Source organism: Budorcas taxicolor, chromosome 22 (genome assembly GCF_023091745.1).
Source record: "Budorcas taxicolor isolate Tak-1 chromosome 22, Takin1.1, whole genome shotgun sequence".
In the NCBI taxonomy this organism is placed as follows: Eukaryota; Metazoa; Chordata; class Mammalia; order Artiodactyla; family Bovidae; genus Budorcas; species Budorcas taxicolor.
The window spans coordinates 30,300,923-30,877,638 of record NC_068931.1 but is presented as its reverse complement, the minus strand read 5'-3'; the positions used below and the strand labels follow the sequence as shown (position 1 = coordinate 30,877,638).

The 576,716-nt window shown below is 41.8% G+C and overlaps 2 protein-coding genes across 2 annotated transcripts; both read right to left on the bottom strand.

The window, feature by feature from the left end:
• Nucleotides 1-253,344: 253,344 nt before the first annotated feature.
• AQP4 (aquaporin 4) lies at nucleotides 253,345-263,248 on the bottom strand. Its single transcript, XM_052660528.1, has 5 exons — nucleotides 263,208-263,248; nucleotides 259,311-259,725; nucleotides 258,267-258,431; nucleotides 257,910-257,990; nucleotides 253,345-253,623 (listed from the first exon to the last, which is right to left on the bottom strand). Exons 1-5 carry the CDS (start codon nucleotides 263,237-263,239, stop codon nucleotides 253,345-253,347), a joined length of 972 nt encoding a protein of 323 aa, XP_052516488.1. The 5' UTR covers nucleotides 263,240-263,248.
• Nucleotides 263,249-308,426: 45,178 nt separating this feature from the next.
• Nucleotides 308,427-545,800, bottom strand: CHST9 (carbohydrate sulfotransferase 9). Its single transcript, XM_052660523.1, has 5 exons — nucleotides 545,680-545,800; nucleotides 460,474-460,512; nucleotides 425,845-425,886; nucleotides 334,722-334,759; nucleotides 308,427-309,515 (listed from the first exon to the last, which is right to left on the bottom strand). Exons 1-5 carry the CDS (start codon nucleotides 545,798-545,800, stop codon nucleotides 308,427-308,429), a joined length of 1,329 nt encoding a protein of 442 aa, XP_052516483.1.
• Nucleotides 545,801-576,716: the final 30,916 nt, after the last annotated feature.

The window sequence follows — 576,716 nt, the reverse complement described above, 5'->3', positions numbered from 1 at the left end:
TTTAGCATCATTCCTTCCAAAGAAATCCCAGGGTTGATCTCCTTCAGAATGGACTGGTTGGATCTCCTTGCAGTCCAAGGGACTCTCAAGAGTCTTCTCCAACACCACAGATAAATATAAATACACATGGGTGAGTGTATAGTGGGAAGGGAGGGTGTGGTGGATCAGAGATGATGAGGAGTTCTGAGTATTCTTCCCAGTGAGAGGTGGGCTATGTTTTCCTTCCTTTGAAGCTGGTCTTAGCCTCTAACCTGCTTCAGCCAAAAGTATGCTGCTGCAGAAACTGTAGGACTTCTGAAGCTAGATCAAGAAGTCTTACTGTTTCCACCTGCATTTCTTGATTTTTTTTTCTTTTTTTTTTTTTTTGCGGGGAGGATGCTCCTTCTCAGAACTCAGCTGCCATGCTGTAAGAAGCTCACGCCAGTAGCCAGCCCTAGCAGAGCTTTCTGCCATGCGAGGGAGCCATATTGGATGGTCCTCGCAACTCTGCCTCATGACTTTTCGCCTTTAGAACTGAGGCGCACACGTTTGTGTGGGTGAAGGCAGCTGTCTGTGACACTTTGCTAAGGCAGCCCTTCTCCCTGCACTCTGCTTTCAGAACTGTTTCAAGTCAGGATGCCGAAACAATCACAGGGTAAATTTCCCACCTCAGGGATCACAGTCCTTGTTGGTCTGATAGCCGGTGTCTTAAAAACTAGCATCTGTGATTTTTTTTTCCAAATAGAAGGGGAACTCTGGTCCCTGCTATTGCTTCATGGAAAGCAGAAGTCCTCAGTCATTTGATTCTTTTTTTTTTTTTGGCCATTCTAGAGGTCATGCAGGATCTTAGTTCTCTGACCAGGGATCAAACCCATGCCCGCAGAAGGATGGATTCTTAACCACTAGCCCACCAGGGAAGTCCCTTATTAGATTGATTGCATCGTGCCCTCTATCACTTTTAATATTCTTGTGATCCTATCCCTGCCAACGGGATTATGACCCTTGAGAGGAGAGGCCATTTCTAACACTTCTTTGAACTGACCACAACGCCTGGGCTAGTATTGTGCACACAGTTGAGAGTGCAACACACCTCTGAGTTGACCATTACATTTTCAGTTCCTGAACTCAGCATACTGAGGTTTGACTCATGATGGAAAACCAATGGATGTGACATTTCTTATTCAACTTGCTACTTTTAGCATGTGAAAAAATAGCCTGAAACGAAAACATCTTTGTTCCTATCTTGTCTTCAAAGAACTGACGCTTTGACTATTTCTTTTAAAAATTAACAGCCACATACATTTCAGCACAGAGCTGTGGGAGAAATGCTTGGGCCCAAACCACACAGACTGTGAAGCGAAGTGAACAGCCTGTCACTGCTCATCTGGATTTCCAGTCTGTCATTTCTGTTTGTCTCTCAGCTTTTTTCAGAGAAGGATAGAACACTATCTGGTATCCAGGCTTTTGTTGACAAAGCCATGAAAGGAAGAACAGAGAATTAGATTTTTTGGTTTCATTCTGGAGATTCAAAATTACTCAGCTTTTGTTGTAATGCTCAAAGAAGGGGTCCACTGAGAGCTAAAGATATGCAAGAAACTCCAGTCCTAGATTTTCCAAGTATAAGCTGTTTGAATCCCATAGCTTTAGATTCACGGCTTTCATATATTTACAAGGCAGGCAGGAATTTTTGTTTCACTTTCAACAGAGAAAAGAGCCACTTTTACATGATCAGACTGCTGACAGAATGTGCTAATAACATAATTTTATACATTTAGTTCTCTGCGGTAGCTCAGATGTAAAGAATCTGCCTGCAGTGTGGGCAACTTAGGTTCGAACTGGGAGAGAATATCCCCTGAAGGAGGACATGACACCCCTCTCCAGTATTCTTGCCTGGAGAATCCCATGGACAGAGGAGCCTGGGAGGCTACAGTCCGTGGGGTTGCAGAAGAGTCAGACACGACTGACTGACTTTCACTTTATACACTTATTTAAGAATCAGCAATTAGGTCCCAACCTCAGGGCCTTTGCACTTACTGTTCCCTCTGGATTGCTCTTCTCCCAGGTATCTATCTGCAAGACTCCCTCCTCCACTTACTTCATTTGAGCCTGTGTTCTCAGCAAGCCCTTCCTTGATGACTCTATCCAAAAGAGCATTTCAGGGACATTCTTGGTGGTCCAGTGGTTGAGAATCCATCTGTCAATGCAGGGGACATGGGTTTGATCCAGGAAGATCCTACGTGCTGCAAAGCAACTGAACCTGCACGCCACAACTGCTGAGCCCATGTGCCGCACCTGTGGAAGCTCTCAGACTCTAGAGCCTGTGCTCGGCAACCAGAGGAGCCACCGCAATGAGAAGCCCCTGCTCACTGTAACTGGAGAAAGCCCGAGAGGGGCAGTGAAGACTCCCCACAGCCAAAAAACAATGAATTAATCAAATAATTTTTTCAAAAAGAGCACTTCACCCCCTCACTCCTATGCCATGTGACATTCCCTCCCGCCCACCTACACGGCTTTATTTTCTTCATTCCATTTATCACTCACCATCTGACAGGCAAAAGTATATCTGAATACACATATATGTTTATTCCACCATATGCATCTGTTTATTGACTACCCCCTCCCTGGCTAAGACTATAGACTCCATAAGAATAGAAGTTTCTTCTGCTATCGTCTTAGCGTTTAGAACAGTGTCCTGTGCACAGTGTGCAATCAATAAATATTTGTTGAATAAATGAACAAATATTTGCTGCTTTCCTACTCTGCGCTCCCCATGTGGCTCAGACAGTACAGAATCCGCCTGTCAATGTAAGAGATCTGGGTTTGATCACTGGGTCAGCAAGATCCCCTGGAGAAGGGCATGACAACCCACTCCAATATTCTTGCCTGGAGAATCCCATGCACAGAGGAGCCTGGTGGGCTATGGTCCAGGAAGTCGCAAAGAGTCAGACACCACTGAGAGACTAACACACATACTTTGTGCAAAAGCACTGGAGGGACTATGGTATGAATTGCCCCAACCCCTATTTTCGCAGAAAAGGAAGACAAGCACAAAAATCCAGGACTATGCTACAAAGGAGGAGAATGGATTAAATAGCATATTTTGGAAGCACAAAGGAAGGAGGGAGAGTGGCTTTTGAGATGACCCTTCAGCACAGGAGTGTGATGGGCAGAGGGGAGGGTTGAGAAGTCCACCCTGAAAGCAAGTGGCATTTGGAGTCCTGGCTGTGGCAGGCCTGACTTGGTTGAGTTTGGGAAGATGTAGCAGGAGATGAGGTGAGAATGGAGGTTTGGAGGCTTGATCACGGAAAGCCAGCAAATCCTTTTGAATTTTATCTTAAAGGCATCATTAAGTAAGGCAGGATTTTAAAACTATCTTTAGCTGGTCTATCTCCTGTCCAGGAAACCTGGGTGTTTATCAGGGTACCACTGAACCTGAGCTCACTGATTTGGTGATTATGCTTATCTTGACCCCCTAAACTTATAGATTTTTCCTCAGCAACAATGTACCATGAAAATGTGGCCCCACTGTAAGCATAATTAAGGGCTTTCACATCACTTTGCTCATTGATTTATTTACTTTTTTTTTTAAAAATAATATACTTACCTTACATGGGCTCTTCATTTATGTTTTGGTATAAAAATGAACCCAGCATTTTCTTGAAGAAGCCACCGGATCTGGTTGCATGTGCCCAGTGAATTCAATGCAATCAGTGCAGGAAGTACAGAACACTGAAGGGGGACCTAAATCATTATATCCTCCCCACCTGAGCAGGGAAGTGTTACCGGCTGATGGAAAACTTACAGACTATCAGAACTTTGTAAACAACTTCCCAGCCCTTCCCACTCCATCCAGCTCAAACCAATCCCAAGAACCTAAGCTTCAGCCAGTTGGAATGGCAGAGCCAATGGCTCCTAGCTGCTCAGCGTCTGACTCAAACCTGAGTCAGGTCAGAACTCTTTCTAACCTCATCTCTGCGGCTGAAGCGGGTTGTGTCAGGGCTACTGGAAACCATAGCATCAATGCAAACACTTTTCTAGTCTGTCAGCTTTACTTAACAGTTTTAGGAAAGGGGTAGTTAGAGGAGGAGGAGAGAGAAGAGTTAAATAATTTCAGAAATTAGTAGTGTTGCACATTTTAATGTTCAAATGAGGACCTATTAGAGGCTTCCCTGGTGGCTCAGACAGTAAAGAGTCTGCCTGCAGTGTGGGAGACCCAGGTTCAATACCTCGGTCAGGAAGATCTCCTGGAGAGGAAATGGCTACCCATTCAAGTATCCTTGGCTGGAAAATTCCAAGGATGGAATAGCCTAACAGGCTACAGTCCATGGGATTGCAAAGAGTTGGACACGACTGAGGAGTGCAAAATCTACTTAGGTTTTAAATCTGAAACACGAAATGTCACAGAAAATCGCATTAGGTGGGTTTTTCCAGGCTGGTTACTCTGTCCCCTGGTACAGGTACTAGTTACTGAAAAAGTTTGAGATACAGTATCTTACCCCACTGTGATTGGAATTGAGTACTCATCTTCCTATTATTTATTTATTTATTTTTAAACATCAAAAACCTTTTGTATTGGGGGTATAGCTAATTAACAATGTTATGATAGTTTCAGGTGAACAATGAAGGGACTCAGCCATACATATACATGCAACCATTCTCCCCTGAACCCCACTCCCATCCAGGCTGGCACACAACACTGAGCAGAGTCCCCTGTGCTACAGAATAGGTTTTTGTTGGTTATCCATTTTAAACATACCAGTGTGTTCATGATGTTCCCAAAGTCCTAAACTGTCCCTTTCCCCCTGGCAACCATTCATCTTCCTATTTTTAAATGGAAGTGTTTTTGCTAGATGGAAACAAAAGGAAATTCCAAGGATACCCCCTGGACTCTAAAGAAAACCTTACGGGGACTTTCCTGGCAGCCCAGAGGTTAGGACTCCATGCTTTCACTGCCGGAGGCCCAGATTCGATCCCTGATGAGGGAACTAAGATCCCTCAAGCCAAAAAAGAAAAGAAAACATTACAGTGTAGCCTATAGCAGTAGAAATTGAAATCACCCACGAGATGGACACGACTGAAGTGACTTAGCACATGTTTTTAATTGTCATGGAAGACAATAATTTAACAATTTTTTCTTTCTTTCTTCCTCTTCTTCTCCTACTTGGACCTCAGGGGCTGAGCTGAAGCTGATCATGCTCTTCCGCTCCTGACTCATCCTCATGGGTCTGTGCCAGGCCCTCTCTCAATTGAGTGATCAAGCACTTTTATCTCCATCCTCCCACCACACACCACCTTCCCCAGGGGATTTAAGATGAGTTTTTGTTGTTGTTATTGTACACCTCTTGCCAGACGTCTACCTGTAACCCATTACTTCTAAAACAACCTAGAACTCCACCGAGTTTTCCTTATCCATTCTCCCAGTCATGAGCTAGAGATTGCCTGGCGAGAGAGCTCAATCCAGTCCAGTAGGGTTTTATAGAAATTCAATTCTTTGTATTTCGCCAATGTGGAAAACAACCAAAACTTGTCCCGCTATTATTAGACTGTTATGTGTACCTTGTCTGACCTTGACTTGGTGCAGGAAGGAAAGAAAAAAGATGGGAATTGCTGAGTTTGTCCTTCTCTGCTCACTTAACACCTTTGAGTGGTAGACCCATACATTTTAAACAAACTGGCCATTCCATGGTAATCTTTCAAGGTCATTTCTCCAGGCTGAGTCCATTCAAAACCACTGCTCAAGACACAGATTATGTCTGGAGTACTGTTAATTCAGGGTCAAGGAACAGGCATTGCGATAACCCACAGAGCTAGTTATATTAGCCAGGAGGAATGTACGTTGTCAGCCACTGTACAGAGATGCCTATCATAGCTGAAGCTTCTCGACATGATTCCCTTCCATGCTTTGTCCAGGGAGGAAAGTGTTGCAATAGTCAGGGTAACTGACAATTTAGTTTTTGAAATACAATATGGGAAATTCAGGATAAATAAGTAAGTGTCTTTTGGTCCACTGGATACTTACAGAGCTAAAAATATGAGAAACCAAAGGGGATAATGTTTTATAAATGATGAGAGGTATTTTAAGGAACCAACAATATAATTTTAATGCATTTAATTTTTCAAACTATGCCACAGTCTCCGTGTGGTAGAGAATGGTTTTGGCCTTTAGAATGTGGTGTCCAAGTCTCCCATGTGTTGGTTGTAATTGAATCAAAAGTTGAATGAGGTGGCCTTCCCTGGTGGTTCAGTGGTTAAGAATCCACCAGCTAATGCAGGACACATGGGTTCAATCCCTGGTCCAGGAAGATTCTATGTGCCTTGGGGCAACTAAGCCCGTGTGCCACAGCTCCAGACGCTGAGCGGCAACTACTAAGCAGCAACTACTGAGCCCGTGCTCCCTAGAGTCTGTGCTCTGCAACAAGAGAAGCCACCACAATGAGAAGCCCACAAACCACAGCTAGACAGTTGCCCCCGCTTGCAGCAACTAGAGAAAGCCTGTGTGCAGCAATGAAGACCCAGGACAGCCAAAGATTAAATAAATCAATTTAAAAAAAAGTTGGAAGAGGCAATAAGGAGTGGGTGGAAAAGACAACTTAGCTTAATGTATTTTCTTTTATCCCAAACACTGAGGCTGTGAGCTTGGAATCAAACAACGACAGACAGACTAGGAGGAAGGGATAGAAGAAAAAAGAAAAAAGAAAGAAACAATAAAAGGCAGAAAGGAAGAAAATCTATGTGAACTTTTGAAGTATAATCTTCACATGATCCAAGTACCAGGTGCTTCCTTGTGGACTGAGTCCCTAGGTCTGAGTATCAAGACTGTGTTAATGAGGGAACAAACCCTGAAACGCGGATGAACAAGAAGACCGCAGTTAAGAAAAACATACTTGGGCTTCCCTGATGGCTCAGAGGTAAAGAATCCTCCTGCCAATGCAGGAGACGTAGGTTCGATCCCTGGTTGTGGAAGATCGCACATGCCTGGGAGCAACTAAGCCTGTGTGCCACAGCTACTGAGCCTGTGCTCTAGAGCCCAGGAGCCGCAACTACCAACGCCTGTGTGGTCCAGAGCTCATGTTCTGCAACAAGAGAAGCCACCGCACCGCAACTACACTCGCTGCAACTAGAGAAAAGCTGTGCAGCACTGAGGACCCAGAGCAGCCAAAATCAAATAAATAAACACAAAGAAAAATAGGCTCTGCACGCAAAGCCAGGTGATGCTCAGCAAATTATTTTTTTTTACTAAGTCGTATTTTTTTCTCATTGGTATAATCGGTGGGACAGCTATCTTACAAGGGATTGTGCAGATCAAGAGGGTACGCTGGGAAATTTTTAAGTGTTATACAAGTGTGAGGGCTTCTCCCAGGTTCAAAAGGAGATATACCTTCAAGGAAGTTAACTGAATGGATTAGGGAGATGAAGCGCCTACTTGGTCAGTACTCCTTTATGATAAATCATGATATCTACGTGATTTCGGAGGACACTGCCTGGTGGACTGGAGTTCGTGCTCCAGACACTGCGTTCGTTCCACCTACCACCTCTCACTCCATCTTGGCTATTGTTGTTTAGTTGCTAAGTCTTGTTTGACTCTTTGCAACCTCAAGGACTGTAGTCCATCAGGCTCCTCTGTCTATGGAATTTCTCAGGCAAGAATACTGGAGTGGGTTGCCATTTCTGTCTCCAGGGATCAAACTTGCATCTCCTTCATTGGCAGGCAGGTTCTTTACCACCAAGCCATCTGGGGAAGAACTTCCTGAGTTATATCCTTTTAAAATAAATTGATGACCTGGTGAGTATAATGCTTATCTGAGTTCTGTGAGCCACTCTAACAAATTACTCCAACCCCAGGAGGAGGCTGACAATCTAGATTGTGACTGGCATCTGAACAGGGGTGGGAGTGGGGGACAATCTTGCAGGATGGAGCCTGTTACCTGTGGGATCCGATGCTGTATCCCAGTAGAGCTGAGTTGAATTACAGGACACTTAGCTGGTGTCTGAGAGTTGCTTGTTGGTGTCAGGAAACCCCCAAACTCCCTACACTGGACTTGAGTGCAGAACCTTCTAGCTGTTTACAAACAACCACATTCCTTTAGGATAAGAAATATATCCTATGCTACTTGTGTCCCTGCTCCATTCTTCCTGTTAAGACTGTTTCCTTAACAATTGTCCCAAGGTATTGCTTATTTCTTTTGGAGAAGGCAATGGCACCCCACTCCAGTATTCTTGCCTGGAAAATCCCATGGGCAGAGGAGCCTGGTAGGCTGCAGTCCATGGGGTCGCTAAGAGTCAGACACGACTGAGCGACTTCACTTTTTCTTTTCACTTTCATGCACTGGAGAAGGAAATGGCAACCCACTCCAGTGTTCTTGCCTGGAGAATCCCAGGGACGGGGGAGCCTGGTGGGCTGCCGTCTATGGGGTCACACAGAGTCGGACACGACTGAAGCGACTTAGCATTGCTTATTTCTTTACTTGATTTTAAAAATAGATTTTACTTCTGATTATAAAAAAAAAGTATATGCTTGCTTTTGGAAATTTAGAAATAGGAAAGTAAAAAAAAGAAAATGAAAAGCTGCCAGAGTAATAATCTCCCAGCAATGCCTCTGATAACATTTTGGTTCATGCTATCTGCCTGTTGGTCGGGGTGATGCAGATGTGCTGTGGTTGACACTACAGGTTGTCCAAGGACAGCCATTTCTCCCCATTTTCATTGATTGGAACCTAGTTGTGTTCAGCTTTTTAGAGCCACATGCTTGAGGGAGGCTGGCTGGAGTCACTCTCGAGTCTCCTGTTGCTGGGCCAATGATGCCTTAAGATGAGAGGAGACGGCAGGGGATGTGTGGGGGCTTGGAAATGGAAGCACGGGAGGGATGCCCCTTCGGCACTGACCCGGGCATTCTCTGCATCTTTGGATCATCAGGGAGGACAATGCCAGCCCTGCCAATGGCAGAGCAGAGGAAGGAAGGACACCTCCCTTCTTGATGGGCCACCGAATTCACGGGCTCCTGAATGACACTGCTGGACTTCCTGTTTTGTGAGATAACAAGTGGCTGCCTTGTTTAAGTCCCTTTCAGTTGTGCTTCTGTTACTGATAGCCGAAGCAATCCTATTCACCATGCATTCACTCTCTCAATAGTGTATTGTGTGCACTTTCCTTGTCGTGAAACAGTCTTCAAAAGGAGACACTGCAAAATTGGGATGACTGGTTGGCTTCTTTTTCACAGGACTTTGAGCTTTTTGAGTGCAAAGATCGGAGGTTTTGCTGTTTTTTGTTTTGTGAGATTTTTGGTTTTTGCCCTCTTGCACGCATGCTAACTCACTTCAGTTGTGTCTGACTCTTTGAGAGCCCATGGACTGTAGGCGGCCAGGCTCCTCTGTCCCTGGCATTCTCCAGGCAAGAATCCTGGAGTGGGTTGCCATTTCCTACTCCATTTGCCCTCATACTCAGACCCTAGTACAATATCTGGCACAATGCAGCCACTGAAACTGGTGAAATTGGTGGAATGAGGAAACTGACGACCAAAAAGCCACCAGACTATAGGTGACAATTATTGAGCATAAACATACAGGACTTAGTCATTCTATAAAAAGCTGGACTTACCAAAGTTGCCCTGAGCCTGTGTTTGCTGAAGGTAAATCTTAGGGAAAAACTATAACATTTTAACCTGAAAACTGACGATTGGGCTCAAAACTGAAAATGGGATATTTAGCAATGTTAAAAGAAGAGAAAAAGGTTGTGGTATAACCCCGGGTTGGATGGCACTCATCTGTATGCCCATGGCTCATCGAAAAAAGAATTCTTCACAAACCTGTGTCTAAGAATTCATTTTTTAAAAAAATATAAGGGTGCTGACTACTAGTTTGGATGAATGTGGAAGGGCCCCCTAATAACCCTTCTCCTCGCCCTTTGTCCTTTTCCTCTCTGAGCAGCAATGTGACCTTGCCAGTGACCTCTTACTCCATGCGTATTTTCCCTGTAAGACTGACTGCACGTTCTGTGAAGTCAGGGACCGCGTTTGCCCTCAAGCCCTGAACTCAGCACTTCAAAATTTTCCCACAATTTGTTGAATGATGGCTAAAAAGTGAGGCGGGAAGTCAGGATCACACAGAAACCCAAGTTGTCCATGAACTGATTCTGTAATTCAGACTATAGATGGAGAAACAGGAGTTGGAGGGATGCTGGGAGAAAAGAGGGGGACTTCTAGGCAAAGAAAGAATTCCACTTTCACCCCCACCCACTCAGCTGTTCTAATGAAATGCACTAATATGAGCTATGCACAAGAGGGCAGCTCCGAGCTGTGGTGAAGGCCAACTTGTTGAACAGTGTGATCCTTGGTAATCTTACTTTTTAATAATATCTGTTAATATACAGGTGGTTGCAAATACACCTTCTTTTATTAAAAGCCAGTGGAACAGCCAAATCTTTCTTTAATAGTGTCATCGTGCATTCCAGAAAGCACATTTAATCTATGTTAAATAGGAACAAAATACGCATTTAGGGTTCCTCATTTGCTTTCTGTGGTTCATCGTAGGAGAAATAAATTAGTTCCAGAAAGGAACCAAGAAGTTCATGGATTTTTTTCAGGCAATCGGTTACCAAGGCTTGACCTGAACTTCTGTACTAAGCGTGGGCTAATGACAGGGCAGTGAACTGTAATTAAAAAAAAAAAAAAAGGATTCTAGTCCAGGTTCTCTAACTAGCTGTGTGGCTTTGAGTAAGGCATCTAGCATTTCTGGGGCATATTTTTCTTATTTGCAAAATAAAAGGACTCAGTAGGGCCAACAATTCCCAATCCAATAAAACTCTGGGTTGCAAGCTATCTAAATTCTCTACCAAGCCCACAGAAGTAAGGAGAAAGAGGTGAGGAAGGGAAGAGGAGCCAAGTCACAATGAGCTATTGGGAAGGGCAGAGGAGGTGAGCGGACCTGGGCTGAGAAAGCTGTGCATTTGGGGAAAACCTTGGACCGAAGTCTCTTCAAGCTCTCCTTCTGAGGTTCTACTACTTCCTACTTTATACTTTCACTTAAATCTCTGCCAGAGACTCAACAGCCTCACATCAAAGCCACCATCTTCTCCCACAAACCATCTGTCATTCCCATCATCCTCGCTTGGCGATCTCTCTCTTAAGTTCCCTACTCCTCACCTAGACCCAAACCCAGGCATCCTTGCCAGCTACTAATCCTAGAACTAAAGTCTGGTGAGGGAGGGCATGGAGTTAACAAATACGTGATGGGGGTGGTGGTGGTTTAGTCGCTCAGTCGTGTCCGACCTTGCCACCCCATGGACTGTAGCCCGCCAGGCTCCTCTGTCCATGGGATTTCCCAGGCAAGAACACTGGAGTGAGTTGCCATTTCCTTCTCCAAACAAATACACAGGCCATTATAAAGAGTCGTAGATTCTTAATTGAAAACAACGCCAGCATGTGTGTGTGTCTGTGTGTGCGTGTGCACACACAAGGGTGCCTGTGAGAGAGAGGTACCAACTTTGGATGGCTAGGAGAGGTTTCTCTGAGAAGATGATATTTAATATGAGACCTGAAGCAGCTGGACAAGGGCTGCACGGGCCCTGGGGCTAGAGAGAAGATGCACAAGGAGCATTCAGAGTCAAAAGAAAGCCTGGGTGATATGGGGTAGTGAGTGAGCAAGAAAGGGGTGAGAACTAGGTGGAAGAGGCCCACAGAACCCTCCAGGCCCACCACGGACAGCTCTGTTCTAAAGGACATGGCAGGTCATCTTTCATTTAGTCCTCTTATTCATCGTCTATGTCCAATCAGTCATCAAGTCTGGTTAATCTTGGTTTTTTTACATCTTTCCTATCTCTTACATCCTTTCACATTTAATCCTAGACCTGATTTTGACTGTAAATCTCTATGAGACCTCTCCATGAAGTTTCTTTTGAAGAGTGGAAATAAATCTTCATATATATTTTTTGAACAGCTTTATCACACTCTGATTCAAAGTTTATTTTTAGCAAATACTCTTCGGTCGACCAGTAACGTTTTATTGGTTAAGTGTGAATACACCTGTTTTATACACACACACACACACACACACACACATTTATTCACAGACCTGGTTTGAATCACAATTCCCCATGTGGCATCTCCTTGCAAATTTCTTTCAAAGAGTGGAAATAAATCTTCATATGAGTAACACACGTTCTGTGAACAACTTTGTTACAGATCAACCAAATTTCTTCAAACATGCCAAAGGCACTAAGAAGGGCAACTTAAAAGTTCTAAAGGAAGCAGTTTGCATTTGAGGAAAAAAAATCATAAAAAAGTACTGGAGTGATTTCTTAAGTGGTAAAATCTCCCTTTTTGCCCTTTTTCTTGAGTTTTAAAAATAGCCTAAATGGAATCTTACTCAACTTTCTACAAGAAAACATACCTTTAGGCTGAGAGACAGCATAAGAAATTTCATCCAAAAGAATTATTTTTTTTTTTTGGAAGGGGGAGGGAAAGGGTGAAGTTATAAGAGCCTCAAGATAGAGGCTTCTAATTAAATTGCCCTCTCAACCAGAACTGCAGAGTATACGCTATAATCACCACAATTCAGTTTAAATCTGGGACGGAATGATAATTTTGTTAGTTCAGAGGTTTTTTAAGACTATGGTTCATAACTGCTGGAGAGTTTCCGATGACTTTCCACGGTTCTGCGAGGCATGTGTATTTGCCGGGGGACCAGGGGACTTGCAGCAAGCAAATAAATAAGGTAGATTTCAGTCTCAGGAAGTTTAAGTAGGTCTCAGATGAGATGAGATCAGGAAGATGATCGGGAAGTGCTGTCCTTGTCTTTCTGGCTTTGCAGATGACAACAAATCCACAACACATTATTAGTGAGGAAGTTTTGAGTCCTTTTCCTACTAATGGTGATGGATTTGCCCTTATTCACCTGCATCCTTCATCCCAGTTCATCTTCAGTGTGGGCTTGGGAAGTAAAAGCTGATTACTGGAGAGGTAAAGGGGAAAAGGATAAGGTAGGTTCAACCCACAACACTGGCCTCAGGCTTTCAGCTGAACCCACTGAGCTGAGCAGTCACCAGCAAAAAATATCATACATTCAACTATCTTGATTGATTGTAACTAGATGAAGGGGGTACTGAGGCAGAAGAGGTGCACAGGATCAAAAGGCTTACATTCTTGGCAAGCAGACATTAGTGGATAAACATACAAGTAATAGGACTTCCCTGGTGGCTCAGTGGGTAAAGAATTCATCTGTGATACAGGATCCCCTGGAGAAGGAAATGGCAACCCACTCCAGTATTCTTGCTGGAGAATTCCATGGACAGAGGAGCCTGGCAGACTACAGCTCATGGGTTGCAAAGAGTCTGACACAAATGAGCGACTAAACTTTCAGTTCCGTTCAGTAGCTCAGTCGTGTCTGACTCTTTGCAACCCCATGGACTGCAGCACGCCAGGCCTCCCTGTCCATCACCAACTCCTGGAGCTTGCTCAAATTCATGTCTATAGAGTTGGTGATGACATCCAACTGTCTCATCCCTGTCATCCCCTTCTCCTCCCGCCTTCAATCTTTCCCAGCATCAGGGTCTTTTTCAGTGAGTCAGTTCTTCCCATCAGGTGGCCAAAGTATTGGAGTTTCAGCTTCAGCATCAGTCCTTCCAATGAATATTCAGGACTGATTTCCTTGAGGATTGACTGGTTGGATCTCCTTGCAGTCCAAGGGACTCTCAAGAGTCTTCTCCAATACCACAGTTCAAAAGCATCAAATCTTCAGCACTCAGCTTTCTTTATAGTTCAACTCTCATATCCATATATGACTACTGGAAAAACCATAGTTTTGCATAGACAGACTTTGTCAGCAAAGTTTGTCTGATTTTTAATATGCTGTCCAAGTTGGTCATGGAGAAGGCAATGGCACCCCACTCCAGTACTCTTGCCTGGAAAATCCCATGGATGGAGGAGCCTGGTGGGCTGCAGTCCATGGGGTCATTAAGGGTCGCAAACAACTAAGTGGCTTCACTTTCACTTTTCACTGTCCTGCATTGGAGAAGGAAATGGCAATCCACTCCAGTGTTCTTGCCTGGAGAATCCCAGGGACGGGGGAGCCTGGTGGGCTGCCGTCTATGGGGTCACACAGAGTCGGACACGACTGAAGCAACTTAGCAGCAGCAGGTTGGTCACAGCTTTTCTTCCAAGAAGCAAGTGTCTTTTAATTGCATGGCTGCAGTCACCATCTGCAGTGATTTTGGAGCCCAGAAAATAAAGTCTCTCACTGTTTCCCCATCTATTTGCCATGAAGTGATGGGACCAGATGCCATGATCTCAGTTTTCTGAATGTTTAGTTTTAAGCCAATTTTTTCACTCTCCTCTTTCACTTTCATCAAGAGGCTCTTTAGTTCTTCTTCACTTTCTGCCATAAGGGTGGTGTCATCTGCGTTTCTGAGGTTATTGATATTTCTCCCAGCAATCTTGATTCCATCTTGTGCTTCATCCAGTCTGGCATTTCACATGATGTACTCTGCATATAAGTTAAATAAGCAGGGTGACAATATACAGCTTCAATGTACTCCTTTCCCAATTTGGAGCCAGTCTCTTGTTCCATGTCTAACTGTTGCTTCTTAACCTGCATAGATTTCTCAGGAGGCAAGTAAACTGGTCTGGTATTCCCATCTTTTGAAGAATTTTCCACAGTTTGTTATGGTCCACACAATCAAATGCTCTGGTGTAACCAATAAAGCAGAAGTAGATGTTTTCCTGGAACGCTCTCACTTTTTCAACGATCCAATGGATGTTGGCAATTTGATCTCTGTTTCCTCTGCCTCTTCTAAATCCAGCTTGAACATCTGGAAGTTCACGGTTCACGTACTGTTGAAGCCTGGCTTGGAGAATTTTGAGCATTAGTTTGCTAACGTGCGAGATGAGTGCAACTGTGTGGTAGTTTGAGCATTCTTTGGCATTGCCTTTCTTTGGGATTGGAATGAAAACTGACCTTTCCCAGTCCTGTGGCCACGGCTGAGTTTTCCAAATTTGCTGGCATATTGAGTGCAGCACTTTCACTTACCAATAATCAAGGGCACCAAACAGCACCCACAGTCACTGTTTTTCACTGCCATAGACTTGGTTTAAAAAAATGCCTGTTTGCTTAAGAATGCCCTTGATGAGGCAATAAAAATCATTAGTTGTATTAAATTTTGACCCTTGAGTACAAACCTTTCTACTATTACAAGTAATATGTTAATTAAAAGTGTAGTAAGAACTATGATAGAAATCTCAAGGTTTCTTGAGAGAACGGAACGTGGGGACTGAGTCTAGCTGAGCAGTCTAGCTGGGCCCAAGGAAACCTGTCTTTCGAAAGAGTAATTTAAACAGACATCTCAAAGATGAGGAGGAAAGTTGACCAGGTGAAGTGTCATGAGATTAGCATTCCAATTAGAGGAAACAGCATGGTGTGGGCAAAGTTCCTGGGGTGAGGAAGAGCTTGACCCTTGCAAGGAACCAAAATGAGCCCATGGTGTCTAAGAGCTGTGGTGCCCAAAGGGAGGTCCATGGGGTTCCTGAGAAGCATCGGGAAGTCAGCAAGGTCAAAATTGTGTTCATCATGACACTGAGATATTTGCTATTTGCTTTCTTTCACTGTGTTGACATTACAGGAATGATGCGAAAGAAAAGGTGGGTCAAATTGCTGGTGCCTTAGCAGTTACAGGGCTTCCCTGGTGGCTCAGATGGTAAAGAACCTGCCTGCAAGGCAGGAGACCCAGGTTCGATCCCTGAGTTGGGAAGATAATGTGGAGAAGGGAATGGCTACCCATTTCAGTAATTTTGCCTGGAGAATTCCACGGACAGAGGAGCCTGGTGGGCTACAGTCCATGAGGTTGCAAAGAGTCAGACACAACTGAGGGACTAACACTTTCCCTTTTCAATAATAAAGGACAGCAAACAGTACCCACAATCACTGGGTTTCACTGTCACACATTCGGTTTAAGAAAATGCCTGTTTGCTTAAGAATGTCCTTGGTGCGGCAATAAAAATCATTACTTGTATTAAATCTTGACCCTTGAATACAAATCTTTTCATTATTCTGTGTTGTCAACTGGAAAAGGCACAGAGAGCACTCTTGCTGAGGACCCAAGTATGAAGGTTGTCTCAAGACAAAGCACCTGTGCAATCGAGCTGTGAGATGCACTTGCGACTTTTTCAAGGAAAAGCACTTTCAGTTGAAAAAACAACTGGCAGGCCAACCATGGTATGGAAAGACGTGGGAACCAGCAGCCATTTGCTTAAAAGTGAATGAAGGATGCCTGTCACTTCACAGAAAGCAACATACGTACTTGTTGCCAGTGATAAAATTCAAGCTTTCGTGTGAAAAGTGTAGAATTTCGGAAGACTCCTATCTGCTACTGTGATCTTGATATCTTCTCAATACTTATAATTACTTTCTTTTCTTATTTTTTCTTTCTACTTTTTGGCTGTGTTGTGGCATGTGGGATCTTAGTTCCTCCACCAAGGAGGGAAACCTTGCTCCTTGAAGTGGAAGCGTGAAGTCCCAACCACTGAGAATTCCCCATAAATACTTTCTGATAAGATGGATGGTGATAATATTTCAGGTAGGTCTCAGACAATATAATCTTTAATTCTTCCTCAGATTTATCAAAACCTCCTCTGTGGAAAACGTATTATGTTTATAAACACAGATACAAAAATTCTAATTAGAATAGAAGCAAACACTATGTCAATAAGTCAGTTAGCATTTATTCCAGGAATGGAAAAAGTATTTTAATATCACAAAATTGGTTAACATATCTTTCCTTAAAAAATCAAGGGAAAATTTAATATAACTTTCTCAACATATACTTAAGAGGCATTTGACTCAACATAGAAGATATTCCTAATAAAATTCTAACTAAAATATGATTATAGGAAACTGCTTAACTATAATAAAAAAAAAAATCTCCAAAAAACTCTCCTCCAAATATCTTAATGGCAACATTAAAATTATTTCATTTAAAATCAAGATCTAGACAGGAAAGTCTGTTATGACAGTTTGTCTTGGGAGATCTAGTGAATGAAAATTTTAAAAATGAATTACAAGTAAATACTTGAAAGGAAATGAATACTAGATATTTTTGCTGACAATATGAATTTCCAACACATCCTATTTTTTAAAGCACTAAAATTAATAAGAGAATTTAAGAAAGAGAGGATATTAAATAAATACACACAAAACATTAGCTTTTATTTATTCTAACAATAAACATGTAGAAATGGAAAAGGGAAAATATTTTATTCATTAAATAGTAAGTAAAAATATCAAGAATACAGTTAATAATAAAAGTACTAATCTTGTTAAGGGTTATAAAATAAAGCTGAACAAATGGAAATATATACTGCCTTCTTAATGAGGTGAAATATCACAAAATTAATTCTCCCCCATGTATATAATGCCATTATCATTACAGTTGCGTGGTTTTTGTTTGTTTGTTTGAGTTTAGGAAGAGACAGGATAAACAGTTTGAAACTTTATATGAAAGAATAAATGTTCAAGTGTATAAAAAAGAACAGTGACAAGGGAATTGCCTTACCAGATATCAGAGTATATTATTAAGTTATTATGAAATAAACATGGTATTGGTGTGAAATGAGACATAGTTCAGTGGAAAAGAGAATCCAGAAATAATCCTGAATATGAGAATTTAATACATATTATACATCAAATGTGGTAGCTCAATTTATTGGGAAAATAAATTATTTTTAAAAGGATACGACTATAACTGCTGTCTATCAGAAATAAAATAAATTCTTACTGTACACCATATACTAAAATACATTCCCCAGAGATTAATCTTCATAGTAAACAGCAAAACAGAACAAAATATTACCTTAATATCTAGGCGGCTTTGTGTGCAGTCTAGGGAGAAGGAAACTGTAACAAGATTGGAAAACCAAGAGATCATAAAAGAAAAGATCTATCTGACCACATTAAAAATGTTCATGGTAAAAGACATAAACTCAAAACTCAAATGATTGATTTGTGAAAAAATTACTTGTAATGACAAATCAATTTATATTTTTATTACTTCATATAGTATAGAAACTAATTGTGTGGAAATTAATGACAAATTATATAGGGATTAATTTAATTTATATAATATGGAAATATTTTATAAATTGGCAACTCAATAGAAAACTGGTCAAAAAATATGAAAACGTAATTTATAGAAGCACAAATCCAGATAGGTAACAAACGTACAAAAAGCTGCTTGAATTTACCATATTTGTGTATGGTGTTCAATTGTGTTCGACTATCTGCAACCCCATGGACAGTAGCCTGCCAGACTCCTCGGTCCATGGGATTTCCCAGGCAAGAATTTGGGAGCACGTTGCCATTTTCTTCCCCAGGGGATCTTCCTGACCCAAGGGTCGAACCTGAGTCTCCTACAGTGCAAGTGGATTCTTTACCGCTGAGTCACCAGGGAAGCTAATGATATGTCTAAAGTTGTGCACTTGTGTATTTAAAATTTATATTCATAGAGGACTAATCAAAGAAAATGCTGCCCGTTTTGTACATATTGATGTTTTAAATTTGATCACTGGATTGAACTAGACCTTTGGAACTATATATTTGAACTACATCATACTGGTCCTTCTTTATTTTCACTTCAAAATAAAATAAATTGAACTTTAGTCCTCTCTATTTTACAGGGAAGAAAATAAAGCTGTAAAGTTTCACTGACTTGACCAAATGAACACAGGGAGAAAGTGGCAACAGTGTGTTTGAACCCATGCAGACTAACTCCACAAGCCACACATACAGTTCTCAGCACTTGTTAATTGTTTTCTGAGAGTTTAGCAGAAGTGAGTGAGGCACATGTCTTGGGGAACAATTTAAAGAGATGCTGAGAAATTCAGAAAGCAAGAGAAATAATATTTGAAAAATAATTCACACTGAACAAAAATATCAAAATTTTCTGTAAAGACAGGATCCCACCCTGCACTTGCCTCTCACAGCTTTGCTCACCTCACTCTACTCCCAGTTCCATTGGGATCTTGCCTTTATTGAAAATTTTGATACTTTGCTTTATTCTTACAGGGATTTGGGCCAATTACATTAGTATTGCTTTCGGTTCAGTTCAGTTGCTCAGTCGTGCCCAACTCTTTGCGACCCCACGGACTGCAGCACGCCAAGCCTCCCTGTCCATCACTAACTCCTAGAGTTTACTCAAACTCATGTCCATTGAGTCAGAGATGCCACCCAACCATCTCATCCTCTGTCATCCCCTTCTCCTGCCTTCAATCTTTCCCAGCATCAGGGTCTTTTCAAATGAGTCAATTCTTCCCATCAGGTGGCCAAAGTATTGAAGTTTCAGCTTCAGCATCAGTCCTTCCAATGAATATTCAGGACTGATTCCCTTAGGGATTGATTGGTTGAATCTCCTTGCTGTTCAAGGGACTCTCAAGAGTCTTCTCCAACACCACAGTTCAAAAGCATCAAATCTTCAGCACTCAGCTTCCTTTATAGTCCAACTCTCACATCCATACATGACTACTGGAAAAACCATAGCTTTGCCTAGATGGACTTTTGTTGGCAAAGTAATGTCTCTGCTTTTTAATAAGCTGTTAAGGTTGGTCATAACTTTTCTTCCAAGAAGCAAGCATCTTTTAATTTCATGGCTGCAGTCAATATCTGCAGTGATTTGGGAGCCCCCAAAAATAAAGTCTCTCACTGTTTCCACAGTTTCCCCATCTATTTCCCATGAAGTGATGGGACCAGAGGCCATGATCTTAGTTTCCTGAATGTTGAGCTTTAAGCCAAATTTTTCACTCTCCTCTTTCACTTTCATCAAGAGGCTCTTTAGTTCTTCTTTGCTTTCTGCCATAAGGGTGGTGTCATCTGCATATCTGAGCTTACTGATATTTCTCCAGGCAGTCTTGATTCCACCTTGTGCTTCATCCAGCTCAGCATTTCTCATGATGTACTCTGCATATAAGTTAAATATGCAGGGTGACAATATACAGCCTTGACATACTCCTTTCCCAGTTTGGAACCAGTCTCTTTTTCCATGCCCAGTTCTAACAGTCGCTTCCTGTTGTGCATACAGATTTCTCAAGAGGCAGGTCAGGTGATCTGGTATTCCCATCTCTTGAAGAGTTTTCCACAGTTTGTTGTGGCCTAGACAGTCAAAGGCGTTGGCATAGTCAATAAAACAGAAGTAGATGTTTTTCTAGAACTCTCTTGCTTTTTCAATGATCCAATGGATGTTGGGAATTTGACTCTGGTTCCTCTGCCTTTTTTAAATTCAGCTTGAACATCTGGAAGTTCACGGTTCATGTACTATTGAAGCCTGGCTTGGAGAATTTTGAGCGTTACTTTACTGGTGTGTGAGATGAGTGCAATTGTGTGGTAGTTAAAGCATTCTTTGGCATTGCCTTTCTTTGGGATTGGAATGAAAACGGACCTTTTCCAGTCCTGTGGCCACGGCTGAGTTTTCCAAATTTGCTGGCATATTGACTGCAGCACTTTTACAGCATCATCTTTTACGATTTTAGCTCAACTGGAATTCCATCACCTCCCCTAGCTTAGTTCGTAGTGATACTTTCTAAGGCCCACTTGACTTCACATTCCAGGATGTCTGGCTCTAGGTTGATGATCACACCATCATGATTATCTGGGTCGCGAAGATCTTTTTTGTACAGTTCTTCTGTGTATTCATGCCACCTCTTTTTAATATATTCTGCTTCTGTTAGGTCCATACCGTTTCTGTCCTTTATTGTGTCCATCTTTGCATGAAATGTTCCCTTGGTCTTTCTAATTTTCCTGAAGAGATCTCTAGGCTTTCCCATTCTATTGTTTTCCTCTATTTCTTTGCATTGATCCTGGAGGAAGATTAATCTTAACAATCTTATCTCTCCTTGCTGTTCTTTGGAACTCTGCATTCAAATGGGTATATCTTTTCTCCTTTGCCTTTCACTTCTCTTCTGTTCACAGCTATTTGTAAGGCCTCCTCACACAACCATTTTGCCTTTTTGCATTTCTTTTCCTTGGAGATGGTCTTGATCCCTGCCTCTTGTACAATATCACAAACCTCCATCTGTAGTTCTTCAGGCACTCTTTCAGATCTAATCCCTAAAATCTATTTGTCACTTCCACTGTATAATCGTAAGGGATTTGATTTACGTCATACCTGAATGGTCTAGTGGTTTTCCCCTACTTTCTTCAATTTAAGTCTGAATTTGGCAATAAGGAGTTCATGGTCTGTGCCACAGTCAGCTCCTGGTCTTGTTTTTGCTGACTGTATAAAACTTTTCCATCTTTGGCTACAAAGAATGTACTCAACCTGATTGACCATCTGGTGATGTCCATGTGTAGAGTCTTCTCTTGTAGTATTGCATTAGGATATTATTTATCTTGATTATTAAGGTTTTAAAAAAATATTTATTTATTTGGTTGCTCTGGGTCTTAGCTGCAGCATGCAGAATCTTGAGTTGCAGTATTTGAGATCTAGTTCCCTGACCAGGGATTGAACCTAGGCCTCCTGCATATGAGGGCAGAGTCTTAGCCACTGGACCACCAGGAAAATCTCAATTATTGAGGGTTTTCTTGGTACTTGTTTATTATTTTTTTAAAACTTTTAAAATATTTATTATTTTTTCAATTTTTAATTTTGGGTTTCCCTGGCGGCTCAGACAGTAAAGAATCTGCCTGTAATGCAGGAGACCTGGGTCAATCCCTGGGTTGGGAAGATCCCCTGGAGAAGGGAATAGCAACCCACTCCAGTATTCTTGCCTAGAGAATCCTTGCCTGTCAGGCTTCTCTGTCCATGGGGTTGCAAAGAGTTGGACACAACTGAGCGATTATATTGGAGTAGAGTTGACTTACAATGTTGTGTTAGTTTCTGGCGCCTGAAAGGATCTTGGTGACTCCTTAAATGTTACACCAGAGGTAAGTGTCTCAATCATGCTACCCCCAGTCTGCATATGTATCTTTTAAGCCGGAGCAGCACTTTCCTAACTTGTTCAAAACCATATTTGGACTCCGGTCAGTCTGGGGTGGGGCACAAGATGCTGAATTTTTAATGAGCCCCCAGGTGATGGCTGTGTTACTGGTACGTGGTTCTTACCTGCTGGGTGTAAGGAGATGTCGGTCAGGGCACATGGTGAGTGGGTCAGAAAGATGAAAATGCACCAGAATAATGAGAGTTGAACCATAAAGAAGGCTGAGCACCAAAGAATTGATGCTTTCGAACTGTGGTGCTGGAGAAGATTCATGACAGTCCCTTGGAGAGCAAGATCAAACCAGTCAGTCCTAAAGGAAATCAACTATAAATATTCATTGACTGATGCTAAAGCTGAAGCTCCAATACCTTGACCACCTGATGTGAAGAGCCGACTCATTGGAAAAGACCCTGATGCTAGGAAAGACTGAGAGCAGGAGGAGAAGGAGGTGACAGAGGATGAGATGGTTGAACGGTATCATTGATTCAATGGACATGAGTTTGAGCAAATTCTGGGAGACGATGAAGGACAGGGAAGCCTGGTATGCTGCAGTCCACAGGGTCGCAGAGTCCAACATGACTAAGGGACTGAACAACAATCAATGAAAGGGCACCACACATCGGCATCGTTGTGAACATTTTAATCCTCACGGCAGCCCTGTAAAGTAGATTCTGTTATGTTGACACCCACCAGCCAAAGACCACCACAAACACACGGCTAGTTGCAGAAAGATTTATTCAGCTTGCTGCAGGCTGGACACACCCCCAGGGACTGGACAAGGGAGTTGGAGGGGTTTAGTATGGGATTTGGTCTTAAGCTGGGGGCGTCTTGGGAGGGTTAAGGGCTGGGGGGCCAGTGGCGTGGGTGCCCTCCAGGCACAGGGCAGCTTGATGACTGGGCTCCTTATACTTTTTTTTCCAGCCCAGGAAGATGGAGGGTTAACTTGGGTAGAACTGCCATTCGAGAGGAGCCGTTGGTCAGAAGGGGTGGATGTTAATTCTGTTTGTGGCTGCAGAGTGTCCTTCTCTCTGTGTCACAAATGACCTTGTTGCTGGTTTGTTCTGACACAGCCATGGAGAGACCTGTCGTGACTATTGTGTCTCTTCTGTGTGATGTTTATGTTTCTTTAGGAACATTGCAGCTACTGCTGTCCAGGCCTATCTGAGCTGGGTCAGTGACTCGGGCTCCAAGCCACAGAGGGCAACCTCCTTGAGATTTTCTGAGGCCCTCACGGTGCCTGACCCCAGCCAGGGCTGCAGTGCCATCACGCCGGGCTGCCCTAAGCCTGGCCTGGTACTCATGTCTCTCTCCTTCAGAGGACTACCCTGTGAATGGACCTTGCTCAGGGGTCATCCTGAGGCCCTGAGATGCTTGAGGACTCGTGCCCATGTGGTCATCTGTGGCCTGTGTGTGGCCACCTGTCTCAGGAGGGCAGCCTGGCGAGCAGATGATCCCCAGGGACTAGGTAGAACATTCCTTCAGCAGAAATGTGTGGAGCTACACTGGGCTTCCCGGGTGGCACCAGTGGTAAAGAACCTGCCTGCCTATTCAGGAAAGGTAAGAGACGCAGGTTTGATCCCTGGGTCAGGAAGATTCCCTGGAGGGGGGCATGGCAACCCACTCCAGTATTCTAGCCTGGAGAATCCCATGGACAGAGGAGACTGGTGGGCTGCAGTCCACAGGGTCGCAAAGAGTCGGACACGATTCAGCACTCAAGCACGTGAAACTGAACTGTCAGATTGGTGCTGATTTGGAGAAACCTTTTTAACACTCGGTGCTTTCTTTATTTTTAATGCATATTCTAATTTAAAATTTTTCAGTTCTACTGAGCTAAAACTGACAAAAGATATTTAAAACGTACATTGCGATGGTTTGACACAAGTAGCCACTGTGACCTCCGGTGTGGGGTAGCTCCTCCCGGCCGCCGCCCGTGACCAAGGGTGCCCTCCTCTACCTAGTTACTTAACACATTTATCAGCTCATATATTTATCTCCTTGTGTGTAAGAACGTTTAAGTTCTACTCTCTCAGCAAATGTCATCACACAGTAAGTGTTATCAATGACAGTCACCATGATATATATCAGATCTTCAGACCGTATTTATCTTGTAGCTGAAATTTTATGCCCTTTTACCAAACTTTAGGTATTTTCCACACTCTATCCCCCTAGCCTGCCACCTCCAAAACCACTTTTCTACTCTATTTCTCTGAGTTTGACTTTTTTTTTTTTTTTAGATTCCACTCAAATTGCTTATATAGACAGAGTCCCACAAAATATATTTGCCTGGAGTCCCACACATCTAAGTATTGGACCCGTCACAGCCTAGGTGGCAGTTGCCTAAGGCCATTTTTCACTGTTTCAATTGTTATCATCCCCCTTACAAAGAAGAGGAAACTGAGGTTCATATCAACTCCCTGGTGAATCCCCAGCTGGTGATGGGGCAGTGGACTCTGGTGAGCCTGCTCTTAGCAGCTGCTCAAATCCACACTCTCCCTTGCCCACCCATCAACTAACTAAGGATGCCTTGGATATGTTCCGCCCCAGTGACTGTGCTGACGTCTAGAACACTCCCACACACCTGTGGTCACCTAATCTGTGACAAAGGAGGCAAGAATATACAGTGGAGAAAAGATACTCTAAAAAGTGGTGCTAGGAAAACTGGTCAGCTCCATGGAAAAGAATGAAATGAGAACACTCTCTAATACCATACACAAAACAAACTCAAAAGGGATTAAAGACCTAAATGTAAGACTGCTGCTGCTGCTGCTGCTGCTAAGTCGCTTCAGTTGTGTCCGACTCTCTGCGACCCCATAGACGGCAGCCCACCAGGCTTCCCGGGTCCTGGGATTCTCCAGGCAAGAACACTGGAGTGGGTTGCCATTTCCTTCTCCAGTGCATGAAAGTGAAAAGTGAAAATGAAGTCGCCCAGTCGTGTCTGACTCCTAGCGATCCCATGGACTGCAGCCCGCCGGGTTCCTCCACCCATGGGATTTTCCAGGCAAGAGTACTGGAGCGGGGTGCCATCGCCTTCTACTATAAAACTCAGAGGAAAACAGACAGAACACTCTCTGAAATAAATCACAGCAAGATCTTTTTGGATCCACCTGTGAGAGTGATGAAAATAAAAACAAAAATAAACAGATCCGGAGGCACTCATTACGTGGTAGCCACATGGCCATCATGAGAGAAAGAGAAAGACTGAGAAGTAAATACAATAATGTTATCAATGTTATCATTGACTTTTTATTATCTAATTAATTTTTACTTTTCTATATTTTCTGCATTTTTCCAACTCTCTATGATAACTATGAAATCCTTTTTAGACCATTAATCTGATCTTTCCTTTGGAAATTACACAAAGTAATTGTAATTTCTGCTTTTAAAATTGCTTAAATAGCTTACAAAATTTTTTTCTTCCGCATGGTACTTGGAAATCTCCTTGCATCCTCCACATTTGGTTCTTTTGCTCCTTTCTCCTCCCCAGCCCATATCTTTGGACTGTTACTGTTAAGGGGCCCCACTTGCTCCTTCTGAGCCCCAGTCCAGGTTTGTCCCAGGACGATGGAAACACTTAAGCGCATTAACTTGGGCTTCCTGTGAACAGCAGAGACTGTGAAAAACTCAGGATGTTCCCTCAAATGGCACGGGGACTATCCAGATTGCTGGGGGTGGTGCTGAGGTTGGCTGTGAGGAGGAGGTGCCCGCGAGTGGGAAGGAAAGAGAGGCGCGTTGTCTTCTATTATGGGGTTGGGCCCATCTAGGATGGTCACACTCCCCACTGCTGGTTTCAACAACCAGAAGCAGAGGGGAGGTGATGCATGACTAAGAGGCTCTGTGTTCTTCCAGCAGAAGGAGGGAGTCCTGTTGCTTCTGTGGGGTCAGGCTTGTCTTCTGCCATGGGAAGATTCCAGAACACAAGAATATTAGGAAGGCTCCCCCAGAACTCCAGCTTTGCTAGTATACCTGCTGTGTGACCCTGTGAAGTTACACAAACCTTCTGTGCCTCAGTCTTCTCATCTGAAAAGTGGGGATAAAATTCCTTCGTCAAATGATTGTTGTAAGGATTACATAAGATGATGCTGGGGGTTTCCCTTGTGGCTCAGCTGGTAAAGAATCCGCCTGCAATGAGAGAGACCTGGGTTCGATCCCTGAGTTTGGAAGATCCCCTGGAGAAGGGAAAGGTTACCCACTCCAGCATTCTGGCCTGGAGAATTCCATGGACTGTATAGTCCACGGGTCTCAAAAAGTTGGACACGACTGAGCAACTTAAAAAAAATAATAAGATGATGCTGGGACTGTCTAGTACAGGGGACACTGAAGCTATTATTATTGTTGTTGAGTTGTTTTATCTTTGTTTTTATTCTTTTTTAATTAAAAAAATTTTTTAAGATATCCACCAACACTTTATTTTAATTTTCTTTTATTTATTTAATGTGGCTACACTGGGTATTCCTTGCAGTGTGCTGGCTTTAGCTACCCTTCAGTATGTGGGATCTTAGTTCCCCAACCAGGGATTGAACTCCCACTCCCTGCATTGGAAGCTTGGAATCTTAGCCACTGAACCACTAGGGAAGTCCAGTTTTATGTGGTCTCATAGAGGACAATCTGAGATTGTGGACTGGCTCTCCATGGTGTCATTTCAAAAAGCTGGGGGAATACCTCCCATGTATATGTGTATATATGTAGTCAGTTTTGAAAAACCAGTTGCAAATCAATCATCCATTGATAGAGCCAAACCTTTTGCACTCATTTTATATTTCCAATCTTTATCACCCCTGTGATAATGAAGTTTAAAAGCTCTGCAGCCTGCTGTGTAAAACAGAGGCTTGTTTTACTTCCCAAAAGCTCTCACTCTCACAGCTCAGCGGTGAATGGGTCCAAGTTCATTGTCTTCCTGCTAAGTTGCTTCAGTCATGTCTGACTCTTCGGGATGCTATGGACTGTAGCCCACCAGGCTCCTCTGTCCATGGGATTCTCCAGGCAAGAATACTGGAGCAGGTTGCCGTGCCCTCCTCCAGGGCAGCGTCCTGACCCAGGGATGGAACTCAACGTCTCCTGCATTTGCAGGCAGGTCCTTTACCACTAGTGCCACCTGGGAAGCCCCTGTCTTCCTAAGCTTCATCATTTCCTAGACACTTAAACATCTTCTTTTCCCTCTTTAAATATTTTATTTATCTCTCATTTCACTTGTTCTGGTGACTTTAAGACTTCCTTAAAGTATACCTGCAAGAATATTTTGGGGCTGAGCACACCTTCCAATTTTCTTTCTCACTCTTGGTGTTTCTGTTCTGAAAGTGTTTTGTGGGGTACTTAGTGTCTGAGAAGCTTAGTTTGTAGCTCTCATTTGGGCATCAGCTGTATCTAGGTTTGAATCATATTTCTCCTTCTTAGCAGTCAGCCTTGTGACCAAATCCTGTTTCTAAGGTGGCTTGATGTTAGTACCTGCCCAAGGCTGGTGGGGTCCATGTGCCCATAGGAGGAAGGTCAAGGCTGAGGGGCGCCCACAGAAGGAGCCCAGGACCAGGAGCCGCATGACCAGTCCACCTGAGGGCAAAGCCTCATCTTTCTGGCTGCCCCACATGACCCTCTGTGCATACTATTGCCCACTTCTTTTCCTAAAATGGGACTTTTAGCATGGTATCCTTTGACTCAAAAAATCTTCAAAAATTCCCTCTTGATTAGTGTTGCATGGAGAGTCCTGCCTGGAGTTGCCTCACAATTGCCTCCCTCCACCTGTTTTCCAACATCTGGGGATTCTGCAAAAAATCTAGAGGTGCCAACTGAGACCCAGTCCTCAGACTTAGGGAGCACTCCATCCAGGAGACAGGGTGTGAGGCTGGCCCAGAGTCCCAGGGGAGCCCAGAGGGAGGGACGGACACCCCCAGGTGAGCTGAGGTCTGAACTGGGTCTCTGCCTGTGAACAGGGGGCTAGTTGGTCATGTCTGAGTCAGAGATGAGAGTCCCTGGGAAGAAAGGACAATAAAAAGAGGCTGATGGCAGGACAACACATTTGGAGGCACAGAAGCCTGGAGAAGCTGAAGCAGGGTGATGGGGGTGGTAGGAGGTGACGCTGGTAAATGGAACCATGACAGGCGGCACAGGCTCCACAGGCCACCCGGGGGCTTTGGGTTGTAACCTGTGGGAGGTGGGAGGACACTGAACAATCTTAAGCAAGGGTGTAACATTGTGTAATTACCAAAGAAAAGATCAGATTAACGGTCATAAAAGGATTTCATGGTTATCAGAGAGTTGGAAAAATATAGAAAAAATTAATTAATAAAAATCCAATGATAAACATTGATAACATTATCATCTTCTTGCTATTCCTTTCTCTCATTGTGGCTACTACGTAAGGAGTGCTTATGACGTGCCAGGTATTTTTACCAGGCATTATGTAACTCTCATAAAAACTCTATACTGTAGGCAAACTTATTAACTCAGTAAGTAGCAGACTTGGGTTTCAGACCAATAATGGGGCTCCAGCCTCTGAGTTCTGAACCCCTAGGCTTTTCGGTGATCATACAATCAACATGTATACACATACATAATATACATAGAGAGATGTAACGCTTTCTTTAAAACACAGCTTGGCACCCTAATTTTGTGGATTGGGGTTTTAAAAGTAATTTTGATGAGAGCCTGAAGGAGCTGTGTAGGTGGGGAGCGGTTCAGAACGTGTGGTGTGGGAGGGTGATGGTTGGATGGGGCTGCAAAGGTCATGTGAAAGATGACGAAGGGGGTGGTGATGCAGCCAGGGTGGGGGCAGGGGAGAGGATGCACCTGGAGACTTCTGTTTTTGCAGATTTTTGGCTGTGCTGGGTCTTTGTTGCTGTATGTGGGCTTTCTCTAGGTGTGGCGAGCTGGGGCTACTCTCTAGTTGCGCTGTGCTGGCCTCTCTTACTGCAGAGCACCGGCTCTAGGGTGCTAGGTCTTCAGTAGTTGCGGCACGTGGGCTCAGCAGTTGCAGTTCACAGGCTCTAGAGCATAGGTTCAGTAGTTGCGGCACTGGGCTTAGCTGCCCCACAGCATGTGGAATCTTCCCAGACCAGGGATCAAACCTGTGTCCCCTGCATTAGCAGGCAGATTCCGAACCACTGGACCACGAAGGAAGTCCACAGAGACTGTAAGAGTAGAAATAACAGAAATGGATGATTCATGGTGCGTGTGTCTAAGTGGGAGTTGAGGGAAAGGAAGACATGAAGAAAAATCATGAAGATTCTTTACTGAGCACCTGAGTGAGAGGGAAGAGTGTTTGGACCAGGAAGCTGTTGAGTTCCGTGAGACCCCCTGAGAGGGTGCTGGCCACCAGGCAGATGTGTTCACTGGCAGGGCTTCCCTAGTGGCTCAGATGGTAAAGAATCCACCTGCCCATTGCGAGAGACCGGGGTTCAACCCCTGGGTCAGGAAGATCCCCTGGAGGAGGGCATGGCAACCCACTCCAGTATTCTTGCCCGGAGAATCCCATGGACAGAGGAGCCTGGTGGGTTACAGCCCATGGGGTCGCAAAGAGTTGAACACGACTGAGCAACTAACACACACAGAGACCTACATGTGGCAAAACAGAGGGGAGTCGCCGCACTTTTGTACCAAAGTCAAGGGACGTGAGGGTCGCTGGGAAGGACAGAATGTAAAGGAGACATCTGCAGAGGAAGCTTGTGGACAGGGCCAGAGAGGACACTGGAGTCGATGCTCAGATCCTAGAGCGGCCAACACGCAGAGACCACAGAGCAGGGTGGGAGGGCAACAGGAAGAGGCTGATGGAGTCAGCGATTTCCTCCCCAAACCCCAGGTTTGGGTTAATCCCTCCTTAGCTTTCAAAATGAGTGTTGCATATCCATCTCCAGTTCACTTGACTCTGCCAGCTTGCCATGCCATGCGTCTGCATCTCTAAGGCCTAAGTACACTCTCACCTCCTCCAGCAAGCCCTCCCGGCCCGCGCCAGAGCCTCTAGCTCTCGGTTCACATGCCCTCCCACAACATCCCCCCTCACTGCCACAGATCCTGTTTACCCCCCCGATTCTAAGCAGCTGGGGCAGGAGCTCTTTCTTCCTCAGCGGCCCATGGTGCCTGACAACAAAGTGCTGATCAGCCGGCTGTTTATAATCCACAGCAGAGAGCATATTATTTTACTTGTACAGCTTTGGATTTTTGAAAATACACTTTCTCTGCACCAGAAGCTCCTCTACCCTTTTTAGATCAGTCCGAGCTCTGTGGATTCTTCCCATGGCATATTCTCCCCCACCGGTTTGCCATTTTGCTACTCAAACGTTCACAGGCAGTCTTGGAGCTGAGATAACTTTAAAAAAAAATTATTATTTTTTTAAACACCGAAACCATTTTGTATTGGGGTATAGCTGATGAACAATGTCGTGATAGTTTCAGGTGAACAGTGAAGGGACTCAGCCACACATACACATGTATCCATTCTCCTCCAAACCCCCTTCCCATCCAGGCTGGCACATAACATTGAGCAGCGTTCCCTGGGCTATACAGTAGGTTTTTGTTGCTTATCCATTTTAAACAGGGTAGTATCTACATGACCTTGAGATAACTTCTGTTCACGGTCCTTTTCCCATTCCCCCGTTGATCTGTATCACAGTCACACTTCAATCTTCCTCACCCCCAACTTCTGACATTCCCCTCATCCTAGAACTCACAGTGTATCCTTTCCCGTGAGCCATGTTTGCCTAACCCCTGGACTCTTTGTAACCTCATCAATCTCATGAGGTTAAGAAGGGGTCTGTCTGCTCTGTGCCCCTTCTTTTGGCACAGAACTGCAATACTTCACCAGTCCTCTAAAACTATAACGGGTGGCAGGTAACAGATCTCCACCAAGCCCTTCAAACTTCTTGCGTTCCTTCCAGACTTCTGGGTTCCCAGGGAACTCTGTTTAATGCTCTGTGGTGACCTGACTGGGAAGGAAGTCCAAAAAGGGAGAGGATATACGGATATGTATGGCTGATTCTTTTTGTTGTACAGTAGAAACTAACACCACATTGTAAAGCAATTAAACTCCAATAAAAATTAATTAAAAAAAAAGACTTGTAGGTTCCATGTGAAGCCAGACAGACTCCTCACTCATATACACATGTGTATATGTCTATTGGTGTGGATGTGTATATGACGAGCAGCAGTGATCCTGAGGATGACAATGGCATTGATAATAATAACTACCATTTTTCTGAGCACTTACCACATGGCGGGCACTGTGCAAAGTGCCTTATAGAAATTGTTTCACTTAATCCTCCTTCCCTGCTGCTCTTCCATGCCCTGTGGAATCTCGGGGTGGCTCTTAATCACTGCAATGTGAGATACGAATTTTTGGCTTTCCCTTTGGGGGTGTGATGGGAGAAGACCAGTGCGGAGGCTTTGGAAGAAATCCATGGCAGCTGCGAAGTAAGATAACCTGATCCTGCCTCATCTCTACCTCTTATCACCCCTCCCTCGGAGACAGTGACCAAGGCCTGGAAGCCACAGATCGACTTGGGGAAGCAGTGACATTTGACCTTCCCCCAGAGACCCAGTGCCGTGGGGCATGTGGCGGTGACAGTATTCCACTAGATAAGCAACACGTGATGGAATTCTAATTAAATTTAAAAGAGAAGACGGCGTTCAGGGAAAGTTTCCTTAAAAAGAAGAAACCATCTTCCCAATCTTGACTTTTAAACTTCCAGTCTTGATTAGGGCTATTACCATTTCAGTTGGAAAGTGGCAGAAAACCAATAGTCTCGATGTAGAAAAACACAAAGTCGAGCAATAACAACTCCCTATTTCCTTAAATTGTGACAACGTTCAGGTGAAGAAATTCTAAAAAGGGAACTTCACTGAGAAATACAATTAGATCTGGGAGACAAGCAGAGATTAAATCCGGTGTTTAAGAAGAGTTAAGTGGCGGTACTTCCCTGGTAGTCCAGTGGCTAAAACTCTGCACTCCCAAATGTAGGAGACCTGGGTTCGATCCCTGGTCAGGGAACGAGATCCCACATCCCACATGCCACAACTAAGACCCAGCACAGACAAATAAATAAATATATATCTTTCAATAAGATGTGATTCTTGAGGGAAAAAAAAAAAAACCAAGTGGCAAGAAGCACTGGATGACTACAGAGGTTCTGATCTCAAAAGAGGTTAAAAATAAAGTCTTTTAGAACAGCCTAAGCTTTGCAACGCTGTTCCATTTTGAAAAGAAACAGGCGCACACACTAAAATAAAAGGTGGTTTGAAAAGTACAACCTGCGAGGGAGGAGAGGAAGGAAGGAAGTGTGAGCAGCCAGATTGTGGTGGGCGGGGTGTGCACAGAAGAGGCTGTGTGCTGGCTGTGAGGGGAGGCGAGGGAAGGAGAGTGCAAAGCAGAGAGGTCTCTGTTTTGTGGTGAAGGGTGGTGTCTTAGTCAGCTCAGGCTGCTATAACAAAACACTGTATAGACAGGGTGGCTTAAACAGCAGAAATTTATCTCTCTTAGTTCTGGAGGCTGGAAGCCCAAGATCAAGGTGCTGACTGATGTGGCTTTTGAAGAGGGCTCTCTTACCGGCTGGTAGAAGGCCGCCTTCTAGCTGTTGGTCACGTGACTTCTTTGTGCTCTAAAGGAAAGAGTGAGCTCTCCAGTGTCTCTTCTTATAAGGAAACTAATCTTTCTTCTTTTAAATTTATTTGGCTGCGTCAGGTCTGGGTCATACAGGATCTTTCATGGCGGCGCACGGATTCTCTAGTTGCGGTGCAGGAGCTCAGCGGTTGTGTCCTGTGGGCTTGGCTGCTCTGGGGCATGTGGGATCTTAGTTCCTGGACCAGGGATCAAACCCACTTCTCCTGCATTGGTAGACGGATTCTCAACCACTGGACCACCAAGAAAGTCCCAGGAAACTAATCTTATCAATCAGGGACCTACCTTCTGATCTCCTTGACCCTTAATTACTTCCATGATGGCCCTACCTCCAAATACAGTCACACTGGGAGTTAGGCTTGAACATGTGAATTTTGAGGGGGACACAGACAGATGTTTAATGATTAAAGGCTAAAGGCCAATGGATAGAGGAAAAATCAAACACCAAGGAAAGGACAGCAAGAATGGAAGAGAGGATTCATGGAGCCATGGATGGGGTTTGTGGTGTCAGGGAATGGGCAACTTCTCAGAAAATCATGAGGCGAGTTTATCTGATAGGTAGGGATGGGTTTGTAATTTAAAAAGAGTAAAAGAGACCCAGAAGAGCCTCCATGGGAAATGAGATAAGAAGTGAACTGGAAGGGACTTCCCTGGTGGTCCAGTGGGTAAGAAGCTGCCTTCCAATGCAGGGGACACAGGTTTGATCCCTGCTTGGGGAACTAAGATCCCACTTGTCGAGGAGCAACTAAGCTGTTGGGGTGAAACTAGAGAAAGTCTGGGCATTGCAAGGAACACCCAGCATAGTCCCTCCCCGCCAAAAAAGTGAACTGGGGACTGACATGCAATATGAAAGGGCCAGCCACACTGTGATAACACAACTGTCATCAGATATCAGCTCTAATGTCACCCTTATGGAGGTCTCCCCTGACCACCCTGTTTTATTAGTAATTTTATGCATAGCACTTAATTGTATCTGATTCAGTTCTTACTCCACCCTAATAGGATGTGAACTCCTTTAAGACCCTGAAACTTTCAGTTTTGTCTGTTGTTTCATTTCTAAAACTTAGGGTAGTGCCTGGCACAGTAAAACCCAAAGAAGCCTCTGCTGGCTGAATGATTTTGGAAACACTGAGAATTATTATTTGCCATTCTATCATCATCACTCAGGCTCCCAGGGTCAAAAGTGTGGGGAAAGAAAGGTTTTCCAGGACTGAGTATTGGCAACACAGGAAGGACAGAAGAGGGCAAGACATGGGAGAAATTAAGGGTGTCATTGAGCCTCGGCTGGAGAAGGAGGGAGAGATGACAAGGAAGACAGGCAGGGATGATCAAAGAGAGATCAGACAGGCGGAGAAGAGGAAGCAGGGCAGCATCATGAAGCAGGTTGAGTGGGTGTGAGGAGGAGAATGAGATGCTCTGGTCAAAAGAAGAAAGCTGAGTGGGAGACTGCCGAGCTGAAGAGGTGCCGAGTGGTGAAACTGTCCAGTCTGTGTCCAAGGCAGGTGGTTGTCAACAGGAAGTGGAAGGTGGGAGATGCTTAAGTTTAGCCATCAAGGCACCAGGAGGAAGGGTAGCGTCTTCCACCGTGTTCCGGGATAGTAAATCTGAGCTGATTGGTACCCATAGAAGGAAAGGTTCTATGGTCAAAGCAGACATCACTTTGCCAACAAAGGTCCATACAATTAAAGCTATGGTTTTTCCAGTAGCCATGTATGGATGTGAGAGCTGGACCATAAAGAAGGCTGAGTGCAGACGAATTGATGCTTTCGAACTGTGGTGCTGAGAGTCCCTTGGAGTGCAAGGAGATCAGATCATCAAGAGTGTGGTCCCTAGAACAGCAGCATCAACATCCTTTGGGAACCTGTTAGGAATGCAACTATGCCGGCTCCACATCACCTGCCTAATCAGTAACTCAGGGTGGAGCCAGGAATCTGTGTATTAACAAGTTCTCCAGGCGCTTCTAATGCAAACTGAAGTCCAGAACCACAGACCTAGAAAATACTTTGGAAAAGACTGATTCATGTTCATAATTGGGGAAGACTCCTTGTTCGGGGTGCCTTCAGTCATCTGCATTAGTGCTGAAATTATATAATAAGAGTGCAGAAGTTGCAATGGAGAAGAAAATGTGCATACAAAGACTGCAGAATTTAATCCTAGCCTAAGTCACAACAAAATAAAATGGTAATGAAAATGACTTTGGATCACCTATTCCTTTGAATTATTTGTTCTGTTATGTCTTTCTGTTAGCAGGAATCAAGAGCAGATTCCTCTCCAACACGCTTTGTCAAATTGTCAGTCGGTGAGGGGCAGAGGGAAAGAAAGGGAAACAAATTTGAAATTCATTTCCCTTTCCCCTCTTCTCCAAAGATACCGAAAAAAGTAATTATGAGGCCAAAAGGTAGACAGCAATGGAAAAGAAAAAGAGAGGATAGATCATATGGAAACTAGGTCATCAACTATTAAATCACTCCACAAGTGAGCTCAAGTATGTGTGGCTATATAAATTCATTTTAAAACTTATTTTAGTAGAGAGTGGACTTGTGGACACAGCGGGGGAAGGAGAAGGTGGGACAAATTGAGAGTAGCATTGACGTATGTACATTACTATGTATAAAATAGATAGCTAGTGGGAAGCTGCCATAAAACAGAGCGAGCTCAGCCCGGCGCTCTGTGACAACCTAGAGGGGTAGGATGAGGCGTGGGGGGGCGAAGGAGGCTCAAGAAGGAGAGAATATATATACACTTATGGCTAATTCACGTTGTTATATGACAGAAACCAATACAACATTGTAAAGCAATTACCCTTCAATTAAAATTTTTTTTAATTTAAAAAAAAGAAAACTAATTTTAAAAGCAATTATTTGCAAAGAGCTTTAGCAAATCAATCAGCTCAGAAGAACTGTGCACTTCCATAATAAATGGTTATCGTGTTAACCCAGAAATTTATCAAAAGGTATAATTTTCAAGTGATTAAAACATGTATCAGCCCTATTCCTTAGCAGAATAATTTGGAAATGTGTTTACCATACACTTAAAGCTTGCAGAAGGGCTGTCAAAAATAACTCAGATATATGAATGCTTAACTGTACAATGAAAAAAAAAACTTTGACTATAAAAGGAATTTGGGGTATTTATTCAAAAGAAAAATTTGCAAAGTCTAAAAGTGCATCTGACTCAATTTTTTAAGCGAGAAAAAGAAACAAAGAAGACCCCCTTGAACAATTATGCAGACTTGAATGACTGAGCTTTTAAGAATGCTTTAGCTAGAAATCTTATTTCTGATGCATGTAGACATAAAGACAAATCAGGAATGAAAGGATAAATTGTGCAAAGATTTGCATGAGCACAAAGAGTTATTTGGAAGAAAAAGAGTGATGAGAAATGTCCCTGATTTCTTAAGGTGGAAGTCTGTAGAACTCCTATTCTGTCTCACTTACTCAGCCCTGGTTCATTGCCTTGGACTGCAACATCAAACCAGTCAGCCCTAAAGGAAATCAACCCTGAATGTTCATTTGAAGGACTGATGCTGAAGCTCCAATACTTTGCCCATCTGATGCAAAAAGCCAACTCATTAGAAAAGACCCTGATACTGGGGAAGACAGAAGGCAGGAGAAGAAGTGGGTGACAGAATGAGATGGTTGGATGACTCAATGGACACGAGTTTGAGCAAACTCTGGGAGATGGTGAAGGACAGGGAAACCTGGTATGCTGCAATGCATGGGGTTGCAGAGTCAGACACGTCTTAGCAAATGAACAACAAATACATCACTGGTGGGGTCCCTGTGACTTCAATGATCATGAACTCTGTGACTGTTTTTATGGATGACCGCCCCTGGAGGCAGGTCTAGTACCTGTAATTCTTCTTCTTTTTTTAAATATGTATTTATTTGGCTGTGTCTGGTCTTAGTTGCGGCATTTGGGATCTTCACTGCTTCATTCAGGGTCTTCCTTGCAGCGGCATGGGCTTAGTTGCTCCAGGGTGTGTGGAATCTTAGTTCTCTGACCAGGGATCTAACCCACCTCCCTTGCACTGCAAGGTGGATTCTTAACCCCTGGACCACCAGGGAAGTCCCCTGGCAGTTCTTATATAGCTGATTTGACTTGTGCAAACTTAGAATGGCCCACTTCTCAAACACTTTAGATTTGTGAAACACAGTTCATATCACAGGTGATTTTCTTTCACTGTTGTGAGTTCTTGGAACTCACTGGCAAAAGAGCTGTGCTAAGAGCTGGCCCTCATGTATGGGAGGAAGGCGACGGTCATTTAGCAAAGCACCTGGATCTTCCCGTATGTGCGTGCGTGTGTGCTCTGTTGCTCAGTCGTGTCCAACTCTTTGAGCCTTCCTGTGCTGCGGCCCACCAGGCTCCTCTGTCCATGGGATTTTCCAGGCAAGAACACTGGAGCAAACTGTCATTTCCTACTCCAGGGGATCTACCTACTCCCTCATAAAATAATGAGCCACGTCTTTCATGAGTGGGACCAACCGCAATCTTCGCTGGCCACCCACCATTTCTGAAAATGGTTCTGAGGCTATAACTATCCAAGGATCCCGATGGAAAATTTAAAGGATAAGGCATTTAACATTTTTCCACCTGCCTAATCTTATACAATAAGAACATAACCCCATATACTTTCATTGTTAATTTCTCTTATCTCTAAATCACTGTGGCAGTTACAATGGGACTCACCATTTAGTGCTTTAATATAGTACAGCCTCTCCATTAATTTGTCTTCCTGTGTCTTACAGAGTGGGGCACATTTTGCCTTCATTTGCTAAGATAAAGAAAGTAATAGAATAGCATCCAGCTTCTAGGGTGGCTGAGATGAGTTAATATACATGAAGTTCCTAGCACAAGGAAAGTGCTTAATAATTATTAAGAGACAGTGCCAGGGAGCTAAGAGCATATAGACCCTGAAGCCTGAATGCCTCATTCAAATTCTAGCTCTTCCACTCACCAATATGTGACCCTGGGCAAGTTAATCTCTCTGTGCCTTGATTTTCTCATCTCAAAAATGGGGATACTGAGAGTATCCCCTCTAGAATGATGGATGAGGATCCAATGGGATAATACATTGTAAAGTCCTTGGAAAGAAGCCTATCACATAGGATTGTATTGGTGCTACATATTCAATTCTTACAATCCTCTGAGGTGGTTGTCAGCATCCTTATTTGTACATGTAAAAAGCCAGGGTTTAGGGTCACAGAGCTAACAGTGGGTCCACAGTTTTAAGTGACTTGGAGACCAAAGCTCATTTCACGACCCTACATAAGAGGGTTACAGGTGGGTTTTGACTTGCATACAACACTTCCATTCCCTGGAGGCACAAGCCTACCTAAAATGGACTATCATCTTTCCTAGTATTCCAGATTACTAACAGGCATCCCAGACGCTCTCAACCCACAGCATGTGGTAGCATCATAGACACTGGAGGTTGACAGCACTTTCTTCTGTTGATTTGCTTTAAGCAAACAAAACAGACTCCCTACTTATGTCTGGGAGTGAGTGGATTTTAACAGCCCACGGTACCTGCTTGCTCCCCCTTGCCTGGCCCACAGCACAGGGGGAAATGTGTGACTCCGAGGTGAGAAATTCTTCCAGCTCCCTCTTGAGCCTCAGTTATTTCTGCAAAGGAGTCAAGGGAGGTTTTCAGAGTTGGTTCAGACCTCCTTTTCCACTGAGGGTGGGGCAATGGTGAGAAACCAGGAGAGCAACCAGAGGCTATTCCGAAAAATGGCTTGTAAATGCGTAGCAATGCCATCTGCTGGATGGAATGGGTATCAGACCAGTTCTGATGTTTCCTTGCTGCATAATAAACGAAGTCACTGATACCTTTCGTGGGTTCAGAACTTTCATTATTTCATAGCATCATTCCTAAATGTCTGCATATTGTGGAAATCTCATGACAACTGCACACAGAAGGACCTTCACATGAGTCATTAAAAGGTAAATTACGGCATCTTTAAGGCAACACCCTATTTAGCATGAATACTTCTCCAGGTCAAATTTGATCTGTTCCCAAATGGTTGATCCGATTAGTTAAGAAAAGCCCATAACTCTCAGGCGAGGACATCTGGCAGAACTTGGACGCTCTTGTCAGGGGCAAAAATTACAGGGAAGTGAAATCACAGCTGGCTTTATTCTTGTATTCTCTGAAATTCTGTGTTCATGTACCCAACAATTATTTATTGAGCACTTAACCTGTGTGCCAGGCACTGTATCAGGAATTGAGGAAGCAAAGACAAATAAACATAGTCCCTGATGTTAACAATATGATATGGATAATTTCTGAGTGCTTACTATGTGCCAGGCATGTACGTTCCATAAAATCAAATTCAACCCTCAGAACAACCTTAGAATCTATTATTATCTCACTTGTAACCATCTCATATTATTGTCTCATTGATAATGACTACTGATGTCTCAGTTACAGTTCAAGAAACTGAAACTTAGAGAGATTTAATTAGTTTACTCAAGACAACAGAGTTGAGAAGAGTTTGAGTGGAATTTGAATACTGGAGCACGGTCCATGGGGTCGCAGAGAGTCGGACACGACTGAAGCAACTAAGCACGCAAGCACGCATGTAGGTAGAGACAAATGTTCCTAACATGGACCAGTTTGGATCTTTAGTTTCACACACATTTTCTGTTCTATTCTATTAGCTACAGATTTCCAGCGAAGTGAAAGTGCTACAAAACAGTAAGTGACGATAGCAATAGATGCTTTGGGAAGATTTATCAGGAAGAATATCCCGTCCTCTAGCAAGCATTTGAAATCTATCTAGTTAACATTCTTTTCAGTTCATAACTCTTCTTCTTAAGAGCAGCCTTGGTCTTGACAGCAAGATGTGCATTGTCGTCACTTCTCATTGGATGGAAAACAAATCTGTATTTTGGTCAGCATGACAGAGGATGTCAGAGTGCTGGACTTGGTCTGCGTGAGCTAGGGAGCAATTCAGGTGTCTGACAGTACCAATCTCAAACTGCTTTTTATTTTTTTCTCTCTTGGTGTACGAGGAGGGGTGCTGTTGGGGAGGTGAATGGTGATGAATAGAAGCCGATGGCAGAAAAGAAAGCGCCTGTGACAGTACTCAGATGCCATTTACTGGACAGAAAGAACCAGGAGTCTGACAGGGGCCAGAAAAGTGCCTAATGGCAGGGTAGAGGTTTGTAGTCAGCATGCTGGACTAGAATCTCTGCTCTTTGCCACCAGCCTAGACTTTGACCAGGCTTCCCAGGGGGTGCTAGTGGTAAAGAACCCTCCTGCTAATGCAGAAGACAAGAGACATGGGTTCAGTCCCTGGGCTAGGAAGATCTCCTGGAGGAGGGCATGGCAACCCACTCCAGTATTCTTGCCTGGAGAATTGCATGGACAGAAGAGTCTGGCAGGCTACAGCCCATAGGGTCGCAAAGAGTCAGACACTACTGAGGAAACTTAGCACACACAGACTTTGACCCCAGGCAAGCCAAGTCATGTGGTCTTTCAAATCCTCAGTTCTTTCACCTGTGAGATGCAGTTGCCCCACAGTGTTGTTTTAGGGGTTCAGTGAGGTGGTCCAAACTGGCCTTTGCTACTTGCAGTAAGGGGCCAGAATCTGGGGAACCAAGGTGGGAGGGTCCTTCCGGAAAAACTGCCTATTAGGGTTGCTTGAGGCTATTTATTGCATATCAGTTTGCATATCTACCCACTTTTTTTAAAAGAATGAATGAACCTGAATGCATTGTTCTATGCAGTATCTTTTTTTTCATATTTATTTACTTATTTGGGTGCGCCAAGGGGTCTTAGTTGTGGCACGTGGGATATTTTCCATGCGGAAAGGAAACTCTTAGTTGAGGCATATGGGATTCTGTTCCCCAACAAAGGATTGAACATGGGTCCGCTGCGTTGGGAGCGTGAAGTCTTAGCCATTGCATTGGACCACCAGGGAAATCCCACCTACATACTCATTTTTCCTCTCAACAATCCTATACAGCAGGTTGGCGAGATATTAATCATTCCTGTGTACACAGAAGAAATGGATCCCCAGGTGACTTGGCTAAAATGACATTGTGTTTCCAGCCAGGGCCTACCCTCCAAGCCACCCACAGGATAGATAACCACCAAGAAAAGTATCTTATAGAACTGCAGATGTATCTCGAGCCCCAGTGAACAGAGTGATCATTCAAATTGTTTCCTGGAAATACTAAGTACCAAATCTCTTGGAAGGAGATTCTACCTGGACTTGTCTAAAAGGAGGACAGCCAGAAAGGGGAAAAGCGATTATAAAACATTCATGGCAGATTTTTTTTTTTCCTGAAATTTTTCTGATGAGTTTTGATGTTGAAAGAAAAACTGAATGCCTCATTTTAGATTTTAAAATTAACTGTTCATCAACTGATGCTCTTTTAGTGTTGAATAACCACCCAAAGACCACTCCCCTATTGTTATGCATGCTTGTGAAGCCAGATGTGAAGGAGTTTTAGAGAAATAAGAACACATGGAAAGGATGGATAGGATATTAGAAATACCAAAAACAGTGTTCACTTAAGAAAAGTATGAAAATGTTGCATTGAAACAAGATTAGCCAAGGATCAGTACAAAAAGTCAGAGACACAGGAAAGTCAAACATACTAGAATCTAACTAATTGGGAGAAAGCAGAGCAGAGCAAACTCAAATCAGACCAAACAAATTTTACCATGTTAATAAGGTCCTTAAAAGTTTTTTTCAATGAGTGATTCACAAGAATTGTGCCAGTTATTTGTATGTAAATGGGCTTTTAGAAAGCATGATTGAGCAGCTCATTTTTATAGTCATTTAATTCAAGTTCATAATATTTTTAAGCACAATTAATTTGCACTATAAGGCACAGACTTGATTTTTGTTTCAGAAGGTTAAACACAGGCCTATTCAAATGACAATTCCAACTTGGAGTTGGAGGAAAGAAACTTCAAGGTGCAGTTCATAAAGGAAAAGACATCTTGGATAAAAGACAAGAGCAGAGAAATCAGTGCCTGACACACTAGGTACTCCATGAGATTGGGGAACAAATTCCTGCCCGAATTCACTTACACAGGATGCGAATGAGGCTTGTCATTGCTCCTCCTTCTGGCTACTACAAATTGAAGTGAAAAGCACAAAATCTACAGTCTTCAGAATCCCAGTGTCCACTTAGTGTCTGAAACCTAGGAGTCCACTTGACATCCCTTTCTGTCCTTGATTACCCATCACCAGTCCTTACTATATTCTGTCAATTTCACCTTGTGACTAGATCTTCCATCCTTCTGTTCCCCTGCCACTGCCCTAACCCCAGCTGCATCTTCTCCTGCTTGGATGACTTTAATAGCCTTCCAAGGGCTCTACTTCATCTACTCTGGGCTCCTCTATTCACTGCCCACAGTGAAATCAGAATTATCCTTGCAAAACACGAACCTGATTATGTTACTGCTGCCCTCCTCCCAATCCTCCTGGCCAAGCCCCTTCACTCTGCTCTTAGAGTTAGGACTAGAGGCTTGTCCCCACAACCTGCTCCCTCATCAGTGCCTCCTCTCTCTCTCAGCTCCAGCTCGTGCATCCTTGAGCTCCTCTCCCTTAGCCATGCCTTTCCCTGCTTGGCAAATGCCATTCCCTCTTCCCTTTGCCTGGAACTTACTTCCTGTTCTCACTCTGCTTCTCCTGCCTCTTCATTACCTGCTTAGATCTGTTTGTAACACTTCCTCCAAAACCCAGTCTTGGCCACTTTGCCCTTTCGGTTAGTTTCTTTTCTTTCAAAAGCACTATTCTCTGTCCATTGTTCAACTGTTTGATTCACGTCTGTCTATCTGAAACACAAATTCCAGGGGACTGGGGACTCTGCATAATTTTTTTCACCATCATGTCTCTGGCATCTAGCACAGGGTCTCGTGTACAGAAGCCGCAAATAAATATTTGTTCAATGAATGAACTTAATGAATGAATCCTGGCTTGTTGTTCTTAAAGGATAATCTCTGTTTCAGTCTCTGCAGTGAATGATCTTAAACGAAAATCATCAAGTAAAATGCAATTAACATTTAGTATGTTTTTAAGAAAAACCACAGTACTATTATAGTGCCTAGGAAAATTGAAGTATTTCACACTTCTGTATTAATTTTTTAAAACATTTTTTCTCACTTCTTTCATGAGCTATTAAAATAAGCATATATGCTTGCATCCAAAAATTTCCTTTTTTTCCCCCAAGATGGTTTATCCTAAAGATAAAGAAAATAAAAGTTTCACTTGTTTGGGAAATTATAAATTGCACTTCCAAAGAAAGTTCAGAAATGCAGCTTCAGATTCAACTAAATAAAAGCTTTGGTGAACTGACGATTCACAAACATCCTTTGAATGACTCAAAAGCAATGTAAATGGGAAAATAGCAGAAAACATCACATTTCAGGATTAGAAAATAATCATTCTGATTTTAGAAATAGCAAGACAAGAAAGCATTTACGCAATCAACTTTAGTGTTGAACTTAGACATAAAGTTTAATTTTCAGAAAGTTCTCTGATATGATACATCTTTCACTAATTACTTTTACATTTTAAAACCAAATTGCTCTGGATAAATAATTGTCTGCCGAAAGGTCCATAATGCTATTCAACAAATTGAATAATCTGTTTTCATCATCATGTAGTAGAAGTCTTTTACAGTTTCTTTCTTAGTAGTTAGGTAGTATAATTTGTACAATAATTACTGAATATTCTCCAAAATAAATACCTCACATTAGAGTAATATAAATGGCCAGTAAATCACTATTACTAAGTAAGTCTGAATCAACCTGTCATTTCCCACTCCAGGATGCACGCCCTGGCAAAGAATTACAAACACGAAAATCTTACAGCTAGAAGAGAGACCTCTAGTGTGTGTTGGAGAACCTTATATTGGGCTTTGGGCATAATTAATACAGCAAAATCACTGCAGTCATTTTGAATACTGTGGTGGGAGATTTTTTGCCAACTCTCATTCATGCCGGATTCATTTCAAAATTTCTCCCCAGCCATTGTATGACATTTTTGTCTAATGAGTGGCTTTCTTTTCATAAGCACATTGCCTAAACTTGTGAAGTTTTCTCTGGGATGCAAAGTTTTAAAATTCAATGATCACCTTTGCAACCTAATTAGTAAACACGAAACCTACTGTTATCGAAACAATTGCTAACAATTCTTTCCAATGAGCAGCAGCAGCAGGACTCCTGAGCCAAATTGTTGTAGTCAGTGGGCAGCCTTCTGAACACCAGCCCCTCATGGTAAGCCAACTGCCACACAAATATAAACATGAGGAAGCGATCGGCATACTGCCCATTATCCGGGAGACAAATAGACCCACTTCTATTTCAAATTCACCAAGTAGATTAGCGATTAGTTTCCACGGATTCCCATCTAGGCAGGTAAATTCCTTATTGTAAAAGCGGATTTAATACAGCATTCGATGGCATCAGCCTCAGCCTTTCAAACTTTTATTCCCCCCTTTTTCACATTAAAAACACATTTGTGAGACACAGGAAATGTTTCTCTAAAACACACACATACACACAAAACAGGAGGTCTCTTAAGGAGTCTACTGCTGAGAAGGTAAAAGCATTTTGCTCATTTTTAATTTGCTAAAACAATCCAAGCATGCTTGGTACCCAGAGGGTATTCTCAAATAAACTTGTATCTCTAGCTGCCAGCTTCGTTGATTGAAAACAGAAGGCAAACGTTTCTTAAAGAATGAGTATGTTAAACTGTTACGTCTCTCCCAGCTCCACCACGGGGACACACACACACACGGGGAGACATACACACACACATATCCATCAAGGATTTGCTTGAAAGCAGCCTGTTAGTTCTACGATCAGAGAGGTAACGCAGCATTTGTACTAAATTACTTCTGCCCACTGCGGTGCAGCTCTTTAGCGAGGAAGCCGGTGGTGCGGGGACACCGGGCCGTTCCCGCGTGCCTCTCTCCACGCACAAAGCCGACATCCAACTTTGCTAACTTAGTCGGCTCCTGTCCAGCCGGCCCCCGCAGCACCGTCACGGTGAAAACATGTTGATACCAGAAACTCAATTTCCAAGGCGGTGCAAGGGTTCGAAAGCACAAAGGCAGACACACTGTCGACCCGCGCGCTAGCTAGCAAGTTGCGGTACTCCGGGGCGGCGGCGCGGGGCCCGCGTCCAGGTAAGGGATTCCTGCATCGCGGCTCCCGTCTCCTCTTCCTGGGTGTTCTGCGAGTCCGACCTCACTTTCCACGCGAATTCACCAGGATGCGCCCCCCCCACCTGCCCCACCCTGGCTCTTTTTTTTTTTCCCCCTCCAGGAAGCGCGGACTCTTATTTTCCAGCCCAGTCCCTCTGGGGGGCGGGAGAGGAAGCGCACATCGTATTTCCATAAAGAGGGGCGGCGAGGGAGGGGGCGGGGGGAGAAGTGGAAAGAGGTCAAAAAGGAGCCAAACTGCATCCCTCCCCCCGCCCCCCACCTCGGCGCCGCCAGCGCCGGTTCAGACGGCGGAGGCGGCCGGGAAACCCTGTCCCTTTAAGGGAGCCCCGGCCGCCAGCAGGGGAGGGAAGGATGCGGGGCTCCGGCCGCAGGCACCGCGGGTCGAGGCGGGCGCCGCAGAGCCCCAGCCATTACCTGCCGCGCTCCCGTCCTTCCCCCACCCGGAGCCCCCTCCCCGGTCCCCGCCTCCCGGGGAGACTTATAATCCAGAGCACGTGCCGTGCCCTTTATCAGGGGAGGCGGTGGGGAGGAAGCGGAATGAGAGCTTTTTAAAAATAAATGAAACGTTTGCATCCAAAGCGCCGGGTGGGGTGGGGGGGGGAAGCTGGAGGAGGGCGGGGGTGGTGGTGGGAGGGGGCTTTAAAGGCACCCGGGTGGGCGGAGGCGGCGGATCCGGATCAGCCCGGCCCGAGACAGACGGCGGACAGCGCTGGGCACCGGGCGCCGCTCACAAAGGGGAGCGGGGCGGTCCGGCCCGGGCACCGGGGAGGGGAAGGAAATAATCGCCCCGGGGCCCTCTCCGCTCGGCCGCCACAATGGCGTCGTTCGCGGGGCGTCCCGCCGAGGCTGCTGCGGGCAGAGGGGGCGGCGGTGCTCCCCCCACCCCCGGACGGGAGCGGAGCCCCGGGCGCCGTCGCCCCCCGCGCGCCCCGCGGCGCCGTTCTCTCGGCCGAGGGCGCTCCTGCCCGCGGCGGCGGGTAGGGGCCCCGCGGCGCTGGGAAGCTCTCGGCGGGGCCGGTTCGCGGAGCTCGGCGCCCGGGAAGAAAGAGACGCGCGCGGTTCGCCGGGGAGGGCGGGGGACGGAGGGCGGGGGCAGCGCGGCGGCCGAGTGGCCGCCGGGGAGTCTGGCGCGCGAGCGGCCGGCGGGCGGGCGGGCAGGCGAGCGGCGCTGGCACCGGCTCGGAGAGCCACGGCCGCTCCGATCCGAGAGCCGGAACCGGGCCCCCAGATCCGGAAGCCCGGCCCTGGCGCGCCGGCCCCCGGCCGCCCCGGTCCCCGAGGCCGCGTCCGCTCCGCCCCGCTCCCTCTCGGGGAGGCACGCCGAGGAGCGGTGGTAGCAGCCCCGGAGGAGGGGGCGGCCGCTGCCCCGCAGCCGGTCCGAGCGGCTCCCGAGCCGCAGCGGCGGGCTGTGTGTGTGCGAGTGTGCCGCGCTCTCGCCCCATGCCTGGCACATGCGTAAAAGCGAGTTGCGCCCAAAGTCCCAGCCATACCCTCCTTAGCAAATAATAACAAACCCAAACCGTCAGATCTTACCTGAAACATTGAAGCACAAAGTCTCTCTCCAAGTCCCCTTTTCCTTTTCCTCTCCCCCCTTTTCCGATTTCTCTCCCAGCGATCTGCTCGGCTCGCCACACCAGAGAGAAATGCAATAGCTTGGCTAAGGTAGACAGAACAAAATACAGAGAAGAGTTGCTCCAGGGCTTTGAAACCCCTCAAGGCAAGGATCAGGATACAATTAGCTCATGCCTCTACCTCCAGTCTAAATCAATCTCCAAAATAAAACTTAAATCAAATTAACATCACAGGTCAGACAATTGATCTCCTTCAAAAAATAAAGCTCTACATAGACGTATAGAAAAATATACATATAGGAAAATTTTTTTCCAGTTTTTTTTTTTTTTGGTGGAAAAACAGTCTTATTCCAGCCTCCAACTTGCTTTTTACCCTCCTCTTGCACAGAAAAGCTGATTTTAATCGTTGTGATTAGTTTTGATGTAACGTTTCCGCGGGCGATTTCTGCAAATGGATGGAGTGTTTCTTTGCCAAAAGAGGGAAAAGCAGCAGATGATGATAATTATAAGGATTGTTGGTTGTTTCTTTTTATTTGTGTTTAGGGCTTTCTCTTCACTTTCTCAAGTTGACCTGACACCGCTGTTACACTAAGGTCGCGCAACTTGTTGATGAAGATCACCGCCCTGTCTGATCAAAGGATAGGTGATAATTTGGCAATCGAGCAGCGCATTTTTGGTTCCTTTGGCGACAAAACGTCCCAAATGACGTGGATAAAAATAAGCACATGCAGTGTGCTTTGCCCCAATCAAGTCTGAATCAGCGCCTGGGGGTGATACACAAACTCATTTCAAATGTTCAACCATGCAGAATTGCAAAAAGATTGAAGGAGTTACACCGCATTTTTTTTTTAATAGCAAAATTAAAAGAAAACAAAACCTACATTAGGTGTAGCCAGGGACCTACCATTAAGGTTTATTTGATCAACCTTGTAAACATACCTCCCCTGCTCCCTTCTCTTTCCTTCCTTCCACCTGGTCTCTTTTATAGGGGGGTTTGTATAATTCCATTATTTGCTCACCAGAGCTAAAGAGACTCTTAACATAAACACATTTGCCCAGATTGCTACTCTGATTCTGACCTCCCCCACTCCCCATCACTTCTGCTTCCTCTCTGAGTCTTTGTTCAAAGAGACTGTGCTCAAGCCCTTCCTTACCTTAATTCTTTTTAGTTAACTTGGGATATTTGGTTGTAACTCAAGGATCACCTCCCATTAGTGTTAGAGCCATGCAGGATACTTTTTGAAATGGTTTTTTTTTTTTTTTTTTTTTGAGCTCTTCACAGTTCATTAATTCAAAGACTTTGCTGACATTTCTTATGAAAAAGACCAGGCTGTAAGGCCAAGGATACTAAAAAAAGAAAGGGGGGAGCACTAAATAGAACCAGACATGTCCTGAATACCTGCAATTGGCAGCATTTCACCGGAAGTATTTTTTCACCATCATTTTACCTAGAAGGTAAGCAACCCCCTCTCGAAATACCAGCAAAAAAGGGAAGGTCCAAGCTTTAAAAAAAAATACATAGTTGATTAGATCGGTTCTACTGTGACATGAGATGAATGTCATCATGAGAATCAGAGATGTTGGTAGATTTTTTTAAAACATAATTTTCTATGACATAGAAATCTGGTTTGAGAATATCAGGACCCTATAAAAAGAAAAGAGTAGCTTCCAAAACAACTCAAAATTCTGGGCTTGTTCTCTTTCAATCTCCCCCTAAACACAGACACACACACACAAGGTATGATATAGTCTCTAATCTGCTATGAAAAAAAACTTTTAATGTCTACAAAACCCCAAATACAATTGAGTAAAAACTTTGTTCTTGTCCCCATGTGTGTGTGTGCTGAGTCATTTCAATTGTATCTGACTTTGCAACCCCATGGACTGTAGCTTGCCAGGCTCTTCTGCCCATGGGGATTCTCCAGGCAAGAATACTGGAGTGGGTTGCCATTTCCTTCTCCAGGGGATCTTCCCTACTCAGAGATTGATCCCGCATCTCTTATGTCCCTTGCATTAGCAGATGGTTTCTTTACCAGTAGCACCACCTGGGAAGCCCCATTCTTGCCCCTAAATGGCACTAAATGTTAGTATAGGAGAACATGAGCAGAAAAGACACCATGGAAGAACCAGCCTCAATTCATTGAAATGACTTAATACATTAAAGGTGTGGTCTTAAAGTGACTTCATCCAAGTCTGGAGAACTGTGTATCATCATCATCATGGAATGTGAGAGCCAGGAATACCATTTGTGGGAGAGCATCTCGTTCTTCCCATTATTTTCCAGATGAGGCGAAAGCTGCTGGCCCAAGGTCATAAGCCAGCCAGTGACAGGTGTTAGGTAAAAGACCAGGACACCAAAAAAGTGTCTAACAGGCTTTTCAATGGCGAAGCGCTCCCGGGCAGGGTTCCTGGACCCGAACGAGGCAGGTCGAGGAAGTCCGCGCCGGGACCGTGTTGGGGGTGGCTTTTATACGTTCATTTCGAGGGATGGTCAGGCTAGATGCATGGGAGTTTGGATAGGTTGCCAGGCCAAGGCGTCGCGGGCTGACAGGTCCTTCTACGTGCCTGGGGTGGGGCGGCTTTAGCTGGTGAAGTGTGCTGTCCTTGGTCCCAGGGATCTGGGAGGCTCCTTTCGTTAAAGACCTCCCCTGCCGGCGGGAGGGAGAGGAGAGGCAGCCCATCATGGCCCTGGGGGTCTGGCCTTACAACAGGGCCAAGGCTAGGCCACAGAGCCAGGCCAAAAGAAAGGTGAATGGTGCCCCCTCACTCCTCAAAGGCACCCACCTGGAGAAGCCATACAGCATTCCATATTCTGGTGACATGGCTTAAACTGTATTTTTGGAATTCCCTTTCTGGAATTGACCTAAAAACCTGTTGAGCTTAGTCACTTCAGTCGTGTCTGACTCTGTGACGCTGTGGATGGTAGCCCATCAGGTGCCTCTGTCCTTGGGGTTTTCCAGACAAGAAGACTGGAGTGGGTTGCCATTTCCTCCTCCGGGGGATCCTCCTCACACAAGGATCAAACCCACGCCTCCTGTGTCTCCTGCACTGCAGGTGGATTCTTCCCTGGCTGAGCCATAGGGGGAAGCCTATTAGCACATTCTTTTTAACATCTCTGAGGTCCACAAATCTTTGTTCTTTGATGTTTAACTTTTAAAAACAATCCCCCCCTCCCTGCACCCCGCCAAAAAAAAAAGAAAAATTAGTACCAGGTCTGGGGAATAAGTGAATGATGAAAGACAGTTTATGCTATTTAGTCAAAAAAGAATGACCCCAAACAGTAAACAATGAGGCCAGTTTTCTTATTAGCACTTAAATGGATTAAAGACAATTCTCAAAATGTTTTCAGCAGTGGAATTACTGGGGCTTTTGTTTTCCAGGATAGCTACTTGGAAAGGAATAATATTCATTAGAGCAAATTAAGTTCTGAAGCATTCATTTTTAAGATGTTTTCTTACTTCAGAATGACATCACTTACAAAAAGATGCACTTCTTTGACATTAGGTCAGTGACATTTTTAAGTGATCCAACCTGTTCAGTTGATCCCTGAATTTGTGGTAATCCAGTGGCAAATAGACTGCGGATAAGGCCTTATTTTACTGTGGTGAGGACCTTAATGTTCTCATATTTTGAAGGAGACTCAAAATTCAGATGGTGGGGATAGAGATTGAAAAGTTATTTTGTCCTGTGCAATTTAAAGAGATGAACCAATGTCACAACCTTCAAATGTAGGACTATGTAAACATTTCAAATTTTAAAATAGATATTTAATGAAATGTCATGTGAAAAGCAGGGTCCATATCTTGCTAAGTACAAGATATGAACTTACTGATTTTATTTCAGTCAATCTTGTAATCATAACTAACGTACTTTTTATCTAATTAATACCTGCACAAGTGAATTTCTATATTTTGTGGTTTCTGCAGTGCTCCCCCCCCCAACCCCAATCATTAAGGAACTGGGAAAAAGTATATTAAAAATCCTTCCAACCTTCTTTTTCAATAAATAGTTGAAGTGAGACCAGCAGCCTAAAAACCACCAGCAACATGGAAAAAGATGGCAATAAAATTGTCAGCAAGAAAACAATCAAAAAGAATACACAGGCCTGTTTCCATCTTCCGGTGTCTCTCTCTCCAAATGAGTTCCACCAATTTTTAAAGGCAGAAAAAGAATGATAGAATTTTTTGAGTTGAAGCCAGGAGCTTTGTGGAAAAAAGTTTAGCACTGGGACCTTTGAGGAAGAGAAAAAGAGATCTTGTTTAAGGGGAGCGGCAGCCCCTTCTAATATGAATGTGGAGAGAGCTCATTTGGCCGTTTCTGAGTCACCGAACCCTCAAATCACAAGTTTGCACAGAAATCGTGGTTTTGTCCAGGGGAAGCCCTGCGGGACAGTCTTGGTGGCAATTTGACAAGACGTGGACATTAGTTGCTGAGATGAAATGTGAAATTGAAGAGCCCTCCACTGAAGCAGCCAGACACCCAAACCAAAGCTAAAAATTCCATTGCACTTTCCATTAAGAAGAAGGAAGGAACTTCAGTGCTTGGGTTCAGCCTGAACAGACCTGGGTATCATCACCCTTTTCTTTATGTAATGAAATGACAATTTTCTATCATTGCTCCAAAGAGATCTACCTAAAACTACACTGACAGGCCCTTTAACCCAGGAAGCAAATTAGGTTGTGTTATTTTTATCTTCCAGTCAGTTTTGGGGAGGAAACCACCTGTTTTTTATCAGCCAACCTGAAACTCCCCATAACTCTGTGGAATGTGTACATTTTCCTAGAGTTGAATAGAAGCATTAATGAGCTCAGACAGAATGGGTTTGTGATTCCTGGAGGTTTGGCTCCACCACCACCTGTTTATAATTAGCCTCTGGAAAATAGACTAGTTTTCTGTATCACTGTCCATGTTAAGAGTTTGTATATCTCACTTTCTGAAAAGGCAGACCTTATAACCGTGGCAGACCTGCTAATGGGCATCAGTTTCATCTCAACCATGATTTTGAATAGAAACAGGTATCAAATCCTTGTACTGAGGCCCTTAAATCAGTCTGATCTTTTATCAAAGCTTATTGCTTATAATTGCACATTATGAAGCAATACAGAAGATGAATGCAGAAACAAAACTTATGTGTCATGGAATACCCTTACCACCCTTTAAATAGTCTTATTTGATAGAGAAACACCTTCGCTGGCAAGGAAGTTGATGTGTAGAGAAAAGACTTGGGTAGCACCTATATTTCTTCCCGGCATTTAAAATCCTTTGCTGGACCGTCACATTCTATATTTCAAATAAATAAATACTACTAAGTGTTACCAACCTAATTAATGGAGTTACACTCACAGCTCTGTAACTTTCAGTATAACCTGATCCTTAGTTTCTTTAGGCATAAAATTCGAACGAACATTCCCAACTTGAAACCTTACGTTGAGGTTGAATGGGCTAATACATAGAAAGTATTTATAACTGTGCGTGGAGAACAGTGAGTTCTCGAGTGATAGCAATTATGATCATTATGGTTTATAGTAGTGTCTGTTGAATATGTAGTATTATTGTTGAATAAATAACATATTCCATGAGTAGCACAGGAAGAATGACATTTTTGCAATGAGAGGTATCTCATTTATTGGAATTTCAGCGGCTGATCTTTAAAGATTATTAAATTCCATTTTGCTATTTCATCTAGAAACCACACAGACACCTCCCTTTTTCATGTAAAGTAATGGGGGAAATGAGATTGTCTCCAGGGGAAATTAGCAAGGAAACATCCTATATGAATGGTGTTCCTCACGAGGGAAGGCTCTTTTTGTTCCTTTGAGGAGCCTTGATTTTGACAAGACTGTCTCATGCATAGAAAACAATTAATTAAGCATTTTGTATAATTGCTTGTATTCATATAAAAAACAGGACTCAACTAGAATTCTGCCATGAACCACTTTCTTCCTAATTATTTGCTTTTTCGCCTTTCAGGAATTATAGGATCAGCGCAAACAAGTGCTTTAAAAACAAAAGTTTAAGAAAAGAAAATAGCATTTGAAAAATCAGAAGAGATGAACTTCAGGGTTTGATTCACATCTTCAAGAAATAGTCCAGTCAGGGAATCGCATCATATTACCCAATTTTCTACACCTTCCAGTTTATGTATATTCTTCTTTCCCAAGCTTTAAACAGTATCATTTTCAGACTGTTCCACAGTCTGTACAAAGCTATGCAGTGGTTCTTTTAAGGAAACATTTTAAAGAAGATAAACATTTCATTAGCTGTTTTGTTCCATTTCATATTTTCGCATCCCATGGTAAACTGGCTGGCACTGAAAGGTACCTCTATTTGCAGCATGATACGTCTCATGCACAGCTCATCTGGTGGAGGACTACTTAGCTCTGCTTCACTATTCTTCTGTCTGAACCAAGACTGTTCATGAGAAACCCCATAATACAACTGAGGCCCCTCAGGGGCACCATATACATTTATGTAAAGTTATCTTCTCATGCATCCTCTGGGTGTCAGAACCTCTCAGCTTTGCTAACCATAAAAAATCTGCCTTAAGCACATTACTAACTTTAAAACTATAATGATTTGGATGTCATATTTCAATTTTTAAAAAAATCTTTCCGTGGGACTTCCCTGGTGGTCCAGTGGCTAAAACTCCACGCTCCCAATGCAGGGGGCCAGGGTTCGATCCCTGTGAGGTAACTAGATCTTGCATGCTGCATCCAAAACCTGGCACAGTGAAATAAATATTTTCTTTAAAAAAGCCCAAACAAATGCTCAGACTTTGTTCTATTTCAGGACAATGAGAACCTAGTTAAGAAGGTCTACTCAAATGATTGGTTCTAGAAAATAAAATAAAACACTTGCCCTATTCCACTCCTGAAAATGACCCTATAAAACTTATCCAATGGCCATCATCCTATGATGAAAATTGTAACATTTATTTAACAGAAAAAAGAATCGTGAATAGGCTTTAGTTAAAAATAAACCTAAGAACAGCAACAAAAAGTATCTGGTGAAAAAATAATAATTAAACAAGAAACAAATGTATTACTGTTCAAGATGTATAGGAGCCTCTAGAAATAAATTGCTATGGGAAGCAAGAATTTTGTACTTTCTTTAAAGTTATCAAGAGAGAAAGCAGTTCTAGAGTCTTACTGAGCATAAGCCTGAACAGTTAAACTGGGTGCTGGGAGGTGGGGGAACAAGTTGACAGGACTATTCAGCATGGGGGTTTAAATGATTTCAATATTCTTAATAACATTAATGATAGTAGTGATAAGAAATAATTATGAATGATGGAAGGGAACTTCAATTGTGTAAAGACCATCTGGCTATGAGAGTCAGACATGAAATTCTAAAATCCTCAATCTGTCCCTCTAAGGTTGCTTTGTAGATAATGGATATCTTAATTTTTTTAAAAGAAAAAAAAAAAACACTCTCATATCCATTGTACCAAATGTACAGCAGCTCCTGCTGAGAAAACAAAGCCTCTGTGTCTCTTTCTTTCCTAATCGTTGTTGTCCCCAAAAGACAAAGGCTCTGTGAAAGACCTTAGAAGATAATGATAGTAACTCATCAGTAATATCATTTTATTTGTCTGCCTCCGAAGATTTTTGATTGGTAATTGTTCTGATCATCCTGTGACTTTTCATTTCCCCAAAGTAGGGGGTGAGAATTTCCCCAGGTTTTCCTCCTACAGTAAAAAGCTTTCAGAAATAAATTTGGGGGGGCAGAGTGAGAAGGATGAAATTTTTGGTCTGCCACCAATACATGATTTAAAACAATGTTATGTGGGAATGAGAAATAACAAGAAAGAGGAGGCATCTAACTCGGAACCTGGAGCATGGTTGGGATTGTTGGTAATGGTATGGCAATATTAGTAGATATTTTTCCTTTTATTTATTACACGTAGGGTTAGTTGTTTAAAAGTTTTCTGATGCTCTGTCATGTCAAAATATCGTGGGAATAAAAGGTCAAAATATTGTCTGATTTCACCTACATTGGGTACCTAGATAGAGTATCAAATTCATAAAGACAGGACTACATCAGTAGTTACTAGGTGCTGGGGAAGAGGAGAGAGGGGTTATTGTTTATGGTTATTGTTTAATGGGTACAGAGCTTCAATTTGGGAAGATGAAAAATATCTGAAGATGGACAGTGGTGAGTTAACAACATGAATATGCTTAAAGCTACTGAAATGTACACTTAAAAAAGACTAAAATGGGAACTTACCTATGTTTTACCACCACCACCTCAACAAGAAAGAAAAAACTGCAAATGTCTCTTTACCAACTCACATGTGAGCTCAGACCACTTCTGTACTCAGCTCAAGTTTATTGCAGAGTCCTTCATTGTGTTATAAAAATTTGTATAATCTGAGTCAGATCAAATCCCTGGAAATAACTGAGCTTCCCTGGGTTTTTTCCCTTTGACAAATTCTAGTTAGAGATTTGGGGGGAGGTAGGAAGGGCTCAGTCTTTGGTCTGCAACAAATACATGATTTAAAACTTAAGTTTATGTGCTAAAGAGAAATATCAAGGAGAAGGCATCTGTCTAGATCCTTGGAATTACATAGGCAAAACAGCCTTCTGTTCAACAATATTTTAATTTATTTGGCTGTGCCAGATCTTAGTTGCAGCATATGGGATCTAGTTCCCCTACCAGGGATTGAACCAAAGTGCCCTGCATTGGGAGCATGGAGTCTTACTTAGCCTCTGGACCACCACAGAAATCCCTTGACAATATTTTAGATGTGTCCTCTATGATTGTCATTCTGTAGACATGACCTTGTACTTTGCACCTTGAAAGTGCAAAATCTAAAGCAGTTTGTAGATTAGTGAAATAATTAACTAAATGGAATCCTTTGCCTCGTGTCATGGATGTAACACTAGTTGAGGGAACTGGAACTGGATGCCTTGTTTTGTTTTGGGAAGTTATGAAACTAAAAGTCCATGTTTTTACTTTTTCATTTCTCTTGGGGTTTGGGTTGGTTTGGATCGACCACATAGACTGCAGGCTTAGTCTTCTTGCTTCATTCTTTGTGGCCATCCACAGATGCTTGGTGGATCTGTCCACTCGGCTTAAACACCCACTTCCTTTAGCCTCATGGTAATTTGTTATTAGTTTTATTGGTGCCCTTCTAGTTCCCAGAAATGGATTTTTTGTTTGTTTGTTTCTGGAAACAGCAGCAAGAGAATTCGTTAGATGTTGAAGAGTAAGAACACAGCTTTCTCCGGTTTTCTTCTTTTCCTTCTTCATATAGGTATGTCACTCACTGGTTTTTTAAATCTACTCCACCTAAAAACTGATCTTCATCTGTGGTTCATCTTTTCCTCTTTCCTATGGTTTCTTGGTAAGGAATGCTGTTGCTGATGGCAGAGAGGGCCTATCAAAATCACATTTAGAGAAGTGCCTTTTTGAGATATTGGTATTATTCAACTCTTTCTCCCAGAGCCGTGCTGTGAGTTTCCCAGAAAAATGTCTTCCAGAAGTAAAAGGGAGACTCTTAAACAGAAGAGAAGATTCTTCCTCATGTCTGATCCAAAAGGAAGGAAGCCTATGGTAGAGATGCTAGAAAAAAAAATTTAATTGATAATGAAGAAATTAAGGGGCAGACCCAACTCAAGGAGCCCATGTCTCTGCAGATTTATGGGAGCAGGACTGGGGTTAGGTGGTGGGAAATGAATAAACCTACTTCTCCTTTCCCTTCTTTCATCTCTTAGAAGTCACAAGTTCCCATTTCCATTCCCTGAAGAACTAGAAGGAGTAAATTAAGATGTTAATGTGAATCTCCAATACTTTGACCACCTCATGCAAAGAGCTAACTCATTGGAAAAGACCCTGATGCTGAGAAAGATTGAGGGCAAAGGGGAAGAGGACAGAAGAGGATGAGATAGTTAAATAGACTCACTGACTCAATGAACATGAGTTTGAACAAACTCAGGGAGAGAGTGAAGGACAGGGAATCCTGGCGTGTTGCAGTCCATGGTGTCAAAAAGAGTTGGACATAACTTAGTGACCGAACAATAACAACAAAAACAAATATGGATCTCCATTTTAAGACGTGTTGAATTTGAAAGCATCTTGATACAGATTTTAGTCTATATTTTAGTAATTTTTTTTTTTTGGAGGAAAATTGCTTTACAATGTTGTGTTGGTTTCTGCTATACAAGAAAGTGAAACAGTCATCACTTTATATATATATCCCCTCCCTCTTGAGCCTCCCTCCTTTCCCCCATCCCACCCCTTCTAGGTCATCACAGAGCACCAGGCCGGGCTTCCTGTGTTATATAGCAGCTTCCCTCTAGCTAGCTGTTTTACACATGATCGTGTATATATGTCAAGGCTACTTCTCAATTCGTCCCACCCTTTCCTTCCTGCACTGTGAAGCCCATTTTCTATATCTGCATCTCCATTCCTTCCCTGCAACTAGGTACATCAGTACCATTTTTATAGATTACATATATATGCATGGATAGATTTTGTTTTTCTCTTTCTGACTTTGAGTCTATATTTTAATATACCACAAATTTAGCCTTAACTAACTCTGCCACTATTCCACTTAAGCCTGTTGGTTTCCCTTTCCTTTCCTTTCTGTCTTTGGTTTCCCTTTCCTTTCTTTCTAACCTTCTTCATTCAAACTGAGACAATAAGAAGTTTTGTTTATACAGTTAACCAAACACTTTCACCTCCATTACTTCATTTGGTCCTGTCAACCAGGAGTGTTAACCCAGTTGTACTGAAGATGAAGAAAGAGAAAGACATGTAGTAAGAGGAAGAGCCTTCTCTGACTCCAAGACTAGACTCTCTCCATCAGATGAGAACTCGCATTTGTCTTAGTCATAACCAGGCATTTTGCTCTCAATCTCATCTATTTTGTACTCATCTTTGGCATCTTAGACCCAAAACTGGCTCTTGCAGGAAACATATATAAAGTGAAATAGTGAATGAGCCTTTCAAATAATTCATTCTATGCTACTGCTGCTGCTGCCGCTAAGTCGCTTCAGTCGTGTCCGACTCTGTGCGACCCCATAGACGGCAGCCCACCAGGCTCCCCCATCCCTGGGATACTCCAGGCAAGGACACTGGAGTGGGTTGCCATTTCCTTCTCCAATGCATGAAAGTGAAAAGTGAAAGTGAAGTCGCTCAGTCGTGTCCGACTCTTCGAGACCCCATGGACCGCAGGCTACCAGGCACCTCCGTCCATGGGATTTTCCAGGCAAGAGTACTGGAGTGGGGTGCCATGGCCTTCTCCAGTTCTATGCCACAGTATTCAGTAAATAAAACAAGTCAAAAAAAAGTCAACCAGTTTCTTTATCCATAGGCTAAGCTCCTAGTCTGTAGGATGAAATAGGAAAGTGACTTCCTCCTCTTCTCCCTCCCCCTTCTTTCTCTCTTTTCTGTGAAGACTTTGGCTCTTGTGGTTACTCTGCTGTCATCGCTCTTCTAAGGTCTCCTGAGGTTCTGCGATGATTTCTCTGTAGACAGAGCCTGCTTCCTGATGTGCTGGTGGGTGGGGAGTCAAACCCACAATTCAGAGACATTGAATGAGATGCAGCTGGCTTTGGAAACCTCAGTAAGACCTTCCTCTCCTGGGAGTGAGCAGGAAAGGGGTGGCTTTGTCTAGAGCAAAGAGTAACTATTACTAGGGTGGTTGAGTCTTTGTAATGCCAAAATGAAAGTCTTTCAGTCATATCCCATGGACCATAGCCTGCCACTCTTCTGTTCATGGAATTCTCCAGGCAGTTCTACTAGAGTGGGTGGCCATTCCCTTCTCCAGGGGATCTTCCCAACCCAGGGATCAAACCCAGGTCTCCCGCATTGCAGGTGGATTCTTTACCATCTGAGCCACACAGGGAATCCCTGAAATGCCAATGCCACCTTCAATTTTGGAAATAAGACAGGAGGCAGGCAGGCAAGTAACAGAAAATCTCTTCCTCATGTTTCTAAGCTGATAAATACCCCTGCAACTCTGTGCCGGGTCATAATTCTTATAACTTGGCTTCTTAGGTCACAGAGTTCAACTCAGGGATGCCTGGAAGCTAAATGGGCATAGATGGACTTGAAATGGTAGAACATAAGTTCTCCATTCTTGACCGTAGCTCACCAGGCTCCTCTGTTCATGGAATTCTCCAGGCAAGAATACTGGAGTGGGTTTCCATTCCCTTCTCCAGGGGATCTTTCCGACCTAGGGATGGAACCTGGGTCTCCTGCATTGCAGGCATATTCTTTACTATCTGAGCCAGCAGGGAAGCCCACTCTCCATTCTTTAGGTACCCCACTTGTATTCTACCCACTTCGTTTCAATTTGCATCATGTCTTTCTTCTTCTTCTTAGCACCTCCCCCAATCCTCTGCTGGTGACAAAAAAAGGCGGGGGGGGGGGGGGGGGGGGCGGGGGAAGGTGTTTTCCAACCAAAGCAAGTTCTAGAGGAACATCTTCACAGCCTAATTAGCTCTTAGGCTCTTAATTTTGGAGAAACATGACTGTGTACGTTTCCTAATTAGGAAACCCAAATGGGAGCACTGACACCGCCTCCCCCAGGCAAGCCGTGTACACAGAACAGCTACCATCCGAGGGAGCTATGCCTTTTTCTCTTTGTAATTACTTTACCCAGCTTCGGCTGCAGTTGAACCTTTTCTCAGATGAAGGCCTTGAACCCTCTGCTCAGCTATTATGTTGTGTATCAAATCACAAAGCAGTCTTGCAGCAGTCCAAGTTTAACACTTAAATGTTGTAAGATTCCTGCCGTTTTCTTGTCTTTACTTGGACTGTGCCTCCTTGTGCAGTTTCATATGAATTATAGGTAGAGGTCCTCACATTTCCTCTTGAAGGATGAAAAGGAAATTGTTCATGCACATAAAAACAGATAACTTTTTTTTTTTAATGAACCTAAAATTTTGCAAACTGAATAGGACCCTGATCTGGGCGGTCAGGTACCTTGTCTCCAGCAGAGGTACGAGACAGAGGGTGAGATACTGACAAAATGCAAGGAAGAAAGGGGACCCTTATACACAAAGCCAACGGAAGCATTTCCTATAGAGTGGGAATATCGCTCTCAAGCCCCATGGTGATCTAATAGCCTAAGCATCAGAATTGACTACCTTTGGCTGCCTTGATTTCAAGTGTCCTTGGTAATCAACACAAGGCCTGGCTCCTGTGGAATTCTAAACTCCACGTCTATAGCTATAGTAAGAGTTGTCTGGACAGTAACAACAGGAGTTTCAACACTGCCATGTGGACAATAGATAGCCAGTGGGAAGCTGCTGTGTCATGCAGAGAGCTCAGCTTGGTGCTCTGAGATGATCTAGAGGGGTGGGATGGGGCAGGGGTAGGGGGGATGGGAGAGAGATCCGAGAGGGAGGGCATATATGCATACATAGAGCTGATTCATTTTGTTGTACAGCAGAAACTCACACAGCATTGTAAAGCAATTATGTTGTTTTTAGTTGCCAAGACGTGTCTGACTCTTTGTGACCCCATGGACTGTAGGCCACCAGGCTCCTCTGTCCATGGAATTTTCCAGACAAGAATACTGGAGTGGGTTGCCATTTCCTTCTCCAGGGAGTCTTCCTGACCCAGGGATCGAATGCGTCTCCTACGTTGGCAGGTGGATTCTTTACCACGGAACCACCAGGGAAGCCCAAAGCAATTATACCCCAGTTAAAAAGAAAAAAAAAGTATATTTCTCCAAGCCACCAGCTCCTAATACTGATAACCAGCCAGTTAACCGCTGCCCCCACAGCCTTCATGTTAAGTAGAGGGCTGGTTCCCCCTTCACATTCCAGAAAGATGCAGCCTCAGGACAGAGACCCTCCTCTTCTTATGCTTTCTGTTTACAGACTTCTTTTGTTGATAGAAGGAACCTAACCCTCAGGAGGCTGTCAATATGCAGGCAGATCTTTTCAATGGTTTCTCCCTGCTCTCCAGATTTTATCAAGGCCCTGATTGCTTTGGCCCAGCTCCCTCTGCTTGGAGGCTTCTCTTTCCCGACTCTGGATTGCCCCGAGTACTTAGGGTCCCATTTAGCTCCTTCCACCCAGCTCTCTGCCCCAGGACCTTTGCACAACTTGTTGCTGTTCAGTCGCTAAGTTGTGTCTGACTCTGTGATCCCATGGACTGCAGCACGCCAGGGTTCCCTGTCCTTCACCATCTCCTGGAGTTTACTCTGACTCATGTCCATTGAGTTGATGATGTCATCCAACCATGTCATCCTCTGTCACCCCCTTCTCGTCCTGCCTTCAGTCTTTCTCAGAATCAGGGTCTTTTCCAGTGAATCGGCTCTTCGCATCAGGTGGCCAAAGTCTTGGAGCTTCAGCTTCAGCATAGTCTTTCCAATGGATATTCAGGATTGATTTCTTTTAGGATTGACTGGTTTGGTCTCCTTGCTGTCTAGGGGACTCTCAAGAGTCTTCTCAAGCACCACAGTTCAAGAGCGTCAATTCTTCGGCGCTCAGCCTTCTTTATGGTACAAGAGGAACCTCCTTTATGTAGGAGGCTCTTTCTCTTCTCTAGCCTAGGAACTCTGGCTCATCCATTAGCTCAAATATTTCTTCAGGGAAGCCTTCCCCTTAGAACAGCTCAGTCCTGAAGTTTGATCAGTAGTTAGGGTGTTTCCAAACTGGAAAGCACTCATAGTTCATTGGCCTTTTCCTGTAGAATACTAACCAGTTTACAATTTTGTATTTATTATTTGATTACCATCTGCTTCTACAACGTAAGAACTATATCTGCCTTTTCTCACTAGTGTCTTCAGGGCCTAATGTAAAGCTTGGCATACAATTTGTGCCCAATAATACTTGTTAATGAGTGAGCGAATGAATATAAAGGAAAGAACACATTAGAAAAACAATTGAAACGAAAAAAAAAAAAGAGACCAAGATTGTTAACAAGTAGGTAAGGGAAAATCCCATGGACAGAGTGGTCTGGCAGGCTATGGTCTGTGGGCATGTTCAGTCATGTCCAACTCTTTGGGATTCCATGAACTGTAGCCCACCAGGCTCCTGCCTGTGTCCATGACTCTTTGCAAAGAGTCAAACGGGAGTTAGTGAGTAAATACACAAGGAGAGGAATTACTGCCCCCAGGATTTGGTGATTTTATCAGTTTGGAATTAACGTTTTTTTGACACAGGTTTCTGAAGTCCTAGAGAATTTTTCCTAAAAATCGAACACCCCTACCCAAAAGAATTGAGAGCAGGGACACAAGTATATGTATTCCAAGGATCATGGCAGCATTATTCACAGTAGCCAAAAGAAAGGAGGATGCAGCCCAAATGTCTACTGATGGATGAACAGATACACGAAATGTGGTCTCTATACACAATGGAATATTATTCCATCTTAAAAAAAATGAAATTCTGACACATGCTATAACATGGATAAAGCTTGAAGATGCCAAGTGAGATAAACTGGAAACAAAAGCATACATATTGTTTGTTTTTTTCAAAAGCATACATATTGTATACTTCCACTTACATGAAGAATCTAGAGTTGTCAAATTCACAGAGAACATAGGAAGTTAAATGGTGCTTTCCAGGGGCTGATGGAGGGTGGGAGAAGAAAAAGGAAGGAAGGAGGCGTTAATGTTTAAGGGGTGTGGAGTTTCAGTTTGGAAGATGAAGGTGTTCCAGAGATGGATGGTGGTGATGGGTGCATAGCAATTTGAACATACTTCACACCACTGAGCTATACACTAAGAAATGGTTAAAACCATTCTATGGTATGCATTTCTTTTCTTTTTTGTTAGTCGCTCAGTCGTGTCCAACTCTTTGCAATCCTATGGAGGCCTCCCCCTGGCTCCCCTGTCCATGGGATTCTCCAGGCAAGAACAATGGAGTGGGTAGCCCTTCCCTTCTCCAGGAGATCTTCCCGACCCAGGGATCCAACCCAGGTCTCCTGGATTTCTAGCAGATTCTTTACCATTTGAGCCTATGTATATTTTACCATAGTTAAAACAAAAAGCAACGAAATGTTGAAAACACAAACACATACCCTTAAGATTCCCTCAAGTTCAGATCCATTTGCTTAAAGTGAAGGCCCATTCATTGTAGGTATATAATTCTGTTTAAACCGCACCTGTTTATTACGCTTTGTTTTGTAATTTCTGTTTTTAAAATGTCCAGATCTTCCTCTTTGCCCTCACGTTGAGTGGTGGGTAGGAGCAGTAGTCATGCAGTGTGGGCATCCATGCCTTTTTCTACAGAGGCACCTTCTCCTCTGATGGTAGAGTTACGCAGAAATAGAGTACCTCCACAAGACATCAGTCTTGAAGGTGGCACAGTGATAAAGAAGCCACTTGCCAGTGCAGGAGGAGACGCAAAAGACGCAGGTTTGATCCCTGGGTTTGGAAGATCCCCTGGAGTTGGAGATGGCAGCCCACTCCAGTATTCTTGCCTGGAAAATTCCATGGACACAGGCAGGAGCCTGGCGGGCTAGAGTTCATGGAATCCCAAAGAGCTGGACATGACTGAACATGCCCACATGCAAACTTTCATTTCACACTGCTTACCAATTAGAAACATCTCTAGGAGAGACCAATACAGCCTTTAACTGTATCCTCTCTCTGAATTTGTAAATTTGATTGGCTCTCAGATCCAATCCGTTATTTATCTGTAGAGATAATCTGAAATACGGAGAGTTTAAAGCCGAATTTAGACTTTCATTAGTATCACGCACAAAAGAGTACAGCTGGTATATTAATCTCTAACATTGTAGTGAATGAAGAAAGATCCTCTCCGATGCGGATAAAACCCCCCTGTAGATTTCCAGAATCCCAGTCCTGAAAAGGCTTACCCAGAAAATTTGGCAAGTGATGATGAAAATCTGTGTCCAAAACCACCATCTCTGGACATTTAAAGAATGAGTTATAATTATCAGACAATATTATATTTGTTTCAGGTGTACAACATATTCAGTATTTTTTCAGCATTTTTATGCATTATGAAATGATCACAGCAGTAAGACCAGTCACCATAAAAAGCTGTTACAATATAATTGACTATATTTCCTGTGGGAATATTATACCCTGTGACGTATTTACTTGTCATCACACACAAGCATCACTGGTCTAACTCGCCACCTTAGAGGTAGAACATTTAGAGAGCTCAGCTAAGGATGTGTTCTTTGTCTTTTTTTTTTCTTTTTTGCTTCATTGTATGGTTTGCTGGTTCTTAGTTCCGCAACCAGGAATTGAGCCCTTTTCACAGCTGTGGAGGCACTGAGTCCTAACCGCTGGACCACCAGGGAATGCCCTGTCTAAATATTGTGTCTTAAACTATTTGTAAGCAGTAAGAAAAGGACTTTGAATTTGCCTTCAACGTGAATTCAGTCTTCTGGGGGAAACAATTTTCCACAACCACTTTTGAACTCCAACCTACAACCAGGTAGTTGGCAGACATGGGAGGTTGCTGAGTCCATCGTGAATCTAGTGAAACCATGAATCTTCTCTCTTCCAATGTGAACTCACAAAATAATCCTCATTTCCTTTGAGGAGTTCTTGTCCCCTTAAAGCACATCTGTTGACTCCAGGTAAATTACCCTGTTCTCCATTCTCCTCCCCCCTACTCCCGAGAGGCCTTTCCTCATTATTAAAAAATCACATAATTTCATATTTAAAGAGGACCTTCAGGTTCATGTAATTCAACCAGTTTTTTTTTTTTAATAGTCAAAAAACTTAAGCCCAGGGAGATTAAGTGATTAATGTCTCGCTGGATTAAAACCAACCTATCTAGAATTAGTTGTAGGCTCTTTTGATGGTCCTTATTCACGTTTGTCTAGATGTAACTCATGAGATCTTGATCAGGTGGACCCCATTTTAACATGTGGAATTTACTATTTTTCTTTCAGAGTTTATTGGATAACACTTTGGAATCCATTGAAGCTGGGCATGATGTGAAGAGTTGAACATCATCGAGTCCCAGTGCATCGTTTCAAAACCATAAGCCTCAGGTCCATAAACCCAAACTGCACCTGCTTCTTGTCCTGGAATGTTTTTATGTAAATCTCCGGAGTTTGATGAGGATGTTTGGTTGTGGAGGGTGCAGGGACAGGAACACAGATGAGATTACACTGAGCTGGACTGTGTGGGACAGGTTGTGGCGGCCACAGGATAGGTGCTAAGAGAAGATAAGGGGATGAATTAGTGAAGCTCCATGACCAAGCTACGTGCCTCCTGGAACATCTGAGAGAGTAGTGTGGTGTGGTGAAAAGACTATCGGTTTAATGGTCAAAGTCGGTTCTGTCATTTACTACCTGTGTAACCTTGGGCTTCCCAGGTGGCTCAGTAATAAAGAATCCACTTACGAAGCAAGAGATATGGGTTTGATCCCTGGGTTGGAAAGATCCCCTGAAGAAGGAAATGGCAACCCACTCCAGTATTCTTGCCTGGGAAATGCCTTGGACAGAGGAGCCTGCCGGGCTACAGTCCATGGGGTCACAAAAAGTTGGACATGTTTTAGTGACTAAACAACAGTAACCTTGGGCAAATGAACTTGTGTACATCAGTTTGTTTATGTATAAAATGAGAGTAATTAATATTTACCTTGTGGTTGTGTTAGATGGATAAAAGATGACATAGATAAAGTCCCTGGTATGTACAACACGTGCAAAAAATGTTCACATGTATGTACATATGATATATATGTGTGCATGGTATATTTGTATATAGGGAGTGGGGTGAGTGTTTTTGTGTGTGTGTGTGTGTGTGTGTGTATTGGATTCCAAAGGAAAAGTTGAGGTTTTTCTATTAAAAAGTGTTGTTTCTTTTTTTTTTTTAAAGAAAACAGGTGATGCTCTCTATAACACACATTTCTACAGTTTCTAGCAGTGTGTGAGGTATGAGTGTGAGCATCGTCACCACCTATTCCTTCTTGCTTCACTCAGACATCATGGAAACAAGCCAAAAGGGAAACGGTATGACTTCAATGTATCCCCCACCTCTCAGAAAAAAACAAAGCAAACAAAAAATTCTCAAAAAATTCTGTCAACTTGTAGAGTGTTTATTAAACATTTTATTTCCCCAGCACAAAATGGCGGGAAAGTAATTCCAGCCAACATTGTTTACTGTCTAATTGGGAAAATAATATTTTATACAGCAGACAACCAGAGAACTATTCAAGGTGGTATGCAAACCATTACCAACTCGCTCTGTGTTCAGAAGAATGGGTCTCAGGGGGCTGGAGTTGACTTGTAAAGGCATCTTGGGGGGCTATCTGGGGTTGTATTTGAAAGTGAGCTTTGGAGGCATGGGTCCTTGAACCATTACCATAGTTTTGTCTGCTCACTAAATTCTAATCCTTGATCACCTCATTTTCAAAAAGAAGAAAATATTTGCTTCTCAGGTATTTTGAAGATTAAGCAGATAATATATATAGATCACTAAGCATAGACTCTGCCACATAGTGAGAAATACCAGCAAACTGGTCATAATATATTTCTCGTTAAAGGCGAATCTCAAATAATCACAAGTGTTGTCAAGGGTGTGGGGAAATTGGAACCTTCATACACTGCTCATGAGTGAGTGAGAGTCGCTCAGTCATGTATACAGTCTATGGAATTCTCCAGGCCAGAATACTGGAGTGGGTAGCCATTCCCTTCTCAACTCACAACCCAGGGATTGAACCCAGGTCTCCTGCATTGCAGGTGGATTCTTTACCAGCTGATCCACCAGGGAAGCCAAGAATACTGGAGTGGGTAGCCTATCCCCTGTCCAGCAGATGTTCCTGACTCAGGAATTGAACCATGGTCTCCTGTATTGCAGGCAGATTCTTTACCAGCTGAGCTACCAGGAAGCCCCATGGGGATGTAAAATAGTACAGCCACTTTGGAAAACAGTCTGGCAGGTTTCCAAAATATTAAGCACAGAATTACCATAGGACCAAGCTATTCCACTCCAAGAGAAATGAAAACATATATATGCACAAACACATACACAAATATTCAGAACAGCATTATTCTTAACAGCTTCAAATTAGAAACAACGAAATGTCCATCAGTGATGAATGGATGAAGATAATGTCGTGTATCCACACAATGAAAAATTATTCAGTAACGGAAAAAAATGAAGCACTAATACACACTAAAATACGGGTGAACCTTGAAATCCAGATGAAAGAAGCCAGGCACAAAAGATCCATTTATGTGATTTATGATTTTATTTGTGTGAAATGTCCAGAACAGGTGGATCATCCATAGAAGTCAAAGTAGATTTGTGGCTACCAGGGGACAGTGTGGGTGGTGATGAAAAAAGAATCATTGCTAATGGATCTGAGTTTCCTTTTGGGGGTGATGAAAATACCCTGGAATTAGTGGTGGTGGTTGCCCAACATTGTGAATGTACCAAATGACTGAATGCTTTAAACTAGCGAAGTAGATAGTATGTGAACTAAATCTCAATAAGGCAGTAAAAAAAAAAAAAAAGTGAATTTTTTTTTTCTGTTTATTTTGTACTGGGATATAGCCAACTGGGGATTCCCAGGTGGTGCTAGTGGTAAAGAACCCATCTGCCAATGCAGCAGTTGTAAGGACATGGGTTCGATCTCTGGGTCGGGAAGATCCCTGGAGGAGGGCATGGCAACCCACTCCAGTATTCTTGCTGGAGAATCCCATGGACAGAGGAGCCTGGCGGGCCGTGGTCCATAGGCTCACAAAGAGTCAGACACAACTGAGGCGACTTAGCACTAACACACATACATATAGCTGATTAACAATGTTGTGATGGTTTCAGGTGCACAGCAAAGGGACTCAGCCATACATATACATGTATCCATTCTCCCCCATACTCCTCTCCCATCCAGGCTGCCACATAACATAGAGCAGAGTTAAAAGACATGAGGTATTTGGACAAGTGGAGAGAAGCAAGCCAGCAGAGCAGAGCAGACAGGGACCTTGGGATCCAGGCAGCTGAACCGAGGATTTGAGAGAACCGTGGGAGGGGATGGGGCGTCAAGGTAGGTCGGTGAAGATCACGTTCAGTGCTAGCTTTCAATGCAATCTGAGGCCACCTTGGGGTGGTATGAAGGGCAGAAAAAATGGAATTTTTCAGATGTATCAGAATGTAGCATGGACTGGAATAGTAGGGAGGAAAAATCAGAGAACTCTAGAGTAGTTTCTGACAGAAGAGGAGACGTGTGTGTGTGTGTGTGTGTGTGTGTGTGTGTGGGTCCTGGGTGCGTGTGTTAGTCTGTGAGGGACCCGCGGGGCATCAGGGCTGGGCCTCCTTGTGGCTGCAGTGCGGGGTCCGGCCTCCCGGGGGCGCAATGACCGCGAGCGGATCCGTCTGGTAGGGGTCGCACCACCACGTGGCGAGGACCCCCATCCTTGCTCACAGCCCATCTCACTTTCTGTGAAAATTGTCCTTGAGGTAGGAAGAGCCTGATTTTCTGTACAGAACAAATACAAATACGATATTTCATATCTTCTCTGCCATTTTCGCCCTTGTCTGTAATTGGAAACTCTCGCCCCCAGTCTTACCTGTAGGAGTCTGTCTTCAAACGTGCGATCCTGTTTCTCCCCTTGCCAGACCCTCCCCGTCTGTCTTTTGTTTTTCTCCTTCAAACTGTCACGATCTCTGATTTTATTCGTCAGTTCTTTTGATTAGGGACGGTAACGGAGCAGGGCAGGAGGGGGGGAGAGGAATTCTTCTATTTCATTAGTTCCTGATGAAGCCCGCGGTTTGGCCAGGCTGCTTTCCTAAATCCACACACTTTTCCGTCTGACAGCCCTCCCCTCTCCGTCTTTCTTGCAGACTCCGGTTTTGTGCTCAGCGGCGTCTTAACTCACCTCCAGCCGATTCTGAACGCTGAGGTTCTCTTTGCCCTTCAGCTTGCCATTCACCATTTTCTTCTTATTCCTGGGTTTTGCTCTTTTCCCTCAAGTTCACCGTTCGAGACTTTCTCTTGGGAATCACCGTCAATGACAGCATCAAACTTGTCTCTGTTGGGGATGTGGCTGCCTGCAGCCGGGCCTATTAGACAGCCTCTGCCCGGGTGCAGAGGAGTCCCTGTGCCGAGTTAGCATGTTCTTATCATCCTATATTGTGATAAGTGCCCCAAAGAGAACTGAACTACCATCGTCTTCAACAATATGAATTGTCAAAGCCCCCAGCTTCCCTGGTGGCTCAGATGGTAAAGAATCTGCCTGCCAATGCAGGAGACGAGGGTTTGATTCCTTGGGTCAGGAAGATCCCATGGAGAAGGGCATGGCAACCCGCTCCGATATTCTTGGCTGGAAAATTCCATGGACAGAGGAGCCTGGCAGACTACAGTCCATGGGGTCACAAAGAGTCTGACACAAATGAGCAACTAACACACTTTCTCTGAGGGATATACCTGAATTCTGACTTTTAATTTGCTTCTGAGCCTTTGTTTTGTGAACGTTGGCCAGTCTTTCAGCTTTATCAGTGAGAATGCATTTCAGGAGTCTCACACATCCACACCTTCTAGGTGAGAAGGAAGGCAAACAGCCCTCCAGGGCTGCCTTGATCTAGTCCCAACCCCTCAAGGCTGCCTTGCTACCCAGCATACAAGAGGGTTAGCTTCCTACTGCCGCCTTCCTCCTGACAACACAAGAAAGTTTCCAGGCCTTGCAAAGTTTCATACTCTGGTCCCTATTGTTGGCATCAGTCTTCTGGATTGTGAAGGGCCTTTTGTTTGAGACCTTTCAGTAGAAACCAGAGCTTCTCTGCTCTTGTAATGAAGCAATACACCATTTCATAGAAACCAAGATGATATCAATTTTAAGACATATTTTATGTCCCCCACACAAAAAAGAATGTAGCCAATTAAACTATGACAATCATTGATTGGAAGACCATCATGTGGAAAAAAATATACAACTTAGAATCATAAACTATGTAGCACACTGGTTGCATGTTGAGGTCAACCTGACAGGGTCTGAATCTCAGCTCTGTTTAATGTCTGGCCTTGGGCAAGCCACTTAACTTCTCCTTGCCTCAGTTTCCTCACCTGTTGGGATGATCATAATAGTATCTACTTAGAAGGATAGGTAAGGATTAAATAAGTGTCTACATACACAACAACTTAGTAGCTGGGTATAGTAAAGGCTCAATAAGTGTCAACACCTTTTATCTGAATGCTGATAAACAGTATGTGTGTGTGCATTCTCAGTCGCTAAGTCATGTTTGACTCTGCCATCCTATGGACTGTAGCCCACTAGGCTTGTCTGTCTGTCACGTTTTCCAGGCAAGAATACTAAAGTGGGTTACCATTTCTTCCTTCAGGGGATCTTCCCCATCCAGGGATCGAACCCGGGTCTCTTGTACCTTCTGTATTTGCAGGCAGATTCTTTACCATTGGTGGAGGCAGGAGGAGAAGGGGACAACAGAGGATGAGATGGTTGGATGGCATCAACGACCTGATGGACATGAGTTTGAGCAAGCTCCAAAAGTTAGTGATGGACAGGGAAGCCTGGCATGCTGCAGTCCATGGGGTCACAAAGAGTTGGACACGATTGAGGAACTGAACTGACTGAATCTTTACCACTGAGCCGCCTGAGAAGCCCCTTTTAAAAGTATTATAATCGCCATGCATCTTAGACTGCATTAACTGTTGCTGATTTATCTTGACATGCTCTATTTTGATGTTTCTCTCTCTCAATAGCCACTTACCCGTTTAAAAGTGCAAGTTGCACATTTATTAAGGCTTAAATTGGCTAGTTTTTTTTTGCCTCTGTATTCTGACTCCATTAATGGTGGCCTCAACAAAGCAGAAAGCAGATATCCACAGTATCATTTTGAGGATTTGGGCAGGAAAATATGAATAAGGAAAGAAAGAAAATAGTGGGGAAGCCAGTAGGTTCTTTGTTTATTCACTGAGAAAGAAGTGGCTATTTAAAAATGGATTTTCAAGAAGGAAAAAAGAATCAAGTCAAAATAAAAGTTAATTTTAAAAAGTTTAGTTTCTGTTGAAGATTGCTGATCTTTTTTTTTTTTTGAGAGACATTTAGAATCAGAAAAATAACAGTTGCTCAGCCATTCAACTTAAAGATATTTAAGTGTTTTAGTTGGCTTATAATCTGATGGTCAAAGTTTAAAAAATTATTTTAGTGAAAAATAGTTTAAATCAATTTCCTCTACCCACCTTGGGCTTCCCAGATAGCACAGTGGTAAAGAATCTTCCTGCTAATGCAAGAGACCAGGGTTCAATCAATCCAGAGGAAAGATCCTCTGGAGAAAGAAAAGGCCACCCACTCTAGTATTCTTGCCTGGAAAATCCCATGGACAGAGGAGACTGGCGGGCTACAGACCATGGGGTCACGAAGAGTGAGGCATGGCCGAGCAACTGAGCACCTGAATACACACACAACCCACCTTGAGATTAATGTATCTTTTTCTGTTTTTTCTGGAGTGGCATTTAGAACAATTGGATTTCATGTTACAGTCATTCTATCATTAAAACACTGAATCAGGTAATCATTTCATTTCATTTGCTTTACAGATGATCACCAAAAAGCACTCTTGTCATCAAGGCTTTATTGATGTCTATGGGGTTTTGTCCACATGGTACAAAGTTGACAAGCTAAACAGAAAAAGGAAAGCATGCTGGGCTGAGCAAACGAGTTTGTTTGTGGTATTTGTATTGTGGTTGAAGCAGATAAATGGCTAGAGAGTAATATTGCCATCGACTGGGAATAGACCGTGTGTCACATAGACCTCTGTGAATTCATCTGGGGGCCAGCTACTGGGGTCAGCCTCCATCTCTCTTAGAACCTTTTTCAGAAGAGAGATGTGAAGTTCTGGGCTGTTAAGTAAACTATTGTGTTTCAGTGAAGTTCAGGTATCACAAGTTGTAAGACCCACTATGGTTTTATGTTCCACCAAGAAAACAAAAATTACTCCCACAACTGTAGCACCATGATTTTTTTTTTTAATGCCTTAGAATTTTTATTGGAAAGGATTTTTTTTTAAAGTTTTCTTTGATGTGCACCATTTTTAAAAGTCTTTAGTGAATTTCTTACAATATTACTTCTGTTTTATGTTTTTTTGTTTTTCTTTTTTTGACCCCAAGGCATGTGGGATCTTAGCTCTCCAACCAGGGGTTGAACCTGCATCTCACGCATTGGAAGGTGAAGTCTTAACCACTGGACCCCCAGGGAAGGGAAGGGGAAGTCCCTGGAAAGGTTCTTGTGCTTGTTTTGGCATTGATTTTGCCCCTATATATCTCTTGTGCATATGTAAAAGGCAAACTAAGAATGAAATACATCGGCTGAGGAACTTACAAAACTTCATTTTCAGAATGTGATGCTTATGAATTAGTTTCCTCCTTGGAGTCTGTAATCTTCACCTTTTGCTGTGCAGGCTTGTCCTCTGTGCCATCAAAAGCATTGGTGATGGAGCATTTCCTAAAACGTTCTTCCGCCACTGTCTCTAGGATTCCCTTCTGAGTCACTTCACATGTTTTATGCCGGTCTAAAGGCAGTGATAGTTGTGGCCAACTACTGGTGGCTAACGGTGATGGTAAGATGTATTTTGATTTCAGAAATATTAAAATGTGGGTAAAGATGTGTCTCTTTGAAAAGTAATTTTATTTAATTGTGGCTATGCTGGGTCTTTGTTGCTGCACGGGCCTTCTCTAGTTGCGGCGAATGGCAGCTGCTCTTCACTGTGGTGAGCGGGCTTCTCGTTGTGGTGGCTTCTCTTGTTGCCGAGCACAGGCTCTAGGGTGCCCGGGTTTCAGTAGTCCCACCTTCCAGGCTCTAGAGCATAGGTACGGTAGTTTTGGCACACGGGCTTAAGTGCTTTGAGGTCTGTGGGATCTTCCCGGACCAGGGATCAAACATATATCTGCTGCAGGTGGAGTCTCCACCACTGATCCACCAGGGAATTCCCAAATTGTCTCTTTAGGTTCACGCTGAGGTCTGACTCTCTCTTACCCTGGACACAAAGGAAGCTTTTGTCCTTTGGTTCCAGAAGTTGCCGTTTCACACCGAAGGGCAGGGGCAAGTGCTGGGTTGAATCGGTATTTAAATCGGTATTTATATTAATTTATTGGTATTTATCGGTATTTATATTAATTGATATTTTCAGCTCCTCACCTCTCACTCAACAGTTCAGATCTCCTGTGTTCCCTTTCAAACCTCTGATGAAGGCAACTGGGTGAAGCTTTGGGGGAAAAGAAAAATCAAAACCCAGTACAGAACTTTTTCTGGACCTGTTCCCTTTCAACACTCTTTGGAGATGTCAGCGAAAGTTCTCTGGAGCACATCATTCCGTAAACATGGGCATCTCCAAGGGATGAAGATTCTGTTGCTCCATTCTGTGCAAGGCAGTTGGCTAAGAAAATTGTGACGTTTTCCAGGTACAGATGACAATCGCTCTGAGGAAAGCACTGTTCTGAGTCTTTTGGGGATATGCTTTTATTGGCTTTCATAACCTACTGCTGCTACTGCTGCTAAGTCACTTCAGTCGTGTCCGACTCTGTGTTACCCCATAGACAGCAGCCCACCAGGCTCCCCCATCCCTGGGATTCTTCAGGCAAGAACACTGGAGTGGGTTGCCATTTCCTTCTCCAATCATAACCTACTTCTTATAGCTAAATGGGGCTGAGAAGGCCACATCTGTTGGGAAGGAAAAGTCTCGTGTCTGTGGGTTTTAGGGAACAATCTGCATCACCGTAATCTTAACACATAATTCAAACTGCCTGGAGAGATGAGCTCTTTGCCTAACACCCAGCAGGACAGATCGCACTCAGGAAGGTCACCCAAGATGCTCGCTGTTTGTGCATGGAAATGCGTCAGTCTGTCTTTTCCATTTTGCCATTTCCCGTTTTCTTTGAGCACCGGAGTTTGTTTATTCGATTGTTTTATATTTGGGCAGCTGGGAACTGAGATATTTCTTTTCTGTTTGTTTCTCCAACTCTTTTTACAGTTTAACAAGTCAAATACAAAACTCAGGGGACTTCATAAGCCTCATGATGGAGCTCTGAATAGCATCCCATTATTGATTGGAAATACTGCATTGGAATGCCGCGGAAGAGCCCCAAACCAAAACTTTTCAGATGCCTGAAGCTGTGAGCTTTCCAATTAGGCTGAAAGTTTCCCTTGATAACCAGTAGTGCTGAAGCTTTTAATATTGTTTTGGCCTATCAGTTCTTAGCACGATTTTCTAGTTATGAAGGCCAGCAGATCACTCGGTGTCAGCGAGATAGCTCATCCATTCCACTTGCATGCTTTCTGATCAAATATGCTATCTGAAAAAAAAGGAATCTTCGGCTTCACGTAAACCGATCGTAATTGGGAGCAGTTCGTCTTTCCCTTCTTCAATGCTATCTCCTCCTGTGCAGCCTATTTTGCATCCAGAGATACATTTGAAAGTCGAAATCCCTTCAAGCTAAATATTCTAAACTGACAGAAGAATTTCTAGTGGCACACCAGCCTGGAGCCATGTTTTTATGAGGACATCACTTTCTATTTCTAAGCTTCAGTGTGCACTCTTGCTTCCTTATTGCTGGGAGCCATGCCACATCAACTTGCCTCCTTCTCAGCTTTTAATGTTTTTTTAATGGAGTCCAGTTTTCCGCCTAAGTTATGGCTAGCCTTCTGACAAACCATCAGACACCTAAGCAACCAGAATGGAGGTGTCCAGATGTGACATGGTGGGGTAAACTTGCATGCTATTGAATAAAACCATATTTTAAGAATCCTTTATACCTGGCCTCTGAATGTGCCATGAAGGCTAAAAGGGGCTTAAGAAAAACGTTTTAAAAATTAATATGTGACCTGAAGTCTTTTCTTGTAAGCCACTAGCAAAGGCAATCATTTCTCAATCTGACTGGCGTGGTGAGTGTGTTGCCTGAACAGTGAAATAGCAGCACAGCTGATTTTTTTTTTCTTTTCCTCAAGTTTAAAATTGCTCGCGGAGCTCTGAGGTTAGTTATCTAATGAAATAAAAGCAAGCGTGCTTTGCATGTACCTGGTCGTTTAAAAGAACTTAAATAATTGTAAAGTACAAAATGATGAATCATTGCAGATGCAAATTCATCAAGGACAGTGGTATTTCTGTGATAAAGGAAGACATCTATGTTCTTGAAAGTCAGCAATCTATACAACTTGGAAGACATCTGCAGAACGTTTGGTAATTAAATATGCCCTCACCTGAGAAATAATGCCTGGAGTTGTCCTGCTGGTAAGTAAAAGGTATGCCTTTATACTTGGGTTTTACGATTTCTGCTTGGAATCATGTAGGTGTTCGGGTTGTGAGGGTACACAATCTGCAGAATTATATGAGTAAATGTTCTGAAAGAGACAGAATTCATCTTATTTTTTTAGATTCACAACAGCTGAGTCTTTCTTGGGATTCAGATTTCAGCTCAATGTTTTCCCCTCCCCCAGGAAACCTTCCCATCCTTGTGAGCCCACTCTGTGTCATCATCTTCCTTTATTTTTATTGTTGTTTGAAATGATTGACTTCATTTGTTGGCTGGTTTGTTGATGCCTCTGCCTGGTAGAAAATCAACTCATTGAGAGTGGGATGTTGTTAACCGTCTCCTTTATCACTTTACCCTAGCTTTTAGAAACAGTGACTGGTACATTGTAGGTTTTCAATAAATAATGAATGAATGCATGTATGAAAGCAGAATTCTGACTACAATATAACTCCAAAAAGAGTTATAGAACATTGGATGGCTCATGAGCTGGGTGCAAGATACGGCCGTTTATGACATCTGAAATGTAGTCTAATGAGGTCAGGAATTTTCTTTTTTCCTTTGTTTTTTTTTTTTTTATCCCATACCACATGGCTTGCAGAATCTTAGTTCTCAGACTAGGGACTGAACCTGGGTCACTACAGTGAAAGCACTGAGTCCTAACCACTGGACTACCAGGGAATTCTTAGGAATTTTCTTTATATATACTTGAAAAAAATCCCTACAGCATCAGGCATGGCATCTGATATTTTAAGCAATTGGAGGTGGATTAATGCAGAGGTGTTGGGGAGATAAGCTGGTATTACATTCATTCCAGGGCTGTTATAGGGAATGTGCAGGGAGGGGGTTCTCTCAGAGTGCCCACTGACTGGGTGTCCCAGGAATAAGACCTGCAATACCAAATTACTGTGATTGACAGGGACCATCCTTTCCAGTGTCAGAATTCCTTGAACAAAGTTTGAAATTCCTTGAACAAAGCATTTTTCCTTGGACAAAGGATAGGAAAGTATTTTAGCAATTGATCAATATTTTGGGTACTTTCTGTTAATACATCTTGCAGTCTTTTAAATTGGTAAAAACTGTTGTTGCCAAAAAAGCAGTTTGGCTGATGGAGTCTGATATTCATTAGAAAGATTAGTCACTTAAAGAAAAGTACTTCTTTGAATTTGATGTATTTTACAGGAAGGGGCCTAGTTTGATGTTGCCCAGCTTAACTTTTCATACAAATTGCCCTTGAGGAGTGTTTTTTAATCTGATGCATTTTTATCCCTATCTTCTGAAGTGGCATTAAAAAAAAAAAAAAAAAAAGGAGGCTAGAGTAACATGGAAAGCAGCTTTTTTTCACTCCAAGGACAACTAACGCACATACAACCAAGGGCAGAATTAGTCTCTAGGTGCATATATTAGCCTAAGGGTGTCATGGGTGTCTGTGTCTTACTCAGGAAACTCTTTAAAAAATAATTACCTTGTGATTAGTATCTGATGCCAGTGGTATATTTTCACTTAAAAAGTCTGAGGTCTTTATTTGCTTGAGACAATGAATGAACTTCTTTTCACCTTGTTCTTGGCTGTGTTTCTTCCTTGATCTTAATATAGACACATAAGCCTTCCTGGTGGCTTTCCTGGTGGCTCAGATGTAAAGAATCTGCCTGCATTGTAGGAGACCTGGGTTCAACCCCTGGGTCAGGCAGATCTCCTGGAGAAGGAAATGGCTGCCTATTCCAGTATTCCTGGAGCTTTCCTGGTGGCTCAGACAGTAAAGAATCTGCAATACAGGAAACACAGGTTCAATCCTTGGGTCAGGAAGATCCCTTGGAGAAGGGAATGGCTACCCACTCCAGTATTCTTGCCTGGAGAGTTCCATGGACAGAGAAGTTGATGGAGTATAGTCCATGGGGTCTCAAAAAATAACACACAACTAAGTAACTTACACTTTCACTTTCACACACCAAGGCACTCTTGCTGGCCTGCTGCCCCCTGCCAATGGTAGATTTCCCAGTAACAGTTTCTCTTCGTACTATAATTCCAGTCTGGTTAAATCACAAATACTTACTAATGCCTTTTTTTATATTTAAGATATATATATTGTCTACCAGGTGGTATATAATCAGAAAAACAGAATTATCATTTTCTTATGGATTCTATCGAATGCTTCTGTTGGGTCCAGCTACCAACAGAAGCCATCAGAAGGATGAGTTTATAAGTTTGACTAAATGTGGGAAACAGAGACACAATAGTGCTTGCTCTTCCCGGTGAAAACTCATTGATCAAGTTTTGTTCATGTTCAAAGACTCTTCAAAAATGAGTTTGGGGGCAATTTAGGGTCCAGCCTTTAGTCACCAACCACTGCCTGATTCTTTCATCACTTCAGGGCTTTCAAGAGGACAGTGGATGGTATGTGGATGATGGGCAATGACTGGATTGTGAACCACGTATGGAAAAGCCATAACCCATGGCTTTGATGTCAAGAAGCCACAGCCCACCAATCCAATGATGTCAGCATGATGGGTGAGGAATTGTCAGGCTATTGTTATTGGCTTTCCAAAAATAAGGAGCTAGTAATGAGGGTTTCCTGGTGGCTCAGTGGTAAAGAGTCTTCCAGCCACTGCAGGAGACAGGTGCAGATCCCTGGTCTGGGAGAATCTCACATGCTTTAGAGAAGCTTCATAGCTGTTGTGCCTAAGCTCTAGAGCCCCTGAGCCGCAACTACTGGAGCCTGCCTGCCCTGGAGGCTGTGCTCTGAAACAAGAGAAGCCTCTGCAATGAGAAGCCCGCCCACCACAACTAGAGAGTAGCCCCAGCTCTCTGCAGCTAGAGAAAAGCCCTCTCAGTGATGAAGACCCAGCACAGCAAAAAACAAATAAACAAAATTATTTTTTTAAAAGGAGCTAATGAACTCTTCTTCTAGGGAGGGACGTGAACGGGCTCTTTCGGAAAAAAAGAAAAACAAAAAATCTAATGTAAGTGCCCCACTGTTGGACTTATATGAAGTATTTTGCACTTGAAAGATGTGTTTTTCTGGTCACACAGTATGTGGGATCATAATTCCCTGACCAGGGATCAGACCTGCACCCCTTGCATCGAAAGCATGGAGTCTCAACCACTGGCCCACAAAGGAGGTCCCCTTATTTGAGGTATTTTGTTCATGTTTTCTAAAATAGAGATGTGCAGGAAGAAAGGGCATGTCTGTGAAGATGATGAGATCAATAGTTGGGGCTCTTGGAGGATAGGGTATATATAGCCTTCTAGAATTTATCATTAAAGTGTTTCATCATGTTTTTTCTAGAAAAAAAAGGATGAGAGAAGAAGAACCTGGAACAAGGGAGAAGGGAGGAAGAAGGATGGAGATGAGGAACATGGCCAACCTGGGTTCTCATTTGTAACTAGGAGTAAAGGCTTGCCTTCAGAAGCTTGCATGTCATATTTAACTGGTGCCTTCCTATAACATCTTGACTTAATAAAGAGACTAGCAAAAGGCAAAGAGAAGAAAAATGAAAGACAAAAACCCGCAGCAGGACAGTAAAAAGTTTCCTCTTCACACCCACCGCCGTGGGGGTTTTTCCTTTGTGCCTCATGGCTTATCCCACTGAAATGCATCAATTTTTGCTATTATGCTGGAAATGCCCGAAAAACATTTGAAGCTTCCCAGCCACCCCTTAGGGGTGAGAACGTTTCACAGTGTGTCTCCAGGGAAGGCTAGGGGGCCAGGTTTGGGTAGAGAGGAGGCTTTCTCCCCTTCACAGGGGAACAAAGGACAGAACCTCAGAGTTCTTGACCCAGTGTGTGACCTCGGGCCCAAGGCAAAACATTTTATCTCTGGGTCCTAGTGACATAAGCTCTCTGAGCTCTGTGATTGTGCTCTAGGAGGTGACCAAAAACCTTTGATGGAATTACTGCCTCCTCTCTCTCTCTGCCCGGCCACTTATTATTCTGTATATTTTCGAGAGCTGTGGGAAACTTTCATAACCAAAGCCTAAGCCAGGCGAAAACTTGTTCTGTTTGGAATTTGTAATGAAGTCAAAACATGGCCTGGATTTTCTGAAAGGCTCCTTTGGCTGCCTGCGACAGCCCCAGGGCACAATCAGACAGGGATGGAGCAGGCCTGGGAGCAGATTTCGTTACCAAGAATAGGACACAACAATATTTGCCTCCAAAACACCACGGCTGCTATTTACCTTCTCAGCTGGAAGAAGTGAGAGATAAATGCAGATTTCATATAAAGCGCAAATACCAATTCTTTCATTTCTAATTTGGGGGATTTTTCCCCCCTCTCTGAGCTCCCTCTAAACAAAAGGTTAGGGAGAGTTTTTAGCATATTTGATTTCCTGACCTAAGGGAAGAAATTCTTTATTTCAGAACTTTTGACCCCCAAAGAGCTCTTACTTTTGCTTGAAAGCCTGAATAAAAATGGTTAGACGTGTAAAGCGATTGTGGGTTTTGCGAGTGCTTTCTTTTGTGCACTGTGCTTGTTGGGCTGTTGGTCTGCAGGGAAATACTATGAGAAAAACAAGTTTTCTCCTGGTTTGGATGGAAAACTTTGCCTACTTTTCAGAAGCTCTCACAAATTATTTACTGGCTTAAACCTGATTCCTCCAGAGGAGCCTCGGTCCCTCACAAAAGTGCTAAGTGGTAAGATGTAGTTCCTAATTTTTCTTTAAGTCAAAGGTTAATAGTATGAGGGAGTTTGGTCCTTCAGTGTTTCAAGTTAATATTTATTTTTTTCACCGTCATTTAAAGACTTTCCTACGGCCCTTATTTCACTGCTGAAAGCAGAGTAAGAGAACTCAGATTTCATGCCCCCAGGCTTGAATAAAGGAATAAAAACAGCACAACATTTGCATCTATTTAACCATCTCAGTTCTAAGAGCCCCCTCACAGGGAGAGGAGGGGAAAACCGTATCTCTAGGTGAAATGAGGCTCTTCAGAGATCTTTGCCGAAAACACAATTCAGAGAAAGATAATCATTGTCAGAAATGACCTAGGAATTCAAGGCCTTATGATTGAAAACACAAAGCTAAGAAAGGTGCATTCTCCTGCCTCCCTGCCTGCCCGGATATCAGTGAACATCAGCTAAAGGTGGCTGAAGAACCAATTTCATGCATCTACTGTACGAGGAAATGAACTGAGCCAAGGGCAAAAATAAAATTATACAAATGTTATTATAGACTAGCCTGCTTCTGTCCTAGTTTAATTCAAATTTTAGTGCTGCAGGCTTGGCTTCAGGCAGTAGCCTTCCTGAATAAATCAACATTTGCTTACATCTAAATTATTAGGGGAGCATGTGACTTTGTTTATTGTATAAATTATACGCAAGGTTAAAGCATTAACTGTTCAACTCATTTTGTTCAGTCATCTCACCAATTCTCCCCCCTACCCCCCCAGTCATCTGTCCCCCAAATAGGAAAGAAAAATCTGAAATTCCTAAGTTTTTTTCAGACGAACCCAATAACAGAGCTGCAAAGCCTTGTGAACCTGAGGTTGTGGGCAGGGACCTGAAGGTAAGATGGAAGACAGTCTCTTTTGGGTTTTTTTTTTTTTTTTTTTTTAACTTTTTATTTTGTATTGGAGTATAACCAATTAGCAATGTTGTGATAGTTTCAGGTGAACAGCGCAGGGACTCAGCCATACATACACATGTATCCATTCTCCCCCAAACCCCCCTCCCATTCATATTGCCTCATAACATTGAGCAGAGTTCCATGTGCTATATGGTAGGTCCTTGTTGGTGATCCATTTTAAATATAGTGGGAGATGGTATTAATGTTTAGACGAAAAGGAAAAAGGAGCCCAAGAAATTGTTCACAAGAGTCCTTATGGGGTGTCTGCACGCTGTGAAATGGTGATCTGGTAAATAATCAGTTAAGTTGATTAAGGCAGCCAACCAAATGGGATAATTTAATATAAAACTAAAGAAAGCCTTTTGGCTAGGGTTTCAGTAGACAAGGAATTTCAAGTTATATGGCAATATTGGTCCCAAACATTTTTATTGCCTTTATTAGAAAAAAAAGTTTAAACATAGACCCTTTGGAAAATGCATTTAAGAACAATGGAAGTTTTTTTTTTGTTTTGTTTTTTGGAGAGGGGAGGATTGTGGTTTTTTATTTTTCTTTTTTTTTGTCTCTGCACATCACTGTGAATCCCTTCCTGAAAGCTCATTCATACATGTTTGGGAAATAAGGATAGAACTTAATAATTAGACAATTTGACTTTCTAAGTATTTAGACAAACCAGATTTCAGATGTGTTCTGCTTTGAGAACATTCAATCTAAATGAATATCAAGGGTTCAGAATAGACAAATTGGAGGCAATTTTTGCTGTACCAAAGGTTCTTCTTTGTGTTACGATTATCCATAGTAGGCTTCTTGTGAATTTTGACCATTTCTGCAGTGATAAATTTATTTACAAAAATTGTAAGTTGAATTTGATTAAATTGAAATGATTAAATTCAGTCTTTTCCAAGAATGTGTGTGTTTCTTTCTCAAAATTCCTTCTAGAAACACTGCAGGTCAGAAGATTTTAATATAGAAAGATCTTTTTCAATAAATGATTTGAATGAACGGTGTGTTCAAGAGGAGAATCAATTTCACATTCAGCCAACTCCCAGTTCTTTTGTTTGCATCTTAAATGGTGCTTTGAGATCTTGGACTGTGGTTTTCCAAATATGGTCAGTGGGCCGTCATCCACATCCATAGTGTCACCCAGCTGTGGAGCCCAAGAATCTGTTGCAGGAAGGCCCCTATCAGGGCCTGAAACTGGGCTCATGTCTAACATCAGAAATGAATTGTCTGAGGATACACAAATGCTGACAAAACAAGAGATTTTATTGGGAAAGGGCACCAGGTGGAGAGCAGTAGGGTAAGGGAACCCAGGAGAACTGCTCTGCTACTTGGCTCGCAGTCTCAGGTTTTATGGTGATGGGATTAGTTTCTAGGTTGTCTTTAGCCAATCATTCTGACTCAGAGTCCTTCCTGGTGGTGCACGCCTTGTTCAGCCAAGATGGATGCCAGAGAGAAGGATTCTGGGAGGTGGTCGGATATGTGGTGTCTCCTTTTGACCTTTCCTGAACTCTTCTGGTTGGTGGTGGCTTATTAGTTCCGTGTTCCTTACCAGGACCTCCTGTCGTAAAACAGCTCATGAAAATGGCTACTAAAGGGCCTGGCCAGGATGGGCGGTTTCAGTGAGTGTGCTTCTCCTGACAAATCTACTGTGTAATAAATGTCCACATGATTGGGATGCACATCAACTAACATTTGAGAACTTTTTTTCCTGGGTCTAATGTGGAAGCCAACCATATTGTTCTGTCTACACTTTTACTTCACATGCTTTCATCATCGACATTTCATGGTGCCCTGGAGCTCAGCCCAAATTAAAGCACACTCCCAGTCATAAGACCTCCTAGTCCCTGCCGTGCTTTGCTTGGTCAAGGGCATCTTTGCAGGATACTTATTCACTCCATGGTAAATTCTAATCGGTACTGAGACAGCAAGCCTATGAAAAATCACCACACCTAACTATAGTTCTATTTGAAATAATTTATTAGGTGTAAAACTAAATTGCTTTCCACTCAATTGGTATTTTTTAAAAATTGCTTTGAAAGTGAAAGTCACACAGTCTTGTCCGACTCTGTGAGTCCCACGAATTGTAGCCTGCCCCAGTCCTCTGTCCATGGAATTCTCCAGGCAAGAGTACTGGAGTGGGTTGCCATTTCCTTCTCCAGGGGATCTTCCCGACCCAGGGACTGAACTGGGGTCTCCTGCATTACAGGCAGGTTCTTTACCAACTGAACCACTAGGGAAGCCCCAAACATTTAAAAAAAAATTTAATACAATTTTTAAAGGTTGTACTCCATTATTGGCTATATCCCCCATTTGTACAATACATCCGTGTAGCCTGTCTTACACCCAACAGTCTGTACCTCTTACTCTCCCACTCCTACGTTACCCCTCCTGTCTCTCTACTTTGTTCTCTGTATTTGTGAGTCTGCTGAAGAAATAGCTTTTTGATCGCATCATGTCAGAGTGGAGAAAGCAGAGACTTTGGAATCAGGCAACTCTGGCTTCAAATCAGTTTCATGGCTCCCCCTCATAGGATGTTTGGCAAAACTTGAATGTCTCTGAACTCTTTCTTTGCTTGTGGTGTGGGAATCTTAGATTGTAAACAGTCCGGGTTGGAGAGAAAAATGAACAATATGCAAGAAGTGCTTGGGGTAGATAATAGTAATTATCATTCACCATTTACAAATAGCTGTTGATTTCACAAAAGGTAGACATGAAAAGGAGAAGCGGTGGAGAGATGGGATGAGGCTGCTGACGAAATACTAGGGAATTCCTGGGGTGCACAGGAAACTGCTGAAAACTACTCACTTCCTGCTCAAACCTGGGCCCTATAAAGTCCCAGAGTTCCTTCAGGATGAAGACAAAGAAAGAATGCATAGCCATTCCAGATGACTGCCATAGCTAGTACTGTCCCAGAGGATGTGCTAGAAGACAGCAAACTTACCTAGAAAGTCATGTAATGAAAATTTTGTAGACAAAATGAGAACTTAGGGCCAATGAAGACAGAGGGGCTGATAATTCTCCCATATTTAGTATAAAGTCTCCATAAAAGAGATGTAACAGAATAGGATACAGAAAAGACTCAGCAGATGTAATAGACTTTGGAGGATGAAGTCAGAATCGAATACAGGGAAAGCTGAAAATAACTTGGTTTAGGGTTTCACTAATTCTCTTACTGAGCACCACTGAACACCAGTAACAATAATGGTGATGACAACTTTCTAGTGGCCCAATCTGGCAGACCAGGTAATAAGCATGCTCACAAAATAGTGTCTTTATTGCTGCTTAGAGATGTTATATTATATATTTTCAAGTGTGTTATATCATTTAACTATCATATGCCTGTGCAGTTGGTTTTATTTTTAGCCTCATGGCCTTAGGAATATCTTGAAAGAAGTGTGCAACACCATGGACTGTAGCCCGACAGGCTCCTCTGCCATGGAATTCTCCAGGCAAGAATACTGGAGTGGGTAGCCATTCCCTTCCCCAGGGGATCTTCCTGACCCAGGGATTGAACCCAGGTCTCCCGCATTGCAGGCAGATTCTTTATATCTTTGACACATGGACAACATCAGTTGAATGCTTCATTGTGTGTGAAGTGAGTTTCCACAACAGAGATTTGTTGTTTGCCCAGTATCCACTTTAAAAAAAAATTATATTTATTTATTTATTTGACAGTGCCAGGTCTTAGGTGCAGCATGTGAAATCTAGCCTCCTGACTAGGGATAGAAACTAGGCCCCTACATTGGGAGTTTGGAGTCTTAGCCACTGGACTACAGGGACATCCCTCCACTTACTATTTTTATGGCAAAATGATATCCCAAATTCCCTTTGGGAAACCACCATTCTCAGGTCACATATTTTTGTTGTTCAGTCACTAAGTTGTGTCCTACTCTTTGTGACCTCATGGACTGCAGCAGCATGCCAGGCCTCCCTGTCCTTCACTATCTTCCAGAGTTTGCTCAAACTCATTTCCATTGAGCTGGTGATGCCATCCAACCATCTCATCCTCTATTGTCCCTTTCTCCTCCTGCCTTCAATCTTTTCCAGCATCAGGGTCTCTTCCAATGAGTCTGTTCTTAGCATTAGGTGGCCAAAGTATTGAAGCTTCAGCTTTAGCACCAGTCCTTCCAATGATATTCAGGATTGATTGCCTTTAGGATTAACTGGTTTCATCTCCTTTCAGTCCAAGGGACCCTCAAGAGTCTTCTCCAGCACCACAGAGCATCAACTCTTTGGCGCTCAGTCTTCTTTATGGTCCAACTCTCAAATCCTTACACACTTTTAAAAGGTGTCAAATCCACCCCTAGCAGCAGAAATGAGTGTTGATTGGTCTAAAGAGATCCACCTGCTTCTTTCTTCTTGGTTATACCGATTGGTTCAGCCATTGTCTGTGTGACCCAGTCACAGCAATGCACAGTGAGGCTGTTGTTCTTTTCTAAGGGACTTGAACCTGGAAACATCTGGCCTGGTGCTATTGCTGCTACCTTGCTATGACTTGCAGATCAAGAATTAGTCCAGTGAAATGGAAGAATGCAGAGTCCAGTTGAGAGATGGGCAAAAATGGGTCTTGATGACCTCAGTGGAGCCTAAAGCAAAACATTCTGGAAGAGGGTCCCATTCTGGACTTCTTACTTAAGTGAGCCTATAAATTCCCTTATCACTTAAGCCAGTTTTCATGGAGTGTTTTTTCATGTTCAACAGAAAAGCATCCTAATGAGGCAAGGATCTCTATCTACCCTTCTATGCCAGGGGAATTATAGACAGAACTTGTCCATTAAGAGGATTTTATGCAAAACAAGGACAAAAATAGAAACTGGCACATAATGGGCCATTTTATACTTTGAGAAAATTTAAAGACTCTCTCTCCAACGAGCACATTCTGGAGAAGTTGCTAGCTACCTACTCTGATATTTGTTCTTGCCACTTAAAATCCTGACTGTAGCTGGCACATGACCAATTTTTTTAAGAGAGACTTTGTGAGATGCCTTTGGGATTCAGTGTGGCTATGTTCCGGCCAATGGGGCTAAGTTCCGGCCAATGGGTTTTAATTTCAGCAGCTCCTCCTGGTAATTTTCTTAAAAGATAGTTGGCAAGTATCCTCTGCCTTTCTTTCTTCTATATTCATCCTACTGCCTGGAATGTGATGTGATAGCTGGAACTCTACCATCTTTGTACCATGAGGTCAGGGCTCAAGTAGCAGAGCTATGAGCTGAAAAGAGCCTGAGTCCCTAAAGCCTTCAGGAAGCAAGTTATTTTACAGAACTCATTAGCCTACACCTGAATTTTTATTTGAGAAAGAAATAAAGCTGTTTTATTTGAGTTACCATTAGTGTCAAGCCTACTCTTAACTATTAGTCCCTGATGGTAGTTCTAAGAATGTGTTTTATAAGAAAGTAAATTACCTTTTCGATTATCCATGAAACTGAAAATGAGTACAGTCAAGGTATGAAAAGTTCACAAGATGTTGGTATAGTCTTTCAATACAGATTATGTAAATAATTATAATAATATTTAGGTTAAGTTCAATGTAAGCCGAAAGGGTTCAGTTCTTCCTACCTGCCCAGTGCTATGCTAGGCTAATGGGATTTGTCAATGACAAAGTTGTGAATGTAACACACACATTTAATTTAGAGTCACAAACCAATTAAATCACGTTTGAAGATAAATTTTGGAGTATTTTAGGAAGGGAGTTAGAAGCAAAATGTTATGCACGTTGTAGTTTGGATAAATGTTGTTTATATTGGTATAAACACTGTCTCAGAACCCCTGCCTCATAATAGCTGTGATTCAGATTCTGCAGGTATTTGTCAGGGCTGAAATTAATAAATTACGTAGAAATCAATTCTATGGATCCAATTCTATTTGCCTCACAGAGGCACTTTACATTGCTGGGTGAATTTGAACAAGAGTAAGTATTTTGACTCACTGGAAAAGACTCTGATGCTGGGAGGGATTGAGGGAAGGAGGAGAAGTGGACAACAGAGGATGAGATGGCTGGATGGCATCACGGACTCGATGGACGTGAGTCTGAGTGAACTCCGGGAGTTGGTGATGGACAGGGAGGCCTGGCGTGCTGCGATTCATGGGGTCGCAAAGAGTTGGACACAACTGAGCGACTGAACTGAACTGAACTGAAATATTTTTTGGCTTTGAAATTGGGAAGCTCAATGGATGTCATGTAATCTATGAAGAATTTTTTTTTTTTAGTAATCTCTCCATAATAGGTACATAACATCTCAAGTCCCATGTTGAAGGATACTGAGGTAGAAAAGGAAATTGAAAAAGACCATGGGGGTTTGTGGTGGGAGAATTTGGGAATGTCATCTGTATCCTTTTAGCTTGGAGACCACCATATTGGTGACTACTACACCTTCAAGGAGATCAAACCAGTCAATCTTAAGGAAAATCAACCCTGAATACTCTTTGGAAGGACTGAATCTGAAGTTGAAACTCCAGTATTTTGGTCATCTGCTGAGCAAACAGCTGACTCACTGGAAAAGTCCCTGGTGCTGGGAAAGATTGAGGGCAGGAGGAGAAGAGGGTGTCAGAGGACGAGATGGCTGGATGGCATCACCGATGCAATGGACCTGAACTTAGGCAACCTTTGGAAGATGGTGAGGGACAGGGAGGCCTGGAGTGCTGCAGCCCACAGGGTCTCGAAGAGTTGCACATGACTGGGCAACTGAACAATGAACAACAACATCACCTTCATAAATGGGAGTTAGTGGTGGGTATGATTTGTTTGGTTGGTGCGTGTCATTTTTCAAGGTGTGTTGGAATTTCTGGAAGTGTTAGGTATGTATACTGTCAGGTGTGAGTAAGGCAGAGACATAAGAGGAAAACAACATGATATAGATATATCCATTTGCCATTGCTGTATAACAAACCAGCCTAAAACTCAGAGGGTTAAAACAATGACCATCCATTTAGCATATGATTCTGGGAGTTGGTAATTGAGGCTGGACTGTGTTTGTTATGAAACACTGGTGATGGAAGCAAGGTCTGATGCAGTAAAGAGCAATATTGCATAGGAACCCGGAATGTTAGGTCCATGATTCAAGGCAAATTGGAAGTGGTCATTCAGGAGATGGCAAGAGTGAACGTTGACATTTTAGGAATCAGCAAACTAAAATGGACTGGAATGGGTGAATTTAACTCAGATGACCATAATATCTACTACTGCAGGTAAGAATCCCTTAGAAGAAATGGCGTAGCTCTCATAGTCAACAAGAGTCCGAAATGCAGTATTTAGATGCAATCTCAAAAACGACAGAATGATCTGTTTGTTTCCAAGGCAAACCATTCAATATCACGATAATCGAAGTCTATGCCCCAGCCAGTAATGCTGAAGAAGCTGAAGTTGAACAGTTCTATGGACCTACAAGAACTTTTAGAACTAACACCCAAAAAAGATGTCCTTTTCTTTATAGGGGACTGGAATGAAAAAATAGGAAGTCAAGAAATACCTGGAGTAATAGGCATATTTAACCTCAGAGTACAGAATGTAACAGGGCAAAGGCTAATAGAGTTTTGCCAATAGAATGCACTGGTCATAACAAACACTCTTCCAACAACACAAGAGAAGACTCTACACATGGACATCACCAGATGGTCAACACCGAAATCAGATTGATTATACTCTTTGCGGCCAGAGATGGAGAAGCTGTATACAGTCAGCAAAATCAAGACAGGGAGCTGACTGTGGCTCAGATCATGAACCACTTATTGCCAAATTCAGACTTAAATTGAAGAAAGTAGGGAAAACCACTAGATCATTCAGTATGACCTAAATCAAATCCCTTACGATTACACAGTGGAAGTGACGAATAGATTTAAGGGATTAGATCTAACAGAGTGCCTGATGAATTATGGACAGAGGTTTGTGACATTGTACAGGAGACAGAGATCAAGACCATCCCCAAGAAAAGGAAATGCAAAAAAGCAAAATGGCTGTCTGAGGAGGCCTTACAAATAGCTGTGAAAAGAAGAGAAGTGAAAAGCAAAGGAGGAAAGGAAAGATATTCCTATTTGAATGCAGAGTTCTAAAGAATAGCAAGGAGATATAAGAAAGATTTCTCAGTGATCAGTGCAAAGAAATAGAGGAAAGCAATAGAATGGGAAAGAGTAAAGATCTTTTCAAGAAATTTAGAGATACCAAGGGACCATTTCATGCAAAGATGGGCTCAATAAAGGACAGAAATGGTATGGACCTAACAGAAACAGAAGATATTAAGAAGAGGTGGCAAGAATACACAGAAGAACTGTACAAAAAAGATCTTCACGACCCAGATAATCACAATGGTGTGATCACTTACCTAGAGCCAGACATCCTGGAATGCGAAGTCAAGTGGGCCTTAGGAACAAAGCTAGTGGAGGGTGATGGCATTCCAGTTGAGCTGTTTCAAATCCTGGAAGATGATGCTGTGAAAGTGCTGCACTCAATATGCCAGCAAATTTGGAAAGCTCAGCAGTGGCCACAGGACTGGAAAAGGTCAGTTTTCATTCCAGTCCCTAAGAAAGGCAATGCCAAAGAATGTTCAAACTACCACACAATTGCACTCATCTCACACGTTAGTAAAGTAATGCTCAAAATTCTCCAAGCCAGGCTTCAACAATATGTGAACTGTGAACTTCCAGATGTTCAAGCTGGTTTTAGAAAAGGCAGAGGAATCAGAGATCAAATTGCCAACATCTGCTGGATCATGGAAAAAGCAAGAGAGTTCTAGAAAAACATCTATTTCTGCTTTATTGACTATGCCAAAGCCTTTGACTGTGTGGATCACAATAAACTGTGGAAAATTCTGAAAGAGATGGGAATACCAGACCACCTGACCTGCCTCTTGAGAAATCTGTATGTCAAGAAGCAACAGTTAGAACTGGACATGAAAAAAAAAAAAAAAAAGAACTGGACATGGAACAACAGACTGGTTCCAAATAAGAAAAGGAGTATGTCAAGGCTGTATATTGTCCCCCTGCTTATCTAACTTATATGCAGAGTACATCATGGAAATATTGGGCTGGAGGAAGCACAAGCTGGAATCAAGATTGCTGGGAGAAATATCAATCACCTCAGATATGCAGATGACACCACCCTTATGGCAGAAAGTGAAGAGGAACTAAAAAGCCTCTTGATGAAAGTGAAAGAGGAGAGTGAAAAAGTTGGCTTAAAGCTCAACATTCGGAAAACGAAGATCATGGCATCCAGTCCCATCACTTCATGGGAAATCGATGGGGAAACAGTGGAAACAGTGTCAGACTTTTTTTTTCTGGGCTCGAAAATCACTGCTGATGGTGATTGCAGCCATGAAATTAAAAGACACTTACTCCTTGGAAAGAAAGTTAGGACCAACCTAGATAGTATATTCAAAAGCAGAGACATTACTTTGCCAACAAAGGTCCTTCTAGTCAAGGCTATGGTTTTTCCTTTGGTTATGTATGGATGTGAGAGTTGGACTATAAAGAAACCTGAGCACCAAAGAATTGAGGCTTTTGAGCTGTAGTGGTAGAGATGACTCTCTAGAGTCCCTTGGACTGCAAAGAGATCAATCCTGAGTGTTCACTGAAAGGACTGATGTTGAAGCTGAAACTCCATTATTTTGGCCACCTGATGTGAAGAGCTGACTCATTTGAAAAGACCCTGATGCTGGGAAAGATTGAAGGCAGGAAAAGAAGGGGATGACAGCGGATGAGATGTTTGGATGGCATCACTGACTCAGTGAACATGAGTTTGGTTAGACTCTGGAAGATGATGATGGACAGGGAGGCCTGGCGTGCTGCAGTCCATGGGGTGCAAAAAGTCGGACACGACTGAGCACCTGAACTGAACTGACTGAAGTGTTCGTTGTCTTGATATACTCTTCCTTGTGTGTCTATTGCAACCCCTGGGTTGACCAGGCTGGTCTTCTGGAGGTTGGATGACTCTCCTTCCTCCATGTGGTCTCTCATCCCCTCGAAGGTTATTGTGAGCTGATTCCTGCAACAATGGCAGCATTTCAGGAGCAAGTGGAAACACACTGGACCTCCTGGGGGTCCATCTTGGTCTAGTCCTCTGTTACATGCACTGATGCTGTTGGCTCTAGTTGATGACAAGGCTAGCCTGTTTGATGGCAGAGGCTGCAAAGGTCACATTTCAAAATGCAAGAATACAGGGGAGGAAGGAGCATGGCCCCTTCTCAATCAACTTACCAGAATGGAGTGTACTGAGGAGCTGAGGGAAGATAGACTTGATTTGTTGTTGAGCCAGTGAGCAGAGAAGTAGGAAGAAATTAAAAAGGATACATGTAAGAAAGAAAGAAGGGCATCAAAGAACGATGAATGGTTAAAACGTGATACAAATAACAACAGGGAATGCCAGAGGAAATTTAAGCAAGACAGAAATGAAGATGATGCAAAGATGATCTTAACTTCTGCAGAGTTATAGGGGTCTTCTGGCTGAGGGCCTAGCAAGACAAGCAGAGCGTTGGTATCTCTGAGTTTCTGAGTTAACAATGCCAGCAGTCTCTGGACCAGCCAAATTGTGGTGGATTTATTATTTACATTACAACTGAACTTAAAAATGAAAACATATGTCTACATTTTCAGTGCTTTGAAAATACCACTGAACATGCTGTAGAATTTTATATCCAGTAACAGGATGCAATTTCCCTATCAAATAAAATTGCTGTTTGTTTTCTGTACTCTCTGTTATTATGGAAATTTCACAGTTTATCGGCTACAGTGAAATGAGGAGGCCACTTACATGAGCTGCTTTCTCCCACCCTTAAAAATCCCAGTCCTCCTGCTTTCATATTTATGCTAATATTGTTTTATGCTAATGATGTACTTTTGGTTGGTGCTGTTTCAATGCTACACAACTTGATGACTCAGTGATAAGGAATCTGCCTGCAATGTTGGAGACTCAGGTTCAGTCCTGGGGTGGGGAAGATGCCCTGGAGAAGGAAATGGCAACCCACTCCAGTACTCTTGCCTGGAAAATCCCTTGGACAGAGGAGCCTGGTGGGCTGCAGTCCATAGGGTCGCAAAAGAATCAGAGGTGGCTGAGTGACTAAACAATAACCACCACCACCACCTGATTAAGAGGAGAAAGGCAGATGTTCTGAAAACTCTTTGATGAAATTGACAGTGAACTGAGATAACTCCAGCAAGAGAACATTTTGGTGGCATTCTACAATCTCATTTTCCTCCTCTTTCCTCAGTTGACAATGTATTTCTGAAATGAACAAATAAGCAGTTGCTTAGGGCCCAGTTAATTTTGCTGACTTCTGCAGAGTATGCCTGATTTTGTTCCTAGTGATTGTAAGAGTAATGGTTCTGTATGATGCAACTGGGTAATTTTGTGAGATACCCCCTCTTCCAAGAGCAATTTAGAGTTGCTTCTTTTCTCTCCTCCACGCACCCCCCTCTTTTTTTTATTGCAGTGTGACAACAGCCAGTATCCAAATCTTGTTAGCCAATAATGTGATTTCTGAACTTGGCTTCTGGACTAACAATGTTACAGGGTATGTGCCACCAGAGATGAAGTTAATAGTCACATATTTTAAAAAATATCCAGTATTCAGGTCTAGTAGTTTCTTTTTTCTTTAAAAGGAGTCTTCAATCTTGTCCTCATTTTCTTATTTGAATTTGTCATCTCGAGCTTGAGTAGGAGGAGAAGCCAAGGCAAGGAGACTTAGGGACCCGGAGGTTGGTTATTTAAACCTATAAGTATAAGACAGTGTGTAGGACTTCCCTGGTAGCTCAGCTGATAAAGAATCCATCTCCAATGCAGGAGACCCCAGTTCAATTCCTGAGTTGGGAAGATCCCCTGGAGAAGTGATAGGCTACCCACTCCAGTATTCTTGGGCTTTGCTGGTGGCTCATAGGGTAAAGAATCGGCCTGCAATGTGGGAGACCTGGGTTCCATCCCTGGGTTAGGGAAAATCCCCTGGTGGAGGGCATGGCAACCCACTCTAGTATTCTTGCCTAGAGAAACCCATGGACAGAGGCTCTAGTCCATGGGGTCACAAAGAGTCAGACTCGACTAAACAACTGAGCACACACTTGTCAATTATTCCTTGTGACTCATGACGTTACTTTTGAGATTAGTTTCTGCCTCTCTTTAGCTGGATGACTGTGGGCAGATATCTTATACCTCTATCAGGCTTAGTTTAATAGTATCTCATAACATTGTGACTCCTGGGTTTCCTTACCCTACTGCTCTCCACCCTGGTGCCCTTTCCCAATAAAATCTCTTGCTTTGTCAGCACATGTGTCTCCTCGGACAATTCATTTCCGAGTATTAGACAAGAGCCCAGTTTTGGGCCCTGGAAAGGGTCCCTCTTCCTGCAACAAATGGCGACTCTGGAGGGGACTCTTCTTCACTGAGACTGACATCCTGACCACTCAGGGTACTCAGGGGCCAGCTCGTCTGCCAATGGACCAGACCCAGCAGTTGCAACTGGGACCCTTTAGTCGCTGGTCTCCTCCTCACGCGGACAACTGGCCAGAGTGCACTGACCGGCAAGGAACAAGAGACTTTATTGACCTCTCTCCCCTTCCCTCTCTCTTTCCTCTCCTTAACCCTTCCTATCCTTCCCTGTTTTTCTAGTACCCCGGTCCTGGACGCAGGAATCTGGTCGAAGGGCCCTCAGCCTGAGCTGAGGATTGGAGACTAATCACCTCCTCTTGGCAGAGAACTCAAATTCTAGCTCTGGTCTGGTCTGATTTCTGGTAGGGCCGAGTTCCAGTCCTCCCTTCCCTGGAGGCCCAGGAAAAAGTCCCAAAACGCCTGGGTATCTGTAGGTGGCAGGAGACGTCTGTAAGGACACCCCTTTCGCCCCCTCTCTCCCGCCTCCTCCCCTTTCTTCTTTCAACCTGGCTTTCTTTCCTCCCTTGAAATCTTTGATGTTAGTACTTAGATCTAAGTTTTCCAGAAAGACATCTATTTCTGCTTTATTGACTATGCCAAAGCCTTTGACTGTGTGGATCACAATAAACTGTGGAAAATTCTGAGAGAGAAGGGAATACCAGACCACCTGACCTGCCTCTTGAGAAATCTGTATGCAGGTCAGGAAGCAGCAGTTAGAACTGGACATGGAACCACAGACTGGTTCCAAATAGGAAAAGGAGTACGACAAGGCTGTATACTGTCATCCTGCTTATTTAACTTACATGCAGAGTACATCATGAGAAACACTGGACTGGAAGAAACACAAGCTGGAATCAAGATTGCCAGGAGAAATATCAATCACCTCAGATATGCAGATGACACCACCCTTATGGCAGAAAGTGAAGAGGAACTAAAAAGCCTCTTGATGAAAGTGAAAGAAGAGAGTGAAAAAGTTGGCTTAAAGCTCAACATTCAGAAAATGAAGATCATGGCATCCAGTCCCATCACTTCATGGGAAATCGATGGGGAAACAGTGGAAACAGTGTCAGACTTTATTTTTTGGGGCTCCAAAATCACTGCAGATGGTGACTGCAGCCATGAAATTAAAAGATGCTTACTCCTTGGAAGAAAAGTTAGGACCAACCTAGATAGTATATTCAAAAGCAGAGACATTACTTTGCCGACTAAGGTCCGTCTAGTCAAGGCAATGGTTTTTCCAGTGGTCATGTATGGATGTGAGAGTTGGACTGTGAAGAAGGCTGAGCACCGAAGAACTGATGTTTTTGAACTGTGGTGTTGGAGAAGACTCTTGAGAGTCCCTTGAACTGCAAGGAGATCCAACCAGTCCATTCTGAAGGAGATCAACCCTGGGATTTCTCTGGAAGGAATGATGCGAAAGCTGAATCTCCAGTACTTTGGCCACCTCATGGGAAGAGTTGACTCATTGGAAAAGACTCTGATGCTGGGAGGGATTGGGGGCAGGAAGAGAAGGGGACGACCGAGGATGAGATGGCTGGATGGCATCACTGACTTGATGGATGTGAGTCTGAGTGAACTCTGGGAGTTGGTGATGGACCGGGAGGCCTGGGGTGCTGCAATTCATGGGGTCGCAAAGAGTTGGACACGACTGAGTGACTGAATTGAACTGAACTGAACTGAACTTAGATCTGAAGTTCTGTGTCTCTACAGGAGGTTTTCTGAGAGACTGTATTCTTGTATTTAAGGGCTTCCCTGGTGGAGCCCAGGTTAAAGCGTCTGCCTGCAATGTGGGAGACCTGGGTTTGATCCCTGGGTCGAGAAGATCCCCTGGAGAAGGAAATGGCAACCCACTCCAGTATTCTTGCCTAGAGAATCCCATGGACGGAGAGGCTTGGTGGGCTACAGTCCACGGGTCGCAAACAGTCGGACACGACTGAGTGACTTTACTTTCACTTTCACTTTGATGAGGACTGACAGAAGAGCCTGGTAGGCTGCCATCTCTGGGGTTGCACAGAGTCGGACACGACAGAAGCGACTTAGCAGCAGCAGCAGCAGCAGCAGCAGCAATTACACCGCACACAGCGCTTGGGACATAGAAAGTGCTTAGTGGCGTCATCATCATTGTCATTGGCGTCACCATTATTTTCATGAATCAGACTACTCTAGAAAGTGAAAGTGAAAGTCGCTCAGTTGAGTCCAACTCTTTGGGACCCCATGGACTATATAGTCCATGGAATTCTCCAAGTCAGAATACTGGATTGGGTAGCCTCTCCCTTCTCCAGGGGATCTTCCTGACCCCGGGATCAAACTCAGGTCTCCCGCATTGCAGGGATTCTTTACCTGCTGTGCCCCAAGGGAAGCCCAAAAATACTAGAGAGAGTAGCCTATCCCTCTCCAGGGGATCTTCCAGACCCAGGAATAGAACCTGGGTATCCTGCATTGCAGGAGATTCTTTACCAACTGAGCTATAAGGGAAGCCCCATAAGCCTTCTCATATCCGTGTCCTTATCCTTTCATTCCACTGATCTGGCTTCATCCCTTGTGTGATGTTGACCGGTCGTAGGTGCCAAGTACACAGTAGGTACTCAAGTTCTTGAGAAACAAGATAATAAATCCATCAGTAGTATCATAATTACAGTGTGAGTTTTCTTAAAATAACTTAACCCCAATACATTGATAAGTACTTCTGATGACACACAAATGTCTGGTAATCAAAGATTTCTTTGCAGGGATTTATTTATGTGTTTGTTTGAAAATCCTAAATAGAAACCAGATAACAAGTAGATCAAAGCCCGATTGCTCTCAGGCCCCCAGGCCCCAATTGCCTTATCTCTGTCTCATCTCCCAGGGCTGTCCTAGAGGGGGCCTCCCTGTGGAATCCAGAACTCAGAGGAGCCAGGGTGAAAACAATTGCCATAAAGAATCGTCAAAGTGAATGTCTTTATGCTTTTCAGTTTGATTGTTTTAATAATGCTTTTCTTTTTTTAAAGGGCTGTGTTTATAGTTCTAAATGGAATCTCAGGTAAAGTGTTTATCACATCGTCTCAGAAATCTCAGCCACGGCAACGCAGTGATAATATCCCTGGTTTTCCAGGGAAAGAATCTAAGGGAAAATTTAAAATTATGAAGTGCCGAAAGCACCGAGTTTGTGTTCAGTTGGACTGAAGTCTCTGACTTTCCACACTCTCGTCTCTAATCAGTCTATTTCCCAGGACTTCCTGGGGTGTTATCTTGTTCCTAATTGGTGCAAGCTCCTTAGCACCCCTAATTACTCCATCTCTTCTTGCTTTTGGTGATCTCTCTCCTCTCCTTGTTTAAATCCTGGATATCTTTCAAGTCCTAAAACAAATTTTATCTCCTCTAAGATATAGTTTCCTACTACTCTCTCCCTTATTTAGACCCATGTGGTGTAGCATTTAATTGTTCTGTGTTAGCTTTTTCTTCCTAAATAGGTCACGATCTCCTTGGGGGCAAAGATTATGCTTTTGCCCTTCTAGTTTCTCACTCTGGAGCCTCTCTAAGTGATAGATACATAGTAGGTGCTGATTAAATATTTGTTGATTGATTTCCTGCAGAGGGGTAGATGCAAACTAAAGTGAAAGCGTAAACCAGAGCAGTGATCGGAATCTCCCTTTGGGAAGATGCTCTTATGGGAATGGAAAACAGTCTTCCAAGAACCCTGTCAGCTAATGCTCTTCCTTGAGTGCCCTACTGATGTGGGGGGTGGGGTGGGGTGGGGTGGGGCAGGGTTGCAGAAGGGGCCATTCTCTCCTGGAGGTTATGGGGCTGGCTATTGAGGGCTTCCCAGAGGCATAGAGATTCTGGGGCTCCCGGCATTTGAGTAAGGATGTAATAGAAAAAAGACTTGTATACTTATACCTGCACCCAGGTTTGGGGAATGTATATCCCTCACCCACAAACCAGGATGAAGAAGGGTTTAATTCTGATGACTTGCAGCTAGAGCTGAAAAGGGAGGGGACGAAAGAGAGAGGGAGAGAGAGAGGGAGGAAGTAGGGTTAATAATGTTCCCTTCAGTGATTGAGCTTGGCCAGTGGTGAAAGGAGAAAAGTGACAGAATTAGCTCCAATCCCCTATGCATGGCCTCTTCACAATTTACTGAAAGTTTAGACGCTTCTTTCTGGGGCAGACACTGGGGAAGCTGTCCCTAAGCAATTCCTTGTAAGATTCAAGTTTCCTGGTTCTAAAAAAAAGAAGCAAATGCGAGACATCTGAGCAGGATTGGGATGAATGGGTGCAGGCGGGGAAAAGCTACTTCTTCCTCTTCTTTGGAGAGAGCAAGGGTATGCGGGGCTGGAAGTCTAGGTGGGCACACATACTTCAAAGTTTGATTGCGGTGAGGGGCTGCGTCATTAAAACCATCACTACAGGCTGGTGCACGTGTCCTTCTGCTAATTCTACATCGTATCAATACTGTATAGGGAACTTGAGAATTTGAGGCAAGGGCTGATGGCTTTGTTCGAGACATATGAACAAGCATCTTTTAGTCATTCAGTGAAAAGGGGAAACCAAGTATCCTCAGGTGTTTGGAAGCTTCCCTGGTGGCTCAGGTGGTAAAGAATCTGCTGGCAATGCTGGAGATTCTGGGTTCGATCCCTGGGTTGGGAAGATCCCCTGGGTAAGGGCATGGCAACCCATTCCAGTATTCTTGCCTGGAGAATCCCAAGGACAGAGGAGCCTGGCGGGATACAGTCCATGGGGTTGCAAATAGTCAGACAAGACTAAGTGATTAACATTTTTTCAGGTCTATGGAAATTAGTAATAACTTCCCACAGACATAGACACCCACTGTAGTGTTAGGAGATGCCTGCGAAGAAGCCACATGACTTGGTTGTCCATTGGCTCACTTTTGGTAACTGTTATCTGGAAAGCAAATACAGATTGCTTATTTATAAGATGAAATGGCCACTGCTGTGGAAAATATAATTCTTAAGTGAAATCTTATTCCTATTCTGGGCCCAATATGTTTCCTTTTATAGAATTAATATTTTCAAAACAACTCCTTTGAAATTACAATGGAATACATGAAAAATTTACACACACACAAAGGGCTTCTTTCCTTTATTACTTCTCCTGGATCCTTGATTTTTGCCTCTGCTTAACATCTCGTAGGATGATTTCTGTATCTCTTTCTGGACCTCTTCAGATGAGTCTCCTCCAGAGGTTCTTAGATGTTGTAAAATCACATGTTCCATGGGCACATCTAGGGAGACTGTTGGGTGATACTAAGAACTGAAAAGCAAATGAGGAAAGAAATGACATTTTTTTTTTTAGCCACACAGAGCAGCATGTGGGATCTTAGTTCCCTGACCAGGGATTGAACCCATGTCCCTTGTGGTGGAAGTGTGGAGTCTTAACCACTGGACCACCAAGGAAATCCTAGAAATGGCATTTTTTGTGGAAAGACAAAGACTGTGAGTGGATATGCAATAACATCTCATTGGTTCCCAGGAGATGTTCAAGGCAGAAAAAATTTCAGGCAAAGTCCTGGTATAGTTTTACCCATGCTCTGCTTGGCAGTCCAGCAATGGGTGGGTTAGGAGGATCTCAAAGTGGAAAACACTGTCAAATGTGACTTTACCTCATTACCTACATTTGAGAAGGAAGAAGGCAAAGGAGAAGAGGATGGAGCTCAAAGAGTATAGTGCAGAGGAGAAAGAATGAGAGAGAGAAAACCCTGCCTCAGTCCTCTCTTCATGACTTCAAAAGTCTGCTGGTTTCAGGGTTCTCAAGTGTGGTCTGGAGACTCTGAAGGTCCCAAGGGATCTATGAGGGACCTACCTTTTACATCGACCTGTGTGAGGATGGATTTTCTTCAAATACATTAGAACAACATATTGCATCAAACTGGGTGTTGCAGTGGCTTAAAAAAATCTGCCACCAATGCAGGAGATGCAAGTTCAATCCCTGGATTGGGAAGATCCCCTGGAGTAGGAAATGGCAACCCGTCCCAGTTATTCTTGCCTGGAATAGCCCATGGACAGAGGATCCTGGCAGGCTACAGTCCATAGGGTCACAAAGGGGTGGACAGGACTGGAAGACTGAATATGCACGCAACAAATTGAATGCTGAAACAGATACCAGAATCTAGTTTGCTTTTCTCCAGACAGACATGAAAGAGATTTGTAAAAATGTAAAACAGAAGTATTCTTCTTATTAGTTTTTGTTTTGGAAAATATATTCTTTAAAATAACATTTTATTTAGTTTAGTTTATATTAACATGTTGTGGGCTTATTGTATTTTTTAAATAAATGACTACATGAATATTTATAAATTTTCTGTCTTAATTTCTAATATAGTCTGAATAGCTGGATATCACTTACAGAAGCCAAAGGTCTTTGGAGTTCTTATTGTAAGAATGGAAAGGAGCTCTAAGACCAAAGAGTCTGAGAACTACTTTTCCAGGAAGTGGGATTACTGCAGGGGCAGTGATCCTTAGAGATGGCAAATACATGTCAGGGACATATTAAGTTTATTAATAGAAAGATCAGTCCTTTTCTAAACCAACACCATGATTTTACTGCCAAACACAAGTGTCCCGGGTAAACAGCAAGAGGTACTTGTTACAGGTACCTCCAATGCTTTTTTCAATACTGAAGCTCCAATACTTTGGCCACCTGATGTGAAGAGCCGACCAGAAGAAAAGACCCTGATGCTGGTAAACACTGAGGGCAGGAGGAGAAGGGGGCGACAGAGGATGAGATGGTTAGATAGCATCACCAACTCAATGGACATGAGTTTGAGCAAACTCTGGGAGATAGTGGAGGACAGGGAAGACTGAAGTGCCGCAGTCCATGTGGGTTGCAAAGAGTCGGACTCGATTTAGCGACTGAACAACAAAAACTTGTTACAAGCAGTTTACTTTCCAGGTTTTGCAGCCCTGTTTGATCCCATCACATTCTTCCTTATTGACTTGAACACAGTGGCACTACTTTCCTCTTGTCTTCCTTCCCCTCTTGCCATCTACATGAAGCGCTCTATTCCATTGTACTATATAAACAGGGAGGCTGTGTGCTTGGTTCAGAGGCTTAATCAAGAAATGAAAGCTGAGAGACTCATGTTTTGGACCTCCAACTGACTTCGGGAAGAACGTAGCTAATGTAATTAGCAGATGAAGTCATCCCTTAAAAATGAATAATAGTAGTCATTCTGCCATGACGTTATTAATATAAAGAAAAAGAGCTCCCTTTGTATGTCTTTGCATTCCTGGCCACTATAGTTTTCAGTGTGAAGCTGGTGAATTCCTCCTTCTCTTGACAGCTGAGTACGTTGGGATGCAGACGAAGCTGACTTTGGAAGGCATGGCCTTACTCTATGGGCAAATGGGCTTGCAAATCCTGAAACCCAGGGTTTTCCAAATGTACACACTCAGCACAGGCATCTCCAGAAGCAAGCAGGCCCTGCTTCCACGGGTAGACCATTTCACCAGATGCCAGAGAGTGAGGTGCTGAGTCACCATCGCCAAGCGATTTCCCCTGAGTTTCCCAGTGAGATGCTTTAGTCATTATTTCCCAGTGAAGATAGGGATTTCCCTGGTGGCTCAGATGGTAAAGAATCTGCCTGCAATGCAGGAGACCCGAGTTCGATCCCTGGGCCGGCAAGACCTCCCTGGAAAAGGGAATGGCTGCCCACTCCAGTATTCTTGCCTGGAATGAGCCCTGGCGGGCCGCCATCCAGGAGGTCACAAAGAGTCAGACACGATAGTCACTAATATTTTCACTTTTCCTGGTGAGGATGAGAGTGTACAAGCAGGAGGGTGAAGTGTGTTAGTGCCCGTGCAGCCCTCTCTGCATGGGTGGAAGCTCAGGATACAGGTCTAAGTGTTACTCCCAAACACGTTCCCTCCAGAGATGCTAAGTGCCTTCTCTGTGACGGCTCGTTACCGTGCTACTTGTGTACTAGTTGCTGCTTCTGAGAGATCAGCCATAATCAGGGAATTTCTATTGGGCAGTGGAGGAGCTGAAAGATAAAGAGCCAGTTCATGTGCAGTCTAGAGAAATCTAAGGCCTGCTACACAAGGATGACACACAGGTGTGAGAGCTAAGCCGCTTCAGCCATGTCCTACTCTGTGCGACCGTATGGACTGTAGCTCCTCTGTCTGTTGGGTTCTCCAAGCAAAAATAGTAGAGTGAGTTATCATGCCCTCCTCCAGGGGATCTTCCTGACCCAGGGATAGAACCCGTGCCTCTTTCATCTCTTGCATTGGCAGGTGGGGTCTTTAGCATTAGCGCCACCTGGGAAGCAGGAAGGGTGAAGGCTGACATCAAGATCCAGCTTACAGAGCCATAGTTCAGAGTCAGGTCAATAGATCAGCACCTCAGTGTTCTAGACAGTGGTCCAGATATTGGGCTTGCCCCCTGGCTACATACTTGTAGGAACCAAAAGGTTAAGTAGCTTGTCTCAGTTTCCATAGCTGGTAAGTAGCAGTCAAGATTTGAACCTAGGAGCCCAGATTCTGGGCATGCAAACAGGGCACCATCCTGCCTTCACCCTGCAGCCTCATCATTTCACTGAATCCACTTTTATCAAGGGCTTTCCAGGTGCTGGGAAGTAGGTTGGGTACAGTGGAGTCAAGTACGGTGTCTGCTTACGGTTCAGAGAGGATCACTCAGGCCCACCATTGAACTGCTGCTGTTGCTGCCTCAGTCGTGTCTGACTCTGTGTGACCCCATAGACGGCAGCCCACCAGGCTCCCCCGTCCCTGGGATTCTCCAGACAAGAACACTGGAGTGAGTTGCCATTTCCCTCTCCAATGCATGAAAGTGAAAAGTGAAAGGGAAGTCGCTCAGTCATGTCCGACTCTTAGCGACCCCGTGGACTGCAGCCTACCAGGCTCCTCCATCGATGGGATTTTCGAGGCAGGAGTACTGGAGTGGGGTGCCATTGCCTTCTCCAACCATTGAACTTGGCCCATAATATACAGGGTCTCCACTAGAGAGGGCCCCTGACACCATCATTAACATGCAGCATTATGTTCAGCCTGCAAGTCACCTATCTGGTTGGCAACCTCAAGCTACCTCATTCTCAGTTCTCAGACTGCCTTATTATGGGCTGTCCTTTGAAACCATAATCAGAATCCTTCAGTCAGAGGCAGTGGTCTGAAAGCAATGTGTACTATTTATGAAACTGCCAAGGGAATGTTCCTACCAGGCAAGGAGGATTAATCAGAGCTTGCTGGTGGCTTTATGTACGATTGCCAGTATATGACAGAATTTCTTGCTTGGCGGGGGTGGGGGCGGTGGGAGAGGTGGGGCTCTGCAGAAGGAAGGATGGCAACAGAGTCTCCAGGGACAGCATTTTTCTCAATATAGTTCCTCAAAAAACGTAATATATATATGATGACTATATACAGTTTGGACTACCTTGATTATGGTTTCCTCCAAGAATTCATTATGTTGAAACATAGGCATTCGAGTAAAACGAGAAGAAGGTTTAACCTTGGCATGGTATAAAGGGCTTTTTTTTTTTTTTCTTTTGGCAGGAGCACAGTTGTAAGAAACAGAGCACTTATTGTTTAGCCAGTCAGGGCCGTGTGTCGGCCAAGGAAATGCTGATGAAGTAGTTACTCTGGAGGGGTGAGGGGTGGAGGGTCTTCAGATGAAAAGAAGAGAGCGAATGGATAACCGTGCTGTGCTTAGCCTGCCCTTCAAGACATCCTTCCAACAGTTGAAGGCAATGGCATGCATGTGCCTGTGTGTGTGCTTAAAATTGGAAACACTGCAAAACCAACAAGGAACACTAGTGCCCCAACCGCTCCCGGCTTGATGGTGTTGTTCTATCTGCTTTGATTTCTATAGTGCTGTGCTATGTACAAGGCACACGGACATTCCTTGTCATCTGAGTCCCACACCGCTGCCAGACTGCTGCACCTGGAATGCTCTGAAGGAAGTTCAGATGTTAAAACAGTGTGCTTCCAAATAGGGTATTTCTCAAAAATAGTTCTCTCTACCTGAAGATCTCTCTAGCATGTTTTTTAAAAATTAATTAATGTATTATTTTTTGGCTGTGCTGGGTCTTCGTTGTGGCACCTGGTCTTTCTTTAGATGCAGTGCACAGGCTTCTCCTTGCGGTGCCTTCTTATGTTGCAGAGCACGGGCCATAGAGTGTGCGGGCTTCATTAGCTGTGGCACACAGGCTTAGTTGCCCCGAGCTATGTGGAATCTTCACAGAGCAGGGAATTGGTGAACTCACAGAGCATTGGCAGGTGGATTCCCAACCACTGGACCACCAGTGATGTCCTATCTAATATACTGAAGGTAATGGACTGGTTCCATTGGAAAAGGAGTACGACAAGGCTGTATACTGTCACCCTGCTTATTTAACTTATATGCAGAGTATATCATGCAAAATGCTGGGCTGGATGAAGCACAAGCTAGAATCAAGATTGCCAGGAGAAATATCAATCACCTCAGATACACATATGACACCACCCTTATGGCAGAAAGTGAAGAGGAACTAAAGAGCCTCTTGATGAAAGTGAAAGAGGAGACTGAAAAAGCTGGCTTAAAACTCAGCATTCAAAAAATGAAGATCATGGCATTTGATCCCATCACTTCATGGCAAATAGGTAGGAAACAATGAAAACAATGATAGACTTTATTTTCTTGGGCTCCCAAATCACTGCAGATGGTGACTGCAGCCATGAAATTAAAAGACACTTGCTCCTTGGAAGAAAAACTATGACCAACCTAGACAGCATATTCAAAAACAGAGACATTACTTTGTCAACAAAGGTCCATCTAATCAAATCTATAGTTTTTCCAGTAGTCATGTATGGATGTGAGTGTTGGACCATAAAGAAAGCTGAACGCTGAAGAATTAATGCTTTTGAACTGTGGTGTTGGAGAAGGCTCTTGAGAGTCCCTTGGACTGCAAGGAGATCCAACCAGTCTATCCTAAAGGAAATCAGTCCTGAATATTCAGTGGAAGGACTGAGGCTGAAACTGAAGCTCCAATACTTTGGCCACCTGATGTGAAGAACTGACTCTTTGGAAAAGACTCTGATGCTGGGAAAGGTTGAAGGCAGGAGGAGAAGGGGACGACTGGATGAGATGGTTGGATGGTATCACTGACTCGATGGACATGAGTTTGAGCAAGATCTGGGAGTTGATGAAGGATAGGGAAGCCTGGTGTGTTGCAGTCCATGGGGTCGCAAAGAGTTGGACACGACTGAGTGACTGAACTGAACTGAACTGAACCTGTCATCAAACTAACCTGAACATTGCTGTTAAGCAGCCAGCCACATGAGAGGTCCATATGCTGAGCACTTTGTAGGGGCTAGGGGCCGGCTGATGCCATACATGGTCCTCTTTGACCCTCATCCCAACTTGCACAGCTGGGTGATGATGAGCCATTTTATAGACAGGAAGAGAACTTTGATGACTTCTTCAAAGTCGTATTTCCAGGACACAAGATCAAGCTGGTCAGATGGCACCACCCTGCTGCTGGGGCCACCCTACTTCCTCCTGTGCAAGCTCACAGGATCCTCGGAGTTCCAGATTAGTGACTTTTACCCCTGGGTTTGGAGAATCCTAGAACACAAGATACTTTGTGTGTGAAAGAGAAGGCAAGATTTGCTAATACGGATTGGGCATTCTCAAAGGATTTGCCTCCCATGTTTTATTATGAGGTTTTCTTTATCACAGGGAACTTGAAAGAATTTTATAGCAATCACTTGTATACTTATCACCTACATCCTGCCATTAGTATTTTATTATATTTGTTTTATTATCTATCTATCTATCATCTGTCCATTCTTCTGTTGTCTCTGAGTATCTGAATCTGAGGCATTTCAAAGTAAACTGTAGACCTCAGTAAGCGTGTGTGTGTGTGTGTGTGTGTGTGTGTGCGCGCGCGCGAGCTAAGTCCCTTCAGTCGTGTCCGACTCTGTGTGACTCTATGGGCTGTAACCCACCAGGCTCCTCTATCCATGGGATTCTCCAGGCAAGAATACTGGGGTGGGTTTCCATGTCTTCCTCAGGGGATCTTCCCCACCCAGGGATTGAACCTGTGCCTCTTACATCTCCTGCATTGGCAGGCGGCTTCTTTACCACTAGCGCCACCCAGGAAGCCCAGACATCAGTATACTCCTCCCTAAATACTTCATGACACTTCATATGTAACTAAAGTTTAGTATTTGTTTACATCTCTTTCCTTTTGATGTAAGTTTTACATGCCACTGATTGCCTGGATCCTAAGTATCCATTTGCTGCATTTTGATAAATAGGGATATCTGTGTAATTCAACCTCCCCTCAAGATATGAAATATTACCACCACCTCAAAAAGTTCCTTCATACCATTTCCTGTCCTCCTCACCCCCACCCCCAGAGACAACCCCTATTTAGATTTTCCCACCAGTGTACTCTTGTGTGAGGCTTTCTCCACTTAGTATAATGTATTTGAAAGTCATTCATCCATGTTGTCTTGGGGCTTTCCCAGTGGATCAGCAGTAAAGAATCTGGCTACAATACAGGATCCACAGGAGACACGGATTCAATCCCTGGGCTGGGAAGGGAGGAGGGCATAGCAACCCATTCCAGCATTCTTGCCTGGAGAATCCCATGGACAGAGGAGTTTGGCAGGCTACAGTCCAAAATATTGCAAAGAGTCAGAAATGACTGAAAAGACTTAGCACACGTGCATGTTGTCATGCATGCCAGTAGTTTGTTCTTTTTTATAGTTGAGTGGTATTCCTTGTATGACTATTGTTTATCCATTTTTCCATGGGTGGTTTTTTCTCAGTTTCCAGATTTCATGAAGAAAGCTGCTCTGAAGATTCTTGTACAGGTCTTTTAATAAATGTTTTTGTTGCTCTCAGGTAAATGCTTGGGAGAGGTGTTCCTGGGCCACAGGGTTGATGTACATAAGATCTTTTTTCAAAGTGGTTGCCTCTTTTTACCGTTTCACCAACAATGCATGATGATTTTGGTCATCTCACCAACAATGCATGATAATTCTGGTTGCTCCATTTTCTTTCTAGTGTTTGGTGTTATCTGTCTTTTTAAATGTAGCCATTCATTCTGGTGGGTGTTGGGGAGAACAGTGACTTTGAAGCAAGGATGATGGTTATGATGGAGTGATGGATCACACGCTAGCACAAATAACAGTAGAATCTCCTTAGAGTTCACTTAGAAACTCATCGCTTCAGCTCTCTAAGTTCCCGCCAGCCTGTTTTCTGATTGACAGGTGGAAGAGCTGGGGCAGTACCGATTTTAGGGTCGTGCTCCCAGGACAATAAGCTCACTTATGGCTTCTTTGTATAATCTGGATGCTCAGCTTTAACCCGTGTGACATTTCTTAGCTTTCTTTCTTTGTCAAACTTCTCAGGCTGGATTGCGATTTCTCTTCCTTTACAGAGTTTTCACTCAGAGAAAAGTTGATGTCAAAAGAGGCAGGCTTTCAATAAAATGCAGAAAAAACAGTTTTGAAGACCTAGACCTCTCTTTTCCGTTATGGTTACGTCTCCAACCTCTTCTGAATCTCTCAGAACAATACGGAAAAAAAAAAAAACGAAGCAAAAACAACAAAAAAAGCAAAAAACAAGCCAGACGTGAGGAGAGCTGCCCTTTGCGCTCAGCTTCGGGGCTGGGCTGTGGGGGGGTCATTGCACTCATCTTGATTGGCTGCCTGGACTTCTGGGGGCCCTTGGTTTCCTGGACTTTTGGGGGAGGGGCTTGATTTCCTCCCGTGTAGAAGGACCTGGCTGAAACAAATGATATTGAAGATCTTACTTCTTTTTGAAATTTCAAAAAGACAAATTGGTTCTGAACAAATTTCTCTTTTATTTAAACATTAAGAAATGTTAAAATTTTAAGGGAAAGATGCCGCTTAAAAATTTTTTTAAGAGACTGAATACTATTTCCTACATCCCTTCCCGCACCTTAATGATACCCATATACATTCATGGAAGCAGGTCTCTTTTATATTTTGACTTAAAGATTTCCTTAATGATTCCATGGACTCTTACCAGATGTAGCAGCTGACACTGCTAGAAGGATTCTACCTAAAACTATACAAGTGCTGGGTGAGCTGGTATTTATTTAATATTGGCTCTGGGATCTTTTTCAACAGAGGGGGTGTTTGAGGTGGATTTGTTGATTTCCCCCCAACTTTTGTTATTCTATACTGTTCAGTATTATTCTTTTTTAAATTTTTAAATTTTAATTTTCTGACCGGGCTGCATGTGGGATCTTAGTTCCCGGTCCAGGGATTAAACCCACACTCTCTGCATTGGAAGCACTGCACCACCAGGGAGGTCCCTGTCTAGTTTTATTCTATTTTATCAAAGTACAATTGACATACAACATTATGTTAGTTTCAAGTGTGCAACTTAATGATTCAATATGTCTGTGCGTGCCTGCTAAGTCACTCTAATTGTGTCTGACTCTGTGTGACCCCATGGACTGTAACCTGCCTGCCAGGCTCCTCTCTGTCCATGGGATTCTCCAGGCAAGAATTCTGAAGTGGGTTTCCATGCTCTCCTCCAGGGGAATCTTCTCAACCCAGGAATTGAACTCGTGTCTCTTGCGACTCCTGCATTGCAGGCAGATTTTTTACTACTGAGCCACCAGGGAACCACTGCAAAATGATCACCATAATAAGTCTAGTTCCCACCTGTCTGTCACCAAAGTTATAAAAAAATTTTTTTTCTTGTGAGAACTTTTACGATTGACTCTCTCAGCAACTTTCTCAGTTGTATTTTGGAATTGGGTGGTGGTGGTGGTGGTGAAGAGAGTGTGAGGAGGATGTTTGGGTCATGTTCTGTCTGCAGGCAATCATTTTGGAACAGGAAGGAAGAGAGGAGAATATCTAGAGAGGATTGGCTTCAGGGGAAATTGGCAGCCTGAATTTCAGTTTAAACAAGATAAGGGTTGAAGAGATAGAATCTGCCCGATAAAGGTGTTTTTTCTTGGCTGCTGTTACTGCCTGAAAGGGCTGGGAGGTTTTCCTGGGTGTTCATTCCCTAGAGGCTCAGGAAGAGAAAGGATCCTGGTCACCGAGGGAAACTTCAACTACAGACACACCGCAGTCCCCCAATTCTCTCTAGCTGTAAGGTTTCAAAGCCCCCAATTCTTGAGCAAACACACCAGGTGTCTCTGTGCATTGGTTGAGATTTTTGGTACTGTAGCAGAGAGCACCGCAGATGATGCTGAAGGTCAACTGAAGGTAGAGAAACCACAAAACAGCAGGACACACCACCCAACTGCAAGCTAATTGGGAAGGAAATGGTTTCAAACTGACAGACTGTGGCCAGATAACTGAAATCTCATCGGGACAAAAGGTTCATGTCATTTAAAGGGGTAGCTTTGCTGACTTAAATTGTGCAAACAAAAGAAATGAAAACCCCCGATGGGATGGGGAGTTCTATTAGCCGATATTACCATCCTCGCTTTTATGCCCTCCTGTGTCACAAACCCTGAACATGTGCTGCGTGTCCTCAGGCATCCATTGGTTAATTTCTTTATTCAAAGTAAGGCAACAAGAACAAAAAAGCAACAGCAAACCCCAAACAAATTACATACTGGGGCACAGACGGCATTAAGATGCAGTGCACAATTTTGATGTGTGGGTTTTTAGAAGAAATGTGTTTGGTCTGAAATTGTACATATGTTAAACACTAGAGAAAGTAAGAAGCTGACACTGGCTCTTCTGGGAACTAAAAAAAAAAAAACAAGAAAATTCTTTAAAGGCATCACCGTGTTGAGAACCAGGGACCCTTGATAAAATGTCAGGTGATGCTCTGTAGCCAACAATAGCCATTTGGGGCTTGACTTTAATCAATGTCCCAATAAAGGTCACTGGAGGAGGCTAATTTTTCTATCCTATGGATGTGGTAAAAGTTAATTATATACTTAAGTATATCCTCTGGTTTTGAAGTCCTTATAGAGTGCCTACAAAAGTAACCTTGTATATAGTCCCTTATATTTTAAAGCTGAATTGTAATGAGTGAAATAATATGAAATAATTAATACTTTCAACACTGTGTTTAGTTTGGTTTTCAAAAAAGAAGTCATTATAATAGTACTCTGTGGTTGACCAAGACTTATCTACATTTTCCGTATTGCTAAGGGAAATAGTAAAGTCCAGAACCGTTAAGAACTTACTTATGTCACAAAAGAAGTTGAGACAGAGTCCAAACCAACTGTTTTCTCTTGTCTTAAAAATCAGTTCATGCGTTCTTCTGTCATGAACTCTGAGAGTCCTGTGTGTTTTGTGGGTCATCAATGTATTTAGTTTAGTATCAGTGATATCTTAATGTTTAATTCTGGTTTGATGACAAGGACCTGTGTTTTAAAAGAAACAAATGTGAGCTGGTAAGAAAATTACAATCATAGTTACCTTTCATTTTATCTTCTGGATAAAACAGTCTTTTCAGAGAGATGTTACTACTATTACTTCAAAAAAAAAAAAAAAAACCAGAAAGAAAAAGAAAATTAAAGTAAAAAACTTTCAGCCATTTATACATTTAATTATTAAAAAGATTTCCTTTGTGATTTATATTTATTACTTAGTCACTGCTCCACAAGATTTCCCAAACTTAAGAGAATTTAGAATCAAGAACTTTCAAAGCAACATGTTATATTTATAGTGTTCCCAAGTAATCAAGGGACTTTCCCATCTTGTCACAAGGATGACAAGTCCATGGCACAAAGCACAATTCTGGCTGTTACAAAGTTTTCATTCGTCCTATGGAATGTTCAGGAAAATACCAGGGGTTTGTGAGTGAACTCTACTTACATAGCTATACTTCAGGTGCCTGGTACATGAACACTGCTATTCCCATAAGAAATGTGACTTACCAGTCAAAGTGGATTTTATTAAACTCTAAATGCTGAAATGAGAACCCACTGTACATGTAAAAGAGTGATTTGAAGGAAAATTACTTACCTGCCCTATATTTTCTTCCCTACCAATTCATCATAGCACCAGAAATGGCCAGTCTTTGTAGCCATTTCTCTGGTTTAAGGCCCTGTGTCCAGAAGGTCCTTATTAAAATGCAAATATGCAACTCATCAATCCATTTGTACCTTAGAAAGGATTAGCTTATCAGATCAGAAGAAAGAGATTAAGGCCCCAAGGAATGGGAGATAGGAGGCCTAGTTTGATTGAAAAGGGGGCTAGAGAAAAGTATTTTCAATAGGCCCTCTGCTGTCTTGACCGTGTGACCTTGTGAAGGTATGTTCTATTGCTTTAAATGTGCCCTCACTACCATTGACATTCAACTCTATCTCACTGTCCACTTCAATGCTTATCGTTTTCCTGCAGGACTTTCTGGGCTACCTGGGAAGAGGTGAACTCTTCCTATCTGAATTCCCAACATTCATGACCTGTATCATTTATTTATCTAGTCTTGCCTCTGTTGTAATTATTTTTTCTCATCTATGCACATCTTTTTTTTTTCTAAAATAAAATATTTTAAATTTATTTATGGCTGCAACGGGTCTTTGTTGCTTTCTCTAGTTGTGGCGAGCAGGAGCTACTCTCGTGGTGGTGTGTGGGCTTCTCACTGTGGTGGTTTCTCTTGTTACCAGGGCACAGGTTCTAGGCACGCAGGCTCAGTAGATGCCCTGTGGCATGTGGGATCTTCCTGGTCCAGGGACTGAACCTGTGTCCCCTGCCTTAGCAGGCAGATTCTTAACCACTGGACCACCAGGGAAGTGTATTTATACACATCTCATTTACCAACTTTGGTGTCAGCTGTGCTCAGAAGCCAGGTTAGTGACCCAGAGGAAGAGAGAGGCTATTTTGGCTGGGGGTGGGTGAGAAGCAGCAGGTGCTACCGGTCCATGCAGCACCCCAGCTTCTGCTGTGACACTTTTACGTGGATTCTCTGGATTCTGTCCTTTGCTTCTCCCCTTTAGTATGATGACTCCCTGGCTTTGGTTTTGCTTTTATTGTCCAGATAGTCTTCAATCTCTCGATTTGAGAGATAACAAGCCATATAACTTGTTATCCATCAAGCCCTGAATCATTGCTGGGCCATTCTGGCAGGTGGGGTCATTGTGCCTTTGTTCTGATAGGCAGGTCTGTGCAATGGATAAAGGTACCACTCTGGGAGTCACTATAGCTCTGTTCCTTCGTCATAAAAAGATAGGTTCTGGTTCTGTCAGAACACAAGGCATCAGATTCTGGCCTGATTGAGACTCTGAGAGAATCAGATCAGTGGAGAATGAGCCAATTTGTGGATGGCAAGTCTAGCTACTCAACCAGTCCAAGACCTAGTCCCCGAAGAAACTGATGCAGGGTAGCCAAAAAAGTAACAGTTGTCCAGCTCACCACATAAGTATGTTCACATGATGGGTATTCTACCAATGTCTATTGACTACGATGATGAAATGTTTCCAGGAGATGGGATACATGGGCTCCAAGAAGGAGAATTCTGGGCATCCAGGGGGCAACATGGGGTCACCAGTTTGGGTATGGAATGGTCAAGGCTATTGAAAGGTGAGAAAATTTGCTCAAAAGGAGACTGGGGTAAAAAGTTTTGCTAATAGTGAAGATCCCACTTCATTTTCCCTGGGGCTGACCCTGACTAACACGAATGTATTTGTTGAGCCAAATGACTCTATAAAAATAATGTGTTTTCCAGCAATTTCCTCTTGTCAGGGGTGACACAGCACACTCTCTGGCTTTGATGAATCATCCAGATAGCAGGAGACTTTAGTTTGCTTTCATACTAGATCAGTTCCAAGGTCTCAAACTGTGTATTATAATTAGCGACGCAAACCTCCAGAGAATCATCTCTGAGTCTAAAGAAAATATTGCATGGACCTTATAGAGGATTTTCGTGAGCTTCTTCTTCTCCTTTTTTCTTTAACTAGTTTTTTGGTGTCCAAGGTGAGTGAGGAAGTCACTCTTGAGAAGCTTCAGTCTGAAGAGTTATCAACAAATATAGGCTAAATGGTAGCAGAATTCTTTTCCCTGTTTAATGGTCCTTTATTAATTAGTCTGCAGTATTACAGAGATGGGGCTTCCCTGATGGCTCAGATGGTAAAGAACTCATCTACCAGGGCAGGAGACGCAGGTTTGAGCCCTCTCATTGTATGAGAGGGAAGAGCCCCTGGAGAAGGAAAATCGCAACCTACTTCAGTATTTCTGCCTGGAGAATCCCAAGGACAGAAGAGCCTGGCAGGCTACAGTCCATGGGGCTGCAAAAGAGTTGGACATGACTTAGCTACTAAACAACAACAACAATCACAGAGACAGAAAATAAGGCAATATTTCTATGGAAGCAGAAAAATCATCTTTCGGGCCATTTGGAGGCAGTGAGACTAAGTTTGCTGGAGCACTCGGGGAAATGAATGTCTACTCTTCCATACTGGTCTTGAATGTAGTGTGAATACCCTCCAGGGGATCTTCCCAACTCAGGGATCAAACCTGTGTCTCCTGCATTGCAGCCATAGGGGAAGCCCCACTAAGCAGACTGGTCTTGAACATAGAGTGAATAAGTTCTGCAATGGGATGAGTTTCCATGAGGATGGAGCCAAGATGGAAGAAGGCAGAGTCAGGAACTAGAGAAAGGGATGAGGGATCTTTGGTGACATTTTGGAAGCCTGAAACAAACCTTGCCTAAAGGCTACCTCTGTGCACTAATAAGTTTTCTTTTTTTCATAAGCAAGTTTGAGGTGGGTTTTTTTCACATTTAGTTAAGACTTCTAATAGTCATAGCATTTTAAAAAATATTTATTCATTTATTCAGCTGCACTGGGTCTTACTTGTGGCATGTGGGATCCTCAATCTTAGTTGCAACATGCAGGATCTTTTTTGTGGCATGCAGGATCTAGTTTCCTGACCAGAGATTGAACCTGGGGCCTCCTGCATTGGGAGCACAGAGCCTTAGCACTGGACCCTTAGGGAAGTTCCACTCACAGTATTTATTTTTTTTTTTAGAACAGGCTTAACCCATGAAACAGATGCTATGATGAGAGGAATACTTTCAAGGATTAAGACTCTCGAAATTAAGATTTTAGGGGCAGCATTTACGATATGACAGTGAAAAAAAAATTTTTTTTTAATATACCCAGAGGCTATTTTCGGAGAAGGCAATGGCACCCCACTCCTGTACTCTTGCCTGGAAAATCCCATGGATGGAGGAGCCTGGTAGGCTGTAGTCCATGGGGTCGCTTAGAGTCGGACAGGACTTCACTTTCACTTTATTTTCTCTTAAGTGATGAGACTTGTTTTTTCTTGACTTTCATATAATCAGAGTCCTACTCTGTTTGAACCTGCAAACAAGCTCTAAGTGAATGAAATTTCATGTCTGGGGTACTGCGGCTGAGAGAGGGTTGGGTTTGATGCAGGTGTTAGGAAGGATGTATTTTGGCCATCTTGGGCTCAGAATTTCTACAAATAAGAGATAACTCTAGATAAGCAGTGTGTTGGGTAAGAAGAGCCCCAGGCAGGAGGCAGGAGAGAATGGGGTTGTGCCTCTATTAGCTTGTGGCTTAGGGGTGAGGACTTGAAGTGCCCAAGGCTCAGCTTTCTCATTTGTAAAATGAGGGGCCTAAACTAAATGATCTGGAAGGCCACGGCAGCTCAGAAGATCTATGACTTAATGAATTGAAGCACCCAACCGGCCCTTCTGGGAGGGTGTGAGTTTCTTCCAGGAGTACCCTGATGAAGATGCATTTCCTTGGCAGGAGATTTCTAGGTCTGTGGCTGTCCCATGTTAGAACTGGCATGCTGAGTGCCAATGAACACATCCAGTGACTGCTTGATTTTTAGTCTTAGCCAAGGTCACATTTCCAGCTGCCATTGTATGAAAGGAGAAAAACCATGGATAAAGATAATCCATCTACCTTCCCATTCATTTATTTAAAGCAAAAAATTGGAAGGATGAGCTGATTCAAATAGGCACTAAGTCTTGTCTCAAGTCAAAAGCAAGTTGGTGGCTGGGCTGAGACCAGGGCCAGAGTCTGCTGATACTCGGTTGAGGGCCGGCTCAGGAAAAGGACAGCTGAGAGCCCGAGATAAATATCTCCTGCTTTGGAGCCTTCCCAGACATTGCCCCCTCTCCCACCACAGTCTCTGCATTGGGAATAGGGAGGTTCCCCCACAAAGTGACTTCTGTCCCCCGCTGTGAGCAGCTGAAGCAGCAAGAGCTGGCAGAGGGGCCTTTTAGCCAAGTTCTTGGGCTGAGAGGGGAGGAGGAATCAGAATCCTCACCAGCATCTTGACTCCTTACTTGACTACGCACTCTCTCTCTCCTCTGTCTCTTGCTATCTTTCAGTTGAGATGTCATTTATGTATCATAGACGCCACCATTTAAAAGTGTACAATTCAGTGGCTTTCAGTGTATTCCTGAGATTGTGCAACCAAAACCATGAATTTTAGAACACTTTCATGACCTCCAAAGAAACCCTATACCCAATGGCAGTCACGCTTCTCTGCTTCCTCCTCCCAGCCCCTGGGAACCACTAATCTACTTTCTGTCTTTACCGATGATTTGCCCTACTCTGGATATTTCATGTAAATAGAATCATACATTCCCTGGCCTTTTGTATCTGGCTTCTTTCACCCAGCACAGTGTTTTCAATATTCATCTCTCTTGTGGGATGTATCAGTATTTCATTCTTTTTTTTTTTTAATATTTATTTATTTTTGGTTGCTCTGGGTCTTCATTGCTGAGAGAGCGTTTCTCTAGTTGCGCTGAGCGGGGGCTACTCTCTAGCTGCGGTGCACGGGCTTCTCATTGCAGTGGCTTCTCTTCTTGCAGAGCGTGGCCTCTAGGGTGCACAGGCTTCTGTAGATGGGGCGCATGGACTTTAGTTGCCCATGGCATGTGGAATCTTTCCGGACCAGGGATCCAATCCTGCATCAGCAGGTGGGGTCCTATCCACTGTACCACCAAGGAAGTCCCTTCATTCTTTTTTATGGATGAAAAAATATTCCATTGGATAAACATATCACATTTTATATCTGTTCAGCATTCAATGAACGTTTGGGTTGTTTTTACTTTGGGGCTGTTATGAATAGTCCTGCTATGGATATTCACGGGCACTTCTTTATATAAAGAAATACATTCTGGACATACTTCTAGGAGTGGGGTTGCTGGGTCATTTGAGAATTATGTTTACCTTTTTGATAAATTCCAAATCTTTTCCCACATAATTTATCTCCTTGTAACCACGTCATCTTTTTTTTGGCTGGGTTTGTCCTTTCCTTATATATATGTGTGTGTGTGTGTATATATCATACACACATATTTACTTATTTTTAGTTTTATTGGAGTATAGTTGATTTACAATGTTGTGTTAGTGTCAAGTGTACAACAAAGTGATTCAGTTATACGTATACAAATATTCATCTTTTTCAGATTTTTCTCCATATAGATTATTACAGAATATTGAGTAGAATTCCCTCTGCTATCTAGTAGCTCCTTGTTGGTTATCTATTTTATCCATAGTAGTATCTAGTATCTATCTATTTGTAAGGCCTCCTCAGACAGCCATTTTGCTTTTTCACATTTCTTTTTCTTGGGGATGGTCTTGATCCCTGTCTCCTGTACAATATCACGAACCTCCATCCATAGTTCATCAGGCACTCTGTCGATCAGATCTAGTCCCATAAATCTATTTCTCACTTCCACTGTATAATCGTAAGGGATTTGATTTAGGTCATACCTGAATGGTCTAGTGGTTTTCCCTACTTTCTTCAATTTAAGTCTGAATTTGGTAATAAGGAGTTCATGATCTGAGCCACAGTCAGCTCCTGGTTTTGTTTTTGCTGACTGTATAGAGCTTCTCCATCTTTGGCTGCAAAGAATATAATCAATCTGATTTTGGTGTTGACCATCTGGTGATGCTCATGTGTAGAGTCTTCTCTAGTGTTGTTGGAAGAGGGTGTTTGCTATGACCAGTGCATTTTCTTGGCAAAACTCTATTAACCTTTGGCCTTACAAATAGCTGTGAAAAGAAGACAAGTGAAAAACAAAGGAGAAAAGGAAAAATACTCCTGTTTGAATGCAGATTTCCAAAGAATAGCAAGGAGAGATAAGATAGCGTTCCTCAGCGATCAATGCAAAGAAACAGAGGAAAACAACAGAACAGGAAAGACTAGAGATCTCTTCAAGAAAATTAGAGACACCAAGGGAACATTTTATGCAAAGATGGGCTCGATAATGGACAGAAATGGTATGGACCTAACAGAAGCAGAAGATATTAAGAAGAGGTGGCAAGAATACACAGAAGAACTGTACAAAAAACATCTTCATGACCCAGATAATCATGATGGTGATCACTCACCTAGAGCCAGACATCCTGGAATGTGAAGTCAAGTGGGCCTTAGGAAGCATCACTACGAACAAAGCTAGTGGAGGTGATGGAATTCCAGTTGAGCTATTTCAAATCTTGAAAGATGACGCTGTGAAAGTGCTGCACTCAATATGCCAGCAAATTTGGAAAATTCATCAGTGTCCACAGGACTGGAAAAGGTCAGTTTTCATTCCAATCCCAAAGAAACGCAATGCCAAAGAATGCTCAAACTACTCACAATTGCACTCATCTCACATGCTAGTAATGTAATGCTCAAAATTCTCCAAGCCAGGCTTCAGCAATATGTGAACCATGAACTTCCAGATGTTCAAGCTGGTTTTAGGAAAGGCAGAGGAACCAGAGATCAAATTGCCAACATCCGCTGGATCATGGAAAAAGCAAGAGAGTTCCAGAAAAACATCTGTTTCTGCTTTATTGACTATGCCAAAGCCTTTGACTGTGTGGATCACAATAAACTGTGGAAAATTCTGAGAGAGATGGGAATACCACACCACCTGACCTGCCTCTTGAGAAATCTGTATGCAGGTCAGGAAGCAGCAGTTAGAACTGGACATGAAACAACAGACTGGTTCCAAATAGGAAAAGGAGTACATCAAGGCTGTATATTGTCCCCCTACTTATTTAACTTATATGCAGAGTACATCATGAGAAATGGTGGGCTGGAAGAAACACAAGCTGGAATCAAGATTGCTGGGAGAAATCTCAATAACCTCAGATATGCAGATGACACCACCCTTATGGCAGAAAGTGAAGAGGAACTAAAAAGCCTCTTGATGAAAGTGAAAGAGGAGATTGAAAAAGTTGGCTTAAAGCTCAACATTCAGAAAACGAAGATCATGGCATCCAGTCCCATCACTTCATGGGGAATAGATGGAGAAACAGTGGAAACAGTGTCAGACTTTATTTTGGGGGGCTCCAAAATCACTGCAGATGGTGATTGCAGCCATGAAATTAAAAGACGCTTACTCTTTGGAAGAAGAGTTATGACCAACCTAGATAGCATATTCAAAAGCAGAGACATTACTTTGCCAGCAAAGGTCTGTCTAGTCCTGGCTATGGTTTTACCAGTGGTCACGTATGGATGTGAGAGTTGGACTGTGAAGAAGGCTGAGTGCCGAAGAATTGATGCTTTTGAACTGTGGTGTTGGAGAAGACTCTTGAGAGTCCCTTGGACTGCAAGGAGATCCAACCAGTCCATCCTAAAGGAGATCAGTCCTGGGTGTTCATTGGAAGGACTGCTGCTGAGGCTGAAACTTCAATACTTTGGCCACCTCATGGGAAGAGTTGACTCATTGGAAAAGACTCTGATGCTGGGAGGGATTGGGGACAGGAGGAGAAGGGGACGACAGAGGATGAGATGGTTGGATGGCGTCAGCGACTCGATGCACATGAGTTTGGGTGAACTCCGGGAGATGGTGATGGACAGAGAGGCCTGGTGTGCTGCAATTCATGGGGTCGCAAATAGTCGGACACGACTGAGCGACTGAAATGAACTGAACTGAACTGAGTATCTGTCTGTTAATCCCAAGTTCCTGATTTATCCCCCTTTGTCTTGCCTCCTTTTTGTGTTTTTTTATATCTGTGAGTCTGTTTATAAATAAGTTCATTTGTATCATTTTTTAGAGTTGGATTTCAGATATGAATGATATCATGTGATAACCACATGCAGTCTTTGGATGGAAAAAATAGTGCTATAATGCTTTTCTTTATATATCTCTCTTAGAGTATGCTCCTTTTCCTTTTGTGCTTTAGTCATTAGTGAGCTGGAAGGAATTTCAGCTTTGAAGTTAGAAAGTCCACAGATGATGCCTTCAATTTTCTGGGTCCTTGGTTTTAGCATCTGTAAAATGGTGAACCAGGAATGAAACAATGGTCATAGAACTTTTGGCAAAAGGTTGGCACTGAGCAGACATTGGCTCTGCACTAATGCCCTTGACTTTGTCTAGGAGAGGCACAATGTCTCTGCTCTCGGTACCCAGCACCTGGCAAGGTTCCTGACAGTAATATTTGTTTGGTACTTGGATGTTAGTCTTCCCAGCTGGTGCAGGGGTAATTTGCCTGCAGTGCAGAAAATTAGGGTTTGACTCCTGGGTCAGGAAGATCCCCTGGAGTAGGAAATGGCAACCCACTCCAGTATTCTTGCCTGGGAAACCCCATGGACAGAGGAGCCTGGAGGGCTGCATTCCATGGGGTTGCAAAAGAGTAGGACATGGCTGAGCAAATGAGTACAAATACACTTGGTCATTAAATGAGTGAATGAAGGAATGAGTAAAGGCACACAGGAGCACAATGATGCTTGCATATAGGTGGTGTTCAATAGATGTCAGGTGATGGACTGAATGGATAAAAAAAGGAAAAAAAAAAAAGACCGTTACAAAGGCAGGAAAATTGCTATTCTTAAAAAAGAAGTTTTCAACAGATATATTTTCCCCGGTATTTGGGAGGCTCTGCCTAAGATCACTCACAGGCAACATATGTGCAGCTGTCTCTTCCTTTTTGAAATTAATAGGTCTGTGCTCAGGCTGCTGTCTTCTCTGCATAGGGGGAAACAGCCGTCTTATTTTTAGAGTAATGATCATGTGACCTTTGCCTGTCTGTCATCGCTGGGATTCCAGGAATGGGAAAGCCAGAGCGCGCCTGTCTGTCTTGCTTGAATGCTCCTGTTTGCTGCTTCTATGCACTGGCATTCCAGGGCATGGCAGGATGCAGTTTCAGACATGCCAGGGACAGACTGGTACACGAGGAGATAAGACAGTTTAGCTGAACATAAATTGAATGAGTCCCAATCAAAGAGATTTACTGTGTTTTTAAAAAGACACTGATGTTGACTTGACTGGTGGAAAGATGCATGGCGACTGTGCTGAGCGAGGGGCCTTCTGTGAACCATTAAATAAATGGCGTTTGGTATCTCAGTCATGATTGCCCAGGAATATGGATCAACCTTGTACTCCAAGATTAAGATAGGCTTTCTGGATAGCTGGCACTTTTAAAGAATGGTGCAAGTTTTGTTACAAGACTTTAAAATGAACAGAAGACAGAGAAGAATCCGAGGAGATGTCTGTTCATGAATAGGAATGATTTTTTCGGCTGAGTCTATGGAAGGTCAGGCAAAGTGCAATTATATAGATAACTGGGGCCTCAAAGTCCTGTTGAGAGGAAGGTGGGAAGGAATGGAGGCAGTAGATTTTTACAGACGGTCTGTCCGTATTGATCGAGTTCAAACGCTTGCCTCCTCAATTCTTCTTCCTTAGGAAGGCAAGTGGATGCGCTTCGTGGCTTAGTCATGTCTGACTCTTTTGCGACCGACCCCATGAACTGTAGCCCGCCAGGCTCCTCTGTCTGTGGGATTTTCCAGAAAGAATACTGGAGTAGGTTGCTATTTCGTCCTCCAGGGGATCTTCCCGATGCAGGAATCAAACCCAAGTCTCCTGCCTGTCCTGAATTGCCTGGTGGAGTTTTATCACTGAGCCACCAGGGAAGCCTTGGGAAGGTGAGACCTGCTTATAAATTCGCCACAGAATTTGTAGCACGGGCTGGATGTGTGCCCTCTTGGTGGCTCACAGCTGGAAGGCTGGGCAGGTGGTAAGGTTAAGGTGTCTTTCTGAGGGGCTACGCAAGCTGTGCTGGGTGGTGGGTATGCTGTATCCTCTCAATGGGGACCCCATTCTATACGTATGAGAGAACTCAGGGCTGAGGATGAACTGAATTGCTCTCTGACCAAGAAGGTCGCTGCTCTTTGTTAGCAACCCTTCTGAGTCTGTGGCTCAGTCTGTGTGGAGCACTGCCTGGCAGGAGAGGGAAATGGCATCACAGATCATGAGGTTTTTTGCTGGGACCCCATTTCCTGACTACAGTAACAGCATCTCTGATGAGTTTTCCAAATTGCACTTTGAGCAGACCTGGGTTTTCCCTTGAGTGTTCTCCTGTTGCCTCCTAGGCCCTGGACCCCGAACTCTCCTTCAAAAGCATTTTGCTTTTCCTCTTCTGTACATGGGCACTCACTCAAAGATGTTATTCGCTAATGAATCGTGCTACCCAAATACATTTGAAAAACCACTAGCCTGGTGCATCTCTTAAGTTCTCTTCTCACTTTAGTTCCTGAAAAAAACAAACTAAAAATAGAACTACCATATAGCCCAGCAGCTCCACTTCTGGGTATATATGTAGAAGAAAACCATAATTCAAAAAGATACATGCACCCCAATGTTCATTACAGCACTATTTACAATAGGCAGGATATGGAAGCAACCTAAATGTCCATCAACAGTGGAATGAATAAAGAAGACGTAGTACATATATACAATGGACTATTACTCAGCCATAAAAAGGGACGAAATAATGCCATTTTCAGAGACATGGATGGACCAAGAGACTGTCATACAATGTAAAGTAAGTCAGAAAGAGAAAAGCAAATATCATGTAGTAATGCTTATATGTAGAATCTAGAAAAATGGTACAAATGAACTTGCTTGCAAAACAGAAACAGAGACACAGATGTAGAGAACAAATGTATGAATACCAAGTGGAGAAGAGAAGGGTGGGATGAACTGGGAGATTGGGATTGACATACACACACTACTATGTGTAAAATAGATAACTGTTGAGAACCACTGTTAGCTCACGAAACTCTGTTCAATGCTCTGTGATGACCTAAATGGGAAGGAAATCCTAAAAAGGGAATATAGATATAATATAAATGGTCCACTTTGCTGTACAGCAGAAACTAACACAACATTGTAAAGCAACTATGAAAGTGAAAGTGTTAGTCACTCAGTCCTGTCTGGCTTTTTATGACCCTATGGACTGTAGCCCGCCAGGCTCCTCTGTCCATGAAAGTCTCCAGGCAAGATTACCCGAGTAGGTTGCAATTTCCTTCTCCAGGGGATCTTCCTGACCCAGGGATCGCACCTGGATCTCCTGTGTTTGCAGGTGGATTCTTTACTGCTGAGCCACCAGGTAGTCCAATTGGGGGTTGGGGGGGGGGGTGGAATTGGAGATCCAAGTCCCCCAGCTGTTCTGGAAACCCTGATTTTCCCTTTTTGTCCTGATGAGTTTTCGAAATGAATCTTAGCTCCCTGTTATAATGAAGGCCCGTTTCTACAACTTCAGAATCTGCTATGCTTCACATGGTCTAAACCCGTGGGACTGGGGCTAAGAAACCTACCTGCTCGGATGAGGGGTTTCACGCACGTGATGACCTCCTTCAGGAATGGGTGAGCCTCAGATTTCCATCTGACTCTGAAGTCACACAAACCCAGACACTTGTCATTATTCTGGGGTTTCCTGAGATGCCTCTGCCTGTCTCACGACATAAGCCTCCAGGGCGATGAGAGAGACTTTTCTTTACTTAAAATATATTGCCCGAGAACTTGTGCAGGAGGAAGGGCTGGTAGGCGCAGCGACACCCTGTGACGGGCTGCCTGGCGTATATGCGAATGAAGTGACCATCTGCATCGAATAATTAGAAGCCGTCTTCCCTGACTGCTCTCCATGTGCCGGCACAGAGGGAGGGGAGGCGCCCCTTTACGGCCTCTGCAGCCCGCAGAGGAGAGGCTGGGGTGGAATCACGCATCTTCCCCCACTTTAGGGCACACAACCTGCTGAGCGGACAGGTGCTGGCAGTGCGATGTCCCTGGGCATGGAAGCCGGCCTGTCCTCGGCGCTGACATCTATATCTCCGTCTCGCTGGATTTGAAAACTGACACAACATAAGGACTGTCACTCTCTATTAGTTGATCTTTGCGTGCGTCTCTATTGCATTGGAAGCCCTGTGAGCAAATGCCTTGGTCACAGCTGCCCTCTCGCTTCCGCTCGAGGGGCTCACCCCCCGGAAGTGGGGCAGACCCGGAAGAGGGGCAGAGGTCTGAGTTGGTGACTGGGTTTTGTCTCCTGGTTGTGGGCGCTGTCCCGCATCTGCTGGCCTGTTGAAATGATCGTGAATTGGTTTTTCGTGTTCGATAATTCTGGCCAAGTCCCACCTTCCCTTTGTTAGCTAAATACGGTTGGCACTGAGACCTGATTTTTGCATGTTTTTGTGCGAGAGGAGCTTTACTTGTTAACATTTGCAATGGTCTGTGGCCCTTGGGAACCCAGACTTCAGCGCCCTGCAAGGGTGACTCAGGCAGCCCACATGGTCACTCTTGTCTCGAGTGTCTGACGTTGGCTCCCTGCCAGTCCTCTCCCCTCTGGCACCGTTCTCTTGTCCTGAGAAAACCTCTGGCAGGGCAACTTCAGGCCTGACTGAGCAGACACCATCAGGTGAGTGTTCCTGGTGCAATTTTGTGTAGCTGGGAGCTGAGCACCCACTTCTATTTGAGAGAAGCTAAGAGAGCTTCTAAGAATTTTGAATGTGTGTTGTACAGTGGAGAAAAGATGACAGATGCATTTCCATTTGTGCTTTAAGGCAGAATTTTAGACGGTCACTTAGGGAAAGGGGAAGGACTTCCATTTCATCATTTTAAAATAATGACACATTCAAGTGTGTTTAATGCTTCTGTAAAAACAGTGGGCAATAAACAACTTTTTCTATCCATGCATCTATTTATCTACCATCTGTCTCTGTCTATCATCTATATCCATCATCTATCAATCTATTTATCAATCTGTCTTTCTAAAAATGCAGCACTAATTTAATTTGTCTTTCTGGGTCACTACCTTGTAGGATTTTCCTGGGAAAAGTGGGGGACCTCAAGCAGAACATACATAGACAAGAAAAATTTATTAGTAAAAAAGTTACATTCTTAATGGGAAATCTCATGTTTGGCTTTCAACTTGCTCTAGAGAACACATTAGCTTTTATTATAAGCCTTTTGTTGGCTTTCTGTTTACACAGTTCTTTTACATCATTATGTTATTTGGTTCTTCCAACAAAATTGAGAGGAGAACACTATATTATAATTTTTAGGTCAGGAGACTGAGCTCTGAGAGATACAAGAAGGTAAACTAAACACACCTTGTTCTTTTGCAGACCTCAAAAATACACATACACATTCAAAGACAAGAGTAGGAATCTTCTCAGTAACCATAAAATATGAGGAATCCTGGAAAGGTGGAAGATGGAAAGTGAAAGAAAGGAAACCCTGATGTGAAATGCTCACAGAGAGGCACCATGTGGAGGTAGAAGGTTCTTGAAGCAGGGGTGCTGGGAGTGTTACCACATACCCGTCTTTTGGTAGGTGATAGTTCCAGGAGCGAGATCAGACCTTTTCTCTCTGCCTGAAGTGTTCCTGTCACAAATTCTAAACAAGCTCAGGACACTTTGGGCTTGGCTCCATCTACACAGCACAAACTGAATAGAGATTTGGCAGCCTTTTGTTAATTTGAGCACTGTGCATCAGTGAAGTGTGTGATTCAGGATTAATTACAATTTTTTTTTCTGGTTGTTCCCAATTCTTTTCTTTCTTGCTTGAAAAATAAACGTTATGGCATTGTAATTTACATAATTATAAATTACATAATAAAACTGACCACACAAGTGTACAATTTGATGAGTTCTGACAAATGTATACAGTGTGTAACCACCACTGTGATCATGACATAGATATAGTTCCTCAAAAAGTTAAACAGAGAGCTATCATAAAATCCAGCAATTCTACTCACAGGGACATACCCAAGAGAAATGAAAACATGTTCACACAAAAATTGTGATATAGATGTCTCGTAGTAGCATCACCCCAAAAGTTTCCTTTTAATCACCACCCAGATTTCCCTTGTTTACCTTTGTAAGCATTCCTCTTTCCCTACCTCTTACATGACAATCACTAATTTGTTTTTTGTCTCTATAGTTTTATCTTTTTTAGAGTTTCATATAAACAGAATCATACAGTATGTAGTCTTTTGTGATCGGTTTCTTTTGTTTCTCATACACTTTTGAATTTTCCATATTGTGTTTTGTATCACTAGTTTGTTCATTTTATTGATGAGTAGTATTCCATTAAATGAATATACTGCAATTTGTTTATCCATTCAACACTTGGTGGACATTTGTATTGCTTCTGCCTTTTGGTTATTATGGACAAAACTGCTATGAACTTTGGAGTATGAGACTTTGTACAAATGTATATTTTCACTTCTTTTCAGTAAATATCTAAGGAATTGTTGAGTGATATGGTAGAAATATCAACAACCTCAGATATGTAGATGATATGGCAGAAAGTGAAGAGGAACTAAAAAACCTCTTGATGAGGGTAAAAGAGGAGAGGGAACAATCTGGCTCAAAATTCAACATTCAAAAAATGAAGATCATGGCATCCGGTCCCATCACTTCATGGCAGATAGAAGGGGAAAAAGTGGAAGTAATGACAATGACAGATTTTCTTTTCTTGGATTCCAAAATCACTGTGGACAACAACTACAGTCATGAAATTAAAAGATACTTGCTCCTTGGAAGGAAAGTTATTACAAACCTAGACAGTGTATTAAAAAGCTTTGTATAGTCAAAGTTTTTAAATAGTAGTCATGTACGGATGTGAGAGTTGGACCATAAGGAAGGCTGAATGCCTAAAATTTGATACTTTTGAATTGTGGTGCTGGAGAAGACTCTTAAGAGTCCCTTGGACTGCAAGGAGATCAAACCAGTCACTCCTAAAGGAAATCAACCCTGAATATTCATTGGAAGGACTGATGCTGGAGCTCCAATACTTTGGCTATCTGATGTGAAGTGCTGACTCACTGGAAAAAGACTGAGATGCTAGAAAGATTGAAGGCAAAAGGAGAATGGGGTGGCAGAGGATGAAGTAGTTAGATAGCAGCATCAACTCAATGGACATGAATTTGTGCAAACTCTGGGAGGTGGTGGAGGACAGAGGAGCCTGACATGCTGCAGTCCATGGGTTGGAAAGTCCGTGCAGACTTAGAGACCGAACAACAACAGCAACAAATGGTATGTGTATTCTTAACTTTATAAAAAACTGTTGATCTGTTTTCCAACGGTGCTCTACTATTTTGCATTCCCATCAACAATGAATGAGGGCTCTGGTTTTTCCACATCCTTCTTGGCATTCTAGTCAGCATAGTTTAACATTTTTAACCATTTTATGGGCATGTAATGGTATCTCACTGTGGATTTAATGAGCATTTCCTTAAAGACTAATGATATTAAGCATCTTTTCCTGTGTTTATTTGCCATTTGTATATCTTCTTTTACTGAAGTGTCTAACAATTTTTTGTCCTGTTTCTCAGCTAGTTTGTTTTTCTTATTATTGAGTTTCAAAAAACTCATTCAAAAACATTCAAAAAATGAAGGTCATGGCATCCGGTTCCATCACTTCATGGCATATAGATGGGGAAACAATGAAAACAATGAGAGACTTTATTTTCTTGGGGTCCCAAATCACTGCAGATGGTAACTGCAGCCACGAAATTAAAAGATACTTTCTCCTTGGAAGAAAAGCTATGACAAACCTAGACAACACATTAAAAAGCAGGGACATCACTTTGTCAACAAAGGTCCGTCTAGTCTAAGCTATGGTTTTTCCAGAAGTCATGTATGGATGTGAGAGTTGGACCATAAAGAAAGCTGAGCACTGAAGAACTGATGCTTTTGAACTGTGGTGTTGGAGAAGACTCTTGAGATTTCCTTGGATTTCAAGGAAATCCAACCAGTCAATCCTAAAGGAAATCAGTCCTGAATATTCTTTAAAAGGATTGATCCTGAAGCTCCAATATTTGGCCACCTGATGTGAAGAACTGACTCACTGGAAAAGACCCTGATGCTGAGAAAGATTGAAAGCAGGGGGAGAAGGGGACAACAGAGGATGAGATAGCTGGATGGCATCACTGACTCAATGGACAAGATTTTGAGCAAGCTCTGGGAGAAACCTGTATGCAGGTCAGGAAGCAACAACTGGACATGGAACAACAGACTGGTTCCAAGTAGGAAAAGGAGTACGTCAAGGCTGTATATTGTCACCCTGGTTATTTAACTTATATGCAGAGTACATCATGAGAGACGCTGGGCTGGAGGAAGCACAAGCTGGAATCAAGATTGCCGGGAGAAATATCAATCACCTCAGATATGCAGATGACACCACCCTTATGGCAGAAAGTGAAGAACTAAAGAGCCTCTTGATGAAAGTGAAAGAGGAGAGTGAAAAAGTTGGCTTAAAGCTCAACATTCAGAAAACTAAGATCATGGCATCTGATCCCATCACTTCATGGCAAAGATGGGGAAACAGTGGAAACAGTGGCTGACTTTAATTTTTTCAGCTCCAAAATCACTGCAGATGGTAATTGCAGCCATGAAATTAAAAGACGCTTACTCCTTGGAAGGAAAGTTATGACCAACCTAGACAGCGTATTAAAAAGCAGAGATATTACTTTGCCAACAAAGGTCCGTCTAGTCAAGGCTATGGTTTTTCCAGTGGTCATGTATGGATGTCAGAGTTGGACTATAAAGAAAGCTGAGTGCCAAAGGATTGATGCTTTTGAACTGTGGTGTTGGAAAAGACTCTTGACAGTCCCTTGGACTGCAGGGAGATCCAACCAGTCCATCCTAAAGGAGACCAGTCTTGGGTGTTCATTGGAAGGACTGATGTTGAGGCTGAAACTCCAATACTTTTGGCCACCTGATGTGAAGAGCTGACTCATTTGAAAAGACCCTGATGCTGGGAAAGATTGAGGGCAGGAGGAGAAGGGGATGACAGAGGATGAGATGATTGGATGGCATCATCAACTCGATGGACATGGGTTTGGGTGGACTCTGGGAGTTGGTGATGGACAGGGAGGCCTAGCGTGCTGTGGTTCATGGGGTTGCAGAGAGTCAGACATGACTGAGCAACTGAACTGAACTGAACTGGGAGATGGTGAAGGGCAGGGAAGCCTGGAGTGCTGCAGTTCATGGGGTCACAAAGAGTCAAACAGGACTGAGCGACTGAACAACAATAGAATTTTGAAGATCCAAGGCTTTTTTCCAATATAGATTTTGCAACTATGTTCTTTCAGTCTGTGTGAGAGAAAGTCCACCTTGTTCCTGATTCTAAGGTGAAAGCATTTAGTCTTTTGCCATTAAGCGTAATGTTTGCTATAGGGTTTTTGTAGCTGCTCTTTATCCAGTTGAGGAATTTTCTTTCTATTCCAAGTTTGCTGAGAGCTTTTATCATGAATGGATGTGGTATTATGTCAAATGCTCTTTCTGAATGCACTGAGATGATTTGGTGGTTTCTCTTTTTGAGTTTGTTAAGATGATAAATTACATCAATTGATCTTGAATATTAAATCAGTCCTATATTCCTGGGATAAATTCTGCTTAGTTGTAAGATATCTTTTTTATGTATTGTTGATTTGATTTTCTACAAATTAGTTAAAGATTTTAATGCTTATGTTTATAAGGGAAGTTGATCTGTAATTATATTTTTGTAATATCCTATCTGGTTTTTGTATCAAGGTAATGTGGGCCTCATAAAATGAGATAGAAAATGTTCACTTCTTTTTTGTTTTTATGAAAAACCTTAGCATAAAATTTGTGTTATTTATTAAATAATGTTTACATGTTTGAGAGAATTCATTAATGAGTTTCTTGTGTCAAATTTTTGGAGTTTTCTACATGTGGAGGGTTTAAACTATGGATTAGAATTTCTTTTTTGTAAGTAAGGCTGCTCAGTTTGTCTATTTCTCAAATGAGCTTTGGTTGTTTGTGTCTTTCGAATAATTTTTCCATTCCATTTCCGTTCTTTTTTCAATTCTGTATGCATGTAAAATTGTACACATACACAGGCTTGTTTTGTGGCCCACAGTATAGCCTGTCTTGGTGACTGTTCTGGGTACTATTGAGTAGAGTAGTCTATAAATGTCAGTTAGGTCAGGTTCATTGATAAGAGTGTTTAAATCTTCTGTATCTGTACAAATTTTCTGTCTACTTGTTCAGTCCATTACTTGAGAAGACAGTTGAGCTCTCCAACAGTAATTTTGGGTTTGTTTATTTTTCTTTTGAACTTTGTTGATTTGGCTTCATTTATTTTGAAATTCTGTTACTGGGTATAGGTATTTAGGATTGTTATGTCTTCTTGATGAGTTGATTGCTTTATCATGAAATTTCTGCTTTATTCCAGGTAATGTTCTATGTTCTAAAGTCTAATTTGTCTAATATAGTCACTACAGCTTTTTTGGGTAATATTTATGATCAAATACTTGTTTAATATTTTTAAGGTATATAATTTTTCATCCTTTTTGTTTTTAACTTATCTAAGTAACATCAGCATATATACACTATCATGTGTAAAATGGATAGCTGGTGAGAAGTTGCTGTGTAACACAAGGAGCCCAGTCTGGTGCTCAGTGATGTCCTAGAGGGGTGGGATGGGGGGAGGCTCAGGAGGGAGGGGACATGTATATAATTACAACTGACTCACATTGTTGTATGGCAGGAACCAACACAACATTGTGAAAATTAAAAAAATATAGAAGAGGAAATGGAAAAAAATTAAGATTTCTTGTAGATGGCATATAATTGGATCTTGCTTTTTTAATTTAATCCCAGAATCTGTATTTGTTTAGACCTTTTATATTTAGTATAATTATTTGACTGAGTCTAAAACTTTCATCTTGCTAGTTGTTCTCTATTTATCTCAACTGTTCTTTGTTCCTTTTATCTTATTTCCCTGCCTACTTTTAGATCAAATGTTTATGATTACTTTTATCTTTATTGTTTACTTATTAGCTATACTTTTTCATTTTATTATTATAATTTATTGGTTTCAACATACTTATCTGCTTATCCCATCGCCTCTGTTATTTCTTGGCTTGTTTCCATTTTTCTTTTGTTATAGAACCCATTTTCTTGCCTTATAATTTTTCATTGGATACTCTACATTATGAGTTTATGTTGACATTTGTATTTTGTTGTATTTTATAATATTGTTGATTTTGTTCTGGCTCACAGCTAAGCAACTTGAAATCAGTTGTCTTCTTGATTTGCTTATAAACTTTGTTATGGCAGGTCCAGAGCAGCTTTCAGTCTAGGTCTTACAGCTCAAGTGGTAAAGAATCTGCCTACAGTGTGGCAGACCTGGGTTCAATCCCTGGGTCAGGAAGACCCCCTGGAGGAGGGCATGACAACCCACTCCAGTATGCTTGTCTAGAGAATTCCATGGACAGAGGAGCCCGGTGGGCTACAGTCCATGGGGTTGCAAAGAGTCAGACATAACTGAGCGACTATCACTTTCACTTTCAAAATAATAATGCCCTTTCATGGATTCTCTCTCGTGCCCCATTTTACAGTATCTTTCCAAGTTGTCTGGAGTGGGAGACACAGACTATTTTCAGCCCTGTGTGAACTTTAAAGATTGTTCTATGTATTCATTTTTGGTGATTCTTTTTCTCAACTCTGATCATTTCTTCTCTTGTATATGAAGACCTAAGAGTCAAGGAGACTGCCTCTACAGAAACCTGGAGCTCCCTCACTCTGCAGTTCCCTTACCCCTGGTTCTCTATATCTCAAGTTATAGCTCTCTTGGCTTCTCTAAACTCTGATCTCTGTCTTTCCGACTTAGTAGGACTGCTGGTCTCCGTTGCCTCTGTGTCCTACAGCCTGAACACTGCCTTCATCAATAGTCACCATTCTCTAGGGATCACAGTCCCACACTGCCTATTGTCTAATGTCTGAAAACCAGTCATAAGTTTTGTCCTGCTTTTTGTTGTTATTGTTATTATTTAAGGTGGGAGGATAAATTCAATTTCTGTTGTTCCATATATAAGCAGAAGTCCTGTCTTATGTGTTATTTCCTCTTATTAAAAGCCTTTTAAAGTTGGTAAATAACATGTTCAGAGGCAAATCCTTTATTTTTCGTCTGTTTACTTCCAAAGAGAATCTCTAGTGTACCCATTTGCCTGCCAGAACTCCAGGACTTTTTGAACTCAATTCTATTGACCAGTAGATTCAAAATAAAAAAAGATGTGTTGGGTATGTTCACTGCACACTGAGTGCATCATGGGTGTGTGTTGTCTCCACATAACTCACTCTGATGCATCTGAGGACCTCACGGAGGCAAGTAATATTCTTTGATTTGACTTGCTTGCATTTGTTTCTCAGAAAAGTGAAGGGCAGCTTGTTCTCCCAGTGCTTCCATGAGGACCCTCTGTTGAGACAGTTGGGTGACAAGTGTCACTTGTGGTATCAGAAAAATTCAGGAAGTTAAATTCTCAGAAATGTACACCAAAGAACCCCCAAGGGCAAAGGAAAGGTAACATGCCCCCTTGAGCAGGATAAACTGAAGCTGCAAGCTATGAACATTTTGTTGAAATCTATTATTTTACATTAAAATATCCATGAATTTAATGGTATGTTTTATATTTTGAAACAATATATTATTCATAGTCAGGGTCTGGATGCACCATAGTATCGAACTTCTCTATTGGCACACAATAAATTTCAAGACCCGGCCTAGGCAGAGCTTTCTCCACCCCTGTCAGCCAGATGTGAGTTTAGGCATGGTGATTGCTCTCCTCTTTCTTGGCATCACAGTGGAACAGGAACAGACAATGTGCTACTTCATGTTCCAACAGTTGCCCACTCCTGTTCTGCTGGCTTCATGAATGAGTGTCTTCCACGTGACAAGATAATGAACAATGTGTGACGACCATGTCTGGAGGATCTCCTGCACTGCCTCCAGAGACCAGTCCAATGCTGCAAACAGAAGAGGCACTGGGCATTTAGTGACTTATGGAATGACATCAAGTTAGCTAGGGATTTTGAATTTTCTTGAAACTATTAAGAACAATCATTGCCTCTCTCCTTGAGTTAGATGGGTTGGCAGGAGGAGGAAGGGTGTTAGGGGATGGGGTGGATAGTCCATGTTTCTTGCGTGGCTAAGACCAAGGAATGAGTCAAACTCTTACTTCTGTAGCCATCTAAATGTCTTTGTGTGGTAGAGAAGAGCTGGAGTCATTACACTCAATTTACTAATGGGAAACAGAGACCCAGAGGAGTTAAGTGCTTAGTCCATGGTTATTTGGGGAGGGTTCAGAGATAGAGAAGACCACAGTCCCCCTAATCCCGCTGCTCTTACCGTTGTGCTTCCTGTGTGGTCCAGCAACTCAACTAAATGACATCTGCCCTTAAAAAAAAAAAATACAGATTTGCCTTTCTAAAGTGAATACATCTCATGAAGTGGATAAATCAATTTAAGATATTTAGTCAAATTTAAAAAATAGGGAGCCATAAAGTTAGTCCTCAGAGCAGAATATAACAGTAGTTCTCTTCCTGTTCTTGAACTTTCTCTCTGTGGGGGAAAAATCTCAAAATGCATTTATCCCAAGGTAATAACTAATTCATGCCTTTGCAAGATTTGTTACCAGAAGTGTGTATGGAAAGACTTAACCTTTATTTTCTCAACATTTTGAAGGTGTCACTTTGAAAATTATATATAATCTTCACTGCAAAATAAACTTCTGGGATTGTACAGAGTACAACCATTTCAGACTCAAAACTACTCTGCCAATGGGGCCTTAGAAACCTGAGAAGCACACTACTTGGTGTTTTATGATTTTTATAAGTCTTTTGTCATTTAATGAAAGGCAGGAAGAGCAGCTAAATCCTTAAAAAGATCCTTTGATTCAAGACTCCTCATGTGGTTAGTCTTTTCCGTATTATTTTGTTCCATACCCAATTTGCAATTAATCAAGTTGTATGCCTCTGAATTCTTCAAGGGTTGAAATGCATCATCTGGTAGCTAGTAGCAAATGCGATATTAAGTTGCTTCCTCCTAGACTGTGTATATGTCTGCTTTGTAAACCTACTAAGGGACAAACACTTCTAATTGACAGGCCAACGCCAAACTATTGAATAGAGGCCATGTTTAAATAAAGGTGATTGTAACCTATGAAAATGTAGAGTTTGATTAGGATTAAGGGACAAGCTTGAGATTAGTCCTCTTGAAGAGGCTATATGTTGTTTTGATGATTCACTCCAATTATTATACTCAAGGAAATACGGTACATATAATATATAGAATAATATACAATATAATATTATTGCTGTTGTTGTTTAGTTGCTAAGATGTGTCTGACTCCTTGTGACCCCATGGACTGTAACCCACTAGGCTCCTCTGTCTATGGAATTCTCCAGGCAAGAACACTGGAGGGGGTTACCATTTCCCTCTCCAGGAGGTTTTTCCCAACCAGGGACCAAACTCTTGTCTCCTGCACTGACAGCAGATTCTTTACTGCTGAGCCACCAGGAAAGCCACATAATATAATATAGAATAGGAATTACCCTTGGCAGCTCATCTATGCAATAGACTAGTCGCTAGTCTAGTGGCCACATGAGTCTGTGGTCATTGATTACTGTCAATGTGGCTCGTCTGGACTGAGAGACAGCACTGCTTAGGGCTTCTTTTGGAGTGGTCGTTTACTTGTCATCATCAGAAATAGGGATAGAAAGGGAGGGATCAGCTGCACCAGAGGCAAAGCACTCTTGTTTTTTATTTTTTAAATTAAAAAAAATTTTGGCCATGATACACAGCATGTAGGATCTTAGTTCCCTGACCAGGGATCGGACCCACACCCCTGGCATGGGAAGCTAGGAGTCTTAACCTCTGGACTACCAGAGAAGTCTCACAAAGCACTTTTGGGGATATGTGGGTGCCACAGATGTTTGAAGCAAATAAATATATGGGCCCTGAATTCTTTGAGTTTGTCCCTGAGGATGTTGGTGGGCTTGGTAAACAACTCACCTTTTGTGATCCTTTGAGTTATCTCTGGGTCTTTATCCTCTAGATGAACACTGTCTAATAGAAATATAAAGTGGAACACATATATAATTTAAAATTTTCCTGTGGCCACATTAAAAAGGGGGAAAAAAACACCCAGGTCTATTTTAATAATCTATTTTAATTCAACATACAAAATATTATCATTTTAAAATATAATAAATACAGAAATTATTAAAGGTATTTTACATGTTGAGGGGCATCAAATGTCTGAAATATGATTTGTATTTATACTTATAGCATCCCTCAAATTATACAAGCTATTTTTCTTTTTTAAAAAATATTGATTTACTTAGCTGCATTGGGTTTTAGTTGTGGCATGCAGGCTCTTCCGTCTTCATTGTAGCATTCAGGATCTTTAATTGCAGCATGAGAACCCTAAATTGGGGCATGTGGGATCTAGTTCCCAGACCAGGGATCAAACCCAGGCCCCCTGCACTGGGAGCACAGAGTCTTAGCCACTGGACCACCAGGGAGGTCCTCAAGCTACTTTTGAAGTGCTCAATGGCTCAAGTGCTCGTGGCTGCTGTCACAATGGTATGGACATTTTGGCCTTGGTCCTCCAGTGAGCAAGAAGAAAGTGTAAATTGGGCTCTAGAGTAAAGAGAAACACTTCATAATTATGTTCAAGTTTATTACAGATCATATTAAGATGTAAGGATGGACTTCTAAGAACTTTATAAACCTGGATTGATGTGTGTCTCTGGGGATCTAATGGGAGGTAAAAGGGAGAAAATCTAATATTATTGATCACCTAAAATGTACCAGAAACTGTGTTAGTTGCTTCACATGTCTTATTCATTAAATCTTCTCAATAACCTATGAGTGTTATAATTGGCCCAGTGAAAATTAATGAAACAGAGATGCAGTGGGATTAGGAAGCCTGTCCAAAATTAACCCAGTGATAAATCAATAGTGGAGTTGGGATTCTTCCTGAGCCAGGTTAACATAACTTCATTGATCCCAATATTTTAGATTACCCTGTACCCAAGTAGATTTAACCTCAGATGTGTCCAAAATACCTGACCACAAAGCCCTCTAATACAAATCAAGAAACCATGGACATCATACAATTTCCAATCATAGTTCTTATTGTCTAAGTTTTATGGCCTTAGTTATACATTGATGCTGAAGCTGAGCTCCATTCGGCCACCTGATGGGGTGCAAAGACCTGATGCTGGGAAAGACTGAAGGGGAAAGGAGAAGGGGATGGCAGAGGATGAGTTGGTTAGATAGCATCACTGACTCAATGGATATGAATCTGAGCAAACTCTGGGAGATGGTGAAGGACAGGAGAGCCTGGAGTGCTCCATGGGGTTGCAAAGTATTGGACATGACTGAGTGACGGAATAATAACAACAAAACAACAAATACATTCAGGAAAACGTATTTGAAGAAAAACAGAGATATTCATCTTATAAATAACTAGGTAAATAGATAGATGCTGCTGCTGATGCTAAGTCGCTTCAGTCGTGTCCGACTCTGTGCGACCCCATAGACGGCAGCCCACCAGGCTCCCCCATCTCTGGGATTCTCCAGGCAAGAACACTGGAGTGGGTTGCCATTTCCTTCTCCAATGCATGAAAGTGAAAAGTGAAAGTAAAGTCGCTCAATCATGCCCGACTCTTCGAGACCCCATGGACTGCAGCCTACCAGGCTCCTTCATCCATAGGATTTTCCAGGCAAGAGTACTGGAGTGGGTAGCCATTGCCTTCTCTGAAATAGATAGACAGATGTAGATAAATAAATCACATTTAATGAATGGGAGACACTGCTGACACAAGCCAGTTCTTGTCCTTGAATGACATCAGACAAGCCTGACATTTGTCTTCCGGTGTCTCCCTGTCCTTTATCAATTAATCTTATCAAAAGCTTTACAGTTTCTTGTATGTTTATTGGTTTCTGAATCTCCTACCAACTATTTAACAGAGTCTAGAAAACACAGTTCTGACATTTGATCCAGGTTTGTTTGCCAGGACGCTGAACCTGGCTTTCTTTTCCAAATGGCTTGGTGTCTGGCATGCTAATCAGAGTCGTTTCCCTAGTTGGAAATACCTAGGTAAGATGCATAAAGGAGAATTGGTATGGCCGTGGCTCCTGAGAAGAAAGCATGGTGACTGAGGACCTCTGGTCTTTGATGGGTTTGGGGAGAGAGCAGAGCCTACTGAGAGAAAAACTATCAATCGAGCATATTCAAAATAACATGCAAATGAGCACCAGGTCATTTTGCTATGGAAGGTCAGGTACTGTAAGTGGTGAGCAGACATGCCCTAATTAGTTCAAGATCTTCAAAGGACAGCACTGCGTACAGCCACAACCTAACCCGCAGGCTTTTTTACTAATTCAGAGAGCAGCTACCCAAAGTGCCTTCTCCAGTACTTCCCTGAAAATTCAAAGGATACAAAGATTAAAAGCCCAGGTTGCATTTGAAAATTAAATGTAAAGGAATGCAAACTATTTTTTCTGGTGACAGAAAGTGTGTCTCTGAATTATATTGGTCAGGCTGGACCCCTCACTTCTAGAGATATGAATAAACCCATTCTAGGGCTTCCCAGGTGGCGTTAGTGGTAAAGAACCCACCTGCCAATGCAGGAGATGTAAGAACCATGGGTTTGATCCCTGGATCAGGAAGATCCCCTGGAGAAGGGCATGGCAACCCACTCTAGTATTTTTGCCTGGAGAACCCCATGGACAGAGGAGCCTGGTGGGCTACAATCCATGGGGTCACAAAGAGTTGGACATGATTGAAGGGACTTTGCACGCTTGCATGCTCACAGAGACTTTCAAGACTACGTTAGTACAAAATGTGGTATGCTTTCTAAAGATAGCACGTTTAACTCTGAGACTAGTTTGAAAAGAAGATTACAAGGTGCCACATTTTTAAAATGTTTTCAAATTTGAGAGAATAATCAAAAGATGGCTGTGTGAGCTGTGTGTACAGTCGTGCCTGACTCTTTGAGACTCCATGGACTGTAGCCCCTCAGGCTCCTCTGTCCATGAGATTTCCCAGGCAAGAATACTGCAGGAGTGGGTTGTCATTTCCTCCTCCAGGGGATCCTCCCAACCCAGGGATCGAACCCTTGTCTCTTGCATCTCAGGCATTGGTAGGCAGATTCTTTACTACTGTGTCACCTGGGAAACCAGGATTGATACCTGGTCAGATAATCTGTTGATAATCTAACCAGCAGGACAAGCTTATTTGTTCTAGATATGGTTGTCTTTTTGTATGGTAAGCACTGCTGCTCTTGTAATCTTTCATTAGGAAAAATAAAAACCCAGATAGAATGACCCTTCCAGTTCAAACCAAATTGCCATGGTCTTTTGATGTATAAATGGAATCACATTCTTTAAAGCAGTGATTTTGAGTCACATGCACCAGGTTAGATTGATTGTCAAATTTGGGGAAGGAAAAGAATTTCCCTCTGGGGTCTACTGGCAATTATTTTTCAGTTGTTTTTGCCCTGCCCTGGAGCATGAAGCCAATATCATTTTTAGGATCAGGTGAGTTTACCCAACATGATCAATTTCCCGTGATTGTCTGCTGCTGTCACTGCGAAGAGGGGAAAGCAGCTCTCCTTGATCACTTTGACACTAAGAGCTGTCATTTAGAAATTGACCAGGACGTAAAACTCTGAGCCTCTAATGACGACCACAAAGAGATTCAGAGACTAATGAAATCGTGGAGAGATCAGGGTTGTACAAAGTGAGTTACTACTGAATTAAGTCACCTCTGTTTCCTCTAATGAGCCAGGGTGCTAGGTACCTGGTGTCAAGCATTGTGTATCATACATCTAGAGTGTTCTTTTAGGACCTGAAGAGTAACACGACAGGACAGACACAGTGAGGATAATGAGCCAGTTCTCCCTGGTGCAGAACATCGCTTGACAGGGATGGAGGTGCAGAAGAAGGCTGCATGTTTACCGTTTGGAGGAGCCATGCATGTGCTCTATGGGCACGTTCAGACAGGGGTCCTTGTTTGAAAATTTCTTGGGTTTGCAGGGAACTGGGCCCAATCTCATGGGTGAAATTGTCTTCTTGCTAATTCCTAAGTGCTCCTTATCTGTCCCTCAGAGTTTGTTCCTTGGTTTTATTTCTGTCCTCCAGACGTGTCTGTTTACTGGTGTCTTCCTTCCTTCTTCCTGATTTAACGTGAGACAACAAACACTTATTTGGAATTTATGAGATTTCTAATTGTCGTCCAAAATCCTATTCTCACGCCTATGCAGTGCACTTTCCACCGACACCCAGTGCGACCTGTACAAACTTAAGTTACGAGCATGTTGATTAAAATCCCCTACTGCTGCTGCTGCTAAGTCGCTTTAGTCGTGTTCGACTCTGTGCGACTCCGTAGATGGCAGCCCACCAGGCTCCCCTGTCCCTGGGATTCTCAAGGCAAGAACACTGGAGTGGGTTGCCATTTCCTTCTCTAATGCATGAAAGTTAAAAGTGAAAGTGAAGTCGCTCAGTCCTGTCCGACTCTTCGCTACCCCATGGACTGCAGCCTACCAGGCTCCTCCGTCCATGGGGTTTTCCAGGCAACAGTACTGGAGTGGGTTGCCATTGCCTTCTCCATAAAATCCCCTAAAAATCTTCCAAATTCCTTCCTCTCTAAAAGATCTTACAAGATGCAGCATCCCCTTGGCATTCCAACTTCAGGTCATCCTCTGCTGTGGTCACTCACTACACTCCACCCACACTGGTTTTCTTTTCTGCTCCTTGAATCCCTGCCTAGGTACATGAGGGTTTGGAATTGTGGAAGTTAGGAGAAGAGTGTTTCAAGAAGGAGGAGTTGGCCAGCTGTGCCAAGGTTATTGAGAGCGTGAGTACGTTGTTTAAGAGAATCACACACTAACTTCAGAAACATGGAGGTCACTGGAGCCTCAGCAGTTTCCCTGATGAGAGTAGAAGCTTCATTGTAGTGGGTGGAGGAGAGAAGGTGAGCAGAGGCAACTCTTTTGATGCATTTTGCTGTGAAGGCGAGCAGAGAGATGGGGCAACAGCTGAAGGGGGATGTGTGGGAAAGAGCAGTGATGCTATTTTACTTGCTATAGATGATGGATAACAGAGCACGTTTCTCTGCTGATGGGCTGCTTTGGCAGACAGTCTTTGAGATGCACAGGGGTGTGGTGATTAAGAACAAACTCCTCCAGAAGTGGAGGTGGGTGAAGGAGGGTCTGTTCATGCGCAAGAGCGGTCTCTGTGGGTAACAGAGAGGGCAGACATCAGTGGCAGAGATGTGAGTGGGCTGCCATATTTGTTTGGGGGAGAAAATGGATTTCCTTTCTGATGGCTTTCATTTTCCCAAAGAAGCCTGAGGCAAAGTCATTTGTTATGAGAGAAGGAATGGGAAGGGGTTACTGGACATTAGAGGAGCAAGGAAAGAGAGTCAAGTCCTCTTTTTGGAAAGTGGGAGTGTGAACTACAGATAGCAGGGTAGCAGCATGTCCCCAAAGAGCTGAGCGCTCGCTGAGGATTTGTGGTCAAGAATTTAAAGCGGAAACAGGAATGTGAGCTCTTTCTGGTGACAGTCAGCAGCTGGGTGTCACACCCAGTCAGCTGGGTGTCCCCAGAGTGTGACCTCGGGGGTTGTGGTTGCACAGGCTTAGTTGCTCCACGGCAAGTGGGATCTTCCCAGATCAGGGATCGAACCCGTGTCCCCTGCATTGGCAGGTGGATTCCTATCCACTGCCCCACCAGGGAGGTTTCCCAGAAACCATTTTAATCATTATTATTATTTTCATTCAGAGTGACTGAGGTTAGTCCTCTGAAACTTGCCTCTGGCATTTATTTTCCTTAATGAACTGTTAAGGATTCCCAGGGGAATCGGGAGGTAAGTTCTAGAAGAGCAGTGAAAAGCATGGTAATGTTCCTCAGTGTTTTGACCGCTAGAGTTTGTAGAGTTAATGTTTTGCCAGATGGACATTTTAGGGCTCTCTTGGGCTCTATGATGGTCAACGTTTTTTTTTTTTCCCTCCCCAGTGTTGAGGACCAGTAATAAGTTCCTTAGAAAGTGAAAAATAACCAGTGTTTTACTATTGCTCCAGGCCCCCAACAACATGTATATTTGACTTCCTTTCTAATTGTTGTCTAACTTAGTCCTTTTTACTCATATTCAATCTGATTCCCCATGAGCAGAAGAGGAGGATGTAAATCTGTGACAAGAAACCTATGAAAACTCACTTAAAAGTAAGAGAATTCAGTATCTTAATTTGCAAAGAGATGGGAAGAGAGTTTTCTCAAGAAAAACACTGCTGAACTATAAGGCAAGTTAGGTCAGACTCTCCAGTAATTTAAATACTTCAAACACAGGCAAAGCTAGGCTGATTAGTACCATTAACATCTTATAGATTGATTGTCCAAATCCAACACCTGCTTCCTCCAATTGTGCAGCATTTTTAAGAAAATCACAGATATCATGTCATTTTATGGAAAAATACTTTTTTATAATTTTCAAAAAGATAAAGGCTTTTTAAAAATACAACCAGAATATCATTATCATACCAAGGAATTTAGCATCAATTCCTTAATATTATCAACTATCCAGTGTTTTTATGTCTAATTGTCTCATAATTTTTTTAATGCCTTTTTGTTTATACTAAATTTATACTGTTACTTCTAATTCAACTTTAGGACAGGCAAGATTTCTAGTCCACCCGTTTGATCTAGTCCTTTCTTCTGTCATTCTTGATAATAGGAGTTTTCTTGGTAAGAGAGAAATGTTAAAATAGAATATGAGCAAGGACAGTTTACTCTGAATGCCATCTTTTGTGTGACATGAGGTTTCTGATGGTGCAGAGGCTTCATGGAATTAAAATTTTGATAACCATATGCAGGTCAGAAAGCAACAGTTAGAACTGGACATGGAACAACAGACTGGTTCCAAATAGGAAAAGGAGTACGTCAAGGATGTATATTGTCACCCTGCTTATTTAACTTATATGCAGAGTACATCATGAGAAACGCTGGGCTGGAAGAAGCACACGCTGGAATCAAGATTGCCAGGAGAAATATCAATAACCTCAGATATTAAAAAAAAAATAACCTCAGATATGCAGATGACACCACCCTTATGGCAGATAGTGAAGAGGGACTAAAAAGCCTCTTGATGAAAATGAAAGAGGAGAGAGAAAAAGTTGGCTTAAAGCTCAACATTCAGAAAATGAAGATCATGGCATCTGGTCCCATCACTTCATGGGAAATAGATGGGGAAACAGTGGAAACAGTGTCAGACTTTATTTTGGGGGGCTCCAAAATCACTGCAGATGGTGATTGCAGCCATGAAATTAAAAGACGCTTACTCCTTGAAAGGAAAGTTATGACCAACCTAGATAGCATATTGAAAAGCAGAGACATTACTTTGCCAACAAAGGTCCGTCTAGTCAAGGCTATGGTTTTTCCAGTAGTCATGTATCGATGTGAGAGTTGGACTGTGAAGAAAGCTGAGTGCCGAAGAATTGATGCTTTTGAACTGTGATGTTGGAGAAGACTCTTGAGAGTCCCTTGGACTGCAAGGAGATCCAACCAGTCCATTCTGAAGGAGATCAGCCCTGGGATTTCTTAGGAAGGAAAGATGCTAAAGCTGAAACTCCAGTACTTTGGCCACCTCATGCGAAGAGTTGACTCATTGGAAAGACTCTGATGCTGGGAGGGATTGAGGGCAGGAGGAGAAGGGGGTGACAGAGCATGAGATGGCTGGATGGCATGACTGACTCGATGGACGTGAGTCTGAGTGAACTCTGGGAGTTGGTGATGGACAGGGAGGCCTGGCCTGCTGCAATTCATGGGGTCGCAAAGAGTCAGACACGACTGAGCAACTGAACTGAAGTGAACTGAAGCAAAGACTTTATGGTTCATGGCATGATAAAACTAACTAGCTAGAAGCAGAGGTGCACTGTTGTCACAAGGAAACAGAAATATATTTTAGGAGCCCTGGAAAATTGTGTTGCAACAAATTCATAGTTTGCACCATTCTGCATTTTTGGTTATCAGGAGATCAATGTATTTATAAAAACATAAGTTACCTCTGTCCTCATGAGAATGATCCCCTTGTCATTTGGGTATTTGGTTTTGATCACTGAGGTCATTTAGTTTTAGTAATTAGTCCTTTGTATGGGCTTCCCTTGTGGGGAATAATCTGTCTGCAATACAGGAGACCTGGGTTTGATCTCCAGGAAGATCCCCTGGAGAAGGGAATGGTTACCCACTCCTGTATTCTTAACTGGAGAATTCCATTAACACAGGAGCCTAGTGGGCTACAGTCCATGGGGTCACAAAGAGTCACACAGGACTGTATGACTAACATTTTCACTTTCCATGGGGAATTCAAATGAGTCAAAAAGTGTCTAAGTAACATTTTAACCAGATTGAAATCAATAAAGGATATTGACAGGGGAAAAATGGATTTTTGGAAATAATCTGCTTCTGATCTAAATTAATTCCATTGCTAAGGTTATTCAAAAATTATCAGACTATCCTATTGGTTTTTATCAGACTTCAGGACTGTATGGTCATACATTTAGCTGTCAGTACTATGACTTGAATGAACAATTATATGGAAATTAAGACATATGAGGAGTGTTCATGGTAAGAAAGGAAAGTGTTTAGCTGATCTACTTTCTGTCCTTTGTATTCCTTCAATTTTTGTCTGCTGAACCCCCAAACTTCAGACTCAGCCTCAATCTGATCTTTAGTACTCACACAGTACTCAGTACTACATGAGCTGTTAGTCATCAGTACTCACACAACCTTAGGCTGGAAAGGATCAGGAAATTGTCCAGCACTCAGTATGATTCAGTATGAGGGAACCTGTGTTTGTATTCCACATCCACTGACTATGACCTTGCTGCTGCTGCTGCTAAGTCACTTCAGTCGTGTCCAACTCTGTGTGACCCCCTAGACAGCAGCCCACCATTCTCCCCCATCCCTGGGATTCTCCAGGCAAGAACACTGGAGTGGGTTGCCATTTCCTTCTCCAATGCATGAAAGTGAAAAGTGAAAATGAAGTCGCTCAGTCGTGTCCGACTCTTCGTGACCCCATGAACTGCAGCCTACCAGTCTCCTCCGTCCATGGGATTTTCCAGGCAAGAGTACTGGAGTGGGGTGCGATTGCCTTCTCCTTAAGCGTACTATAATGCCAGGTCTCTGGCTTGAGATTAGATAACTGGAACCCACTGAACAGTTTGGGGCATGAGTCAGGTTGTGTGGGGGACATGATGGCACAGGATAAGGGGTTTCCTTTGCCTTTCAGGATTCTATTATTTTTTAATTAAAAATATATGTCTTTATTTGAAAAACATATAAGTTGATTTTCATAATGTATTTACCATAAATATTCAAGTCAGATCAAGCTTAAAAAGGAAAAAAATATCATTTTTCATGTGACTTTTTTAAATTAAAAAAGTTTTAAATTGAAGTATAGTTAATTTACAATGTTTTAGGAGTATAGCAAAGTGATCCAGTGATTATATATGCACACACACACATATATATATATTTTCATTCTTTTCCATTATAGGTTATTACAAGATGTTGAATATAGTTCCCTGTGATATATAGTAGATCCTTGTTGTTTATATATTTATATATAGTAGTGTATATCTGTTAATCCCCAATTCCTTATCTATCCCTTCCCCTGTTCTCCCCCCATCCCCAGCCACCCCAGGAGCCGATGATTTTGTGTTCTGTTCACTGCTCCTTACTTTCAACTTTTATAATCTGCTGAAAAATCTTTTTTAGTGTTACTGTCTTGCTTTGTTTTCCCACTTCCTTCTTCAGGGATATGATCTCTACCCTTGAACTCCAACCTCATGTCCGAGTCTCTGCAACCCTCCAGTTTCCCCCTCAGCGTTTAATGAGCGCAGCAGCCAGTCCTGAGGTTTCCTTCTGCTCTGCTCTGGGAACCTTGGGCATCTCCAATGTTGATGGCCACCCACAGACCTCCTGCCTGCTGGGCTGCATGCCTGTCCTGGCTCCTACGACTGGCGCTCTGCCCCTCAGGCTATAGGTGAGCTAGGCCAGTAACGTGGGGAAGCAAAATAGTGTGGGAACCTTTCCGAGAACCTGACCTTCTTTTTAAAAATTTATTATTAATTTTTATTGATGTGAGTTCGTGCATGTGTGCTGAGTAGCTTCAGTCACGTCCGACTCTTTGCTACCCTGTGGTCTGTAGCCCCCCAAGCTCCTCTGTCCATGGAATTCTCCAGGCAAGAATACTGGAGTGGGTTGCCATTTCTTTCTCCAGGGGATCTTCCTGGCCGACCCAGAGATTGAACCCGGGTCTCCTGCACTGCAGGCAAATGCTTTACCATCTGAGCCACCAGGGACACCCTGGGCTATATGAAGCCCATGGTAAATGCTCAACAGTGTGAGATATTACTGCTGTAATCAGTCTTATTAGTTCAGTTATTGGATGGAATCATTTTCCTTTAGCTGGTTGACATTCATTCAGAGGCGCTGGATATCTGTAAAATGAAAACTTTTGGAAAAGAATATAAAAGATGAGTGATGTCACTATTGAAGTAAGAGGAGACCTGACATTTCTCAACACAGAAGTTACCTGTGACTGTCACAAGAGCAGTTTAGGTGGAATGATGGAAATGCAAGCCAGATTAGGGCAAGACCCAAGAAAGAAAGAGCCAGAACTCACTGAGTTCTACATAGAGTTAGAGGATGTTCCAGCCAATTGTCACCTAAGCTTCGAGTAGTTCTGCTTGTCCCTGGTGGTGGCTTGCACCCTGCCTCTCCATGGGGCACCGAGCTAGATGGTGTGTCTGGACAGAGGAAGCATCTGTCTTCTGGTAAGTCCTTCCCTCTTCTGGTGCCTTCTCTGCTTCTAGGTACCTTCTCTACTTCTAGGTGCCTACTCAGAAAACATCTTTTAGAATGTTTCTTTCTGTTGAATTCAAATCAGTTTGTACAGACATTGCCTGGAGATCAATTCACCAGGTACACCCAGACACATGCCACCTTTATAGGAATCAGAAATTCCTGTAATTCTCCTGGCAAGAATACTGGAGTGGGTTGCCATAACCTCCTCTAGGGGATCTTCTTAACCCGGGAATTGAACCTACATCTCTTACATCTCCTGCATTGGCAGGTAGGTTTTTTACTAATCATGTCACCTGGGAAGCCCTGATACCTTAGAGTAACAAATCGAAATCAGTCATAAAATTTGACCAAGGGCTGAGGTTGCTCTTCAGGGGACTACATGGATTGGTTGAAGTCTTTAAACCCAACTGTCCCACAATAGAAGTAAAGTACTTGGCATAATGTTCATTACACATTAATTTCCCTTTCCCCATCCATTGCCTTAGGTTCAGAATAATCTCTGCAAGCTGAGAACTGGGGGCCTATTTCCAGGACAATTTATGCCATGAATTTCATACTCCTTTTAAACTTGGGCTACCTCCGCCCATGCTTTCTTGGGTTTGTTTGCCACTAAAGGGACATTATTCCTGCATTTCTTAGTAGTTCCATTTCAGGGGGTCACTGTTAAAGGCATGAGGACATTTCAGTTAGTACAAAGCTTGGAATTTATTTGTTTGATTTATTAAAAATACACCCTAGCCTCGGGGTCTCAGGGTGTGCATACAAAATACTTCAATTAGATTCAAACCAGCAGCTAAAATTTCCTGTTGAGAAATTGAAATATCAAAAAACAAAAACAAAAACAAAAAAACCCAACGCTGATAGAGAATGTAGCGAAAGTAGAAGGATAGGTCTGGTGCCATTTTTTTAAGGTCAACAAGCTGGCAGCCTGGTGACCAGGAATGGGTAAGAGCTGCCAAACAGGACTGGCCTCATGTGAGCTGAGTGTTTGCTCAAGAACTTGTAATTTAAAGGGCACTGGTCATCCATTCCTCAAACCCACCCTCAAAAATAAGTAAAACAAACATATTTTTGTTTTATTTCTACATTGTGCTTTTTCAACTAGAGTTCTGCACAAACAGAGTTCTTTTGGGTGAAATATCACCTTTAAAATAAAATCAGACAACCTAGGCTAGTTAAAGAAGGACTGTGAGTCATTCATATTTTAATAATGAATGAATCCACTGTTTCCTCTACATTGTTGCCTCCAGTCTTCTGAGTGAATGGGCACTTTCTGGAGGAGGAGAGAGAAGGAGTTTTGGGAGCTGGGATATCACAGGAAAATGTAGGGTTGGATGGGGCGGTCTGCTGAATTTGATGTAGGTGAGGGTCCTGGGTATCAGGGCACCTGGGATTCCAGTTCCAAGTGTGGGAGAAAATTACAAAAATCTCTACACATTATTCACTTGCCGGTTTTGTCTATCACAGAATTAAAGAATCTTCCAAAGAAACTCTGTAGGGTGTTTGCAGGTTCAGTTGGGAGACAATCATGTGAAAGCTGGCGCTTATCTTTACTCTTGTGATATTTCGGAAGATGAGAACAAATACTTAATAATCCTTAATACTTGGACCAGAATATGATTAACGGGCAAGTGAGATTGGCTGGCACGTGCACTAGAGCAGTGGTTCTCAAGCCACATTCACCCCGATGGCTTGCTCTAGGTTTCTGATTTTCATAGATCTAGGGTGGAACCAGCATTTCTTTCTTTTTTCTCCCCTTCCCGCCTCCCTCCCTTCCTTCCTTTCTTTCTTAATTGGAGGATAATTGCTTTCCAATGTTGTGTTATTTTCTGCTGTACAACAATGTGAATCGCTTATAAGTATACACATATCCCCTCTCTCTTGAGCCTTCCCCACCCCACATCCCACCCATTTAGGACATCACGGAGCACTGGGCTGAGCTCCCGTGCTATACAGCTGCTTCTTACTAACAGTCTAGTTTATACATGATAATGTATATATGTCAATGGGAACCAGCATTTCTTAACAAGTTCCCTGCTGATGCTCTTTGCTGCTGGCCCAGAGATGGTACTTTGAGAACCACCGCAGTAGAGACATTTACTTGGAGGCTAGCTTTGAGCAGAGAATGTGCCGAGGATGACAAAGCTGAGGTTTATTTTCAGAAAAGAGATTATAAACTTACTCTGAAATGGAGAACATGTGTGTGTCAGTTTCCTAGGGCTGCTGTAGCAGGAACCCCAAACTGGGCAGCTCAAAACCACAGGAACTTACTGCCTCACAGTCCTGGAGGCTGAGGGTCTGAGATCAAGGTGTCAGCAGGGCTGGGCTCTGTCGGATGGCTCTAGGAGGGATGCCTGCCATCCTTAGGGTTACTTGTAAATGGGTTGCTCCAGTCCCATTATGACCTGCTCTCAGTTTCGTTTCCCATTATTTTTCCTTTTTGTGGGTTGGTGTCCACAATTCTCCCTTTTATAGGAATACCAGTCATGTTAAGCTGTTGTTGTTGCTCAGTGGCTCGGTTGTGTCCAAATCTGCGACCTCATGTATTGCAGCACACCATGCTTCCCTGTCCTTCACCATCTTCTGGAGATTGCTCAAACTCATGTCCATTGAGTCAATGATGCCATCCAACCATCTCATCCTCTGCCACCCCCTTCTCCTCTTGCCCTCAATCTTTCTCAGCATCAGGCTCTTTTCCAGTGAATTGTCTCTTCGTATCAGGTGGCCAGAGTATTGGAGCTTCAGCTTCAGCCTCAGTCCTTCCAATGAATATTCCAGGTTGATTTCCTTGAGGATTGACTGGTTTGATCTCCTTGCAGTCCAAGGGATTCTCAAGAGTCTTCTCCAACACCACAGTTCAATATTAGGTTCAGTTCAGTTCAGTTCAGTCACTCAATCGTGTCCGACTCTGCAACCCCATGAATCGCAGCACGCCAGGCCTCCCTGTCCATCACCAACTCCTGGAGTTTACCCAAACTCACGTGCATTGAGTCAGTGATGCCATCCAACCATCTCATCCTCTGTCGTCCCCTTCTCCTCCTGCCCTCAAACCCTCCCAGCATCAGGGTCTTTTCCACCTCTTCTCATGAGGTGGCCAAAGTATTGGAGTTTCAGCTTCAACATCAGTCCTTCCAATGAACACCCAGGACTGGTCTCCTTTAGGATGGACTGGTTGGATCTCCTTGCAGTCCAAGGGTCTCTCAAGAGTCTTCTCCAACACCACAGTTCAAAAGCATCAATTCGTCAGCACTCAGCTTTCTTCACAGTCCAACTCTGACATCCATACATGACCACTGGAAAACCCATAGCCTTGACTAGACGGACCTTTGTTAGCAAAGTAATATCTCTGCTTTTTAATATGCTATCTAGGTTGGTCATAGCTTTCCTTCCAAGGAGTAAGCGTCTTTTAATTTCATGGCTGCAATCACCATCTGCAGTGATTTTGGAGCCCAGAAAAATAAAGTCTGACACTGTTTCCCCATCTATTTGCCATGAAGTGATGGGACCAGATGCCATGATCTTCGTTTTCTGAATCTTGAGCTTTAAGCCAACTTTTTCACTCTCCTCTTTCACTTTCATCAAGAGGCTTTTTAGTTCCTCTTCACTTTCTGCCATAAGGGTGGTGTCATCTGCATATCTGAAGTTATTGATATTTCTCCCAGCAATCTTGATTCCAGCATGTGCTTCTTCCAGCCCAGCATTTCCTGTGATGTACTCTGCATATGTTAAATAAGCAGGGTGACAATATGCAGCCTTGATGTACTCCTTTTCCTATCTGAAACCAGTCTGTTGTTCCATGTCCAGTTCTAACTGTTGCTTCCTGACCTGCATATAGGTTTCTCAAGAGGCAGGTCAGGTGGTCTAGTATTCCCATCGCTTTCAGAATTTTCCACAGTTATATTGTGATCCACACAGTCAAAGGCTTTGGCATAGTCAATAAAGCAGAAATAGATGTATTTCTGGAACTCTCTTGCTTTTTTGATGATTCAGCAGATGTTGGCAATTTGATGGTTCCTCTGCCTGTCCTAAACCCAGCTTGAACATCTCGAAGTTCATGGTTCACATATTGCTGAAGCCTGGCTTGAAGAATTTTGAGCATTACTTTACTAGTGTGTGAAGTGATTGCAATTGTTTGGTAGTTTGAGCATTCTTTGACATTGCCTTTCTTTGGGATTGGAATGAAAACTGACCTTTTCCAGTCCTGTGGACACTGCTGAGTTTTCCAAATTTGCTGGCATATTGAGTGTAGCACTTTCACAGCATCATCTTTCAGGATTTGAAATAGCTCAACTGGAATTCCATCACCTCCACTAGCTTTGTTCATAGTGATGCTTCCTAAAGCCCACTTGACTTCACATTCCAGGATGTCTGGCTCTAGGTGAGTGATCACACCATCGTGATTATCTGGGTCATGAAGATCTTTTTTGTAGTTCTTCTGTGTATTCTTGCCACCTCTTCTTAATATCATCTGCTTCTGTTAGGTCCATACCATTTCTGTCCTTTATTGAGCCCATCTTTGCATGAAATGTTCCCTTGGTATCTCTGATTTTCTTGAAGAGATCTCTAGTCTTTCCCATTCTGTTATTTTCCTCTATTTCTTTGCATTAATCACTGAGGAAGGCTTGCTTATCTCTGCTTGCTATTCTTTAGAACTCTGCATTCAAATGGGTATAGCTTTCCTTTTCTCCTTTACTTTTTGCTTCTCTTCTTTTCACAGCTATTCCTCAGACAGCCATTTTGCTTGTTTGCATTTCTTTTCTGTGGGGATGGTCTTGATCCCTGTCTCCTGTACAATGTCATGAACCTCTGTCCATAGTTCATCAGGCACTCTATCAGATCTAGGCCCTTAAATCTATTTCTCACTTCCACTGTATAATCATAAGGGGTTTGATTTAGGTCATACCTGAATGGTCTAGTGATTTTCCCTACTTTCTTCAATTTAAGTCTGAATTTGGCAATGAGGAGTTCATGATCTGAGCCACAGTCAGCTCCAGGTCTTGTTTTTGCGGACTGTTTATAGCTTCTCCACCTTTGGCTGCAAAGAATATAATCAATCTGATTTTGGTGTTGACCATCTAGTGACGTCCATGTGTAGAGTCTTCTCTTGTGTTGTTGGAAGAGGGTGTTTGCTATGACCAGTGCATTTTCTTGGTAAAACTCTATTAGCCTTTGCCCTGCTTCAATCCGTATTCCAAGGCCAAATTTGCCTGTTACTCCAGGAGTTTCTTGACTTCCTACTTTTGCGTTCCAGTCCCCTATAATGAAAATGACATCTTTTTTGGGTGTTCGTTCTAAAAGGTCTTGTAGGTCTTCATAGAACCATTCAACTTCAGCTTCTTCAGCGTTACTGGTTGGGGCATAGACTTGGATTACCGTGATATTGAATGGTTTGCCTTGGAAACAAACAGAGATCATTCTGTCATTTTTGAGATTGCATCCAAGTACTGCATTTCAAACTCTTTTGTTGACCATGATGGCTACCCCATTTCTTCTAAGGGATTCCTGCCCACAGTATTATCAGTAATATTAGGTTAGGGTTACTCTAAAGACCTCATTTTACCTTGCTTACCTTCTGTGAAGACCCTATTTCTGGATAAAGCCAGATTCTGAGGCACCGGGGGTTAAAAATGATGCCTGTCTTTCTTTGGAGGAACGCAATTCAACCCATAATATTGTGTTTAACCAATACCATTTTGTAGCATCAAAATAATACATTAGGGTCCATATGCATTGGGTACTATTGGAAAATAAATTAACTAGACACAGAAATGTAATGCCTAAAGCAGCTTTGCTGATAGCAGGAGATGTAGTAGAGAAATAATCACAGTTTAAATATACACACAGATGGCCAGACTTTGAACTCTTTTTGGTACTGTCCAAAATGGTGAATTGCCACCTTATGTGTGATACTATAGCTTTTGGACATACCTTTATTATAAGCATGTCCTATAAAACCTACATTCTCTACTTCCCTGGCAGTCCAGTGGTTAAGAGTCCACCTGCCAGGGCAGGGGGCTTGGGTTTGATCCCTGCTCCCAGGAAGAGTCCGCAGGCCCCAGGACAGCTAAGCCCGTGCATCACAACTACTGCTGCCTGTGCTACAGCTACTGAAGCCCCCACCCTAGAGCCCATACCCCTCAACAAGAGAAGCCGCTACAGTGAGAGAGGAGTTCCTGCTCTGCAGTTAGAGAACGCCCGTGCACAGCCGTGAAGACCCAGTGCAGCCAAAACTACATAAATGAATGAATGGATATACTGAGCATTTCTTAAAAAGTTATGACCTTCTATCATAGCCACTTAGTTATGTTAGTCTCTCTGAAGTACAAGCTACTTCAAGGTAGGGCTGTGTTTAAATGTATTTATAGTCCTGCACTCTGGCACGTGGTAGGCACACAAGGCAATAAATGAAGTCTATAATAAGCTGAGAGCAGTCTGGGATTTGGGCAGATGTTTCCAGGTGCCGTTGCTCACACGGCAGGTAGAAGAAAGTGAGAATGGATGAGCAGAGAGGCTGCTCTTGCAGCCAGGAGCCACCCTCCACAGATGCTAAACTTCTTTGAAGTCTCCCTTTCATTTTAAAAATTAATGTGGCTTTTGCATGCGAATCCATAACACATCCCTGTTTGTTTTAATACAGAAATAGTGTTTCAAATTACTTAGGTGAATAGCTGAATTTCTTCCCCCTCATTCAACCCATCTTCAGTTGGAGACACATTGTATCCTGTGGGAGACGTGCCATGTTTCTCTTATGAATGTAGAGACCCCACCCCCACACTCCACTAGGCACCTGCTAAACAGCTGAAGGGGGCTTCACAGGGGGTTCAGTGGGTAAAGAATCCATCTGTGATGCAAGAAACACAGGAAGCCTGGATTCAGTCCCTGAGTCCAGAAGATCCCCTGGAGGAGGGCATGGAAACCCACTCCACTATTCTTGCATGAAGAATCCCATGGACAGAGGAGCCTGGTGGGCTAAAGTCCACGGGGTCACAAAGAGTCGGACACGACTGAGTGACTGAGCACAGCACAAAGAGCTGTGAAAAGAACAGGGAAAGCCAGTGGAGTGGGAATTCTATGGGAATGTAACAGGGGACAAGGAAGCATATGGCTGAGATGCAGGAACTCTTGGGGAGTTGACAAAAGGAAGCAAAAAGGACAGAAAGGATTTGGAAACTATTTATCTTTGGAGAGGGTTGGGCTAGCCTAAAAGTTGATGGTTCCAGATTCAATTTTCCCTCACACTGGAGATGGCTTCTCAGCAGGTATCATCCCACCCCTTTAAGGCAGTCATGCACATTAGTGTAGGTCTCTAGGCTGGGAATTCAAAAGCAGTCAATCTAGTTTCAAAAAAAACACAAAACAAAACAAAAAAAACCCACAACTTGAGGAAGAGTGAGGATGCAGGAGAAATTTGGAACCCATCACATGACATCTGCTGGCAGACTCGGCTTACTGTTAGAAGTGATTCTGACACTGTTCTGTGGCAAGAGCTGGTTAGAACTTAAAGTATTTTATGGGTCATAAGACTCTGTGGCTCTATCTGCATAGCTGCCCTAAGGAATTGCCTTTTTCAGTTCTTCCCCTATCCCTTCCAAAGCTTGCTTTTCACGAAGAGTGGGCAACCAGAGAAGTCTTCATCCAAAAATATTACATTATGCCTCCAGGAAATGCTGTGACAGTGTACAGCTCATGAAATAGAAACCCTGGCACAGTGACCTTTCTCCCAGATATCCTAGGACACACTTCACACTTGACTGGGCAAATATCTCTCCTTCCAAATGGATTCAGCTCTAAAGATTTCTGCCCTCACTGGTGGCCAGGAGACAAAATAGGTTGCAGAAGTGGCAAAGAGTTTTTTCCTTTAATAAAATGATCATCTAATATTTCTACAAGCTGGAAGTATACACACATTTCATGGTTAAATAGAAATGTGCTGAAAAAAAAATAACAACCTAGTGTTCGCCCCGAGGAGGTAATGCACTGCAAAAAGAAAGGAAAAGATAGTCACAATCCTGGTACCCACCTATCATGTTGCTCTATTTTGATTCTTATTTCACATTAGTATACTAGTTAAGAAGGGCTTCCCTGGTGGCTCAGATGGTAAAGAATCTGCCCGCAATGCAAGGGACCTGTGTTCAATCCCTGGGTCAGGAAGATCCCCTGGAGAAGGGAATGGCTACCCACCCCAGTATTCTTGCCTGGGAAGTCCCATGGACAGAGGAGCCTGGCGGACTACAGTCCATTGGGTTGCAAAGAATCAGACACGACTGAACGACTTAGCACACATACATGCATGCACATACTAGTTAAGAAAGATGAAAAGTGAAAGTCGTTCAGTCGTGTCTGACTCTTTGTGAACCCGTGAACTGTAGTCTGCCAGGCCTGTCTATCCATGGGATTTCCCAGGCGAGGATACTGGAATGGGTAACCATTCTCTTCTCCAGGGGATCTTCAGGACCAAGGAATCGAACCTAGGTCTCCGGCATTGCAGGCTGGTTCTTTACCATCTGAGCCACCAAGGAAGCCTGTTAAGAAAGACAGATAGATATCACGATTTTTGAACATTATCTTGACCATGTAAATGTCCAGGTGTTACGCTTGTTAACCTACTTTGTTTTGAGAGAGGCATATAAAATGTACGATCTGATTCATGTGAAATTTATTTAAGCATGTTAACTTTGTGTGTCTTTACTTATGAAGCCTCAGGGTTGATCAGCAACACCAGAAAGAAGGAAAAATTAAAAAAACCTTCTTGCTTCTGGGGACTGTTACTTTAAGAGTAATTATCCTGCTAGTAATGGTGACAATGAATCCAACATGAGTGCTTATTTTGAAATGACAATAGAATCTATGTGTCCCTGAAAATTTGAATTCCTGTAAGAGCTGTTCAAAATAGATAAAACTAAGAGCCTGGGTGTAGTTGTTTCTTTGTGGCTAATTAGTGAACTATCTCTTCTTCTAAACACAAAGAAGACAGGCTGTCTCCAGCAGATTAAAGGGTCAGAAAGTTCTAAGCCAATTTTTCTCACACTTGGGCAATGTACCTGCTCTTTTTTCAGCTCTATGATATTGACTTAAATTATTGTCTAATATTGCTCAAATTTATATAGACAGTTCCTGTGCAATTAAAAATGTGTACTTTTAAAAATAATTGACTGCAGGACTGCACAGATGCCCATTAGACAAAAATCACTAATTATAGTATTTAAGTCTTTTATATATTCGTATTATTTTTTGTCTGCTTAATCTGACAACTACTGATAGAGGTATATGTATTGGTTTTCTAGGGCTATGGTAACAAATACCCATACATTTGGTGGCTCAAAAAAACAGAAATTTATTCTCTTATTGTTCTGGAGGCCAGAAGTCTGAAATCAAGGTGATGGCAGGGCTCAGAGTCCTCCAAACCTGCAGGGAAGAATCTGTCCTCTTCCAGCTTCTGGTGGCGCCCAACTTGCTTAGCTTGTGGCTGCATCTCTTGGACCACTGTGTCCATCTTCACATGGCTGTCTTCTCTGTGTCTTCCCTCTTGTCTTTCACAAGAAGATGTCTAATTGAATTTATTATCAGGGCCCACCCAGATAATCCAGAATGGTTTCATCCATGATTTCGACTGCAAAGACACTTTTTCCAAATAAGGTCACATGAACAAATTTTGAAGGGGAGGCAGAAGAGGACCACTCTTTTGAAAATCTCAATTTAACCCATTACAGTGTAATAAAATTTCCCACTCTGCCCATCGCTTTTCAACTTCTTGTGCCTCTGCCAGTATTTATTTCATGTATTTTTGGGGTGCTGTTATTAGGTACTTGCTGGTTCAGAATCTCTCTCCATTAATTGTTTTTTGTTGTTGTTTATTCAAAATAAATTTTTGGTCTTACCATGTGACATGTGAGACTTTAAACTCCCTGGCCAGGGATCAAACTCATGTCTCTTGCACTGGAGACATGAAGTCTTAACCACTGGATTGCTAAGTAAGTCCCTAATTTTTCTTTTTATTATTATGAAAGGTCTTTCTTTATGCTCTTGCTCACCTTCTTCTTTCTTTCTTTTTTTTTTTTTGCTTTAAGATCCGGTTTTCTGATATGAACACAGTTTTTCTAGCTTTCTTTGGGTGAGTGTTAATAAATGTTGTATCATTTTCTATGATTTTATTTAATTTTTTTGTGTTTATTAACTTTTAGAAGTGTTTTCTGAGAACAGCTTAGAGTTAAACTAAAGCTTTATAAAAACATATTCAAAGTAGAGAATGTAGTACAATGAACCCCCATGCACCCATTAACCAGATTCATTAATAATCAAAATTATATCACATTTGGGCTTCCCTGGTGGCTCAGATAGTAAAGAATCTGCCTGCAGTGCTGGAGGCCCAGGTTCGATCGCTGGGTCGGGAAGATACCCTGATGAAGGGAGTATCACATTACTTCCCCAACCCTTTAAAAATGTATCTTTTATTTTCTTTGCAAAATTATTTTAAGGCACTTGCTATATATCATGTCATTTCATCATATTTATTTCATATGTACCTCTAAATAATATGAATATTTTCATTCTTACATAACAGAATACCATTATTCCATCCAAGGAAACTAATAATAATTCTTGGGTATCATTTATACCCAACATACAGTTTAGTTCCTCCAGTTTTCTCCTGATTTATTACAGTTGATAATTAAAACCAGGATCTAAACAAGATCAGTGTTTAAGTTGCTTGTTACATCTCTTAGCTCCCTTAATATTGAGCGTTCATTTTTCTTTCATGCTCTGGACTTATTTCAGAAACAAGTTAACTTCCTATAGAATGCCTTGTATTCTGCATTTATGAAGTCTGTGTTTTCCTTTGTGATATCATTTATCTTGTTCTACAATCCCCTGCATTTTCTTTGAGTGACAATTAACCAATATTAGAATTTCTATCTTTTAACTGGTGAGTTTGATCCATTTGTATTATTTAGTAAATGAAATTTACTATGTGGAGGAGATTACTGATATTTAAAATTTATTTTTACCATCTCCTTTTATGCTTTCTATCTGCTTTTTCTTTTTTTTACTAGCTTTTTTTTTTGTTACATATTTGATTTCTATTTGTTTAGTGGCTATCCTTAAAATTTTAAAATAACTCTTTGACCAGACCATATTTACAAGCAATCATTATATTTACCGTTTTCTGTACAATCCTTCCTTTCTGGAAACTATAAGCAAGGTGAAAAGGCAACCCTCAGAATGGGAGAAAATATTAGCAAATGGTAAAACTGACAAAGGATTAATTTCCAAAATATGCAAGCAGGTCATACAGCTCAATACCAGAAAAACAAACAACCCAATCAAAAAGTGGGGAAAAGACTTCAACAGACATTTCTCCAAAGAAGACATACAGATGGCTAAGACACATGCAAAGATGCTCAACGTTGCTCATTATTAGAGAAATGCAAATCAAAACTAAAATGAGATATCACCTCAACCAGTCAGAATGGCCATCATCAAAAAGTCTACAAACAATAAATGCTGGAGAGGGTGTGAGAAAAAGGAACGCTCTTGCACTGTTGGTGGGAATGTAAATTGATACAGCCACTGCGGAAGATGGTATGGAGATTCCTTAAAAAACTAGGAATAAAATCACCATATGACCCAGCAATCCCACTCCTGGGCATATACCCTAAGGAAACCGAAACTAAAAAAGACACATGTATCCCGCTGTTCACTGCAGCACTGTTTACAATAGCCAGAACACGGAAGCAACCTAGATATGCATCGACAGATGAATGGATAAAGAAATTGTGGTACATATACACAATGGAATAATACTCAGCCATTACTCAATAATACTCAGCTAAATACTCAAATGCATTTGAGTCAGTTCTGATGAGGTGGATGAACCTAGAACCTATTATACAGAGTGAAGTGAGTCAGAAAGGGAAAGATAAATATTGTATTCTAATGCATATACATGGAATCTAGAAGAATGGTACTGAAGCATTTATTTACAGGACAGCAATGGAGAAATAGACAGAGAATGGACTTATGGACGTGGGGAGGGGGAGGAGAGGGTGAGATGTATGGAAAGAGTAACATGGAAACTTACATTACCATGTGTAAAACAGATAGCCAACAGGAATTTCCTATATGTCTCAGGAAACTCAAACAGGGTCTCTGTATCAATCTAGAAGGATGGGATGGGGTGGGAGACGGGAGGGAGTTCAAAAGGAAGGGGATATATGTATACCTATCGCTGATTCATGTTGAGGTTTGACAGAAAACAACAAAATTCTGTAAAGCAATTATCCTTCAGTAAAAAAAAAAAAATCCTTCCTTTCCTTTCCTTCATTCCTTCCATCCTTCTTCCCTCTCTCTTTTCTCTTTCTTCTTTCAAAACTCAATTATGCAATTTGCCTGCATTACTTCTAGGTTGTAAACCATTTCTGTTTTAGTTTAATCTAATATTTTGTAACTGTTGCTTCCTGATCTGCATATAGGTTTCTCAAGAGGCAGGTCAGGTGGTCTGGTATTCCCATCTCTTTCAGAATTTCCCACAGTTTATTGTGATCCACACAGTCAAAGGCTTTGGCATAGTCAATAAAGCAGAAATAGATGTTTTTCTGGAACTCTCTTGCTTTCTCCATGATCCAGCGGATGTTGGCAATTTGATCTCTGGTTCCTCTGCCTTTCCTAAAACCAGCTTGAACATCTCAAAGTTCATGGTTCACGTATTGCTGAAGCCTGGCTTGGAGAATTTTGAGCATTGCTTTACTAGCGTGTGAGATGAGTGCAATTGTGCAGTAGTTTGAGCATTCTTTGGCATTGCCTTTCTTTGGGATTGGAATGAAAACTGACCTATTCCAGTCCTGTGGACACTGCTGAGTTTTCCAAATTTGCTGGCATATTGAGTGTAGCACTTTCACAGCATCATCTTTCAGGATTTGAAATAGCTCAACTGGAATTCCATCACCTCCACTAACTTTGTTCATAGTGATGCATCCTAAGGCCCACTTGACTTCACATTCCAGGATGTCTGGCTCTAGGTGAGTGATCAAGCAACAGGTAGAACTGGACATGGAACAACAGACTGGTTCCAAATAGGAAAAGGAGTATGTCAAGACTCTATATTGTCACCCTGCTTATTTAACTTATATGCAGAATACATCATGAGAAACGCTGGGCTGGAAGAAGCACAAGCTGGAATCAAGGTTGCCGGGAGAAATATCAATAACCTCAGATATGCAGATGACACCACCCTTATGGCAGAAAGTGAAGAGGAACTAAAAAGCCTCTTGATGAAAGTGAAAGAGGGGAATGAAAAAGTTGGCTTAAAGCTCAACATTCATAAAATGGAGATCATGGCATCTGGTCCCATCACTTCATGGGAAATAGATGGGGAAACAGTGAAAACAGTGGCAAACTTTATTTTTTGGGCTCCAAAATCACTGTAGATGGTGACTGCAGCCATGAAATTAAAAGATGCTTACTCCTTGGAAGGAAAGTTATGACCAACCTAGATAGCATATTCAAAAGCAGAGACATTGCTTTGGCAACAAAGGTCTGTTTAGTCAAGGCTATGGTTTTTCCAGTGGTCATGTGTGGATGTGAGAGTTGGACTGTGAAGAAAGCTGAGCACTGAAGAATTGATGCTTTTGAACTGTGGTGTTGGAGAATACTCTTGAGAGTCCCTTGGACTGCAAGGAGATCCAACCAATCCATTCTAAAGGAGATCAGTCCTGGGATTTCTTTGGAAGGAATGATGCTAAAGCTGAAACTCCAGTACTTTGGCCACCTCATGGGAAGAGTAGACTCATTGTAAAAGACTCTGATGCCAGAGGGATTGGAGGCAGGAGGAGAAGGGGACGACAGAGGAGGAGATGGCTGGATGGCATCACTGACGCAATGGACGTGAGTTTGAGTGAACTCCGGGAGTTGGTGACGGACAGGGAGGCCTGGCATGCTGTGGTTCATGGTGTTGCAAAGAGTCAGACACGACTGTGCGACTGAACTGAACTGAATATTTTTTAGACTTATTGAAATATCAAAGTAATTTTAAGAAACGTGAATGAATATGTGTATTTACATGCATGTACCTCTGCTTTCTTTGGATCTGACTACTGGGCATAGCAATGCAGGGTGTGCCATGTGGTGTTTAAATTCTCCTATCATGTCACTTATAGATCCAGTTTTAATGTTATTTCTTGCAAAGTTTTTATAGACATAAACGTGATTGGAGATGCTAAAACGGCATGAAAGTGCTCTATTATATTACACAGCTTTCACAGTGATACCAAGAATGCTCACATTAATATTTATAAAGATTATCAAAATAGAAACATAAAATTAGAAACAATCTTTTATAGAGATCTTTGGATTCCAGAATATTTGGCTGGTTTATGGAAACTGGTTTTAGAAATACTACTGCTTGGCTTAGTATACAATCAAATTTATAACTAGCTGGTTTTAGAATGTATTCTCCTCTGCAGATCTAACTCAGATCTTAGTTCCTCTGTGAAACTGTGTGTAATTTGGGAGGGTGTTTAAAAAAATTAAGCCTACCATATTAGTCAGGATTCTCCAAAGAAAGAGATTAATTGCAAGCAATTGACTCACGCCATTGTAGAGGGTGATAAGCTCCAAATCTGATAGATAGGACTGTAGGTTAGAGACTCAGAGAAGAACTGCACTTTGAATCAAAGACCATCTGCTGGAAGAATTGCTTTTTGTGGCTCTGGGTGGTGGGAGGTCCTCTCTGTTCTGTTAAGGCCTTCAACTGATAGGATGAGGCCCATCCATGTTATGGAAAGTAATCTGTGTTACTTAAGTGACTTAAATGTTAATTCCATCCCCAAAACACCTTCACAGAAAGATCCAGAATAATGTTTGACTCACTATGTGGGCACTGTGGCCCAGCCAAGCTGACACATAAAAGTAACTGTCACGCTTGCCTTATAGTTTTTGTCTATGGCTGGATTACCCATGTGTCTTTCTGTCTGCACTAGACCATTCAGCTTTGACCTAAATCAAATCCCTTATGATTATACAGAGGAAGTGAAAAACAGATTTAAGGGACTAGACCTGACAGATAGAGTGCCTGATGGACTATGGATGGAGGTTCATGACATTGTACAGGAGACAGGGATCAAGACCATCCCCAAGAAAAAGAAATGCAAAAAAGCAAAACGGCTCTCTGAGGAAGTCTTACAAATAGCTGTGAAAAGAAGGGAAGCGAAAAGCAAAGGAGAAAAGGAGAGATATACTCATTTGAATGCAGAGTTCCAAAGAACAGCAAGGAGAGATAAGAAAGCCTTCCTCAGCGATGAATGCAAAAAAAAATAGAGGAAAACAACAGAATGGGAAAGACTAGAGATCTCTTCAAGAAAATTAGAGACACCAAGGGAACATTTCATGCAAAGATGGGCTCAATAAAGGACAGAAATGGTATGGACCTAACAGAAGCAGAAGATATTAAGAAGAGGTGGCAAGAATACACAGAAGAACTGTACAAAAGAGATCTTCACGACCCAGATAATCACGATGGTGTGATCACTCACCTAGATAGAGCCAGACATCCTGGAATGTGAAGTCAAGTGGGCCTTAGGATGCATCACTATGAACAAAGTTAGTGGAGGTGATGGAATTCCAGTTGAGCTATTTCAAATCCTGAAAGATGATGCTGTGAAAGTGCTGCACTCAATATGCCAGCAAATTTGGAAAACTCAGCAGTGTCCACAGGACTGGAAAAGGTTAGTTTTCATTCCAATCCCAAAGAAAGGCAATGCCAAAGAATGCTCAAGCTACTGCACAATTGCACTCATCTCACACGCTAGTAAAGTAATGCTCAAAATTCTCCAAGCCAGGCTTCAGCAATACGTGAACCATGAACTTTGAGATGTTCAAGCTGGTTTTAGGAAAGGCAGAGGAACCAGAGATCAAATTGCCAACATCCGCTGGATCATGGAGAAAGCAAGAGAGTTCCAGAAAAACATCTATTTCTGCTTTATTGACTATGCCAAAGCCTTTGACTGTGTGGATCACAATAAACTGTGGGAAATTCTGAAAGAGATGGGAATACCAGACCACCTGACCTGCCTCTTGAGAAACCTATATGCAGGTCAGGAAGCAACAGTTAGAACTGGACATGGAACCACAGACTGGTTACAAATAGGAAAAGGAGTACGTTAAGGCTGTATATTGTCACCCTGGTTATTTAACTTCTATGCAGAGTACATCATGAGAAACGCTGGGCTGGAAGAAGCACAAGCTAGAATCAAGATTGTTGGGAGAAATATCAATAACCTCAGATATGCAGATGACACCACCCTCATGGCAGGAAGGGAAGAAGAACTAAAAAGCCTCTTGATGAAAGTGAAAGAGGAGAGTGAAAAAGTTGGGTTAAAGTTCAACATTCAGAAAACGAAGATCATGGCATCTGGTCCCATCACTTCATGGCAAATAGATGAGAAATAGTGGAAACAGTGTCAGACTTTATTTTTCTGGGCTCCAAAATCACTGCAGATGGTGATTGCAGCCATGAAATTAAGATGCCTACTCCTTGGAAGGAAAGTTATGATCAACCTAGATAGCATATTAAAAAGCAGAGACATTACTTTGCCAACAAAGGTCCATCTAGTCAAGGCTATGGTTTTTCCAGTGGTCATGTATGGACATGAGAGTTGGACTATAAAGAAAGCTGAGCGCCAAAGAATTGATGCTTTTGAACTGTGGTGTTGGAGAAGACTCTTGAGAGTCCTTTGGACTGCAAGGAGATCCAACCAGTCCATCCTAAAGGAGACCAGTCCTGGGTGCTCATTGGAAGGACTGATGTTGAAGCTGCAATTCCAATACTTTGGCCACCTGATGCGAAGAGCTGACTCATTGGAAAAGACCCTGATGCTGGGAAAGATTGGGGGCAGGAGGAGAAGGGGACGACAGAGGATGAGATGGCTGGATGGCCTCACCAACTCAATGGACATGGGTTTGTGTGAACTCCGGGAGTTGGTGATGGACAGGGAGGCCTGGAGTGCTGCAGTTCATGGGGTCGCAAATAGTCGGACACGACTGAGCGACTGAACTGGATTGAACTGTCTCCCGCCACCTCCAGTGTCCAGGGTAGTTTTTGGAATTTAGTAGATGCTGTATACATGTTTATATAGTAAGTTAATATTGCAAAACGGGAAGCAGGGAAGGAAACCAAAATGTGTTTCAGTCATCTGATCTTAGGGAGGCATAGATTTTCTGAGTTCTTAGAAATAATTTATTTGTAATGTTGGTGATTACAAGACTCATGTTTGTTTCAAACCATCTAATTTTGATACAGTTAACTTGTACTGAGGGGGCCTGCTGCACACTGGATATTATGGCAGATGTCATTCATGTTTCTCAACTGCCATACGAAGGTATCTGCGTTGATCAACAAATTCTTACTCCCTTTTCCTGGAGAAAGGATGGAATATTCTTCTTTCTTTCCTTCTTTTTTTTTTTTTTTTGCCATGCCACATAGCATGTGGGATCTTAGTTCACCCTCCAGGAATGGAACCTTTGCCCCCTGCAGTGGAAGCATAGAGTCCTAACCTCTGACCTCCAGAGAAGTCTTCTGGAGCATTCTTCTTTGTGCTCTTCCTTGTTTCATTCTGAAAAACCTCTATTATAATTTCAGGGATTGATTTAAGGCTTTTGGGGTAGGGTGGGGTAGAGGAAGCAGTGCTCTTGAATTTTTCCATCTCAAGTGCAGGCATATCGAATTGTTTCCAAGAAATCTCATGCAGTTTCCCAAGTTTCTGTGTATGTGATTCTTTGTCTTCCTCTCAGTAGTCCCCGGTGGAGACATTAGAGTATTTAACTATGGTTCTGAGCTGTATTGCATCCACTCCAAAGGTATGTGCTGAAGCCTTCAAACCCAGTATTTCAGAATGTGACTGCTTGAGTTAAGGTCCTCAAAGAGCTAGTTAAGTTAAAGGGAACTCAATAGGGTGGCCTTGACCCAGTACACATGGGGTCCTTATAAGAAATAAGGTTAGGACACAGACACTCAGAGAGAAGACCAAATGGAGACCCAGGGAGAGGACTGACATCAATGAAATATGGCTCAGAAGGAACCAACCCAGCAGACACCTTCATCTTGAACTTCCAGCCTCCAGAAATGAGAGAAAGTCAACTTTTGTTGTTTAAGCCACCAGTCTGTGTTACAGCAACCGTCACCAATAAGATGACCATGGATTTTTTCAGAGACATTGTTTCTTATCACAATCAGATTCTTCTTTTTTATTTTTTCATTCCTTTTGCAGTCAAAACTTGCTCTCCTGCCTGGCTTCTGCAGTCAAAGGCCTTGCAAAACTTGCTATTTGGAGCAGAACATACAATGCTGAAACAACCCTGAAAGTGAGATGAATCTTGGCTTTGAATCTTTTCTTACCACTGTAAATGGCTACAGGGTTTAGGCTAAAGTATTTAAGAAGGTCCTGGCACTGCATTGCATTTGATCAGCAAAAACCACACGCAATGATTGGTGGTAGGGTGGCGGGGGTGGGGGTGGGGGTGGGGCAGTGCCCTGCTCTGTTTTGCTGGATGACTCTGGTGTAATTAAGGATGCTGGTGAAAACCAATCTGATGTTTTAGATCTGGGCAGGGGCCAGTTAGCCGCAGTCTCTGTCTGTAGATTGTAGCCAACTTTGCAGTCATTCTTAGGGGAAAAAAAAAAAAAGCACAGGCAGGTCAATGTAGTTTCATTGTTGCACCTGGAAATCTAAAAGAAAATAGCCTACTGGGGCAGTATCTTTGACCCTCTACTAAGCTTAATAACTTTTTATTATTGTTAGCGATTTCATGTGAACCACAAGAGACTCCCTTTCTTCTTTCTCCATGGATTTTTTTACTTCAGAAAACATGCAAAAAGCATACATGTGTGTTAGTCACTTAGTCATATCTGACTCTTTTGAACCCCATGGGCTGTATGTAGTCCACCAGGCTCCTCTGTCCATGGAATTCTCCAGGCAAGGATACTGGAATGGGTTGCCATTTCATTCCCCAGGGGGATCACATGTTTAAGATATATAATTTTAGTGGTTTTCAATACTGACATATAGGGAAAAAAAAATCTCAAGATGTCTTCCTTCTTTCTCCAAACATTGATGCTATCTTTAGTTCAGATGATTAGATAATGAACATGTTGCATGAAGAGGGTTATGTGGTCACTGCTGAAATTCTTATATGTAGTCATAAGATTACTTTTGGATATCTTTTTCAACTTCCTGGATCCTCTTAAAGTTCAATGAAAATGTATCTCTTTCTATCCTTGATCAAACAGCTTAATCTTCCCCTGTCTACGATTTTCAATTATACTGGCTTTGAAAGGTCTGAGGACATTGTATTAAAGACATTGCAAACAGTCTGGCATTATTGTAAGCTGTGCAGACTCAAATCCCTCATGAAACCTAGATCTCAATTTATCATCACCCCCAGGCATGTCTGCATTTTCTATAAACAAATTGGAATTATTTCCCCTTTTGATCTGGATATACTAAAAAAGAAATTTCTCATTTTGGGATAGAAGCTTGACCTTTTTTTTTTTAAGTTAGTGAAGCTTGTTCCTGAGAGAAGAGTGGAATTGGGAGTCCACCAGCCCTGCAAGTTTCCCACCTCTTTCTTTTAAAGGAAGTTTTTTTTACTAGAGCATATTTGCTTTACAATGTTGTATTAGTTTCTATTGTACAACAAACTGAATCAGCTATATGTATACACATATCCCCTCTTGTTTGTATCCTTCCCATTTAGGTCACCACAGGGCACTGAGTAGAGTTCCTGGTGCTACATAGTAGGTTCTCATTAGTTATCTCTTTTATATTTGGTATCAATAGTGTATATATGTCAATCCTAATCTCCCAATTCAATCCCCTCCCTTTTTCCCTTGGTATCCATACGTTTGTTCTCTACACATGTGTCTCCTACTTCTGCTTTGTAAAGAAGATCGTCTATACCATTTTTTTCAGATTCCACATATATGTGTTAATATACTGTATCTGTTTTTCTCCCTACCTCTTTCTTTAGCTAAAGGAAGGACTTGAGAAAGGAAATTAACCTCAAGCCTCTTTCAGCTTAAATCCCATGGACATCTCCCATGCTGGCAAAGGCAGGTGATAGGGAATCAGAGAGGAGACAATATTAAGTGTTACCCAGGGGACTCCTCATTTTAAGTAGAGAACCCATCACCTTTAGCCTATCTTTCCTCAATCTTTGAAACTGACATTGTCAGTTTCAGACCAGAGCACATGCAGAGTGGCAGCTTTGTGAGCCTATCTATTCCTTTTCCTTGTTCAGGTTTCATTATCTTTTTCATTCAAGGTGAGCATGAGCTTTTAGGCAGAGCTCAGAAAACAACTGTTTGGCTTGAATACAAGAATTTTCTTACATTCTTGCAGGACTGATTTTCTCCATGCAAAGCACAAAAATTTGTTGTTCAATAAATTTTCATCTCTTTCCCAAGTACAATAAATTTGATTATTTATCCAAAGTTTTGTTACATTGAAAGAGAGCACTACATTGAGGTGATGCTTCAAAGGGAGCAGCTTTGACACAAAGAAGTAACATGTTTTTGTTTCCTGGGTTTATTAAAAGATACCTCCTTGAGATCAGAGTCTGAATGCCTGTATGTGGTAAATAACAAACCTGAAATTTTAAAAAGTGAACTTTGTTTTTTAATCCAGTAGAATTCTCTGTGTAGGTCAAGGAAATGCCAGACTTAACAGATGTCTTACACTGTGCCCTGAAGGTCAATAAATTAGAGTTTTGTTGAACCAGGAAGAGGAAGGAATTCCAGAACTTCAGGTCCCCAAATGGAAATGCCCCTCAGGACAAATCTAAACTAGGGAAATAGCACTGGAGCTCTTCCAAGGCAGTTGGCCCGGCGCAGTGTAACTCATTTCTGGGCCCCCTGAAGCTGTTTGTTCACCTCTGCAGTCTACGATGTTACAGTGTCAAAGGGAGTTAATCATTAGTAAGCGTGAATAATGTCAGTGTAACAAGGCATGATTGCAGTTCTCTCTGCCTTGACAATGTTTTGCACATTTGTCAGAATAAAAAAATGAACAAACAAAAACAGAACCACCATACACACACCATGTGACCACATGTGAATGTGAAGTGTTGCATGGAATCTGGGGAGCTGTTAATTTACTTTCTAGCATTTTAAGTCACCACTCTCATTTTCCTGGAGGAGAGGATGGTGTGGTATTCTCCAGATGAAATAAGGGTTCCTGACTGGCCTGGGGTGGTCCGATCTAGCTCAGGTAACTGGTGTCCAGAGAACCGGTCTTTGGAGAAGGAGCTAAGGATATAGGTGTATGACCCTCAGCCTCGCCATTCTCCCTCTCCTATGCCAAAGCCACCAAATTATGCTTGAGAAGTAATGTGGACCCAGCTGTGATCCAGAGCCTCATATGCCTCTTGGGCTGGGGCGTCATAGTGAATCCAAGACCTCTCTCTGGATGAGAATCATAAGAGCCCTGGGTTCTGGAATTCTGACGTTAGGGACAGGATGAAAAGCAACATTCCAGCAGCACCGAAGGACTGATTTTTATTTTTTGGCTCATCTGAATTCTGATTGAGAAAAGGATAGTCATCCTAAAACACAGTCAAGAATTCCAGTAGCCACTCAACATGGCTCTACAGTTTGGTTTCAGAGTCAAGGGGATGAACAAGCACTCAACCAGGCTCACCAAGGCAACAGCTGTGTCCCTCACTCTGGGGAGTTGCTGAACATCAGTTACATGTTATATCTTGGATAATCATAAAGTTCTTCCAAGAAGATGCACAGGCTTCATCTTTTCCTGGGACCAGTGCCCCTCAGAGATGCCCTTCTTCTCTTAATACAGCTCCATGGATTCCTTTTGTTGCTCAGTCCAGAAAGTCAGGGCACAATGAGTCAGCTGCACATCCCAAGATCTCAAGGTACCTTTCTCCTCTCTCTTCCTGCTGCCATGGGCTTAGTCCAACCCTTGTAATTTCTCTCTTGCTAACTTTCATGATCCTCAAACTCCAACAGGATGCTACTAGAGTCAGCTTTTTAAAATCAAGACTTGATCCCAGCACTCCCCTGCACATTCTGTGGATAAAGTCCAGCCCTTGGGTTGCTTAGTGTCTCAGTCGTATCCAACTGTTTATGACCTCGTGGACTGCAGCACGCCAGGCTTCCCTGTCCTTCACTATCTCCTGGAGTTTGCTCAAACTCATGGCCCTTGGGTACAGTCTGCCATTTACTTTCTAACTAGGGCTTTGCTGCCCACTCTGGTCCCATAATTGTTCTCTGTAGCTTTAAACCACATTCTGAAAGTTTATGTATCATGAACTTCCACACCTCCTGTCTACTTCAAGCTGTTCCCTCTACCTAGGACACCCTCTATGCATGGCCAGCTTGAAAACAAGAAGTCTCAAAGAAGCTAAATCTATTCATAGGTGTATATATATATATATAATATATATATAAACCAAAACACATGTATTTGAAAAGATACACACATCCCAATGTTCACTGCAGCATTGTTTATGATTACCAAGATATGGAAGCAACCTAAGTGTCTATCAAACAGATGAACGGATAAAGAAGGTGAGGTATATATACACAATGGAATACTACTCAGCCATAAAAAAGAATGAATTTTTGCCATTAGCAGTGACATGGATGGACTCGGAAGGGGTTATGCTAAGTGAGAGAAGTCAAACAGAGAAATAACAATACTGTATGATATCACTTATATGTAGAATCTAAAAAATACAATAAATTGCTTTGGGTAGTATACTCATTTTCACTATACTGATTCTTCCAATCCACAAACATGGTATATTTCTCCATCTATTAGTGTCCTTTTTGATTTCTTTCATCAGTGTTTTATAGTTTTCTATATATAGGTTTCTTTAGGTAGATATATTCCTAAGTATTTTATTCTTTTCATTGCAATGGTGAATGGAATTGTTTCCTTAATTTCTTTTTCTACTTTCTCATTATTAGTGTATAGGAATGCAAGGGATTTCCGTGTGTTGATTTTATATCCTGCAACTTTACTATATTCATTGATTAGCTCTAGTAATTTTCTGGTGGAGTCTTTAGGGTTTTCCATGTAGAGGATCATGTCATCTGCAAACAATGAGAGTTTTACTTCTTCTCTTCCAATTTGGATTCCTTTTATTTCTTTTTCTGCTCTGATTGCTGTGGCCAAAACTTCCAGAACTATGTTGAATAGTAGCGGTGAAAGTGGGCACCCTTGTCTTGTTCCTGACTTTAGGGGAAATGCTTTCAATTTTTCACCATTGAGGATAATGTTTGCTGTGGGTTTGTCATATATAGCTTTTATTATGTTGAGGTATGTTCCTTCTATTCCTGCTTTCTGGAGAGTTTTTATCATAAATGGATGTTGAATTTTGTCAAAGGCCTTCTCTGCATCTATTGAGATATTCAATGCAATCCCTATCAAGCTACCAGCGATATTTTTCACAGAACTAGAACAAATAATTTCAAGATTTGTATGGAAATACAAAAAACCTCGAATAGCCAAAGCAGTCTTGAGAAAGAAGAATGGAACTGGAGGAATCAACTTGCCTGACTTCAGGCTCTACTACAAAGCCACAGTCATCAAGACAGTATGGTACTGGCACAAAGACAGAAATATAGATCAATGGAACAAAACAGAAAGCCCAGAGATAAATCCACACACATATGGACACCTTATCTTTGACAAAGGAGGCAAGAATATACAATGGAGTAAAGATAATCTCTTTAACAAGTGGTGCTGGGAAAACTGGTCAACCACTTGTAAAAGAATGAAACTAGATCACTTTCTAACACTGCACACGAAAATAAACTCAAAATGGATTAAAGATCTAAATGTAAGACCAGAAACTATAAAACTCCTAGAGGAGAACATAGGCAAAACACTCTCCGACATAAATCACAGCAGGATCCTCTATGATCCACCTCCCAGAATTCTGGAAATAAAAGCAAAAATAAACAAATGGGATTTAATTAAAATTAAAAGCTTCTGCACAACAAAGGAAAATATAAGCAAGGTGAAAAGACAGCCTTCTGAATGGGAGAAAATAATAGCAACTGAAACAACTGACAAACAACTAATCTCAAAAATATACAAGCAACTTATGCAACTCAATTCCAGAAAAATAAACGACCCAATCAAAAAATGGGCCAAAGAACTAAATAGACATTTCTCCAAAGAAGACATACGGATGGCTAACAAACACATGAAAAGATGCTCAACATCACTCATTATTAGAGAAATGCAAATCAAAACCACAATGAGGTACCACTTCACACCAGTCAGAATGTCTGCGATCCAAAAATCTACAAGCAATAAATGCTGGAGAGGGTGTGGAGAAAAGGGAACCCTCCTACACTGTTGGTGAGAATGCAAACTAGTACAGCCACTATGGAAAACAGTGTGGAGATTCCTTAAAAAACTGGAAATAGAACTGCCATATGACCCAGCAATCCCACTGCTCAGCATTCACACCGAGGAAACCAGAATTGAAAGAGACACATGTACCCCAATGTTCATCGCAGCACTGTTTATAATAGCCAGGACATGGAAACAACCTAGATGTCCATCAGCAGATGAATGGATAAGAAAGCTGTGGTACATATACACAATGGAGTATTACTCAGCCGTTAAAAAGAATACATTTGAATCAGTTCTGTTGAGATGGATGAAACTGGAGCCGATTATACAGAGTGAAGTAAGCCAGAAAGAAAAACACCAATACAGTATTCTAACACATATATATGGAATTTAGAAAGATGGCAATGATGACCCTGTATGCAAGACAGCCAAAAAGACACAGATGTGTATAGCGGACTTTTGGACTCAGAGGGAGAGGGAGAGGGTGGGATGATTTGGGAGAATGGCATTGAAACATGTATACTATCATGTAAGAATCCAATCACCAGTCTATGTCCGATGCAGGATACAGCATGCTTGGTGCTGGTGCACGGGGATGACCCAGAGGGATGTTGTGGGGAGGGAGGTGGGAGGGGGGTTCATGTTTGAGATCGCATGTACACCCGTGGTGGATTCATGTTGGTGTATGGCAAAACCAATACAGTATTGTAAAGTAAAATTAAAAAATAAATAAATAAAAAAAATAAAATAAAATAAAAAATAAAAAATGCAATAAAGTAGAGAATGAGACAGAAAAATGCAGACTGACAGATATAGAGAATAAACTAGTGGTTACCAGTTCAGGGGAAACACTGGGGGAGGGGTGGTAGTTACAAACTATTGGGTGTAGGTCAGGCTCAGGTATATATTGTCCAACATGGGGAATATAGCTAGTATTTTGTGTATTGAGTGTAGGTCAGGCTCAGGTATGTATTGTCCAGCATGGGGCATATAGCCAGTATTTTGTGTATGTGCTCAGTCACATACATGGCTGTGTGCTCAGCTGTGTCCGACTCTTTGCGACCCCAGGGACTATAGCCCACCAGGCTCCTCCGTCCATGGAGATTCTCCAGGCAGGAATACTGGAGTGGGTTGCCACACCCTCCTACAATATTTTGTAATAACTGTAAATGGAAAGTAACCTTTCAAAACTGTATTAAAAAATTTAAAAGTTGTTCTTTTACTGCCATTCTCTTTGTCCTCTCTCTTACTACCACTTCCTTACACTGAGCACCCCTCTCTATATTCCCTAAGTCCCTGTCAGAGCATTTACCACAATGTATTTATGTCTGTCTCCTTTTAGACTGTAAGGGTCTGGCTGCTGCTGCTGCTGCTAAGTCGCTTCAGTCGTGTCCGACTCTGTGCGACCCCATAGACGGCAGCCCACCAGGCTCCCCCGTCCCTGGGATTCTCCAGGCAAGAACACTGGAGTGGGTTGCCATTTCCTTCTCCAATGCATGAAAGTGAAAAGTGAAAGTGAAGTCGCTCAGTCATGTCTTAGCGACCCCATGGACTGTCGCCCACCAGGCTCCTCCGTCCATGGGATTTTCCAGGCAAGAGTACTGGAGTAGGGTGCCAGTGCCTTCTCCGAAGGGTCTGGCAGGTAGAGGTTATAATCACTTTTTCATCCCCATCTCCTGACACACTGGTTCTGAGTCCTGCAGAAGTTTGTTGAAGGCTAGCTGAAGAGAGCCGAAGGCTAGCCAGTTGTTAGTGTTTATGTTAGTAGGTAGACTTGATTCAAAATGTCATAGTCAGGCTTCCCTGGTGGCTCAGTGTTAAAAGAATCCTCCTGCCAGGGCAGGAGACACAGGTTCAAACCCTGATCCAGGAAGATCTGACATGCTGTAGAACAACGAAGCCCACATGCCACAACTCTTGAGTCCGTGCATTTCGGCCCAGGGCCCGAAACTCCTGAGCCCATGTGCCACAACTTCTGAGGTCTGCTTGGCCTAGAATCCGTGCTCTGCAAGAAGAGACACCACTGAAGTAAGAATCCCATGCATTGCACCTAGAGTAGCCCCTGCTCTCCACAACTAGAGAAAAGCCCATGCAGCTAAGCCATAAATAAATAAAAATTTAAAAATGCTGTGCTTGGTTAGATTGCAAAGTGAAATGGTCCTCACTTAGTAATTCTCAGCCTTGCTGCACTTTGCAATCACCTGGAGATCATTATGGAGAAGGCAATGGCACCCCACTCCAGTACTCTTGCCTGGAAAACCCCACGGATGGAGGAGCCTGGTAGGCTACAGTCTATGGGATCGCGAAGAGTTGGACACGACTAAAGCGACTTAGCAGCAGCAGGAGATCATTAAAAAGTACCAAGGGCAAGTTGGTCTCAGAGGAAGAGGAATAGGTTTGTTTGGGAGCCGTAAATCTGGGTCCTCTTTCCTAAGGTTCCCACCTAGTGGGCCTGGGGTGGGACAGGACATCAGTACTGAAAACACTTCCCAAAGTGATACTAACGTGTGCCAAGTTTGACATTCATACTTCTCACTGAACCCACTGTATTAAGGGTCCATCAATATTGTTGGTGTTATTCTAACATTCGTAGCTTTTCCCTCTTTCTACTCCAAATACAGAGAACAAACACAGAGAGTCAGACCAAGTATGGGAGTTGCTCTCAACCCTGGCCTCACAAGAGAATCATTACTCAAGAAACTTAAAAAATACCGATTTCCCCAAAAGAAAGAAGAAAATAAAAAAACCAATACTGATTCCTGGACCTATACCTTTGCTCTTAAAGGACACATCGACTTCTCTGTAATGTTCTGGATGGCAGCCTCCAAGTAGACCCATTATTGCTCTCTGGGGAGAATGATACTTTGTTTTAAAGATTGTCAGGAGTCAAGGAAGGAGAGAGACCGGGAGAACAGAAAGGGGAGAAAAGCAAGGAGAAAAATAATTACATATGACCCTTCATGGGAATGTTACCAATAATAGATTTAGGTTTCATTTAGAGACACTAAAAATAAGCCATGGAAAACTGTTTTCTCTGCATGTTTCTTCACCATTGACCCTTGTATTGAATGGTAAATTGCCACAATGTGAACGGATGGTCAAGACTTTACAAGCATTATTTAACATGCTCTGAAATACATTAATTCTTCAAGAGATGGGAATACGAGACCACTTTACCTGCCTCCCGAGAAATCTGTATGCAGGTCAAGAAGCAACAGTTAGAACCGGACATGGCATAACAGACTGGTTCCAAATAGGAAAAGGAGTATATCAAGGCTGTATATTGTCACCCTGCTTATTTAACTTATATGTGAACTGGATGAAGTGCAAGTTGGAATCAAGATTGCCGGGAGAAATATCAATAACCTCAGATATGCAGATGACACCACCCTTATGGCAGAAAGTGAAGAGGAACTAAAGAGCCTCTTGACGAAAGTGAAAGAGGAGAGTGAAAAACCTGGCTTAAAACTCAACATTCAAAAAATGAAGATCATGGTATCTGGTCCCATCACTTCCTGGCAAATAGATGGGGAAACAATGGAAACAGACAGACTATTTTCTTGGGCTCCCAAATCACTGCAGATGGTGACCACAGCTATGAAATTAAAAGACCTTGCTCCTTGGAAGAAAAGCTATGAGAAACCTAGACAGCATATTAAAAAGCAGAGACATTACTTTACCAACAAAGGTCCGTCTAGTCAAAGCTTTGCTTTTTCCAGTAGTCATTTATGGATGTGAGAGTTGGACTATTAAGAAAGCTGAGCATCGAAGAATTGATGCTTTCGAGCTGTGGTGTTGGAGAAGACTCCTGAGAGTCCCTTGGAAGGACTGATCCTGAAGCTGAAACTCCAATAGTTTGGCCACCTGATGTGAAGAACTGACTCATTGGAAAAGACCCTGATACTGGGAAAGATTGAAAGTGGGAAAAGAAGGGAACGACAGAGGATGAGATGGTTGGATGGTATCACCGACTCAAGGGACATGAGTTTGAGGAAGATCCGGGAGATGGTGATGGACAGGGAAGCCTGGCATGCTACAGTCTGTGGGGTTAGTCCCTGGGTCGCAAAGAGTTGGACACAACTGAGCGACTGAACTGAAATACAATTCTTCTATTGCTATAGATGTTTGATTTTATTTTACCTCTAAGAGAATATTTTACAATTCTGGAAAAGAAGAATGATTTCTTATATGCCTTGGGATCACCCTCGAAATATTTAGTAATGAATTTTGCATATTGTGTGTGTGTGCTTAGTTGCTCAGTTGAGTCAGACTCTTTGTGAGCTCACGGACTCTAGCCTGCCAAGCTCCTCTGTCTATGGGATTTTCCAGGCAAGAATATGGGAATGGGTTGCCATTTTTTCCTCTAGAATATCTTCTGGGATCCCCTGGGATCAAACCAGGGTCTCCTGCAGCTCCTCCATTTCAGGTGGATTCCTTACCACTGAGTCATCGGGGAAGTCCCTTTGCATATGGCAAATGCCCATTAAATACTTATTGAATGAATGAACAAAGGTATGTTTGTTCTTGATATTTTCAAAAAGTGGTTTGGATTCATGGTTTCTGATATTTGGCATCTATAATTCTATGTTTGTGTAGTTGAAAGATTCATGCTTATTTCTTCTTAGTTAATAAAGAGAAAGTGATTTTTTCCCCCATAAAACATTGCAATTTTTTTTTCTAGGAGAAAAATTTGGAGTATGGTTCTACATTTTTCATGTTTAATTAAGAGCCAAATTTGATGTGCTATAGAAAGTGGGGTAAAATATATTTCAGCTACAAATTCTGGGTCCTGATCATTTTCTGACTGTCTTTGCTCACATTTTTCACACTACTCACCCTAAATGGTCATCAGAGCTGGCCACCTAAGAAGAAGATGTATCTGCAGTATGTTAAGTGTTTAATTCCTCAAACAGTAGAAAAGTGTTCTAGTTTTTTTCTTTGGTAGCTAATATCTTTGTTAGGGAAGACATATATCAATGATTAACCAGTATTATCTAGTCAATGTGGGAAAATCAATAAAAATGTCAATATAAAACCAATAAATCATAATATAATTACTAGTTGCTGCCCCCCACCCCCACCCCAGCCCGTTTCTCAGGTTTTAGGTGCATCTCTTTTAGAGACTGAGGACCAGGAAGGTCAGATTAAAAGTAGCCTTCCCACCCTCTTCTCTAGAGGAAGTAATCTTTCCCTTTCTCTTTCTTTCCTTATAGTGCAAGATGTTTTCAAAAGATACTAATAGTGCAAGATATTACTATTGACTTACCTGAATGGTTTCCCTATTTTTACTCCATTATAGTAGCATTTTGAGGTTCAGACTTTGAAGTTTATAACTGCCTGTGTTCTTTCTCTGGCAGAAAGGCATTCTGTCCCTTGGGCACCTTGCTGCTTCACTCACTGTTTTGAACTACAGCCATATGGGTGTGTGATCAATCTGTCCTGCTCAAGAAATCCAACCAGAGCAAGCAGGGGAATCCATCTGGATGCTCTGTGGCTCTCTGAGGGGTGGGCAAGCACTGGTCAGCATCAAGCAGACCATGATCGCTTCCAGGTGTCTCCAGAGAACCTCTTAGTGAGGACAGCTCATGTGTGCGTGCCTGTCTGCGTTGGTGCTCAATTGTATCTGACTCTTAGCGACCCCGCAGGAATACCGGAGTGGATTGATTGCTCTTTCCTTCTCCAGGGGATCTTCCCAACCCAGGGATAGAATTTGCCTCTCTTGAATCTCCTGCATTAGCGGGTGGTTTCTTTATCACTAGCCTGAGCTCAGGACACCCTATTCTGAATCTTGATCTCTTTCCACATTCTTTCCTAGTGGGTAGAAGGGAGTAAAGTTAACGGCGGCCCCAGTTCTCATGGGAGTGAAATTTTCCAGCTCTAATTGTGCTGCCTGCATGTGGGGTACGAGGACTACATGGGCAAACAGACTACTCCATCTCAGTAAGACACTCGGCAAATTCTTTTGAGAATCTGAGGGGTCATGTGGATTGGATGATCCAGTGTTCAGGCAGTACTGATGGAACCACCAGTTCCTGGATTGCTGATTAGTCATCTTCATCCTGTTCAGCATCAGTTATCAGTGACCGGATGAGATCATTCCTGGCACACTGATTTAGTTGGTTATGGGAAGCAGGATGAATTTAGCAAATACATTCAATGACAGAGTAAAAATTTAAAAATACTGGATCAGTGGGTGGAGTCTCAGTTCAGTTCAGTCGCTCAGTCGTGTCCGACTCTTTGTGACCCCGTGAATCGCAGCACGCCAGGCCTCCCTGTCCATCACCAACTCCCGGAGTTCACTCAGACTCACGTCCATCGAGTCCGTGACGCCACCCAGCCATCTCATCCTCGGTCGTCCCCTTCTCCTCCTGCCCCCAATCCCTCCCAACATCAGAGTCTTTTCCAATGAGTCAACTCTTCGCATGAGGTGGCCAAGGTACTGGAGCTTCAGCTTTAGCATCATTCCTTCCAAAGAAATCCCAGGGTTGATCTCCTTCAGAATGGACTGGTTGGATCTCCTTGCAGGAGTCTAGAAAGATAGATTTCAATAGGGATAAATGTAAAGTCTCACGCTTGGGTTCAACACACATACACACACACACACTTGTACTATCGGTGGTTCTTGTCTTCTAAAAGGTGAGGGAGATGTGTTCTAAAGCCTGGACTTGGGGTGGCATTCAGGCGTGGGGGATGGGAGTGTAGAGGGCAGGGTGGCCTTGTCCCAGGGAGATGCTGAATGAAAAACTGGCCAAGGGCCTTCCCTGGTGGTCCATTCCCAATGCAGAGGGGCCCGTGTTTATCCTTGATCAGGGAACTAGATCCCACATGCTGCAACTAAGAGGTTGCATACTGTAACTAAAAGATCCCACATGCTGCAACTAAAGCCTGGTGTAGCCAAATTAATTAAATATATATATATATTTTTAAAAAGGCTGGCCAAGCCACTCAACAGTAATATCCAAAGAGGTTGACGGTGGGGTGGGGAGGGAGCATCAGACTACAAAGGCAGCCAGATAGAGATCTGTGACAGAGAATCCTTGAAGAGGGAGCAGGAGGCAGGTTGCAGGCCGAGCCCGGGGCAGTTCCTGTGCTGATCGTTGGTTTTATCTGTTGCAATGACCTTAGGCAAGGGTGGGGAGGGAACAGTTAAAGGCACCTGCCAGGTGTGGACAAGCATAATTACAGAAAAGGGAAACTGTATCTAGGAGTAGTATATAGAAAAAAGGCTCAGGCATTTGAGTTGAAAGCATGACGTGAGTGAAGCTTAGAATGTGGTTGCTGAAATGGCTCATTTGCTGTTAGGTGGCACTGACAGATGGGGAAAGTATTTGCAAGAAATCCTGCTCTGATATCAGCTAGTGAACTGACCCAGTCCTGGGTAACACACTCTGCAAAGACCATTGACACCCCAGAAAGTACCCAGAAGAGAGGCTTCATTCATTCATTTATTCAGTTAACAGCGACTTTAATGTGCAGCTCTCCAGGGCTAGGGACCGGGCTTGGTGCTGTGTATTGAGAGATGAATGAAACGGGTGACTCTTTAGAGGGAGAGACAGATGATAAACACGATACAGACAAACATCCATGTAATTTCAAATTTTATTAAATGCTAAGGATACAGTGAAATGTGTTTTTGTTGTCTATTGTTGAATTACAGTTCACACTAAAATTTAGTGGCTTCAAACAACCACAGTCATTTATTTTGCTCACAAATCTGCCATTTGTAGGCAGGACTACAGTGGGAATAGCTTATCTCTGCTGAACGTGGCACTAGTGGTAAAGAACCCTCCTGCCAATCAATGCAGAAGACATAAGAGCCATGGGTTTTATTCCTGGGTCAGGAAGAGTAGGAAATGGCAACTCACTGTAGTATTCTTGCTGGGATAATCCCATGGACAGAGGAGCCTCACAGGCTATAGTGCGTGGGGTTGCAAAGAGTCAGGCACGACTAAAGTGACTTAGTGCCTACATACTCCGAGCACAGCATCTGCTGAGGTGGCTTGATGGGGTTGAAGCATCAGTTCCGAGACAACTGACACAACACTGGCTGTTCTTTGGGAGCTCAGCTGGGGTTGTGGCTGAGGACCTCATCTCTATTCTACCTGAGGCTCTTCATGGGACTGCTTGGGCTTCCTCACAGCATGGTGACTAGGTTTCAAGAAACTGCTGGGCTTTTAAGGTCTGGGTGAGAAATCGGAAGAGTCACTTCTACCATATTCTATTGATCAAGCAGTCAAGTCCACTTAGATTCAAGGGCAGTTAGTCCAAGAGTGGTCAAAAGCCCAACTCTTGATGGGAAGAATCTTAATTTTTTTTTGAAGTAGCTATCTTTGATGTATCACACGCCATCATTTTATAATTTTCTATCTTTAACTCCAGTGTCCTAGAGAAGGTTGATTATTGCCTGCAGATTTTTCCTATTATTAGTATGTGTTGACATTGGAGGTCATGGGAAGTGCTGACTTAGTTGTGAATTTATGGCTTGACTAACTCACGGGGGTTATTAACAGATTATACGTTTCTCCCTTGCTTATATATTTTCTTTAAGAAACAATGTCTATATTAAATAATTAAGAATAAAACTTTGGGTATCAAATAAATATTTGATAAATCCAAAATTATATATGGATCCTGTATATTTAAAACTTAAAAAAAATCAATAGCCCTGTAATTAACCTTGTTCTTTCATCAGGTACTGAATCATAGGAGGATTTTTTTATGCCCTTGTGGTAGTGATTTAATCACTATGTCATGTCTGACTCTATCAACCCCATGGACTATAGCCCTTCAGGCTCCTCTTTCTGTGGGATTTTCCAGGCAAGAATGCTGGAGTGGGCTGCCATTTCCTCCCTCAGGGGATCTTCCAGACCCAGGGATTGAATCCAGGTCTCCTGCTTTACAGGCAGATTCTTTATTGACTGAACCACCAGGGAAGCCATTTCATGTTCTAGGAGATTGTAATAGCATCCGACTTCATATCTAGAGCCCTTGGAAGTGCTTTCTTTGACTATCATGATTGTCAAAGTCATATTAAAAAAAATCATGCTTACTCAGTTGTTAGCCAAGGACCGGATGTCTTTTTTGCTTTCTCCTTCTTGCTGTTTAGTTAACTTCCGCTACTGGGTGAAGGAGGAAGCACCTGGTTTAAATTCCTTCTAAACCAACTTACTTTCCAGGGATCGCTGGGTAAGTTAACCTTGCTGGGATTCTTTTTTCACAGCCAGAAATGGAGATAACAATACTAACTGGAAAGATGTTTTGGAGGATGTAATACGCTATCTTAAGTGAATCACCTGTGCACACAGAAAGTACCCAATGAAGTCTGGTCTCCTTTCTCTTCTCCAGGCTCTGACTGGTTGGAGTCTTTCATGGCAAAGTTGTAAGATAGCCATGTGGGAATGGTAGCATATTTTCAATAGTCCTCACTTCACCATCACCCCCAGTGACTGGCGACCTTTGAAACCTTTGGGGCTGAAACACGATTTTGCTGGTTAAAAAAAATCTCATGCATGGTGACATTCATACACACACTGCGTATTTCTCTCTCTGTTCTCTTAGTGGTGAGATGCAAAGTCTAGCTCACTTAAAATCTTGTTGCAGAATTCTACTACAATAGAAAACTGGGCCTTCCCTGATGGACCAGTGGTTAAGAATCCTCCTTACAATGCAAGGGGCACCAGTTCAACCCCAGGTCCGGGAAGATCCTACAGGCTGTGAAGCAACGAAGGCCCTGCATCACAACTACTGAACCAGTGCTCTAGAGTCTGAAGGTTGCAACTGCTGAGCCCATGTACTGCAGCTACTGAAGCCCGCTCAGCTTAGAGCTTGTGCTCGGCTATAAGAGAAACCACCTCATGAGAAGCCCGTAGACCACAATAAAGAATAGCTCCCACTTGCAGCAACTAGAGAAAAGCCCAAGCAACGAAGACCCAGCACAGCCAAAAATAAAAATACATAAATCTTTAAGACAAAACAAAAACTAACCAGAACCAAGTACTTAAACCAAATTTGAACAGAAAGAAGACTGTAAAGCACATAGAAGCTTTTTCTCCACAGTAGCAAATGTTTCCTTTATTTTCTTCTTTTTGCTGGTGACCTTGTGTTTCCTGCTCTCAACCGTGCACAGGGGAAGGCAGCCCCCTCTCAAGGTCAAGCTCTGACCTTAGCAGACATGGATCTCAGAGAGCAGCCTGGTTTAGCCATTCCCAAAGGTTTGTTTATTCCTTGGATAGATTCTGTTTGCAACCGGCAGCTCAGGAGAGAGGAGAGGAAGGAATTACCTCGGATGGCTGGAGCGGAGAACTAATGAGGGGAAGGCTCCAGGGCTTTGCCAATGGGGCATCTGGCCGGAAAATCTGTGGATGAATCAGCACAAGTGGATGCTTGCTGTTACAAAAATGACCAGAATCACATATTCTAGTCATCACTGCTGATGGTATCGCATTAGGAGTGAAAAGCTGCTGTGAAAGAATGCTCACTTTTCTTGGTGGTGAGAGGTAGGAATTCAGAAACCTTGGACCAAATCTTTTGAAAGCAAAAGGCCAGTCTCCAGACATCTTTTAAAGCCAGCATTCTGACTTCCAAATGGTAGGCTAGCTCTGTAACCGTTATAAATGGATGTCATTATAAAGATGTTAATACCTATCTTTTCTCCTAGAATCATGAAAAGCACTACCCTTAATATAGAATTGGATATTAAAAGTGGTTTCTTATCCATGTGTCCTAAAGCAATCAGTGACATCCATGATTAATTAGCAGGGGTGATTCCTGGAATGCTAATTGTCATTCTCTGATACAGAATCACCACCTGGGGATTCTCTTTTCTTTTTTCTTTTTACGTGACTCTGGGTTTCCAAATCGAAACATTGTTTGCTCAAGACGATTCACATAATTTACACACCCACTAATTACAGCTGCCAAATATTTTGTATTTTGTATAGCCAAATGGCAACTCGAAGTCACATTTAAAGGGTGTGAAAAAGGAAATCACATTTAGAGCATGATCTTACAAGTTCAGTAGGGAATAGGAATTAAGGGCACAGGCTGTACAGCGGGACAGACTTTGGAGGAGAATCCAGCTTTCTCATTTCTGCTGTATGCCTCATTTAACTTCACCAAACCTCTTTTTCCTCATCTGTAGCGTTGGATAGTGATAAACTACTTAGACAGGTTCTAATGTGGAATAAATGAGATAATCTATAGAGACAGTTCAGCACAGTCCCTGGCATAGGACAGATTTAATAAATAATAGATATTATTTGTGAAAAAATATATACAGTGCACATAATCTTGCTATATGACGTTGCAGAAGCTATTTAGCTCCCCCCATTTTACTTTTATTAAAAAAAAATTTTTTTTTTAATGGGGACCATTTTTAAAGTCTTGACTGAATTTCTTATAATATTGCTTCTGTTTTAAGTGCTGGGTGTTTGGCTGCCAGGCATGTGGAATCTTAGCTCTCCAACCAGGGATCAAACCTGCACCCCCCTGCAACGGAAGGTGAAGCCTTAACCCACTGGACTGCCAGGGAAGTCCTGGCCCCCTATTTCATAAATGTTTATTTTCTTATCTCTCAAAGTTGCTTAGTTGATTTGTGCTTACTATATGCCATTCTTTACTGGTATTTATCATTTCATATACCTCTTATTCTTTCAAGTCCTCTGTTATGTCTTAGAAGGAGGGACTGTATTTCACGTTGGTTTGTAATTTCCACTGTCATTAAACTGGTGGCTTGTATACTGTAGGTGCTCATTCAATGCTGCTTGATGGAAATGGTGGTTGAATAGCAGTATGTGGTGCAAAGAAGCCAAAGGTCAGAGATATAGGCTTTATGTGCATGAGAATGCTTGAAGTTTGCTGGAGGAAAGAATTCCGTTGTCTTCTAAATTTTGGGGGCACACGGAACAGCATAGCATGTGGGATCTTAGTTCTCTGAGGAGGCATCAAACTTGTGCCCCCTGCATTGGAACATGAAGACTTAACCACTGGACCACCGGGGAAGTCCTTTTTCCCTTTTTGGTCAGAGACTTCACTGTCCATCCTGTTTGGTCCTTTCACCCCTTCTTATCCTCATTGTATGAAAACATGCAGATGAGCAGATATAAATAAATCATTGCTACTGGCAACACATCATTGTTACTGATGACTGTCTTTGTTTACAGAAATCTTCATGGTCAAAGGAACTTATTACTTTAACTGTGGATAAAGATGTTCAATGGCTATCAAGCTTTATTTTTATTGTGGTAAAAGGTAAAATTTACCATTTTAATTATGTTAAGTGTTCAATTCTGTGGCATTAAAAAAAAAACCCAACCCATTTTTATTTATTTTTGGCACCAAGGATTGAACGGGCCCCCTACAATGGTAGTGCAGAGATCTAACCACTGGGCCTCCAGGGAATTCCCTCTCTAACATTAAGTGCCTTAATGCTTCCCAAGGGGTAATAGTGGTAAAGAACCTCCCTGGCAACAGAAGAGACAGGTTTGATTCCTGGGTTAGGAAGAACCCCTGGAGGAGGGCATGGCAACCCACTCTAGTGTTCTTGCCTGGAGAATCCCATGGACAGAGGAGCTTGACAGGCTACAGTCCTTAGGGTCTCAGAGTCAGACATGACTGAAGTGACTTAGCACACAGGTAGCACACACATGTTGTTGTGCAAACTTCACTATCATCTCCAGAACTTTTTTATCTTTACCAACTGAAACTCTGTTCCCATTAAAAAATAACTCTGCATTCTCCCCTCCCTTGGCAAACAACATTCTACCTTCTATCTCCATGAATTTAAATACTCTAAGCATCTACGTAATCTTCTCTGGTGTCTCAGATGGTAAAGAATCTGCCTACAATGCAGAAGATGTGGGTTTAATCCCTTGGTTGGAAAGATCCCCTGGAAAGGGAAATGGCACCCCACTCCAGCATTCTTGCCTGGAGAATCCCGTGGACAGAGGAGCCTGGTGGGCTACAGTCCATGGCGTCACAGAGAGTTGGACCAACTGGTGCCTGACACTTTCATTTTCAAGCATTTTATGTAAGTGGAATTATACAGCATTTGTCCTTTTGTGACTGGCTTATTTTACTTAACGTAATGTCCTCAAGTTTCAACCATATTTTAGCATATGTTAGAACTTCTTGCCTTTTCAGAACTGAATAATATTCCATTGTATGTCTATACCACACTTTGTTTATCCATCCATCTATCTGTTGATGGACACTTGGGTTGCCTCCGCCTTTGGCTGTTGTGAACAATGCTGTTTGAACATGGATGTATACATTTTGTTTTTGAGTAGTATAGACTGTTATTATGTGCTTGCATAACTGTCAGCTCAGTTCTTTTCATGTAAGGATTTATTCTGGTCACCATCCTGTAGTTATCCCTTTTTGTTTCTCCCTGAATCACTCCATGAAGTCTTTCCTGCTTATAAGGACTGGTGTCCACAAGACAGGCTTCCCAGGTGGCTCATTGGTAAAGAACCCCCCTGCCAATGCAGAAGACGCAGGAGACTCGGGTTTAATCCCTGCGTTGGGAAGATCTCCTGGAGGAGAAAAAGGCAATCCATTCCAGTATTCTTGCCTGGAAAATCCCATGGACAGAGAAGCCTGGAAGGCTACAGCCCACGCGGTCACAACGAGTCAGCCATGACCTATTGACCAAGCATGAAGCATGTCCATAACACCTGTGAGTTTGGCCATTCTACCTCTATTCCAATTCCCTTATTCAGAGAAACACTTAAGAAGAGTCTTTGTTGCTTAACAATTAAAGCTTGGCAATTGTCTGCTTGGGTTGGGTTTGTCCAAAGAAAGAAAAATGTGAAAAATCAGACAAACTTCAAACAAGCCACAGCCCTACTCACTTCAGACACATCCTGGAAACGTAATATCCCCCACCCTGGGCCAGCAATGTGCTGCCTTCTGAACTGGTATCCAACTTCCGCGTTGTTTACAAGGAGAGGGTTCTGGCCGCTCTGATGCTCTGACTCAGAGAGCATATGGCAGCCCCAGCTCTGTTGTAAAGTATTCAGAGATCCAAGAACTGATTTTTTTTTTTTCTTAAATCTGAAGACCAGGGTTCCTTTGAGCTATGAAGTCACAGGCACTAGCATTTGCAGACATCTGGTGCCAGCATCCTCTTGTGCCGCTGAGCCTCCGGAGGAGGAGAACAAACCTGCTCATCTCCTGCTGGTGAGACCAGGGAAACAGTTCTAACATTTTTGAAAAGAAGTCAAATCGTTCCTCTTTTGACCCTGCTGCAGCTTGTGGGGTCATCTTTTCGTTTACCATATATTTGCTTTTGATTTAGGTAAGTCCTAGGGTTAGTCGTTCAGTTGTGTCCGACTCTTTGCGACCCCATGGACTGTAGCCAGGCTCCTCTGTCCATGGGATTCTCTAGGCAAGAATACTGGAGTAGGTCACCATTTTCTTCTCCAAGGAAATGTAGTAGGTCCTGGAGACATAGCCAAAACAAAGACGAGGAAGTCAAACAAACAAATGGATGCAAAACAAAACAAAAGAAGGACTTTAATCATTTCCAGGTATGATCACCCTGATGGTAAGATGACTCTCAGCTTTTTGGGTGACGTTCTGAGAAACTAACTGTGTTCTACCTAACAAAAGTCATCTGTCGCCTTATCACACACCCAGCAAGTGCCAGGCGCCTTCTGTGCTTTTCTCCCAAGTTCCCTTTCCTCCTCCATTTCCATCTTGCTGGCCTAAGGGACTGGCAGTGAGCACAGGCTTAGTGGGGGCCCAGGCATCCTCAGGCAGCCAGTCTGTGGGGACTGAGGAATGTTGGATACCTGGGGGCCTGGAGGATGAATGCCTGGCATGTTGAAAACTGTCAATCTATGGTTTTTGGAAGGATAAATGAATGGAAGGGAAACGTCTCTGTGACCAGAGATACAAATTGCCAATCTACATCTAACATGAATTTCATTCTGCAGATGGAGAGACTGAGTTATGGAGAGATTAATTGATTTACACAGGCTCAGCCAGCCAGCTACTTAACATCAGAAACAAGACCAGACTTTATGTTTCCAGGCTCAGAGCTGAAAGTGTTTGTACTAGATTTATGCTCTTGCTGACCCGTCCTGCTGATGGCCACTTTGATAAATCATCTCAATTAGAAGCAGATGTTATCATGGTATATCCAGAGACAGGTCTTCCTGGGGTTCCAAACAGGGGGGTCGTGTCTTTTAATGGTTTCCTGTCCCCGTGTGCGGATGTGTTTGTGCAACTCTCACAAACATACAAATAAGCAGACAATAGTAACAGCAATAAAAGCAACAAAACTAGCTCCAGCGGCACTGCAGTTTGCAGAAGAACCCAAGGATGAAGTCCTATTCTTTTCCCTAGACTAGACTGTGGTCAGATCTGCTCGGAAAATGAGCAGTAGGACGAAGAGCCTTGTTTGTTGTACAGGGGAATCAGAAATCACTTACCCAGGAATGGAAGTGTCTGGGAATCTTGGCCTGGAAAACAATAATTACAACAACCTTTCTTGCCTTTATGGCATCTGGTGCTAACCATCCCATTCTGAGAATCTTGACTTTCATGCAACCATGTTCTTAAATTATTTCTTTCTCGTTTTAGTATTCACATGGCTTTTATTTTCTTGTAATAGCTTCCTTTTTGATTATAAATTTAATACATGCAAATTTTGCAGGAATTTGGGGAAGATGTTTAAAGGTGTAAAGATAAAATAAAAATCAATAATCATTCATTACCCAGAAATAATCGTTATTGACATTCTGGGGTATACTCACCCATTCTTTTATATATAGATTTAAAATTGGGATGTGTTATACATTTTGTTGTGCAATCTTTTCTTTTTTTTCTGCTTAAAGATACATTGTGAGAATTTTTCCACGCAATTGAATACACTTCTAAAATACAGTTGCTTTTTTTAAAGGGATGCAGTGGTCTCCTGTACATATTTACTCAACCATTTTTTTTTGTGGAATTAAAACAGAATTCTGACTTATATAGTTCATATGCATATGGATAATATAGCATCTATTTTTATACCTGTAGACTTTCTTTTAGAAATGCATTTATTTTGAGCAATCAGGCATTTGATCTTACTTTTGACTCACTCTTTCCCCTTGGGAAACTGGAATTGGAGCAAAAGTGAGAAAAGAAACAAGATAATGACTAAAGTTGAAGCAGTTAATGTTAATTAAACTGTAAAACTTTTCCTTCCTCCCTTCTCTCCTCTCTCCCTTTTCTTCCTTCCCTCCCCTCTTTAATCAACACCAACTGCGTGTCAGGCAGTGTGCAAGCCCACAGAATAACAGTAAGCAAGTGCTAGTCCCCACTTTAATAAACACATCACAGAAGGAGAGGACCGCAGCTTGCCTAGTTTCAGTGAGAGAGTGGAGGTGGTGGCTACCTGGGATTATTAGCCTCGCAGGAAAGGCAAATTAGGTCACCATTGACCTGAGATGGCTGTGGAGTGTAGCTGAAAGGGGAGAATGTGCACGTGTGTGAGTGTATGTGTGTATGTGTGCACACATTTTCATGGTCCGCATGTGGTAGAGAGGAAGAGGTTTGGATGAGCTGAGTGCTTTTGACTCGGATACGAGAGACTCAGGGCTTCCATTTTCAGTTCCTCCCTGAAAATAATAACATAACATTCCTACTTAAGAGTTCAGAGTTTCTTTACTAGATCAGTCATGTCCGACTCTTTGCGATCCCATGGACTGTAGCCTGCCAGGCTCCTCTGTCCATGGGATTCTCCAGGCAAGAAAACTGGAGTGGGTTGCCATGTCCTTCTCCAGGGATCTTTCTGACCCAGGGCTTGAATCCAGGTCTCCTACATTGTAAGCAGATTTTTTACCATCTGAGCCACCAGGGAAGCCATGGTGGGTATGAACCAAACTGCAAACTCTTGGTACCAGACAAGAAAATAAAAGAAAAGAAGAGGGCTTGCTGACAGCTATCCCCCAGTCTCCTTCTTTTCAGACTCTTCTCTCTTGAGCATGCTCCCTCTTGGGGTAGATGTGGCTGAGGCTCACAGCTGGGCATTAAAGAGTCTCTGCTAACAAAGCAATGGGGTGGATGGGGTCTCGGGGTGCTGGCTGATGTGGCAGTCTGGCCCTGGTATGGTCGGGATGCGGGCTCCTACAGTGCCCATGCCCCCTCACCTCCTTGCCTGCCCCCAGGCTTCTATCAGAACCAGGCAAGCTTCCCACTGGCCTGCCAAAATTCTAATTCCATTGAGACCTCTCTCTTGTTGACTTTGGCTCTTAGAAGGCTCATCAAGGACCTATTCTATTATGGAGCAGCTGATTTTCTCATTTAGTTATATTCGGGGACAGAAATATTTTTGCGGCCATGACTTATCGACCAGTACAGTGTTGTCTTTGATTCAGTTGCTCCAAATAAATACTCCTCCTAAAAAAGAACTGGATAACTAAACATATTTTTAAAGCAAATTCCCCATAAACCAGTAAAGCAAATATTTTGAGATAGAGATATACACACATTAATAGAAAAATGTTATAATTATCTTTATAAATCTGAAAGTGGCTTAAAATAATGTTTTCTAAAATTATGACTTTATGAGTAGTTAGAATTTGCAATATGCAGTGAGATAAATTTTAAATTCCTTTTGAATATATTGGAAAAATCTAGGGTTTAAAAAGGTTAAATAACTTGCCCAAGGTTACATCGCCAGTGAGTTCCAAAGATGGAAATTGAAATCTAAAGCCTTCACTTTTAACCAATTTGCATGTTTTAAAGATAATATTTTGTGAACAATATGCCATGGAACCACAAAATTTCATTTAATACTCATTGTGACCCTCTGAGTTGTTCTTCTTTTACTCACAGGGAAACTAAGGCCTAAAGAGATCAAGGGAACTGCTCCAGGTGCGTGGTCATTGTTTGACTGATCAAGAATCTAACCCTTATTTATCTGGAGGAAAATAAAAACAGAAAAAAAAAAACACTGACTTTTTGAAAAGATGCATGCACCCTAATGTTCATATCAGCATTATTTACAATTGCCAAGTTATGGAAGCAAACATCTGTTGATGTTTATGTCCATCAACAGATGAGGATAAAAACGATGTGGTGTATATGTGTATGTTTATATATATATAGGAATACCACTCAGACATAAAAAAGAATGAAATTTTTCTATTTGCAGCAAAATGAATGGACTTGGACAGTATTATGCTAGATGAAATAAGTCAGACAAGGAAAGACAAATGCTGTGTGATGTCACTCACATGCAGAATCTAAAAAAACAAGACACACTAGCAAATATAACAATAAGGAAACAGTCACAGATATACAGAACAAATTAGTGGTTACCAGTGTGGAAAGGGAAGGGGGAGGAGAAGGATAGGGGGGAGGGAATTAGAGGCACAAACTATTATGTGTAAAATAAATCAGCTTCAAGGGTATGTTGTACAACACAGAGAATATCGTCAATATTTTACAAAACTTTGAGTGGAGTATAACCTTTAAAAATTATGAGTCACTACGTTGTTCACCTGTAACTGATATAACATTGTACATCAACTATATTTCATTTTTCTAAAAGAGTAAATACCGTGCCTGTACAGGGCCAGGAGATAGTGAGGGACAGGGAAACCCGGCATGCTGCAGTCCATGGGCTCGAAAAGGCTCAGACATGACTTAGCGACTGAAAACAACAGTGCCTATAACAGCAACTAAAGTGTGTGGGGCAATCTGCTTTAGTGGGTCATGATGCCACAGCTGTATTTCCTGGCAAACTGAAAGAAATGAAGACAGTTAAAGGAAAAAAATTTCAAAAAGGAACCTCATCCTCAGTCTGACTCTAATGCTCAGTTGCTTAGTCGTGTCTGACTCTTTGTGACCCCATAGACTGTAGCCTGCCAGGCTCCTCTGTCCATGGAATTTTCCAGGCAAAAATACTGGAGTGGGCTGCCATTCCCTATTCCAGGGGATCTTCTTGACCCAGGGATTGAACTCATGTCTCTTGGCATCTCCTGCATTGGCAGGCGGATTCTTTGAGCCCACAAAATTCCAGTGCACCACAGTTTCTTCTGGAGCCTGTACAATTTGGAATATTTTTGGTTTCTCAAAACCTACTTTCACCTTTGTTAGTTCTCAGACTTATGGACCCACTGGCAGCAGAAATAAGCTGCATTTGGACTGAGAGAAAAGAAACCAACCATGAAAAAAAATCTGGGCAGAGTCAGAGAAAGGATTTTTTTTTCCCCTAAACCGAATTTTCAAATGATTTTTGAATCTTTGTTTTTTCCTCTTTCAATCAAATTCAGAACATGCTCCATTTATTTTCAAACCTGGCTGGTATAATTTTGTCACGGTAATTCAGATTTTCATGATCTTCACTTAAAATCACCAAATGCGTGTGCCTGGTGTTTGCATCAGCAGCCTGGAGTCCTTTCTCTGGGAAGGGCTGAGGTGATGGCAGGGGCACTTTTCTCCTAAAGGACAGAAAGATGAAGCTACTGGGAGCTCTGACTCAGGACAAGATCCAGGAAAGTAGGACAGCCTGGAGGGTATTTGGCATATAACAAGGTTGAGTTAGATCCCAAACGAAGCGAAATCAAAGCAGGCTGGCCTCCCACTGGAGATGGGAGTCTGCCTGGAGCTGACAAAGCCCAAGCTATAGAGGGGCTTCAGGACAGGAAAGGAAATGAAGACATTCCTCAGCTCCCCACCCAACCTTTCTTCCCCCAGACCCAAAGATGCTCGATCGCATTTCACGCTAGGTGAAAACAACACACAGGCTGCCTGCAGATGCCTCCGTCCACAGGTCACTTGGGCTTGGCCCAAAGCCAGTGCTTTAAATGCACCCTCAAAGGAAATCCTAAAGGAAGTCTCTCCCCTGCCAAGATACATATGTGTGCAGAGCACATAGATGTGCATTCTGGAGATGAGGAAGCCGGCGAGGAGAGGTTTTGCTTGGAGCGCCCCAAAAAAGCTCCTGGCCATGGGACCGGAGAGGGAGAATCTGCCTGTGTGAACAAAGTCTTTGCCAACTGGTTGCTGTGGGGGAACAGAAAATGCTTCCTGGCCCAAAGTAGAATCTTGCAGCCAATGTGGGAAGGGTTGGCCAAGGTTTGCTATGGGAGTTTGCATCCTTCAGGCTGGCAACGTCCTTGGCACCTAGGCAATGAAAGCATCCACAGTGTGAAGCTGCATTTTTACTTATTTGAGGGATGGGTGCTTCTCTGTCTCCAGGTTGCCCCTGGACACAGAGTTTTTATCAACTAAGGCAACTTTGTGAACACAAGCAAATAGACGAAAGAAAAGTAATATTAGGGAATGTGTGCTGTGCTTAGTTGCTTAGTCCTGTCCGACTCTTTGTGACCCCATGGACTGCAGCTGGCCAGGCTCCTCTGTCCATGGGATTCTCCAGGCAAGAATACCGGAGTGGGTTGCCATGCCCTCTTCCAAGGGGTCTTTCCAACCCAGGGATTGAATCCAGGTCTCCCACATTTCAGGAAGATTCTTTATTGTCTGAGCAACCAGGGAAGCCCAAGAATACTGGAATGGGTTGCCATGCCCTCCTCCAGGGGATCTTCCCGACCTGGGAATCAAACCTGGGCCTTCTGCATTGTAGGTGGATTCTTTACCAGCTGAGCCACCAGGAAAGCCCATTAGGGAACACGTTATGGTATAAAACGTATATACACATGTACACATGCACACACCTACCTACCTTGGCGGTGGTTTAGTCGCTAAGTCATGTCAGATTCTTGCAACCCCATGGACTGCAGCCCACCAGGCTCCTCAGTCTATAAAATTTCTCAGACAAGAACACCAGAGTAGGTTGCCATTTCCTCCTCCAGGGGATCTTCCCGACCTGTAGACTGAACCTGCGTGTCTTGTATTGCAGGTGGTTCTTTACCACTGAGCCTCCAGGGAAGGCCACTACCTACCTTGGGATCACAGCTAAAATCCCAATGACTAGTATCTTAATACCTTCTTAAGATGGTCCTTGCATTCAGAAAGATTTTTATCTTTGACTAATCACATTTTAAAATTCACATAAGCCAGTGACTGTTAGGCCGAGATTTGGGTTTGATGATTCTGGAGAAGGTCTGGGGTTTGGGTTGTTACTTACCTGTTCCTCTAGTGGTTCTAACATTCAGGTGGGGCTGAGACATCTATGGAGAAGCACTTACAGGTCATCCTCAGTTACTTCCTGCCTCATTCCTACTGAGCTTAGGGGTGAGTATGGGGGTGGAACTCTGAGTTCAAGCCAGGTTATCAAACACTCTTATGACAGTATTGAGGATTTGTTGTGTATTTTAACATCACGCTTTTCAGATACAGGAAATCAGTTTGACCTACTGATTTTGTGGAGCAGGTCTCCAGATATGTTAAAGAGGCTCCACAGTCCTTCGTGGCTATGTGGAAACCTTTGGGTTCACAGGTGATGTCAGTTCTTGCTGTAACATTGATGCCAACTCTCCTGTCAGGAGACATACATCAGAGAAAACATACTGGCATCTTTTTTTTCACCTGTGAAATGAAGAGAAAACCAAATATAATCAATATTTGACTGGGCTTTACTTTCTGAGAAAATTCCATGGGTCAGTGATTATCCTTTTCAAATGACCGCAATTATATTGTGCTTCCAGTATCTATATTTGTTTGTTTCTATTTCTTTTTTTTTAGTGGAGAATGTGGAAGTACGTGGGTAACTTGGTCAGAGTTACCTGGTTATGACTGGATGAGCCAAGTCAGTTTCAGATCACAGTGAGTCCTTCTCCCTGGTTCCACGTGGCTCTCTGCTCAAGCCTCAAGAGAAAGGCTTATTGACACACAGATTGAGAAAACCCCAAATGTCTTCAAATCTTAGGGCATTATTTCTGGCTCATTTGTACAATTCCAGGAGTCTGAATTTATTAATCTATGTTGCATAATACAGTAGAATCCCACATTTTAAAAGTTATATGTGTAATATATAATACATATCATATAAAATAGAATAAAAATATTTATAATTGCCTTTCCTAGGATTAGTGAGTAGATGATAACATTGCATACATGGTCTGGATCCTATAAATTTAAGAAAAACCAATACAGATTTCCCCTATGACATCCTAAAAATTAATCATAGTACAGTTTGGACATTTTAGGTAAGTAGTATTTGATTTCAAAATATTATTTACTTATTTACAAATATGCACAAGGTTCAACATTTGAAAATGTAAATGATTAACAGTAAAAACCTTTTCTTCCATTCCTCTCCCAGCTGTTCATTTCTTCTTCCTGGATTTGCACAGTGCTACTAGTCTCTTGTAAAGAGAGCTTTTATTTATAGTATATTTAAGTAGAAATGGAGGATAAAAAGGTCTTATTCTCATTGAAAGCCAAAAAAACAAAAGTATTTAGTGACAAATGGAGGGAGAAAATGGCATAATCTTTTCTTTTTTTCCTTCTTGTTTCGTTGAGACAAAATTAACATACAGCACTGTATAATTTTAAGGTATATAGAATAGCCTTCCCAAGTGGTAAAGTACCTGCCTGCTAATGTAGGAGATGCAGGGTCAGGCAGATCCCCCTGGAGGAGGGCATGGCAACCCACTCCTATATTCTTGCCTGGAGAATCCCATGGACAGAGGAGCCTGATGAACTATGGTCCACAGGGTCGCAAAGAGTCGGACAAGACTGAAGTGACTTAGCACACACACATACAGAATAGTGATTTGATTTACATATATCATGATGTGATTATCATACATTTAGTGAACATCTATCATCTCATATAGACACACAATTAAAGAAATAGAAAAAAATGATTTTCCTTGTGATGAGAACTCAGGGTTATTCTCTTAACAGCTTTTATGTGGAACATACAACAGTGTCATTATATTCCTCATGTTGTACAGTCCATCGTTGGTACTTATTTATCTTATAACTGAAAGTTCTTATAAGCTTTTGACAGTCTTTCTCTGATTCCCCCTCCCTGCACCCCTCAGGGACATCATCTCTGAATATGAGTACTGCAATACTTATCACCAAATGACTTTTTTTGTTTTTGACTATGTTGTGTGTCATGTGGGGATCTTAGTTCCCCCACCAGGAATTGAACTCATGCCCCTTACATTGGTAGTGCAGAGTCTTTAATCATTGGACCACCAGGGAAGTCCTGCCAAGTTACTTAAAAAAAAAACAAAAACTTTAAATTTTATATTGGAGTTAACCAATTGACAATGTTGTGATAGTTTCAGGTGGACAGCAAAGGGATTCAGTCATATCATATATATTATCCATTCTTCCCCAAACTCCCCTCCTAGCCAGGCTGCCACATAACATTGAGCAGAATTCCCTGTGCTATACAGTAGGTCCTTGTTGGTTATCCATTTTAAATATAGCAGTGTATACTTCCAAATGACTCTTTTCAATTTCTATCAGTGGCTACTCCACTATCGTGCCTTGTCAGGAGATGCTGGAGAAATAGTTGCTCATTTAATTGGCTATTGGTAGGATGCTGTCTTTCTTGTATATCACATCTTCTGTGTACTTTCTCCTGTTTCTACATCCTCTGTAGAGGGTCTAGTATTAGGCATGTTGGGCCTCCTGAACTTTGATTTCCCTGCTCCCTGAACACACACCCTACCTTGACTTGGAGAGTCTGGAGTTGCTTGCCTGCATCTCACCACGTGTGCAATCCGGATGCTGCCTCTGCTCGGGGTTGTACTCATGGTGGCACTTTCTCCTGAGATGTGGGGCAGGTGAGGGCTGAGGCGCTTCTCCTGCTGGGTTAAGAGTTGCCTCCTACTTTCCCAGCAGGAAAGAAAGCCCGGCTGCGGTGAGGAAGCAGTTTTTTAGCCACTGCTGCATGTCAAATAGGGCTTCCTATTGCTTTGTTTACCTTCTCGTCTAATTCTGTGATTTGAGTTCCAGGAGGGTTTTGCCAGGTGGCAAAACCAGGAAAGAGGGGAGAAGGGAGAAAGGGCACGAGGGCTCTGTCCGCACTGGCAGAACCCTGACTTTCATTCCCTCTCATCTTTTCCTTCTTTGATTTCCTTATTTTCAAAAACCCTGAAGAATATGTGAAACGGGCTGGGCTGGACAGGTTGAAGCAAAAAAAGCTGTTTCCTTAGCAACTGTAGCCGTATGAAAGGCTGGCAAGCATTCCTTGTCTCATTTTTCATTTCATTTTCTGCAGTTCCTGAAAGGAGGTCAGATGCTCTGTGTTAAGTTCACATTGCAGTTTTGCTTTGCGGTACCTTCTGTCTTATAGCTGGGGAAGGCAGAGCTTGTGCAAGTCACTGACTGCTTTTGTTTACTTCAGTGAGAAATGATACATCTACACACACAGTCACATTTTGCAGCCAGTTCTCAAAGAATCATAACATATTCATTTCATTTGTGAAGAGTTCAGAAAGTGTCAGAAGCAAAGGATGCGTCAGCTGCACACATATTTGCAGGTCATCAGTCTCGAGTGAGAGCTATTCTGATTTCAAAGTCATATCAGAATATTTTTGGTAATGGCAAAGGCACCTTTAAAAAAAATTCGGATTAGTTCCTCACTAATCGATTCCTATTCTAAAATTATATGTGAGATATAAAATTGAAGTGTATGGTTAATTTCCAGTTTCCAAATTCAATTCAACAATATTTATTGCCTCTCAGATTCACTAAGAACTGCAGGGGATAAGCAGATGTGGTAAGATGGTCTGTGCCCTCAAGGAGTTTCAAATTTAGTAGTGGGAATAAGACAAATACGGCGTAATTACAACTACAAGGGAGAAAGTGATAAATGGTGCAATGCGGTGGTTATCGACCTCGACTGCAGATTGGAATCACCCGGGGAGCTATAAAAACACCGGAGGTTCCTCCCCGGAGGTTCTGATTTAATTGGTCTGAGGGGGGTGTGCAGCCAGGAGACGGGGATTTCAGAATAGCTTGCCAGGTGATTCAAAGACGCAGCCAAGGTTAAGAAGTACTGGCAAAGAGCGTCCAAGAGATGTCTCTGAGGACACATTTTGGCTTGGTTGGGAGCGGAGAAGGCTCAAATGTAGCACTTGAGAAGAACCCTTGAAACGTGGGTGTGATTTCAGTATGTAGAGGAATTGGGGTGTGAAAGATAATGTCTGAGGAGAAGAGGAGAAACAGAGAACAATCACGGAAGTGTGAAACCCGGAACCGGAAGTAGGTCTCTATGATCAGAGCGCATCGCCTGCGCATGTGCGAGCATCCCAAATACGGGAGAACTCAAGCTAAGAGGCTGACGGAGTAATAGAGACGTGGGGGTAAGTAAGGCGAGAAGGACCCTGAGCTCAAGGTGGACCTGGTTCAAGTTTGGTCTTTCTGCTTTTAATGGTTCCTCGAGCTCTTTGGGACTTTGAGTCTGCTTGTGATGGAAGAGGAGTCTAGCGGAAGACGAGAGAAAGAGCTAATTGTGGGAGAAAGTGTGAATTCCGTATCAAACAATATCGCCATCTTTTAGATTCAGGAGGAACGTTGAAGATAATTCAGTTATGTTTGTTTTCCAGTAGAGGAGGCCCTAAAGGAACTGACCTGTGACAACTACCTGATTACTTAGTGAGCTGTCGTGATTCTGAGGTCAGCGGGGTGTCCAGGTGCAGATGTCCAACGGGCAGTTTACAGGCAGGTCTGAGGCTGAGGAGAGAGGTCAGGGAGAGAAGTCCAGTTCTGAGAATAATTTGCAGTGAGGACTTGAGGGCGAGGGAGGCATGTGGAAGGGAAAGGGAGAGTGATATTTAGATGAAAAGAAAATTGGAAACCAACAAAAGAGGCATAGAATTAGCATCTGAGAAATAAAGGAGATTGAGAAGAACTCAGTGGTACAAAAACCAAGAAAGAGTGTTCTGGGGAGGAGGGGTGCAAAGTGCTGTGCAAAGTGCTGTGGGTGGAGAGGCTGGAGCTTCCAGGCTGAGTGGACTCTCCTGTGCTTGGCTTGTCTGTGTAGTGGCTGGTGGGTCATGAATGAATGGCACTGTTGAAGTTACTGCAAGCTCTTTTCCTGGGCTGGAGAACCCTTCTCCAGGTCTCACTTGAGTCATTCCTCATCTATCAAAACACAAAACAGTTGCAGTGAAAACCGGGTAGACTCCTGTGTTTTGAGGAGAAAAACAGTCTCTGATTCTCAAATTTCAAGTCAGATTCGTGAAAAATTGACATTCCATAATACAACCTTGAAAAAGAAAATGAATAACTTATAAATGAGGCTGTAATTAGCTGTCTTTGCACTGTTTAAGTCATTTACAAGTATAAGCTAACCAATGGGGGTTGTGAGTCTGTGGATAGATTATGGGTATCATAGTTGCTATAGAGGTCAAGAGAAAGAGGATGAGTGAGGTGCTGGGGGTGGAAAAAAAGGCAAGAACTCTGGATTTTCCTTTTGGGGAGTGGAGGCAGCCTGCTCTAAGCTGTTAAGTAGTTTGCTCAACAGTGAGAATACCGAAGTCATCAAGGCCCCCACAACCCCCACGGCTGCCCAGAAAGAGAAAGTTTATGAACAGGGACAGACGCTATCAACAAAAGGAGAAATGCTTTATTTATTATTCACAGCCTCTTGATGAGGGTGAAAGAAGAGAGTGAAAAACCTGGCTTAAAACTTAACATTCAAAAAACTAAGATCATGGCATCTGGTTCCATCACTTCCTGGCAAATAAACGTGGAAAAAGTGGAAACAGTGGCAGATTTTCTTTTCTTGGGCTCTAAAGTCACTGTGGATGGACTGCAGTCAAAAAATTAAAAGATGCTTGCTCCTTGGAAGAAAAGCTGTGACAAACCTAGACAGCATATTAAAAAGTAGAGACATCACTTTGCTAACAAAGGTCTATCTAGTCAAAGCTATGGTTTTTCCAGTAGTCATATACGGATGTGAGAGTTGGACCATAAAGTAGGCTGAGCATGGAAGAATGAATGTTTTTGAATTGTGGTGCTGGAGAAGAGTCTTGAGAGTCTCTTGAACAGCAAGGAGATCAAACCAGTCAATCCTAAAGGAAATCAACCCTGAGTATTCATCGGAAGGGCTGATGTTGAAGCTGAAGCTCCAATACTTTGGCCACCTGATGTGAAGAGCCAACTCACTGGAAAAGACCCTGATGCTAGGAAAGATTGAGGGCCAGAGAAGAAGGGGACGACAAAGGATGAGATGGTTGGATGGCATCACTGACTCAGTGGACATGAGTTTGAGCAAACTCTGGGAGATAGTGAAGGACAGGAAAGCCTGGTGTGCTGCAGTCCATGGAGTCTCAAAGAGTTAGACACGACTTAGTAACTGAACAAAAGCATCATTCACTAATCTCCGAGGGCCTTGTGCTATTCAGAATTAACATATTCTCTGTAATAAAGGTTTAACACCTGGTTTGATGTAGCTGTGCTCATCCACAGATGTGCAGCATCTTTCTGAGGGCCAGGAAGGAGAAATATACCAGAGTCACATCCCCTCCAGTTCTTAGAATCATCTGGTACACCTCCCACCCCAATGTACGAATTACCTCATGGATCCCTGACAAGGGCTGCCTAATCTTGCATGTTTCTAATGATGAAGAGTTCATCATCTGATAAAGCACCTCATTTTGTTTTTAAGTGAATTTTATAGTCTCCAGGAAATTCTGCCACATGTTGAAATCTACCTTCCTATAGCATCAGTCTTGCACCTTGTCCTAGGTCTTATCTCTTTTGGAGTCTGTCATTCCCCTGAAGCTCTTTCTCTATTAACTATTGAATGTGTATTCTACAACTGGAGTCATTTTCATTTGCTTTATAATTTTAAAAATAGAAACACAAAATTGTAGCTTATGTACTCAAACTAAAATTCTTTGATAGGATGTCTATGTGCATTGGGGGCCCTCCATCCTTTTAAAAGGGACCTTGAAGTCAACACAACTTTGGTTACTTGCTTTCCTAGATAAGCTTAAACAGCCTAGGCTACTCGTAGTAGTTTTCCTGAATTAAAAAAGTCTAGTGTCTTTGACAAATGTCTGTCTGTGCAAGGACTTCCATTCCTGTGCTGGACCTATTGAGTGGAGCCAGTCTACAGCAGGAAGTAATGGCACCACTTTTTTCAGTGGTGAACTTAGGAGATGTCTGAATGCTCAGAAAACTTAAGTTGTTACTTATGGAGGTCCATTTTCACTCAAATCTCTGAATTCTTTTTCAACATCATCTTAGAGAGAAGGGACCATGCTAAATACTGTTTTCCAGATAGTAAGATATCTGGTAGTCACAAGTGAGTACTTGGCAAATTCCTGCTGAGTTGACGTGAATGGAATCTGCTTCAATAGGTTTCCCCTTTTCCCTGAAGTCATATTTTCCTATGGGAGTACTGGTGGGGTTCCTTTCCATAAAACAAGAAAGACGTCTTTTGATAATCTCTAATTCTGTGGGATGTGTTTGGATTCTCCAGCAGTTCTTTGCAAGACTAGGTCAAGAATGCTGAGAGATGTTATTAGAAAACATTATTTTTTGAAATTGATAATACAAAAGGGAGAAAAGATGGGATAAGCTGCTAACGTGCAGACACAGTAGATCAGTAATCTATGTTAACATGTTCCTCAGGGTAGCAGAACTCAGTATCTCAATTTCCAAAATGCTTACCTTCTTTTTTTTTTTCCCCAATCTGGGTTCTTTTGCATCTTTAGTATACCTGGATGACTGTTTTCACCCACATTCATTTATCAGATAAGTTTATCAGATAATTAACACTTTTTTTTCCTTTTGGCGACAAGGACAATGAGATATGAAAATAAGTTGCAAATGACTTTTTTCATGTGTGGTTTTTCAGGGCATTTTTCCTGATTCTCTGACATAAGTTTAAATGTAGTATGACTTGATATGGGAGACCAATATAAATTAGACACTACTATTTGTTTTTAAAGCTTTATTTATTTATTTATTTTTGGCTGTGCTTCATCTTCATTTCTTTGCATGGGCTTTCTCTAATTGTAGTGAGCAGGGGCCACTGTTTGCTGTGTTGCACAAGCTTCTCATTGCAGCGATTTCTTTTGTTTTGGAGCACAGGCTCTAGGCGTGTGGGCTTCAGCAGTTGTGGCTCCTGGGCTCTAGAGCACAGGCTCAGTAGTTGGGCGCATGAGCTCAGTTGTGCTGTGGCAGGTGGTATGTCACAGACCAGGGATTGAACTGGTATCCCCTGCACTGGCAGATGGATTCTTATCTTCTGCACCAGGGAAGTCTGACACTGCTCTTTTTATTTTAACAAATATCTTGATCATGTTCAGCCCTATTACATTTATCCCAATAGGCAGTTCTTGCTAGTATCCCTTGGCTGGTATGGATTCATGAAAAGTACCACCACCACCCGAGTTCCTGGGTACCGGATGCATCTGTAAGTCCCTCTCTGTCCATTCTCGGCAGCCACTCTGTCAATCTACTTAATGATTGTTCCTCTTGGCTTTTTTAGTAGGCATTGATGTAGATTAACGGTAGAAGTTTTATGTACAAATAAAATTTGACATGATTTTCAAATGTTGGGTTGGCATTTAGTGGATACTTCAGTGCTTCCTCTGTAAATTGTAGGGCTGTTAATTTACTGAAAGGCCAGTCCTTGGAAGGAAAGCCAGTGACAAAGTAGCTCTCCTGGTCCCCTTAACTTTTTTCTGAGGCGTGACTTTTCCTACCATTGCAAAGAAAGGACAGCTTAGTCAATGGCTGTCATCTGGATGTCAGGATTTTGGAGAGGTGAACAAAAGGAAAGAGTGTGAAAAAGAATGCAGGGATTGTTTAAACAGAAGACTGTAGAGTCTATGACTGTGTGAGAAGAGAGGCAAGTTTGGAAAGCAGACATATGAATTGTGTCTGACTCTTTGTGACCCTATGGATCGTAGCCTGTCTGGTTCCTCTGTCCAAGGGATTCTCCTGTCAACAATGTTGGAGTGGGTTGCTGTGCCCTCCTCCAGGGGATCTTCTCGACCCAGGGGTCAAACCCATGTCTCTTGCAGCTCCTGCATTGGGGGGTGGGTTCTTTACCACTAGCACCACCTGGGAAGCCCAGACATCTGAGGCTTTTAGACAGATTAACAAAACATCCTCTCTCTGGCAAATGCTGTGGTGAAGACTTCTTGCCTACAGTGGAGTGTGGCTTGAATCCAGATATTCTTGAATTTTCATGAGTAGAATTTGCATGTGTTTGGGGGAGAGCCAAGGCCCTTTTTTCAAGGTCTATTTCCAATGTCTTTTTTTTTTTTCCCCACAAATCCTTCTCCAATTCTCCTGAAGATGGCCCCTCTGTCTTTGAATGTCCTAGAGCATTCAGTATCTCATTTTGTTTAGACATTTTCCCTCATTACTCTTCATCTCCTTTGCTGGAATGGATGCCCCCTGAGGGCAGGGCTGACCTCTCATCAGCTGTGTGTCTTCTGCTGGTCTTAGTGCCGGAGGCACCCTCCAGATGCTGGAGTCGAGTTGTATAGACTGGGATCGAAAGAGTGGGAAAGAAAGCAGGTCAACTCTGAAAGCCTCTTGCATTTTCAAGAGCTGGAGATCACTCCGGAGGCCACCCCCGGGAAGGAGCCGGCTGTGTCATGATGCAAAGGAGCTGCTTTCTTGGATGGCTGTGAAACCCTGCCAGGGCATCTTTAAGTGGATGACTCCTCAGAATCCTCAGTGCTCTTGGGCATGGCTAGACTCTGAGGAAGAAGGTGACTCTGTAGAGTAGTTAGCAAACATTTAACCTCCTAGTGCTGAGGGTAGGAGAGGAGAAAGCCTGGGGGATGAGGCCAGCTCAGGGTACCAGGAAAATAGGTCAGAATTCTGAGTGGCATCCTGGATGTTTAAAGACAGTGACATCCTTCTCTAGGTAAAGTCTAGCAGATTGAGTGGGTGTCCCGTCTCTCCTTTATTTCCCAAACCCTCTCAACTATGCTGATCTGTGGAGTCCTCCAATAGAAGGGTTTTATCTGATTCATCCCTGGGTGCCTGACACTGTGGGAGTGGAGTGGGCAGATCCATCCACTCCAGTTTCTACAATAATGTCCATGGTCCTGCTTCTGCTTTGATATTGTCATTCTGTCAATAAATGCTTGACTCTTTAAGGACTGCTCTTGGTTTTGAATTTCTAAACTGCCTAGCACAATGCCTTATGCCAGTTAGGTTTGTTTTAAAAAAAACTGTAACAATACATTTTCAATAAAACTATTATTTCACAAATGCTTTTAATTTTATATACTAATTAAAAATCAGAAGCATTTCATTTTTAGCATTCTTCTACTTAATTTTATTCTATTATTTGATATTTATAAAACATTACTGTGTAAAACAATGATAGTTTAAAAATCATGAACCACCACTTAATCTAAGAGGTATAATGTTATTAAAAACTTCCATTTTGCTGTATATTTTTCTCCTCCTCCAAACCCTGCTTCTGTTCCATAGATAACAATCCCCTTAACACTCCTGTTTATCAGTCCACTGCATTTCATCTTAAGTACACTTTTATCTCAATGTGTATATGCTTACACAGTGTACTATTTAGTTGCATTTGTTTTTAAGTTTTATTTAAAAAAAAAAGCTATCATCTTACATTTAGGTTTCTGAAGTTTTCTTTTCTCTACTTGAAGTTATGTTTCCAAAATGTATTCATGCTTTTGGATGTAGTTATAATTCATTAATTTTCATTGCTACATTATATTCTATGGTATGAAAACACTACAGGTATTTCATCTTCTTGTTGATGGGCCTTTGGCTTGTTTGTTGTTTTTGCTATAATACTTTATGGATGTGAACCAAGAGCAGTAATTTGGGGGCATATCCACTTAGGAATGAGAGCTCCTGGTGGCTCAGATGGTAAAGAATCTGCCTGCAATGCAGGAGGCCTGGATTTGATCCCTGGGTTGGGAAGATCCCCTGGAGAAGGGAATGGCAATCCACTCCAGTATTCTTGCCTGGAGAAGCCCTTGGACAGAGGAGCCTGGTGGCCTAAGTCTATGGGGTCGCAAAGTCAGACATGATTGAGTGACTAACACTAACTAACTAACTAACCACTTAGGAATAGGGTCTGTTAAGTGTTCGTCCTGGCCAGACACTGCCAATCTGTTTCCCAAAGTGGATTAGCACTTATTCTTCCACCAGCCAGCTATGAGATTCCCCGTGTCTGCTTTATCCACAGCCCTTACTATTGGCAGCCTCAGCTTTTCTTCCTTTTTCCGTTTCTGTGCTTTATCATGTGGATGAGATTCAGGGTAGATTTTGCAACTTTGCTTGTTGAAATACATTGATCAGAAGTTCCACAGATGTCAGAGCAACAGAATTTTAGAGCTTGCTGGGATTTTGTAGAATAGATTGAGAGAGCCAAGGACCAGAATGGAGGAGGCTTGCATTCTCTCTCTGTGTGCGTATATACATACCATCTCTCGGTATCTATAGTATCTGTATCTTTATCATCTATAAGGGCTTCCCTGACAGCTCTGTTGGTAAAGAATTTGCCTGTAATGCAGGAGACCCTGGTTCGATTCCTCGGTCAGGAAGATATGCTGGAGAAGGGATAGGCTACCCACTTCAGTATTCTTGGGCTTCCCTTGTGACTTAGCTGGTAAAGAACCCACCTGCAATGTGGGAGACCTGGGTTCGATTCCTGGGTTGGGAAGATCCGCTGGAGAAGGGAAAGGCTACCCATTCCAGTATTCTGGCCTGGAGAATGCCATGGACTGTATAGTCTATGGGCTCGCAAAGAGTCAGACACGACTGCGTGAGTTTCACTTACTTATCATCTGTATCTATATATTTAATCTATGCCTATATATTTAATATACATCCATATATATATTATTTATATGGATATATATGGATGGATATAATATATATATAAAAGGAGAAAGGATATGGCAGCCCACTCCAGTATTCTTGCCTGGAGAATCCCATGGACAGAGGAGCCTGGTGGGCTACAGTCCATGGAATCTTAAGAGTTGGACACAACATCATGACTAAGCCATCCATATATATATTTAATCTGTCTATTATATGTATATAATTTATTTCTATCTGTATCTTACAATTGTTTGTGTGTGTTATGTATTATAAAAAACAAACATAATGATGTGTTAATATTATTGCAGTTACCATTCAGGAAAGGAGGGGAGCAGGAAAGGAAAAGAAGGATGAAAGTGGTGCAGGCTGGCAAATTTACTAGTCTCTGCCCCACTAAAGGGATTGTGGGTTGTGGGGTCATTACCAATTGGTGAACATCATGCAAGGGGACCCGTGTGTGTGCATGTATTTGTGTGTGTGTACATGTGTGTGTTTGAGGAAGATGTGTCTGTGAAAGAAGAGTACAGATGAGAGAAATTTCTGGAGTTTATCAGTAATCACAGATTTGGGAAGCTAGAGAACTAAAGAGGAGAGACGATTCTAGTGATATTGTGATTACCCATGCATTCTTTTATAGGTCACTGAGAAATATAATAAAGGATTTGAGTCATCTCTGAAGTCCTGTTGGAGACCTTGATGTATTTTCTTGAACTTGACAAAACTTGGTGATGGAACCAAATGGAGTGCAGAACATTTCATTATTGTATTTACACATATCCTTACAACTGGGCTTCCCAGGTGGCGCTTGTAAAGGATCTGGCTGCCAATGCAGGAGACACAAGTGGAGTGGGTTTCAGTCCCTGGGTCGGGAAGATCCCCTGCAGAAGGAAATGGCACCCACTCCAGTATTCTTGCCTGGGAAATTCCCTGGACAGAGGAGCCTGGTGGGCTGCAGTCCATGGGGCTATAGAGAGTAGGACATGACTGAGCGGCTGAGCACAGCACATATCCTAAAAACTCTAAGCACAATAGGTTGAAAAAAGCCAACTTGTCAGGATGATCATTGCCATGTTCTCACTTAAAGAATAAGATATAAATGCTGCATGCACAAAATATAGGGGAGAGTTGCCTTATCAAGTACCACTATCTCCTTATAACCAACAGTTCCCTTTTAAAACATTTTTTAAATATAAAAATATAGTGCCCACTGAACCCTGGATGTATGTCAACTAAGAAAAGACAAATAAATGGAAATACTCTTCTACTGAATCTCAATATTAGCTTTTGGTTTCAGGTGTAATAGTGTCATTGTGATCGGCAACATCATTTGAATTTATTTTCACTTCTGGGCATTTTGGAATTCTCCTGTGCCTTGTGAATTAGAACTCAGTTGTATTTAGCTGAGTTGACACGTTCCTTGTCAAATCCACTAACTCAAGCCAAGTTGTAACAACATTTCTTGATATTCCTCTTAGGGACTATATATCTATTTGTTTACTTATTTAATGTGACACTTCTTTAGTGGCTACTCTTTCTATTTCTGGTTGTAACAGGAAATCCTTCTTTTGTACAGTGATCAATAAAAAAAAAATCTACTCCTTGGATATTTAAATCACTGCATTCACTTAATACATGTCTCTTTTAACCTGTAATAGAGGTATAAAAATATGGGCCCCTGGAGTTTGGGGGAGAATGGATACATGTATATGTATGGCTGAGTCCTTTTGCTGTTCACCTGAAACTACCACAACATTGTTAGTTGGCTATACTTCAATACAACATAAAAACTTTAAAAAGTGCCACCAAGTTTTTTTGGGCTTCCCATCTGGCACCCCTTGAGAAGCATCATCTTAGATAATGCTCTCAGGGCAACTGGTCCTGTTCCAAGATCTCCCTTTTCATTTCTAAAATGTCAGGTGCTATAGCAGAGAGAATCCCTTACCAAACTCAATTTCTAACCTCCACTTACCCTAGAATTCCCTGCCTTGAGAAACTCCATTTTGCAGTGGCAATCCCCTTGTTTCTCTTCACAGACAGTTTCTCTGTTGCCTCTCCTTCCACCAATCTGTCAGAAAGTCACCGATTTTTCTTCCCTGGCGATGCACTGTTACCAATAATTGCAGAAGCCATTAATAACATGGGTGGGAGGGGGCGAGAGGGAGAGGGAGGCGAGCCACAAAGGGAGTCAGCATTGTACACAGCCCACAGGCTTTTCCCTCCCACACATATGATTCACTGTTGTTCCCGCCTCACGTGGGAAAATGTTGTCCTGCTGAAAATACACCTGGAAGGCAGCTCTGCCTCAAAGATATCACATATGCATATTAATAACACACACTTTGTCATGCCTAGAGTTGTTTTTAACCAAGTGAGCTGAAATACACCAGCCACTTTCTCATCTTCTGTGTGCTGCTGGATCCCTGAGTATGGGCTCGGGTGGCTCCTGCCTCCCAAAGAGGAGGCACAGGGAGGAATTAATTCCTTAGGACCGAAATGGAGAGGGAAGGAAGCTTTGCTGGATGAAATTAGTCCATCTTCCAGGAAGATTGAAGGAAGAGTTTCAGCACAGGAAATGTCCCCACATGTCAGCAAGAGGGAGCACAGGCACAGGAATGGAGGACCTGGAAAGGAAAGTCAGAGGCAGACAAGAGAATATATGAGAAAAGGTCTTTAAAGATGCACAGTGTTAGTTGCTCCGTTGTGTCTGACTTTTTGTGACCCCATAGACTGCAGCCCGCCAGGTTCCTCCATCCTTGGGATTTCCCAGGCAAGAGTACTGGAGTGAGTTGCCATTTCCTTCTCCAGGGGATCTTCCTGACCCAGGGATGGAACTCCGGTCTCCTTCATTGTAGGCAGAGTCTTTACTGTCTGAGCCACCAGGGAAGCCCAAAGGTGCACAGGGAGGTCTTAAATCCTGAGATGACTTTCCGCCATCCTGTCTGCCGTCTCCCAGTTTGCTAAAGGACTTCACAGTTTGCTTATATGAGAACAGCTTACCTATTTTAACTGGGATGAGTGGAAGGTTGAATTTCTCAGAACAATTTAGTGTTGTCTACCAATCCAGTTCCCACCCCCTGGGGTCTGTTGCTGCAGAAGCACAGGTGATGCTTTGGGCTCGGCAGTGAGCCACACTGAGACTAATGGATATTTGGCTTCCCTTGGTTAGAGCAGCCCAAGATGCTGGTGTGGTCTTCCTCAATGGCTTGTTAGTTGGTTGGAACATGCTGCCAATGAGACTGAAGCTAATGTCTCTGAAACCTGGTGGTTTAACTTTATGTAGAAAAAAATCTCTTCCATGTTCACAGGATTTACTCACAAGGAGAAGAACATGATGGATTGCCCAAGAGAGGGCCACCAGCCCCAGTGGAAAACCATGGACAGAGCCTAAGCGGGTCCTGTGTTTCTTAACACCTATTCCTTTTTTCCATTTTGGAAAGAAAGACCCTGTGACCTGTCACTTCTTCCTTCAGCAGTCCTCTAATATTCTCAGTGTTTTTTAGGCTCTTCCCACCCTAATCAGTGTACACAAGATGGCCAATTGGATTTCTACTCAGGTTTCTTTAATCAGTGGCCCCGAGATTAAAACCCAGTGCTTTTGTACTTAACATCTAATGGGTTTGAGCCTGGGTTTTGCTTCTGATTTTGACCCTTAATCCTTATCACTGAATGTTTCAATCAAATTGGACTATCCATTAGGCTTCAGACTATTTTCCATTTTTCTTACCTCTGCATCCCTTATGCTGATATTACCCCTGGTGGGAACACCTTTCCCCATTTCTGTCTCTGAACAATCTTCCATTTCAGGGCACTGTTCAAATGTCACCTTTTCCAAGAAAAAGTTTCTGTTCTCACAAATGAAGGCAAACTCTATCCTCTAAGTGTCTCTTGTGCTTGGTTTGTATCTCTTTTAGGACATGTATGATTTTTAAAATATAATCATTTATTCCTTCAGTAAATATTAATTGAATATCTAGAAGTGCTAAACACTATGGTACATGGAAAGTCAAACATGAACATATGTAACCTCCTCACGTTAGTTAAAGATATGCTGGTTGCTCTGGGAAACAGACCCCCAAAGCTTAGTGATTTAACATGACAGTCCAACCTGGTGCTACTGGTTGACTGGAGGCTCTTCTCTCTATGGTGATTCAAGGACTTTGTTAGTTTTATCTGTTGACTTTAGTTTTATCTATCTTCTCTATTATCTGTAATATATACAACAAGTTAGTTGCATTAGAAATTAGCCCCAAAACTGTTGGCTTAAGAAAACATTTACTATTTCACAAATGCTGTGGGTCAGGGATTTAGGAGAAGTTTAGCTGGGTAGTTCAGACTTTGGGGTTTCTCATGAGCTTATAGTCAAGCTGTTGTCTGGGGCTGCAGTCATCTGAAGGCTTGACTGGGGCTGGTGGATCCATTTCCAAATGACTCATTCACCGTCCTCACCAACTGCCCATTGAGTGTACTTATGGCTACACACTCCAGTAGTCCTGCCTGGGTAATCCCATGGACAGAGGAGCCTGGCAGGCTACAGTCCATGGGGTTGCAAAGAATCAGGCATAGCTTAGTGACTTAACAACAACAACAATGGCCTGATAGCTGGCTTCTCTCAGAGAGAAAAATCCCAGAGAGCACAAGAAAGAGTCTGATTTGATTCCAGAAGTGAGTCCCTAAGTTCAGCTCACCCTCAAGGGGGTGAGAACCAAGCTCTGACTTTCAAGGCAAGGGTATAAAGAATCTATGGACCTATTATTCTCTTTTTTACTGAGGGCTTGTGGGATCTTAGTTCCCCGGTCAGGGATAGAACCCAGGCTCTCGACAATGAAAGCATGGAGTCATAACCACTGGGGTGTGTGTGCGTGCTCAGTTGCTTTAGTCGTGTCCGATTTTTGTGACCCTATGGGCCATAGCCTTCCAGGCTTCTCTCTTCGTTGGATTCTCCAGGCAAGAATACTGGAGTGGGTTTCCATTTCCTCCTCCAGGGGATCTTCCTGACCCAGGGACCAAACCTGCATTTCCTGTGTCTCCTGCATTGGCAAGCAGATTCTTCACCACTGAGCCACCAGGGAAGCCCCCATAACCACTGGACCACCAGGGAATTCCCTGTGGACCAGAGCAAGGGATCTATGCTCCTTCAATTCTGTGGGGCTCTGTCATCTCCTAGAGCCCAGATCCTTCAGCTTCCAGCAGATGGAAGTTGAAAGCATGGAGAAGGCACTCCAGCTTCTTAAAGACACTCATCTGATAGTGCCACATATGACGACTATCCTCCTTTCAGTGGGGAGTAGTACATGGCCACCTCTGGATTCAAGGGTGACTGAAAAAAGCCACCTGGGCTGGGCAGTCATTTCCCAGTGACAGCCCTCTGTACCTGCCACCTTTCCCAAATGTTAGCTTCTTCCAGGCACTGTCTTGTCCTTTGTGTCCCTCATTATACAAATAGCACAGACCTTGCGTGAAAGAGGTGCTTTTTAAATATTTCATGAACAAATGAATTCATGAAGGATGGGATGGTAGCATTATTTTTCCGTATATTTCAAAAGGTAAACCTAGGCTTGCTTCTGTCTAGAATCCACATCAACTCTGCTACTTAAATCCTCTTTACAGCTGAGCTGTGACATATGTGTCTATGTTCAGAACTATCTAGGCATCATGGTTCTCTTGTTATTTCTTATGAATTATTTATCTTCCCTCCTCTGAACTTTCTTCAAATGGCACATTGCAAAGGACTAGTTCTTTACTAAAGAATATTATATAAAGGCAAGAATGTTCAAAGCTTCCCTGCATCACTACACAAGCAATTCAAGCAAGATGCTGCCAGATACTGAAGAGATGGGATCACAGGGTAGCAGAGATAAGAAATAAATTGTCATAGCAACCAGAAGACCTCAGTTGGGAGGACTGTACTTCAATTTAAAAGGTAGTTCTAAGAGCTTAAATATACACAAAGAAATGGCTAATTGCATAAAGATGTCATTCAAATACAGGAGAATCTATTTAAACTTTTCTGAGTGAATATAATTTGGAAACATAATGTGGGAAAGTATGAAATAAGAGCATGAATGAGCCTTCACCATAACGTTTAATAAGAACAATAATTTATGATAATTGTTGAATACTATTTGTTTACCAAAAAATAAGATATTGTTCATTTGGGAATTACAATGATGTTGCATGGTTGGTGTAGAAAAATTGAGGTGGGAGGCAGGCTCAAGAGGAAAGGCATATATGTATACATATAGTTGATTTACTTTGCTGTACAGCAGAAACTAACACAACATTGTAAAGCAATTAGAGAAAAAAGAAAAATTTTAAAGTGCAGAGAACAAGAAAGGGGACAAAAAAATCACCCTACCACTCCGAGTAATTTAAAAATATGTTTAGTGTATATATAAATATGTGCAAGCATGCTATGTTGCTTCAGTTGTGTCCAGTTCTTTGCAACCCCATGGACTGTAGCCCACCAGGTTCTTCTGTCCACCGGATTCTCCAGGCAAGAACACTGGAGTGGGTTGTCATGCCCTCCTCCATAGGACCTTCCTGACCCAGGGATGGAACTCATGTCTCTTATGTCTCCTGCATTGGCAGGCAGTTCTTTACCACTACAGCCACCTGGGAAGCCCATGTATATATATATCTATATATCTGTTTCAATCATATGTATATTAAAAATTGAGATTATGTATTTTTCATTTAGTACTTTGATTTTACTTACATTATCTCATAACATTTCCCCATTTCTTTCATATTCTTTAAAACATTTAGAATTACTGCATAATATTTCATAATTTAGATATATCATTATTTTATCTAACTATTGCTATAATGTTTGGCATCTCAATTGTTTCCATACTTTTGGTATCATAAATAATTCTATAACTAACATTGTGATGTAAGCAATATTTGTCACAGAGTGGATGCTGGATAAGGGTTTGATGAATAAACTACAAGATACAAATCTTTTGGCACATCTCTGATGACTGATATTATGTTCCTAAAAAAATGAATTATTATCAATTATCTAGAAGATTTATTAAGGTTCATTTTGAGTATTTGGAATAAACTTAGCTTCTAATACCTGTGTTGTAGACTCTCCTATGTGTACAAGTAATAGTTTGCAAAACATAGGTGAGGGAGCTGGAACCATCCCGGGTACAGAGTCTGATCGGTCAGAGGCATCTGCTGGTGTCTGGTGTCTTTTCTTACTGCCCATAGGAAAGCCTTCCATGTGTGGGGGGCTTCAGATTTGATCAGGTTGTGACCCGCACAACCATCCTGCAAGGCCAGTAGGCCAATCTCCCACCCCCCACACCCCCAGCCCATTTTGCAGCAAAGGAAAGGAGACTTAATTTGTGAGTTAAAATTCAGCCCAAGGATCTGAAGCTCATCTGGTCTCTTGTTTCTAGAACACATGCCAAAGACCCAAGACCCTTATGTATTGTCTCCTGTTTCTCAAGACGGTCCTTCAAAAATAAATTGGACCAGCATGGAAGGCTAATCTTTTAATTTTATTTTTAAAGATTTTTTTTTTTTTAATGTGGACCGCTTTTTAAAGTCTGTATTGAATTTGTTACAATGTTGTTTCTGTTTTATGTTTTTTGGCCACAAGGCACCAGGCATGTGGGATCTTATCTCCCAGACCAGGGATCGAACCTGCGCCCCCTGCACTGGAAGACGAAGTCTTAACTACTAGACCACCAGGGAAGTCCCAGATCTTTTAAATTGTGTGGCCTATTTCTCATTATTAGGAGTCTTGAGGGACTTGCTATTATGATTATTAACATGTAAGGCTTTTCTTATGACAGTAGAAGTTGTAGCTTTTTCAGTTTTCATCCTCAAACTCTTGAAAATGACTGTGATGCCTGGTTTCCTTTTGCTATAAGGATGAGAGGGAGAAATAGGCATATAGCAAACAATTCAAAAAAATCCTTTTTAAAAAAGCTTTGTCTTCATAGAAAATAGAGCAAAATTTCAGAAAACTATTATGGAGGCAGTTTAGCATAATGAGGTCTCAGTGCCTTAAGGAATGCAGCCTTCCTCTGCCAGCCACGTGGCAACCTGGGCGGGGGTGGGGGGGTGGGGGAGACTAGTGACCACTCCCAGGTTCACTTTAGGGGAAAACAGGCTGCTTTTGGACTTCCCCGTTAGTAACACCTGATTGAACCCTCAGGTTAGGCTTGAAAGATGTCAAGAGAATGTGTGAATTAGGTGTTTAAAATTAGGTGTCACCACTCTGACTGCACAGTAGAAATGTCTGGGGAGATTAGAAAAATGTATGGGTGTCTGGCCCCACCCTTGATAATTAAAATAAGCATCTCTTGGAATAGGAGCAGTCGTCAGTAGTTTGTGAAAGCTCTCATGTGATTTTGATGTGCAGCGGGAGTTGAGATTTAGTCATTTAAACTTTGTGAGCATCTTCCCACAGGGTAGAGGTGGATGGATAAGAAGATTCAACAGGTGGGCAGATGGGAGGTGAGTGGATGAGAACAGTTCCCTAAAGTTTTCTCTGAGTTATTGGGGACTATGGATTTTAAATATTTTAAAAATTAAGTGTTAACCCGTCCCTCCCCCTCATTACCTGCAATCACAGGGCCATCTTTTATATCAAGAGGATGCTGTGAGTCTCCATTGAAGATATTTAGGGGACCCTGGGGAAGCAACACAGGCCCCCTCCAAATTACTAACCTCCTCATCTAGACTTTAGACATCCCGTTAGACTGTTTCCCTTGAGGTGCCATTCATCCCCTGCATTACAGAAAGCTTTTCTAGTGACTAAATTATAATAATTGGTTTACCAAGTACCAAAAAGTTTTGAAATCTAAAAGCCAGACAATTAAGGGTTGAAAAGGCAAATATTTCCAAGCTAGACTTGGGCTTTGAAGCACCTGACAACTGAAATTCTCAAAAATGTCCATAAAATAATGTCACAAGTAAATAGATTGCAAGTCTCATCACCTTTAATCCCAATGCCATCCACATACAAAGCCTTCCTGAGCTCATGGAAGACACATCTTAGGCTCCAGTGGTCTACTTTTCACAACTGGAAGGGCAGGAAAATAAGCTGTGACTTGAAAAAGTACATAGTGACTCCCTCCCCAGCCTCTGGATCTCAGCACTATGGGCTCAGCAGCCTAGCCTTCTTTGTTCCTGGAAAATGGGGAACAAATTTGACCCGGGCTGCACGTAGCTGCAAACAGATGTGGGCAGACAGCTCCCACCCCTCCTCTCGCTTCCCCACCCTCTCCCCTCCTAGGCTTGTTCTCCATTGTTTTCAATCAGGGCATTATTTTTCTTAAATATCGTTTCTCCTGTCTCTAGGGATATTGCATAGAAACTTACTAATGAGAGTCTTATGTGATGTCACCATGGCTCTTGCACGTGTTGGGTGATTTGCTTAGTTTATCAGACATCCAGAAGCTAACAAGTAACAGGCATGTATGGGAGTATTTAGCGTTTGCCAGCATGGCAAGAAATCTTCCAAAGTGCAAGGAGGAAAAGCCAGCTTGTGCTTCAGTTGCTTGATTTTAGCACCTCTTGACCTCATCATCTCACTATTTTGAGGCACCTAATTTAGTGTCATTGCAATTGCTTTGAAAACAACTCTCCAGGAAGTCACACCACGAAAAGGAACACACCAGGTGGCTCCTTTCACAGTGTTGCTGCAGTGATCCCTTTACTAAAAAAAAAAAAAAACACAAAAAAACAACAAACCAAAAAAACAGCTTCACTACCCTGTTATTCATCCTCCATCCCCAGAAACTTAGAATTTTATACACACATACACACACCACACAGAACATCTGATATTAAAAAAAAAATCAGAGTTGTTGATGCAGAAATGACTTACTTTCAACACTTGCCAAGGGGTGGAGCTGCAGAACCGCAGACCACGGTGGTCCTGTTTTCTATCCCGTCAGGACTGCTTTCATCCAGGATCTAGGCTGCTGCTGCTGCTGCTAAGTCATGTCAGTCGTGTCCGACTCTGTGCAACCCCATAGACGGCAGCCCAACAGGCTCCTCCGTCCCTGGGATTCTCCAGACAAGAACACTGGAGTGGGTTGGCATTTCCTTCAATGCATGAAAGTGAAAAGTGAAAGTGAAGTTGCTCAGTCATGTCTGACTTTTAGCGACCCCATGGACTGTAGCCTACCAGGCTTCTCTGTCCATGGGATTCTCCAGGCAAGAGTACTGGAGTGGGGTGCCATTGCCTTCTCTGAGGATCTAGGCAGATCCACCTTTTTTCTTTTCAAACTGGAGTATAGTTGATTTACAATGTTTTGTTGGTTTCATGTGTATAGCACAGTGGTTCAGTTAAACATATATCTATACACACACACACACACACACACACACATAGTTTTTCAGATTCTTTGCTCTTATCAGTTCAGTTTAGTCGCTCAGTCATGTCCGACTCTTTGTGACCCCATGGACTGCAGCACACCAGGCTTCCCTGTCCATCACCAACTCTCGGAGCTTACTCAGACTCATGTCTATTGAGTTGGTGATGCCATCCAACCATAACATCTTCTGTCGTCCCCTTCTCCCGACTTCAAAAATTTGCCCTTATAAGTAATTACAAAATATTGAGTATAATTCTTGGTGCTATATAGTAGGTCCTTATTGGTTATCTATTTTACATATAAAGAACTTTATTATAGATATATCTTTTTCCATCCCATCAGTACTGCGTTTATCCATGATCCCTTGTAGTTCAGATGATAAAGAATCTGTCTGCCAGCCAGGAGATCTGGGTTTGATCCCTGGGTTGGGAAGACCCCGTGGAGAAAGGAATGGCCACCCACTTCAGTGTTCTTGCCTGGGAAATCCCATGGACAGAGGAGCCTGGCGGGTTACAGTCCATGGGGTCACAATGAGTTGGACACGACTAACACTTTCACTTTTAAACAGATCTACCTTTTATCACTTTTCCTTATTTAGTTTTAGGTTCTTAGCCTTTTTCTTTCCGGGTGCATGTACCCTGATTATAAATGGGTGTGAATTCCTTCACAGTTCATCCCTGTGATAAGATCTGAGGGGGAACAGGCGCTTAAGGACTCAGCCCTCAGAGAATCCATCACAGGTGCATGAAACGTAGAGAACTAAATGGTCAGGGAAAACAATTTCTGTGATGCAAAAATTGTGCATCAGTTTGTTCACTTTAGCAAGTTTGGTTTTAAAACTTTGTGCAGGGTTGCTGCTTAGTTTAAAATACAAGGCTGATGGGGAAAATAAAGGTGTCTGGAAATTTAGCCTAAAATTCCTGGATTTGAAGGGACACAGGCAAGCCCAGACTTTTCTTGTTTTTGTTTACTAAGCATATAACAATGTTACGTGCTTTTTAGCCGTCATCACATCTAGTTGGTCCTTGATCTGGATTTTAAAATTTAGAAGCATACTCAAGATCTTCACTACAGGGACCCCTCTGGTGGTCCAGTGTTTAGGACTCCGAGCTTCCACTGCTGGGGACGAGGGTTTGATCCTTGGTCATTGAACTGAGATCCTGTCGGCCAAAAAAACCCCAAACAAATAAAACCAAAAAATGATCTTTACTAGAGCCATAAAAAATGAAAGCAAGGGTAATCTTTGTAACTGTGATGAAGGCATTTATGCTCCTATTGCATTTAAATTAAAGAAGCAATGTGAGATTTTTCTTGTGTCTAAAATCAGAAGCAATTGGTGTCACCATTAGGTGGCGCACTCCAGCCACCGATTGCTTAGGCTGAATGGAAGCAAGCGGTGCCATCTAGGCGGAAATTCCCGGACCCTTCCACCTTTCCTTTAACCATTTAAGACTGCAAGAGACAATCTGTGTGGAAACCGGCAGCAGGCATATTTTATGCTCCCCTGACACTTTCTGTCTTAACATTTGGCTTCTAGCTGCACCGACTGCTTCTCTTTGCCCCCACGCGGCTTCCAAGCCGGCTGCCTCCACTGCCTTCGTTTTCCTTTCTGCCGCAGCAGCATTTGCACCGGCAACTACACAGTGCATGTAAAACCTGCGTTCAATTTGGATTGAAGTCTCTATTTTTATTTTTATTTTTTTGTATTTGCAACGTTTGCAGTGGGTCGAGAGAATGAGTCTAATGGGAGTTGAGTCGGGTGAACAGAATGAGTCTGGTGAACAGCGCTCTTCTAGCATCCCATCCCTGCCTGTCAACGTTAGGCAAAAATAGAAAAGAATAGTTAAAAGGAGAAATCATGGCAATTACTAGGAGTCTCAGCATCTGCTAATGGAACACTTTTCCTCTAATCATGTTCTATAATGTGCAACCTTTAGTTTCCCGGGTCACACTGGCTAGAAGGACCAATCCACAGCGCAGTTAATAATAATCAGGGTGGAGATCACTGTCTGAGTTGCCTGCCTTCCTCCTGGAGGTTTCTGGCCACACTGGCTCCTTTCCTTGGAGGCCTTTTCTCTTCACCTGGCATTCTTTACTCCAGTGTCTCACTCAAAGTAGAGACTTAAAAAAAAATTGGAATATAATTGCTTTACAATGTTCTGTTAGTTTCTGCTGTACAACGAAGTGAATCAGCTGTGTGTATGCATATATCCCCTCTCTCTTGGTCCTCACTCCCATATCCCTGCCATCTCACCTCTCTATAGGTCATCACAGAGCACCGGAAGAGACTTCTCTGCTGCCAATAATCAGCCTGCTGCTCCTGTTTTTTTAAAAAAAATTAATATATTTTTATTGAAGGATAATTGCTCTATAATATTTCATTGGTTTCTGCCATACATCAGCATGTATCAGGCGTAGGTACGTGTATGTTCCCTCCCTCCCACCTCCCGCCCCTTCCCACTCCTCTAGAGTGTTACAGAGCTCTGATCTGAGTTCCCTGAGTCATACCACGGATTCCCACTGGCTATCTATTTTACATATGGTAGTGTATATGTGGAGAAGGCAATGGCACCCCACTCCAGTACTCTTGCCTGGAAAATCCGATGGGTGGAGGAGCCTGGTGGGCTGCAGTCCATGGGGTCGCTAAGAATCTGACACGACTGAGCGACTTCACTTTCACTTTTCACTTTCATGCACTGGAGAAGGAAATGCCAACCCACTCCAGTGTTCTTGCCTGCAGAATCCCAGGGATGGGGGAGCCTGGTGGGCTCCTGTCTATGGGGTCGCACAGAGTTGGACACGACTGAAGCGACTTAGCAGCAGCAGCAGCAGCAGTGTATATGCTGGTCTCTTCATTCATCCCACGCTCTCCTTCCACCCACCCACCTGTGTCCATAAGTCTCTTTTCCGTCTGCATCTCCATTGAAAGTGAAAGTGTTAGTTGCTCAGTTGTGTCCGACTCTTTGTGGTCCCATGGACTGTAGCCCATTAGGCTCCTCTGTCCATGAGATTCTCCTCTGTCCAGGTAAGAATACTGGAGTGGGTTGCCATTTCCTCCTCCGGGGGATCTTCCAGGGGTTGAACCTGGGTCTCCTGCACTGCAGGCAGATTCTTTACCACTGAGCCACTGGGGAAGCCTTGCAGCTCTAAATTTCCTTTGTTAAAGCAATCTGAGTTGAGCTTTTGGTCACTTGCATCATAAAAGTCTGTCTCTATTGTTATGATGCAACCTAATGAAAACATTCCTATGACAGAGAGAAACACGTCATGGTTTCTTAACATCACGTTGGAAAATTATTACCATTTCATTGGTATTTAGATGCCCTGAAATATATAAACATTGCAAAGCTTTATATATTTACATATGACCTCTCGATATGCAAATCTAGAGAGGAGCCATTTGTTAAATTGTATTTCCAGAAAGATGTTCATCTATCAATTAGAAAATGGCCTTGAAGGTTTCTAAAGTAATTCACCGCACATAGATAAAGCTCACGAAATGTTTAAGAAATTAGGTTTTCCGGATAAATGAATTTCTGATTAATTGAAATTAATTAAAGCTCTCCCCCTTCAACACACGTAACCTACTAGTTCCTCTCTGTAGAAAATCTTTGTGAAATGTATAAATGCACTTTCTTTCATTAGTAATTACAGTATAGTGAGCATAATTGCATTTTTGATAATTAAGAATTTTACAGTGCCTCAGGGTTATGAGAGTATAAATTCTCATTGTACAGTATTTTACATAGAGAACTTCAGGAAATTGGGCTAGATATGGATTGATTCTGGGATATTTACTAGACGTTTATTTTTCCAAACCTCCAATATCTACTAGATTTCATTGTCTTTCATTTTTTTCTATAAAAAATAACGTGCAAAAAGTTTAATTGAGATTTTGGTTAGCTGGGCTCTTGTTAAGGAAAATTTTGTTTTATTTTTTTAATAAGCCATTTAAGTACAGAAAATTTTGTTGTATTTTTTCAATAAGCCATTTAAACACAGTAATTGCACGCTAACTTATTAATGTGGAACAAGATTGAAAATGGAAAATGTGGGACAAAAGGGACCTGACATTGACAATAGGAGCTTCAGTGATGAAGCTACATTGGGGGTTGAGTTTAACTGTAGAGAGTCTCAGAAATGACCCAAGATGCTCAGTGACTGTGAATTCAAGAGGCCAGGGCATCCCACATGTAGGGACCATGGTTCACTCTTGTCTTGTGTCTTTTGTAGAGCGGAGGCCCAGTTGTTCCAGATCTTTACACATTCTGTGGCTCAGCCACAGTCAGGATATATCATGGTTGGTTAGATAGGGAATTTGACACGGAGGGAACACATCCAGCAAACACACACTGTTCGTGGCAGTCTTTTCTCCAGGTTCATTCTTTCTAGTTCCTTTTCATCACTAGACTGATAAGCTGTAGAAGATTCAGAGATTTGGAACCAAGGCCAGTAGTTCCTTTATTCCCATCGGAGATATGATTAATAGTCAGTCAGAGATCAGACGTTGCCATAACATCACATGGTGTCTTAGGGGCTGAATTGCATCTCCCCACCCCTTTCTGTTTTCATATGTTTAGGTTCTCATCGCCAACACCTTACAATGTGACCATATGTGGAGACAGGGTCATTAAAGACATATTAAATCAAAATCAGGCCATTGGGGTGAAACTTAATCCTATATGAAGGGCAGTTTTTTTTTTTTTTAATAAGAAAAGGAGATTAGGACATCCAAGTACAGAAGGAAGATTATGCAAAAATCAAGAAAGAAGACAGCTGTCTATAGTCAAGGAAAGAGACTCCAAGAGAAACAACCTTGCAGATACTTTGGTTTCAGACTTTTAGCTTTCAGATATTCTTAAGGCATCCTCGTATATCCTTGTGTATCTTTAAATAAAGACCTTTTCTCAGACATTCTCTTGTCTGCCTCTGACTTTCTTTTCTAGATCCTTCTCTCACCTGTGTGTGTAGTCACTTCAGTCATGTCCAATTCTGTGTGATCTCAGGACTGCAGCCTGCCAGGCTCCTCTGTTCACGGGATTCTCCTGGTGGGAATATTGGAGTGGGTTACCACGCCCTCCTCCAGGGGATCTGTGTGCCTTTACTTCCTCTGTTATTGACACATGGACCATTTCCTGTGTGGAGACTCTTCCTATAGTTTTGGTCTTCCTGGAAGATGGACTAATTTCATCCAGCGAAGCTTCCTTCCCTCTCTGTTTCATTCCTAAGGAATTCCTCCCCATGACTCTTCCGTGTCTCTACTGGGGGCAGGAGCCACCAAAGTCCATGCTCGGGAATCCTGCTACATACAGAAGGAGCTGAGGAAGTTGCTGGTCCATTTCAGCTTGTTTGGTTAAAAACAACTCTAGGCATTACAAATCATTTCTGTGGTTTAAATCATTCAGTCTGTGGCACTTTCTTATGGCAGCTTAAGCAAACTAATATGTGGAGTTATTCAAGAAAAGAGCAGGCCAACCATCAGTGTGCATAGTCAAGGATGGGATGGAGAAATTGTACATCAAGGCAGAAGGATATGAAGACCTGTCATATCATCCAAGAAGCAAATGTCAGGTTGCACAACATGGAAAGTCACTGGCTAGGGATCAGCAGTGGTTGTGGGTCCTCCCCTTTGTCTCCATCCCCTTGAGGTTGCAATTCTCCTCTTTCTACTCCCATTCAAATATCCGGTTATCAAGAAGCCATATTCTGCCACAGTTCAGAAACGCATTGGATAAGTTGTCAGTTTGTTTTCATATATTTTTTTTCCCCAGCCTAGTCTGTCCTTTGCTAGGGTCATCTTTCATGTGAGTTGATGTTATTGACCTGCCATCTGCAGGGCATGTACGTTGAGTTTTATTTACCGTAGTGATGATGAATTAAGCTTGAATTAGTAAAATTCTCTAACCAGCCTCCCCTGGGAAGATGGCTTTGCATTTGTGGAGAAATTACAGAGGTTTCCTGAAAGAGGATGTATTTGCTGGAGGACTGATAAGATTGAGACAAAACCTGTAATTGGGGGGACTAACTTATCTTCATGCAAAGCTGCTTTTTTTCTCCTTAAAAAAAAAATCAGATTTAACCTCAGTCATGCCTCAACAGCACCATGCTATGCTCATTTCAGTTCTAGACAAAACTTTTTACTTCCTGAGTCAATCAGCCACCACTGAACTGAGCATTACAGGGATTATAAAGATGAGTTCGACAGGGTTGGCAATCTCAACATCCCACAGGGGAGACATGAGTGATTCTAACATGAGAAAGACTGTGAAATGAGCTATAATTAAAGTATGAATGGATTTCGTTAAGAGGAACAAAGGAGGGAGAGGATGTTTCCAACTTGGAAGGCATCTGGAGGAAGAAGAGATATCAGTTGGGCCTTGGAGGAGTTGGAGATGTGTAACAGACACAGACTAGGGAGGCGAGAACAGCCTGCACACACACGGGCTGGAGAGAGCAGGGCCTGCTCCAAAGCAGAGAATAATCCAACGAGACCATGTGTGGGTATGTAGTGGTCAGGTAGGATGGGAGGGGCTGTCTTAAGGGAGATTGGAGCTGGAGGCTGGGCTTGGCTGTGGATGCTCTGACTGCCAGATCAGAAGAAGGTGGGAAACCAATCAACATCTTTGGAAAAAGGAGCTGGTACAGTTATACTGATTTTAGGAAGATAATTTTGGAGATAGAGTGGGTGGTATGGGTGGGAGTTGGGGAGCATGACAGAATGAAACTGGAGGACCCTGTCTGGAAGCTACAGCAATCCTTCAGATGAGAGCTGCTAAGATCATGACCTAGGAAAATGGTGGGAAGGACAAAGAGGCTATGGACTCAGGAGTTGTGGGGACCCAGGGAGAAGGTGGTTCTAATGACACTCAGGGTTAAATGCAATGAGGAACCTAGAGGAAGGAAGGATGATGAAGAACCTGTTTTTGAGTATGTTGGATTTTGTATGTGTACATGTTCAGCAGGAAAATGATGCTAGTTCCTTGAAGACAAGGTTATGTCTCATTCACCTCAGCCTCAGCCAGAGGCCAAGTTTTCATTTATTTGCTCATTCATTCATTCATCCATTCAACCAATACTGAGTAAATGCTCATTTTGTACTAGGCTTAGAAGTCAACAGTTGTTTTTTTAGCTGAACTAAACTGACTTTTATGGATTCTCATGCAGTTGAGTTTTCATTATATCAAGAACTTCTAATCGGTTGGTTTAGTAAGACTGTTGGTTCCATGGGAAAGGGATAGGGGTGGAAATAGAAGGGAGAGTGGAGTTCATAGCCTCCATCTATAAAAGTCACACACGAAAGTGCCATGGGTGTCCACCCACCCTCTGCTGGATCTCTCAGCCCAGAAGTGGATGATGAACACAAAGTCTTAGAGATGTTATATACAGACCTTTTTCAAAAGCAGGGGGAGGGGTGGAATCAGAGTTGAGTCAGTCACTTAGGTATTTATGCCTATGTCAGAAACCCGTAATTTTAAAGATTAGCTGTATTTATACCCCTTGTGTTTCCTTTGTACTTGCAAGCTACCTTTTTTCTTAGGTGTTGGCATTTCTCAAATTCCAGTCTTTGTTTGGTGAGAGACAGAAAAGAAGAACCCCTTTAGATTGTTTTCTTTCTTGGGTTGGAAGTTTATGTGGAGAGCATAGTATTGCAGGGGCTCAGCGGGGTGGTAGCCGGGATCAGGAAGGAAACAAGCACAGTGGGAAGGCAGAGCCTGGGGGAGCAGTCAGCGTCTGTTGCACAGAATCCTTTTTTACCTGGGGTTCCTCTTCCAAAGGCATTGGGGGTTTGTGTAGCACAGTGGATAAGAATGAGGGTGTGGGAATCAGAGCCCTAGGTTGGAATAATCCCAATACAGATCATGTGTACTTGTGCCAATTCTTTACTCTCTTTAGGCTTCTACTTTCTCATTTAAGATAAAGATAATAATCGTATCTTCCTTGTCTTCTAACAAGAAATACCTTGCTTAATGTCTGTGTTCATTTCTGTTTCCCCCTTGAATGTGAACTTCATGGGGACAGAGATTTCTATTTGCATTGTTCTCTGATGTCTTTCACGTATTGAACACATGGTTACTTGGAGGAATCTCCAAGGTAAAAGAAGCAGAAATGGTGGGCAGGAATGATTAGAAATGTAGGAGAATAAGTTGGGAGATGGTTCTGGAAGCCAGTGTGGGAAAGAGTTCCAGCAAGGGGATGATGAGCAAGGCTTAATCTGAGGAATCTGAGGAAAGATAGAGGTAGGCCCCAAGGAAAAATCACTGGATTTGACAACTAGAAAGATATTGGTGGCTTAGAGAGTCTGAATGTCATTGGAAAGTGGCAGAAACACCTGATAGTCAGTGATGAGAAGTTAAAGAGAACTTAGGACATGGTGACAATGAATTACACCTCTTGTTTGCAGAAGTTTGGTAAAGAAGAGAGGCCGGATGGGCTTGATCTTCAGGGCAAAAAGTGTTTAAGGGAGAAGTTGTATTTTTAAACCAAGGAAGGAAGATGCCCAAGGCGAAGGAGAGACAGAAGATGTGAACAGAGGCAATGACCCATAGATTAAATCTTGGGAGGGAAGGAGGGGGATAAAACCCTGTGGGGGAGGGATAGAAATTAGGCTTATTCTGGTTAAATGAGGATAAAAAAGGAAAACTATGAAAAGGAAGCAAATTTGAGGCTTAAGGGAGGATAGTTGAAGGAGTTCAAACAGGAGGCACCTCTCATCTCAGTGGCTTAGTAGCAAGCAAAGAAGGCTGATTGCTGAAGAACTAATGCTTTTGAATTATAGTTCAACTAGAAAAGACACTTAAGAGTTCCTTGAACAGCAAGGAGATCAAACCAGTCAGTCCTAAAGGAGATCAACACTAAATATTCATTGGAAGGATTGATGCTGAGCTGAAACTCCAATAGTTTGGTCACCTGATGTGAAGGACTGACTCATTGGAAAAGACCCTGATGCTGGGAAAGATTGAGGGCAGGAGGAGAAGAGGGTGACAGAGGATGAGATGGTTGGGTGGTATCATCGACTCAATGGACACAGGTTTGAGCAAACTCTGAGAGATAATGAAGGACAGGGAATACTGGTTTGCTGCAGTCCATGGAGTTGCAAAGAGTCAGACATGACTTAGCAACTGAACAACAATAGCAACCTGGCGGTCGATTGGTGGGAGCCTGAGAAAGGTGGGAAAGAGCTGGAAACTCACTAGGGGTCAGTAGAGACATCGATAAGATTGCTCAGTGGACTCGGGCCAGGTGGAATTCGAAGGCAGGGATGTGTCTCGATCCAATCTACTCAATAATGTGACTCCCTCTCCCCAACCCCCACCAAGGCCCCAGATGGGGATTAAAAGCAAAACAGTAACTGGAATCATGTGAGATGACAAATTGGAAGGAGAATGGAGAGATGGGTAAAGGATGAATGACTTCCTGAAAACCAGCCTCTTGAAAGTATGTCTGAAACAATGGAGCAAGAGTAATAAGGGATTGAGTCACACTGGAACGATGCAGGAATTGAAAACCTTGAAAATAAAGACCAGATTCAGCAGGGGTTAGAGAACATGGAAGAGATGGAAAGTTTGGTGGGCTTATCAGGTCCAGTCTTTCTTCTTATTTTCTCCCCAGAAAAAAAAAATGTGGAAGTCATGAAGCTGGATGTTTTCATGGATTAACCTAATAAATAACACCCTTTGTACTTTTTGGTGCACAAGTACACATGATTGTTGCCTGGTGATAATAACTCATGGTTAAAGTAGAAAGAGCTGAAGACCTATCTGTAACAAGGAGATGGGAGGGGGCATTATCCCTCATCTCAATCATGATGTTCTTTGAAGTTAACCTGGTAAATAGAATCTCAGTTTGAATTTTCCTTGAAGTGCTTTTTCATACACATGCTAAGTTATAGCAGGTTTTTTACCCCCTTAAATTTTAATTTCTTCTTTCCTTGCTTGTACAGAAATCAAAAGTGGTGTCTTTCAACAGAACACAAGAGGTAGTCTTATGAGTTGAGGTGCCCTGAGTTCATGGGCTTCGGGTTGGCTGAGTGATACCACTGATTCTTAGTAGGTCAGAGTCTAGCTATCTTTCTATCTGCATTTAAGGATCTGGTCCAGGTAGTAAGTCTCTTTTGACCTTGGCCCAAATAATAAGGTTGCTGTCCACGCTGCTCATATCTAAAACCCATCAAGGAGAAAGTGACACAGAAGCCCACCTTCTCAAGACAGAGGACACAGGCCCTGTCCAGACGCCACTAGGTGATGCTGCTGGACCAAGACTGCCCACTTTTTTGGGATGCCGATATGAGTCCTTTGCTCTTAATGTGGGTACAATATTATATAATAATCTTTTTAAAGGTGGAAGTGGCTGAGGTTTCTCTATCACCTTTGTGAAACTTATCAGGTTCTCTCTGTCTCTCTCTGTTTCTCTAGAGTGGCCAGTAACTGCTCTGAGAAAGTAGTAGACTGGGAGCACATAGGAACCTGGAATGTCAGGTCCATGAATCAAGGCAAATGGGAAGTGGTCAAACAAGAGATAGCAAGAGTGAAAGTTGAGATTCTAGTAATCAGCGAACTAAAATGGACTGGAATGGGTGAATTTAACTCAAATGACCATTATATCTACTACTGTGGGCAGGAATCCCTCAGAAGAAATGGAGTAGCCATCATGGTCAACAAAAGAATCTGAAATGCAGTACTTGGATGCAATCTCAAAAACGACAGAATGATCTCTGTTCGTCTCCAAGGCAAACCATTCAATATCACAGTTATCCAAGTCTACGCCCAAACCAGTAACGCTGAAGAAGCTGAAGTTGAACGGTTCTATGAAGACCTACAAGACCTTTTAGAACGAACACCCAAAAAAGATGTCCTTTTCATTATAGGGGACTGGAATGCAAAAGTAGGAAGTCAAGAAACTCCTGGAGTAACAGGCAAATTTGGCCTTGGAATGTGGAATGAAGCAGGGCAAAGATTAATAGAGTTTTGCCAAGAAAATGCACTGGTCATAGCAAACACCCTCTTGCAACAACTGAGAGAAGACTCTACACATGGATATCACCAGATGGTCAACACCGAAATCAGATTGATTATATTCTTTGCAGCCAAAGATGGAGAAGCTCTATACAGTCAACAAAAACAAGACCAGGAGCTGACTGTGGCTCAGATCATGAACTCCTTATTACCAAATTCAGACTCAAATTGAAGAAAGTAGGGAAAACCACTAGACCATTCAGGTATGACCTAAATCAAATCCCTTATGATTATACAGTGGAAGTGAGAAATAGATTTAAGGGCCTAGATCTGATAGATAGAGTGCCTGATGAAATATGGAATGAGGTTCGTGACATTGTACAGGAGACAGGGATCAAGACCATCCCCATAGAAAGAAATGCAAAAAAGCAAAATGGCTGTCTGGGGAGGCCTTAAAATACCTGTGAAAAGAAGAGAGGTGAAAAGCAAAGGAGAAAAGGAAAGATATAAGCATCTGAATGCAGAGTTCCAGAGAATAGCAAGAAGAGAAAAAAAGCCTTCTTCAGTGATCAATGCAAAGAAATAGAGGAAAAGAACAGAATGGGAAAGACTAGAGATCTCTTCAAGAAAATTAGAGATACCAAGGGAACATTTCCTGCCAAGATGGGCTCGATAAAGGACAGAAATGGTATGGACCTAACAGAAGCAGAAGATATTAAGAAGAGGTGGCAAGATACACAGAAGAACCGTACAAAAAAGATCTTCACGACCCGGATAATCACGATGGTGTGATCACTTACCTAGAGCCAGACATCCTGGAATGTGAAGTCAAGTGGGCCTTAGGAAGCATCACTACCAATGAAGCTAGTGGAGGTGATGGAATTCCAGTTGAGCTATTTCAAATCCTGAAAGATGATGCTGTGAAAGTGCTGCACTCAATATGCCAGCAAATTTGGAAAACTCAGCAGTGGCCACAGGACTGGAAAAGGTCAGTTTTCATTCCAATCCCAAAGAAACGCAATGCAAAAGAATGCTCAAACTACTGCACAATTGCACTCATCTCACATGCTAGTAAAGTAATGCTCAAAATTGTCCAAGCCAGGCTTCAGCAATACGTGAACTGTGAACTTCCTGATGTTCAAGCTGGTTTTAGAAAAGACAGAGGAACCAGAGATCAAATTGCCAACATCTGCTGAATCATTGAAAAAGCGAGAGAGTTCTAGAAAAAACATCTATTTCTGCTTTATTGACTATGCCAAAGCCTTTGACTGTGTGGATCACAATAAACCTGTGGAAAATTCTGAGAGAGATGGGAATACCAGACCACCTGACCTGCCTCTTGAGAAATCTGTATGCAAGTCAGGAAGCAACAGTTAGAACTGGACATGGAACAAGAGACTGGTTTCAAATAGGAAAAGGAGTACGTCAAGGCTGTATATGGTCACCCTGCTTATTTAACTTCTATGCAGAGTACATCATGAGAAATGCTGGACTGGAAGAAACACAAGCTGGAATCAAGATTGCCGGGAGAAATATCAATAACCTCAGATATGCAGATGACACCACCTTTATGGCAGAAAGTGAAGAGGAGCTAAAAAGCCTCTTGATGAAAGTGAAAGAGGAGAGTGAAAAAGTTGGCTTAAAGCTCAACATTCAGAATGGGAAAGACTAGAGATCTGGCATCTGGTCCCATCACTTCATGGGAAATAGATGGGGAAACAGTGGACACAGTGTCAGACTTTTTTTTTCGGGGCTCCAAAATCACTGCAGATGGTGACTGCAGCCATGACATTAAAAGACGCTTACTCCTTGGAGGAAAAGTTATGACTAACCTAGATAGTATATTCAAAAGCAGAGACATTAGGTCTGACATTTGCCAACTAAGGTCCGTCTAGTCAAGGCTATGGTTTTCCCTGTGGTCATGTATGGATGTGAGAGTTGGACTGTGAAGAAGGCTGAGAACCGAAGAATTGATGCTTTTGAACTGTGGTGTTGGAGAAGACTCTTGAGGGTCCCTTGGACTGCAAGGAGATCCAACCAGTCCATTTTGAAGGCGATCAGCCCTGGGATTTCTTTGGAAGGAATGATGCTAAAGCTGAAACTCCAGTACTTTGGCCACCTCATGCGAAGAGTTGACTCATTGGAAAGACTCTGATGCTGGGAGGGATTGAGGGCAGGAGGAGAAGGGGATGACCGAGGATGAGATGGCTGGATGGCATCACTGACTCGATGGACGTGAGTCTGAGTGAACTCCGGGAGTTGGTGATGGACAGGGAGGCCTGACGTGCTGCGATTCATGGGGTCGCAAAGAGTCAGACATGATTGAGCCACTGAAGTGAACTGAACTTAACTGAGGAGTGACTAAAGCGAAGTGAAGTCGCTCAATCGTGTCCGACTCTCTGTGACCCTGTGGACTGTAGCCCACCAGGCTCCTCCCACCATGGGATTCTCCAGGCAAGAATACTGAAGTGGGTTGCCATTTCCTTCTCTAGGGGATCTTTCCAACCCAGGGATCGAACCTGGGTCTCCCACGTTACAGGCAGACGCTTTAACCTCTGAGCCACCAGGGAAACTCCTCGGGCTGAAAGACACCATTGATATTTGAGTAACAGTTTCCATGTTACAAAGAATTTTCACATGTCAGGTAACAACAAACTCCTACTGTAGAGCACTGGGAACTATATTCAATATCCTGTGAGAAAAAAATAATGGAAAATAATATATATAGAGAGTGTTTATGTATGTATAACTGAGTCACTTTGCTGTACAGAAGAAATTAACACATCATTATAGATCAACTATACTTCAAAAAAAGATAAAAACAAGCAACCAAACAAGAATAAAAACCAAAGACTATTCACATATCAGTGAGCTCACATAGCCGTGAGTTGTAGTGTAAGTCAAGATATCACATTGCCGACAAAAGTCCATATAGTCAAAGTTATGGTTTTTCCAGTAGTCATGTGTGGATGTGAGAGTTGGACCATAAAGAAGGCTGAGCGCTGAGGAACTGATGCTTTCGAATTGTGGTACTGGAGAAGATTCTTGAGAGTCCCTTGGACAGCAAGGAGATCAAACCAATCAATCATAAAGGGAATCAGCCCTGAATATTCACTGGAAGGGCTAATGCTGAAGCTAAAGCTCTAATACTTTGGCCACCTGATGTGAAGAGCCAATTCACTGGAAAAGCCCCTGATGCTGGGAAAGATTGAGAGCGGGAGGAGAAGGGGGCAACAGAGGATGAGATGGCTGGATGGCATCACTGACTCAATTGACATGAGTTTGAGCAAACTCGGGGAGACAGTGAAAGATGGGGAAGCCTGGTGCCCTGCAGTCCATGCGGTTGCAAAGAGTTGGACATGACTCACTGATTGAACAGCAACAATAGTTCCTTGTACCGCTGTGCTAAGACAGTGATGATTGTGTCTGATGGGAGGAAGCTGTGGGGACCCCGGAAATGAGCCTCTTAGTGGTGTGGTTGTAAGGTGGCTCATCCTTTCTTAGAATCTAAAGGGAGAGTAGTTTGAGCAAGACCGTAAAGTTAAAAATGGATGCAGGAATCATTGCTGGTTAAATAGAACCAGAGGGATAGCAGGATGAGAAGAGAGGATGAAGCCTGAGATGGAGGCAAGGAAAAGTAAGGTTATATTACAGAATTCACACTTAGCAGATGTTTGCAGGGGGTGTGGTTTAACCTGGCTATTCCTAAGCATATCGTAACAGAAATTTATTCTATTTATTGGGAAAAAGTTATAAAATGATTAGTTACCTAACATATTTTTTTCTGATGTGTCATAGAATATATGTGTGACATAGGCAGCTGATGTTTGAACAAAGATATCACCTTTCTATTTGATGAGTAACTGATCAGATCATATATAGCTGACACGCTCCAGTCACCTTCACTACAACAGAACAAGGTTTCTTTCAGTTGTGTCGTCATTGAACGTGACCCATTAGGACTGGCCACTTGGAAATCAACTTGCAGTGGGAGCATTTTTCACTGTGACAGCCAGACAACCTCAGAACCGTAAGGGGCCAGTCTCTGATCTTCTACACAGAAATAGTCACGGTTTCTCCGAATGAAGATGGAGAGGGAAGCATGTTGCCATGTTTTGTTTCTCAGCTTCTAAGATGTAATAGCTTCAACCAAAGCAAGAGTCAGTGTTTCTGATCCTGTCTGTGGTTTGCCTTTATTGTTCAGCAAAAGGAAGCTTCACACATGGAAAACCATATGTTCTATCACTTTTCAACTTGTGATGTCTCATCTGGGGGTGGTTTGAGCCCCCATCCCTCAACACTTTTTTATGACTCCAAGATTAAAAGACCATACTCCATCTTATTTTATCGTATCTTTTGTGAGAGGCATGGAAATGTAACTCTTAGCGGAGGAGGGAATTGTATGCCATCTGAGCTGGAAACAGATGCTAATGTTAACCTCTTGGCAAGATCACTGGCAAGAATGTACACAGTATTTTTGTATCTTTCAAAGTGAGGATGCCCCTGACAGTAAAAGCAAGTATAGATTACCTCAATATAACCCCCCCAAAATACCATTTTCATATATAATATAATAACATTCTTCTTCTTTTTCAAACCTTTAGTCGCTCAATCAAAAAAAAAATGCCAATTAAAGTAGGGGATCATAAAAAAATAGCTTACACAAATCTTATAGGCATTATTTAAACTTGAAACTCATAATTGTACACTAATTCACCAACCTTGTGAAGTAGGTCATGACCTTGTCCTTGAGTCGGGACCTGCTGATGACTGTTCTTCCTTGGAGCTTATGGACTAGTGATACCCACACAGCATCATTTACAATTTTCAGCTTCAGTTTTTTTCTCTTTTTTTAAGTAATTTTTTTTCTGCTTGCAAACCTACAACACCCTTTCTTTTTTTTTCTTATCTGTGTCTATTTACTTGTTTATTATTTTTATTTCTGGCTGCACTGGGTTTTTATTGCCATGCACGGCTTTACCTAATTGCACTGAGCAGGGCTCCTCTCTCAATATGCCAGCAAATTTGGAAAACTCAGCAGTGGCCACAGGACTGGAAAAGGTCAGTTTTCATTCCAATTCCAAAGAAAGGCAATGCAAAAGAATGCTCAAACTGCCGCGCAATTGCACTCATCTCACATGCTAGTAAAGTAATGCTCAAAATTGTCCAAGCCAGGCTTCAGCAATATGTGAACTGTGAACTCCCTGATGTTCAAGCTGGTTTTAGAAAAGATGGAACCAGAGATCAAATTGCCAACATCCGCTGGATCATGGAAAAAACAAGAGAGTTCCAGAAAAACATCTATTTCTGCTTTATTGACTATGCCAAAGCCTTTGACTGTGTGGATCACAATAAACTGTGGAAAATTCTGAGAGAGATGGGAATACCAGACCACCTGACCTGCCTCTTGAGAAACCTATATGCAGGTCAGGAATCAACAGTTAGAACTGGACATGGAACAAGAGACTGGTTTCAAATAGGAAAAGGAGTACGTCAAGGCTGTATATGGTCACCCTGCTTATTTAACTTCTATGCAGAGTACATCATGAGAAACGCTGGACTGGAAGAAACACAAGCTGGAATCAAGATTGCCGGGAAAAATATCAGTAACCTCAGATATGCAGATGACACCACCCTTATGGCAGAAAGTGAAAAGGAGCTAAAAAGCCTCTTGATGAAAGTGAAAGAGGAGAACAAAAAAGTTGGCTTAAAGCTCAACATTCAGAAAATGAAGATCATGGCATCCAGTCCCATCACTTCATGGGAAATAGATGGGGAAACAGTGGAAACAGTGTTAGACTTTATTTTTTTGGGCTCCAAAATCACTGCAGATGGTGACTGCAGCCATGACATTAAAAGACGCTTACTCCTTGGAAGAAAAGTTATGACTAACCTAGATAGTATATTCAAAAGCAGAGACATTATTTTGCCGACTAAGGTCCATCTAGTCAAGGCTATGGTTTTCCCAGTGGTCATGTATGGATGTGAGAGTTGGACTGTGAAGAAGGCTGAGAACCGAAGAATTGATGCTTTTGAAATGTGGTGTTGGAGAAGACTCTTGAGAGTCCCTTGAACTGCAAGGAGATCCAACCAGTCCCATTCTGAAGGAGATCAACCCTGGGATTTCTTTGGAAGGAATGATGCTAAAGCTGAAGCTCCAGTACTTTGGCCACCTCATGCGAAGAGGTGACTCATTGGAAAAGACTCTGATGCTGGGAGGGATTGGGGGCAGGAGGAGAAGGGGACGACCGAGGATGAGATGGCTGGATGGCATCACTGACTCGATGGACGTGAGTCTGAGTGAACTCTGGGAGTTGGTGATGGACAGGGAAGCCTGGCGTGCTGCGATTCACGGGGTCGCAAAGAATCGGACATGACTGAGCGACTGAACTGAACTGAACTGAGCAGGGCTCCTCTCTAGTTCCAGCGAGCAGTCTCCTCTCTAGTTGCAGCAAGCGGGGCTTCTCCTTGCACTGGCTTCTCTTGTTGCAGAGCATGGTCTCCAGAGCACATGGGCTCAGTATTTGTGGCTCACGGGCTTAGTTGCCCTGAGGCATGTGTGAACTTAGTTCCCAGACCAGGGATTGAAACCATGTCCGCTGTATTGGCAGGCAGATTCTTAACTACTGGACCATCAAGGAAGACCCCAGCTTCAGTTTTTTAAGTGAAGGGAGAAATTACAGAAACTCAAAAGACAATCTGATATCAGGATTCTTCGAGATATTTATGATAACACACCTCAGTCTTTTACAGTTGTCTTGTTCACATTTAATGCAAATGCCCTGTTTTTACTGTTTCTTTGCAACACACTTGATGTGATTTTGTTGAAAGAGATCTCTCACTCTTTGTATTCATATTAATTCCTTTAAAGAATCTTCAATTAAATTACATAATTACAGTAACAAGTACAAGTGGGAACCCCGGATTTAGGAACAGCCTCTTGCCAAGCATACAATGCAGGGGTCCAGACAGACTTGTATGGGTACACTGATGAGTCTACTAGTTGTGAGAATTTGATATTCAATGGGCAACAAGCAGTACGTTTTACCAAGGGCAATGAGTGCCTTAGTTAGTCTTTCCTGATGGGATGGAGGCTGGTGAAGAGAGGGTTTTTTAAAAAAATCCTTTCCATTAAGTATGTGGGCTTCCCTTGTGGCTCAGCTGGTAAAGAATCCACCTGCAATGCGGGAGACCTGGGTTTGATCCCTGGGCTGGGAAGATCCCATGAAGAAGGGAAAGGCTACCCACTCCAGTATTCTGGCCTGGAGAATTTCATGGAGTGTATAGTCTATGGGGTCGCAAAGAGTCGGACACGACTGAGCAACTTTCCCTTTCATTATGTAGGTCCCTATAAGTCCATGATCAACACTTTCATATTCTTTCATTGCATCAACATGCAGAATGACTGCTCTTAGCTCACACCTTTTACCTTTAAACAATTGCAATATACTATCCTTTAAAATCTGGTCTTGCCTTCAGGAGTTAGTGTGTCTTTATTCAGGCAATACAACTGTGTAAGTTAATGAAGTCTGTGACACTTCTGAGTGCAGGGTATCTCACATTCCTTTTAGTTTTTTCCTATCTTTTTTCGTAAAAGACATCTGCATTATAAACAATGGGAAATCTCTGTATGCAACCATAAAAGTAAAAAAGAAAGCAAGAGTGTAATTTAATGTTGGAAATCAATACTGTAAGCCTCTGATTGAATTGAGAGGTGGAGATGACATATATGTCCCTGAGTGGACTAGAAAATGTTGGTGCCTGCAAGCCTGCAGTCAGTCACAGAATATCCAGTCACACATGTTTTCATTGCCTCTAGTATTTCCCAGCTCTAGACTACACCTGTTCTGACTAATGAAAGGGCCACCTTGACTGGGAGCCCTCTGAACCTTCCCATGGGTCCCCTTGTGCTTATTCATCCCTTGACATCAGCCTTCAGAGTACATGATACAGAAATCTTAAGGACAAAAAGAGAACTGAAAGGATGCTGTGTGCTCATCTGGCTAAATTCTTAACGTCTGATGATTATATCTGATTTTTAAGTCATTCTGAACTCTATCTGCAACCCTGCTCCCTTTTATCTTTCCTCGGCATCACAACCTTTACTACAAAGCTTATTTCAAGGGAAAACCTCTTAGAATTCAAATCACTGCTGCTTCTTGCCAGCCTGTTTGTTTGGGATACCAGCTTACAAGGTGTCCTTTGAATGATTGCTTTTAGTGAAATCAAAGTGACTCAAGGAGTAAGACTTTGATAACAGAATATGTGTTTTTCACTACTTCATGGGTTCCTTTTGCAACTTGATGGAGTCACAAATTTGAAAACTGAAATGAGTCATTACAGGTAAGAGACTGAGGCTTGTGACTGACAGTGTGAACAGATTTCTAAAGGAGCACCAGCAAGGCCAGAGGAAGTGATCATTTTGTGAAACTTCAGAAGCAACCTGGAGTCAGATCTGTGATTCTAGAATGTTCTCAAATTGGGGTGATGGGTGTTCTTTGTTGTCAGATGCCCTGGGCTGCAGCAGTAAGAGTGCTTCTTGTCCTTAGAGGACTTTACCTTGCTTTTGGAGGGATTCTTAAAGTGGTGGTGACTTTGGGGAGTTAACTAGGGGTTAAGTGGGACGGATAGAAGACCATTCCCCTCCATGCTGGGTTGGTACCATGGATGCAGGACCCATTACCTTCATCTGCAAGCCTTCTGGAGCTGGTCCACCTGTGATGGATGTACTTCCTCTTGGTTAGAAAAGGCATCTTCAGCTCAAAAACTACATAATGAAGTAGGCTTACCATTCTTTGCATCAGAGTGAACACATTGTCTTACCATGACTTAAAAGCAGAAAAAGTCACTAGATGTCCATTTATCACCTCTAATAAAACATATTGAGGACTTATTATGGACAAGGCAAGGCACATGTACATTTCCATGGAACTTTCATGTATCTTTAGTGATTTAATCATCCCCTTTCTACAAAGGAGGAAGATGAGGTTTAGAAAGATAATGGTCCCACAGCTGGTAAATGGTGAAGCTGGGACTTGCCGTTCTATCTAGTTTTAAAAATAGTGATCTTAACTAGGAGGCATTCTGGTGCTTTCCCGAGTATCATAAGATTTACTCAGTATTATTCAAGTTAGAAAAATGAAAGCACATAATGTTCCATCTAACTTCTTCATTTCTTGGGAAGGAGAGCAAAATGAAAAGGCAGATACTTTTCCTGATTATATATGAAGATTGTCTTCCATGCTGCCAAACGGGTGACATATCATCACCATGTATTATTCAGCTTAAGAACAAGGAAGATAAATTAGTAGCTCTTGTCTCACAGATAGGAAAGAGAATGGAGAATGGAGAACATTCCAGAATAATATGAAGTGTAAACTCAACTGAAAGAAGACTGTTCTTGCTTGCACAATAACTGGCACCCACCCTGGTCATTGCAAATGTCAGTTGCTGGGTGCTAATGGTGAACTGTGCTCGTCCAGACCTCCTTGCCCGGTGAGCTTTCCTTTGGTCCCGTTATAAATAGGCTCCATGTTTGGCAGGGGCTGGCACAGCTTCTCTGGTCCAGTTTCTCCATGGACTTGTTTCCTGAAGCTCTCTCACAGCCCACAAGTAGACAGGCTGGCCATCCCAAGAAATGAGAGCAATTTCCTTTGCATATTTGCCAGGGTGTGGCTTAACACAAACAATTTTGTAAATAATTGGACAACATTGTGATGAATGTTTTTAAACCAAACGAAATGAAAAAATACCTGGAAGACAGAATCGCCGAGCTCAAAAGAAATCCAGATGGATTTTCTGACCTCTTTCTGCACCAACATTTCCTTTATGTTCTTGGAAATAGCTGGAGAGAGTTTTATATCTGTTCACATTTCAATCCTGGGACTTGGAAAGTTTCTCTCTTGTGCCTCAAAGAGCAGCGCTTGTCGCTATTAAAACCTGAACTGTCTGGACAGCTGTGAAGATGGAAAAGAAATACCATGCCTGGAACATTTTCATTTTGTTGTGTGCATTGCTTATTGTGCAGCTGGTCTGAATTCTCTCTGAAAAGATGTTGTGCAGCTGTTTCTCTGAGGCACAACCTGAGGGCAAGTATCAGCTCATCACATCACACGTTTCTGATCTCAGCAAGCCAGTCTGGCCTTAACTCTGCTGTGTATAATCACAAAAGATCATGATTTATTGGAATCTTCTTTAGGATGCAATATACAAACTTACTCTCAGAAGTTGCTGGAACACAGCATTCCATTCTAAGAGATTTTCTACGTGCCCCCCCTTCCCCCATGCCATTTTCACAGTTGCCATGGTGACATTTTGCTCTGATGACACCTCCAGGATTATTGCACCATCACAGTTATTTCTTCTGATAACTATTGTTGCTTCTTGTCATCAACATCATTTTGCCTGTCGGTTCATCACACTCTGATCCTTAACACCTGACCTCTTCCCAAAACAGTCAAAAAGTGAAAAAAATTCAGAATATGAATTCCAAGAGATTCCCAGAAGAGCAATTACCCTACATCAGGTTATTTATTTTTTCTTTTCTTTTCCAGTTTCCCACCATGTCAATTTAGTCCTTCCAGAATATATGTGTATCAGATTTGTCATATTACCAATATAGATGTGGCTTGTTGCCAGCACTTCTTGCTCTTAGGGAAGGAATGTATGCATGCATTCCTGCATGTGTGCATGGGGGGTGTTATACATCTAAGGCTTTCTAATATTACTAAAGGAAATTTTCATTAGACACTGGAAACGAGTTATTTAGGGAACACGTTTTAACAGACAATTATCTACCAATAATTATCTGCCTCCAGCACTGTGACTGTCCTCGAGGCTTTCTTAGGGTGACATGTCAGTGAGACTCCAGTTCTGCTGGGACACCGTGTACCTTTGAGATCTTTCTAAAGTTGGATTGAAAGCCTACCCCCTCAGGTCTTGAGAGTCTAGAACCCTCACTTTAAGTCCCCACAAGTCCCACAGCTGTCTTTTTTGTGCTTTCCACCTCTGGGCCCCCATGTTGATACCAGCTGCTCCTGCTGGATCTTGGAAAACACTGGAGGCAGATTCAATGTCTTTGTCAATTTCTAGAGGAAACTCCCAAGGAGCAAGCTTGCCCTCTTGCCCTCTCTCTCTCCTTCTACCCCTCCCTCTCTTCTTTCTCCTTTACTCTTCTTTCTGGCTTTCCCCTTCCTTCACTCCCTCTTTCCTGTCTCTTTTGATAGGAGGAGGCAAGGCTTTGAGGATTTGGGGAGTTGCTAGAAGTCACTTCCTAGGGGAGCAGGTTTCCATCATCTGATTCCCAGCTCCACCCTCTCACCTCCTTTCTTCCTCACTTCTTGTTACCTTGCCACAAGGCACACTTCAGAATTTCTTCCTCTTGTCTCCTATAATGCAGCAGTCCCCGAAAGGAATTCAGTTTTTTCCACTTGGTTTCATTTTGCCTGTAGGTATATTTGTAGCAGGCTTTCCAGGTGGTGTAGTGGTAAAGAATCTGCCTGCCAGTGCAGGAGATGTGGGTTCAATCCCTGGCTGTAAAATTCATCACAAAGTGTCCATTCTTATCACAAAATACAGCGTTTCCACCCTCGGGTCCCAGGCAGGTCTTTGTCATTTGTAATTCTTGCCTTTCACACACTGCAAGGATGGGGAGGGGACAGGGTCTTGCTTGGCCCCAATGTGCGGCACACACTGGTGGGTATGTCCTCTCAGCTTTGATCAGAGTCTGGAGTTTGGACCATGAGCCTTCTGACCAGAGCCTTTTAGAAGGACTGGGATCATTCCTGGCTGGGACAAGGAAGCTCATTTTCTATGTGCCGAGTTCTGTCAAAGCTTCTCTCTCTGGGCCAGATGAAGACAGTGAATCTCCTGGATAAAACAGTTTATCAATGTAAATACACTTTTATTCATCAGTTCCCCAACATTTCATCAATTCCCCAAAATTTATTGAAGACTTACCTATCTTCTGGGCATCAGGGAGACACACATCTGTCACCAAAGCACTGTTAGCATCCTCAAAGAATCCTCAAGGTGTGGTGGTGGTGGTTTAGTCGTAAAGTCGTGTCCGACGCTTGTGGACCCCATGGACTGTAACCCACCAGCTTCCTCTGTCCATGGGATTTCCCAGTTAAGAATACTGGAGTGGGTAGCCATTTTCTTCTCCAGCAGATCTTCCTGACCCAGGGATCGAATCCAGGTCCCCTGCATAGGCAGGTGGGTTCTATATCGACTGAGCCACCAGAGAAACTCAAGGCATCATGGGGAACAAATGTGAGACCCAGAAACTTTGTGCACCTGATGAGGGCGCAGAGAAGAGGGCTTCAGAGCAGAAGATCAGGGAGTCTGCTGGGCTGCAGGGTGGGAGTGGGCAGTCCACACAGAGGACATCGACTCTGCAGTTTGGCCTGGAGGTGGGAAGAGCATGTGCGTTCAGGAAATGAGGCTTATGATTAGGGAAGAGATGGCAGTGTGAGTGGAAAGTCCAGAGCCCTGGTTCTCATGCGAGAACTCACGGAGGAAAGCTGCCTGGATGAGCTGATTCAAACGGACTTATCCTAGGGACAAACTTTCCTTGGATGTAGATTCCTAGTGGGGAATGCTGGCTGCAAGTGTGTTTACTGCTAAATATATATTTGTCCTATGTTTTCATTTTAGTAGTGGGGCTTCCCTGGTGGCTCAGATGGTAAAGAATCTGAGTGTAATGCAGGAGACCTGGATTTGATCCCTGGGTTGGGGAGATCCTCTGGGGAAGGAAATGGCTAATCATTCCAGTATTCTTGCCTGGAAAATCCCATGGACAGAGGAGGCTAATGGACTCAGTCCACGGGGTCACGAAGAGTCGGACACAACTGAATGACAAACCCTTCACTTTATTTTAGTGCCAAGGCTTATAGTTGACTTTGTGAAAATTAAAGGGAAAAATGATGCAGCTCTAATGGAAAGATCTTTTTCAAATACCTGCGGAACACCTACAGTTTGTACTTTTGGTGTTCCCTAAGATCTCAGTTTTGGGCTGACTGCTATTTTAGTTCTCAAAGTTTTTAGTTTAGTTGCTCAGTTGTGTCTGACACAAAGAATACCTAAGAAATATACCTTCAGAGTTGAAAGCTTTGTAATGTAGGGTTAATAGTGTGAACTCAGATGTAACAAACACTAGATATGAATTCAGCCCCTCTCTCTCTTAATTCTTAATGTTGGGCAAATTAAGTCTCACTCTTTCTTTCTCTTTCTTTTGATCTCTCTGGATTTTCTCATGTTTCCTCATGCCACAGAGCCCTTTCTCCTCCTCTTTTACCTAATTAATTCTGATATAACCTTCTGATCTCATTTCAAATGCCACTTCTACTGGAGAGCCCTCCTAGATTAGGTCAAATCTTGTAAATGATGTCACAATATGCTGTATCCATTCTTTACTGAATTTCGTTTACAGTTTACAGTTACAAAGCTATAGTTTATTTCTGAGTATTTAATTCACGTAAACCTCCAGTTTTATACTATTGCTCACCGTGGTGGCCCACTGTTTATCATAGTATCTGTCACATAAGAGATATAGGAGCAACATTTTTTAGCAAATAGGTAAATAAATACCTCTGTAAGATCGAGGACTATATTTTATAATGCATCTAAGCAATTTGGCATAGTACCTGGTATATCCCTGCTGGCTCAGTGGTAAAGAACCTGCCTGCTGATACATGTCTGACTCTTTTGTGACCCCCGGGACTGTAACCAACCAGGCTCCTCTGTCCATAGGGTTTTCCAGGGAAGAATACTGGAGTGGGCTGCCATTTCCTCCTCCAGGGCATCTTCCAACCCAGAGATCAAACCTGCATCTCCTGCGTTGGCAGGTGGATTCTTTACCACTGAGCCACCAGGGAAGCCCAAGAGCATTTGTTAGTTAATAACAAAATAAACCCTTCAGTGAAAAAAATAATAAGTATGGGTTATCAGAATTATTCTTAATCCTGTCGTTTTCCAATTCTTTACTCCTAGAGTAAACTGAGTAATGAATGATTTGCATGTCTTCAGCTAAGCTGGGACTTCCCTGGTGGCTCAGCGATGAAGAATTCACTTGTAATGCAGGAGATGCAGGTTTGATCCCTGGGTTGGGGAGATCCCCTGGAGAAGGAACTGGCAATGCACTCCAGTATTCTTGACTGGAGAATGTCATGGACAGGGGAGCCTGGCAGGCTATAGCCCATGGGGTTGCAAAGAGCTGGACACAGCTGAGCAACTGAACATGAGCAGCTAAGTTCTAATAGTTCTATTTGCTAAGTTTTGGTAGTACAAATGCTTTGTTGAAGTTCAATATTATGCCCCAGGCTTCGATTGAGTGTTGGTTTAAGAAATGGAGACTTTGAGGTCATTTGTGAAAGCACAGACAAAGATTTTCTGCAGTATGCCCATCAGGAGCAGGAGTTTTGGGGGTCTCGATTGTGGTCTTTTCTTTCTAGCTGTAGCCATGGGCAGCTTATCCCTCTGTGCCTTTATTTTCCAACCTGAAAAGCAAGGATGGTTGTCTTTCTCACAGTCCCACTATGACGATTAAATTATTGATACATAAAAAGTTTAGGAGAATGCCTGGCACATAAAAAACATTTGATACATGTTAGCTATTATTTTATAAGGACTCATAGGATAAAGTATTCCTGGAATTTAGTACAAAACTAAAAACTAAAGTAGTAACCCCTAAAGAGTTAGTATTTTTCCTTTTACAACATGGCAGGCTTGATACAGTTCATAGCATTTCCTCTTTTGACTTGATATCAGAAATTTTAGAGGTATTAATAAATTTAGTACTTGTGTATAGCAAATATCGCATCTCTAAATCAATATACTAAGTACCATTATGTCTATAGTTTCCCTGATGATTCAGTGGGTAAAAAATCTGGTTGCAATGCAGGAGACATGGGTTCAATCCCTGGGCTGGGAATATCCCCTGGAGAAGGGCATGGCAACCCACTTGCCCTGAAAAATCCCTTGGGCAAAGTAGCCTGGTAGGCTATAGTCCATGGGGTGATAAAGAGTTGGACATGACTGAGTCTATATATGAGTGTATATATTAATACATTACTGTCTTAGTTATCTATCCTGTGTCCCTGGATATCTTTTTTTTAAAGTTAAAATCCACCTCAAATTCTTTGTGGGGAATTACAAATGATAAATTCTTGAGTTTTATAATAAGAGATTAGAAAGAAAACATGTCAGATGATATTTATGTCAGATACATTTTGTGTGATCCAAAATTTCTCTATAACCGAGTATAAACTTCTCCACTCCTCTGTGAATAACTAAAAGCAAATTAAGTATTATTGTGGGGATGATTCAGTACATAAATTCTAATTTAATATGTTGCAAATGCTTATGACCAGAAATTACAAAATGATTACTGGCAGTATTTGAAAAGTCCAAATTATTTTCCACTGTTTATATCATAGAATCATAGAACTTTAGAACAGGATATTATTTACTTTTCATATTTTGCTTGACCAAACTGGCCAATTTAATTTTCTGTTAATCTAGTTTCAATTTCTTCTTAGAAATAAGACAAAGCTACTGTCTTTTCATAGAATTATGGTGCTGAAATGTCTCTCCAGTTGGCTATTTCATTTGACTCCCTATCAAGGTCAACCTCCCAACCACTTGAAATAGAAAGATAGCATGTTAAAATCTTTTGAAAAAGAAATTTATTTTAAAGATCTTCACCGATAACATCTGTCAGTATTTAGCATTTCTGTTCTTCATGCAAATTGAATCTAAAAGTCATACCTCTACTGGGTAGAGAGCAGAGAAAGAATTGGTGACTATTTGTTGTGTAACAGCTCATTGCATAAAACAAGTAATAGTCAAATTATTCATTCAATCATCAGCCAGCAAATATTTACAGATTGTTGTTTCAGTGCCACATGGATGCCAGATTTTCTTGGGAAATCTAGAAGCTGACAGAAAGAGTGGTGAGCTGCTTTGATGCCACATAAAGAGCATTTCTCTATGTGGCATTTTATTGGCATATTATATATACAGAGAATTTATTGACTATGTCAAAGCCTTTGACAGTGTGGATCACAACAAACTGTGGAAAATTCTGAAAGAGAAGAAAATACCAGACTACTTTACCTCCCTTCTGAGAAATCTGTATGCAGGTCAAGAAGCAACAGTTAGAACTGGACATGGAACAACAGACTGGTTCCAAATAGGAAAAGGAATATGTCAAGGCTGTATATGGTCACCCTGATTATTTAACTTATATGCAGAGTGCATCATGGGAAATTCCAGGCTGGAAGAAGCACAAGCTAGAATCAAGACTGCCAGGAGAAATATCAATAAGCTCAGATACGCCGATGACACCACCTTTATGACAAAAAGTGAAGAAGAACTAAAGAACCTCTTGATGAAAGTGAAAGAGGAAAAAAAAAAAAAGAAAGAAAGTGAAAGAGGAGAGTGAAAAACCTGGCTTAAAACTCAACAGTCAAAAAACTAAGATCATGGCATCTGGTCCCATTACTTCATGGCAAATAGATGGGGAAACAATGGAAACAATGAGAGACTTTATTTTTGGGGGCTCCAAAATCACTGCAGATGGTGACTGCAGCCATGAAATTAAAAGACACTTGCTCCTTGGAAGAAAAGCTATGACCAACCTAGACAACATATTAAAAAGCAGAGATGTTACTTTGCTAACAAAGGTCCGTGTAGTCAAAGCTATGGTTTTTCCAGTAATCATGTACGGATGTGAGAGTTGGACTATAAAGAAAGCTGAGCAATGAAGAATTGATGCTTTTGAACTGTGTTGTTGGAGAAGACTCTTGAGATTCCCTTGGGCAGCAAGGAGATCAAACCAGTCAATCCTAAAGGAAATCAGTCCGGAATATTTATTGGAAAGACTGATGCTGAAGCTGAAACTCCAATAGTTTGGCCATCTGATGTGAAGAACTGAGTCACTGGAAAAGACTGATGCTGGGAAAGATTGAAGGCAGGAGGAAAAGGGGGTGATAGAGGATGAGATGGTTGGATGGCAACCGATTTGATGTTACGTGAGTTTGCATAAGCTCCGGGAGCATGGTGATGAACAGGAAAGGCTGGTGTGCTGCAGTCCGTGGGGTTGCAAAGAATCAGACATGACTGTGTGATTGAACTGAACTAAACTGAGAGAGCATTTGCCCTGGGAGAAAGGGCCAGGCTGCACCATCTTAATTCCTACTGACCCAGGGAGGTTGCTCAGTGGTAATGAATCCTCCTGCCAATGCAGGAGACACAGGAGACGTGGGTTTGATCTCTGGGTGGGGAAGATCCTCTGGAGAAGAAAGTGGCAACCCACTTCAGTATTCTTGCCTGGGAAATCCCATGGATAGAGGAACCTGCAAGGTACACAGTCGATGGGTTTGCAAATGAGTTGGACACAACTTAGTGACTGAGTAAGCACACGCAGGCAGGGACAGAAGACTGAGCAAAACACTGAAAGACAGAATACATCCCCTTCAGTTCAATTACAGAAGAGGAGTTCCTAGAGATGGGGATTCCAAAGAATTAGAAAACAAAAGAAAACCAGAATACAGCCCAGGAGGGGAAAAAATCAGAAGTAATCATTTACCAGAATCAGAGAAACCAAAGCTACCTAACCAGTATTTTATTTGTTAAATTTGGCAGCTCTGTTGGCCCTGTGCCTACAGCTTAATTAGCCACTGTCCAAAGGGAAAGAGTGGTGAACTGAGAAGGACAGAGCCGAAGCGAGTGCACCTCCTTTTTGTAAGTCAGGGAGCTGCCAACCACAGACCTTATCGGGGTGGAGAGGGAGTCCTCTTAACTTGGAAGAAAAATTGAGGAATTGCTTAATATGTTGAGCAGGATACTTTCTATATTTGTGGATCTGGTTTTGTGAATTAAAGTGATCATATGATTGTCTTCATGTAAGTCAGCAGAAAGTCAAGGGAATCTGCCAAATTTCCTTCCAGGAACAGGGGATGCATATCTTCACTAAATAAAATTTAAAGGGACAGAAAAAAGATAGTAATAAAATTGTGCTTTGGTCCCATCAACACCCATGTGTCTAATGGGAGAAGCACAGTTTGTTAACATGGGAGTTACAGCAGAGACATTTAATGTAGGCTCCAGAGGGTTCTCTGAGGAAGTAACATTAAACAGAGAGCAGAAATCTGTCCCAAGATGGCAGATTAAATTTTTTTTTTTCAGATTAAAGATTTTAAAGGGGATTTTAATGGGGAATCTCCCCAAATCCCCATAAAACAATTCTAAAGTGATTTTTTAAAAAAGTATTAACCCCCAGGGCTTCCCAGGTAGTAGTGGTAAAGAACCTGCCTGCCAGTGGAGGAGATCCAAGAGACCCAGGTTCAATCCCCTGGAGGAGGGCATGGCAACCCACTCCAGTATGCTTGCCTGGGAGATGCAATGGACAGAGGAGCCTGGTGGGCTACAGTCCATGGGGTTGCAAAGAGTCGGACACAACTGGACACACACATTTGTCATGTTTTTGTGTTAAACCCCAAAGCACCCCAATGTGTAAGAACAATAGAGGAAGCACTATCTACAAAATTTTGGAACTTGGGAAACAGATGGATGAGTGAGAAAGGACCAGAGAGAACTGAAAGTTAAGTTCTAGGACATAAAGACAAAACCCAGCTTCATTACTCAGACTCCACAGCTTAGAAAGGGGTACCACCTGGAACTTCCCAAAGTGGGGTGGTTAGGATGACTAAAATGAGAAGGATTGATTGAAAGCTAGTTTTTGAAGTAGTAAGACTTCCAGATCACCATTCCAGCTCACTGACCAACAACCCTGGCAAGAGGAGGAGGATTAACTTTTTCCAGAGAAAGAAGCTGGGTTCAGTTAAGGGTGGAGATACATCCTGAGAACAGGGGAATAAAGTGAATGTGTACAATTCTGGAAGGACTGATGCAGAAGCAGAAACTCCAATACTTTGGCCACCTGATTCGAAGAGCTGACTCATTAGAAAAGACCTTGATGCTGGGAAAGATTGAAGGCAGAAGGAGAAAGGGGAGGCAGAGGATGAGATGGTTAGATAGCATCGCTGACTCAGTGGACATGAGTCTGAGCAAGCTCCGGGAGATGGTGAAGGACAGGGAGGCTTGGTGTACTGCAGTCCATGGGGTCGCAAAAAGTCAGACATGACTGAGGGACTGAACAACAGCAATACAATTGAGACCAGCCCCCTGCCTTCCTCCCATGTTCAGTTTCCAGACACTGTTGTCCTAAAGCAATCACTATGAACTTACGGCTGGGAGTTGGAGCTTTGGGTTGGACTTAGCTGAGCAGCTCTGAGCTCTCTCCAGGACTCCACATTCACTTGTAGTGAGTCAGTTTCTGGCTTAACTGGGGCTGGATGGTCTAAGATAAACTCACTTACATGTCTGGGGCCTTAGCCAGGATGGCTGGAACAGCTGACCTTCTGATGCCAGTGATTCTTCATCTCCCAGTTTACTAGACTGGGGTTTACATGGTGGTCTCAAGGCAGTGTCCCAAGGAATTGGGGGCTGAAGCTCAAGGCACCTTGAGGCCTAGTCTTAAAAGTCCCACAATAGTTGCATTCTGCTGGTAAATCAAGTTATAGGAACAGCCCAAATTCAAGGGATGAGAAATAGATTTCACCCCATGATGGGAAGGTTCACATAAATAGAAATGGTATGAGTTCTTATGGCCATCTTTGCAAATAAATCTATCACAGCTTCTTTTTAAGAATAGAGAATATTTTCTCAGATGAGATTAAACAAATTGTTCTCAGACCCTTTCCTAAACCAGTCACTGAAGAAGGTGATTAAATTACCCTGAGTGGGTAAGCCCAAAAAAGGTTGACTTCTCCTAGGCCTGAAGACCCATTATTTTCTGATTCTTACTGCAAAATATGTGTAGGGAGTTTGGATAGAAAAATAATCAATATCTCTTATATTTTACTAAAGAAATATAATTTCATTTTTAGAAGATAACCTTTGAAGATAATGATTTAATTTAGAAGATAACCTTTATAAGATGAAAGATATGATTTCATTTAAAAAAGATAACCTTGAAATATGATTTCATTTTTAAAATAAGTTTATTATTCTCACTTGCAGGGAAGCAAGACTGAATGTAAGTAGACTACTTGTAGGGTTTCTCAGTCTCAGTTCTATTGAAATATTGAGCCAGATAATTATTTGTTAGAGGGTGGAGGAATGTTCTTTGCATTGTGGGATGTTTAAAATAACCCTGGCATCTACTCATTAGGTGTCAGAAGTTCACTTCCAGTGTAACAGTGAAAAATATCTCCAGACATTGACAATTATTATCTGGGGATCAAAGTCACCCCTGGTTGGAATCCATTGGGTTCAGAGGCTAATACAATTATGTAGGTGATGATTTCATTGGCCTGAACCAAAGTAGAGGCAGTAGGGCTGGAGGCAAGAAGGACTTAAGAAATCTTGGATTTGGCAGATCATTGAATGGGAAGGTGGGACCACATGTGATGACTGCCATGTTTTGGGTTAGATGACTCTGCAGTTTGGCTACACAAGAGGACAAACAGGCTGGAAGAAATCAAGGCAATGAGTTCAGCTTGGAACAGGCTCAGTTTAAGGTGTCTGAAGAACATAAATGAAGATGTTCAAGAGGCTGTGGAGTAAAGATCTTGAGCCTGGTCCAGCCTCAGATGTATTTTTCTTTGCTTCTGTGATTTTAGAAAAATACATGTGAACGAACATTTAAGAAAATTTGGAGACTTCATATGCAAGTTTGAATTTCCATTTTGTCTAAAATATTAGAAGCTCTGGCTACACTGGGTCCAAGGTCTTAGATGACAGAAATCTACAAGCCAAGTTTACTGCAGCAGGTCCCAGACACCCCAGTACCTTCTTGGCTCCTTTCCATCACTTGCTCACTTACCATTTTGAAAATTTGAGTGTAGGATCCTTTTGCCTTGGGGGACATTTCTGCTCTTGGACATCAACACAGACACGGAATCATTACCTTCCAAAAGGCTCTGCGTTCTATCATCCCTCTGATCCATCTATTTAAATCAGACCTCTTAGGTCTGTTTATATATTTCACTCATTTTCTCCCCTCTTCTGATTCTGATACTAATATATGTCCTTTCTAGGAAAACCTAGAAAATACAACACACACATTATTCCAAACCCTACAGTTCCCTTGGATTTTCTTTACAGCTTTCCATATATCCTTGGAGGTGATGGTTAGGGCTCCCTTGCCATCCCCAGAAAGAAGTTCTGTCTCAATTAGGATAAACTTGCTCCCACTTCTTGGCCTAGATCCCAGGAGTGTGTCACAACTGAAGCAGAGTTATTTTTTTTTAATGGCAATGGAAGAAAATAAAATGAGTTTGTTGTAGTCACCTCTCTGCTTTTGTGCTTTTTAAAATATATGATTATATTTATTTTAAATGGATTAATTGCTTTACAATGTTGGTTTGATTTCTGTCATACAGCAACATGAATTAACTATAGGTGTACATATGTCCCCTCCTTCGTGAATCTCCTTCCCACCTCTTACCCTTTCCCACCCCTCTAGATTATTACAGAGCCCCTGTTTGAGTCCCTTGAGTCATACAGCAAATTTCCACTGTCTGTCTATTTACATGTATTAGTGTATATGCTTCCACGCTGCTCTCTCCATCCATCTCACCCTCTCCTGCTTCTCTCCTGCCCTTGTCCACAAGCCTGTTCTCTATGCCTGCATCTCCATTGCTGCCTGGTGCTTTAAAAAAAAAATATTTTTTGGCCAAACCACGTGGCATATGGGATCTTAGTTCCCCGATCAAGGATCAAACCTCTTCCTTCTGCATTGGAAGTGTAGAATCCCAACCACTGAACCAAAAGGGAGCTCCCTCTGCTTTTGTACATTTTAAGCCAAAATTTGTGCATTCTGAGGGTTACTAAGAAAAAGAAAATGAAACAATCAAGAATTCAGGCAATTAAGTGTTTTCCCAACCTTAGGAATTCAGTAGTCATAATTTATCACCCCTCATTCTCTCAGTGTTTCAAGGAAACATTTTCCATTTATGTTCATTTGTTTTTCCAAATGCTTCTTAAAATAAGCCTTAAATGCACTATTTGTAGGTCAGTGACAATGTTCCTTTAAAACTGCTTGAATAACAGAACAAAATGACATACCTCTTACAGAACAAAATGGGCCATAATAATGTGAGAGAGACCATGTACGAAGGGATGTAATAGTTAGAATTAAAATGACGTCTGACAATTACTTTCCACTTGAACGGAGGTGAAGAAAATCAGAATTACAATACTCTTGTGATTAAACTTGGATGAGATGAAAATGTCATCATTGTTTGATGAGAATTTTTTATTAGAGTTCAAAGAATATGAATGATTTAACTACAATGTACCAACACCACAGGGCTGAATACTCTTCATCAGTTTTCCTGACTTTTCCTTACAGCAGATCACTGGAGAAGTGCCAGCCTCTCTCCTTCTTCTGTTCTTCTGCCACCGTTTCCAGAAGATTGGTTTTTGAAACAGCAAGATCCTTTGTGATAAGTTTGGACACTGAAATCCTGTGCCTGCGTGCTCAGTTGCTTCAGTCATGTCTGACTCTTTGGGGCACTGTGGACTGTAGCCTGCCAGGCTCCTCTGTCCATGGGATTCTCCAGGCAAGAATACTGGAGTGAGTTGCTGTTTCCTCCTCCAGGGTATTTTCCTGACTCAAGGATCGAACCTGTATCCCCTAAATTGGCGGGTGAATTCTTTACCACTGAGCCATCAGGGAAGTCCCACCGAAATCCTGGAGTAGCTTAATATGGTAAGTCATCTCCAAGAGCCTTGTGCTGAGATGAGGCTCATCATTTTTCCTTTCGAAAGAAATACATTATAAAGGCAAGTTTTCTTACGTGAGATGTGGGGAGATCCTGCTCTCATCCTGCATTTGTTGCTAAAAATCAAAATTTGGTGAGTCCTTTTACTCCATGGGAGGAGTCTAGGTATTTCCCTTTAGCTTGAAATGGCAGCACTGGGATCACAGTTTTGATAGTCATTCAGTCGTGTCCGACTCGTTTCGACCCCATGGACTGTCTCCTGCCAGGCTCCGCTATCCATGGGATTCTTCAAGCAAGAATACTGGAGGGGGTTGACATTTTCTCCTCTGGGTTGTCATCCCAACACAGGAACTGAATCTTCGTCTCCTGCACTGGCTGGCAGGTTCTTTACCATCTGAGCTGCCAGGGAAGCATGAGGTTTTGACTATTAAAATTGCTGAAGGCGATGCTTGTTCAGTTCTCTTTCTGGTACTGATTCCACTATAGGATGATAACTCAGCAAAGGGACTCTTCTCTACACAGGGGCAGAGGCTGTCCTGACAATTCCCGCACTGTGGGAGCAAGAAAATAGGAGCCCCTGTCCTCTGACTTTGCTCTTAGTGAGGGACTCCTGTCTCCCATCCCTCCCCCATGATCATCCTTTTTTCCTATCTTTCCCCTTTGGGAATCCCTAAATCAATTAATTAATGTTTTTTTATTGGAATATAGTTGCTTTACAATGTTGTGTTAGTTTCTACTGTACAAAGTGAGTCAGTTATATATATCATATTTGTCCTTCCTTTTGGATTTCCTTTCCATTCAGGTCACCATTTGGAGCCCCAGATTTAAACAAATAGTTCTCTAGTCACTGGTAGTACATCTCTATCCTGTATTTTAAAAGATTTTTGTCTTCTGAAAGTCTGAGTCAAATTAGGTGGGAACTGAAGCTACAGTTCTGAGCCTTGAGCACAAAGAGATAAGTACTTACTGATGACAGTCATTCTACCCATTCATTTCCCAAAACTGTTGCCATTATAACAGTGTGAGTACTTAGCTCACTCATTGTTATATTTATCTATTTATTTTTGGCTGTATAGCACAGTGTGTAGGATCTTAGTTCCCTGACCAAGGACTGAACCTGAGCCCTGGCAGTGAAAGCTCTAAGTCCTAAGCGCTGGACTCCCAGGGAATCCCCACCTTTATTATTATTATTATTTTTTGCAAATAAAATTGGTCCATTTTATAGTCCAATATAGGATAAGTTATCACATACAATTAGCTCAATTTATTGTCAAACACCATTTTATTGCTTCCCTTTTTAAAATTGTATGTTAAATAAAATTAAATAAATTATAATTTATTAAAGCTTTCTATAGGATCCTGAACAAAATAGGTGCATTAGCATACATATTGATTGGGTGGTTAATAGGTAAAGATGAACTAAGATATATATTAATTATCTTAATGAAGGGCAGAGAGAAATTGTCAGATTAGGTAAATTAAAGACCAGTTAGGAAATCTGGGCTATTGATAAAAAGTGAGCAGTATCTGTCATACCCCTGTTCAATAAAAGAAAGTGTTTTTTTGGCTATGCAGTCCCTTTCCAAAACACTTTAAAGTTCAGCTGATTTTTTTTGTAGCATTTGCATTGGAGGGTTTCAGTCTTCCTTCAGAGGTGGTCAAAATGATAACCAGCAGTCAAGTTTTGAACAGCTGAGAGATTCAAACATGCTGAAGTCTAGCATGTAACAAAGAATCAAAGGCTTGGAGAAAGCAGATATGAATGTTGACATGACTGGAGGCCTAAAACCCCCCAACCTTAGGTAAGAGATAGTACAGGACAGCTACTAAGATTTGAGTCTGTTGGACAGACTGCCTGGGTTCAAATCTCACTTCCCCCACTTGGTAGCTGACTTTGAACTATTTACTTACCCATCTTAGACCTCAGTTTCCTCACCTATAAAATGGGAATAATAGCAGTATCTACTCTGTAAGGTTTCTTTACATAGTGTCAAATATATGTCTAGTGCACAGCACATGTTATTACCATTATTGAATTGTGGAAGAGCTAATCAGCACCTTTGCAATCAATCCTCAACTCTTGAAAATCATCTTTAATAGTGGTTTTTATAATATTTTTGTAAATAAAAATCAATCAAAATTTCTTAAATTACCCAATCTAAAGGAAACACATTGTAGCAGTCAACTCTATTCTCTTATTTGGGATCTTGTCTAAGATTTGTAATAGGTACTCCAGATCTGTAGTACTTAATTTATTATCCCTCACTGATGCTGTATGTAAAGATTTTCCTTAGTATGGAGAAGATGTTTCTTGCCACTTGATGGTTTATGGGAAATTAGGCTGATGGATGGAAGAGAGAACTTTGTGTGACTTAGGGAAACAACATGAGGGATTGGGATTAATAGGGATGTGAGTTCCTGGTTTTGCTTTACCACTAGGTACAGTTTGAGTAGTTTGCTTAATCTCTTTGACACTCATCTTGGGAAATGAGAAAGATAGTAATTCTGGCCCCACAATGAGTTCTGAAGAGTAATAGATTGAGACCAATATTTAGAAAATCTGACACCCCATGTGTGCTCATAATTGATAGTTATTCTAATCTGTGCATTTCTCCTCTACCATTCTGGTCCTTGGCCAATATTTTTTTAAAGGAAGAAGGCACACAGGCTCTGATACCCATCTATTCTAAGATTAACTTACTTCTTCCAGACTGGAGAGTTTCTTTCTTTCACCCATCCATCCATCCATCCATCCATCCATCTATCCATCCACCCCTCCATCTTTCCATCCAGTCATCCATCTTGAATTTACTGAGCACGGTGCTGGAGGCTATGCTTAGCCGCTCAGCCATGTCTGACTCTTTTGTGACCCCATGGACTATAGCCTGCCAAGTTCCTCTCTCCATGGGGATTCTCCAGGCAAGAATACTAGAGTGGGTTGCCATGCCCTCCTCTAGAAGATCTTCCCAACCCAGGGACTGAACCCAGGTCTCCTGCATTGCAGGCGGATTCTTTACTGTGTGAACCACCAGGGAAGCCCTTATTGAGCACTAGCTATGTGCTATCACTATTCTATGCACAGAGGTTGCAAACATTATGCTCATGGTTTCTCAAAGACCTCTGAACATGTGGAGGCAGCAGAGCTCAACTATCTTTTGGGGGTCTTTAATGTCTTCTTGAAACCCAAGGAGTGAAGATGTAGAAAAAACTAAAAAATATTAAGAATTAATTCAGGTGACATACTGTTTTGGACATTTTCCAAGCAGCATAATTATCTAAAATTGAGCTGACATTTATTTTCTAGCTTCCCGTGCTTGTTAAAATACTTTTCTTGCTGAAATACTCACAGAGCTAAATTTCATCTAACATCTGGCCATCATATAAATATAGCAATTAAAACACGTCTTGTTGCTTACACATTAGGTATAAATTTTAGAAATCCAATTAGTGTTTTATTCTTTCTAAAGTGCATTTTTCCCTTTTATTTTCTTTAGCGTTTGAGCTAATTTTGGACTCCTAACTGGAACTACATGCATTCAAATATTTTGCACACACCTATACAGTAAAAACCAACTAGATCAAGATATAGTGCTTTGTGGTATTTCCTAATGATTGAGATATTCTTTAAGTTATTTATTCATTTATGCAACAAGATTTATTGAGAGAAATGTCAAGCCTAGTTCTCAGTGCTGAGAATAAGACACAGTCTCAGCCTTTAAGGAGTTTAAAACCTAGTAGGGGAGAGAGAAACCTACACCAATGATTTCACTACAATGTGACAAATGCAGTGAGGTTCACATCCACCTGGCTCTTAAAGGCAGCATTCACCACTCTTCCGATGAGTTGCATGTTACATACATGATTGTCCTCAATCCTTCCTTGCAGGTCTGTAGCCTCTCAAAATTGAGAGGTTCCAACCAAGAACCCAAGAGAGTTAACTGATACTCACTGAGGCTACGTTATCCATCTGGGTAGGCAGAATTTGCCAAATGCCCTAAGGATGGATCGTCTATTTTGCAATACCAGCCTCATTTGAGTCACAGTTGTTTAAGTCTTCACTCTTTGATTCTCTGTAATGATAGCTGATATTCAATGGTCTGTTTTGGACAGATGTGAACATTTAGAATTAAGCCCACAAAAACATTTTTACTGTCTATATGAGGACCTATCATACTGTGTACTCTCTAGGCTCTCAAAAATATATTTTATTATTTGGATTCAACCACCATTTCATTTGGTGTTGATTGTACTCAAATATCTAAACCTCCTGGTCCTTCTAAATGATGCTTCAAGATGAGATGAGCAAAAGCTGTGGATGAATTTTCAAAATCATCAAATACAATGCTTACCTTTTAAAATATTAAACACTTTATTTGCACAAGCTTAGTAATATGAGATCAACATAATTCATGGAAATTAACCACAGTGCTAACACTTTAATAGATTATTCCAAATATTAGACATTACAGTTTCAATCTCCTTAACATTAGCTCTAACACTGGAATAACATTTCAGTTAATGAATAATTGTGAGTATAACCATATGTTCAGTTTATTCTTACTAGTTTATCATGAATTACAATTTTATTGTGATTTGAGTCATAAAAGTGATAAACAATTGTTTATATAGTTTTATAAATTGCATGTTTACTTAATTAATCCTGAGGAGAATCTAGAAATACATTCTGATGGGTTATATAAATTCAGTGTATTTTAGCTCTTGAATTTTAACATGCATAGGTAATGTTATAACTGCTTTTAAGTTTAATGTTTATCGTACATGTTGCATAACATTTATTTGATCTGTATTTTCATAGGTTATTGTCATTTGCCAAAGTGAGTAGCCACAGTTTTAAAGCCCTGGATTAAATATCTTGCATGTATTTTAGGGAAGAGGGATTCAAAAGTTACAGCTGTCTTGAAGTGATCTGTAAAGTACTATGAAAGCAATGCAAATATACACAATTTGGGGTAAAGAGAGTGAGTTTTGTTACATTACATTTTCCAGAGAGTAAACACACTTTTCTAATAATTTTGATGCCATCAACATATTGGGAAAGACAGAATGACTTTCAGGTATCAAATAGCCTGAGTTTGCATATTCTATAGTGCTTATGATGAGAATTTATGTCAGCTTTCTCTTGTCTGATAAGTTGGTCTGTTGGGCTCACGTTGTCATTCTCAGCTGTCACAAAGGCAATTTATCTGTCAAATGTTCACAGCATGTGGAAACAGTGTCAACAGGCTGCAACAGAGAGCTTCACTGGGATCAATTCTAGTATTTGAATGTGCTAGTCTATTTGGGAATTTTTTGGTTCATTATGGAGTTTAAATCAGTAAGTGAGTTGCCTGGTTTCATGGTCTAAGAAGAGACCTCTAATAATTAGACTAATTCTGTCATGTGCTGTGCTGTGCTTAGTCGCTCAGTCATGTGTGACTCTTTGCAACCCCAGGGACTGTAGCCCACCAGGCTCCTCTGTCCATGGGATTTTCCAGGCCAGAATACTGGAGTGGATTGCCATGCCCTCCTCCAGGGGATCTTCCCAGCCCAGGGATCGAACCCAGGCCTTCCGCAATGCAGGCGGATTCTTTACCATCTGAGCCACCAGGGAAACATGTTAGCAAAATATTTCTAATCTTATAAAATCTTCAAGACTGAGCCAGAACCTACCAACTGCATCAGGAAAAGGATCAAAAGAGGGAAAGTAGAAGAATATATGAAAAACATCAAATGGCAGAAATGAAGTGTAAGAATCTTACATTTAAGCAACTATTTAGATACCAGAAAATATTCCTTCCAGTATAAAAGTTGAGAACTCTTTGAAGAAAATGGCATCTTCTACAATGAAAACATACTTTCAAACTCTGGACCCCCAATTTTAAAGAAAGCCCTGGAAACTTAAAAAATAACTTTTACCCTTTGTACTCCTTTGACAAACTATATACATTTGCAATGTAGGGACCGCCTTACAATTGGTGGGGGGGGGCGGCGCTTGTTGTACTTTTCCTTAGGGAAGAGGCGGCTGGCATCGTTTCCTGGCTGGGTATAATTCATTTATGTCCTTCCAGTTTTTTCTCTCTGATCTCTTTTCTGTATATCTGTCAGCAGCACTCTCCTGGGAGCAGCATGATGCACTTCATTAATAAGAAGGGATTAAAGGAAAAAGCCCCAGTCTCTTAATACACTTGGATAATTTGGTGTCATCCACAAGGCAAAAGACCCCTGCTGCATAGATGTCATTAGAAAGGTACAATTTCATTACTTTTTACTGGTAGAGCCTTGAGTGAAATACAAAATATGTTGTCTCATATGCGGGGAAAGGAAAGTGCAAAAGCTTTCATTCACTGCATGCCCCTAAAATAGTAGAAGGCAAAAATATATTTGATGGTTTTTACATTTATATGGCCTTCCCTTAGTAGCCCTTGAACTCATGCTTCTATTAAATATTGAACAAAATAAAGATGAAAATTATTTATATCCTTAAATTACAAATGAAATGTATATATATTTTCTCAACTAACACACTTGTTTTGAATACCTACTATGTGCCAGGTACTCTGCTTGTTGCTGGAAAACAATGACCAAAATATAATTCATGAGGGTTTTTTTTTTTCCAGTGATAACTTATCAAATGCTGTAACTGGCAGTAAGTGTAAAATTGAAGTATAAGAAGTATAAGAAGTAAACTGTATAAGAAGTAAACCATATGGCTGAATAAAAATGATCCTACGCCAGTAAACTTTAAGTGTATTCAAAAAATGTTTCCTTTTTCCCCTTGATGTGTGTGTTAGTTGCTCAGTTGTGTCCAACTCTTTGTGATCCCATGGACTGTAGCCGGCCAGGCTCCTCTGTCCATGGAATTCTCCAGGCCAGAATACTGGAGTGGGCTGCCATTCTCTTCTCCAAGGGATCTTCCTGACCCAGGGATCAAACCTGTGTCTCCTCCATTGCAAGCAGATTCTTTATCATCCGAACCACCAGGGAAGACCCTTTCCCTTGCTAACCTCACTTATTTTTGAACTGGCATGTTTGCCTATGGTTGATAGCATTATCTTTTGAGCTAAACCACTCCCAGTTTTAAGCCTTTAATGATATACTGAGCAAACATTTGAAAAGATGGGCATAAACCATCCTTAGAAATATACCCTAGTCCCTGTAGATGCTGTCCCAAGCAGGAAGCAGTGTGCCTCAGTGATGGAGGGTGTGGACGGCCACCAAAGGGACCTGGGATTTAGGCACCTGCCGAAAAGATGACAATGGGACTTCTGGGGACTCCCCTGGTGTGATGTCTCTTTTGGAACCTTATGCATTCCTTTCCTAGCACCGAAGAGAATCAGATTTAATAGTGGTCCATTATCTCACTGCAACAGACACACAACTGCTATTAACACTGAAAAGTGACACGCAGTTGGAACTGTGTGTGGGAGAAGAAAGCCCTTGATTATCAGCTGTTTACAAGCCACTCTTTGCAGTGATAGGTTTTTGCTTTACTATTAGCTTTTGTTCAGTGAAATCGACTTTTGCAGCTCTTTGTCTAAAACAAAGGCTAGAACAGACTGGGGTTTAGATGACAGCAACTGGCATTTCTAGAGACAATTTTACCGACATAAGGCGAAGCGGTACAGAAGAAAAAAAAAAGTTATTTTGACAAACAAATGAGTCAATAATGAAAATACTTAAAAACCACATTGGGTTACATACAATATCTCTACAAATGAAAGACTGTCATCTAGTCATTTTGGAATACAGAGGATTTGATCGTCACCCTTTTGTTTCGCAGTCTTGCTGTTCCTTGACCCTTGTGCATTTTAGTTCATTAAAATTTCATTACATGTACAATGAAGATGATCAACAAATGCACAGTGAAGATTATCAATAAATGTCATGAGAAGTGGGAGGGTAGCAGTGATTGGGGCTGGCAGGACCAGTGTGTACACCTTCTAGAACGAGCAGAGCTTAATAATTAACAAAAACTCAGAACTCAACTAGTTATGTTCTTGTTATCAAAAATATGTCTCAGCTAATGTTTAAGTACAGTTAACCAAAATTACAAACAAAAAACCCCCAGTTTTGCCAATAAATTGAAAAAAAATAAGCAAATGGTTAAGTGGTTAACAGTTTAGATTGTTAACCTCATGTTGTATTTGAGGATATGCACTGAAAACAGATCAACTATCTGAAACCATCATACAGATTGCCTTTTTCCATATGGTTTCTGCATGATGGTAAGTTTCCACCCACCCACATACAGTCTTTCAGGTCTGTTTGTCCTGAGTCTCACTAGGTGCCTTATAATATAGATGTTTTATTAGGTGAATAAACATAAAGAATTTATGAACATTATTCAAATATCTGGGCTTTAGATCCATATTTACCCTAGAGACAGTGAGGAGGAGGAAGAAATATTATGAACTGAAGTTTGGGTTGAAAGTTGGGTATTTGAAATATAAATGAAAACAACTCATTAGCAATGACTCATTAATATTCATTTGCCGAGGTAGTTTAAACATAAGGGATTGCGTGTAAAAGAGTTTGTTATATTTTCTCTCTTGAATGTTGCAGGACTCTGTGACATACTCTGTATTTTGCCATTGACAAACTTGATTTAAAAGAATAAATACTCAGAGGAGGATTGACAATACCAGTTACAAGGAAGAGGAAATAAGCTGATAGGTTATGTCTATGTGATAGATATGTCAGGCAAGCCTTAACAAAATCTTGATTGCATTTTAAATTGATTCTCAATTAATGTCAAATAGATAAGTTAGAAACACATTTGCTTTGAGGATACTTCAAAAAGTTTTTTTTTTTTAGATTTGAAATTCATGATAGGTTTCTTCCAGTCCTCCTTGGTAAATAATGAAATATTTACTGCCTAGACTGAGTAATATGACATGAAACAACAAACCTGCACATGTCTAATTTATAACAAATCTGTTTCCTTAATGGGTGGGAGGAAATCTGAGGACAGTTCTAAGGGCTCTTGCCTGCTTTCAGTGCTGTCTCCTAGTCATACTGAAGACAACACCTCTCCAGATGGGTCTTTCCCTTTCTTCTCCTCACCCCGGTCAATGTCGATCACGTGCACCACTCCGGGTTTTAGAATCAAGTCGTCGGTCTCCACCTGACTCCTGTTATCCTCCACCTCCATGTAGCTCCCTTTTGTTTGCTGGGCAGCTTTGCTGAAGGCTTCTTTAAATCGACGTTTGAGTTCAACATCTGGACAGAAGACATACTCATAAAGGCCACCAGCAAGGACAGCTCCTATGATTGGTCCAACCCAATATATCTGGGAGAAAGATGGAAGAGTTATAGAGTGTAAGTAGAGTAAAACTATTTCTCTGAATAATGCACGAATATAGAACTTTGCTGATTTAAATTGAGAGCAAATATGGCATGCATAAAAAGAGACCTTTGGAAACAAAATAAGAAAACACATTAAATCTACATCTGAGAGCCATATATTACTAAATAACATTTTGAACACAAAATAAGAAGACTGTTTCCTCTTCTCTTTTCCTGCTTTCATTATGTTCTTTCCATTTTCAGATAATCCTGAAAGATAGGTCCTCTTTGGTGGTACTATAAATTAAAAAGACACTAAAACTTACTTAACTAAAATAGAGAAACAAAATTTCTGGAGAGTATCAATACTTGTTTTCTTAATATTGCCATCTTATATTGGTTTTCTGCATAATCACAATCAGTACAGATTGTACCACTTGGGGCTTTAATTATTCAGTACAGCATGATAAATGGAATCTGAGGTCTACCACTTAGCAATTTTGTGACTGCTTGCATCCATTACATAACTTTATGAACACTTAATCCCATCAGATGCAAAACAGGAATAATAATACACAGCTCACCATTGTCAGGATTAAATTGAAATAATACTTGTAAAGTACTGAAGAGTTCCAGTTTCATAGTAACTTGCTCCTTTCCATGTTTCCTAGACAATTTAAAGATGTATGGGACTAGGCTGGCTATAAGTCACTTTCCTTATGTTACATGTTTTTTTCTCTGAAATTTGGTGCTTTGTTTTAAGAGAAAACCTCAAGGTTTGTCCATTAATCTTCTTACAGAGTGCGTTTATCCTCATGGTTCTTATACTGATGACTTGGTAGAAAAATCTGTGCTGAGTTTATGGATGATGGTGAGTAGAGGATTTGCCATCCCATAGGATTTTAATTCAATAACTAGAAGTTTCTATCATATTAGTTATGTGTCTAGAATAAACTAAGTTTTGAGATTGGATAAACTCTAACATTTGCTTTAGAGTACATGTAGACTATAGGCTCTCAGACAGTAAAAATCTGCCTGCAATGCGAGAGACCTGGGTTCATCTCTGGCTCGGGAAGACTCCTTGGAGAAGGGAATGGCTACCCACTTCAGTATTCTTGCCTGGAGAATTCCAGGCAAGAGGAGGAGCTTGGTAGGTAGGTTACAGTCCATGGGGTTGCAAAGAATCAGACAAGACTGAGCAACCAAGACTTTCACTTTCAGGTTGTAGAGTATTAGACATTCATTCAACAGATGGACTTGAGCAACAGTTGTTGTTGTTCAGTCACTAAGTTGTGTCTGACTCCTTGTGACCCCATGGACTGCAGCACGCCAAACACTGTTTATTGAATACTTTCTCTGGGCTGGCTGTATTCAGTGCTTAACTTGTATTAACTCATTTTATTCTAACTGATCTTTGAGATAGATATTATTATTATCCCATTTTATGGGTATGAAAATGGATATGCAGAGAGGGTGAGAAGCTTGCTTAAAAATTTATGCTTAGCAAGTGGTTGAGCTGGGATTTCAGGTCTGTCTGATTTCAAAGCTCTTTTGAATCATTATGCTGTTTATTATACTTGCTAATGGTAAAGAACCTGTCTGCCAATGCAGGAGACATAAGAGACAGGAGTTCGATCTCTGGGTCAGGAAGACCCCCTGGAGAAGGGGATGGAAGCCCACTCAAGTATTCTTGCCTGGAGAACCCCATGGACAAAGAAGCCTGGTGGGCTACAGTCAATGCAGTCATGAAGAGTTGGACACAACTGAAGAGCTTAGCACAGATACACACACACATGCTACACTTCTCTCATTTGAAAAAAAAAAAATCAGATGAATGCTTCTGGGTTAAAACACTCTCTGGAAATTAAATTCATTTAGCACCCTCATTGCACAGTCTAAAGAAAACTCAAACTTAAGCTGAAGCGGAACACATATACTTTACAGGGAAATTGTTGACAAAGTGGCTGCAAGAACCAAGTTCCTTATCTTGAACATGAAAGAAACCATGTCAGAGTTTACCTTCTTGATGCCCTTTCAAAGGGGAAATGAGAGCCCTCCTCTAAATGTCTTTGTGCTACATTCCTTTGGTAAGATCTCATTTGGTATGCTCTGTTCCATGAGCTACAAATTCCGCAAGAGAGACAAAGGACTGCTAAATAACTACAATTCCCTCAAAACACTTATTCAGAAGACATCTGGCTGCATGCTCTCAAAAAAAATCTCAGTTTCAAGTTGCTATTCCCAAAGTTATAATGCCCTTTAACTTTTAAAATTCATGAAGGTAAAGAATTTTTACTGCTAAAAATCCAGAAAATCAGAAAAATCCAGAAAATCCAGAAAAGAAGACTAAAAAATATTATACCACACACAAAATTCATCATGACTATCTTGCTACTTTCATCTATCAGTCTACCTATTTACAGATATACTTTAAATTAATTGTTGATTTTACACAACCATTGTTACAAAATGGACATTAGTTTTCAGTAGGATTAAGTGTTATAGCAACAAGGGGAACCTTAGATTCAGTCAGCAAGCTAAGGATTTTTTTTTGCCACTCAAATTTTAACTAGTGTAATAAATAAAAACACATGTTTTCATCTACATTTTAAAGCCCTCATGGATTAAAATTTTTCATTTTTCTAAATTTTAAATAAAAAATTGTTTGAATGTATAAGTTGAACTAAAAGCTGTACTTTTATCATAAGATCTATATACTGTGTTCCATTGCTCAGTTGTGTCCAACTCTCTGTGACCCCCTGACACCAGGCTTCTCTGTCCATGGGATTCTCTAGGCAAGAATACTGGAGTGGGTTGCCATTTCCTCCTCCAAGGGATCGTCTTAACCCAGGGATTGAACCGGTGTCTCTTGCATCTCCCGAATTGGCAGGTGGGTCACCACTAGTGCCACCTAGGAAGCCCTTCGATCTATATACTGCATTTCCATTCCTGTTAATGTGGCAAGTCTTTAGAGACATACATGGGAATTTCAGTGGCAAAATGACCAATTGCATGGATAGTATTGCTGACTAAGCTTTTTCATGGCCAGGTCCAAATCCTTGCTTCTGATCACTGGTGTTCATGCTTTTATTTAATGGGATAGATTACTCATAAAGACTTGGTACACTTTTCTTAGAAGTGAATGCACATAGCAGTGGAGCAGTTTCTTCTCATTTGCAACACAGATCACAGATGAATGCATGTGACTGTGTCAATAACCCCTGTATGCATGACATTAAAACATAAGCGACATGTATAACAGAAACGAATCTGAAAAGAATATATATATACATTCATATATTTGTATGTATAACTAAATCACTTTGCTGTGCACCTGAAACTAACACAGAATTGTATATCAACTATACAGCAATAAAACAAAAAACATAACAGACATTGTCTTACATTCATGAATTGAAAACAAAAGGTGTAAAAGCGCATTCACAACATATACATGAAAATAAAAGTTAGCCCCGTTTGAAGCTGGCCAATATAAACCTATTTTTATTGGTTGTTGTAAGTCAGTATGTAAAAGGTCTTCAGAACTGCCACATTATTCATTTAAGGGATTTAAATTTCTTTTTGGTAAGGAACAATTGAAAAGAAATCAACTGTGGTATTAATGGATACTTCTGCTCTCTAGAAGCACTGCCCCCACACTAATAAGTAGGGTAGGCATGAGATGTGAGAAGTGTGTCATTTCTGAAAGTCATTTATTTTCCAGCTATGGTTATGGTGATAATAGCATAAGCACTGGCACTATCTATTCCTCACCATCTGCAGTTCAAATGCTTCCAACTTCTATACTATTAACTGGGTTCATGCTTTTGTAAACAAAAAGGGTAAATATTTTTGCTAGGTTCTTTTAAGCATGTCTCTTTTTCTTCTTTTTATTGTTTTGCAAGCATATTATGTGTCATTGCTGGGAAGGGTTTACTTTCAATTATTTAAACACCACCTTCACTTCACCACCCTGATTTTAATTTGTTACAGCCAGGCAACCTCCATATACAATATATTCTGCCAGAGTCTGTCAGAATACAGTGTGCAGAGCAGTGCTTAAAAAAAAAAAGACTATCACTAAAGGCTCAAAACAGATATGAAATGTTTTACAGCAGATAAAATCTGTCCTGGTCTGTCCCTAGTCTTTATGAAAGATGTAATAAAGTGGTGGTGGGGGGGTTACAATTGGGTGAAAGAGAAACTAGTGAGCAAAACAATGGGAAAAAAAGCTCTATGGCTAATTGTCCTCAACTTCAGGAAAATAAGAACAAAGAACATGATGGTTACCCAGTGGTTCTCCCAATTTCCCATGATAACTGCAGGTCCAAAGGATCGGGCGGGGTTCATGCTGGCACCAGTGTAATTGATCTACAGGGAAAAAGAACGCAACTTCAGACATTGCTGAAACAGGGTTACTAACAGGTAGCCTTCATGGCATTACGTCACTGTTGGCCAAGTCAGTTACAGGAAGGTTAGCAGTCTTAGCAACATTCTCATCACAAAGTTAGCAAAACAATAACCTAAAATGGACAGAAGAGGCTGGATACTAAAGAACCTCAGCTGTGAAACACAACATCTTCAGGCCAGCTGAAGGGTGAGGCTAAACAATGTGGATCCGTTATTTAAAGGAACTTGGAAACTTACGGCAAATAAATGTCCAATTGCAACAGAGATCCCAATGGCTAAAGCTATGGAACCGGTGACATCAGTCCGTTTGGAATCACAGCTGGCAAAAATAGTAAACACCAACTGAAATGTGATTATCAACTCCACCAGGAGACCGTGTCCAGCGCTAAGATTTCTGTGAACCTGAGACAGAAAAATACTCCATCTGAATTGACAAGAGAACCTTTTCTGTGATAACATATCATTGTGAAAGGCACATTTTATTCCTATAAAAACCGATGGTCAGTTTGAGTCTTCTATTCCACCCCTGATTGAGACATGCATCTCCCCCCCCCCCCAAAATAAATACTTATTTTGGGCCAGCACAGAAAATTAATTACTCTTACAATGACCAAGTGGGAGTTTGTGCTGAATGTTCTTTTCTACAAAGAAAGCAAAATATGCTACTGCTGCACTTAAGTTATAAAAGAGTTTCTTGAGAGTCTTGCAATTTTATAAGGCAAAGATTAAATTCATTAATTAGGTTTAAATTAATTAATATATACTTCAATTAAAATTCAAACTGTGTGTGGTTTTTTAATCAACCCCTGTGCTGAGCTAACAAATGATATACTTAATCAGCTAAGAACAAAACCAGGATCAAATGCCAATTCAGTTTTTAAAGTGTGACCCTTGATGTTTTAAACCTCATGTTCATGGCAACAAACAAAACTGTTCCTTCTGCTAGTGAACCAACAAATCATTGTAATAAAAATGTCTTATGTTATATATATATAGTCAATGCAGTCACTGGGATGGAGAGAAAGAGGAAAAAAGAACCCAACATAATTTTTGTGCTGCCCAGACTTAGTGCTATTCAAGTCACTCAACAGCAAATAATCACTTTATATGATATATTCAGTGTGGCTGGAATCAGTTTGCACCCCTATCAAGAGTTATCAGACAACCCCTGGGAATAAATTAGCAATTTTAGGAAAGACTCTTAGGTCACCAGGGTGGCATTTAGCACTCCATATAAGCTGCCGGGAGTCCAAGACTGAAAACAACAGCTAAAGACGGTACCGTGGTGACTCCGAGGCCCCCCACCACACTGGGAGGCGTGACCAGGTAGAGAATTCCGGCTCCAATGATGGCGCCCAGGCACTGAGCTGCAATGTAGAAGACAGCCTTGGCGATGCTAATCCTCCTGGTGCACACCATGGCCACCGTCACAGCGGGGTTGATGTGGCCACCACTGATGTGGCCAAAGCACTGCACCATCGTCGCGATGCTGAGTCCAAAGCAGAGGGAGATGAGAACCATGTCGACAGGTAATGGCTTTTCTGCTCCACCCCAGTTGATGGTGGATCCCAGGCTGAGCAGGACAAAAATAAGCATGGCCAGAAATTCCGCGGTGACTGCCTTCCAGAAAGTTTGTGTCCAGACCCCTTTGAAGGCCACCATGATACTTTCTCTTGTACACAAAGGTCCACACTTACTGAAAAGAAAAAGCAAAATTGGCATCAGAAGCTACCGAATCAGAGTCTCCTGAGATGAAGATGGCCAGGCCCTCGGGCTCCCAGGTGGCTCAGGGGTAAAGAATCTGCCTGTCAATGCAGGAGACGGGTTCGATCCCTGGGTCACAACGATCCTGTGGAGAGGGAAATGGCAACCCACTCCAGTGCTCTTGCCTGGGAAATTCCATGGACAGGGGAGCCTGGCGGGCTACAGTCCATGGGGTCTCAAAGAGTCTGACACAACTGAGCCACCAAAACAAACAGAAGTAGCAGGCCCTCAGTCTTGCCCCATTGTGGGGCACCTCCCACCAAAGTGTATTTGCATATAAAGCCTCCCTGAAGGTCATCTGCATACAAAGAAGGGATGCTTCTGGAAAATCTCCTTAACTACTTAATTATCTCCTTAATTAATAATCAAGAGATTGTCATTCTGATCCCCTTTGATTTAATATCCAAAGATCATCCAGTTTCAGTGAAAAATTATCTGAATTGTCCCTAGAAAGGAAAATGTCTGGATCAAGTTCCTTAAAGAATTAAGAATAAAGTATATTTACCTTCTAGTTAATTCCCTCTGAGCAACTTTTTACGTTTTCAATGTACTTTTTACATGTCATTTCTATTTGGAACCTACGGCCATAATAAAGAGAGGTCTTTTCCAGTTTTGCACTTTCTGGTTCAAATGGCATTCTGGAAATGGATTTTGAGAGCTGACTGTCCCTTCTCTCCTCCAGTGGAGACTCTGATGAAGGGGTGTTCTGTGAGGAAGCAAGGAAGGCTGTCTTTTGAGAATTTCCTTTGACTGATACGGGCAGTGGGGACTCGCACAGCAGAGCTGGGACCCCAGACTGGGACGAGGGACGCTGCCATGCTCTCCTGGCCAGCGTGGGGAGAAGTCCGAGAGCCCGCTTGGTCCGGAGGAGGAGGCAGGCCGGGGACACGTCCAGCGCAGGCCGCCCGGACCCGGAGCGCCTCTCCGAGCGCAGGGAGCGGCCCCCGGGGCGGGGCGGCTCCGGGCAGCCCGCCCACACCCGGGTCCCAGGCATTGCTCGAGGTGGGGAATAGGTTAGAAGGGCATCCTGGCCTCTGCGGTACTTCTGCAGGGTTGAGGGACCGTCCTTTCTTGGGCTAACTCCCCATGCCTTGATGTTCACCTCTGATAAAAACCTCCCAGAGGGATCCTGGAGGCCAGTGCCTGCGGGCAGCGCCCCCGGGCACCCTAGCCGCCAATTGAGGGGGACAGCGACTTGGGGAGAGGGGCGGAAGGCCGCTGGGCGAGGGGAGAGTGGTCAGGGAGACGGTGGGCCTCAAAGCAGGAGGCTCTGGAAAGCGGTTTTTCTCTAGTGTCTTCTTGATGGCCTTCTCCAAATCTGCCCCTACTTCTTCTGCTGGAGCTTGTGTGCCTTGAGGGGGTGGGGAGGGTTGGTGGGGAGGGAGGTGAAGGTTGAGGGGAGCAGCAAGGCAGCCTTTGGGAAGAAAGACCCTCTCTTCCTCTACTGTTTTCCTGCTAATACCTTGGGATCTTCACAGCTGAGAAGGGATGAGCTTTGAGGATATTAATGGCAAGAAATGACTAGGATTCCTCTTGGGGGACAATCATCCCAGTGACATTTGCCCTTATCCTTGGTCTGTGATCGTGTAGGAGAGAATGATGGAATGTGGGAAGCATTTAACAGACTCATCCCAGGGAACTGTGAAAAGGGTGATGCGAGAAAGTGGGCTTCCCAGGTGGCGCTAGTGGTAAAGAACCCACCTGCTAATGCAGGAGACTTGGGTTCCTTCCTTGGATTGGGAAGATCCCCTGGAGAAGGGCACAGCAACCCACTCCAGTATTCTTGCCTCGAGAATCCCGTGGACAGAGGAGCCTTATGGGCTATAGTCCATGGTGTTGCAGAGTTGGAAACGACCGAAGGGACTTAACACGCCTGAAGGCAGGCAAGAAAGCCAGGTATTTTAACAGGTTAGTTATCGCACTTCTACTGAGCATAGGCCCTTCCCTACCCCATCGAGTCCCCAGGATCCTGGTCTGGTTGAGCCAGTGGGTGAGAACTGTGCCCATAAGGGCCAGGGGAATGCTGCCTTGACCTTTAGGATCTTGACTTAGGCCCTGGTTTGACATGGGACTTTGCTACAAGGCTGGAAAGCGAAACCCATTTTCTGCCCAAGCCTAGGTGGCTCCAGAAGGGGACCAGCCAACCCTGTCTGTCTGGAGCATCCCCTGTCCCAGTGAACAACTCTAAACGAATCATGCAATTAGAAGAAACCCCAGCTGGGAGGACACTGACATCACACTCCCTAGAGGAAGAGAAAATAGAGACAAAAACAGTGCTTGGAGCCATGCAGCCAGCTAGGGTGCCCTGGGGGAGAAATGACAAGTATCCCAAAAGGGGAGAAATTCACAAATTGAAAAAAGAAGTTTCAAAAGTGGCTTTAGAATTTACCAGCAGCCCACGGCTGTAGCCAGGATGGCAGAGGGCAAGGTGCTATGTCAGGGGCTGGTCCTCTGTGGCCAGACTTAGTGGGAAGAAAGGGAGAGGCAGGAAGCTAAGGCAGCCAGGTGGGCAGGACTCGGCAGGTCCCATTCAGCAGCCACACGGGGAGCCAGGGAGAGGCATGCCCTGGGCACAGGCCGCCTCCTCCCTGCACCCTCTCCCTCACCTTCCCTGCTCATTCTCTGCACTTTCTCCAGAGACCCAATCTCAGAAGCTCAGTTGCTCTTTCAGAAAGCTTCAAACCTTTATCAGCCAGAGAAATAAAAACAACCCCCCTCCAACCCCCGAAGTAAACAAACAGACACCTTGAGCATGCCTTTAGCTTTCTTTGAAAATCCACAGAATCTGATCTCTTTCCAGGGCAGAATGACCAACCTCAGAGGGCTGTGAACCCCAGGGTCCCCTGGCGGCACATACATACCTCTGTCTTGACAAGCGCTCAGCCCAGCTCTTTCACAGCCCCTCTGAGTTATCTATCGTCAAAGTTCCCTTCCCTGTTCACACTCCCTGGAAACGCATCAACACTATTTGTTGTGCTTTTTTTCGTTTTGCTCCAGAACAAAGGCGATTTGTTGATGTGACCGGGTTGTAGAGAGCCCGACAACATTACTTTCTAGTTGAACCCCCAAGCCTGATCCACTTCTGGACAGCTGAGCCCCTAGATGAGTGATTTTTCTGATGAAAAATACTAGATGATAGATTTACCTCCATAGACTCCATAGAGGCATTTTCTTGGGCTTTCATAGGTCTCCAATATATGGAGGATTTTTGCTGTAAATCATCCCTCTTTTTCTTCTGCCCTCTCTCTGCCTCTCTTATGAGTATGCTCATACCCAGCCCTGGAAGAACCACCTGCCCTAGAGTTTCCTTCTAGATTCTGCCTGAGCAGCACACGTATCTGCAATAAAAGACTCCCAAGTTTCATCTTTCATCCGAGCCTCAGCATTGTTCCCTTAAGGCAAAGAAAGACTTACCCCCACCGCCTCGCTGCGGGTCTGTCACTCATGCCTCCCCCAGCCAGAGTGCAGCGCTCACATTGCCAGCCCCACGGCTCCCAGTGCGCCGGGAGTCAGATTACGGCCACTTGTCTGATTGGGTTTTTGAAGTCTTAGGGGTGGAAAGATTTGGCACTATGTGGCAATCGCCAAGTTATATTTGAACTTGAAATGACTTTCTCTACCTGATCGCTAAAGACCCAGGGCATTTCAGGAACACAAAATGCTGGCTCACTTTAGGTTTCTTTAGCTGATAATCCTTGAAAATGAGGATTTCCCCAAATCTTTATTTGAAATCCTCCCACCACAGGGAACTGCTGAGAACTTTTGTTGTTGTTGTTCTGTGTACAGATGAATTTGGGCGACTATTAAGAGCACGGATTTGCATTATCCAGCAGTTGAGATGAACTGAGTGAGATTCAGTCTTTGGTGCATTTGTTTTTGAGTGGCGACAGAGCCAGTGGGTTCTATGCAAAGTTTTTGCTCCCAGAAGCAGTTTTTAAAGTATTGCAGACCACTTCAGGTCCCTCGGAGCCTGTGCAGCACTGATTTGAGTAACAGGATATAAGACTGCTTTAGAGTCTCACCTGACTGTTATGTGAACAATTGTTGGGTAAGAAGTAGCAAATTTTAAACAGATAAACGTTGGGTGGCACAAAATTATTGGGAACTAGCTTGTTGTTGTTGTTCAGTCACTAAATCGTGTCTGACTCTTTGCAACCCATGGACTGCAGGATGCCAGGCTGCTCCGTCTTCCATTATCTCCCTGAGTTTGCTCAAATTCTTGTCTGTTGATTCGGTGATGCTGTCTAACCATCTCATGCACTGCTGCCCGCTTCTCCTTTTGCCTTCGATCTTTCCCAGGATTGAAGTCTTTTCCAGTGAGGTGGGAACTATAAGTAAATTTAATATCTAGAAACCCAAGGACAGGACTGACTTGACTGTACCATTTGAGGGGTTCAGTGAAAAGTGAATGCAGGACTCCTTGTTGAAAAATTATGAGGAATTTCCAGTTTGCAACAGTAGGATATGAAAGAAAGCGTGGGACCCTTCTAAGTGCACAGATTGTGTGCCGGTAAGGCAGGCCCGACTAAAGAGTTTGGTGAACTCTGGAAGGTCTGACAGTTAGTGCCTGTATTACCATCTCATTTTTTTCTTTCTTTAAATGGACCACAGGTACCTAGAACTGGAATAATCATCATCCTTGATATAAGGCACTCTGTTATCACTGGTACACTTATTTTATAATTACATATTTTAATTAGTTACTTTTTAATAGTATAATGAACATCATACTGGCAACTAGACCTGTGATAATAACTCACTATTGGACCTTCTTTATCCACCCCCTGCTTCTCTACCTACTGTCTCATTTCACATAGGAGCTTTTTTTTTTTTCCCCAGAATGGACTGTGGCAAGAAAGAAATAGAGGAGAGAGAAGAAGAAAATAGTAATGTTTTCACATCTTGGTTACAATTTCTTGTTTTCTTGTCTCTTTTGGATACTTGAGAACTGGGAATGGCTGAAAAGCTCTCATGAGAAAGAGGGATTACAGTTTTGAGTGTGAATTTCAGAGGAGCTCTTTACTTCTGTTTCCAGCATTCTCAGATAACAAAGATTGAATTTATATCCTTTAAGAATGTGACTGCATACTGATGGCTGTTCATCAGCGGTTTCAGCCTTTGAAAAAACATGCAAGTCAGAACAAACTCTGGTAAGAGGGCAACAGAGAATTTATGGCAATCTGCAAAGAACACTTAAAATATTTCTTGTTCATCTACCTTATTAGGACTGATTAGAATGCATTCCTTTTTTTAATATAGCTGAGTAATATTCCATTGTATATATGTGCCACAATTTCTGTATCCATTCATCTGTTGATGGACATCTAGTTTGCTTCCATGTCCTATTGTGAAGTTGGTTGTGAAGTTGCTCAGTCGTGTCCGACTCTTTGCAACTGCATGGACTGTAGCCTGCCAGGCTCCTCCGTCCATGGGATTTTCCAGGCAAGAATATTGGAGTGGGTTGCCATTTCCTTCTCCATGTCCTATAACTATTGTAAAAAGTGCTTCCATGAACATTGGGGTACAGGTGCCTCTTTCAGTTATGGTTTTACTGGGTATATGCCCAGTAGTGGGATTGCTGGGTCATATAACACAATATTGTAAAGCAATTATGCTCTAATTAAAAAAAGAACAACAACAAAAATTATTTCCTGTTGATTGTTACAGCTGTTTACTATTCAGATTTTTGAATGAGATTTTTAAAAGTACAAAATGTTCTTTTTTCTTTAATTTGAAAACTTTGATTTGGACATTGGGTCAGAAGTGCTTGTGAGGTCTTTGAGTCCAAGGAACAGTGCTGCAAGGTTTATGTTCTTCCTTGAGAATGAGGCCTGTGGTGCTAGCCACAGAAGCCTACCAAATGTGGCATTCTCTAGGGCTGCTAGTCACTAGGGGGGACATTTTTCAGATCCACTCTCTGTAAGTTGCACTCGGCTCATTAGCATTCACTCCATGGTGGTGGCAGTTCCCGGCACCATTTTACGAAGCGCCAACAGCACTTGGTTACCACAGTTTCTCAGACCCTTTGCCTTTCTTCTGGCTGGCTGATCACTGCCCTGGTAGAATGTGTTGACAGTCCAGGTCCTAAGCGATGGCTGTTCCCATCAAGGGAAGGGCCACCCTAATTGGCATCAACTCACACTTATTAGTACTCTCAGCAGAGAGGTTCAGAATTGACCAGGGATTAACCCTTCACTTCCTGGAGGTAGTTTTTCTTTTCAGATATTCTTTATTATCCTTTCTATATTTGAGATGGTAACACTGACCTTCCTGTGCTACATTCGGTCTACCTACTTCCCTGGCTTTTCTTTAAACTAGGGATAGAAACTTCCAATAGGATTGTTTATAGCAATGCATGCAGGATACAGTAATGAAACAAATCAGCTGTACTGGACTTATGATCGTGCAAAAAGTATGAGGTGGGAGCCCTGGTGAATATAAGCAATAGCCTCTAAGTTGACCTGTTTTGAACTGGCTGAAGACAGAACCAAAGATTTGAAATCTAAATTTCCCCCCACCCCCCGCCACCACTGGTAACCTTAAAAAGGCCTAAATTCATTTAAAGATGGAATAACAATTTATTGATGAAGTTTTCTTGTCTTTCTTACCTTTACGAAAAGGATGGTAACCTGGGACATTGATTTAAAGTCAGTCTTGTATGTCAAGCAAACTTGTGAGTTTTTAGTTAAATAGCTTTGTGAAGTTGTGGGTCAGTAACATATGAAAAAAATGAAGGCAGGGTAAATGTAAATTACAAGTACTTGACAAAAACTAGTGGATGGATGCCCTTTGCTCCTAATTTTTAATCTATTACATTATGTTGTTATCCTTGGGTGCTGATGTATATCTGTGGGGTTTGTAGACCCCTTTCCCCACCATGGCCCTCAGAACTTTTAGTATTCCTTCATGTGTTCAAAGATTGAAGACACACAAGCATACTAAAAATGCCAGCAAGGCCTCAGGATCGGATAGGAAGAGTCTCCAGGCTGGCAGGGACAAGACTCAGTAGCAACTCACAAATCTCATCTTCCTTTTCATCAATCTCAGCAATAGGAATCTCCGCAGAGCACTTATGTATCAGCAAGTTCATTAAAAACAAACAAACAAAACAACAGCAGCAGCAGTGGCAACCACAGGCACAGGCACCACAACACAGGACTTCAGTGGAGCTTTGTTCACTTTTCAAAGAGGTGTTTACCTTATTATTGTTACAGTAACGCAGAGTGGTTGCTGGATACGGCGCACCACCCAAAGAGAGAAAGATAGCAATCAAAAAACATAAAGGAATCAAAGAAAGTTTAACTTGCCTCCCTTTCTCGGTGAGGTGAAACTGACAAAACCGGGGTCTTTGCACCGGTGTGGACCCTTCCGCTCTATCGCTGCCCCTCCCCCGTCACCCCTTCCGTCCAAGTTTTCCCTTCATGATAGCCGGTGCTGTTTCCTTGATTCAGGTCCAGGCCGACCCTGCTTTGGCTGGTGAGTTGTACTCTGCTGACATTTAAGGCAGGAATTCCCTGGGAAAATAGTCAAGAGATTCTTTTGGTGCCACTGGCAGGGTTCCAAAAGGTTTAGGGTTCCCCTCTCTAGGCAAATGGGCAGAGAGAACAGGAGGGATGGAGAGAGAAACAGAAGGACTTTATTGAGTGACTGTGTTTCATCCGAAGCTTGTACAAAAAAGCAGAAAGGTGGTTGGATGACAATGCTTTTCTTAGCCCTTATCCTTTATCCAGCTTCTATGAGAGTTCAGAGTTTGGTTTGGGCGTTTTAAAGGCTGCTCAGACATCCACAGTGCGAAGTCAGTTTTCTCAGAAGTAAAGGACTTTGGGATCTAATGGGTTGGATCACAATGTTTGGAATGGTTAATAATCTGTAAAGTGTAGTCTGTAGTAGTAATTGTTCCAAAATGTAAATTAAATTTGAAGGTTTTAAGAACCAAAACAGCATTTTGGCAATTATCACGTATACAGAGAGATTCAGAATCCTCATGTTTTTAATAGACTAAGAAAGATAATCCCAGTTTCAAGGAAAGATCAAAATGCTTCAAATTCAAGGGGCTCTCACAGGAGGAATAGACCAAAAAACAAGAAAATTAAAAGAAATGATTTTAGAATAATACTAGAAACAGAACATTTTCTAAGAAAGGAGAAGAAAAGGTCATAATCTGTGACCATAAAAAATACAGTAGGCTCTCAACAGTTCAGTTATTTAAGAATTTTCTCGGATGAACCTTATGATTCAGACAAAGTTTTCTCTTTCTTTCCTGAGTGATCATTCATACTACTCTTTAACCTCTGTACTTCCTTTTCTCATACAGTCAGAAGAAATCTATGTGTGAAGAAATTCACAGGGCCTCTTAGAGGTGTCAAGGCTCACTGATGGTTTCACCACTGGGTAGGAATATCCAGTGCTACCCCTCAGCCCATATGCCTGTTGTGGGGGACTGTGCCGTGGCCACACCTCGTCAGCTCCTCTAGGGAGCCACCTGAGGTGACCCATCTTCAATCCTTTTCCTTCTCTCTGCCACATGATTCTCTGTTTCTTCTTTTAAAATTCCTCAGTATTTATTCCCTCCAGGAAACCTGCCCTTTGCAGACGCACTGGCTCTCATCACTTGAAATATAGCAACCTGTGAAGCTATGTGAAACCCTACAGTTTTTAATAGGCAATGTCTCTGTATTATTCAGTGGTGTTTTGACGCAAGTTTCCCTCTCTTCTTGGATATGAGCTGAAGTTGTGGGCTATGTGCTGTGCTTAGTTGTTCAGTCGTGTCCGATTCTTTGTGACCCCACGGACTGTAGCCCTCCAGGCTCCTTTGTCCATGGGGATTCTCTAGGCAAGAATATTGGAGTGGGTTGCCATGCCCCCCTCCAGGGCATCTCCCCAACCCAGGGTCTCCTGCATCGCAGGAGGATTCTTTACCATCTGAGCCACCAGGGAAGCCCAAGAATATTGGAGTGAGTAGCCTATCCCTTCCAGGGGACCTTCCTGACCCAGGAATAGAACTGGAGTCTCCAGCATTGCAGGGTGGATTCTTTACCAGCTGAGCTACCTGGGAAGCCTTGTGGGCTATATATATCATATTAATTTCTTACAGTGATGATGATTATGATGGATGGAGTAATGATTTTGGTGATGATACCATTGTACAGTGGAAGGATAAGGGGTAAGAGCTGCCAGTCTTAACTCTGTCTCTTAATTCTTATTGGCTGTAGGCCACTTGATGTTCCTGAACCCTGGTTCTTCATCTGTGAAATGGAATAAAGCATTTTCTGTCCTCTCTTTTTGTAAAGTTGTTTTAAGTCCAGATGCCCTCCTGACCCATTCTAGTTTTGCACCACCTCATGTGTGCTTGCTTGGGAATTCCATTTAGGAATTTCCCAAATTCCATCCCAGAATTGTCCCCACCATCCCAGAATCATCTGTTTACTTGTCTGTAATTGAAATGAGGGCAGAGAACACTCTCAATAATCATAGAAATTAATTAGACTTGGTAATTAATTGCTGTATCCTCGGCCTTTAGTATTTCTCCAAGACACCCTTTAAAGACTGAAAATCATTGTGGAATAAGTAAATAAGTGAATGAAGCTCAAAAAGGGTGATACTAGCAGGAGAGTTTTGCCAACAGAATTGATAAGTATAAATAATGATCGTATGGATGTTTATGATAAAAAGGCATTGAGTTATAAGTTGAGAAATTTATCTGTGCCAAACCTTGAAGAAGTCATTTTTCTTGACCTAATTTCCCCATTTATAGAACGAAGTGGTAACTCTTTTCTAACTCAAGTAAGGGCTTCCCTGGTGGCTCTCCAGTAAAGAATCTACCTGCCAATGCAGGAGATGTGGTTGGATCCCTGGGTTGGGAAGATCCCCTGGAGAAGGAAATGATGACCCACTCCAGTATTTTTGCCTGGGAAATCCCATGGAGGGGAGCCTCTCGGGCTATGGTCCATAGGGTCATAAAAGAGTTGGACATGACTTAGTTGAACAGGCCAACAACAACAACTCAGGTAAAAACTTAGAAACAGTAAGTTTTTAATGTATGTACAGTGCTTTGAAATAAAGAGCTAGATAATTGAAAGTATTAACATCAATGATAACATTTTATGAACTTTATATGGGCATAAATAATTCCAAGACCACATTTTGGAGTTTAAATCAGAAGTAATATTTTATTTTATTTTTAGAAGTAATATTTTAAAAAACCTCTATCTTATGGATAAATCCAAAATATCTCAGTGAATTTTATTTAAAAAAGAAGAAACTGCCTTTATGTCATCTGCTTATTAGCTTAGTAACTCTTCAGGGATGATAATGACATTTATGACTCTCACTTTTCCACCAAGGCTGAGTATTGCTGGAAAAATAATACCTCTGGGATTGATCATTTTACAAATTTATCATTTCCAGAGTAAACTTGGGCTTCCCTGGTGTATCAGTGGTAAAGAATCTGCGTGCCAATGCAGGAGACGTGAGTTTGATTCTTTGTTGGGAAGATCCCCTGGAGAAGGAAATGGCAACCCACTCCAGTATTCTTGCCTGGAGGACCCCATGGACAGGGGTCCATGGGGTCCCTGGCAGGGGAGCCTGGCAGGCTGTAGTCCATGGAGTCACAAAAGAGTTCAACACAACTTAGTGTCTAAAAACACCACCAACACAGTAAACTTGCTCCTCAATGTCACTCAGCAATCCTATTGGTTCAGAGGTATCTGTCTCGCATTCTCCTGTCAGGAAAGAGATGAAAATTTTTTGCAACCAGGGGCTTTAGCACAAACAGGAAATGACTCTAGCTTTCCTAAGCAAAGTGGACTTCATTGAAGGGATGGGTGCATGCATGCTAAGTTGCTTCAGTTGTGTCTATCTCCTTTTGACCCCCATGGACCATAGCCTGCTAGGCTCCTCAGTCCATGGTTTCTCCAGGTAAGAATACTGGAGTGTTCTACCACTTCCTTCTCCAGGGGATCTTCCCAACCCAGGAATTGAACCCGAGTCTCTTACATCTCCTGCACCAGGAAGCAGATTCTTTACTACTAGTGCCACCTGGGAAGCCCAAGGCAGGGTCAAAAGCTGGGGCAACACCTGCACCTCAGCTGCTGGGATGTCTGCTGTCCGGTGTTCTTTTCTTCGTGCATAACTGCCTCAAGGTATAAAGTCCCAGGACCCAGCCCTGGATATGAGTCGGGGAGAGAGACGGCTTCTGTGGAGGGAAGTCAGCAGGAATGATCTTGCTACCAAGGCCACACAGAGAGTGAGAAGAAATCATGGTGGCAGCTAACACTTCTCTAGATACTCGTTTGGGCCTCACTTTTTTTTTTTCTGTGCAAGGTAGGATCTTAGTTCTCCCACCAGGGATCAAACCTGTGTCTCCTGTATTGGAAGCATGGAGTTTTAACCACTGGACCACCGGGGAAGTCCCCGAGCCTCACTTTCTACCATCCCTGACATCCTCTCTTCTTTCTGGTCATATGAGACTGTATTAGTCTGTTAGAGTTGCCATAACAAAGAACCACAGACTGGGTTGTTTAAATGACAGACATTTATTTTCTCACAGGCCAGAAGTCCCTGCCTAGATAATTCAGACTTTGTTCTTTAAAATTCAAGTTTTACTTTCTCTATTAAACCCTCCCTGTTCCTATAGTTTTGTCTAGATGCCATTTCTCTTATTTTTCACAGCACCTTCTAAAATAGCTTTGTACTTCTCCTACTTCCAGGCATGTGAATACCAAATTCCCTTTACATCCCTCCCTAAGAGACGTGGGAGTAAGAACGTATGAAAACCAAAGTAAGAACGTATGTTCTCCCCAGTAAGAACGTATGAAAACCAAAGACTTTATAACCAGTACTTGACAAAAGATGGTAGGAATTGTGCTTGGGTTTCCAAATAGGGTTGCATTAGTTATGATTACCGGGCTCAGTGGTAAAGAATCCGCCTGCACTGCAGGAGAAGCAGAAGACTTGGTTTGATCCCTGGGTCGGGAAGGTCCCCTGGAGAAGGAAACGGCAACCCACTCCAGTATTCTTGCCTGGGAAATCCCATGGACAGAGGAGCCTGATGGGCTACAGTCCATGAGGTTGCAGAAGAGTCAGACACGACTTAGTGACTAAACAACCACAAGTTATAATTACACTGCTGGATAGTTAGTGGCTTACAGCTCTGTCTCTAACTCAAGAAATAAATTCCTTGGGGCAGAGATTATGTGTTAGTTGTTTGTGCAACCCTGGAAAATAGAAGATGGTCAATACATTTTGGTTGGTTGGATGAATAAATAAATGAATGAGGAGTTTACAAAAATGGTTTCACACATTTTTCAGTATGTTTATGAGATAAGCAGAGTGTTACTTCTCTAGTTTCGGTCTAAGTTGATGGAGAATTTAAGTGACCCAGAAGGTCAGAAGTTAATCAAACCAGATTTGTCCTATTATATATATTATACAACTATTTTTTTAGCTACTATGGGGCTGTTGGCTGCTCTTTAAGCATATTCATTCTGTCAAGGTACAAGTGTACCTTTTGATTTGTTTAAGAGATTTAAATGAAAATTTATGTTTTGATTTTCTTTTGAAAATAGTTTGTTGGAAAATTGGTGAATTTTGGGATCATTTGACAAAGTGTTTTAACAAACATAGAATTATATCCTTGTTAACTGGTTAGATGATTATTATTATTTTACTATACAGTTTTTTAGATTATTGTTTTTTAAAATAACATGTTTATTTCTAATTGGAGTGACTTTTAACAGTTTAGGGAACCAGGAACACACTGACATAATGAACTGTGTTACCCATTGATATCTGAGAGGGATTAGTACAACAGAGTGTTGTAACAAGGACTAAACAGTTTTATAGACATACTCAATGTATAGTTTATAGTTTTGTTGTGATATTTTTCCACATACAAGTCTTTATCATCACCCAAGGGGGCATATGAAAATCAGTTTATAAACTTTCAAGAGCAATACAATTCCTCTTTATTATTATTATTGCTAATAATCCCATTTTAAAACTGAGAGCTTGTTGAGTAAATGGAAGAGCTCTACGATGCCCTGGTAATACCAACATTATTCCACCCTCATTAGTGGGTCACGTAGCACACCTCACAGAATAAGTATGCAGACTTCATATACCCTTCTCACTCTGCACAACATTTTGAGTAGGAAAAGACAAATGGCCCATGGGTTGTCAGAATATCTCTTTCTATTTGGAAAAAGCTCACCAAAATCAACCCTCCCTCAACCGCAATTACCTACCAGAGACCATTAACTCTGCTTTCCCCTGTGTAGCCAAATACCCTTAGAAAGATCATTTCCATTTGTTGTCTCTTTTCTCATGCTTTATCCCTTGCAATCTAATTTTCTGTCCCTATCGCTCCCTGTGAACTGCTCTCCTCATGTTCTGGGGCCTCCTCTGTTGTGTGACTCTAGAGGAAATGCTCCCATCCTTACCTCCCGACTTTCTGCAGACCTGACCTTGCCCACCACTCATCCATCATCATAATGTGCCAGGTCTGTGCTAAGTGCTTGACACGAGACAGTTTATTTAATCTGGGTGGCATTCTGATGATGGAGCTCTGATTATTATTCCATGTCACAGATTAAAACAAAAACAAAAACCAAAAAAACAAGTGCCTGAAGTCATACAGCTCACAAGTACAAGTGCAGAGTCTCAAATCCAGGTCTCCGTGACCCCAAAGCTACAGGTCTTAGCACCACAATCTACCCCCTTCTAGAAACACCTGCATCTCTTTCCCATGACATCATTCTTCAGGCTGTTGTTATCAATTTCTCAAACCTTTATCATTTCTGTTGTACCTTCACTATTTTTTTCCACATTGAAGTCAACTTTTCACTGTATATATATATACACACACACATATATACACACAGTTGACCCTTGAACAATGTGGGTTTGAACTGATAGCTCCACAAACATGGATTTTTTTTCAATAGTAAATATGACAGTTCTACATGATCTGAGGCTGGTTGAATCCATGGATATGGAACTGTGGATCCGGAGGGTGAACTGTAAGTTATATGTCCACTGATTTTCGACTGCTTTGAGAGTGGATGGCCTTAACTCCTGAGTTTTTCAAGGGTCAGCTCAGATTTTTGCTCAGAACCAATCTGTGCAACAATACCATCCATCTGAAACACTGGCTAGATTTTTAAAATGTGTATTAATTTCAGTATATAACTTTCAGGAAAGTCCATTCCGTGTATCACCTCAAGCCACCTTGCTCACCATCAGCATATGTATGCCACCTCCATTGTAAGGAGTGACACTATTTTTGAGAAAAGAGGTAAGGAAGAGAGGATTCAGGAGGGAGTACCTTCTGTCAAGATGGAATGAAAAGGGGAGGAAAATGAAGATTTGTGTGCATCTCAATTGATGGTGGTAAAAAATAGTTGGCCCTTCAGGCCACAGAGGTTGAGGAATGTTTGATAGAGCAGCACAGAAATCATTACAGAATTAATTACTTCGGGATAAAGGATGGCATTTTTCAAGTGAAAGGCTCGGGCCCTACTGTCCTTGGGTATCTGTTATGCAGATCAGAGAGCAACTGAGGCGGCAGCGGTATTGTCCGCAGATCCTGCCAGTGGGGCCCTACCCAGGACCCCTGATTTAGAAGGCTCTGCCCCAACTCTGTGGAGAAGGCAATGGCAACCCGCTCCACTGCTCTTGCCTGGAGAATCCCATGGACGGAGGAGCCTGATGGGCTGCCGTCTATGGGGTCGCACAGAGTCGGACACGACTGGAGCGACTTAGCAGCAGCAGCAGCATCAGAGGAGCCTGATAAGCTGTAGTCCATGGGGTCGCTGAGGGTCGGACACGACTGAGTGACTTTACTTTCACTTTTCACTTTCATGCATTGGAGAAGGCAATGGCAACCCACTCCAGTGTTCTTGCCTGGAGAATCCCAGGGACGGGGGAGCCTGGTGGGCTGCCGTCTATGCGGTTGCACAGAGTCAGACACGACTGAAGTGACTTAGCAGTAGCAGCCCCAACTCTGAGTGCATTGTCCTCCTCTGTAGACCACAGGGTCCTCTAGACCACAGGGTCCATGACTGGGACTCTGGAATTCTCTGCTCTCAGGGTTTGGGCTGGCCTCTGGCATCCCTCCCTTGACCTGGATCCCACTGCTGATGTGCATAACCTTGGTCCCAATCGTGCCCAATGAATGGCTGATTGTAGGTATGTGTGTATGGAGCTTGAACAGTGGGGTCCAAACTCATGCACATGATGCTTCTCATGGTATAGCGTGGCACTATGGCTGGGAAGATTAAGGGGGACCCTGTCATGCAACTATTGGGGGTAGACTTGATTACTCCAGAGTCAGAGAACTGAGCCAAGGAGAGAGAAGTGATCCCCAGAGAACAGGAGCATCAGTTCAAAGGGAGTATGTACTGCAAATTCCAGCATGAGCACCTTTAGTTATCAGTCTCTGGAAGGAAGAGAATTAGCTGGCATTGTGCCAAGCATCATAATACAGACTCTACTTAAAGTGGGAACTTGTCTACTTAAAAAAGACCAAGAGATGGAGTGTTACATATGATTAGTACCAAGACAAGATTCATGGAAGTCGCCGTCATGACGATTGTAATACAGAACCGACTGAAACATGGTAAGTAGGACATGGAGCAACAGCAAAAGTAGTGGAAACAGGGTGACAAAAAGGGGCCTGACTGGGGTGAGCCCAGAAAACCTTCCCTTACCTGCGTCTGGCTAAGATTTTCCCCAATTCTTTAGAAGAAAGAAAATAGAAGTTCATGTAGAGACTGTACTAAATATTGTTGCTCTTTGTTTCAATCAGATACATATATATTGAACAGACTCTTATCTTTCAGGTATTTTGCAAGGTGCTGATGTACATAAAATCGTATGAAAATCAGTTCCTGAGGGAACTGAGCGGGAGAAGAGACTTCAGGTGGAAAAGATTTAAGATAGCAAAGATCTGGATTAATTTGTCTAGGAAATTTGCTAGGGAAGGGAAATGAGATAAATAGTAAGCTTTGGGTCAGTTGGGAGTGCATTATAAGTTAGCATGAATTTGTAGGGAGTCCAGCAATGGCAACCCACTCCAGTACTCTTGCCGGGAAGGTCCCATGGATGGAGGAGCCTGGTAGGCTGCAGTCCATGGGATCGCTAGGAGTCGGACACTACTTCACTTTCACTTTTCACTTTCATGCATTGGAGAAGGAAATGGCAACCCACTCCAGTATTCTTGCCTGGAGAATCCCAGGGACGGGAGAGCCGAGTGGGCTGCTGTCTGTGGGGTTGCACAGAGTCGGACACGACTGAAGCGACTTAGCAGCAGCAGCAGCAGCAGCAAGATTCTGTGAATTTCTTTAGTAATGATCTGCTGTCAGGGAAGGAACAGGAAAACTGAGTGGAGGCGGTTATGTCAAGTTTGGCACAGTGATAGCTTAAAAAAAATCCAGTGTTCAGTGAGAACAGCACTGAAGAGGCTACCATGCCACGTGGGCTAACTGTCATCATCGAAATCACTAACTTTTTTAAAAAACTATATAATACTTCCTGTTCTTAAGTGTTTATTTTGTTCTATTTTTTATTTTTTAAATTAAAAAAAAAAAAACTTTTTTGGCAGTGTGGCATGTGGAACCTTAGTTCCCTAGTCAGGGATGGAACCCATCCCCCCTGCCTTGGAAGAGCAGGGTATTAACCACTGTTAAGTCTTTAAATGCATCATTTCTGGACTTGGTAGAAGTCATGTGACCACAAGAAGGTTAATAAGCTGGGAAGAGTGGGATGGCAAAGTGATTCCAGGGCTTGATGAAGATTCCAGAAATTTGTGTCCAGTTGCTTCAACTTACACTGGAGATGAATGGAAATTTCATTGTGAGAAATTTAAAGATTTGACGATTCCAGAATGAACGCCTGAAATAGAGTATAGTGATCTTCTCTGAGAGACTTCCCTGGTGGCTCAGTGGGTAAAGAATCCTCCTGGAAAGCAGCAGGAAACTCAGATGTGGGTTTGATCCCTGGGTTGGGAAGATCCCCTGGAGGAGGAAATGGCAACCCACTCCAGTATTCTTGCCTGGAAAATCCCATGGACAGAGGAGCCTGGTGGGCTACAGTCCATAGAGTCTCAAAAGAGCTGGACACGACTGAAGGGATTGAGCATGCATACAATATCTTCTCTGAAGGTCATTTAAAAACTGAATGCATCATTTTGGCTGTTTTGGAGTATTTTAGATGTGGCCTTGTTTGGAAGTATAGTTATAAACAAGATGATCATCCCAGATTCCTTCCCATCTTTAGGGATGTGAAATTAAGCTGGTACCTTTTTGTTTTGCTTGGATTTAGGCTTCTACTGATAGAGAAAAAAAATGATTTACTTAGAATTGAGAAGATAGATTTTCAAACAAAATAGTTTGGCTACCTGTGCTGTGGTTGAGAGCTGTAGCTGTCTGTGAAAGTATTTCCTTCATCATGTGAAAAAAACAAACCCAGTCCAGATCAGGTCCATCTTTTGTTTGGTTAACGTGGCCATATTTGAGGGGAATTTGCTATCCTGTGCAGAAGGTCTTAATTGGCATTGATCATAACTAACTTTCTGACTTTTGTTAGAAAGCACGTGGGAAAAAAAGACACAGAGTTGAGCCTACCTGGCTGGTTTGGTTGTTTGTGGCTATGGAACAACCCTAATTCAGATATCATGAAAGTCAGTGGACCATGCAGGCAGAATCATCTGTGAAGTCAATTGTTCATGCACAGCAAAACTTGCTTTCAATTACTGAAATCAATTATTCCCCATGCCTCAAAGCAGGGACCATTCTGAGGCCTTTGAAAGCAATTTTTCCTATTATTTCTTTGCAGACTGACACATCACAATGCTTTGTAACAGAAGTGCTGACTTAAAGAGGTTGGTTTGCTGCTGTGGCTAGCTACCGCTGCCCAGGATCCCGTGACCCTCTAGACAGGCAGTCCCCAACTTTTTGGCACTCGGAACTGATTTCATGGAAGATAATTTTTTAATGGAAGGCTGGGGTGGGGATAGTTCAGGCAGTAATGCAAGCGAGGGGGATCAGCTATAAATACAGATGAAGCTTCACCCACTTGTCCACCGCTCACCTGCTGTGCAGCACAAATTCTAACAAGCCGGTACCCATCTATGGCCTGGGGACAGGGGACCCTTGCTTTAGACTGTTCTGTGCCATATAGAGGAACCTACCCCAAGACGGCTCTCTAAATAGATGTGAGTGATTAAAACTTGAGTGAATTTATGATTTGAACCGAGGAGATTCTTTCCCCAATATTGGTGCCCATGTAATTGCGCTGATTCCTTAGTCAGTGTGACTGCTTGGAAGATTGTAAGAACTGAGCAAATGACTTTTAAAGCATTTTCATGGTTTACATGTGTAGGTCACCTACTTGAAATCTTATTTCCTGGTTTAAATTGTTTTCTAACTAATGTATTATGTGTCCATGGATAATCTTGAAACTGTAAGAAAATTATTTTTTTCTCCTAGTGATAAATACTGAGTTCACTGCATTTCTCAGAATACAACATTGATCATTGGTAGCCAATGCTCATCCTCTTGTCTAAAAAGATTAGCTTAATATGGAAAGGAGTGTGTGTGTGTTTGTGAAATAAAAGGGAAATCTACTGTGCTGTATGGCTAGTTTCTAGATAAGTTTTGTCTTGCAAGTGATAGTTTGATAGTACTTGGAATTCTTCGATTTACTACAATTTAAATTTGTATTCAGGCACATTGCTGTTCATACTGAAACTTTAGTTACAGTCTCAAGTTTGAACTCCAGTAAATCCATATCTCAGAGCTTATAAAATGAAAGCTGTATGAAAGATGCTCTGAAAGATATTTCTTGGCCAACCATGGTGTGAATTGGAGAGCTGGAGGTGGGGGAGTTGGGGATGGTTGGGAGGAGGAGTCCCAGAAGAAAGTGTTTCCTGAACACAGGAAGGTCAGCAGTGATGCCACTTTCTCCTTTTTCACATAATATCCAGAAGCTGTGCTGATTAGTCAGAACTACTGCCTTGGTTTTCAGAGTGCTCAGGGGTATATGTACACTGCCATAGATAAAACTTTCTTGAACGTATAGTATGTGCCTGGTACTGTTATCCCTTCTTAGTTTTTTCTTGCTTTCCTTCCACGTGTATTAGCCATTTTTAGCTCCACCCCACATGAGATCTTATTTTCTATCTGAGCCCTGTTTGAACTGGTCCTGTTTGTTTCCCCAACATGCTAGGAGCTGTTGGGTAAGCTCTTTCTTAAGCAACAGTCATTAAATAAGTATCATTAAATAATCTGTGAGCCATGATTCCTGCTCATGAGTTGAGATAAATACGTGTCAAACAATGAATAACATCATCTTTCAAATTATTATTATATGATGGCATAACAGAAGCAAGGTTGTATATTATAGACGATAAGTAAGAAGGATGTATCTGAGTTGATTTGTTATCAGATCAGAAGCTGATGATGTGTTAATTGAACACTTTCTTGGTTTATCCATTTGGACTACTTCTACTGAGGAAATAAAAACCAGAAAATATGGGTGGGCTTCATTTTACACTGATACTTTGGAATAGAGAGCCTGGGCTGTGTGGCATGCTAAAAATTACCGATGAACCATTTTTAGATCAATTTGGATGGCTGCATTAGAGAATCCAAGATTGAACCAATATCTGTCACTATCTTTACAACATATGAGTGGCTTTTGTTGAGGTGTGTCATTGCAAACACTACCTACAAGGCAATTCATGGACAGGGTTAAAGAGAAGCTAAGTTGCCCTTGGAGAGAAGTGGTGAAGTGATGTTGTGAGGCTCACTGGTCACAGTCCCCAATTTAGGATAAAAAAATCCCCTTTTGTTCAGCATTCAAGTTGGGTATTTGCCCTGCAAGAGACAGTCAACTGCTGACTTTACTTGAATGTACTTGGAAAGAGAAGGACGTAAACTAGCCATGAACAGAGAAGAATGCCAGGTTTTCTGGAAACATCGCCAAACCCCGACAATTTCTTAGAATTTTCAGAGGCGCCAGAGAACTGTTTGCATTTCAATGGAAAAAGTTCTGAAGCTCTGAAAACTATTGTCAGTTTAGTTTTGCATTGAAAGGAAAAACCATTGCTGTGAATAAGACACAGAAGCACTTGCTAGAGCTTTGTTGAGAATTATAAAGGGGACCTCTGGGAAATTTTAATTGTTCAACCCTTTGCCACAAATCAAGTCAAAGAGGATTAAGTCATAATGACAAATAGAAAATAAAAGTACTGTTAACTTTATACAGAAGTACCCAAAGTTTGGAGTCGCCTTCCATTAGCCTGGGTTAGAAAGAAAGGCAGAAATTTCTAGGTTTAATGAAATGTCATAGCAACAACATTGCAATAATATAATAATACTTCTCATAAGTATATACTCATCGTAAGTATTTCATCTTCTCACACCTACAGGTACCTGGTTAGGTAGCTTGGAGATGATAGCATTTATGAGAGATCATTTTTGAGAAAATGTAATACTATTTCCAGTTGAAATATGGGAAGGTTTTTAAGTAGACTTTTCACTTTCATGCATTGGAGAAGGAAATGGCAACCCACTCCAGTGTTCTTGCCTGGAGAATCCCAAGGACGGGGGAGCCTGGTGGGCTGCTGTCTCTGGGGTCGCACAGAGTTGGACACGACTGAAGCGACTTAGCAGCAGCAGCAGCATAGTAACAATCAAAAGTAAACAAAACTATTTTATGTCTAATTCTACCTCAACAAGCTTGAAGGTGGCACTGTCTAGTAGAAATATAATGTCAGCCAATAAAATTAAACATTTCTACTAGCTACAAAAAAAGTAAAAACAAACAGGTAAACTATAACACTGTACTTAATCTAATACGTGTAAAATAGTATCATTGCAATATGAAATCAATATAAAAATTAGTAATGAAACACTACATTTTTTCATTCTGTTTAAATTTTGTATGCTTTGAACGCTTACAGTCGCTTTCCATTTGGAAGCTAAATTTTCATTGGAAATACAGTTGGCTCTGGAACAATTCAAGTCTGAACGGCCCAAGTCCATTTATAGACAAGTTTTTTAAAAAATAAAAACCTATGGTACTGCACGAGCCCAGGTTGGTTGAATTCCGCAATGTGAAACCGTGGATACGGAGGGCCAGATATGAGTATCCATGGACTTTGGTGTCCATGGCGGGTCCTGAAACCAATCTCCAGCAGATGCTTAGGGATGGCTGTCCTTAACTGGTGTTCAGATGTTTAGTACTCATATTTGAAAGAGTAGATGCACAACTATACTTGAAAAATTTCCTGAATTGAGTAACAGTTTTTATTTTAAACTGATTAAAATGAAATAAAATTGAGAAATCCTTTTCTCAGAGTTACCAGCTCCATTTCAGGTACTCAGGAGCCCACATGTGGCTAAGTGACTACTTATTAAATGATGCAGCTCTAAGAAGTTGCTCAGTTTTTAAAAAGTTATTAGGCTGCAATTTTATTGTTTCAAACATTAGCTAGTCAAGTGAGCACCTGAAATTGACTTGATACCCTTTTATGTAAAAATATTTGGGAGGTAATACAAACGTATGAGCTTTGACCTATTCTTTGTTTAAGGAATTTGTTTCTCCATTTAATATTAAGTGTGCATATATTGCAAGAAATTTCCAAAACCCTGAGCCAAAACTTGGCCTGTGGGGCCCAGGGAGTCACGTGGCCATGAGGTGCAGTAGCTGTGAGAGGAAGATAAGGAGATAAGCCAGGTTAGAAAGAGGGACGTTCTCCCACCAGTCTCAGGAATGTGAACATTTCCTTTCAGGTAATGTGACATCACCACATATTTTACGAGTATTAAATAATGCTTCTTTATTATAAAAAATTAACAACATTCAGATAAGCCTGAGAAGATTATAGAAGCCAATCCATAATTCCACCACCATGAGGTAACCTCTGGTAGCAATGTACATACTTCTTGGTAGCTTTATGAATCTGTTTAGACAATGACTGTTTTCTAGAGGGTATTTTACAATCCAGGGGTCCCCAGCCTCCAGGATCTAGTGCCTGGTGATCTGAGGTGGCACTGATGTAGTAACAGAAATAAAGTGTGCAATAAATGTAATGCACTTGAATCATCCCCATACCATCCCCTCCACCCTGGTCCATGGAAGAATTGTCTTCCATGAAACTAGACCCTGGTACCAAAAAGGTTGGGGACCAATGAGGTCCTGTCCTGATGGCTCATAGGGAAACTTTGCTCAATCATGAGTTATATCTCTGTCTTAAAAGTACTTTCTGTTTTAGTATTCAATCTTTTCAGAGTTTAAGACTCTATCAAGGCTAGTTTAAATAGTTTCTTTGAATAAGATGACTCTAGTTAAATACTCAGTCTTCCAGATTTCTGCTCCTTTCCTTCCCCTTTCCAAAGTGACAACTGACTCTATGAAGCAAGTCACTTACCTTTCTGGCAGTGAGCCTGACCTCTGCAGCAGAGGGGCTGTTTGAATCTGTTACTTACTAGTGACTTCAAGATGCCCCCGGTTCATCTGGTTTCTTTTTTATTTTTTCTAATTTTACCTACATTTACTCCTTTATAAAAAAATTTTTTTTAATGGAAGTATATATTTACAATGTTGTGTTAATTTCTGCTGTATGGCACAGTGATTCAGTTATACATGTATATACATTTTTTCACATCCTTGTCCATTACAGGTTATCACAGGATGTTGAATACAGTTCCCTTGTTACGCAGTAGCCGTCTTGTCTCCTGAATCATGTATTGGTACCCATGCTGGAGTGCCTAGTCCTTCCTATTTGTTTCCAGTAATAAGTCTGTATTTCCTAGTGGTTTCTTCATCTCAAGTCTTATAGTCCATTTATCCTCTTAGCATCCTTGTAGCCCCCTCTGGATTCCCTCTAGGTGTCACATAGGGTACAGTGAGCCAGAAATGCTTCCTCAGACACACCTACTGTCCACCTTCCACTGCTGCTTGGCTGCACTGTCACCCATGTCCTGCTGGAGATTGCTAAAAGAAGGGCATTTCCAGGAGACCTACTGCCTCCTCCCAAAGTTCCCAGGCCTAGGTGACTAACTTCTGGCTCATTCTACCTCTCTCTGCTATTTGCTCCCTTAAGCCTTTAGGCAAGAAAGGGTGGGCTTAGTTCCTCTATGTCAGCAGTTGTCAAAGTGTGATTCACAGATCCCTGTGAGTCCTTGAAACCTTTTCCAGGGGCGCAGAGGATCAACACTATTTCCATAAAAACATTGAGAAATGGCTTCCGCTTTTCACTGTGTGGCGTTTCCACTCATGATGCAAAGCAATGTAGGTAAAACTGCTGGTTCCTTATCACAAATTGAACTTAGCACAGATTGAGGCAATGGCATTGAACTCTGTTGGTATCATTGTACTCTGAACATCACACAGTAAATACACACACACACAACCTCAAGAGACAAAGAAAAAAAAATAACCTGCTAATTTATTTCACTTAGGAATGTCCTTGATAAATATATATATATATATATATATATATATATAATCTCAACTTTCAATTACACATTTTTGGAATTTTCTGTGTGGCTAACTAGCAAGTACAAATAAAATATTTCTGATTTATGTTGAAACATGGTGGGTGTTCTGAGAAAACACATTTATGTAATTATTTGAGTTGTGAACTGAATTATCGGGTTTTTTTCCCCCATGGAACACCATTTTTACTTGAAAGAACAACTGATAGACAAACTCTGAGTAGTCAGAGTTGCGTTTTTGATGGACATTTTCTCAAAAATGAATGAAGTGAGCCTGTCATTTCAAGGAAAGTAATTGGAAGTATTTGCTGCTACTTTGAACTTTTAGCCAAAAAGCAGTTTAGAAAATGTGTATCACCACCAATGAACCTGACTGCTTCCCAGCACTTCAACATTTTTCTGATGAGATGTGTGATGATGGTGATTTTTAATATTGTACCATGAAATATGTCAATGGTAGAAAAAAACTCCGTAACTCGGCAAACTAATATTCTCCAAGTGATCAATGCACGATGTTTAAAATCATGCATAGATTAAAGATTCATTCAGAGTTCAAGATGAATGAATGAACTCTGACGTAGCAGTGTGAATATTCATTGATATGGGATCAAATTCCAAATTGTAGCTCGCATTTAAGAAAATATTAGCTGTTGAGTTTTGACATAGTATTAGAGAAGAATATCCATGCAAAGGTCATTAAAATAGTCATTATTCTAGATATATATCTATGTGAAGCTGGATTTATTTTCTTGTACCTTAACCAAAACAATATGCCACAACAGATCAGAAACAGGAGAATCCAGCTGCCTTCCTTTAAGCCAAACATGAAATAGATTTGCCAAAATATAAATAACTTCCTACTCATTCTTTTGAAATTGGAAAGGTTTTCTTTTTTCCATGAAATATGTAGTCTATTTAGTGTGGTAGATTTATTATATCTTGGGTGAATTAATATTTTACAGTGCTCTCAGTTTTAATCACTAGTATGGCATCTAAGCTTGGGCTACTGTAACAGAACATCAGAGACTGAGTGGCTTAAACAACAGACATGTATTTCTCCCAGTTCTAGAGGCTAGAAGTCCAAGAGCAAGGTGGCAGTGTTTGGTAGGAAGTCTCTTCCTGGTTTGCAGATGGCCATCTTCCTGCTGTATACTTACAGGACAGAAAGTTCTCACGTTACTCTTATCATGAGAGCCTTGCCACCACGACCTAATCTAACCCTAGTCACCTCCCAGTGACGTTACTCCAAACACCATCGCATTGGAAATTAGGGCTTAGCATAGGAATTTTGGGAGAACACATTCAGTCTATAGCATATGGTTACTATCAATAGATTTAACTCACATGGTCTTCTCAAGTGGAGCTAGTGGTAAAGAACCCTCCTGCCAATGCAGGAGATATAAGAGGTGTGAGTTCAATCCCTGGGTTGGGAAGATCCGCTGGAGAAGAAAATGGCAGCCCACTGCATTATTCTTCCCTGGAGAATCCCATGAACAGAGGAGCCTGGCAAGCTACAGTCCATAGGGTCACAAAGAGTCAGACATGACTGAAGCAACTTAGCACGCACACAATCCACACAAACAAATAACTGTCAGTAGTTAAACAGCAGAAATGATTAGAGTCCTCAATAATTTTAAAGAATTGTCAAAGTGTTCTGAGACCAAAAGTTCGAGAACCACGGCTCTCTCTTTGACCTTGTTTTTATTCATTCTGATGCAATTCTGTGGTCTAGTCACCAGTCTGGTTTCTTATACTTAGAGCCTGGTTGGGAGCCATAGGGAACTTCCCTAGTGGCTCAGGTGGTAAGGAATTTGCCTGCAATGTAGGAGACCCAGGTTTGATTCCTGGATCAAGAAGATCCCCTGGAGAAGGTAATGGCTACCCACTCCAGCATTCCTGCCTGGAGAATTCCATGGACAGAGGAGTCTGGCAGGCTACAGTCCATGGGGGTAGCAAAGAGTCAGATACAACTGAGTGCAACACTCGGGAACTAAAAGAACTTTTAAAAGTCAATCCTTGTCTTGGCAAACAGTAGGTTTCAAGACTATTTCAAAAAATTCTGCTTTAGTAACCAAAAGCTGAATATTGCCGTTGTATTTCTCTTCCTGTTTGCTTTTCTTCTTTCTGCCAGAACAGATCTCATCCTAGGTACCCAGCTCCAGTCCTGACTGTGGACAGGTTCCAGACACAAAAATGTAATGAAAAAGGATCTGACTGTGTTTCAGAAACATTACCTCAGTAATACACGTTCAAAAACATACATACAGTATTGAAAAACTGAAACCCTATTGTGCAGACTCATTGATGATTCTCCCCTCTCCTTTGTCATGAGCACATTTTCATATCATAAATATTCCTCAGAAGTGTGATTTGTGGGCTTCCCTCATAGCTCAGTTGGTAAAGAATCTTCCTGCAAGGCAGGAGGCCCCGGTTTGATTCCTGGGTCACGAAGGTCCCCTGGAGAAGGGATAGGCTACCCACTTCAGTATTCTTGGTCTTCCCTTGTGGCTCAGCTGGGAAAGAATCTGCCTGCAATGCGGGAGACCTGGGTTCGATCCCTGGGTTGGGAAGATCCCCTGGAGAAGGGAAAGGCTACCCACTCCAGTATTCATGAATATTCCTCAAAAGTGTGATTTGTGGAGCTTGTACAGTATTCTACTGTAAGATCAGTTCATTCTTCGTGTCTCCTGCCACCAGGAAGGTTTAGACAGAGGGATGATGTTTATGTTCTAAGAAGGTAACTCTAATGACAATACTGAGACACCCAGGGAAACCTGTCAGAAATCTATAATCTTCACTTGCTCCCCAAGGGAGAAGCTATAAATTTAATCACACACAACATGGTCTACAAAACCAAGATTTCTAAAAGAATAAAAACAAGAAGGCTCTCCTCTGACACACCTTTTCTTTTTTTTAACAAGATCATAAGAGATATTAGCTGTTTGCTGATACAACTGTTTCTGTTCTCACCAGGCCTGAAAGCGTTAAGTGATGTTCCAAGAGTCCACTGGATTCTAGACTTCCTCCCCCCGCCTCTCGTGGGCAGTAGCATCTCTAGTTTTTTATGATGTGTGTGCTCAGTTGCTTGGTCATGTCTCTTTGTGAACCCATGGACTGTAGCCCACCAGGCTCCTCTTTCATGGAATAATCCCAGCAAGAATACTGGAGTGGGTAACCATTTCCTCCTCCAGGGATCTTCCCAACCCAGAGATCAAACCCATGTCTCCTGCTTCGGCAGGCATATTCTTTGCCACTGAGCCACCTGGCAAGCCCTGTTTCTTGTGGAATCAGAGTCAAACCCCCTTGCCAGCGGAATGACTCCTTTCTTTGCCTTTTCCTCCACAGTGACAGGAGGATTTAAAAATGTTCTGAAACTTCATGGGACTTATAATTTCTCCTTGCTGAAAATTTCCTCTCTGGGAACCAGTAAATCCAGCCCAGCGGTCTAAATTTCCAGGAAATGGGAAACACAAATTCTGCAAGTCATTCACTGTGACTAATAAAGAGAGAAACAATCCTTTTTCCACCCAGAGCCTCGTATTTCAGATACTGGGACACAGCTCTATCATTCAGTATATATGCTGTAGGACCCACCTACAAGGGCAAGGGCAAGAACCCACCTAGACAGGTGCACTTCTCAAGCCAGTGCCTCAGCTGAGTCTCTAGAAGGCCATTTCATCTTCTCTTGATACTTCTGGGGAAAGCAATACATGGTCAGTCTAGAGGATTTCATGGTTGTGCACACACACCGTCATACATCACTTGCCATAAATGAATCTCTTGATTGGAGGCAGTGTTAGGTGGGACACATATTAGTAGATCAGTCTATTTGAGTGCCCTGGATGATGGTGCAGTGATGGCCTAAAATACAAACCTACATTTGGAATAGACAGTGGGTGCAGGAGCCACTGGAGCCCCAGGATCCATCCCTGGGCCTGGAAGATCCCCTGGAGTAGGAAATGACAACCCACTACAATATTCTTGCCTAGAGAATTCCATGAACAGAGGAGCCTGATGAGCTGCAGTTCATGGGGCCACAAAGAGGTGGATGTGGCTAAGCAGATGAACATACACGCATGGATTCCAGGAGCTCAAATTGTTGCCCCCTCCAGAGTGGAACAGGTCCGGTGCAATCAGTGGATAACAAGTAGCTGCCCAGTCTTTGCTGCAAGCAGAGAGGGCCATCAGTAGTGGAAGGAACTAGGTCTATTTTGGTAATAGAGTCAGGCTGTGGGACCCATGCATTGCCTCCATCCTTGCTATCATGATCACTCTGCTCATGGGCCTGTTGCACAAGCATTGAGGAGGCAAAGCTGAAAGGCAAACTGACAGCCCTTCTGACCACGTTATTGCTGAGAGCTTCCCTTGGGGTGAATGCTCCTGAGACAAAGATCTTCACGCATTAATTAGCGTTGTTTGCGCTGTTCCCATATATCCACCCATCTTCTCCGCACATCTCACTTTCCTTATTCTTTCAACCCTATTGCCTTTTTTTCAGGCCGCCTTTGAACAGAGTTGAGCTACTAGTGGTCTCTTCTTAGAACCGATGGAGCAATATCCATGCAATAGAGACAGGTGGGATGGGAACATAAACCACTGGTTTACCACCCATTCGCATGATGTGATTTACTCACACCTAGATCTGCCAGGCCTGATTAAAACTAGAACATTTCTGTTGTATATTGGATCACTGCTGCACGTATCTGATCTTATAACTCTGTGCATCTGATAACACCCCATTTTTTGATAGGAAGCGCCAGTTACTGGAGTTCCACAGGAGTCCCATGGCCAGGTAGAGCTTCTATTAGGTGCTGTAACTAGTTTCCAAATGGAAACTAGTCTTAAACTGGCGAAGGCACGGATTTGCTCCAGAAACCCAAGAGGTATGTAGTACAGCTCTTCTGTTGGGACTTTCCAGAAATTCTCTACGTTATCTTTATCCATTGTGGACACATAGGTATACCATCAGAAACACTGGGTCACTTGGCCAAGTGGAAGAGCAGCTTTTGCCCAAGCCCGGGGTTGCTTCCAAGTTTTCTCTTGGTCTGAGCCTCAACTGAACTGTCAGTCTCCTGGGTGTCTCCCAACATGGACCATACCAGTGTCCCAAATTACAGGATTGGCTGCCTCTAGAATCCAAAAAGTCTGGCCATGAACTCAACCTCTTTCTTAATGGTGGGAGATGCAAGGTGCAACCACTTGTCATTTCCATAGATGGGATGCCCCACATCTCTCAGACTGTTATACCCCCAAACTTTTATTGAAGTGGGATACTCTTAAATTTTCATGGGGCTTATCTCTCTGTTGCACACACGTATCTTCTTTGCAACCCCATGGACTGTAGCCTACCAGGCTCCTGTTCATGAGATTTCCCAGGCAAGAAAATTGGAGTGGGTAATACCTTTTCCTCCTCCAGGGGATCTTCCTGACCCAGGGATCGAACTTGTGTCTCCTGTATTGACAGGTGGATTCTTTATCACTGAGCCACCAGGGAAGCCCAGGACATCCAGAGAACTTGCCATTTCCTGTTCTACTGAGCAAGTTAAGCTGATGTTATCAGTATAAGTGAGCCAATATGATGATTTGCAGAATGCCAAGTTAATCAAAGTCTCTGCGGAGCATACTACAGCGAAAGACAACAGAATTAACACAGCCCTGGAGCAAGACAGTGAATATTCTCTCTCTTCTGTGTGAAGGTGATCTGTGTTTGATCTTTTCTATTGAAGGAGAATGCTTTCCCTAGATCAAAATCCACAAAGCGTATGTCAGAGGCAGTGCTGCTTTGTTGCAGCAAAGACACCATGTCTGGCCAGCTATCATTTGGTTCAGATTACAGTAGCCTTTGAATAGGCAGGTGATGGAGAGCATCACCCTTGCACCCTTTAGGTCTTTGAGGGCTAATCTAACTCTCCTGAGATGTGGTGGTGTTTTTGGTTTAGCATCTTGGTCAGGGATGGAAGCAGTTTTAGGGGATTCCACTCATTTTTTCCTATCATAATGGACAGGACCACACAGCTAAGGGAACCAGTGTGAGACATTATGCCACTTCTAAGGATATCTATTCCAATTACAAACTTGAAGACAGAAAACACAAACAGAGGGTAGGTCTGTGAACCTGTTGGACTCACTGGAAAATAGATGCAGGTTGAATTTCCATTCATCACTAGATCTCCATAAGCCTCTACTCTTACTGGAGGATCATAATGGGATTTGGGGTCCTTAAGTATCCGTGTCACTTCAGACCCTGTATCTTACAGATGTGGAAAAGTCTGGATATTTTCCTAATGGGTACTTGTCTTAACAAATGGTGGCAAGTCACTTTTTGAAAAGATTAGAGGAATATTTACCATGTATTCTTATCATAGCTTTGCAAGGCCCTTTCTCAAGGGGATAAGAGTTTTGTTTGGACCAAAAAGCTCTGTCTGTAAACCAACATAGGTCTGGAAACTGCATGAACATCTATGATTTTTCACTGAGGCAAAGGATATCACCATCTGCTCTCTTGGTGTCAAGTTTTTTGACTACATAAATAGAGCAACATTGTGATCAGTTGGCCATCTACCTTACCTCTACATTCAAATGACCTGTCTATTAACCGTTGCTGCAGATCACTGCAAATCAAGCCCCCTGATTACCACCCCAGTCTTCTTGTCCATTATGGAACCACATCTACTTGTCTCAGAAAGCCCAGTGTACACCTAGCTTCCACAACCCCCCAAACCATCATCCCCAGCCGTATTATAGAGTCTGATTCTCTTACAGCATCTTCAACTGTCAATCCTACCTTATGGAAGATTTGCTTGAGGTTCTAAGAAATGCTGGCGTCTACTCACTAAGATGTTCCATATCACCTTAGAGAAAGGAGTGTTTTTTGATTGGTCCTGGTTAACACAGTCCAGTGGTGAGTTCCATGGTTTTACACATTAAGTCCATTTTAACAATTTCCCATCTGGAGGTGTCTGACCCCTTCCTTGGTGCTGTGCCAACAGTTCTGGCATCTCCATTGTATTTTCTGTAGGCCATCAGCATATTCAACATTCAAGGAACCATACCAACCAACTATTAGGATTAGCTCAAGGAGTCTTTGCCAGACAGCCTGGGGAGTTCCATCATGTCCATAAGTTGTGCCCTATCCAACTTTGTATTTTGCCTTGTCCCCACCTATCCAACACCTTCAAATTTCACTCTCACATGTGTTCCCCTGATTCCTGCTGATAGACATTGGTGATACTTTCAGCATGCAAACTATTTTGTATGTCCCCTCTTGGGCTATGTTGACTTTAGTATCAGGTGGAGGTAACAAGGGAGTAATGAAAGTTCTTGAGAGAAACAGGTTTCATCTTATCCCTGCCTTTAGTGTATTTCTGTGTGATCTTCATGGAAGGTGAGGCTGTTGTCTGGCTGGGTGTTCAAGGCTCTCCAACTCTTCCACGTTAAGAACTCCCATCCCAGATCTTAGTGTCCCAAACAGGGCCTTCACCTTGATATCGAGGAACAATTGAGGATGTGTGTTCAGCTCAGCCACCATCACGACTTGATCTTGGGCTGATTTCTCAGCAGAATCTGCCTTGATGCTTCAGGAATTGAAAGTCGTCTTCAAAACTGCCATAGGCTCTCTGGCTTTGAAAGAACACCCTGAATTGGTAGTAGGCCACCCTATCTATCATCTTTTCTCTTCAAGGTTTCAAATGCTGAAATGTTGAAAGAAGCCAGCCTACTCCACAAACCCTTATACTTATCATTTATTTCAGTGACTCTTCTTCCACTTGAAATTTATCTAACCACTAACTATCCACAGGTAAAAGAGTTAGCAATGGTCTTTAGGCCACCTGAAGAGACAGGCACCCAGGGAAGAACCATTTGATGATGGAGGCAGAGACTGGAGGGATGAAGCTGCAAGATGAGAAACGTCGAAGTTTGGTGGCGATCCCCAGAAGCTAGGAAAAAGTCGTGGGACAATTCTCCTTCAGAGTCTCCACAAGGAACCAACCCCGTAGAAAGCTTGATTTCAGACTTCTGTTCTCCTGCACCTTGAGAGGCTAAATCCCTGTTGTTTTAAGCCACTCAGGTACTTTGTTACAGCAGCTGTGGGAAACTAAAATACATCCAGGCTCCTAACAAAGCAGCTTCTGAGGCAGAGGTTTTATATGCTCATCCTGGGCGTCCCCAGTGGCTCGATGGTAAAGAACCCATCTGCCAATGCAGGAGACACAGGAGACGTGGGTTTGATCTCTGGGTCAGGAAGATCCCCTGGAGAAGGAAATGGCAACCCACTCCTGTATTCTTGCCTGGGAAATCCCATGGACAGAGGAGCCTGGTGGGCTACAGTCCATGGGGTTGCAAAAGAGTCAGACACGATTGAGATACACTAAACAACAACTACCCTGTATCAATACAGTCAGTACAATCCCAGGGAGCTGAAGTGAGGGCTAGCACAGGGAATCAGGGATGGGAAGATGGCCAGTGTCAGGATATGATGTCTAGCTGGTTGCCAGGAGAACCACTGAAAAAAAAAAGTATAAATACTGTCTCAGTACTGCCTATTGAGGAAATAAAGGGAGAATCATATGTCCACTTGGACACACTTCCCACTGATCAAAAGCTCTTCCCATCTGGTATTTCTTTTTAAGATTTTTTCTTGATGTGGACCATTTTTAAAGTCTTTGTTGAATTTGTTACAGTACTGTTTCTGTTTTATGGTTTGGTCTTTTGGCCACGAAGCATATGGGATCTTAGCATCCCCAGCAGGGATTGAACCCACACCCCCTGCATTGGAAGGCAAAGTCTTAACCACCGCACGGCCAGGGAAGTCCCCCCATTTGGTATTAATTCTACTTCCCAGGTGGTGCTAGAGGTAAAGAACCCGCCTGCCAATGCAGGAGACATAAGAGACACAGGTTCGATTCCTGGGTCCGCAAGATCCTCTGGAGGAGGGTGTGGCGACCCACTGAAGTATTCTTGGTGGGAGGATCCCCCGGACAGAGGAGTCTGGTGGGCTACAGTCCATGGGGTCGCAAAGAGTCGGATGGGACTGAAATAACTGAGCACGCACGCACGCACGCACATACTCCTCCACGTAAAGGCTGCATACACATTGGTGCCCGCGGTTCAGAAAGCCTTGCAGAGAGAGCAGCGTGCTCATCTGAGAAGACCGAGGCTCAGCCCGCTCAGGGTGGGAGTTAACGGAAAGAAAGGGGCTGAAGATGATGGATGGAATAGGTTTTCCTTATTTGCTTCAACACTGTGGTTAGGAAGCCCACTATTTTAAAGGATTATTCTTATTGAAAAGAATCAACCCTTGAAAGTCTTCTGAAGTTCAATTATGCGTACATTGATTGAGCAAGACATGGTTTCTGCCCTCAGGTAACTTAGAATCTAACAGAAAATTGAAGGCCCATTTTCATATTGTTGTAATACAAGTCATGATATGCTGTAAGGGAAAGGACACTGCGATGCTAACAGAGGGTAGCGTGCGAGATTTGTTCCTGCAATCATTTCTGCAACAAATATTTAATGAGTGCCTTCTCTGGGGTTACAGAGATGAACAGGATAAGGAATTCAGTGTACTGGGGGGAACCACACACACAGAAATGATTAAAATTCTGCGAGTGCAAAGAAAGAGATACAAGAATTGAATTGCTAGTCTCTGTCTGATGCAGGATACAGCATGCTTGGGGCTGGTGCATGGGGATGACCCACAGAGATGTTATGGGGAGGGAGGTGGGAGGGGGGTTCATGTTTGGGAACACATGTAAGAATTAAAGATTTTAAAATTAAAAAAATAAAAAAACTATTAAAAAAAAAAGAAAGAGATACACATAGGATCTAATGGGACAATAACAGTAGTTAAAGTTTATTGAGCACTTATCAAACACTTTACACAAATTTCCCACTTATTTCTCACACTGACTTTATAAGGAAGGTATTACAGCCCTCATTTTTCATATGAGAAAACTAGCATTCAGATAAGTTAAATAAATTGAAGAGATCCAAAAGTTGGAAAGTTGAAGACATGAGATTCAAAACCAGTTTATAAGGATGACAAGCCCCAGGCTCTTAACCATCATAGCATCATAACCATGTTTCCCCGTAACACAGGCGCAGAGCATCTCATCCAAGCCAAGGCAGAGGGGGGAATGCCTCCCCAAGCTGAGGTCAGGGATCAGGAGGTGAGTGATCCTCCAGAGAGGGGCAGGATGAGTAAAGACCCAGGAGGCAGGACACCACTCACTTTCATGGGGCCACAGCCATTCTAGGTTGCTGAAGAGGAATTGGGAGGCGGGAGTTGGCAGAAAACGTGGCTGGAGAAGGACTGGGACCGTGGAAGACACTGTGCACGTGTTAGGAGACAAAACTAGATGATTGAAGCCACTAAGGAGCTTTAAGTGGAGAAATGCCAGGCTTGGGTTTACTTCTCTGAATGAATACAGCAGAAAAGAGGATGGTGTTGAGAAGAACAAGAGTGGGAGGCCATTTAGAATGTATTGCAGTGTTGCAGGCAAGAGAGGGTGAGGGTTTGAGCTAGGAGAGTGGCAGAATGGCTGGGAGGAGAGGAGAAGCTGGGGAAGCATTTAGGTGGTGAAGTTAGTGCGCTTTCTCCTGGCTATGGGGCGTCAGCGCAGGGAGAAGTCTGGTTCGACTCCTGGGGTCCCGTCATGAGAGACAGAGGAGATGGATGATGATGACATCAAATAAGGAAAAAGCAGATTCGGGGGCTAGATGATGAGTCTAACTTTAGTCCTGTTGAGTTGAGAGTGCTAACGGGCCATCTAGGTGAGGAGGTCTAGTGGGAAGTTAGAAATCTGAGTCAAGGATCACTCCAGACGTGTGGACTGAAGATGGGGATATGGGAGCCATCAGTCTAGAGGCGGAGTTACAGCAAGGGGAAGAGAGATTCCCCAGGCAGAGTGGGTAAAGCAGCTAACTGAGGGATGGTGATGAGGGAAGGAATGGGGGGCTCAGAATGGGGGGATGGGACGCAGCATCGTGTTGGAGGGGGCATGTGAGGAGGCCACTGACGATAGAGAGGAATGTAGTGATGTCAATGGACCTAGAGTCTGTCACACAAAGTGAATGAAGTCAGAAAGAGAAAAACAAATATTGTATATTGACGCATATATGGGGCTTCTCTCATAGCTCAGTTGGTAAATCACCTGCCTGCAATGCGGGAGACCCAGGCTTGATTCCTGGGTCGGGAAGATCCCCTGGAGAAGGAAATGGCAACCCACTCCAGTATTGTTGCTTGGAAAATCCCATGGACAGAGGAGCCTGGCAGGCTACAGTGCACAGGACCTCAAGCGTCAGACATGACTTTCCGACTAAACCACCACCACCACCACCACGTATATATGGGATCCAGAAAAATGGTACCGTTGAACCTATTCGCAGGGCAGGTACAGAGATGCAGGTATCGACCTGCAGACGTAGAAAGTGGACATGTGCACACAGATAGGAAGGGGAGGGTGGGATGAATTGGGAGATTAGGACTGACATACATATACTACCGATCAATGCAAAGAAATAGAGGAAAAGAACAGAATGGGAAAGACTAGAGATCTCTTCAAGAAAATGAGAGATACCAAGGGAACATTTCATGCAAAGATACGCTCAATAAAGGACAGAAATGGTATGGACCTAACAGAAGCAGAAGATATTAAGAAGAGGTGGCAAGAATACACAGAAGAACTGTACAAAAAAGATCTTCACAACCCAGATAATCACGATGGTGTGATCACTCACCTAGAGCCAGACATCCTGGAATGTGAAGTCAAGTGGGCCTTAGGAAGCATCACTACAAACAAAGCTAGTGAAGGGGAAGAAATTCCAGGTGAGCTATTTGAAATCCTGAAAGATGATGCTGTGAAAGTGCTGCACTCAATATGCCAGCAGATTTGGAAAACTCAGCAGTGGCCACAGGACTGGAACAGATCAATTTTCATTCCAATCCCAAAGAAAGGCAGTGCCAAAGAATGCCCAAACTACTGCACAATTGCACTCATCTCACACGATAGTAAAGTGATACTTAAAATTCTCCATGCCAGGTTTTAGCAATACGTGAACCATGGACTTCCTCCAGATGTTCAAGTTGGTTTTAGGAAAGGCAGAGGAACCAGAGATCAAATTGCCAACATCTTCTGGATCATGGAAAAAGCAAGAGAGTTCCAGAAAAACATCTATTTCTGCTTTATTGACTATGCCAAAGCCTTTGACTGTGTGGATCACAATAAACTGTGGAAAATTCTTCAAGAGATGGGAATACCAGACCACCTGACCTGCCTCTTGAGAAATCTGTATGCAGGTCAGGAAGTTACAGTTAGAACTGGACATGGAACAGACTGGTTCCAAATAGGAAAAGGAGTACGTCAGGGCTGTATATTGTCACCCTGCTTATTTAACTTCTATGCAGAGTACATCATGAGAAACGCTGGGCTGGAGGAAGCAAAAGCTGGAATCAAGATTGCTGGGGGAAATATCAACAACCTCAGATATGTGGATGACACCACCCTTATGGCAGAAAGTGAAGAAGAACTAAAGAGCCTCTGGATGAAAGTGAAAGAGGAGAGTGAAAAAGTTAGCTTAAAGCTCAACATTCAGAAAACTAGGATTATGCTCCCATCACTTCATGGCAAATAGATGGGGAAACAGTGGAAACAGTAGCTGACTTTATTTTTCTGGGCTCCAAAATCACTGCAGATTGTGATTGCAGCCATGAAATTAAAAGATGCTTACTCCTTGGAAGGAAAGTTATGACCAACTTAGACAGCATATTAAAAAGCAGAGACATTACTTTGCCAACAAAGGTCCATCTAGTCAAGGCTGTGGTTTATCCAGTGGTCATGTATGGATGTGAGAGTTGGACTATAAAGAAAGCTGAGTGCCGAAGAATTGATGCTTTTGAATTGTGGTGTTGGAGAAGACTCTTGCGGGTCCCTTGGACTGCAAGGAGATCCAACCAGTCCATTCTAAAGGAGATCAGTCCTGGGTGTTCATTGGAAGGACTGATGTTGAAGCTGCAACTCCAATACTTTGGCCACCTGATGTGAAGAGCTGACTCATTTGAAAAGACCCTGATGCTGGGAAAGATTGAGGGCAGGAGGAGAAGGGGATGACAGAGGTTAAGATGGTTGGATGGCCTCACTGACTCAATGGACATGGATTTGGTTGGACTCTGGGAGTTGGTGATGGACAGGGAGGCCTGGCGTGCTGTGGTTCATGGAGTCGCAAAGAGTTGGACACGACTGAGTGACTGAACTGAACTGAACATATATACTACCATGTGTAAAATAGTTAGTGGGAAGCTCTTATAAAGCATAGGAAATTCAGCCTGGTGCTTTGTGATGACCTTGATGGGTGGGGTTGGGAGGGAGGGAGATACCAGAGAGAGGGGATATATGGATACATAAAGCTGATTCACTTGTACAGCAGAAGACTAACACAACATTGTAAAGCAGTTATACTCCAATAAAAAAGCAGAGAGGACAGAGAAGAATGGATTCTTCAGACACTGCAAATAGTATGAACAAAATTAGGAGAGGAGCAAGGAATGTAGCTTGGCTGGATAATAATGGGTCTGATGCCTTTATCAGGTCATACTGGATAAAAATTGTATTGTTGAGGGTCTTAAAGCCACGCAATGAGAAGCTGGGAGCAGAATGATGTGGGAAGTTTATTTTCAAAGTGTGCAGAGTAGATTAAAAAGAGAAGCTCTATGTACAAAGGGCATTATTCAGTTTTAAAAGGAAGGCAATTCTGACATGTCTATAGCATGGGTAAGCCTTGGGGACATTTTACTAAGTGAAAGAAACCAGTCACAAAAAGACAAATACTCTATGATTCCAATTATATGAGGGACTTAGAGTAGTCAAGAAAAGGTAGGGATTCCCTGGTGGGCTCAGATGGTAAAGAGCCCATCCTGCAATGCAGGAGACCCAGGTTTGATCCCCGGGTTAGGAAAATCACCTGGAGAAGGGAACGGCTATCTACTCCAGTATTCTTTTTTTTTAAATTTTTTAAATTTTTATAATAATTTTTCATAATATATTTAATGGTGTTTATGATTACTGTAATTTTTAAAAATTAATTTATTTTAATTGGAGGCTAATTAATTTACAATATTGTGATGTTTTTTGCCATATATTGACATGAATCAGCCACGGGTGCGCACCTGTCGCCCATCCTGAACCCCCCTCCCACCTCCCTCCCTCCCCATCCCATCTCTCAGGATTGTTCCAGTGCACTGACTTTGAGTGCCCTGTTTCATGCATTGAACTTGGACTGGTGACCTGTTTCACATATGGTAATATACATGTTTCAATGCTTTTCTCTCAAATCATCCCACCCTCTCCTTCTCCCATAGAGTCCAAAATCTGTTCTTTATATCTGTGTCTATTTTGCTGTCTCACATATAGGGTCATCATTACCATCTTTCTAAATTCCATATATATGCATTAATATACTGTATTGATGTTTTTCTTTCTGACTTACTTCACTCTGTATAATAGGCTCCAGTTTCATCCACCTCATTAGAACTGATTCAAATGTGTTCTTTTTAATAGCTGAGTAATATTCCATCATGTATATGTACCACAGCTTTCTTATCCATTCATCTGCCGATGGACATCTAGGTTGCTTCCATGTCCTATCTATTGTAAACAGTCCTGTGATGAACATTGGGGTACACGTGTCTCTTTCAATTCTGGTTTCCTCGGTGTGTATCCCCAGCAGTGGGATTGCTGGGTCATAAGGCAGTTCTATTTGCATTTTTTAAGGAGTCTCCACACTGTTCTCCATAGTGGCTGTACTAGTTTGCACTCCCACCAACAGTGTCAGAGGGTTCCCTTTTCTCCACATCCTCTCCAGCATTTATTGATAGTAGACTTTTGGATTGCAGCCATTCAGACTGGTGTGAAATGGTACCTCATACCTCACTGTGGTTTTGATTTGCATTTCTCTGATAATGAATGATGTTGAGCAGCATCTTTTCATGTGTTTGTTAGCCATCTGTATGTCTTCTTTGGAGAAATGTCTGTTTGGTTCTTTAGCCACTTTTTGATTGGGTCATTTATTTTTCTGGCATTGAGCTGCATGAGCTGCTTGTATATTTTTGAGATTAATTCTTTGTCAGTTGCTTCGTTTGCTATTATTTTCTCCCATTCTGAAGGCTGTCTTTTCACTTTGCTTATAGTTCCCTTCGTTGTGCAAAAGCTTCTAAGTTTAATTAGGTCCCATTTGTTTATTTTTGCTTTTATTTCCATTACTCTGGGAGGTGGGTCATAGAGGATCCTGCTGCGATTTATGTCAGAGAGTGTTTTGTCTATGTTTTCCTCTAGGAGTTTTATAGTTTCTGGTCTGACATTTAGATCTTTAATCCATTGAGTTTATTTTTGTGTATGGTGTTAGAAAGTGTTCTAGTTTCATTCTTTTACAGGTGGTTGACCAGTTTTCCCAGCACCACTCCAGTATTCTTGCCTGGAGAATCTCATGGACAGAGGAACCTGGCAGGCTACAGTCCATGGAGTCGGACATGACTGAGCAACTAACACTTTCACAGAGCAGTCAGATTCAGAGAGACAGAAAGTAGAATGCGGTTACCAGGGGCTGGGGAAGGGGAGAGGGAGTTATTTAAATACTAATGGGTAGGAAGTTTCAGCTTTGCAAGAGGAAAAGAATTCTGGAGACAGATGGTCGTGATGGTTGCATAACAATTGGATATACTTAATGCCACTTAAAAATGATTAAGATGGTAAATTTTAGACTATGTGTATTTCACCACAATTAAGAATTTAAAGAAAAATAGAGAAAAAAAGAGAAGAGTGGTGAGGGGTGGGGATTTTTCGAGGGGCGGTTTCTACTGCTAGTGTGACTAGAATTGCGTAGGGAGCAGAACTCATGGTGGAAAAATTAAAAGGCTAGGATTGTGCGTCAGGAATGGTCAGATGTTGACAGTCGTGTGGTTCAACCTCACAGAAAGGAAAGGAGAGACATGCTTTAATGAAGTCATGAAATGTACATTCTTAACCATTTCCATATAAGTTAAATTGCAAAAAATTTCCTGAGGCACTTGCTTTCAAACTAATAACATAAATAGCAAATATTTTCCATTTTCTATTATCTTAGGTTGATTTGAAAGAGGCTTTTTAGTTTTTATTGGAGAAACTCAGAGTGCCTTTGCGTAGGTCAGTGTGAAGTTGAGTTGCCAAAACTGCCCTCAGTACACATTTGTCTTTTTTGTCTCAAAAGGAGAAATTTTCCACCTCCCGATTTGATCCTGAAAGCTTTCAAAAGTCTGGGCAGTGCCCAGGCTGTCCCCATAACTCACTCATTTCAGCTCTAGTTCTTGCAGTTGGCAGCCTTGGATGCCAAGTTTCTGCTTCAGCGCTGGTCACAATCCCATGCTGGACTTTGGTACCAACACCTGCTAACCCATCTCTCAGTAGAGAGTTTTAAATTTTTCAACAGAGCAGCACAATGAAAGGAGCAGGCTTTATTATCACCTGTAATCAGGATTTGAAAAAAAGAATCACACACATATAAGTGGTGCTCAAACTTTGCTGTATATAAGACTGATCCCAGGAGATTGTTAAAAAAATTTCCAAGTGAATTTCAGGAGATTCTGATTTAGTGCATTCTGGGTGTGCAGTGCGGGAGAACTGGGTTTGATCCCTGGGTTGGGAAGATCCCCTGGAGGAGGGCATGTCAACCCACTCCAGTATTCATGCCTGGAGAATCCCCATGGACAGAAGAGCTTGGCGGGCTACAGTCCACGGGGTCACAGAGTCGGACACGACTTACTGAGCCACCAAGAGTGCATGTATGCACACACTATACAGGTTGCCAGATTTTTTTTGCTCTTTGGGGACAGAAGTCCTGGCTATTGCTTTCCATGGCTGTGTTTCTCTTTTCTCCAACCATCTAAGTGTAGAAGTAGGAGAAAGAGAGGCTAGGGACTGAGAAACAGAGGCAGTGGAATGTTGAGAACATCATTGGGAATGCTAATGTCACTCACGATAATTGCAGGCATGGGGTGGAGAGGAGTGTGAGCCAGAGACAGAAATCCTCAGAGAAATCTGGGAAACAGGCAGTTTTCAGAGTTGAGGAAGAGTGGGTTCACTTTCAAAATAGGAGGAAGTTTTGCAGGAAGGTCATGGACTGACAGTCTGGGCTCATCAGTGTGAGCCACTTTTTGTCACTAGATGCCCAGCTTCTGGGGACATGGGAGAATGACTCATCTCTGAAGGGGGTGGGAAGGACTGCTGTGGGCAGAGGACCCAGTGGTTAATACAGAAGGATGCCAAAGAAAGGCACTGGATTTCTCCCAACATCTTGTTGTCAATCCAAGTTTCTTTGAACAATGAAATATTGTTTGGTCATCCTACCATGTGGAAGACTAAAGGACAGATAGCATTTTGAGTGAGGATAAGGAAATCCAGAATATGATGGTCTCCCAGAGTGCAAAGCACAAATATAGACAAAGAAAATGCTCAGAAATTCCTTTGGAAGCTTGATGGATGAAAGAACAAACATTTTCAAGCAGGGGTTGAAAAGTGGGACACTTAGGGGTCGGCCAGGTGAGGCAAATGAGTGACGATGGCTGGGTGGTAAACATGAGCAGGAGAGACCTCCAGGTTTGTCAAAAGGACTGACCTGGATTCTGCATGTTTTCAGGCAGGAAGGTAGGCTGCAGGGTAACAGAGATTCCCTACCATTGATGAAAGAGTCCCTATTTTAAAATGTTGCAGCTAATTCAAATATTAAATCAAATGCACTGTAGGTCAAACCAAACATATCTGTGGCCGGATATGGACTGGAGGTGGCCAGTATGTGGTCTTAGCAAGTGAGCCAGACCTTGGTAGGAAGCTGGCTCTGGGGCTAGTCATTAACCCCCCCATGACTCTCAGTTTCCTCATTTACAACAGGATGAGTGGGATAATACCTATTTTTCATATTTTGGGGGGATGGATGAACATACTCTTCATGTAGTTAAAGTGAAGGTGTTAGTTGCTCGGTTGTGTCTGACTCTTTGACCCCATAGACTGTAGCCTGCCAGGCTCCTATGTCCATGGGATTCTCCAGGCAAGGATACTGGAGTGGGTTGCCATGCCCTCCTTCAGGGGATCTTCCCCACCCATGGATCGAACCTGGGTGTCCTGCATTGCAGGCGGATTCTTTACCATCTGAACCACCAGAGAAGCCCACAGTTAAGTTAATGTACATATTTTTCCAGGGTCTGCTATCCAGTAAACGGCTGTAAATGGCTCTTATATTGACCAACATCATACATTTTTTTTTCAAAATTTCCTCTGAAAACTTCATAAATATATAATCTTAGAAATGTACAAGACTGCTGTATCCACAGCTATACTTTATGTAAGGGTGTGACTATTAGCATAGAAAAGGCATGTGGCTTGGGTCACTTCCCCCAGTTGCCCAGCTCTGGACCCTTCTCTTTAATCCATTGGTCCTATAGATACCTGAAAGTTGTAAGGCAGAAATACACACATTAAACACTAAGAGAAGCGGTAGGTGAACCTTTACACGACATCACAAAAACATTTATTACAGGAACTCTTTCCATGCAGCGCTTTGCGAGAAACTGTGTGAAGTGAATTAAACAGACACACTCTTGGAAGACTAAGACACATACCAATGACAACAGAGACTCTGTATGCATATAAAGAGGGATATAGCAAGTGAACAAATTAATAAGGCAAAAAACAAAAAGGGAAGGAATACCTGCATTCATTGGTAAAATAAGAATCTGATGCATATCAGGAGAAAATCGTTCTTTTTCCATTGATAAGAGTGCTCATGAAGGGATAAGATTTGAAAATTGAATAATCTAAAAATATTCCTTGGTGAGTGAATATGAAATCAATGCCCAGAGAGAGAGAGAGAGAGAGAGTATTTCAAATAGAGGGGAAGACCTGAGCAGAGGCTTAGAGATGTGAAAAGAATGGGATTCTCTGGTGGCTCAGGCAGTAAAGAATCTGCCTGCAATGTGGGAGATCGGGTTCAATCCCTCGATAGGGAAGATTCGCTGGAGAAGCGAATGGCTACCTGCTCCAGTATTCTTGACTGGAGAGTCCCATGGACAGAGGAGCCTGGCGGGCTACAGTCCACGGGGTCGCAAAAAGTCAGACACGACTGAACGACTAACATGTTGACTTTAAGTGGGTTTGAAGAAATTTACCTGGAAGAATGAGATCCTGGTGAAGAACCAAGATGGGAGCAACGAGGCAATTCTGAGAGTTTAATGATGCAGGACAGTAGCCTTCTGCTGAACTGAGAGCTGGACTTCCTCAGGTAGAGTGCCCCACTGACCCAGGGAAAGTCCACCTTCTTCTAGCTGAGCACTTATTTCACTTGACTTTTTCATGGTGGTTTTCAGTTGGTTTAAGTCAAACTGCTCCTCTGTTCTTTTCTACAGTCTTCTGAGTTAGTTTAGGGTTATCTGAACTAAACTATTTTGGGGGATAGGCAATCAGAATGGCCCATTAGGTGAAGAATCCACCTGCAGTGCAGGAAATACAAGAATCATGGGTTCCATCCCTGGACTGGGAAGATCCCCTGGAGGAGGAAAATTGCAATCCACTCCAGTATGCTTGCCTGAAAAATCCCATGGACAGAGGAGCCTGGCAGGTTACAGTCCATAGGGCTGTAAAGAGTCACACATGACTGAGGACCAAAGGATACACACACACACAACTACCAAACTAGTATTTGGGGACAGCATTCAGGACAGAGACCAGCATCATTGCTCAGTTGCTAACAGTAGTTATGGAACTTTCACTTGACTGACCTGCTGAGCAAGGCCATCTTCGAAGGCCATCAAATGCCAACCTATGTAAAACTGGCTGAATTCCCTCCTTCTTGGACTATATTCCCCTTGACCTTACCTACTTCTGGAGCTGTCTGGACTTTCGTGTCAAAATTACATTTTGTTTGTGTTAGGCTAAATTTGTTCCAAGAACTTTTCCCCCCTTTCTTTATAAAACATTGTGACTCATGATCAGCTAGGAATGAAAAAAGGGAGGGATAGGAAGCGTACATTTTTATAAAATCTTTGAATCTGTTAGCTTAACTTAGCAGGAATAAAGAAATAAGCCGATTTGAAATGTCAAAAAAGTTTCTGGGTGCCAATATATATTTCTTGCCTTTGGCTGTTCTGAATATAGGTAAGAGAACACAATCGGCTACGTAGTACTGTACTAGAATAGGTTTATAATACTTTTCACATAAATAATACATGAAACATAAACTCAAAAATAAAACATTTTTAATCTTACAGTACAGTACTTTGAAAAGTACGGTAGTACAGAACAACAGCTGGCATACAGGGGCTGGCATCGAGTGAACAGGCAAGAAGAGTTCCTGACTGGGGGAGAGGAAGGAGGTAGATGGTAGAGCTGAAGGATCGTCAGCAACAGGAGATGGAGGGCAATTTCACTCATGCCTGATGTTGATAGAATGCATGTTTGGATTTTTGAAAATTCACACTTGAAGGCTTGTATGTAGGGGACTTACTGTCTACTGTTTTAAGAAGAGTGTTTGGTAGTGGTATTTTCTGGTTGGAATCATTCTCTCACCCTACCTAATTACCAGTCATGCCTATTTAAAGCATACCCTATTTTAGTTTCCTTTATTATATATGGGGAGGGGGTGCATATAACAACAGCTCTATTAGATAGGCAGCTCAGCTGGTACCCTGGTAGCTCAGCTGGTAAAGAATCTGCCTGCAATGCAGGAGACCCTGGTTTGATTCCTGGGTCAGGAAGTTCCCCTGGAGAAGGGATAGGCTACCCACTCCAATATTCTTGGGCTTCCCTGGTGGCAAAGATGGTAAAGAATCTGCCTGCAAGGCAGGAGACCTGGGTTTGATCCCTGAGTTGGGAAAATCCCCTGGAGGAGGGTATGGCAACGCACTCTAGCATTCTTGCCTGGAGAATCCTCATGAACAGAGGAGCCTGGCAGGCTAGTCCATGGATTTGCAGAGTCAGACATGACTGAGTGACTAAGCACAGCGCAAATTAGATTGACTATGGAGATTAAGTTAATGCATGAAAAGCACTTAAGTATTGAATAACTATTAGGTATGATTATGAATATTATTATTAATGATTAAGATTGATACCCTAAAGGTATGATCCTAACAGTAGGACTAAATTATGTTAGCCCTGGTCTGAGGTGGTTGCATGCATGCTAAGTCACTTCAGTCATGTCTGATTTTGTGACCCTATGAACCATAGTCTGCCAGGCTCCTCTGTCCACGTGATTCTCAAGAATACTGGAGTGGGTAGCCAGGTCCTCCTCCAGGAAATCTTCCCGACCAAGGGACTGAACTCCCAGTCTCCTGCATTGGTAGGTGGGTTCTTTACCACTAGCGCTACCTACCTACCATTAAATGCCTTGGTCAACCATTCTTCGAATATCAGAACACTTTGGGGATGTTAGCCAGGGGCAAAAATTTCAGCTTCACCATATTCTATAAGATCTAGTTTTAAAGATACCCCAAGGGGCTAGATGAGCATTCAGAGTAGGGAGATGTTTACCATCATCCAGCCTACTAATTCCAACTACTAATTCAGCAAGCGATCTTTTCAAAGAGAAGTATTCAAAAATTCTCTGTGTCTGCTTATAAATTCCCTGCAGCTAAACACTAATACACAGTGTTTGGGAGACAACACCTTTTCAAAGAATAATTATTCATGAAAAAGTGTAAATCCTTTTTTGCACTCTGTAATTATAAATGATGTACAAGTAGTTCTTGAATTGCTGGATAGTTCCAGACTGTGAAGTTCAATAACAAGTTGGGCGTCAGAATGTTGGGTGTCCTGTGTGTACATCTCCATTGAAGTTGGTGGCAGTTTCTGGGCACAGTCACATCAACAATAATGCCCATCCATAGGTAGTTTACTGGGTTAAATAACTGTGATTCTGGGTGTAATTGCCCACTTGTTACCCTAAGAGTAATTCCAGACAGGAGAATAACAGAGTGAAGGAGCCTGTGTTACTGCTGCCCATAAAAATAAATAAGATCCTTAGGGTTTAATTAGAGGACTAACAATTACACCTAAAGCATGCTAATGTTCACATGGGAACATTGGACATCTGGAAGATGAGTCCAGATTTGGTCACTTGCCTGTAGGAAACTACATCCAAGAAATGGTGAGTGTCCAATGGAGCAGCGAGGCCCACATTTGGCGTTTGTACACAGGCAGAAATGCCAAAGGTGAACGTAAGCTGGTCTGAGAAATAGAGCAATTCAGGGGAGATGAACGGGAAATGGGGCTTCCCTGATGGCTCAGATGGTAAAGAATCCACACACAATGCAGAAGACCCGGGTTCAACCCCTGGGTTGGAAAGATCCCCTGGAGAAGGGAATGGCTACCCACTCCAGTATTCTTGCCTGGAGAATCCCAGGGACAGAGGAGTCTCATGGGCTGCAGACTATGGGATGGCAAAGAGTCAGACACAACTGAGCAACTAACACGCACGCAAACACAAATGGGAAGTGTATCTAAAATCCCAGGATTATGGCAGCTTCTTTGACCCTAACACAGAAAGACGTCATTTAGAAGGAAGAACTGGTACATAAAAATGTTCTTCCTTCATAATAATACACATGGCCCCTGGAACTCAACCACACAAGATGCCAGCTGGCATCAGAGAGTCCACTGAAGAAAAGAATGTCTACAGGGCCTCTAATGGTTACAGAGGCTCTACAGAAAGGGTCAGCAAAGGAACTTCTACAGCACAACAGCTTTTTTTTTTTGGCCATACCTCTTGGCGTGGGGGATCCAGCTCCCCAGCCAGGGATTGAACCCATGTCCCCTGCAGTGGAAGCATGGCGTCCTAACCACTGGACTACCAGAGGATTCTCAGAAGAGCTTCGATACCGAGCACTGTCTATCATTTTCTTCCTCTCACCCCTCTGCTCTACCACCAATGCCAAACAATCATATATATATATATACATATACACATAAATGAATGTGCATATATATATGATTGTATATATATATTATATGATTGTGTGTATATACACAGAGTATATTCCATAGTTTCAAGTGCATTAGAGATGCTAATAAGAGATAGGATCCTCATTTCCACCTTCTTTCCAAGTTATGAACAGAAAGGTTTTTTGTCCTTTATATGGTTTCAGGAGTAACTTTGAGAAAACTGCCTCTCTCCTTTATATCAAGATCCCATGTAAAACAAGTTTTGTGTAGTTTAGGCATAAAATGTTAGGCTTCTTGGCATATTTTCTATTCTTTCGCTCTTTTCCTCCATAAAAAGCTAAGCTCAATGTCGCTAAGTGACTGGGAATCCTCTCTACACGGTATAGCAAAATCTAAATGATACCATTTAGATGACTCGAGTAAAACTCCTCAAAGACAGAGAGCACAGCTTAAGTGCATGGTTTAGAGGCAAGAGTAAATGGAGTGGAAAAGTAGTAAAAGTTGGGTTTTAGAAGGTTTAGTGCTTATGATCTGGCAGCCCATTGCAGTTCCCCTCTCCTCAGGAGACAGATGGAATGGGGCACGCGAGTGTTAAGAGGGAATCAATTCATGAAAACTCAGCCATGAAATGGAAAGTCAAAATGAAATAAGCATGAGTGTAGCTATGTTGGTCTATTAATATTCAAATATTAATACCTCCTTTTCTTTGAGAGACATTGCTCAATATTTACTGACAAGAAAAAAAGATAGTTGGAGGAGAGGAATGTATTCAAGAAAAGTGTTTAAACAGGGTTTGAATGTGTGGTTTGCTTAACTCTGTGTAATTTTTGTCGGTCAATTAGATTTCCCATCCAAGTGCATCTACCAGTTTAGGGTCTCTTGGAAAAAATTTCCAAAATGCATTACAACTTTTCATAGGGGTGACACACAGTCCTATTTTCCTAAGACTCTTTGAATACAATAGTATTTGATTCTGTTAGTAGAGAATAAACTTGAAAAGAAAAATATCTTATTTTGTTTATGCATAAGCCTATTAAAAAACATTTCTAGGGACTCTCCTGTTTATTCTCTAGAATGTAATCTGTCTTTGAAGTGGTATATTAGTTTTTAAAAAATCATTTCCAAGCTGAATAATTAGACAAAAGCTATTCTTAGAGTACATTCCCATCTAAAGCTACGCACATGATGCTTTGATTCAAGTAATATTCTTATAAAACTTTGTTATTGTTTGAGGTCTACATTCAGAGTGGCAACTTTTGTTTTTGATGCTATTCTTATAAAACTTTGTTATCATTTGAGATCTACATTCAGAGTGGCAATTTTTGTTTTTGATGATTATTCCATCCTGAAACAATTTACCCTCTGCCCAATTAAACCAGAATGAGGAGCACATTTGTATCTGATGAAGGTTAAACTTCTCCATCTTGGGCTTCAGAAGGGAAGACCTTTAGTGATGACATTCATTTTGTCTCTCAAAAAGGGCTCAAAAGAAAACAGAATCAATTCCCTTAAGTTTTTCTGGAAGAGGAAGGTTGCTTTTGTTGCTTTGATCTTAGCATCTTGTGCATTTTTTATTGGCTGTCGCATATAAAAAGCCATTGCCTCATCTGGTTTTTCTGCTGTATTCTCATATTGTAAATCACATAATGCCTTCCAATCTAAAGTAAAACATTCTGGTCCAAAATGCCATTTCAGAATTGATTTATCATTACAGTTGATGGAAACATTTCCAGGGGTGTAAGAAAACTATCCAATGTTTGATTCATATGCCACAGACTGCTAAAAATATCTCCATGCGCTTTAGACAACAGATTCCAGGATGGAGACATACACTCATGCTATTTTTGATCGTTTTTCCTACCCTTGAAAGAGGCAATTGTAGCTTATGTAGCAGCTGGCTGGGTTATTGCTTCTATAATATAATCCATAATGCAAAAGCAGCTCTTTTCCAAACATTCTAGAGTAACTGAAGTTGTTTACATGTCTCTGTTAGGTAATTTTCCTATAACTTTGTGCCAATTGGTTTCATACTATTTGGTAAAAATCTTCATTCAATCAAGACAACTGCACTTAGTTAAATTTTTTTCATACAGAGAATTATAGGAAAGTTACAGCTAGCTGATTTGAGGCCATCAGCATAAAGTCAATACAGAGTTTTAGAAAAAGAAAGCAAACTACAAAAATGGAGTTGTATAATTAAACATCAAATAGTCCAAGTAATAAAAGTCATAGATTAACTGTCTCTCAGTTCTAGTCAGATCCTTTAAATACTGTCCCACCACCTGAGCGTTGGTTCTTTTATCAGACGAGTGCCTGTCTTTAAAGTTGGGAAATTTCAGTTCTTTTGGAGCTCCAATCAGCTGTAAAAAGTAATTGGCGTCTTCTTCCAAAGTTTCAAATTTTCCTACAAAATCGTAGTGGATCAAACAGGGATAGCAGAGTTTGCTGACCTTTTCCCAGTGAATGTCCATTCCTACTGGACGGTGAGAGTCCAGCAAATAATGGATGAATTCTTTGAATTTGACTCCAGATCCATTATTTAATGCTTCTTCACAGGCATTCGGCCGATATTTCTTTATAATCGCCTTTCCAAATACTGGATGGTAATAACTATTGGGGTGTTCAAATTTGTCCCTAAATGCTGACACTAATCTTTCCATGGGATCACGAACAAACACAGCTTTGGTGTAGGTGTTTAAACGACTATAAATCCCTTTTAAGTCAAAGCTGTCTAGCTTTTTCAAGTGCTTCCCGTAGTGAACAGCATCATGGGAGATGTTGTATGCAGAGGGGGCCAAGCCATTGAGCACCATCAGAATTCTCTTCCAGTTGGAGCAGCCAGCCTTGGGTACTTCACAATATAAGATCTTGTGTTTATCTTCTACATAGATCCTGGAGACCATGTGAAAAACGTGGGATTGAGGACGACTCACCCCACCATATTTCTTGCAAAATTCCTGAAGGAAAGACCTACGTTTTTCTTGAGTTGCATCAATTCTCTTCCATTTGCTGTCTGTGACTAAGCTTTTATTTAAAGGGCGAATGTCTACCGACCAATTTGTTTCACTGAACTTCCTGAAAAGGATCTTTGTCCCTTGCTGTTTTTCAATCAACTGAATTGTTGGGGACCCTGGGTTCCTGCCCAAAGCTGGAGCCTCTCCTTGGGAGTGGTTGGTCTCCGTGAAGACCCTAGTAGGCCTCTTGGAGTTGAGTAGATTTTCCAGTTTATCCTTGGGATCCTTGAGCATGTGGGACTTGGGGTTCTGTTAAAATAGAGAATGAGAAATGTTGAAAGAACATTCACAATTATGGGTATATTGATAAGGAGCTTAACATAATTGTTTTAAAATGTTATCCAGGGGTCACATTTCATATAAGCTGGCAGAACAGTTTAGCAAAGCATGCAGAATATATGGCTCATAAGCTTCTTCATAGAAAATGTAACAAGGAAAAATGGTATCCAGGCATCGCTCTGAACCAAAGCTACACATTGTACAGTATATGTATTTTGGTTATTATTATGTTATTCATGTAATGTTCATGTGGTGTATTACTTTGATAGATTTTCTCATGCAAAATTGTCTGTATATTATTGGGATAAAACTACTAGTTGTGTTTTAGAATTTATTTACTTGGCTGTGTCAGGTTTTAGTTGCAGCATGTAGGACCTTTGTTCCATCATGCAGGCTCAGTAGTTGCAGCATGGACTTAGTTTCCCCGTGGCATGTGAGATCTTAGTTCCCTGACTGGGGATTGAACTTGCATCCTCAGGTTCAATCACCTGCATTGCACAGTAGGAAGTCCTCAAACTACTGGTTATTGATTTGAATCTATGGTCACAGTAAGTTTGTTATTATTTTTGTACCATCTTCGCATCTGAGGCTGTCAGTTATATAATCTTGTGCATGCGTGCGTCTTAAGTCACTTCTGTTGTGTCCAACTCTTTGTGAACCTAAGGACTTAGCCCGCCAGGCTCCTCTGTCCATGGGATTCTTCAGGCTAGAATACTGGAGTGGGTTGCCATTTACTCCTCCAGGGGATCTTCCTGACTAAGGGATCAAACCTGCATCTCTTTGTGTCTCCTGCATTGCAGACAGATTCTTTACTGCTGAGCCACCAGAGAAACCCTCATGCAATCTGACAAAATGCAAAAAAAGTATATACAAGATAGAAAGGAAAAAGTCCTGAATTTTCTATCTTAACTTTGCCTATAATGCAATAACATAAACTCCATAATTCTGTAGGTCAATGATTATTGAGCTATTGAAGAGTGTGTGAGCTTCAAGCATTGACTTAGTGCATCTGAATGTAGATACAAAATGTAGCTGTATTTGGATTGAGATTTTTGTTACTTTTTTGGGGGGGAATTCTATAATGTGCAGAATATAGCAAGGCCAATTATAAAAGTCTAAATGGCCACTTCAGTTTTCCAGGCACTTGCAAAAACTGATATATAATTTTTTCCTCTTGGAAAAAGTTTTATTTTTCTAAAATTCATTTATCATAATAATTTCACAGTATCATACAGTTCCATTCATGTATGAGAACTTCCCTCTTTCCTAAGTGAAGAAAGACTAGGGAATCCAGAAATGTGTACTTGATGTCCTGCAATATAAAACTGTATCAAATGTAGGATGAGAATTTAGTTCTCTTGGTGGGATGGTTCAGCCCACTTACCGTCTGTTCTTCATCTGAATATATCCTTCCTACAACTCTCAGAAGTGACTTGATAAAGGAAGTCATGGGAGACGGGGTTTACAAGGTGGCTTCCTCTGATAGTGACACAAATTTTAAGAACCTTGACTTTTACCCTGGGTAAACTGCAGAGGCTTTGGAGAGTTCTGAGCAAAGAAGTAACATGATCTCACCTGGACTAGAAAAGGATGGCTGAGGAGACTGAACTGAAGCTATACAAGTGGGGTTGTCAGCAGGGTATTAGAAAGATGAATGAAAAAAATGATGTGTTGGGGGACTAAAGCATGGGACTACCAGCCTAGGGGGAGGAGGGAGTGGCAGGGAAAGTTTCCTAGCAGATTTGTGTATATATACCTAGAGGGAGATAGCTACTGATATAGATGGATTCACCACTTCGTTCTCAGGGTCAAGAACAGTCTATAGTCTCTAGTAATTATTTGTTACATGGAAGAAAGAATGTATGACTTGGCAGATTAGGTCTTCAAGGATGATTAGGAATTTTCTAGCAAATTGAGCAAAAGAGCAGAGGAATGAAGCACTGTGTATGGGAGTCACCTCCAGGCATCACAGTCTTTCCATTGGCTGAGCTTCAAGGAGAGATGCTAATTTCTGGTGGAAAAGGTTGATTGAGTAAGCCCTGACCACCATACACCAACCTGTGGAACCCCATAAAACAGTTGTCAAGATCCACCACACCACTGAGCCAACTATTTGGGGGTTAAACTCAAAGCATTTGTCTGCTATCTTCTCAGAGACTTCCAAGGTGACCTGAAAGCTTTGAGTCCCTCTTTACCCTGATCAACAACTTGTAGTCCACAAAGTTTTCACTACAATATAAACGTTGACTTGAGGTTTTGAAATGGAGCATGACCCCATGGTCCTTGCCTCCCATGTCCTCTGCTGGCCTTTTGTCTGTGGAAAAAATTTTTGCCAACAAGTAAGTTTAATCAGGGAAGTAAGAACATGAAGAAGGAAAGGAAAACAGTCAAGGGTGACCAAGTAATAATAGTTTAGTCAGTAAGCAAAGCCAAGGACTTTTAGATCCTCTTCAAGGGCCACCCAGGTGGCCTGGGTTCGACTCCTGGTATGGGAACTAGAAGTATCGTTTGGGCTTCCCTGATAGCTCAGTTGGTAAAGAATCTTTCTGCAATGCTGGAGACCTTGGTTCGATTCCTGGGTCAGGAAGATCTGCTGGAGAATGGATAGGCTACCCACTCCAGTATTCTTGGGCTTCCCTTGTGGCTCAGCTGGTAAAGAATCCACCTGCAATGAGGGAGACCTTGGTTTGATCCCTGGGTTGGGAAGATGCCCTGGAGAAGGGAAAGGCTACCCACTCCAGTATTTTGGCCTGGAGAATTCCATGGACTGTACAGTCCATGGGGTTGCAAAGAGTTGGACATGACTGAGTGATTTTCACTTTCAAGGGCTACAGATAATATTCTGAGCCATAGCCTGTGAGCTGTCTTGTAGATACTGGAACCCCCAGCAGCTGGGAGAAGTCAGCCACATGAGGACCAGACCACAGCCATGACGTAAGCTGCCACAATTCTGAGAATGGGCCTCAAGGAACTGGAAACAAACAGATCCTGGAACTGAAGATTAACTGTATCTAAAACAATCAAGATGATGCTAGTCAGACCACTGATGACCAATTTCAAGATGACTGTCAAAGCTGACTACGCTGTTTCTGCATATATTCCCCCATCTATAAAAGTTCTTGCCACCTGATTGTCTTGGAGCGGGGCGGTCGACCTTTGGACAGACACCTGCCCATCCCTCAGTCCCTGTTCCCAGCATCCAAAATAAAGCAAACTTTCCTTTCCATCAGCCTGGCCTCTTTAATGGCATTTGAGTATCGAGCAGTCAGTCCCCACTTTTGGTAACAGTCTGAAAGATCACAGTCATTCACGGTGGCACGGGAAGTACTGAGCATAGCCCTGAGATCAAACTGCTGCTACACTTCTGCTGCTACTGCTTCAACTCCAATGATAAGCAGTAATTGCTCTTATTATTGTTTTAACAGTCATCATTGTTGTAATAGTATTTCATCCCAGTGACCTAGTGAATTTCAAGGTTCCCCAGTTGTCCATTATTATCCAGGCTGTAATTTGTGTGTCTACAGATGGCCCAATTAATTCTCTCCCTGCCCCATTAACAAAAACAAAAATGAAATCAGCCCTCTGATCGCCCTCTGGACCTTTTGCTTGTGGTCATCAGATTTCCCTTTATTCTCCAGGGACCTCTGGAATGTTTGCTTCCCATGACTTTCTCTGATGACTCTTGCACTTTTTCAAGTAGATGAAACTTCACTTCTTTACGCCACTTGTCCCTCAGGCCAGAAGATGGGGAGCTGTTTGCTTATCTTTCCCTGCAGCTTCCAGGACACTCGCCCTCCTGCTTCTGGGAAGCACCTGGGTCCCGCTCCACCCGCTTTTCCTCTCCTCATCTGGTCATCTGCTTTTCCCACTGACCTTTCCACTTCGTGCACTGAAGACTTCAGCTCCAGGCTCAGACTCTGCTTCTTCATCCCCACTCTGTCATCACGTGTGGTGACTCCGACACCCAATAAACTCTCTGCTCCTTGACCACCTCGCCTTTCACAGAAGCATCTCCATTTTACATGGACCTTGCTATTGCCAGAGTCTGTACCACCTCCATCACATCTCTGACCCCTGGCATCTAACCATCCAGTTAGTTCATCAGGGCTTCCAGTTCTGCAAATCTATGACCACTTATCACTATCTTATGCAAGCTCTTAGCAGCCAGCACGCCTGGTGACTCTCAGAAGTCACCTCTGTAGGGAGGTGTTCCTTGTACACCTTGTTTAATTTATGTTCCCCTCTGAGATTTTCTCCCACTGAACCCTGCTTATTTTTCTCATACTACTTATCACGATATGAAATGATTTTACTTACTCCTATGCTATTTCCACCCTATCCACCTCTCTTGCCCTAGAATATGACTGCAGAGGTCTCATCTTTCTTGTTCTTTATTGGATCACTGGTATCTAGCATGTTACCTGATGCATAGAAGATGACCAATAAATAATTGTTGAATGAGTAAATGTGACTGTAATTTAACAATGGGCTTCTAAGGAGTCATTTTATGACCTTGTTGAAGAAAACCAGAGCTAATCAGAAGATCAAGGTTAACTTAGATAAATAATTGACTGATTCTTGTTAAGGGGCCGAAAATCTGTATTCAAACAAATCTTTGGCAGAAGAGAAAACAAATAAAATAGGCACAAGGAGAGCTGCTTGTGCTAAAGTAGGTATGGAGGTGGGACCCTTACCGGCCTGCCAGATCAGATTGGTTCAAAGTCACTCAGTACTGCCTGGGAACTCCTGGCGGCTGGCCAGCCATCTGGACTCCCAGGCCTCACTGTGATGCCCTGAAACAGAATCTGGGCAGAGGGGGGGTGGCTCTTGACTCTGATTTACTCTACGTACAGGTGTGCTTTCCTGCTAAGTCGCTTCAGTCATTTCCAACTCTGTGTGACTGTATGGATTGTAGCCTGCCAGTCTCCTATCTCCATGGGATTCTCCAGGCAAGCATACTAGAGTGGGTTGCCATGCCCTCCTCCAGGGGATCTTTCCAACCTAGGGATCGAACCCTTGTCTCTTACAGTCTTCTGCCAATGCAGAAGGCTACTGGTTCTTTACCAGTAGTGCCACCTGAGAAGCCCAACACAAGCAATAATGGCAATTGGGGTCCACTGAATTGGAGCATAGCAGTGGAAGGTGAGAAAAAGAAAATAAAGAGTTTATCTCATACCATTCAGGAGAGAGAGCCTCCCAAATATGCTAGATGTGAATATTTCAGTAAGCAGAGGTAAATGCTCTACTGTAGGCAGGGTGTCATGTCGGCCCTAACATGGACCAGTTGAAATACCCTTCACAGATATCCACTTCCCTTTGCTGGAGGTCCGTATTTCTCCAGACACTTTCCAATCACCAGTATGGCTGGGGAGATCACTGCACAAGGGAAAATTTCACTGCTTATATTGACTTCAGTCTCCTACTGGTTTCAGTTCAGTTCAGTTGCTCAGTCATGTCCGACTCTTTGCGACCCCATGAACTGCAGCACACCAGGCCTCCCTGTCCATCACCAACTCCCGGAGTTCACTCATACTCACATCCATCGAGTCGGTGATGCCATCCAGCCATCTCAGCCTCGGTCGTCCCCTTCTCCTCCTGCTTGCCCCCAATCCCTCCCAGCATCAGAGTCTTTTCCAATGAGTCAACTCTTCGCATGAGGTGGCCAAAGTACTGGAGTTTCAGCTTTAGCATCATTCTTTCCCAAGAACACCCAGGGCTGATCTCCTTCAGAATGGACTGGTTGGATCTCATTGCAGTCCAAGGGACTCTCAAGTTTACCGAGTATCAATCTATTTCCTTAGCTCTGATCAAATCAAGGTGGGAACAAAGGCTTCACTCCAGGCACCCCATGAGGCTTCTGGGTGAATGGACATGAGACCCTCTCCCAGCAACGCCTCATTTCACCATCACTCACCTTTATAAAAACAATTACTAGGATCTTGTGACATCCCTCCTCTCCCCACCCACCCCTGCCTTGCCTCACTCTACTTCCCTTTAAATCACAGCAAAGACTGAGGGGTTTGGACTACTAATAGAAAGGTTAATAGTGTGTGTGTATATATATATAGATAGATAGATAGATATACTTTTTTTTTTTTTTTTGCTATTCTGGGTCTTCATTGTAGTTTGCAGGCTTAGTTTCCCTGCAGCAATTTGAATTCTAATTGCCCAACCAGAGACTGAACCCTAGTACCCTGCATTGGAAGGTGAATTCTTAATCATTGGACCACGAGAAGTCCAAGGTTAATGGAATTTTAAATCGGAGGCTGAAACCAATGAATTTCCATCATGATGGTGATAGTGACGACAGTAACAGTAATAATAAGAGTAAACTTACATTCCCATTTTCCTTCAGGGCACTTGGTTCAGACTGTCCCTAAAGCAAATGCATATAAAGTCAAACTTATCCTGTTCCTCCCAAAATTAGCTCCTCCTGCACTATCTTCTATTTCTGAAATGGTTCTAGTACATTCTGGTCCCCACTGACAGAATCTGAGAGATGCTTTGACAATCAGAAAGTAAACTGGTTAATTTACATCTCATAAAGTCTTTAAAAAAAAACCTTTTCTTTTGTACTTATTATTTCTTAATTGGAGATATTCTTCAGTAGCCTCCTAATTGGTCTTTCTGAAAATTACTGCCAAATTAGTCTTCTTAAAATATTTTATTTTTCATCCCTTAAAATCTGGAACTGGTTCAACTACAGATATGGGGTAGGAAATGGGAACCCATTCTAGTATTCTTGTTTGGGAAATCTCATGGACAGAGGAGCCTGGTGGGCTACCGTCCATGGGGTTGCAAAAAAATCATACATGACTGAGGGACTGGGCACACGACAACATATAAACGAAAGTCTTATTTCCTTAGTTGGCGTTGGCAGCCTGTCACCACTGGACCTCTGCTCACTTTGTGGTCTGCTCCTTTCCTCATGTGTTCTGTCCTTTACTTGCTTCTATCAGTCTCTCAGCATCCCCTAGCCACGCTCTCCCCTTTTATTGGGACTTTCTGAATCTCCTAAGCTGAAAGTCCCACTTCCCTCATTAAAACCACCTGGGTCTCTAGAGAGGGATTCCACTCTCTTTGAAACAACTTCAGCACTTAGTCTGTACCACCTGTAAGGAAAATAACTTTATTCTAGCATACACTGAGATTTGATTTTCTCACTGGAGAAACTCTTTTCAGACACAGCTAAATTATAAACTCTGGCAAAAAGCTAGGGTTTTCCAAGTGTGCCTTTAAAGAGTGGATATTACTGCAAAAGCAGCTGAAAGACATGTAACCACAGATGAAAAAGAGAGTATTAAAAGAAGTGGAACAGAAATTGTGGAATATACACGAACTCTGCAGTAAATGTGAAAGCCTCACTCTTCTTAATTTTTAAGGCCTACTGTACCTCTGTGAAGTCTACTCTGATCTCCAACATTTAAATTAATTGCTCTTCCTCTTTCCCCCTCAAAGTCATGGAACCCCTACTATACATCAGGCACTGTGCTAGATGACAGTGATGTGGTGGTGGAGAAGACAAATGTGGTCCTTGACCCCGTGGAGCTGATATTCTTATATGAAAAACAAATCAAATAATTACACACTTAATTACTACATTGCCACAGTGGCAAAGGCTCCAGCAGGAAGCTGTTGGAGGCTGGGAGAGCAGAAATGTGAGTACAGGGTATTAGACAGGTCTGCTCAGTTTGCGTGTCGGGTCCTCTGCTTAGCACTTTTTGTTTTACTCTAATTGGTTGTTACAGTTGTTTATTTAGGTGACTAGCTTTCCAATTTATTTTAAGTTTATTAAAGGTCAGAGTACAGTCTAATTTTTTTTTCCTCTCCTTTCTGTTTGCACCCACTCCCACTAGCCTTTTTAATTTAGATTTTTCATATCACGTTTTCTAAGTCACTTTCCTGAATATATGGACATTCTATTATGTGATTGAACTGCTTTTTAAAAAATTTATTTTTAATTGTGTTGGTTTCTGCCATATAACAACGTGAATCAGTCATAGGAACTGCTTTTGCCTTACTTTGTCTTTTTAAAACTTATTTTATATTGGACTATAGTTGATTAACAATGCTGTGATAGTTTCCGGTGCTCAGCAGAGCAGCTCAGCCATACATATACATGTATCCATTCTCCCCTAAACTCCCCTCTCATCCAGGCTTCCACATAAAATTATACAGAGTACATTCTTATAAATCTGTATTATTGCCATAAGTATCTGGAATAGTATTTTGCATAAACATATGTTTTGATTCAATGGAAGCAAAAGCAGTATCATTCCTGCACTTCCCGTTTTTCAGGCAACTAACTTACACTGGCTTTATGCTGTCATGAGTTTCAGTTCTGCAATACTTTATCTGCTATTGTGCGGCTGATGGAAACTATGTGCTCAAGGATTTCGATCATTCATTTGATACACAGTGAACTTCTGCTATATGTTGTTCTTGGCATTGTAGAAATGGATGAAGGAGATAAAATTTATAGTCCTGTGAGGAAGCCAAAGTTTAACTAGGTTGATTAAAAAGAGCAGCTTGTGAACAAATTCTGACAGTTGCCATAATGAAAGGATGCATAGGGTATTTGGGGAACAAAGACAATAGTACTTCATTTTTCTCAAGAGTTGTTTTGTGGGGCAAATCTCACAGAGGAGGTGGATGCCTGAGAGTCTAGGAGGATGACTGGGAAGCTGACAGGTGGACCAGCCAGGATGGGAAGGTACCATCAGGGGGACTCTTGGGGGACCAGATTCAGATAAGAGGACAGGCAAGCGGGTTGGATTCATTCCAGGAAGGCCTTGGGCTCATATAGATTCTAGACTTTGCCACATAGGTGACAGGGATTTTCAAAGGCAGGGACTTAGAATGAACATTCTATAAACCGCAGCGGCAAGAAGGCACGCCTGGAGAAAGGGGCTCATCCAGAAGACAACTGAGGCCGTCCACCAGGAACTCTTAGGAGAAGAACTAAAACAAGGGGGTCAAAATGAAGAAGAGGGAATTATTTGGGGCCGATTTAGGAAACTGATCAGACTGGGAGAGTGGCGGTGAAGGAAGTAGACAGAACGGATTCCCATCTCCCAGAGAGAGGACACAGAAGCAGACGGTTATGGGAGGCTGGGGGGTGGGTGTGGTGCGTACTTTATCTTCAAGTTCAGACCTCTGCAGTTGGAGGTGCCTTGGGAAATCTGTCAGTATTGGGACTCTAAAGCTGGGTGTACAGATTCGGGAAGTGTTGGCTGGTGGAGGTGCTAGCTGAATGTATGGGCTTTGAAAGTATTTCCTAGATAGAGAGGCACATGATCACAATGTCTGCTGTTTACTAAGTGCCTGCTATGTGCAGATCCATTGCACACACCACCCCCTACTGCCAGGAGAAATCTTCCACTTCCGATTTTCAATTGAAGAAACGGAGCCCCTTCACTGAACCCGTTTAAGGCACGCAGGGCTTTAGCACAGTAAGAGCCCAGTCCCAGAAAGCAGTGTATAGTCAAGGCCCTGTTTCCTCGCCATCCACTGCCTACTAGTCCGAAGCTACGTGAGCCCTGGGAACAGCCACGCCGACTGTGACAGCAGCAGTGACTCTGGCAGGACACATTCCATTTGTCCTATTTGGCTAAGCATCTGCCAGACCCAGATCAGATTTGTCAGTGTCAGCATCTCTGAGTGACACACACGCCCCTCTGGCTGAGTCGCCCGCAATATTTGACAACTCAGCTTTACTCAGGGACGCCTCTTCAAAGCCCGCTCCAACCCTCTCAGTCCAGAGCAGGCGACTCACCCTTTGGTGGTACCGTGGGCTACCAGGGCCCTGTGCTAGAAACAGAGGGTGGCCTGGGGCACTGGATCTTGCCTGGGGGAATCCGGGGGTGTGCCAAGAGGGATTTCTTTTCAGGATTTCAGGCTGAGAAAGAATGGAAAGGAAGACTGTAAGCCATAAACTCGCAGCAAAGCAGGACAGAGAAACAAGAGAATAGAGTGGGTCACCTAAGGAGAGGGTCAGAGTGAACTAATCACGGACAAAACAAAGTGATGATCTATCTGTTCCAGTGGACGGTGGTATGGATGGTCTCTCTCCACGCGACGTGCTTATGCGCATGCTCAGGCGAGTCCGATTCTTCACAACCTCGAGTGTATCCCTCCGGCTCCTCTGTCCATGGAATTCTCCAGGCAAGAATACTGGAGTGGGTTGCCATTTCCTACTCCAGGAGATCTTCCTGACTCAGGGATGGAACCTGAGTTGCCTGCATTGGCAGCCGTATTCTTTACCACTGTGCCATCGGGGAAGCCCTGATCTCTTCAGGTATTAAGATAAACTTTATCACCTTTTAAAAATGAATATTATTTCATCAGTGATAAAATTTGAAGCTTTTTTGGGGATTTCCAAAAGATGTAGTTTCTCCTGAATATGACAATTTGATTCAAGATGTCATTGAAATGGCTGCTACGACGTATCAATGGCCATAGCCAACTCCTTTGGTCTCTTTCTTCTCAAGGCCAGGTGTGAGCGGCACTGGTCCCGACCATTTAGTCTGAGGCTGGGAGCTTTCAGTCCGGAATACCTCATCCTCCAGAGCTGGTACGGAATGAGCTCCTGATGGACTGCGAGGATCACGGAGGGGCGCCTGCCCCCTACAGACCAGCCTTGGTAACTGCAACTGTTCGAAAGGAGCCGTGGGGAGAGAAGGGTTGGGGAAGGAGGAACTGGGACAGTCCACCCTTCCTGTTTCTTTCTTTAGGCAGAGCCCCAAACCCTCGAAGCAGCATTTACCTGGGGAACTGTTTCTTCTCCACCCATTACAGAGCTACTTGAGCCCCTGGGACAGCAATGCCCACTGGCAAAGTAGCAGTAACACTAGCAGGGCTGGTGATGACGTCCAACCACACTCTTATATGGAGACACTGATGGACAGGATTCTGCCTAATCTACTTACAGAGACACCGCTCTCATCAAGGAAACAGGCGAGCACAATTCTCTAAAGGTCCTTTAGACACTGCATCATTGCCCCCAATCCCCTTGCTATGATCCTATAATCTGTTTCTTGGAAGGAATAAACACATGCTGACATACCTTGTTCAGAAACAATATCACAGTCTATCAACTCCATTATTCCCCATGCCAGAGAATACTGCTCAAGGCAGGAGGAAGGAGGTCTCAGGCTTCACACTGGGGATTCTCTTGGGCCCTCCCATAACCATAGCCACTAACAACTAGACTATAGCCAATACTTTAACAGGATGAAAGTGGATGGATGAGCATCACTCACTTGTGAAACCCACAGAAAAGGCGGGTGCTTCTGGACCAGTTATCAGACCCATGGGGAAGACTCCCTTGCCTTACCTGAGACTCATATATTGAGATTCCTAGGTCCAGACCATGCTTACTCCTGAACGAGGAAGGATGTATTTATACCAAGTGGCAGGGAGACTATGAGAGCTCCAGTCTCCTAGTTAAACTGTGCCTGCTGGACCAAGGGAAAGGATGGCCGGGGAGGGTGGTTTGGGGATGAATATTGTCAAAGGGCTTCACCTGTTCAAGTTCTGCTCAAACAAGTGCATCCTCACCCCAACTGTCAGGTGGTTATGCACACATTCCCATGACACCCACTCAGTATCTTACAGCTGGCAACTCCTAGAGCTAAGGCTAAAATCCAGGCTTATCTGACTCTGGTGTTTGTCCTCATACAGCACATGTTTACCCCACAAGGCTCTCAGTGCCACCACATCTTTATTTAGAAGATGATGGAATTTCCTTGCTCTGAGATCCAAGTGAATATTATCTTTTGTACTGAGCTACCCTGAGGTGACCAGATGTATCTATGTCAGCTTCAAATAGACTGGACAGTGGACATCGCCAAGCCTTTGATTGCTTCTCTTCAATTTGAATTAGATAAGTTGGGTACCAAGAACTGATGCTCTACTGGACCGTCCCAAATAATTAGCTTGGTTGAGCGGGTCCTGGGCTCTTGCTTCTAGAAAATCATGATGTAACCATGATGCTGCCTGGACTCTGGGTTTCCTGTTATGCTGCATAAAGCACACAGACATAGTGATCATCTGCTTAGCTTTTATGTCTCAGAACGAAGCTCCTTATCTTCACAGCATCTTTATTTCCTTTCCTGCTTCTACACTCCTGTTAGACACACCTATCCAGGCTTGGTGATTTTGGAGGGGTTATGTCTTCACTCCATCCCTGGTGGCCTTGTTTTATCTTATTACAGCATTTCAGCGACTATAAGTCTGAGAAAACACGTAATACATGGGCACTGCTGAGCTGTGTGCCTGGATCGGGGATGAAAGGAGGAAAACAGAAGGTTTCCTGATCGACTCCCAGTGACAAGTGAACCTGGTCCCCATGGCTTTTTATTGAGACACTGGCTCTATGATGCTGTCTCCATTAGGATTTATACGTTGGGGATAAATGTGCACTTCTTGCCATGAGTAAAGGGATGCCTGAGTGTTGAGCCATAGCATCTTCTACCTCCCCAGACCCATCAGCAGGATCGTCTCTCCTCTGGACCCCAGCATAGAACTCATTTTCAGCAAAGTCTAGTTTCCATGTTCTAAGTTGGTAATTTATCAGATGGTTGGCCCCAGAGACAGAAATCAGAAGAGTTTTGTGTATTGCATTTTGGTTATTTCCTGGGGGTCTTATTGCCCTCCAGGCGGTGGTCTGCAAGGTAACAGCTATCATTCTGCTCTACTAATCTCCTCTCTTACTTACATCCAATTACTTTTCTGTTGGATGCTTGTTTAAGGTATTTCCAGCTCCCAGCCCTGCGTGGTAACAGAATGAGGAAGATAACCATGGAGGCCCACAGGGGCCCAGAGCACTTTGCACAAAACCCCTGAGTGCCAAGGTAGGTTGTGAGACACACATTTCACACTCCTTCAGCCAGACAACTTGTGAAATGGGAGGGAGACCACACTTAGTGAATTTTTACCCTATTCATGCTTTACTGGTAACTTTCAGCTGACCTTACACCAGTACTTTCTACCAAATCAATCTCTCTCACTGGAATAGGACAGCTAACCAATAAACCTGGGGTAGTTGACTCAACGTCCCCAGAGTAAAAGAGATAATGATGCTGATTTTACGGAGTCATGAAAAATAAATGGAACAAATACACAATGCTTGCCATGTACATGATATTAGACAAAAGGCTGAGAAGTGATCTGGCATGTGGTATATACTCATTAAATGTGACTTTTAACCACAACTTTTGTTTCTGCCAAGAGAATCATCTTCCTGCAGTAACCCTGGGGACCTTGCATTAATCCCTGTCTCAGACGGTCAATTTGCTTCCCACTCCCAGACACCAAACTATTCATTTTTTCTCTAAAGTGTTCATCCCCACTATCAGGGTATCACTTGTGCGTGTGTGCTCAGTTGTGTATGACTCTTGCAATCTCATGGACTGTGGGCCACCAGGTTCCTCCGTCCGTGGGATTTCCCAGCAAGAACATTGGAGTGGGTTGCCATTTCCTCCTCCAAGGGGTCCTTCCGACCCAGGAATCAAACCTGTGTCTCCTTGTGTCTTTTGCACTGGCAGGCAGATGCTTTTCCTTGGCCACATTTTTTTTTTTTTTTCACACCCAGACTATTGGCATAGCCTGCTGGCAGAATTAAGTGATGCATTCATTTGATGAATACTTATTATAATCATTTAATATGTGCCCTGTGTAATGGCACTGGGGACAGAGGACCAGACAACTCTGACAAGGGTCCTGTTCTCAGGATACTTATATTCTTGTGAGTGAAGGCAGATAATGAACAGATAAGTGAACAAAAGTTTTGATGATGATATGCGTGATGTAAAATAAACACTGAAACAGAGATGCAGTAGAGCATGAGGGGAAGTAGAGTGGAGAGACTCCATGAACTAGGGCTCTAGGGTCTAGATCTATTTGTGGAGAAGCTGCTCGAGCTGGGATCTGAATGACAAGAGGAAACCCCAGATCTGGGAGTCGAGCACTGCAGGCAGGGTTAGTGAGGGCAAAGGTCCTCCAAATAAGAACGAGCCTGGTCAGGACAGAGGGCAGGCCAGTGTGGTTGTCGTGTTTAAATGAGAAGGGCCCAGGTTTCCCTGCTGGCTCAGTGGGAAAGAATCCGCTCCACCAACGCAGGAGACCCGGGTTCGATCCCTGGTCCAGGAAGATCCCACATGCTGAGAAGCAACTGAGCGCATGCGCCACAGCTATTGAGCTTGTACTCTAGAGCCCAGGAGCCGCAACTACTGAAGCCTGCGCCCCCTAGAGCCTGTGCTCCTGCAACAAGAGAAGCCACCATGATGAGAAGCCCTCACACTGTAATTAGAGCGTAGCCCCCCCTTGCCACAGCTGGAGATAAGTCTGCACAGCAAAGAAGACCCAGCTCAGACATAAATAAATAAATATATTTTTAAATTAAGGGCTCAAGAACACAAGATAAAATCAAAGAGGAGGGCAGGATCACATGCCATAGGAGCACCAGGTCAAGGAGAATTTAGGATTTAGGTCATAGAAAAGAAGTAGGATTTTATCAGAGATGTACTCTGAGCCACTGGAAGTTTTAGATAGGAGGAAAACATGATGTGATGGACAGTGTATGAAGCTCAGTCTGCTGGCCAAGTGGAGAATGGACCGGGGGCTGCAGAGTGGAAGCAGAGTAGCTTGGAGAAAGGTTGGTAGCTGCTATCAGAGGCTATGGAGTCAAAAGGAAAATACAGGTTATAGTTTCAAGATCCTGCATTGATTTTCCTAATTTTCTCGACTCCAAAATTTTCAGTGTCACCACATTATACTTCCTGCTGAATCAAACCTGAGAAACTTTGGTTTTCAAGATTCTCCCCGATTCCTCCCTGGCCACTTTTCATGGCTTGTTGGCTTCACCAAACTCTCACACTGCCTACATTGTGTAGCTAATAAGCAAGGGAGTAATAACACTCTCTGTGCAGCATTGATGGTGTGTTCGTCTTCTCTTTCAAGACATAAGTTCCCTTTAGAACAGGCTCTCTGCTGATCCTTCCCTCTACATCCTCCATCATATTTAGTACTGCTCTAAATGCAGGGTATGTGTGGAAACTGCTTACTGACTGATGAAAAACACACACCACAAGCATTCGTTTCTTCAGGATTTCTCTTGTATGAACGGGGTGATTATATGTCAATATTCATTGCACCATTGAGCCAATATGCAACACATGAATCATCTCGGAGATCAGCAGATGAAGCTTTCTTGTAATCTTTCCATTTTGCTGAGATAATTTCACTTGCTTCAGAGTTTATGAGGCCATAAGTGGCTCCCATCTGTTGATGAACATATTTCTAAGAGTCATTTAGTCTCAAGTATGAAATACTTGAGGGGAAGTTAAATAGTAACTTTTATATAAAGTGTCATCTCAGTAACAGAACCAAGATTGGAAGCATGTGTTCAATTTTGGTCTTTCATTTTCAAAGCTTTCGGTCAGGCAAAGAATTAATTTCATTTGTTTATAAAGCAGATTATGCCTAATAAAATCTATTTTGTTTATGGTCACATTTTAGTCAATCCATTGCCTTAGCAAATGAGAGACATCTGATTGGCTAATTAGTCAACATAGTAAATTTCATTATTCCACATCCACGGAACATTGGCCTGATTGAATTATCCAGTAATAGTACGAAGGATATATTTCCTTTTAATACATTTTGAGCAAGGCTCATACCAGTGATGAAATAGTGAAGAATCTTGTTTATTCCATCCTTGTTTTGATGATCAACCACAGAATATAACATAAGACTTCTGTGGATAGTAACTTTTTCCACATTAAGGGAAATAAAGCAAGGTAGCAGCTTTCACTGGGATCCTTACTGGTCCTCTGAATTTTCACCAACTGTCTGTGCATCTTTTCTTTCCTGGAAACTTGTTCTTTGGTAAGCGCTACTTTACAAAAGAAAGTTTCAATAGAATTAGTTTTAATTTATACATAATCAAAGAGATAGTTTGATCACGTTCTCTAGTTATAGGTAGAAAAACTATCTCAGATACTTTCTTTCACTCCTGAGGTTCTGATGGGGACTATCTCCTCGGCAAAATACAGAGACACATAAAAGTCTATAAACAATATCAGAGTTGCCCATGGGATCTGCCGTGAGGGGCCAAAACAATTTATATAACATGGATTCTACAGAATTTGCATTTTATTAATGACACTACTAGTTATTTTCTTCCTTCTGGGCTTATAGAAATATTAATTGTGGTCAAATGTTGTAAATAGTGAAATTCAAACTGATAAAGACAAAAAAGGATCGTAATTTGTAAATACAAAGGAAATAGCCATTTTAGCATCATTATAGGGAACAGAGCTCAACTTAAGCTATCTATAAACATTATCTTTAATCTATATACATTATAGAAAATTTCTGATTCCTTGATCACTATTTATTTCTTAAAATACATCTTTATGTACGCAAACAAATTTTATTCAAAATGATGACTACTTAAGTGCCTCTTTCACACAATTTCAGAATATATCAAGTTTCCACTTGAGTCCTTCATTCAGTGGTTTATCATGAGAAGAAAGAATAATATGGATAAAATAGCTTAAAGGTAGAGTTAAAAAATGTTGTATCTGAGAATGTATACTCAAACATGATGACAAATAGACTCTTTGGCCCATCTGATCCTTAGTTTTAACCCAAGAAGTAAGAGACTTTCTACAGGGAGGAGGTGTTTGAGTTTCTGAATGCTGATGGGTCTCCACTAACTGCTCCTGACTCGTAGAACGTGGTTACTTAGGTTAGTTGCTCTGTGTTGAGGAAAATCCCAAATGATGGTGCAGACCATTTGGCTCATAACATCTGCTGAGCTGAAAAACTGCAGTTACCCAGGTAAACTCATCTTCAGGTATGTGTGTGCATGCTCAGGCACTTCAGTTGTGTCCAGCTGTTTGTGATCCCATGGACTGTAGCCTGCCACCTCGTCCATGGGGTGTCCCAGGCAAGAATACTGGAGTGGGTTGGCATGACCTCCTCCAGGGGATCTTCCCTACCCAGGGATTGAACTCGAGTCTCCTGTGTCTCTTACACTACAGGCAGATTCTTTACCCACTGAGTCATCTGGGAAGCTCCCATCTTTAGGTACAGATGCTAGCAAATAGGAGGGGCTATGAATAGAAAACTCAAAACAGAGGAGGAAAAACAGAAGAAACAGATTGACTAGAAATCCCTTGTGGAATCAGTTTCCCTGGACTGCTGAGTGATAGCAACTTAGGTGTTAAGATTCACTTATACTAGATGGTAAATTCACTGTTTTCATCCTTTTTAATAGGAGCTACATTTTAAGCAGTTTCAGAATCCATCTTTTCTCACTTGAGTACATAGACAGTGACACATTATGACTAGTATGAAAAACTTATGAAAGAGTTTTCAGAAGTAAAGTACTTTTCTGGAAAACTGAAGAGTAAGAGAAGATTTCATCGTTGTTGAGAATACACGTTTCTATTTCAATTCTTGTTTTATGTCCATGATAGTTTGGTCTGGGCTCCACTGAGGAAAATTGCCAATGGGCAACAGATTATCCCAATGTACACTTTTTTTTTTTTTTTTTAGCTTTAATCTCTTTTCAGGTGACAAATAGCTTTTCTCTTAGACCAGATCATTTGATTTTTCACTTAATTAATTAAAAAAGTAATTTAATGCTCATCAGGAGCCCCAGAGTGAGAACGTGTTCATCTTGATAGTTAAAGCATTTAAAAAGAAGTTTTTTAAAAAAGATCTACCACACCATAAATATCTGTGTTCTAGAATCTCACAACCAATTGCTTCAGTACTGGTGTTAAAATTGGAGTACTGCTTAGGGTGGTCATACGTGGAATCATCTAATTAACAGAAGAACTTTCAGAACAGGTAATAGGACAGCACAATAGCAAAGAGAAAGGATTTCAGAATGAGATCCATCCACACAGATTCAGATTCCAGCTCTGCCACTCATCATCTGTATGCCTTTAACTAAAGACACTTAAAGCAGCAGAGAACAGTGGCTGGTGCTTACATGGTAGGGCTGGATTGCCTGCTCCCATCCTTATCTCAGGCAAGCCACTCAACTTCACTAATTTTGACTCCTTGAATTTGTACCTGGCTTCCAAGGTCACTGCTGTGAGGTTTAAATGAGAGAATTTTATGTACAATACCTATGCATAAGAAGTTCATGAAACACTTAATAATCATGTTACTAATACTGTCTTCAATTGTGTCCAACTCTCTGTGATCCCATGGGCTGTAGCCAACCAGGCGCCTCTGCCAATGGGATTCTCCAAGCAAGATTACTGGAGTGGGTTGCCATTTCTTCCTCCAGGGGATCTTCCTGACCCAGGGATTGAACCCACATCTCTTGCATCTCCTGCATTGGCAGGCACATTTTTTTTTTTTTTTTAACCACTAGCACTACATAGGAAGCCTAATAATTAAATTATGTTAACCATTGTTATTATTCATTTAGCGCTAAGCATGGCAGGACCTGAAAAATTACTAAATCTTTCAAGGGTATTTCCACCCGACGAGAAAGGAGATTAAAATACTCATCATCCTAGGCTTGCTATAACAAATAAACGAGTGACCAGAGCAATTCTTGGTCACAATTATTCAGAAACAATCTAAGTGTGAATGATCTCGAGTGAGAACAGGTGAGTGAGAATTCTCTCATATCTGAATTGCTAATAGTTCTCGTGGTGTCGCTAATAAACTGTTTTCCTTATTCCAGTCAGTATTTTTTCTATTGGTTTTCATGCTTTTAAAACACCTGAGGGCTGCCTTCTCCTCCCTCTGTTTGTCTTGACAATATAGTTCCAAAGACTATATTGTCTTTTTCCAGTAGACATCCTCACGTAGTGTTTTAACTTTCTCGGCTTCCAATAAAAGAGGTGAGTGCAAGCCCTTTGACATTTACACCTGGGTATCTTCCTGATGTGAAGCCTTACAACCTTTCATAAAGCCCATCTTTCATAAATGCTTCTTTGTTAACCACCGTTAGTGCTTCCACTTTTCAGTCTTGCTTTCAGGTATTTTAAAAAAGACTCATAAATTGGATGGCTTTTTAAAAGCACAACTTCCAATTCTAGAAGGCAATCTTGGAAGAGAATGAAGGGAATAGGATCTTTGCCTGTCCCATTAGCACTGAACCTGCCAAGAGAGACACTCTTTGGGTCAAAGTCGTCTCCTTGAGTGCATGGCCATCTTGATAAGAATAGTGCAAGGTAATGTAATCCCACTTTAAATTCAGAAGTTGTAAAGTTCACACTACACTGAAAAGAAGCAGCAGTGAATGACAGTGCCATGCTTACATTCGAGAAAAAAAATCTCAAGGGCCAAGTCTTGATTCAAGCAAATGTTCAGTGTTCTCCAGGCAGTTATGGGATGTGGAAATAAAGGTGGGGTCCCCTTGCTCTTTGATTCTTTATTCCCCGACTGTGTGACCATCATTTGTAGAGACCGTGGGCAGCCGTAGCTGTGCCTTCTGCTTTTGGTTTAGAGTCCTCACATGGGAGGCAAAGGACAGCACCTGGTTTCTGCCTTATAAGAGTCAATGCAGTCTGCTTGCATCCAGCAGTCCCTCTGGTTTCTAGGATAATAAATTACTGAGTGAAAGAACTTACATTCAACCAGCAATTGGTCAGATGCTTAGGATGTTCGAGTTTTAATTGTGAACACAGAAATGAGCCAAACATGATTTCTTTCCTTTGGTGCAATACTGTTTCATTACAAAATCACATAGGACTACCCATAATTAGAATATAGAGTAGAAAATGCAAGGACCTATACCAAAGGGGCAGAAAAATAACAGGAACATGGAAGAAGGAAAGATTACTCTTAGCTCTGAGATGAGGAAAGCTTCATGGAAGAGGTGATACTGGTATGAGGTGCTGGAATATGAGTAAATGCTGTACCTGCAAAGAAAAGGGTGGGTATATTGGTGGAAAAATTTTAAATAGGACACGTTAGCCTGGTGGGTTATAGTCCATGGGCTCGCAAAAAGTAAGACATGACTGAAGCAACCTAAGACACACATATGCACATTAGCTCTATACACAGGAGAAGATTGGGAAGTAAGGCTAGGGAGGCAAGGGGCATGCTCTCCAAAGCAGATCACAGGGCCATGGATAGGATTTTATCCTATAGATGACAGGTGAGTGGGTTCCATCTTGGCTTTTTATTGGAATCACATGTTGAGTTTTAAGTTGTAGATGTCTGATTGATATCATATCAATAACATTTATGGGGCCTAGAGGAGGAGGATGAATGGTGGCCCATGTACTGTATCTAAATATTCAGAATTTTTAAAGTAAGTGATACTCAAGACCCTGCCTTCATTTTCATCTGGGGTCTGCAGTCTGTCCCAAAAGATCACTTGGGCTTGGAAGCTAAAGAAGCCCCCTCTCCCTGAGCGCTACCCTTCCACAGGGGTCTGAGTGGTCCTTGGTCCAATGGACCTTCAGGAGGAGAGCGGGGCAGAAACTGGACTCCTAGGCAGCGTCTGGATCTGTTGCCACCAAGGACAGGATGATGCAGAAAAGCTCATTAGGTTCTGGGAAGGGCAAGTTCCCTCACCTCACGTCTCACTTTTCTGACCTGGGAGTGTCAGGCAGCTCTAAGTACCAGCCAGAACTATACTGCCCACTGCACCCACCTTCCAAGCAGAGGCGAGGGCGGAAGTACCATTATGGGAGGATCGCTGTCTGCCTACACATCCTCCCACTTCTGGGGGGTTGGGGGTGGGGCGGCTACCTGGAAACCAAACCAGCCTTTCTGTTTCTCTGGTTTCAAAGGGCACAGGCTAGATATTGTCATACTGAGGGAAGCAAGTCAAACAGAGAAAGACAAACACTGTATGATATTACTTATATGTGGAATCTAAAAAAACGGTACAAAAGAACTTATTTACAAAACCAGAAACAGAGTCTCAGATGTAGACAACAAACTTATGGTTGTCAGGCGGGTAAGGGGAGGGAAGGGATAAGTTAGGAGATTGGGATTGCCACATACACTCTACTATGTACAAAACAGATAACTAATAGGACCTATCGTAGCACAGGGAACTCGACTCAATACTCTGTAATGACCTATATGGGAAAAAAAGAATCTAAAAAAGAGGAGATATATGTATACCTATAGCTGATTCACTTTGTTGTACAGCAGAAACTAACACAACATTGTAAATCAACTATACTTCAATAGAAGTGAGGATCTGCCTGCAACACAGGAGACCCAGCTTCGATTCCTGGGTTGGGTGTGATCCTGGGAGAAGGGAATGGCAACCCACGCCAGTATTCTTGCTGGGAGAATTCCATGGATAGAGGCGCCTGGGAGGCTACAGTCCATGGGGTCGAAAAGACTCGGACACGACTGAGAAACAAAGCAAAATATAAAAACAAAGTATTAATTCGCCAACGGTTCTAATGATCTACTATCCAAAAGGCACAAATGGAAAGTATTCTATTTACTATAGGTTTCAACTGGCTACTAAATAAGAAGGCGATTTTTAAATCTCAAGTCAAAAGGTTTTATGTATTCCCATTCTGGTACTGACCATTTGCTACTTTGATTTGGAAGGTATTCTGGGTAGTATTTAAGGTATTATCTTTAATCTACCATAGTCAAAATTATGGGGAAATCTAGATTTCATCTCTACAAGGCGCATTTTTCAGAGAGGAAATCATGGCAGTATTGAACTGCCAAAGGGACAGCTGAAAAAAAAAAATGGGTCATGCATTCATCTCATTCTGCCAAGCGGTTCACTGCTCATTTTTGTCCTCTTCCCGTAAACAAGCAGCGTTAACAAGTTACTTGAAAAAAGCATACTAATTTCCCCAGTGAATTACACAGGAAAGAATCCAGCGTTCCCTCCAGAGAACTCAAATAGTTGTTTGTTCTCTGAGCTCAGGTGTGGTAAAATAGCCATGGGCTAAAAATGCATGCTGGATATTAGCCAGCAGGCTAGAACTTTCCCTCTGCTCCAGTCCTGATTTCTCACGTTGGTGTGCAGCCTGGAGATTGCTTAATGGGGGGAAAAAAAAGCAAAACCAACAACAGGACTTGATTTTCAATTTCAATTTAATTACACAATCTATAGTGCCTAGTGGGGAAGGATTTGGGGGCAAGATTAATGCACACCAGTGTTCCATTTTACATTCCTTTCTGATAAAGAACTCTGTATTGATTAGCCAAAGTGAGTATATAGACACGTTTTACAAGAGTTAAATTCTTCGGCTAGAAGAAGGGGAGTGTGGATGAAGAAGGACAAACTTCCAGTTATAAAGCAAATAAGTCTTGGGGCTGTAATGGACAGCACAGTGATTATAGTCAATCCTATCATATTGTGTGTTTGAAAGTTGCTGAGTGTAAACTCTGGGAGTTGGTGATGGACAGGGAGGCCTGGCGTGCTGCAGTCCGTGGGGTTGCAAAGAGTCGGACACAACTGAGCGACTGAACTGAAGAGCGTAAATCTTAAAAGTCATCACAAGAAAAATGTTTTGTAACTGTGGATGGTGACAGATGGGAACTAGACTTACTATGTAGATCACTGCAGAGAATAAACAAATACGGAATCATTATGTTTTGTATATACTATACAGACTAATGTATGTAATCGGTATATTGTTAATATACTAATTATAACTAATATATGTAACTAATATAATGTTATATGTCAATTATGCCTCAATTTAAAAATACTTAAAAAGGAAGTGACTTCATTTTAGCCCAAGAATACTGGACTGAGTACACTATCCATTCTCCAGCGGATCTTCCTGACCCAGGAATGGAGCCAGGTGGGGTCTCCTGCGTTGCAGGCAGATTCTTGAACAGCTGAGCTACCAGGGAAGCCCAACTAATATACCTAACTAATATAATGTTATAGGTCAATTATACCTCAATTTAAAAATAATTTAAAAAGAAGTGATTTCATTTTGTGGCTCTTTGCCAGACTTTACATAAATTAAAGGTATAAGATGGTTTTTATAAGAGGTATAAGATAAATTAGAGCTATAAGAGGTATAAGGCCTTCCTTGATAGCTCAGTTGGTAAAGAATCTGCCCGCAATGCAGGAGACCCCTTGCTGGGTTGGGAAGATCCCCTGGAGAAGGTAAAGGCTACCCACTCCAGTATTCTGGCCTGGAGAATTCCATGGACTATATAGCCCATGGGGTCGCAAAGAGTCAGACACGACTGAGCGACTTTCACTTTTTGAGATGCCTTTTAGAATTATATTCCCAGTGCATTCTTTTTTGTTATCTTGTTCTTTTTTTTAAAATTACTTTTAATTGGAGGATAATTGCTTTACAATGTTATGTTGGTTTCTGCCATACAACAATGTGAATCAGCCATAAGTACACATACAACCCTCTCTCATGAGCCGCCTTCCCACCTCTGACTCCACCCCTCTATATCGTCACAGAGCACTCCTGGTGTATTCTTGAGAGTGGGGAGCACCTCCCTATGTGCAAGAAGAAAGAACAGAAATTCCATTGTAGCATCAGAAATACCAGCTGGCAGACACTGATTGAACTATACAACTATCTGTCCTGAAAATGACTACATAACTAATACACTCAAGACCCTTACCTCTGAAGACTAAAGAATTTCACTCTTTTACTGGAACCGGGAGACATGATGCTTTTATCTGGCACCAAATCCATGTTTAAGATTATGAGTAAATATTTGGTGTTCTATTCTAGTGTCTACACACTCTATTAGTTTAGCCAAGGGTACAAAAGAAAGAAAATACAGGAAATGAAAATCTACCCCTGAGAAGTAGTCTTAATATATTTCTTGACCAACTGTTTTACCTTGTTAATAAAGAAAACAGTTCTCTTTGAAAACAGTTCTCTTTATAAGGAAAAATGTTCCCTCTGTGACTTAAATAAACAAAATGATAACAATGAACTTTATTGATTAACTGTTGTTCAACCACCTCACCAAGCCACCTGAGTATAGACAAACAATTGAAATACGATGCTAAAGAGACTAAGCTCAATAGGTGAATAAATATTTGAAATGACTAACTGACTTTAACATTACATTGGGATGGCATTTTCAAGTTTTTATGATGGCTGCAACTGAGTCAGTATTTAGAGTTCTATTCAAAAGCAAAATGGTACCTGATAAGCATTAAATTTTGCCTACTGAATTTGCAATATAGGAGGTCAGTCACATGAAAGGACAATTTTTAAAGCCTGGCGAATCACAGGGCCTCTGGCACAGATTAGGTAGAGCTAGAACTTAATTTGGTTGGAATGACAATGGGAACCACAACTGGAATTTATTTTGAAGTCCGTTAGGAGGAGACGTTGAAAAATGTACCGTTGACTGGTATAAATGTAGATGAACCATTCTTCCCCTTGACAAGGATGAGGTGTAATTTATGCCAGAGGAGAACAACAACAGCAAGACTTGGAGATGTGTGTCTATGAATGAAAGCTGTGCCTGTTTTGCCACAGGCCCACAGACTGTCTCGGAGATGTGCGTCTGCGTCCCCTGGGTCTAGCGGCAGCACTGGGAAACACTCAGCCAGACTGGCCCATGGGAAGAGGGTGAGGGGGGGCAAGCCTGGCCAAACTTGGTTTGGATCTATGGCTGCATATCTTAAACCCCTTAAGCTGTTGTACAGAATGACTCTATTTCCCGGTAAATATAAAAAAATTAATCAAAAAAAAGACTGGATAAGAAAACAGTGAGGCAGGCAGGAAGACACTGGCTACGTGTGGGTAGAAATCAGGGACCAGATAGAAAACCAACTTGTACGTTTCCATGGCTAAGGCTTTAGTTCTTAACTGTTGGGGAGGGAATGACTGGATGAATTAGAACTTGGGAAAATCACAGAGGACAGTCAGCTTAGTTAAGGGAGAAGCTGATAAAAGTATCTCTTTGCAGCCACGATAGAATCAATGCAGAGGTCATGACCTGCTCTGAGGGCTGCTTACATCAGAGCTGGCAGAGCCCATCCTTGGGAAAGATGGTGTGGACGGGAGGAATGAGGTAGGGGAGACAGCAAAGTGCATCATCACCCATACATGATCGATTTATTTGTTCTCAGAACCAGTAAGATGTGTATCGCTCATACCCAATAACTAGCAATGCCTCCTTTTAAAAATATTTACAAATGCTTAATTAATTAGTAACATTTGAAGCAAAATTCTACATCCTGGTGTATGAGAAGTGAGGAAATACCTGGTTGGTGATATGTTCCTGGATTTTTTCTCTAGTCACTGAAAAAGAAAGCAAAAAGAAAGTCAGCATTAGTACTGGTCTTGCTCTGTTCTCACTCAAAATTCCAAACAGCAGTTGTGGGCTCTCTGAGCAAGGATTTACAGAGGATGAGATGGCTGGATGGCATCACCGACTTGATGGATATGAGTTTGAGTGAACTCCAGGAGTTGGTGATGGATAGGGAGGCCTTGCGTGCTGCAATTCACGGGGTCGCAAAGAGTTGGACACGACTGAGCGACTGAACTGAACTGAACTGAGAAACAGTTATGATCACTCCAATATTGGAATGAAAAAAAAAGTCAAAACCAAAATTAACCACATTAGGCAAAGATAACAGAAAACAGAGTGGAAATACATACCAGAGGATGTATTGAACTCTGGAAGAGAAATGGTAAAGAGATGAAAGAACTAAAGAAAAAATTGAACCACAGCCATTTGAAGGTCTCCAAACAATGACAACCTGCTCAAGCATAATATTAACAGTGAACTCAGGGAATCTTGAGGACCAGAAGAGATTTAAAGTGACAGATGGCAGAAGTGCTACTTTTTCCTGACTTATGAAAATGATAAAGACCTTCTTAGGTTTTGGTACTGCCAGAGACCAAATATAAACCAACAATTCTATAAGGGGTATCTTAGGACAGAAACATATCAGAGTAATGTAACACATGAAAAAAAGCAGCAGAGGGGTATAAATAATGAAGATTCTATAATAATAAACCTCAAATACTGCAAAAATACCCTAAGAATGATCAATATCATGTGTCTTAAATATAAGAAAAAAAATCCTTAGGAATAATCAATAACCAACAAACCACCAGGAAAGAGAGTAAAGACATTTGTGGCCCAGCAGTTATTACGTGCTTGTGAATATCTTGGTGAGATACCTACACTTTATTAAATGTGTCCTTTTAAAATTTTAATTATGATGATTGTGTAGTGACATGCATTTGTAAAAAAGAATACAGACAGTTCCCCTGTACCCTTTACCCAGGTTTCCCCACGGGTTACATTTGGATGATCTACATAGTATGGTAATATCTGAACCAGGATGCTGACACTGACATAGTTGAGATACAGAACCTTTCCATTACCTCATGTTGCTCTTTCATAATCACATCCATTGCCCTCCCACCCCTGCCCTCTTCTTAACTCCTGGCAATCACTAATCTGTTCTCCATTGCTGTCAAGAACGCTGTATAAATGGAAACATGCATTTTAAAACCTTTTGGGATAGGATTTTCTCACTCAGCATTGTTCTCTGTAGAGTCATCCAGGTTGCTATGTGCATTCCTGTGCATTCTTTTTTTCCCCAGTATTTCATTTTTTAGTTGGAGTATAATCGCTTTACAATGTTATGTTAGTTTCTGCTTTACAACGACGGGAATCAGCTGTAAGTATACATACGTCCCCTTTCTCTTGGACCTCCCTCCATTACCTTTTATTGCTGAGTAAGGATGCACCAAAGTCTGTTTAGTCATTCACCAGATGAAGGGCATCCGGCTCGTTTCTAGCAATTGTGAATAAAGCTGCTATCAACTCTTGTGGACAGGTTATGTGAACATCAGTCTTAATTTCTCTGGGATGAATGTCCCGGAGTGCAATTTCTGGGTTGCGTGGTAGTTGCCTGTTTAGTTGTTGAGGAAACTGTCAAACTGTTTTCAAAAAGAGACGTAATGAATATACATGGTATTTACTGGTCAACTTTGCTGTTGTTCAGTCATGTCTGACTCTTTGCAACCCCATGGACTGCAGCACGCCAGGCTTCATGGCATTTACCGGTCAATTGAGCAACCAGTAATAAGCATATCAGGAAATTTTACTAAGCGCTCACTCAGTGTCAGGTCAGGTGATATACAGGATGCACTAGATGAAGGAGGAGCCCAGAAAATGGAATGGCCCTGTTGAAAGCGGGCTCTCCCTTATGAAAGCTTAACCGCCTTCTCATTTTGCGGGTTGTTTACTTTGCTGCATAGACGTGTTCTCAGTTTGGTGCTTTCGTTGCCTGTGCTTTTGGTGTCATGTTCAAGAAGTCATCGCCCAAACTGATAGAAAGAGTTTTTGCCTATCTTTCCCTCTACTTTTAGCTTTTATAATTAAGTCTTTAATCCTTCTTGAATTATTAATAATTTTTTTTGCATGGGGTAAGAAGAGGATCAAATTCCATGGTTTGGCATGTGAATGTCCCGTTTTCTCCATTGTTGAAGAGACTATTAATAGCATCGTTTCCTCACTGTGTATTCTTGGCAGCTTTGCCAAACAGCCGTTGACCATATACGTATGGATTTATTTCTGGACTCTATTCCATTCCATCAGTCGATATATCTGTTTTTATGCCAGTGCCACATTGTTTTGATTACTGTAGTACTATAATATATTTTGAAATCTGGAAGTATGAGGCTTCCACCTTTGTTCTTCTTGCTCAGAATGGTTTTGGCTACTCAGTCTTTTGTGGTTCTACAGAAATTCCAGAATTTTTTCTTCTGTAAAAAATGTCATTGAGAATTTGATAGGGATCACGTGAATATGTAGATAACTTTGGGTAGTATAAACATCTAAACAAAATTAATTCTTTCAAATCATAAATATGAAATGTCTTTCCATTTATTTGTGTGTACTTTAATTTCTTTCACCTGTGTTTCATAATTTTCAATGTATGAGTCACCTCCTTAAGTTTTTTTCTCAAGTAATTTGATTTTCATCCTATTGTAAATGGGATTGTTTTCTTAATTTCATTTTCAGGTAGTTTGTTGGTGATGTATAGGAAGGCAACTGGAAGGCTTCTGCACAGCAAAGGGAGCAATCAAGAAAATGAAAAAACAATTTAAAAAAAAAGTAGGCTATTCAATCCCGCCACTGTCACAAAATATCAGGGCCAATTTTGGAATTTCTAGATAATAGTTACCAATTTTCTTCATTTTTAATGGTACTGCCCAATTGGACACTCTTGATAGGTTTTGGCATTTAGATGTCTTTTGCCAGATAATATGTAGAGTGTATAAGAAGGATGCATAAAGAAGAGTGCTTTTTGTTGGGGGTGGCGGGGGGGACTTGCCTTTTGAATTAGATCACCAAGGTGGACAAGAAGAGAAGGAAGAACAGTCAGGAACGAGAGAGCATTTTGGGTCCAAAGCAGGGAAAGGAAGCCAGCATGGCCAAAGTGAAATAAGGGGAAGGTTGCGTGGTGTGAGATGAGGCTGGACAGACAGGCAAGAAACATGTAGCAAGAAAGCTCATGTGGACCATTTTGGGGAGATTGATGAACCTTCCCCAAAGTAGTGGGAAGTCAGTTATGAAGGGAGTGTAGCCCAGGGTGTGAGTAGGCCCACTGGAATGCCTTGGTCAGCTGTGCATTTTCAGAGGACCTCTCAGGGGTGGTTGCTGCCTGGAGAATAGGCCAGAGGTGGCGTCAGGGGTGGCAGCGGCACCAGGAAATCTTAGTTTCATTTCCTTAGGAACAAACTGAAATCTGAAGGAATTCCAGTGAAAAGTAAGAGGCCAAACAATCAAATAATCATAAATTAATCAGTGTCCCCTGGACTCTAGAAAATGGAGTAGATGGTAACCTGACATCTAATTTACAGCTCTGTCATTTATTAGATTTAGGGCCCTTTAGGCCTGTAAAATTCCATGGACGGAGGAGCCTGGTAGGCTGTAGTCCATGGGGTTGCTAAGAGTCAGACACGACTGAGCGACTTCACTTTCACTTTTCACTTTCATCCATTGGAGAAGGAAATGGCAACCCACTCCAGTGTTCTTGCCTGCAGAATCCCAGGGACAGGGGAGCCTGGTGGGCTGCCGTCTATGGGGTCGCACAGAGTCGGACATGACTGAAGCAACTTAAAAGCAGCAGCAGCAGCAGCATTCAATGTTCGGGTCCTGTCTGGTCATGTATAACGAAGAGTTACTAGTGTTTACCCCTCACCAGATTTGTGAGGATTAAATAAGTATGATTTTTGCACACAAAGGATAAGAGAAAGACATTCCAGGGAGTGGGACTGAAAGAATAAAGTCTCAGAGGCAAGGAGAGGGTGTATCTGGGTGAATCATGAGACATTTAGAAAATCTGAAAGTCAGCCCAGCCAAATTGGAGAGACAACAGTAAGTGCAAAAACCAGGGGTCAAAAGTACCAGAAATTCACAGAAGACCAAAGTGACTGGAGGGTAGAAAGGGAGAGGAAATGATTCAAGCACATTACATCTATTGCGTGCTTTATTTCTAATCTAATGGCACTGCTGATCTGACAGGCTCTTTCAAACGTTCAGGTTTTAGTTTAATATTAACACCTCATACTAGTCAAATGGGCTTCCCTGGTGGCTCAGAGGTTAAAGCGTCTGCCTGCAATGCTGGAGACCTGGGTTCGATCCCTGGGTCGGGAAGATCCCTTGCAGATGGAAATGTCAACCCACTCCAGTATTCTTGCCTGGAGAACCCCATGGACAGAGCAGTCTGGTGGGCTACAGTCCACAGGGTCGCAAAGAGTCGGACTGAGCGACCTCACTTTCTAGTCAAATGGCCATCACTGAAAAAAAATCTACAAACAATAAATGCTGGAGAGGGTGTGGAAAAAAGGAACTCTCTTGCACTGTTGCTGGGAATGTAAATTGATTCAGCCAAAATGGGGAACAGTATGGAGGTTCCTTAAAAAACTAAAAATAGAGCTACCATGTGACCCAGTGACCCCACTCCTGGGCATAAACCCTGAGGAAAGCACAACTCAAAAAGACACATGCACTCCAATGTTCACTGTAGCATGATTTACAGTAGACACGACATGGAAGCAGCCTAGGTGACCATCAACAGATGAATGGATAAAGAAGTCGTGGTACAGGTATACAATGGGTATTACTCAGCCACACAAAGAAACAAAATTAAGTCATTTGTAGAGATGTGGATGGACCTAGCGACTGTCACACAGAGTGAAGTAAGTTAGAAAGAGAAAAAACAAGTATCATATATTAACACACGTATGTGGGATCTAGAAAAAATAGTACAGATGAACCTAGTTCCAGGGCAAGAATGGAGACACAGATGTAGGGAATAGATATGCGGGGGCAAGGGCGAGGGTGGGATGAATTGTGAGGTTAGGTTTGACATATATACACTACCCTGAATAAAACAGATAGCTAGTGGGAAGCTGCTGTATAGCCCAAGGGAGCTCAGCTCAGTGCTCTGTGATGACCTAGATGGGTGGGATTGAGGGGTGGTGGAAGGGAGGCTCAAGAGCGAGGGGATATATGGGCTGTATGTATTATATAGGGCTGATTAATTTCATTCATAGCAGAAACTAACACAAGATTGTAAAGCAATTATACTCCAATTAAAAAAAAGATCTTAGGGGCTCTTCTCTGGTTGGCCCATCTCCTCTGATGATTCTTGATATCAGCCCATTTCTTTCCCAGCATTTATCATAACTTGCAATTATTTTGTCATTTGTATGTGCGTTGCTTCTTTGCACATCTCCTTCTACACTATAAGCAGCCTATGGTCAGGGGCCCTGCCTATCTTGGTTTATTTCTTTTTTGTCTTGCTATTTTCTGATTTGAGACTATACTACGCAAATTCTGGTAATAACATTGTATTAACAAGACAAGATCTCTTATCAAGAAACCATGTTTAAAAATAGAGCAAGAAAAAGTAATAATGATTTTTATGAGGGGGCTGGTGTTATTACAAGTTTAAGAGCACTAAAAAAAGGTTTAATTTTCTACATTTTAAAGCAGTGGTTACTAACATTGAAAGAATGTGGGTCCCTTTAAAATGCCATGACAATTGCTTATAATTTTGTTATTTATTAAAATTCTTTTATGTACATGCATGCTAAGTTGCTTCAGTAGTGTCCGACTCTTTGCGACCCCCGTGGACTATAGGCCACCAGGCTCGTCTGTCCATGGGATTCTCCAGGCAAGAATACCACAGTGGGTCGCCATGCCCTCCTCCAGGGGGGTCTTCTCAATCCAGGAATGGAACCCAAGTCTCTTATGCCTCCTGCACTGGCAGGGGAGTTCTTAGCCACTAGTGCCACCTGAGAAGCCCCAGTGTTTTATGAAGTGTCTATAAATTCAACACTGCCTAAAAATGAGTCTGTATCTTTTAAAAAGATCTATTTTCTTCCTGTATTTTATTTATTTTTTAGATTAATATTTTGGGGCATCTAGTTGATACATCGTATTTACTGCTGTATCAAGGGCCCAGTGCTGGCACACTTGAGGTATTCAATGCAAATTTACAGAATGATTGACAGTATTTTCAGTCAGGGCTGATTTGTATCAGTTCTCACATTTTAAGGGCAGCTGTTCCTGGCTCTTTCTCTCTAGTGAAAGGAAAGATTCAGGGGTAAAACTCATTAGATGAACCATATGAATGCCTGAAGTTGACTACTAATAAATTCTAGCCCATACCAAACACTTGGTTTTGTGATAGCCACCATTTCTGTCTTAGTTCCCAGTTGATTTTCCAAGGATTTTAAAGTATCCTAGTAATAGTGATTATGTCTAATCTTCCTTTCCCCTCCTTTTTAATATAACATTTATAGTAGCCTTGGGGCTTCCCAGGTGGCTCTAGTGGTAAAGAATCTGCCTGCCAGTGCAGAAGCCCCAAGAAATGAGGGTTGCATCCCTGCGTCAGGAAGATCCCCTGGAGGAGGGCATGGCTCCCTACTCCAGTATTCTTGTCTGAAGAATCCCACGGACAGAGGAGCCTGGTGGGCCACAGTCCATGGGACCACAAAGAGCTGGATACACCTGAGTGACTGAGTACATAGAAGCTTAGTTTTGAATCCCTAACATAAAAAAGGTCAGTTTTCATTCCAATCCCAAAGAAAGGCAACGCCAAAGAATGCTCAAACTACTGCACAATTGCACTCATCTCACATGCTAGTAAAGTAATGCTCAAAATTCTCCAAGCCGGGCCTCAGCAATACATGAACCGTGAACCTCCTAATGTTCAAGCTGGTTTTAGAAAAGGCAGAGGAACCAGAGATCAAATTGCCAACATCCACTGGATCATTGAAAAAGCAAGAGTTCCAGAAAAAGATCTATTTCTGCTTTATTGACTATGCCAAAGCCTTTGACTGTGTGGATCACAATAAACTGTGGAAAATTCTGAGAGAGATGGAAATACCAGACCACCTGACCTGCCTCTTGAGAAATCTGTATGCAGGTCAGGAAGCAACAGTTAGAACTGGACGTGGACCAACAGACTGGTTCCAAATAGGAAAAGGAGTATGTCAAGGCTGTATATTGTCACCCTGCTTATTTAACTTCTATGCAGAGTACATCATGAGAAACGCTGGACTGGAAGAAGCACAAGCTGGAATCAAGATTTCCGGGAGCAATCTCAATAACCTCAGATACGCAGATGACACCACCCTTATGGCAGAAAGTGAAGAGGAACTAAAAAGCTTCTTGATGAAAGTGAAAGAGGAGAGTGAAAAAGTTGGCTTAAAGCTCAATATTCAGAAAACGAAGATCATGGCATCCGGTCCCATCACTTCATGGGAAATAGATGGGGAAACAGTGGAAACAGTATCAGACTTTATTTTTGGGGGCTCCAAAATCACTGCAGATGGTGACTGCAGCCATAAAATTAAAAGACGCTTACTCCTTGGAAGAAAAGTTATGACCAACCTACATAGCATATTCAAAAGCAGAGACATTGCCGACTAAGGTCCGTCTAGTCAAGGCTATGGTTTTTCCAGTAGTCATGTATGGATGTGAGAGTTGGACTGTGAAGAAGGCTGAGCACAGAAGAATTAATGCTTTTGAACTGTGGTGTTGGAGAGGACTCCATTCTGAAGGAGATCAGCCCTGGGATTTCTTTGGAAGGAATGATGTTAAAGCTGAAACTCCAGTACTTTGGTCACCTCATGCAAAGAGTTGACTCATTGGAAAAGACTCTGATGCTGGGAGGGATTGAGGGCAGGAGGAGAAGGGGACGATTGAGGATGAGATGGCTGGATGGCATCACTGACTCGATGGATGTGAATCTGAGTGAACTCCAGAAGTTGGTGACGGACAGGGAGGCCTGGCGTGCTGCGATTCATGGGGTCGCAAAGAGTCGGACACGACTGAGCGACTGAACTGAACTGAACTGAACGTAAAAGTGAAAGTTGCTCAGTCGTGTCCGACTCTTTGGGACCCCATGGACTGTAATCCATGGAATTCTCCAGGCTAGAATAGTGGAGTGAGTAGCCGTTCCCTTCTCCACAGGATGTTCCCAACCCAGGGATTGAACCCAGGTCTCCTGCATTGCAGGAGGATTCTTTCTCAGCTCAGCTACCAGGGAAGCCATACGTGTTCAAGATTGTGGGAAATGAAGTGAGGGACAAAGAGTTAATTCTAGATAACTTATAACACCAGGTTTTATACTTTTCCTGAAGGCCAACAATATGTTAATTGTCCCTTTAGTTTGAATTTACCCAAATTTCCACCATTCTCTTTCACTAAGCTGCTATTTACCAAAATAAGGTTTCTCAACATAGCTACCCAGAAGACTCAGGCTTCTCTTTAATTGCATTGTGGAATCAGGGGCTTTGAGGAGGGTGACAACCCCAGGGCAGATTTGACCCAAGGGCCACAAGTATAGGCAGGAACCTAAGTCACAAACCTGGGCTGTGTCTTGGGATGTCAAGACAGACAGGCTGGATATGTTTCCCAAGCAAAAGGTCACAGTGAGTCCAGGATTCAGGGCTTCTATGCAAATATGGAAGAGGCAGGTGATGGTAGGTGACGTAAATGGCAGGGAACATATCCATGTTTCGGAGGGACTTAGTTCCACGTCATGAACAACTCAGGCAACAAGACAGGAGCCACACTGGGGACTGAGGGATAAAGCAAGGGCTGATTCAGAAGGCAACAAAGTAAGGTTCCAGTTACTAAGGTCAGAAAGTCAACTGAGGATCATGGGGACTAGAGCCAGATAGACCATTTCTGTGAGATACAGCTATTTAAATATGAGAAAAATGATCTCTTCCCTTGAGCTGTTAAAACTCTAATAAATTAAAATATATAATTACATCATTATTTTGTGACTGTGGTGGTTATGATTGCAACTCATGATAATTTTTTCTCTTGCTCACAGGTAGTCTTAGCCTGGTGGAGATGTAAATGTTCCCTGACCGAGACAAGAAAAGAGGGAATCCCACGTAAGGAAAACCGAAGTCACTCTCCAGTTTATTCAAATCGTATTTGAGAGAGAGGAATGGAATTCAGGGGATAAATTGTAACTGCATAAGCCTTTGCTAATAAAAGATTAAGAAGTATGTGGTTTAGCATCTTTTAATTATTTTTTCTAGCATCTTGAATATACAATGTTTGAAATCTCTGGTTGGATCAACATTATTTTGCTCAGAGGTTTGTGGACTTTGCATACTGATTCTTTCCTGTTTCCAAGTACATTTGCTTTTAGGCTATTTTTATTCACTTTAAAGGAATTTTAATAACTTTCTGTTGACAGCATGGACAGCTGGTCTTGAGAATTAAAGAAAATTCACTTGCTGACTGAGGAAGGAAGTGACATCAATGAGCTTCTAAAGTCAGCCCAGAGGGGGAAATTGGCTTGTGAGAGAGTAGCCTTGCATGGCACTGTATTTATCGAGCAATGCCTTGAGATGCAAATTGGTGTATCAATCAAACCTATGGTGCCTACCTCCAACCAACTGAGTGCAAAGCGAAGGAACACTGCCCCGCAACACTGAGGAGAAAAAGGATGAGGGATATGGGAACCCAGGGGCGAAGTGAGTTATGGGAACTCACAATCCCCTCTCTGGGCGGATGCTTCACTCACTGTCAAGCCTCAGTTTCTTTGTCTAGAAAATGAGTTTGATGTAAGCTGTTGGTTGAAGTCAGTCCATTTCTGTGACAGATGGCTAATGAGAGATGTTATCTCACCACTTTGTCCCAAAGAGTGCTATCAATTGCTTTTTATCTCTCGCTAAGAGCAACCTAGAAAGAGAAATCTTTAAGTGTCATTTGTAGCTACTGGGCTTCCCTTATGGCTCAGCTGGTAAGAATCTATGTGCAATGTGGGAGACCTGGGTTTGATCCCTGGGTGGGGAAGATCCCCTGGAGAAGGGAACGGCTACCCACTCTAGTATTCTGGCCTGGAGAATTCCATGGACTGTATGGTCCATAGGGTGGCAAAGAGCCGGACACGACTGAGCAACTTTCACTTTGTAGCTACTACCTTCGCTCCTTGATATTTTTAAAATTGGCATTCACTGTGTATTCTACTGCAGAAAAGACACCAAACCTGGAAGACACCAAATCTGGACTTTAAAGACTAATGACACCGGTAATAGCAATTATCCTTGTCATCATAATGAATGACTTAATTCTTCCCCCTTGTTAGAGACCTGCCCTCTGGAGCTGCACTATCCATTTTTCAAGGTCACTGCAGTGCAAGTGGAATGTGTGTATGTGAGGGTTGCATCATGTGAGTGTACATGTACGTGTATTTACATACACACACCTGTGCAAAAGACAGGCAGAAAAGTCCCTTAACACATTTTATGGTTATAAGCTGAAAAATAAAATCTGCTGACTATTTCTTAGCTCAATTTATAAAGTGCTTGAGTGTTGGTTCAATAAGAGTTAAACAGTTTGAGTTTGAATTTGCAATCTAGAGTCAATGGGAATTTTATTCATCCCAAGAGATAGATGCATTCAGGCTGCCTTCTTTTCCTTGTCTATAAACATATTTGGGGTATTCAACTAAATTTTCAAATTTTATGAGCATAAATAGGTAACTTGAACCATTCAAAAAATATTGGTTAAGTAGAGAAAAGAAAGGATGGGCTCTCAACAGCCACAGTCTTCAGGCTAAAGGATTTTCAGAATATCCTCAAGCAAAACTCAGTCATCTAATGTTACAGCAATATTTTAATGAGCATCTATTATGGAAATGATGCTTGGTGTTCCAGAAGTATAGAAGAAAAGTGGAGAAAGCAAGATGATCACCCCACAAAATGACAGCATGTAATCATGGAGCTGTAAAGGATTTATTAGTAAACTGTACAGGTAGTCAGATCAAAAGGTTTTTAACTCTTGATATAGTAGTAATGGCAATGGATTCACTTTCAGACTTTTCTAGTCTTGGTTTTGCCACTATCAAGCCGTATCGTGAAAATGAAAGTCACTCAGTCGTGTCTGACTCTTTGTGACGCCATGGACTGTATAGTCCATGGAATTCTCCAGGCCAGAATATTGAAGTGGGTAGACTTTCCGTTCTCCAGGGGATATTCCCAACCCAAGGACTGAACCTGTGTCTCCTGCATTGTGGGCGGATTCTTTACCAGCTGAGCCACAAGGGAAGCCCCTCAAGCTGTATGGCATTTAGTAAATAACTCCACTCCTGAAGTGTTTGCTTTTTCTTCAGAATGATAGTCACAGTGTTGCAAGTATTGATGGTCTCTAAATTTGTCTATAGTTACTCAAATTCTTTGACCTTAAAAAGAATGAGGGAGATTGAAAATTTCCATCGAATTGGCACAAAAAGAAGACAGCTCAAGAGGGAGGGGATATATGTGTACTTATGGCTGATTCACACGGTTGAATAACAGAACCTAACACAACACTGTAAAGCAATTATTTTCCAATTAAAAAAAATTAAAGGCTCAGTTATTAAAGTCAAAAAGAAAAAAGAAAAAAAAAAAGAAAAAAGAAAAGAGGTCATGTTTCGTGGAGGAACCTGAGGAGGTTTCATAGAGGAGACAGCATTTGATCTGGGTAGTTCTATTAATAAAACTAGATTGGAGGAAAGGTTTTTCACCGGAAAGGAAAATCACAAGCAAAAGCACAGAATCAGGAAATGTATGGGGTGTGTACAGGGGTAGTGAATAGGGCTTTTTGACTTTAGTGAAGTCTCTGTATTAGCAAGAAGTCAGAAGCAAGGCAAAATGTGTGTGACAAGGAGGGCCCTAAAAACTTCAGGAGAAATTTTGACCTTTATTTGGTAAGAGAGCCCTAAAAGATTTTTGAGCCAGAGAGTGATCAAAACTGTTTGAAGAAGATGAATCTAACAATGCTATCACTTGAGGATGGGAGACACTGGTAAGGAGATGGCATGCTAAGTCATTTCAGTTGTGTCTAACTAACTCTTTGTGACCCTTTGGACTGTAGTCCGCCAGGCCCCTTTGTCCATGGGATTTTTCAGGCAAGACTACTGGAGTGGGTTGCCATGCCCTCCTCCAGAGGATCTTCCCAACCCAGGGATCGAACCCGTGTCTCCTGCACTGCAGGCAGATTCCTTACTGCTGAGCCACCGGGCCATAATGTGGGTGAAAGTGATGTACTCTGTGTGACTAGAATGGACTTCCTTCTGCTGGGGGCTGGGCAGTAGGGCAGTGGGAAGAAAAGAATTAAAGATGATCAAGATCTTGAACTTGGGTGCTTGGGAGAAAATGCTCTTAACGCGAAGGTGGAAACAAGGAAATAGGGACAGTTTAAAGAAGCAAATTTGGTGAGTAATGGTGGAGGTGGGATGATTAGCTCAGTTTGACCTTTGTTAGGTTTAAAAACACCAGGAAGACACCCTGGAGGAGGCAGTAAGTGAGATCAGGAAGAGGCAATCTTCCACAGAGAGATGCCAGGGGAAGCTACCAGATGCAAGACTCTTTTTAAAATTTACACAGAGAAATAATGACCAAATTAGAACTTTGGGAAACAGTTGTGTTTTATTTATATTTGATGATGCCTCCTTAAGTAATGGAATGCAAATTTGACATCATCTGTGCTGTGCATAAGAGATGCTGTCTCTGAGCTAACCCAAAACTTAGTGTCAGGAACTAGCAAGTTCCAGGTTTGGGTTTAGAGCTTAAGTCCTCACTGGTCCTGGATTTGAGTCAAAGGCTTTGATTCTGACACCAAATCTGATGTGTTTCTCCCTTAACACAATAAACAATGAACTGAATTCTCTACACATACTGACTGGTAGGGCTTCCCAGGTGGTGCTACGGGTAGAGAACCCACCTGCCAATGCAGGAGATGGAAGAGAGGTCGGTTCGATCCCTGGGTTGGGAAGATCCCTTGGAGGAGGGCATGGCAACCCACTCCTGTATTCTTGCCTGGAGAATACCATGGGCTGAGGGCCTGATGGGCTATAGTTCATGGAGTTGCAAAGAGTTGGACACAACTGAAGCAACTTGGCATACACGTACACACTGACTGGCTAGTTCAGAAATTTAACTCTATTTTGACATTACCTCCCTGGAGATAGAGTCAGATTCTTCAGGTTAAAGGCTCAGTCCCAGATGCCTGTATCCACACACGAGTCCCATGACACACACGTGTGAGTGCACACACACACACACACACAAACACGCACCTCACTTCAGATGCCAGCTGCAAGTCTAGCTTGTCCGTTGGGCTTCTGACCTGCCAGCTATAGATCAGAGATCCTCACAACCCCTCCCTGAAGTTTGATCAATTTTGTTAGAGTGGGGCTCATAACTCAAAGAAACAACTTACTTACTAGATCACTGGTTTGTTACAGAAGGATAGAACTTGTGCATGCCTGTGTGTTCCGTTGCTCAGTCCTGTCCAGCTCTTTTTGGCCCCATGAACTGTAGCCTGCCAGGCCCCTCTGTCCATAGGATTTCCCAGGCAAGAGTAGTGGAATGGGTTGTCATTTCCTACTCCAGGGGATCTTCCTGATGCAGGGATCAAACCTGCATCTCCTGCCCTGACAGGCAGATTCTTTACCACTGTGCCACCTGGGAAACCTTGATATAACTCAGGAACAGCCAATGGAAGAGATGTACACAGCGAGGTATGTGGAAGGGGCGCGGACCCTCTCTGGGGGCACCATTCTCCCTCTACTTCCACTCCTTCTCTAACCAGGAAGCTCTCTGAACCACATCCCTTTGGGCTTTTCTGGGGGTTTCAGCACACAGGGACGACTGATTAAATCACTGGCCATTAGTGATTATACTCAATCTCTAGGCCTTCTCCCTTCCCTGGAGTTCAGATGTGGGACTGACAGTTCCAACCCTCTCATCACATGGTTGGTTCTCCTGGCAACCAGCCTCCACCCTTAGTTCAGTTCAGTCGATCAGTCGTGTCGGATTCTTTGTGACCCCATGGACTGCAGCACACCAGGCCTCCCTGTCCATCATCAACTCCCGGAGTTTACTCAAACTCATGTCCATTGAGTCGATAATGCCATACAACCATCTCATCCTCTGTTGTCCCATTCTTCTCTCGCCCTTCAATCTTTCCCAGCAACAGGGTCTTTTCAAATGAGTCAGCTCTTCGCATCAGGTGGCCAAAGTATTGGAGTTTCAGCTTCAACATCTGTACTTCCAATGAATATTCAGAACTGATTTCCTTTATGATGGACTGGTTGGATCTCCTTGCAGTCCAAGGGACTCTTAAGAGTCTTCTCCAACACCACAGTTCAAAAGCATCAATTTTTCAGTGCTCAGCTTTCTTTATAGTCCAACTCTCACATCCATACATGACAGCTGGAAAAACCATAGCCTTGACTAGGTGGACCTTGTTGGGGGGGTGGTCCAAAAATCACCTCATTAAGATAATAAAAGACACCTTTATCACTCTCATCATTTAGGAAATTCCAAGGGTTTGGGGAGCTCTGTGCCAAAAAGTAGGGACAAAGACCAAATACATCTATTTCTATTATACATCACAGCATTGGCAAATTTTAAGTTCTAGGAAAAGAAACTCAGGACTATTCCCTTTTTATAAACCGAGACTTATGAAACTTTGGGATTTTTCTAAGGACATCAAACTTAGTGATGGTCAAGAGTGAGGCCTAGCAGTCAGAATTTCTGGGCTTGATTCTCAATTTCTCTACTTTCTATCTAGTTGCCTTTGGGCAAAAAACAACCTCTTTGAGTTTTCTCACCTATAAAATAAGGATAACACCTATAGGATATAATCATTTTTGGTAATTCAACAGGTTAATATAAAGGGCTTAGCACAGTACCTGGTATCTGTCATGAATCACATCACAGGGCACTCCAGCTAAGGATAATAAAACCAGATTGTTTAAAGCCCAGATGGAAGATGTTTTTGAATGTGGTTAAGAAGAGTAACAAGAATTTTCAAGAGAGCCAAGTATCCTATTCTGGAATAACCAAGGATATGGGAGGAAACTAGGGTTAATAAGTATTTTCAGTGTCAAAAAAAGAGATGAAAGAAAAATTTAGTCAAATTTAAATGATTAACAAGTAGTCAAATATCTAAGAGTTTCAGGTTGGCCAATGAAAATGCATGCAATCCTATTTTCATCTTAAGGCAAAATTGCATAGGCAGATATCCAAATCCTGCCCTTGGCCTCCAGTCCCCAGCCTGCCATACGGAGGCACAGGACAAAGAAGCCTGCAGCCTTCCCCCTGGTGTGGGGGGAGGGGCCAGCCGACACAAGGACTTCCCTGGAGAACTGAGGGGTGGGGGCGTTGGTGCTCCTAGTGAACCAATTCTGGTTCTCCAGTGATACATGCTTTGAGAAGAATATGCACAATTTCCTAGGTACCTTTTGCCACTTCTTCGAGTGAACTATGATATGGCTTCTGACAAAGACTCTCTCCTTGATTAGACTTGAAACAGGTTCCTCTGACCTTGACCTGTGTCGTCTTCTGCCAGCCTTGCCCAGTCTTAGCGATAATCCTACTAAGAGTCCCCCGAAACCTTGATCTGTGATCAAGTTCCTCACCTGTACCTTTGAGGTGTAAGACCTTGGCTGGCCTCTAGCTAGAATCCTGTTCGGTCGGTTTAGCAAGAATCGTCCTACCCTTAAGGTCTCCTCTTAGTAATTTTCCATCCGTTGACCCCACACTCTGCTCACTGGCTATAAGTCCCTACTTGTCTTTTGAGCCCATCCCTCTCCTTTCTTACATACCCTTATTGCAACAGCCCTGAATAGAGTCTTCCTTGCCATCTTAACAAATGTCAGAAATATTTTTTTTTCCTCAACACACTAACATTTTATCATTAAATTCATTTTTTTCCTTCATATCCATCTTGCTTGTCCAAAAATGACTTTTTAGTAATTCCTTGTTAAGTTTGCAGATCCCATGTGCTCTCTAATTCTAATTATTCCTGGTGGTATCTTAAAGCCTTAGTATACAATCAGGGAAACTATAAATCATTCAGTCCACCAATGCCAGACCCTGGACTTCACAATGTCATTTACAGTAGGATTCATAATCTTATTAAAAGTAGGGTCCCCTCCTGGTACCTTTGAAAGTGGTAAGAAATATGAGCTTAGGTTTCAAAACTCAAACATAGATGTTTGAAATGGGGTTCCTTTTTTCTTTCAAATTCAAGCATGATTTTTTGTTTAAACACTGAATTGGGACAGCTGAATTTTTAAAGGCAAGTTTTAGAGTATTAGAGACTACAGACACTATGTGAATTATATGACTATGGACAGTGTATATGAATGTTTTTCGATCACCTTTTCTATACATCAACACTTACCCAGTCTAGGCTGGAACTAGTTGAAGGGCTGGTTAATAGGCTGTAATAGTTAGTCTATCTCCCAGCTCCTGGTACACAATGTAAACATACGTGAGGAGGGGCTGCTTGGATAGAGCAGATTACAGTTCTGCGGAGAGAAGAAGTGAAGCTGTGCCTCTGTCAGCGGCCCCTCTGTGTGATCAGTGGGTGGTGCCGTGGCAGGGGGACGGCCTGTGGTTCAGGCAGCAGAGACCACACGTCAACAGGCAGCTCTTGGTGGCTCCACGTGACATCATTTTCCCCAGGATCAGTCTACTAGACATGATCCTGTATCATATCCACAGGAGGGGGTAGACTTGTGATGTTTACGTTTTTATTTCCTCTCCTTTACTTTTTTTTTGTTTTGAATTTTAGGGAATTTTGTCGTGTTTATTTATACATTTCAGAGGTTCTAAGTATATTCTATTCACACTTCCACACCCAGGATAGGGAACAAGAGAGTAAGGGGGAGTAGGGAGGGTAGTAGGCTAGCATAGGGAAGTGTCATAAATTCAATTCTGTGGTGAGAATTTTTTAATGCCCAGGAAAAAGTAGAAATAACAAAGGTGAACACAATCTATGGTTATATCATATATCATAGCCATTTCTTCTTTAATCAGATATTTCACACCATTAAAATCAACGAGGGGGAAATCATTGAATAGTCATTTAAATTATAATTGATTCCCAGCTTCTTGCCTTTTGTAAAATAGGATCTGGGGGGCTTTAAAGCTCACCGTTTTTTCACTTAACAGGAAAATATGTTGCTTATTCTGTTCTACAATGGTGACAGAATAATTTTCTTTCGTTTTGTAATTTTCCGTTCTATTTGGAAAATATATATGTCTGATTGAATTTGGTTGGTCCCATAAAAGTAGTAATTTAAGGAAGTAACTTAAACTCATGAATCTCTAAATCATTTTATACACTAATTGTCATATAATTTTTTATTTTAAAATCTCCCATTCTTTTTTTTTTTTCTGGAAAGAACAGACAGCATAAACTTCAGAGTTTTATGCTAAAAGCAAATTATACTTATTCTTGTTGAATGAGAGTGCTATACTGAATGCTTGCATCACTGTAATTCTTACATTTAAACATGCCCAAGTGGCTTAAGTAAGAATTTAAGATGCCAATTTCTCTCTCTCATTGTTTTTCCCATTCCATCCTTCTCTGTTAACCAAGTTAGGGTCATTACTATTTTGGTAGTTTGAATCACCAATCACACTCTTATACAATTAGAAAATTCTTTCTCCTTGACTTGGATTAAATTCACTACTTGTGAAATTTTTTTCTTATGTTAGACAATATTTACATAAAAACATGATGATGATTCTTGGCTCCAAGAGCTGAATTAGGTTATATTTCTTTTGTAATAGCCCTTACATTAGAAAGGGTCCATTTCATTATTTATCTTTATGGTTTATATTCCAAGAACAAAAAGCATCACAAAGAAATTATAAGCTTGACACTCAGCAGATTTATTGTCAGTAGCAACAGCGGCATTATAATCTTGAAACTACTGAAAGTATATTGTAGGAAAAAGAAGTAAGTATATTCTTAGTGTAATTTTCAGAGAAAGGGACAAAGGAAGAGGGATTCGAAATTTCCGTTGAAAATACATGAAGCCATCATTTAGGAAAAACAAGCATCCTTAGCAGCTTGTTTAACACCAGGTCTTACTTTCTATGTGCTAGTCCTCATTGAAAGGAACCAGGGCTCCTTGGAGAAGCTGATTTCACGGTTGGGGCAGGGAAAAGATAGCTTTTTGCTAGCAATTAGAAGAAGTACTCAAAACAAATTAAAGTGAAAGTGGTTCAGTTGTGTCCGACTCTTTGCGACTGTATAGTCCATGGAACTCTCCAGGCCAGAATACTGCAATGGGCAGTCTTTCCCTTCTCCAGGGGATCTTCCCAACCCAGGGATCAAACCCATGTCTCCCACATTGCAGGCAGATTCTTTACCAGCTAAGCCACAGGGGAGGCTCAAAACAAATGCTGCTGCTGCTAAGTCGCTCAGTCGTGTCCAACTCTGTGTGACCCATAGACGGCAGCCCACTAGGCTCCTCTGTCCCTGGGATTCTCCAGGCAAGAACACTGGAGTGGGTTGCCATTTCCTTCTCCAATGCATGAAAGTGAAAAGTGAAAGTGAAGTCGCTCTGACTCTTAGTGAGCCCATGGACTGCAGCCTACCAGGCTCCTCCATCCATGGGATTTTCCAGGCAAGAGTATTGGAGTGGGTTGCCGTTGCCTTCTCCGCAAAACAAATGAGGTCATACCAAAAAGACTCAGGAACTAGCTGAAACAGTGTTTCGCTGTCCACATTAGGAAAAATGTACACCAAAAAGAAGAATGAATAGAACTGAGTATGATAGACTGGATGGGTAAAAAAAAAAAAAAATCATTGAATTCATAGTTGTCCTCTAGCCTAAGGAAAAGGGAGAGAAAGCGAAAAAAGGGAAAGTTTCTTTATTAAATAATGTCACCTAATAAATGTGGAAGAAGTGACAGAATTAAGAAAAGATGTTTAAAATTCTCAGTGTCATAACTGATTCAGGCAGGAATTGTCAATAGATTCGCAAGAAGAATATTCAGTTCAGTTCAGTTCAGTCGCTCAGTCGTGTCCGACTCTTTGCGACCCCATGAATCGCAGCACGCCAGGCCTCCGTGTCCATCACCAACTCCCAGAGTTCACTCAGACTCGAGTCCATTGAGTCAGTGATGCCATCCAGCCATCTCATCCTCAGTCGTCCCCTTCTCCTCCTGCCCTCAATCCCTCCCAGCATCAGAGTCTTTTCCAATGAGTCAACTCTTCTCATGAGGTGGCCAAAGTACTGGAGTTTCAGCTTTAGCATCATTCCTTCCAAAGAAATCCCAGGGTTGATCTCCTTCAGAATGGACTGGTTGGATCTCCTTGCAGTCCAAGGGACTCTCAAGAGTCTTCTCCAACACCACAGTTCAAAAGCATCAATTCTTCAGCGCTCAGCCAACTCTCACATCCATACATGACTACTGGAAAAACCATATTACTGCCATGAAAATATTATTCCATGGATCTTTCAGTAACTGAGAAGGAAAAATGTGCTTTTAAAATAGAGAAATCTACTGTCTGTACTTTCAACAAAGTGATCAAACTTCGCATCACTAATAGTGAGAAGTGACAGCACAGTATGAAATAGGAAACTTCCCAATGAGGCATCAATGCCCCAAACCTTCAGTCTAGTTCGGACTAACTGTCAGTTTACTGAGGAAAGGAAATATTTAAACTATGCTATGAGAAATGCTCAGAATGCAGGCCATCCTAGAGACAACTGACCTGGAATCGTAAACAACTCAAATGCAGTTGGGGTTGAAAAAGAAGAAGGCAACTGAATTTAGTGCTAAGCATGGCACAGAAAAGATCTGAAAAATTAATTTTATTGATTGGTGGTGAGTAAGAGTAGTTAATTTCTTTTTGTTTTGGCTGCACTGGGTCTTAGCTGTGGCACGTGGGCTTAGTTGCTCCACGGCAGGTGGGATTTTAGTTCCCAGACCAGGGATTGAACCTGTGACTGCTGCACTAGAATGGGAATTCTCAGCCACTGGACCATCTGGGAAATCCCAAGGATAGTTTCTGAAGAATGGTGGGAGCTGAGGCCAAATTTCAGTGACTTTGGAAGTGAGAAAATGAAAACAGGAAGAATGGGCTCCACAGACAAGAAATTTGAATGGAGTCATAAGATTGAGTCAATGCAGAAATATTAATGGAACCAAAGGACTTAAAAACAGCTTTGACTGAGACCCAGGCACTGGCCGTAAAGAAGAGGTTGGACATATTGGAGGCAGTACAGGAAAATTTGAGCAACAGGTCCTGGGTGGGCAATATACCCATCCAAGGCATAGACTTGGCCTTGACCTGGAGGATGAATGCACATCCCCTGATACTGAAGGAAGGGAGTATGGAGGGTGTACACTGAGTCTGCAGGGAAAGTGAGAAGTTGAGAGAGTGCATGCCTGTGGCTTCCATTTCCTCTGAAAATCTGAAGTGAGCCAGTCTGCAAAAAATGAGAAGAGTGAGGATTTAAAGGTGGCGGGGAAGGGTTAGAATCATCATGAGTGGGAATCGGGACACTGGGACACTGGGTGATGTACAGACCTTCCTCATGTTGATGCTATGCTAAGTTGCTTCAGTCGTGTCTGACTCTGTGCGACCCCATAGACGGCAGCCCGCCAGGCTCCCCCGTCCCTGGGATTCTCCAGGCAAGAACACTGGAGTGGGTTGCCATTTCCTTCTCCAATGCGTGAAAGTGAAAAGTGAAAGTGAAGTCGCTCAGTTGTGTCCGACTCTTAGCGACCCCATGGACTGTAGCCTACCAGGCTCCTCCGTCCATGGGACTTTCCAGGCAAGAGTACTGGAGTGGGGTGCCATTGCCTTCTCCGCTTCCTCATGTTGGAGAACATGATTTCCAAGGGACACTCAGCATCCCTGTGGGATGTTCTCCATCTTTCGAGCAGGTGACATGAAAACAGTGTTCAGGGACTACACGTTTCTGAAGAAGGGGAGATCTGAAGATGAATGTGAAGGCTCAGGCTAGGTTATGAATGAAGGGGGCTGAAGAAAGAAAAAAAGCTGCAGAGAATGGCAGCAAAATGGCAGAGATATCTATGAGGTCCAAGAACAGTTAGGTGGGCAAGGAGTGCCCTGAGATAATAATCACAAGATGAAATCAGAGATCCTTGTTTCTGATTTTGGAAGCAGAGCAGTTACAGGTCAAGATCAAAGTTGTAGCCATGGGAGCTGATGACTGAAGCTGAGCAGAGATTTAGCTCATAGTTGCAACGAAGCGTCCCCAGAACCACAGAATGTAAGAGTTACATGAGCAGGGCCTTTATTCCAATTTCCACCAGAAGAACTTTGAAAGCACTTTTGTCAGTGAAGGATCCAATTTTGGTTTACTGCCACTGTAAAAAGTTTGCTTTACTCACCCGTGGCTGATACATGCAAAAACCACCAAAATATTGTAAAAGTAATTATCCTCCAATTGAAATAAGTAAATCAATTTTAAAAAGTTTGCTTTACTCAAATTTTAATTGTTTTCCTTAATTTGTTTTTATCCAAGTAAGAGAACTGGGAAAGAGTCAACAGTGAAGCATGAATTCCCCTTACAGGGTTTATTCTAAAGAAATCCTCAGGGCAATATATGAAACTGGGTCAGCTTGTGGGCTCCAGGCTGGGCAGGAATGAACTTGAGAACAACTTAGGAGAACCTCAGACAGAACTGGCAAAAGAAGTTCTGGTAAAACCTTTCAGTGGGACTCTTAGATAGCCAGTCAAAAATGATGAAATGGATATAGTTAGTGAACTAGGACTATATCTAAGAGAAAAGTGGGTTACAAACAGTATTTATATCATGAACCTGTTTCTGTGAAAATGTACATATTTAATGAAAGACATTATGAATCCCTGAATGATGGACTCAAGGATTCTATTTTCTTTCTTTCCTCTGCACATTCTAATTTTCTATAGTGAGTTGTGTTTCTTGTATAATAAAGAAGTTTGAGTTTCACACACACAGCAAATGAAACATAAGAAGCCTATACCATGACTACGTTAAAAACTTTATCGTCTTATTATCACCAAATCAATGGTTACTGTGAAAAATGCAGATGATCCAAATAAAAGAAGTGAACACTTACTTGTGATCCTACCACCTGCAGAGAAGACCTGTTAACTCTGCGGTGCACCATTCCAGACATTTTAAGTTTTTCAAACGTGGTCTCATCTAACACATAAGTTTAGAAAACTTTTTTGTTCACTTATATAATGTAAATAATCTTTGCCTGATCTTAAATATTCTCAGTCTACACACTGTTGAATGACTCTGCATATTTTATTAATATGCCAAAGTTTCTTGAATCCCCCTCTTTGAGATGTTGAAGTTATTTTACTGTTTTTGTGGGGCGGGGAGGGAACCCTACAAAATGTAACTCTGTGGCGGGTGCTCATAGGAATATACCTTTGAGCACATCTATGACTTTTCCCAAGCACATATTCGTGGAAGTGGAATTGATAGAATATAGAGTTATATCTGATATTAAGACTCTTCCTATGAGCCAATTTCCTAGCACTTCTGTCAACTCTAAATTTAAAAAAAATGATAACAATTTTTTAGGAAAGATGCTATTTATGCAATCCAATTGTTTTGATTTCATTTCATTTTTTACTAGAGAGGATGAACATTTTTATATGCTTAAAGGGCACTAATATTTCTTTTTCTACTCATTTCCCCGGCTCTCTTTTCTAATAGAGCATTTTGCTTATTAATATTAAATTTAGCCTATCACAGATTTTGTGACTGTTCTTCCTAATTTGTCATTTTCCTCTACTTGTTGAGGCAATAAAAGGGTGAGGTAGTGATTGCACTAGAAGGTATTCGGGGAGCCCTGCCAACATCCTGGTAGCACCACAGGCACGTCACATGCATTGTCCACACTCAGACTGAGATGACACTGTGCAGACGATGCAGACCGGGGCTTACAAAGTCAATGTGACTAAGATCACAGAGCTGGGAAGTGGTGAGAACAGCCTCCTGAGCTCTGAAGCCACCATCATTCCTTCCCTGGTATCTGCCTTCAGTGTTATGCCTGGAAAGACACACCTCTGTGTAGCTCTTAAAAGTAATAAAGTCAAATCTGTACGTAATGATATAGAACATCTTCATCGTGCTCTCAGAACAGTGCAGATAACTAATGAATCTACTTTTAAAAGTACATGTATTTATATACGAATAAAGAAGTCAGGAGCTTCCCAGGAGGCACTAGTGGAAAAGAATCCGCCTACCAATGCAGGAGACGCAGGAGATGCAACCCCCAGGGGGGTCCGGAAGATCCCCTGGAGGAGGAAATGGCAACCCACTCCAGTATTCTTGCCTGGGAAATCGCACGGAAAGAGGAGCCTTGCGGGCTGTGTCCATGGGGCTGCAAAGAGTCTGACATGACCAAGCACACACACACACAGAGAAATCAGAGGAGACACACTTGAATACTTTGTTATATGTGGGACTTACTGGGAGAGGGGCAATGTTCATTTTACTTTAGACACATCTATTTTTTTTAAAAAGCTTTTTATTAGAAATGCACTTCATTGATCTAAAGAGAAGGCTTTTTCTGTTTGGGTAAGAAGGCATAGCCAAGGCTTTAATACACCCTTTGTTCTTTTTTGCACATTAGGAGAGCATTCATTCATTCATCTGTTCATCTGTCTCCTTAACCACCCAGGACACAATGATTTATGGTTACCAGGGGGTGGTGAGGGTGGGAGGGATAAATTGGGGTACTAGACTGACCTATACCCACTACTATATATAAAATAGAGACCTAATAAGGACCTCCTGTGTAACACAGGGAACTCTACTCAATACTCTGTAATGGCCTGTATGGGAAAAGAAGCTAAAAAAGAGTAGATACATGTTTCTCTATAAACTGATTCGCTTTGCTATACATCTAAAGCTAACACAACACTGTAAATCAACTAGACTCCAATAATTCTTTTTTTTAAGACACACTGTTTGAAATTCTACCTTGTGCTGAGCTTGGGCTGGATACAGTGAAATAAGAAACATGAGAGGACGGATCCATCTCTCCCCATAGTCTGGCAGGGAGACAAATGGGACAATTTCAGTGTGACGGTTGTTACAGGAATAAGGCAGAGTAGAGTGTGAACAGTGGAGAAGCTGGATCAATTTTGGCTTGAGGGTGGCAGGAAAATCTTCTGGAAGAAGGAGATGCTTAAACTGAGGGGCACTCCTACAGGACTATCCCTCTCCCGCCTGTCCCCCAGTGCCTACCCCAGGGAGAAGTTAATGACTGTCCCAGCGCTAACCTGGGGGTTACTCCTGGACCTCTCATAGTCTGCTCTCTCTCCTGCCTCATGTTGGGGAAGTGGTGCCTTTCTAAACTTGTTGTTGTTGTTTAATCACTGAGTTGCATCTGACTCTGTGACCCCATGGACTGTAGCCCACCAGGCTCCTCTGTCCATGGGATTTCCCAGGCAAGAATACTGGAGTGGGTTTCCTTTTCCTTCTCCAGGGGATCTTCCCAACCCAGGGATCGAACTCATGTCTCCTGCATTGCAGGAGGATTCTTTACTGCTGAGCCACCAGGGAAGCCCTCCTTTCTAAGCAGTTTCTCTTGACCGTCTCTCAACCTGAGTGTGGCCTCTGCTTCCTTTGGGACCCTGACTGATACATGGTGGCTTTGGCCTGAGGGCTGCAGTCCAGCTGGGCACTCACAGCGCTGAGGACAGGAGCATAGCTCGGGGTGGCCGGCAGATCCTCGGGGCACTGGGATCAGGGCCATGATGGCAAACACCTGCATAGGTGTCTGATGGAGTGAGGAGAAAACTGGCAGGTGGCAAGTGATAGATGGTAGTGTGTTTGTGGCAGATAGGACAAACTCTGAAGACTTCTAGAAATCATTATTGAGATGGCGTAGAGTCAAAGAAACATAATTGGTTTTATGATGATAAAGCTTTTTGTCTGTTTGTTTTAAACTCTCATGCTGATGTTTTTAGGGAAAGACCCATCATCACTTAGATGAGAAAAATCAAGGCTTCAATAGGTTGATTTGCTCATTTATTCATTCAGCAAATACCGAGTGCATATAAAGTACCAGGCAGTAGGCTGAGGACAAAGAGTGAGCAAAATGAACTGAAGCCCCTTCCCTGAAAGAGCTAGGTGCATTTGAACCCAGGCTTGCTGTTGTTCAGTTGCTAAGTCATGCTCCTACTCTTTGTGACCCGGCAGACTGCAGCATACCAGGCTTCTCTGTCCTTCATCATCTCCCAGAGTTGGCTCAAACTCATGTCCGCTGAGTCTGTGAAGCCGTCCAACCATTGCATCCTCTCGTCCCCTTCTCCTCTTGCCTTCAGTCTTTCTCAGCATCAGGGTCTTTTCCAATGAGTCGGCTCTTCCCATCAGGTGGCCAAAGTATTGGAGCTTCAGCTTCAGCATCAGTGCTTCCAATGAATATTCAGGGTTGATTTCTTTTAGGATTGACTGGTTTGATCTCCTTGTGGTCCAAGGGACTCAGGCTGGCTGACCTCTAAAGACAGTATGCTGCTGCTGACTCAGGCTGCCTCCTTTTTAAGTATTTGACAAAGTCTTGCTTTGTTGAAATATTACTTCAAAGACCCCCTCCTCCACCACTTCTTGGGACACCACAGACCACGGAGCCACTTCTGCCTCTCGTCTTCCTCCAGACTCACACTTTTAGTTAAGCCTGGCAGTATCTCCAAGCCCCTAGAACTGTGCAGCTTGATTAAGTCATTACTGGGACTAGGTATAAAAGCTGACACTTGTGCTTACGACTGAGTCATTGGGTCTATTTGTAAGAACACAGAGAATGAAAAGATTTGCTGCCTACAAGCTCCCCCAGCTGTTCAAATGGAAAAACTTCACAGAGCCCCAGGGTTGAGCGGCACAGATTCAAGCTCATATTTTTAAAGAGGATTAAAACAAAAAAAAATAAGTGAAACAACTCTGTGTCTCCTCATCCAGAAGCACCCATTACAACTTAAGGGATATCCTGTAGCCCTAGAATACGATGACAACAGGCACAGACCCGCGTGTCAGACAGATCTGGGCTCCAGTACCAGCGCTTCTATTTACCAGCTGTGTGACCTCAGATGCTTACCTAGCATCTCTAAACCTTTAATTTTTCCTCCAAAACAGGATTATCAGAGTAATATCTCCCTCAGGAGGTTTTCCTGAGGACTGACTGATACAACCTGGCACCTAGCAATTCCTCAATAAATGTAGCCACTTTTATGAAGTGGGCTTACCCAGTGGCTCAGTGGTGAAGAATCTGCCTGCAGTGCAGGAGCTGAAGGAGATCTGGGTTCAATCCCTGGGTTGGGAAGATCCCCTGGAGAAGGGGATGGCAACTCACTCCAGTAGTCTTGCCTGGAGAATTCCATGGACAGAGGAGCCTGGTGGGGGTACAGTCCATGTGGTTGCAAAGAGTCAGACACGACTGAAGCGACTTAGCAGCATTATTAAGTGTCTTATCTCTTTGACTTGCTACCACATTAGGGAGGGAATGGGGAAATGGTAACACAATCCAAGTATTTTTTTAAAAAATTATTTATTTTCAATTGAAGGGTAATTGCTTTACAGTACCGTGTTGGTTTCTGCCAAACGTGAATCGGCCATGGGTATACATATGTTCCCTCCCTCTTGAACCTCCCTCCCCACTCCCTCCCCATCCCACCCCTCTAGGTTGTTACAGAGCCCAGGTTTGAGTTCCCTGAGTCATGGAGCAAATTCCCATTGGCTGTCTATTTTACATATGGTGACGTATGTTTCCGTGTTCCCTTCTCCACACATCCCACCCTCTCCTTCCTCCCTCTGCAGGGTGTCCATAAGTCTGTTCTCTAGTTCTGTGTCTCCACTGCGTGCATGGTAAGTTGCTTCAGTTGTGTCTGACTCTTTGTGACCCTATGGGCTGTAGCCCATCAGGCCCCTCTGTCCATGGGACTTCCCAGACAAGAATACTGGAGTAGGTTGCTATTCCCATCTCTAGGGGATCTTCCCCACCCAGGGATCAAACTTGCATATCATGTACTTATATTCCATTGCTCACACTTAATATAGCCATTAAATGTAATAACTTACGGATATACTTAGAGGCAGCTCTTTTCGTATACCTTTCAGTTGACCCCCTAAACATGACATTGTTACAAACACTGTACATTCCTTCTCAAGCTTCCATCTGGTTACTGGACTGGAGTTTGAGGAAGGACAAGCTCCTTGTGCTTTGGTGTATTTTGGTCTGTTTGTGCCAGTCTCGGGCAGGGGGAGGGGAGAAAGAACATTTTCTTCCTCCAGAAACAAATATGGTCCTTTTAGACTTCAAATTTCTTTTTCTCATTTAGTGCACATTACTTATAGGTGTTTTATTTTTCTTGATGCATTTGCAGTAAGTGAGAAAATCACAGCCAGGAGCAGAGCCATGGAAAATCTGGTGTTCCTTATGGCAGGGCTTTCTGGGTGGTACCGGTGCACGGGGATGAGGAAACAGGTGTGCCAGGATGCTGGCACCGCCCCCTCCCTCCATGCGTCCCAGGTTTCTGCACACCAGTACCACCATTATCAGACTTCCCTGATGGCTTAGCAAATTCAATGGTAAATAGTTTGTCTGCAATGAGGTGGTACCAGAGATGCAAGTTTGATCCCTGGGTGGGGAAAAACGCTCCTGCCAATGCAGGAGACGCAGGTTCGATCCCTGGGTTAGAAAGATCCCCGGGAGAAAGAAATAGCTACCTTCTCAAATATTCTTGCCTGGGAAATCCCATGGACAGAGGAGCTTAGCGGACTACAGTCCATGGCTTTGCAAAGACTCAGACACGACTTAGCGACTAAACAATAACAACGGACATCATATCACGTGTGTGGTGTTGGGCACAGGATGGAAAGCCCTGTCTCGGAAAAGGGGAAGCTTTGAGCAGTGCCCTTTCGGAACAAGGTCAAAGGAATTGTGCAGGTTGATCCTGTAGTTCACAGTACGGTACAAACAACCGCCAAGGGAAAGAGACGATGCAACGAACAAACGTGCAAGAAGAGTCGTAATAATGAGAGGCTGTTTCCTTACTGGTTGACAGGCAAGGCCAGGTCAGGATGGTGGAGCTTTAGTATAGAAAATAAGAGCATACTATGCTAAGTCACCTCAGTCATGTCCGAGTTTGCAACCCCATGGACTGTAGTCCACCAGGCTCATCTGTCCATGAGATTCTACAGGCAAGAATACTGGAGTGGGTTGCCATTTCCTCCTCCAGAGGAATCTTCCTGACCCAGGGATCAAACCTGTGTCTCCTGCATCTTCGGCACTGTAGGTGGATTCTTTACCGCTGAGTCTCCGGAGAAGCCCAGAGAATAGCAGACACATCTCCTTTTCTGTCTGTTGTCTCCCTTCATTACCCCCAGTTGACCAAAGTCAACACCTTCTTGGGAAACTTATCAAACAGTGTAAAATGTAATACAAGGGCTCACTCTTGGTTAACAGCACTGGCCAGGCATTTGTCTGGGTTTAGAACTTTTCCCATCTGCAGCAACATGGATGAACACAGAGAGTGTCATGAGTAAAGTAAGTCAAGACAGAGAAGGAGAAGTATCGTATGACATCTCTTGTATGTGGAATGTGGAAAGAAGTGATACAGATGAACTTACTTGCAAAACAGAAAGAGACTCACAAACTTAGAAAACATGGTTGCCAGGGAAAGGGATAGTTAGGGAGTTCAGGATGGATATGTACACACTGCTATATTCAAAATGGATCACCAACAAGGACCTACAGTATAGCACAGAGAACTCTGCTCAATGTTAGCTGCCAGCCTGGATGGGAGGGGGGTTTGGGAGAGAATGGATACAGGGGTATGTATGGCTGAGTCCCTCTGCTATTCACCTGAAACTATCACAGCATTGTTAATTAGTTATACCCTAATATATTTTAATTTTATTTTAATTTTTTAAACAAAAAGTTTAAAGTTTGAAAGAAAAAAGAATTTTCGGTGTGGCTGGACTATGACCCTCGAGTAATGTTGCCTGGGTGGCAGGTCGCAGCCTGTAGAGGCGCTGTGCCACTTGCCACGAGCTCACAAAAATCCTCATCTGAGGCAGCATGTCCTGGTGCCCAGGGGTGTTATTTCCACTTGCAAGAGCGGTCTGTTTTGATGGGAGGGCACCCAACTTATAATTGCGTGAAGATTTGTGAGTGGGGACATGAGAGAACTGGCAGCACACTACCCGTCTGCTCCAGTGGTATTCCGTGCTTTTTATAGCCTGGCATCCCCAGGCAGTGGGCCACCGGGCTTGCCCTTTCATTTGACCTCGGCCTGCAGCATGCGCTTTGGCATCCACAGACCCGAGTTCAAGTTTGAGCACTGCCATTCATTAGCTGTGCCACCTTGGGCATGTTATTTAACATCTCTAAGCCATGGACTGCAGGTCAGAGGGATGTGGATAATAATAGAACTGATTTCATGAGATTGCTGTGAAGAGTAAATGAATAGTATGTACCAAGTGCTTGGAAGAGCTTAAAATAGACTCACTCTTCCTTTAGTCCTATAACAGCAGCAGTGCTGTCAGCTATGGCTCTTCTATCAGTATCAGCAGATACAGATGTTGAATAAGGATCCCTGAATTCCAATGCTGAATTCAGATCCCTGAATCAAGTCAGGGATCAGAAGGTCTTGTGACCTAGTGGCAGGTCTGCCGAGGGACCCCAAAAGAAACATCTCTTAGTAGGAAAAAATGACATTGAAGGAATAGGCAAAGGACAAAACTCCTATGGAATCCTGATCTATCAGCCAGTGACAAGAGATTGGCAATGAAAACAGTACAGATCAGTAGATGGTCTATTTTTGTCCATATGTCGAACATTAATTATATTGATTGGCAAAAATATATTCTATTTTATTCAAAATGCCACTTTTACCCTTCTCAACTAATTTTCTGGTTTCTTTCTAAAGTTTCTGGCATTCCCAACTGATCTTTTAGGGTGGGAAGTGTAAGTTAAAAAAACTGAATATTGTTAATCATTTTGAATAAGGATTTTGTTGCTGAGATGCTTTATAAAATATTGCTGTGACAGCTATTGCAAACAAAAAAAAATCAAAGAAAAACTGTAATTGATAGGATACTTTCATTTTTGTTTTTCTAAAGAAATTTCTTTTAAGTCCTTGGAAAAGACCAGGCACAGCAAAATTGAGTCAAACCTTAAAAGTCTATTCTTCTTGTAGGGCACTCTAAATCAGAAATATACATTCATTTTAAGTTACAAGAATAGTAATCTAGGACTTTGGGGATTTAAGACAACTCATTTCCCTGCTTTAAATTCTTTTGAAACAACAAGGCAAGAATATATTATAAATATTGCATACAGTACTTCTTGATTTGAATCAAATCCTTGATAAAATGGTGACACTGGTTTAGAATCTCACTCTTTCACCAAATGTGTTCACTCATACACACATGGACGTGCATGCACACATACAGCCACATATAGCTGTTTATTACTATTTCCACTGAATTAATCACAAATCTTTCTGTATGTCATCGTTTCCTCAGCTGTCTCATGAGTTTCCTAGTTTCCTTGGCAATGTTGGAAATGATCCTGCCTCAGTATCAACTGGACAAGTGAAGGCCAGCTGGCTATCCTGAGGCATATGAATTATTTTTGTATTTTAGATTCTCCCTGGCTGACTTTAGATAATAAAAGAAGACTTTAATTTTTCCTCTCTGAAAAAGATTCCTAGAAGTTATTGCAGAAGTTTAAAGGATTCTGGAAATGTAAACAAATCTTCTGATGTTCCAGTTGGCAAATGCCTTGCACTAGTCTAGGATTCACATAATTTTAATCTAGGAATAATCAAGCACATCAAAAGTGAGTCACATCTTGAAAAGCACATTCTTCTTGTAGTGCACTCTAAACCAGAAATATACATTTAAGTTGCAAGAACAATAATCTAGTACTTTGGAGACTTAAAACAATTCATTTCTCTGCTTTAAATTCTAGTGAAACAACAAGAATTTGAGGGATAGGTCATAAGGACAGAGTGACCTAAGTATTGAGGGCTTTATCCTTTCTTTTATGAAATTCTACAGGCAGTCGTATTCATTGTGAAAAAATTTCCAATATTGAGAAAAAATGAAGTGAAAATTAAGAGTGTAACCTCATCCTCAGTATTATTCTCTCCCCACTGGCAGCCACGGTTACCAGCTTCCTGTATAGTATTCTGAAAGTTACTGTTGTATATTCAAGGATTTTTATGCTTGTCTTTTTGCTTTTAAGAAATGGGTCATGCAACATGTGTGGTTAAGCGAATTATATCTTTCTTTTATTTAGCAGTATATTGTAAACATACACTGTTAGTCCACATAGACATACTCCATTTTTAATAACTGCAATTTTAATAATTGCAGTGGCATCTACTAAATAGATGTCCTGTCACTTGTTAGCAGGAAGCTATTGTACATGTCGAGAAATTTCTTAAGTACAAGCAATTTGCCAATGAACTTTCATCTTTATGTACCCATATAAGTATATTCTGTAGGTTAAGTTCTTAGAATGAGAACTGCTGGCCAAAGGGTATAGATTAAAATTTTTGGCTGCTATTGTCAAGTGACCATAAAAAGGTTAACAAATTTACATTCCCAAGAACAATGTTATGGTAATGTGTCTTTTCCATATCCTCAGTCTATAAGGTCATCAAACTTTGAAATTATTGTCACTGTTACTTTGTGGCTTTAATTGGCATTTAAAAATTTAGGAGTCAGATTGATTTTTTTAATGTAGACTAATCATTTCTGATTACTTTCTTGTGAATTTTCCAGGTATCTACTTTTCAGTACAGTAGTTCACTGTGGGACTTTCCTGGTGGTCCCATGTTTACGACTCTATGCTCCTATTTCTAGGGGAATGGACTTGCTCCTTGGTTGGAGAACTAAGATTCTGCATGCCACATGGTGTGGCCAAAAAGAAAAAGAAAATCAAACCCTATAATAGTTCACTGAACATTAAAGAAATCAGATATTTGTGTGACAAACTCTGAAGGACTTGTAACTTTTTCTGTCTTTTAACTTGGATCATGGAAAATATTTTTTGTGTAGATATTTTTACTATTTATAAAGTTAACTTATTAAATGTTCCACTATACTGCATGCATTTCATGCCATTCTTAGAAAAGTTTTTCCTAATTCACAGCTGTTCTTAAAAAATCAGCTATTTTTCCCCAGTTTTTTCATGATTTTTTTTATTTTTAACGATTCTTTACATTTAAAATTTTGATAGATTTGAAACTAATTTTGGTGCAATGCTTTACGGAAAGACCTCAATATATTTTTCCTTTCAGATGGCTAGCTAGTTTTGCCCAAACGATTGAAGAATGCATCTTTCCTCCACTGATTTGAAATGCCACCTTTATTTATACAAAATTGTTTCTGTTTAGTCACTAAGTCATGTCTGACTCTTTGCGACCCCACGGACTGCAGCACTCCAGGGTTCTCTGTCCTTCACAAACTCCCAGTGTTTGCTCAAATTCATGTCCATTGAATAGGTGATGCTATTGAACCATCTCATCCTCTGCTGTCCCTTTCTGCTTCTGCCTTCAATCTTTCCCAGCAAAATATCCACATGAATTCAAATCTGCTCTGTTGATTCCTTTGTCTAATGTTTGAATCCACACAGCTTTATTTTGTAATGCTACCCTCTCTGGTTTTGGCTGCTCTGGGTCTTTGTTGCTGCATGAAGCCTTTCTCTTGTTTCGGTCTCCGGGCTCTAGAGTGTGGGCTTCAGCAGTTGCGGTGCTCAGGCGTAGTTGCCCCACCGCATGTGGGATCTTCCCAGGTCAGGGATCGAACCCATGTCCCCTGCCATGGCAGGTGGATTCTTATCCATTGGACCATCAGGGAAGCTCTACTCATCCTTTCTTATTCCTTCTTTTTCCCCCTGTTAATTCCAAAATAATATCAGGGTAGGAGCCTCTACAGACTGAAGGTGACCTCTGGTTGTTAGTGTATATTTGGCAGTTGGGCTCACACATAAAAATGTTTTTATTTTCCAAAATAGTTTCTAAAAGATGACAGGGCCAGGCACTGTCCTAGGCTCTGAAGACAGCAGTGGAGAAGAATGAAAAGGTCCCTGTTCTTACCGAGCTGACGTTAGAGAAAGTGGAAGGAAATAAACAGTAAGCAAATCAACAAATATGTAATGTAATATTGTGCCATGAAGTGGAATGAAGAAAATAAATTAGGTGATGAGACAGTGAGGGGAGGAGGGAGATATATGAGATCAGCTATTTGGGGAAGGTTTTCAGAGTGATATTTGAGCAGAGCCCCAGGTTAGTTAAGTTTCAGTTTATCGTATCTAATTTCATTCTAACTAGCTTGACCCTGATACTTCAGTGTCTAAAATAGAACCTGCCATCTTTACCTTAAAATTGACTCCCCTTTGGTCTTTACCATTTGGACTAGTGTTATCATTTAAGTCACCAAACCCTGAAACCTTCGAGGCCTTTTTGCTTTTCTTCTTTTTCCAACGCTGTCTGTTGGTAGAACAAGGGCAGCTTCTCCAGAGCGTCTTCAGTGTTTGTCTCTTCTTTGTCGTGGCCATGACTGCAGCACATGTTGCCAGTTTCCCACGATGAGATGAGGCATCTGCCTTCCCTGGTGGCTCAGATGGTAAAGAATCTACCTGCAATGCAGGAGACTGGGGTTCGATCCCTGGGTCGGGATCCCCTGGAGAAGGAAATGGCAACCCACTCCAGTATTCTTGCCTGCAGGAGCCCATGAACAGAGGAGCCTGGTGGGCTACATTCCGGGGGCTCATGACTGTAAGAGTAAGACATACTATCTGCCTCCAAACCAGTCTTCCTGCCTCCATTTTTCAGCTACTATCACCTGGCTGAAATATTAACATCTATGGCTCTCTGATACAAACCGTTGATCTGCTGGTGGAAAGTACTCTGCCTACAGAATGACACAACAGCCATCTTCACCTCAGTCTCAAGATCCTGCAAAATTCTTGAGGGCTGCACAATTCTCAACTCTTCTTTCCAAATCAACATTCACTGTCTGACAGGGACTATTCTAAACACTGCATGTTTGACTCATTTAATCCTCACAACTTGTTGAGTTAGGGACTATTATGATTGTCATTTTACAGACAAGGAAATAGAGGGGCAGAGAAGTTAAATGACTTGTCAGAGTCAATTAAGATACCTCATGGAAAGCCAGGACTTCAATCGAGGAAGTCTAACCCTATAGTCTGGCTTCTGACCATAGTGGTATATGCTACCTTCTAATATTTCAAAACAGGATCCTGCTTGTGGGTGATTGATACTGTTCCTCTAGGCAGGAATACTCTCTCCTGGTGCTATTTCTGCTTGTCCAAGTCCTCATGTAATTAAAAGTCACTTGTTTCTTGGAAAAAAGCTATGACAATCCTAGACATCGTATTAAAAATCAGAGACATCACTTTTCCAACAAAGGTTTGTATCGTCAAAACTATGGTTTTTCCAGTAGTCATGTACACATGTGAGAGCTGGACCATAAAGAAGGCTGAGTGCAGAAGAACTAATGCTTTCAAACTGTGGTGCTGGAGAAGACTCTTGAGAGTCCTTTGGACAGCAAGGAGATCAAACCAGTCAATCCTAAAGGAAATCGAACCTGAATATTCATTGGAAGGACTGATGCTGAAGATGAAGCTCCAATACATTGGCCACCTGGTGCAAAGAGCCGACTCATTAGAAAAGACCCTGATGCTGGGAAAGGCTGAAGGCAGGAGGAGAAGGGAGTGACAGAGGATGAGATGGTTGGATGGCATCATTGACTCAATGGACATGAGTTTGAGCAAATTCTGGGAGATACAGAAGGATGGGGAAGCCTGGTGTGCTGCAGTCCACGGGGTCACAAATAGTCACACATGACTGAGAGACTTAACAAAAAGTCCTCAAGGCCCAGCTCAGGTAGCCTCCCACCCCCATCTGTAACCAGCTTCCTTTCAGTGAGTGTCTCCACCTCTGAATTCCCAGAATTATAATTTTAACTAATTAAATAAAAATGAAACTTCAATTTTAATGAACAGCTGTGGTGGAGGTGGCAGTGGGGCTGCAGTGTACACTGGAGTGTCAGGGAGGCAACTGCACTGAACAAGGACTTGAAGGGAGTAAAGGAGTTAGCTGGGGCTATGTGAGAAGGGGGGTTCTATCCAGAAAGACCAGCAGGAGCCCTAAAGTGACAGCATTTCTGCTTGTTTGAAGAATATCAAGGAGGCTAGTGTGGCTGGGGCAGGTGAGGACAACAGGGACTTGGAATTGAGGCCACATGGTGCCTTGGAGAGCCACTATTCTTGCTTTTACTCTGAATGACCCAGGGAGCCATGGCAGGGTTCTGAGCAGAAAAAATGACATGATTTCCCTTAAGTTTAAGAAGGATCTGTGTTAAGAATGAACTGTTGAAGGGTGAGAGGGCTTCCACGATCACCCAGGTGAGAGCTGCTGGTGGCTCGCTCAGGCTGATGTCACTTTTTCGTGCCATGAACTCTGATTTCAGACTTCCTTTGCGATGTGTGTGTGTGTGCACACGCATGCACTCAGTCATGTTCGACTCTTGCAACCCCATGGACTATAGCTGACAAGGCTCCTCTGTTCATGGGATTATCCAGGCAAGAATATTGGAGTGGCATTTCCTTTTCTCCACCTTTCCAGTTTTCATCTCAAAGGTTGCATAGGGACTGAGAATGAAATCTGGCTTCTTCCCATGACAGCCTCTGCCTTCCTCCAGCTCCACCCTTCGCTGCCTGCTTTTTGCTCATGAACTCTAGACTCCACTGGCCTCCTTCTGCTCACTTGATGACCCCAAGTTATTTCCAGCCTTGCTAGATATCTCCTTCACCTGACACACACACTCTCTCTCCTTTTTCATGTCTCAGTGCAAATGTCTCATGTGAAAGAAGCCTTCCCTGAGCCGGCAGCGTAAGGCATCCTCTTCTAGTTTTTCTTGGTCCCCTGTCCGATTTCTTCCTTCATGGCTCTCATTACAGTCTGCCCTTCTATTGCTTATTGAATTCCTTGTTCATCATCTGCTGCTGACCGCTGGAATGTAAGCTCTGTGACCAAACAGCTGGGAGTGGTCTGTCCTCTTCCAAGTGTAATTTCCAGTGTCCACAAGAGTATCTGGCAGAATTAGCTACTTGACAAATGTGCTCATCAACAAATGAATGAATGAAGAGTCCCAAGGGTAAGTTGGAGTCAGTGAGGCAAGGATGCAGGTCAATGGATACACGGTCCCAGGGGAATTCAAAGAGATTTTTGAAGTAACTCATAAAAACTTGAGGAGGTGAGGCTTTAGATGGTGAATTGCTTTTTGAACCCCAAACTGGCTCTGAGCATGCTGGGCACTTAACATATTCTATTTTAATGATCTGTTTTTGTATCTGTTTCTTCTACCAGGGGCTAAATACTAGTCTTTCTTTTATCCCTGATGCCTAAGTGCTCCACAAATACTTTTTGTACCAAACTGTACTGACTTCTCATGTCTTCTAACTCTCTCATGCTGAGCTCTCTAATTAGATCCTTATTAAAAATAAAATCTTATCATGAATCTCGTTGGGTCTTTGCGGAAAAAATGGTTTACACGCATGCCACGATCTCTGGGATACACTGAGATGTTTCTAATCAAGCCACCATCTGGACCACACATTATATTAACTCGGTTTTGTTGTGTTCCATCAATTCATGACAACATCACTAAATCTGAAGTATAGGATTTGAACTATGATCTGTGACCTAGATTTCCCTGAGATGTCTGTTTCCTTTTTGAAGTTTTAAAGCCAGTATGTTTTGAAATGAAAGCAATAAGGAACTAGTGCCATGAAAATCAGGGTTTAGGAACAGGTAGTGGACACTGGTAGGCACTAGGAGGCATGGCAAACTTCTCTGACCAGGAGGATGATTAGTACCTGAGTTACTTTCTCTTTTCTCCAGTGACTCCGTGCAGCCTGATGGGCTACTGAAAAGAAAAGCAAACATTTTGAGAGAGGCAGGAAAGTGAGGAGGAGATGGAGGTGTGAAGCGTTTTCTGATTGCTCAAACTGAGGTTGAGTTGGTTTCCTCTGAACATGTGTTAAAGACTTTAGTACTGGCTTGAGCTTTTGTTTTAGCTTAAAAATTAATGTCCTATGTTTGAATGGTATATGAAGGCTCTCAAACACTCCTGAAATCCTCTGTCTCATCTGATCCTTCCAACAACCCATCAGCAGGTGGAACTGGAATTCAGTTCAGTTCAGTTCAGTCGTTCAGTCGTGTCTGACTCTTTGAGACCCCATGAACCACACATGTCAGGCCTCCCTGTCCATCACCAACTTCCAGAGTCCACCCAAACCCATGTCCATTGAGTCCGTGATGCCATCCAACCATCTCATCCTCTGTTGTCCCCTTCTCCTCCTGCCCTCAATCTTTCCCAGCATCAGGGTCTTTTCAAATGAGTCAGCTCTTCACATCAGGTGGCCAAAGTATTGGAGTTTCAGCTTCAACATCAGTCCTTCCAATGAACACCCAGGACTGATCTACTTTAGAATGGACTGGGTGGATCTCCTTGCAGTCCAAGGGACTCTCAATAGTCTTTTCCAACACCACAGTTCAAAAGCATCAATTCTTCTGCACTCAGCTTTCTTTATAGTCCAACTCTCACATCCATACATGACCACTAGAAAACCCATAGTCTTGACTAGATGGACCTTTGTTGGCAAAGTAATGTCTCTGCTTTTTAATATGCTATCTAGGTTGGTCATAACTTTCCTTCCAAGGAGTAAGCGTCTTTTAAAATTTCATGGCTGCAATCACCATCTGCAGTGATTTAGGAGCCCAGAAAAATAGTCAGCCACTGTTTCCCCATCTATTTGCCATGAGGTGATGGGACCAGATGCCATGATCTTCATTTTCTGAATGTTGAACTTTAAGCTGACTTTTTCACTCTCCTCTTTTACTTTCGTCAAGAGGCTCTTTAGTTCTTCTTCACTTTCTGCCGTAAGGGTGGTGTCATTTGCATATCTGAGGTTATTGATGTTTCTCTCGGCAATCTTGATTCCAGCTTGTGCTTCATCGAGCCCAGCATTTCTCATGATGTACTCTGCATAGAAGTTAAATAAGCAGGGTGACAATATACAGCCTTGACGTACTCCTTTTCCTATTTGGAACCAGTCTGTTGTTCCATGTCCAGTTCTAACTGTTGCTTCCTGACCTGCATACAAATTTCTCAAGAGGCAGGTCAGATGCTCTGGTATTCTCGTCTCTTTCAGAATTTTCCACAGTTTATTGTGATCCACACAGTCAAAGGCTTTGGCATAGTCAATAAGGCAGAAGTAGACGTTTTTTTGGAACTCTCTTGCTTTTTTGATGATCCAGCAGATGTTGGCAATTTGATCTCTGAGAACTGGAATTATTCTTTCCCTTTTATTAATACAGAGGAGGATAGGGAAGCTCTGCACTGCAGACACCTTGCTTTAGGACACAGAGCTGTAAGGTGGCAGAGGTGCCAACATAGGTCTTTGAATAGCACATCTCCTGGGTCCCGTCAACCTGATTTTTCTGTTTACATCCATTGTTTTATTAGATCAGGTTCTTTGGAGCCAAGGTTTTAGGTTCAAATGATGTAGTGAAGGTGGGCTGCTAAGAGAAGCCAATAAGGGGTGGGGGAGGAGGATGGGGGAAGGTGATTCCAGAAGGGCCAGACTCAGGTTGATTCTTGGGGGAGGGGCCTCATAGAGCATAAGTAACATCTCAGGATTTATTGCACTTTGATCTTTTTATTGGACTATAGTTCTTCTACAGTGTTGTGTTAGTTTCTGCTGTACAGCTAAGTGAATAAGCTATACATACACACATATCCGGGCTTCTCTGGTGGCTCAGCAGTAAAGAATCTGCCTGCAATGCAGGAGACGCAGGATTGATCTCTGAGTCAGGAAGATCCCCTGCAGGAGAGCATGGCAACCCACTCCGGTATTCTTTCCTAGAAAATTCCATGGTCTGGGGAGCCTGGTGGGCTATAGTCCATAGGGTCCAGAGGCAGATAGGACTGAAGCGACTGAGCACACATGCATATATATATCCCCTCTGTTTTGGATTTCCTTTGGCAAAGGAGCTGGCCTTCACTATTCCCAATGACTTCCATGATGGATATCAGTGGGTGCCCCCCACCTCCTTAGAAGAGCACCCAGTGACCGGGAGCACCCTTCTAAAGGGGGTTTGTTAGCAGTCAAGCATACTAAAGGGGGTCCAATAGTGTACCCTAAACTATGCTAACCAGGATGATTAAATGAGCTGCTGTAAATGAGATCAATGAAAGCAAGTCAGAATTTTTCAAATGCTACACAGATATAAGAAATCACTTAATTTCGATGCATTCCTAGGGCACACTGATCATATGGATTCTTTCTTTGAATCAGAATCAGAGCCACAGGAGGAGCATGGTAGGCTGCAGTCCATGGGCTTGCTAAGAGTCGGGCATGACTGAGTGACTTCACTTTCACTTTTCACTTTCATGCATTGGAGAAGGAAATGGCTGCCCACTCCAGTGTTCTTGCCTGGAGAATCCCAGAGACAGAGGAGCCTGGTGGGCTGCCGCCTATGGGGTCACACAGAGTCGGACACGACTGAAGCGACTTAGCAGCAGCAGCCGCAGTCATCCAACTCTCCCCCAGAGGAATCTGATACAAAGACGCTCATTTAGAAAAAGCGGGTGTGGACAAGGTGGATGTCGTCTCACTGAATGTACAGAAATTAATTTGATTCACTCATCCCGCTCTGACAAAAGATCAAGCATAGAGACCAAGTGGTGGTGGTGTGGTGACTTAGTTGCTAAATTGTGTCAGACTCTTGTGATCGCAAGGACTGTAGCCCACCAGGCTCCTCTGTCCATGGGATTTCCCAGGCAAGAATAGTAGAATGCGTAGCCATTCCCTTCTCTGGGGGATCTTCTTGACCCAGGGATTGAACCTGAGTCTCTGGCACTGCAGGCAGATTCTTTACTGCTGAGCCACCTGGGAAGTCCCAGAAACCAGGTGATTAAGCCCCAAGTCACAAAACTGGTAAGTGGCAGACCCTGAATGGGAAGCCAGGTGTCCTGACTCTTAGTCCAGGGTCCCTTCCAGGTCCCCACATGCCAAGCAATCAGAAGCAACCTTGCTTTCCAGCTGGCCAGGGTTGAGGTGAGGACCCGGGAGGCCGGAGGTGTTCCCTCCCTGGACTCTGGTTGTCAGCAGCCCTAGAGCCTGTCCAGACACGGAGAGAAGACTCTCGCACATAATTAAGTCCTCCACCAGAGACAGGCTCTCGTAGGATGAGAAGAGAAGCGCTGCTGTGACTCAAAGGCAGAGGCTGCCTGGCATGGCAGTCACAGGTACACAATCCACATCTCACTGAAATGGGAAACCATCCAAGCTGTAGGCAGGAGGAGTGGGCATTGATCATGAGTTTAGAAGAGGAAAAAAGAAATCCATCTCCTCTATTCTCCACCATGCAGCCCTATGAAGTGTTACTGCTAGTAGCCTGGGTTAGAGGCTTTATTCCACGTACCCTTCCCCTCCTTATAACGGATGGTCTTATTTGAAGGGGAGAACGAGAGGGAGATGAGAGATCTGCGGAGCCCTGTGCCTCGGGGTGTGTTCTCCAGGCCCTTTCAGTCAGTGTGTACACGGTGGGCCTGAACCACGAACATTGCCCCTGGAAAGTCACAGAATCATCTTAGGAGAAGTCCAACATGCATATCCGATTCTGTTTTCGTAAATTTCTATGGGAAATGTGCAACTGTACAGAAAATACGTTACTTGCTAATATATAAAGCCAGTGAATTTGTACTGAAGTTAAAGAAAAGAAGGTTAAACTGAACCCAGATGGACACTGTCTAAATGCTTAGGTTAGAGAGACTGGGTCAAATACGGTAGCAGGTCCTAAAGCAATAGCTTGCTGCAGGGAGTACAAATCTATCTGCATTTAGTCTAAATGTAGAGTGACCTTTCACTACCAAGCCTTGAGCTTCAAGTTGGCTGCAGTTATTGGAAATCACTTCCAAAGGTCATTTGCAAAAAACCCCCATAAAAAACAGTAATATAGATTTAAAGATGCCTCCCATATATGCAGAAAACCAAGTCTGCAACGCTGGTCAAAAGTAATACAGGGGAATCATTGTTGCAGTGATGAGTTTGGAAAATAATCTAAAAGGTCTAGGGCGGCACAGATTGGGCAATTTCATTTTCTCTCTTTATCCATCAGTAGAATTGTTCCTGTGTGTATCACTATGCTATTTACCAACACTTTATGGATAGCAGAAAAATAATATGCAGCATTATTTAGGAGGGAGTTATGGAAAACCGTTTTGCTTTCATCAGATGAGGGATAATCTTACCCTGTAGCCAAGCAGAGAACATTACAGTGAGTAAAATTCCTCTTTTCATTCCAAAGGGTGATATTTATATGCAGGATGTCCAACATGTCATTAGAAAATTTTCAAAGGGCATAAAGAGCTGAAGTCACTTGGGCATGATTACATGTGCCACCTTAACAAGTTTTTTAAAAACTTCATTGGGGCTGGAGGAGCTCAAATATACTCTCCCGTTCATCCGTTCATCAGTGATGCTAAATGAGGCCCCTTTACAGACATAGAAAAAGGAGAGCCAGGTATGTGCATGTGTTAGAAATAACACACCCTTTGATGATTCTCAAAAACGTTCTCTTTTCTCATGCTTTTTTTTCAGTGAAAAATGATGCTTAATGTGTAATATTGATTTATTTTTCTTGAAGTCAAAGCAGAACTGAATAATAAATTACTCCGCTTTTATTAAATTAGGAATCTCTTTGTCTCAAAGATTTCCGTTCCCCCTTCCTAACCAATCCCTCTTTCTTTCCCATTTCTGTGATGTTTCTGTGTTAATATATATTTTTTTTGCAAGAAAGTGCTCCAGAATAATTCCTTAAGGACAATGACAGCATCCATTCAGATGGTTTATTCAGGACTCATATGTTTATTAAGTATTAAATCAGAGTATTAATAATCCTTTTGTTCTTCACCCCAACAAAAATGTATGGGGCATTTACTGTATGCTAGAACCCTCCTAGACACTAGCGCCCACATAGGAAATGGCAACCCACTCCACTATTCTCTGGGAAATTGCATGGGAAATCCCATCGACAGAGGAGCCTGACGGGCTACAGAGTTCACGGGGTCGCAAAGAGTTGGACACGACTGAACCCGCGCGCACACACAGATTAAAAATAAACCTCCTTATCTGCCCTCACGAATGTTGGTCTGCTTTTGTTAGTTGAGGAGAGCTGCCTTCCATTTGGTATTTGTGACCCGGAGTAACACACACTATATTCAGAAAGAAATCTGGGTTCCAAAGTTGCTTCCAACAGTTACCAGCCTTGTAACCGGAGGCAATAAACTTCATCTAAGTCTTACTTTCTTCAACTGTAAAATGAGAAAAATAATAGCGGTCCTATCTACCTCACAGGGCTGTGGAGAAAATAAAAAGAAAAAACTTTATGAAAATGCCTCATAAATTTTAAAGTGTTATGCAAATTTAAGGCACTAATGCATTTAGTAAATGGCAGGTTCAATGGCTGCTCAGTGCTAAGTAAGGTGGATTCTCTACGAAGAGATGACTCTAAGAGAGGGCAAGAAGTTTCTAGGTGGCTTATGTAACACACCCTATGTGTGTGTGTGTGTTTGATTTTTTTTAAGTATGGGCCATTATGTCAGGGAGATCTTTCATTCTTGAGAATGTTACCCTGTGCAGGTGTGTCCTGGACATATGGCCATTCTGTTTTGTTGTGAGAAGTGGACCATGAATCATTCTCCTATATCATGTGAACCCTTGGTGCCCTTTATCTTCCTGAATGACAACTTCTTGCATCTTTTGCTTTCATTATAAAAGCAATATGTTCATAATCGAACACTTGAGAAAGACCAAAAGGGGGAAGTGATGAAAATACCGCCTTCCCAGGTGGCAGTAGTGTAACGAATCCACCTGCCAATGCAGGAGACACAGGTTCGATCCCTGAGCCAGGAAGATTCCCCGGAGGAGGAAATGGCAACCTGCTCCAATATTCTTGCCTGGAAAACTCCATGGATAGAGGAGCCTAGTGGGCTATAGTCCATGGGACTGCAAAGAGTTGATTACGACTGAACGACTGAGCATAGCATCACTATCCTTAGAAAACCACGACTAACACTTTATTTCTTTGCTGTCTCTATCTCCTTCTTTTTTTTCCCAATGCATGTATTTTTTTGGTTGGTTGGTTTTACATAGTTGTGGTCAAATTGCATATTCAATGTTACAGACTGTTTTTATTTCTCACATAACATTATACAATAAGAGATTTTCTCTGCTTCCATTTCCTTTCTTCCCTCTTATTCAAAATTAAATTTCTGCACCATCCTTTTTTGGCAGCTTAACATGTCTGGCTAGTTTCTTGTTTGTTTTGTTTCTTAAAAGTTTATTTTATTGAAGTATGATTGATTTACAGTGCTAATATACACTGTACAGCAAAATGATTGAATTATACACACATATACATTCGTTCTTATATTCTTTTCCATTATGGTTTATCACAGGATACTGAACATATTTTCCTGTGCTATTCAGTAGGACCTTATTGTTAACATGTCCTGCTAATTTGATTTATGTGGATCTCAGTTACATTCTAATAATGTGTTTAGACCACCACTGGAGACCATTTCCTACCTATAAGATAGTTCAGTCATCTATATTCCCCAGTTTACCATGAACTACTTTAAGGGGGAACTGTGTATACCTCCTGACTTTGTGTACACAGAGCCTAGCTCAGTGCCTGGCATAGGTTGTTCTATAAATATTTGTAGACTAAACTACTGAATGTTGAAATAAAGTCTTGGCAAAAATCATGAGTGTCTGCTCCTTTAGTAGATAAACTATAGTTTCCTTTAAAATCCCTCTGTTGCTAGTTTTAAGACTGTTACTACAAATAACTATGTCACTGACATTCTTAAATATATTTTTTCATATTTCATATTTTTTAAAACTAAAGTTTCAAAGAAGGTAAATTTCAGATGTAAACATTTTTTGCCTTTCCACGTATATTTTCTGATTACTTTTGAAGAGGTGGTATCTGTTTTCACCATTTCTAGTCTATCTTAATTTCAAGTGATTGCAGCCATGAAATTAAAAGATGCTTACTCCTTGGAAGGAAAGTTATGACCAACCTAGATAGCATATTCAAAAGCAAAGATATTACTTTGCCAACAAAGGTCCATCTAGTCAAGGCTATGGTTTTTCCAGTGGTCATGTATGGATGTGAGAGTTGGACTGTGAAGAAAGCTGAGCGCCAAAGAACTGCTGCTTTTGAACTGTGGTGTTGGAGAAGACTCTTGAGAGTCCCTTGGACTGCAAGGAGATCCAACCAGTCCATCCTAAAGGAGATCAGTCCTGGGTGTTCATTGGAAGGACTGATGTTGAAGCTGAAACGCCAATACTTTGGCCACCTGATGTGAAGCGCTGACTCATCGGAAAAGACCCTGATGCTGGGAAAGATTGAGGGCAGGAGGAGAAGGGGACGGCAGAGGATGATATGGCTGGATGGCATCACGGACTCAATGGACATGGGTTTGGGTGGACTCTGGGAGTTGGTGATGGACAGGGAGGCCTGGTGTGCTGTGATTTATGGGGTCGCAAAAAGTCGGACACGACTGAGCGACTGAATTGAACTGAATTGAGTCTATCTTAGCATCTATTAAGACTTCATTAAGGGACTCCCTGGTGGTCCAGTGGTAAAGAATCTGCCTTCCAATGCAGGGGGATGAGGGTTTGACCCCTGATTGGGGAACTGAGATCCTACATGCTGTGGTGCAACTAATCCTGAGTGCCACAACAAGAAAAATCTGTGCACTGAGCCTGAAGACTCAGCACAGGAAAAAAAAAAAAGACTTCATTAAGACAGCACAGATGTTTCTTCCTCCAGGAAGCCTTCTCTATTTCCCTACCACTTTGACCTATGAAGCTTAAGTAAGCCTTCTCTGTACCTCTATATAACCCTCCACAGTATATTTATAATACTGGAATACAGTTATGTATTTACTCCTCTATCTTCCAGATAAGACTATAAGCTCTTTGAGAGCAAGAAGCAAGTTATACTAATTTTTACAGTCCTCAGCGCCTGAGAGAATAGTACATTCTCAATATATTCTTGTTGACTGCAAGTGGCTAGTGTTCAATCCAATTATATAATAACAGTGATCTATAAATAAAGATAATAATGACAATGATTATTATGTACCAAACATAAGGTGGAGGCCAGAGAGACAGAGAATTAGTGGAATTCTTCACTTGGAAAATCTTGACAGAATTCATGTTCAATACAGACTCTAATGTCTGGTTATTCAACAATTAACACACTGGAGTCAGGAAGTTTCACAATAATGACTTTTCCCTTCTCCATCAACCTGCCTTTACTCTGTTTCATACATCAGACTTCCTTCCTCTAAACATTCCGAGGGTTTACTGCTTCAGCATGCAGATTCAATTACTGGTAGAACTGCCTAAGGCAAGCAGCCCCATCGGGTCCAAATCTGTTAAAAAAGAAAGTCCACGCTTCTCCTGAGAAGAAAAAAGGATCTTATAATTTATAACAGTTAATAATGAATATTTTACCAAGGGCAGAAAATGAGCAAAGTGGTATGAAAGACGTTATAGAATTATCTCGTAGCGACCCATTGGCCAAAACAGGAGCCTGGATATTTTATGTCTTAAATTCGAGTGCAGAAAAGATACACAAAATGAAGGGATCTTTAAAGAATATATGAAGTGCCCTTCACTTTTTTTGGTCATTCTTAAAAATGCTGATCAATCCTCATCTATATAAAAATGATCCTTCCATATTTAAGGAAATTCTGTGCTATCGATAGACACAGACTAAGGCCAAGAGGCCCTTTTTTCCTTCATTTCTATACACATGTTCATAGCTAAGTTGGAATACTGGATTTTTTTCTAGTTTCCCAAATTAAGAAGTGGATTGGGAAATTAGAATTGACTGCAGATTGAATTTTATATGTTAAAGAAAAGCTTTTGGTTTAGGGGGAGAGAAGGATTGGGAGTTTGGGATTAGCAGGCACAAACTATTATATATAGAATGGATAAGAGACAAGTTCCTAATGTACAGCACAGAGAACTATATTCAATATCCTGTGATAAGCCATAATAAGAGAATATGAAAAAGAATATATTTATGTATAATAGGACTGCTTGCTATACAGGAGAAATACACAGCATTGTAAATCCAACCAAACTGCAATAAAATTTACAAAAAGAATAGTTTGCCTCAAGACCAAACTGCTAAAATAAATAAAAGATTTTGGTTGTGAAATAAATTTTTTTTAAGTATTGGTAAGACAAAACTAAACGCTCCTTTTTTACAGAGCTAAAAACATAAATACACCTAACCAGGCCAAGTCATTCATGCCTAAATGCTGGCTTATCAACCCAATCTTGCTTGTGACTCATGCAGCTATGACATATATTCTTCACGATGAGGTACCCATCTCCATTCCATTCACAAAAAATAGTCACTCAAGTCTGGCATCAATCGACATGCGAACTGCTGACGGTACTGAGCTGTAGCCAAGTATTTGCTAAGTGGCATGTTTAGAGTGGAGCACCATCAATCATTCAAGTGTTACTAATTTCCATTGTAATGAGCACTTGAGAACGAACAGTAAGTTCATTGTTCAGGAATACATGTGCGATCCTGCTGGTGAGCACCGGTAAACATGTATTCTTGCTCAGACTCTCAGCACTTGCCTCTGGCACATGGACTTGGAGGTATGATTTCTGTGGGTAATTATCCCACATTGTTTTTGTTCGGCGCTTTGTCGTTAACAAAGCTTCCATGACATAACCTTGCAGATCCAGTAGAAGAGGAGGCCCGACAATTTAATTATCATTATTTCAAACACTTAAAGTTCATATTTTAATCTTTTAAAATTGGGGTATGGTTGCTTCGCAATACTTTGTTAGTTTTTGCTGTACAAAGAAGTGGATCAGCTATATGAATACATTTACCTGCTCCCTGTTGGGAAGCCTCCTACCCCCCTCCCCACCCCACTCTACCCATTCATGTCATCACAAAGCACCAAGCTGGGCTCCCTGTATTCCCTAAACATGTCCCTATATAGCAGCTAGGTTCCCACCAGCTCTCTATTTTGCACATGGGAGTGTAATAATTTCTGACAGTCCCCCTATCTTTGTCAGCAAATTCAGTGGACTGAGCCAATGTTCTAAATATCTGTTGAAGCCAGTCCCTTCCCTACCCGGCCCCTCCCCAGTCCTGTCACAGCCCTAACGCAAGTTCTCATCAACTCTCTCTTTATCGGTTTCAACATTTCTTGTAACTAGTCTTCTGTACCGCAGTCTCCATCCTCCATTTCCCACTTCCCAATCAATCCTCCACACAGCAGTCAGAGTGACCTTTAGAAAAACAAATCTATTATGTTATTTTCCCTCCTTAACATCATTCAGTGGCTTACAGCTGCCTTCAAGATAAAGTACAAACTCCTACACAGAATAAACAAGACCCACAAGGCTTTTCATGGGCTGGCCTTTGCCCAGAGGCTAGATTCCAAACCTCTAAACATTGAAAAGATTGTGGTGGCTCATTTCCTGGTTTCTTCATCCATATGTAATTAACAAAAAGAGAGGAAGAAGCCAAAAAATGCCAAACGCATATGGATGCTGTAGTTGAAATGGTTTCTTAGAGCATGTCTGATTAAAAAAAGTTGGAGACATTTATCAAAGCTAAATATCTCTCACATTGTCCCCCTGGTGCTCCTAAATTTTTACTGGTGCTCCTAAAATTTTGCATACTTAGCCAACTAGAAGATCTCGAACTATAGATGTCTCTCCAGCAAAAATCATTCAAGCACAAGGAACATCAGCAATAAGAAAACTCCACCTATGCCATTAAGTAACTTGTTCATTCAACCATTCATTCATGCATCCATCCATTCATTCACTTATGGTGAATTCATTGTGTGCCAGGCACTGTACTTGCCCCTGCTGGGGACTGGGAATGGATGAGGGATGGGATGCTGTCACTGGTTTCAAAGGGCTCACAGTTTAGAAGAGGGAGGGGAAAGGGGTTTCAGAGTCCTGGAGAGTTTCCAGTTTTCTTTTGAACACCTCTTGTGACAGGTCCCTTAGTGCTCCTTGCCTCCTTGAAGTCTTTATTCCCTGTACCTTGTTTTACAATTACTTTTCCACAAAAGAGTCCTTTAAATATTTATTGATTTACTCAAAAATTGGAAGAAAAGTTACGACCAACCTAGATAGCATATTTAAAAGCAGAGACATTACTTTGCCAACAAAGGTCCGTCTAGTCAAAGCTATGGTTTTTCCAGTGGTCATGTATGGATGTGAGAGTTGGACTGTGAAGAAAGCTGAGCATCGAAGAACTGATGCTTTTGAACTGTGGTGCTGGAGAAGACTCTTGAGAGTCCCTTGGACTGCAAGGAAATCCAACCAGTCCATTCTGAAAGAGATTAGCCCTGGGATTTCTTTGGAGGGAATGATGCTGAAGCTGAAACTCCAGTACTTTGGCCACCTCATGCAAAGAGTTGACTCATTGGAAAAGACTCTGATGCTGGGAGGGATTGGGAGGAGGAGAAGGGCACTACAGAGGATGAGATGGCTGGATGGCATCACTGACTCGATGGATGCGAGTCTGAGTGAACTCCAGGAGTTGGTGATGGACAGGGAGGCCTAGCGTGCTGCGATTCATGGGGTTGCAAAGAGTCAGACACGACTGAGGGACTGAACTGACTGACTGACTCAAAAATTATGGAATTCCTTTCCCCATGAGAACTCTGTTCCCCACTCAAAACACTGTATTGAACTTCTATGCATGCCACACGCTGGGAATGCAAAGTCCCTGGCCTTAAGGTCATCTCAGCATAGTGGCAGATACAGGGAAGCAAACAGATAGTGACCAAGCAGTGTGACAAGAAGCAAGACTGATAGATAGAATCTGGAACCCTGTGTGTGCACGTATGTGTACGGGGAGAGAGGATCTGAGCCCAAGGGAGGCATTAGCCAGGCTACAATCTTGATGGGTTCTGGGCAGAGATTAGTACCCACCTGGGGGGATGACCAGGCATGGCAGGTTACAGGAACCTTTTGTAGTGGAGCATGACTGGAGAAACTGTAAGCCCTACACTAGGGTGTGATTCAAGTTTTGTGACCCAGAGAACTCATTAACACACAGTTGTTTTCTGGGTTCCACTCTGGATTTCTGATTTAGTACGTCTTATGTGGGGCCTAAGAATCTGTATTTCTAACTAGTTTCCAGGTGCTGCTGATGTTATTGGACTGAGAAAAGCACACTTTGAAAATCACTGCCACAGACAATAAAGGAATAAATCACAAAAAGTTTTATATATAAAAATCATATGTACCCTATATATAAAACTATATGTACATATGCATATATACATACACATATAGACACACTTACCTATGTATATATACATGTACGCACACACATGCATATACATGTATGCATGTATATACACATATGTATGTGTGTGTGCGTGCCAAGTCATGTCCAGTTCTTTGTGACCCTATGGACTGAAGCCTGCCAGGCTCTTCTGTCCATGGAATTTTCCAGGCAAGAAGACTGGAGTGGGTTGCCATTTTCTACTCCAGGGGATCTTCCCAAGCCAGGGGTTGAACCTGCATCTCTTGTGACTCTCGCATTGGCAGGTGGATTCTTTACTGCTGCACCACACGTGCATATACACACACATATGCATAGAACTACAAGGCTTCATAGTTATTCCAAAGTGAATGCCTTTTGCAATGCAATGAATTGTTACTGAAGCCTGCTATGTGCAAGGCATTATTCAAAGTCCTGTTCTTTTCTAGGCTCAATCCTTCTTCTTTCCCGTGGTTCTTAATCCATTTGCTGTCTTGGTTTTCCATAACAAAATGTCATTATCCCTTCTGATGACAGTGACTTAAGCACACCTTTGAAGTCAAACGACCTGAGCTTAAAACCAAGAGATTCATACCTTACTAGCCATGAACACTGGGAATTGTATTTAATTCATCTAATTGTGCATTTATTCATTTAAAAAGCAAGGAAACATCTATCTAGTAGAGATTTTCTGAGGATAAAATGAAGTATCAGTTTGTACACTGCCTGCAGCATAATCAATGCTCAAAAAGTGCTAGTCCAGAAAGAATGGGCCTTTCAATTAACTATGTTACAGCAACTGGTTACTCCTATTTTGACCCCTACTTCACACCAACAAAAAATTAATTCCAGATGGGTTGTGGAACTGACTGAGAATGGGAAACAATAAAGCTTGTAGAAAAAAACACTGGCTAATATCTTAATGAACCTGGAACAAGCAACAGTTTCTTAAACAGGGCACAAAAGAACAAACCATAAAAGAAAAATGTGATAAACTTGGCTATGTTAAAATTAAGAACTTCTGATTATCCAAAGACATAATAAAGTAAAAAAGCAATCCACTAATAAAGAGAAGGTATTTGCAATGCATGTATCTGATGAACAAATTTATATAGAACTCCTATAAATCAGTAAGATAGAAGTCAACCCACTAAGAAAAATGGGAAAGACTTTGAAAAGGCACTTTATAAAAAATGATTATCAAATGACCAAAAACATGAAAAGCTACTCAACTTCATCAGTCATCAGGGAAATAGAAACGGAATACATGCTCACCAGTATGGCTAAACTTAAAAAGCAAAAAATGTCAAGTGTTGATGAGGATACTGGACAAAAGGAATCCTCATACACTAATAAAGGACAGTATTTGTAGAACCACCTTGGAAAACTCTAATTATTATTGACCAAAGTCGAGCATATGCCATTCCCACTAAATGCAAACATCATAGAAATTACTTTGAATAGTTTTTTTTAAAAAAACTTTAAATCGACATTCAAAATCTAATCTGGGCCTAAGCACATGCTAGTTTTTAACATAACAAGGACCCTGAAAAGAGAGTTGCTTTCCTCTGTCTTCCTCTTATTAAATGAAAACAGTCTACTGTGTATATTAGCTGCATTTTAGTTCTATAATTATTTAGCTGAGGTTGTTTCCCTTATTTCTGTTGAAAGTTCAGTTTCCTTTTAAAGAAAGAACTAAAAAAATCCAAAAGTTATAAAATACCTTGTTTTTAAGTTTTAATAAGAAGAAATTATGTTGTTAATAGGTAACGCCTACTGGAGATAGAGTCAGATTTTCAGGGCTCTGCTCACATATTTTATCCCCAAGGACTGGGTCTGAGTCCAGCCTGATCCAACCATGCTGCGTGCAGCATTGCATCCTGTGATGTTCACGAGCCCTGCCATGCCAGGCGCTGTGGGCAGGCCTGGGTGGCAGCGCAAAGAGAGAGTTCACAGTGCGCTGTCCATACACCCTCATACTTTGTGCTTTTTTTTTTTTTTTAAGCACTATGCTTGGTGTTTTAAAATATTTATTTATTTATTTGGCTGCGTGGGTTCTTAGCTGCAGCCCACAGGCTCAGTTGCCCCCAGCATGTGGGATCTTACTTCCCCGACCAGGGATTGAACCTGTGTCCCCTGCACTGGAAGGCAGATTCTCAACCACTTGACCATCAGGGAAGTCCCCCATACTTGGTGCTTATGTTGTTATCACTTATACTCTGTAAAAGCGACTCTTAGCCAGCAACGTCCTTTTATGGGAGGCCTCTGGACACAGGAAGTGAAAGAGAGGAAAGGTCTGTTCTTCCTCAACGCTTTCACAATGATGGTTAAGAGTTATGGGAGAAATAATCATACAGAGGACAGAACCAAACTCCATGGGCTAGAGTGGCTGGAAGGGGGGAGGTTGGATTACTGCCCCAAAGATGCTAGGGACTGGGCAGTCCAATAATGAGCTAGATGGACTCAAGAATATCGACTCAAGTCAAAGGACAACCTTGGATTTCTAAGTGTCTCTTGTTCCTTGACTGTGTGTGTATGTAGTATGTGAGTGCACACCTGTGTGATTATGTGTGTACAATCTGTCAGATGTTATATCTATGTGTACATAGCAGTGTGTATATACTATGCCTAGTCTCTGAATTTTGACTCTATGCTGCTTATTAGACAAAAACTAGAAGATTAGTTTTTTTCTTTCTAGAAAAACTAGAAACGTAATTGATTTGGGCCATATTTTTCTGTTGTCAACAACAATCCTTTCAAAAAGTGTCACTGAAGTGTCAGAAAAATATACAGAACTTTTATAAAATATTTTAAACATCTCAGCAACATGAGTCATTGCATAGGTCTTGAATTCTGGCCACCTGAGTTACAATTTTGCTTTTCCACTTGTAGGCCAAGTGGGCAAGTTGCTTCATTCTGTGAACTTTACTTTTATGGTTTCTAAAAGGGGATAATAGCAGACTTTACTGACAGGGTCATAGACTGCTCAGGATCTACCTCCAGAACCACTGTTCAAGAAATGTGAGCAACCATGCAGAAGTGGAAGAGATTTCCCTCAAGTAAGTAGTTCTCTACAACATATCTACAAACACAATTCTAAGTAGAGGAAGTCTAGTCTTCAGTTATAAAACCACAATGTCCCATATTATCTATTACAAAGCACAGTAGTTAAAATGCAGTCTACCTTTCTAAATATTCTGTGAGAGTTTGGTCACTTATTATGACACTGTTGTTGTTGTTTAGTTGCTAAGTCGTGGCCAACTCTTTTGTGATTAGACCGGCAGGCTCCTCTGTCCATGGGATTCTTCAGGCAAGAATACTGGAGTGGTTTCCATGCCCTCCTCCAGGGAATCTTCCTAACCCAGGGATTGAACCCAGGTCTCTTGCATTGCAGGCAGATTCTTTACTGACTGAGCCACTGGAGAAGCCCATGTGTAGTCTACTAAGAGCAACATCATCATGTCTAACAAAACAATGCACATACCTTAATATAAAAAACTGTTTATTGCTAAAAAAATAAAATGCTCATCATCATCTGAGCCTTCAGTGAGTCGTAATCTTTTTACTGGTGGAGGGTCTTGCCTGGAAGTTGCTGGATGGTGACTGGTCAGGCGGTGGATGCTGAAGGCTGGGGTGGGTGTGACAATTTCTTAAGACAATGATGAAGTCTGATGTACTGATTAGCTCTTTCTCTCATGAATAATTTCTCTAGCATGCAGTGCTATTTGACAGCATTTTACCCAGAGCAGAACTTCTTTCAAAATTGGAGTCAGTTCTTCCAAACTCGGGCTTCCCTTGTAGCTCAGTCAGTAAATAATCTGCCTGCAACTCAGGAGACCTGGGTTCGATTCCTGGGTCAGGAAGATCCCCTGGAGGAGGAAACAGCAACCCACTCCAGTATTCTTGCCTGCAGAGTTCCATGAACAGATGATCCCAGCAGGCCACAGTCCATGGAGTTGCAAGAGTCAGACATGACTTAGTAACTAAATCATCATCAGTTCAGTTCAGTTCAGTTGCTCAGTTGTGTCCGACTCTTTGCGACCCCATGAATTGCAGCACGCCAGGCCTCCCTGTCCATCACCAACTCCCAGAGTTCACTCAGACTCACGTCCATTGAGTCAGTGATGACATCCAGCCATCTCATCCTCTGTCGTCCCCTTCTCCTCCTGCCTCCAATCCCTCCCAGCATCAGTCTTTTCCAATGAGTCAACTCTTTGCATGAAGTGGCCACAGTACTGGAGTTTCAGCTTCAGCATCATTCCCTCCAAAGAAATCCCAGGGCTGATCTCCTTCAGAATGGACTGGTTGGATCTTCTTGCAGTCCAAGGGACTCTTAAGAGTCTTCTCCAACACCACAGTTCAAAACCATCAATTCTTCGGCACTCAGCTTTCTTCACAGTCCAACACTCACATCCATACATGACCACTGGAAAAACCATAGCCTTGACTAGACAGACCTTTGTTGGCAGAGTAATGTCTCTGCTTTTAAATATGCTATCTAGGTTGGTCATAACTTTCCTTCCAAGGAGTAAGCATCTTTTAATTTCATGGCTGCAGTCACCATCTGCAGTGATTTTGGAGCCCAGAAAAATGAAGTCTGACAGTGTTTCCACTGTTTCCCCATCTATTTCCCATGAAGTGATGGGAACAGATGTTCTCACACTCTTCCACTGACTTATTGACTATGTTTACATAATATTCCAAATCCTTTGTTGTCATTTAAATAGCTTCTTCACCAGGAGTAGATTCCATCTCAAGAAGCCACTTTCTTTGCTCATCCATAAGAGGCAACTCCTCATCTATTAAATCTTTATCATGAAATTGTAGCAATTCAGGGACATCATCAGGCTCTATTTCTAATTCTAGTCCTTAACTCCTCAAAGTCACCCATGAGGGTTAGAATCAACTTTTCCCCAAACTCCCATTAATGTCGCTATTTTGTCCTCTTCCCATGAATCACGGATGTTCTTAATGGCATCTAGAATGGTGAATCCTTTCCAGGAGGTTTTCAATTTACTTTGCCCAGATTCATCACAGGAATCACTATCTATGGCAGCTACAGCCTTACAAAATGTTTTTCTTAAATAACAAGACTTGAAAGTCAAAATGACTCCTTGAACCACTGGCTGCAGAATGGATGTTGTGTTAGCAGGCATGCAAACAACATTAATCTCGTTTTCGTCTATGCCTGCCAGCCCTCTTGGGTGACCATGTGCATTGTCAATGAGCAGTAAGAACTTTTTTCTGAGCATTAGGTCTCAACAGTGGGCTTAAAATATTTAGTACACCAGACTGTAAACTAGGTAACTTGCTGCAGCTTCTGCATCAGCATCAGCATTTGCAGCTTCACCTTGGACTCTGGGGCTTCCCAGGTGGCACCAGTGGTAAAGAATTCGTCTGCCAGTGCAGGAGACAAAGGAGATGTGGGTTTGATCCCTGGGTCAGGAAGATCCCCTGGAGAAGGGAAATGGCAGCCCGCTCCAGTATTCTGGAAAATTCTGTGGACAGAGGAGCCTGGCAGGCTACAGTCCATGGGGCTGTAGAGAGTCGGACTCTACTGAGCAACTAAGCACTGAACAAACTTGGACTTTGATGTTACGGAGATGGCTATTTTCTTCTTGCCTGGGAAATCTCATGGACAGAGATGCTAGTTTCAAAACAGTCAGACGTGACTTAGTGACTAAACAAGAACAATAACATTGTCTTCTTAAATCTCATAAACCAACCTCTGCCAGCTTCAAACTTTTCTTCTGCAGCTTCCTCATCTGTGTCAGCCTTCATAGAATTGAAGAGAGTGAGGACTTTCTCTGGATTAGGCTCTGGCTGAAGGAAATGCTGTGGCTGGTTTCATCTTCCATCCAGACCACTTGAACTTTCTCCATATTCACAATAAGGCTGTTTCGATTTCTTATCATTTGTGAGTCCACTGGAGCAGCACTCTGAATTTCGTTTGAGAACTTTTCCTTTGCACTCACAACTTGGCTAACTGTTTGGTGCAAGAGGCCTAGTTTTTAGCCTGTCTCAGTGTCTGAAATGCCTTCCTTGCTAAGCTTAATCATTTCTAGCTTTTGATGTAAAAGCGAGAGATTTGATTTAAAGTGTGACCTTTCTGTTCACTTGAATGCTTAGAGGCCACTGTAGCTTTATTAATGGGCCTAATCTCAATATTGGGCTTCCCTGGTGGCTCAGACAGTAAAGAATCCACCTGTAATGTGGGGACCTGGGTTCAATCCCTAGGTTGGGAAGAGTCCCTGGAGGAGGGCATGGCAACCCACTCCAATATTTTTTTTTTAATATTTACTTATTTTTATTTATTTATTTGGCTGTGCCAGGGTCTTACTTGTGGCATGTGGGATCTAGTTCCCTGACCAGGGATCGAACCTAGACCCCTGCATTGGGAGCCTGGAGTCTTAGCCACTGGACCACCAGGGAAGTCCCCACTCCAATATTCTTCCCTGGAGAATCTCCATGGACAGAAGAGCCTGGCGGGCTACAGTCTATGGGGTCACAGAGTTGGACACAACTGAGCGACTAGGCATAGAGCAATCTCAATATTGTTGTATTTCAGAGACCAGGGAGGCCCAAGGAGAGGAAGAGAGACAGCAAAACAATCAGAATACACATGACATTCACCCATTAAGTTCAGTGTCTTATGTGGGTGCAGTTCATGGCACCCTGTAACAGTTACAATAGGAACATCAAAGATCACTGATCATGGACCATCGTAACAAATATAATAATAACAAAAACTTTGATATACTGCGATAATTCCCAATATGTGACAGAGAGACATAGTGAGCTAATGCTGTTGGAAAAATGTCACTGATAGACTTGCTTGAACACACGGATGCCATAAATCTTCCATCTATAAGAAATATAATATCCATGAAGTAAAGCAAAGCATAATAAAATAAGATATGCCTGAATAAAGAAACCCAGAGAGGTGATTAGGTAGTCAGTCACATCAAATGGGAAAGAATTTCCTATAAATGCTGGAAATTCCTGGATATCATGTGGAAATATACGAGGAGGACTTTTTAGGCCATGCTCGTTCCCTAAGAGGATGGGGTATGTTGCCCAGAGCATTGATGGAGCTTTCTCCGGGTAGCTGAAGATTCTGGCCACTCCCCAGTCTCCATCCTCTCAATCTGGCTGTCATTTCATCTGAAAGAACTGAAGTTACTTTTCACTTGGGAGAACATAATAAAAATCAGTTCTTCACTACTAAATTAGGATGGACAACCCTTCTCTTGGGAAGAAAAGCAATAACTGATCACAATAATGAGATTGTGCAACAAGCTTTGAAAATGCTTAGCCCGCATTTATACAGAACAGGATATGCTTACACTTCAGATACAGCCATCAGACTTATGCTTCAGAGATACCGAGTAGGTAATAAATACAAGCATCACACTCTATTGAAACCACTTTGCTTTTTTCAAAAGATAAAAATAGTATTTGCTTGTTCACTTCATATTAAACTACAGTGTCCAAAATATTCCACTTTGGATTTTCAAAACCAATTCTGGCAGGATTAGCCCGTAATACAATGATTCATTTTCCAAAGGAAATACCACCAGTGATGCATTGCGCTCTCAAAAATTGTGTTCCAAGCATGATATTAGATTTTTATTCCATATCATCAAAACCGACTTTTCTGGGTCTCATAAAGTGCATTTCCAAAAGTAATTAAATGTTTTATAAGGTCAAGCTCAATATTTAATTTTAAATGTAAACAGAACTGAAATTTTAAGGGTTTATGTTAAGAAAACATTGGAAGTTAGAGAAAATGAAAGGATTTCATTATAGTGTATCATTTTCTATGTCTTGAGAGTTGTATTTTTCTCTTTAACTTCCTACATTTTAACCAAAGGGATAAACATTATCCTGCCTTTCAGGGTTTTTATAAATATTCCAATTTATAAAATATCACAGAGGTAGTAGTAGTATAGTTATTGTTATTTAAGTAGAAGGTAAGTCTATTGATAAAATTAAAATAAAGATCCAAAAAACATGTAATTAATTTAAGTGGATACTTAGATGTTGAGTGAGAACAATGTGTAATGATGTAAAGCTAATTATTTAGTGGCAGGTTATAAAATAGAGCAGTTAAAACAGGGGGAAAAAAGAGTCCCATAGGCAGGAGAACAGCAGAATGAAATTAAACAGAAGACAGCTTGAGGGCGGCCTCAGGTACTCGGCAATAATGTGCTTGCGACACAGAGTTCCAAGCTGTCTTTGTTGGTTTGGGGAGCAAATACAGAATGATACCTTCCATCTTCCTCCTACCATGCCTGGTGGATCATATTACTGACACTCCCATATTGATCTAGCCGTGCTCTCTAGATTCAGCCAGACCTCTAAACTGTCTAACCACATCTGCTTCACTCTTAGTTCCACACACGGAACTGTGGATTTGTTTGGCACCTTGGGGCTTCAGCAACTTCTGCAAGAAAAAAGGTAGTTGTGCAGAAATCTTTTGAGAAAAACATGATGTATTTGATGGCTGAGGTGTTTACTCATGAACGGATCTTTCAAAATTTTAATCTGGGCCTGTTTTCACATTTCAGAGAACTCAAATGTAGAAAATCCAAAGTGATTTAGCTATTTTTTCAAAATTAATTAACCAAGTGATATTTAACTCGAAGGACTTCTCAGGTGACTCAGTGATAAAGAATCCACCTGCCAATGAAAGACACAAGAGACTCGAGATCAGTCCCTAGTTTGGGAAGATCCTCTGGAGAAGGAAATGGCAACAGACTGCAGTCTTCTTGCCTGGGAAATCCCATGGACAGAGGAGCCTGGTGGGCTACGGTTCATGGGATGGCAAAGAGTTGGACCTGACTGAGCAAATAACACACACATACTGAATGTAGAGATTTATAATTTGGATGTGCATCTGATTTGATAAAATATTTTTCTTCTCTAGTTCAAGAAAATGAGTAAACAGAGTAGTAGTTAAACTTCATAATGGTCTATTCATCTAACAAACATTCATCGAATGCCTGCTTTCTGCCAGGCACTGTGTTGGGTCCTGTGAAAACATGTGAAACTCATTTGTGGTCCAGTGGAAGGAGGCAGGAGGTTAAATATAGTAGAATGACATAGAAAATATACACATATAAAAATTAATATGTGATTGCCAAATAATAATACCACAAGTCATGCTGAAATTATACTTTACATATATATATACCGTTATACACTATATAATGGTATATATCATACATAATTTAGACACACATTATTATTAAACATTTTTGCTGTGTTTTATATAAAATTGTATCTCAGCATATAATATGTCCTATACACTTTTAGGATTTCTTTGATTAATAGTGAACAACATTTTTAAATTTCCTGTTTCCATATTATTTTAATTCTCATTGATTAAAAAAGATCTACATATTAGGATTATTAACTCCTTTCAGTTGAATGTTGTGTAATCCAATTTTTAGACAAACTTTGTGTTAGTATTTCTGATGTCCAAATCAGCAATTGGCAGCACAATTTTTCAAAGGAATAATTTATGGTCAAGTTTTGAACAAACTAAAGAAGAGTTTTCCCTTGGTTTAGAAGATGCTGACTTTCCCAGAAAATTTAGCATCTCTTAAGATAGCAAGCTATGGTTTTTCCAGTAGTCATGTATGGATGTGAGAGCTGGACCATAAAGAAGGCCGAGAGCCGAAGAATCAATGCTGTTGAACTGTGGTGCTGGAGAAGACTCTTAAGAATCACTTGGAGAGCAAGGAGATCAAACCAGTCAATTCTAAAGGAAATCAACCCTGACTGTTCATTGGAAGGACTGATGCTGAAGCTGAAGCTCCAATACTTTGGCCACTGATGTGAACAGCCAATTCACTAGGAAAGATTTTGATGCTGGGAAAGATTGAAGGCAAAAAGAGAAGGAAGCGGCAGAGGATGAGACAGGTAGATAGCATCACCAACACAACGGACTTGAATTTGAGCAAACTCTAGGAGATAGTGAAGGAGGGACTCCAGAGGGACCTGGAGTGCTACAGTCCATGAGGTTGCAAAGAGTTGGACACGACTTGGTAAGTGAACAACAACAAAAGATCGCAATAATTTTTTTGTGTTTATATCTCAAAGAGAGGCGGGGTCTAGGACCACCAAATGATAAATATGTTTTTCAAGTGCAAGGATATCAGAAAGCCACACATAACTGGGGTCACCTTCTTTTTGGAGAGAATGGACCTGTGCATAGAAAGGCTATCTAGCAGTATTGGTTTCTATTGACAAAATGTCAGTGACCTGCATTTTCTGTGACAACAAAAAACTGTCCTCAGAGACTTTCAGAAAATCTTCCCTGAAGGTCATTTCTCCCCTGAGGAAATCACTACTCCGCTGAATATAGTGTTAGCTCCTTCTGGTGTATACATTAAAGCATATTATAGGGTCCTGCATTAGGATAGTCTGTTTATAGAACACTAGTACAAACACTGCCGGAGAATGCAATGGCACCCCACTCCAGTACTCTTGCCTGGAAAATCCCATGGACGGAGGAGCCCGGTAGGCTGCAGTCCATGGGGTTGCAAAGAGTCGGATACGACTGAGCAACTTCACTTTCACTTTTCACTTTCATGCATTGGAGAGGAAATGGCAACCCACTCCAGTGTTCTTGCCTGGAGAATCCCAGGGAGGGGGGAGCCTGGTGGGCTGCCTTCTATGGGGTCACACAGAGTCGGACACGACCGAAGTGACTTAGCAGCAGTACAAACACTGCTCTTTCCACTCATGGACCACTGTGGTATTTTTAGGAACCAGGAAGTAGATGTGATACAAAAATGCAATCTATTGCTATAATCAAGAAAAGCAAATGTTCTATCTTCCTAAGGAGAAGCTTTAAGGAATATTAATGACTTTGTAAATAAATATGTAAAATGTGAAGGTAAGTCAGTGGAGTAAGGCTGTGTAGGAGGAGAAGAAAAATGGCAAAAATGTAGAAAAATAAGATTCTTTTCCCAAGTCAAAAACAGAAGTTAAATTAATTTATTTATTATAATTCAATCATGGGGGTTGACTAAACTGGATGGACATCTTAGGATTTAATTTGGCTTGAAATACATGGAAACAGGAACATATCCTAAAAATAATTTTGAAATTATTTTTTATTAATTTTTAAATAATCTTGTGAAAATTGGCATCTGAAGTATTTTGTGTTGGTCTGAACAAAAAGTTTATTTAAAGGATGAGGGCAGGGCTGGGTGCCAAGGGTGGCTGACTGAAATCAAAGCTTTAGAGTAATCTGCATAACAATTACACTAATCATTTTCCTACTGGAAAAATTGATGATGTGTAGACTTCCCTATGACCACATGGTGAGTCAGGGGAGCAAGGAACCAATTCACGATTCCCAGTCCCGGACCACCATTTCATTATTCAAGAAGACCTAGATCTTTCGCTCACGGGGGGTTAGCCCAAAGCTCACAAACTAGGTCGGTGGGTGAAGTGTTTCAATTTATAGGATGAAATGATGGGCACAGACCTGGTAAATTGTACTTGCAATTATTTTCTTAATTATAACTGCAGGGTAATTTCCGCAGATAGGGTGCATAATATAGATGTTTTTTTCCCCTTCACATATAAGGAGTAGGGCAATTGAAGGTCTCCCATATTTGCTCTAAGGTGTTGCTTGAGATATCCAATATCTGCTAAATACAGACTCTGTGATTTAATATACTTTACAACTTCCTCACACGCCAAGCAAAAGAAATGATGAGTTTGGAGAAGAAAATCAATTAAACTGGTTGTTTGGTGACTTGTGGACCAAAGCAAGCTTTCCTTCGTCCACAACTTTCACTCTCGCATCTGTGGTTTCAGTCTTGCACACACACCACAAAAGGGTTTTCTGCTTGCTTCTGTCCTGTAAGAGGCTAGTATGTAAGCATGTGGTTTCTTCATTCTGATTTCTCCCCATTTATTCGATTAGTGTGAGAAACGATTCTCCTCTGGCATCAGATAACACGCTGTCTATTACTATCAAGTTTAGGTAAAGCAGATCCTGGAAACACATTTTATGGGTTTCTGAAGGAAACAGGGATGTGAGTGTTTAAAATGGAGAAAAAAGGAAAATAAGCCACAACAACAGGAACAAAACTAAAACTGGAACTCAATCTAACAGCTAATGAAAACAGAGAGGAACAATAAAGGGGGAAGAACAAAGCCAGGCGTAATGGGAGGAAAATGAAATGAAAGAGAGAGGGAGGCCTGTAAAAATGAAGACCAAGGAACTGGGGGCCCCAGAGGAAGGGGGGCAAACACCCTCAGGGCCAGAGTAAAGGAAGGGATGAGGGCGGTCGGAAAGAGAGTCAGAGGAAGCCACAGAAGGGGCTGAGGAAGACCCGGCTCTTGTCCCCGCTGTTTTTTCGTCCTTTCGCCTTGTTATTTTCCCCTTTCATATCACATTCATGCTTCTAGTGGTAAAAGACAGAGGGGGAGCGAGAAGACAGGATTCCTGACCTCAAAACTATGCTCATTTTATTTTATTATTTTATTTCAAAACTTTTTATTTTATATTGGAGTATAGTCAATTAACAATGCTGTGATAGCTTCAGGAGGACAGCAAAGGGACTCAGCCACACATATACAAGAAGCCATTCTCCTGCAAATACCCTCCCATCCAGGCTGCCACGTAACACTGAGTAGATTCCTTGTTGGTTATCATTTTAAATATAGCAGTGTGTACATGCCCCTCCCAAACTCCCTAACTATCCCCTCCTCTCACTTTAAATGCTCCTTCTCCAACCAACGTGGCACCTGAAAACAGTCCATCAGAAGGTGTCCTCAATTCTTATGTCCTGAATCAGGTGTTTTCTCCTCTCTTAAAAGGTAAAAGTCAGTAATTGTTCTATTTCAGCAAGTACTTTTGGTAATGCTGATTTTATATCCCTAAGTGCCCCCTAGTGACAAGGTCCAATTTCAAAATCTCTTTCACTGTAATTCTGTCTAAACATTTCCTTTTCCCAGCACAAATGTTGCTGTTTCAGGGACAAAGCATGTGACTTATTATCAGTTTAATTAGGCAGAGAAAAAAGTTTCCTGAGTAGCTGTAGGATATTATAATAGTGACTTATTGTTTTTATTTATAAATTAACTGACTGTCCCCTATTATAAGAGCAGTTTTCCCTCAGTTATACTATTGGCATGATAACCCACTCCCGTATTCTTGCCTGGAGAATCCCATGGAGAGAGGAACCCGGCCAGCTACTGTCAATGGGGTCGCAAAGAGTCAGACATCACTAAAGCGACTTAGCATACTATTACAAAACAAATGATTTGGGAATGGGATTGCTCACATCCCCCTCCGTTAAGTTTTATTAAGACTCAGATTTCTGCACAGTTTCTTTTCATTCATCTTGTGAAACAATAAAAAGCACAACAGACAAGAGTGGCATGTCTCTTTATAACTCTTTTCCAGTTATGACTTCTGATCATGTCTGCTAGCCCTACAAACTCTGTGGTAACTAAGAAGAAAATGTTACTAAGGCTTAAATCCTAATTTAATAACTTTTTGTGGAATATGGGACATGCTATGTAATTTCTTTAAATGTCAGTTTTGTATCTGCAAAATGGGAATAATAATAAAAGACTTATGGGGATTAGATAAGATATTACAAATTAAGCTCTTAGCAGCATATCCGCAAATAATTTGTTGTTAAGTCACTCAGTCATGTCCAACTTTTTGCGAGCCCATGGACTGCAACACACCAGGCTTCCCTGTCCTTCACTATCTCCTGGAGTTTGCTCAGACTCATGTCCATTGAGTCAGTGATGCCATTTAACCATCTTATTCTCTGCTGCCCCTTCTCCTCTTGCCCTCAATCTTTCCCAGAATCAGAACCCCATGAACAGTACAAAAAGGCATATATTTAGGGCTACTCTGGTGACTCAGATGGTAAAGAATCTGCCTGCGATTCAGGAGATCTGGGTTTGATCCCCGGCTTAGGAAGATCCCCTGGAGAAGGGGATGTAACCCACTCCAGTATTCTTGTCTGGAGAATCCCATGGAGAGAGGAGCCTGGTGGGCTACAGTCCATGGGGTCACAAAGAACCAGACATGACTGAGAGACTACACTTTCACTTTTATAAATGATAGTTTTTAAGATGTGTAGCCCAAGAATTAGTACAGACCAATCTTGTGTCTTCCTTCTCTCTTGAAAGATATCTGGTAGAAACAATCTGAATGCCCTGAAGCACAGTCACAATGACCTTTAAATAGATCATATTTACTTCTAATCAAGGCTATTTTTAGATTCTCTTAAGAATCAAAGTGCTCAAGAGCTTAACTGGAACAGTCAATCTACCCAGCTCTGCTGTATCATATTTAACAAACTGAATAAAAGAGGCAAATGGGAGATATTGAAACTTTTTCTGTAGATCTGTTCACACTTTCACAGATTCTTGTATATATCATTCTCATTTTATCGATGAGGAAACTAAGACAACATAGGTCACATTACTGGGGAAGAAATGGGTAAGGGACAGCCTGTTTTGGGGAAGATTCAAAACCTCCTGGAAGGAGTGGGTTTCCCATGTACAAACTCCCACACTCCTTTCAGGAGCAGGACCCTTAAGAACAGAAGGGTGTTCCCTTGTAGCCCATGAACCACTATTTTTGATGGAAGTGTGTTCAACTCCTTAGTCACTTCTGGGGTAGAAACAAGGGTAGGGAAAAACCACTGGGTTGATAACTGATCTTGAGTAAGAATCCACATCAATTTCAGTATAGAATTTCTACATCCACCTAAGAGGAATTGCTTCTATTTCTTGTATTCAGAATTTTTGGCTTCAAATATTTGTTTGCACTCTCTATACTTGCCCCCATTCTATTTCCATCCCCTATTTGTAGACCTCATTAGAAGGAAAACTGATTAGCATGAAGGTAAAAGAATCACTATACAACTGGAATTTTCTCTCTGATGTAATCAGAATAATAGACTTTAGCCAATGCCCTGAAGAGGTGAGCTGCTCTAGGCTTTATTAATTTCTCTTATTTATTTGCTCAAAATCAAATGCTCATTGATGAATCTGTTTTCAGAGATGTCTTAAATTCATACCCCAGGCCTGCAGAGGGTATGTTATATTCATAGAAGTCAATCAGTTTCAATGAATTGGGGCAAGTAGGTATTTTCATTGTTCTGAAAACCTCTAACAGTGCAGATTGTGAACTGAGGTGAAATGGCATTCCCTGTCATATAAATTTTTATTGTGATTCTATTTGGCCTGTCTTAATATCCACTCACTTGATTTTAGGTATGGCTGAGATATCCTCAGTTATTTAACCCCATAACACCGTAGTGTGTCACATATAGAGAGCTGTAACAATCATTGCTAAATTTCTTTTCTATCCTCAGTTGTAGATTTCTTCTTTTACACTAAAATTTGTCATCCTTGTCCCCTTTCCAGATTCAGATGACTTATGTGATTACTTTTCAACCTTTCTAGGATTGCTGCAATTTTAGAAGTTACTTCAGCTCCAACTGTCACCTAAAAAGGTGCATGGAATGGTCTGATCTCATTGGTCTGGAGTAAGTCAGACTAGCAAAGACAAACTGTCCACGTAGCTCAGTGCTGGTGAACAGGACACGGGTGAAACAGTGTTTCCTGAGTCAGTAAACTTCTGATAATATCAAGCATGACTTCAAAGTAGGCAAGAAGGTATGTTTTTAACACTCCATTCCACACTCAGTGTGTGTGTGTCCTCGTTTATTCCAAAGAGCTAGCCTCAACCTCTTCAAAATCCAAGTCCAATGTGTACACCCTTCATTCTACTAACAAAGTCTTCTCAGTGGAGAAACTCCGACTATATTCTCTTCCACCAAAATGCTAATTGTTGATGATATGTTACCTCTGAACTTAAGCATTATCTTCAAAAATGTTGGGAAATGACTGCCTTCTATTACAGAATAGTTTGGGCATCAGAGAATAGGTGGGGGAAATATATTTGTGATTGTGGGGTGCATCTAAGTTTGACCTTGTCTTAGAGAGATGATGAAACCTTGGTGGAGTCAAATTCTTCTTGGATGTTCCTCAACAGCTGAGCAATCCTTCAATTTAGTCAAACATTGATGCTGTATTTGATTTACCTTAAATAGGGTGCTAATTTAAAAAAGAAAACTACTTTTATAAATTTTTACTTTATTAACTACACAATGCTGGCTATGCATGTTTACATACCTTGTACATGGAAATTATTAAATAAGAAAGTGGTAATATAAAAGGCCAAGGCCATGCAAAAAAATCCATCATTACTGCAAAATTTAAATCAGGATAATGTATCTATATATCTATTTATTTTGGGAGTTACTAACCTCATAAAGCCAGGAGAATCAGAACCAGAAATGTCAAAGTTCAACTATGTTAGAGGTATCTAGGTTATTGAGATATACTTTCTATTGTGCTTGGAGAAGGAAATGGCAACCCACTCCAGTATTCTTGCCTGGAGAATCCCATGGATGGAGGAGCCTGGCCGACTATAGTCCATGGGGTTGCAAAGAGTCCGACACGACGGAGTGACTTCACTTTTCTATTGTGCTTAGTCGCTTCATCATGTCTGACTCTTTGCGACCCCATGGACTATAGCCCACCAGCTCCTCTGTCCATGGGGTTCTCCAGGCAAGAATACTGAAGTGGGTAGCCATTTACTTACAACTAAGTTTAAAACAGAACTTAGAAAAGTAGAAGATGAATGACGTCAAAGTTCACATTTATAATACTGCACATAAACTTCCCAATCTGCACCACATCTGTCTAAAGGGAAAGATGGAGCAGCAAAACTTATCCACTTTAGAGAGATGTAGCCTGGTGAAGCATGCATTATAACAGTTGGTACTGACTCATGTGAGCTACTGAGTCTCCAACCAAATGGAAGTAAAGCCCTGTGATATTCAGTGTGAGAATAATGCAATGGATTCATGGATTTAAATTCCTCCTGTATTGCTTATTGTTCTCTTAATCCCTCTTTGTAATTTAGAGAAAAGCAAAGAATCTGCTCAACACTCTGTAATGGTCTATATGGGAAAAAGAATCAAAAAAGAGTAGATATATGTTTCTGTATAACTGATTCACTTTGCTGTACAGCAGACATTAACACAATATTGTAAATCAACTGCACTCCAATAAATAATAAAAAATTCATCATGAACTACAATCAAATAATGTAAAAAAAAAAAAAGCGGAAAAAAAAAAAAAAAAAAGCAGAGAGCTTATAGCCTCCAAGAAAATGGGTTAAGACTAGCACCAAAATAGAATCAAAATTGTTTCTACATTTTATGCAGATTTTTCCTTTTAAGATGGAAAACCTATCACATGTAAACTTGGAGTGGCTGGGAGTAGATTTCAGAAGAGAGAAAGAAAAAGAGAAGGTGCATCATTCATTCATTGAGACTTTCCGCGTATTAGAATCCACCCTAGCTGATGAAGGTTCAGGGATGAATACTGTCTGGTAGGGAAGATATAGCACAGAATTATCCAGATAATCATGAAATTACAATTGTAGTAGCTGATAAAAGGGAATAGAGGAAGCAGGAAAGAGCAGGGACAGCAAGAGTTTCCCAGAGGATTTCATCTGAGCCCCAAGGTGAAGCATGGAGATGGGCAGGGATGGCTGCAGTGAGGAGGGGAGAGAATTTCAGGGATAAAGATAGCACATGAGAAAACAAGCCTATGGACACAAGGGAGGAAAGGGAGGTGGGTGGGATGCATTGGGATACTGGGACTGGCATAGAAACACACTATGTACATAACAGATACCATAATGTGAATCTACTGTACAGCGTATGGAACTCTGCTGAGTGCTCTGGGATGACCTAAATGGGAAGGAGATTCAAAGAAGAGGGCATATATGCATACACACAGTAGACCCATTTTGGTGTATAGCAGAAGCTAACACTGCACTGTAAAGCAACTATACTCCAATAGAAATTAAAAAAAAAAAAGGAGAACAGCACATGGTCAGGAAGGGGCTTTTGTGATGAAGCTGCTAAGGGAAGCTCAGTGCAAGAGAGGGACTGTCAGAGGTGGGTAATAGGAAGTAGGGAGACAGGTTGGTAGGAAAAGGGTAGATAGCGCAGGATCATGTAGAAGGCTGTGCTTTTTTTCTAAGGACACTGGGAAGCCTCTGAGCCATTTCAGCCTATGGAGGGACACACTCAGATCTGCATTTGGTAAAATTCATTCTGGCTGGGACGTGGACAATGGGAGAGAGGAGCCTGACTGGACATGGGGAGAGAAGTTAGGGAGCTGTTTCCACAGACAGTGAGATGGCAAGTGAAGAAGCACAGAACAAGACAGCATCATATATATTCTGCAGGGAACACTGATAGGAACTGAGTATGAGAGCTGAAGAAGAGGCCAAGCGTCAAGTCCCACGTTTCCCACAGGAGCAATTGGGTGACATTTACTGAGATGGGGGATGTTGGAGGAGGGGCAGGTTTGAGGGAGATAGAACAATGGCACCCCATAGGCAGAGGCTTAGATGTCTCTGAGGTTCTGAAGACAAGTGGAGAAGAGAGACTGGCTTATAACACAGAAGGAAATCACTAGGGAAAGGGGAGAGGCTGAAAAGCCAAGTGGACCTGCAGGCAAGCGAAGAAAAATCTAGTGTGTAAAATTCAGGTGGAAGAAAACAGATCCTCAAAGGGATGGAAGAAGAGCAGAGAAGGAGGAGGAAAAGCCTTTTTTTTTTTTTTCCAAGGAGAAAGCAGTAAGATGAAGACAGGTCAAGTGGAAGAGAGGCTTCCGGGATGGCACTGGCGATAAAGAACGCACCTGCCAATGCAAGAGACGCAAGGGACGTGGGTTCAGTCCCTGGGTTGGGAAGATCCCCTGGAGGAGGGAAGTGGGAAGAGGGTACAGGATTCAGGAAAGACTTTCTTTTCTTTTTTAAAGGAGAAACTAGAGCATTGTAAATACTGAAACTGAGCAGCCATAGAGAGGAAGAGGCTGAAGATTCAGGAGAAAAGGAGTCACTCATTCAGGGACGTTTATGGGAGGACAATACAGAGAGGACCAGAGCAAAGGCTGGGACTCACCTTAATGCAAGTGCATCCGCTTCCTCCTTCCCCCATCGGAACAGGAGAAGCAGATGGGAAAAAACCAAACTGGCTGGCAGATTTTGCATACATATCTGAGCTAGTTCTCAGCGGGTAGCTTCTGATTTCTCTGAAACACAAAGCCAGGGCCTGCAGTGCCAAGGAGTGATTTGGAAGATGGGGCTGGGGAGGGCAGTGTGTGAAATTTCAAGCCAGAGGAGGTTATTTCAGAGAATGACCTAGCTGGAGAAATAATTCAGAATGGTCAAGCAGTCCTTTAAAGTAGTTGTAACAGCAGTGAATCGGTTGGAAACTGGGGAATATCAGATGTTTTTTAGTCGCTTAAGTTGTGTACGACTCTTTTGCGACCCCGTTGACTGTAGCCTGCCAGGTTCCACTGTCCATGGGATTTCCCAGGCAAGAATACTGGAGTGGATTGCCATTTCCCTCTCCAGGGGATCTTCCCAACCCAGGGATCTGTGTCTCCTGCATTGCGAGAGGATTCTTTACCACTGAGCCACCTGGGAAGCCTCAATATAGAGAGAAATTGTAAAGCATCATGACCCACTTACACTTGTCCCTCTTAAACATGCTACATTAAGACCAATCTCTAGTTCTTTCGGTGATTGTGATTCTCCACAACTTAATAACCATCACCAGATGGTCAACACCAAAATCAGATTGATTATATTCTTTGCAACCAAAGATAGAGAAGCGCTATACAGTCAGCAAAAACAAGACAGGAGCTGACTGTGGCTCAGATCATGAACTCTTTATTGCAAAATTCAGGCTTAAATTGAAGAAAGTAAGGAAAACCACTAGACTATTTAGGCATGACCTAAATCAAATCACTTATGATTATACAGTGGAAGTGACAAATAGATTCAAGGGATTAGATCTGATAGAGTGCCTGAAAAACTACAGACGGAGGTTCATGACATTGTACAGGAGGCAGTGATCAAGGTCATCCCCAAGAAAAAGAAATGCAAAAAGGCAAATGGTGGGCTGCGGAGGCCTTACAAATAGCTGAGAAAAGAGGAGAAGCTAAAGGCAAAGGAGAAAAGGAAAGATATACCCATTTGAATGCAACGTTCCAAAGAATAGCAAGGAGAGATAAAGCCTTCCTCAATGATCAGTGCAAAGAAATAGAAGAAAATGATAGAATAAGAAAGACTAGAGATCTCTTCAAGAAAATTAGATATACCAAGGGAATATTTCATGCAAAGATGAGCACAATAAAGGATAGAAATGGTATGGACCTAACAGAAGCTGAAGAGATTAAGAAGAGGTGGCAAGAATACACAGAAGAACTATACAAAAACGATCTTCATGACCCAGATTAACCATGATGGTGTGATCACTCACCTAGAGTCAGGCATCCTGGAAGGAAGCATCACTACGAACAAAGCTAGTGGAAGGGACGGAATTCCAGTTGAGCTATTTCAAATCCGAAAAGATGATGCTGTGAAAGAGCTGCACTATTTTATGCCAGCAAATCTGGAAAACTCAGCAGTGGCCGCAGGACTGAAAAAGGTCAGTTTTCCAATCCCAAAAAAAGGCAATGCCAAAGAATGTTCAAACTACTGCACACTTGCACTCATCTCACACGCTAGCAAAGTAATGCTCAAAATTCTCCAAGCCAGGCTTCAACAGTAAGTGAACTGTGAACTTCCAGATGTTCAAGCTGGGTTTAAAAAGGGAGAGGAACCAGAGATCCAATTGCCAACATCCATTGGATCATCAGAAAAGCAAGAGTTCCAGAAAAAAAACATCTACTATTGTTTTACAGACTACGCCAAAGCCTTTTACTGTGTGGATCACAACAAACTGTGGAAAACTCTTCAAGAGATGGGAATACCAGACCACCTTACCTGCCTCCTGAGAAATCTGTATGCAGGTCAAGAAGCAACAGTTAGAACTGGTCATGGAACAACATACTGGTTCCAAATTGGGAAAGGAGTACATCAAGGCTGTATATCATTACCCTGCTTATTTAACTTATATGCTGAGTACATCATGTGAAATGCCAGGCTGAATGAAGCATAGCTGGAGTCAAGCTTGCTAGGAGAAATATCAGTAACCTCAGATACACAGATGACACCACCCTTATGGCAGGAAGCGAAGAATAACTAAAGAGCTTCTTGATGAAAGTGAAAGAGGAGAGTGAAAAAGTTGGCTTAAAATTAACATTCAAAAAACTAAGATCACGGTATCCGGTCCCATCACTTCACGGCAAATAGGTGGGGAAACAATGGAAACAGTGAGAGACTTTATTTTTTGGGCTCCAAAATCACTGCAGGTGGTGACTGCAGCCATGAAATTAAAAGACGTTTATTCCTTGGAAGAAAAGCTATGACCAACATAGACAGCATAATAAAAAGCAGAGACATTACTTTTCTGACAAAGATCTATCTAGTAAAAGCTACGGTTTTTCCAGTAGTCATGTGGAATGAGAGAGTTGGACTATAAAGAAAGCTGAGTGCTGAAGAATTGATGCTTTTGAACTGTGGTGTTGGAGAAGACTCTTGAGAGTCCCTTGGACTGCAAGAAGATCCAACCAGTCCATCCCAAAGGAAATCAGTTCTGAACATTCACTGGAAGGACTGATGTTGAAGCTGAAACTCCAATACTGAGGCCATCTGATGTGAAGAACTGGCTCATTAGAAAAGTCCCTGATGCTGGGAAAGATTGAAGGCAGGAGACAAGGGGTCAACAGAGGATGAGATGGTTGGATGGCATCACCAACTCGATGGACATGAATTTGAGCAAGCTCCAAGAGTTGTTGATGGACAGGGTGCTGGGGTGCTGTAGTCTATGGGGTCACAAAGAGTCAGACACAACTGAGCAACTAAACTGAATTGAACTGACAGCTTAATAAATATTTTGGCTTCGAAAGGTGCATTTTGATCAGAAGTTTCAAAGTTTTAGGTGGAAAACACTTAACTGCAAAAAGTGAAAATAACTGCAAAAAAAAATGTTGTGAAACAAGCTCCTCGATTGGTCAGGACTTCCCCAGACCCGTTCTCCTCTATCTGCTTCCTTCCCTACCTCCCTTCCTTGCTCTCTTACTCCTGTAGCGCCCAGCATGGTGCTGAACTTTCAGGAAGGAGTCCATAATACTGGTATTTCTAATTGTAACTTTCATGCCACCGTGAAAAGAGTCCATCTTCAATGGCCTTTCAATCTTGAGACACAGAGCTATGGCAGGTTCTGGGATTTTTTTCCTTTGTTTTTTTTTTTCACTTTGTTAAAAATACTGAAACGCTAAATTGGAGACCCAGGGAATCACTTGCAAGCGCTCTCTCCCTCTCTTTCTGTGCTCCTCTCTGTGACACAGAAATATGCTCCTACATTTGAGGTAGGTTTTTCCTCCAAACATCAGGTGAAGAAAGGACCCCCTGTTGGTTCAGCATTCTCCTGCAACTTGCTTGTGTGTGTTGAAGAGGATCTTAGAGACCATTTTATCTCCTCTCTGGCTTGGACTGCACTCTACTTTACAGATGAGAAACTTACAATGGTTTAACTTGGAGCCCCAGGAGGCCATTCCCTGAACTGATGACCCTGGTCGTCTGTGAAACCTAGGATGTTAGTTCACATAAACCCTTCTGAGATGGGTTCATATTTTTCTTTGCCCACAGACTCTAGTGTGGTACTCTGCATGCATTATTGCTTAATGAACACTAGGTAATTTGAATTTGCTGTTAAGGATCCTTCAGTAGCAAAATGAGCACATATCTTTGGATTAATGGAGGTTTCCAAGTCACCATCAGACTAAGATCTAGGTTTTAATATTATTTCCCTTCCTTCAGTTTAGAATGGAAATATTACAGAAAAACGGGTGAAATAATGCCAGTCAGTATGGTAATAAATTTCTGACACGTGGCATGCAATCTGTGAGGGGATTCTTTCACTTGGTCCTATACTTTGGGGAGTAATGGAGTGGAAAATTAAATTAAGTAAAATAAGCTGTTATTATTCCATGGCTCTGTTGAAAAGGGTACCATCAAATACTTTTAGATACGTATCTTCCAAAAGCAACTTCTGAAGTTTTTTCACATTACTGAATTGTGAAAAAGTGTTTTCTCGTCTCTTTTATTTTTCCTTTCTTTTTGCCTTTGGTAGAATCAAATCCATGGTAACTTACTTGGGTTGCCTCAGAAATACGTATTTAGATCAGAAGCCTTCAAGGTGAAACCCGAAAGCATAGGTTCTAAATTAAGTCAGAAAAGTTAACAAGGTAATACTTTTATTGTTTTCATTTATATCACCCTTTAACCTCAGATTTCTGTGCAGGCTTATATGTCTTCGATGTTGCAGATATTTCTATATTTGATTGTTTCTTGACTTAAACATAATTATATCATATTTGGTAATTAATTTTATTTATAACATGTCCGAATATACTTTTTTCTTTTCATATGAAGTAAATTTATCCATCATCACAAAATGATAGTTGACAGCTGAAAGCAGGACCTAGTATCCTTGGCTTTTAGCCCAGGGATTTAAGTGATGTCACCTTTCATGGTCTATAATGTTTTTCTCATTTTATCTGTCCTCTTCCAGGCTAGTATTGTTTTAGTGGCATATGAAGAAAGACATCCCTTTCTCCTTGTGCACTTGACTAACGTAGTTATTGACCATGTATGAATGACTTTCAGTAATTTTAAGTGTCATTTAAGAGAGACGTTTCCTTATGTTCTGCAGGCACAAACACAAGGCACGTGGAACGGGAGGAGTGTGGGGTTTGGGGTCCCACAGCCACAAGTTTTATTCTGAATCTGCACCTACTACCTGCAGGCTGAAGACAGGAAAGGTAATTCCTCTTCTACAGCACATCATTCATTGAAATAATTGACATAATCATTGAAATAGCTGAATTGACTCTTCTCAGTCGGGTGCCCAAGTAGCACTCTTAGAAACGTGTTTTACACGTGTATCTTTAAACACTTCTCTACAAGAAATTGGAATGGTCAAAACATCCATGATACAAAACAAAATACTTTGTCCCCCTGCTCCAAAATTAACCACCCACAACTCTTTACACACCATTATTTTATAGAGAAAATGAGGCTTGGAGAGGTCAAACAACCTGCCCGAGCTCCTACAATGGGCTGGAGCTTGAACCCTGTTCTATCAGATTCTAGAGTCCAAAGGCTTGTAACACCCAAGGGAGGGAACAGGAGACAGCATCAGTCTCAAAGCCAAAGGAGGAAGGTTGATGGCAGGAAAATGAAATAGAACTAAACATTGCCCATCTTTTATGTACATGTCCTTGTTAAACGTCACCAATTAATCCAGAAACAGGCGGTTTCCAAGCATCTGATACGAGAAAGGCAGGGAATTGTAGCTTGTGGCTGTTTGTCAAAGAACTGTAGACTACGAAACTTGAAATTAAATGAGACCACATGCCCATGGAAACTCCAGTGTGCAAAATGTTAGACTAGTCCTGCAGTATAGATGTTACCCCTGGAGTACTCCTCCATCAAGGCTAGGATAGGGGCGTCCTAGCTGCTAGATCAAATTCTTTTACTTATGGTATCAGTTTGGGAAAGGTCATTTAAACACTCTTTATGAAATAATGGACTGTATGATTCGACTAGTAAAGGCTTATATGACACATGTGATGTATCCAATAACAACAAGTAAAATGGTGTTCATAATTTCTCACTCCATGAATCTGTGTAGCATGTGAAGTGAAAGTCACTCAGTCGTGTCTCACTCCTTGCAACCCCATAGACTATACAGCCCATGGAATTCTCCAAGCCAGAATACTAGAGGGGGTAGCCAGTTCCTTCTCCAGGGGATCTTCCCAGCACAGGGATCGAACCCAGGTCTCCCACATTGCGGGTGGATTCTTTACCAGCTGAGCCACTAGGGAAGCCCAAGAATACTGGAGTCGGTAGCCTATCCCTCTCCAGTGGATCTTCCTGACCCAGGAATCGAACTGGGGTCTCCTGCATTGCAGGTGGATTCTTTATCAGCTGAGCTACCAGGGACACTTGCAAAGTCTGTGAAATAGCTAATTTTCAGTGCATGTTACATATGCTAAATCCACTGTTCATCTCAAAGCTCTTTAACACACAATGTTAATACATTCATAAATTATTAAGCTGTTTATCCTTCTAATATTGCATGAACAGTTTAAGTTAAATATACTTTTATAATTTGATTTCTTGTTTGGCATGAAAAAATAAGCAAAGTATTCAGACAAGAAAACCACAGCTTGAGCTTGAAGCCCTGGATATATGATATGAAATTTAAATACATCTGTAAGTATCTGAGACTATTTCACTCTTCCAACAGCCACTAAAGATTTAACTCAAGAAAGAAATCCTTAGTTTAAAAAATTAGTAATGATCCTTACTCAAGGTACTATACAACTGACGTCATTATTCTGAATTTCTCTAGTTGCTCCTCTCATTTGCATAGATTACCAGCAAGTGTTGTCTGATATTTAACTTATATACATTTTGTTAAGATCACTAAAGACTAAAACTTTCACTTTGAAGTTTCAATTATCTAAATGACATGTTTATTCCTTGAAAGTTAATCTCTTGGCACAGAGCCTTCAAATAACAGTCATGGAGCAAATGTTAGCTGATTCAAACTTATTAAAGTGGTTGTCAACTTTTGCTTTTATGTAAAAAAGCACACCCTTGGTAATATCAATCCCTTGGAAAAGTTGATGAAACAAAAATTTTAAGTTCAGTTGTGTTCATAAAAGTAAAAAGCTGTGACTGCAGTAAGCAGTATCATAAATGAAATATGTAAGTGCAGCAAATATTAAATACTAAGATTCAAGAACTGTGCTACCATGCCATCATTCACAAATATGTAAGAACATGTACACTTCATTAAAGTCAATGGAGTGTACCCATTCATCTTGGCATTATTCATAATTGAAACACTTTCAATTTTAGTTAACACACACAAAACTAATTTAAAAGTCAAATGAGGAAATTAGGTCTATGCTCCCATATTGCAATTCCACAGCAATATTAACCAGCCAAATTTAGCCCTAGGAGGTATGAAAAAATATCTAATGCAGTGAATGGAAAACCTTTTAAAGAATCACAGATCTGTTGAAACTAACCATTTTGCAACCAACTCAACGAAAATATATTTAGTGTTGTAAAACAGCCCTCAAACAATTCTGTTATGAAACAATTGAGCTTATCTATAGATTCACTTCTGGATTTCAAGAGCAGTGACTCAAGAATTAGAGTATTAATGTAAGAAATACAGCTCATTTCCTAAATAATAAGAAAAAAAACTATACTGAATAGTGATTGAAAAATATTTTCTGCACACACATTATAAAGACCAGAGGGGATCTTCTCCTGTTTTAAATCTTTATTTCTGCCATACTCTTCCTATTTGCTTTTCCAGTTTTCACCCTTCTTTTAGTTTCTCTTTTTTTCATCTTTTGGTTTATTGCTTTATCAGCCCCCACTGTGCATGTCACCAAGGACTCTTTCCTTCATCCTTTGCTTGTTTATCTCTATGTCAAGTCTTTCATCTACCACCTCTGAAGTTAACTGTTCTGGAATATTTATTTCCATCTGAGCTTCTCCCTCAGACTCAGTTTTATTTATTGTTATTTGCAGATATTGAAGTGAAGGTGAAAGTGTTAGTTGCTCAATTGTGAACCACTCTTTGTGACCCCATAGACTGCAGCCAAGCTCCTCTGTCCAAAGGGTTCTCCATGCAAGAATACTGGAGTGGGTAGCCATTCACTTCTCCAGGGGATCTTCCCAACCCAGGGATCAAATCCAGGTCTCCTGTATTGCAGGCAGATTCTTTACTATTTGAGCCACCAGGGAAGCCCTTACAGATATACAACTTGACCCCAAAGCGCAACAACAACAAAAAAGGTGTTCAAATTCCTTGATTTTCCTGCTAAAACATTTTTGTAACTGTTACATTCTGGCTTTTTTGCAAGCTCATAACCCTGGTACAGTTGTTCCTTGGTACACAAGAGGGAACTGGTTTCGGCGTCCCTATAGAATAGGGGCCCTGAAATAGATACAAAAATCTGAGGATGCTCAAATTTGTTATATAAAATAGCATAGTACAGTCGACCCTCCACAAACACCCCATGTTTCGTCATTCTGACACCTTTCTTTCTAAGGGTTCCAGTCTCCTCAATATGAGGAAACATTATCTTATATTCTTCCAAGTTTAAACAATCCCCAGAGAAGGAGTTGTGTGTATGTCAGTGTAGGCAGCGTGCACGCACCCATGGGAGATGGTAAGGGGAACGCCTAGCAGAGAAGAGAGGGAAATGCTGCCTGGCAAGTGTCAGGGCACAAAGGCAGGGAGAGGATGCTGGCCTTGACCCTGCAACCAGATCATTCATCTGCCTGCCCAGAGCCACGTTGGTAGCTTCCAGCTGCTGCCTCGCCTCTCTAGAAGACTCTATTGGGAAAGGTACATGCTGGCATATCATATTTTATCTACACTTCCCAGAGGCAGGAAATAACTTCAAATGGCAGAGAGAGTCACGTAGGAGTTCCGATACCCCACAGCAAACCTGACAATGGATAGAGGTCTCTGCACAACAATTCTTGGATTCCTGTCTTCCTTTCCTTTACTACTCTGCACAATGTACACAAATTTTTTGAAACTTCATTTAGTGGAACTTCCTGCTTCTGGTTTCTCGCCGTTCAATCCACATTACCTGCTTGAGAATGATCTATAACTGGCTGGTGCATGGGAGATGTGGTGTTCCACACATGGTCTCATCCTAACTTCTGGATATTAATTCCTGACTTTGCCTCACCCTAATGCTGGGACCCTGGCCTTCTCCCTACTTCTTCACTATGCCTGTGCAAGGCACCTCATGGCCCTGATGTGGATTCTAAGTTTAAATCCCCTTGGTCAGCATGTCCCTCTCTGCTCCATGAGTCTATGGACCTCCTGTTCAGAGAATTCTGTTCAACAGACAGCAGTGAGTGATCCCCTTATTCCAGGCCACATGCCATCAGTCATCACTTATCAATATAAGCTGAGACTCTTTAGAGACTCCAAACAACAGTAGTATAATGAATAATCCCTTATTCTAGCTATTAGAGAAGGAAATGGCAATCCACTCCAGTGCTATTGCCTGGAAAATCCCATGGACAGAGGAACCTGATAGGTTACAGTCCATGGGGTCGCAAAGAGTCGGGCACGACTGAGCGACTTCACTTATTCTAGCTATGAATACCCCATGCTCCTTTTGTGAGGAATGTTGGCTTCACTTGTAAGGTGGAATAGTCTTTGTCAACTTAACTCCTGACCATAGTCAAAAGAAGCCTTTCCACGACCTTGCTGCCGGTCTTACCCTGTCTCTCTCTCTGCTCACTGCCCTGACCCTAGCCTGGATTACATGGCTCTTACCTGCCTAAGGCTGTCACCTGAGCCGCTTGTCCCGTAAGACTGTTCTTCCCCACGTGGCTGGATCCCTGTCAACCAAGTCTCTGGTTAGATGTCACTTGCTCAGGAAGGCCTCCCTACAGGTGGTTCTCCCTGTTATTGTCATCGTTGGTGCCCTGTAATATCTGCAGAGCATCTAACAAACAATCTAAATAATACCTGTTTGCCTGACTCTTCTCATCTGGGTAAGAAGCACCTAGAGGTGGGTACCTGGTCTGCCTCTTCACGTCTAGCACATCCAACGTCTAGCATGTGTGCGTGTGTGCGGTTAGTTGCTCAGTCCCATCTCTTCATGACCCCATCGACTATAGCCCATCAGGGTCCTCCATCCATGGGGGATTTCCCAGGCAAGAATACTGGAGTGGGTTGCCATTTTCTTCTTCAGGGGAATCTTCCTAACCTAGGGATCAAACCCTCATCTCTTGCATTGGCAGGTAGATTCTTTACCACTGAGCTACCAGAACTTCCCATTTAAATTCGTATCTTTTTCATAATATATTGTATGTATTTAAAATATTATAAATTTTGTATATTTTAATAAACATATAGATAAATGGTATTATTTGGAAAGTCTGATAATTCGCTATCATCCTCTCTCCAGAGATGAAGATAAAGAATAGAAATAGCATGGTTGGGCTCCTTGGAGTTAAAGTCATTGCTCAAGGGCAGTGAATAATGCTATAAAATCACTTGTACTATAAAGATCATTATCTAAAGTCATTATCATACACAGGACATTCAAACTTCACACTGAGATTTCTTTCCTAGTCCTTCATTTCTGACAATTCTCAAAACACCAAGACTTACTTTCTGTTTCTTAGAGAAAAAGAGGATACATCAAGGAGACACTTGAAAATTAACAAGTAGTCATAAATTTATAAAAGTACAGAGATAGCCCTGTGTTTCAGTTATTATAAACATGCCTCTTTGTTTGCCTATAAAATGTCCTTATTATTATTCTCAAATTTTAAAGTTGCTGTCATCACTTTTTGAATAAGAGCAGACTATGTTCACAACCTTAAGGTAAATAAAAATTTCTTAGGACACTAAAAAGCATTAACCATGAAGGAGAAAAGTAATTTATTGTTTTTTAATCAAACTTAAACATTTCAACTCATCAAAGGTACTTTAAATAAAGTGATAGACAAACCACAAACTGGAAATTTACTTACAATATGTGTATCTGACAAAGAACTTTCCAAAAGAGATGAAGAATCTTACCATAAGCAATAGATAAATGGTCCAGTAAGACTAAGAAAAAACTTGAATAGACATCTCCCGAAGGAGGATATACAAACAGGCAACAGCGCATAAAAAGATTATAAAGATCAACAGCCATCAGATATCTGCAAATGGAAGTCATGACAGATACCACTTCCTACCCACTGTTGGTGAGGATAAGGAGCAGCTAGAACTTTGAACACTGCTGGTGAACTGAGGGACAGTTTCTTATAAACATTTACAATCCAGGAATCCCATTTCTCAGTCTTTATCCAATGGGAATGAAGCAAGTGATTCACAGACTTGTATAGGAGTTTTCAGAGCAGTCTTTTTCACAGCAGTCCCAAACTAGAAACAATCCAAATGTCAAAAACAGAATAACTTGTACAAAAATAGGATAGCTACAGTTTAGTTATACAACGGAGTATTACTCAACAATAAAAAAGAAGTGAACTCTGCTTAGACAACTAAAAAACAATCTCTAAAATACCACGGTGAGTGAATGGAGCATTTACCATTTATATGCTATATGATTCCATTCATTTGAAGTCCAGGAACAGACTGAACTAACCAATGGTGACAGTGATAAGAAAGTCATTGCTTGGGTAGTACAGAGGAGATGAAGGGGTGAGAGGGAAGTGGTAGGCTCTTGAACTGCAATTGACTGGAAAGGGCCATGAGGGAAATATTCATGGTATGGGATTCAGTGTCTTATTTAGCATGACCATTATATCAGATGTTTGAAAGTCAAAGTTGCTCAGTAATGTCTGACTCTTTCTATACAGTCGATGGAATTCTCCAGGCCAGAATACTGGAGTGGGTAGCCTTTCCCTTCTCCAGGGGATCTTCCCAACCCAGGGATTGAACCCAGGTCTCCCTCATTGCAGGCGGCTTCTTTACCAGCTGAGCCACCAGGGAAGCCTCTTGGTTCGGGGGCCCTGGGCTCCAGTTTGGGAAGCCTGTGCTCCCTGCTCCTCAGCACTGAGTGGTGCTGGCAACACCACCTGGCACAGGACTGGGTGCTGCCATGCTGTGGGAACATGATGAGAGGGAGGCATGCTGGTGCTCTGGGGGCTTCCGAGTGGAGTGATGTCTACAGACTACTGGAGAGAGAAGTTCAACAGTATTCTTTTCTAATGAGACAGGAAACACCTTGAGGTGGACATGCTGGGTGGCCAGCCCTGGGTTTAGCAATGACAGGGCCGCCCCGGGGGAGCTCTGGTCGTTGGCATGGGTCCGTCAGCGCCTGCGCGCCTGGCTGAGGGTTCTCTTTCTTGGAGCAGGGGTTCCATGAATGCCATCGCCTCCCAAAACGCTTCTGAAACTCCTCTCAGAACATCCTGCAGCCTCAGCCCGAGGCACCCACAGATAACTGGCCTCAGGTTTTCCAGAAGCCCTCATCTCATCCTCCGTCTTAGCCACATGAGTCAGAATGGGTGCTCTAGCTCTGAAAGCATCTTAGGAAGGAGTGTGAGCTGTAGGATCGCCAGTAGCAGGGCCTGGCTTGAGCAGGAGTGTCAGCTCCGCCTCGTGCCTCTACACACACTCTCACTAATCCACACGTCCCTCCAGGGGAGCCCTGGGCCGCCCCTCCATGAGATGGCCTGCCTATGGGTCAGCTCTTCGCTGGGGACACCAGACAGCTCACCTGGTCCTGGTCGCACCTCTTAGGACTCACCTGGTGTTTACCCTGAGGTGGGTCCCTTCCGTGGTCCCTTTGGTGCTCCCACAGCCGGAAGGCAGGGTACCTGTTAGGCGTCCGTGGATCCCCTGGACGCTGGCTGACTCCGGGGGACACGATGCCACCACCCACGGTCCTCAGTGCCTGGAGAGCAGGTCCGCGCCCACTTTGCTGCCCAGTGGTTCATCTTCAGAGTCGTGGTACTCTTGTCCTGAGCATCTCTTTCTGCTCCTGACGGAGTGACCTCGTGGCTGGAATACTGCTTGTGTGTTTTGAAAACGTGTCCCTCCCAGGCGCTGGCTGTGTCCCAGTGAGCGGGAGGTGTGGCCTAGCGTGGCTGAGGTCTGCTGTCCCTAAACATCGGGGAGTGCAGTGCTGGCAGGTGGCCCTGGCCGGTGGGGTCAGGGGGACTCTCTAGACAGACTGCCCCGTGGATCTGGGAGCCTCTCCTTGGGGAAGCCGAGGTGAGCAGTGGCCGGGGTGGGCGGCCTGGTAGGGTGGACGTGGCCGCCCCGCTGTGTCTGTGTGGAGCTGAGATGGTCTCGCTCACCGGCCCATGTCCTTCCTCCAGGGTCTGGGCGCCTTCTCCTCAGGTGTGGCCCCGGTCCCTGGCATCTCCTCCAGGGCACCCTGGACAGAGACCTTCCCGTCCTCATCTCACGTGCTCTCTGGCTAGTTTAGCTGGTTCTGGGTCCAGGTCTGCTGTGCTTTGGAAATGCCCTTCTTCACTGGGTCATCAGCCTTCTCACTTCTTTTCAGCTCCACTTCTGCCCCAGATACCTCTCTTGGGGTCTCAGCTCCCTTCTCGCCCACATGTGCGGTCCGTCCCAGCCTGGACCCCGGCATCTGTGCCCAGCCTTCTGCTATTCTAACTGCCTGCGACTCACTTTCACAGAGGTTGTCATCCCATATCCCGCCATCAATCTCCCAATCTGACTTCTTGTCCTTCTTCAGTAACATGACTCCCGTTTATCCAACATCAGATCTCAGAGAGGCATAAGGTCAGCGATTTGCCTTTAAATATTTAATACATTCCTAATTCTACCTCTGCTGTGGATTAAACCGGGCTTCCCTGGTGGTGCCGTGGTAAAGAATCTTCTGGCCAATGCCGGAGACATGAGAGACGCAGTTTGATCCCTGGGTCGGGAAGATCCCCTGGAAAGGAAATGGCAACCCACTCCAGTATTCTTGCCTGGAGAATCCCATGGACCGAGGAGCCTGGTGGGCTACAGTCCATGGAGTTGAGAAGAGCTGGACATGACTGAGCACACAGCAAGAATACTGGAGTGGATAGCCTATCCCTTCTCCAGCAGATCTTCCCGACCCAGGAATTGAATAGGGGTTTCCAGCATTGCAGGCTGATGCTTTACCAACTGAGCTATCAGGGAAGCCTGTTTACAACTATCAAAACTCATTGAGTCAGACAATTACCTGTGCATTTTATTGCATATAAATTGTACTAAAAAATTAAAACATTCTTTTACTTAAAACAACATTAACACTAAACATCATTCAGACTATTTGCTTATTTTCCAGGCATGAGAGAATTAAGAATTAAGAAAATTCTTATTTTATTGAATTTTACATAACTGGTTGTAATCTATGATGACTATAGTAACTCATCCGGTTTCATTAGATTAAGCCTCAATTTGTTGTGAAGTTCAAAAACATAAGGAAGTACCAAGATTAAAAAAAAAAAACTCACCTCCCAAACAAACAAAAACCCCTGCTCTGAACCAGGATTACATTTTTAAAGATGAATGTCATTGCTACAATATACCAGCAAGGGGAGCAGTTACACTTTGAGAACAATTTCATCCTCTCACCACTGAATTATTCTATAGGACACTTTAAAGAGACCAAAATTGACTTTTGGGTGTAGCCACAATGGAAATGACAGATCATTTTAATGCAAGAGAAAAAGATTAGAAACCTTGACCCTCTAGATTACTTTGCACCTCAATGAGAAGGGGAAAAACAGATCAGCTTATTAAAAGAATATATTCATGTAATTCAGGTACCAGAAAAAACATTTAAAAGAACCGCTAAATTAACTGTGGGCTGCCACTTTTCCTTGGTTAATCATTCCCATATGAGAATAATAATGTCTGTCCACCTCTTTCTCCCACAAAAGCAAAAGACCCCCAAGAATGCCACTCTTCTGATGGATGCGGGCATAGCAGCATCCATTTGTGTAGAATTTGCAAGCTGTTCGAATACTGGAGTCTGTCTGAGCAGAGGCAAGGCTGGCAAAGGGTAATTTTTTAAAATCCTGAAGCATAAAGGCTTTTCAGTTGAGATGGTTATGCCATGAATCTGAAGGTTTATGTTGCATTTTTTATATATATCACCGTGCTCATCAATTCTTATAAGATTTGTAAGGCTTAATGCTCAGCTAAGCTCAGGAAGCCTGTAGAAAAGTCTCTAACTATCCCTTCCTGTCAGGTTCGGTAATCCTGGATTTATAGAAAAGAATGTTCTGGCTGACAATGGCAAGCATGTCCTCCAAGGCACATGCAAGTGAAGGGCTCCCTGTAGGGACACTTACAATATGGGTAACCGCCCCTTTAACACTCTAACCTACATAGTAACCCTGGCCTTGATTCTAACATCATGCGTGGTGTGTCACTCACTCAGTCATCTCTGACTCTTTGCGACCCCATGGACTGTACCTGACCAGGCTCTTCTGTCCATGGAATTCTCCAGGGAAGAATACTGGAGTGGGTAGCCATTCCCTTCTCTAGGGTAATCTTCCCCACTCAGGGATCAAACATGAGTCTCCTGCATTGCAGGCAGATTCTTTACCATCTGAGCCACCAGGGAAGCCCCTCTAATATCTTGGCACCTTCTCAATTCTCCTGGTTCCCCAGAGAAGCTGAGCACAGAGGACACAGCATCATGTGCCCTGGAAAATGCCCTGAGCCATGCCACGGGGTGGGGATGGATTCCCACTTGTAGGAAAGCCGTATCTTTACATTCTGCAGTGCTCATGCACCTGAGCTGTGCCTTCCTCTCTTGGAGTCAGGTGAACCTGAGAACGCCGGGTAAACAGAAGCAAGAGTCCCTTCCAGAACTGCGTAGGAGAATGTACCGACAGAATGCAGAGCTTTAGAACGTGAGCAGATGTGTGGGCTGACTCTACACGGGCACCTGCAGGGGCGCCAGGAGCAACTCTTCCTTTAAAGTCGCACGTCACAGCAACACTTCCACAAGGGCAGCCCTCTGCCCTAGGAGAGGGGATGCTAGCAGCATGGAAAAGGGCATCACCCATGAATGTGGGTACCCTCTGCCTGGGACATAAACCCTGCCCAGAGATTCTCCCTATGAAAATCCAAGGAACACTTCTCAGTTCAACATCCTTAAGAAAGGATTTGGGATTACTTCTGCTCATGAAATAGAAGGACATCACTTTTTTTCCCCCTCCAATTTCTATAAATGGAAGTCCACGGAAGTAGAGGGTTCAGAGTAAGAAGATTAAAGTTTAGACTCTGCCTTGAACACTTTCTTCAGACCCCTAAATCAGTGATGCTACAATCTGAACCATATTCTTGCTGGCAAAAAGTCATGGGGTTGCTCCACACTGAATTAGCATTTCATTATGCAGCCAAGGAGTTTTAAAGAACAACGAAGCAAACAACGAAGGAAACAGAAATGAAGTGCTGTGGCACACACAGTCCTCATTTTGAGCTCGCCACTGAATGGACCTTAGTTTGGGGTTCTTCCAAGTTGGATATAAAACAAAAGACTGTCTCCCAAGAGTTACTAAAACCTGTGAGATGTATAAAGGGTAGAGATGAAATATGAAGGGACAAATAAACAAAGAACCCAGAAATGGGAGATATGCTGGTTAGAGGAGGAAACAAAAGCAAGGTGTAGTTATAGCTAAAGACATTAAAAAAAAAATAGATGCCTGTGTGTGTGTTTAAAATTTTACTTTAATTGTTCATCGCTGTATAGTTGACTTACAGTATTAGCTTCAGATGTACAATAGGGTAATACAAATTCTTATAAATTGAACACCATATAAGATTATTATAATGTTACTGACTGTATTCCCTGTGATTTGCTCATCTTATAACTGGTAGCCTGTTGTGTTTGTTTAAAATGAAAGGTGAGTTGCTTGCTATAGCAGATCTGCTTGCATACAGACAGGAAGGAATAATTGGCAGTTGTAAAGGGCACATTGGTCTGGCTGACATGGCACCAGGTGATTAAAGCATATTCCAGAAAGGGCTGATGTGTGTTTGTCAAGTGGGAGAAGCCCAGCCTGAAATCCAATCAGAAGTGTTGCATGGCGCTTCCTACTCTTGAGGAGGTAGAGATGGGCTACACTTCAGCATGGCTCCCACCCCATAGGGAAGGGCCATGAATGGGGAGTGAGGATGTTATGTGATCTAGAACCATCTATAAATCCGCAGGTGACTGCAACTGACTGAAAGGAACGTATAGGAAGCAGAGCACTTGGAAGTGAATTCTATGTGACTCCCTGTTGGCAGTCACAGGAGGGTGGGCTTTGGGAACCAAGTCTGAGCGAGAAGAAACAGCTCTGAGGTTACCCACCCTCTAAAGAGTCTCGACAGCTGTATTTTCACAGAAATGTAGAGTTTTGTCTGAATTTGACAGGGTTTTCCTAATGTTTCAAATATTATTTATGAGAAACGCTGGGCTGGAAGAAGCACAAGCTGGAATCAAGATTGCTGGGAGAAATATCAATAACCTCAAATATGCAGATGATACCACTCTTATGGCAGAAAGTGAAGAGGAACTAAAAAGCCTCTTAATGAAATTGAAAGAGGAGAGTGAAAAAGTTGCTTAAAGCTCAACATTCAGAAAATGAAGATCATGGCATCTGGTCCCATCACTTCATGGCACATAGATGGGGAAACAGTGGCAGACTATTTTTTTGGGCTTCAAAATCACTGCAGATGGTGATTGCAGCCATGAAATTAAAAGACGCTTACTCCTTGGAAGGAAAGTTATGACCAACCTAGATAGCACATTCAAAAGCAGAGACATTACTTTGCCAACAAACGCCCGTCTAGTCAAGGCTATGGTTTTTCCTGTCATGTATGGATGTTAGAGTTGGACTGTGAAGAAAGCTGAGAGTCGAAGAATTGATGCTTTTGAACTGTGGTGTTAGGACTCTTGAGGTGCACCTTCAGTTCAGTTCAGTCACTCAGTCGTGTCTGACTTTTTGTGACCCCATGGACTGCAGCACCTCAGGCTTCCCTGTCCATCAACAACTCCCGGAGCTTACTCAAACTCACGTCCATCGAGTCGGTGAAGCCATCCAACCATCTCATCCTCTGTTGTCCCCTTCTCCTGCCTTCAGTCTTTCCCAGCATCAGGGTCTTTTCCAGTGACTCAGTTCTTCGCATCATATGGCCAAAGTATTGGAGTTTCAGCTTCAGCATAAGTCCTTCCAATGAATATTTAGGACTGATTTCCTTTAGAACTGACTGGTTTCATCTCCTTGCAGTCCAAAGGGCTATCAAAAGTCTTTTCCAAAACCATAGTTTAAAAGCATACATTCTTCGCCGCTCAGCTTTCTTGATAGTCCAACTCTCACATCCATACATGACTACTGGACAAACCATAGCTTTGACTAGATGGACTTTTGTTGGCAGAGTAATGTCTCTGCTTTTTAATATGCACTCTAGGTTGGTCATAGCTTTTCTTCTAAAGAGCAAGCGTCTTTTAATTTCATGGCTGCAGTCACCATCTGCACCCCAAAATAAAGTCCGTCACCTTTTCCACTGTTTCCCCATCTATTTTCCATGAAGTTATGGGACAGATGCCACGATCTTAGTTTTCTGAATGCTGAGCTTTAAGCCAACTTTTTCACTCTCTTCTTTCACTTTCATCGAGAGGATCTTTAAGTCTTCTTAACTTTCTGCCATAAGAGTGGTGTCATCTATATATCTGAGGTTACTGATATTTCTCCCGGCAATCTTGATTCCAGCTTGTGCTTCATCCAGCCCAGCATTTTGCATGATGTATTCTGTACATAGGTTAAATAAGCAGAGTGACAATATACAGCCTTGACATACTCCTTTCCTGATTTGGAACCAGTCTGTTCTATATTTATATATACACACATACATATATATATGTACATATATATAGGGATACAGTTTGTTTTACAATGTTGTGTTCATTTCTGCCATACAATGAAGTGATTCAGCTATATGTATACATATAGCCTGGGATATAGTGCTTCCCAGGTGGCACTAGTGGTAAAGAACCTGTTTGAGAATTCAGGAGACATAAGAGATGCAGGTTTGATCCCTGGGTAGGAAAGATCCCCTGGAGAAGGATATTTGCAACCCACTCTGGTATTCTTGCCTGGGAAATCCCATGGACAGAGGAGCCTGGCGGGCTATAGTCCATGGGGTCACAAAGAGCCAGACATGACTGAAGTTACTTAGCATGGAAGCACACATACATACATCCTCTCTGTCTTGGGCCTCTTTCCCCCACCTCCATCCCATCCCTCTAGGTCATCACAGAGGACCAGGCAGAGCCCCTTGTGCTATACAACAGGTTCCCACTAGTTATCTTTTTTACGCATACTAGCACCTTGAATTAGTATATTCTTCTTGAATATATTCACTCACTGAATGAATCAACCAAATTCCCCAAAGAGGAGTGTATCTCCCATTAATTAAAATAGTAGTCCATAATGAGTGAGATACAGCCTATAGTTTCTTTATTACTTCCATTTGGCACATGAAGGATATTCTCCAGCCATTCAAATCTCTCTCCGAGGGAAGTTAACTATCAAGGTAGATCTTGGCAATTCTCTCTTGGGGTCCCCAATGCTAACTAAGAATTTAAGAGGACACCAGACATCATCCTCTTGGCTGGTGAGATAACCCACTTCCAGGTATAGGAGAGGAAGTGTGGTCCTGCCTGCTGTACCCAGTGAATCCTGTTCTAAGGTCTAGAAGGGGTGCTGATGACCTGAGGGACAAGAAGCATGCAGATGGGCTCTTTTTAACTTGGTTCAAATGCCACTTTTCTATTCCATGGGGAGATAGAAATGTTTCTCACTGTCTCGTGTGCTAGTGAAGAATGAAAACTCAAGTGGAAGAGAGGCTGGGGTAGGGACTGTGAGCCAAGGGGGGTAAGTGAGAGGGTAGGAGAGGGGGGCAAGGGTCTGGTGGGTCTCTGAGCAGACAACTATGTCTGGAGCTTAGCTGGTAGGAGAGTAGACAACCTTGGGCTTTTTGGCAACTCAGCTCTCTTCCTTGATAGTGACAAGAGCCATAGGATCAGAGGCAGCTGACCCTGAGAAAACACAGTCTTCTGCAAACTCAGGGTAGAGGCTGGAGAACAAGTCTTGGAATACCAGTCTCCAAGCTTCTCAGATCGGAACTCATCAATGTTCTTAATTGTTCTCTCAATGACACAGTGCTTGCTTTGACGTTCCCCGACTCAGGCCATTGAAACATCCCTATTGGCTGCTCTGGGACACATAAATATGACTGTACTTGCGAAATCATGCTTTCATAAAAGATTCTTAATGCTGCTTAAAAACCACTTTCACAGGGCTTCCCTGGTGGTCCCGTGGTTGAGAATCCACCTTGCAATGGAGGGGACACTGGTTTGATCCCTGGTCCAGGAAGATTCCACATGCTTCAGGACAACTAAGCCTGCCCATGCGCCACAACTCCAGAGTCTGTACCCTGGAGCCCGAGAACCTCAACCACTGAGTCCATGCATCACAACTACTGAAGCCCACACACCCCAGATCCTGTGCTCCAAAACATGAGAAGCCACCACAATGAGTAGCCCACGCACCACAAAGGAGTAACCCCTGCTCTCTGTATCTAGAGAAAACCCAAGTGTAGCAATGAAGACCCAGCACAGTAAAAAATTAATAAATATTAAAAGAAACACTTGCATGTGTCCCTTTCCAATCTTCATTCCTCATTCTGCTTTTTCTCTCCCCCTGGAGACAAGCTCCTATTCACAGATGACCATCATCTCGCAGCTCTCATGTATAGAGCACCTTTGAATGAATATGTTGTACACAGCTTGTCTTCAATAATCACAACAACCCATATAAGCTCATTTTATAGACGAGAGCTCAGTGAGGTGAGGCCAACACTGAAATGGACGTGGGTTACGTGATCTGCCCATGTTACATGACTCACAGACTCTGGAGCAGGGATTCAAACTTGTGCCTTTCTAATAGGCATTCCACACTCATCCAAGAGCATAAGGGAAAGGACACTGAAGCTCTCAGACATAAACTCCCTCGAATCTCTTTGTATACACCTTCAAATGTTTATTCATCTCCCCTTCTCTCCTCTAAGGAGAAGCCTATTCCTGAAAGTTCTCTCAACTGTCCACAGTTTTATCTATTCCCATTTCTCCACATTTCAGCTTTTTACAGACAACTCTCAAATCTTTCTGTGAGCTCCAGCTCGCGTTTCCAACCTCTAGGAAAGGGCGTATCTTCTTAGCAATACACCATTTAATAGACCATATATTGCTCCCCACCTCCTCAGCTCTCCACTTCAAACACGTCTGCTGTTTTCCTTAAGCAATCCACATATTCTCTGTTTCCATATGTTTGCTCACACTGATTTGAAATGTCCTTTTCTCTACTTGTAGACATTGAATTTATGTTTAAAGAATGAGCTCCAGTGTTATACCTGCTATGAATATTTCCCTAACTTTTTAGTCGGATTTAATGGTATCATCTCAGTGTTTCCTAAGCACTCTGCTTATAAGGATAACACATCACTTATCACATGGGAAAACTGCCTCTATCGCTGCTTCAGCTTATAGGCTGCCAACACAGTGTAGACAAGAAGACAGTTTTATTAATCTCTACACACTTTGAAGCAATAAGCACAGCCTTTGGCTAAGTGTTTATTGTATGAATGAATGAATGGTGATTTGGTTACTGCTCTGACTTTTCAACCTGCCACAAAGAGGGCATGATATGATTTAGGGGTTATTTTTTCTCCCCTTAAATCTTCACTATCATCCTGGGAATTTGTCCTTCTTGCTTTGTGAAATACTGTTTTAAATTTAAAAAAATTCCTGTGGTATAAAATCACAGAAAATAAAAGGGAATGATGCATCATTTTTCTTGTAAAAATAAATACATGACTGTCATCCAGGTGATCAATGTTACAGATAGGCATTCAAAAAATTAAAATGTATATTTGTCAGTTTCAAAAATAAGATAACAAGAATTGATCCTCTTCTATTAACAAACATTTATGTCCACATATAACACACAGTACATTTCAGTAGATTAGAATACTGAGTTTGGGGAGGTGGGAAGAGAAAGGGGATGTGAGCCTGAACTACAGAAGTCAGATTTATTTATATCAGAGTATACTTTCAATACTCTGATCTGCCAATAATGCCTGTCTAAGGAGAAAGCTACTAAATGACATGCATCCTTGTTTTACAGCTGAATCTTTTTGCCTAAAGACCACCGTATGTGCCAAAACCATGAAAACAATTACTCTTTTAAAATAGGTTACAGCGTTTCCTCTGTTTCTTGTATCAAACCCATTCCATGCTGACAACTCATAAGTAAATTTCATCTTAGTCTGGGTCAAACTGTCAAAACTGTGTAATCAAAATATCTGAATGAAGAAGGTTTTACTGAATTCTTAGAAGAAGACATTTCTGGAAAATAAATATAGTCCAATGTCCCAGGGAAGTGTTATAAAATAAAAATAGGTAAAATGTGAACTTTTTCAAATAAGATGGACGTTAATGATTCATTAAGCTAGATATAACTGGAATATATCTTCAAAGTCTATGACTTCCTCTGTAAATTTGTTGAGGGCAAGGATCATGGTTTGCTTGCTTTTCTCCCCTACCCTCCAAGACTTTATAAAACTCAAAATGCCACCTAGGCTGTGCTTTCTGGTGATGGATCATCAGAACAGGTATTTAAAAGTGACGCTACAGGGTTTTCAGTTATTGTGGCTTTGGGGCTTCCCTGGTGGCCCAGATGGTAAAGAAACTGTCTGTAATGTGGGAGACCTGGGTTCGATCCCTGGGTAGGGAAGATCCCCTGAAGAAGGGAATGGCAACCCACTCCAGTATTTTTGCCTAGAGAATTCCACGGACAGAAGAGCCTGGTCAGGTACAGTCCATAGGGTCTCAAAGAGTTGGACATGACTGAGTGACTAACACTTTTGCTTTGCTCGTCTAAAACAACCTGAGACCCAAACATTATGGAGAGTTTACTCACTGATTCTGGGTGTAGACTGCAAGTAATTTACAGGTTCCCATCCTAGAAAAGAGACAGGAAATGCACATATTACCATCACCTGCAAAGACATTTAAGAAACTTTCTACATTGACATACCTCAAAGTCTCTAATATTTTATTGCTAGCCAAGAAGATCATGGGAAGGGAGAGTGTCATGAAATAGAATATGACATCCCTGTGTTTCTAGGTGACTCAAGTGGTGACGGGCTTGATATCACATATTAAGAAACCTGGCATTACCTTTAAACTTTGCCACAGAAAAGACAGCTTTGTGCCTATACCTTCTGCTTCCGAGAAATCAAGCTGGGACTGCTAGGGCAGGCAGAGATGGAAAATATTCATCTTGGGATTTCCCTGGCAGTCCAGTGGTTAAGACTGCCTTCCAATGCAAGGGGTGAGGGTTTGATCCCTGGTTGGGGACCTAAGATCCCCACATGGCTCATGGCCAAAACACCAGAACATAAACAACAGAAGCAGTATTGTAACAAATTCATTTCAAGGAAGAAAATTTCCTTGGATTCTTTGCTTTCTACTCCATAATCTACCAAGGTGTTGATACCCAATTATAGTTTCTGTTTAAAATTTCTGAGTACATGGGATAGATCTCTGTGTAAAATTGATAGTTGGGATAGAAATGCCATGTACATCTTCTGGTATGGAATATCCAAGGGCCCACTCTTGGATAACTTGGGATGTGAAGCTTGAAAGAGTAAATGAACTGAAGTCTAGGATAAAAGGACAAAAGCTTTTTGAGGGATGAGATCCTATGGATAATTTTTATATCATCCAGAGCTACTGGAAGTTAATTCTATAGTGAAGAGCTCTAAGAAAGAAATCTTGAGGGTTCCCTTGAGCCAACAATTTTTCATCCTGATAATCAAGAAGGACGACCTTTTCTGCCAGATGAAGTTGCTCAATGTAATACAGAATATTTCTTCTGGTTTAGTCATCTCTGGGGAGAAATGAATCTCAACTCATTCTGAGAACAAGTTGAGGGAACCACAAGATGGTAATTATATGGCTATTCAGACTTTGTGCTTTCTAGATTACACTGGTCCAATTTCTCTTTTAAAAAAACATATTATAACCATATAATATGCAGGCTGCCCACTTCCCAGGTGGCACAGTGGTAAAGAATCTGGCTGTCAATGCAAGAGAGCAGCAAGAGAAGTGGGTTCGATTCTGTGTCAGGAAGATCCCCTGGAGGAGGAACTGGCAACCCACTCCAGTATTCTTGCCTGGGAAATCCCATGGACAGAGGAACCTGGTGGGCTTCAGTCCACGCATGTACGCTAAGTTGGTTCAGTTGTGTCTGACTCTTTGCGACCTCACGGACTGTAGCTCGCCAGCCTCCTCCGTCCATGGGGATTCTCCAGGCAAGAATACTGGAGTGGGTTGCCATGCTCTTCTCCAGGGGATCTTCCCAACCCAGGGATCGAACCTGTGTCTCCTAGTCTGCTGCTTTGGAAGGCAAGTTCTTTACTACTAGCGTCACCTGGGAAGCCCATGGGGTAGCAGAGTTGGACACAACTGAGCACGCACACACACACACGCACGTGCACGCATACACACACACACACACAGAGATCACAGTGGCCCTTTTATATAGTGTATGCTATACCATATATTTTATATATTACATAATTTTAATATATGTTAATATTACATAGTGTTAATGTATATATTATATGTTAACATATATCTTACATTATCATATGTATATGTAATGTTTTGTTCCCTGCACATTGTCTTGTTTTTTAAAAATATTCCTTTCAAAGTATGTTGATAAAAATTTGAACAAATACTTAAGAATGATGAGGCTTATACATAGAATGGTAAGCTTAACTCTCTGGTCCTGCTCTTCTGCTCCATCTAAAAAACTTGCTATCAGTGTAATTCATATATAATACTGTTTCTCTAACCTAAATTGAAAGAAAGATGATATCAGTGCTTGTTTTCTTAATTATTCTTTCATCAAATTTCATTTCTGCTAAAATACACCAGTTTATAGGTGTGTCAATTAATGCCATTCTAGTAATAACTTTATAAGGGAGGAGAATCTGAAAAGGAATATATATATTTTATATATTTAAACTGAATTACTTTGTTGTACATCTGAAACTAATACAACATTGTAAATTAACTATACTTCAATTAAATGTAAAAGAAAAAATAGAAAAGTAAACAAAAATTTAAAAAGGTTTTTAATATGCTATTCTATCTTTAGAATGATTAAAAAATACATATAAATAATATATTGAGTTGTATTATCATGAGTTTCCTGGGATAAGGTATTAGCAGCTGCACTTGATTTAGTAATTTCTGCATTTTGGATGAAGGCATTTATAAGTCATTTGTATAGCTCATCAATAAGTTATAGGTCCTCTGGTACAACTGATCCTCAAGGGTTGGAACTTGATATGTAATCCACTGTTTCAGCTCACTCTGATGCAATTGCAACTCTCTATTTACTGGTTCACCCATGTAACAATAGCATGATTAAGGTCACACTTTCGTGGCTTGGTGATAACAATATTGTTTAGGCTAGGACCCAAAATCTTCCCTCATTCAAAATTGATTTTATCTGGCACATCTCATTGTTGATGTAATGTGTCAGGTAACCAGGGAAGGAAATTAAATTGATGTGGAAAAAATGGCTATTCAAAGAGTCAAATGCAGTTGCTTCTTTATCTCTTATGATATTCTGCTAAGCAGTTTACTGATTGCATGAGAAATGGTTCTCATCAGGTATTTCCTCTAAGCCCTCAGGTTTATGATAATCAAGTCATTTCCTTTAAAAACGTGGACATAGTGCCTCTTTCCCCATCTCTGTGATGGCTCAACTAGAAAGGCTGTGCCAAGGTCATCTGCCAGTTTCTTTTTTCTTTTTTTATTAATTGTAGGAAAAAAACACATTAGATCTATCCTCAGTAAATTTTAAAATATACTGGATGGTATGTTGAAGGTAAGCTGAGCAGATCTCTAGAACTTTTTCATCCTGCACAATTGAAACTCCATAGCCACTGAATAGTAATTTTCCATGCCCCTCTTCCTAGCCCCAGGAAACTATTGTCTGCCAACTTCTCAAGGGTCTCAGGAAACCTGACCCTGGGGTATAATAATGAGATTACATTTCTGGGCAGGATATACTTTGATGTTTTAGTTTGGCTTTCACTCATCACAGACTGATGGGACAACATACTGGTTCCAAATAGGAAAAGGAGTACGTCAAAGCTGTATATTGTCACCCTGCTTATTTAACTTATATGCAGAGTACATCATGAGAGACACTGGGCTCGATGCAGCACAAGCTGGAATCAAGATTGCTGGGAGAAATATCAATAACCTCAGATATGCAGATGACACCACCCTTATGGCAGAAAGTGAAGAAGAACTAAAGAGCCTCTTGATGAAAGTGAAAGAAGAAAGTCAGAAAGTTGGCTTAAAGCTCAACATTTAGAGAACTAAGATCGTGGCATCCAGTCCCATCACTTTATGGCAAATAGATGGGGAAACAGTGGAAACAGTGGCTGACTTTATTTTTGAGGGCTCCAAAATCACTGCAGATGGTGACTGCAGCCATGAAATTAAAAGATGCTTAGTCCTTAGAAGGAAAATCATGACCAACCTAGATAGCATATTAAAAAGCAGAGACATTACTTTGCCAACAAAGGTCCATCTTTGGACCAAGGCTATGGTTTTTCCAGAAATCATGTATGGATGTAAGAGTTGGACTATAAAGAAAGCTGAGCACTGAAGAATTGATGCTTTTGAACTGTGGTGTTGGAGAAGACTCTTGAGAGTCCCTTGGACTGAAAGGAGATCCAACCAGTCCATTCTAAAGTAGATCTGTCCTGGGTGTTCATTGGAAGGACTGATGTTGAAGCTGAAACTCCAGTACTTTGGCCACCTGATGCGAAAAGCTGATTCACTGGAAAAGACCCTGATGTTGGGAAAGATTGAGGGCAGGGGCAGAAGGGGACGACAGAGGATGAGATGGCTGGATGACATCATCAACTCAATGGACATGAGTTTGGGTAAACTCCGGGAGTTGGTGATGGACAGGGAGGCCTGGCGTGCTGCAGTCCATGGGGTCGCAGAGAGTTGGACACGACTGAGCGACTGAACTAAACTGAACATCACAGACTGAAGTACGTACTCAGATGGTTGTGTGTCCTACATTATAGAGTAAACTTGTTGAAAACAGTAATGATTCAGTCTTACTCCTTTTTATAATCTCCCCAAACTTAGTTCAGTGTTGTTTATAAATATGCATTGAATTGAACTGCAATGTTTCTTTTAATGTAATGATAACCTAGGATGTTGGACTCAGTATTCATATAATCAATATAGGCGGACTTTCTTGCTACACGACCATGTATTAAATAACTATGAATGTTCTCCCATGGTCATCTGTGGAAATGCCTTGAAATGTCAGCATACAGGCTAGCTTCACACAACAGAAATTGACTGGCTTTGGCCAGAGCCCCTAAAATTAATGAGTTCAATCCATACTGACTCAATGGACATGAGTTTGAGCAAACTCCAGGAGACAGGGAAAGACAGGAAAGCCTGGCCTGTTGAAGTTCATGGGGTCACAAAGAGTCAGACATGACTAAGTGACTGAATAGCAACAAAACCCTCACATCTAGTGAACCAGTTCTTATATTACATTTAACAAGATTGATTATGATATTAAATGCTTGAGTGGCATACACAATCTAATGAAACAAGGTCTTTCCCCATCATCACATTACTTTATTCTGAGTCATTCTTGTTTTCTGTGGTGGAGTATGCTTCATCTGTTGAAACTTGGTATAAGTACCATACTAAAACAGGTCTAGAGCTTTGATGGGAAATCAATTTTTTTGAAAAAGCATTTCACAATCCCTGTTCTGAGGGTTTGAGAGCTCCACACAGCGTGATTAGCACGCTGAGCCACGGAGAGCTCCCATTCAAGTGAGGAAACACAAAGATGTCTATAATGTACTTTCTTGAAAGTAATTTTCCTGGCCGCCCAATAACTTTATTCAGTTGGCTATCATTATCCTTGACTAACAGAGAATAAAAAACTGAAATGTTTGGACAGTTTCCTAAGGTCATGTGGCAATTTGTTGTTAAAACTGAAACAAGGTTACATTTCATGAATGAATGGATGTTTTTCTTCAGCTATACCTTTTAAAAATGTGATTATCGTCACCCTCTTAATTTTACATAAAGATACTTTGATGCAAAAAAAATGATCACAGTGATGTTTAGCTCTTTTGCTGTATAATATTCAATTGTTGGGTTAAAGTTTATCCCAACATTTCATTCTGTAACAATGGTTTGGTCTCACTTTACCTTCTTTTCCCTTCCCTTCTAAAAATCACCTGAATATACAATTGTTGGGTTAGACCAATAGTAAAGTGAAAAAGTTGGCTTAAAGCTCAACATTCAGAAAACGAAGATCATGGCATCTGGTCCCATCACTTCATGGGAAATAGATGGGGAGACAGTGGAAACAGTGTCAGACTTCATTTTTGTGGGCTCCAAAATCACTGCAGACAGTGATTGCAGCCATGAAATTAAAAGACGCTTACTCCTTGGAAGGAAAGTTATGACCAGCCTAGATAGCATATTAAAAAGCAGAGATATTATTTTGCCAACAAAGGTCCGTCTAGTCAAGGCTATGGTTTTTCCAGTGGTCATGTATGGATGTGAGAGTTGGACTGTGAAGAAATCTGAGCACCGAAGAATTGATGCTTTTGAACTGTGGTGTTGGAGAAGACTCTTGAGGGTCCCTTGGACTGCAAGGAGATCCAACCAGTCCATTCTGAAGGAGATCAGCCCTGGGATTTCTTTGGAAGAAATGATGCTAAAGCTGAAACTCCAGTACTTTGGCCACCTCATGGGAAGAGTTGACTCATTGGAAAAGACTCATGCTGGGAGGGATTGGGGGCAGGAGGAGAGGGGATGACAGAGGATGAGATGGCTGGATGGCATCACCAACTTGATGCACATGAGTTTGGGTGAACTGGGAGTTGGTGATGGACAGGGAGGCCTGGCGTGCTGCGATTTATGGGGTCGCAAAGAGTCAGACACGACTCAGCGACTGAACTTAACTGAACTGAACTGAACCACAATAACAGCTAATCTGTACTGAATTCTTATTAAATATTAGACATGATGCTGAGCACTTTATGTGAACCTCATCTAATCTAATACCAGAAGAATCCCTTGAAGCATGACCTGGACTTCTGCTTATGGAATAAAACAATGTATTTATTTTTTACATAAACTGCACCTATCACCATTATCATCATCTGCATTTCCTAGTTTCAGTCCCATTAAAGTGGATTGAGAACTGACAGACACAAAGCAGAATCCTTTTAGATTTGAGTTTTCTCCTAATATTTTACTATTTTATTTTCACACCTGATCCTGTAGCATTTTATTTTTAGTAACTCAACTTTGAATCTTACCAAAACAGCTTCATAGAAATAGCAACTGTTTTATGTATCTGTATGTCATTGGTTTTATATAACTTATAATTAAATAGTTATATTAACAGATATAATGGGGACAAACACAACTAATTCTCGGTCCATATTCACCCTTACTAGTGGGTCAGAAGTTACAGGTGGGCTCAGGGGACAGCAGGTGAGACCCTGGTGGCCAGCTGGCTGGAAGCATCAGTCAGTAGATTATATCTAGGAAAGGGAGAGAGTTACTTAGTCAGGGAACTCATTTAAGGAAGGCTAGTTCAAAGAACTTTTATTGCACTTGATACTTTAACTGAGTACACATTACTTTGATAAAAATCAAAAGATAATTAAAAAGAATAAAAGCAGAAGGAGAAAGAGAATAATTTTAGGGAGCTTCCCCAGGATGAATAAACTAGAGTTAGAACTGAATTTGGCTCCAGAATTCAGCCTCCAAGTCTAGCAGTTCAGTGTTCTTTCCCTCCATCCCATGAATTTCAGCACAGAGAAGACTCTGGAGGGTTGTGTGGGCTGTTACTACTCAGGAAGGGGGTTTGAGACCACTTGAGCACAGTCAGCAAGAGAACACAGTAACAAAAGAGAGAAGAAGCCAGAAAGTAATGAGAGTCTTAGAAGTCTGCAAAAGAAGAAACCTGTATAGAACAGTCTTTTGGACTCTATGGGAAAGGGCGAGGGTGCGAGGATTTGGGAGAATGGCATTGAAACGTGTATAATATTGTATGTGAAACGAATCGCCAGTCCAGGTTCAATGCATGGTACAGGATGCTCAGGGCTGGTGCACTGGGATGACCCAGAGGGATGGTATGGGGAGGGAGGTGGGAGCGGGGTTCAGGATGGGGAACACGTGTACACCCGTGGCGGATCATGTTGATGTATGGCAAAACCAATACAATACTGTAAAGTAATTAGCCTCCAATCAAAATAAATAAATTTATATTAAAAGATAAAAAAAATAAAATATATAGTTCCAAGAAAAAAATAAAAAAAGAAGAAACCTGTGATTGTGTTAACCTTAAGTTAACCCAAGTATTTCTTGATCTTGGGCCTCCCTGGTTCAAAACAAAAGGGGTTTCAGCAAATATATTTGGCCAACTGATACTGCCAACTATTTTCAGAACCGGTTTTTGCAGCTCTGAAATTGAAGAAACCCTGAAAGGGCACCCCTCTGCATCAGCAAACAATAAACAACACAGAAGAACCGCTTGCCCAATGGCCTCATGGGAAGCCAGGTGTGGAAGCAAATTTAGTGGAAACCTGTGATGACAAATATCATTTAAAATGAAGTCATTTGAATCTCAACCCCACTTTCTTCTAAGCCTTGGGCTTTATGGTTTCTATTTCCATCAAGTCTTTGAGTAAGACAGCACTAGTTTTGAAGAACTTCCTAGTCTCTGGTAAAAGAAACAAGTCCAAAATGGATTCACTCATGCTAAGCCCATGTTGGAGAAGGCAATGGCACCCGACTCCAGTACTTTCCCTGGAAAATCCCATGGACGGAGGAGCCTGGTAGGCTGCAGTCCATGGGGTCGCTAGAGTCCGACATGACTGAGCAACTTAATTTTCACTTTCATGCATTGGAGAAGGAAATGGTAACCCACTCCAATGTTCTTGCCTGCAGAATCCCAGGGACGGGGAAGCCTGGTGGGCTGCCGTCTATGGGGTCGACTGAAGTGACTTAGCAAGCCCATGTCACCAAGCAGAAACTTAAGACTTAACCTAATTGTAGCTTGAATTTGCCCCAGGAATGTAATCCTAACTGGTCAGTTTGGAATTTTCTGGTCAGCACTGATGACATAATTAGCTACAGAGACCCTTTTCATCCACCAAAGGAAGAATGCTGTAATCTGATCCTTCCTTATCCCTTCCTCCTTCTGCCTCAACAACCCTTCCATTTTGTACAGCGCCCTCAGAGCTCCTCTCAACTTGCTACATGGAATGTTGCCCAATTCCTGAATTGTTTAATAAAGCCAATTAGATCTGCAAATTTACTCGGATGGATTTTGTTTTTTAACACCTCCTGGAAGGGATGATTTTAATAGCTGCTTTAAAATGCCTCAGAATGGCTTATGCTTCTCCATTAAGTATTAATGATTTCCAGTTTATGTTAAATGCTTCCTATGTTTTTGTCCTTGGCATTTCCCAAATTGTTTCCTTCAAGAAGAACATTAGGAAGGTATTAAGATTTCTATGACTTCATAAGAAATTCATAAGAGGGTTAAGATCGCAAGTGGCTATCCTTTCCATAAAATTATGCTAAGTAGTGCAAATGGTTCAGACATGGGACATCACTTTTATGCACTTTCAAAAACAGCTACTTCAATTTTTAACTGATGTGGCTTATAATTATTGCGATCATTGGGCTATAAATGCAGTTGAGATTTAGAGTCTCCTTCATATAAAACAGTATGTCATTTCAATATCTTTTGGGAAACATTATTATAATCAGTGCATGTGGTGTGCATGTTCAGTCGCTCAGTTGTGTATGACTCTTTTGTAACCTCTGAACTGTAGCCTGCCAGGCTCCTCTGACCACGGGATTCTTTAGGCAAAAATACTGGAGTGGGTTGCCATTTCCTCCAGGGGATCTACCTGACCCAGGGATCGAACCTGTGTCTCCAGCATTGCAGGTGGGTTCTTTACCACTGAACCACCAGGGAAGACCAATGATAAATATTTGTTTAATTAACATGCATGCAAAAATAAGGAGTGTATGGGTAAACTGTTTATTTCATTTTCTAAAGACTGCAAAATTAGTTAACTAAAGGAAATACACATGAAATAGAGAAGCAGGGCAAGAGCCAATATCCATGTGTGTACAGAGCACTCCTTTTCAGAAGCCCCGCTCTAGCTGACACAGCTTCTGTGCTCTGTCCTTGGCAGAGTGCAGGCTCCTCACACAGAAGCACCCAGCACTTTGCAGTATGAAAGTGAAAGTGAAAGTCGCTCAGGTGTGTCCAGGTCTTTGCGACCCCATGGATTAAACAGTCCATGGAATTCTCCAGGCTAGAATACTGGAGTGGGGAGCTGCTCCCTTCTCCAGAGGATCTTCCCAATCCAAGGATCGAACTCAGGTCTTTGCATTGCAGGCAGATTCTTTACAATCTGAGCCACCAAGGAAGCCCAAGAACACTGGAGTGGGTAGCCTATTCCTTCTCCAGCGAATCTTCCTGACCCAGGAATCGAACCGGGGTCTCCTGCATTGCAGACGGATTTTTTACCAACTGAGTTAGCAGGGAAGCCCACTTTACAGTAACCTTTGTATAAAACACAGTACAGATCTAACCGTATGCAGTGAGGCACTGAGAGACAGGAAGAGCCCAAGCAGCAGCCTGGAAAATGAGAAGAGTGCTGAAAAGGGGCACGTCTGGCTCTGCAACTATCCCAGAGGAAACCACTGAACTCAGCTTTGCTGAGCCCCAACTCCTCACCTACAAAATGTGTCCATTTTGGCTTTGGGATTCTAGGAAACGGGGCAGTCACCAAATTTTTCCTATTTATGTCATATTTCATCAGCCTTGCCCCTGTAAGTGCTGTCATATACATTGCCTCCTCTGATGGTCACTGCTGTCACTTGTCCTGCCTCACTCCTGCCAGGCCATCTCGCAGAAATTTCACCCCCTCTCCTGTCTCTCACTCTCCCCTGTACTTGATTCAGTCCCAAGTAATAGAGAAGCTTAGCTCTGACCTCTCCTGAACTTCAACTCTGCTTCTCCAAATTCTAGCTTCCATATGGGTGTTCTATTGTTGGATCAAATGCAACCAGACTTGAAAGAAACTCGTAATCCTTTCCCCCAAACCACAGGTCCCTCTGAACTTGCATGTGTGTGTCTATTATACAGACTTCTCCGCCAGTCAGGCTTGCGAACCTGACATTCCCCCCATCTCCTCCCCACACCCGTCTCCAGACAATCACCTTCTGATCTTTTCTTTCTACGTCTCAATTCTCATCCTCTTTTATATGAGCCCCCCCATCAATCCCGCCAAGAGCCTGAGCACATCAAAGTCTAGACTATTGCAGTGGTCTCCAAACTGATATCTTAATTTCAATCTCCACCCTAAGATTTATTAACCAAATTAATCATGTAAGAAATTGTTTTGCTCATGCTAATCTCCTCCTCTAAACCTCTCTTTGCTTCTCACTGTTACTAGATCTCATCTAACGCTGCACTCATCCAGTGCTCATTAAAATAAGATCACTGCTTATGTGCAACTCCTTATACAAGGCCACATCCATTTCTAGTCCTAAGTCTGAAAGAACCAACTCTCTTCCTTGTGTTTGACAAAGTCCCATTCCTTCTTTAACCTTGACGACCTCATCTCTCCGCATTTAGGATGATCCTCTTCTGAACTTGAGTAGTTATTGCTCATTTGGGATGCAGGCAAAGCCAGGAGCAAAGAGCATGCCAGGCTAGGCACTGATGGATGAAAACTCATTTGTTCCTTGACCTGACCTGGGAAGTACTAGATGTTTATTTCTCCTTTACAGGTGAAAGCACTGCTCAGAGAACTTGTCAAGGTCACAAAGCTGCCAAGTGTTGGATCCAAACTTAGGGGGTCCAGCCATAGTGTGCAGGCTCCTAACCCTTATGCCACCATCTACAGAAACCTCTTTTGTGATAGAAATCATTGTGTCAGGTGTCGGTCCCACATGCAAGGTCATTAAGGGAAAGCACTCTGTATTCTCTGAACCCCTGACTAGAACACAGAGACACTGGGTGTGAGGATGCTAAGAGGCACAGGAAGATTTTAGCGGTAAAAACAATGGCAAACCTGCACAAGGTCTGCCCTGCTTAAAATACACGGAGACGCACACCTTCCTTCTTGAGCTTTCCTATGTTCTCTTAAAAGCACTGCTGCATATTTCACAGGTCAGAAAAGGGCTAAAAGTCATAATAAAAGTACCTAGTACTTTTCCATGTTTCAGAATGTCAACCAGACAATGAGGAAAGATCTTCAAATGCTGTAAACTATCTCTTCTTCTTTTGTCATTCTCTCAACAAATATTTGCTTCATGCACATTACATGCCAGAAAAATAAACCTCTGGGTGTTATTAACATTTCCATCCCAGATGCTAAAAGACAGAGGCAAGTAATAAAAAGTAATATTAAAAGTGATGAAATGACTCCTAAAATGTATTGTGATCACAGCATGAGCTAGACATTAGGGACTTGACAGGTATTTTCTCCCTTAGTCCTCTTAATAACTCTATGAGATAACACTATTATTATCTCCATTTTGCATATAAGGAGACTAAGCTGAGAGAGAGTAAGGTCATATGACTCCCAAGGGACAGAGGCTGGATTCCAGCCCTGGTCATTGAAGACTAGAGCTTGCACTCTTAACCTTCACTTTGGAGTAGATTCAACTGCAAGGCATGCAGAGGGCATATGCAAAAGTAGTTTCACTTCCTTTGAAAAGGGCCCCACGCAGAGTGTCAGAGGCCAACAGGGATGTTCTGAATGTCAGCAGACTGCATCCAAAAGCAGGTGTGTGACTTTTAGCAAGTTACTCTCTCGGGGCTTTACTTAATTCATTTGTAAAATGAAAAATTAGCACCAGATCATCTCTGGACTTCCTCCCAAACACGGATCTTACATTATTCTAGAGCAGCAGCTGTGGAGCAGTGAGAGTTCTCCGACTTGGGAGTCAGAAGAACTAGGCTTGTTTTAATAAGCAGCACCCTCATCAGAGCCTCCAGCACAGGGCTATGCATCCATCCCTTCTGGCTAGACTTCTGTTGACAGCTGCCTCGAAGACAATCGCCCAGCCAGACAGCATCTGGAAATACAATGATCTGCCCTCTTAACAGATCTTTAAGTGCAAGATACATTATTGTTGATTATAGGTACAGTGTTGTACTGTAGGACTGGAGAGCATCTTGCTTGGCTGAAATCTAATGCCTGGAGATTAATAACTCTTATTTCCCCTTGCCCTCAGCTTCTGGTGACCACCATTTCATGTTTTGATTCTGTGACTTCGACTATCTTAGGTACCTCATGTAAGTGGGTCACGTAATATTTTGTGTTTCTGCTATTTTACTTAGCATAAAATCCTCAAGCTTCATCTTGTAGTTGCCTGTGGCAGAATCTCCTTCTTTTTAAAGGCTGAAGAGCATTCCATTGTAAGCATATACCAGATTTTCTTTATCCATTCATCTGTGAATGGCCACTTAGGTTGTCTCCACATCTTGGTTATGGTGAGTAATGCTGCCATGAACATGGGAGTGCAGATATCTGAGATCCCGATTTCAATTCTTCTGGATATTTATCCAGAAGAGGGATTGCTGGACTATATGGTGGTTCTATTTTCACTTTCTGAGGAAGCTCCATACTGTTTTTTCATAGTGATTGCCCCAATCTGCGTTCACACTGACACTGTGTATGTAACTACCTAGGAATTCAAGATCAAAATCTCTCAATTTCAGAATTCTTTATTGCCTTATTCTATGGCTAGATGTTTTGCTCTTTGACTGTGAGGCTTGCACTGATGTCCAATATTCCCTTGTTTTAAGCTTTTTTTTTCCCTTTATTTTTTGGCCATACCATGTGGCACACAGGATCTCAGTTCCCCAACTGGGGATCGAACCTGCACCCCCAGCACTGGAATCATGGAGTCCTAACTACTAGTCTGCCAGGGCAGTCCCTCCCTTGACATAAATTCTAGCTGAAAAAGGGCTACTCTCATAAAATAATGTACCCGATTTGGAAGGGTGTTCACGCTATTCCCCCCCTTCTGTGCATTTTTGGGATTGTTTTGCTAAATAGCGTGATCCACAACAAGCCTTTTATTTTCATCCAAAATATAGACTCTTTATGCTTTTGATTTACAGACTTTCTTGGAGTAATCGCATCCACTCTGTTGGCACTGATGATAACTACATTTATACCACTGACCCCCCACATGTCTAAACTGTGTCTCTCACCTGAGCCTCAGGCTGAAATAAGAATGTGCTCAGTGTACTAGCCTGAAGGTCTCTCCAAAGCAATAAAACTGTGCCTGCTCCAGTCTGAAGTCCTCCTCTTGTAATCATGCTCCTGGCCCAGTGCTCACTCGCTGGGACTAGTGCCCGCAGTCATCCTTGGAATTCCTCTCAAATCCCCTCACCCTCACTTGCTATTAATAACCACGTGCTGTCTATTCTTTCTTCAGACTTTTCTTAAATCCACCCACTTCCCCAGCCTCACTATCCCTTCCCCAGTTCAGGCCGCTATCATTTTTTACCTGGATGATTGCAGTAGATCATCAAGAAGTGTCTAAGCTTGGGTAGGTAACAGTGATCTCAAATTTAAGTTATCCAAAATAGAGAGATCCTCTTAACCTCAGCTCCTCACTTTAACACTATCCTCACTTTCTTGTGGTCATTGGAATTGAACATGCAGAATCTCTCAGGTCTGGACATGATACACTATTCATACAAGTTCTCTAAAAAATAGAAATCAGTCACATCTTACCTTGGTGTTTACATTTCTATTAATATCAGCAAAGATGAACCAAAAGTTTAATCCTGTCTTCTATCTTAAGTGTAAATCTCTTGTTTTTCATCTACAACAAATATCTTCTGTTGACACTGTCTCATGAGTGACAATGCTAAATTTGATACTTTGTTAGTGGAAAGAATATGATGTCTAATTTATACTGCATGGGATCCTACTGTATTGCATCTGGATACAAAAGATTCTCCAAATCTTTTGGAGAGAAAAGATTAACAATGCAAGCTGATCAGAGGCATCTGCTTGCTGTACCTATTTCTGCCAACAATCATTATGTTACTTCAAAACAGGAGACAACGAAATCCATCTTTCAGATCATTTAGTCTTTGACTGACTTTTACAATCTCTCAATAACTTTACTGCCAAGTTTACATGTTTCCTGAAAAATTCACTGAAATTCACAGATTGTGATTATAATTAGAATACTAAAAATAGGACATTACTGGTTCTTCGGTGTGAAACCAGGATCTAATCCAGATGTGTCAGTAAGTTGTTATTTAAAGACTTCTGCTATGGAGTTAAAAAGTAATCATTTGATTATTTCTGTTTTCTTTTTCAAATGTGGAAGAGCAAAATGATTTTTTCTTATTTTCTTGATAAACACCAGAAAGGTAAGCTGAATTCTAGGAATGCATTTACATCTTACCTTTAAAAAATTACTGCACATTTGCATCAAGATAAAGAAAGGAAGAAGAAAGAGAAACTCTCTAATATATTCAACAATCAAAAACATCAACTTATGATTTAATCATAACCATTTATGTATTGGGTATTTTAGGCCCAAAATTATTTTAACTGAACCACTGTCATGATTTTGTAATACCTGTCATTTAAGACTAAAAAAACCAACAATAGTTACATATAAATCAAGTATGAGTTACATATTTTTAATATGGGGCAATTTTTTTTTTTTTGGTTATAGTGATGATTCTATAAACATGTTGATTAAGGATATTTTGAATGTTATCACTTGGCTTTTCACAAATTCTCTTCTAATTCCCAGGAAGTCAACACACAGCTGTCCTCTAGCAAACAATGACCACTACTGTTCGTTGCTGCTGAGAAGGCCTGGCTACAGCAGACACTGGGAAAGCATGCAAATACTTGTTAGGTTTATTTTGCAATTAAAAAAAAATTGAACATTCCATGACAGAGACTGTCACTCATATCCTATTATTTTTTAAAGTGCAGAGGCCTCTATACTAATGGCAGAAAAAAATTACTGATAAAAGTGCTTGATTGCAATTAAAAGAGATGCAACAGAGAATCGTGTTAAAGGTATGAGATAAATGTTAATGACATCCTGCATCTCTTTTCAGTCCAATCCTCCAATTATTTCTAAATGTGGATTTCCATTTGCAACCCCAGAGGTAGGTAGGAGAGGAAATGTTTATTAAAACTGTATTTTTTTCCTTGTATTTACATGCATTTATAAGGTAACAGCAGAACGCTGAAAATCAACAAGCACCATAAAGACAGAATTATCAAAGAAATATTGATTTCTGTGCTTTGTTTTTAATGTTACAGTGACCTGGAAAGGTATTATAATATTCGTTATCTCTTTAGGCAAATAGACTCATTCCAAGGCAATCAATGCAAACATTTTATGCAAAGATGGGCTCAGTAAAGGACAGAAATGGTATGGACCCAACAGAAGCAGAAGATATTAGGAAGAGGTGGCAAGAATACAAAGAAGAACTGTACAAAAAAGATCTTCACTGCCCAGTTAATTATGATGGTGTGATCACTCACCTAGAGCCAGACATCCTGGAATGTGAAGTCAAGTGGGCCTTAGGAAGCATCACTACAAACAAAGCTAGTGGAGGTGATGGACTCCCAGTTGAGCTATTTCAAATCCTAAAAGATGATGCTGTGAAAGTGCTGCACTCAATATGCCAGCAAATTTGAAAAACTCAGCAGTGGCCACAGGACTGGAAAAGGTCAGTTTTCATTCCAATCCCAAAGAAAGGAAATGCCAAAGAATGCTCAAACTGCTGCACAACTGCACTCATCTCACATGCTAGTAAAGTAATGCTCAAAATTCTCCAAGCCAGGCTTCAGCAATACGTGAACCGCGAACTTCCTGATGTTCAAGCTGGCTTTAGAAAAGGCAGAGGAACCAGAGATCAAACTGCCAACATCTGCTGGATCATGGAAAAAAGCAAGAGAGTTCCAGAAAAACATCTATTTCTGCTTTATTGACTATGCCAAAGCCTTTGATTGTGTGGATCACAATAAACTGGAAAATTCTGAAAGAGATAGGAATACCAGACCACCTAACCTGCCTCCTGAGAAATCTGTATGCAGGTCAGGAATCCACAGTTAGAGCTGGACATGGAACAGACTGGTTCCAAATAGGAAAAGGAGTACGTCAAGGCTGTATATTGTCACCCTGCTTATTTAACTCATATGCAGAGTACATCATGAGAAATTCTGGGCTGGATGAAGCACACGCTGGAATCAAGATTGCTGGGAGAAATATCAATAACCTCAGATATGCAGATGATACCACCCTTATGGCAGAAAGTGAAGAAGAACTAAAGAGCCTCTTGATGAAAGTGAAAGAGGAGAGTGAGAAAGTTGGCTTAAAGCTCAACATTCAGAAAACGAAGATCATGGCATCTGGTCCCATCACTTCATGGCAAATAAATGGGGAAACAGTGGAAACAGTGTCAGACTTTATTTTTTTGGGGCTCCAAAATCACTGCAGATGGTGATTGCAGCCATGAAATTAAAAGATGCTTACTCCTTGTAAGGAAAGTTATGACCAACCTAGACAGCATATTAAAAAGCAGAGACATTACTTTGCCAACAAAGGTTTGTCTAGTTAAGGCTATGGTTTTTCCAGTAGTCATATATGGATGTGAGAGCTGGACTATAAAGAAAGCTGAGTGCCGAAGAATTGATGGTTTTGATCTGTGGTGTTAGAGAAGACTCGAGAGTCCCCTGGACTGAAAGGAGATATGACCAGTCCATCCTAAAGGAGATCAGTCCTGAAAACCCAGGACTGATGTTGAAGGTGAAACTCCAATACTTTGGCCATCTGATGCAAAGAGCTGACTCATTTGAAAAGACCCTGATGTTGGGAAAGATTGAGGGCAGGAGGAGAAGGGGACGACAGAGGATGAGATGGTTGGATTGCATCACTGACTCAATGGACATGGGTTTGGGTAAATTCTGGGAGTTGGTGATGGACAGGCCTGGCGTGCTGCAGTTCATGGGGTGCAAAGAGTCGGACACGACTGAGCGACTGAACTGAACTGAAAGGCAAACAAGATTCATCTATCATGGACCTGAAGACAAAATTCAGAAAATACAATCCCACCCCCTCTACTTCCCCCAAACAATCAAAACAAATAATTTTTTTTTTAAAGTGTGAGATTTCTCTCCAACTGAAATACAGCTCCAGTGCTTTGCCCTTAACTTAGAGTTGTAAATAATAAATATTCTTTTAATAGTTCTTCAACAAACGAATGAATAAATGAATGACTTCACTTCCAAATGGAATTAGGATGCAGAAATGTATACGCAGAACTAATGAAATCTGTGCTTTAATTTATGGATAAGGAAGTGCTCACGGTTCCAGGTTGGCTAGAGTCAGTCCTCTGTACTTCAAATGCACTGTGTAGGGTTCTCATATCCTTCTTCTGTGTGTTTCCATTTTTCCAGTTTTATCTTGCCCTCCCCTTACAATTCCTTCCCATCATTCTCAGGGACCGCCTTCCTTTGGAAACGCACAGAGCCATTTTCAGTGTGTGATAATTTAACAAGACCACTTGTTCCTTCATTTGCTGAACCAATATTGACCTCTTTCAGGTCCTGTGGGAGGTCCCAGGGGCAAAAGAGAACCATACAAGCAAGCTCTGTCTTTGTTCTCAATACATTTTCCCATTTCATCCAACAACCTAGCTCAGAAACCAAACAAATAGAACCTAGCACCAGCAAGGATCTTAGTCTCTGCACAGGCATTTCAGAACAGGGCTTGCTGCTAATACAGGCTCACTCAGAGAGACCCCAGTGCCATGACAGTGCTTGGTAGATGGAAAGCATTCAACAATGGAGAGCTTGCGAAGTACATTTAGGAGCTCACCCAACAAATACACATTCAGCACTTACTTGCCCCAGGTGATAAGGCTACACTGATAAAAAAGATAAGCAAGTTTGTCACCCTCAAGGAGAACAGGGCCTAGAGCAGCACTGTCCAGCAGAATTTCCATGATGATGAAATGCTCTTCTCTGCACTGTCTGCTGTGATCACCGAGGCCACATGCGGCCATTGAACACCCGCTGTGTGCTCAGTACAACTTAGGAACTGAATCGTAAATTTTAATTAACCTCAATTCTAACTTAAAAGCCGAATGAAAAGATGCTCAACATCACTATTAGAGAAATGCAAATCAAAACTACAATGAGGCATCCCCTCACAACAGTCAAAATGGTCATCATCAACAAATATAGAATCAATATATGCTAGAGAGTGTGTGGAGGAAAGGAAAGCCTCCTACACTGTTGATAGGAAGGTAAACTTGTACAACCACTACGGATAACAGCATGGAGGTTCCTTAAAACACTAAGAATAAACCTACCGTATGAGCCTGCAATCCCACTCTTGGGCATATATCTGGAGAACACCGTAATTTAAAAAGATACGTGTGCCGCAGTGTCATTGAAGCACTATTTACAAGAGCCATGGCAAGGAAGCAGCCTGAATGCTCACTAATGGAGGGATGGATGAGAGAGACATGGTGCATGTATACAAGGGTATTACTCCGCCGTTAAAAGGAACACAATAATGCCGCTTGCAGCACATGGATGGGCCCAGAGAGCGTCATACTGAGTGAAGTAAGTCAGACGGAGAAAGGCAAATACCATACGATATCACTTATATGTGGAATCTAAACAATGGCACAGACACACTTATTTACAAAACAGATGCAGAAAACTTATGGTTATACGGTGGGGAAAAGGTAAGGGAATAAATTGGGAGACAGTTCAGTTTCTCAGTTGTGTCTGACTGACTCTTTGCAACCCCATGAATGGCAGCATGCCAGGCCTCCCTGTCCATCACCAACTCCCGGAGCTTTCTCAAACTGATGTCCATCAAGTCGGTGATGCCATCCAACCATCTCATCCTCTGTCGTCCCCTTCTCCTCCTGCCTTCAATCTTTCCCAGCATCAGGGTCTTTTCCAATGGGTCAGCTGTTTGTATTAGGTGGACAGAGTATTGGAGTTTCAGCTTCAGCATCAGTTCTTCCAATGAATATTCAGGACTGATTTCCTTTAGAATTGCCTGGTTTCATCTCCTTGCAGTCCAAGGGACTCTCAAGAGTCTTCTGCAACAGCACAGTTCAGAAGCATCAGTTCTTTGGCACTCAGTTTTCTTTATGGTCCAACTCTCACATCCATACATGACTACTGGAAAATCCATAGCTTTGACTAGACAGACTTTTGTTGGTAAAGTAATATCTCTGCTTTTTAATATGCTGTCTAGGTTGGTCATAGCTTGTCTTCCAAGGAGCAAGTATCTTTTAATTTCATGGCTGCAGTCACCATCTGCAGTGATTTTGAAGCCCAAGAAAATAAAGTCTGTCACTGTTTCCATTGTTTCCCAACCTATTTGCAATGAAGTGATGGGACCGGATGCCATGATCTTAGTTTTCTGGATGTTGAGTTTTAAGCCAATTTGGGAGACTGGTATTGACAAAAACACACTAGTATATATAAAATAGGTAACACTAATAATAATGACCTACTGTATAGCACAGGCAGCCCTTCTCAATACTTTGTAATGATCTATGGGAAAAGAGTCTAAAAAAGCTTGGATTTCTGTATAACCAATACACTTCGCTATACAGCAGAAATGAACACAACATTGAAAATCAACTATACTATAACAAACAATTAAATCAAAGCAGTGTACAACAGTTTTTTATTAAACACACCTTGTTTTGGTGGGACTCCATTTTTCCTTAACTTCTGTATCATATGATCTATTAATTTTCATTGTATGCCTGGCAAATGCGTAGTTTCTAACATCACATTTATCATTTTAATATTGATTATATGTTCAAATGATAATATTATTAATATACTAAGTTAAATAACATACTCTTAAATTAATCTCATCTATTTCCTTTTACTCTTTAAAATGTGGCTATTCAAAAGTTTGAATTTATATCTATGGTTTAAATTGTATTTCTACTGGATACGGCTAATCTATAAGAAAGCAAGAGAGAGGGAAGAAAACCAAATAAGCAAACAAATAACTGTGAAGCCTAGAGAATCTTACAAATCTAATAATTTTTTTCTGCCTAAGTTAAAATCTTATAGGGTATCATACGATCACAATGAACTGTAGAAAATTCTTCAAGAGATGGGAATACTAGACCATCTTACCTGCCTCCTGAGAAATCTGTATGCAGGTCAAGAAGCAACAGTTAGAACTGGACATGGAACAACAGACTAGTTCCATAGTGGTAAAAGAGTACATCAAGGCTGCACATTGTCACCCTTCTAATTTAATTTATATGCAGAGTACATCATGAGAAACACCAGGCTGGATGAAGCACAAGCTGGAGAAATATTTAATACCCTCAGATATACAGATGATACCACCTTTATGGCAGAAAGTGAAGAAGAACTAAAGAACCTTTTGATGAAAGTGAAAGAGAGTGAAAAATAGGCTTAAAACTCAACATTCAGAAAACTAAGATCATGGCATCCAGTCCCATCATATCATATTAAATAGATGGGGAAACAATGGAAACAGCAACAGACTTTATTTTGGGGGGCTCCAAAATCACTGCAGATGGTGACTGCAGCCATGAAATTAAAAGATGTTTGCTCCTTGGAAGAAAAGCTATAACCAACCTAGATAGCACATTAAAAAGCAGAGAGACATTACTCTGCCAAAAAAGGTTTGTATAGTCAAAGCTATAAAAGTTTTTCCAGTAGTCATGTATGGATGTGAGAGCTGGACCATAAAGAGAGCTGAATGCCGAAGAATTAATGCTTTCGAACCGTGGTGTTAGAGAAGACTCTTGAGAGTTCCTTGGACTGCAAGCAGATCCAACCAGTCCATCCTAAAGGAAATCAGCCCTGAATATTCATTGGAAGGACTGATTCTGAAGCTGAAACTTAAATACTCTGATCACCTGATGCGAAGAACTGACTCACTGGAGAAGACCCTGATGCAGGGAAAGATTGAGGGCAGGAGAGAAGGTGACAATAGAGGATGAGATGGTTGGACGGAATCACTGACTTGATGGACACGAGTTTGAGAAAGCTCCGGGAGTTGGTCATGGACAGGGAAGCCTGGCGTGCTGCAGTCCATGGGGCTGCAAAGAGTCGGACATGACTGAGTGACTGAATTGAACCGAACCATATGATCCAAAATTTTACTTTTAGGTATATACTCAAAAGAAACGAAAATGCAGTCTTGAAGAGATATTTGTACACTCATGTTCATAGTAGCATTATTCAGAATAGCCAAAAGGTGGAAGCAACCCAAGTGCCTATTGATGGATGAATGGATAAACAAAATTCATTATACACATTGGATAGTATTCAGCCTTAAAAAGCAAGAAAACCCTGACACATCCTGGAGCATAGATGTACCTTGAAGTTATTATACTAAGTGAAATAAACCAGCTGCAAAAAGACACTGTATAATTCCATTTATATGAGGCACCTGCTGCTGCTGCTAAGTCGCTTCAGTCGTGTCCGACTGTGTGTGACCCCACAGACGGCAGCCCACCAGGCTCCCCTGTCCCTGGGATTCTCCAGGCAATAACACTGGAGCAGGTTGCCATTTCCTTCTCCAATGCATGAGAGTGAAAAGTGAAAGTGAAGTCGCTCAGTCGTGCCCAACCCTCAGCGACCCCATGGACTGCAGCCTACCAGGCTCCTCCGCCCATGGGATTTTCCAGGCAAAAGTACTGGAGTGAGGTGCCATTGCCTTCTCCGATGAGGCACCTAGAGTGATCAAATTCATAGAGACAGAATGTAGAATCTTATAGGATGTAACATTTAGTGCCTTTCTAGGTATTGTGACTCACTGGAAAAGACACCAATGCTAGGAGAGATGAAGGCAAAAGAAGAAGGGAGTAGCAGAGGATGAGACAGTGAGAGAGCATCACCAATTCCATGGACATGAATTTGAGCAAACTCTGGAAGATAGTGGAGGACAGAGGAGCCTGGTGAGCTGCAGTCCATGGGGTTGCAGAGAGTCAGACTCAACTGAGCGACTTAACACTTTCACTTCAGTAATAACTCCATGGTGAAGATGTATAAGCAAATGCAGGTCAGCAAAGATAGATTCAAGAGACTGTGACGACTCAAACAAGATAAAGATGTTGAAACAAATACCATGGGCCATGGTCAGGACCATCATCTACAAATGGTTCAAATGGAAGCCAAAACACTGATGATCACATGGAACAAAATCTAACTCTTTTTTCTGGAATCAGTCATGTAGTAATTCATGGCCCTTCATTAGCCCCTCAGTATAAAAGAGTTATCAGATTACTGAGCTGTTTCTAAGAGTCTCCCGGGCTCTGGTTACCCCCCCACAACATCTACCTGCCTTCCTGGTTCTCTCTACTTCAAACCAGGCTTTGCCTCTCTGAGTCCCTGCAATAGCCACTCAAGTCATAACCTCACTTCTGTGGTGAGCCGTCTACGGGCGTTTCTTGTTTCCTTAGAGTCTCCTGGCTTCTCTCCTGCCCTCTAAACCCTCTTATCGGGGAATTTTCAGTGAGATAGTAGGACAGTTTATACGATTGATTACTGTATTACTCAGCTCAAATAACTATGTTCCCTGTAGATGGTTTTCAGTGACAGGGCATACAAGTATATCACTCACAGCTGATTAAAATGTTTGTGATCATTTCTATGGGGGAAAAAAACAAGTTGGGCATCTGTTCTTTTGGTTAGAAATACAGGTTCATTGTTTTCTCTGTGGGAAAATCAGGTATGACTGAAGACTCCGCTAACAAGAAACCCTCAGGATCACCTATACTCTATTTCTGTGGGCATGTTTAATCCTCTGCCAGTATGAGTGCCAGTTTTAACTAATCAAAATATGCACTGACCTAGAATGCTCGGGAATGGAGCATATTGGGTCGGATGAAAGTATAATTACTATTATACTGACTAATAGACACACCTCCGATGCCCTTTGATGCAACTTCCACAATAAATTCAAACTAGCATGAGCCTAATTTTATTGAGAATGGCTTTGGCTTATACTGCCTTAATGAGCTCTATCATATAACTCCTGAAAGTCTATTTTTACTTGAGTCTCTTTCCATTTTAATTGGTAATTCCCTGTGGGCTTTCCTACAGAATGTTTAAGATGAAAGAGCAAAGTAATTTTTGGCTAACAAAATTACAAAACTTTTCTTCATTTCCTCTTCTGGATGAAAGGAACACATTGGTTGTTCAAGAATCAACCCAAATGAAAGTTCTTCCGCCACGCTGCTTTATTTTGATGCAGCGGATATTTCTCCCCTGTCACCTAAAGAAACCATGTTTCCGGTCTCAATTGTATGCAAATAAATCCTGCTCTGTGCACCATAATAGTAATACAAAATAAATTCACAGAGGGAATTTCAGAGAGGTTTTCATACCCGCACTTTGACCATGAGGGGTGATCCAATTTCTCCCACATTAGCTATTTATCATTTCAGATTTGTTTAATTTGCATACACATTCTGTTTTAAATGTAGTGTTATAAAAAAGAAATTTAGGGATTTTCAAAATAAAGCGGCACAGCTGTTTTGTTATTCATTCTCTACCATAAATTCAACTAGCTAGAAAGTGAAGCCTGTTTTAAAATAAACTCTTCAGGTTTCCTTTTAATGAATAGCCCGTGTGTTCGTCTTCCATTTTCTGGATGGAAAAATACATCTAAGATACTTTATTTCACTTGATGATAAATATTGTTCTGAAACCATAAAACCCAGGGAAGGTTGGTTATTTTTTAAAATAGCTTGCATTAACATAGTTCAGGAAGCCAGTGCTTCAAGAAAGTTGTTTAAAATAGCAAACATGCCAGAGATGGATCACCTGGGAGGATGAAGCAGAAGACTGGTAGTTTAGAATTAGAAGACAGATAAATACAAGACATCCTTGATACCAACTTGGGCAGCAAATGTGAGAAATGAATATCTTGTTTATTTTTTTCATCAAAGCCCTGGGCCTGTATCAGGCTGGATGTGGATGGCAGTTCTGGGTTCAAGTCTCAACTCTTGCTTATTAGTTAACCAAGTGACCTTGGGCAAGTCATGTATGCTGGGCAGTAGGAAATGCTGGGACTTTGCCGACAATCAGATGGAGACCCAGGACTGTATCTGTCAGTGTTCAACAGCTGATTCTCCAGGAATAAGCAAACGAATCAACCAACCCTGGTTTGCCAGTTTCTGTGGTGCAAAGGCTTCCACCGTGGCCAACTGAAGCTATCTACATGGCCTCCCTGAGCATAGAGCGGGAAAAAGATATGTACAAACCAGTTCTTTCCAGGTATCTCCCCATAGAACTCAAGCAATCCCCTGCTTTGAGGCCATTTCTGGCTCTACCAGTTAACACATGGGGTCAAAGCAAGTTATTTAATGTCTCTACATCTTGGTTTTCTCATTTTTAAAATGTTGGCCGTAAACAAGGTTTACAGGGCCATTTTGAGGGTAAAGTAAAAGGCAGTGAGTGCAGCGCCTGAACTAGTAAACAGCATTCCCTGACGTAATGACTTAATGATTCTCTTTCTCTCCCTGCTCCTTTTTCAATGCAAATTCTTCAAAAGAACAAGTGAGTATTTGTTCTCTACTCTCTCCCTCAACCCACTGCTATCTGGATTTCACTAACAGAGCTCCCAAAAAGTAATTTCTTTGTGGTAACCAGATTTTTTTTCTCCTGAATCCAATGAACATTTTCCGGGTGCTTATTTTATTTAACTGCTCTGTGACATTTCACACACTTGGCCAATTTCTTCTTCCGTCTTTCTCCTTCTCTTGGATTCAGAGATAGAGGATCCTGTTGATTTTTGTAAGACAACACTGATAGATCTTTCTTAGGCTCTAGCCTCTGGCTTTTTCACTGTGTTCTTTGCTCACGTTAGGGATTTACCAAGAACTCACTGCGGCCTCTTCTCTTCCTACACCCTCATTTCCCTTTGGGCAGCTTGTTCATAACCAGGGCTTCAACTCTCATCCAGGTACCGATGGCTTGAAAGGAAAGCCTATGTCTCAGACCTCTCTCTGGAGTTCCAGTCTTGTAATGCCTGTTGCTTATTTAACGTTCTTGACATTTCTGCCTTCATATCTCATAGATCACAGAACAATCAACAAAGATATAACCGAGTTTATCATTTTCCCCACCAGACCTGTCCCTCCTCCAGTGTTCCCCACACAAGGTGCACTATTCACCTTAACTCTTAGTCTGGAAACCTAGGAGTCATCTTCCTCTATCTTCCATATCCAACCAAACAGGCCAATTCTATCTTGTAAATGTATCTGCATTCATTTCCTTAGCTCCCTTGCTAATAACACTGTCTTAGTCAAGCCCCCTCAGACCTTCACCCTTCCATTCTTATAATTAAAGTGATATACTTCCTGATTTCGCTGTCACCAGTCAATTCTCCTTCTAATCCAGACTTCCTCTGGAGGATTTTTATAAAATGTAAATAGACTATGGAATGCGTTGCCCTTCATCAGTTCCCCACACCTGCTGCATAAAGTCCAAACTCCATGGAAGGGCAAAATGGCCCTTGTTCTCGCTATCTCATGCTTACTTTTCTGACCACATTGCTTGCCTTAGCTTATTAATGTACTACTACATCTAGTCTTACTTAACCACAAATCTTCCTTCAACAGGCCATGCTTCTTCTTGTCTTTGTCTTCCTGGAAAGCCAGCCCTTTCCCCTTTTCCACCTAGTGAATTCCAATTACTTCTTTAAGTACCAACTCAAATCTCCCCTCTTCCATGAGCCCTTCTTTGAAATCCTCATAACACCTAGTATGTGATTTTCTAAAAGGCAAACTTTATACTGGATTCGGAGAAGGAGATGGCAACCCACTCCAGGATTCTTGCCTGGGGAATCCCGTGGACAGAGGAGCCTGGTGGGCTGCCGTCTATGGGGTCGCACAGAGTTGGACACAACTGAAGCGACTTAGCAGCAGCAGCAGCATACTGGATTATGATCATCTCTATGCACCTGTTTTCTTCACCCAGCTGAAAGTGAATGAATTGAAACATTAATGCCATATCTTATTCACCACTGCATCCCCCATATCAAGCACAAAGCCTGGACCACAAAAATGTTTAGCAAATTGAATGTATCAACTTATAATCACTTCCCCAGATTTATTCTCTGCCCCCTTTGTGTTGCCAAATGAGATGGAATCAAGATATGAGTTTTTTTTATTGAGATCTAATTGACATTATCATTACATTAGTTTTAAGTGTACAACATAAAGATTCAATATTTGTATATATAGCAAAATGATCACCACAATAAGTCTAGTTAACGTTTGTCACTGCACATAGTTACAGGTTTTTTTTTTCTTTTTCTCTTGTGATGAGAACTTTTAAGATCTACTCTGTTGTTTTGTTGTTGTGGTGGCTCTTTTGCTGTTTAGTTGCGAAGTCATGTCTGATTCTTTGCTACCCCATGGACATAGACTGCCAGGCTCCTCCATCCGTGGGATTTCCCAGGCAAGAATACTGGAGTGGGTTGTCATTTCCTCCTCCAGGGGATCTTCCCGACCCAGAGACCAAACCCACAGCTCCTGCATTGGCATGAACATTCTTTACCACTGAGCTACCAGGGAAGCCCTCTACTCTCTTAGCAACCTTCAAATATGTAATACAGTATGATTAAATTGACAAGAGCTTCTGTAAACTCTGAACAAGTTAGGATGATATGCATTTTCAACCTTGATTCTAACTGGAATACTGATTCTCCAAGTGAGAATAAAACATGTAGAATATTACAAAATATTAGAATCTAAGAAATGTAGGCTTTTCAAGAATGACAGTTCATTTAAAAACATATTTGTCGCAACATAACCTGGCTGATAACTCCATATGTTTAATGTTGGTCAGCAATAATCAAGACAATGACAAATTAGGTCTCCTCATGGTTATTTTTGAGAGTTTCTTGAAAGTGCATAAGAACTATGACAAAAAGCACTACAAAAATAGTAACAGTACAGAAAAAAATCATGCTAAATATGCATCCACTTAAAAATTTGCATTCAATAACTGAGTACCCTGTAAGAAAGTGAACATGCTATTCCCACACAGATGGAAGGATTTATTCAGCATCTAACAATTTTAAAATCTGAATGACTGCATGTACAATGTATGTTTAAAAGTTTTAAAAATGAGATGCTATTGCTGTTTTAGAACATTTCAAAGTGAAAAGCCCAGTTAAAGAGTACGCAGCAAGAACTGAGCTTGTAAAGCAGATGTTCTACCATTCACTGAATTTCCAATAATAAGTTTCACCTTTGAGTTGAGAGAAAAATAAGACTGTTCTTTACCAGTAACTTTTCACAAATTATGCAAAGGAAAAAAATTCTTAAATTTTTGCGATGCTCGAATGTCATAAATAGGACTGGTGATGGAAGTAAAGTCTGATGCTCTAAAGAGCAGTATTGCATGGGAACCTGGAATGTTAGGTCCATGAATCAAGGTAAATTAGAAGTGGTCAAACAGGAGATGGCAAGAGTGAACATTGACATTCTAGGATTCAGTGAACTAAAATGGACTGGAATGGGCAAATTTAATTCAGATGACTATGATATCTACTACTGTGGGCAAGAATCCCTTAGAAGAAATGGAGTAGGGCTCATAGTCAACAAAAGAGTCCAAAATGCAGTACTTAGGTGCAATCTCAAAAATGACACAATGATTTCTGTTTGTTTGCAAGGCAAACCAATTAATATCACAGTGATCCAATGCCCCAGTCAGTAATGCTGAAGGAGCTGAAATTGAATGGTTCTAATGAAGACCTACAAGACGTTCTAGAACTAACACCCAATAAAGATGTCCTTTTCATCATAGGGGACTGGAATGCAAAAGTAGGAAGTCAAGAGCTACCTGCAGTAACAGGCAAATTTGGCCTTGGAGTACAAAACAAAGCAGGTCAAAGGCTAACAGAGTTTTGCCAAGAGAACGCACTGGTCATCACAAACACCCTCTTCCAACCGAAATCAGATTGATTCTATTCTTTGCAGCCAAAGATGGAGAAGCTCTATACAGTCAGCAAAAGCAAGACCAGGAGCTGACTGTGGCTCAGACTATGAACTCCTTATTGCAAAATTAAGACTTAAATAGAAAAAAGTAGGGAAAATCACTAGACTATTCAGGTATGACCTACATCAAATTGTTTACGATTATACAGTAGAAGTGACAAACAGATCCAAGGGACTAGATTTTATAGACAGTCTAAAAAACTATGGATGGAGGTTCATGACATTGTACAGAAAGCAGTGATTAAGACCATCCTCAAGAAAAAGAAATGCAAAAAGGCAAAATGGTTGTCTGAGGAGGCCTTACAAATAGCTGGGAAAAGAAGAGAAGCTAAAGGCAAAGGGGAAAAGGAAAGAAATATCCATTTGAATGCAGAGTTCCAAAGAATAGCAAGGAGAGATAAGGAAGCCTTCCTCAGCGATCAATGCAAAGAAATAGAGGAAAACAATAGAATGGGGAAGACTAGATAAATCGTCAAGAAAATTAGAGATACCAAAGGAACATTTCATGCAAAGATGGGCTCAATAAAGGACAGAAATGGCATGGACCTAACAGAAGCAGAAGATATTAAGAAGAGGTGGCAAGAATACACAGAAGAACTATACAAAATATATCTTAATGACTGAGATAACAACGATGGTGTGATCACTCACCTAGAGTCAGACATCCTGGAAGGTGAAGTCAAATGGGCTTTAGGAAGCATCACTACAAACAAAGCTAGTGGAGGTGATGGAATCCTAATTGAGCTATTTCAACTCCTAAAAGATGATGAAGTGAAACTGTTGCACTCAATATGCCAGCAATTTTGGAAAACTCAGCAGTGGCCACAGGACTGGAAAAGGTCAGTTTTCATTCCAGTCCCAAAGAAAGGCAATGCCAAAGAATGTTCAAACTACTGCACAGTTGCACTCATCTCACACACCAGCAACATAACGCTCAAAATTCTCCAAGCCAGGTTTCAGCAGTATGTGAACTGTGAAATTCCAGATGTTGAAGTTAGATTTAGAAAAGGCAGAGAAACCAGAGATCTAATTGCCAACATCCACTGGATCATCGAAAAAGCAAGAGAGTCCCAGAAAAACATCTACTTTTGCTTTATTGACTGCACCAAAGCCTTTAACTGTGTGGATCACAACAAACTGTGGGAAATTCTTCAAGAGATGGGAATACTAGACTACCTTACCTGCCTCCTGAGAAATCTGTATGCAGGTCAAGAAGCAACAGTTAGAACTGGACATGGAACAACAGACTGGTTCCAAATCAGAAAAGGATTATGTCAAGGTTGTATGGTAAAGAATCCAGCTGCCAAAGTAGGAGACATGAATTTGATCCCTGGGTTGAGAAGACACCCTGGAGAAGGAAATGGCACCCTCTCAAGTATTCCTGGGCTTCCCTGGTGGCTCAGAGGTTAAAGCGTCTGCCTCCAAAGTGGGAGACCCAGGTTCGATCCCTGGGTCGGGAAGATCCCCTGGAGAAGGAAATGGTAACCCACTCCAGTATTCTTGCCTGGAGAATCCTATGGACAGAGAAGCTTGGTAGGCCGCAGTTCACGGGGTGGCAAAGAGTAGGACACGACTGAGTGACTTCACTTTGTTTCTTTCAAGTATTCTTGCCTGGGAAATTTCATAGACAGAGAAGCCTGGTGACTACAGTCCATGAGGTCACAAAGAATCAGACACTGCTCAGCAAGTTAACACCACCACCATCTTAAATGAAAAGAATGCAAAGTCATTTTGAAACATTCATTATCATCCCTACTGATAACTCCATTCTCTGGTCCATTAGAAAGTGAAGTCGCTCAGTTGTGTCCGACTCTTTGCGACCCCATGGACTGTAGCCTACCAGGCTTCTCAGTCCACGGAATTTTCCAGGCAGGAGTACTGCAGTGGGTTGCCATTTCCTTCTCCAGGGGATCTTCCCAACCCAGGGATCGAACCTGGGTCTCCTGCACTGCAGGCAGAGGCTTTACCGTCTGGGCCACCAGGGAAGCCCTCCATTAGGACTATTCTTTACTTAATACTTAGCTGAATTTGAAAGTGTTCTCCTTTTTGGAAAAACTGGGATAATATCTATTTAACAGATGGTGTCTCTTGATAGTCTAGCTTAGTAAGCCTTCTAATATCTCTTTTTCTAAATAATAATTAATGAAGCACTTTTCTCTGCAGGGATTCTTCTTTGTATTTTTGTTGTTGCCTTTTAAAAAACAAGAATTCCTAACCTCAAAAGGGATTTTTTTTCTCCTAAGAGAAAAGTAACTTCACACTCCAGAGTTTTTATGTAGAAATCTATGGAACATAGCTGGTTATTTTTTTCTATTTTTTTGGTTAGGACAAATAGATAATTGTTGATCTTGGGAAATTGCCTCCTGGCATTTTTCATTTACCATTTCACCTCCATATATTTTTAATATTCTTTACGAACCCAAAGAGCCGAATTTAGCTTTGATGTTGCTGGCCACATTTTATGAATTTGACATGGGTTTCCAAATTCAATGTCAAGATACATATGCTTTGAATTATCTTTTGAAAATGGCTAAGCTTACCATAGCTTTTGAAAAATGGTATCAGGCTATCCATACTCTCTTGTGACTCATTCCTGGCTTATCAAAAAGAGCATCATACTTGAAACTATAGCCAGGGTTCCAATCAGGATACAAACAACTTTCTCCCACAAGAAGCTAAATGGGCTATAGAATAATTTTATTTCACTGTCTTTACTAAACAACTCAGTCTAAACTAACAAGCTTTGGAACATGATTCATTCAGTTATATAATGAAATATGAGCCATTTAGGAATTTTTTTAGTGTTGATCCATATGCAGATTGTAGAGCTATTTTAATAAAGAACTGACAGTAAGTAGTATCAGACACAAAACTGAGAACCTTAGGAATGATCCAACCAACTTTTCAGGAATTTCTTATCAACATCTCTCGAATACAACAGAAATTAATACCATATCATAAAGCAATTATACTCCAGTAATAAAAATTTTTTAAAAACTATTATAAAAATAAATCCCTTGCAGGTGATGGCCCAACTTCTATAAAGTATTACTCACATAAGTTCATTCTTCCCAGTCCTGGAGAAGTTTCCTTGTGAGGAAGTTATTTCTCTTTTTGAGTAAAAACATACCTCTGTTACTTTCATCTTAGTGCAAGATTCTTTAAACAAAGACTTTGCAACCCACTCCGGTACTCTTGCCTGGAAAATCCCATGGACGGAGCTGCCTGGTGGGGTGCAGTCCATGGGGTCGCGAAGAGTCAGACACAACTAAGCAACTTCACTTTCACTTTTCACTTTCATGCACTGGAGAAGGAAATGGCAACCCACTCCAGTGTTCTTGACTGGAGAATCCCAGGGACGGGGGAGCCTGGTGGGCTGCCATCTATGGGGTCGCACAGAGTCGGACGCGACTAACGTGACTTAGCAGCAGCAGCAGCAGCAGCAGCAGCAGCAGCAGCAGCCAACCTTCCTCACTCAGTAGGGCTTCCCTGCTGGCTTAGAGGTAAAGAATCCAGCTGCAGTGCAGGAGACCAGCTGCAGTGCATGTGACACAGACTGGATCCCTGGGCCAGGAAGATTCCCTGGAGGAGGAAATGGCAGCCCACTCCAGTATTCAGAATCCCATGGACGGAGGAGTCTGGTGTGCTACAGTCCATGGGGTCACAAAGAGTCGGACACGACTGAGTGACTTCACTTTCACTTTCTTTCTTGCCTTGGAAACCCCACTGACAGAGGAACCTGGTGAGCTACAGTCCAAGGGGTTGAAGAATCAGACAACTTAGTGACTAAACCACTACCATTACCAGCCACTCAAAACTGAGGGTCCTGGAACTCCCTATTTTTCTCTGCCATATTTATTCTTCTAAATACTTTCTCTTACAGCTGGGAGATGGACCCACTCACTATAAGCAAAACGGTGCTGGGTTGTGCTTAGTTGCTCAGTCATGTCCAACTCTTTGCGATCCTGTGGACCAGGCTCCTCCATCCATGGAATTCTCCAGACAAGAATACTGGAGTGGGTTGCCAAGCCCACCTCCAGGGGGTCTTCCCAACCCAGGGATTGAACCCAAGTCTCCCACATTGCAGGCAGATTCTTTATAGTCTGAGCCACCAGGGAAAGTGAAAGTGAAGTCACTCAGTCGTGTCTGACTCTTTGCGACCCCATGAACTGTAGCCTATCAGGCTCCTCCATCTCTGGGATTTTCCAGGCAAGAGTGCTGGAGTGGAATGCCATTTTGAGCCACCAGGGAAGCCCCAAGCAAAAGGGTGTATTGTCTAATTCAGCAGGCAGGACATAGAATCTGAGCAGAATGAAAGATAATGAATACAAAGAAATCCAGGCAGGAAGCAAGAAGCAGGGATGCCTATGATGTTATTGGTATCTCATGCACATGCTTTATAAAGATGCAGACATTCAGACAAAAACCACAAACTGAACATGGTTATACTTATGGCCACACTGGCAATGGTTATGTCTCAGTTTTGAAAACTCAGACTGTCTTTATGAATGCAGATTTCCTGAGGGCAGGATTTGTGTTCTTTGAAATGATGAGGAGCCAAAAATTTCCCCCAATAATTTGAGCTCTGTGTGTCAGTTATCCTTGACTTCACTTTCTCATAGAAAGTTTCTTGGGTTTTCTCATAGAAATAGAATATACTGACAAGCTGCGGATCAGTTGAGGCAAGTTAGCTCCATTAATGAAGGGAGTTTCCTCAGAACCCTGGGGATCACTGTTGGCCTTAAAAAGACTTTTTAATTGTTGAAAAATATTTTATTAAGCAAGAAACCTAACACTTTATTGAAATGATTGCATTTTGATTTGAAAAGAAAGCTTAGGAGGTTGGGACTCTGGGAAGAACAAGGAATGAAGAAATCTGAGTTCTTTTCTTGCCTCTGTTGCTAGTCCTTTGTGTCACCTTGGGTACATAGCATATTAGAATCCACAAGCATGCAGGGGACTTAAAGAGGCATCTGGTTTAACACTTTGCCCAATTTAGCTTTCATCTCAACAATAAAGTTTCTTTAAGCCCATACCTACAGGATCATAGCAATAGCAGTTCAGAAACAGTATAAACAATTTTCCCCCAAGGAGCAATAATGGAGGTGATCACATCTGTGAGGACACCAGACACTTTCTTGACTTCACTTTTTTTTTTTTTTTTGCATTCATGATAAGGTTTTAAAAGAGCCACAGGGAGAAGGCAAACAATAACATTTAAGAGAGAAATCGTGTCTGAGATGAACACTAACAATGGGAAGGAGAAAAGAGACAGGGGCTTAGACTAACATTTTTGGTTTTGGATTAACACAAATTTTGGCTTTCTGTTGACTCCATTGTTTGCAAACATGCATAATGTTAACACATCATTACCAGATCAGAAAAAAAAAAAAAAGAAGCTGAAAGAAGACAGTATTTGGGAGTAACATGTTGGTGAATACTTAGCAAGGGAGGTGGGAATTCCCCGTTAGTCCAGTGCTTAGGACTCCATGCTTCCACTGTAGCGTGCAAGGGTTCGATTTCTGGTCAAGGAACTAAGATCCCACATGTGGCAAGATGTAGCCAAAAAACAAATAATAAATAAAAATAAAAAACACTCAATTAAAAAAAAATGAAGGTTAAAAAGTCTTAGGATGGGTGGTGGGCATGGGTGCATATGCCAAATTAGAATCCTCTGTGAATACTGACAATTTTAGGGCACTGGGAACTGGAAGGTTGCCCTTACGCAAATATTTACCTGGCAAATGAAACGTTATCTAACCATACATGACTTTAAGCCAAAAGCCTAGTGATGAAAATATGGAAATGTCAAAATGTATTTCTGTATCAGATAACAAATATTGGCCCCTACTATGTGCAATGGCACTGTGCCAAAGAACCATTCACTTCTGCATATATATTAGGGTTTAGAAGTGGAGAAATCTTAAAATTCTGCCAAAATGTAAAGACTCTTCTTGCTTAAGTAATTGACACCATCCTGAAAAACATCAACTACATGAATGACTTTAAGAAAAATAATTAAGGTTCACAGATATTTAGGGAAATGAAACAGTTGTCAACAGTTACAACCTTCACATTTTGAAGTTGGTGGTTGCAACACTTACTTTTTAAATAGGTAATCATGGAAAAATTGAATAACATGCCATCTCATTTTCATTTGAATAGAAAGGTAGGATGAAAAGGACATGACTTATGTGAAAGTGAAAAAGCAAAATGTGTTCATTTATTTTCCTTAATTCAAAGTCAATCAAGTCTAGATTTATAAACTACTACATTTTTAAGGTGAGTTTTTGAATACTGTAATGCAAATCGGTTGTGTTTTTTTTCAAGGTGGAAGTAAAAACATGACATAAAGCTGAGGCCAATTAGTCAACATCTTACCTGAAGTTGCTCTTTGTTCTCTTCTCTTCTCTACTCTCCCTGCAATAAGAAGTGGCAGATCAGTTGCAATATGCAGCCATGAGAAAATGATGTAACTAAGACAGAAGCCCAGTTTATCACAATTTCCAGACACAGTCACTAGGTCAGCCATGTTCAACATTTTTCCCGAGATGACGGGCACAGAGGAAAGGGCTGAACAATATTTTCAAATCAATTTACAAAAGTCAAAAATTAATGAATATGCATTAAATATGCTGCTGGGTTAAAAAAAAATCTCGTTAGAGCCATTTACTCAAGAGTAAAATTAAGGGTGCAAACCCCACCCATAGAATAAATCCCCATGTTCCATGTGGGGGTAAACATGTAACTAAGATAAGACTGTGCCCTCTTATGACCTACTTGGGAAGATAAAGGACAGACAATACAACATGAAACAAGATGTGACCTCAAAGGGTATGTGCGTGCGTGGATGTGTGTGCAGTTGCTCAGTCATGTCTGACTCTGCAACGCTGTGGACTGTAGCCCACCAGGCTCCTCTGTCCATGGTATAAATGTTTAAAATATTAAGGGGTGAAATGATTAGTTTTAAGAAATAAAGGGGTGCCCATGAAGTTATGGAGAAAACAGTATTTGATTTGAACCTTGAAGACATATGTAATATGGGGAATTTTAAATCAGGAAAGGATTGATTCTTGACCAAAGAAATAGTATGGGTTCTGTGCATTCATACACGCATGCTACGTCATTTCATTCATGTTTGACTCTGTGACCTTATGGACTGTAGCCATAAGGTTCCTCTGTCCCTGGGATTCTCCAGGCAAGAATACTGGAGTGGGTTGCCATGCCTTCCTCCAGGGGAACTTCCCAACCCAGGTACTGAGCATGTGTTTCTTACGTCTCCTTCATTGGCAAAGTGAAAGTGAAGTCACTCAGTCGTGTCTGACTCTTTGTGACCCTATGGACTGTAGCCCACCAGGCTCCTCCATCCGTGGGATTTTCCAGGCAAGAATACTAGAGTGGGTTGCCATTTCCTTCTTCAGGGAATCTTGCTGACCCAGGGATCAACACAGGGTCTCCCGTATTGCAGGCGGACTCTTTACTGTCTGAAATCCCATTGGCAGGCAGATCCTTTACTACAAGTGCCACCTGGGAAGACCTATGGGTTTTGTAGGACAGGGCTACTTGAGCAAGAAGGGTCACCTTTAGGACTTGCCTTAAGAACTCAAATGAACAGAGTTTTGCACAGGAGAAGGGCTATCTGAGAAGTTGGGCAAGAGGTTGAGTATGTCAGTGGGAGGAAAGAGGAGGGAAGTGATGGGTGCAGAGAGGAGATGGCAGGAAGGCAGAGCTCACAGGGCCCAGGGGTCTACAAACTGTGAAGTGCAAGGGAAAAGGAAAGGTCAAAATGAATGGCTATCTAGGTGTCTCTGGGTGTGGTGATGCAATTCAGGGAAACGGTAAACATGATAGGGACATGGGAATGATGAGTTCAGTTTTAGGCTTAATGAGTGTGAAGTGCTACAGGGACTTGGAGCTTGGGAGGGCAATTGGAATTGAAAATACAGCGTAGAAAATGGCCACCTTAAGAAAGTGGCTAGAGCTGAAAGGGGAAATGGAAATATACAGGCAGACAGAACAGGGGGCCAGACTGAAGACAGGGACCAAGAAGCAAAAACCGCGATTTGTGCTTTGTGATGGAGGATGACGAGAAGACAGAGGAAGCAGAGCTCCACAAGACCAACCGAACAGAGTCAGGTACCACAAATAAAGTTTTAGGAAGTATGGAGTGGGGCTACCAACAGCATCCAAAGCAGCTGAGTTAACGAGGTTGTTGCTAGACTGTGAGAGAGGAGTTTTAGCAGAGAGAGGGTGGGGAACACAAGAGGCCTTGAAGGTCTATAGGGTAGTGGGTGATGAGGAAGATGAGGCCGAGGAGGAAATGACTTGTCCATGATACTTGCCAAACATGAGTGAGATGGGGCGATAGTTTGAGCAGGAGTTAAGTCAGGTTTCTGGGATACCTTAGCATGTTTATGAGCTTAGGTCAGAAGGTTGGCACCAGGGCAATGGTGTTGAGGTGAGAGCCTTGATTCTGTGATGGGTAGGTAAAGGCTACCCTTCTAGCCATCACTTTCTTGTTAGTTATTAACTTTTCACAGATGGAGCTGGTTACTGAGAGGTTATGGAAGCTGCATGTAAACTTCCTACAAGGCCTTTAAACTATAAGGTGGAAAACATATAAGCCTTCCCTTGTGTAGCTGCCCAAAGGGGAGAATTTATTTAACTGGCATTCTGATTAATTTCATGTTCTATTCATTTGAGTGATTTTCAGAGGACTTGTTTGATGCAATTTGTTTCAATGATTCAAATAGATAAATGGCATGAATAGCACATTTAAAGGTTTCATTCATTATCAAGTGTGATGGGGTATTTCCTCATTCAAGAATTTTATTGGGCAAGCCACTATGTACTTTTGATTATAAATTTTTGTATCCTAAGGGCCTCAAACATTTTCCTGAATTTTTACAAAAATGTTATTCAAGTCCTGAATTATTAAAAAAATAATTTAAAAAAAGACATTAAAAACTATTTTCCTTTGAGAGTCTTTAACTTGTATGAGTCATAAATCCTGAAGGCTCACAATGAAAGTACTGAAGGTAAATAATGGGTTATGGTAGACAGTCTCGAAGGTGATCCGATGATCTTCCCTTCTCCAGGCATTTGTATCCTTGTGTTGTCTGCTCCCACACTGAATCAGATTGACTTGTATAACCAGTAGGATTTTGTAGAAATAATGTGATTTCCAAGGCTGTACCTCAAAAAACATTATGGCTTCTGTTTTGTTCTCTCTCAGATTACTTCCTTGGAGAGAAACCAGATAATACGTTAAGAAGACACTCTTCCTAAGGAGAGACCCACGCAGCAAAAAACTGAGGCCTCCTGTCAATATTACTGAGACCTCCTGTCAATAGCCAATGAGGAACGGAGAACTCCAGAACAGCCAATGTGCAATTGAGGCCTCTAGCTAATAGCCAGTGAAGAATTAAGGCCTCCGGAATGGCCAATGAGCAACTGAGGCTTCTAGCAGCCATTGAGAAACTGAGGCCTCCTGCCAGCAGTCTTCATCAACTTGCGAGGCTAATGAGCAACCCCTTCTGCAGCCCCAGTCAAACCTTCACATGGTTGCAGCTCAGCACATCTTGACTGTAACTTCATGGGAGACCCTGACTCAGAACCACCCAATCAGTCACTCCAGAGTTCCCCACGGAATCTGTGACATGAAAAATGTCTGCTGCTGTTCTCAACTGCTAAGTTTTGGGTAAATTGTCATTCAGTAATACACAACTAATACTTATGGGGTAATTTTATTATGAAAGTTTGGGTTAATTTATCATTTACTAGAATATGCATGTGTGTGTGTGTTAGTCACTCCGTTGTGTCTGACTCTTTGTGACCCCATGGACTGCAGTCCACCAGGCTCCTCTCCATGGAATTCTCCAGGCAAGAATATTGGAGTGGGTTGCCATTTCCTTCTCCAGGGGAATCTTCCTGACCCAGGAATTGAACCTGGGTCTCCTGCATTGCAGACAGACTCTTTATCGACTGAGCCACAGGGTATATGCATTCAAGGATGTTAATTTTTGCAGATCAATCAGTCTCCCTGCCTTTCTCATTTGTGAAGTAGAGATCAGAGCCTGCTTATTTGGAATGTTGTGAGGATGAAGTAATTTCATATGCAGAGCCAGCAGGAAATGGAGGATTTTTACAAAATACTGGCATTTAAGGTTTCAGAAGTGAGGCTGGAAGGCATTGCTGATAACGATTTTTCACTGAGATCTCAAACAGTTCCCTGCCCTTATGTCATACGAAAGGGGTCTGTAAACTGTGGCGTTCTATATAAATGTTATGTATTAGTTTTATTATGGTATTAGTTCTGGTACAGGAAACAGATTTCTGTTCTTAGTTACATATACACTAAACTTCACATTAGAAAAATTAACACTGGATAAATAAGACAATCTTATATTTATCAAGAGACACAGAGATTATACCACTTAACTGTAGATAACCCTCTAGGTGTCTTTTTAAGTCTCTTTATCTTGCTCTGTATGGGTAATTTTATCTCTCAGTGTTCACCATCACTGGTGTTCACCATCACTGGCAAGAGATGATGCCGAGACCTACATCTTTAGCTCCAAAATCTACCTAGGTGTTAGGTCCACTGGAAATATCTATATCTGCATTTTCTACTTCACAAAAGTCCTTAACTTAAATCATTATATTCCCCTCCAAAACTGCTTATCTTTTGTGCTATCCTGCTCAGGCAACCGGACATAAAACCTAAGACTCATCAGCAACTGCCATTCACTCACCCTCAGACCATTCTGTTCTCTCTACAGGGCCTTTCAGAGCTGACCTCTCCTTTCTCACTGCCACTGACCTGGTTCATAAACTTGATAATTCTTCCTGGGGTTATTTTCTATAGGCTCCCAACTGATTTCATCAGTTTTATGGATGGTTTTTCCATCCTTTGTGGTCCGATCCCTGTTAAAGATTAAAATACACATTGTCTCATATGCAACTGATGACCCTGGAAGGCTTGGTCATGACCTACCTTCTGCTACAACCCCTGAAACACCGTACAGAACACTGACCAATATACCAGGAATTGGACCTCCCCCTCCAGCTCCCTGTGCATGTTTCTACTTCCTGGAATATTCGATAATGTCCTTCCTGGCCATCAAAACTCTATTCATCCTTCAGAGCTTAGCTCAGATGCAGGCCCTTCTGTGCTGTCTCTGGCTTTGTGTCACTCCCCCCAGTTTCCCATCCCCTGCAGAATTAATTGCCCTTCTTTCTATGCTACTTTAGCCTTTGGCTTCCCTCATAGCTCAGTTGGTAAACAAACAGCCTGCAATGCAGGTGACCCTGGTTCGATCCCTGGGTTGGGAAGATCCCCTGGAGAAGGGAAAGGCTACCCACTCCAGTAACTGGGCCTGGGAAAACCATACAGTCCATGGGGCTGCAAAGAGTTGGACATGACTGAGCAACTTTCACTTTCACTTTAGCCTTTCATTTGTTCCTTTGCTACAGCACTAACTCCAGTGCTTGGTTTATAATCAGTTGCATGTTTATTTCCCAACTTGACTGTGTTTTCCTTTAGGATAAGAGGTATATGCTTGCCTCTCTCTGTCTGCTCATGACTCACGGTGCCTGGAGCACAGATGCTTGGGATTGAGTGGACATAGAGTTGTTTAATATCCCAACCCTCCTTAAATGCTAAAGAACACAAAATCAATTTCAGTGCTGCTAACACTGAGTGCAAGTATAACCAAGAACAGAGCTTTTACCAAGTATTTACATTACAACTGACAACCTAGAAAACTATTACGTTAGAAAAGTAGGTGATAAATTAAGAGAGGCTTTCAGAATAATGAACATGCATTTTGCCCTAGTTGTGCTTTATTGTACCAGAGATTCTACTTGAAGAACAAAACATTAAAGTACTGTGCGCACCTTACTTCTGTCTTAAACTGGATATAGCACTTCACCTGTGAGGAACCAAAATGGACGGTAATCTCATAAAAATGGAATTTGAAGGGTCTAACTTTTTTCTGAGAAAATGTATTTAGTTGAAATTAAAATGTCACATCTCATGATGATTTATTTATATAAACTGAGTCGATATTTTTAAAAGCTGTTTTAGACATGGTGTTGATATGGTTTCAAGGGGAAACATTAAGTATATACCCACTTGTAGCACATTTCAGTACTTCATTACGGAAATAGTTCCTTAATTGAAGTAATGGTTTCTGGTCTTTTCAAACAACATGCACATAAATGCCTAGCCAGTGATGACTCACCAATAATGAGCAGGGCATTTGTATCACAACTCAGAATCTTATGTCACTTCTAATGAAAAGAAAATGTTGTGCATACATACATAGGTATTTGTGTGTATGCATATACAAATAGTGGGTATACATGTATATATATGTACACAAATGCACATACATATGCAATGTATGTCAATATGTACACGTACGTATAAGGCATTACATATATGTACCTGTCTCACATCTTGTAATTTTACAACCAGACATAGTCTCATCTCCACAATATGCCCTTTCTTCTACCTGCTTCCATCGGTGTGTAGAAGTGTCATAAAATCTTATCAAGCTTCCCTACTGCACACCAATTTCTCAGTCGCCAATTCTGAGTGTGCGTTCACTCACAGGCATTTTATCTGCCCTGCTCTGAGAGGTATTATTAATCACATCCTGTTGCTAGGATACCTGAGAATGTTCATTTATGTCCGATGTTTCTTTGGCAAAATGCACTATGAAGGAGGCATAGAATCATGACAAGGAAAATTACTGTGCACATGCTACTCATTAAAAAAAAAAGAGTAGAAAGGGCAGGGAGAGTAGCACAGCTACCAGATAATATAATGTGAACTCTTACGAATTCTTTTTTAATACCGTTTTGTTTCACTTAGCTTTTAATGGAAAAATGCTGGCAATATTTCTAGATAATGAGAATCTGTAGTACTTTTTTACTTCTTAGGAAAAGTGGAAGGAGGTAGGGTTTTAATTTTGTTTACTTTAGAGAAGGGGCTTTACGATTTACTCGCTTTGGATGCCTCCATGAGAGGTGGGATTACCAGGTTACAGTTCTAGTTGATTTGCAGAGAAAACCTAAACCCCAGGTCACCACTATTGTCATCATTAGCTATCTTATTGAAAGACTTATGAGAAAAGTAATCTACAGAATATGTACTTGGGTAATGGGAGAAAAAAATACCTTTATCAATATCTCTAAAAAAATTACTGTTGTTTTGGATATTAGTATTCCAAAAATTCTGGCTTATCTTTGGAACATGAATATATAAAATTCACCTAAATGCAAGATTTTCTTCGTCAATCTCTTCCCAGAGGAAACGGCATGATATAGTGAAATAAACGCTGACTTTGGTGTTAGATGGACTGACTTCTTGTCTTAACCACTGGTACCTATGGCTATGTTAACCCTGGGAACAAATCATAGAGGATTTCCCCAAAACTTGTTCTTTTCTGTTTTCTCCTCCTTTTTCCAGTACAGTGTGTGTACAAGATGTGTATATACACACACACCGTACTGGAAAAGGAGAAGATAAACACCACTATCTGTTTATCGATATACTATCTATCTATTTCTACCTACCTACCTCTTATATTTCAACTGAAAGCAGAAACAATTTGAATTTTACTTCCACTATTTTTCTAAGTGGTATTAACAGAGTTCTATTATTGTAATCATGCTAATAACAGTAGCTAATGTTTATTAAACAGTATCTATGTGCTCACTGCTGTTATCAGCACATTATAGATGTTAATTATTTTATCTTCACAGTATTATGAGGCTTGTATTATGTATTATGAATATTTTATTATGTTTACAAATACATAATTATGTATTATGAATTTTAAACCTATTTTCAGGTAAGAAAATATGGTAGAAATTTCTTAAATAACTTTGCCAAATCACTGACGTACTAGTGGCAAATAAATAATGAGAGAACAAAAAATAGTTGGGGTGAAAAGGTAGGGAGGAGTTAGGAGTGCAATATTGATCCATAAGCTGCACTTAATCAGTCTCTAGGTTTGAAAGTTAGCTTAAATAAATTATTTTAAAAAATATTTGTATAGACTTAAAAAACTAGCTGCCTATTATTTATCAAATTGTTTGCTTGAATGAATGAACTGCTTATTTTAAGTGCTAAGTACCTGATCATAGTTTTTCAGGAGCAGAACGTCAGAAAGACCTTCAGATTCTGAAGTTTTTTTTAGTAGATTAGTATTTATTTAGTTGTTGTTGTTCCATCAGTAAGTTGTGTCTGACTCCTTGCGACCCAATGGACTGCAGCATGCCAGGCTTCCTTGTCCCTCACCATCTCCCAGAGTCTGCTCAAACTCATGCCCACTGACTGAGTCAGTGATGCCACCCAACCATCTCATCCTCTGTCATCCCCTTCTCCTCATGCCTGGAATTTCTCCCAGCATCAGGGTCTTTTCCAATTTACTTAGTACCTACTATGAATTTGGCACTCTATTTTAGGCTTGGTGTTATATGATGTCATGGGAAAATATTAAATATATAATATATATCGATTTATATATTACATTTCAGTGCTGAAGTATAGAACTACTTCCAAGATTGAGGTGATTGCTTCTCATCTTTTGTAAAACCACAGGTACATATGTGACAATCCAATGATGTCTCACCAATAATGAGCAGGGCATTTGTATCACATCTCTGTATCTCATGTCACTTCTACTGAAAAGAAAATTTTGTGCACATATATAGTTGTATGAATCTCTCGACTCAAGGATCGAATTCGGGTCTCCCACATTGCAGGCAGAGTCTTTACTGTCTGAGCCACCAGAGAAGCCCATGTATGTTTTCAGTTCAGCCGCTCAGTCGTGTCCGACTCTTTGTGACCCCATGGATTGCAGCACGCCAGGATTCCCTGTCCATCACCAACTCCTGGAGCTTACTCAAACTCATGTCCATTGAGTCGATGATGCCATCCAACCATCTCATCTTCTGTCGTCCCCTTCTCCTCCCACCTTCAATCTTTCCCAGCATAAGGGTCTTTTCCAATGAGTCAGTTCTTCCCATCAGGTGGCCAAAGTACTGGAGCTTCAGCTTCAGCATCAGGCCATCCAGTGAATATTCAGGACTGATTTCCTTTAGGATGGACTAGTTTTATCTCCTTGCAGTCCAAGGGACTCTCAGGAGTCTTCTCCAACACCACAGTTCAAAAGCATCAATTCTTCAGCGCTCAGCTTTCTTTATAGTCCAACTCACACATCCATACGTGACCACTGGAAAAATCATACCTTTGACTAGACTGACATTTCTTGGCAAAGTAATGTCTCTGCTTTTTAATATGCTGTCTAGGTTGGTCATAATTTTCCTTCCAAGGAGTAAGCGTCTTTTAATTTCATGGCTGCAGTCACCATCTGGAGTGATTTTGGAGCTCCCCCCCCAAAATGAAGTCTCTCACTGTTTCCATTGTTTCCCCATCTATTTGCCATGATGTGATGAGACCAGATGCCATGATCTCAGTTTTCTGAATGTTGAGTTTTAAGCCAACTTTTTCACTCTCCTCTTTCACTTTCATCAAAAGGCTCTTCAGTTCTTCTTTGCTTTCTGCCATAAGGGTGGTGTTATCTGTATATCTGCATTACTGATATTTCTCCCAGCAATCTTGATTCTAGCTTGTGCTTCATCCAGCCCAGCATTTCTCATGATGTACTCTGCATATAAGTTAAATAAGCAGGGTGACAATATACAGCCTTGACGTACTCCTTTCCTGATTTGGAACCAGTCTGTTGTTCCATGTCCAGTTCTAACTGTTGCTTCTTGACCTGAATACAGATTTCTCACTTATAAAAATAGTAGGTATACACATATATATGTGTGTGTGCATGCATATATATTGGGGACTTCCCTGGTGACTCACATGGTAAAGAATCTGCCTGCAATGTGGGAGACCTGGGTTCGATTCCTGAGTTGGGAAGATGCCCTGGAGAAGGGAACGGCCTCCCACTCGAGTATTCTGGCCTGGAGAATCCATGGACACAGGGGACTGGCAGGCTACCGTCCATGAGGTTGCAAAGAGTCAGACCCAACTGAGTAATGTTCACTTCATGCATATACATACATACAATGCATTACACATATGTGACATAATGGAGAACGAAATGGCAACTCATTCCAGTATTCTTGCCTGGGGAAGTCCATGGACAGAGGAGCCTGGAGGGCTACAGTCCGTGGGATTGCAAAGACATGACTCGGACATGACTGAGTGATCAACCCACACACACAAACACACGTGACATACATCCTGTAATTTTACAATCAGACATAGACTAATCTCCAAACATACTTTCTCTTCTAGCTTCTTCCATTAGTGTGTAATGAAGTCTGTCATGGAATCTCATCAAGCTTCCCTCATTGCATAACAATTTCTCACTCGGCAATTCATGGAGTAGATGAAAATCACTTCCATTTTCCAGTGGAGAAAGAGTCTCAGAATATTTTTTGAAACAGTCTCAAGATTCCAGTTAGTGACTAACAGGATTAGACTATGAACCCAGAGATTTGCACTTTTTCTGAGCAATATAAATAATTTGGGGCTGCTGCTGCTAAGTCGCTTCAGTTGTGTCCAGACTCTGTGCGACCCCAAAGACGGCAGCCCACCAGGCTCCCTCGTCCCTGGGAATCTCCAGGCAAGAATATTGAAGTGGGTTGCCATTTCCTTCTCCAATGCATGAAAGTGAAAAGTGAAAGTGAAGTCGCTCAGTTGTGTCCGACTCTTAGCGACCCCATGGACTGCAGCCTACCAGGTTCCTCTGTCCATGGGATTTTCCAGGCAAGAGTACTGGAGTGGGTTGCCATTGCCTTCTCCAATTTGGGGCAGGTCAGTAGAATGGTGAAGGGCTCTTCTGCTTAATCAATGTGATTTATTTACCCTCTTTAAATTGTATTTATCTGGAAATGGGGTTAATACTAGTTCCTACTTAGGGTAATTGTGATTAAACAAAATTTTAATAATAACATAATTTAATTTATATTTTAATTAAATATACTTTAACAACAACCCCAAATGTTTTGAGGGCATAACGCAATGACATGTATAAGGTTCTCACTTCACTTCTTGGGAAACAGCAATGTAACGTGTCGCCAGGTGCTTCTCTTTATGAATGTTCCATGTCAGGTGTTCCCTGGTAACATACAATATTTCTAAATATTCTCAAGGTCAGCGGCTTTGTTTACACAAATATTATAAAGTTCAGCCTTGGAGAGTTTCTTGATATTTTTACCATCACTTCCGTCTCTCTTGCTCTCCCTTAGAATTTCTAAGTGAGAAATAGCCTTTTACTTTGGTGAATTCCTCTTCTCTCCTCCTCATGTTGTAACTCTTTCCAAATACAAACTGGTTTGATGAAACACACACTGACATGGCAAGACTCTCCCCAGTTGCAAGCTCAGATGACATGATATTAGAGCCCAGGGTGTGTGGTCCAAATCCCTGCCCACATCTGGTATTGACCAGCAGCTATGGAACTGTCAGCGGTCTAATGTGACCTAAATAGAAAGGGAGAGCTTTTCTAGAAACCAGAGGATCTCAATGCCAGAGATAAGTAGATGATACCACTCTAATGGCAGAAAGCAAAGAGGAACTGAAGAGCCTCTTGATGAGGGTAAGAGAAGAATGAAAAAGAACTTGAAACTAAACATTCAAAAAACTAAGATCATGGCAAAAACGTGGAAACAGTAACATATTTTATCTTCTTGGGCTCCAAAATCACTGTGGATAGTGACTGCAGGCATGAAATTAAAAGATGCTTCCTCCTTGGAAGTAAAGCTATGACAAACCTAGACAGCATATTAAAAGCAGAGACATCACTTTGCTGACAATGGTCCATCTAGTCAAAGCTATAGTTTTACCAATGCTCATGTATGGTTGTGAGAGTTGGACCATACAAAAGGCTGAGCACTGAAGAGCTGATGCTTTCAAATTGTGGTGTCGGAGAAGACTCTTGAGAATCCTTTGGACTGCAACGAGATCAAACCAGTCATTCCTAAAGGAAATCAACCTTGAGTGTTCACTGGAAGGACTGATGCTGAAGCTCCAATACTTTGGCCACCTGATGGGAGGAGCTGACTCAGTGGAAAAGACCCTGATGCTGGGAAAGACTGAGGGCAAGGGAAGAAGGTGGGAACAGAGGATGAGATAGACTTAATGAACATGAGTCTGAGCAAACTCTGGAAGATGGTAAAGGACAGGGAAACCTGGTGTGCTGCAGTTCATGGTGTTGCAAAGAGTTGGACATGATATAGTAGCTGAACAACACTGCCAGAACTTACTCCTTGAAACAAACAGTAAGATCTTGAACAAGCAACTTGACTTTTGCAAGATTCAAAGGTCTCTTTAGTTAGGTAGGCAAATACTATCCTTCAATAATACCTAAAGAAATTGTACAAATAGTACTATTTTAAGTACTATACTATAGGGCAGGAACAGAGGTGCCACTGTAAAGACCAGAAAGTGAAAAAACAACAAAAACCTATTGTATTGCACAGGGAACTCTGCTCAATGTCATGTAACAACCTAAATGGGAAGAGAAGTTGAAAAAGAGTAGATACATATATGTGTATAATGCAATCATTCTGCTGTACACCTGAAATGAACACAACAGTGTTAATCAACTATGCGTACATGCATTTGAAAAGTGAAAGTATCAGTCACTCAGTCGTGTCCAACTCTTTGTTACCCCATGGACTGTAGCCCTCCAGGCTCCTCTGTCCATGGAATTCTCCAAGGCAGGAATACCGGAGTAGGTTGCCATTTACTTCTGCAGGGGATCTTCCGGACCCAGGGATCGAACCCAGGTCTCCTGCCATTGCAGGCAGATTCTTTACCATCTGAGCCACCAGGGAAGCCCTGTGCATGCATTTACTCCAATATAAAATGAAAAGTTTTAAAAACGACTGTTAAAAACTGCGTGGTTTCTGTTTGGTCAGTTGTATATAAAGGCAGAGGAGTTTATTATTGACATCTGGATTTATGCTGATGCTGAAAGGGTACTGGCCTCAGTAAACACTGTGATGAGCCTCTGTGCTGCTGTGGACCCTCTGCCATCCTCCAAGTTTAGATAAACTCCACTTGCTCTTTCATCCATTTCTATGTGCTGAGTTGATGTGTCGCTAGGATGCTTAGGTAGAGAGAGTCGTTATGAGCACACTGCCTGCTGTGAGTGCCAGACAGTGTGGACTGAGCCGCAGAAACTGGCCCTTCGGAAACATATCAGTACCAATAGATCTGGGCCTCTGAGGTTGGCTGTCTGCCTTGGCAGGGCTGACACTCCATCTGTGCTCCCCAGCCCTGAGGTCTGCCATCCATCATCGTGTGGAGAAAGCCTGAGAAGAACTGAATACTCAAAGATTTTTCCTGGGCTGACCCCTCTGCAGAGAAATAGGAAAAGCTGTAGGAGAAACAACAGTTTTATGTTCTCTTGGAAATTTTCAAGTACAGAACATCTTCCCACTTATCAACTTAACAAGCACATAATTAAAGTGACAAGCAATAGTTCCTTTCAGAGTCCCAACACTGGCCCAGGTGAATTAAATCTTAGAGTACCTTCTGATATTCAGAACCTCATTTTTGAAGCAGTTTTTTGTTGGCACAGAAGTTTTTTTGGTAGACTTTTAGATGCTGAAGTCAGATTAGGAAAATAAAAATAAAAACCAAACCCAGTGATAGCCAGGTGTTAAACACCTCTGAAAAACGGGAATGCTAGTTTTACTAATATACACTTCAGTTACTGACCAAAGCAGAGATGTGTGCACTTGTACTTTCCTTTTGTACAGTAACATGTTTCTTGTACATTAGATGTGAATAACTATTCTTAAGTGACAGAATATTCTAGATGTCCTTGGAATCGTCATTACATAAAAGAAACAGGAGTGAATTATTTTGCAAACTAAAGAATATATTCATAATATACTTATTGGGGTTTCCTGGTGGCTCAGCTGGTAAAGAATCTGCCTGCAATGCAGGAGACCTGGGTTCGATCCCTGCGTTGGGAAGATTCCCTGGAGAAGGGAACAGCTACCCACTCCAGTATTCTGGCCTGGAGAATTCCATGGACTATATAGTCTGTGCGGTCGCAAAGAGACACAACCAAGCAACTTTCCCTTCATTCACTTCATACTCCTGTGCTAGAATAACAATGACCTTGCTTTAAGAGGTGCAGTTGATTTTCTTTCTACTGAACTGTCCAGGCCTTCATAAATTGCTTAAAGAGTAGATTACCCTGGAACTGCCAGCTTTGGGGCTTGCGACTTGGAAATCAGGTAGCTCCCACTTCCCAAGTCTTTGATATTTGCTCTGAGAAAAGCCAGTCACAGCATAAGAGGTTAGAGAACCTTGAGACCACCATGCTGTGAGGAAGCTCAAGCCAGCCACACCTACAGGCCCAGTGGAAAGCGAACTGCCTGAACCAAAAGTGACCAAGAGCTACTGCGCCAGCCACGCCAGCCTAGGTGCCAAACATGTGCGGTGATGACGCCACCCTGGACGTGGATTTTCCATCTCCAGGCACCTCAGTGAACACCACACGGAGCAGGCAGATTGCCCAGGAATTTTACAAATTCCTAACCTACAAAACTGCAAGCAAAATACATGTGTTTTATACCACTAAGTTTTGGCATACTTTGTTACATGTTGAAAGATAATAAAAACAACTCCTTTTCTATTCTGATAGCAAGAATTATTGATGTACCAATCAATATGAGCTGTGCAGGTGGTTCAGTGGGTCAAGAATCCACCTGCCAAGCAGGAGATGCAGGAGACATGGGTTCGATCCCTGGGTCAGGAAGATCCCATGGAGGAGGGCATGGCGACTCCCTCCAGTATTCTTGTCTGGAGAATCCCGTGAACAGAGGATCCTAGTGAGCTACAGTCCTTAGGCTCACAGAGAGTGGGACATGACTGAAGCAACTAAGCGCACACACACCCCTATCAACAAATATTGATTTTTTTTTCCCTTAAAGCAAGGTTCACCTAGATTCCTTCTTTCCTAAGATGGCTTGTTCAACTATACCTATAGATATGTTCCGTTATTTTAGCATTTAAACTCATTGCTTTTCACAAAAAACCTTGTTATTAGTAACAGTGTGGTTAATTTATGTGGAATCTATGTAGATTAATATGTACTTTGGTTTTATAAAAAGTATTACAATATTACCCTTTGTCCAGATTATCAATCAAAAGTAAAGTGGCGACTTGCCCATTATGTAGAGTCTTTTCAGAACTTGTAAACCATCAAATGGGGCAACCATTTGAAACAACAACATTTAAATATTCATCCAGGCTTCAAAAACTTTTCTCGTTTATGGCTGGAATTATACAGAAACCCTTTGAACCAAACCACTGAAAACATTCAACAGCCATTTCTGCTAAATAATTTAAAATTATCTTTCTTACCCTGGGTAGATTTACTTTTTACTTTTAAAGGATAAACTGGTAGAATCTATATTGAATTAAGAGCTTTAATATTATTTAGGGCTCATTTTCTGTATGAAGGCAACAAAGGGAAACATTTCATTAAGAAAGGTAATGATACGAGGCCAGTCAGACCCAATGCTTGTGAAGTCAGAGTTGGTTCACTTTAAACACAATTTATTTGGCTCACGGACACAGTCCTGCCCAGCTTTTCATCTGAAGGAAATGAGCATACTTCACTGCTCTCTCATCCTCTTAATCATCTCCTCATTAGCCTGTGAAGAAAGCTTTTCAGGGCCAGAGGTGAGCTTCATTTTACTCTTTGAGATGTCAGCACCATTTTCATCCCCTCTAGCCCTGAGTTTTTCCTTTTTTAATGTTTAAAAAAAATCCTCATCATACTCATCTTTTCCTTCACACTGACTTGCATCAAAGGTTTGGGCCTCAGACATTCAGGGAAGCTCTTATTTCATGGACTGAAGGAAGACAAGGAAGAAAGTGTGCTGAGATGAGTGGCTATGGATTTACTGTTTTCAGGCTTTGCAGCGTACTTTGTGATCTGGTAACACTATCCTCTGTAGACACGGTTGACTACTCAAAAGTTTACAAGAAAAGTTGTCAATGATCTAGTCCATTTTATGTGTAGCGAAAGAGGCTCGCCAATACCTGGGTCCCTCGGAGAAACCAATGAGAGAGAAATGCTGTTGAGCCCCTATGGCATGATGAGTGGGAAGCTCAGCACGTTATGTTTGCAGCGCACTGTAAAGAGTGAGCAAAGAGGGGATGGACCTCGAGGCTGTCATACAGAGTGAAGGAAGTCAGAAAGAGAAAACTAAATATCGTATACTGATGCATGTACGTGGAATCTAGAAAAAAGGTAAGAGGATCAGAGGATCAAAGCAGAAATACAGACACAGACGTAGAGAATGACTGTACGGATACGAAGGGAAAGGGTGGGTGTGGGAGGAATTGGGAGATTCGGATTGACAGATATACACTATTGGTACCACGTACAGAATAGATAACTAATGAGAACCTGCTGCATAGCACAGGGAACTCCACTCGATGCTCGGTGGTGACGTAAATGGGAAGGAAATCCAAAGAAGAGGGGATATATGTAAACGTCAACAGCTGACTCACTTTGCTGTACAGCAGAAACTAATACAACATGGTACAGCAATTGGGTCTGTGCTGTGTGCTCAGCCGCAGTCGCGTTCTACTCTTTGTGATCTCACGGACTGCAGCCCACTAGGCTCCTCTGTCTATGGGATATTCCAGGCAAGAATCCCCTGGAGTAGGTTGCCGTTTCCTACTCCAGGGGATCTTCTTGACCCAAGGATCAAACTCGGGTCTCTTGCGTCTCCTGGCTTGGCAGGCAGATTCTTTACCACTCACTAAGCCACCTGGAAGCCCATAAAGCAACTATACTTCAATAAAAATTAATTTTAAAAAAGAAGGTAAACAAGAAATCCGTGGTCAAGGGAAGGGCTGTGGAAAGCACAGACTGTCAACTGGTACAATGGATACAGACTCCAGCAGGGGCTGGAGTGGGCCTTTACCTAATAACAGAGACAGAGCGGAAGACACTCCAGGAGGGAAGGGAAATAAATATCATCTGAACACCTAAGGCAATAAGCTATTTTCTGGCGAAATCATTCATTGGTGTTCAGTGTGAGAGGCTGATTTCAGAAAAAGCAAACCAGGCACTGAGCCCGTGCAGAGGGAAGCTCCCTTTGATGCAGTTTACCCAGATAGATGGGGCTTCCCATGTGGCACTAGTGGTAAAGAACCCGCCTGCCAATGCAGGAGAAGCAAGAGACCTGGGTTTGATCCCTGGGTCGGGAAGATTTCCTGGAGGAGGGCATAGCAACCCACTTCAATACTCTTGCCTGGAGAATTCCATGGACAGTGGAGCCTGGCAGGCTACAATCCACAGGGTCACACAGAGTAGGACACAACTGAAGTGACTTAGCACGCAGGCACCCAGAAAGTCAGGAAGAGAAGCCTCCCTGGAGGAGGGCACAGGTAAATATCGGAAAGGAGTGGGAGCATTGAGAAGAGTCTTCTCACCAGCTTCAGCCACTGCAAGCATGGATTTGCACAGGACTCAGAGTCTGGCACTTCTGGGGAGGGGAGTAACTTCTAGCTTGTTTACTACAGCAGGCACAGCTGAGTGCCTGCCCTCCAGTCATGCCCCTCTTGTTCCATGCTGGTACTCAGCACTCCAATCACATGGATGACACGGATGAAACATGACTGACATAAAGTAAACATTGTGGTCCCATTCCCCTTGCTTTCGGTGGTCATTTGACATTTCTGGCCAATGACATGTCAGATGAATTCTTTTGAAGAATTTCATGGCAAGGTTTTCCATGCCAATAAAAAATGACAGGTAGGGGAAAATACCACATTTTCTTTCAGTGGATGTTGCTGCATCTGGGAATGATGCTTGGGACAGGAGGATAACACCACCCACTGTAAGATGACCGAAGGGAACAGATCCCAGGAAGGTGTCTCAAAGGCTCTGCACTCATGTACCACAGAACCACCCCAGCCCGAGACTTCTTTTTATGGGTTATGAAAAGCAGAGACATTACTTTGCCAACAAAGGTTTGTCTAGTCAAGGCTATGGTTTTTCCAGTGGTCATGTATGAATGTGAGAGTTGGACTGTGAAGAAAGCTGAGCACTGAAGAATTGATGCTTTTGTACTGTGGTGTTGGAGAAGACTCTTGAGAGTCCCTTGGACTGCAAGGAGATCCAACCAGTCCATTCTGAAGGAAATTAGCCCTGGGATTTCTTTGGAGGGAATGATGCTGAAGCTGAAACTCCAGTACTTTGGCCACCTCATGCGAAGAGTTGACTCATTGGAAAAGACTCTGATGCTAGGAGGGATTGGGGGCAGGAGGAGAAGGGGACGACAGAGGATGAGATGGCTGGATGGCATCACGGACTCGATGGACGTGAGTCTGAGTGAACTCCGGGAGTTGGTGATGGACAGGGAGGCCTGGCGTGCTGCGATTTATGGGATCGCAAAGAGTTGGACACGACTGAGCGACTGAACTGAATCTTTTTGCATTTAAATAACATTTTTTAGGTCCTTGCAGCTGAAAGCATCCTATATTGTATGCAGGTCAAGCACAGAATAATGGTATCCAATGCTAAATAAACTAGGGAGGCAAAATAATTATTTAGCTACATAACGAATATTGTTAGCCACTCAGTTGTGTCCAACTCTTCGTGACTCCATGGACTGTAGCCCACCAGGCTCTGCTGTCCATGGAATTTTCCAGGCAAGAATACTTGAGTGGGTAGCCATTCTCTTCTCCAGAGGATCTTCCTGACCAAGGGATCAAACCCTGGTCTCTTGCATTGCAGGTGGATTTTTTTACCATCTGAGCCACCAGGCAACTCACTTAGCTACAAAGCCTATGCTAAATGAACTAAAATTAAAACCTGAAGGAAAGGTAAGAGCATTTTAAGCCAGTTCCAGGAATTTGGGGTAAGGCTGCTCCCCCACTGGGACTACACTTTAAAGGGTCTGGTCTTATACTTTTCCACACAGGTCACCTCACACAGGAAAGAAAGGACCAAAATGTTTGCCCACAGATTCCATTGCTTACTTGGATCATGCGCTGAGCACCTGGGATGCCAGAATTTCCTGGTCAAACATCTCTGAGGCCCTACAGGGTCTGTATGGGCTTTCTGCTCAGATTAGAACTCTAGAAGGTGGGGGTTGGGGGGGGGGACCAGACTGCACCATTGGTACCAGGCTTGTAGGGGGGTGTTCAAAGGATGCTTGGGGTTTGGCAAATATGTGTGTAGACCAGTCCCAATGCATGTGAGTGAAGCCCTTTACTATGCTGGAGTGGCTGTGATGGAGGCTTAAGAAAATGGGGCTTCCACTGGCTCTCCTGCCCCAGATGCAGCAATCACAGGGCAGGCCTGTCACGACACAAACACCGAGTGTAGTTCTGTAAGAATGCACAGAAATGTGCTGTGCTAAGTCATTCAGTCCTGTCTGACTCTTTGTGACCCTATGGACTGTAGCCCACCAAGTTCCTCTGTCCATGGGATTCTCCAGGCAAGAATCCTGGAGTGGGTTGCCATGCCCTCCTTCAGGGGATCTTCTGGACCCAAGGATCAAACCCATATTTCTTGTGTCTCCTGCATTGGCAGGCGGGTTCTTATACCACTAACGCCACTTGGGAAGCCCACACAGAAATGGTGAGCCTGTAAACACAGCCTCACTGAATTCTCACAACAGTCCAAGGGAAGGAAGGGGAAGGTACTTTATCCATAGCTTATAAATGAGGAAATAGCAAAGGCTCAGAATGGTGAATTTGCCTAAGTTTACCCAGTAAGGGTTAGATTCTGGATTCAAATCTAGGACTTAAGATCACACGGTTTACCACATGTGATTCCTCAGATTTTTCTGTACAAAACTGAAAGATAGAGATTAGTTTAAATTAGCCTTTTTATTTGTAAAGTCTTCAATTTTCTACCCCAAAAATTCTTAGCAAAGCTTACTCTAGGTGGGTAAAATACAAAAATGAAATTCAACCCACTTCTTTATAAATGAATCATTGCTAAATTTATCTGTGTATCAAAAACACTGAGGGACTGAGGGCAGGAGGAGAAGGGGACGACAGAGGATGAGATGGCTGGATGGCATCACCGACTCAATGGACATGAGTTTGAGTGAACTCCAGATGGTGATGGACAGGAAGGCCTGGTGTGCTGCGATTCATGGGGTCGCAAAGAGTCGGACACGACTGAGCGACTGAACTGAACTGGACTGAAAACACTCTTAATAAACACTATGCTGGTATAAAGTAAATAAAGTGGAACACGGTAGGCTTTTTCTTCTCACACGGTCTTATAAAATAGAGATGATCCACTGTCATTTGTATAAAATGTTCTCTGAAGATGTTTTGGAAATGGGTCAGTTCTATTCTTTTTCCTTTGTTGTGCAAAATATGTAAGTTTTATTTGCCATAACATTATCTGAACTGGTTGCTTACATAGCCCCAATCTGTCACTTTGATTTTAAATTCCCCAATTCACTATCTGTTACAGATTTCTGAAAAAAAGTTGCAAGGTGATTTGCATTTTAGGGGGTGAATTTTAGTTTTTTTTCCTTCTAGTTGAACCAACCATATTTAAATCTGGGTGAGGGCAGTGGAGGGGAGGCCAGCGGGGTTGTGGACCTTTCTAGTGTTGCTTTCACCTTTCCTGGGGTTGTTCTGGAAAAGGAGACGTCATTGCCATGTGTGTACAACCCCACTCATGGGCTTCCCTGGTGGCTCAGCGGTAAAGAATCCACCTGCAATGCAGGAGGCCTGGGTTTGATCCCTGGGTCAGGAAGATCTCATGAAGGAGGAAATGGCACATTCCAGTATTCTTGCCTAGGAAATTCCATGGGCAGAGGAGCCTGGGGGCTACAGCCCATTGGGTTTCAAAGAGCTGGACACTACTGAGTGACTAACACAACAACAACAATACAACCCACTTATATTCTCAGGAATGCCTAAGAGATTTCTCCCAGAATACTGAACATCTACAGAAAACACTTTGATAACTTCTTTTACACCGTGTGACATTGACAAATATTTTGGAGAAAAAAATCACATCTGAGTGTTAATAGGCAGGGTAACATGAGTTCCTGAGAAACTGGTAGGAAATCCTGAAAAACTGATAACACAGAAACAGAAAACACTCTTTCATTTCAAAAGGTGGACAAAATGTTACAAAATCTAGATCACACAGCTGTAACAGCCATGCCTTAAAATGAAGAAAAAAATCAGGTTGTGAGTTCTGCCATCCTTAAGCCAGGCTGCTGTGTCTGGATGGCTTCCAACAATATCTACCCATCCGGATGCCACCAGGATTATTAACACAGCCGCACAAATCTTATTCCTGAGATTCCAAGTGGTGACATTTTTGTGGTGAAAAGTACCATTTGGGCTTTAAACCAAACGACCAGGATAGCTTCAACTCAAGACAGTTCAAAACCTGAGTGTCCAAATGATGCCCCCATGGTTTGGTGAACTATTCATCTAAAGAAATACGGTTGGTGCATATTTTTATTTTCTTGCCATTTCAAAAATATTTGACAGAATTGCATATGACATAATAAACATTTCAAAGAAGCATGGAATGTAGAGGTTTCTGGTGTTCAGCTGATCATGCCTCTGGTGATGAGGCACATTTTCATTCTCTGGCTGGTCCCCAGAGACTTTCGCTTAATCCCGTATTCAAGAGGACACTGCTCGGGGTGAGGCTGGCACTCACGGGTACATGTTCACCCGACAATGCACACACAATTTGAAATAGACCGCCAGCGGCATAGGGCAGGAGAAGAAGAGGCCAGAGATGCTGGGCTATTTGTCATCTCAAGCATTTCAAGCGTTTGCACACCACCTCCTTAGCAGGACACATGGGGTATGTGTCCCCTGGCAAGATGTTTAGTGAACACAAATAAAAGGCTGTAACGTATCCACCCGAGGGGAGAGACAAGACCCACCACTGGAGCTTTACTTCCTGCATTGAAGGGACAGAAAACTCTTCAATAAACATCTTACTATTTCAACCTTAAGGGTGAATAATTCCATGGAATTGAATTAAAAAGACATGGCTGATTCATGTTGATATATGGCAGAAACCATCACAATATTGTAAAGTAATTATCCTCCACTTAAAAACAAAATAAAAAAAGACATGGAAATTGAAAAGGTTTGCTGGTGATGTATACTCCACAATCAGCTACATTTGGTCTGACTCTGGTTTGCTTTCAAAGGAATACAAAGGTCTTTGGGGTTATTTTTCCCCAATTCTGGAAAAACAAGAATTTTAGACCTTATTTTTATCATCTTGCATCTTTCATAACCATTGTGTGAAAACAAACATGCTCTGAAAATACTTAGATAACAAAATAGGGTTTGCTATTAAAAACAAAACAAATGGAAGCCACATTTTGTCTTCCAGGGGAGTGGCAGAATGCCATCGCTAGGGAAACTGGTTCTTTAGGAAAATTCCCTGCTGCCTTAAAAACCCATTCTGGTTATGAAAGTGAGATTTCTGGGATAGTTTAGTTGAAAGCATGCAGAAAAGGAAGGGTGGATTTTTCTGTATAATGAAATAAGAGGAACTGTGGAGCTATTCATTTATTATTTTTGAGAGGTTAAGTAACTCTGAAGAAAGTACAAGGAAAAATGGTCTAAAAAAGGAGAGGGCAGGTTCAGGTTTATATATGAATACAGTGATTGGTTGGAACCTAAGGAAAGATACAAGCAATAAGAAATTCCCTTTTAGGAAAAGGCCAACAAACGCGTAGAACCGCAATGACTACTTTCAGGGTAAGTTGTTTCCAATTTTGTGGCATGCTGAATCTCTCTGAACCACTGAAATCAATGAAAGTTAGTTAGGCATGATGGTATGGCGTGAGAATGGCAAATGGTTTTGGACTGATACACTGTGTGTGTGTGGTTCTCGGAGATAGAACATGGACTATGAGGCCAAGAACAGAATGGAATAGCTGACGAGCAGAAGAAATGATAAGCCCCCTGGGGTGGACAGAGGACGCTGGACTTGGCAGGAGCAGGGAAAGAGTCTGCTTACTTGGTTATCACAAGAATGGTCAACTTAGGGTAGCACTGACATGTATTACTATTGCTGTGTTGGTCACTCAGTCCTGTCCAACTCTTTGTGACCCCATGGACTGTAGCCCGCCAGGCTCCTCTGTCCATGGGATTCTCCAGGCACGAATACTGGAGTGGGATGCCATTCCCTTCTCCAAAGGATTTTCCCAACCCAGGGATCAAACCTGGATCTCCTATATTGCAGGCAGATTCTTTACCATCTGAGCCACCAGTGCCATATTTAAAATAGATAGCTATAGGAAGCTGCTGTATAATGCAGGAAACTTAGCTCTGTGCTCTGTGATGACCTATAGGGGTGAGTGGGAGGGAGGTCCCAGAGGGAGGGAATATATGTATACATATAGCTGATTCACATAGTTGTACTGAAGAAACTAACATAACACTGTAAAGCAATATATTCTAATTAAAAAATTTTAAAAAGAAGAGTAGAAGAATTTTGAATCTGGGCAAGGAAATAAAAAGGTTAAAAACTATAAGAAAAAAAGGCTCTCATATGCAGGATGGATAACAACAAGGTTCTGCTGTATTTAACACAGGGTGTATATTCAATAGCCTGGGATAAACCATAATGGAAAAGAAAATGAAAAAGAATAGCAGAAACTAACACGACACTGTAAATCAACTATACGTTAATAAAATTTTTAAAATGCTCCTACTGACTTGCATGTTTTGATTATTAAAGTAAGGGGAAGACTTGCATTTGGATCCTCATTCTCCCACTTAAAAGTTACAGGATCTGGGTTGATTGCTCTCCCCTATATATTTCTATCTTCTCATGTTCAAGACAGAAGCAATAATACTAAACTCTGAGGACTATTATAAAACGAAAAGAAATGCTGACTATTATATTCTCAATAAATGCTAAATCTAAAGTCACAACTTTCAAGCCACGGTAAACTAAAAATCAATATGATTCCAGTAAACCTGGCAGGATCCCACTATCCCCAAAATGCCTAAACTATTCACATACTTCCTATATTTATTATTTAATGAAGTGCCTTAAATAGTTCTGGAGAAGGAAATGGCAACCAACTCCAGTTTTCTTGCCTGGAGAACCCTGTGGACAGAGAAGCCTTGTGGGCTGCTATCCACAGGGTCGCACAGAGTTGGACACGACTGAAGCGACTTAGCAGCAGCAGCTTAAATAGTTGGTGATATTTCACACAATTTCATGTAAATCTAGTTGTCTTTCTTCATTAATGATGTCTCATTATATATTCTAAATTATTTGAATTTCATATGTATATTTATTTAGTTATTAAAAAGATAAATAGAGTAATCTCTAAAAAGATTAAGGTAGCTATAAGTTGCTATATAACACAGGGAGCCAAGCTTGGTGCTCTGTGATGATCTAGAGAGGTGGGATGAGGGGAGAAGAGGGAAGGTCAAAAGGAAGGGGATATATACATAGCTATGGCTGGTTCTCATTGCTGTCTGGCAGAAACCACATGATATTGTAAAGCAAATTTCCTACAATTAAAAAATAAATTTAGAAAAGATTAAATAAGTCTCATTATACTTTGCAAATATCATGACTTCCAGGAAATCAGCATGTTCAGTAAATATCTTCAAATCTTACTAATGATTATTTCCAATAACGCCTCACATTTTTGTAGTGGTTTCTCTTTCATGTGTATGAGCTCTTTTGGTCTTGAAGTCTCTTATTTTTTTAATCCATTTTTAATTGTAGGATAATTGCTTTAATAATTGTGTTGGTTCCTGCCATACAACACCTGGAATCAGCCATAGGTATACATATGTCCCCTCCCTCTAGAACCTCCCTCCTGCCTCCCACTCCATCCCACCCCTCTAGATTATCAGAGAACACTGGTATGAGCTTCCTGAGTCACACAGCAAATTCCCACTGGATGCTTCTGATTTTTTGTTGTTATTGTTAAGACTAAATTTTCTATGTTCAAAACATTAAATTCAAGTAGTATGATCCAACTTTCTAATTGCCTCTTGAAGGTAAGTACCATTTATCACTGTACCACCCGATCAATATTTTCCTACTTCAACCAAAGTTTCAAATTCATATACTCACCTATGGGAATGTCCCTTATTGGTTATTTGGTTGGCAAATTGTACTGACATGTTACCACTACAGACCTTTTTTTTTTTTTTTTTTGAAATCTATTCAGTTCAATTTTGTTTAGGAGATTAAGCATCTCTTTGGAGAGCAAAATACCTAGATCAAAACTGACACTGCATTAAATTTACAGGGCGATGCTTTTTGGTTTGGTAGTTATGCTTCAATAATATTTTGTGGCACTAACAACACACTACTATCTGACATTTTCCTCCTCTTTAGAAATCTAAAATAGAAGGGAGAAAGAAAACCAAAGAAATATAAAAAGTCTTCTTACAACAGGGTCAAGGAAATCAACTATTGATACTAACTCAATTTTATTAATTTCAAAGCAGGGATAGTACCCAAAATATTTCTTTTCAATTTATCGTTTTTATGAGAAAGTCAGTATTTCTAGTTGTGTACCCATCTCCATTTTTCTATAGGTCCTGAACACTGCTTTATAAAATTAGAATTTAAAAAGGAGTACTTATAGTGAGCTTGCTGCTGCTGCTGCTAAGTCGCTTCAGTCGTGTCCGACTCTGTGAGACCCCATAGACGGCAGCCTACCAGGCTCCCCTATCCCTGGGATTTCCCAGGCAAGAACACTGGAGTGGGTTGCCATTTCCTTCTCCAATGCATGAAAGTGAAAAGTGAAAGTGAAGTTGCTCAGTCCTGTTCGACTCTTCGTGACCCCATGGATGCAGCCCACCAGGCTCCTCCATCCATGGGATTTTCCAGGCAAGAGTACTGGCGTGGGGTGCCATTGCCTTCTCCAATAGTCAGCTTAAGGGTGTTGAATCTAATATATATAGATTGGCAGGCCGCTTGATTATTCTGGGAATATCTATCCAGTTTTTAGTTTATGAAGCCCCTCTGCCCCTCAATCATTTTACTGCAGAAACATTAGGGCATAATCTGAAACACAAAGCAGATTTTTTAAATAATCTGTGAGAAAACAAGCAAGCTGTAACTATTGCATATTATATTGCTTTGGGGACTCTTTAAAAATGATCCATTTTCCCTCTCTTCCATACTCAGAAGACTCTCATAAATGATTACTTCTCCAACTCTGACTGCTTGTTTTTCTCTCTCAACCTCAATCATCCCCCTACAAGGAACAATAATGAAGTGATGATAAGATCCCACAGACAACACAAATATTTTGTGGAAGTTAATCTGGAGAAAGTTAAGAGGAATAATACAGTTCCAATTATTTGTTTTCCAAAAGTAGTTTCTAGATTAGTGATCACATCATCATGATTATCTGGGTTGTGAAGATCTTTTTTGTATAGTTCTTCCGTGTATTCTTGCCACCTCTTCTTAATATCTTCTGCTTCTGTTAGGTCCAGACCATTTCTGTCCTTTATTGAGCCCATCTTTGCATGAAATGTTCCCTTGGTACCTCTAATTTTCTTGAAGAGATCTCTAGCCTTTCCCATTCTGTTGTTTTCCTCTATTTCTTTGCATTGATCGCTGAAGAAGGCTTTCTTATCTCTTCTTGCTATTCTTTGGAACTCTGCATTCAGATGTTTATATCTTTCCTTTTCTCCTTTGCTTTTTGCCTCTCTTCTTTTCACAGCTATTTTTAAGGCCTCTCCAGACAGCCATTTTGCTTTTTTGCATTTCTTTTCCATGGGGATTGTCTTGATCCCTGTCTCCTGTACAATGTCACGAACCACATTCCATAGTTCATCAGGCACTTTATCTATCAGATCTAGTCCCTTAACTCTATTTCTCACTTCCACTGTATAATCATAAGGGATTTGATTTAGGTCATACCTGAATGGTCTAGTGGTTATCCCTACTTTCTTCAATTTGAGTCTGAATTTGGTAATAAGGAGTTCATGATCTGAGCCACAGTCAGCTCCTGGTCTTGTTTTTGTTGACTGTATAGAGCTTCTCCATCGTTGGCTGCAAAGAATATAATCAATCTGCTTTCAGTGTTGACCATCTGGTGATGTCCATGTGTAGAGTCTTCTCTTGTGTTGTTGGAGGAGGGTGTTTGCTATGACCAGTGCATTGATGGAATTCCAGTTGAGCTGTTTCAAATCCTGAAAGATGATGCTGTGAAAGTGCTGCACTCAATATGCCAGCAAATTTGGAAAACTCAGCAGTGGCCACAGGACTGGAAAAGGTCAGTTTTCATTCCAATCCCAAAGAAAGGCAATGCCAAAGAATGCTCTAACTACTGGACAATTGCACTCATCTCACATGCTAGTAAAGTAATGCTCAAAATTCTCCAAGCCAGACTTCAGCAATAAGTGAACTGTGAACTCCCTGATGTTCAAGCTGGTTTTAGAAAAGGCAGAGGAAGCAGAGATCAAATTGCCAACATCTGCTGGATCATCGAAAAAGCAAGAGAGTTCCAGAAAAACATCTACTTCTGCTTTATTGACTATGCCAAAGCCTTTGACTGTGTGGATCACAAGAAACTGTGGAAAATTCTGAGAGAGATGGGAATACCAGACCACCTGACCTGCCTCTTGAGAAATCTGTATGCAGGTCAGGAAGCAACAGTTCAAACTGGACATGGAACAACAGCCTGGTTCCAAATAGGAAAACGAGTACGTCAAGGCTCTATGTTGTCACCCTGCTTATTTAACTTCTATGCAGAGTACATCATGAGAAACGCTGGGCTGGAAGAAACACAAGCTGGAATCAAGATTGCCAGGAGAAATATCAATAACCTCAGATGTGGAGATGACACCACCCTTATGGCAGAAAGTGAAGAGGAGCTAAAAAGCCTCTTGATGAAAGTGAAAGAAGAGAGTAAAAAAGTTGGCTTAAAGCTCAACACTCAGAAAACGAAGATCATGGCATCTGGTCCCATCACTTCATGGGAAATAGATGGGAAACAGTAGAAACAGTGTCAGACTTTATTTTTTTGGGCTCCAAAATCACTGCAGATGGTGACTGCAGCCATGAAATTAAAAAACGCTTACTCCTTGGAAGAAAAGTTATGACCAACGTAGATAGTATACTCAAAAGCAGAGACATTACTTTCCCGACTAAGGTCCATCTAGTCAAGGCTATGGTTTTTCCTGTGGTCATGTATGGATGTGAGAGTTGGACTGTGAAGAAGGCTGAGTGCCGAAGAATTGATGCTTTTGAACTGTGGTGTTGGAGAAAACTCTTGAGAGTCCCTTGGACTGCAAGGAGATCCAACCAGTCCGTTCTGAAGGAGATCAGCCCTGGGATTTCTTTGAAAGGAATGATGCTAAAGCTGAAGCTCCAGTACTTTGGACACCTCATGTGAAGAGTTGAGTCACTGGAAAAGACTCTGATGCTGGGAGGGATTGGGGGCAGGAGGAGAAGGAGACGACCGAGGATGAGATGGCTGGATGGCATCACTGACTCAATGGATATGAGCCTGAGTGAATTCTCGGAGATGGTGATGGACAGGGAGGCCTGGCGTGCTGCGATTCATGGGGTCGCAAAGAGTTGGACACGACTGAGTAACTGAAGTGAACTGAAAAGTAGTTTCTGACCACTGAACAAAGTTATGCCAGTCACACTTCAAATTGTTGAAAAGCTTCAAGATTTTCTGCTCCTTTTAGATTCACGAATGAATACTGTATGTAAATTAGTGCCATGTCCCCATAGTCCCTAAGCTCTCTAATATACCTTGCAGTCCCCTAAGATATCATCATAGCTCAAAGAAGCAGTTATGCCACGTGGGGCACAGTCTTGTCTCGCCTTCTCTGGCTCAATATGTTTGTGAGACAACTGCAAGCACTTCTAAGAATTTTTTATAAGCCCTTCACATGTAAAAATAAGAAAATATGCAAGTTTTAAAGAATCAGAATGAAAGATTAGGAGTTCAGGATTAATAGATATGCACTGAAGAAAGTGCAAGCGTTAGTCATTCAGTTGTGTCCAGCTCTTTCTGACCCCATGGACTGTATAGCCTGCCGGGCTCCTCTGTCATGGGATTCTCCAGGCAAGAATAATGAAGTGGGCTGCCATTCCCTTCTCTAGAGGTTCTTCCCAATCCCAGGGATCAAACCAGGGTCTTCTACATTGCAGGCAGATTCTTTATCAACAGAACCACCAGGGAAGCCCTAGGTATACACTGCTATGTATAAAAGAGATAAATAACAATGACCGACTGTGTAACACAGAGAACTCTACTCAGTATTTTGTAATAACCTATAATGGAAAATAATCTGAAAAAGAATACATACATGTATATATACATATGTGTGTATATGTACTTGTATAACTAAATCACATTGCTATATTTGAAATAGGGCTTCCCTGGTGGCTCAGGCAGTAAAGAATCCACCTGTAATGTGGGTAGACCTGGGTTCAATCCCCTGGAGAAGGGAACGGCTACGCCCTCCAGTATTCTGCCCTGGAGAATTCCAGGGACTGCACAGACGATGGGGTAGCAAACAGTTGGACATGACTGAGCAACTTTCACTTCACATTTGAAATATGTGAAACTATTCACTTTCATACTTGAAACCAACAAAACATTGTAAATTTACTATACTTCAATTTAAAAAATTTAAAAACCAGAAAGATATAAATTTTTCCCCCAAAAGCCAATCTTATTCCCACACTCACATTAAACACAAAATCAACATACTGCACTGAGCATGAACTCACGATGGATTATAGATGTCAACTCTTATACAGATAGCAGGACAATAATGAGTCTGCTGTAAGTGAGTGAATGTACTCTAGATCATCTGTTGACATCCTAGAAGTTATAGGCAGTGAGACTAATTTCTAAATTCCAGCTATACTAATTCACTGTGATTTTTTGATAAGCCTGCCTTAGATTGTTACAACAAAAAACAGAAGTAAGACAGGAAAATGAAGATTAAGCAGATACATGAAACCCTTTTGGGGGACTACCCCACTGACCAGAGAACCACCAGACATGAATTGCAACAAAATGAACACTGATCTACCTTGAATATCAGTAAACCAAATAGCATAGTTCCTATTTCAGTCCAGGAAGAAGTTCAAAACAAATTATTTCAAGAATGATGAGGTAAATAAATCAGGAGAACACAGCCTGGCACTTAAAGGCCAGTGCCTTTGACATGTTGCTGCTGCTGCTGCTGCAGCTGCCAAGTCGCTTCAGTCGTGTCCGACTCTGTGTGACCCCATAGATGGCAGCCCACCAGACTCCCCCACCCCTGGGATTCTCCAGGCAAGAATACTGAAGTGGGTTGCCATTTCCCTCATGTTAGTGATTTTAAAATCAATTATTTCATGGGAAGAAACTTCTTGTCTCAGCACTCTCTGCCTATCTTGGCACATAAAGAGTTAATAACAGAAAAGCTAATGTCTGCTAGAGAATAAATCAAATAATGATAGTTGTCTTAAATTCTATTTAGAACTCTCTTATAGCTACCATCTGCCCAAAGTTCGACAATTAACACGGGTCCCAGTAAATTTATTTCTCAGAAGCAATGGGCTCACATCTGCTTTAAGGACTTCATACTTAACCTCTGCTGTTGCTGTCTTAAATCCTTCAGTTCAGTGCAGTTGCTCAGTTGTGTCTGACTCTTTGTGACCCCATGGACTGCAGCACGCCAGGCCTCCTTGTCCATCACCAACTTCCAGAGTTTACTCAAATTCATGTCCATTATGTCAGTGATGCCATCCAGACATCTCATCCTCTGTCGTCCCCTTCTCCTCCCATCTTCAATCTTTCCCAGCATCAGGGTCTTTTCCAATGAGCCAGTTCTTCCCATCAGGCAGCCAAAGTACTGGAGTTTCAGCTTCAGCATCAGTCCTTCCAATGAACATTCAGGACTGATTTCCTTCAGGATGGACTGGTTGGATCTTCCTGCAGTCCAAGGGACTCTGAGGAGTCTTCTTCATCACCACAGTTCAAAAGCATCAATTCCTCAGCGCTCAGCTTTCTTTATAGTCCAACTCTCACATTCATACATGACCACTGGAAAAACCATAGTTTTGACTAGACAGACCTTTGTTGGAAAAGTAATGTCTCCGCTTTTTAATATGCTGTCTAGGTTGGTCATAACTTTTCTTCCAAGGAGTGAGTGTCTTTTAATTTCATGGCTGCATTCACCATTTGCAGTGATTTTGGAGCACAAAAAAATAGTCTCTCACTGTTTCCATTGTTTCCCCATCTACTTGCCATGAAGTGACGGGACCGTGATCTTAGTTTTCTGAATGTTGGGTTTTAAGCCAACTTTTTCACTTTCCGCTTTCATTTTCATCAAGTGGCTCTTTAGTTCTTCTTTGCTTTGTGCCATAAGGGTGGTGTCATCTGCATATCTGAGGTTATTGACATTTCTCCCAGCAATCTTGATTCCAGGGAACCAGTCTGTTGTTCCAGGTCCAGTTCTAGCTGTTGCTTCTCAACCTGCATACAGATTTCTCAGGAGGCAGGTCAGGTAGTCTCATATTCCCATCTCTTGAAGAATTTCCCATAGTGTGCTGTGATCCACACAGTCAAAGGCTTTAGTGTAGTCAATAAAGCAAAAGAAGATATTTTTCTGGAACTCTTGCTTTTGCGATGATCCAATGGATATTGGCAATTTGATCTCTGGTTCCTCTGCCTTTTGTAAATCCAGTTTGAACATCTGGAATTTCACAGTTCATGTACTGTTGAAGCCTGGCTTGGAGAATTTTGAGCATTACTTTGCTGGCGTGTGAGATGAGTGCAACTGTGTGATAGTTTGAACATTCTTTGGCCTTGCCTTTCTTTGGGATTCGAATGAAAACTGATCTTTTCCAGTCCTGTGGCCACTGCTGAGTTTTCCAAAATTGCTGGCATATTTGGTGCAGCAATTTCACCGCATCATTCTTTAGGATTTGAAACAGCTCAACTGGAATTCCATCACCTCCACTAGCTTTGTTCATAGTAATGCTTCCTAAGGCCCACTTGACTTCGCATTCCAGAATGTGTGGCTCTATGTGAGTGATCACAACATTGTGGTTACCTGGGTCATGGAGATCTTTTTTTGTACAGTTCTTTTGTGTATTCTTGCCACCTCTTCTTAATATCTTCTGCTTCTGTTAGGTCCATACAATTTCTGTCCTTTATTGTGCTCATCTTTGCATGAAATATTCCCTTGGTATCTCTAATTTTCTTAAGGAGATCTGTAGTCTTTCACATTCTATTGTCTTCCTGTGTTTCTTTACACTGATCACTGAGGAAGGTTTTCTTATCTCTCCTTGCTATTTTTTGGAACTCTGCATTCAAATCGGTATATCTTTCCTTTTCTCCTTTGCCTGTAGCTTCTCTTCTTTGCTCAGTCTTTAAAGCTTTATTAAAAAGTCTTAATAATGTTTGAACAAGGGGTCTTACATTTTTATTTTTCTCTGAGACCCACAAATTAAGCATTGAGTTCTGACTGGGTTAATATAATAAGCCTATTCACACATCTGTCCAATAGGGAAGATACAATTTTGATCATGTTTCCAAGCATAAAGGTCTTAAACAGCCTATTGCCTACCAGGTAAACATGAAACTCCTTAGCCTGTTATTCAATACCTTTCAAGAAGTGGTTCCAATACCTGATTCCACATTTATCTGATTTCATTCATTCTTTCATTCATGCATTTGTTTAATGAAGATTCATTCCTACTCCTCCAGTAACTGTGAAGAAAAGAAGTTTGAATATGTCCTAACTTATCTGTGTCAGAGGTAAACGACATTTCTTGTAATTTCCCAAACAGCCCTGGTTTTCTGAAGTCCTTGCATTTGCTGGCTCCTCCTGCTTGTTCTTGGAGTCATTCCCCACCCTTATCCAGCTGTGCTCCGTGTTGTTGATTAGTCGCTGAGTAGTGTCCAACTCTTTGCAGCCCCATGGACTGTAGCCTGCCAGTCTTCTCAGTCCGTGGGATTTTCCAGGTAAGAATACGGAGTGGGTTGCCATTTCCTTCTTTACGGGAATCCTCCCAACTCAGGGACTGAACCACAGAAACTTGGGTTTGATCACTGGGTTGGGACTATCCCCTGGAGAAGAGCATGGCAATCCACTCCAGTATTCTTGCCTGGAGAATCCCCATGGACAGAGGAGCCTGGAGGGCTATTCAGTCCACAGGGTCGCAAAGAGTTGGACACAACTGAAGCAACTTGGCACGCACCTGCGAAGCCCTTATTCTCTATTACCTGAAACAAAATTCACCAGGTTTTCTTGTACTCCTTGCTAGGCTGGGCCAGTGGTATTGATGAAAGTTTGTAGAAGAAAAGAGGGGGGCACCCAGAGTCTGAGCCACTGTCCATCCCCACTGCCCTGCAAGTTCCTATGCCAGCTCCACAGGGCCATTCTCTTCATCACCATTGCCCTCCACAGTCCCAGCTTCTGCTGCTTGGCCTCTGCTGACTGGTCCTGGCTTCTGGGCTCCAGCAACATTACTGTCTTCCTAGTGCTGGTGGTGGCAGTGCCCTTCTGCTCTCGAGCATCTCGGAGCGCCACTATCCGCTGCTGGGTGTCCCTGCTCTTCTAGAGCCTGCAACACCATCACAGTTTCTCTTTTCCTAATTGGATCCTGGTCTTTTCTTTCCTGAAATTACGTCTCCTTTCTACCTAACTTGTTCCTTGGAAGAAAAGATATAACAAATCTAGACAGTGCACTAAAAAGCAGAAACATCACTTTGCCGAAAAGGTCTGTATAGTCAAAGCTATGGATTTCCTAGTGGTCATGTATGGATGTGAGGGTTGGACCATTAAGAAAGTTGAGCGCCAAAGAACTGATGCTTTCGAACTGTGGTGCTCGAGAAGGACTCTTAAAGAGTATCTTGGACAGCAAGGAGGTCAAACCAGTCAATCCTAAAGGAAATCAACCTTGAATACTCCTTGGAAGGATTGACTTGGAAGCTGAAGCTCCAATACTTTGGCCACCTGATGTGAGAGTTGACTTATTAGAAAAGATACTGTTGTTGGGAAAGATTGAGGGCAGGAGAAAGCTATGACAGAGGATGAGATGGTTGGATGGCATCACTGACTAAAAGGATATGAGTTTGAGCAAACTCTGGCAGATAGTGGAGGGGGAGGAGCCAGACATGACTTCGTAAATGAATGACAAAAACAACCTAACCTTTCATTCACCCTTCAGGGCGCAAGTTCAGTCTACCTTTCCTATCAATAGCTCTTTTTTTAATACCTAATGTTTCAACTTATTTGGTAACTGAGCACCTAAGAATTGATGCTTTTGAACTGTGGTGTTGGAGAAGACTCTTGAGAGTCCCTTGGACTCCAAGGAGATCCAACCAGTCCATTCTGAAGGAGATCTGCCTTGGGATTTCTTTGGAAGGAATGATGCTAAAGCTGAAGCTCCAGTACTTTGGACACCTCATGCGAAGAACTGACTCATTGGAAAAGACTTTGATGCTGGGAGGGGTTGGGGGCAGGAGGAGAAGGGGACGACAGGGGATGAGATGGCTGGATGGCATCACGGACTCGATGGACGTGAATCTGAGTGAACTCCGGGAGCTGGTGATGGACAGGGAGGCCTGGCATGCTGCGATTCATGGGGTCACAGAGTCAGACATGACTGAGCAACTGAACTGACTGACTGACTATGCAGATGTGTCTACTGTCCTTGAGCACAGGGATATACCCTAGAGTAAATGCTGCTGCTGCTGCTGCTAAATCGCTTCAGTCATGTCCAACTCTGTGCGACCCCATAGACAGCAGCCCACCAGACTCCCCCGTCCCTGGGATTCTCCAGGCAAGAATACTGGAGTGGGTTGCCATTTCCTTCTCCAATGCATGAAAGTGAAAAGTGAAAGTGAAGTCGCCCAGTCGTGTCCGACTCCCAGCAACCCCATGGACTGCAGCCCACCAGGCTCCTCCATCCGTGGGATTTTCCAGGCAAGAGTACTATACTAGAGTGGGGTGCCATTGCCTTCTCCGAGAGTAAATGAGATTTATCCTAAGACAAAGCTGTTCCCTTACCAAGTACTCAATAATTCCTTGTTGTAATTCTCTAAATATACCAGTGAGTCTTAGTACTATATTTTTTCAACTCAAAAATTTAATTTATAGTTCTTTGTGTAGAAACCATTATTTCCAAGGAAATATCCGCATTGCTCATATGAGTAAAGTGCTAACAAATCAACTGCCAGGACAAAATGGACTGTGAATTATTCATATGAAAGTGACATCATTGCTTGAAGACACAAATAACAGCCAGCATTAATATAGTAATGGAGATCCTGGGGCAGGGGTGTCAATAGTTTCATGATGCCAAAACTCTATCAACTATAGACATCTTCACAGTTAGTGTAAACAGTCTCTGAACTTGACCTTCTTCCTGCCAGACATACATTTAATATACAGCATATTTGATTATCCACGGGGCATATTTGATATGTTAATGTATCTCCTCTATTTGAAGATGATGCTTTTCCTGTTTACCATTATGTATGAGCCTGGCTGTCAGGATGCATATCTACTCAGTAGTTATTTCCATATTGCCAGTTTGAAGATTGTTCTTTGATTGGGCTACAGCTGGGCTTTTGAGAGGCTGTTTTCAACTCTTGCTCTTAAGCTAACAGCAAGCTTGTGAAGTCTTTGTTCAGAAGAACAGCTCTTCCACCTTGATTTGAAATGTGCCACCCATCACCTTCTAGCAATCTGCAGTGAAGCTTTATTGTCTGAAGTTCGGATATAGAACATCCTTAAAGCCTTCCTTAATCTTCAGCAGTTCCCTTTCTTTGAGATGTTGTACGACTAGGGTTGTCAACAAAAATTTCATGATGGGTTCATTCCAGTGAACTTAGGATAAGCATGGAAGGCAGACCCTCTAAATGCCAGAGGGCTTAGCAACATCATGGCAATATTTACCATAAATGATGAAATGGTTTAAGTCTGTAAGGAGACATCTGAGATACAGAGGCTGAAGCTGCACACCTGGGTGTCCTCATAGGTGTCCTGTAGCTAAGATACAGCCTTGACACTGTGCCTCACAGATAAGCCAGTTCTGCTTGGCCAGATGTTCAGCCCCACTTGGGCCCAAACCCACAGTGATGAGATTCAGGGAGTCAAGCCAGTTTGTCCAGGCAGAGAGGGACAATCTTTTTCTTAACAGAACAACAGGCAGTGTTGCTCTAACCCAAGACTCGGCAGAAGACTCTGGTCCAGTTTACAGTCTTAAATTAAAGCAACTGATGGAATGAGTGGCTGGCAGCTTTCCATAAGAAGTGTACTTACTGCTCCTGCAGGGGGCTCTCTTTCTGTTTGAGAAGTTCAACCCAACTCTGCCCACATTTTGGCTTTGTATGTGGCACTAGTGGTAAAGAACCCACCTGCCAATGCAAGAGATGTTAGAGATGTGGGCTTGATCCCTGGGTTGGGAAGACTCCCTGGAGAAGGAAACAGCAACCCATTTCAGCATTCCTGCCCTGCTGGGCTACAGTCCATAGAGTCACACAGAGTCTGACATGACTGAAGCTACTTAGCACTGCCTAGATTTTAGCAACTCAAAGTGCAGAGGACAAGTTCATTGCCATAAGATGTTAAGAATCTCAGGCCACACCGCAGGATCTACTGAATCAGAAACTGCATTTTAGCAAGATTTAAGTAAGCAAAATAAAGTTTGTAAAGCACTATCTTAAATGACCAGGTGACTAGCTCTGAAAGAGCCGCTGGGTCACGTCAGATGGGAAATGGGAACTTTGTGCTTGTAGGTAAACATACAGCTGGATGAGGATGGTGGAAATCACAGTGATCTATCTCATGATGTTCTGAGTATTCCAATCAGTAGGGGATACTCGAGGCCCCAGCAGTGGAGGGAGAGGACTAGCCGGGCGGAGTGGAGACCTGGTTCCAGATTTTCCATGATCTCCTCTGAGGACGTGCACAGCCTGAGAATAAAGTCCATGCTGAGTTAACAAGTTAGGCGAGCATGTGGGGAGTGACCGGCAGAGGAGCAGGGAAGTACAGGGTCTCAGCGGGGATGCGGACACCTCAGACTGAGTAGCCCAGACTGCAAACCAGTTCATGGAACACGGAAGTGACGTCATTAGAGACAGGTAGTCAGGAAAACCAGCCCTGGGACTACAGAGAAGTCAGGAACCCAGACAGGCAAGTTCCTAGGGACCACAGAGAGGGGTACCTAGGAAGAGAGGGGACTCTAGCAAGGAGGACCCAGGCGGCCATTCCTGGATTGATGGGGATTCAGTCACCACTGTGGCTCATTCACTTCTGCCCCCTCTGTGGTCCATCTCTTCAGGAAGCTGTTTGTGGCTTCCAATAAATTTCATGTATCTTTTGACACTATTTTACTTACTTTTCATGACTAAATCAATTTCTTCCTGTATAGGGGGCAGCCCATCATATTTTCTATTTCTCTCGGTTTCCATTTATTATCTCGTCTTATTTTTTCTAATCTCAGTTGTGTTCACAACTCTATGAGGAGGTGCACGTATAATGCAACCTTGATACGTCTAAACTGAGTTATAACTGTGACACAGAACCACTCGTCTCACCGAAGGTAGCGTATTTGGTGACAAAGTTAAGAACAGCACACAGATATTCATATTTTACCCTAGCACTTTTGAATATGACACTTAGATATTTACCATTCCCTTCAAATGTGTGAAAGTTTATGAGACTAACATCCTTAAGTTATGAAGCGTGGAAGCAACTTTCTCCCAAGAGCTATGTTATTTTGAAAACTGTGATTTATTTCAGCCAGTCTAGCTTGAAGAATCTTTTCTGAAATTCATCTCATTTTCGATTTTATTATTTATCTCCCAAATCTAAATCCACAAGTATACTATCTCTTCAGTAAATGATGGAGTCTTTAATGACTGGTATTTGCTTTTAAACAAAGACAAAACTGTAAAAATGCTTTCAAGTTAATCAGATTGACTTGTAACAAATTGACATTTAAAAAAAAGCCTGAGGAAATGGGGTTTTGTGTGTTCCTTTGCAGAAATGAATAAAATGGAGTCAATTAATGTTATCTTTTTTCTATGTGACAAACTGTGACTTTCTCTGATGATGACCGAAAAAGATTCCCCCCTCCAGGTCTCCACCCCCATACTCCAAACCTTGACATTCACGTAGTGCTATCAGCTTGCCTCCGTGTAAGAGGACTGGGTGGTTTGTGTCCTGATGTTGGTATTCTACTTGTACAAAACACAGACACTATTTTCTGCTCCTAGCTTTACATAGCAACAATTATTATTTAATATTGTCTGTTTTTTAACATAATGCTGAAGTTAGAAGGGAGTATATCAATATATAAGATTTATTAAATCCCTAATATAATATTAATACATAATAACATGTAACTTATATAAAATTATATAATTAATTATATAATTATGGCTCACTGGTAAAGAATCTGCCTGCCAATGCAGAAAACTGAGGTTTAATCCCTGGGTTGAGAAGATCCCTCAGAGAAGGAAATGGCAACTTCAGTATTCTTGCCTGGAAAATCCCGTGAACAAGAGGAGCCTGGCAGGGTCCAGTCCCTGGGGTCACAAAAGTGTCAGACATGATTTGGCGACTAAAGCACAACATGTAACTATATAATATAGTATATATAGCATTAATATAATAAATTATATATAATATTACTTAATATCTAATATACATAATCATATATATTTATATAATAAAAGCACAACTGTAATATATAAAATTTGACAGCTATAATGCAATCATTGAATATAAGAAATAAAAATAATGCTTTAAAGAAAATGTCCACTCAGTATATATATTTTTTTAATTTTTAAAAGGTAGGAAGTATAGATTGAAGATTATTGGTAAGTAAAAATGAAGTGTTCCCAAACTGGTGCAGCAACTGTCTCTTTGACTAGCATATATTACAGTTCTTGTAAGAGGGGCTTTTTTTTTCACTGACATTTTATTAGTTACAAGAAGATTCACTGGATGACTCATATTTGTCATAGTCATTTTACGAACTTCTTCAACCAGACAGCAAATATACTAAATCTCCACTTCTTTACAAATGCAAAGAACACACACACACTCACAAACACACACAAAGAAATCCTTATTTCCAGAAGGATATCAAAGAAGAAAGGATAAAACATACTCCCATCTGCCAACTGGTCTTATCTAATCATTCATTCTCAGCCTCTGATTCAACATGGAGAAGATATATCCTATCCGACTTCAAATGGTTTGACAACCAATTTACTTCAATTATCCTTTTTTTAAGGTAAAATTCACGAGAACATAGATGACTAGACCATGATAACATGTAAAATTAGACTATACCAGGAGTGCTTTTTGTTTCTAACGAAGCTTACAAATCTCACTTACCAGGCATCCCTTACTCATTCAAAGTGGCTCTCCCACACACACACTGACTCCACAAGTGCTGAACTTCGTATGTATCCCGTCAGAGTTGGGAAATACTCTTCTCAATGTATGGCGTGAGGATGACTAAAATTAATCACAAAACGTCTGCATATTTAAAGATCTGCCATATTTAAGGATGTCTTAGGGTACCAAAAAGCTTCTTATGGATGCCTAAATCCAAGAAGCAAATTTTAAAATCCCATGAGATCCAACAACTTTATTAGCACTTGTGCCAAGGCCACGGCCCTCTGCCCAGGTCCTGATAGAGACCTAAGTCCACAGGGCTGAAACCGGAGTAGGCGTTGGAAGCTCGCCTGCCATGGCAACGTAATTTACTGTGTCATTACCACCGTTCCCTTGTCTTCAACTTCAAAGCATGCAGTATCCAGGTGATAAATGATTGAATCTGACACTTCTCAACATTCATGAAGTACTCTGGTAAAAGGACTCAGCTCCTTCAACTAAATGTGCAATTTCAAGACAATAGACTCTATTTGAAAAGGATTAAATTCCTGAGAGTTTAGTTAAATGACATAATTAGACATTTTAGGCTCTTTCTGATATGGGACAATTTCAGAAGCAGTAGCAGTAACTGCCCTATTTAAGGGACCAGATTGTTTTTAATGCATGTGTCTATGTGTGGGTGTAATACAGGTTCACTTTAGTAGGCTTGGCTTTTATAGGTCTCAAAAGTGTATGTGTCAGTTGCTCAGTCACATCCAACTCTTTGCCACCCCATGGACTGCGGCTCACCAGGCTCCCTTGTCCACGGAATTCTCCAGGCAAGAATATTGGAGTGGGTTGCCATTTCCTTCTCCAGGGCATCTTCCCAACCTAGGGATAGAACCTGGGTTTCCCGCACTGCAGGTAGATTCTATACTGTCTGAGCCACCATAGGCCTCGAAGGTTCCATTTAAAAATTATTTTCAAAAGAGGAAGTCTCAAGAATGCTCAGAATGTTTTGATACCTGACCAGTAAGTGGTCCCTGGGATAGGTGTGGGTCAGTGCAGCAACCAAGAGCTGAATGCCAAGGACATCACAATGGACAGACACTCTCCCCAGCCCCAGTCTGGGCCAACTCTTGTTTAAAGCCAGTGAGTGCTTTTCGTGTTTAGCAGAGCAATTCCAGGATAGATACCTGTCCACAGTTAACACAAGTGACTCTATGCTTCCCTGTGCATGACCTTGGGGTCTTGCAAATGTGATTCCATTGAGAATATAAATCCTGCCTGGAAGCTTGCGTTCTTGGCATCAGTCACTCTTTCACCCACAATCAGGCCAATAAGGTGTCTGAAAAAAAACTTAGTACAGAGGCTGTTCCATATTTTCTGCACACAATGGGAAAAGGAGACGAGAGCCACATGCCCAATGAGGGGGAAGGAGGTGAACAGAAAGGGGAACCAATCATTTAGCCACATATTTAGCCCTTAGGAGAGGTGATTTGTCAAACAGACTCTAGTGGCCTTAATACAGAGTATAACTGCAGACATTGATCAGGGAGTTCTCACTTTACTGAAAGAGGCAGTCCATCTATGTTTTATACCATGTTCTTAGAAGGTGCATAAAATTCTGAATTTATAGCTTCACATGGTTCATTTAACCTACCAAGCAAGAGTTTATTGACTCATCTGTATGGAAACTGTGGAACAAATTTTCTTATAGTTATTGGTGGTACCAGTGATGTTTCTTCATCTTTACCAATGTTCAGAATTCATCACATTAATAGAAACAAGGGGAGTTATGGTCATTTTAATTACCAAGTGGGTGAAAATCAAGGAACATTCCAAATGCCTAAAATTCTGATGGGCAGACTTGAAATGCTCTTAGAATGCTTTAAGTTCGACACTAAACACATAGACTTGAATATACTGTACATATTGGATTATATAGTTTCTTTTCTGTAGAGTTAATTTCTGCTCCGTGGTGTTTTGATAAGGTGAAACATGTTTTGATAAGGCGAAATACCTTCCTTATCTGAATCTTCCACAGCACTCAGCACAGAGCCTAATAAATCCTGTTCAATGAGTCCTTGAACACAAAAACTCTGTTTCATAATAGATAATGGTGTAGATAGTAGGTGAGGGAGCCTTTCTTTAGAGATTCTTATTGCAGCAAAGAAATCAACTTCTTTGGGGAAAGCCACTACATTTAGGATTCCCTATTCAAAAATTTTACAAAGTGATTCTACAACTGTCACACTAATCTAATCACATAGAGATGCAGTGATTACATCTTTATGAATCCTTCAAATTTTTAAGTCCATATGTCTAAAATGTAAGACTGTCTAAATATTCATAACTGGCTAAAAACAAACAGGCAAATAATGTATCTTGCTCATATAAAGATAGAAACCAATACAACATGGTAGAAGGAATTCATTACTTTGTTCAGTATTGTCTGTACAAGTGACAGTTCTAGAGTATGGTACACAGGCCAACTGGATCAGAGCCTGGTTCTCTGGACGTGCTCAGTGGCTTGCCTAGTTCAGTTCAGTTCAGTTCAGTTGCTCAGTCGTGTCCGACTCTTTGCCCACGAATGGCAGCACACCAGGCCTCCCTGTCCATCACCAACTCCCAAAGTTCACTCAGACTCACGTCCATCCAGTCAGTGATCCAGCCATCTCATCCTCTGTCGTCCCCTTCTCCTCCTGCCCCCAATCCCTCCCAGCAACAGAGTCTTTTCCAATGAGTCAACTCTTCACATGAGGTGGCCAAAGTACTGGAGTTTCAGAGCCACCCCAAAACAGCTGCCAAAGTCCTCATTCATTTGGCCCCAGAGACAGAGTTTCCTGCACTAAGGCTCTTGCCCCCTCCAGTCTCCATCCTCCAGTCACCTCTTGCTGGAGAGCTGAAACAAGAAGGCAGAGTGTGCCCTTCTTTGACCTCAACTGGGAACACACACGTTGCATGACACAAAGTTTTGCCACTCTGTGTCCATCACCATGTGGCATTAAAAGTGCCTCAAGTATTGATTTGGGGGTTATAAATAATTTTCAGCAAGTAGGCACATGTGCATATTTAGAACTCAAAAATAATGAGGATGGACAGTATTTGTAAATCTTGCATCAGTACAGGTCATTCAGGTTAGGACTAAATTCAGGGTGGCTCAGTTCCTAGACTAAGACCATATAGACCTGAGCTTCCCCAAGTTTGTTTTCCCCACCTGCTAGTGGCAAGGCCTCTGGGTATGCTTTGGGGACCATCCTGACCCCTCCGCTAATGTTTGCATTCAACACCATGTTTATCCTCACGGTCTACCAGCACCTATCAAAATGGATTATGGACTTTCTTCTTGGAAAACATTAAAAGATTTTTAATGCAAATGAAACATTAACTTCACACTCTAAATTACAGAGTTAGTTACAGATAGGGCTAACCAGGTGGCAAAGTCATAAAGAAATCCTCCTGTCAATGCGAGAGGCGCAAGTGATGTGGGTCTAATCCCTGGATCAGGAAGATCTCTTGGAGAAGGAAATGACAACCCACTACAGTATTCTCGCCTGGAGAATCCCATGGACAGAGGGGCCTGGTGGGCTACAGTCCATGGGGGTTGCAAGAGTTGGACATGACTGACTGCACGCGCACACGCGCCCCCCCCACCCCCCCCACACACAAACAGTTACAGATAAATTCAGGATGGTAATTTTCAGGATGGTAATTTGTGGGCATTTCAGATTAAAAAAAAAATTCTTGTTTTCTGATAATTGCAACTGGAGAAATTTTTCTTCAAATGATCTTCCAGAGTAAGATATATCATTAGTTGAAAAAAGTGGCTCTATCACAACATGCGGAATTTCTCATCAGTTTTCCCTCTTAATCCTTTTTGATGACTGAAATTTGTATGATGAAAATTTTGTATTTGCTTTTACTTTTTCAAGTCTCCACAGTCTAACGGTTGTTACATTTAGGATTCCCTACACAAACACTTTACAAAATGATTCTACAACTGTCACGCTAATGTAGAAGAAAATACAGAAAACTCACATCATGACCTATACAACATGGATGAATATTAAACACTGTACTAGTTTGCTATTGCTCCTGAAATGACCTATCACAGACTCAGTGGCTTAAAACAACACAGATGTATTATCATAGAGTTCTGTGTCTAAAATATGCAGGCAGAGCTGTGTGGCTTCGGAACGTTCCCAGGGCGAATCCTGGCCTCTGGAAGCTTCTGGTGAATGCCACTGCCCTTGGCTCCTGGACTCTCCTTCATCTTCAGTCAAAAGTAACACTGCTCTGACTTCTGCTTCCACCCCTGCATCTCCTCTGACTCCAATCCTCCTCCATCCCTCTTATGAGGAGCTTTGTGATTATCCAATTGACTGGATAATCCAGAATGATCCCCCATCTCAAGGTCACATCGGCAAAGTCTTGTTTTGCCATGTACGGTAGCATATTCGCTGGTTCTGGAACTGCCATATGGACATCTCTGGGGCCATTCTTTATCTGACCACAAAACTAACCTGGGTTCTCTGGTGGCTCAGTGGTAAAGAACTCATCTGCCAATTCAGGACACTTAAGAGACATGGGTTCGATCCCTGGGTGGGGAAGATCCCCTGGAGAAGGAAATGGCAACCTACTACAGTATTCCTGCCTGGAGAATCCCATGGACAGAGGAGCCTGGGGCGTCTACAATCCATGGGATTGCAAAGAGTTGGACACAACTGAAGTGACTTAGCATGCATGCACAAGTGTTATAGTTCAAAGACACTGAGGCATGGTCTCCATAGTTAAAACTTGCAATCTGGTCAGGAACTGGTAAATACTACAACAGTCAGGGAGTTCAAAGAAAGACATTAGTTACCAACTGACTTAAAGAATCTCAAGTTGTGTAGGTAATACCTGCCTTTTCTTTATTTGTCCATCCTCTGGAAATGCCATTTCCTTCTCTTGTACTTGCCTGACTCCTGCTCATCCTTTAAAATTCAATAGTCTTAGGAGATACATCCTTTGATGTCCTAAGCAGAGATGGTATTCTTATCATGTTAAATAAATAGTTTAATTAATTGCATCTCTCACCAGACACCTTGATGACTCAGTGGGTAAGGAATCCACCTGCAATGTAGGAGACACAGGAGATGTGGGCTTGATCTTGGGATCAGAAGGGTCTCCTGGAGGAGGAAATGGCAATCCACTCCAGTATTCTTGCCTGAAAAAATCCCATGGACAGAGAAGCCTGGCAGGCTACAGTCCAAGGGTCACAAAGAGTTGGACACAACTGAGCGACTAAGCATGCATGCACTTCTCTCACTAAAAAGAGCTCTTGTCTTCTAAGAAACTCTTATGTTTCTTTTTTTCATTTCTGTATCCTCAATGCCTTGTGCTGGTGTGTGTACAGTAGACACATGGCAAATATTTGATAAATGAATTAATGGGGCGAGCACTGGGCACAGAGGGCATAATGACTGACTATATTGTCTTGGGCAGTGAGGATGTCACGTACAGTGAGGAGGTGAGTCACTCACTGAAGCTGGGTGGAGGGCTTTTCCAACTAACTCATGGAGGAGAGGGAGGTTGGGAGGAAAACCTAAAAAGAAGTCAAGGATGAAGCTCCTCTTGGAAGCCTGGGTAAGCAGAGAGACACTCATGGCCACCTATTATTAAGGATGGGAGGGTGGAAGTTTGGTGTGGAGTCATCATGACTTCTTTCTTGGCTTCATGAATCTAAAGAGTTTAAGGCAACAGCTCACTGAGATGAACAGGAGATGGTGAGGTGGAATTTAGAAGAAAACTTGGGGTAGTGTTTGGAATTAATCTTTGGAGGAATAACAGTACAAGGGTTGCTTGAAGGAAAAGACAGTCAAAAAGAAAGAAAGAGAAGAAGACGACAGAATGTTGGTGACAATATTCAGAGGGACTTAGCTGAACGGGCACTTTTAAAATAAATCAACAGCAGATGAAGGATGGAGCCACTTTTCTCAGGGGGACTGCTCATCATCTCTGAGTTGCGAGACAGCAGGAAGCGTGTGTGTCCTTGGCCTCATGGTCCTGTGGGGATGGTATCTGATTTCCCAACTTTCCTAGATGATATACCCACTGAGGGCAGGGGCTTTATCTCTGCATCTCTGTGTCTCCCAGATGCTGGATTCTGCTCTTCACAGAGTATATTTATCAAGAGAGTAATAAATGAGTACGATTCAAGTGTGGTGGTATTTTTAAAAATATTTTTTTAATCCAGTTTCTCCCGTTTGCCGCAGGTCCTGGAATGGAAAAAAAAAGGTGAGGGGGGTTTGCTTACAAAGGAGCTTAAGGACACTGTGCACAGGCCAGAGGCTAAAAGCACACCTAGTGTTAATTCTCTGTCTTGTTTGCAAAGTGGACCTGGGTGCAAACACTCTGGATGCTGCTCAGCTGAAACTTCCTGCTACATGATACCTCTTGGGTTCAAATAAAGGACAGAAGCCTGCACTTAATTAAAAACATAAACAGGACCTCTCTGTTCCACTATGAGATTTAATCCTTAAAGTCACCTGCAACCTGTTTATCAGTCAGTCTGAATACCCCTCACGGGGGGGGGTAGTCAGTTCTCAAATTACTAGACATACATATGCTCCAACAAAAGGTCTACCAAGTTTCCCTTGAAAGTGGATCTCAAAATGTTAAAGACTAACATCGCTCATAGAACAGGATTCAAAAGACTGAAGACAAAGGACATTCATACATTTGAATATGCAAACCAAAAAAATCTGCTTTTTGGTATGTGTGTGCTCATGCACTTAGTCGCTCAGACATGTCTGACTCTGTGCAGCCCCATGGACTGTAGCCCAACAGGCTCCTCTCTCCATGGGGATTCTCCAGGCAAGAATATTGGAGTGGGTTGCCATGCCCTCGTCCAAGAGATCTTCCCAACCCAGAGATTGAACCCAGGTTTCCCACATTGTGGTGGATTCTTTACCATCTTAGCCACCAGGGAAGCCCCTGCTTTTTGGTATAGTCATAACAGATACTTGAAAAATTGATCAAAATGTTCATGCTTTCTAGTTAAGTATGAAAGAAATGACAATTTATTGACTTTAGTAAGTTGTCTTGCATACAATTCTCAGAGCTAGCACTCATTAAAAAAATATCTATTATTTATTTGGCTGCATCAGGTCTTAGTTGCAGCAATGGCTCCCTAGTTGTGTTGCACCGACTCCAGAGTGCAAGGGCTTCAGAGCTGCGGTGCATAGGGTTAGATACAAAGGTAATTAGATGCTAAAGCATGTGGGATCTTAGTTCCCCAACCAGAGATTGAACCCACATCCCCTGCATTGTAGGGCAGATTCCTAACCACTGGACCACCAGGAAAGTCCTGCTTCGACTCACATTAAGGAAAATATTGGATGGAAAAACATACAAGGTATAGGTTGTGTTGCTACCACACCCAAGTAAGTGCAAATTCCTTTCCAGCCACGCATCGATCTTTCCACGTGTGTTCTGTGACAATAATCATCTAACTGGCCCATGAACCTTTTTAGCTGATTCCTCTGTGCTCAAGGTGGTCCCATGAATGACAAGAAAACGGAAAAATAAAATTAATGGATGAATTACACTATTCAGGAACTGAGATTAATTATTTCAAAGAAGCCAGTTTCTAAGCAAAACTTCTGGGCAAACATTTCAAAAGCTTTTCACAGCTGGTTCCTACTGTCATTTCCTTGAAGTTTTAGCAATAAGTGGAGAAAAGACCACCTTGGGCATCTTTCTGCCTGAGGGAACAGGATGACAGTGTAAGAGGAACACATTTAGTCTTTGATATGTCCAGTTGAAAGGGCACTCAGGCTCCAGAGAATTTTCTCTAAATGCTTATTTTGTGTGCTGTGTGCAATTTGTTGTTTAAATCCCTCTAGGAACCAGGAGATTTTCAGATGCGTTTTAGGGAACGGTGATTTTTCAGGGTGAAACAATATCATGCTTCGTTGGTAGATGTGTTGGATCAAGTGTTAGAAAGGTTATTAAATCCTATGGTATTGCTTCTTTGCAACCCAAATGATAATGAAGGCTTCTTAGAGAAATACAGAACCAGTGCGAAGAGATTGCTTCAAGGAAAGGTATTAAATCGAATCTGAAGAATGATCACTCTCTATACTCATCAACTCTCACTTAGCTCAGCATTAAGCTTGTTTAAATAGAGATTGGAAAAGAAGTAATACAATATCTTTTCTATTTACCACTCATCCTCACATGTAGAATTGTGACGAGCTTGTTCTGCATGATTAAAATTTAACATCAATTATAACTTATTTGGCCATGAATTGTTCTAGGCTCATTCTGAGAGGGAAAAAAAAGCACACGCACACTCTGGGTGAGATGAAACATTTCTTTTTGTATTACACAGTTGAGATACATATAACTCATGATCCCATTGTCTCTGAAGATGTGTTTTTCTGAGAGAAATTATTTTTTGTTTCTAAGATAAATACTTTCCAAAGACGTATTTGATGGAAAGGGTTCATCCTTCTCTATTTGTGAGAAAAACAGGCCTCCCTGAGAAGCAGGCAAATCTGTTCAATGACTGATTTACACAAAGCCAATTCACCAAAAATCAATCTGTCGAATGGCCCATTTGCCAATTTTTTTCTGAGTGTTAATTTCATCATGTCTCTTTAACCTCTTTTCCCACCAGCTTATCGGTTGGCCTTAGCTAGTATTCCTTTGGCAGGTTTCAAAATTCAGATGTCTAGAATATCTGGAACTTCTGCCTCTGGTCTCATGTGTTCCCACCACATCTGTGATTTTTTTTAATCTACTCTTACACTTGCCTCAACTCCTGCCTCTGGCTATACCAACCTGTTCTGGACCTGGTTTAATATGTCTGCATGACATTTTAAAGCAGATTTTTCTTGGACTGCAAATGTGGTGAATTGGTCCTTTCCAATTAACTTGGGGACATGGTTTTCAGAAAATTGACTTGGAACCCCCTAAACTACCCAGGGGGCTTCCACGGTGGCTCAGTGGTAAAGAATCTGCCTGCAATGAAGGATCCTCCAGAGATATGGGTTTGATCCCTGGGTAGGGAAGATCCCCTGGAGAAGGGCATGGCAACCGACTCCAGTATTCTTGCCTGGAGAATCCCATGGACAGAGGAGCCTGGCCGGCTACAGTCCATAGGGTCACAGAGTCGGGCACAACTGAAACAGCTTAGCACACACACACGCAAACTACCCAGGGCTTCCCAGGTGGCTCAATGGTAAAAACATCTGCCTGCAATGCAGAAGACATGGGTTTGATCCTTGGGTTAGGACTTGGAGAAGGAAGTGGCAACTCACTCCAGTATTCTTGCCTGGAAAATCCCATGGACAGAGGAGCTGGGTGGGCTATAGTCCATGTGATCGCAAAAGAGTCAGACACTGACTTACTGACTAAACAATAACAACAAAACTATCCAAGAAAATTTCAGAATAATAATATCCCTGTTGAGTGCTTTCTTTATGTCTGGTCCTTCATAAGTATAACCTCATGGAATTCTAATAGTAAATGAAAGCCTTTTCTAACATACAAGAAAACTGAGGGTTAAAATAATTACATAATTTGCCCAAGGTCATAGACCCATTAAGCAGCAGAATCAGGATTTGAATCCAGCCTATCAGACTCTAAAGCTAGTGTGCTATATATTAAACTAAACCACATTTCAAAACAGTGTTTTTTATAAAGGTGATAATTACTTAAAAAAACATGAAATAATTTTTGACATGTTTCCTGATGGGAAGCCCTGAAGAAGCCTAAAATTGGGTAAAGGATGTATATTTCATACACGTTCAGAAATTCAAAGCCTTAATGAATACTCAAATGTGTAAGATAAGATTCTGATGAGTTTCTGCAAGTGTCTTTGCAAAGGAAGAGGAGGTGTCAGAATATGAGAGCTGGATGAGTGTTAAATCCCTTCAGTTGTGTCTCCAGGCAAGGATACTGGAGTGGGTTGCCATGTCCTTCTCCAGGGGACCTTCCAGAACTAGGGATCAAACCCATGTCTTCTACAATGGGAGACGGGTTCTTTACCACTAGTGCCACCTGGAAAGCCCATGAGAGCTGGATATTCTTTCTCAACCAGAATATGAGGTCTCTTAAAATGAGCTGGTTGGTCTCTTAAATTTTCTGTAAAAGATTTAAATGAAACAGAAAGCAGACCCTTAGGAAGTGGTTAATGGACAGCAAGTCTATTATATGAAGCAGGAACTGAGGTGTGTGTTACACTGTCTTGAAAGGATGTCTATAAAGAAGAGTGGGAGCCCTCCATGCTTTCTACTTCCGCCATAATAAGAGCCCACCACAATTAACTGGAATATCTGGAAGTCAGCTCTCTTGGACTGGCCTCTATTCTCTTCCCCAGAGGCTATTTTAGAAATTTATGTTTATTGACATCAGAAATGTCAGCACAGGGCTGGTAGGAAAAGGAGAAAAAAAGACTTCAAGGAGTCATCAGGAAGCTTGTTTCCGTCGTGTCATCCCCACTGTCAGTATCTGTCACTTTCAGTGCTCATCTAGACCCGACATTTGCAGAAACACGGGCAAAATCACCTTCCTAAATGAGCTTCTTTGCCCTTTTGCTGAGTGTCCTTGCCCTTTTGGTTGGTTTCTCCAGTAGCAGGGTGGCGCAAGTCACTCAATCATTCACTCTTAATATTTACCGAGTGCCTTCTGTTTATAAGGAAAGTGTCCTGGGCATATTTCACTTCAATATTCTTAACAGATGCTGCTTTGCAAATTTATAAGAATTTGAGATGTGCAAAACCATAACTTAGAGTGAATATGTCTTTACATGTGCCTGCCCTCCCCTGCTCCAAAGACTCCAGAGAATTTCTAGGAACATTTTCACACAATGACTTTTGGGATTAAACCATGAGTATCTAATAGCATTATTGGCTAATAAATTTAGCTAGATAACTTTACTAGTATCTATCTTCCCAAGGAATCTAATGTACATAGCAGTCCCCTAGGGAATGGCATCTGTGGAAAAAGATTCTGTGTGTGTGGGTGGGTGGGGTGGGGGCATGGCTGCCTATCAACCTCCTTGTTGGTCCCCAGACAGAGCCCAAAGTGATCTTTGTGTTAATGGGCAATCTCCTGACATGTTCAAGTATTACAGGACAATCATGTTAGAGATTCTTCAACAGTTCAATTCCTCCTACTTGGTGACTCTTCAAAGGACAAATGATCATTTTCAGAGACTTGGGAAGCTTTTGGAAACTTATTTATGTCCTTTAGGTATAACACAGGCTCCCACTTTATGACAGTGATGATTCCCCCATCATCTCAGAATATGTCATACTCAGAATTTTGCAGACTGCTGTGTCCATAGTTTTGGACTCCACCTAAATGAAAGCAAGGAGGAATTTACATACAGAAACAGGAGAACCATGTAGGCAAGTAAGGGACTGAAAAGAAAGGGGTACTTGGGCAAAGCTAAAGGACACAAACTCCTGAGAAATGTCTTCTTTCCATTCACATTACAGTTACCCATAATTTACATCTTTGTCCATTTACCCACTTATGGGTAAATAGAATGAAAAGAAGACATATTGTTAATATACTGAGTTACAGCCTTCTGTTTTCCATTTCCAGCTTTCATCACTTTTTTTGATGCCTATAGGCTAGGAAACTTCCATTAGGAAGAGAAGGGAGCTATCTCTGCAAGTTGCTCCTAAACTGAATTCCGTCTTTAAGATGCACAGGTTTCCAAACATGCTACAGAGAGGAGCTGCCAGGTAGGGTCTCCAAGACCTGGCACTATGGTTTAGAACCTTTCTGAATCCTAATGCCTAGGTCAGTGGGCTGGTGGCTGAGAAGTTCTCAGTAGGCACTGAGCACCTCTGTACACAGAAGTAAGAAGAGGTTATCCCTTAGTCACTGGCTGCAATAAAGTGTTATTATTTTACTGGATAATAAAACATATCAGTTCATAGTCTGGCTAATTTTCCAGTTTCCAACTTCATGCTATTTGCTGTATACCAATATTCCACATAATTGTTATGGCAACCCACTCCAGTACTCTGGCCTGGAAAATCCCATGGACCGAGAAGGCTACAGTCCATGGGGTTGCAAAGAGTTGAACATGACTGAGCAACTTCACATCTTCCCCTTTTACTCTCTTTTGTGCTTTTTCTTAATCAAAGAGATTGTGACATGATTAAATCATGCTTTCAAACTGAAAAGGCTAATGTCTTTATGCTAAGTCAGAATCAAACATAAAGAAGCTTATTTGGAAGCATGCAGATTTTAGGTTAAACATACACTGGAGTTATCTTCACATTGGGAGAATGAAGGGGTGCTATGGAAGCTATTTTCTTCTCATTTTGATTTGTATGTTTCTTATAAATGTATCTGGGTACTATATGTGAGAGTGGGTGCTAAGTCACTTCAGTCATGTCTGACGTTTTGTCACCCTATGGACTGTAGCCTGCCAGGCTCCTCGGTCCATGGAATTCTCCAGGCAAAAATACTGGAATTGGATTGCCATCCGCTCCTCCAGGGGATCTTCCTGACTCAAGAATCGAATGCACATCTCTTACGTCTCCTGCATTGGCAGGTGGGTTCTTTACCACTAGCACCACTATAAACACAAAGCTAAAAAACCTTATTTGCTCTAGAAGATAGAATGCAGAGTTGGGGGTGGGGCAGACATAATCATCAAAAACAGAGACCCCTTGACAGAACTGGGCCATCTCATCACATTCACTGTGGGGATTTGGAACAGGGGGCAACATTTCTTAGCACTGTTAAATAAAACAGAAAATCTTATTCAAAGAAAATCTTTACTTTCATTTATTTTTAGTCTGTTTCAATTCCCATGTTGCTAATGTACTGAGTTATAGCCATCTGTACTCCATTTTCAGCTATTATCACTTTAATATACATATATATCAAACAAGACCCTTCTTATGTTCCAAGATCCATAATAAATACTGACATGAGAAAAATTTAGAAGTCTTGTCTGCCAGGTGATAACATTAAAATGACAGCAGCAAAATGCCTCTGACTGAGTTCTCAGTTTCCATTACGAAACTGTTAAGGAGATTTAGCAATCTCCTCTCACAGGTATGTTTATCTTGGTATTGATGTGTATTTATACAGAAGGTAAGCAATGGAAATTACAGATGACATTTCATTTTAAATATGCCAGATATGGATTTCAGGAAGCTAGAGATAAAAGAATAGCAGAAGTGATCTATCATGTCCTACATTTATACCATATGGGCCAGACACAATGCTTGAACTTTGAAATTTCAGTTAACCTTCAAGGCAACCTGATGAAGTCCAAGCTACAACTCCAAATTTGTAAGTGAATAAAATGAGGCTTGGACTTCTTTGGTGGCTCAGATGGTAAAGAATCTGCCTGCAATGCAGGAGACCTGGGTTTGATACCTGGTCCAGGAAGATCCCCTGGAGGAGGAAATGCCTACCCACACCAGTATTCTTGCCTGGGAAATCCCATGGACAGAGGAGCCTGGCTGCAGTTCAAGGGCTCGCAAAGACTTGGACATGACTGAGTGATAAACACTTTGACTTCTTTTCAAAATGAGGCTCTGAGAGGTTAGGTGGCTTACCACAAGTCATATAGTCAGCAAGTGTCTAAGACAGGACTCACACTTGTTTTCGGATATAAAGCACATGACTGTCTCCATATTTTGAATAATATTATGTTGCCTGGTAAGATAATTGCAACCAAATAAGATGAAGTGATTTGTGCAATTTTTACAGCACAACTAAAACCCAGGTTTTCTATTTCCAAGATCTGCAATCTATCTACCACACTAACAAAAGGAGGCCAATTTATATTATAAAATATTTTGAGAGTAGATTCCCTTTAACATAAAGGATACTAACTCACAACTTTAAAAAGCATATACAAATCTTGGTTTTCCAGCATTGAATAAGCATTGGATAAACAGTGGGACCAAGGGTTTCTTAATGTATAACCACATATTTACAGTTAAAAAACAAGAGCTATTCTGAAGGAAAAGCAATGTCTGTTGTAATTTTTTCATGATTTTCCAGTCTGACATAAATGCCAATAGAACAGTCTTTTAACTAAAATTAAGTTAAATGGAATTCAATCATGAGTGAAATTCCTCGTGCTTTTTACTCTGTGGGCAATAAATGTGAAATTGCAACATGTTAAGGAAATCAATATGGTGGCCTCAAAAATCTTTCCTGCAAAATTCAGATTTTAAATAATTTTAGCAAAAACAAGGAGGAAAAAAACCACAGTACATCATTCAGATCCAAGTTGTGAATAGCAACTAATATACCCAATCCTTTGCCACAGTCCAGGATTCACCCTAATTAATTTTAGCATCTCCCATTGGTTGATACAAAGGAGATTGTTGCAGACAACCTTTATCAGTCAAGTCAGGTATATTTTTCTATCTGTGAAGAACACTGCTTGTTTTAATTCACCTCCTTTAAGAATAGTTTGCACACTTGTCGAGAAAACTATAGGAAAACTTGGTTCCCAGACACAGATAAAGTCTTGTTCTACATGCCCTAATCTCTGGTGATTTATTAATGCCAGAACCCAAAGCCCTGAAAAGACAAGCACAATTGATTTTCCTTGCATTCTAGTAACTAGAAAACACTAATCTCTAAATTACTGTTAAACCTCAAGTATATCAGTGTATAAGATGTAACCTATGAGATGTTAAAGGTAAAATTAACCACAAAATTTGTGACTCCTCCCAAATTAACTTTAGCTTTAGTATTTGGGAGACAGAGCTAAAACATAATTAGTTGTTTATAGAAATGGCAAAGCAGTACCGGAAATTCTGAAAACCACCTTATTTTCAATGCATAATTACTTTTGAATACCAGACAGTGAAGTTAACACTTCCACAGAGATAGAAAAATAATTTTTTTTTTGGTTTTAAACATCCTTTTCTGAAATATCAGTGCTTCTATTACAGAGATGATGTCATTATAAGTGACATTTCTGCTAGCAGAATTCCCAAGGTTTTTCATTGCCATTGCAAAGGTTTTGAATTACCTTTCTGAGAAACTCTATATTCCAATGTATTATTGCAAAATTATATTAAGTGTGGATATTCTTAGACTGAAGGTATACAGTGCCCTTAGTCTTCATGTCAAATCAAAATAGCTCCAAACTTCCAAGTCTTTAGTAATCAGGTATCATTGTATTTAGAAATCATACTATACAGTTGATGCTTCATAATTATTTATGGATTAAATTAGAATCTATTGGAAAATACAAATGGCTTCAAGAGGGACATGTAAGAAAACCCTGCTGAAAGGCACAGATGCTGTTGTAACTGGGCTTATGTATCATCCACATGAACTGAAGAATTTTTCCAACACTTCAGTTTGTATCTGTGTCTGTACATGTTACCAGAGAGTAGTACCAGTGTTTCTTAAAGTTTGATACTCAAGATTAACGTTAGGAGAGACACAGATGACCAAGTTTAATATGCGTAGATACAAACTAACTGGATCACTTCCAGAGCTGTGGATGGACCTAGAGACTGTCATACAGAGTGAAGTAGGTCAGAAGGAGAAAAAAATATATCTTATATATTAACACATATGTGGAATCTAAGAAAGTGGTACAGATGCACCTATGTGCAGGGCAGGAAGAGAGACGCAGATGTAGAGAACAAACGTGTAGACACAAGGTGGAAGGGCAGCGTGCGATGAACGGGGAAATTGGGATTGACCTACATACACTACCATGTGTAAAACAGATAGCTAGTGGGAAGCTGGTGTGTAACAGAGGGAAATCAGTTTGGTGTCCTGTGATGATCTAGAGGGGAGGGACGGAGGCGTGAGAAGGAGGCTCAAAAAGGAGGTGATACATGTATACATATAGCTGATTCAGCGTGTGGTACAGCAGCAACTAACACAGCATTGTAAAGCAAGTATGTGCTATGTCCTCAGTCATGTCTGACTATTTGCAGCCCCATGGACTGGAGTCCACCATACTCCTCTGCCCATGTAATTTTCCAGGCAAGTATACTGGAGTGGGTTGATATTTCCTACACCAGGGGATCTTCCCGACTCAGGAATCGAACCCACGTCTCTTGAGTCTCCTGCATTGGCAGGCAGATTCTTAACTACTGCAAGTATACACCAATCAAAAAAAAAGTCAAACAATCCAATTAGTAAAACTTCTGTACTAATTTATGGATATCTTTGTTTAGGATGACTCTAAGTAAGCATCGTGTAAATGAATTTGAAGAAAAGTGTTAGTAATTTACAGTACAGATAGTACACTGCTAGAAAAAAACTGTGATGCTTAGTGCTTGAGAAATAATGGCTATAAGATTTTCCCTATCTGGAGAGTCAGTCTACTTTTGTCCAGTAGCACTAATTTCGGGAAACTGACTACTCTCAATAATAAAAAAGAATAAGATTAAATCATCATTTTCACTCCATTCTGAACAGTGGGTTTTTATTTCTGTCAGTACGTAGCATTCTCTATTGATAAGATATGGAATATTGTTCAGATAATAATTAACAACTTCTTGGACAAACATCACATGAATATTTGATGTTAACACATTATTGATGGGGGACTTTTGCAGAAACTAATGCCTGTGGCTGGTGATTTGTTATGTAAGTGAATACTGAAACACTCTGGTCAATAATGTTTGGGTAACAAAAAACATATTAATTCATCTCTGGCCAATAAGTTGTTAAGCTTTAGAGAACTTTATTTACATAAAAGTACTCTTTTCCTTTGGGCAAGATTAAGTTCCCCTGGGATATACTTGCATGGGGCTTTCCAGGTAGCTCAGTGGGAAAGAATCCGCCTGCCAATGTAGGAGACCTGGGTTTGGAAGATCCCCGAGAGAAGGAAATGGCAACTCACTCCAGTATTCTTGCTCGGGAAATGCCATGGACAGAGGGGACTGGCAGGCTATAGTCCATGGGGTTGCAAAAGAGTTGGACACGACTTAGTGGCTAAACAACAACAAAACAATACTTGCACAGCACACTGGACTATTCGCTCACAGAAGTGGTCTCAACTATAATATTTATTTGTGTGATTATTGGTGTAATGTCTGGCATCTCCCCACACAGACTCAATGCTTCACTGAAGGGAGGAACATTGTCTATTTTGCTTATTTATTTAAAAATTGTTGGCTGTGCCTCATGGCATGTGGGATCTAGCTCCCTAGACCAGGGACTGAACCCATGCCAGTGCATAGGAAGTACAGAATCAACCACTGGACAGCCAGGAAGTCCTGTTTGTATCTGTTTTAGCCAAAGCTATGCCCCATTGCTTAACACAATGCCTGGGACTCTGCACTTTTTTTTTTTTTTTAATGTACTGCATTGTAAAGCACAATCTGTTTGTGATTATCTTGAAGTAATGAGGTAAAGCAGAGCAGTTATCAGTCTGTACAAAGGGTATTTTCTCGTTAAAAAGGAGAATCCTCAGTCCAGATAATGTGATAGGAGTCAAACGTGTTCTGTCATTGGCCAAGTATGCAGCTGAATATGTACACAGTGGAAAAATAATGGGAAAACTGCCATCAGTTCAGTTCAGTTCAGTTCATTTCAGTCGCTCAGTCATGTCTGACTCTTTGTGACCCCATGAATCGCAGCATGCCAGGCCTCCCTGTTCAATTGCCATATGCGTAATGAATAGAATCTTGGAATTCTTTGTCTTGAAAGTACCTTAGAGATACCTTCTCTAGTTCTTTCCCTTTATGGTAAAGACGACTAAACCAAGGTATAGAAAGAGACAAGTAATTGCCTCAAGTTCACATAACAAGATGGTGGAAACAGCCAGTGCCTAATTGTGGTCTCAGTGTCTCATGATGCTCGGTCCCTCTGCTCTGGGCTCTTTCTCGGCCACGAGTCCCCTTTCTTAGGGATCAGTCTCTGTTAACCTCTGCCTTTGGGGATAGAGGGCACCACTGGTTCAGGCTCCCTTCAAGATGCTGAGGCACAAGGTTCAGGGCTTAGTCAGATCCCTCCTTACAAACTCCTAAAGCCCAACTGAGATCATTGGAAACCCACTGTCAGAAAAACAGTCCCATCTGATAATCCATATTGCAAATAATCTGCATGCAGCTGAAATGGTTTCCACAAAGGTGCAAGACCAAACAAAGGGGCTGTTAAGTGGGGCTGACCAAATTCAAGTTCATCCTTTGATATGACCATTTACAATCAATAAGAATTGTTGGAAAGCCTTGGACTCCTTACATGGGAGAATACAGATGCCTTTGGTGAGTCAAGCCAAGTGGCCTTTTGTATTGCAGATTTTTTAAAATCATCAACTGCTAGTTATTAACAGATTTCAAGGCAATAAATTACTGTAATAATTGTGATTAGTATTTTTCTTGCTCTCACATGGCTGTTTGGAAGCATTCTTGTAACAAGTACAAAGAAGCCAGAGGCTCATTTACCCTGAGCTCTATTACATGAGTTTCAGAATTTTCTGAAGCCTCACTTGTCAATACTACCTGATACAAGGGAATGAGAATACAATTTATTTTAATAAACCTTGAGTGCATACTTTGTGAAATGCTCCTTGAACAGCAGAACATGACATTTAAATTTTTCTTTCTATTGGACTTTGAATAATTATTATCATTTTAAAAGCTCATCACCACTGTCTCACCCCTATATCCACCATTAGAAGAAATACACACAGTGCACCTATTAAGAGCCAGGCACTGTGCTGAGCAACCAACGAAAAGGCTTCATTACATGTAATGTAATTAAATTCCTACATCTCTCCAAGATGGTCTTTTAAATCACAGAAATTGCACTGTATGTATTGGGATATGGAATCACAGCATCGCATGATTCTTCATGGTGTCTGAGTAAAAGGTTGTGTGTCTAATTGGTTTACAGATGCAAGATTTCCTGCCTTCTGCTATCCTCAATGGCACAGGCTCTTTGCTTGCTTTTCATGGGTAGAAATTTATATCAGAAGTTGTTACTTTAGCATTCTGTGTGCTAACAAATCAGTTTTAATGAAGATCTTCTCCTTAGGCTATTGTTAAAGTCAAATTTCACTCAGGCAAGAGACGCCACTGGGAAGCATTCACTCAGCATCTGAAAGGTGATTCTTGGAATATGTCATTACGATAGTCTCAACCGTACTGGTTACTGACTTGGGTGGCACATCTCTAGTGAATAAGAAATAGCTTTGGCTAAGCTACTGATTCTGACTGTTTATTTAAACTTTGAAAAATGATTGATAGTGCTTTGAGACATGTATTTCCATAATCTTTCAAATCTAATTTTGTCAACTACAGTGAAGCAAGGGGCAAAGGAACCACATAAGGACAAATAATTATAGATAGCCATTATTATCTAGAATATGGTGCCTTTCTGTGCTTTTATCTTGCTTCCTTGAAGAAAAATGAAATCCTACTCAGTGCCTGACCTATAGTAGGCACCCAAGGAACTCCAGATACGTTGTTCAGTGAATAAAATAAGCAATTGCTAGTGATTTTAAGCAAATGAACTATCACCTTTCAGTAACTCATGGGAATGAAGTTTAACTAACTCAAGGTTCCTCTTTTCTTCCCTTCCATCCTTGCTTTTTCTTCTTTCCTATTTCTTTTTTCTTGCTAACAATACCTGAAACAGAGAGACCATTTGAGGTCTTAGAAATAAATGGATGTTTTAAAGAAAAAAATTAGAATCTTGAAATTAAATACAAACTTCCATTCCTCTTCAGTTAACGAAGTTTACAAAACAGACAGAAATGATTAATATTAAGTTGTTCAAGGTCCTATACCTCTTCCTCTCCTGAAACGACTCACTCTGCTTGCTTTAAAGAAAACAAAGGAAGGATTAACATCTATCTTTGATTGGCTTTCTCTGCCCTGATTTCTAAGAAGAGTTCTGTCTTTGTCAGAACAATCTGAGGACTCTTCTGTGATTCTGAATCTGGAGAATAGATGGAGAAGCACATCAAATAAAGGACCAAGAGAAAGGAAGGGTTTTGCATGTTGTTTATAGGGAGAAAGTTTTGGAGGTCCAGTGTATGAAGGAATCTCAAGCAGCCATGAGGTACAAGAGAAGAGAAGGGAGGAGAAAGGAGAGAGGATGGAAACTTTTAAGAAGTATCACAGTATCACTATGTACAATGAATTAGCACCTCTTCATGTAAGAGACTCAATTTGACATTGAAGTTTTATTTTAATTTCTTGGCCTACTCTTTTTCACTTGATGCCGTGCAAAACCTGGTCCAGGTGGTATGTGCTGTGCTTAATTGCTCAGTCATGTCCAACTCTTTGAGACCCCATGAACTGTAGCCTGCCAGGCTCCTCTCTGTCCATGGGGATTCTCCAGTCAAGAATATTGGAGTGGGTTGCCATGCGCTCCTCCAGGGGATCATCCCAAGCCAGGGATTTAACCCAGGTCTCCCGCATTACAGGTGGATTCTTTACCATCTGAGCCACCAGGGAAGGCCAAGAATACTGGAGTGGGGAGCCTATCACTTCTTCAGGGAATTTTCCCAACCCAAGAATCAAACTGGGGTCTCCTGCATTGCAGGTGGATTCTTTACCAGCTGATCTACCAGGGAAGCCCTAAGAGCAATTACAGAAGTCTGATTATTTGAATCAGAAAGGTTCTGTAGCCCTCAACCCTCATACATATAAAAATCTGCAATTCCAAATTCAATGTGATAGAGTAGACAATCAAAAGTTAGAATGAGATTTTAAGGTATAAGGATAAACATATTTCCAATGTAGGAAAATTGTAAAACATTAATGGATACAAGTTGTCAAAAATATAAAGTTTAGCATTCCAACTCACTTTGTAAATTTTAGATTTTACTTCAATAGAAGCAGGCTATTTTGCTCATAAAACTAAAAGAAAAAAAAAAAGAATGTCTAGAGGAAAACTTCATTTGACGTACCTAGAAACTCAAATAAATTCTTGAAAGATTAATCAATGCATAAATATCTGGGAAATTCAGTCACACAATTGTTCTTAGTGATTGGTTTGGATCATCACCCAAAGTATTGACTGCCCGAACTGTGTATTTTTCTAGCAGTTTTGTTTGCCTCTGAGGAAGCAGAGACAGCCCCACACTAAGGGTAAAATTTGCTGAGCTTAAACTCTGAACAAAATCATTAACTAAGGATCATTCTTCTTCATTTCCCCTCTTAATGATTAGCTCCATTTGAAAACCAGCCCTCTCATTTTGTTAATGCTATTATTGGAGTTGGATAAATTCACCGACCAGCTTAACCAATTTATTCCTATTTGTAATTGCTGTCTTACAACAGCTTTCTTATTTCTTGAGACTTTGCATATAACCTTAGGAAAACACACTGATAACTTGCATAATAAAACTTATCTCCTAAATTTTGCATATATGATCAAATATTTTTAACTATGCTGAATGAGATATTTACAGCTTGGTTTCTGGCTAATGGTAAAAAAATGTAGGATGAAAGCTTAAAATAAAGCATTGCTTATTTACACAACACATCCTTTTGCTATGCAAGTTCTATGCCAAAATTTGAAATAATATACTAAGAAATTTTCTTTAAAATCATTTTTTTTTAAATTTGGCCATGCTGCTCAGCCTGCGGTATCTTAGTTCCTCAACAAGGGATTAAATCTGTGCCACTTGCAGTGGAAGCTTAGAGCCTTAAGCACAGGAACACCAGAAAATTCCCTCTTTTTAAATTTTCATAAATTCCATGATTGACAATTTATCAAATATTTAAAGCAGTTGACAAGTTTGCCTACCTATTTAATACCGTATTTTCCATTAAATAACCTTTTTATTACCTAGATCTTCCTCAAAATTCAAAAGGAAAAAATAATCCTGGGATTATTTTTGGTTACACAAATATCACAGTAGATTATATATGTACATAAGTTGGTGGGTATATATTTGAAAACAAAGCTAAATAACTAGTGACTGGTGTGACTTTGTCGTTGTTCAGTTGCTAAGTTATGATGGATCCTTTGTGACCCCATGGACTGCAGCATGCCAGACTTTCTGTCCTTCACTATCTCCCGGAGTTTGCTCAAACTCAAATCCATTTAGTCAGTGATGCCATCAACCATCTCATCCTTTCTCGAACACTTCTCCTCCTCCCCTCAATCTTAGGATTTTTTTCAGTGAGTCAGCTCGTGGCATCAAGTGGCCAAAGTATTGGAGCTTTAGCTTCAGCATCAGGCCTTCCAATGAATACTCATGGTATGGCTTAGAGATGACATTAAAAGATAAGGAAGATTTCCGTGGGTGAGAAAAGCCTCTGGGAAGGAAGGGCAGAAGGTCCTTGGGGGAATTAAGGGTATGATGATTAGAAGAATAGTAGAGTGGTCTTGTTGGCTGCCGTCTATGGGGTTGCACAGAGTCAGACACGACTGAAGCGACTTAGCAGCAGCAGAGTGGTCTTGAAAGGTAGATAGTGGCTACATATTGAATTGTATTAAAACTTGCCTATGGAATCTTGAGTTCTAGTTCATAGGCAATGGAGAGTTATTGGAGTTTTGGGCAGTGGCATGAGAGGGACTTATTCTAGGAAGATAAAGGAAGATAACCTTTGCAACAGTATTATAATTAGTCTAAGGAAAAAACAAAAACAAAACAGATATAGGACTTCCCTAGTGGCCCAGTGGTTAAGATTTCGCCTTCCAATGCAGGGGGTACAGGTTCGATTCCTGGTCAGGGATTTAAGATCCCACATGCCTCTCGCCCAAAAAAATGAAATATAAAACAGAAGCAATGTTGTAACAAATTCAATAAAGACTTTAAAAATGGTTTACATCAAAAAAACAAAGAAAAGAAAGAACAGATCTGCTCAGAGTCCCTCTGGCTGTGGGTCGCTCAGTTTCAGTTCACTGTATAGCAATGCAGCATGGGTACCATCTTGACCCCTGGTTTTTATTTATCAACAGCACAGAAGATTCATGTTCAGAATTTTCTAAGGACTCATTGTTTATGAGTCAATTTTGTCAGTTAAATGCTACTAAAACATACAGGAAGAGAGCTATATAACAGATGTTGTAATTCTATTGCGGACAGGCAGGTTTCAGGAACAAGCTGGAGCTGGGATAAAAAGGTTGAACATTTCAGATTTACACTGTGCTTCTTAACCAAGTGTCTGCTGCTGCTCCAAAGAATAATTTTCTTTTTCAAGATAATGCTATTTTTTAAAATCAAGAATTATCTGAATAATTTGGGAAAAACTCAAGAGAGGAAGGAGTCATGAGAAGTGTAGAAAAAATTACGCCCTATTATTTATTTCTTATCCAACCAAACAGAAAAAGTCACTATTAATCATAAATGTGATGTAACATAGAGATATTATACTTATTAATGCAGTTCTTATTGGGGTATATGTCATTTTTTCACAATTCGGGTCTTTATAAGGTCCAAGGGAGCATAAACTTTATTTCTCCCAGACAATTTTAAACTAAAACATCTTGACGTTATATCCTTTCTACATGAAGCATTGATATTTCTCATTCATGCATGCATGCTGAGTTGCTCAATTGTTTCTGACTCTTTATGACCCTATGGACTGTAGCCCACCTGGCTCCTCTGTCCCTTGGATTTCCCAGGCAAGAATACTGCAGTGGGTTGCCACTTCCTCCTCCAGGGGATCTTCCTGACTCAGGGACTGAACCTGTGTCTCTTGAATTGGCAGGCGGGTTCTTTACCACTGAGCTACCCGGGAAGGCCCTTTGCATTCATAGATATGCCAAAATATATGATAATTTTCAAGATGGTTATGGTATAATTATAGAGTAAGGAGGTCAGAAGTCTTGAGTTGTATTCCTAATAAGATGCCAATAGTGTTTCTAGCAAATCCCAGTACACAGCAAGATTTATGTAGCAAATAAACAGAGCATGTGAAAGCAGATAATATCACAGTGTCAAGAATTCCTGCCCACACCAGGGACGGCCTCCGGCCACCTGGGAGCTCAGTCTCATGAAGTCAGTCCTTAATCAAGGCACAACTATCTTTTTTACAATTTTCTTTTCTCTTACAAGCCCGTGGGATAGAGCCTCCTGGTTCCTGGAATTTGATGTCCCTATTTACCCTGGCAAGTGTCATTTGTTCACAGTGTGAAGGAGCTGGATTATTCTAAATTTTGCTGAAAAGTTGCTCATTTTCACCTTGAATTTAGACAGCAAAATACTGAGTGATAGATCTCCTGCTCTGGACCAAGATAAGCATGGGCATGTGGCCACCGTGGAAGATGATGCAAAGCCTTCAACTAATCTGGCTGAGATCTGTATCTCATTTAATTGTTTTGTCCCAGGGTAGCACTGATGGCTTGCTGATTCCAACAGAGCTCGTGGCCGCATGTGCCGGCGGCTTCTCCAGCGCTGGACTCTAATTGGTGCTGACTCCAGGTGCCTCCCTTCCATCACTTTCTATCTGAATCAGTTCATCATCGCCACTTCATTTGTCTGACAGCGGCTCCTGGAGAATTCAAACATTGACTCTGACAACTTTTGTTTTCAACCTCAAGTCTGTGCCCTGGTTGCCTAGGGTGAATTTGACAATTTGATGTTTCTCTTCTTAATCAGGGAAGGCTCAGGACTGTACACTCTGAGCCCTTGGCACCTGTGAGAGAAGTTAGGGCTTCATGTCTTACCCATTAGTGGGAAGGGAAGCTCCTGACTGAGGAGAGACATGGGGTGGTTGAATTTTCTTTATTTAGGTGGAAGCCAAGTTGGGTAGTTTATTACCAGGGTCGTCTGGGAAGCAGACAGAGGAAGACAGAGCTCCTGCCTCAGGGTTTAGAGACATTAAAATAAATCCTGATTGCAAAAGTGTAAATGTTCAATGTAGAGTTTTATGGCCTAGTTTTTGGTTTGGATTGTTTCCTTTCTGCCATCTGAAAAAAGTTTTGTTGTGCTAATTTGCTCTTGTCCTTTACTGTTTAACTTTCTCCCACTTAGCCTGGGCTCTACTGTTTCTTCTTGCTTCACACCATGCGTGCGTCTGACATGTCCTCCCATTTGCACCTGATGTTTTCTTCCTACCTAAAATCCTTCTGTTCCCTTCACAGGTTTCAGGCTTTCTGACATTTCTGTATTAATTAGGCTACTTTGGGCTATAACTAACAGAAACGTCCAACTCGAACTGGCCAAAACATTAAGATATTTATTTTCTCACATAACTGGAAGCTCAGGCCCCAGGCCAGGTACCATCTGGGCCATATGTCATCATGGACTGAAATTTCTTCCAGTTCCCTGCTCTGACCGTCACAGTCTTGGCATCCTGATTGAGGCGCGTGTTCCTCGTGGTCACAGATGGTCACAGGATGGCCTCCACTGTTTCCAGGCTGCACATCCAGAAACAGAATGTCTCTGGGGAAAAAGAGATGGGGCGGGGGGAGGCCCTGTTCATTCCCTATCTCACCTCTTCCAGTAGACATCCTTTCATGTTTTGGGGGCTACATTTAAATCATATGCCCATTCCATCATCCCTGAACAACCAGCATAAGGGTGACCTTAGACTAGTGGTTCTCAAATTGTGGTCACAGGCTAGCAGCATCAACATCACCAAGGGATTTGTTAGAAATGCCAGTTCTCAAGCCCCACCCAAGGCATACAGGATAAGAATTCAGCAATCTGTGCTTTAACAGAGCTTCAGTGATTCTCATCCAAGTGCAAGTTTGATTTCTGCCACTCATCTGGGGTAGAGAGGATTTAGGAGTCCACTGCTACGACCTTTCCAGTATCTCTCGTGGAAGAGGACTGAGCTCCTGAAGTCACTGCTCTTTAAGAACTGGTTTGTTCCCAGGTGGCTCAGTGGTAAAGAATCTGCCTGACAATGTAGGAGAAGTGGGTTCAAGTCCTGGGTTGGGAAGATCCCCTGGAGAAGGAGATGGCAACCTACTCAAGTACTGTTGCCTGGGAAATCCCATGGACAGAGGAGCCTGGAGAGCTATATAGTCCATGAGGTCGCAAAAGAGTTGGACATGACCGAGTGACTAAACAGCAAAGTATAAATTTTGCATTTCTTCTGTTATATTTATCTCTAATTATATATTCTGTTCTCTTTAATGCTACTATAAGTGGAGTTCTTAATTCCACTTCAGATTGTTCACTGCCTGTATGGAAACACAAATTATTTTTGTATATTGATTGAATCCTAGAACCTTGCCAAACTCACTTAATTTTTTGGAGTGGATTTCCATACTTAAGATCGTGTCATCTGTAAATAGAGATACTTTTTTTTTTCCCTTTCAAATCTGGATACCAAATTTCACTTTCCACCAAACATTTCACATCCGATTTTGAAGACTTTTTAAAAATGACCAAAGGATAAGGGATATACTCAAATAATATGTGAAGAAATGCATGCTGTTTTCAAATTACTTGGATATTTAGAGTAGGAAAAATTTTATCTATCCTATGTCAGACCTTCTGCTAAGTGCTCCTACATTAATGTGTTTACACCAGCCTTGGAAGCAAGTATGAATAATCCATTTGATGGATGAGAAAACTGAGGTTGAGAGAGTCAACGTCAGGGAGTTTGAAATCTGCACACAGAGAGGGGATCTGAACCTGAGCTGTCTAACTTCAAAGCCAGACTTAGAAACTCTTTCCAAGTAAAAGTACTCAACAAAATACCCTAGGAAGAGATTTAATTAAAAGGAAACAAAATAATAGCAACACCTGGAGATCGCAGTTGGCTGTGGAGAAAGCAACTCACAAAGTCCCCAGAGTGCTGCTCAAATATGTACCGCAGTTCCCGCTCACCACTGCCCTGGGCCACCTCCCCTCCTGGACTCCTTTCACTTACCTCACCACTGCCCTGGGCCATCTCCCCTCCTAGACTCCTTTCACTTAGCCATGCAAGATGCACCTCAGTTCTTCCCAAGGAGCCCTCAGTCTTGTCAGAATGGCCACTATTCCTCTGACGGTTCTGTCCCCCACTATCCACCCCACCCACATCAAAATCTCCAGGTTTATATAGTTTTCATTTCATAGTTTTCAATTGTAATGAAAAGGTTAATGATTTCTGTTGGATAATTAATGATGTGGATTAAGAGTTAGGTTTTATATACATTTACATGAATGTGCCATGATTTTGGTTGAACAATTTCCTTTCATCTTTTCATTTTGGAACCAAAATCTATGCCTATCAGCACTCAGACACCGTCATGAGTTCTTGAAAAGATCATAGACTCTGGGAATGGAGTTGATGAGAGTTGCCTTTGGATAAAATCCCAAACTATTTCATCTCCTCTTGGATCCAGAATATCTAAGTGATTGACCCAACCCAACCAACTGCATCTACCTTCTTGTTTTAACTACCAATGTGCATTCATCACCTCATGGAGTTGATAGGACTAGAAGCACATGCAAAAGAGACCTGCTTTCCATTAAGTCATTCAGCCACATTACAGAGAAAGGTATGCTGTTCACTGAACGATCAGAAAATATTTCATGGTTCTAAGAATCCGGTCACCTTTGAGGGTTAGTCACTGAAGCAGGAATGGGAATCTTTGGGAAATCTGCTTGAGGCTTTTTGTTTTGTTTTGTGCTGGGTGCTAGTTAAGTGTGTGTGCACTTTGTAAAAATTCATCAAATGGTATGCTACTATCTGTACACTTTTTTATATGTTTGTTATACTTCAATAAAAGTTTACTTACAAGTTTGGTTTTTTTTTTTTTAATTTTGAACTTAGTTTAAGAGCTCCCAGTAATCTGAGCATCCGGAATATGGGGGTCCCGGTTTGATGACTGCTGGAGTAAAGTCTCTTTAGGGACTTCCCTGGTAGTCCAGAGGTTAAGACTTCACCTTCCAGGGCAGGCGGTGCAGGTTTAATACGTGGTGGAGGAGCTAAGATCTAAGATCCCACATGCCTCATGGCCAAAACCCCAGAACTTAAACAACAGAAGCAATATTGTAGCAAATCAATAAAGACTTTAAAAATGGTCCACATAAAAAATGTTTTTAAAAGTATTTTCCAGTGTAACGTTTTGTGAAAAAAGAAACAACAACAAAATACTCGGAAGAGCATTCTATCCCTCTCCCCTGTACTTAGCTCTTGTTTCTCTGGCTAATGGCCAGATTACTTGCCCCTTTCCTGTGGGTCCCCAGCTATTTTCAGTCTAAGGCTCTGTTTACTTAAGTCTATACTTAGATTGCAGGTGATAATTGCTTCCTTATCAGTGTTTTTGCTATTTGCTCTCTAAGCCTGTTCTTAGGTTCTCTCCGCCTTTCTTCACTTGTTTCTCCTTTTAGAAATTCCATCCAGGGAGATGTCTCATTAGGACTTATTCCAGGCATCACTGGTTGCTTAAAGGAGACACCCTTTATACTCATTCAACAGAATTATCACATATTTAATATGTGATCAGGCACAGTACAGCATGCTGAGAATACAGAGGTAAATAATCAGATGTGGTCACTCATTTATAATTTAGTGGGAGAGAGTAGTATCAGACTACCAAACAGTCACACGAGTAAATGAACAATTTCCAGTTATGGCAATTGCTCAAAGGAAAATGACAAAGTGCTGAAAGACAGTGTGTCAGGGAACCTCGTAAAGGTGGGTAGATCAGGGAAGGCCTCCTGGAGGTGTTGATATTAAACCTGAGAACTGAAGTGTGAGTGGTAGTGAGTGGGGAAGATGGACAGCACCACTCCAAACAGAAGAAACAAACTTGAGAATCACTGTCAGGTTTTAAGCTTTACATTTCACCATAATAGGAAGGTTTGTTAGCCAAAAATAAAACATGTCTTTCCACTATAGCTGAAACAGATATAGAGGAAACAGATGCCTATATCAAGAGTAGATTTTGAGGGAATTCCTTGGTGGTCCAGCGATTATGAATCTGCCTTGCAATGTAGAGTACTCGGGTTTGATCATTGGTTGTAGAACTAAGATCCCACATGCTGCAGAGCAACTAAGCCCTTGTACCACAACCATTGTGCTTGAGAGCCCCAACTAGAGAGCCTGCACACCTCATGCAAAGATTCCACGAGATGCAATGAAGATCCCACAGGCTGCAACTAAGACCCAACATAACTAAACAAATAAATATGTAAGCGTAGATTTGGGAAAGGGGTAGGGGCTTCCGCAATGGCTCAGCAGGTAAAGAATCTGTCTGCAATGCAGGAGACATAGGAGACACTAGTTTGATCCCTGGGTTGGGAAAATCCCCTGGAGGAGGGCATGGCAACCCACACCAGTATTCTTGCCTGGAGAATCCCATGGACAGAGGAGCCTGGTGGGTTCCAGTCCATGAAGTCAGAGTCGGACATGGCTGAGTAACTAAGTACTACAGAGAAAGCAGTGGCTGAAGGAGAGATCAGAGTCACTACCACTCAGCCTCCTCCCGAATGCTCTCTTCTTGATCTAATAGGACCATTTTCATGACCAGGTTGCCACAAAGATTTTAAATATATTATTTTTTTTCTTCATGTACATTACTACTGCTTATCTCATAACTAAAATCCTCCGACCCCTGGCCATTCTGCTTCCTGCCTGCTCTCAGGATCTTGAGATCCTGGCTCTTAAGCCTGCCACTCATCAGAATCACTTTGGCCATTATAAACTGTAAGGTTCCCCCACCAAATTCCAGAACTACTGAACTGGGATGTCCCAGGGTGAGACTCAGGTAATCCACATTTTAACAAAAGGTGCTCCAGTGATTGTAATTTGAAAAAGGCTTGAGAAGCCCCAGTATACTACTAGCTGTGTGCCCATGGTCAAGTTACTTACCCTCTCTGTGCCTCAGTTGCCTCAACTGTAAACTGAGAATAATACTGGTATCTACCTCATGCGGTTATTGTGAGTATAAAAAGTGGTAGAAAATCCTGACTTTGGGTAACATACCTGGATAAGAAAGACAATCAGTGAAGGGAACGTGAGCTTAGGGACTTACACAACTCGGGACTGTCCCATAGACAGGAGGACTTCCATTGGATCATCTCTGGACATCACTTCGTGAGCACCTTTAAGAGCTGGACAACTCTACCACTACAGAGTTGAAGGTGGTAGCATGAATATCAGCTACAGTTTAAAAATCTGCCTTCATGCCTTCTTCTGCAGTATGAGCTCCACAATCCCCACCTCCTTGATTGGCACAAAGCTGTCAATTATCAGACCATATTTTCTGTGAGCCAGGGGAAGGTTAGGTTGGCTGGTCCGAATATTTATGTCCATGGACACAAGAACTGTAGCAGAAGACATTGCAGGATGGGTCAGTCCATTTTCAGTAACTGATGTGGACACCAGGGGAGGAAGCAGTCTCTTCTTTGAAACTGCAATCACTAAAGACTGGGATCTCCCATGGGTGTCTCTGCCATCAGACTCAGGCACCTGCTGAGGAAGCCACCGTGCACTGGAAAGCAAAGCCAAGAGAGGAAGCCAGAGATGGAGGGAGTCCTCACAAAGAACTTGTTGGAACTCTGGATCTTGCTAGTTCTGACACCACATGACTTACCAAGCCTGGGCAGAGACTAAGAAAGTCTCCTGTCCAATGTATCTATCTATTCGTCCACTGGTTTAACCTACATGGAGATGGATTTCTGTCACTTGAAACCCAGCATTCTGCACAATATCTTTTGGTGTTTTTCTGACATATTTGTAGTCAATGTGGCTTCTTCCACAGTGCTGTGAAGTTCTGTTTGAGAAGGAAACCTAAGATGACCCCCAGCTAACAACCCAAAGAAGCAAGAGCAGGAGTCTAGATGGGAGATGAAGAGAGGACTGTCGTTGCTTCAGCTCTCTATTTTACAATTACTGAAGAGCAAACATCAAGGGCTTCCCAGGTGGCGCTAGTGGCAAAGAATCTGCCTGCAATGCAGGAGACCTAAGAGACACAGGTTCGATCCCAGGGTCAGGAAGATCCCCTGGAAAAGGGAAACCACCCCAGTATTCTTGCCTGGACAATTCCATGGGCAGAGGAGCCTGGTGGGCTACAGTGCGTGTGGTCGCAAAAGAGTCAGACACAACTGAGAGACTGAGCATATACACAAACATATTTAAAATGAACTCAGATAAATTTCAAAGTTTAAAACTATTTCCTATCCTGCACTGCTCAGAAACTCTGTTATTGCCAAGATATGATCCCAGATAGAGTGGATTTGTCCCTTCCCTTAAACAAAACGACCTTAATAAAAATGCTATTCCTACAGCTTCAATAAGAGTCTGTGTCTTACAGCAAAGCTTGGCAATATTGCATTCTATTGTGTGTAGAACTCTATTCAAAGCTACATCGAATACAAACTGGAATGGAGTTATAAACAGCATTAAAAGTTAATGAAAAATCACCTTTGTATTTGCAGAACAATAAAATAAGTAGGAAAGGAAATTAATTAGGTTAGGCTAGTTACAGTTAAGACAGGTAATTATTCTGAATTTGAAATTTAGATCATTCTCCCCTCTCCTTGATGCTATTATCCATTACACTTACTACTGCACATTTGCATGTCAAGCTAGCCAGAACTCCAAAATAAGGAGGTTGGGACTGCAAGACTGAAGAGGAAAGAGGCAAATTTGACACACACAGAAGCAAAAGAGTGCAGGAAACATCGGCATGTATGGCACCATCTATTACGAAGGGTGTGCCGGAGCGCCACGCTATCTTTACTTGGTCATAGGATAGAAGATATGGACCCCGCACATCTCCAGTGTGGCTCAAAGAAGAAAGTGCTGGAAGAAACGAGTTTTAAGCGAATGAAAACATCAGTGTTTTAGAGCTGAAAGGAAACTGGAACAGCAACTAGTATAACTCCCTGTGTTTTAGGTCAGGAGGCACATTTGGGTGGGCTGAGGACCCTGGTCAAGGCCACACAGCTACTCAGGTGGAGTTTCCTCAGTGCTAATCAGTGGTTATTTCCTTCTCTAAGATATACATCTATTAGGAAAAAAACACCCAGATCAGAGAGTGTTCTTCCATTAGACATATTTCTCAGACTCTCTAACACAGTTCTGCCAGACACTGAGTATGTCCATTCCACTTCTGCATCCTGGAATTGCAGAAAGGACCACAGGATGGGTTTGGGGATGACACACATACTGTGAGATGGATCTGAGCTAACAACTCCAATTATCACCACCCCCAAAAGTCCCTGGTCTGATGACAATGATGTTTGGGTCTCAGAAATTAGTGTCAATTCAGGGCCCTGGTCCCTGCACATGTGTGCTCAGTTGTGTCTGTCTCTTTGGGCCCCCATGGACTGTAGCCCACCAGGCTCCTCTGTCCATGGGGTTTTCCAGGCAAGAATACTACAGTGGATTGCCATTTCCTACTTCAGGGGAATCTTCCCAACCTAGAAATTCAACCTGAGTCTCCTGCATTGCCAGGCGGGTTCTTTGCCACTGAGCCACCTGAGAGGCCCTCCAATTCAGAGCCTATGTCCAGTAATTCCCCCAAAGACTAATCATTTCCTTTTTCCTAAGTCATAGTCACCTGGGTAAAAGGCCATAGTATCCAGTGGCATCTTAATGAATCTTCTGACAGATTAATTAATACACATATTAATTAACACACATATTAATATATGTGTCTGTTTAAATGAAAATTTACATTTGTAAAAGATAGTCCTTCATGCCATAGGGCATCATGTCCTAGGTTCAGTTCATTTCTACAGAATCAGAAACAAAACAAGATGGGAAGTCTGGGGAGAGCAAGGAGGAAATGTCAAAAACTAGGGAAGATTTACTCATTTCTCCAGGACACCCTATTTAGTCCTCAGAACTGCTGGGGAGCAACTTGTCCCAAAGCAGACATAAATATTGTGGCAGGAGAAGAGGCCATTTTATGCACTGACATCCAGCGTGCAGTCCACTGGGGTAAGAAAAGGTAGCCAGAACCTGGCAACAAAGCCACTCTCTGCAGCCCACCACCTCCATCCCTTCATGGATCATAGCTTTGTCATGGCAAAGGGGCTTGCATAACTGGATGAAGCTATGAGCCAAGCCGTGCAGGGCCACCCAAGACAGACAGGTGACAGTGAAGAGTTCCTGCAAATCAGGGTCCAGTGGAGGAGACAATGGCAGTGCAGGGCCACCCAAGACAGACAGGTCACAGTGAAGAGTTCCTGCAAATCACAGTTCAGTGGAGGAGACAATGGCAAACCACTCCATTATTCTTGCTGCGAGAACCCCATGAACAGAATGAAAGGCAAAAAAGATATGACACCTGAAGATGAGCCCCTTAGATCAGAAGGTGTCCAATATGTTACTGGGATGAGATGGTTAGATAGATAGCATCACTGACTCAATGGACATGAATCTGAGCAAACTCCAGGAGATAGTGGAGGGCAGAGGAGCCTGGTGTGCTGCAGTCCATGAAGTTACAAAGGGCCAACTTAGCAACCCAACAACAGCATCTCCACAGCCACAGGAAACCTTGAGTCTGTGCGTTTCACACTGAGTCAGGCCAGTTGATACACTCTTCTGTCAAGTTCTTCATAGCCCCCCTGACCCCCATCAAGAATCCTCCCTCCTACCTGCAGTCCTTGGCTGTCCATGACTCTCACGAACATTCAGAGAATACAAAGGCAGATAGATAGATGCCCTTATGAAGTCCTATGAGCCTTGAAAGTGAAAGTCGCTCAGTTGTGTCTGACTCTTTGCGACCCCATGGACTATCCAGTCCATGGAATTCTCTTGGCCAAAATACTGGAGTGGATAGCCTTTCCCTTCTCCAGTGGGTCTTCCCAACCCAGGAATCAAACTTACAAAGGAGGTTTCTGGAAGGAATGGCAACACATTTGTTTGAAGTTGATGTAATGAATTACATAGTAGTGCTCCTCACTGTACACCCCCAAAATGTAACAACCGAAAGGGTCTTCAAAGTCAAAACTGCATAAATGAATATTTAAGCGTTCCAGATGCTAAAAATACACTTGAGATCTCATTTTCTTCTTAATCAGAAATTGCTTCAGGGAAGAAGGCTCTTTGCCTTCTGGAATCCAACATCGGCCAAGTTAACTTGGCATCTGGGCAAAAATCAAGGATAACCTGACTCTTGCCAATTGTAAACAGAGAGCATAGAATTTAAATGTAAGAGCTACAGAGGGGGAAAAAGCTGCCTACCTGTTGCTGTGAAATAAACAAGACTATCTAAATTTCACCAGGTATTGCCTTAGTAGAATTTGAATATGGTCAGATTTTTTCTTTTTTTTTTTTTTTTCAGATGGACATCTGTCATTACAAACTCAATCAAGTTAATGTAAAAATATTTCAGAAGAATGAGAAACAGAATTAAAACCTATTAAACTTTTTCAATACTACTAGTTTTCCATTTAAGTGCATCACCATTTTTCCCATCTATTCTACATTGCTCATAACTCTTCACATTTCTACCAAAAAATGAGCATCTCACTTTTTGGATATATGTCATTTTCCCTAGCTCGGGGTTATTGGAACTTCCTTGGAGCCAAAGCAAACTCAGGAGTTTCTACTTAATTTTCTGCCAATGGTTCAGTGAATAGACTTCTGATTTCTGTTGATTATGGAATCGCTTCTGGGGATGGATCTAAAATGCAGTCACTGACCCTTAATGTCAATCATAAAATTCTGGGTCCAAAATTCTGTGGCAATTCCATTGTTTACAGTGTATTTCTGGCGGCATGATCATAAGCATAACCTGACTGCTTTATGGATTCATCTCTCTCCTGAGCAAACTTAAAAGAAGGCTTAGTAAAACCTACATTGGTTTGTTGAGTATATAAGAGCTGCCACTCTTGTCTTCTACTAGATATTCTTTGGCCTTATTCATCTGAGGTCTTCCCTGATGGCTCAGATGGTAGAGAATCTGCCCAAAAGGCAGGAGACCCGGATTTGATCCCTGGACCTGGAAGATCCTCTGGAGAAGGGAATGGCTACCCACTCCAGTATTCTGGCTTGGAGAACCCCATGGACAGTGGAGCCTGGTGGGCTATAGCCCATGGGGTTGCAAAGAGTTGGACACGAATGAGCAACTAATGCTTTCAATTTTTATGCATCTGAAAAGAATTCTAAAACTGAATTTCGAAAAGTTGAAAAGTAAAAGAGTTTCTTAATATGACTAAATATACCTTTCTTAGCTAATTATTTTGTGATGGGTCATGTAATCAACAGAAACCATGGAGACTATCTTATGATAAAAATCATTTGTATCTTAAAGTAATACTTTATAGTACAAGAAATGCAAGATTGTGTGAGCCTAGTTTATATGAGCTCATAATTCATAATAAATTGGTTATAAAAGTAATCTGAAAGCTGTTCCCAGGACCATGAAATAGATAAATATTCATGTCTATTGTTTTTCATTTGCAAACAACTATTAATTGTCACTTTACCCACACAGCACATAATAAGCATTCTGGACTTCTACATTTATCACTGTGATGTTTTTATTAAGAGTATGTTAAGGCATTTCCACACATACTCGACCACAGCATGGAAAGCTGGATATTTCGCCTCTGTTAGTGTGCCTACTTTGACTAATCAGCACCATTTTTGATGTCAATTTCTGGCCGTCTCAATTTTTAAAAAATTAATGAGGAAAATTCTCTCCCATCAAGAATCGTTACTAAATATGTAGCCAGCTGCCACCTACAGAACAGTCAAATATCACCTTCAAAGAAGAAAAAGGCAACTGGGCAGGGTGTATTTTGTTTGATATATCTCTAAGATGGTCTTAACAAACAAGAAACTTCCAAAGATGCTGGCTGTCAGTGTCACTGGTGGCAACGCTGCCTGCACAGTCTTCTTTTATTTTTTTAAATTTTTTATTTTATATTGGAGTATAGCCAATTAACAATGTGGTGACAGTTTCAGGCAGACAGTAAAGAGACTCACTTAGCCATACATATACATGTACCCATTTTCCCCTAAACTCCCCTCTCATTATGGTAATATCTAGAGCAACCAAGCTCGCAAACACAGCTAGAAGGTTGGGGCCACACCAAAGATAGGTTGATATACTGTGAGTCCTGCAGAAACTGTCAGCTTTCTTGTCTCTGGAATCTCACCCCCATTTCTTCCCATTGAGCTCTTTCCTGGGGTCTCTTGTGTTCCAGGCACAATGGGTCCTGACCCTCAATGAGGCTGCCAGTTGGGGAGACAGGCATGGAAGCAAACGTTTACAACTCAGGCTGAGTCAAGCCACGGGAAATGGAGATAAAAGCTTTAGAATAGGAAGGGGGCACTAGTGATGAGTTCTGTCTGCTGCATCAGCACAGAACCATTTACTTTCAATCCTATGTGTATATATAAAGCTCAGTATAAAAGGACAGAAGCTGCTTAGCAGGTTTCAGCTTCTGAGCTGGCACTAATGGTAAAGAATCCTCCTGCCAATGCAAGAGACATAAGAGGAACAGGTTTGGTCCCTGGATCCGGAAGATCCCCTGGAGGAGGGCATGGGAACCCACTCCAGTATTCTTGCCTGAAGAATCTCATGAACAGAGGAGCCTCGTGGGCTATGGCCCATAAGGTTGCAAAGAGCTGGACATGACTGGAGCGACTTGGCACTTAAAAAGCAGCATGAAATGGGACCCTCCTACAAATCAGTGGAGCATTAGTGAATATTACAAATGCAAAGCATAACTTTGTGAACCCCAATGTAATGAGAAAGTTTGGAAAAGCCGTTTCAGTAGTCAGAAAAAAGAAGTCTTATCTGAAATTTTCTTTCGTGATGACAGTAAAGCTTTCCCAAAGTACAGCTGTCTTTAATCCCCATTCTGGGGTAGCCTTGAGCGTCTTTCCAAGGAGACTGCCCAACAAAATCTTCTATTCTTTAACACCGAAGACCCCACCACTCCCACCCTCACCCCACTCCTCACCCCAGGTTTGGTTAAACTGATACATAAACCTCCGTTGGTGGTGGTGGTGTAGTTGCTAAGTCATGTACAACTCTTGCGACCCCGTGGACTGTAACTTGCCAGGCTCCTCTGTCCATGGGACTTCCCAGGCAAGAATACTGCAGTGGGTTGCCATTTCCTTCTCCAGATAGATAAACCTCTACCTCTGGCTATTCTGCTAATTACTCACTGTTGAGTACTCCCACACACATAATAAACTTTTTTCCTATTAAAAAAAAACAAAAACAAAACCAAAAAACCTCAGTATAAGTTTTGGCAATCTGTGACTCAGGGAAACGGAACACTTAGTGAAAAACAAGGTTCTTCTTTTATTTAAAACACTCCATGTTTTCTTTTCACATTTTATTCCTCTTTAATCTGTGATGATCTGGGTATCATGAAATTTCCTACCAAACCTCTTGGATGCTTGATGTATTCTTGAAAGGCATGTTCCCAGAGACCTTGGTTCTGTACTCTTGAACTTTCTTTTGAAGTCTGTGGCTTTTACAACAGTCAGTTCTTCTCTGTGCAGATTTTTCAAATGGAGAACAGAAAACTGTATCTTTCTCTCTCTCTTCATAGACTATATATGTATAAACTATATATATAAACAGAACATATACTATATGTTCCTGGTGATGCATCTGGCTGCTAGACTTCAAGCTTGGATTTGAGGATTCCTGTGTTCAAGTCGCTTTAGGAAACAAACCAAACACGTGAAGAGTCCTATCTCAAGGGGAAGAAGAAGAGTATTGGGCAAAAAATAGGAAGTTATCAGGCATTATGTTTTAGTGCCAGGTTTGTTGCTTCCTGAATATGCAAATGTAAGCCTTTTGGTTGCTCCTCTGTAAAAGGAGGAAGCTGGGACTAGATAATGCTTCGGTTTTTGAAATTTATTTTTATGGGGAAAACTAGACAGTCTGAACTAGCTGGTATTACATACTGAACCAATAACCCTAACAGGAGCTAACCTGCCTGTCACCATGACTTATTTAGTGAGTGAGGTCTTTGCACTCATAATCAAAGTCCACACCAATGACTGGTAGTTATCTGAATTGATTCTCAATGAACTGCTAACCACCCTATTGGTATTTACCAATAAAGCAAGCAGCATCTGCAGGTTCGATGTTTTATATTTGTATCTTTCCATTCAAAATTCTGAATGGAAATCTGTGTGCTCAACTAACATTGCTGTATCTATTTAATGTACTAGGAGTATCACTAAATATCTGTAGTGTTTTAAGAAGTCCTAATTTTGATTTGCAAAAGCTGAAAAGAAGATATAAAGTAAAAGAATCTTAAAGATGATATTATGTGAACAGAGAAACCTGGCAGGCCACAGTCCGTGGGGTCAAAAGAGTCAGACACAACTTAATGACTAAACCACCAACCACTCAGCCACCGGTAATTTGCTTCTCCCTGTGGACTTTGTCTTAACTCTCTACCCCGCCTTCTGAGTCTCCTGTCTTCCTGCGAGCTGCCTCCTGCATTTGCCCCATATCCCAGAAGCCACACTACTAGAAATTAAGAAGTAATTGTCAGAATTGCTTAAAATCTGCAGAATTTGAATAATACTCAATGGCCAAGGTTTGCTACAGAGTTGATCCAATCAAAGTAGATTTTTATAAAATCTAGTAATGACAGCTGGGATAATAAGAATAAACATGGAATTTGGAGGGTGCTGGGGGTATATAATAAAGTGAAAGTTGACATCAGAATCTGAAAGTGAGTGACAGGCAGGTGAATGAACATCAGTGACCAACATACAAGTTCCCTGCCATTGGGAACAGAGGTAGAGCATATGCAAATATATAAAAAGAATGCTTACAGATAGAATAAGCATCATGAAATACGTTTTAAGAAGTAACAAACAGGTACTGGGAGATATACCATCAGAGTATACCAACTTTATATAGGATGTTGAGAGAAGGTGATATTTAAGCTATACTGTGAAGGATAAAGAAAAGCCAGTAACGGAAACAGTGAAGGAAAACACATTCTAGGAAGAGAGAAGAGCTAACTAAAAGGGCCTGAAATGGGAAAAATCATATAAAAGGAAGATGGGATATGGAGGTGTCCTAAGGGGAGCTGTGGGAGCAGATATTCATTTGATAAATCAGAGGAAGTAACTCAAACAAGTGACTTTTAAAAGAAATGAGATTTTATTTTCCTGAGGATATGATTGACAGTAAGCATAATGTCCTTCCAAGTTATAAGTGGCTTTGCTTCAGGTCAGGTATAAAAAGATCCCCTGAGAGAAAATAGAATTTCAATACACCAACATCAAAATCAGGAAGAACAGCATGATTCTGAAGGAAAAGAATATACTTTCTCATCAGAGAGGTGCAAGAGAAAAGAATTATACCAATCTAGTCTAAAAGTAAAACTTTATATGCCACAAAATATATTTAGTTTGAAAAAAAGCAATACAGAATCTTGTTAGAAATACCAAAGCATAGAGGCCTGTTTGCCTTTAAGGTCCTGCATCAGTTAACTGTCTGAGAAAAAAGAATAAGGTGGCTTTGCTTTGCCTAAAATCAGAAGCTTATAGCTACTAACTATAAAGTTTTCATACCAACAAAGAAGTGTTAAAATATAACCTGGGGCTACTGATGTTAACTGTACTTTTGCAAAACAAAAAATTAAAAGTAGCCATGTACAGCATGGAAGATTTGAGTAAAATCTTGACTTACAGAAAGGTCACATCGTTGACCAAAATGAACATACACTTTAGACCAATCATGTTCAAGATTGGAGTCTTACAGAGCCTGGATTGGTGGTAATGAGTTTTGCAAAGGTGAGATTATAGCTATGTGATTCTTTTATATCCTAGGTATGATAATTTACAGCTAAACAATTGACCTTACATGTTAATGCTGAATTTTCAACTAAATTCAGATGTCAGTATTTAGTGTAAATCAGAAAGAAACTAGTAGAAAAAATGTCATTAAAGGTATGAAAGTCAAACAAGTTTTTGTTTAAGGTAAACATTTAAAAATATTATCAATTAAGAGCTAAAACATTATTGGTCCTGCCGAAAACAAGCAATCTTGAAAAGAAAGCTGGAAAACTATATTACAAGGTTATAGTGACTAAAACAGTACAGTGCTAGCGTAAAAGTAGACACAGAGATCAAAGAAAGAGAATAGAGAGCTCAGAAATAAACACCCAAATAAATGGTTAATTTATAACAAAGGGTCTGAGACTATACAATGGGGAGAGCACAGTCTCTTCAATAAATGATGTCGGGGAAACTGGTCAGTGACATGCAAAAGAATGAAGCTGGACCACTATTTTACACCCTACACAAAAATTTACTCAAATGGATGAAAGACTTGAACGGAACACCTGAAATCATAAAACTCTTGGACGAAAACAGTCTGTAAGGTCTCTGACCTTGTAGATAATTTTTTGAATCTGTCTTCAAAAGCAAAAACAAACAGGTTGAACTATATCAAACTAAAAAGGTTTTGCATGGCAAAAGAAACCATCAACAAATCAAAAGGAAACCTGCTGAACAGAAGAAAATATTTGTAAACCAAAACCAAAATATATAAACAACTCATACAAAGCAATACAACCCCAAATAATTTGATTTTTTTTTTAAATACAAAATCTGAATAAATATTTTTCCAAAGAAGACATGCAGATGGCCAAAGGGGCATGAAAAGAGGCTCTGTGTCCTTCATCATCAGGAAAATGCAGATCAACACCACAATGAGATATTGCCTCACACTTGCTAAAATGGCTATCATCAAAAAGACTAGAAATAAGTGTTGGGGAGGATGTGGAGAAAAGGAAACCCTTGTGTACTGTTGGTGGGAATGTAAATTGGTGCAGTCACTTTCGGTAAATAGTATGAAGGTTCCTCAAAAAATTAAAAATAAGACTACCATATGATCCCATGTTTCTACTTCCGAGTTTTTATCTGGGGAAAATGAAAACACTAACTTGAAAAGGTATATGAACTCCTATGTTCATTGCAGCACTATTTACAGTACCAAAGTCATAGACACTCATATTTATGGGCATATATTCAATGGAATAGGCTTCCCTCATAGCTCATTCAGTAAAGACTCCACCTTCAATGCAGGAGACCCCGGTTTGATTCCTGGGTGAGGAAGATCCCCTGGAGAAGGAAATGGCAACCCACTCTAGTATTCTTACCTGGAGAATCCCACGGACAGAGGAGCCTGGTGGGCTACAGTTCATGGGATCGCAAGAGTTGAACACGACTTAGCAACTAAAGAGCCACCATACAACCCTTTGGCCACCTGATGCGAAGAGCTGACTCACTGGAAAAGACCCCTGATTCCAGGAAAGATTGAGGGCAAGAGGAGAAGGAGGTGATGGGATGAGATGGTTAGATGCCATCCCTGACTTAATGGACATGAGTTTGAGGAAACTCAGGGAGACAGTGAAGGACAGGGAAGCCTGATGTGCTGCAGTCCATGGGGTCACAAAGAGTCACATAACTTAACAACAGCAAACAACTGACAGGTGAGAGCTGGGAGAAGAACATTCCAGATCTGAGAATTGATTTGGTAGAGAAATTGTGATGAAGCCAGAAACACTGGCCAGGGAATTAACGTGAGGCTGTGGAGCAGGAGTTGGCCCCACCCACGGTTTTGCAAGCTCCAGGGAGAAGTTTTTGCTGAAGGGACTGAGCTATCACCGAAAAGTTTTAAACACGGGAGTGTCATCATCAGATTTATTATTTAAAAAACAGGTGGTGAGGATTAAAGGTTGATCTTTAAATTGTTTCTAAAGCTGGCATTCTGATTCTGCAATGATGGGGTCCTTCACTCTCTCTTATTACACATACAAAACAATTATGCACCACACCTTCTGTTACTTGTTGTGTTTAGCAGTAACAGTCTACCTAGAGAAAGAGAACCAGATAGTAAATCTCAACAGGGGTTGGAGGGAAGAAAACAAGACATTATTGTGATTTCTCCTGAAATGGCCCTCCTGGCTATTGCATCTTACACTGGCATACATCCTTTCGGATCTGGTCCTCTGCTGAACCTGCTCCTAACTTGACACTGCTCCTTCTAAGACTTTTATCTGCTCAGCAGTTCCATTACTGACAACTGATTGGGCTCTTTCCCCTGGTCCTAACTCATTACTTTGCCTCATAAAGAAGGGCCAGACTCCTTCCTGTCAAAAATCAACTGTCCTTTTGTATCAAGGCCTTGGCCTGGACTCAAGACCATTTTCTCCCTTACAATCCAAGAGACTATAGTCTCCTTGAGAACAGGGGTTATATCTGCTTCTCAATTACATCTCCTGTTTTCATCACAGGGCTTGGCACCTCCCATTGTTACATCTTCAATAAACGCTGTTGAATGAATGAATGCCCTGACCTTGGGCAGCCTGTACGATCTGAGATCGCCTTGGACCAGAATTCTCCTGTCTGCCACTCATCACTCTCCTTCCAGCGTCTACATTGTGAAGCATGATGGCTCTGTGCCAGTTAGACTCTCCCAGCTATTTTAACCAGTGCTAAAACTGAGCCTTTTTTTCTTATCCTAATCATTTAAGGCACAAGCTTGGGATTGTTTTGCTGAATCGTGGCTGAGTTTAACTTGGATAACTCAGGAAAAAAAAAAAAAAAGCCTGTAGATGCTCTGCATCATCGCCAGGACATTAATAGTAATAAAGCTCACATTCATCGGCCTCACTGCTTGCCAGGCACCATGCTAACTAACTGCTTTGTAGACACTGTCTCCTTTGATCCTCACTGCAACCCTACAGGGAAAAGATTATTACCCCCATTTTACAGACGAGAAAATCAAGGCTCGAGTCACAGAGCTAACAAGGAGATGTGAGATTTTCAAAATTCCCCTGAACGTAAAACCTGTACTCTTTAACAGTTAGGGGGAAAATGTACAAAATAAAACTGGTAATAATACATCCACATACTGAAAATTAACACAGAGAAATGTATAAATTAATTGATAATGGTACTGAAAAATGGATGTTTATATGAAACTCTTTGTTGTATAATTGGATAGATTCTAATTTCTCTGTCACACATTTTTCCTCTTTGCCTCCAAAATATCTATCTATTCATAATCTTCTACTAGTACATAGAGCACATTTGAGATTTTTTCATAATCTTCAAGCATTTTAGTTTAATAAAAGCAGCCCAGGAAAACTAGGAAGGCAAGAAAACAGTCGTGTCTTACCGGATTTTAAAAGCCTCAAAAGAAAAAGTGTATGAAAAGAACCTAAGAGCTCTTATGGTACAACTGAAATGTACATGAGATCAAACCATCCAGAGCTTTAAAATCTGCTCTGCTTACAGAGGAGCAGACATCTTCCAAAGTGCTGTGAGTGACAGTTTTAAAGTGTACACAACTCAGATTTCTCTTTCCCATCAAAGCACACATTCAGGTACTTTCTGACTTAAAGAGACTGCCTTAAAAAAATGAGTGATCTTCCTCTCAAACCAGGGCTCTGTAAGAACTTAGAGGGGTGGGAAGGGGTGGGGGATGAGAAAGAGGTTTCAGGAGGGAGGGGATATATGTCTACCTATGACTGATTCATGGTGATGTATGGCAGAAACTAATGCAATATCGTAAAGCAATTATCCTTCAATTAAAAAGAAATAAAACATTTTTAAAAATGTGTGACGTTCCTGATGTTATCTGAAACACATATAAAATACACAGCAAACTGTCTACCTAGAAAACAACAGAATTACAACCTAGGGACTACCCTAGTGTAAGGCAAAACTCCAGATGAAGTCTTACTGAAGAATAATAAAATATTTCTTCAGTAAAATAGTTATCTAAAGGAATCCTGGTTCTAATGTTCATACTCACTGTCATGAGTAGATTGTGAAATATTATGTAATTCACTTGGGATATATTGAGAATAAGAGAAAGTACTTCTAGCAAATCACAAGCAAAATTTAAGAGAATAAATGGGAAATGTTTTAGTAGCTTATTTTCACTGGGGAAACTAATTTCCCAACTTGAAAAATTTATGAAGTCAAGAAAAATTTTTTAAATTTTTAAAAGAATCTAACTTGTAGACGAGAGTACCATCTATGAATTTATAAATATAACTTAGATTTACCAAGTCAGTGATTTTAAAACATAGCATCACTGATGTATCATATATATGTTTATCTTTTTTTTTTTTTTTTAATTAGGCAGTTCTTTTAGGACTTAAAAGGCACAAGAGAACCTGGGCATGGATCATACTTTGAAGATGCTTAGCTCTGTAACTCGGAGAAGGCAATGGCAACCCACTCCAGTACTCTTGCCTAGAGAATCCCATGGATGGAGGAACCTGGTAGGCTACAGTCCATGGGGTCGCTAAGAGTCGGACACGACAGAGTGACTTCACTTTCACTTTTCACTTTCATGCACTGGAGAAGGAAATGGCAACCCACTCCAGTATTCTTGCCTGGAGAATCCCAGGGACAGAGGAGCCTGTTGGGCTGCCGTCTATGGGGTGGCACAGAGTCGGACACGACTGACGCGACTTAGCAGCAGCTCTGTATCTATGGGCATGTCATTTAAATGTTTCAGTTTAAAGTCTCAGCTCCTTCATCTATGCTCTAGGGGGTAATATTATTCACTTTTTCACTTTCACAGAAGCAGTGTGTAGGATAGAGGCATGGATTTTGGAGAGGCACAACCTGGGTTGGAATCCTAGCTTTTCCTTTGTATCTCAGCCTACACATGTGGGGCCTTGAATATCTGCCTGAGCCTTAGCTTCCTCATCTACAAACTTAGAATATCATGTCCAGTGAGATATCAATAGGATAAGGGGAAACATCTAGCACATACTAAGTTTTCAGTAAATTGTAGCTATTGATGTTCCTGGATAAGTTTTGTAAATTGCATTGTATATATCATGTTATTATACAACTAGACTTTTTTTCAGATGTGAGGTAGATTCTTACTGACAGACTAAATCATAACATTTCTCCATTAGTCTGTATATATGAATATATTTTCTTTTACGAATTGGAGCTTTGTTGTGACACTCTTCTCGAGAACTTCATTATGAGACTATGATATTAACAAACCTAATAATGAAATTGCTGCTTCTTCCTCCATTGCTGCATTCCAGTCTACAGTCAGCAATGGGTTTTAATTCACTCATTCAACAAACACCTACTGAAGGCTTACTATGTGATAATATCCATACTAGGATTATATTGCCAAAGGAATTAGCCTATTTATTTAATCACAGATGGTTTCATTCAATATTAAGTTATTATGATAAAATATTGCAGTAATATAGAAAACAGAAATATTATAATGTCTACAATGGGAATTAAAAATAAGTTTTGACAATATGTTACATGTTCTCTAGAAAATAATCACATGCAAACTCTTTTCACAAGAGTTACCCTAGAAATAAATAATTTCAAAGTGTCTATGAAGCCAAACCAAGGAAAGGAATTTTAAAATGGAAACACTTTTACAATTACCATTATTTATGACTTGGTATGGAGTTATCTTTCAGAGCAGATTCTTAAGGGCTTTATATCAAGAATGATTTTCAAATGAGCCACAATTGGAAACAATTAAGGAATTGTTCTGCTTTTACTTTATTTTTGTTAACTGTCATAGGCCATAGGCTATTTCTACCAATGGAAAACAAACAAATTTCACAACACCTACGTGTATATATTTCTATGGTGTTCTAAAACATTTCCTTGCATCATTATAAAAATAATCCATTGTAACATAATTGAGTGCCTCCAAAGTGTAGCAACTACAAACTGAATAATCAATGTATTAATACAAAGTGAGTATAGTACTAGCAATCAACTATGGCTTGTGGACCAAATGTGGCCTACCACCTGGTTTTATAAATAAAGTTTTATTGCAACAAAGCTTGATCCATTTGTTTACATAACAATACTTGGCTGCTTTTGTGATCTACTGGTTGTAGATAAAGACAACTGTAGTTGTGATAGAGACAATATAGCCTGCAAAACCTAAAATACTTTCTGTATTTTTACTGAGAAGGTTTGCCAACCCTTGCTTTATAATAAAAGTATGAAAGAATTTCTACACCAACTGGAGTATTAATGTAAAAATTTTAAAGGAATTAAAAGAGAGAGTTTGCTGTATACTCAGCTCTTATTAGGCTTGTGCTCAATGCTTAGTAGACACATCAAAGGTAGGATAAGTGAGTAGAAGAATTCTCTACAAGCAGTCCTTGCTGAAAGGGCTATCAAACCACTGGCCAAAGATAATAAAAATTCCCAAGAATGGTCCCAAGGGACCAAGTAAATGCTCACCAGAAATGTATAACCATGCTTTCTTTGGGGAGCTGGAGGTTTTGTGTCCAGTGTTTTGTGTTGCTGGAAATCTTGTGACTTCGTATATATTTATAAATACCACAACTTATTTACCTGAAAACGACCATTATAATTAAAAATAGGGGGAAATAAGTTGAGTTTTACCTGGGTGTTGTTCTTCAATGCAGACTTGCAAGTACATGAAGAGGAGTAGCCCTGCTACGCCAAACAGCAGCACTGACAGGAAGACTTGTTTGGGGTCCATGACCAGTTCAGAGGGTTGCATCTCTCCTTACTCCTGAAGACCACATGGTTGGGTGTTCCCCAGAGCTTCGATCCTTCGTTTTTCCCTTAAGCGCTCATTCCACAAAGTAACCTAGAATTTTAAAAAATCCACACTGCAGCTTGCTGATGACATTTCTTCCCAAATATGGTATAAATATGCACTATATAATGATTTCCCAGGTGGCTCAGTAGGAAAGAATTTGCCTGCAATGCAGGAGACCCTGGTTTAATTCCTGGGTTGAGAAGATTCCCCTGGAGAAGGAAATGGCACCCCACTCCAGTATTCTTGCCTGGGAAATCCCATGGACAGAGGAGCCTGGTGGGCTACAGTCCATGGGGTTGCAAAGAATCAGACATGACTGAGCGACTTAAACGTTCACTTTCATGCGTATATAACTGAGAATTTCCATGAACTTTAATAACACTCTGAAGACAGGAAAGACTATAGTTGATGTCCCTAGAATGGCAATTTTCTATTTCAACTTTTGTCTTATCTAAGTAATGTGCTGTGCTATGGTTAGTCACTCAGTCATGTCCAACTCTTTGTGACCCCATGATTGTAGCCCACCAGGCTCCTCTGTCCATGGGGATTCTCCAGGCAAGAATACTGGAGTCATTCCCTCCTCCAGGGGATCTTCCCAACTCAGGAATCGAACCAGGGTCTCTTGCATTGCAGGCGGATTCTTTACCAGCTGAGCTACCAGGGAAGTCCCAAGTAACTTGCTATTCTACAGTTAATAAGTAACAGTCTAACATTTAATTAGGAGAAGCATACCAGACTTCAGGTTATCTTAAAATGTTTGTGAGTGGAAAGAAGACTCTCAGAATAGATTTTTGAAAAAGGGATTTTGAAAAACACATTCCTAGAATGAAGGGGAAAAACATCACTTCATGTCTTAAAAAATATATAGAACTCAAAAATGAAAGGTTCAATCATCATTTCTCTCCATTTTAAAAGTTAAGAGCCTCTGGACGTCCCTGGTGGCTCAGTGGCTAAGAATCCGCTTGTCAGTTCTGGGGACCCGGGTTCGATCCCTGGTCTGGGAAGATTCCACATGACTCGGAGCAACGAAGGCTATGAGCCGAAGCTACTGCAGTCTGCCCACCCTAGAGTCCGTGCTTGGAAACAAGACAAGTCACCACAATGAGAAGCCAGCGCACTGCAATGAAGGGTCACCTCCACTTTCTGCAACTAGAGAAAGCCAATGCAAAGCAACAAAGACCGAGCGCAGCCACAACTAAATAAATAAAAGAAATAGCATGTCTTCCAATCCTTCTTTTAAAAACAAAACAGTCAGAGTCTCCTATTTAAAGAGTACACTTAACATCCCTCAAAAGGCCTAAGAGGATAAATATGAAAAGTTCACAGTTCCATGGCCTCTCCCTCAATTACACAGGAATAGAGTAGTTTACCTCAGATTACAGAAAAGAGAAGTTAAATCTACCTCAGTGAGAAAAGGTTACTAAGGAAATATTGCAATGACATTATTTTAAGAACTATCACATTCAGTGGAATCCTAACTTTTTAGCTTTTCTTTTTTAAAGCTCCATCCACTTTTGAGAATGTGATGAAAATATAAATCCCCTCCTTGGAAAAATAAAGACATGAAGTCTTGGGTCAAATGTCAGTATATTTACGAATCCTTACTGGAACTGAAGTTAAGAAGCTCTGCTTCCTATGAACAGCCATACATTTGCAGTAGCTTGTATGGTGAGCTCAGGTAATTAGCACCCCATCTAATGAGGCCAAGGTCATGGCATTGTGTCTAAGGCTGGTCAAAGACCTTGGCTCCATTCCTTGGCCATGTACCACATCTCGTCTTTGGATGAGCTGAATTAATGGTTTCTTAGCGTGAGGACATCACACACTGCTGTGTCTAAAAATTCTCTCTCCTTCCTCTCCAAAGATGTCTCAAAAACCTCTGAAAGAATATTGATTTACCCTTTTTAAGAGGTGATTGGTGAGGTGCCAGGTAAAAATTAAAATGTGCTGTTGCAGATTGCTAGGCTGCTGAAAGGATAATATTTAGCTATTCTTGGCAAAATCAATTTTCACGCAGATGTTGGGCTTCAAAGGTAACCTTTGAGGTCAGAATTAGACGGTCGTGAAGAGTCGGACATGACTGAGCGACTTCACTTTCACTTTCCACTTTCATGCATTGGAGAAGGAAATGGCAACCCACTCCAGTGTTCTTGCCTGGAGAATCCCAGGGACAGGGGAGCCTGGTGGGCTACGATCTATGAGGTTGCACAGAGTCGGACACAACTGAAGCGACTTAGCAGCAGCAGCAGCAGCATGGCAGTAAGATCTCTTGATTAGAAAAAAGAAAAGAAATCCACCAAATAGTAAAAGTGTTTATGTAAAACAACAAAAAGGCATATTATAAATACATTTTTTTTCCTTCATATTTTAACTATATGTGGAAGGGGCCAGAGTAAGAGCAGTGATTGTCAGTACTACCAGAGGAGCTTTCTCAAATCCACTTCTCTAGTCCCTTGAGGAAGGGGCAGTGGCTAACGTTTTCACACGTACTTTTGAGGATTTCAAGCACTTTCTCGCTTTTAGTCCTGGAGGAAGTTTCTAAATAAGTAGAATAACTCAGAGCATGATCATACTGCTTATTTGGTGGGATATTCTGCTCTTTTTATTGGGGGGTGTTAGTTCTAAAAGGTCTTGTAGGTCTTCATAGAACTGTTCAACTTCAGCTTCTTCAGCATTACTGGTTGGGGCATAGACTTGGATAACTGTGATATTATTGAATGGTTTGCCTTGGAGACAAACAGAGATCATTCTGTCGTTTTTGAGATTGCATCCAAGTACTGCATTTCGGACTCTTTTGTTGACCATGATGGCTACTCCATTTCTTCTGAGGGATTCCTGCCCACAGTAGTAGATATAATGGTCATCTGAGTTAAATTCACCCATTCCAGTCCATTTTAGTTCGCTAATTTCTAGTCTGTCGACGTTCAGTCTTGCCATCTCTTGTTTGACCACTTCCAATTTGCCTTCATTCATGGACCTGACATTCCAGGTTCCTATGCAATATTGCTCTTTACAGCATTGGACCTTGCTTCTGTCACTAGTCACATCCACAGCTGGGTATTGTTTTTGCTTTGGCTCCATCCCTTCATTCTTCCTGGAGTTATTTCTCTAATGATCTCCAGTAGCATATTGGGCACCTACTGACCTGGAGAGTTCCTCTTCCAGTATCCTATCATTTTGCCTTTTCATACTGTTCATGGGGTTCTCAAGGCAAGAATACTGAAGTGGTTTGCCATTCCCTTCTCCAGTGGACCACATTCTGTCAGACCAAAGATGTCCTTTTCATTATAGGGGACTGGAATGCAAAAGTAGGAAGTCAAGAAACACCTGGAGTAACAGGCAAATTTGGCCTTGGAATGCAGAATGAAGCAGGCCAAAGACTAATAGAGTTTTGCCAAGAAAATGCACTGGTCATAGCAAACACTCTCTTCCAACAACACAAGAGAAGACTCTACGCATGGACATCACCAGATGGTCAACACCAAAATCAGATTGATTCTATTCTTTGCAGCCAAAGATGGAGAAGCTCTATACAGTCAACAAAAACAAGACTAGGAGCTGACTGTGGCTCAGATCATGAACTCCTTATTACCAAATTCAGACTCAAACTGAAGAAAGTAGGGAAAACCGCTAGACCATTCAGGGATGACCTAAATCAAATCACTTATGATTATACAGTGGAAGTGAGAAGTAGATTTAAGGGTCTAGATCTGATAGATAGAGTGCCTGATGAACTATGGAATGAGGAGACAGGGATCAAGACCATCCCCATGGAAAAGAAATGCAAAAAAGTAAAATGGCTGTCTGGGGAGGCCTTACAAAGAGCTGTGAAAAGAAGAGAGGTGAAAAGCAAAGGAGAAAAGGAAAGATATAAGCATCTGAATGCAGAGTTCCAGAGAACAGCAAGAAGAGATAAGAAAGCCTTCTTCAGTGATCAATACAAAGAAATAGAGGAAAAGAACAGAATGGGAAAGACTAGAGATCTCTTCAAGAAAATTAGAGATACCAAGGGAACATTTCATGCAAAGATGGGCTCGATAAAGGACAGAAATGGTCTGGACCTAACAGAAGCAGAAGATATTAAGAAGAAGAGGCAAGAATACACAGAAGAACTGTACAAAAAAGATCTTCACAACCCAGATAATCATGATGGTGTGATCACTAATCTAGAGCCAGACATCCTGGAATGTGAAGTCAAGTGGGCCTTAGAAAGCATCATTACAAACAAAGCTAGTGGAGGTAATGGAATTCCAGTTGAGCCCAAATCCTAAAAGATGATGCTGTGAAAGTGCTGCACTCAATATGCCAGCAAATCTGGAAAACTCAGCAGAGGCCACAGGACTGGAAATGGTCAGTTTTCATTCCAATCCCAAAGAAAGGCAATGCCAAAGAATGCTTAAACTACCGCACAACTGCACTCATCTCACATGCTAGTAAAGTAATGCTCAAAATTCTCCAAGCCAGGCTTCAGCAATACGTGAACCGTGAACTTCCAGATGTTCAAGCTGGTTTTAGAAAAGGCAGAGGAACCAGAGATCAAATTGCCAACATCTTCTGGATCATGGAAAAAGCTAGAGAGTTCCAGAAAAACATCTATTTCTGCTTTCTTGACTATGCCAAAGCCTTTGACTGTGTGGATCACAATAAACTGTGGAAAATTCTGAAAGAGATGGGACTACCAGACCACCTGACCTGCCTCTTGAGAAATCGGTATGCAGGTCAGGAAGCAACAGTTAGAAATGGACATGAACAACAGACTGGTTCCAAATAGGAAAAGGAGTACGTCAAGGCTGTATATTGTCACCCTGCTTATTTAACTTATATGCAGAGTACATCTTGAGAAACGCTGGGCTGGAAGAAACACAAGCTGGAATCAAGATTGCCGGGAGAAATATCAATAACCTCAGATATGCAGATGGCACCACCCTTATGGCAGAAAGTGAAGAGGAACTAAAAAGCCTCTTGATGAAAGTGAAAGAGGAGAGTGAAAAAGTTGGCTTAAAGCTCAATATTCAGAAAAAGAAGATCATGGCATCCGGTCCCATCACTTCATGGGAAATAGATGGGGAAACAGTGTCAGACTTTATTTTTGGGGGCTCCAAAATCACTGCAGATGGTGACTGCAGCCATGAAATCAAAAGATGCTTACTCCTTGGAAGAAAAGTTATGACCAACCTAGACAGTATATTCAAAAGCAGAGACATTACTTTCCCGACTAAGGTCCGTCTAATCAAGGCTATGGCTTTTCCAGTGGTCATGTATGGTTGTGAGAGTTGGACTGTGAAGAAGGCTGAGCACCGAAGAATTGATGCATTTGAACTGTGGTGTTGGAGAAGACTCTTGAGAGTCCCTTGGACTGCAAGGAGATCCAACCAGTGCATTCTGAAGGAGATCAGTCCTGGGATTTGTTTGGAAGGAATGATGCTAAAGCTGAAGCTCCAGTACTTTGGCCACCTCATGCGAAGACTTGACCCACTGGAAAAGACTTTGATCCTGGGAGGGATTGGGGACAGGAGGAGAAGGGGACAACAGACGATGAGATGGCCGGATGGCATCACTGACTAAATGGATATGAGTCTGAGTGAACTCCGGGAGCTGGTGATGGACAGGGAGGCCTGGCATGCTGTGATTCATGGGGTCACAAAGAGTCAGACACGACTGAGCGACTGAACTGAACTGAACTGATTCTGCTCTTATTGGCTTCCCAGCTGGTGCTAGTGGTAAAGAATCCACCTGCCAAAGCAGAAGACCTAAGTGATGCGGGTTCCATCCCTGGGTCAAGAAGATCCCCTGCAGGAAGGCATGGCAATGCACTCCAGTATTCTTGCCTGGAGAATCTCATGGACAGAGGAGTCTGCTGGGCTACAGTCCATAGGTTAAAAAAGACTCAGACAAAATTGAAGCACCTGAGCACTAGCATTTATTCTGCTCTTATATTGATTCCAACCTGAAATATTACAGACTTTCCAAACATATGCAACAAATAGCAATTCCGGAAGGAGATCTGCAATTTGAGGTGCTCTAAGATCGAACCCCTCAAGGAAAACTCCAGCCAACACTATGCACTTGTCCAAATTTCAGCCTGGAAACTTGGGGCACAGGGCCAGTTTTCTCTTTTTTCGATGCTGCAGCTAAACAATGAACAGACACCATTCCCGAGTCCACAAGAAGATTCAGACAGGAGGAAACCAGTTAGACCAAATCTACTACTAACAAAGAAATAGTTGTTTACGAGGAAAAGAAGAGACTTTTACAATCTGTCTACATAATTAAAACTTATCTCGGAAGAAAGAGGAAAGAAGAGAGCCCATAAATCAGAACAGAGCCAAAGACCTGTGGGAAATGGTGGGTGAGAAAACCAAAAGAATTATTCCTTGGGGGTTCACAGAGGAAAATTATTACCTACGATGCTGGAATAAAAGATTAAGGATCTGCCCTTCCTGTCTTCAGGAGATGCTGCTATACTCTGACATACCCTCCTGGGTAAGAAGTCGGGAGAAAACCCATAATTGTTATGATGGCAGATGTGAGTAGAACTGAGTGATTAAAGCCACAAGGCAGAAAAGCAATCTGGTGGAAAACAGAGAGATATGTTTGATTTTCTCCCTATCTCAGTCCATTAACCCAACACTGGCATTAGGAAATGGCTCTCATTAAACAAAGGTGAGGCATGAGGAACAGCATATTGCTTTAAGCAAGCCTGAAGGTCAGTTGTGATGGGAAAACACACACCTATTTGGACACCATGTATCTACCTCCATGCCTGTGGAAAAAGTGCAGACTACTGGAGATTGAAATTACTTAGAATAACGCTATTTCATGTACCAGCATTATTCAGCATTTCCACGGCCAAAGGCTCCCTGTATTTTGTTCAATCCTTCCTTCCCTCACTCATAAGCATAGTACCTTGAGACTAACAGGTACCCGACAATGGACTGCACTGAATTGAATCTGGAGCTCCAATAACAAGACATAGGTAGCTTTCTAGTTGTACTTATAATTCCTTAGTTCTAAACTTCAAATGGAGAAACAGACTATTAAAATACCAAAAGAGTCTCTGCGACTTTGTTAAAAAAAAGTGCACATTTATTTTTATTTGCATATCCTGTGGATTTATCCCTAGTAATTAGTAGTGTTAGCCACTCAGTTGTGTCCAACTCTCGGCAACCCCTCGCACTATAGCCTGCCAGGCTCCTCTGTCCATGGAATTCTCCAGGCAAGAATACTGGAGTGGGATGGCATTTCCTACTCCAGGGGATCTTCCCAACCCAGGGATCAAACTCCAGACTCCAGCATTGCAGGCAGATTCTTTACTATCTGAGGTACCAAGGAATCCCTAATAATTGCAAAGATATAAAAGTAATTATTTCACTCCAGTATTTCTTTTCCAACACTTTAGAAATTATTCTTTCCAATAACCAAGACTACCAACAGAAGCATTTTGGGATTACAGTGTAGCAATTACTAGATGGAGGCAATTAATTTGAAAGGAAAATTGAGTTATTCAGTTTGGCAGAAGCCTATAGTATTAAGGAAGAAGTTTTGTAAGGTCAATTTAGACCTCATTAGAAGAATCCAGAGTCGGGGTACCACTTGTCTCTACTCTCAGCCTCCACAGGACCTCTGTGGAGGTCCTGAAGGAAGAAACATTGCTTTTTCCTCCCTCATAGCAGATTCCCTCTTCTCCATCTCTTTCCCACCCTGTAAGAAAACACAGACCATCAGGGACAATTTCCCTTAATTTACTACCCCACCAGCACCAAGTTTACTATCGCTTGGTTCCACCATTTGTTTGCCTCTATCTCTGATGAACAAGTCCTCACTCCCACCTCCATCTCTTCTGGGCTGCTGTGAAGTGCAGCTCCATTACTTAGAAGCCTGGGTCTCAGTCTGAACTTCCTTATCTAATGACGTCCCCCTCTGTAACCCCTCCAGCCATCGCCCCACTGCTGTCACTCCCAGCAAGCTTTAAGACAGAAAACTCTGTCCTGACTGCCTCAGGTGCCCACTTTACAGGCTCAGGCCCACATCTACCCAGGAGGCTGGAGAAGGTGCCATGTAGCTCAGAAGTTGTGTAGGGATGGAAAAGTTATAATACCAGGGGTTTCAGTTTTGCTTTGTCTTTTTGCTATTCCACTTTCCTCTTCTATGCATTTCCTGTTTATATTTCCTTCCCATTGTTCTCATTTTTTTTTTCTTATTGGATGGGAATTCTTCATCGGCTATGAGTATTACAAAAATCTTCCTGTCTGCAACTTCTTTCCTTCCTCCCTTCCCTTGCTGGTGGTATGATTGTTTTATCAGGTAGAAGTTTAAAATCAATTTTTTCCATTTTCCTTGATGATTTATCAGTTAGGGTCTTGAAAGAACACATGTGATGTACTTGAAATCAAGACACTGGGGAACAGCTTACAAGGATGTGTCCAGGGTTTTAGGGAAACCAACAAGACGAGCAGTGTTCAAGGTCAAGGAGCAGCAACCACCCCTGGAAGTGAAGACAGGAAGTAAAGCCAGTATTCCTGGAGCCTGGAGAGGGGCCAGGAGGGGAGCTGATGGGAGCTGTAGCCTGTTGGACAAGGACACGGACAACACGATGTTGCCAGGTGTTAAGCGAACCAGAAGAAAAACTACCCCATCTGCAATTTCCTCCTGTCCTGAGACTTCATGTCAGTGACCCATCTGGCAAAGCTGACTGATGGCCTGAGGACCAGACAGCCTTTTCTGGAGCACAGTACCCTGAACTTCCTAAACCTCAGCGCAGGGAGGGGGATGGCGGAAATGGACAGCATCCAGCTCAGTTTGTGATTTTTACAAATTTTCTAAGATAATATTCCTTCCCTTCAAATAACATGATTATTCTTTCATATATCCTTTCATGGATTTTAAAGGTTTTACTCTTCGTAACTGGAACCTTAATCCAACTGGAATGTACTTTTGTGTATGCTATAGGCTATTCATTTTACATGGACAACTGTCCAACTCTACTTCGAACCCACATCTCTTGCATCTCCTGCACTGGCAGGCAGATTCTTAGCACTAGAGCCACGTGGGAAGCCCTATTTACTGAGTAGTTTATTATTATTTTAAAACTTATTTATTTATTTTGGCTGTGCAGCACAGGATCTTAGCTCTCTGACCAGGGTTTGAACCTGGACCCTTGGCAGTGAAAGCACAGGATCTTAATCACTAGACCACCAGGGAATTTCCAGTAGTTTATTGTTTTACTACTGATTTTTAATGCTGATTTTGTATATTTCAAGTTCCTATCCAGTAGTCATGTACGGATGTGATAGCTGGACCATAAAGAAAGCTGAGCACTGAAGAACTGATGCTTTTGAACTGTGGTGTTGGAGAAGACTTTCGAGAGTCCCTTGGACAGAAAGGAGATCCAACCAGTCAAACCTAAAAGAAATCAACTCTGAATATTTATTGGAAGGACTGATGCTGAAGCTGAAACTCCAATACTTTGGCCACCTGAATGGGCAGAACTGACTCATTGGAAAAGACACTGATGCTGGGAAAGATTGAAGTCAAAAGAAGAAAGGGACGGCAGAGGATAAGATGATTAGATTCATGCCCACCAAATCAATGCACATTCATCTGAGGAAATTCCAGGAGATAGTGGAAGACAGAGAAGCCTGGTATGCTATAGTCCATGGGGCTGCAAGGAGTCATACATGACTTAGTGACTGAACAACAAGGTATGTTTGTGCAAACATATGGGCCTATACTTGAGGAATGGAAAATCAATCTGATTACTGATTTGATTTTGTTAATGGTTATTTATTTATTCATTTCACTTTTCTTTAGTTACCTTTAGAAAAGTATATTGCCTAGACAACTATCATTTCCTTTTCATGTCCAAATGTATAAGCACAAAGTTGTTCATACTATTTTCTTATGACTTTAAAGATGTCTTTCATAGCTGTAAATATAACCCCCTTTTCATTCTCAGTACAGGATTTGTGCTTTCTTTTACTTTCTTTGGACATTCTTGTTAGAGAATTGTCTGTTTTATTTAAAAGTATATTGCAATGCCTCTATATTGTTTTTTGTCTTCTAGTTATTGATTTCTTCTCTTATCTTCATTTCTTTCTTCATTCTGCTTTCTTTCTTTAGGGATAGCTGGGGCTTTTTCCCCCAAAGTTTTTGAATTGAAAACCAATTTATGTACGTCAGATCTTTTTCATGAAACACTCTATATAAGCTTACTGATTTCCTCCAAAAAAACTTCTGTGGCATATCACATGTTTTCATATATAGTATTTTTAGTCATCCACTTTTAAATATATTGTAATTTAAGTTATCATAAACTGTTGTCTTTTATTTATTTTTAAAATGGATTTTCTCCTTCTTCTTTGGTTTCCTAAAATTATTAAGTCCTCTCTATTCTGCTTTCTTTGAATCTACAGATTTCCCTTTCTATTTGGTAAGTAGTAATGTAAATTTTTATACAAAAGTACCTTCTTAACAATAAATTCTTCAAATAAAGTTTACAGTGCTCACAGAACTTTAGCATGTTTTAAATATGTGTTGATCAATGTCTTCTTACCTTGGTCATACTTTTCTATTTAATTTCAATCATTTAAAATATATTTATTATTAATTATTAAATAATAAATTAAATTTACTGGTATGTTATAAATTTCTGTGTTCAGTGTTAATTAGCCAGCCAAGATCAGACTGCCCACCCACCAACTGTAAGATAATACATTTGTACTATTTAAGCCACTAAATTTGATATGATTTTTTATAGCAGCAAAGAAAACCAATATAGTACATTACCATTACAAAGTAATTTTAAAGGAAAACAGTTTGTGAAATTACTGTGAATGGGTAGCACAATACTGATTTTTTCAAATAGGTTTCACATGGTTTCTCAGACCTGTGTTTCATGGTCTATTTCTGTAATAGCTCCATTGTTCAATGTGTTTTGTCATAAGGAACACAGAAACATATTCCTTCACTAGACACTAATTTGTAGGTGCTTCCTTATGCATTTTGTTGCTTTGATTTCCTGTGTAATTTATTTAACAGGTACCTTCTACTTTTAGCTATTGCAATTAAATTTTAATTACAATTAAAGTCTATAACAAGACAAGGTTTTGCCCTTTTATTCTGTTTTAGAAGAAAAAGTTTTAAATTCATATTTTACATTCTCGTGTTCAGTGTAAAGTTCTTTGCTTTATTTTGGTTTTTGGTTTTGCAACAATAGTCTATTTCTAAAGACTGCATAAGACTAAAACCAAAGGCCCTGGTATGTGTTAAACAGGGGGAAAATAAAAATACCCATACAGATTATTGTTGAATGGACTCTATCTCAGTTCTCATTTTTACTTGTTCCACTCCAAAGATGTCTAAGCATTAAATATGGAAAATACAGGAATAGAGTTATATTAGTTATATTTTACATTTGTTTAAGCACAGTCACAAGAACTTATAGCATGTATTTATATATGAGTCAGGAATCACCAGAATCACATTCTGGAAACCAAAAGTAAACACAGCATCAAATTCTGTTTCATTAAAGGGTCCCATGAAGATAGAGGGAGTCCTTGAAAAGTTTTTGAGTCCTGGGAGAACAGAATGGCAATTCGAGTGGTCATTTCTAAGATGACTTGAAGAGAAGGATTATGTCAGATGAGATAAGTGATAACTACAGATTGAATAAGGGGGTGTTCAGCAAGTCCAATGAATGATTAAATCGTCGTTACCATAGTAGTTAACAAGATAATCTAACAAGTGCTAAATAAAAGATGGCTTCCACAACCTCAGAATCTGTCAATAGATAAATGGATAAAGAAGATGTGACGTGTGTGTGGATATATATACAAACACACAATGGGATAGGTGTGTGTACACACACATACAATGGGATAAGGGGGGCTTCCCTTGATAGCTCAGATAGTAAAGAATCCGCCTGCAATGCAGGAGACCCCGGTTCCTGGGTCGGGAAGATCCACTGGAGAAGGATTAATCTACTCACTCCAGTATTCTTGGGCTTCCCTTGCGGCTCAGCTGGTAAAGAATCTGCCTGCAGTGTGGGAGACCTGGGTTCGATCCCTGGGTTGGGAAGATCCCCTAGAGAAGGCAAAGGCTACTCACTCCAGTATTCTGGCCTGGAGAATTCCATGGATCATATAGTCCATGGGGTTGCAAAGAGTGGAACACAACTGAGCAACTTTCACTTAATGGGACAGGAATCATAAAAAAGAATTGAATATTTTTGCAGCAAGATGGATGAATTTGGAGTGTATTATGTGAAGTGATACATGGAAAAAAGACAAATACTGTATATTATTTATATGTGAAATCTAAAAAATACAGCACACGAGTAAATGCAACAAAAAAGAAGCTGACCCACAGATACAGAGAGCAAACTAGTGGTTACGGTGGCAAAGGAGGAGAGGCAGTACGGGAGTGGGGAGTGGGAGGTACAAGATATTGGGTGTATGATATGGTACAACATGGGGAATATAGCCAATATTTTGCAATTAGCTTTAAAATTGTATAAAAAATAAAACAAATTTTTTAAAAAGATGGCAGGCACTCCACAGTTGGAATCAACTGTGGTGTAACCAATAGAAACGGATCACAGAACCCTTGGAGGCACTAGGGGAGAACCTTCATTGCCTCTTCTGACTTCCAGTGGCTCCAATCTCTGCTTCCAACCTCACATAGCTGTCTTCTTTGTTTTATACGGCTATTTGTCATTGGGTCTGTTGCCAACCCCAAGATAATTCAGGATGAGCTTAACTTGAGATCCTTAACTTAATTACATCAGCAACCCCCGCCTTTTCCAGATATGGTTACAGGTTCCGGGACTTAGAATGTGTCTGTATCTTTTTTAGGGTCATCATCCAACTCACTGAACCAGGCTTTGCCAGGCTATGGTGACCGTTTTGGAGGTGATTTAATCAGAACCAAACTCAGTGCTTTGGATGGATGGTCATGAGATGCAATGTTTTCTTTCGCAGTGAATGCGAATGAGAAAGCAGATAGTTCCTGCTGCTGTTGGAAGCCTTCTGGCAGCCCTGATGGAAGCCAGCCTAAAAGACAAGGCAGCAGAGAGGAAGGCAAAGCTGAGAAACCTGCAGAGAAGCAGAGGAGCAGCTCCGACTGGACCCCGAAGGGACACACGCGGCCTCCGAATTTATAAATTAGAAGAGCCAATAAAGTTCCTTTATTTTACAGTGTATTACAGAGCAATTCTAAGACCAGTGAGAGAACTGAGGAATAAGCTATATGTGGGGTGTAGCAATTTCAGCAAGATAATAGGAAATAAATGAAAATAATAGTGCTAGCATTTATTGAACACTTAGACATGCCAGGCTCTATTCTGAGCATTTTATATTGATTATTTAATTTAATTCTCACAATAACTCTATTATCTCCCCAGTCAGGAAATGTGCAGGACTGGCTCATGTAACCACATGGCGTGATGCAGAGTTCAGCAGGAGGTGAGGCGAGAGGCAGAAGTGCAGACAGACCACAGAGGCCATCGGCGTCAACCTAGGGTGACGACATTTGCTCTGTGGACACCAGGGGACAGAGAGCAGGTGTGAAGAAAGTGGAAGGATCAGGTTTGCATTGTGGGAGGATCCCTGGGACGCGGGCAGTGAGGAGACAGGATGGAAGGTCAGGAAGACCACAACTGTTCAGGTGGAGGACAGTTGCTGGTCGGGAATCCCCAGGGCAGGGATTGGACTAGATTTTATTCCAATCCCGAAATCCTTCTGTCCTCCAATTCATACACATCCTCTAGTCTTTCATTACTGGAGGCAGTTTATCACAGTAGCTAAGTAAGAAGATTCTGAAGCCTGATCGCCGGGTTCAAATCTCAGCTTGATGACTTATTAGTTCGGTCCCTCAGCTTATTATGGAAGTGATAAGCCGAAATGCCTACATGCCTCAGTTTCCTCAGTCCTCAACTGGGAGAATAAAAGTATTTATCATGTGAGATTAATGATCTGAAATGCTGATATATAGGAGATATTTAGCTGGAGGAGGAAATGGCAACCCACTCCAGTCTTCTTGCCTAGAGAATTCCACAGATAGAAGAGCCTGGTGGACTACAATCCATTGGGTTGCAAGGAGCCAGATATGACTGAGCACACAGGCATGCAAGAGATATTTAGAAGAACACCTGGCCCACAGAGGTTGTCTACAATATTAAAATGTTAATACCTTTATATTCCAGATATCTGGCACAGGGCAGCTACACTGTAGTTAATCAATAAATATTTTTTAAAAGATAGGGTATTTTTACTTCAGAGGCAGTCTGTTTTTCCTGTTAGAAAGGTTTATTCTTTCAATTCATGAAAATTCAAACCAATCAATAAACATCCATTAGGCTAGAATGGACTCAGGCTGGCTGTCAGACGCTGTAAGCAAAGCCGAACAGAGTTAAGATTTAACCTCTGCTCCTCATCATGGAACATTTGAACCTAAGCTCTTCACAACTTGTACAAGTTGGTTTTAGTAGAGCCTTCTAGAACAACTCATAACAAATCTGTTCTCTCCTTTATGTGACAGACTTTCCAATTATTGAAAACAATTATCCTGTCTACACTTAATCGTTTTTACTCTAAGATAAACAATAAATATGCACAATTCCTTCAGCCATTCCTTATGGGACATGGTTTAGGAGTAGTCAATCAATTTAATCATCCTCCTCCAGACATATTCATGTTTGTTAATGCTTTTCTTTAAATGCAGGGCTCAGAAGTAGATATAATAATCCAAGCGTGATGAATGGGTGGGTGACATTATGAGAATCAGCGCCATAAAAATAATGGCTACACTTGAGAACACTCACAGATACAATGGGAGAATAAAACAGGTTACAGGTTAGAGTCTTAGAGATTCCCTTCAGTTCAAACAGCAGGATAATGGAAAGACCTTTAAAAAAAATTTGAAGGAAAGGATTATGAAGTAGGAAACATGTCATAAAGAACATGCAATTAAGAAACTAAGACAGGAGATTATTACATGGCAGACTGTAAACAAAACATTTGTTTAATAAATAAATGGAGAGCAAGGATTTAAGAAATGTAGGCAGGAAAGTTATCTAACATGTCACCCCCCCCGCCCCCACCAAAGTGGAAACAGGGATCAGAAACGATGACTACACCAATGTGAAATTATTGAGAGAAGATCAAATAGGACCAAAGGATTTGGGGGACAGGAACTGGAAGATAAAAAATTTTTTTATTCCAACCATGAGTTTGAAGTGCTGGAAGAGAAAAAGGATATGAGCTTTACTGCAGTGCACAGTAGAAAGAAATAGCTCTTACATATACAAATGTTATTCATATACCCACGAATCTTAAATAACAATGAGGTACTTTGGGTGCTACGCATTTGTTTTCTGTTTCAACGACAGTAGGACCTGAGTTTTCACAAAGGTCATGTCTGATTCTTTCTGACCCCGTGAACTGTAGCCTGCCAGGCTCCTCTATCCATGGGACTGTCCAGGTATTCCCTCCTCCAGGGGATCTTCCCAACCCAGAGATCAAACCTGCGTCTCTTATGTCTCCTGCATTGGCAGGCAGGTTCTTTACCACTACCGCCACCTGGGAAGCTGGACTTAACTTCTCAATGATAGCAGAACCTGAGTTTTTCATATAAACTAAAGGAAGAAGTTGCTTTTCAGGGAGATAGATCAATATATAAAGGCATTACAAAATCTAGTGAGTTTCAGTTCAGTTCAGTTGCTCAGTCGTGTCCAACTCTTTGCGACCCCATGAATCGAAGCACAAAAGGCCTCCCTGCCCATCACCAACTCCTGGAGTTCACTCAAACTCACATCCATCGAGTTGGTGATGCTATCCAGCCATCTCATCCTCTGTCATCCCCTTCTCCTCCTGTCCCCAATCCCTCCCAGCATCAGTCTTTTCCAGTGAGTCAACTCTTCACATCAAGTGGCCAAAGTATTGGAGTTTCAGCTTTAGCATCATTCCTTCCAAACAACACCCAGGACTGATCTCCTTTAGAAGGGACTGTTTGGATCTCCTTGCAGTCCAAGGGACTCTCAAGAGTCTTCTCCAACACCACAGTTCAAAAGCATCAATTTTTCGGTGCTCAGCTTTCTTCACAGTCCAACTCTCAAATCCATACATGATTGGTGGGGCACTATAGCTGAAAAAAGTGACATGATTCGAAAATAGGATAATGTAGACATGGGTGACTGAGAAAGAGAGCCACAGAATTTTAAAAACTTCATAGCAATATATTTACTTTCAAATGTCCTCAAAAGACAAATGAAATCCAGCATGTAATTAACTATCATGTAGATATAATATTGACATTGTAGATAAATAATTAAAATCATAGAAAAACAACGCATGATACCTTTGTAAGTGAAAAGGGCTGCTTATAAAACTGCTGGAACATACAGTTTGCTAAATATTGCAGTTCCACCCCTCTCATCAAACTGTAGGACTGCATTCTGCCTTCCTTATGATTGGTGGGGGTTTTGTCACTAGTGCGAAAAAAGCCAACAACAGACAAACAAGAACAACCCTAGAGCACTGAAGAGGGAACAGGTGGGGAACTACCTGTCAGTCCAATGGTCTGGGCACTGCACACTCACTGCCAAGGGCCTAGGTTCAATCTCTGGTTGGGGAAGTAAGATCCCACAAGCCCCAAGGAACAGCTCAACAAAAGGCAATGGGCAACAGAATGTTAGGAAGTCATTTTGATCTTTCCACTTCTTCTGAGTAAGCAGGATTCCAATTATAACGCTGGCTACAATATAAAACAGAATGGATCAAATTGGTATTGAAATATTACTTTTTACAATAGCAATCTCCGTACTTAATTATGTCCAACACTGAAGACTATTTCTAGTATGACAAAATCCTGCAACAAAAACTTAGACAAATAGTTTGGCATTGCTTTATAGTCTAAAAACTGTCTTGATCTATTTTCAAATTAGTAATTTTATGATGAGACCATAAAACAGATTGTCTTGTTATTACTATTGTTACTTGCTGTTACCTGGATAAAATCTTTTCTCTGTTATCACCTATATATTACATTATTTACCAATACAATATTGTAAAGTAATTAGCCTTCAATTAAAATAAATAAATTTATATAAAAAATAAAACATAAAAAAAGAAACATCAAAAAAAAATAAATTCCCTTCTCTGCTCATCCCAGTAATAATAATGCCCTTGTAGAGATCAGCCCTGGGATTTCTTTGGAAGGAATGATGCTAAAGCTGAAACTCCAGTACTTTGGCCATCTCATGAGAAGAGTTGACTCATTGGAAAAGACTTTGATGCTGGGAGGGATTGGGGGCAGGAGGAGAAGGGGATGACAGAGGATGAGATGGCTGGCTCAATGGATGTGAATCTGAGTGAACTCTGGGAGTTGGTGATGGACAGGGAGGCCTGGCGTGCTGCGATTCATGGGGTCGCAAAGAGTCGGACATGACTGAGTGACTGAACTGAACTGAACTGAATAGTATAATAATTATAGAGCACAGTGCTTCCTTACACTAGATATGTTGGGTAGTTATTTTTATTAATAATTAGCTAGACAGTCAATAACTATTTGGAAGACTGACTTTTCCCCTTCACTATACATTATCTAGACATCTGCCATTCTATAATGTCTCTTATAGAAAAGATAATATTGCTTTCCATAAAAAGCAAAATTCTAGGGCTAACATAATCCTCTATAAAACACTTGAAATATGTGTATATTCTAAAATGAATATAATTTGCTTCTATGGATCACAAAGTTTGTGAGCCAAGCACACAAGGCTGGCTTCAAGCAATCTCACGCAAATATTTATTAAATTTTCCTATGTGTACTCTCTCTTTGCTCTTGTTTCACATTCCAGCCCATCTGTGCTTTGCCTGCAACCATTTACCAGAGAAACAACATGAAGTAAAACAGCAAAGGTGCTCATCTACAAATCTTGTTTTAAAAATGAGAAATAAATTAAACTTGCAAAAATATCTACTGACAAAAATCATAGAGTAAGCTCTTAAGGCATCTCCAAAGAACACACCACAAAGCAGTGCTCATATGAAAATATCAAAGTGACTGCCGTAAGGTAGTTATTACAATATATATAGTTAAATTGAGAAGCCTGAAATGATGGCAACAAAGCAAAGTAGGAATAATATATAACTCCGAAGATTAGCAACCCATAAAAAAGGCAGGAAATACAACAAAATATGTTAAAAAAAAAAAAAGAGTTGTGAGACTGAAGGGTATTACAAAATTATGAATAATTAGTGATGCTTTGGGGCTTCCCAGGTGGCGCTAGTGGTAAAGAACCCACCTGTCAATGTAGGACACAAATGACACAGGTGCAATCCCTGGGTCAAAAAGACCTCCTGGAGGACGACATGGCAACTCACTCCAGTATTCTTGCCTTGAGACTCCCATGGACAAAGGAGCCTAGATGGCTACAGTCCATGGTTTGCAAAGTGTGGGACACGACTGAAGTGACTTAGCAAGCACACATGCAGTGATGCTTTTAATGCTATTATTGTACTGGTTAATTTAAATTAATTTAGTTAACTAAGCAATGAAGAGGATGTCTAGCTAAATCTAGTAAAGGGACAGATTAAACGCATGTATTCCTCCTCAAACTCCTGTAAAATGAAACTGAAGAAGGTGGAGGGGGGGAACTTGCAAAGACATAAGGGAAGAAATGATTACTAGAATGAGAGAATAATAAAATTGTAGAAGATAAAATACAGGCAGAAGAGTGATAACCAACTTAAAAGACCACAAATGCTGAAATCAAATTGTTCCCATAGATACCAACAAGAAGCAAGATGCTGGGTGCTATAAGCCCAGGAAATGTGAACTAGGTTCCCCAGAAGAGGAAAGGCAATGGTTAACCAGACGAGAAGCAGGGCAAAGAACAAGAAAATACGAAACAAAAAAAATTGAAAAGAACTATAATTTACATCTTTAGAGAGATAAAAATTGGTTCCATCAAATGGAACAGGACCCTATATTTAATAAAGAAAATAAAGGCAATCAGAGAGCAAACAAAAAAGCTCTTGCAAATGAAAAACATAACCAAACTGAAAACTCAACATACAGGTAGAAGATTCATTAAGATGACTTCTCAGAAGGACAAAAAGATGGAAAATTGCACATGAAAAAAAGTAAGGAAATAGGATTAATCTAAGAGATTCAAAATCTTAATAACAGAAGAGATCCAGGCAGCAAGAACTGAGAAAGGATCAATGGTGATAAAATTCAAGAAAACTTCAGGGACATGAGTTTCTAGATATAAAGGAATTACTGAGTATTTAACACAATGAATATGAAATAAACACACCAAGGGACGTTGTATAGACAATTGAGAACCCTAAGAATAAAGAAAAGCTTCCATGGGTTACCAGAGAGAAACAAACGAGTGGATCACAACCAGATCACATCTAGAGGATCAAGCATTAGAATAACATCAGACTTGTCAATAGCAACTATTAGAATAAGGCAATGGAGCAAGAATGCCTTCAAAATTTCCAAGGAAAATTATTTTCACTTAAAATTTTATTAAATGTTACCAAATTCTATCAAAGTCTCAATTAAAGGTGTGGTTAAAAGAAAACATATTCAGGGGTGAGTTTTCAAAAAATTTACCTCCTAATTGGAAAAGACTGATGCTGGGAGGGATTGGGGGCAGGAGGAGAAGGGGACAACAGAGGATGAGATGGCTGGATGGCATCACTGACTCGATGGACGCGAGTCTGAGTGAACTCCGGGAGTTGGTGATGGACAGGGAGGCCTGGCGTGCTGCGATTCATGGGGTCGCAAAGAGTCGGACACGACTGAGTGACTGAACTGAACTGAACTGAACAGGCTACAAGAGGACCCAACAAAGCAAGAGAATAAAACAAGAGGAAGAAATAAGATACAGGAAACAGGAGACCCAGAGAAGGAGAGGGATGATGTAAGAGAAATTTCTGGTCAGTAATGAAAAGATACAAACTGTGTGCAGATTTTTTTGATGGTGAGCATTTCAAACTGGAGCAGGACAGAAGCACGGCAGAAACTTTTAAAAAAGATAAAACTTGTAAACTAGCTAATCTGTCTGACCATCTTGACAGAATATTTAGACAGTGATGAAGAGTTTGCTTGAATCAGAGATAAACACTTAGAACATTAAGCAAATGAAACAGTAAGATACTATTAGGACTTCGCTGGTGGTTCAGTGACTAGGATTTAGTGCTCTCAATGCAGGGGCCTCAGGTTCAATCCCTGTTCAGGGAACTATGATTAAATCCCACATGCTGAAACTGGGAGTTCTCATGCTTCACGTAAGACCTGGCATAGCCAAATAAATTTAAAAAAACAACAACAAAAAGATATTATTAACTTCAGGAAAATAAAAAAAAAATACAGGAAAGGAAAAATAGATAAAACTGCATAGTTGACGCTGCAGATTATGACACAGTCCTGACAACAAAAGCACTGAGTATGTATCTAAACAAAATGCTTCTCTACTGGGAGGACAGAAGGGTTTGAAGGACAAGTATGACTACATGTGGCAAGATGAGAAAGGAAAGAGGACCAAATTCTCTTCTGTCATGGTAGAAAGTCCATAGGTAAAGCCAAAAACTAAAATTTCAAGTTCTAAAACGTGGATATTGTTTTAGAGACAATTTAGAGCAGTAAACACCCCCAAAACATGAAAGTTCACCCAAATCATAACAGGAAGAGCCAGAATACAAAAACAAACTTGGGTTTTTCTGTCCTCAAATTACATAATTTCCACTAAACTTAAGTGAGAAAGTGAAAGTGTTAGTTCCTCAGTCTTCTTCTACTTTTTGCGACTCCATGGACTGCAGCCTACCAGGCTTCTCTGTCCATGGGATTTCCCAGACAAGAATACTGGAGCAGGCTGTCATTTCTTTCTCCAGGGGCTCTTTCTGACCCAGGGATCGAACCCATGATTCTTGCATAGCAGGCAGATTTTTTTTTTTTACCATTTGAACCCAGGGAAACGTAACTGTACCCTTCAAATAAAACTTACTGAGTGATGCCAAAATTATGAAACATTAAAGTTTTCTCAAAATAAGCTGATTTACTTTTTTATTAGTTACCAAAAGTCAGAGCTGACTAAATAAACTGAAAACCTAAGTAAAGATGTAAGGGGCTACTTGTCTTGAGAAAACATTCCATTTTTCAGCACTGGGAAATACTTTTACATTATTTATCCACATATTTTAGGAACTCACAAATGGGGACATCAACACAGAAATATTCTAACTGTTAATCGTCATTCAAGCAACCCTAGATAACTTTCTTTCCTAGGGTTACAATTTATTCCTGCCATTGCCAAACACATCCTGAGTTCCGGACCTGCTCATGACATAATCTGTTGATGATTCTGAAAGGTCTCATATCCCTGGCTTCTGTGGTAATCTTTGATTGTTCAACCTTTAATGACCTCGCCCACTTCCCTTTTTCTTTGTTTGGACTTCTACTCTCTTTTCTCTTCTCCATCCCCCATGAAATGATCAAGTGTCTGCAAAGATGAAAGCTTAATCCATGTTTCTAGTTCTAATAACTCACCTGTTCTCATCCCTTTTTCTAAATACTGACTGTACATTGTCCTATTTCTTACAGTTTCAAGAGGCCCAAACTTCTTATACAATTGACCCCTGAACAACACAGGTTTGAACTGCACAGGTCCATTTGCACACAGAGGTTTTTCAAAAAATAAATGTAGTACATGTATTTTCATTCTATAGATCTTAACTAATAAAGTTCAGAGGAATGTTTGTGTTTGATTAAAGATCACAACATGTGGAATCAGAAAAAGTAGGATTTGAATCCTGATTCTGCCCACACGGTTTCAGCTTCCTGCCCTTGGATGAGTCATTTATCAATTCCTTTATTTTTGAGGCTGAGGTAGCAGTATGCAGATTTTTGACTGTGCAAGGGTTGGCACTCCTAACCCTCGTGTTGTTGTTCAAGGGTCAAGTGTAATAACTAAAAAGGCCCTTTCTGATCTACCTCTTGACCACTTTTTTAATCACTCATAACTCTGAAGCCCCTGGTGATTCAAACAGTAAAGAATCTGCTTGCAATACAGGAGGCCCAGGTTCTACCCTTGGGTTTGGAAGAGCTCCTGGAGAAGGGAATGGCAACCCACTCCAGTATTCTTGTCTGTGAAATCTCATGGACAGAGGAGCCTGGTAGGCTACAGTCCATTGGGCTGCAAAGAGTCATACACGACTGAGCAACTGAACACTTCCACACCTCTACTCAAACTCTACTCTCGAGGTGCAGGCTAAACTATTTAAGTTTGTAAGAACTAACTGTATTCTCTTTTGTCCCTGGGCACATGAACATTTTCTTCTTTCTCTTTCAGATCCTCACCAACCTCAAGCTGGTCTCTGTTCTTTAGGACTCAACTTTAAAGTGAAACTCATGGTACTCTCACGCCAAATACACTGCCTTAGACACAGTGAATGGGGTATAAATATGTGTTTCATAAATGAATACAAGGACTTCTGGATAAATAACTTATCTCCAGATAATTTCTTCAATTCAATGGAAATAATGCTGCCTCAATCTTTCTTGAATGTGAAGTTGCTCAGTCATGTCCGACTCTTTGAGACCCCATGGACTGTAGCCTACCAGGCTCCTCAGTAACCCCCTACCCCAGGCAAGAATACTGGAGTGGGATGCCACTTCCTTCTCCAGGGGATCTTCCCGACCCAGGGATTGAGCCTGGGTCTCCCGGATTGAAGCTGGGTCTCCCGCATTGTAGGCAGATGCTTTACCGTCTGAGCTATTGCTTATTCAATGTTTTCCTTTGCTTAAAATATACACACCAGTATATATAAAATAGATAACCAACAAGGACTTACTATTTGGCACAGGGAACTATGCTCAATATTGTGTAATAACCTATCTTGGAAAATCTACATACTAGGCTCTACTTAAGTTGGTAAACATAATTTTGCAACCTCATTTTCTGTTGCTCCCCAATGTAAAGCCTTCTGTCTACTGACTCCTGAGCATTTCACATTCATCTCTACATCCATCAATTTGTTTTCACTCTTTATTCCATTTTTCATAGGACTTTTTCCCATTTTGACTTTCTATCCTACAAAGCCAGCTTTTCCCATAACAGCTTCTTTGAATCATTCTAGCCCTTATTAATGGTAATAGCAACACTTCAGTCATTCATGAAATACATTTTGATGATTTGTTATTTTACAGGCACTGTGTAGATACTGGGACACAAAAGTAAGCCAAGAGAGTGCAAGAAAAACAAATTAAACATTGGATTAAGAAGTGTGACGAATACTAAAAGCAAGAGTCAATGTAACAAATACAGATGATAAGGACCAGCAGATCTCCTTTACACATGTTGGTCAGAGAAGACATCTTTGAAGGGGTGATGTTTAAGCGGATCTGAAGTACAAGAAGAACATGAGTTCAGTTCAGTTGCTCAGTCCTGTCCAACTTTTTGTGACCCCACAGACTGCAGCATGTCAGGTCTCCCTGTCCATCATCAACTCCTGGAGTTTACTCAAACTCATGCCCATTGAGTTGATGATGCATTCCAACCATCTCACCCTCTGTTGTCCCCTTCTCCTGCCACCTTCAATCTTTCCCGGCATCAGGGTCTTTTCAAATGAGTCAGTTCTTTGCATCAGGTGGCCAAAATATTGGAGTTTCAGCTTCAGCATCAGTCCTTCCAATGAATATTCAGGACTCATTTCCTTTAGGATGAACTGGTTGGATCTCTTTGCAGTCCAAAATGTGGTCCACTGGAGAAGGGAATGGCAAACCACTTCAGTATTCTTGCCTTGAGAACCCCATGAACAGTACGAAAAGGCAAAAAGATAGGACATTGAGAGATGAACTCCCCAGGTCCGTAGGTGCCCAATATGCTACTGGAGATCATTAGAGAAATAACTCCAGAAAGAATGAAGAGACAGAGCCAAAGCAAAAACAACACCCAGTGGTGAATATGACTGGTGATGGAAGTAAAGTCTGATGCTATAAAGAGCAATATTGCATAGGAACCTGGAATGTTAGGTCCATGAATCAAGGCAAATTGGAAGTGGTCAAACAGAAGATGGCAAGAGTTAACGTCAACATTTTAGGAATCAGCGAACTAAAATGGACTAGAATGGGTGAACTTAACTCAGATGACCATCATATCTACTACTTTGGGCAAGAATCCCTTGGAAGAAATGGAGTGACCATCATAGTCAACATAAGAGTCCAAAATGCAGTACTTGGGTGCAATCTCAAAAATGACAGAATGATCTTTGTTCGTTTCCAAGGCAAACCATTCAGTATCATGGTAATCCAAGCCTATGCCCTGATCACTGAAGCTGAACAGTTCTATGAAGACCTACAAGACCTTCTACAACTAACACCCAAAAGAGATGTCCTTTTCATTATAGGGGACTGGAATGCAAAAGTAGGAAGTCAAGAGACACCTGGAGTAACAGGCAAATTTGCCCTTGGAGTACAGATTGTAGAAGGGCAAAGGCTAATAGTTTTGCCAAGAGAATGCACTGGTCATAGCCAACACCCTGTTCCAACAAGAAGGACACAGTCATGTGCAAAGATGTGGTGGTAAATGGAGAGAATTCTCCATAGAGTGAATCACATGTGAAAATACTCTGAAAGAGAAAAGGACTTAGCATATCCTAGGAACTAAAAGAAGCTCGAGCTTGATGAATAAAAGGAAAGAAGTCTAAGATGAGCTTGGAAAGATAGGTAATGTCCTACCAAGTTCATAAGGGCCATTCTAAAAAGCAACAGATGATAGACTATTTATAATCAGAGGAGAGAAAAGATTAGATCTATGTCTTAAGATCACCTTTGCTGCTATATGAGTAATGAACTGAGAAATTAATTAGCCAAGAAGGGGGCTGTTGCAGTCTACAAATGTGGATAATGATGACTTGGATCAGGATAACAGCAGTAGAGATGGAAAGAAATGGAAATACTTCAAATTAACTTTTGAGGTGATACTTATGATAGGGGAAATCTTCAAAGAAGATCAAGAGCTCAGATTCGATCATGTTGAATTTTATGTATTTATGATAAAACCAAGTCAAGAAACTAGATAGGAAATTAAATATGCAGGTCATGATTTCTGGGCAGATCAATTTCTAAGATGGGCCTTGTTCTGCATAATCCCCTCCTCTTGAGTGCAAACAAGACCGGCAATTTGATTTTAATTAATAGCATATGAAAAAGGTAACAAACATTGCAGAATTAATGTTCTTAATCAATTGTGTTTGAGTTAATTAAACAAGAGATTACTTCAGCCAAGAGAAAGAAGGAAATCCTGCCATTTGCTATAATGTAGATGAACTTGGAGGATATCATGCTAAGTGAAATAAGCCAGACAGAGAAAGTCAAATACTGGATGATCTCACTTACATGTGGAATCTAGAAAGAGAGAAAGGATGAGAATGAGAATAGAATGGTGGCTACCAAGGGCTAGCGAGCTGGAGAAATGAAGAGGTGCCGTTCACACTTGTAAGATGAATAGAGCATGGTGACTATAATTAATAATATTGCATTGTTTACTTGAAATTTACAAAGACAGTTTGTCTTAGTAGTCTCACCACGCACATACAAATTAACTATGTGAGATCAGGAATATGTGAATTACTGTGATTGTGATACCCATCTCACAACAGGTATATCAAATCATCTGTTGTACACAAAGAAAAAGATAACAAAAATAAAATCCTAGGTGACCAGGATCAGGTGACCTCCTTAAAAGAGGATTCAGAACTTCTGTAAAGTTAGAGATAGATACTCCCCTACTCACCCTGAAGAAGCAAAAAGCTAGCTGTGAATTTTCTTTGGAGAGGGTTGGTCTCTAGGAGCTGAGGCTCTCAGACCAATTGCTGTAATGAACAGAATTCTGTCCATAAACTCAATGGGCCTGAAAGAAAACCTCAGGCTTCAGATGAAAAACATGGCAGAGCCAACTGCTTGACTGTAGCCTTGTGGAATCTTAAGCACAGGATTCAGTTAGGTTGTTCCTAACTTCACAACAAGGAAAGTTATCAGAGAGACAGGAATCTTACATAATAATAAAGAGGTCAGTTATCTAAGAAGACATAATTCTTAATGCGTATGTTTGATGGAATTACAAGGAAAAACAGATGAATCCATTTTATAGTTGGAGATCTTAATACTCCTCTATTAGAAATGGACAGATCCAGCAGGCAGGAAATTAGTAAAGACACAGATGAACTCTAGGCTTCCCTTGTATCTCAGCTGGTAAAGAATTTGCCTGCAATGCCAGAGACCTGTGTTCAATGCCTGGGTTGGGAGGATCCCCTGGAGAAGGGAAAAGCTACCCACTCCAGTATTCTGGCTGGGAGAATTCCATGGACCGTATAGTCCATGGGTTCGCAGAGTCGGACACAACTGAGCAACTTTCCCTCACTCACTCACTCAGTTGAACTCTATAATACCATCAGTCAACTGGATATAATGGACTTCTATACTATTTTATCTAACAGTGACAAAAATACAGTCTTCTCAAACTCACACAGAACATTCACCAAGATAGACCACATTCCAGGCCATAAAACAGGCATTAAAAATTTTAAAAGACTAGAAATCATAAAATAAAATATCTGCTCTCAGATCAGAATAGAATTAAATCAGAAATTGAAGACAGAAAGATACATGGAAAAATCCTGAAATACTTAGAGATTAAACATCACACCTCTAAATAAAATATGCATTGATCAAAAAATCTCAGGAGTAATTTAAAAAGATTTTGAATTAAAAGTGAAAACATAACACCAAAATTTATAAGATGAGGGGAATTTATAGCATTTAATACATATTTTATCTAAAATCAATTGTTTAAACTCCTGCCTTAGGAACTAGAAAAATAACAAATAATTTCCAAAGTAAGCAGAAGAATAGAAATAATAAAAAATAAGACTGGAAATCACTGACATTGAAAACAAGAAATCAGCAGAGTATCAGCAAAACCACAGCAGTGTCTTTGAAAAGACCAATAAAATCAGTAATCTCTAGCCAGACTAATTAAGACTAAAGGGAAGATGATACATATTGTTATTATTGGAATGAGAGGACATCAGTACCTATGCCATGGAAATTCCAAGGATAATAAAGGAATGTTAGGAACAACTATATGTCTACAAATTTGATAATTTAGATGAAATGGTCCAATTCTTTGAAAAATATAATCTGCCAACATTCACACAACACACGACAACATGAACAGGTTAGGTATACATCCACCAAAGAAACTGTATCAATAATTAGTAACCTTACCAAACAGAAACTATCAGGTTCAGATGGGTTCACTGGTGAATTCTACCAAACATTAAAGGAAGAAATTTTACCAATTCTCCACATTTTCTTTCAAAAGATAGAAGCAGAGGGAACAATCTCTAACTCAGCCATTGAGGCTAGTACTACACTGCTGCTGCTGCTGCTGCTAAGTCGTGTCCAACTCTGTGCGACCCCATAGACGGCAGCCCACTAGGCTCCCCTGTCCCGGGGATTCTCCAGGCAAGAACACTGGAGTGGGTTGCCATTGCCTTCTCCAATGCATCAAAGTGAAAAGTGAAGTGAAGTCGCTCAGTCGTGTCTGACTCTTCGCGACCCCATGGACTGCAGCCTACCAGGCTCCTCCATCCATGGGATTTTCCAGGCAAGAGTACTGGAGTGGGGTGCCATCATCTTCTCTGAGTACTACACTAATACCAAACAAAGCCAGTATAAAAAAAATTACAGACCAATATCTCTCATGAATGTAGATGTAAAAATATTCAATAAAATATTAGCAAACCAAATCCAACAATGTATAAAACGAAGTATCTATATATTTCATGACAAGCGTATTTATCCCATGCATGCAAGGCTGATTTAACATTCAAAACTCAATTAATGTAAGCCATCACATAAACAGATGAAAAAAGAAATATCACACGAGCATATCTACAGAAGCACAAGCTCCAACACTCTTTCATGATACAAACTATCAGTAAACCAGGAATAAAGAACTTCCTCAACTTGATAAAGAAAGATACAAAAGACCTATGGCTAACACGAGTGAGAAACCTGAAGCTTTCTCAGTAAGATCAGGAACAAGGCAAGGATGTCTCCTCTCACCACTGCATTTCAACATCATACTGAAAGTTCTGATTAATGCAGAAAAATAAGAAAAGGACATAAATGGTATACAAATTAGGAAGGAAGGAATACACTCATTATTGCTTACAGATGACATGACTGTGTACGTAGAAAATCTGAATGAACTGCCAAAAAACTCATGGAACTAATAAGTGACTATAGCAAGGTCATTGGATACAAGATTATTTGTAAAAGTCAACTGCTTGACTATATATCAGCAATGAAAAAGTAGAATTTGAAATTAAAAACCAGAACACAATTTATATTCACTCACTCAATCGTGTCTGATTCCTTGTTATCCCATGGACTGTAGCCTGCCAGGCTCCTCTGCCCATGGGATGGTCCTGGCAAGAATCTGGAGTGGGGTGCTGTTTCCTCCTCCAGGGGATCTTCTTGATTTAGGGATAAAAGTCACATCTCTTACGTCTTCTGCATTGGCAGATGGATTCTCTACCACTAGCATCACCTGGGAAGCCCACAATTTATATTTTCTATTGTTGCTGTTCGGTTGCTAAGTCTTGTCTGACTCTTTGCGGCCCCATGGACTGTAGCATGCTAGGTTTCCCTGTCCTTCACTATCTCCTGGAATTTGCTCAAATTCATGTCCATTGAGTTAGTGAGCACTCCGTAATTACTCGCTTAGATACAAACCTAACAAAAGATATCCAAGATATATATAAGGAAAACTGCAAAATTCTGATGAAAGAAAACAAAGAACTAAATATATGGAGAGATATTCCATGTTCAAAGATAGGAAGACTCAACATTCCTAAGATGTCAGTTCTTCCCAACTTGTCTATAGATTAATGCAATCCCAATGAAAATCCCAGGAAGTTATTTTATTGTGGCTATCAACAAACTGATTCTAAAGTTTATATGAAGAGGCAAAAGATCCAGAATAATAAACATAATACTGAAGGAGAAAAAGAAAGCTGGCCAACTGTGACATTACCCAACTTCAAGACTTAATATAAAGAAACAGTAATCGAGACAATGTGGTATTGGCGAAATAATAGAAAAAATGGTCAAAAGAATAAAATAGAAATATATTTTATTATCTGGAATAATGTTTCCAGATATCTATTTCTGGAATCCAAGAAACATATTCCCAGAAATATAGTCAACTGGAGCAAGTATGGTGCGAGAGGGTATTTTACACAAGACACACAATGGAACTGCAGTCTGCCCACTCCACCAGCTCTTGCCATTCCACATCACTGGCCCTCTTGAAACATGAAAAGCAAACCAGAAAATGACTTCCAGACTACAGACATCCGAAGCGGGCAAGGGCAAAGAGGGTGAGGAATGAGAATCAGGCAAACAAAAATTCAGAAAGTATAGTATACATGAGTCCCCTAGAATAAACTCCTTGATAATGAAATCTAGCAATCCACAAGATAAATCAAAATAACTCAGAAAAGGAAACAGCCATGAAAGGACTGATTCTGAACACTGATTCATTCGATTTAAATATGAAAATATGAAATAATTGCCTAAGAATAAAAATGTAACAAAAAGTCTTAAATGAGGGACGGGAACTGGAAGGATCCTTCATTGTATTTTTATTTTGTGAACATACAGTAAAACTGATGGAGGGGTATACAGTTCCATTAAGTGTTATAAATGTACAAGGTTCATAAAAAGAATGCATCTCTTCTATATTTTATTTTACTGCTAAAGTACTTTTTCTAAGCAGCTAGTAGATACCACAAAGCAAACAATCAGGGATTCCAATACAAAATGCCAAGAAGACTTCTCAGGTAATGATTAGGTATTTATTTATTTCTGATAACTGTGATTTTGAGTGTAGTTTAGCGCACCACTGGTGACAGGTTATAGAGCTCTATTTTGCTATTTCCTCTGTGATTGCAATGTTTGGAATATATACAAACAGAACAACACCATTTTCCATTGTTTGTAACACTGATCCTTTCTGAGACTTTAGGTAAAATGACCTATTAAGCATCATGAATGAAAAATAGTTACATACTTGGGCAAGAGTTCTGCATTCCATGTGCAGGGAATTCAATATACTTATAATATCTAGAATTACTCCCCTAAGGCACGATCTCTCACGTGGATTTATTATCAAAAGGTTCTATTTGTGCAAATTCTTATCATCATATGTGTATATTCAATAAACTCAGAGTACAAATAGCTTCCAGCTAATAATTACCTAACAAATTGTTCACATAGCTGTTTGCTTTTAAAGCCAAATTCTTATGGAAGTTTGCTTCTCCTATTGCTGTGAATTCAAACAACTTTTAACTTACATTGTTCATGGTTTTAGAACTTTTTAAAAAATATGAAATAACATATATTAATAGTTTAATGAGATCATAAAATTCAGTTACACTCAGCCCTCAAGTCTTAAAAATGTGTCCCCCTTACGGCAGCATGTATATTCACTGTCTTACTACTAAAATGTATATGAGTAGCTTGGAGTGGGGGGTAGGGGGCAGTGGGAGGGGGGAGTGAGTGGGGAGGTCAATGGTATAATAACTAAAGCTATTATTACCTTTATTTGAACATAGTCCAGACTCTTAAGAATCAACTCTCTCCCCCCAATAATTTACTATTTTCCCCTTATTAAAAACAATTCTAAGTTTTACCTAGTTCTCTGTCTTAATAGAAGCTGAAGTTTAATTTCATATCATAGTGAAATTTAGCCTCTAGCCAGTATAAACTGGAAGTATCAAGAAACTGATTCTTT

Excerpts from the sequence above, each read along its gene's own strand:
- AQP4 (XM_052660528.1), bottom strand. The coding sequence starts at position 263,239 with ATGAGTGACAGACCCGCAGCGAGGCGGTGGGG. Across the intron at positions 259,726-263,207 it reads CCCGCAGCGAGGCGGTGGGG|TAAGTGTGGACCTTTGTGTA; the intron begins GTAAGTCTTTCT and ends TTTTCTTTTCAG. Across the intron at positions 257,991-258,266 it reads CAATTGGACATTTATTTGCC|ATCAATTACACTGGTGCCAG; the intron begins GTAAGTTTCCAA and ends TTTTCCCTGTAG.
- CHST9 (XM_052660523.1), bottom strand. The coding sequence starts at position 545,800 with ATGCAACCCTCTGAACTGGTCATGGACCCCAAACAAGTCTTCCTGTCA. Across the intron at positions 460,513-545,679 it reads CATTGAAGAACAACACCCAG|GGAGAGTAGAGAAGAGAAGA; the intron begins GTAAAACTCAAC and ends TTCTTATTGCAG. Across the intron at positions 334,760-425,844 it reads GCAGTCTACACCCAGAATCA|TGACTAGAGAAAAAATCCAG; the intron begins GTGAGTAAACTC and ends TTTCTTTTTCAG.